General features: G+C 43.9%; 1 protein-coding gene and 1 long non-coding RNA gene across 2 annotated transcripts; both read right to left on the bottom strand.

Annotated features, from left to right (window-relative positions):
• Positions 1-131,154: 131,154 nt before the first annotated feature.
• Positions 131,155-460,656, bottom strand: LOC144822912 (hyaluronidase-5-like). The gene is made up of 4 exons (XM_078680942.1): positions 460,628-460,656; positions 342,447-343,457; positions 207,836-207,925; positions 131,155-131,548 (listed from the first exon to the last, which is right to left on the bottom strand). Exons 2-4 carry the CDS (start codon positions 343,395-343,397, stop codon positions 131,171-131,173), a joined length of 1,419 nt encoding a protein of 472 aa, XP_078537068.1. The 5' UTR covers positions 343,398-343,457; positions 460,628-460,656; the 3' UTR covers positions 131,155-131,170.
• Positions 265,277-266,652, bottom strand: LOC144822919 (uncharacterized). The gene is made up of 3 exons (XR_013608716.1): positions 266,527-266,652; positions 265,925-266,032; positions 265,277-265,365 (listed from the first exon to the last, which is right to left on the bottom strand). It is a non-coding gene; the product is annotated as an uncharacterized LOC144822919 (long non-coding RNA).
• Positions 460,657-576,716: the final 116,060 nt, after the last annotated feature.

The raw sequence follows: 576,716 nt of genomic DNA, 5'->3' as shown, positions 1-576,716 counted from the left end.
GAAAGTTGCCAATCCCCGATTCCCATTTCCCCGGCAGCTGCCTTCATCCTATTCCCGTGCAGGCTGTCCTGTTCCTGTCCTTTATGCCTGATTAAAGCCTGTAGACTCAAGATACCTCGAATCCTGACTCTTATTTATTGAGCTACCTGTTTCATTAACTGTAATTAAAATATAGTACCGGTAATTAATTATTTATTTACCACATAATGGCGCCCGAATAGGGACTTGCCCTTTCCCCACGCGCCGGAGAAGCCACGCAGGCCCCCTGATCCTCTGCAACCGTGACGGAACCATACCGTGCACGTGCAGATATTTCTGCTTCAAGTATCCCTCAGGCCCACGGAGGAGACGGAGGTTGCGGTCCAGCATCCAGACGAGGCGGTGAGGAACGCGGCGAGTCCCGACCAGAGCCCAAGCCAAGAGTCCAAGGTCCGAGGTATCCGGAGGCCCACCTGTAACTGAAGTCCGAAGTTCGTAGTCCGTCGTCGTAGCAGTCCAGTCCAGTCCGAGGCCTTCCGTTCTTGCTGCCCGGTGAGTACCGTTGCTGGGGTAGTATCTAGACCTAGGTGGACGCGGGTCCTGACATGTCTCTTTATGGGACCGGTAAGTTTCGCGCTGTTTTAGCAGTGCATCTAGTCATTCTAGTAAGTTCTGTTCTCGAGAAATTCATGTGTTCTGTCCGAACTGTTATTTTAAATGTTATTCCATGTGTTTTCAATGTCGTGGTATGAGTGATTTGTTTTTCCAGTTATTATTGTGTTTATCGTGTATTGTATTGTGTCCAGACTCCAGCCTAAACTATGCCTCTATTCTCGAAATTACGTCAGTTAAAAACCAGAAAAGGGTTATTAGAGGAAGCAGTTCCTGTCCCGCCTAGGGACAGTCCAGGTCATTTTATGTATCATAAGCATGGCTTGAGTGCCATATTATATCTAGACTTATGGGTGGATTACACCAAGGAATTAGAAGAGAAATATAGATGGCCCGTATCAGGTACGTGGGATGCCGAGTGCATCATGCGAGTAGAAGAAGCATTATGGAAAAAGAAATCCAGACAGTCCCAGAAAGATGCCATCGAGTTATGGCGCAAAGAATCTCATAGAAGAACGGAAAAAGAAATCAGAAAAACAGAATTAAGAAAGGAATCCTCAGAAAGAGCCCAAGAAAGGGAATTGATCGAAGTAGGTGAACGAGTTAAAGCCGAACAGTCAGACAGACAGAGAAATGCCCTTATTAAGGGTATGTATCCTCTTCTTGCCGAGGGCTTGCCAAAAGCAACCCCGGAAGCACCATGTAATTTTCCGCCGCCATTAGTTCCGATTAAGCTACGTCACAAACCGACCGCAGCTGATATTTTTCTCTCGTCCTATTTGGACGACACAGTCCCAGAATATGCAAATCCTGTCCCGCCTGCTCCTGTAAATAATGTAATTCCTGTTCCTCCTGCCACCGGGGCACCCGTTACAGCACCTGTTACGGCACCCCCGGTCCAGCCTACAGTACATGTACCTGTTACATCAGTCACTCTCCCAGCACGTACGATACCCGTAGACGATTCTAGTCTAGGGGCCACGGGGGGAAGTCCTCCTGGAACCCCGCCTCAACCCAGACGTATAACGTTACTCGAGCTACATGCACGAGCGTTACAGCGTTCGCCGAAAATTCAGTCAGTTGCAGATATCAAGCGAGCCCTTACCGAATGCCGTTATGATCCAGTCCCAGGCGATGATGATATGGTCCTGTATTCATTACGTGTAAGACGGGTGACCGAATATTTGGACACCCTACCGAATATGAAAGGTTATCTAGACAGAATATATCGTTTCATCCGTACAGGAGTAGATCCAGAAAGTATTGGCGACGCCATGGTTCAAAGGAAAGTCGAGATTCAGCTCATGCTTTTAAAGTTTCTAATTAATTGTTTAATAAGGGAACAAGATTATCCGGATAAAGATCCGGAAGAAATGAAAGTCCTGACCAGATGGAGTGACCATATAGCCGAGGGAAGACACAAGACACAGAACTGTATAGAGAGTATGTACAAGAAAATCCGTAGGGAAATAATAAAGATACACGAGAAACGAGAAGCAGCACAAGTAACCGAGAAAGAAGACAACTCTTCTACTGAAGAGGTAGACGACGAGAATCCCTCCAGAATAGCGTATGTAGGTAGAACTAGATTTCCCGATCGACATTCATTCTAGAACACAAGAAAGTTTTCCCTCCTCCAGCACCAGAACAAGGTTCTCTTGAGCAAGTATTTCAAGCTACCGATCACATTCTGAAATCACGAATCGGTTATAGTAAACTTAGTACCATGCATGAACAAGAACTAGCCCGATCAGCAGTCCGATGGACTACTGATTCTACCACTTTTCCAGACGAAATAGTGGCACAAATGTTTCTGAAACTGCCCCCAGCCGAGCAGCGACTGGTGGGTATGTATATGATCCAGCACCTCATTACACTGTATGAGGGACAGCATTCTGATCCAGGTCCGTTACATGATGTTTTGAACGAGTTACTCCAGTATAGATGGAGAGGTCTAGGTACTGATTTAATTAGTATCATTCTAGAACAGCGCCACAAATATCGAACGTTTCTGAATCCGCATTTTGTTCATGTCTCACCTCCAGAAAGTAAATCATTTTACATAGATAGACAGCATCCGTTACGAGAAGTACACCCAGTTAGGACAGCGGGTGGTGATCTAGAACGAGTATTTGTTTATACCCCTATCACAAAGATGGAACTCTTAGAGATGAAAAAGTTAATTCGCTGTCACGACAAAGATCCAGCAGGGTTCCATCGAGAATTAAAAGACATGCTCCGTATGGGAGAATACACGTATCCTGATATCATTAAAATGTTAAAGGTCCTGTTGCCCGTAGGGGTATATGAAAAACTCAAGGAAAAAGAATGGGAGGTGGGAGAGAAAAAGATAGATTGGGCAGCTCTAGAAGCTGAAGATAATTCACGAGTACCAGGTACCGGTCTTGGGGGTAAAGTTAAAGAATTGCCCGAGTTATTGATACAGGTTTTGCCCAGATTACTAGCCACGAAAAAGGAAGATTGGGATGCAATCTCAGCCTGTAAACAGAAACAGGATGAAGACACTAGTGATTTTTATTCTAGATTTGAAAAATGTTTTATTATTAACAGTGGTCTGAAAACAAGTAGTGAATCGTACCCTCATCTTTTTGTTACCAAACTGGTCGAGAATTCAAGTCCACAAGTTAAAAATCGAGTATTGAAAGTCGAAAGTAGTTGGCAAGCTAATACTCCGTCACAAATGTTACAAATGCTCCAGTATCACCAGAATAGAATCAGGGAAGAGCAAGAACACGAAAGGAGACGTATGAAAGACACAAAAATGAAAGTATTAGTTGCACAATCTGTTCCACAAGACAGTCAGAAGAGGGGTCCGAATCAAGCCAGTCATCCTGCAGCTCCCGTTAAAGGGACTTGCAATTACTGTAAACAGCCAGGTCATTTTATAAACGAATGTGCAGTTCTGAAACACAACATTGCTACTGGTAAGACTAAAGAAAGACCACGTCCGCCTAGACAAGAACAAGTTTCACAGACTTCTCAGCCACCACAGAATGCACAACAGACAGTTCCAGCGCCGCAGCCTATAGCTGCAACACAGCATGTTACACAGCAGATGTACCAGTATGCCCAGACAGAGTATCCAGATTATCAGCCGTATTCATGAAACAGCCTAGAGAGGGAGGTAGGCTTGCCTCTCATCGAGATACCTGTAGATCAAGAGGGTCCCTATGTACACAGTCAAGTATTAGGGAAAGACAGAAAGTTTTTGATTAATACAGGGGCAAGTAGGACTACTATCAGTCATGACGAGGTTCCAGGGGCTCCGCTCTCAGGCTCTAAAAATGTTTCCCTTGGATTTTCAGGAAAGCCAATTGTTAATGAAATTTCGAAACCAGTTACTCTAGAAGTTGGTCCATTGTCCCGAACTACTGATTTGTTACTCACAAAATCATGTCCAGAAAATTTGTTAGGCATTAAGACATTAAAAGAATTAGGTGCAGTAATTTGCTGCTCCCCAGAAGGGGTCCGATTGTTCCTGAGAGACTTTAAAGGTCATTCTGTATTACGTGATTTTGATCCAAGATTATTGAATGTACCACAGCATTTATGGGCGCAAGGTTCAACTGATGTAGGTTGTATGCATATCACACCCCATCGTGTGACTCTCAAACAAGGTATAGTTTTGCCACGAATCAGACAGTACAGATTGCCACCTGAGGCTGTAACAGCCTTATCCAAAATTATTGACGAACTTATTGCTCAAGGAGTGGTTGTAGAAACTGACTCCAATGTATGTAATTCTCCTATCATTCCAGTTCTGAAACGTACTGATCCAAATGCACCTCCAGTATATCGATTAGTGATTGACCTTCGAGAGCTTAATAAATGTATCGTACCCCAGTATCCAGTAGTCCCAGATATTTCTTCCCTATTGACAGCCATTGATTCTGAAGCTACATTTTTCACAGTTATCGATCTCAAGAATGCATTTTTCAGTGTCCCCATTCATCCAGACAGCCAGTACCTTTTCGGTTTTTGTTTAAATGGAAGAAGCTATAAATTCACACGAGCTCCTCAAGGTTTCACAGAAAGTCCTAGTATTTACAGTCAAGCACTTAAGAGACAACTAGACAATATTCACATGCCAACTGACACTGCCCTGCTCCAGTATGTCGATGATCTACTGATCACAGCCCGTTCTGAACGTGACTGCGAGCGTGCGTCACTTACAGTTCTGTATTTTCTGGCCGAGCAGGGGCACAAGGTGTCCCCTTCTAAATTACAATTCTGTGTCCAGCAAGTGGTATACTTAGGACACTTACTGTCCAAGTGGGGTAGGCAGTTGACACCAGACCGTATCCAGTTAATAGCGAGTCTTCCACAGCCCAAGACACAGAAGGAGGTACGAGCTTTTATTGGCCTCACTTCTTATTGCAGACAATGGATTCCTCAGTATGCATTTCTAGCCAAGCCACTGATACAGTTAACGACACAGGAGGCAGCCGTATCGACTGTCCTCCCTTGGACCCAGGAACATACACTTGTATTCAATGAATTAAAGAAAGCCTTATGTCAAGCACCTGTTCTAGCGACACCAAACTACAGTAAGCCTTTTACACTTTTTGTTACAGAACGTGATGGTACTGCATTATCTGTTCTCACACAAGATCAAGCAGGACAATACAAGCCCTGTGCTTATTTTTCGAGCACATTAGATCCAGTAGCCCAGGCTCTGCCTGCGTGCCTCAAGTCAGTTGCAGCCACAGCTCTAGCTATCAGACAAAGTGATTCCATAGTGTTAGGACACTTCCTGACAGTACAAGTTCCACACTCCGAGGAAGTTCTTTTAAACCGAACACAGACTCAGCACTTGACAATTGCACGTTTAACAGGTTATGAACTGACACTGTTCCAGCCACACATAGAAATCAGACGCTGCAACATTCTAAATCCAGCTACACTGTTACCGTCAGTTACTTCAAATCCTGCCACACATGACTGTGTGGAAGTTGTTAACACTATGACAAAGACAAGACAAGACCTGACAGACATTGCATTACCTAATCCCGACCTGACACTTTATGTGGATGGTTCATGTATGAGAACGAGTACAGGAGAACTAGTAGCCGCGTATGCAGTGACTACTGACACTGAAGTTATAGAGACACATCGTATTGACACCCTGTCTGCTCAAGCAGCAGAGCTGGTAGCTCTGACCCAGGCCTGCATACGCGCCAAGAACCTGAAAGTAAACATATATACAGATTCACGTTACGCATTCGGAGTTGTACACGACTTCGGAGTGCTCTGGCAGGAGAGAGGTTTCATGACTTCTCATGGAACCAAGATTCAGCATGGTCTCCTCATTCAAGCTCTGTTAGATGCAATACATTTACCAACAGCTATCGCTATCATGAAGTGCAAGGCACATACAGAAGTCACTGACATCATTTCCCAAGGTAACGATCTAGCAGATCGAACAGCCAAGCTTACTGCTCAGACTCCAGACATTCCAGTTAACGCGACACAGACACTCACTCCAGATCAGACTACTTGTATGACAGTCAAGGACCCTACACAAGATGTCATAGACATACAGTTACATGCTACTCCCGAAGAAATCAAGAAATGGTCCGAACAAGGAGGGGTCCAGACAGATCAAGGATGGTTGACGAAGGGAAAGGCCACATGGTTTCTCCCCGACTCTATGGTTCAAGTCATTATTAATACCGCACATAGTCCAGCACATCTAGGAGAAAGAGCTATGTTAGACAGTATTCAGAACCTTTGGTTCAACAAGCACTTACGAGCTGCAGCCAAGCAGAAAGTCCGTACCTGTATGATATGTTGTCAGTTCAATCCAGGTAAAAGTGTCCCGGTGGAACAAGGCGGATTCCAACCTCCTGACCACCCTTTTGAAGTCCTCCAGATGGATTATATTCAGATGGAGCGATGTCGAGGTTTCAAGTATGTCCTCGTAGTTGTATGCGCTTTGTCCAGGTGGACAGAAGCATATCCAGTTCCAGATTACACAGCCGCGACCACTGCCAGGCAGTTGGTTCGTGAGTTCTTTCCCCGCTATGGACTCCCTAGGGTCGTGTATTCTGATAACGGCCAGCCATTCTCATCTGAACTTATGAAACATGTTTCCCTTCTGTTAGGGTACCAGTGGAAGTTCCATTGTGTGCGCCATCCTGAAGCAGCCGGTCTCGTAGAGAGACATAATCAGACGTTGAAAATACGCATTGCAAAAATATGTAAAGAGAAAGGTGTAGACTGGCTAGTAGCTCTGCCAGTTGCTCTGTTCTATATGAGGATGGTTGCACATTCCAGATCAGGTCTGTCCCCGTATGAGGTCGTATTCGGCCGCCCCCCAAACATGTGGGGTACACCTAGACCCCGCAGTATTACAGATGTTTCCAGTAATATGCTGACAGATTACCTAGCTTCCTTGATGTCTGCCCTACACTCTTGTCGTTCACAGGTTGCCGCCGCATTTCCAGACAACACCGAGGTGAAACTGCATGAAGTCGTTCCCGGTGATCTTGTGTTCGTCCGAAATTTTGATCGTTCAAGTCCGCTGGAGCCCCGCTGGAAGGAGCCTCGCATGATCTTGCTAACAACAAGGACCGCCGTAAAACTCGAGGGCAGGAAGGGGTGGGTCCACCTGAGCCACATAAAGAAATTCCATGGATTACGAGAAAAGACTTTTGCTAAGGACTGCCTTATTCCTAAAGACTGCCTGAAAACAGACTCTGAACTCAAAGTTCCTCTGTTAGAGAAAACTCCGCAACAGGAGTATAAAGAGAAACTCCGGTCTAGTAAAATAAGTCAGCCAGTTTAATTGTCTAAGTCCCTCTCGGGTGAAACGGTTAGACAGGTTCCTGACATGTATGAGATAGACCCCCACAGTGAGAGAGTTAGTCAAAACTCTAAAAGATGTATCATCGTTCTATGTTTTCTATTATTTTTGAGTCTTATGGTTACCTGCACAAGTTATGCTTTATATTTATGTTTTCCAAATCCACATGTACATATGTTTTCTAATGCTACAGTAGAGCACACATTTAGTGATCTGCCTCCTCACGAGCTATCCTATCGTCTTGCTATGCGAAATAACACATTCATTCGAATGTTGCATTATTCACACCAGACCAGCAATGCCACCAATTGTTGGGTGTGTGGTCGACTCCCTCCTTTCCAGACACCAAAGGGAATTCTGCCACTCTTTCCTTATCCGTTTTCACATAATGGTTCATGTGGAGCATGGTCCACGTTAACGTCATCTTCCAATGATATGACCCTTCTGAATCGAACATGTTTTCCAGACAAGCAAGGTCTCTCCCGTAGAATAGGGTTAGATCTAGAAAATGAAGTATATGATTTAGGTAATTATTCTTCGAATTTCATGGTCCTGAATGTTCAGTCTGATACTACTCCAGATTTGCGTGCTATTTCAGTACTACCAGTCAAAGGCGAATTATGTGTCAGAAAGAATGGTTCCGCACATGTAGGACATAGTGATTGTACTACTACTGTCGAGTATAGTGACAGTGGGAAATCTATCTTCAAAGCCTCACGTCATTCTTATTTTGTTTGTGGTCAGACCGCATATGTTCGTCTGCCCCTTGATTGGGATGGAACATGTTATATTGCCTTCCTACTGCCACCTGTTTTTCTAGCCCCATCCGATTATCACAGAAACACACATCTAGTACACGTCAGACCTAGAAGGGAGATCGAGTCCCCAATTGTCGATCAAACTGAAACTACTTTAGAACAGTATCAAGACTTCAACAAAGGTTTCTTCTTCTTTATAGGACCTATCCAGAATAGTAAGTTAATACGTAGGTTAACCAGAACCCTTGAAGCAGTAGTGAATGAGACTACTTCTGCTCTAGGTAACTTAACTGAAGAGCAATCTGCTATGAGATTTGTCGTGCTCCAAAATCGTCTCGTTCTTGACGTCATCCTGGCCGATAGAGGAGGAGCATGTAGAGTCATCGGATCTAGTTGCTGCATTTTCATTCCTAATAACGCGCCGTCTGTTTATTCAGCTATAACCAGACTTCATAAAATTGCCCATCAGTTGCACCAGAATCCAGGCACCTGGACATGGTCCGGTTGGCTCTGGAGTATTATATCTGCCTGGGGATGGAAAGTATTGTCATTCCTAGGTATTGCAGTAATGATCATATTCAGTTGCTGCCTCTGTATACAATGTGGCCCTGCGATTTGTGGCATGTGCGCTACCTCTTGTATTCCTAGTCCTAAATCCCGTTCCAAGACAATTCGAGACGAACAAATGATGCTATATGAAATGATAGATGGTATCATGAATATTGATGTTTCCTGATGGAAACGTAGGGCACAAGGAGGGAATGTGGAAAAGTAAATTTTGCCATGTTGTATGTGCCTACGTGTTCCCCATATTATGCTATATGTGCATGATCGATATGCATGTATTCCCCTCTGATCGATTAAAGACGCAATTACAGTTGTGTCCATCTCTAGTATGCCAGTTTCCAGTCCTCGTGAAAGCAACGAATATTAAGCCTATGTAAACCTACGTTGCCACATTTTACAGTGTGCACGTTAACTCATTGAATTGTCCCCGTTTCTAGGCCTCAAAAGGGCCCGGACACCAGATTCAGCTCCTGTCTCCTGAACCCTCTCCGAGGAGCGATACAGCCCCCACCTGCATCCCTGACCTTTCGCTTACTTTTCTGCCTCGCAGTGCCCGGCCCGGCCTGGCTCTGCCTCCCAGTCTGCCAAGAGTATGTTATGATTCTAGTTATCAGTCCAGCCCTCCTTCTCTGCATTCCTGAGCTACTGAATCGCATCAATAGTTTCCGTCATGGTCTAGCCTTACTGTCTCCATGTAAGAGAAATACTGTATTAATATTCATAGAATATTCCTAGCACACGCAATACATGTAGAATTATGCATGCATCAGTCCTAATGTCTAGTAGCCTTTGCCCTGATAACTTTTGGATTCTAGCAATATGTACTCCAAACACCAGATACCAGATATGATATAGGTACAAGTCGCTCTGACACTCCAGACTTTAGTCTCCTCTTCTAGCGCAGAAGTCATAGCCCCCAGTTCCCTGGTAACACGTCATTGCCCGTTTGCGCGCACCACTAGGTTAGAGGTCCCAGCTGCTCAGGTAGCCCCCTCCATGTTTCCGCCCCATTTATGACACTTCTGTTACGTTCACATCACATGTCTATGTATACGCCCTGTACACGCCTTTTGTTACTCCCATTTTGCCCTTATCTTTCGCGACTGCTACGAGTCACGCCTACTGCTACGCCTACTGTATTGAATGTTATGCAATTGTTTTAATATATATACTGTGTACTGTTACTGAAAGTTGCCAATCCCCGATTCCCATTTCCCCGGCAGCTGCCTTCATCCTATTCCCGTGCAGGCTGTCCTGTTCCTGTCCTTTATGCCTGATTAAAGCCTGTAGACTCAAGATACCTCGAATCCTGACTCTTATTTATTGAGCTACCTGTTTCATTAACTGTAATTAAAAAATAGTACCGGTAATTAATTATTTATTTACCACATACTGCCGCATCCCTGCTACTTTGCAGGGATGCGCCGGTAATTGAAAATATGACCCTTAGTGTCTAGCATTACGCAGTTCTTATCTTTACACTACACTCATACATAATTTCTCAGGCCAATGAAATGAACACAATTTACAAAACAAATAAGCATAGTAGCAAGCAAGGCTACTGAGAAGGAGAGCAGTGCACCTGAAATGCATAGAAGACTTTGAAATATAATTTACCTACAATGTAATCGGCAGCATTATTGCTCTTGGTAAAGAACAAAGATTTGCAAATAACAGAGCCGGATAAAACAGAGTAGTGATGAATAGCTACTACTACTCACCAAGCCCGGGGACCTCTACGCCGAGCGCGTCCAGCAAGTCCCGTTCCCGGTCCATGACATCGGTCCAGCGGTGGGTGGCCTGGTTATATGTGCGCCGGACCCCAGAGAGCTTATACATGGCCCGGCACACCTTCTCCCACCGCTTCCGGCGCTCCCGGATGCCATAGCCAGTTGCGATCTTGCCGCCTCCCAGGATCGTCTTGGGGAGGCGGCGCTGGACGTGGAAGATGAGCGCGGCCACCTCCTCCGCGCTGAAGATCTCCCGTGGCACCACTTGCTCCCCCCTCAAACGCCCGCACGGGAGCCGGGCACGGGGTGCGGGACCCTTCCCCTTCTCAGGGTGCTTCCCGGCTCCCTTTACCATGGTCTGGGCAGAAATAAACTTAAATGATAAAGAAGAAATAGAATAGTGAAGAAGAAAAGAAAAGAGTTTAAAAAAGTAGTTTAAAAGTAACTAAAAGTAGCAGAAAACACAAAAATATACAGCTAGAAAAATAGAGGGATAGATAATAAGTAAAATAGATTAAATAAACTTCAAACAAGCAAAGGATGGCAGAGATTCAGAGAGGATACAGAAAGCATGCCCAGAACCATAGCAATGAATGAGAAACAAGATGGCCGCGCCCGTTCACGACCGCGTGGGTAAGTTCGCGCGAGATTTTCCTTGCGAGCACGCGCGAAATTGTACTAGCGAGCAGCACAGTTTGCGAGATTACACATAGCGGCCGGAAACGGAATTACGTCACGCAAACAAGATGGCCGCGCCTGTGTACGACCGCTAGGGTAACTTGGCAAACGTATAGCTACAAGCGCCTCGCGAACACGCGCAAAAGCACGCGAACATACACGTCGCAAAAAAAAAATTAGTGTATTGGCAAGCATTCGCGGCTTCCGAAATCGATCTCGCACGGATTCGCGCCCCAAAAAACGCGCGAAATTGCAGAAAAAACGATTTTTGCTAAACTGAAAGCAATGAGCAGGTGCAAAAGTTCAAACTTAACATTTGTAACATTCACTGTAGTGCTTCCTGAGGGGCCCCTCCAGAGTTTGCAACTATTCTATGACCCTGCTATGACCCAAACAGCAGGCTCATAGAATAGCTACAAGTAGACCATAAAGGTCCTGTGAAAAAATTTTTCACTGCAACAGAAAGCAATTTAGAGATAAGGAAGGAAGCAGGTGCCAGCCAGACTGGAACTTTCTAAATAACTGACACATTAATCAACCCCAAATTAATTCATGGCAGTTGAAGTAGGGGAGGTGTGCTTGCTTTTTTCACCCCCCATAAACTACAGTGATAAACAAACCTAATGGGTGGCAGTGAGGATGTACCAGAGGGTGGCATGGGTGTCCCAGAGGGTGGCAGTGGTGAAACAGAGGGTGCTGTGAACCTGTGAGATAAACCAGACGTAGAAACAACATAGTCGCGGCCGTTGCGTGCCGAAAAGTAAGTTCGCAATTGCGAAATTGTCCCAAAATCGGCGCGAACGCTCGCCAACACAAAAAACGGGAAAATCCGCAAATCCGCAAGAGTTCGCGTATCTTCGCGGATTGCGAATCCGTAAATCCTCAATTTCGCGTACGCGAGATCCGCTAGATCTGCCCATGCTTAGTCACTGGTAAGTTAAAGCAGTGCGTCCTCCAAACACATTTTACCACTGGTCTCTGAGGATGGTATTATCATAAGAAGGTCTGTGCACATTTGTTGTTGTAGAGGTGATTTGTTCTGTTTATTTTGCTGCTGTGCTTTCAGCTCCATTATTACAATGTAGTTTTGTTGTGAGGTAATCTGGTTGTGTTACGTTTTGTATTGACTGTTTCATTATGATGTGCCCTAATTGTGTTATCCTTTGTGTATGTTATTATATTATGCTCAGTTGTTTTCTTTAGATAAGTCAACGCATACTTCTATATTTCCAGCAAAAAGCAGCATATGATTTGAACATCCGACTGTCTAAAGTGGTAAAATAAAACATCTTGGGCTAATCCGGTACTGAAGACACCAGTCGCTCTAAAACTGTGGCAAAGATTGTTTTAACTCCCCTAGAGCTCACTTTGGTCTTCGTCGTAGTTTTGGTCTTACTATTGTCTTGAGAGTTGAAGAGCTTGAGCAGCACTATTTTACCACATTAGCAGCATTTGTTAACACCTCTAAAGTACATATGGAGCGCTACAGAGCACAACTCTACAAAACATAGCAAAATAATGCAACAAAAAGCAAACCGGGCACAACAGAAATTGACTGTTAAAACAGAACACAATAGTACAGCACAAGATAGCAACACAATGCAATAATTTAACACACAAAACAAACACCAGAACATAACAAACAAGCTCAAATATTCTTTTCACTCATTACCACTCTGCAAATCTGCTTTCATAGTACTGCAATAAAACGTTGTTTGCATCAAGGATTGCTTTTCTTGCACCAATGAATCCCAAGCAAAAATGTCCTGTGAGCCGCACCTTTGTTATTTGGTTACTGTTTGTCGAGATGTGTGCAGGAAGCACTTTAAATACAATGAAGATCCACTCAAAGAGGTTCATCTCATTACTTAGGCTTGCTGTAATGTAGATGTCATCCGATATACAGATGTTCATGTTTGGGGGTCTGTGAATACGGCCTTTGTGGTGCAATTATATTCTGCATAGCAGCTGTGGTAGAATTTCTTAGCCATGTGCTAAAAATCCCCCGCAGTTGGGCGTCCTATGACTGAATACTTTCGGGGGCCGTGGCTTGCGCCCGTAGGAGATGGCGGCATTTTCGTGACTCTCCCGGGGAGCGGCGCAGGAGGACGACATGGCGAGACTCCTTTCCCTGACTTGACATCGTTTTAGCATGGGAACAGTCGTGGGAAGCCTTGAGGAGCCGCGGTGAAGTCTTTGTTGGTGCTTACGGAGCCGAGACAGCCTGTCTGCTCACCTCACGCATTTACCGGAGCCTGGTGAGATTGAACCCGCCATTTTCTGGACCCGCTGACGGAGCTCTGCTCCTAGCGGTAGTCTAGATATTTCTTTTATGTTGCCGGTAGATTTTCATTTGCCGCTTTTCTCCGGCTTTATCATCTTTATGACTCTCTCTTCATAAACGAGTCTGCTTATGTATGCGCAGCTTCTGACCTGATAATTTGCCCTAAGCATTCCTCTGAGGAAACGCACACGCTCTTCTGTGAGACCCGCTGACGGAGCTCGACTCCCAGTGGCTTCTTTGTTTCATTGTGGAACACGAGCGCCAAAAAGTGACAGAATTTTCAACTCTATTCTAAAGTGCATTGTGCTTTTGTTATTGACTGCGCCCTCAGCTGCTGTTCTGGTAATTAACACCATCACCTTCACCTCAGTGATTCTCGAGCACTGAAGGAACCGGCATTCATTATGTGGCGCACCTTTGCCTCTAATACACACATTTCAAACCGGTAACAGGAGACTATTTTGCCGAAGGATACCACTTGAAAGCTAAATGATGAAGTGAATTATGTGTTTATTTAAGTGCGCAGTGCCCCCTTTCTGTTCCTCATTAAGCTTTGAGCAAGCCTCACAGAAGCAGTTTATTTAACAGCGTCATTGATAGAGAATATACTTATACATCTCGCCTGGTTTTCTTCAAAGCCTGCAAGGGAGAATTAATGACAGGAAACTAATGAGTAAGGTCGAATTTGGAAGCTAAGGCATGAAGTGAATGTTTGACCTTATTTTAATGCACAGCATTAGTCTGCATGCTGAGGAGATTATTTCAATGCGTGTTGTATCCTTTAAAGTGGCTGTGACTCACTCATTTCCTTCTAGACAAGACCTTATTTTCAATGTTCGTTGAGTTTTTTCAAAAGGACTAAATATATGTTCTACTCATTTTCTATACATGTTTCACTAATATGGTTGTTTCAAAACAGAAGTCAATTAGAAAAGTGATTTTGGTCATCATCTCCATGCGCGTCTGTTAATGGGTTTTGAGTGGCATTTCCGCAACCTTGTTTTTGTGCTGCTGATGTGTGTTTGTGCAAATATCTGCATTTTACAGCTGTTTCTCTCAGATTACATTATTGTATGAGTGTACCACGAGATTCTTTATCTAAGGTACCTCTTTTACATATGATACTAAGCTTCACATGTGGTATGGTTCATTTAGGCATAAACATGTTTTTCTAATGTATTGCGGTGAATTACACTTCATACATGCATTCTCTTCCATTTAAGCACACAGTTATCATTTTTACTTTTTACCTCATGCTTATTGGTGAATGAACGTTTTATTTTGTCATACGCCTCATGTATGCAAATTCTGTTAAAATGTGTCTTGCCCATTATTAATAGGTGACTTGTGATATACAGTTTTTGATTATTGCTTACATTGCAGTTTAATATTCCAACTTCAGGCTGTAGTAGTCAGCTGTGCCTGTACTCTCATATTTTTGCATTTTACTGGTCTCTGCTATGCAAGTACTTTACATATAGTACAATTTTCCTCATTATTTTTGCATATAGAGCATTTGCATATTCCTGCTTCATTTTCTGACTGTATGTCTGGTTTCTCCTCACTTATATTTGCTTAGTATACATGTAAGCATATTTATCTATTGTATAGCGTTCTTCTATTTTTGGTACAAATTTTTTCTTCCTCATGAGTAGGTTTTCAAAAGACTTGCATAAACCTTCAATTTCTTCAAGAACATTTCTAATTCAGACGAGTTCCAGATTTCAGTGTCTCGAAATGGAGGATTCACAGGAATCATCTTCCAAGCATACACCATCACCATCTACTCTGTCCGTCTCTTCAGCTGGTAAGGGTTCAACGAAAAGGCTTAAAAAGGATCCTCCTTCGCCTCCAAAGCAGTCTAACTTGGCTACTATGGACATACTTTTGGAAGAAATAAGAGCATTACGTCCCTTCATTGATGAGTCTAGAGCCACTCTTCAAACAATTACAGATAAGTTACTGGCTGTTGATGGTCGGGTCACACAATTGGAACGTGATGTTGTTTCCTTGACCTCATCTGTCTCAAAGGTGGATCCGCTCTGTGCGCAAATCTCAGCCATGCATAAGCAACTTGAAAATTTGGAGAACCGCAATAGAAGGAATAATTTACGTATTTATGGTCTTCCGGAAGGGGCAGAGGGGTCAGACCCCCTGGGGTTTTTCAAATCCTTCTTGCCAAAAGTTCTTTCATTGCCTGATAGCACCAACATTAATATACAAAGGGCTCATCGATTAGGTCCTCCTTCGTCTGCTTCTTCCTCCTCAACTGTCAGGAAACCTAGGGGAGTTATCATCTACTTCCTTGAATATACAGATCTGCTCAAGATTATATCAGCTGCACAAGCTATGAAACGCATCACATGGTCAGGCAATTCCCTCTTTTTCTCCCAGGATTATGCCAAGGCAACAGCTGACAGATGCAAGGAATTCTTGTCACTGAGACCTCAATTGCGTTCAATTGGTGCACGTTATGGTTTATTTCATCCTTGCCTTTTCAGGGTGACTTTTAATAACAAAACCACTACTTATGAAGACCCTCTAAAACTGAAGAGTTTTTTATATTCACACAGCGCTAGTGCTATGGATGTTGCTTCTGTTTCCCAATTTACTTGATGTTCTCTATGATTGTCTTATGATATTGCCTATGTATTTCTCTCACTATGTCGGTTAGTCTTCAGGTACTGTTCGGTTAGGTATTACTTCTTTCAATCACCTAGTTGTTAATACTGTTCTTGTTTTTTGTTTCCAACTTATAGATCACTACCCACGTGTCGTCCCTTCTTCTCATTTTATTCCTGAAGCTCGCTGATTCGTCTCTCCCCTCCCGCCTTCCCTCACGAGTTGCGTACCCGTCATTATCCTTTGTGGCCTTCCTCCCTCCCACCTGTACATGTTTTGGATTTTATTTAAGTCATATTCCTCTCTTTTTTATTTTTTTCCCCTTCTTCTTCTTCTTCCCCTGTTTCTTTCTTCTTCTCGTCCTTTATGGCTTTCCCTTCATTCATTTCTTTTCCTTCTTCTCCTTTTCTTATGGATGCTCTTCTATTTTTCCCATTCTTCTCCTTCATTTCTCATGCGTCTAGCTCATTTCTCACTTATTCTCTTATCTTCATTGACTATTCATGATTATAGTTCTTTTTTCTTGTTCTATCATATTCACAGTTCATTTTCTCACATTTTTACTTATGTATTTATACAAAATTGTTGCATTATGCATTGCTTATCTTTCTACAATTTAAAGGTTTTTCATCATTTTTCTTTCACATTTATTACTGATTTCTTACTATTGAATTATATTTACCAGCTTGTTATGTATTCTTCTTACTTTTCCGAATGCCTTTAAAAATTGTTTCATGGAACGTTAGGGGTTTACACTCCCCCGTTAAGAGGCAAAGAGTTTTGACACACTTAGCTAAACTTATGGCGGATATTGCCTGTTTACAGGATTCACACCTCTCACCTGAGGAATCTATCAAACTTAAAAGAAATTGGGTTGGGGACGTTTTTTTTTCCCCTGGTGACGGTAAACGCAATGGAGTTCTCATTTTATTTCATAAATCTCTTTCTGTCAAATTTGTTGCTGACTCAGCGGACCAATCTGGCAGATGGGTTTTGGTTAAGTTTGTTGTAGATAATACCCCAGTTTCTCTCCTCAATATCTATGCCCCAACTACAGGTGATGCTTCTTTTTGGTCTTCCCTATCCCCTCACATCACCCAATATTATGAAGACAATTTTATTTTGGCGGGAGATTGCAATGAGGTTTTTGATCCTTTTTTAGATAGGAATTCTGTCACTACTTATAATCTCCACAAATCACATAACTCTTTCATGGCACTCATACATCAATTCAAACTTATTGACGCCTGGAGGTTGTGTAATCCTACCTTGAGAGAATATTCTTTTTATTCCCCACCACATCAGACACAATCCCGACTTGATTATTTCTTTATCTCGCATCATCTTTCTCAATCTCTCTTTGCATCTGACATAGGTTCCATTTTGATATCGGATCATGCACCAGTCTCCATTCACCTCGACATTTTACAGAAACCAGCTCTAAACAAAAAATGGCGTTTTAATAACTCTCTCCTTCTTGACTTCAATTTTGTTTCACTCTTTACTACCTTTTTTCATGATTTTTTCCTACGTAATGAGTCTTCTGAGGTGTCTTTTCCTGTTGTATGGGATGCCTTTAAGGCATCTGCTAGGGATTTCATTATTGGTTTTGTCTCTCGCAAACATAAGAAAGCTGAGCAAATTAATAATGAACTCTTCCATAAGATCAAGAATCTAGAACACTCATACTTTGCTTCTAAATCTTCTGATTGCCTACACGAGCTCATAGCTACTAAGTTGCAATTTAATAAGGATACCACAAACAATGCTTCTAACTATCTATTGCGTTCTAGTGCTAAATTTTATGGAGGCCAAAATAAAGCTGGCAAATTATTGGCAAATTATTTGAAAATTAAAAAGAACAAGACCAATATAGATAGTATTTATGATCGGCATTCTGTCTTAAAACACACAGATGACGCCATCTTAACGGAATTTCTTCATTTTTACAAATCACTATATTCCTCAGAAACAACCTCCTCATCTCAGGATATTTCTCAATTTCTCTCTGTTATTGATTCTCCTTTCACAACTCCCCCTGATTTTTCTTCATTAGAGGCACATATAACTCAAAAAGAACTCCTTAGTGCTTTGATGACTCTCAAAAAAGATAAGGCTCCTGGTCCGGATGGCTTCACTGTAGAATTTTTTCTTCACTTCTCAGCTTTACTTATTCCAAAATTAACTTTGCTTATTTCTTCTTTTCTTGACTCTGGTTCTTCCTCCGGTTCTTTCTCTGATGCTCTTATTTGTATTCTCCCCAAACCAGGTAAAGATCCACAGTACTGTAAAAATTATAGACCCATTTCTCTGGTAAATATTGATTACAAAATATTTTCCAAATCCTTGGCGCTTCGTTTGAAATCTTTCTTACCAGATTTATTAGGGAAGGAGCAGTCTGGCTTTGTCAAGGGCAGATTGCTTTCAGATAATACTAGACTATTCTTTGACATTCTCTCCAAGACCTCGCACTCCTCTCATCCTCTTGCTGCCATTGCCTTGGATGCGGAAAAGGCTTTCGATAGAGTCGAGTGGTCGTATCTTTTTCAAACGTTGAAATGGTTCGGATTTGGTCCACGAATCTCAACCCTAATTTCTCTTTTATATTCTCACCCCAAAGCTGCTATTGCAGCGAATGGTGGCATTTCTTACTATTTCCCCCTTGCTAGAGGTGTACGTCAAGGTTGTCCTCTTTCTCCTTTCTTGTTTAATCTTGCCCTAGAACCCTTTCTTTTGCGAATCCGCCAAAATGATGCTATAAAGGGTCTTACGTTTCATCAATCTACAATCAAAATGGCTGCTTATGCAGATGATGTCTTATTATTTTTGTCTGAACCCACAACTTCCCTACCTGCTTTTTTAACTGAAGTCAATTCATTTGCCTTTGTTTCAGGTTACAAATTAAACAAAGATAAATGTGAAATTTTACCTCTCACCAAATGTTCTTATAAATCTGACTTCATTTCTTCCGGCCTTACGTGGAATCCTAATTGCATCAAGTATTTGGGTCTTCATTTCACCCCCACTCTTTCAGGTACAGTTTCCCGCTGTATGGATGTATGCATTAAAAAGTTGACAGATCTTACCACTAAATGGCATCCTTTATATCTTTCTTGGTGGGGTAGGCTGGATACGATCAAGATGATGCTTTCCCCCTTGGTCTTATTTATGATTTCCAACATTCCTTTTTCTATTCCTTCATTCCATTTCAAGAAAATTAACTCCATCTTGTCTTCATTTTTATGGGGTCGCAAGAAAGCTCGTATGTCTTTATCTAAGTTAACAAGACCAAAGGCGGAGGGTGGGGTGAATTTTCCAAATTTTTCTTTGTATCATAAATCTTTTTTATTAAACCAAGCTTCTAGATGGCTCGATGTTTCTCCTAATTTCTCTCCCCTATGGACAACACTGGAATTGGAATACATTTCTCCCTTTTCTTTCCTAGAATACCTCTCTTTTTCTCGTTCACCACAATCTATTTCTACTCCAATTCTCAAATATACCTTAAAAATTCTACCGCCTCCTTTGATCTCTTCATTTCATGATCAAACCATATGGCACAATTCTTCGATTTTAATAAATAATAAGCCTTTCTTCTGGAAGTCATGGAGAAATCGTGGTCTTATATGGGTACGTCAATTACTGCATCAATCATGTATTCTCCCATTTTCAGTTGTCGCAGAATCCTTCCATCTCCCTTCTTCCTTTCGCACCAATTATCTCAGATTAACACAAGCACTTCAATCTGCATTTGATATACATGTCCGGCTATCCTCTACATCACTTCAGGAGTCTCCTAGCATATCTCAACTAAGAACTTTACTTACTAAAGGATCTAGGGCGTCAAAAATATATTCTTTCTTACATGCTCCAACATCACCACGTACCAAGACAAGGGTAGAGGAGACATGGGAAGTTGACATGGGCCTTTCATGGCCTATAGATCTTTGGGATAGGCTATGGGTTAAATTACGAAAATCATCTAGGGCTGCGAACACTATTCAAACTCAATTTTTCATCTATAATCGACTCCTACTTTCCCCATTAACACTTAGTAAAAGATATACTGCCCTATCTCACGCTTGTTGGTCATGCTCAACTCCTCAGGCGGATCCATTACACATGCTTTTCAAATGCAATCTGGTTCACCGGTTTTGGGTTTTAGGTAGTATTTCCCCTATCTGGAACCCTCACAATCTCGATATAAAAATAATTGACTTACTTCTTGCAGTAGCTTTTCAGCAAATTACCAAAGCTTGGAAGGACTCTACTAAACTCTCTTATCAGGCTTGGTGGTATGCTGTGTGCTATAATCATAGATTAGATACAACATATGTTTATCCACCTGTTTTAGCCCCAAAACAAAAACAGTTATGGGATCCGGTTACTTTATTTTTTTATTCGTGTGCCCTTCGTTCTTTGCCTAAATCTCCCTTTCAACAAGAAGTTGCTAAACCTCCCTGAGTTCCTTTTATTATATTGTCTTTTCTTTTCTTTTTCTTTTTCATAATATTAAAAAAATTGCTATGTCGTGTAGTATTATATTTCATAGTAATGTATTACTTTTTATCTCCTAGCTGGTATTTTTCTTTTTATCTTTTTGTATTTATCTCATATGAACTGTTTTTTCTTATCCAATTTGGATTTTTGATTCTTGTTCTCATGTGTTTCATTTATTCTTTTTGTATCAATTCTATGCTTTCGTGTATTTAAATTGTTTATATGACTTTTTCAAAACTTTCAATAAAGCTTATTTTGAACTTAAAAAAATGACTGAATACTTCCCATGCATTCCTGTCCTGATGAAGATGTTGTTTGGGTTCAGGTGCAGATAGTCATTGGTGTCCCAGTGCTTCCACGTGCAGGCCCCCTTGCCTTGGCACAGGACCTGACTGCACATCTTTGCTGCCAAGGTCACATTGATGATGCAGGGATTTAATACATGTTGTAGGTATCTGTCAAGTGTTCTGTACATTCTCGGTGAAAGTAAAAAACTATATATTCATGAGTAATTTTTATTTTTTTTTGAAAACCTTTATTGACGTAGAAGAGTACACCGCTATTCAGCCGAACATCCCGGGGGCACGGCAGCACGTTAAAGACACAGCAATATGGCATACAGCAATCACATTTCCGGATAAGTGAGGTTCAATTTTATTTTAAACAGGATGACATCAGGAACATAAAAAGCTGCAATATAACGTAAAGGAATGTGGGGACCAGGTGCCGAGCCGTAAAGTATAGTCATAGTATGGGCGGGCCAGACAAGAATTCTTGCAGGATCTAAGACGATCACAAATAAGGCATGGGTACTTTGTCAAAGAACAGGATATACACGCATACAATTACTGTAAATACCGATTAAACGCCCGCCCAGATCTTACCTATAGCGCAACAACAGCTCAGACACAGGATACGACAAATCAATGAGAACTTAGAGACCAACACAATGAACTGATCCCAGGCGCATAAAAAGGAAAAAGGAAAGGGAAAACCAAAGAGCGAAAAAAAAGGCCATAGAAACAAAAAGAGAAAAAATAAACCCCTCCCCCCAGCCCCCCACCCCGCACCCCTGCAGTTGGCTACGGCCTAACCCCCCAGCAGCGTGCCTGTCGCCCAGTATCTAAACCCGAAATATAGAGGAGAGAGGAAATATAGAAAGGAGGAGAAATATATAGAAAAAACAAGGGCCATAGAAACAAAGAGAACAAAAAACAAGACCCATCCCCCACCCCGCATACCAGCAGAAGGCTACGGCCCACCCCCCCCCTATAGGCATGCCTGTCGCCCCTAGCACGAAAACCCCATTACAAGAAAGTGGAGGAGGAGCCCTGCACCCGCCCCCCGTCTCCCCCCTCCCCCTCCCCCACCACCACCCAGAAGAGAGCATAAGCTCCCCAAGAGGGGGGGGTAGTAAACATCATATGTCTGTAACACATCCCCACAATTCACAATAACAAGCCCAGTATAGCGTCATCTACAATGGCATCAAATCAGAGAAACAATCATGCGCCGCTCATCCCTGGCCAGTCCGAGTAAAGGCAAACGAAAACTCCGACTCAGCAGTCCCATAGGCAAGCCATCTCGGCGACCAAATCAGCATCACAGGAGCCACCTCGGTACTAAACAAAAGCAGTTTTACAATAGCAAGTCTCGGTCGCCAATAGTCACAGTCCGTTGGTAAAGGGGCCCAGTGATACTGTATGACGGCATGTATATATGCCGGAGCACCAGAAGGAAAGGCGGTCGCACAAAGCACGTCGATAGGTTCACAGTAGCCGGAATCCAGGATCTCATGCCCCAAGAAATCCACGATGACAATTGACTCAGTAGAAGCAGGCAGTCGATCCGTGACGGTCCCATCAACGCTCCCAGGTCCCCATTCAGGAGCAATAGACGCCAGGGAATCATGTAGAGCCAACAGTATACAGGTCAGGGAGGATTGAAAGTCCCGAACAGCCAGGAAAACATCTCTCAATGTGTACTCCCTCGCTTCAATATCAGTGGCGGCAGCGCTCATCACCCCCGGGAGCTCCACAGCCAGGATAGGAGATAGCTCAGCAGGTTGTCGGAGACTCATCACCATCAGCTAGGACATGTGGGGGCCAGAGCAGAGCAAAGGAAGAACCACAGACGAGCAGCTTCACAAGCCTCTCACCCACCGTGCCCAGGAGAGATACACAGCCCGATGCCTGCCGCGACCGGCCAGCGATCCCGCTAGGGGCAGGAGCACCCCGGGCAGCACGGCACAATCGGCGATGCGGGCGGCCAGAACAGCTTCTGGTCTCGGTCGCTCCGGTACAGGGAAATAAGTCAGACGCGCTCCGGGTGGTCCGGGCACCAGTGCCGCTCTCCGCCTGCGCCTGCAGACAAAACCTCAAATTACGACCTCCGCGGGTTCAGCCGGCCATCACTGTCGGCCGCGTCCGCTGTTGATCACTTCCATCTCGGCCACGGGATCACGCTAAGCCCCGGATCACCGCCGGCGCAGGCCGCCCTGTTTGCGACGACGTTACTCAGCCATCCGGAGCGCTAGCGAGCCCGGAGTTACATGGATGGGCAGCGCACCATCTCTGCCGTGTGGGGGTAAGGTACCGAACCAGGATGGATGACAGGATATTAGGGAGGGAGAGGTCGAGCGACGAAGCCGGACTTCTAAGCTGCCATCTTGGATCACGTCTTGGCTCCTCCTCTATGAGTAATTTTGATGATACATCAAAAAGGGGTGTTTTGTATGAAATGATATCTTTGTGTATCAGGCACCTCATAAAGTGCCCTTCTGGATACCATACTGTAATTTCTACATGTACTTTTGGACTCTTGCCTCTTCTGTCCTCTTATCTGGGGACCCTGGGGCATATTACCAACGATTAGCAATATTTATCGCTAACGAGGCTTAGCAACAAATTTTTTAACGCTAAGCATCGCCGGAAATTATCGCAGAGATAACTTGCTATTAGTAAGGTTTATCCCAGAAGTGATAAAAATCCTCACGCTAACTGCCAAATGAGATATTATCGCTGGAAAACCAACGATAATCTCTCGAAGTTTGGCGTTAGCTTGATGATACGGGCTCACAAACTTAGCCATGATATCCACCTTCCATAGGATATCATGGCTAAGTCAGGAAAATACCAGGTGTAAAAAAAGCAGTGCTAACCGCGGTTAGCGCTGCTTTTGTTTATCACTAACAGGGTTAGCAAAATCCTTGATAATAGGAGAAATGTCGCTTAACAACATTTCTCCTATTATTTTTCTCTGGAATGCCCCCTTTGCATCTCATTAGAGAGAAAAAGGGTGCTAACATGCGAATTTGCGTGTTAGCACCCTGTTGCTGATAGGTAGATAATTTTATCTCCGCTTTCTTGGCTTTTAAAGCCAAAAAAGCAGAGATAAATCCCTTGATAATATGCCCCCCTGACTTTAAACTTCCTCTTCCCCTCCTTGCTGAAAATTAACCTGCTATTTAGATGAACCTTGTAGGGGCAAGCCTAGGAGAAGAATCTACTTTACCTTCAATACGGAGTGCCCCATGGGAGCTGAACAAGAATGAGTGGGAAACGTCCATTAGAATGAAGCCAGAATCGCGCTGTGCCTTCACGGTGCTGGCAAAAAAAAAGAACGCGTCCTTAGTACGCATTCGTTCAGCACGTAAGTCGGTGAAAATACTTTTTCCAGCTTGTGGAACACATCATACATTCAATTGAGGACCCACTCTATAGTTCAAATCCAGATCTGCTAAATCACTGTTAAAAGAACCCAAAAAGTGTCATCTGCGCACAACAATCAGTGGAACCAGCAGAATGAAGTAAGAATCTACTTTGAAGTGTAAGGTGTTGAGCAGTGCAGAGGAGTTCATGGCCTACGTCAGCTGAATTTTTGGCTTTTAGTCTTAGGCCATTCCAACAGCATCGGAGCAGGTCATTTCACCAGTTCCATCTCCAAGGCTGCGGCCGCACCCCAGACACAAGCCCGGCCTGAACTACATTGCCGCTACACAATTATAATGCAAGTGCACCATGTGCAACCCAAATGAAATCCAACTCACCAGAGCAGAGGTCTTTGGGGGGACATGCTGGATGTTTGCGGATTTACCAGTGATATTATAGGTGCCATGGGACCCAGATGGGAGAGTTCTCACAGCTTTAAATGCCCTCCTCATGAGACAGCAGCATTCCCAAAGTTATTAACCACTTGTTCGTAGATAATGGATCCGCCTAAAGCTCTCAATCTGGCCTTTCAGTCTAAACAGTAGTCTAATGTTTTCAGAGAATAGAAATATATCTACCTATACATTGCTCTTCCTGACACTTGAATATACGAGGCTGCTAATTATTCTCGCTTTTTATTTGTTTTACTACCCCAGTTGTATTAAGGGGCATCTAGGAAACATTGGCTACCATATTTAATTCTTAGCTGTAGCAAGAATTGCATGGTTTAGAGATATCTAAGCCTTGCAGTGGAAGTGATGTGGGTATGACTTAATGGTGGTGTTGCTTGTGATAGTGTCCCGTCTTTACGAATGCCCCGCTTCCACTCCTGAGCACATATTACTGAATACATATTCTGTGTCCAATTATAAAATGGCGATTTCATCTTAATAGTTGTAGCGGTCTTACAAAAAACGAAATAAATGAAAACAAGTGATATGACGTACCACACTCTTTGCAAAACCGAGATCGCCCCAGATCACAACACCAGAGATGCACAAAGCCACACTTCCTCCAATAGTGTTTACGGGGTCACCCTGGAAATACAATGGTTCAATGTAACAAGTGGAATACCATTAGTAAAAAAAAAATGCTTGACATTAAGACATGATAGCATGAACATTATTTATATGGTATACATCAGAAGGCATTAGTAACATTACAGCAGGAACAATTATTAAATGGTATAGACCAGAAGGCATATTTACCAAGCATTGAGATCTGCCAAGGTAACTTATCCCCAGGCTGCATAATATTTACAGCTGCTACAATTAGGCATTTATTCTGTGTCTAGGCTAGGAAAAGCACTATGCAGCACTAGTTTGTTGTATTATGACATCCATCTCTGTTATAGCTCTAGTCTCCTCGTACTGATCTGTATAGTGCATATGGTATAGTCCAGATTCAACTCCAGTCTGGTCTAGTTTGATCCACACTATATTATAAGAGAGCTGCAACCTCCGCTCTGTTATAGCATGATATGTCCAGATAGCGCAGAGAGGTCTGCCTAACCTCTAGCCCGTTGCTTTAATTTCTGTATGGCTTCTCTGTCAGATTTTCTTTTGCTGGTCTAATATAAAATAAATTGCGGTTCTCCAGATGAAGGCAATTGACATGAATGTGATCAAAACATTTGCATGATAACCACAACAGACCAATGTGATATGATGTACATAATCTTTGAATATGTTCTGTCATTTAGCCATTATTTTCATTTTTGTAGAGCTCTTCATTGTTATAGATGGGGAAAGTATGTATATTACCTGGTGCACCTTTATACTGAAACTAATTGCATTACAATGTATCCTAATTAACAATAAATGCTTCATATACTCAGCTGTGCAATACACACTTTTTTGAACAACATTCTATAAATATTTTCAATAGGGAGATTCTTTCCCCAGAAGGTACTTAATGAATAATACACTGTTTATGTAAAACTAAGCTATCTCGAATTTTGCAAGTTAACATCCAAGAGAATCAATGATTTTTTTTGTCATCGTGGATGGGTGAAGGAGATACAGGGAGGTGTTGGGGAAGGAAGATGTGTGGACAGTGCTAGAAACTTCGGGGATTGGGGAACACTGCACTCAAAGACTGACTTATATATTCATGGGTAAACAAATCTCCTCAGAGGAACCCTCTGCAGTGAAGACCACAAACGCAAACAACCCCTACTATACTTTCAGTGGTTTAGTGGAAATTGAATGATCTATTCTCCCCCACAACCTTGCACCCCCACCCAGAAAGCTCTAAACCAGGAGACGAAATTGACCATTTTTACATGGGTTTCATCAATGATTGCAAAATCCATGCTCCCTCAATCCACTAAGCAATGTCACCTAATTGGAAAACCCACAACCTGCAAATGAGACTACTTATCTTGGTGTGCCTAGGAAATGTCACAGTGTTCTGATTCTATAGGTACACCAAGAAAATTATTAACTGGCTTATTATGTGATTTTTTCAATGACATATGCTAACTTTATAACATAAGACGGGTGCAGCTAAAACTGAAGGCATTTGAAGTGTAAGGATTGTCTAGTGAATGGTTGATTAAAATAAAAGACTTTTCTTTAGAACTGCATACATATGGATCCAACAGAGGCACCGATTTGAGATCAGAGTTTTGTAAATCAGGAACTCTAACTGTTGGTAGTGAGACCAAGTAGAGCAGCATGAGAATGTATTGTCTAAAAGTCAAAATCATACTAACTCATATTTTTCATCTAGATTGCAGTTTTCTCCTTGAGGTCCCTTGCAATGGTGGAAGGGTTAGTAAGCTATGGGTTGTAGAGTGCGACTGCTTGTTATTTGAGGACGGTATGATAAATGTTGCACCATCCATTTATGACCCATCTTATTTTAAAAAATATCTGTGCACTGATGCTCCTGTACAACTACCTGAGTAAGGGTAGCAGCACAAATCTGAATCAATGATGAGCAGACATGGGTGTGTGGCCTGGCAAGATGGCCGAGTAGACGTCTCTCTTGGCTCTCTCGTTAGCCAATTTGAATCCGACATCATCCTGCTGAACCCATGCACTATTTTTTATACTACACAGCAGATAATAGGGGCAGAATCATTACTGGCACCAACCTGCCCTTCCACAGATCACTGCAGGTGATAGGGAGGAAAAGAATATCCAGGCCGGGACCATTCACCATCTTGCGGCCTGAGCCAGGGAGACACACAGCGTGGGCAATCCTGGACGCTTACGACGTGAATTGTTAAGTCCGCAGTGAGAAATCTGGAGAAGGATCCCCCACACAGAAGCGGTTTTGATCCCTTCCCCGCAGGCAAGCAAGGTAGGGGAATTTCCACTAGAAAGCTGCTGAGGGGTGGATCCGCTGCGGACTGAGCGGGCTGCACACACCACGGGGGGAGTGACGGAGAACTCCCGCGGGGCCTTGGATGTCCGACTAGATGCCCTCGAGAGCTTTGTTGGAAGCAGCCGATCCTGGACAGCAGGACGAGGGGCTGCAGCGGTGATTGCCCCAGCGAAGGCACGGCGTTGGCTCGGCCCGACTGTAAGCACACAGAGTGGCAGTTCCGGTGGTTGACGATCCTTTAACGATCCTGTGGGACGACTAAGGCCCTCTGGGGAGTGGAGCGCAGCAGCTGCATTCTGTGGCGCGACAGCCCCCAGATGCAGTAAGGAGAAAGTGGACCTTGTTGCCTCTGAGGTATCAGGTAAGGGCCTACGCTCGTTAAATAATTTGCCTGGAGGTGCTGGGGAAGAGCTGCTAACCAGAGGGCCCATTGACCGGGACCCACAGAGCTCTGATGAGCCCACGCCCTAGTTTGGTGGATTGAGGCTTGCCCCACCATGACTGTACGACGTGAATAAACATTTTGAAGTAACCATCTACCGGGGGCCTATAGAGCGCATACCAATCGATGGACATAATCGGCCCTCTACCTGGACCCCGCTGTGTGTGGGGGCAACCACGGGTGAGAGTAGCAGACCTCACGGAGAGGATCGCCAAAATCTTGCAGAGAACCCTGAACTTCCGGATTGCATGACTGAACCTTTAGGCACAGACTACCTGAGGGAGAGGACATGCAGTGAATACCGAACACAACAAAGGAGGTAGCCAACATGGTTAAAGATAAAGGGCCCGAGTACCTCAAGGCAATAAAATTTCAAAATACACCCAACCTTTACCGTCGGCCCAGGGGGCACAGAAGAACACCTTGACGGACCAATCAGGAGGTATGCAGCACTTGGAGAACCAGACCCCCACAATAACAGACGTCCTGGAGGCCATACACACAGCACGTAATGAAGTGGTCAATAAAATAGATCTGGTAACAATAGTGGTCAACCTCCTCCGCTGCGACCTCCGGAAGGGCACAGATAGAGTCACTACCAATGAGCAATGAGGTTCAAGTCCTGCAGAATGAGGTCAGAACATTGAAGGGTACCGTAGGAGAGCTATAGAAAAAAAATGGTCCATCTTGATGAGACCACAGAGGATTCCGAAGGTTGATACATGCGGAACAACCTGCAGTTTATAGGGATTTCTGAAAAAACGGAGGGCACATCAACCAAATTATTTCTGGAGGACTAGATCACAGCTACCGTGGCACCCAAAAAACCATCCACATTTTTCAGCGTGTAAAGGGCACACAGAGCACTCGCCCCCCCGTCAGCCCAAACCGGGCACACCATCCAGGGCTTGCATCGCAAGGCTCTTCAATTTTAGGGCTCAGGAGCAATCCTGCAGATGGTGCGCACCTGAAGCCTATGAATGTTTGAAGGACAACCTATCTCCGTAAATCCGGACTACATGCAGTGGGTACAGAAGCAAAGAAAATCTTTTATGGTGGCTAAAAAAAATTTCATGGAGTAAACTCTTAAATATAGCCTTCTGTTTCCTGACAAACTCAGAGTCGAGAGCAATGCGGAAGCTAGTGACTCGCTGGACTCTTTGGGGACACCCGGCGAGGGGGATGACTCTTTCGGGGAACTCCTCCAGTGTGGACGTCCTCTCCCACCTGTCAGAGGACAATGGAACAAAAAATGCAAGAGCGACAGGCGACCGGCTACGTAGCCCTGGAGGGATCCGGTATGTGGAGAAGGAACTCTGTGACTTTTGGACAATGGTCCCGGAGACAGGGGATTCCTCCGAAACACCATTGCTGAATCCGGCTCCCTGTGAAGAAGAGGATGCGTAGGTGGGGATGCACCATTCACCGGCTCTAGAACATGAAAGAAGAACTGAACTTGATACGTATATAACTATGAATTGTATGGTTGTACTGTTAATGTTAATGTTAATGTTAAAATTGATTTATAAAGCGCGCGTACACCGATTGGTTTCACGGCACAGTATTAGGACTTGAACGTTGCCTTTGGAAAAGTTAGTTGTGGGCTTGTGCAAGTAACCTGGTTTCAAGGGACTTCCTAAAGTTCAGAAGGTCCGTGCATGATCGGATCCTCAGGGGGAAAGAATTCCACAGTCTAGGGGCAAGAGCGGCAAATCAGCAGCCTCCCTGACGTTTGTGCTTGAACGTGGGGTTGGACAGGAGCAAAAGGTGAGCTGATCGCAAGTTGCAGAAGGGGGTGTTCTGAGCATCTCTATTTGATCAATTGATGAGGGTTTGGAATAACTATGTGGTTAATGACACTGAATCTGATTTAGCACACTGATAACTGGCAGGAGGCCTCGCCACTGCAGCGGTGGGCAACTTAATGGGGGGCTGGAGGGATGTCCTCGCAATCCGTTGGGAAGTCTACCACTCGCACTGCAGAAACTGTTGAAATGTTTTACATGCTTAACACAGAAAGTATAGATACTTTGTGAATCAAGCTAAGGATTTGATATACTAGTTACATTGTTTACCTGTGTTGTTGGGGAGGAAGGGACTAGGGTTGCAAAAACATGACTTCACCTTGTCTCTTTCAAGACGGGAGGTTGTTCTACTTCCCAAGGGGAGTTTACTATGGTTGGGGTTTGGAGGAGGTGTATTTTCCCGGCTTCTCAGGGGGTTTATGACTGCTCGGTGTTGCATGGGATGTACATAGTGGTATTGCAAGGCTGCACAAATGGAATGAAATAGGAACACACCAGTAACCCCCATGACAAAACTAATCACATGGATTGTTCATGGCATGGCCACACTTGTGAAGAGCAAGAGGGTCTTTCAATATGAATATCAACTATGTCCTGGATGGGAACATGGACCGTGTGCCCCAAAGAATCCACACTAGGCCTAGAAATGACAGTGGTGCTTTGAGACATTATGGCAGGATACAGCTAGTGGACGAGTGGCATCAATGGAAACAAGCAGTTCAACAGTTCTCTTGCTACTCACTGGCATCTGGTACTTTTACCCGGTTAGATTACTGTTTTTTATCTGCAAACTTAGAACTGAAGGTAAGTGGTGTAACATACTTAACTAGATACTTATCGGATCACTCGCCTGTATTGTTAACTTTAGTTGGGGTGAAATCTCGCCCCGCAGTACCACTGTGGAGGCTTAGGATGGAGGCACTAACAGATCCCCCATTTGCAGCAGTGCTGCTTATGAACTTAACACACTACTTTGAGACGAACTGGGGGACAGCCTCGTCACACTCTCTCGATCGGGAGGCCATGAAAGTGATCATGAGAGCGGATGTATCAAAAGGTCGCATGGAGTACACCATCAGTTGGAATCAGATATAGTCGAGCTGGAGGTCATGCAGGGGGGCCTAGAGAAAGCCATCCCGGGCCGCCCCCACTAGCTGGAGCAATGGCAGACAGCACGCAAGGTCCTATTGACAGCCTGCAGAGATTAGAAAAACACTCCTGCACCGCCTATAGACAAACACTGCATGGGGAAGGGGATAGAACAGGAGTTCTACTGGCTCAGTGAATTAAACAAGTGATATGAGCTAACCCGATAGTACAACTTCAGGATAGAGATGGTACCATGGTCTTTTTGCGAAAAGCGATCATAGCTATCCTAGCTGAACACTTTGAATGAATCTATACACAGTCACCCCCGCACCATAGGAGTCTCCAAACATTCCTGGATTCAATATAGATCCCTTGACTGGATGCAGAAATGATGGAGGGGCTGAATGTCCCTATTTGTATGGAGGAGGTTCTGCTCACCATCCAATGATTAAACACCACTTAAAGCCCAGAAGCTGATGGTCTACCGGCAGAATTTTATCAAAGGTATGCGCCCCAGTTAGTTGACCATTTATTGGAGGTATTTAAGGAGGCACTGGAGCAAGGCACGCTTCCGCCTACCATGAAAGAAGCACTAATAGCAATGATACCTCAAATGGATAAGGACACCCTATTCGCCAGATCTTATAGACCCATTTCCCAATCAAACACGGATGTTAACATCCTTAGTGATATCATGGCAGCACAACTTCTCCCAGGGTTTCCCCGGGTCATTCACCTGGACCAGGTGGGTTTTATTCCTAAACGCAGCACTACCCATGGCATGGTCCATTCTGAATGATTAAGCCATGGCACTGTTAGACATAGAACAGGCATTTGATTTGGTGGAATGACACCATCTATGGCAGGTCTTGCAGAAGGTGGGAGTTGGTGAAGAATTTCTTAAATGGGTTAGAATATTATACACCACTCCCCTAGTGCAAATCAAGGTCAGGAATCTGCTATCTAAATAATTTGAGCTACACAGGGGCACACGACAAGGATGCCTGCTCTCCCCACTGTTATTTGTGCTAGCTGTAGAGCTACTGGCAGTGGCATTGCGTGACCGGCTGTGAGAGTGGGGGATCGAGCTGGGAGATACTTCCCATGTGGTCACTTTGTATACCGACGATACCTTGGTCTATTTGTGCTGGCAACACTGTTGCTGGAAGAACTGCAGAGGTTTAGGGAGGTCTCAGGACTCCGAATCAACCCCGGCAAATCCAGGCTAATTCCCATGGGGAGTCTGGTGGAAAAGCCCCTATCTGAATGCTCCAGGAAGGCACTGCCTTGGGGCGAGGAGGGACTGAGGTATCTGGGCGTGAAGTTAGCATATACAGCCTCCGCGTACCTCGACTTATATATTGGCAGGGCCACATCAGGTTTTGGCGGGACCTCTGATTATCCCTCATAATAATAATAATAATAATACCAGCATTTGTAAAGTGCACAGCTACCTTCAGAGTGGTGTCCCGGTGCTGAGGGCCATCAGGAAGATTAAGCGAGCTATTTCCCAGAATCACAAGGTGCTGGGCAAACCTGCTATCGGTGATCGAACCGTGAGCCCCCGTGTTCCAGAGTCAGCCACCCTGGCCGCTGCACCACAACTTATCCTTATGGGTCGAATAGCAATAATTAATGGGTGGTTCTACCCAGGTGTCTCCAGGCTCTACAACACTCATTTTATATCGTCCCTCAGAGCTACTTTGGTAAGCTGGACCAACTTCTTGTGGATCTCTAGTGGGGTAGTGGGTGTAGACGGGTAAGCTTAAAGACATTGCGGCGGGCGTGGGGCCAAGGGGGGCTGGAGATCCCATGCTTGGAATTATGATACATGGCGTCCCAACTCCAATACGCAGTGCTGTAGTTGGACCCAGATAATAATTGCACGGTCGATCTGTTGCCAGGCATGCACGCAGAGCACACATTGCCAGAATTATTGATGCTTGGGGGGGTGTCCCCACCTGATTCCCATATATTGTGCGGCATGTCGCTAGGATATGGGAGCAGGCAGTTTGCAGGGTGGTTCAACACACCCTGTATGCTCCAGACATGCCCTTATGGGTGTTGCAACAGTTTGCACGCATTGCGGATTCCATGTCAGTATGCAGGTGGAAAGAGGGAGAGTGGCAAACAATATGTGACTTGTACACATAGGGGAGATTTATAATGCGAGAAGAAGCCATGGATCTTTTCGACCTCGGACGGGTCAATTTTTACAATACGGAAAAATTTCCAGTGTCACCTGGGAGATATGACCAGGATTTCCTGAGTAACCCCCTTGTACCAACATACTGAAAGCAATACTGTGTATTGCAGGGGGAAGACAACTGATATCCCATTTACACTGGGCCCTGAGGGGAGATCTTCCAAAGGGGACCCTACCAGTACAACACAGCTGGGATGTTATACTGGAGGAGACGTTGTCAGACAGAGACTGGGAGAAAGAGCACGAGGGGCTAAATACAGTTAGTTCTAATGCCAGATTTAAACTCCTACAATATAATATAGTACACCAAGTGTATCTCACCCCGTGCAGACTGCAGAGAATTTATCCAACCCACAGTGATGAGTGCCCAAGATGTAGATAACAGGCGGCGGACTTTCTCCATATGATTTGGGGGTGCCCAGCGCTTGCCCCTCACTGGGAGGCGTTGTTAACACACCTTCAAAAAGCTGCGGGATGGGTAATTCCTAAAGAGATTCAGCAGGTATTACTCGGCCTTCTACCTACTACCAAAAACAAAAGGTTAAGCAGGTGTTTTCTTTCCCTGTGATTGGTGCTTACCAAAAGACGAAACAAATAGTATGGCTCTGTCCCGGACCTCATAAGGCAACAAGGGTGGAGTCCCCCACTAAATACTCATATGAATAGGTAGTATATCCTGATAAATATATCACACACAGAGGTTTTCATTTACAATGCGCATTCACCTTGTCTCTTTGTTTGTTGTATATATTATTGTACTTATTGTGTCTATACATTTCTGTGTTCTCTGTATTTGTTCATTGTAGATGTTGTAGTTGTGTATCTCACTGTAATATTTTTTTGCACATGTTCTGTAAGTTTGTCATTTTGATACACATATAATTGTTGTATTTTCAGTTTAAACTCAGGACTTTTCTTGTTTTTCCTTCTACACACTATTATATTGATTATGCATTATATTTTTAAGTGTGTTTTTTAGACTGTATTGTGTCGAAATCTACATACTATATATAAAAAAGAAAAACATATGTATATTTTTGATAATAAATAATTGTAAATGAAAACCTCTGTAGGTGATATATTTATCAGGATATACTACCTGTTTATATGAATATTTAGTGGGGGGCTCCACCCATGTTGCTTCATGTTGTGCTTTTCCCTGAATTTTTCCCTCAGAACCTGCTTTGTTCTCATGGACCCTCTTCTGTTGATTGTTAGTCTGCCCTGGACCTCCACAGGTGGAAGAATGGATGAAGGACATGTGCAAATGGGCAACAGTGGAAATCTTTTAAATGTTATAAGATCAGAAGGGAGAGCGGGACACGAGCACTCAAGAGCCTGCCCATGGGACAGGAGCTGAACCACACAGGGGGAATTAAGATTGGGATGTGGCGTGATACCAACCGGACATTCAAGAATACTGCTTATTAACCATGCACAACCCTATTATAGCCGGTACTACAGTTGGGAAGGGAGGGAAGGAGAGGGGGATGTGGGGGTAAGTGATGACATGCCCAAATTAGGATTGGCATAATGTTGTAAGCCACAGAGATACTAATAGGAATGCCCATGACATTAATGTGGAGACTACATGTAGGAACTCGGATCCCCCCCTGTATGGACCTCATGATCTATACAGAACATGTATTGCAATGGTGCAGACAATGGGACTGAACACGATGAGAGGATGGATAATGTAGAAAAAGGGCATGTGCCTATATCTCTGTAATACTGTCTTTTGTGAAATCCAAATGCCAATAAAGTTACTTTAAAAAAAATTATGAGCAGACAATTTTTTGTGGTGGAGATTTCTCTTGCTAGAAGAAAAGTCCAATGTATTCTTTGGCCAAAGGAGGTCAATCAGAAAGAAAATACTATTGACCACATAACCTGTTTCAAGTAATGCTGGCAACCAATGTAAAAAAAACGGTATCTTATAGAAATACAGTAATTTATCCTATATACAATATCTATATGTTAATCATATCTATATAATGACCATGGTGGCTGTGTGACTTACCAGAGTGAGTTAGGTCAGTGGGTCATCTGTAAACACAGGACGCGAGTAGACATAAATTGGCAGTAGAGCACTTTCCCTGTGGACAGTGGAAACACTTTTTGCTTCCTGAACTCGGTGCCTTGTATAAAGCACTGCATTCGGCGAAGATGTCAACACTGTGTTATACCCTACTTAAATGTATAACATGTACTCTAGCCCTGCTGCCTCTAGCTGCTCAGCCAGAGTGTGAGTTGGCCATTAGAATGTTGGTGTGCCTGTGATGTGTGGAATGCCTGGGTGTCTGAGTGGGATGAATGTAGCAGTTAGAGATGGGCTGAGCAGCTATGCAGGCTGCTCCTGGTGGGGCTGGTACCACACTAGGCTAGCTGGAGTACAGAGAGATGTAACCTGAATTTGAAGATTAATAAATAAGACCTAAATATCCATCCTGGCTCCTGGTGTCTTTCTACATTGGACACAACATACCTTTGGCGACGAGCAGACTTGGACCCTAGAGACTCTTGGTAAAGCACTGAAACAAAAAAGCTAAGGAACTAAAAGACAAACCAAGAGATCCTACAAGCAACTACTACTACTACAAAGAATGTATTTCCAGGCAAGCCAGCACCAGCCCCACCAGTGTCCTTCCAACGGACAGCCCCAACGCACAGTGTCATCCCAAATGACAATACAGCCTGGAAATACTACAGCAACATTGAGAAGGAGGAGTAGTTCAACTACAATCGCATTGGTGTTCCAGCCACAAAAGGATTACAGTGAGTTGGAGGAGTAGTTCAACTACAACTGCATTGGTGTTCCAGCCACAAAGGACTACAGTGAGTTGGAGGTGTAGTCACACTACAACCACATCTGGTGTTCCAGCCACGTTGTTACCTAAAAAAGGGTTTGGTGAGTTGAATGGGTAGCTTCTCTACAACCAGGTGTTGGTGTTCCAGCCACATTGCTCTACAGAGTCTACAGTGTCCTAAAGAAAAAGGCACAATTTGGGATTTTACGTCATAAAGTGGTCAAAACGATCAGCGTACAGTGCTTGCACAGATTGTGAATGTTTGGTGTTTAAATGACATTAGCAGCATATTGGACCCATAACCACGTCAGTGCTTTTTAGAAACATTTTACCTGCTTCTTGTCTTCAGGTATGTCATCCTCTGGATATGGGTCCTGTAGGAGAGGTGCCAGTTTGGTGTCTGTGTGTGATCCTTGGCTGGGGCAGACATTCACACACTGGATCCTGCTCAGCTGCGTGATGTGCTTCCACAAATAGACATTTCCTGATGCTTAATTTTGTCACATATCTACTTGAACCAACGTGGGTGCAAAAGTGACAAAACTCTGCATGTGGACCTGTTCAATTGGTCTACAGTTAATGTATGCGAGGTTGGATGGGGGCTGACGTTCCCCGGCCATTGTATTCTCTTAATCAAGCTTGGGGGTAAGTTAACGTTTATTAATTTTCGACATGCCGCCCCCTGACTTTTGCTTGTTCAACCGCTCTTCTCACATTCAAATTTTCAAAGCTCCTGCTCGTGCCACTCACCTTTGTTCCACATTGCACGAGGCTCCTTAGGAACTTTAGTGACGTTTCGTCCAGTTTGTTGCTCGTACACCACCTATGGACGTTTTCCACCCTTGGCGTGCCGTGTGCCATCCGGCAGGACGTGTAACCACGTGCAGCCATCTTGTGTTTGTTGGCTGCTGTCTATTTCACAATACAAGCATTGCTGTCAACTTCGGTCGCAATTGGGCAACCATGCATGTTTTTTTTATGGTGTGTTCAAATAAAGTTTGAACAAGCGGAGCGTTAATGATCTAAATCATTTAGAGTTCGGTTACAAGGAGAAAGCATGATTGTTGATGAGTCTTCCCTTCTAATCTTCTTCAAAGACTGAAAGTGTTGACACAAAAAGAAACACTAGATGGCAGTGTAGGATAGCATGATAAGAAACATTTCTACAAGCGATTCCAAAACACTATGAAATTTTCCAGTCTTTGACTATGTGAATTTCTTTGTTCCTTTAAAAGAATATTTCTTACTTGTAATTACCTTGTACACCCTGTGCACGCCGGAGACTAGCAACACCGCTGGTTATTTGCCTATGCAATCGGTGAGCTTATATACCATAATAGACCTCTGTGAGTCTTGCCATGGTCTCGATATGTGGAGGAAGAATCTTGGGTAATTAACAAGATGGAGCATGGCTTCCAGTTCGTGAGTTTTTCATTTTCGAAGCATATGGACAAGAGGTACGAGAAGATATACAAGACTGTGGTTATTTCCGACTGGTTTTTTTTTTTCTCTTTTTTCTCATTTATTCCATACGCTTTTACAATGTATTTTAGACTTGGCAAGTTTGAGTAGTTTATTATGCCAAAGTCTTACGTGTATCCACTTTGTGTCAATACATTTTTCTTGGGGTGTTATTTTTGGTGTGTGTCTGCTCCAGGGTACAGTTTGGGTTAGAGGTTGCTCACTGGCGTGGGGGTGCAGTTCTCCAGTACTTTACAGTTAATGGACATGTATTAGTATTATTTAAGTAACTATTTTTTTTTGTTGTCCTGATGCCACAGGTTTACACTTTTCTAAGTATGGGTTTTCCTTGGTTTTCTGTGGGTGGTAATCACATTGTTCCCATTCACGAGGGATGGTTGTGGGTTAATTTTCCCATTCATTTAGACTGTTAGTTACTCCTACTTGGGGGTATGTAACCTCTACAAGGGGTTTGGGACATCGATTAGTTCCCATACGTGAGTACCAAGGTAAACTCCTACACGGGGTTGGATGTGGGGTTTAAACCCATTTTACAGTTGCGCGCAGTACAACAGTACATACCTTTACAGTTGGTTCTATGGGTGACAACCCATTTGTTTTTTGTTTTCCTTACTCTTGGGATTGAAGTCGCAGGGTAAACTACCTTTAGCTCTATTCTATGTTATGCTCTTGGGCATTTATGAAGTGGGGTCTTTTACCCTTTTGCGTTATAGTGCCTTACGTTACTATATATGATACGATATGTTATGTACTGAAATATGTTTAAGAATTCTCTTTTCAAGGGGGATGGAGGATATTGCTATCAATTGTATGTATCTTAACCATCCTTTCTTTATTTAATGGTTCTTTCACCTGTGATGTTTTGTCTTAATTGCTGCATCCTAGAGTTTTGTACCATTTTTGAGTTTTCTTGTTTTTATCGTTCTATCTTCTTTGATGCTTTGTCCATTTGCTGCATCTTTGAGATTCGTTCCATTACTTTACCTGTGCTTAGTTCTCTCATTTCCTTTTTGCTTTTGTTTAAGGAAAAAGGGATAATGTTATACCCTACTTAAATGTAAAACATGTACTCTAGCCCTGCTGCCTCTAGCTGCTCAGCCAGAGTGTGAGTTGGCCATTAGAATGTTGGTGTGCCTATGATACAAAAAAAAATGTTGTCCATTTAAAACAGGACTTAGAAATATACAGACTTCGTCTTAACGTGGAACTAGGATTCATAGGCAAAGTGGGCACCTTCCCACGGCCCCCACATTCCGAGGGCCCCATGGGTAAGTGAATTTTCTCACTAGCTCACGTCTGTATACTTAAGGCTTGAATGAGTTTTTTAAAAAGCCATAGTAAAATTTAAAGTTGTTCCAAACAGGAGCCCTCAAAATAGGTCTTGCCCAGGACCTCAAAAGCTTTAAAATGAAACTTTAAAATGAGACATATGCCCATGAGTTAATTCCAATGCTAGTTCTTATCATATAGACAACAGATGTGAAAAGTAGAACACCGTAGGTAATAATCTTGTAATTAATCACACTTAATTCACTATACAGCCTCCACCACGGTGCATGTGTTGATGCTCATTTGTTAGATGTTGAATGCTTATATACGATTCCTTCAATATTTGAATTATGCATTTCATACTACAAAAATATTCCTTTTGTGGTGGTTATACAGCCAGTATTTCTACTGCTCGCAAAAGTATATATATATATATGGTTGAAATGCTGAGGGAATGGGCTTGTGACCAAATTTATGTTTCTCCTTTATGTGTCTTTAGCTAAAGTCGCCATATAAATGTACCATACTCATATTATATCTAACACACTCCGACCTCACTTCTGAGGGGCAGATTTACAAGAAAGTGACGCATCTGTAGAGATGCGTCACTTTCCCTCCACCAACTTGAGAAACTCACGATGGATGCGCCGTATTTACAATACGGCACACCATGGTGCAAGGACTGACAGCTGCGTCAGAAATTCTGATGCATCTGTTGGTGCAAAAGTCACACATTGCAGGATTTGTGTCGCAAACACAACGCAACTCCAGCAATGCATTTTGAGCCATACTCCTACTACACTGGGTCACTACTTACGCCTGCTTTAAGCAGAAGGGGAGTTAGTGGAAAACATCCATAGAAACACACTATAACCAGGGAAAGACCGTCACAAGCAAATCTCAATAGGTCAATAACTGGAACTTGGCCTGGATGAGTGAGACATGGTGTACTTCTCCGAAACACTAAATGAATGAATTAATAAATGAAGAGATTTCTAAAGTACACGGCTACTGCGAGGAGTGTCCCGGTGCTACAAGGAAATAGAAGTCAGAAAAAAAAATTAAAGAAAGCTATTTCGCGCGTGAAAAGCCAGGTATTAAGTTTCTTTTAAAATTATTGTTTATTACTCACTTGGTGAAGTTCCACAGCCAGTTTGTTCCAAACTTGTGCGGCAAGTAAGGAAAAGGATTTGCCTCAAGATCTAGCTAGTTTTACCCTAGGAACTTTGGCCAGATGGTCATGTGAAGGGCGCAAAGATCTCAAGGGAGAGTAGATTGAATCCAGGAAGACAGATAGCCGGGGCCAGAATGGTGCAGCGCCCTGTGTATAAGGGTCAAGGTCTTAAACAAGATCCTATTTCTGACAGGAAGCCAGGGCAAGTTCTTCAGATGAGAGGTGATAGAGGCTCGCTTGGGAAGATGTATGTCCAGCCAGACAGCAGCATTCTGAGAAGTTTGAAGACTCTGCAAAAAATATTGAGGTAGTCCTAAATAAAGGCATTAGCATAATTACGTCCAAGCAAAGGAAGGTCATGGCAGATAGGCTGAACTACATATGTGAAGCAGGAGACACATACTGGAAAATAGGATTCATATCTGGGTGCCACAAGTATCAGTATTGGGACCATGTCTCTTCATCATCATTGGGTTCTTCATTGAGAGCAATAATCATCTGTCATAGATTTAAATTCTAAACCTCATTTCATGATATGAAGGAAAATAATGGTTAGATTTACTCAAATCTCATGAAACAATCAAAGTTACTGCACTACGTTGCGTTGCGAGAGAGAGAGCAGAACGTGCGGCATACATAAAGATATGGTGTTGTCCTGCTCCCTTCCTAGTGTTGGTGTACAATCAGGCTGCCTATCGCTATGCACACCCCTTCTTACCAAAGTGCCAACATAGCTACCTCATGTCTATCATAGGTTTTGTACTGGAAGTGTACCCTTCCAGTACAAAATACTAAGCCTGCCCAATCTTTAAAACCTTATCCCAATTTGGATGGGTGGAGACATAAAAAACGTTTCTGCTTTTTAACACCTTGAAGGGTTCGAATTAATTCTAACGGGTCACACTTACCAATAACCCACATATCATTTAGATAATCAATAATTCAGTCGGCAATGGAGAAAGTTCAATTGTTTATTCTTCAAAGTCAAAAACCCTGACAGGGGAGCCCTTGTCTACACAACCACCAAGGTGCGCAGAGGAGACTGCTACCATATTCAAAGTACAGAGCATATATACGTTTCACACATTTAAGATGGCACCTTACAAGGAAAAACACAGTTTGTCAGTGGGCCAAGAGGAATACCCATATAAGGCACAATTGATTGCTAGTATTCTGAGCCTGGACTATTCCGGGGGCAGGTCAGCCGGGCGCCTCCTGGGCTATCTTGAACCGGGGAGGACAAGAATAGGCTTTGTGAGAATGTACGCATCCCGCAAGGGAGGCAGGTGCGACCTTGAGTTTCCCTTGAGCTACTAGTAGTCAGACATTGTATGCAGTTTGGCTGACGTCTAAGTTTTGGGTAAAAAGGCATGATCATGTGAATTCAGGGAAACCGCCGTGGTGCATGGAGAAACGAAACAAGATGGTTTCTGTTGTGCCAATAGTACTGTTATAGAAAGAGTGTCTACAGTTCACTGAATACATGCACTCTATACTATTTACAAGTATGCGTGTACGAGGAATATATGTTGGATATATTAGGTCAATATACGGATTATTACAAATTCGATCCCTACAACCTGCCTTAAATCAGAAACATTTTTGGGTGCAAAACCCTCTCTACTACAGTTAGAAGGTTGTGTTTTGCTGTATATGCTATAGTTGGTTTCGTATGAACACCTATGTACCATCCACAGAGCACCTCATTACCGCAAAGTGATGCACAACTTTACTGGATCAAGCCTTGTGTGACCGTCACAGGGGATGTGGCAGGCCACAAAGTCCTCTAAATGTCCTTTATGGCCTAAGAGCGATTTGCAACAGGTTCAACTTGTGAACTCATGCAGTAGGTGTGCATTTCCTGGGAGACTTGGCAGCTGTATTAGCCCTCATGTCTCAATGATGCAGAGAAATTATTGGGACACACAACAGCACAAGCATGTTGCAGGGTATGTACTAATAACCAGCGGAAGAGCATAACAAAAATGATAAATCCTACAGGACACATCTTGCTTTCACACCCTGTAAGGAGAGGTTTCTTTTCAAACTGAACAAGGACTATGAGGCAGGGACCATATTGGCACGTAAAAATAAATACGATTTATTTAGATGTGAATTAATGGGGCCTCATTTATGAGGCCTTGCGTCCGTTTTGCGCTTCCGATGCGTCACTTTTTGTGACGCATCGGCGGCGTAAAACATGCCTCCTGTTGCGCACTATTTACTAAGTGACGCATCTAAGCAGATGCGTCACTTTGTAAACCCCTGCGCTACATTATACCTGTGTCAGGTATAATGTATGCAGAGGGGGAGTTCCCCCCGCAAAAAGCCTCGTAATAGTAACGCAGTGAAATCTATGAGATTTCACTGCGTCACTTTTAGGATGCTGTTGCGTCAAAATCTTGCGCCTGCCTCACAGCAGGCGTAAGACTGACGCAAGCCCTTTCACATGGGGATTTCCCCATGTGAAAGGACGCATTGCTGGAGTTGCGTCACTTTTGTGACACACCCCAGCAAAGCGTGACTTTTGCGCTTACAGATACGTCAGAAATACTGACGTATCTGTAACTCCTTCCGACATGAGGCGTCATACATTAAATATGACGCATCAGGTATGTCGCAAGGAGTGCGCACTGAGAAGTGACGCATCGCTGCTTTCACGCAGCGATGCGTCATTTCTCATAAATGAGGCCCATGGTTTTTGGGAACAATGATTATTAAAATGTCACTCCTCATGAAGCTCTAATGGATGACGAAACACATAATCGCTAATGGCAAATGTATCTTAAAATGAAATTCTTTGACACTTAGGAGCAATGTTAGTGAATACGCTATAAATGGATCTAGAATCATTAGAATACCTGCTATGTTCCTTCTACTTTTACATAAAGTGAATACTCAATAAAAAAGGAGAGGCTGATTTCAATGAAGTGAAGCACCTGGAATGAAAATGATTCATATCAAATGTGGACATGCACCACTCAGGGCACACAAACCATATTTTAGAGTTAAGCGCCTTCTTTGCCTATTAAGCCTCCATTTTGTAGATGCACTTTGGGAGTTGTAGCCTTAGCTCACTTCAATATTCGAATGAGGCCAAAGTACCATATTACCACTGGTTGCAAATAAGAAGGGCACAGGCTTGTAAGCATGTCATGCGGTCCGCATAAATATTGTTACCTGCGACATACATGGGTTTCACAAGATCTTTGTCACTGGTAGAGGATGACTAGCACATGTTGGTCAAGTGGTTCCCAGTCCCACTTTTTACAAAGCAGCACTTTGAGTATAGTCTCAAAAATCATCGCATGCAAATGTTGAAAGTGAAACTACAAACTTTCTAGAGCATACTGTATTGCTGGCCAACACATCTAGGGCTACCTAAAGGAGGCACACATGACCGAGAGCTACTTGGCACCATTTTTTGTATTTGCTTTATGCTTACTAGTGTTGTGTTACTGATATCAACTAACTAAAACTATGAGCAATCCCCTACCACCTTACAAGACAGACCACCTGCAACAGCCAAAGTAAGCTCGACAAAGACAAAGTTCTGTTTCTTCAAGAACTGCGGCCTGTACAGTCTGTAAGAGCATATGCGCTGAGCAGAGTAAAGGCGTATGTTACGTTAGTACTCAATACTATGTTTCACTCTGTGGTAAGCACTACAATTTTTGACAGGCAATTAGGAAAATCAGTGATTTGACTGAGGATCACACAATAGTAATGTCACCACTGTGCATGATGAGACTTTGTTTGTACTCATCTCTGACTAAAGGTCATAAGGTAAATCAGCAAAGCAGGGGGGCGCCCATCTAACATACTACCTAATCCTGCTGCACCTCATCAGAGGAAAGAAAGCCGAACTAGTCACTGATCTCAGTAGCAGAAGAGGCAGTACCCGCTGTCGGGCATAGCAGCAGAGGGGAGGAAGTCTTACACAGTCCCTGTTGCACTGCAAGACGCTGCAGCAGAAGAGAAACTGTTTAAAATAACCTATCAATGCATCACCCTGTGCCACTGCAGCTGATGAGGCAGACTATATTAACCTGTCCCTGCAACTTCCTGTGGCACTGGAACAAGGGCACTAGAACAAAGGCACTGCACTGCTGCAGAGGAGAGGCAGCTTAAAGTAACCTATGCCTGCAAGAAAAGAACTGTATCACACTGGTGCTAAAAAAGGAAATTTAAACTTTAAAAAAATGCTACTGTGGCAGGTTACTTTAGACTCTAAAGTAACCTGCCACAGTAGCATTTTTTTCCACTGCAACAACATAGAGGTAGCTTGTAGAAATCGACCAATGCCACACTGCACAACACTGCAGCAGATGCAAGGCAGCCCAAAGTTACTTGTCACTGCAGCACACACAACTGCATCAGAGAAGATAAAGCTTACAGTAAGCTGTCCCTTCAGGAGAGGACAGAAAGCCTACAGTAACCTGTCCCTGCAGCGCTCTGTGCCACTGTAGCAGGGAACACACCCTACAGTAACCTGTCCCTACAGATCTCTTCACCAGTTCAGCAGAGGAAGGCAGGCTACAGTAACCAGTCCCTGCAGCACTTTGTGCTAGTGCAGCATAGGAAGGCAGCCTACAGTAACATGTCCATCAACACTCTGCACCAGTACAGCAGGGAGGGCAACTTACAGTAACCTATTCATGCAGCACTGTGCGCCAGTGCAGCAGGGGAAGGCAGCCAACAGTAACCTGTCAATTCAGCACTGTGTGCCAGTGCAGCAGGGAAGGGACCCTACAGTAACCTGTCCCTGCAGCACTCTGTGCCAGTGCAGCAGAGGGAGACAGCCTACACAAACCTGTCCATGCAGTACTCTGTGACAGTGCAGCAGAGGGAAGCAGCCTACAATAACCTGTTCATGCAGCACTCTGTGACAGTGCCGCAGAGGGAGGCAGCCTACAGTAACCTGTCCCTACAGTACTCTGTGCCTGTGCAGCAGAGTGAGGCACCCTACAGAAACCCGTTTCTGCAGCACTCCGTGCCAGTGCAGCAGAGGAAGTAACATGCTGCACCTCAGGAAAAGAGGAAGGCAGCCTACAGTAACCTGTCCCTGCAGCACTAGATGCCAGTGATGTAGTGTAGTTCCTATATTCCCAATGGGCTCTGCGCATTGGAATAATATCTTCAGTAGTATAGACGTAGGACAGAGGTTAACTAGGTCTTCTACTGACTATATTAGACCTAAGTTTTGTGTGCCAGCTAGCTCAGAGTTCACTAGAAACTTTCTCGAATAGGCAAGGAGGAGTTTAACCTCCCTGTATAGACAAGAAGGGATTTAGTTTCTGACAACCATAAAACATGACAACTTTGCTCTCCCTGATTAAAAGTGTATCTCTAGAGTTGTGTGAAAACAAAAGACAGCTATTTTACTCAGTCAATACGTGCGTACTTAGTTTCACCAGATTGCAGAGAAAAGAAGAGACGGGCGTTTTTCAATAAAAGGTGTTATTTATTGAGCAGTCTCTTTCCTCATACAAGAGAAATGAATTGCTATGATTGCAATACTTATAGTTAAGTAAAGTGCATACAATAAAATCAGGATTATGAAATAATACTGTAAAAGCATTGATATGGTTTCTTAGCCATATGATACCTTAAAATGGATAAAATAGATACATACATATATACATTGACTAATCGTACTTAACTGGTGCTTCTAACTACGCCTACCCCGGTGTACCTGACCTAGGCCTAATACATGGGAGGGAGTAAGTAAGTAGCAGTTTAAGTTAAGTTTGGTTTGCCAAGAATCTGACTCAAGAACTCTCTGTAAGGGTTTAGTCAGTTCAGTACCTGGGGATTTGAAGGCAGGAGGGCTGGTATCTCTCTCTCAGAACTCGATATCCCAGTCACCCGCGAAGGCGAGCTGGAAACGCTGGAAGCTGGATTTCTCGGCAGGAGAAAAGACAGCGTCTCTCTCAGCGCGTCAAAAGGGAGGGGCAGCGTCCGTGGGCTCTCATCAGCTGGGCTCTCGGCAAGTAGATAGCTGCTCCAGATTCACCACCACCGTGTGTTTGCTTAAGGCAGCGTTGGTATATTTATACCTGAAAGGTGCCGGGTTTGACGTAAGGATGGACATAAGACGTCCATAAAGATGTCACTAAGAACGGGTCGTTCTTACAGTGCTTTATAGGAGTTCTTGGACGAAATCAAAACAATAGGAGGCGGGGATTTCCCAGGTTTGCTGGAGGCTTGGATTTGTTTTAAGAACTCGGTGTGCTTTCTAGGGGGTTGGAGGAATAGTGCTTGCTTACAGCATGCGCTATGACTAATTTATGAAACGGGTTTCTATGCCGTTGTAGGGATATTATTGATTTATAACCGGACAAGGGCAAAGAATAGTAATATCGATACAGGTACCTAGATAAACACACTACACCCACTCCATGAATTCATGTCCATAATTACTAAGCTAAGCAATAGTAAACATATATAACAGTGCCTGTGTATACCGATCCACCCCAAAATACATTATTTTGCATCTGAAATGGTATATGCGAGATACACGAAAATGAGTATGGGTACTGTATGCTTTCAAGCAGTGTAATCATTCAAAAGATGCACATTTATATCAGCATGAATGATTTGCGAAAATTACACATGAAATGGCTCTTAATACAGAAAAAAAAGTGCGAGACCACTTCATCACATATAAATACAGTTATCTGTAAATATGCTAGAGGCTGAGGTAATGTATTGTCTCTAGAGTCCCTAAAAATAGAAGCTCTGTTCTCTAAGAATAGTTCTACTTTAAGAGTATGAGTTCCCAAAAAAAAGTAAATATTTTGGAATCGGGGAAAAATTATTTCCATTTCAGGGGAAGAAAAAACTTCCAAATAGTCCCAGTAGCTTTTGTTTTTTAAAGCTGAAGGCCAAATTCAGAGTTCAGGGAACGCTGTGTGCTCGTTTGCTTAAAGTTATTCTCTTTGCTCGGGGGAAAACATAATTTCAGACAGACTTTCAAAAAAACAGTCTACTGCCTCAGGTGAAAATTCGACCAAGTTGGAGAATGCTGCTACCATGCAGTCGTGCGCATGATTGCTTTCATCGATGTTTTGATCAGCATTGCTTACAGAAGGTCGTACCTGGTTGATGCTGCTCTCATCTTGTACTGCACCACCCTTTAGTCGTAGTGGTGAAGTTTCCACAAATGCCGTCATCAGGTTAGGTAACCGCTGGGGACAACACAATGCATGAGCCTTTACTGGACTTAGCAAAGTATCTGTTTTCAATGGTACTTCTGATTGTAGTGAAAGACAGATGTCCAACATGCATTCTTCGCCGCACAGCATACATCTTAACACAGGTAAGATACAATTCTGCCAGGTGGGTCTGAATGAAAGAAACCAGGTCATATTCAGATCTCGTAGCCGGGCTAATCCAAGGACTTTAGTTATGCGGTCCCGATAACTAGGATCGTTTCTTCCATTGATGCTGGAGTCTTGTCTGTGACATGGCTTGCCATAACGAAGCAGGAGTAGCAAAAATAAGATGCCTGCTACGAGTCCCAACAGGAGTGGAAGTCCGCCAAAGACAGAATGGACAAAATTAGGAAAAATACCCAGGACTGCTTTGAAGGGTGTTAACAGTCCCGAAAAAACGGTCTGAAATACACTAGCGATACCATTCGTATCAGAAATGTTTAAGATTTCGTTTAGCATTTCTGCGAAGTGTAGGGGGCAAGTTGTTGATAATAATGCATGTATCTCTGTCGTTGTCCTTGCAACTTGGAGATCATACGTTTCTTTTGATGACGTCAAGTGAACTGGCGTCTGTAGAAGCACAGTCTTCATTCTGCTTAAAGTATCAATTCGAATAGAAGAGATATTCAAACTGGGCCAAATATTTCCCTCCCTGTCTGGAGTGTCGTTTGGAAACAAAACTCGCTCACAGCAAGTGACCATGGAACTCACGCTTACCAGATAAGTTTTCCTGGCAGCAGGCCACAACATCTGTGATCCACAATTAGAATGTAGCTCCCGTTAGAAAGCCGTCTTAAGAATGGCTCTATTCGAGTTGCAGGTGTGCCAAGCTGGTGACATGAAAGGTTATTTGAAGTCCCCTCACAGGCCCCATGCAACTTTATGCCCTGACACAGAAGTATACCACTTAGTGATTTTTCACAATTATTACCACTAAGAATTACACTCTGTCCTTTTTCACTATAACATGTGTGTGTATAAGGTAATTTCCATGTTGACTTAATGTATTCTTTACCCAACCTTTCATACTGGCCTGCCTGTATATGCTTTTGGCAGTATCGAAATTGGAAAGTTGTTATCGGAATAGTTATGATTCCGTGTATTATCCATTCAATGACAGGTCGTTCTGACATTGACAATGGTAATCTCTCGAGTTTTTCAATGCTCAGAATTGTATATCCTGCTCCCTTTTGTGCCAAGCTGATTTGTGTATCAGTAAGGTTATAGATAGAGAATAATGACGTTGTGTTGATTAAACGCCAACGCACGTAGCCTGAACGCAGATTTTGTAACGTCCAGCCAAGCTGTACAATAGAACGCAATTGGGACTGACCGTGTTGCAACATCAGTAAGTCATGCTCTATTATATCGATTGCAGATGATACAATACTGTCCAGTGAATATATTCTGGAAGACAGAGTCATTAACCCGTTGTCCACAACAGAAAGTTATTTTTCCAAATTACTAGGGTCAATATCCCGTATTTTCTCTGCTGTCGCAATTTGAGTTACTTTCCAAACTTCGTTGTAAGCTGAATATATAGAGGCCGCTATGAAACGTTTTTGACGCTGTTTGCGTGGTCCCATAATGAAATCACGCAAGTCAGCACCCTCTTTAAGTGAAGTCAAGTGTTGCATAATTTCTGCCAGTGTGGATGTTCGTAGCCATTCGAGGCAGAGTTTCCCTACACTGTATGTAGTTACAATCCCTGGATGTTGTCTCTGGTAGTATCTAGGGTCTGGCCTGGTCAATTTGAACCCCTGTATTTTGTTCAGGAATCTATCTTGACAGTTATTTGTGTCTGTGGGCCAGATCAACCATTTCTTCCAATCAGGATGTGTTCTGTTTTGGTTAAAAATATTGGATACATCTATCTCCACATCTGTAGTGCTATTACTTTCAGGTGTTGGCTTTGGAATATACGGTTTGTTCAAGTCTTTTATTTTGGCTAAGCCAAGACAGGTTGTCTGTTGAATTGTGTCATTCAAAAATATAATTTGTTCTGGGATCATGCAGGCTCTAAATAATGATTCTATACCTTGGACCTGCCAATCTTTGGTACCCCAGATGGTTTTTGTTTCAATATTATTGTTCCAGAAATCAAAACCAAATGTATTCATTTTTTCATAAAATGTTTCTGAATAGATTAATTTTGTGTTTGTAAGCATGGTTTTCATTCCTGTCTTATTTAACAGTTTCAAATAAAATGTTTCTGCATTACTTGTGTTAAACCCTGAGAAGTATGAGAATTTATCATAAAATGTTTTTGAACTGCCTTTTGGTGGAGTTGCACAATGTTCCCATTGATTATAATTAAAAACATTTCTAGGTTGAGCAGATTTATGCAAATAATGGTTAGCATAGTTGTTGTAACAGTACATCTGGTCATAATTAGATGAACCCTGTAAATAATCATGTTCAGTAAATTTTGCTGACATAACTAAGTCTGACATCATATCATTAATACTTTCAAAGTCCCAACCATCAGAAAATGTGCTTGGTTTTACAAAGTCACTTAAAGAAATCTTAAATTGATGTGGATACTTCAAGAGTTCGACCGGGCCATAGATTTCCTAATCAGTTTTGTCCCATGCTACCCCACCGGGTAATGGATTGGCTGTGAAGTTCACTGAAGAAAGTTCTCTCTTCTCGATGTGTGAAGACTTGTGTGGCTTCAGGACCAAGTTGATATTCTGACTTGCTGTGTCCATTGTAACATATTTTCCCTCAATTCAATGTCCCAAGCATATTACCATGATGAGCCAAAGCAGGAGGAAAAGTGCACCCAGTACCACCCAAAATTCAATCCATGGGGAAATCAGATAGGTCTCTTTTAGTTGATGAAAGAGTTCTTTAACCTTGTCTTTAAAAGTTGTTGTTGATGTTGGCTTTTCCTCAGGTTCGCTCGGATCCTCAGAAAAGTCATCGAAATTGATGAAGTAGCCTGATACAGTTCTGTCAATTGTTGGAATTGCTTCTGGATTTTTCTTTGCTTTTGGAATTTTCTTTGTTTCATTAGCATAGTCTGTGGTTACATCATTGTAGACTGGTGATTCTTGATGCATTATTGCGATTTGGGTTTCAAGAGGTTTAAGTTCCATGGCTTTGTTGCATAGTCCTTGTTGATTCACTGTAGGTTTATCAAATGTGATTAGTCTCTCAGTTTGAACCTCTTGGTTTGTAGCAAACTTTGGTGTTCTGCTACTTCTTGGGAGTCCACTTGGCCTACTACTTATTATTGGCCACATGATTGTGGTTTAACCAGGTTGATGGATACAACTCGGTTCTCCTTTTTACCAGAAAGGGGCAGTAGTACAACTGATCTTGTTCCGTTGACAGCTAAGACAGGTACTGTTTTTCTGTAAGAAGGCCCAAATTCCTTCTTCACCTCGATTTTCTCTCTGACCAGATCCCCAATCTTTGAAATCCAGACAGGCCTTGCTGGGACAGGTGGTTTCTCTTCAGTGGCTGTTGGCTGTTGTTTCAACTTTATGTTGCTCAGGTTTTTTCTTTTTCCATTTAAGTCCTGTAAAATAGCCAAACGATCTTTGATATCAAAGCATTTTTCTTCCACCACTGAAGTTTGACTATCGAGGTCCTGGATTCGCATTCTAGTCCCGAACAATAGTTCGTATGGACTGAGACCTTTTAGAGAATTTCTTGGAAGATTATTAAGACTACGTTGGACACTTATTAAATGTTTGACCCACCCAGCCCCTGAACCTAATACCTTTGCCGTTATAGATTGCTGTATGCCTCGGTTTTTTCTTTCCACCATCCCATTTCCCTCAGGAAGGAAGTGATAAGAGTCCCGCAATGCAATGCCCATGCTGGTCATGGCCCTCCACAAGCTCGAGAGCTTAAAAGCAGGACACTGGTCAGAGTGTAGCATGCCAATCGCGTATATGCCGCTATAGACCCGCAAATCTTTTATAACCGTTCTGGCGTCAGCCGAGCGCTGGGGCCACATCCAAATGAATCTCATGCAGGAATCCACTGCGACCATGATATATTTATAGTTGCCATCCCTTTGTAAGGGACCGCAGTGGTCCAGGTAAACACAAGCTAATGGTTTATCTGAGATTAGAAGGGGCGTCTGTGCTGGTCGTTTCACTGTTGATACCTTCATTCTTTGGCATATTTCACATTCTAGAACATAGTTCCTAGTTTGTCTTCTCATGTGTGGCCACCAGTATCTCTGTTTGAATAATGATACTGTGGCCGAAACACCAGCGTGTGCAGAAGCGAGCCCTTCGTGTGCCGCTATAATTAGTCCTAACCTATGTTCCATGTTTGGAATTGCCCTATCCCCCACTCTAGGGATTCGAGCAAATGGAACGTTATTCGCATCAGTTATGTATGAGTACTTTACTGGAAAGCCTTTCGGGAGTGATTTTATCTCATTTTTTACTGTAGCGCTGACAGCTTGCAATATATCGCTGTCTATTTTTGTTTTTGACCGGGTGATGGCAGCTACGGAAGCCGTTTGCACAGCTGCCTTCGCGGCCTTATCAGCCAATGATTTCCCTGCATGCAACGTGAACGCCATCACGTTGATGACTCAGTGTATGTATCACGTGAGTCTTTTGTAGTTCCTTTTGTAAAAGTACTACTTGTTCCCAAAGCGTTTTATGCTTGATCGTGCCACCCTTTGCATCTTTGAAACCATTTAGAACCCAGTTCTGCAAGTATTCATTATAAGACTGAACGTAATAATATGAATCGCACACTATGAGTGTGGGGAATTCGCGATCGGTATTTTCAAGCGCCATCTTAAATGCTAGTAGTTCAGCTCGCTGAGCTGTACAATCCTCTAGAGATTGTGTTTTAGTGACCAGTGGACTAAATTTTCCTTCGTGCCAACAACCTTTGACAATCGCGCACGCATCACTGTAAGCTTGTTTACCCCCAACTGAGGGCTGTGCTGATCTGTCCGTATATATTATACAGCCGTAGTGTTCAAGAGGCAAGATTTCGGTCGGCAGAGGACATTCAAATTCATATTGGAGAAATTCTTGTGTTTTTTAAATTAGGATCAAATTCGTATACTACGTCTGTGGCAGCAAGAGAATTAACCCATTGTATCCATCTCGGATATAGTGCTTTAGCATTTGGAATGCTTGCCTTTGTTACCGCTTCTAGAGCTGGTACTGGTGTAACGATGATTATTCGTTTACCTTGTGCTAGGGCTCTCTCTTTCGCTACCGCAGTCTGCACCGCAGTTAGAATTTTTTCCGTTGGGCTAAATTTTATTTCAGCTTTTGTGTACAAATGTGATTAATATGCCATTGGTACCGTTTCTCCTTCATTAGAGGTTAGGTATGTGAATCCGCATCTTCCTGGGATGACTCGAATCACAAGGTTGCGTGTGTTATCGCGTGTTTGCAATTTTGTTTTAGCTAACATGTCTGTTTGCAATGATCTCAAAATTTCTGTGTGTTTTTGAGTCCAATTGATTGTTTTAAAATCTGGTTTTATTAGTTCATAGAGAGGTTTAACCCTCTCTGCATAATTTATAATGTAAGTTCTTCCGAAATTCAGGAAACCTAGAATTGATTGTAAGTTTTTCAGCGTTCTTGGTGCTTGGATTACAGCACATTTCTCTAGGAAATTGTCTGCCAGACTTTTGCCTTCACTTGATAATTCATATCCTAAAAACAGGACAGTTAGATGGGCAATTTGTGACTTTTTGAAGTTGAATTTGTAACCCTCTGATGCGAACCCAAGTATTATGGTGTTCACTCTTTTCAAGTGAGTATGCAAGTCATCATCTGTTAGATAGATGTCATCGACATAAGATAATGCCTCATCATCATACGTTTGTAGTAACTCTGTTACTCTCGCTGAGAATAATCCTGGGCTGTTTTTGAACCCCTGTGGCAAACGACAGAAATGTCTGCGAGCCATTTATTGAGAAAGCGGTCAAATATCTGCTTACAGGTGCTATATTTTGACAAAAGAATCCATTAGAGATGTCTAATGTTGTTTTGTATTTTTTGCGCACTATGTTATTCATTAGTGCTGCACTGTGTGAGTTTTGTACTGCAAAGGTTTTGCAACATGAGTTAAGGTGTCTGTAGTCCAAAACCAGACGATATGAATCATCTGGCTTGGAGACAGGAAACAAAGGATTGTTCATTTGTGAGGTGCAAGTTTCAATCACCCCCTGGTATTCAAGTTGATCTAAGATCTCCCTGACCTGTTTTTTAGCTTCTTGCTTAATTGGGTACTGCCTCTGTGCAGTTGATTGGGACTTTAACTGGATTTTGTGAGGAGGAGAGTCCTCATCCCATCCCACATGGTTTTCATATAATGCAGGAGCCTGGGCTACTGCCCACTTTCTTGCAAGTGTATATTTTTTATGAATTGGAATATGATTTGAGAAGGCAGGCATAATCATTTCTTCGCCATGAGGGCACTCCCTGACAAACTCCGGTGGCCAATCTTTTTCAGCTAAAAGGATGTCATAGCCTTTGGAGAGGTTATCCCAAAATAGACCCCTTATTTTTCTTGTCTTATCTCCCTCTATACGTAATGTTATTTCGTATATTTTATGAGGTTTGCTAACTCTGGTATCTGCAGTTTCCACCTGAATGTATTCATTCGTGTCCACTGTCTCCAGATGATTCATCAGGATCTTGCGAGCTATGCTCACTTCTGCTGCGCTGTCTAGCATTGTCTGAGCCCACGCTCCATTTTTCAGCTGTGTCCTCTGTATCCTCGGCATGTTTGATTACTTTATTACTGGCTAGCTTCTTTTTTGGAAATTGTAATTTTTTACTTTGATGAGCAGGTTCCTTGTCTTTGGACTTGACGTGCTCTTCCCTGTGTTCTGACCGTCCTCTTCTTTCCGATTTCTGCGAGGAAGTCTGAAAAGATCGAGAGGGACGTGTATCAATATCTTGATATGTATCAGGTTTCTTCAAATTATCCCTATTTTTAAGGTTGTATCTTTTCTCAGAGGGCTACCTCTGGGGAGACTTGTGTCCTTGGTCCGGAGATCTTTCCCTCCGCCGAGGAGACCTTCCTCTGGACTGGAATCTTTATTCTTTGGGAGTGGATTGTTTATTTCCATCCCAGCTCTTTTTTGGAGCGGTTAGATTATTTTTAATAAATATATTTTCAGGATTTTCAGTTAGTTGGGGTTTTACCGGTTTCCCACCCAAACTATCTCTTCCTAGTTCTTCATAGGATTTTTCTATGATTCTGGCAAGTTCAAATGGTTGTTCTGCTATATCTGTTTCTTTCAACTTCGGGCGGATCGCCACAGATGCTGCATCCCCTTTTATGTTGGCTAGTAATATAGCCGAGACCTGCTTGAAGTCTTTTAGTATTTTCATACCCAGAGTTAAAGCAGGTTCTGGACCGTATTCATTTTGAATCTGTCTTAGCACATCTGGTATTACCGCCATGGACGGAACACCATGTGTTTTTGTGTAAATGGAAGCAAAGACTGTGCCCCAAGTGTCACAGTCCTCCATATGTGCTGCAATCCCCATTGGAAGCCAGATAGTCAGAATTCTGTGTTTCTCAACAGGGGTAGTATCCGGAAATACTGCCTCTATTTGAGTGATTTTTTGTGCTAACCAGAATGGAATGTGTTCCCGTTTTGCTGGTACTTTACCCAGACATGACTGTATGTTCTGTGGTGTTATCTTATTTGTATTCCCCTGATGAGGGGTTAGCTGTGGAATGTTAATAGCTGGTTGGACTGTTGAAGTCCGCATTACATATTGGACTAATTGTCTATGAATTTTAATCAGTTGTTTTAGCTGTGCTAAAAGTTCTGGTATTGACATTTTTTCAATGTCTGGATGTGGTGTGTAGCCGGCTAGAACCGGCCACGTTGCTCCTGGTCTACCTAGTGGACCGAGCCTGGTGATGTGATTATTATGTTTTAGGGCGCCTTTAAACCAGAGCAGGTGCTCTTGGTATTTTAATGGGATTTCCACCTCCTCGAAGGGAGTGTAGATATCCGGTGGTTCCTCTACTTTGTAATAGTGGAATTCATGTGTGACAGCGTTTGCTGCTGGAAAGTTTATCCATGAATAGAATACCTCTGTCTGCCGATATTCGTGTGCCTCAATTACGAATATGACTGTACCACCTCTTGGTGTTAGTCCATTTTCTATAAGTTTAAGAGTTATAGTTTTTCTTATGCTGACCGGGATGAGTATTGCCCCCGGGTCTTGCTGTAGGAGACTCGTGTCATCTGCTAGGAGTTGGGCTGCTATTCTAGCTGCCTCCCTTTCTTCTTCGTTGTCTGACATTCTTACTGACAAGAAGGTTTTTTGTTGCAGATCAGGTTTCCAAGGAAACAAAGATTAGGTGCACAATATTTTGGAACACTGTATCCTTCAACGTTGAATAAACCAAAACTATACATAGAAATCTCTTCCTACTAAGTTTCGGCGGATTTTAACCTTTGACCCACTCCAGACGTCTTTGGAGTATTTACGGGAGAAAGGGTCTGTGTGAAAAAGAACGACTGAGTTACTCTAATGCCTTGCGTTAGATTTATCGCCTTACCAAACCGTTGGGCGCCATGTAGTGTAGTTCCTCTATTCCCAATAGGCTATGCGCATTGGAATAATATCTTCAGTAGTATAGACGTAGGACAGAGGTTAACTAGGTCTTCTACTGACTATATTAGACTTAAGTTTTGTGTGCCAGCTAGCTCAAAGTTCACTAGAAACTTTCTCGAATAGGCAAGGAGGAGTTTAACCTCCCTGGATAGACAAGAAGGGATTTAGTTTCTGACAACCATAAAACATGACAACTTTCCTCTCCCTGATTAAGAGCGTATCTCTAGAGTCGTGTGAAAACAAAAGACAGCTATTTTACTCAGTCAATACGTGCGTACTTAGTTTCACCAGATTTGCAGAGAAAAAGAGAGACGGGCGTTTTTCAATAAAAGGTGCTATTTATTGAGCAGTCTCTTTCCTCATACAAGAGAAATGAATTGCTATGATTGCAATACTTATAGTTAAGTAAAGTGCACACAGTAAAAGCAGGATTATGAAATAATACTGTAAAAGCATTGATATGGTTTCTTAGCCATATGATACCTTAAAATGGATAAAATAGATACATACATATATACATTGACTAATCGTACTCAACTGGTGCTTCTAACTACGCCTACCCCGGTGTACCTGACCTAAGCCTAATACATGGGAGGGAGTAAGTAAGTAGCAGTTTAAGTTAAGTTTGGTTTGCCAAGAATCTGACTCAAGAATTCTCTGTAAGGGTTTAGTCAGTTCAGTACCTGGGGATTTGAAGGCAGGAGGGCTGGTATCTCTCTCTCAGAACTCGATATCCCAGTCACCCGCGAAGGCGAGCTGGAAACGCTGGAAGCTGGATTTCTCGGCAGGAGAAAAGACAGCGTCTCTCTCAGCGCGTCAAAAGGGAGGGGCAGCGTCCGTGGGCTCTCATCAGCTGGGCTCTCGGCAAGTAGATAGCTGCTCCAGATTCTCCACCACCGTGTGTTTGCTTAAGGCAGCGTTGGTATATTTATACCTGAAAGGTGCCGGGTTTGACGTAAGGATGGACATAAGACGTCAATAAAGATGTCACTAAGAACGGGTCGTTCTTACAGTGCTTTACAGGAGTTCTTGGACGAAATCAAAACAATAGCAGGCGGGGATTTCCCAGGTTTGCTGGAGGCTTGGATTTGTTTTAAGAACTCTGTGTGCTTTCTAGGGGGCTGGAGGAATAGTGCTTGCTTACAGCATGCGCTATGACTAATTTATGAAACGGGTTTCTATGCCGTTGTAGGGATATTATTGATTTATAACCGGACAAGGGCAAAGAATAGTAATATCGATACAGGTACCTAGATAAACACACTACAGTGCAGCAGAGGAAGGTAGCCTACAGTAACCTGTTCCTGCAGCACTCTGCGTCAGTGCAGAAGGGAAGGCAGCCTACAGTAACCTGTCCCTGCAGCACTCTGCGCCAGTGCTGCAGATGAAGGCAGCCTACTGTAACCAGTCCCCGCAGCACTCTGCGCCAGTGCTGCAGAGGAAGGCAGCCTACAGTAACCGGTCCCTGCAGCACTCTGTGCCACTGCAGCAGAGGAAGATAGCTTACAATAATCTTCCATGTAACACTCTGTGCCTGTGCAGCAGGGAGGGCAGTCTACAGTAACCTGTACATGCAGCACTGTGTTCAAGTTCAGCAGAGGAAGGCAGCCAACAGTAACCTGTTCCTGCAGCACATTGCCTCAGCACAGAAGAGGGAGGCAGACTACAGTAACCATTCAATGCAACACTCTGTGCCAGTGCAGCAGGGAAGGGAGCCAACAGTCACCTATTCCTGAGCACTGTGCACCAGTGCAGCCGAGGGAGGCAGCCTTCAGTAACTTGTCTTTGCAGCACTCTGTGTCAGCGCCGCAGAGGGTGGCAGCCTAGAGTAACCTGTCCATGCAGGACTGTGTACCAGTGCAGCAGAGGAAGGCAACCAGCAGTAACCTGTCTTTGCAGCAATGTGCACCAGTGCAGCAGGGAAGGCAGCTTACAGTAACCTGCCCCTGCAGCACTCTGTGCCAGTGCAGCAGGGAATGCAGCCTACAGTAATCTGTCCCTACAGTACTCTGTGCCAGTGCAGCAGAGTGAGGCACCTTACAGCAACCTGTTTCTGTAGCACTCTGTGCCAGTGCAGCAGAGGAAGGCAGCTTAAGTAAACTGTCTCTGCTGCACTATGCGCCTCTGGAACAGAGGAAGACAGCTTACAGTAACCATGCACCACTCTGCGCCAGTGCAGCAGAGGGAAGCAGCCTACAGTAACCTGTCCCTGCGGCACTTTGAACCAGTGCAGCAGAGGAAGGCAATATACAGTAACCTGTCCCTGCAGCACTGTGCAATCAACTTGTTCAATCACCTGCCAATATTAGGGCACAGACCCATCAGCCATCTAATAAGAACCAAGATGAGGAAACACATCAACAGGGAGCTCTCTCGTGCTGGCAGCCAGAGCCCTGTGCTCTTCTCTTCACATAAGAGTTCGAATCAAAGGGGAATTGTTTTACCCTAAATAGAGGCAATATTCTCCACTTATTTGCAACAATCCTAGCCCTAAAATATATAAAATCAACCGATCTGCTCGCAATGGAGTTCATCAGATCATTCTCACATCTAGGAAGAGAAGTAATCAAAGCTATAAGGCGATCCTCTCTCTTAGCCAACCAGTTGCTAAGGGAAAGTGAAACATTCAAGTCTTGGAGATGACTATTTCATCTCACTGTAAAGGAGGCTATTCCCTTCCTCTGCTCAGAAACAGGAAGTACAAAAATAACAACATTAGAGGCATTATCCATGCAGCCTATCACCATCCAGGGAACAGGGGGACACAGACTATTCCGCTTATTCCAGGCAACCATCACTTCAATTGCTGGTACCTCAAGTTAACCAACAGGTTTATTGAACTATCAATAGTTTTACTCAATGACAAATGGCTCTTCAGGACGAAAGAGTCAGGCATACTAAAACCACCTGTCGCCTTTGCTCCTGAAACATCAGCGGTCTTAGAAGCAAGGCAACGGACCCAGAGTTTCAATCATTCATAAGATCATATTACATAGTGCTTCTTCAGGAAGAGTGGGCCACCAAATCATACCACCTAGAGGACTTTGCAGGGTTTCATACACTATCAGCTAGAAATGCAAAATGTGAGCCACTTTCCGGTGGGTTGGCAACCTACCTTTCGGTTACAAGAACATTCAATGCATTGGAAATCCTCTCTGCCTTCCCGTTGGTCAAGACAATTAAAACCTCACTACGCATCGAAGGAAAAAATTAAGTGACAATTTTCACCACCTACATAAACACGAAACATAAAACCAGAGAAACCAAGAACTTGCTGGACCACCTCTCTGAAACTATGAGGGAACAAGTGACTTCCAACCTTATTCTCTCAGGGGACTTCAATCTCCAACTTTTTGGCTCTTCATCTTCAGGAGAGATTCTGGCCCAGTCATCTGCTTGGAATATTCCCGCCCTGAAGAAGAGCCTTCATCACAGAGCAAGCAAAATTTCCAGGGGCTTCGTGAAAGACCTAGAACACATCAACTTTTGAGTATTAAATGGCAGTTTTGCTGAAGATTTTCCACCAGCAGCTTCATTCTATACCAAGACTACAACGTTGACACTTGACTACACTCTGGTCTCGCTCTCCCTTTTCCATTATGTGATCTTGTTTACCCTCGGTGATAAAGCAGATAGCGATCATTGTCCGCAAGAAGTACTTCTGCAGGCCAGTACTCCCCGATTTGAATCCGTACCAGGGGGATGCAGCTCCAGTTATACAATTAAACTCAAAAGAGCAACATTTTTGCTGGCACATACTGAGGAGTTTCTGGAGGCAGAAAAGCTTCTCCTACTTAACTGCAACAAACTACAAAAGAACTCTGCCAGTGAATGAAAAATCTTCATCATCACACTATCAAACGCATATTCCACAAAAATCAAGCATAGATTGACCAATGAAATGTGTGAAATAGAAAGGCTTTCCAGTGCACAACAGCGCTTGCCAACAATAACAAAAAGAGCAATTAAGAAGGCCTTTAGATTACTGAGATAGAAGCCTGCAGATCCAACCTCACATCTTTCTTTACGCCAGCATAGATCAAAGCTGAAAAAAATCAAATAGAATATTAAGAGATCCATGTAAGAAGATGTCTGGGCCAGACTATTCCATGTCTCCAAAACTAATACCAGCAAGCACTTTTGGACTCTTGTAAACAAAGCAAAGAGCTCCCTACACGGTGGAGTGTCATCATATATCCCAAAGGAGACTTGGGCACACTATTTAGAGCCTCATTTTAATCTTCCACCAGGGAACCCTCGGGCCACCACAATGTTTGACATTATTGCACCCGGCAAACAGCTGAATAAAAGCACCCTAGGTACTACCACACAGCATCCGGAAGGAGCTAAATCAATTTGCTTAACTGGAATCAAACAACAAATATAAAAGGGTAAAAAAAGAGGGAACACCAGTACCAAAGAGAACACTACCAGCCCTTTTCAAACAAGATGCAGCATTTTGGGCAGACACGTTAGACCTGATCTTCTGTTACATCAGACTAATGAGCCAGCTTCCAGCTTCATTGAAGAGCTCCGTTATTTCAACAAACCACAAATCAGGTGACAAAGCCTCTTCAAAAAAGTATCGCCTCGTCGCTTTGCTCCATACAATCAATCAATCAATCAATCAAAGCATTTGTATAGCGCGCTACTCACCCGGAGGGTCTCAAGGCGCTTGGGGAGGGGGGGTCCGCTACTGCTCGAACAGCCAGGTCTTGAGCTGCTTCCTGAAGGCGAGGTGGTCCTGGGTCAGGCGGAGGTGTGTCGGGAGGGAGTTCCAGGTCTTGGCGGCGAGGTAGGAGAAGGACCTTCCCCCTGTGGTGACTCTTCGGGTGCGGGGGACGGCGGCGAGAGCGTGGCCGGTCGATCGGAGCTGGCGTTTGGGAGCGTAGAAATTGAGGCGGCTGTTGAGGTATCCTGGTCCTTGGTTGTGCAGGGCTTTGTGTGCGTGGGTGAGGAGACGGAAGGTGATTCTCTTGTTGACCGGGAGCCAGTGCAGGTCTCGCAGGTGTCCGGAGATGTGGTTGCGACGGGGGATGTCCAGGATGAGCCTTGCTGAGGCGTTCTGGATCCGCTGGAGTCTCTTCTGGAGTTTGGCGGTGGTTCCGGCGTAGAGGGCGTTGCCCTAGTCCAGTCGGCTGGTGACGAGGGCCTGGGTGACCGTCTTCCTGGTCTCGGTGGGGATCCACCGGAAGATCTTGCGTAGCATGCGTAGGATGTTGAAGCACGACGAGGAGACGGCGTTGACTTGTCTGGTCATGGAGAGGGATGAGTCCAGGATGAAGCCCAGGTTGCATGCGTGGTCTGTTGGTTTGGGTGCGCTGCCCAGGGCGGGGGGCCACCAGGAGTCGTCCCAGGCGGAGGGTGAGGATCCCAGGATGAGGACTTCCGTCTTGTCCGAGTTCAGTTTCAGGCGGCTGTTCTTCATCCATTCGGCTACCTCCTTCATCCCTTCGTGTAGGTTGGCTCTGGCGGTGGTGGGGTCGTTGGTGAGGGAGAGGATCAGCTGGGTGTCGTTGGCGTAGGAGATGATGTTGAGGTTGTGCTGTCGTGCGATGGCTGCGAGGGGACTCATGTAGACGTTGAAGAGGGTTGGGCTGAGCGAGGAGCCTTGAGGAACGCCGCAGATGACTTCGGTGGCTTCTGATCTGAACGGTGGGAGGCGGACTCTCTGTGTCCTTCCGGCGAGGAAGGAGATGGTCCACTGCAGCGCCTTCTCCCGGATTCCGACGTTGCTGAGGCGCTGTACTAGGGTACGGTGGCAGACGGTGTCGAAGGCCGCGGAGAGGTCTAGGAGGATGAGGGCCGCTGTTTCTCCGTTGTCGAGCAGGGCTCGGATGTCATCGGTGGCTGCGATCAGGGCGGTCTCGGTGCTGTGGTTGGTCCTGAAGCCAGACTGCGAGAGGTCGAGGGATCCGTTCGTCTCGAGGAAGGCGGCCAGCTGCTTGTTGACGGTCTTCTCGATGACTTTTGCGGGGAACGGGAGCAGCGAGATGGGTCGTAGTTCTTGAGGTCGGAGGGGTCGGCTGATGGCTTCTTTAGTAGGGCGCTGAGTTCGGCGTGCTTCCAGCTCTCCGGGAAGGTATCGGTGTCGAAGGAGGTGTTGATGATGTCCCGCAGGTGGGGTGCGTTGACAGCGTCGGCCTTGTTGAAGATGTGGTGAGGGCAGGGGTCTGTCGGAGATCCGGAGTGGATGGTGTTCATCGTGCGGATGGTGTCTTCGGTGCTGATCGGGGTCCAGGCGCGGAGGGTGGTGGTGGGGGGCGGTGGTTCGGTCGTGGCGTGCGTCGGTTGAGTGCTGAAGCTGTTGTGTATGTCTGTGATCTTGTCGTGGAAGTATGAGGCGAGGGAGTTGCAGAGGTCTTGCGAAGGGGTGATGTCGTTGTTTCCGGCGTTGGGGTTGGAGAGCTCTTTGACGATGTTGAAGAGTTCCTTGCTGTTGTGTGCGTTGTTGTCCAGTCGTTCCTTGAATGCAGTTTTCTTGGTGGTGTGGATCAGTTGGTGGTGTTTTCGGGTGGCGAGCTTGAGGGTAGTCATGTTATCCGATGTTGGGTCTCTGCGCCAGGCTTTCTCAAGGGCTCTGCAGTTCTTCTTCGAGTTCTTGAGTTCGTCGGTGAACCATGGGGCTTTTTGCTGCCGGGTCTGTTAGGCGGGGTCCTCAGAGGGGCGAGGTCGTCTGCGCAGTCGCTGATCCACATCGTGAGGTTGGTGGCCGCTTGGCTGGGGTTCGCTGCGCTGGTGGGTGGGTTCCTGCTCAGGGAAGTTGCGAGTTGATCGGCTGTGATCTTGTTCCAGCAAGCAAAATATTTTGCAGGTACCCTACTAGCGGAGCTACAAGAGTGGGCCGAAGGTCAAGGAATTATACCATACAACCAGACAGGATTCTGCAAAGTAATCAGCACAACTACTAACATCTTAACAATGTCACTTCTTATCGACAGGGCCAGGGCTACTGAACAGGCTTTGCACTTCTGTTTCATAGACTTCACAGCCGCATTCAATAATATAGAACGAGCTAGGCTGAGCAAAAAACTGGACGGTTGGAACCGCCCCAATTCTCCCGTTGATATGATAATACAATTATACACTGGCACCTGGGTACAAGTAAAATTTGGTAATGGCACACACCTCTGAAGGTACATACTCACGACCAAAGGGCTCCAACAGGGCTGTGTGCTTGCACTAAGTCGATTAAGAAGCTATCTAAAGGTACAAATCCTACTACAAAAAATGGCAAAGCTTATCGAAAGGAATTCATTAAAAATCATATGTTAAAATAATTGAAAATGGTGCTGAAGTACAGACACTTATGCTACTAGGAGACCCAAAGTATAAAGAAAGCCAATGTGTTTTTAAGATATATAAGCTATAAAAAGAGGGCAATTTTAAATACATTTGGAATATTTAAATCAGGCCGAATAAAAGTCCCCACCAAATAGAAAACCAGATGTTTAGGTGTTCCAAGTAGTACATGACGCATTTCTGTTTTCGGCGTCCGCAGGTGATAATCTCAGTGGCACACCTTGGACCAAGTTGATAGAGCAAGTGTGTTCCCATCCACCCCACAGAGCAGCCACTCTGGAGCAAAAACAGCCAATTGGATTTCCGCCGAGACAGAGCCACGATCCAAACCACAGGTGCAGAACTAACCCAGGGAAGCCAGTAGAACGTGGCCATGAGCAATGTAATCTGCAGGAGACAGCTATACAAATGGGCCTTTCTGTGAGTCCATCAGTACGTGTATGTCCGAAGTTTCAACCAAATGCGACCCCAAGCATAAGTCCAGGGCACACTCATACATGCAAAGGAGACAGTTGAACAGGGGCTGCAAGCAATTAAGCCATAAAGACAAAAATCACAGGAACACATGCTCTTCCAGTTCTTGAAGAAAAGGTGTGGCAAAACAATGCACTATGCATTCACAGCACAACAGGACATGAGGCAGTGCCAGCTCCATTTGATCTCAATATGGGATATCCTTTTCATTTCAAAGATAGCAAAAGCAATATCCCTGCAATAAGTAGCAGGACCAGCTGAAGATTCCCAAATGTGCTTCAGAGGATGGAATTGATAAAAGATGGAATAAATCCAAACACCGTCTGGAAGGTGCTGACCAATCTCAAGCCTATACTTCTTAAAAACCCTGCTATTTCAGTTGTACAAGACATGGCAAAAGTATGATGTACCAGATCTCCAAAATGTTGTGGGAAGTTGGTGCGGACTAGCTCCTGTATCTCTGACGAAGACTGCGCCACCTGAATCAAACGTCTCGTTGGCCAAAGTTAAGGCCAAATCCTATTTAAATAATAAGGGTTTCAGTTTGCTTGGGGCGACAAAACGCATGTTGTAAGATTAATTGAAGGCCATAACATATCCTTCTTAACTGTACGGGCAGGTGGAAACAGGACTTGTGTCCAAGGAACAATAGCAGACATGGTTACTACATAGGCATTCACTGGTTTCATCACACAGCAGCCTTGACTCTTCAACATCAGGTAGCTCCCATTAGAGAGCAATCTGTAAGTCGGTTATATCGCAGCCATTGGGGAGCCTTTCAAGTATCAAGACAAGTTTGCCACAGAGGCATTACATGCTCTGTGCAACAAAACATCTATGCATACCAGGAACCCACTCAATATATTCTCACTGTCAGAACCGCTGAGAAAAACCTTAGTATCCTTATTCCCACACCGGAGTTTGAATGGAAGCTCGCAGTGTTCATTTGTGAACCCTTCACCTAATGCTTCATATCTGCCCACTTGATGGTGTTGTAGATAGTACTGAAAGTGGAAAGTAGAGATTTGTAGCATAATGTATCCATGAATTATCCAATCCGATGATGCTATCTAAGTAACTGTAAAAGGTAATTTCTCCAGTCTTTCAATATGTAACATAGTGTAATTTGAATCCTGCCATGCCATAGCTCTGTTTTTCTGAAACGTGGTATGATGAAAACAGATTCGTGATGTTAAAGTGTCGCCACAGTATGTTGCCAGAACCTTTCTGGACATGCATCATCCTAGGAATTTGCGATTCCTAAATTGCGAAAATTAAGGAATCGCAATTTAGGAATCGCAAATTCCTATGCATCAAGAAATTGCAAACGTTTTAGCGATTTCTTAATTTTCTGTATTTGCGATTCCTTAATTGCCAATCGCAATTAAGGAATGGCATTACATTGATTCCTATGGGCCTAGAGGCCCATAGGAATCAATGGGAAGGCATTCTCATTTTGCTAATTCGCAATTAAGGAATCGCAAAATGAGAATGCAATTTCAAGGGTGCAGGGGGGGTCCAAAAGACCCCCCCCTGCACCCCTGAAATGTAACGTAAGTACATTTTACTCACACACATGTCCCAAGGGCATGTGTGTGTGTAAAATATAAGTTTCAAAAATGCACTTTTGTGCATTTTTGAAACTTTTCGCAAATTACCATGAAGGTATACGTCATGGTAATTTTCCCCTTCCAAATAGCGAATTCGCAAATTAAAAATAATCATGCATAGCATTTAAGAAATCGCAAAATTTGCGATTTCTTAAATGCAATTGCAATTAAAGAAATCGCAAAAAATTGTGATTTCTTAAATTGCGAAAAATTGAAAAAAAATGATACATCCAAAAAAGGTTTTTGCATTCGCAAATGGCAGATTTTTGCGATTCGCACCGTTTGCAAATGCAAAAAGGCTTTATGCATGTGGGCACTTGTGTCTAACATCCAGCTCAACAATATAATTGACCTAAGTTGGGACTGTCCGTGTTGTAATGCAGACATGTATTGCTGTATGACATCTATTGTGGATGATACAATGTTAGCCAAGGATCATAACCTGTAGGATAAGGTAGTCATACCGTTGTCTACTACTGCAAGGGCCTGTCCTAAGTTTGCCCTGTCAATCATACATAATCTTTCAGCAGCCTCCTGTTAAGATATGTTCCATATCTCATTATAGGTGGTATAAAGTAAGCGTCTTTAAATCTTTGAGAGGCCAATACATGTTGTCTGTTGCACAGTTGTATTCAGGAAAATAATTTGTTGTGGTATTAAGCAGGCTTTAAATAAGGCCTGAGTTCCCTGAACCTGCCAATATTTAGTCCTCCAGAAAGATTTCACATTTAAGGAGTCCCTTCAAAAGTCAAAACCTTGTACAGAGAGCTAGGAAAGGAAAGAAGCAGAGTAAATCAGTTTTGTGTTTGTTAACATATTTTTCTGTGCAGATGACGGTGCAAGTCTGTAATAAAAAGTGGCCAAGTCAGAGATATCACACTCAGAAAATAATCAAAGTTCTGTGAAAATGCCTTTGAGCTACCCCTTGGTGGTGTAGGGGAGTGTTCCCATTGTATAAATTCAAAAACTTCACACGAAATACTAGCTTTGTGTAGAAATCGATGTCTATAATGTTAAAAACAAAACATCTCATCATAGTTAGCTGTACCATCATATACCCTATCAAAAGAAAACACAGTTGAATGCTCTAGATCACGGATACTAAAAGTGTGGTTGTGGACCACATGCGGCCCTCCTGACTTTAACATGTGGCCCTCATGACCTTTACAATTAGCCCCCTGGTCAACAGGAGCCCCATGCTGCTATTACTCAACTCAGCCATAACAACATAAAGATATTAAAATAACAGGCAATCAATTATTTCACGATTAATTTATGTTACAGAAAAAATGTAACTAGGGAGTTCTGTGATTAACTTTAGAAACACCAGGGGGGCTTGACTTTCACGCCAAAACAAGATGGTGGCGTACTACTAAGCTCCTTTATAACAGCAGAGCTTATTTGCTTTTTTCGGTCCTTTCCCGCCATGCCTTGCATCTTCAAGTGGAGCGCTTGTATCCCTGAAGTGGCGGCAGAATAGCATACCAAAACCAAAAATTGTTTAAGATACGTGTATCGGCTCCTGGTGCCGTGGTGGTGATTCTTTTAATGTGAGCGGCTGCTATTTTATAGCGCATTGCTAGCTCGAATTTCTATACCACTAGCTCCCATGGGGTTAATTTGCATATACAATTCCCCACAAAGTAATGAGAGGACCCAGAGGTGAATCACCTGGATGTATGTTCTTGAACTGTTGGTGCTGGGGAGTGGATTATCCCTTTCTTTTATGTGAGCGTTAGCCTTTTACTGGTACATTGCTTGTGCGTCAGATTTCCAGCATCATTGGGTTTGTTTGTCGGCCAACTCTCACGCTCTGGAAATAACTTTTTTTATGTCCTGGTTTCACCTCAATATTGTTCTTTCTTCTGAACTATTGATGGATCAATGGTGTGGTTCTGGTGAATTCTGCTGGCCAATTTCATGTGCAGGCAAAAATGAAGACATGATACAGTCCTAATTTTTCCTGGTTAATTTTTCCTATATACGTTTATAGTCAAAAAAAGGATTTTTTGCCACCACACCCACTCATACATAAACTTTTTTTAGTGCATGGGCAGATTCAGTCTTTCCAATAGATTGTGCAGCGTTCATTTCACTGTATCAAGATGGCCAATGATTTGTATTCAGCTTCCAAACCAACTTCCTCAGGCACAAAGCCAAAGAGAGCAAAAAATGACCCTCCCTCACCAATTTTGTCATCTCATAATCCTGTCTTAGACAGTATTCTAGACGAGGTGTGTGACCATTCATGTGTGCAACTAACGAGAAATTGCAACAAATCAAAGATCATTGGATCATTATGGAGGGTAAGATGACTGACCTGGAACAGCGTGTTGGGGACATTCAAGAAATTTCTTCCAAAATACTCTTGTTGTAACAAGACATTCAAAAACTTAAACTACACACCGAAGACCTTGAAAATCAAAACAGAAGGAATAATCTTCATCTTTATGATCTTCCTGAGAATCTTGAGGGTCTGACCTTTTGACCTTCCTGAAGAAGTTTTTACCTTATCTTCATGATCTTCAATGTGCACCACCCGAATATTCAACGAGCTCATCACTTGGGCCGTCTTCAACCTCACTCCTCTTAACCACGTGGCATTAAACTACTCTTTTTGGAATTTACTGACTTGATGCATTTATTGAAGGCTGCTAAGGTATATGTTGCCTTGTTTGGTCTAGCCACAACATATTCATATCACAACGTAACCAAGGTTCGGCGAAAAGAATTCCTAGTCCTTCGATCTCGGATGAGACAATTAAACACATGTTATGGCATTTTACATCCCTGCTTATGTACAATTACCCATGAAGGTGTCTCAGGTGCTCTTGATGATCCGGCTAAACTCAAAACTTTTCTAATAAATATTACAATTCAGGCTATGGAAATTACTGCCTGATAACTCTAAATATACTTAACTCTATGCCTGTTTTTTCTTAACTTACTATTTAACTTTACATCTTCTTGAATATATGGCTTTTTATTTTTTCTTTAAATTATCCTGTTCTCCTTCACCACTGTCAGTCTTCTTCTTTGAGCTAGCATGTCCTCTATTCATCTTTCAGCCTCTTGGTTTCAGATCTGGATTCTTATCCTTGATCTGTCTTGTATGTTCTTTTTTATTATTTTTTTCCCCTCATGTCTGTCTTTCTCTTATTCATCCCTTCTTTTCTTTCTTCTTATTTTCTCTTCTTATTCCTCATGTATTAGCATGAGTATCTATCCTGTCCTTCTTTTTTTGTCTCCAATGATGGACTCCCTTTGTTTCTTAATTGTAGAGAAACTGTGTCTTTTTGTTTTTCCTATTAACGTTGCAGCCCGTTGTACATGTTCCTGTATCCTTACCCTCACCCCATGTTTAATGTTGTCTCCTGGAATGTTCGTGGTTTGGGACATCCTGTCAAGCGTCAAAAGGTACCTTCTCATTTATCAAAATGTAACACACATGTTGCTTTTTTACAGGAAACACATTGTAATAATATTGAATTGCTCAAACTTAAACGTCACTGGGTGGGTCAGGTTATATTTTTTCTCCTGCTGTTAATAGCAAAGGTGGTGTAGCCATTCCATGCCACAAATCATTGAATATTGAGATTGAGCATATTCAGGTTGATGCTATTATATTTCAAAAACAGATTACTTAATTTAATATTTATGCCCCTGTTAAAGGTGCTAAACTAAAACTATTTTCTCTTTCTAATACCAATAATATTATTGATGGTGATTTTATTGATTGGTTAGACCCATTCACTGACAGAAAATCTAAACATATATTTAAAACTGATAAGTCCAGTAAAGCATTCCAATCCGCCATTGCCTCTCGTCCACTCTTTGATACATGGGAAACGTGTAACCCGGATATAAGTAAATGTACTTTCTTTTCCAATGTACATCACCCTATATCTTGAATTGATTATATTTTAGTCTCTAAATCTTTACTTCCTTCTTTTCAAATGTTGGGGAATTGGTTCTATTTTTATTTCTGACCATGGCCCTGATTTGTCTTCTTTTAATTTATCTATTAATACCTGTAAACAAGGATGATGACTTTTTAATAATTCGTTATTATCAGACCAAACCTTTATCTTAGACTTACCTTCCTTTATTACTGATTTCTTTAGATGTAATCAGCTCAAGGACACTTTTGTTCATAATAATTGGGATGCTATTCAGGCTTCTTTTAGGGCCCTTACCATGGCTTATACTGCCAAAAAGAAAAAATTGTGGGATTTCAACAGATCTTCAACACATTAAAGTGCTTGAACGTGGCTATTTTACCTCTAAATCACCCTGAATAAAATAGTCATGGTTGACGCTTACAATGTCCTCCTTAAAATTAAATCTAAATACCATTGAGGCCAAAATAAAGCTGGTAAAATGATGGCCAATTATTTAAAAATCAAATCTGAAAGGAAACATTTTGGTCCTATTTGTAATGAATACAACAACATTATAATTTCATCTGACTCTGATATTACTAATGCTTTTCAATCCTATTATGAATTAGTATATACTGAGGATGCAACTCCTCACTAGCGTAATATTACAACTTTTTTTCATGACCTTTACTAATCCTCCTTGTATTCCTGATACTTTTTAAACTCTTGAAAAATATATTATTCTTCAGGAAGTTATTGATGCTATTAAATCTCTGATAAAGACCCAGATGATTTTTCCATTGAGCTTATTTCTTCCTTTTCCTCTTTCTTTGCTCCTAAATTGTTAGAACTTTTAAGTTCTTTTTTGCTGAACTCTAGAGCCAATGGCTCCTTTTTGGATGCCCTTAATGTCATCATCCCCAAACCAGGTAAAGACCCTACCATCAGAAACAGTTACTGTCCCATTTTCATTAATTTACCATGATTGTAAAGTTTTTGCTATAATTCTGGTATCTCGATTGGAGGATGTTGTCCTCCTTCTTGTGAAACCCGACCAAGCTGGCTTTATTAAGGGCAGACTTGCCTCTGATAATGCTAGTATGTTTTCAAATATTTATGCCCTTGGGAAAAAAGCGGCCATCCCCCCTTGCTGCCCTTTCACTTGATGCTGATAAATTGGCACTTTATGTTTACTACTCTCCAATGGTTTGGTTTTGGCCCAACATTTATATCCCTTATCAAATTACTATCAGCCAGATGTAGGTAACTTCAATTTAGCGAGTCCTTAATAGCGATTTTTACCGAATCGCTATTAAGGACTCACTAAATTAAATGTAGGTAGGAATCGCTAAAATATTAGCGATTCCTTAATATTCCTTAATAACGAATCGGTAATTGAAATTCGTTATTAAAGAATACCTAGCCATTCAATGGTAAGACATTCACTATTTGCGATTCGGTATTACCGAATCGCAAATAGCGGGAGGTATTTGAAGGGTGCCAGGGTATCCAAAAGATACCCTGTTGCACCCCTGAAATGTTTATGTGTGCACATGTGGCACACATATATGCCCTAAGGGCATGGATGTGTGCCACATGGCACTTTTAAAAAAGCAAAAAAGTGCTTTTTTAAAGGAATTCGCTACTTACCACCAACTTGAAGTTGGTGGTAATTGGTGATTACTTAAGGCTGAAGTGCACTATTTTTAGTGCTACTTACATTGCATTTAAGGAATCGCTATTTCCGATTCCTTAAATGCAAGAGCAAAATAAGGAATCGCTATTTAGCGATTCCTTATTTTGCAAGTAGGTTTTAACTCACCTACATTGCTCCCAGCCAAATACCGGTCGGTAACGCAGAAATTCTGCAAACTTCTGCATTACCGTTCGGTATTTGACCACTTATATCTGGCCCCATATGTTGAACCATGTGCTTCTGTTTCTGTTAAAGATCACTTTTCCCCTTATTTTAGTTTACATAGAAACACCAGACAGGGTTGTCCTCTTTCACCTTTGCTAGATTTCTTCTTTGTTGGGAACCCTAACTTACGCGTATTCGCTGCAATCCCCTTATATCTGGTTTAAACATACATCCCTAGAAATCAAACGTTCTGCTTGTACAGATGATATTCTGGTTTATATGTCTAATCCCCTCACTTCCCTGGGACCTTTTTAGCAAGAAATTGATTTAATCTCTAGTATCTCTGGTTACAAACTAAAATTCTCCAAAACTGAGATTTTCTCATTAAACTTCTCCTTCTAACGTTCCATGTTCAATAGTACTAATTTTGCATGGTGTCTGTCTAAAATTAAGTATTTAGGTATTGGGTTTCGTCCTGCTATTTCTAATACACTCGCACATAATTTTAATGCCATTGAACTTAAACTTCTGAATTTCTTTACTACCGGGTTCCCGCTTTATTTATCTTTGTGGAGCAGATTAGATACCATTAAAATGATGATTGTCCCTCATGTTCTTTTTATGCTATCTATGTTACCCATTAAAATTCCTAGCTAACATTTCTCCCAAAGTACCTCTATTTGTATTCAATGTATCTGGAATAACAAACATACCTGTATGGCTTTATCCAAAATAACTCGACTAAAGACTGAAAGTGGTGTACATTTTCCTAACTTCAAGTTATATCATACTGCCTTTTTAATTCATCAATTTTATGCTCTGGCCAATTAATATTATGTCGCTCTCATAAAACAATGGATTAATTTTGAAAGCTTTTTACTACATTTTTTTTATTTTACAAAGTTGTTTTAATGTCCAATTGAACATTCATATCTAAAATCCTAATTTTAAAATACTCTTAATGTTTGTTGCATACAATATTTACCAAGGGATTTGACTTCTATCAATCCTTTCTTGTTTCCTCCATTTGGTACAACAAATGTAATACATTTTGCCATAAATCATTTGATTTTAAATATTGGAAGGAAAGAAGTATTTTTTGTGTTCATCATTTGTTTTCTCATAACTCTATGTTATCTTTTAATCAATTACAAGAACAATATACCCTACCCGATTCCTGCAACCAATTGCTACCTGTGCTCCAATCTTTTCTTCCAACCAATAATGTTTCTCCTCACTTTACCCCACTTACCCCACCAACACAACTATACAATCTTACTTATAATTCCATCCCTGAACATCCTTGATATATAAATGTCTTTCTTCTCCTAACCCTATGAGAAATAAATGTCCTATTGGAACAGACCTTTCTATATCATTATCAACCCATCAATGGGATCAATTATGATGCAAAGTCTTTAGTTCCTCTAAAGCTGTCAATATTACCCAGTCTTTATTCTTTGTAAATAATAGAGCTGTTATTACTGCTCACCTCCTTCATAAATTTGATCCCTCTACCTCTCCAATATGTTGATCATGTCTTTCTTCCAAAGGTAGTTTAGGACTATTGTCCTAAAGTGACAGAATTTTGGAAATCTATTTGATCAAAAAGTTTACTGAAATGTCCATGTAATGTTCCATTATCTCTTCAAAATGTTTTTCTTGGGGCTCTATCTGCTGATTTTAATATTCTTCCTTCAAAACCTTAACTATTTGACATTTGCATTGCACTTGCTTTTAAAGTAATACTCACTTGTTGGAAAGATAATTCTTAAATATGTACACTAGCTTGGTGGAATCTTATTTGCGACAAACATAGACTACCTACTGTTTCATCCTCATCGGTATTTCAAAAAATATAAGTCTGACTTATTCTGGCTACCTTTCGCTACTTTTTTGTTATCTTCAAACTCATCTTCTTCTTAAACTTTATAGATATTTCGCTATCTCTTATCTTTATTTTCTCTTCTCTCTCTATTCCTTCTTTCTCTCTCTATCTTTTTTCTAAAAAACATATAAAATATAGACGTATATTACTGGTTCATTTTGTTATTTCCCCTTATTCGAATTGTATTTTATAACTCCTTGACTCTTTAATGAGATTTCTTCACTAAATAAGTTTATCAATTTTCAAATTTATCTCAGCACCATATTTTGTTTGACACTTGTATTATTCTCTACTTTTAATCTTTAATAAAAAAATATTTAACTTATTAAAAAACTTTAGAAACACCTTCATTTTTTACAGGTACCTTGCAGCAAAAGTGTAAAATGACAACAGTCTCTGCAAAATTCAAAAAGTGTATTTAATTAACATGCAGACCCATGTCACCTTAGTACAATTGATTATATCAGTGCACTGAGAAGTGTTTGTTTAAAGTGATTGTTTTCAAACATGAACGAACATGAATTTAGAAACTTCTTACCCCAATCCTAACAATAGCGCCAATAGTGAACTAAATAGGCATGTCCATTCTTATGTGCTCTTTCTGGGCGACTTGTTTTCCTAATATACATGAACAACATTATAGTTTATTAAATCAAATACAGGAGCAAGTTTTGTACAGCACATATCTAAAATCAAATATTTCCCCGTCCTCTTATATGTGATAATGAAGAAAAAATAGGGAGCGTGAAATTAAACAATTGTCTAAGATTACCAATTTGGAAAAGTCGGGAAGCCAGGATTAATCTCTACGTTTTCTGTTTTCCCCCTTTTCAATTCAGAGACTAGAAGTATATCCTTCGCACCACCTATACCTATACGTACCTTACATCAAACCCCCCAAGTCCTTCACTGGACTGCCATCCCGCTGGCATCAATGCAGCCCTTGGGTGGATCACAGACCAAACTTCTTGGCCCCTGGCAAAATGTTTTTAGCCATCGTCTAGATCTTCTAGCACTTATTATAGTACATCAATGACCCAATCATCAGAAACAGTTCTTGGGGTGTGATGTCATTTAAAGAAATTTTAAACAAATGTGGAATTTGTAAAAGTTCAGTGGGATCATACACATCAAATGACACCTAATCCCATGCAATCTCATCTGGACATGGAGCAGCTGAAAATGTTCAGAAGGGACAAGTCTCTTTGTTCACGGTGTGATGATGCATGTGGTTTCAGGACCAAGTTTAACATTTGTTCTGCAAGCGTTCGTGATGAAATATCGATTCTGAAGTATCAAGAACACTGTCACAAAACCAATCCAAAGAACCAGAAAAAGTAATTGGATTGTAAACCAAAGGTGCAACCATGGAGACACAAAATATGTTCTTTTCCACAAAAGATAGAACACACGTACCTTCAGTTCAAAAGGCATTGGCGGAGGAAGAAGTTGCAGGATGTGTTGGGAGAGAAGTCATCAAAGTCAATGAAGTAGCCAGAAGCCATGTGGTCTATTCTTGCCAGCTTAGCAGGTTGTGGTGAACTTGATGTAGACTCGATCTGTTGTTCGTTGACATAGACTTTGTTCTCTTCAGGATTTTGCATTGAAATTTGTTTTTCTGTACTGGTTGACTGTACAGTTGTCATAGTTTTTGCAACAGGTAGAAAACATACTTTGTTGTTGTTTAGCGTTGTCTCTCATAGGGGAGAGCTTGCTTCATTTATAATTAAAGCTTCCATCTGAACCTCCTGTAAGGGAGTGAGAGGAGACTGGGAGCCGTCCAGGAGGTAACGTGACTCACTGTTGAGAATCGTCCACATACCTTTTGTCTCGACTGCCAACAGTTCTTGTACCTTGAACAGCCAGGACAGGCACAAGCACTCGGTAGGATGTCCCAAATTCTTTCTTGTCCACAATCTTTTGTCTGACGATATTCCCAACCTTTGGGATCCAGCCAGGTCTTGCTAGAACAACCTTCACTTCTCAAGTGGTGGTGCTTTTTACTTGGACTTTGCTTTGTTCATCCTGGAAATAATTCAGTTCCTGTAAAACAGCCAAACATTCATTGATGTCAATTGGGGCTTCTGCTGCCACTGCGCTGGTAATTGTTGAGGTCTGGGACCCACATCTTACCCCCAAACAGGATTTTATAGGTACTCTGACCACACTGGGATTTTCTTGCCCTGTTATTCAAAGCCCTCTTGACCAGAGCCTAGGACCTTCGCTGTGAAAGACTGCTTTAAGTCACGGTTTTTCCTCTCCACTACCCCATTTCCCTTGGGACTGTATGGAGGCAAGAAATGCAATGTCACACCTAAACTTCCCATGGGCATAGTTTAAGCCCGAGAGCTAAATGCTGGACCCTGGTTGGAATATAATGTGCCAACTGCGTATGTCCTGATAAAGAATCGCAGATCCTTTATAACAGTTAGAGCATCAGTCGATTGCTGTGGCCAGATCCAAACGAATTGGGAGCAGGAATCGACAGCAACCAAGATATATTTGTATGCCCTGTCTGATGATGGGGAGCCGCAATGGTCAAAATATACACAAGCCAATGACTTATTTGAAATCAGTAAATGGGTCTAGGGTGAATGCGCCACAGTGGAACTCTTCATCTGTTGGCGGATGTCACATCTGAGGACAAAGTCCTCTGTCTGTTTGTAATGATATGGCCACCAATAGCATTGTTGCAATAATAAAACCGTAGCAGCCACCCCTGCATGTGCAGAAGCCAGACACTCCTGTGCAGCTAGAATTAACCCCAGTCTGCAATCACTGTTTGGTATTACTCTTTACCCCACTCCTAGAATCTAAACATACCGTATATTCTGTGCATCTAACTTGTAGGAGTACTTGAGTGGCAAGCTTTCAGAAGGTGTGTGTTCATTGCAATCAGCATTGACTGGCACCATGATGTCTCTGGCTATCCTCGTACTAGAATGAGCGATTGCAGCAAACACGGCAGTGTGAACTGTTGCTTTTATGGCTTCATCGGTCATTGAATTCGCTGCAACGTGAACGCCAACACGTTGATAGCTCAGTGTGTGAATAACATGAGCCCATGGCAAGCCTTCTTCCAGCTTTGCCACCTGTTCCCAAAGCAGTTTGTGCTTTACTGAGAATCCAGCATCCATATTTTGTAGGGCCAGTATTAGAGCCTTTCATTCTGCCAGCTGGACGGATTAAGTCATAGAATGGTTTAACACCCGTTCTGCGTAACATGGAATGTATGTTCTGCCAACATTTTGAAATCCTAATATGGATTGTAATCTTTTTGTTGAAGGTTGGAGCAATGCACCTTATTCTAAGAAATGGGTCGCCAGTCTTTTATCATCACTTGATAACCCATAACCCAAAAATAGGACACTGAGGTGGGCAATTTTTGATATTTTTTAATTATATATGTAGCTCATGTGAGCAAACCCCAGAATTATGCAGTCTACTCTGGTCAAGTGTTCCATAAGGTCATCAACTGTCAAATATATGTTATCGACATAGGACAATGCCTGATCATCAACATTTTCAAGTAGTTCTATACCTCAGCCCAGTGTTATTCTTATACCCTTGGGGTAAATTGGAGAATTATTTCTGAGAAGCTAGTGCACCGAATGCTGTCAAATATCTCCTGCCAGGCGCTATATGTTGGTAGAAAAATCCAGTTGAGATATCTAGTGTTGTTTTGGATTTCTTCCACACAATGTTACTCATTAGTGTGCCAGTGTGTGCATTTTCTACTGCAAATGTGCAAATATATGTAAATGACTATTATCTAATACTAGACAATATGAATGATGTGGTTTCATTACCAGAGAGAAAAGATTATTCATTTAAGAGGTGCAACATTCGATTACACCTTGGTATTCAAGTTATTCCAGGATGCTTTGTTTTTTGTTGGCTATTGTCTTTGATGTTGTGGGGTTGTCCTCTATGGAATGTCATGAGAAGGTGAACCGTCATCCCACCCCACATGGTTACATTAAAATGCAGGAACTAGTTCTAGAACCCACTACTTGGCATATGAATGTTTAACTGTTGCTGGAACAAGATCAGAAAAGGCTGGCAAAATCACCATTTGCCCCTCTGGACAATCCATTGCTAAATCAGGTGACCAATCCTTTTCTGCCAGAAGAATATCGTACCAAAAAAGCCAAAAAAGCCAAAAAAGCCAAAAATGCCAAACAATGGTACCCACAATTATGTATCCATGAGATCAGTACGATTGCCGTTTTTGGCATTTTCTGATTTTTTGGCTTTTTTGGTATAGTGTATTGTATTTTGTTGTGACAGTGGTGGTTTTCAATAGACTCTGTTGGGACCCGTTAGGACTATGAGGTTGGTTAACTCAGGTCTTCCGTTGTTACCGGCTTTTGGTCCAGCACTATTTCTACTGTGTTTTTTGGAACACGGGGCGTTTTTGATACTGTCTTGACTGTTTTTTTGTTTATAGTGAGCTTATCCGTATATTTCTATCTGCTTGAGTGGACCGGTATGTGGACCTGTTCCAATATGGCCGCCACTCTCTTCGGTCTTATACATTTAATGCAATTTTCGTTACACTCTTTTGTTATAGTTTTGAACATGAATGGGCGATATAGAATACTTACTCCAGTACATATATTCATGTGGTTGGGCTCATGTGCAAAGTTGACTGGTGCTTTATTCTTATTATTTCGTCTCCCCTCCAGATGGCCGCTCTGGTTTCCGGGCTCTTGACGTCACTTATCTTTCGGCGTCTTTATGAAGCTTTACGCTGCTTCCATGTTGAATCCCTGAGTGCTGACCGGGGGTTTCGAGACTGAGCATCGCCGGTCTTCTGGCCGCTGAAGTAAGTTGAGCCATGATTTATCGAGTCAGTTTGTTTGGCAGTTTCGAGGTTGTACACCCTTGAGACTAATGATATGTAACATCTTACTTTTAGGGTACATGGTGGCTTTACATGACGTGAGTGACTTTTTCTTCACTTATGGGTGCCATTTATTACGGTGATGTTCTTGTTTGCTGTAAGAACTGGCCCTTATGGCTCATTTGTGTTATTTTATAGATGACCAGTCTGGCTTGTCCTATTGTGAGTATTAATCATTAGTGACTTATGCGCTAGTGTCTACTTGGTTATTGGTTTATGTTTAGTACATTGTTTGGTTGTCCCATTTTTCAAACAGATTATGACTTTGTCTGAATTTTGAGACATGTGAGTAATATATTCATGTGTTTTGTGACTCTCTTATATTCTCACTGGGCTACTATGGAGTCTTTCCTTAATCACTCACTTTAGTGGTGGTGTGGTAGTTTGTTGTTTAATTTGTTCGTATTTTGAGATGTCCCTACACTGATTGTAGCATGTGGTGACACGACCAGGGTTTATTTGTTTTCCTTGTGGTGTGAGCTGTCTACATTATTCTCTTTGTATCATAGGGTATGATTATTTGACTTATTTTGTTGTAATTGTGTTTGTATTAGATTGTTTTGTGCAACCGTTTTGTCCTGAAGATGGTCCCAAGGATCAGTTAGACCAACGGGGGACCGAAACTTCGACGCACTACGCCGTTTTTGCATAAATGTCAAATCAATTGGAGTTCATTTTACCAAATGAATTGTGTTAATTCACGTAAATATGGTTGAATCAATTGTCCATATTTTATGCGAAAGGTGTTTTTCCATACTACCATTGTATTTGTATTTCTTATAACTGACCGGTAGTATTTTGTTGCCAGACTTTTATTTAGGAGAAAAGCTACATGTATACTGAGAATTCAAATCTATTTTTGATACAGTAACAGTGTCTGGCATGCAATCCCTATGATTACAATTAATTAAGTGTTCATATTTATGACACCATTAGAATAAGTGAATCAATATTTGAATGTTTCCTTCCTGGACATTTTTCTTTTGTTATTAATAAACCAGGGCATGTCCCCCTCCAACCATAGTTAAACTTTGAATAAACAATATGGAGCACCTATTCTGGTATCTGGGGTTTCCACTGTGATGTTCTCACTCAGCTCTACTCCTACCAGACAATTCATTTGTTCTGCCACGCTGTCCAGCATTGTCAATGCACATTTGCCGTTCAGAAGCAGAGTCCTCAATATACGTGGAATGCCTGACCCTAAGTCCTGCTAGCTTCTTTTTTAATTGAGGCTTAGATGTTTAGGCTTTTTTTCTTGCTTAATAATGTAGTCATACAAGCGTTGTGAGTACTTCTTCTCTTTCACGTGCTCTTCTGATGTGCGCTCTGATCTCACTCTTCTCTCCATTACATATTTCTTAATAATCCTGGAGGGAACAAGAGAAATGTGTATCAGTGACTTTTCAAGTGGTTTAACGGTATCACAGTTTCGTAAGGTATAATATTTCTTAGTGGATTCCTCTGTCGTAGACCCACCCCATAATTTGATTTTAGCCTTGTTTTTCGCATGTTCCACCTCTTCCTTGTCGAAGAGTCGGGTGCTTGCTGTGAGTAACCCTTTCCAGAATTACTCTTCAACTGTGGTTCCCAAGGTCTGGCTCCCAAATTATCTCTACCAAGCATAGCACAGATGTTTTGGAAAAATATAGGTAATTTGCGGTCCTGCAGTGCAGGAGTCAAATCCCTCAGGCGATGGCTGCTGCATCCCCTTTAATGTTAACATTATTGCTGATACTGCAGCAGAGTTGTCCTTTAGTTTCTTCCCAGGTCCAGGGCAGGTGCTGCCCCATACTCATTCTGGATGTCTTTTAGTGCTTCGGGTAGAACAGCCAGATAAGGGGTATCATGTGCTCTAGTATATACAACAGAAAATACTGTACCCCAAGTTGCACAGTCCTCTACAGGGGGAGCCATCCCAATCGGCAAGCAGAATGTCAATATTCTATATTTTTCCTGCAGGCCCACATGGGGGACTACAGCTTCAAGCTGATTTGTTTTTTGTACAATCCAAAATGGAATTTCTTCCCTCTTGGTGGGGATGTTACATTTAGTGTCAGCTGGCTCATGCCCCTTGTAACTAATTGTGGTGCTGCACCTTGAACAGCCAGCGCAGGAGTGTTAATGTTCGCATCACAAACTATATAAGACATCTGTATATTGTTACTAAATTATTATGGCCAAGTCTTACATTTTCTTTAGTATGTGGGAACCCATTTATATATTCTTGGTAATTGAGATGAATATCTATTTCCTCATATGATGTGTATTCATCTGGTATTTCATCCTCAGTGTATGTGTGAAATACTTGTGTTACCGCATCAGCAGCTGGGAATTTAAACCAATGAATAAAATACCTCTGTTCTACATGCCTTATGTGCCTCAACCAAGAAAGTAACGTTCCCATCATTGAGTGTGAGACCATTTTGTAATAGGTTCAGATTAACTGCACAGCTGCAGTTATCAGCAATGTTTTGTGCCATGTATGTTAAAATGAAGTTACAGAGTTAGGCTATCACAGTGGAAATTAAATCCTTTCAAGCTTGAACAACCAACAGCTAATTCATAAGAATCACCTGCTCCTCTGAGGAGGATATTTTCTATCACCACAGACGTCTCCGGTGAGATGGTGTGTAAGTGTCTCTGAGTAAGCATAATTGAACTACTCAGTTGATCCGCACAAGATAGGAACCCAACCAACGTTGGTGGTACCATGTCATGTAGTTCCCACTAATCAGTAGGAACTGAGCGTTTGTGGATGACATTAACTTTGGGATGGTGCCAAACTGATTCGGTGCACCCCAGCAGGATATGTTGTCCCATAGACCAGCTAGCTCACAATGCCATCATATGCCTCCAAACCTAGACAGGGAGCGAATAGTTCTGGCATCCCCTGAAAATGACCACCCAGTTCTCTCAAGAGCCGGGTTGACAGATCTAGGACATTTCGCTCATACACTTGTCCTGTCTTTTGCTCAGAGAAATATACAAAGAACAACACAGAGGGACTTTTTCAATATTTATTGTACCAAACGGATTCTTGTCTAGAATATATGTTCAACAATGATCAATAGACAGAAGCAGATACAAGTTATAATAAGTGTCAGGACCGTGAACAGAACGAAAAGTTCCACCTGTGTGGTGAAACAATGTATATATGCAAGCATGGGTGAAAGCTTCTGCATGTAGAGACCTCTCAAACTCCACAGAAGGGTCTCCTCTGACTATACCGGGAAACAAATGTTTATTTATGGAAAATGCACCCTTGCTTTGGACCGAGATGTTGATCAGGGTGCCAGTGTTTGTATGTTACAGATAGCTGTGTCTCCATATGGACGTAAATAAGAAATGCATTGCACAACATACGTGTAGGCCTTCAACATAATGCCAAGGCAATATGATAGTGTTCCTGCGAAGTTATTTAGAGCATGCAAGGTTGGTGTTTCTAGGAAAGTAACCCAAAGTGTCATGAATGCAAATGTGTTTCAAAAGTCATTGTCAAAAGTGAAGGCAATTTTAGGGAAGATCTGTGGACATGTACAAATAGCAATGTGTCCTTTCAGACCTAACTAGGACAGCGTGCAGACAGAATATCAAGTAACAAATATCGAGCTGCACAAATATCAAGTGATAAATATTGTGGTTCAGAAATATCGACAACAAGAATATCGTCAGCAAGAATATCGACTTAAGGCCAGAAATACCAGTTTTAAAAATATCGAAGTGTTTAATATCGTTTACAAAACTATAGTTGTGAAGAATAACATTTTTTAATTAACGTTATGTATTTTTGTATCTATTTTATATATATGTGAGGTATTTGTTTGTATAAGAATTGTTTGTATTTTTAATAAGTGTTAAATATTTAGTAGTTATTTGGTTTTTTTATTTGAATTTTGTGCTTTTAGTTCCGTAGCGGGTTGTTAGGGGCATAGGGTGGGAAGTGATTTAATGATATTAAATTAACTGATTATAATTTATATATTAATAATTGTTTAATAGAGATTTTATAGTATTAGAAGTGTCATTTATTATTAATTAATTCATAATTGTTTGTAAATTAATTTTAATACATTAATTGGTATTTAATTATGGTAATTATGTCATTAATTTTAGGTGTGTGTTGTGGTGTTAATAGGTGTAAAGGGTGGTAAGTAATTTATTTTAATTGATTAATTAATAATAGGTTGTTAATTAATTTTAATTAATTAATTGGTAATTAATTATGGTATTTGTGAAAATAATTTCGTGTGTGTGTTTTGGAGTTGATAGGGGTAAAGGGTGATAAGTAGTTTACTTATCTTGTATTATACATGTTTGGATAATGGATATTAATCAAATAAATAAAATTCTATTATGGTACTTGTGTAATTATTTTAGGTGAGTGTTGTGGGATTTATAAAGGTGTAAATGATGGGAAGTAACGTGTGTTTAAATATTTAAGTTATAGGTGTCAATGTTAATTATTTGATATTTATTTTGGGTAATTGTTTATTTTTGCGTGTGTTGTTTGCTTGTTGTTTTTACTTTTGAAGGGGTAAAAGGTGGGTATTAAATACAATGTAAATACTTTTTTATTAGTTGTTACAAGTATTAGTTTTTAATTTTAAAATAAGTTTTAATTGTGTATTATTATTTTATAGTTTAATTTAGGTGTGTTTTAGATATTATAGTGTTAAAGTGTGTGTAGTCAATTAATGTTTATTATTTTGTTTATAATTTTTTTATTGATTATTAATTATGTTAACTATGGAAGTAAATGTAATTTAAAATGTTGAAGTTTTTTGTTTTTGGTGTGGTAATATAGAGTAGGAAAGAAAATAAATTAATATGTATTTTGTTTATAAATATTTTGTAGTTTTTTTAATGTATTTCTATATTTCATTTTATATAATATTTGTTGTTATTTGTTATATGTAATTAATAGTATATGTTTTCTTTTGATATATTTAATCATTTAACATATTTGATTTTCATTTTTTAAATATTGTTTATTTTTATGATTTAAAAAATACATATATATTTTTCTGTAACTGTTTGAGTGTGAATAGTGATTTGTGTCTGCTATCCAACACTTTCCCTAATGTTGTACTCACTGGAGTGAGAATAGTAATTTGTGTCTATCTGCTATCCAGCACTTTTCCTACTGTTGCACTCACTGGACTAGGAATAGTCATTTTCCCCCTCCACTATCCAACGCTTTCCCTACTGTTGCACTTACTGGAGTGTGAATAGTAATTTTTACCCCTCTGCTATGAAGCAATTTCCCTATGTTTGCACTCACTGTAGTGGGAATAGGTCATTTTACCCCTCTGCTATCCAACATTTTCCGTACTGTTGCACTCACCGGAGTGGAAATACATTTTTTTGTGCCTCCGCTATCCAACCCTTATCCTACTGTTGCATTCAGTGGAGTGGGAATAGTAATTTTTACCCCTCCGTTATCTAACACTTTCTCTACTGTTGCACTCTTTGGAGTGGGAATAGTAATTTTTGCCCCTCCGCTATCCAACATTTTCCCTACTGATGCTCTCATTGGAGTGGTAATAGTACATTTTACCCCTCCGCTATACAACACTTTCCCTAATGTTGCACTCACTGGAGTAGGAATAGTAATTTGAACCCCTGTGCTATCCAACACTTTCCCTACTGTTGCACTCATTGGAGTGAAAATAGTCATTTTTACCCCTTCGCTATGCAGCATTTTCCCTACAGTTGCACTAAGTGGAAAGGGAATAGAAAAATGTACGCCTCCAACATCCAACACGTATCCCACTTTTGCCCTCAGTGGCATGGTAATAGTAATTTTTACCCATCTGCATTTCCAACAGTTTATCTACTGTTGTACATTTTGTAGTGGGAATAGTCATTTTGACCCCTCCGCTATCCAACACTTACCCTACTGTTGCACTCTTTGGAGAGGGAATAGTAATTTTTATCCCTCTGATATCTAACACTTTCCCTACTGTTGCAGTCACTGGAATTGGAATAGTAAATTAAATTCCTTTGCTATCCAACACTTATCCTACTGTTGCACTCACTGGAGTGGGAATTGTTATTTTTACGCATATGCTATCTAACACTTCCCCTACTGTTGCACTGATTGTATTGTGAAATTGAAGTTTAAATATTTTTTAATGGTTTAATGTTTTAATTTTTTATAGGTTTTTGTTTTTTATATTTTAAATCTTGATAATATATATATTTTTTTATATTTTTTTAAACTTGTAACATAAATTAAAAATATTAGTTTACTAATTGTTTTATAGTAAATATGTATGTATAAATTATAATGTTTGTGTGTATATTTTTTATTAATTGTATTTGTTAAAGTGTGTTAAAATGTATATTAAATGTATTCTATTTTGTGAAAATTATATTTTATGTTGAATATATATTATTTTATATTTATATAAAAGTTGATATTTTATACAGCAATATTTTTTACATTTTATATAATATTTGTTGTTATTTGTTATATGTAATTAATAGTATAATATGTTTTCATTTAATATATTTGATTTTCATTTTTTAAATATTGTTTATTTTTATGATTTGAAAATACATATATATTTTTCTGTAACTGTTTGAGTGTGAATAGTGATTTGTGTCTCTCTGCTATCCAACACTTTCCCTAATGTTGTACTCACTGGAGTGGGAATAGTAATTTGTGTCTATCTGCTATTCAGCACTTTTCCTACTGTTGCACTCACTGGAATAGGAATAGTCATTTTCCCCCTCCACTATCCAACGCTTTCCCTACTGTTGCACTTACTGGAGTGTGAATAGTAATGTTTACCCCTCTGCTATCAAGCACTTTCTCTGCGTTTGCACTCACTGTAGTGGGAATAGGTCATTTTACCCCTCTGCTATCCAACATTTTCCGTACTGTTGCACTCACCGGAGTGGAAATAAATTATTTTGTGCCTCTGCTATCCAACCCTTATCCTACTGTTGCATTCAGTGGAGTGGGAATAGTAATTTTTACCCCTCCGTTACCTAACACTTTCTCTACTGTTGCACTCTTTGGAGTGGGAATAGTAATTTTTGCCACCCCGCTATCCAACATTTTCCCTACTGATGCTCTCATTGGAGTGGTAATAGTACATTTTACCCCTCCGCTATCCAACACTTTCCCTAATGTTGCACTCACTGGAGTAGGAATAGTAATTTGAACCCCTCTGCTATCCAACACTTTCCCTACTCTTGCACTCACTGGAGTGAAAATAGTCATTTTTACCCCTTCGCTATGCAGCATTTTCCCTACAGTTGCTCTAAGTGGAGTGGGAATAGAAATTTTTACGCCTCCGACATCCAACACTTATCCCACTTTTGTGCTCAGTGGCATGGTAATAGTAATTTTTACCAATCTGCATTTCCAACAGTTTATCTACTGTTGTACATTTTGTAGTGGGAATAGTCATTTTTACCCCTCCGCTATCCAACACTTACCCTACTGTTGCACTCTTTGGAGAGGGAATAGTAATTTTTATCCCTCTCATATCTAACACTTTCCCTACTGTTGCAGTCACTGGAATTGGAATAGTAAATTAAATTCCTTTGCTATCCAACACTTAGCCTACTGTTGCACTCACTGGAGTGGGAATTGTTATTTTTACGCATATGCTATCTAACACTTCCCCTACTGTTGCACTGATTGTATTGTGAAATTGAAGTTTAAATATTTTTTAATGGTTTAATGGTTTAATTTGTTATAGGTTTTTGTTTTTTATATTTTAAATCATGATAATATATATTTTTTTTATATATTTTTAAACTTTTAACATAAATTAAAAATATTAGTTTATTAATTGTTTTACAGTAAATATATATGTATAAATTATAATGTTTGTGTGTATATTTTTTATAAATTGTATTTGTTAAAGTATGTTAAGATTTATATTAAATGTATTCTATTTTGTGAAAATTATATTTTATGTTGAATATATATTATTTTATATCTATATAAAAGTTGATATTTTATACAGCTATATTTTTTACATCAATATTGTTTAGTCAATATGTTTGTACTTACCTGTTCAAGTATAGGAATCGATATTTTTGTTGTCTATATTTTTTACTACATTTTTTAACATCGATATTTTTTACATTGATGTTGTGTCAGTGAACCACCAGGGACACCTGACTGTCTTTCTGAAGATGTTGAATGGTAGTGGGTGCCATTGGTGTTGTAAATCATTACCGGAGAAGTCAGAGTAACCTTTGTCAAGGACGTGTGCATCTGAAGCATCTGAGTATGCTTCTTCATCCTCTTCTGGCCCACTAAAGGGCAAATAGCCTATGTAGGCCTTCATTAGATTTTCTAAGACAGTAGCCTTAAAAGGCTTATTGGCTTTGGAACTGCCTTCTTTTCCTTTGGAGCCTGGGTTGGGATTGACTAGGGTGTCAGGAACAGGTATTAATGAAAAGAAGGTCTTCAACTATTGGGTCAAAGAAGAGAGTGCAAGGTCAAGAACAATGTTGAGGTTATCCTGAGACATCTCTGAAAAGAGTATTAAAGTGGTATCAATTTAAGTTCCTGACACAACAATCACCTACATGATTTATTGGGTTACTCGCTACTGCTCGCCCAAAGTTGTAATGAGGGGTGGAGGTGTTTGCCCTCAGCAAGTGTGACACTGGTGCAGGTGAATATCAATAAATCTTTTTGTATGCTTACCAAATTGAATGAATATGAAAACCCCTACTTAGGTTCACTTCCTTAATCCAGAATTATTGCAGTCCAGGCTTTCTGTTGAGTAGGGTGTCAATCAGGGACTACAGGGTTAATATTGACATATCCTTGTCTTTAGAGTGTAATTGGTGCAGGGACTGGAGTGGGATGAGGATAAAGGCAGGTCACAAGCTAGGCTATGGAGGGTGAACAATACAAGGTAAAGAGTAGGGCGGTTGACCAGAGTGTGACTGATAAGTCTACCCAAAATGGTGCCTGCAGTCAGCCATTGGCAAATAACAGCAGGTGGAGTGCGGGGGTCAGTCACTTTGCCCAGCCTGGGGAACAAGTGAGAAATAGATATGAGAAGTTGGTGTTGCTGAAATGAATCAGTGTGACACTGCTTCCAAGCACAAAGCAGGCACACACTTAATTAACATTTACAATAAGCATTACAATGTAAAGAAAAGATTGTACTTATAATGGTTCCCCAAGCAGCAGGGAAGAGATGGCATTTTGGTATTCATGAGTGTTTATACTGTGATTGGGCACAACTACATTATCTGGCGCTTGTAGTTTTTTCCTACGCAAAGAGGAGTGCTGTAGTTCTTACCCTTTTCTATTATTGGTGAATATGGCTGTTGTTTTAATAAATTTGAAAAGAGAATGTATAATCCAAAGCCTACTGTCTTGATGTAGAATCACTAACCCATGTAAGCATTGGTAAAGCTAATAGGTCTGGTGTTGGCTGCCAGACCTTTGGCTTTGTCAATTATGTTTTGCTCTGGTTTTGTGAAATGCTATTGTTGTGAGAGTGGCTGGCCCATCACCAGTATTAAAAAATAGATTAGAGAAAAGAAAAAATATTTTTTGTTCTCATAAGGCACACATTGTCATAGTAGTCTCTGCCACTGATTGAAACTACTTTGTGTGCTGATGTGCTATTTGTAAAACAACATAATTCTGCCACTCTCAATGAAGATAGCCAATGGCAGAAATGGGCTGATGCACTGCCAAATGCTATATGCACTAATGAGTTGAAGAAAAACGTGAATGACAAATCAGCTACCACAGCACACCACCAACTCATCAAATCCACAAAAATTAACTTCCTCCAAGACAGAATACTCACCATTTCCCACAACTCCAAAGAACTCTTCTCCATCAGCCACGAATTTGCCAAACCCGGCAGCAAAACAAAAGACGCCCCATCTTCTCAAGACCCTTGCAACAGACTCAGCACCTTTTTTCACCTCAGAATTAAGACACTCTACGACAACTTTGACAACCAAGATCTCTGCACCGCTACAGCCACACCCCCATCGACACCACCCAACAGACACTTCTTATCTGGACCCCGCTTACGACAGAAGACACTTTAAAGATCATGAAGAGAATCCATCCCAGAGCACCCTCAGACCCCTGTCTCCCCACATCTTCCACAGAGCTGCCAAGGCCATCACACTCGAACTACATCAGACGATCAACTGCTCCCTCGAGACCACCACATTCCCCGATGACTGGAAACATGCCAAAGTCAACCCTCTACTGAAGAAACCCTCTGCAGACCCGGAAAATCTCAAGAATTTCAGGCCCATCACACTGCTTACTTTCACAGCCAAGGTCATTGAAAAGGCCGTTAACACCCGGCTAGCAGACTTCATCAAAGCCAACAATGTCCTGGACTTCTCCCAAACCAGATTCTGCAGAAACCACAGGACTGCCCTACTCACCCCCAGGGATGATATCAATGCCCTACTCAACCGGGGCCAAACGGCATCCCTCATCCTCATGGCTGCCTTTAATATTGTCTGCCACCCCATACTTACCACCAGACTCTATGACGCCAGCATCAGAAGGAAGGCCCTGAAATGGACACGCTCATTTCTCACAGGCCGAACCCATCGAGTCAGACTCCCGCTCTACCTCTCAGAACCAACAGAGACCAGATGTGGAGTACCCCAGGGATCCACCCTCTTCAACATCTATATGCCCCCCCTCAACCATCACCAGAAACAACGGGCTCAACATTATCTCTTACGCCGACGAAACCCATCTCATCCTCTCCTCGACAAGAAACCTAATACCACCTTCCAAGAAGGGATGAAAGGTCGCCACCTGGAAGAGGAAGACTTGCCTGAACCTCAACTTTGAGAAAACAGATGTCTCTTCCTTGACTCAAACCCCTCAGCGTTGGACGACAGCTGGTGGCCCCCGGCCTCAGAATCCCCCCTCCCCCGACTGACCATGCACAAAACCTCGGCAGCATACTGGACTCACCATGAACCGCCAGATACATGCCACATTCTCGGCTTTCTTCAACACCCTTCGCATACTTCAAAAAACATTCAGATGGATCCCTTCTGAATCCAGAAAAATGGTCATGGATGCCCTCATCACTAGCAGACGGGACCATGGTAACGCCCTCTTCGCTAGAATCAACATAAAACTCCTCTGCAAGCTCCAGACCATCGATGACTCCACAGCCAGACTGAACCTAGACATCCCCAGTCACAACCACATCGCTTAGCACCTCCATGAAGAAGAATAACCTTTAAGCTCCTCATGCATGCATACAAGGCCCTCCACAACATCGGATCAGCATACCTAAACAGCCACCTATTCTTCCACCCACCCGAAAGAAACCTCCAATCAGACTACCTTTCTCTGGACACCTTCCCAAGCATCTTCAAGACCAGAACATGTGGAAAGTCCCTCTCCTGCCTCACAGTCAAGACCTGGAATGACCTCTCTCTCCACTTTCAACTAAGCCCCACACTGTTCCAGTTCAGGAAGGACGTCAAGACCAGGCTCTTCAGATGACCCATCACCCTGCGGAGCCGCCCCTCTCCCTAATGCCTTGAGACCCTCACGGGTGAGTAGCTGCCCTTTAGAAACCACTGAATGATTGATTGATGGATGGATGGGGGATGGGGGATGGGGGATGGCTGAAAGTGCCTATAAGCATATTAAATATATAGTTTTAGTAAAAACAAATGTCTTGGCGAATGCCAGACCTAAACACACTGGGGCAGAGCTTCAAAAAATTTTAATGTTACTGTTCCAAGTTATAATGCAGAGAGCAGCGCAAGGCCATATTTACTAAATATGGCCTGCCGCTGCTCATTTCCCACGTCCTGGTGCTCTCTAAGGCTGCATAGAGCCACACACATACACCGTTGTGCAATAGTGCAATGGTGTATGCGTGCTGTGTGGCACAGGTTTGCTTCCTTTAAAAAAAAACAAAGCATAAACTTTTTTTTTTACCATTTCTCACATTGGAAGTGTGTCGTACAGTGCAGCACACATGCAATGTTTGAAGTGTTAGGATACATTTAAACATTGGTCCATTTTTGCACCTACCTGAAGAAAGCATTATTTTTCGACACAGAGCCAGGTCTAACAATCTTTATACATATGGCTTTTTTATTTTTTTACTGATTTTTATATGGCGCAAACTTGACCCGAATTGGGTATCAGAGCGCTTTACATAGCATCAGTTGCATTACATGAGGATACATTCATTTTTGTAAGGAACAGGAAGATTAAGGTTTTGCCCATAATCACAGGATGTTCAGCGTCATTGCCAAGACTTGATCCCAGTTCCCCATATTCGAGATGGACCGCCCTAGCCATTAGGCCAACTCCTCTCATGGTCAGAAGTGTTGAAACTCCCAAGTACCACCCATGGAATTCCCCCATGACAAAATGCTATGCAAAGTGCCATTTGCATTACAGAATGAGCAACGTTCCCGCACAATGGGGCCGATTCACAGAACTAACTTAAGACAAAATCCTAAACTTACTACCATTTTGGTATTCGCAAAAGGCACTTACTCATTTTGGTATTCACAGAAGGTACTTACTCATCAATGAGTAAGTGCCTTCTGCGAATACCAAAATGAGTAAGTGCCTTCTGCGAATACCAAAATGAGTAAATGGTGGTAAGTTTAGGATTTTGTATTACGTTAGTTCTGTGAATCGGGGCCAATATTCCTGCAGTGTTGTGCTGGAAAGTAAGTACCAAGCCACAACTTTGCGCCACAAGAAAGGAACACCTGATACATTTGTATTTTGTTCAAATAGACTTAGCTAATATATTATTGACATGTGATGCCAATAAATTTATAACTTTCTTCCCGGCACTATTTTAGAGTGCTGTGTAAACAGCAAGAATGTACAGACTCAGTGCTATTTTGTGTCATGTAGCATTTCTACCCAAAAAATGCTTGGTTGGTGAGTTACGAACAGCACAAAAGCAGAAAAGTTACCAATGCTTTAGAGCTTTATCTTTAGATTTAGTGCTCTTTTCTAAAATGGAAGGTGTCGTTTTTCTTTTCACCTTATGATATTAAAAGTTACCTATCATTTCAGTGCTACTTTAATATTTTGGTCTCTGTTATCATGAAGAAAGCATTACAGGACTATTAACCCAGTGAACGACCAAAAATATTACATTGGCGTTCATCTACTGGTTAAGTTCCCATTCCTGGTCATTGATTCTTATTTTTAGATGGCCTGAATAGCACGTTGAGAGCAGGGTGTTAAAAGTGTGATGTTGCCAAACTCTAACCACAGTTAGCTACAACAAAAATAGCAGTGCTGTAATTTCTGATATTTTTATGGCAAATTAAAGAAATATTGTTATTCAATTTAAAGTCTTGATTGAGTTGAAAGAAGAAGTCATCTATAATTTAGCAGTAATGTTTGGATGACTTCCTGGTGACTTACTTCCGTATGTACACTGAGACTAAGGAAGAGGAGCAGCAAGTGAGGCGTAAGTGAGCCATGGAGCCTCTGCAGTGCCTCAGGAGAGATTAGGGTGACCAACTGGCATTGGTGCAAATTCAGGACGGTGAGTGTAAAAATTCAGGACAAAGGGTCAAAATTCAGGACACAAATTCAGGACAGGAGGTCAAAATTTAGGACACAACTTCAGGACAATAGGTACGTTTTACAGACACATACGAGGTCGCGCAATAGTATATAAGTAAACCCAGCCATTTCCAAACATATTCAACCATTTGCAAACCTATCCATCATGTATCCTTCCATCTATCATTTCACTCATCCATCTCTTCCTCCATCCCCTCATCCATCCTTTCACTCATCCTCCATTATCCATCCATCCATCCTTTCACCCTATCCATTTGTACACTTATCCATCCACTCTTCATCCCATCCATCCATTCACTCATCCATTCAGCCATTTACCCTTTCACCAATCCAGCCATCCTTTCACTTACTAATCCTTCCACCCATCCACTCTTTTAGTCATCCATCCATCCTCCCTTTCTCTCTCCATTGACCCTTTCACTTAGCCATCCTTCCTTCCATCCATCCATCCACCCACCCATCCATCCATCTACTCATCCACTCATGAATCCATCCATTGACCCTATCATTCATCCATCTATCATTTCACTCCTTCACACATCTATTCATCCTTTTGTCCATCTACCCTCCCTTTCACTCACTCATCCATCCTTACATCCACCCTTTCACTCATATGTCCATTCATTCACCCTTGCACTTATCAATCCATCAATCCATCCATCATTTCACTCATCCACCTACCCACCCATCATCCACCCAACCATCCACCCACCCACCCACCTATACATCCTTTCACCCACTCACCATCCAATCCACTGATCCATCCTTTCACCGACTCACCATCCACCCACCCACTCATCCATCCATCCATCCTTTCACCCACCCACTCATCACCCATCCATCCTTTCACCCACCCACTCATCATCCATCCATCCTTTCACCCACCCACTCTCCATCCATCCATCCTTTCACCCACAAGTCATCCATCCATCCATCCGTCCTTCCCCTCATCATCCATCCATCCTTTTCCCTCATCATCTATCCATCCTTTTCCCTCATCATCCATCCTTCTACCCACCCACTCATCATCCATCCATCCTTCCCCTCATCATCCATCCATCCTTCCCCTCATCATCCATCCATCCTTTTCCCTCATCATCCATCCATCCTTTTCCCTCATCATCCATCCTTCTACCCACCCACTCATCATCCAACCATCCTTCCCCTCATCATCCACCCACCCCCTCATCATCCATCCATTTCCTCATCATCCATCATCCATCCGTCCTTCCCCTCATCCACCCATCCATCCCCTCATCCACCCATCCATCCCCTCATCCATCCATCCATCCCCTCATCCATCCATCCTTCCCCTCATCCATCCATCCTTCCTTCCTCTCATCCATGCTTCCCCTCATCCATCCATCCTTCCTTCCCCTCATCCATCCATCCCCTTATCCATCCATCCATCCCCTCATCCATTCATCCTTCCCCTCATCCATCCTTCCTTTCATCCATCATCCATCCTCCATCCTTCCCCTCACCCATCCATCCATCCCATCCATTTATCCTTCCCCTCATCCATCCATCCTTCCCCTCCATCCATCCATCCATCCATCCTTCTCCTCATCCATCATCCTTCCCCTCATCCATCTTTCCCTTCATCCATCATCCAGCTACCCTTCCACCCATACATCCAGCTATTTACATTTTCTCTCCATCCTTCCCCTCACTCATCAATTCATCCATCCTCTCTCATTATCCATTTATTCAATCTTTCATTCATCCATTCACCCTTTCACTAATTCATCCAGCCATTCACCCATCCCTTCACTTACTTACTCGCCCCCCTTTCCATATTCATTTTGAGCTGAGCCCTTTTGAGAAGAGGCCCATCAAGAACTTCACCCTCGCTGCAGGGGCCGTTCCAGGACTGGGACAGAAGCCACCCAGGGGGGAGACAGGATCCACCACAGGGGGGGGACAAGAGCCATCACAGGCGGGGGTGGACTGGAGCCACAACATGGGGGGACAGGAGCCATCACAGGCGGGGGGTGGACTGGAGCCACCACATGGGGGGACAGGAGCCTTCACTGAGGGGAGGGCAGGAGCCATCACAGGAGAGAGAACAGGATCCACCAGGGTGGGCACAGGGGTGGGCATGCAGTATTCTAGTATCATCTTGGGCTCCTCGCCCCCTTCTGCACAAGACAACGAGAAGACAGGCTCTCTGTCCAAAATGCCACCCCCCACTGTGATGTACAGTACTTACAGGAGATACTCTAAGAGATCTGATTGAACTGATTGTCCTCCATACTTTGTTAATCAGTGTGGGTGCGATTGTGCCATTTCTTTATTGTATTACATTATAGACTGCATGTTTGAAGAACCGAGGTTTGCTTACAATTTAGTGACAGTAATTAAGCTCGGTGAAGAGAAGCACATGCTGCCTCGGAGTAATCAGGGGTGTAATCTGGCCGAGTCTAGGATGTTTGGGGCCCTGGGTAGAAATGGAATGTGTGAGCCCCCCTCTATATAGCAGAGACATGATGCATTCAGGGCTGTCTGCATGTGAATAGATGTTGCTGCTCCTGAACCTGCAGCCCCTCCCTCTCAGTCACCTTCGAAGCACCTCTTAACAGGTCATCAAGGGCTGGAGGTGTGAGGGTTGCCATCCCGCTGTGCCTCTCCAATGCTGCTGGGTATCTGAGGAGCTTTGGTGCAGCATCAGAGTCAAGAAGGGAGGTGGGTGGAAGCTGTGCTGGCTTTAGGGTGGGGCAACCGGTGCCATGTTAAAATGACGGACAAATGGCGTCTGTTAAAGAATCCTTCATGGACAACGGAGAGACGGCCGAAATTACGGACTGTCCGTGAAATTTACGGACGGTTGGTCACCCTAGGGAGGGACCGTGGGAGCCCGTCGCCAATGCCGATATTGCGACCATGAATCAAGGATGAGCCTAAGTAGCAAAGATTGCGGTTTTGCAGTTTCTGATAAGTGTGCCATGAGATTATCATGTAGTAGTGGTGGAGAGCACAAGCAGGCTCAGGCATAGAAGGGCCTGTCGCCCGACCGGTACTGCTGTTGCTGAGAGTGCGGCATTGGAGGCACAGCCATGCAACACACAGCTACCTACATGGCTCCCAAGTTTTCCAACCTACAGGACAGCAGGCAACAAGGCAACAAAGCTAAACAAGTTAAAAGTCTAAATGAGTTCCAAGAAAGGCTCCAGAAAGGCTTATAAAGACTGATCCACTTACTTGCCTATTAATTTTCCACACAAGCCCTCCGACCTACCCAAATCAGGAGGCCTGATGGTCCATGTTTGAGCCCCTTATGACTGCAGTGACTATTAGTGGCCACCCTCTCATGCTCCAACGACCACTCTGTGTCTGCCTCGGTCTTGGTAGAGCGGTGAGCATTGGGCGCAAAGCTGAGAGTTGTTCGGCCTGGAATATGATGCTCAGAGCTGAATTTCTGAATTATTTGGCCCTGAAATGGCTTGGGATGCCCAGAGCCACCTCGAGTTGACCAGAGATGGTTGTTGTGTATTGGTTGTGGCGTGTGGCCTGGAGCACGGTCTTGGAACAAATTCAAATACGGTTCACAAGAGTCCTGTAACAGGGCTGCTGTAGGGTGGCTCTTAGTGTAGCTAAATTAGGTTGAGCCCAACCTCACGGAGACAGCCCCACCAGGTCGGGGTGTGGTAATGAGCTTGGTGTTTGCTTCACCCACCATATTGTCATACACTGTCAGCAAACACCAAAAACACAACAAAATATTCTGGACTCTTGTTGCTGTTAACATTGCCACACAAGCCTGATCACCCAATGGAACCAAGTGGCCACTGGAAAATGAGACCTGGCAAGATTAAACAACAGGGTGCAAAAAAAATGATTGAACCAAAAAAAAAGACCACAAGGAAACTCAAGACAGACAGTGTGACAGGTAACATGATTAAAGCAAGTGAAGCTCAGGGCAGCCTATGAATTTTGCCAATACAGACATTAATTGGGAAAATAAACCGTAGCTGTAAATTTACATTTCTAAAAGAACCAGCAGCTGTCATCTACCCAACGGGACTCCCAAATCCACACATTCCTCAAATGTTAGAGTAAAATGCCGATCACCGCTCCAGTGTAAGCCCCTGTGAATATAAAAGCAATAGCGCCTGATAATAGTGAAGTGCCAACAGGTAAGCTTATTACAATATAGGCTCAGGTCCATGCTTCAAAGTATTCACACTCAACAACAAGATCTGACCCAACCCAGTCTTCTCCGCATACATCTAGTCCAATATTAACTGCGTTTAGGTGGTGAACAACTCCTGGTTACATTACATTTCATTACCAAATAATGTGGATCTAATATAGGCAACAGAAGTTAAGACTTTCAATCTGTTTAGGATCCTGAAGGGCACAGGCAACCTGCCGTTGGAATTCAAAATCCATCTGAGCAATTAACCCAAATGGAATGAACATAAGTTGGCATCTAGCGTCCCTACAAAACTAACCCAGTCTCAGAAACAGATCTTAACACATTTCATGGTCCACCTTTGAAAGCAAATAGGAAAACAAATGCCTTACATACTGTGTCAGAGACTGGTGAGCTCTTCTATTTAAAAACTGAGAATATTTCTAATCTACTTGCTTCATTATTAAATATTTTACAAACATCAATCATGGCACTCAACATGCAGTCAGATAAGCTGGACATTCAGATTGACCTCATGAATGTAATAGCCTTCCACATTACTGGTATAAATACAAACCTAGACAAACTGACAGATCTGACAATAAGGATGGAAGAAACAAACATTTTAGCACAACAAAATTGAGTGTGGCCCTATTATTGATATGTTAAGCACCACACCAGCTATTCCAATGAGTTTTTTAAAAGGAAGGAAACATTGCAAGCCTGAACCTATGTCCACTGCACAGGAAGAGCTGAGCAAGCGCCCCAAAATTCTAGTGGCAGAATAGCAATAACAATATACTGCAGAGATAAACAAGCTGCTGAGTACTACAGGAGAAAATATTATTAGCCAGGAGCTGATAGTCCTCCCAGCCCAGTAAAACAATCAGAGATCGGAAAATGATGTTGACCTCAATAAACCTATGATCCTTCTTCAAACTAAGTGGCAGAAAAAACGTGACAGGAAGGCAAGGAATAATCATCAGTGCATAGTGGAAGAAGCACCTGGCAGCAACAAGCTAGATCCCATATTTGAGGCTAAGAATGAACAAAGAGAGGTGGCAATTGCAACCACTTCAATACATTTTCAAAAGGACATTGTCATTGTGCAGAAGCTGCTAATTTTGGACTCATTAGACACACCGCAAGCAGTGGTAGATACGACTGATAATCTCTCTAAGACACCAGAGAATGTCTTGGTCCAAGTTGGGCCTTACAAAAGAATTCTGCACTAAAACATGGTGAAGCACGCTCAGCAGAACATCCAGGGATTAGGTCCAGAAAGGAAGAGAGAATGGAAGATAATTCACCCAAGAACAATCAACCTGTGGGCGGGTAGTTATGATAACAAGCATTTTTCATGACAAGAAATCACATGAAGTCGCCTGGTGGGGCGAGCAGGGTGGCTACTCAAACAATAACAGCCAAAGGGCAAGGATAGCCGTTAACATCAAAAAGCAAAGAGAGTATAGTCCTAGCGATGCAGCAGTCCAAAAAACATGCCGTAAAAAAATGGTCACAGAGACGCACCCTGACTCCTCATTAACTACAACATGCTCCCTGCAAAATGATAGTTTGAATCACAAATTCTCCTAAAGCCACAATGTATTTCACAAGGTCAGCAGAATATTCTTAGCAGAGGGAAAATCATGAGATTATTTGCTGCAATTCCCAGTCTGAACCATCTTAAATCATCAGACTTGTTGTTGGTTAAATTTCTCTCTAATGAGGATTTCAAACAACCCGAACAAACCTTCACTACATGGAGAACTGAAGAAATCGTCTTTCAGTTATGAATGTCAGTCAACAATTTGAAACATGGGGCCTAATACTAACAAAACACTGATGCCACATTACCCTCTTCCTCTGTTGATGCCAGCCAGGAGACTGAGTTCAGAACTGGGAAAAATTCCTGTCTATTCAGTCCAACAGGAAAATCGAACAACAGTTAAGTGATATGAGCCTCGACCCATGGAACTAGGTAGCATCAGCCTCAAATACACCAAGGGAAGAGTGACTCCCTAAAAAACTGTTTAGTAAACCCCAGGACATCTTGCTAATCCTCCTTTCCCGGAACTTTGCTGGGCAAAAACTGTATTTCCAGACAGTGCCCCCACCAAACTGGAGCAAATATGATAGTATCACTCTACAAGAGACCTGGTTAACTGAGCCTATGCACTTGATTGGCTACACACTCCATCATGTTAAATCCACAAGATCACACAGATCACCTCTCTCCCTCAGTCCCTGGCCTACAAATAATTAAGTTCAGTACCCAGCACAAACAATTTGCAACAACAGTATTGCTCCTTAATGTCTATGCCCACCCCAATGTGCAGGAAAAGTCCACTCTATTAAAAAAAATAATAGGTCTGATTACAGAAGTAAGGTTTGCGAACCACAACAAGGGGGATAATTGTGACAAGGGACTTTAGCACACATCTAATTTACAAAATCTACAAAAGCCGAATTAGTCGGTCCATCTGGCCAGAGGTTAAAATCCCCTAGCACCATCAGCCTAGTGTGGGAGTATGAAAGGTCGTAGATTAAATCTATGAGCTCAGGCACAGCGAATAACGTGCCAGCAGGGGGTCTGTAGCATAATAGCCCTCTGTATAGCACACCTCCTAAGCCCTTGATGGAAAAGCCAAGTACTTCACATCCAGCGATGGCCTTGGTGTTAAGCTGGGAGAAGTTTAGTGTCTCTCTGAAGATTAGTCCGGTTCCGCCTCCTCTGTCCCCCACCCTGGGATTGTGTATTATTTTGAAACCCGGGGGGCATGCTATCCCTAGTTCCACAGAGCTGACCGCCGTGGTCCAACTCTCTGTCATGAAGAGTACGTCTAGATCATAAGACTCTATGAGCAGTGCAATTTCTTCACCGTGCTTGATGAGAGATCTCACGTTCAGCAAGCCACAGGACAAGGAATCTGGATGCCTACAGTTGGAGTTATGCCTACGGCTCGGGAGGGTACCGGGATTCAAGCGTATAAGTTCGTCACAGGAGTATGATAGTACGGTGCGGTCTCGACAGGCAGAGTGTCCGGCGCCCGGCGCATCCTGTGCGCGAACGGGCGCAAACGGGCTTACCTCCGGCGCACCTCCGGCGATCTGCCTGCGTGCCCGCTGCACGCCTACGCTGCGCGCAGTAGAGTCAGCCATCTTATATAGCCGTAGGCACGGGAGTCCTGCAGTAAGATCACTAGCCCCCCAACCAAGATGGTGCCTGCTATTCGGCACTCCCTGGTTCCCTCACCTAAGATGGCGGCTGCAATCACCGCAACGCGATGTCCCCAAGAGCCCAAGAAGCCCTGAAGCGCTCTAATTCCCTCAAGCTCTTTGCCGACGCATGTCAAACGTCTCTGCTGGATGTCCTACCCCCGGGTTGGATGGACCATGCTCTCGTCCTCTTTTCCCTCTCATGTCCAGTCGTTACAGCAAAGAAAGGTAGTGTGGGTGGTATTAGAATGGGTAGACAATGGTCTAGACTTCTTAAACAATCTACCCTGCCTACTTTGCTTCCAGACGGCTTTACACTGGGAGCCACTGTGGACGTAAGCTACGAGATTCTCTGTCAGCGAATCTCGGCTTCTCTGGACTCTTTGGCCCCGATGCGTAAAATTAGAGTTAGGACTAATCTGGCTATGCCATGGTACTCAGAGGAACTCCGGCAACTTAAGCTTCAGTGTAAACAGGCTGAGCGTGCCTGGAGAAAACAGTATCTGGAATCACACAGAGTCCTCTTTAAGCAAGCACTGGCGACCTATAAAGTCCAGATCAAGTTGGCCAAGGCTAGATACCTTGAAGAATTACTGCTGGCAGCTGCAAATAAGTCCCAGGCCCTATTTAAGATCGTAAAAGACCTGGCCCATCCAGCCTGCACCAAAAACAACATCCCGGCCTCTCAAGTTCTCTGTGACTCATTGGCACAAGCCTTTGAGGACAAGATTGCTACCATCTTAAATAATCTTGCCTCGTCATCTGGTCAGGCTGTGCACGAATCCATCTCCACTGAGAACTTGGAGGAGGGTGCTAAGCCAGCTGAATTGAACAACTTGCCTTTACCATCTTTCAAGGATTTCTGTGCTTTGGCTGACGGCATATCTTCAGGCTCACCATCTGACCCTCTTCCACCAAAATTTTGGAAACTGTTTCGGTAAGAGCTTTTTCCCCCACTTTTTTCCATCTGCTGTCAGTCCCTCAGATCGGCACGGGTCCCAGACAGCTGGAAACTGGCGGTTGTTTCCCCATTACTTAAAAAGGAAAATTTAGATCCCGCCTGCCCAGCTAACTACAGACCCATCTCTCTGCTGCCATTCCCTATTAATATTCTTGAGAAACTGGCCACAAAACATCTCTCCAACTTTCTTGAGATCACCGACTGTTTGGATGTGGCCCAGTTTGGCTTCAGACCAGCACATGGGACAGAATCAGCATTGGTGACTGTTCTTGATGACCTTCGGACGCGGGCCGACCAAGGTCGAGCAGCCTTTTTAGTGCTGCTCGATATGTCGGCCGCGTTCGATACGGTCAGCCATGCAATCCTGATCAGGAGATTGGCAGAGGTTGGAGTATCTGGCTTGGCCCTTGAGTGGCTGGTGTCGTACCTCGATCATAGGCACCAGGTAGTGGCCCTGCCACCCTTTAAATCTAACATCAGGAGGGTTGGTCAGGGAGTACCCCAGGGGTCAGCCATCAGTCCCATTCTTTTCAATATTTACCGCCGCCCCCTGGTCACGCTGATCAAATCTTTTGGCATAACAGTCACCAATTACGCCGATGACACCCAACTTATCTTCTTGTTTGAGGGTATGGATGGGGTGTCTCAGGAAGTCTTCCATCGCTGTATGAACACTACGGCTGAATGGCTGGCTAATAACTCCTTGCAGTTCAACAGCTCGAAAACCGAGGTGCTGCATTGCTCCTTGGATCGTACCCCCAGACCGCTCCCACACGATTTCTGGCCTCTTGATTTTCAAGGCACTAGCCTGGCTGCTGAATCCGTTCGCAATCTGGGGGTGATGTTCAGTTCCAGCCTGCAGCTTGATGTATCAGTGAATAGAACGGTGGCCACTTGTATGGCACTGCTCTGCTCGCTGCGTAAGATCTTACCCTGCTCCCGGCACAGGCTAGACCAGAGGTAGTGCGGAGCATAATCTTAAGTCGAATCGACTATTGTAACGCACTGCTTCTGGGGGCACCTGTTACTCTGGTTGGGAAATTACAACGGGTACAGAATTTCGCCGCCAAATTGGCCCTCTCACGCCGACGCCTGGACTCTTCTGCCAAGGCACTTAGGGACCTCCATTGGCTGCCGGTCTCCCAACGGATTGATTTTAAAGCACTGTGCCTGGTATTCAGGGCTTTACACGGACAGGGTCCGTCCCCTCTGCAGGATCTTTTTTCCTGGTACACCCCGCCTAGACCTCTTCGATCAGCTTCGGCCCACTTGGTGGTTGTACCTAAGATTCTAAGGTCCCGGATGGGCGGCCGGTCCTTCAGGTTCACCGCAGCGAGACTGTGGAACTCCCTTCCGCTGGACCTGAGGGGTCTGGAAGATCTCCACTCTTTTAAAAAAGCCTTAAAAACCTATCTGTTCCCCAGAACAATGTAAATGGACCGGATGCTGGAAACATCATGTATGTGTCATTACAGTCTAAGCGCCAGGATGCCCGTCGGGTGACAGATTTAGCACTATATAAGAACGCCTATACATACATACATACATACTCCAGACGAAGCTAAGCCAGAGTTTGGCCTTCCGTCAAAACACCTTGATTTCAACAGGCAAACACTTGTCACTGCTTGGAATACCTAGGCATGGTAGTGGTAAATGGCAGATCCCAGTATGACACTCCGCTGAGATATACATACCATGGTGCTAACTCACATTTAGTAATAGACTATAAAATCCTTTCTTTACCACTATTTTCACATTTAATGAAATATGCACACAAATACACCACGCAAAGTAACCATTCTTACCAGCTACTTGAGTTGAGCATAATCCCACTGAGGCATATGAGTGCCTCAGCAGAAGTTGGCTCATGAAAATCAATCAATCTAAACTGTTTGAGGTGGAAGTACGACTCTTTACCTGGCTTAGTCAGACAGGAGAAAGAGATTCTGGATTCTAGTATCATGGCTGAAAGAAGTCAAATGGATGCATGGACAGAAATTACAACGAGATTGCTACTACACGCTCCTCCAGCAAAAAACACCAGGTGGCAAGCTAATATGTGGTCAGAAAAGGCCACCGCCTCTACTCCCAGATGGGAGAGAATAAAAAATTTGAGGAAACTATAAAAAATACAAAGTTGAAAAGACCAGTAATGAAAACAGACACCTTTTGGAAAAAGTTGCTATTTAGTACTAAACAATCCAACACTAGAGCATTTTGGGAGCTCATAAATGGTGTTGGCAGGTCTACTAGTGCAATAAACAACTCAAGTGTGTCAGAGAAAGTTTGGGCCGTCAATCTAACATGTTCACTGATGCTACATGCTTTGAGAACCCAGTGCAGAGGGTGAACGCATATGTCATTCTACCACGGAGAGGGCTGTGCACCCAAGTGATACGTGCTCTGTTGGTACTTATGTCGAAAATCTAGATTAGGTTGCGCCGTTTTACTAAGGAAAGGGTCCCCACTACATTCAGATATGTATCTACGCACAGCAACGAGGATAAGCTGAAGAACAAAGATAGCCTCTGCAATATCAAGAAAACTGCAATAGAAGGTATTAGCAATAACAAAAGAATGGGTAACAGTAACCTGTGTGCCACTCTTGTCTGTCCAACCGGGTACAAAGTCCAGTACTCTTCACCTAATAAGGTAGTGAAAGCAATAACGGCAGGGCAAAGAGATGGAGTGCCAGGGCCAAACAACATCCCACAGGCCATTTTCAAACTAAATCCTGAATATTGGACAAACTTGCTATCAGCTTTTTACAAGGAAGTTGAACTAACAGGCTTGATTCCGATGAGCTGGAGAAGGTCAATAATAATTCTGGTCTTTAAGGGAGGAGACCGATCCAACCGTGCTAACTACAGGCTCAAAGCCCTAATAAACTCTGAAGCAAAGTACTATCAATCGCTAATTCTTGAGGAGTTTATAGAATGGTCAAACGCAAACAATCAGGTGCCAGTCAACCAGACAGGGTTTCGAAAGGGTATGGAACAACTACAAATATACTAGCCGTCACCCTAATAGCAGACAAGTGCAAGCGTCTCTGGGAGCATCCGCTCTTTTGCTGCATAAACTTTAAAGCAGCATCCGACCAGGTAGACCGGTAGGGTTGGCATTGGAAATGGATCCTCAATCTACTCACCGCGAAAACTTGTATTCATCGAATAAATACACAAAGACAACAAAGCTGTGAAACATGAACCTGTCCTTCTCAGTCTTTCGGTAAGCAATAAATAAAGCTGCTAAAATGCACTCTTACATTGACAATAAATACAGATTAACCAGCTGTGCGCACGCCTGGATGGTCCTTGGGTCCTATGATGGACTGAATCCAGCGTCATATTTAACTGTTTCATTTTTGGCCCATATAAAGAGAAAACTGATGGCAATTGGATTAGGCACATTACCATTCCTGGCCGAACAACCATCCTGGAAATACAGTGGTCCAATATCTTGTAGACTGTGTGACTCTGAGAAGGAGGACTTTAATCATTTAATCTGTATATGCCCCTTTACAAATAAAAGTGTTTTAGTATTTAAAAAAAAAAACGAGTTTTAATGTTTGGGGCATTCTATCCTGCAGGTGGCGATAACAAAAGGACTTGATCGAGCAGATCCTCAGCTTAACTGTAAAATGATAAAATATTTGATTACACATTAAAAATGCAATTTAGTGTACATTTAAATGACCTGTAGGGAAACGTTTTTCATGAGTGGTGGCGCACAGGACACATGCTGGTTTAAGTAAAAAGTCTGTGATATACTCAATAATGTGTTCTGGTAAAATGGACTGTAGGGTGTTTTCTACTCATTAATGATCGCTGCACTATTTGCACAATGGCCCTTTACTGATTTTAATGACAAGTAGAGCGAATTTCACAATTTGTTAATTATTTTGAACTGTGAAATTCTGATGGTATTTATTATTCATTTAAAAAAAATATATATCTTTATTGGCATGTTTTGATATAAATGTTACAGTCAAAGTGTGAAATCCCGGTATTGTATAGAATGCCTAGGTAATTTATAGAATGCCTGATGGTTTGGAGGCAAACTAGGAAATATAAGTTTTTTGTGAAAATGTTACATACTTTTCCTAGGCATTCTATACAACTCCTAGGCATTATACAGAATGACCAGTACTATTTACGCAAAGTGTTAAAAGGGCACAAGATGAGAAGCCTTTATTAATTAATACGCATTTGAAACTGTCTGTGCCCCTCGCTTGCTGGCAACTTGTGCAGTCTCTGCCCCTCGCTTGCTGATAACCTGTGCTGTCTCTGGCCCTCGCTTGCTTATAACTTGTGCTGTCTCTGGGATTAGGTGTATTATATACTTTGCAGGCAGACAATCCGGCAAAGTATACAATGCCCAGGCAATGTATAAAATATCAATCATTTCATACTTTGACATTCGATTTTCAGGCATTTTCAGGCATTCTATACATTACCTAGGCATTCTATAGAATGGGGGATTTCACTCTTTGACTTTAACACAAACACAAAATTTTACATGTACAGACAGTCATATGGCGTATACAATACATTTAATGACATATATGTTGTTCCATTTACATACAGTTGAAGTATAGCTGCCTTTCCACGGACAATGACCTATCAAGAAGGCAATGCTTCTCTTACACCTAGAGTCTGTACCTTAATTTATGTGTGCACAAGGGAGTTACTCGTGCCCATCTGTAAAGATATACTTTTATTTTCAATTGAACTAACCTTATCTAACAAACTTCAATAACCGTTTTGGTGGTGCGTCTCCTAGTGTCTCCCCTGCATGGGGGCTGCCATATGTGTGTTTCTCAGGGGATATGGGGTTTGTCTGGCGTAGAATTCTGTGTCCAATGGAGATGTCATTGGTGTGCCTGGAGAGGGGGAGGTCATTCTGGTAAAGGGGGTTTCGACCCACTTGTGGCTCCCTCGCTACTTCTTATTCATTCCTGTTCTCTGATTGACCCTGCTGAGCCAGATCTATTTTCTCAATGATCCTTTACCTCCTCCTCCTCCCCTTCTTCTTCATCAGATTTGTGTCTTGCCTCCCACTCCCTCAGCAACTCTGTCCATAAATCTGCTAGAGGGCGTCTAAGGGTCCCCCTTTCATCCTCCTTCTGTAATGCTCTCTGTTCTGCATCAGCCCAAGTGTAAACACTATTCTCCCATGTCTCTATCCGGGGATTCGTGTGTGCTTTCCAGTGCTGGTCTATCTGTCTCCTCGCTAGAATCAATGCCAGGTCAATAAATCTGTTGCCTATTTTCTGACTTTCAGTCTAGGGAACAAGCCGAGTATGCCGACCTCAATTCTGTTCGTGAGAGTGCCTGCTAAAGTTTTCTTAATCATGCGTAGCACCCTCTACCAGAATTCTCTCCAGTTTACACAGAGCAAACCCCACATCTACCAATCCACATCTTGTGCAACACTGTGTGGTGTCATCTCTTATGATATTCAGACTATGGGGCGTCAGATATACCATGTGCACACAATTGAACTGGATCGCCTTGAAATTGGAATTTCTGGATACCCGTCTAGGGTTTCCCAATACCCGGTTACATTCTTTGCCCATTAACTCTCTCCATATAATCTCATCCCATTTTCTACGGGTGTGGTACTGTGATTTCCTAACTGAATCTAGTAGTGGCCTATACAGCCATTTAATCAAATGTCTGTCCCCATCAAGGTTATTAGTGTCTGGAACACCCCGTGCGCTTGTGGATCCTGTGAGTTACTGCGCCATAAGTCCCCAAACGTCCTAATCAGAGAATAATAATTCAGAAATTGCCCTTGTGGGAGATCAATCTGGGACATAAGGTCATCTATGGGGATTAGCATCCCCATGTGGTAGTAATCTCCCACAGAAGTGATCCCTGCCACTGTCCATTCTGTGATTGTTGGTCTTGTGTATAAAGTGATAGGGATCCTTACTAGCAGCATCTCAGGCCCATAGGGATGAGCTATGTTTGTGCGTCGGCGGCATCTCTTCCAACAGTATAGTGCTGCTTGTAAGAGCACATTCGATTTGGGTATAGTTATTGCTGGATGCAACAGCTTGGCCAAAAGCAAGCTTTGGCTGTTTTGCCATATCTCCTCTTCTAGTAGTTCCAGGTTTCTACCATCTACCCACTGGGCTAGCCATTGGAGTTGGCTGCCAGCTACTACAGTTCAAAGTCGGGGCACCTAGTCCTGCCTCATTGGGTGCCCACTGTAATATCTCCAGGGATACTTTACTTCGCCCTCCGTCCCACATAAGTTCCTGGAGGGTCTGATTTAGATGTGTAAACCACAAAGGTATAATTATCACTGGTAGGTTTACAAAATGGTATCATAATCTGGGAAGCATGATCATTTTTGAGAGAGCTATATGTGCCATCAGTGGATGCTTCAGTGAACTCCAAAACTGAACACATGTTTCTAATGACCTTAAGACCAGGTTCAAGTTGCCCTCCTTTAGGTCTGCTAGTTTATGGAATATTTGTATACAGAGGTACCTGAAGGAGCGGGGGAACCATGTCAGACCGGGATGTCCGCCGAGAGAGCTCTGTCTTTTAATGGGAAGGCGTATGTCTTGGCCTTGTTAAGTTTAAGTCCCGTCAGGTTCGCATAGGTTTCCAGCATACCTAGTGCCTGTTCTGCTCCCCGGTTTCTGTATTTTAGATATAATAACAGGTCACCAGAATAAAGAGAAATTACAAGTGAGATACTTCCCAGGTATATGCCATGGGTATGGCTCTGTTGTCTAAAGGTGATCGGGAGCGGCTCTATTGCAATCTCAAATGGTAATGGGGATAGTGGGCAACCCTGTCTGGTGCCTCCATACATGTTATACCCTTCTGACACCACCCCTTTGGTTTTGACGCATGCAGTTGGGTACATATACAATAATTTCACCCATATGTTCCACTTTTTACCCAGCCCCATCCGTTCCATTGTGGTGTCTAAAAAGTCCCACCTCACAAATCAAACTCCTTTTCCAAATCTACCGACAGGATAAGGGCTTCCGGATATTGCAACCGTTCAGGGTGGTGCATGATATGAAAGAGTCTCTGCAGGTTCCCGGATGTGGACCTGGTTGGTACAAATTCATTTTGATCTTTATTGATCGTTGATCGGTCATTAAGGGTAGTAGCCGAGCTGCCAGGATTTTACTCAGGATTTTAAAATCAACATTTAACATTTCTAGTGGCCGATAGTTCTACGTATGTGGGTTCACCGTCATGGCCTTCGGGATTGGTTGCAACCAGCGCATCTCTGGTCAAAGAGGTTAGTTCCCCTCTCTCCCAGGCTTCCGCATAGATCAGCTCCAACTTTGGTGCCAGTGTCTGTGCATAAGCCAAATAAAATTCCAACGGTCTACCGTCTGGGCTGGTGTGTTTAGCAATCTCTTTAAGCACAGCACTGATTTCCATTGCAGTCGCAGGCCCCCCAAGTTCTCCCACCAGCCGGGCTCCAACGGTTCCAGGGGGAAGGATGCTAATTATTCACCTAGTGTCTCCAGTCTTTGCAGCCTGAGTTCACTGTATAGCGTTACATAATAAGCTCTAAATGCTTCATTTATTTATGTAGGGTTGTATATTATCTGTTTGTCTCCCAATTTATTTCAATAAATGGGGATTCCCTGTTTTTGGGGCGCACCAGCTATGCGAGCCTTCGAACTGCCCTTCCCCCTTCTGCTCCTGATATTCATGTATGTCCAGGCATCACAATCTCTCAAGGGTATTATCATATTCATTTTTCTTTTCCAGTAATCTATTTAGCACATCAGCTTCTGACATCAGAATGGCTGCTCGATCATGTAGTTGAGCTTCTAGGCCTGTGAGTTCTTTTGGAGTTTGTCTCCGCATTCCAATTTTTTGGCTCATGCAGTGTCCTCTTACTGCTAGATTAAAGGCTTCCCATTCCATAGCCCTGGAACTAGCAGAGCCCTGGTTAAACTGAAAATCCGCCACCACCACTGTGTGTAACGATGTGCGGAAGGGAACATCCTCCAAGAGGGTGGGGTCTAGCCACCATGTGGGAGTCAGAATGGGTTCTGGGATTGGGTGCATGTTGAGTAGTAATGGATTATGGTCATATAAAGTGTGTCCAAGCTATTCTGTATGTGTAATGGCAGATCCCAGCTGGGTTGAACATGTGAACATGTCTAATCTCGTATGCAATCTATACATGTGTGAATAGTATGAGTAATTCTTTGTGTTCCCGTGATGTGTCCTCCAGATGTCCACCATGTTCCACCCCTCCCACTAGGTCTGAAATCCCTTGGTCACTTTAGATACAGGTGTGCCATTGAGAGGTGGAGTCGACCTATCCAGTTCTACGTCTGACACACAGTTAAAGTCTCCACAGGGTGCTGGTCGTGTCAAGTGTGGCGAGTTGTGTAGACATTTTTTGTAAGAATTGGATTTGGTCCTGATTTGGGGCATTAATGCTCCTGAACGTGATCACTCTGCCCAACATTCTACCCTGGGGCGAAACATACCTGCCCTCTTGGCCTATTATAGATCTGTCTACTTCAAGTTGGTTACCCACTCTGATACACACCAGAGTCTTCCTTGAGAACGCAGAGTATGTGGTGGAATATGTTTGGCAAGACTATTTAGGTCTCAATCTTGTGCTTTCCTCCAGTGTGAGGTGTGTCTCTTGTAACATTGCAATATGTATTCCTCTTCGTACAAGATAAGTGTGGATGTTGTGTCTTTTGGCTATCAAACCCAAACCTCTCACATATATTCCAAGTCAACATTTTTATTTTGTGATACTGTGGGGCCATAATAATCATTTCCCTGATCTACATAGCTCTCCCTCCCCCCTACCCAATTCCCCTCAAGTATTTCAGCCCGTTATTGAGACAACCACTTGTAGACCACCAAACATCCCAAACAAGTAACTCCCTCACCCCTTCGCAACTGCTGGTCGCCCAAACCTGTTAAAACTTAAAAACATGAATGTAAGATTGCCCTTCCTATCCACTCAGAGAGGGCTATATAGTCGGGCATGTGCAAGAAAGTAACCGAAGAGTGCTCATTTGCTGTCGGCCTTGGAGAACTATGAGAGGGACTACAGGCCCTCCTGTGGCGAGTGCCCCTCCCCCTGCGCCATACTCTCCCCAACCAGGGGCCTTTTCCTGTTGTCTACAATCGGGTTCCCCGCATACCTGTAAATGTTGTTTTTCAAGTCCAATCAGGCAGACTACCCTTTACATTTATACCTTCTGAGATTCCCAATCTCTCACCCTCCGGACTATTGTTAGATTATGATATCCGCTGTGTGCGGGGTTACTTCCAGGAGTTCTGGCTCGCTTCTGGCCAAGTCCCCCAAGTCTGACTCTGCTGCGCTCTGTTCTGATGTTTTCCCAGAGCTTTCCTTCTCAGTCTGTTGTGTTATCATTTCTGCCACTGCTTGGAGCGTCGCCCTTCTGTCCTGAGCTGTCTGTGAAGCTGAGGGTTTACGCAGCTGGAATTTTCTAGACAAGCGTTTAAGTCTTTTCCTTTGCGGTTTGATTGTAGATGGGGTATCGTTACCCAGTCTGTGTGCTGGAGTCCATGCCCGGTATGTTTCCAGCTAGGACTACAATTCCTCCGAAGAGTCGACGAAAAGCATCCCTCTATCTAGAATTACACGTAGTTTCGCTGGGAATAGCAGAGAATATGTGATGCCTTCAAATCATAATTCTTTCTTAGCTTCCAGGAAAGAAGCTCATTGGGCCTGCACTTTTGCAATATAATCTGGGAAAATGGATACTTTACTGTTTACGATCACATAGGGTCCATTGTTTTGGGCATTCTGTATGAGGATATCTCGGGCCTTGTAATGCAAATGGCCTGTCACCACAAGGCAGGGGGCCGACCCGGCACCAGCGGGCGAGAGGTTCTAAAGTGAAAAAGTTTGCAAGTGAAAAAGTTTGCAAGAATCCCAGGAGCCACTGTGTTCTGCAGCCATCCCTCTAGGAAGCCTACCATGTTCTTACCTTCTGTGCCCTCGGGGTTTCCCTCAACTCTTATATTGTTGCATCTGTTGTGCCTTTCTGCATCTTTGGATTGCTTTTATAGGTTGAGCACTGTGGTGGTTAGGTCCTCTAGTTTACGCGATGCAACCGTTTGTTCTGGTTGCAGTACTTCCATTTTATGCTCAACTTCTTTCATTCTGTCAACCAGTTAGTGGTGTTCCGCTTGCAGTAGCCCTAGACCCACCAATACCACTCCAATGTCCTGCTGTAGTGTTGCTTTTGTGTCAGCTATAGCAGCAAGTATCCTATCAAGATGCACATGCAGAGCCTGGTCTGTGGACCCCTGTTCTTCCATACCCTTATCATTATGTACCTGTTGTGTCTCACACTCCTCCTGGTGTGTGCTTCTGTTTCGTGGCTTTAGGACTCCCCCGTTTCAGGTCAGTGTCCACTCCAAGCAATGGTAGATCTCTGTTTTCAATTCTACAAAGCAGCCAGTGCCTTACTTGCTTGTGTTTGTGAGGGGGTGCATCTTGGATGTTGCCTGCATCTCTCCTTTCTTGCACCGTTTGCTCGGTTGCTCCTACATTCCCCTCTCATCAATCACAACACTGGTGCTACCGGTTCGAGGGACTTCTTCTGCTTCGGTTCCTAGGCTGTCCGCCGTACCGCTTTCCCTTTTCAAACCCCTCAATGGAGCAATGACGAGCCCCAGATAGCTTGGTCTAGTCGCGGTAGGGCCCCTTTTGGCCATCGTTCTAGTCACCCTCTCTTCCAGCCTCGGCAGTCACCTCTATGATCTACTTCACAGTATCCACTTTATTACTCAGAGATACCCCACCCTGGATCACAGACCTCGGCGACCCACCTTTCCCGCGGCGGTCCCGCTTCTTATGGCCTCTTTAGTGTTGGGCCTTATTTCAGTGTTTCGGGGTCTGTTTCAGATTCTCATCAGGAGTCCAGTTAGCCTTTCGTGATCCCTTGCAGGCCGTATCCTTTATATGGTTAGCAGCCTGGGTACTTGATGACTGACAATACACAAATTATGCAGAGGAGGGGGAAGGATCTGGAGCGTCTCTGCTTGCGAGCAGCTCATCTCTTTATTTTCACCCTCCATGTTGATCTGTGTCTAGGTTCTTCTGTTGTGCCTCAGTTGGTTTAGCCCTCCTGCCCCGTAGGCCCTTTGTCTACAGGCCCTGCTGTGCCAAAGTTCTGCCCTGCTGCTGTACTTTTTGCTGATATTGTCTCTGAGTCACTCTGTAGGTCGTGGCACTCACACAGGTAGAGAGACAAAATATCGAAATTAAAATATCGATATACAATAATATTGATGTTTTAATTTCGATGGTATAGAATATCGATGTGCAATAATATCGATAGACAGAATATCGATATTAAGGTATGTATGTTACTAATTTCGAAATGGTGTTTAGTGTTATGTATTTTATTATGTTGTTTATATGTTTGTTAAACATGTTTTTAATGTATGTTTAGAAATGAGTAATTTTGTTTACATTTTGCGTTTTAGTATCAGAGCGGGTTGTGGGTTTATAGGGGAATAAGGTGGGAAGTAATTTAATTATAATTAATTAATTCATATTTGTTAAAAATATTTTTGATTAATAAATAATTATTGATTAATAATTGATTGGTAATTGATTATCATTAATTAGTTAATTATATTAATTAGAGTTAATGTAGTAATATTTAATATGTTTTGTTATTGTTAATAAATAATTAATTGGTAATTAATTATTATTAAGTGATTAAATGACAATTACATTTTTTATGTGATTTATTTATGTGTAGTGGGTTGTGTTTATAGGGGAATAGGGTAGTTTTTAAATATTAATTATAAATAATTTATTAATAAATATTGTTTATTCTTGTAAATATCTTGTTAATTAATTATTAATTGGTAATTAATTATTAATTGGTAATTAATATGTGTTAATTAGTTATTTATAATTACATCAATCTAATAATATTAATTGTTATTAATTGATTCATTGATATTTATATTATTTGTGTTTTTTTGTATGTGTAGTGTGTTGTGTGTTAAAGGGGGAGTAGTGTGGGAAGTAATTTTTACCCCCATGCTATCCAACGCTTTCTCTACTGTTGCATCCTCTGGAGTGGGAATAGTCATTGTTACCCCTACGCTATCCAACGCTTTCCCTACTGTTGCACCCTTCGGAGTGGGAATAGTAATTTTTACCCCTACGCTATCCAACGCTTTCCCTACTGTTGCGCTCTCTGGAGTGGGAATAGTAATTTTTACCCCTACGCTATCCAACGCTTTCCCTACTGTTGCACCCTTTGGAGTGGGAATAGTAATTTTTACCCCTACGCTATCCAACGCTTTCCCTACTGTTGCACCCTCTGGAGTGGGAATAGTAATTTTTACCCCTACGCTATCCAACGCTTTCCCTACTGTTACACCCTTTGGAGTGGGAATAGTCATTTTTACCCCTACGCTATCCAACGCTTTCCCTACTGTTGCACCCTCTGGAGTGGGAATAGTAATTTTTACCCCTAATCTATCCAACGCTTTCCCTACTGTTGCACCCTTTGGAGTGGGAATAGTCATTTTTACCCCTACGCTATCCAACGCTTTCCTTACTGCTGCACTCTCTGGAGTGGGAATAGTAATTTTTACCCCTACGCTATCCAACGCTTTCCCTACTGTTGCACTCTCTGGAGTGGGAATAGTAATTTTTACCCCTACGCTATCCAACGCTTTTCCTACTGTTGCAATATTTGGAGTAAATATATATATTAATTTATATATAGAGTTTTTGATTTATTTTAAATGTATATATATATTAGTTATTATTGTTTAAATATGTTTTAATGTTTATATTTATAATTTGTTAAATTATATGTATTTTAAAATTATTTTTACATTATTATTAATACATTTTAAAAAACGATATTTTTAACTTCGATATTTTTGTACTACAATATTTTTTTCTCGATATTTCTGTACTTACCTTTATGTAGATAGAACTCCGATATTTTTGATGTCGATATTTTTGTATGTCTATATTCTGTCTGTCGATATTAGGTAATAGATTCCTCACACCGTATGGGTGTTCCGATTCTCAAGGCCTCTATAGTGATAGGCCTAGCCCCAACGACGTCTGGAATCTGTGTTAGACTGCCCCCAATAACCCAAATCGTGCCTCATTATTTCTCGCAGGCCATATGGTGTATGCAGGTGGCTGCCGGGACACTGAGCTGGCAGCACTCCAACGAGCCTGTGGTGGAAGGATCCAGAGAGTCTCTGCATGTGTAGAACTCACCTCCCCTGTTTACGCTCCGCTCCGGTTTCTGTCCGATTTCTTCGCTGTGCTCCAGTCGGGCTGGCCTACCCACCCCGCAGGCTCTCAGTTTGCAGGCCCTGCCCTTCCGGAGCCCTGCCACACTGCACCCCAGACAGGTGATATCGTTGCTAAGGCACTTTGCAGGTCATGGGGTTTACTCCGTGTCTTCCAGTTGCAGTCTTTCTGCTCCAATGACACTCTTGCCCTTCCACGTGGCCGGATCTCACCTCGCAGCCCGCGCCTCTTTTGCTGTGAGCCAGAGCGCTTTGCTGCCACCAGCCTGCTGCCTTGCGTTTATGCCAAGTTTTTGGGAGGCGCCACTTCCACGGTTACCATGCTACCCCACCGCAGCTTCCCCACCAGTTCTCCTTCATAGGGAGAGGGCAAGAAGCCGTCGGAGATCCGCCAACAGGCTGTTATTACAGGATTATGAATGGGCCACTGCGGAGCTTCTCGCTCACACGGCTGCCATCGTCGGTATCCAAGCCACACCCCTCTGGTATTTATTATTTAATAATGATTTAGGAAGGCTTTAGTCTCCAGTGAAACCATGATTTTTATGAATGCTGGGTCTTAATCATGTACTATATTTTATATGTTTTTATACGTGTAGTAAAAATGTTATAGTTTTTATTACGATACAAAAGGGGATGATGGACGGAGCGTTTGAGCAAATCAAACACTCACCCCCAGTCAACTGATCTGGGTTTAATCCATCACCATTCTTTAGCCCACTCAGCCACCCCATTTCAGACATGGCTATATGCAAATCAGTCTGACCCTTTGCCTCATGGAAAAAGTCCAGCCCGAACTGCCAAGCCATGTCTTCCATGGACCGGAAACAAGCATCCTGGGACCGGTTTCGGATTCATAATCCTCATCAGCCAGGCTATCTTGAATCCAGTGGCCAAGTGAGCAAGGGACTCACGTCTGAGCATACCCTGCTACACTTAGGGCGAACAAAGCGATACAAAAGGGGATGATGGACGGAGCGTTTGAGCAAATCAAACACTCACCCCCAGTCAACTGATCTGGGTTTAATCCATCACCATTCTTTAGCCCACTCAGCCACCCCATTTCAGACATGGCTATATGCAAATCAGTCTGACCCTTTGCCTCATGGGAAAAGTCCAGCCCGAACTGCCAAGCCATGTCTTCCATGGACCGGAAACAAGCAACCTGGGACCGGTTTCGGATTCATAATCCTCATCAGCCAGGCTATCTTGAATCCAGTGGCCATGTGAGCAAGGGACTCACGTCTGAGCATACCCTGCCACACTTAGGGCGAACAAAGCGATACAAAAGGGGATGATGGACGGAGCGTTTGAGCAAATCAAACACTCACCCCCAGTCAACTGATCTGGGATTAATCCATCACCATTCTTTAGCCCACTCAGCCACCCCATTTCAGACATGGCTATATGCAAATCAGTCTGACCCTTTGCCTCATGGGAAAAGTCAAGCCCGAACTGCCAAGCCATGTCTTCCATGGACCGGAAACAAGCATCCTGGGACCGGTTTCGGATTCATAATCCTCATCAGCCAGGCTATCTTGAATCCAGTGGCCAAGTGAGCAAGGGACTCACGTCTGAGCATACCCTGCCACACTTGGGGGGAACAAAGCGATACAAAAGGGGATGATGGACGGAGCGTTTGAGCAAATCAAACACTCACCCCCAGTCAACTGATCTGGGTTTAACCATCACCATTCTTTAGCCCACTCAGCCACCCCATTTCAGACATGGCTATATGCAAATCAGGCTGACCCTTTGCTTCATGGGAAAAGTCCAGCCCGAACTGCCAAGCCATGTCTTCCATGGACCGGAAACAAGCATCCTGAATCCGAAACCGGTCCCAGGATGCTTGTTTCCGGTCCAGGGAAGACATGGCTTGGCAGTTCGGGCTGGACTGTTCCCATAAGGCACAGGGTCAGACTGATTTGCATATAGCCATGTCTGAACTGGGGTGGCTGAGTGAACTAAAGAATGGTGATGGATTAAACCCAGATCAGTTGACTGGGGTGAGTGTTTGATTGGTTCAAACGCTCCGTCCATCATCCCCTTTTGTATCGCTTTGTTCGCCCTAAGTGTGGCAGGGTATACTCAGACGTGAGTCCCTTGTTCACTTGGCCACTGGATTCAAGATAGCCTGGCTGATGAGGATTATGAATCCGAAACCGGTCCCAGGATGCTTGTTTCCGGTCCAGGGAAGACATGGCTTGGCAGTTCGGGCTGGACTGTTCCCATAGGCACAGGGTCAGACTGATTTGCATATAGCCATGTCTGAACTGGGGTGGCTGAGTGAACTAAAGAATGGTGATGGATTAAACCCAGATCAGTTGACTGGGGTGAGTGTTTGATTGGTTCAAACGCTCCGTCCATCATCCCCTTTTGTATCGCTTTGTTCGCCCTAAGTGTGGCAGGGTATACTCAGACGTGAGTCCCTTGTTTACTTGGCCACTGGATTCAAGATAGCCTGGCTGATGAGGATTATGAATCCGAAACCGGTCCCAGGATGCTTGTTTCCGGTCCAGGGAAGACATGGCTTGGCAGTTCGGGCTGGACTGTTCCCATAAGGCACAGGGTCAGACTGATTTGCATATAGCCATGTCTGAACTGGGGTGGCTGAGTGAACTAAAGAATGGTGATGGATTAAACTCAGATCAGTTGACTGGGGTGAGTGTTTGATTGGTTCAAACGCTCCGTCCATCATCCCCTTTTGTATCGCTTTGTTCGCCCTAAGTGTGGCAGGGTATACTCAGACGTGAGTCCCTTGTTCACTTGGCCACTGGATTCAAGATAGCCTGGCTGATGAGGATTATGAATCCGAAACCGGTCCCAGGATGCTTGTTTCCGGTCCAGGGAAGACATGGCTTGGCAGTTCGGGCTGGACTGTTCCCATAAGGCACAGGGTCAGACTGATTTGCATATAGCCATGTCTGAACTGGGGTGGCTGAGTGAACTAAAGAATGGTGATGGATTAAACCCAGATCAGTTGACTGGGGTGAGTGTTTCATTGGTTCAAACGCTCCGTCCATCATCACCTTTTGTATCGCTTTGTTCGCCCTAAGTGTGGCAGGGTATACTCAGACGTGAGTCCCTTGTTCACTTGGCCACTGGATTCAAGATAGCCTGGCTGATGAGGATTATGAATCCGAAACCGGTCCCAGGATGCTTGTTTCCGGTCCAGGGAAGACATGGCTTGGCAGTTCGGGCTGGACTGTTCCCATAAGGCACAGGGTCAGACTGATTTGCATATAGCCATGTCTGAACTGGGGTGGCTGAGTGAACTAAAGAATGGTGATGGATTAAACGCAGATCAGTTGACTGGGGTGAGTGTTTGATTGGTTCAAACGCTCCGTCCATCATCCCCTTTTGTATCGCATAGTTTTTATTACCACAACAATAACGATATTTGTACTCTTTGAGTAGCATAATAAATGTAGTTGTTGACACATTTAAAGTTTAAATATAAATGAATAGCACAACTCCAAACATAAAAAAATACTATAATCACAGTAATTGCAAGTAATTACAACAATTTTCAAAACTCAGCTACAAGTGGGTGTGCGCCAAGCAAAGAAGTCCAAGATTCTCTTGTAGTTTGAAAAGTCTTTATTACCAATTAATATTTCCCAAATGTTAATGACACATTTTTTTTTTTTTTTTTTTTTGGGTGTAAGAAGTTTATTGCACTCGTCAGAGACAAACAATACATGCGTATCGCCTACAACCCCACCGGGCCGGCTGTCACCTTGTGTATCAGAAAGAAAAAAGTTGTTAGTTGTACACAGCCCATCAGCCGACATCTATCTGACCGGCGGCGTCATTGCTGAACATCTCTGGATCGTTGTTCTGTGCTACATACGTTTACAAATACGTTATCGTTCTTACTTGTTTTTTCCCCTCGTTTGTATGAATTAACTTAACTTTACAACATTCAACATAACTTAAAGTACCTTCAAGTCACAAGTACTCTGTGTCACTGCATCCTCCCCCCTCTGTACCGTTGTATCAAACCTTGTTCCTGTACGTTTGTTAAACATATGATCCAACCTTTAACCGTTATCTGCGTCCGATCCTGTCTCACCATGTGTCAGCAAATAGGCACGTAAGAACCCCCAATAGTCTCTGGGCCGAGACCTGACCGGCAACTCCTCTTCATATGTGTTCAGCGTGTCTTGACAATACGTCATATCTTCTAGCCAGTTTTTCACGTTTGGGCCTTTCCTACTGTTCCAGTGTAGTGATACCCTTCGTTTTGCCAACAATAGTGCAACAGCACAGAATTTGCGCTTCAAAGCTCTCAATTGCGGCGCTATCCCCAACAAACAGATTTTTGCTTCACACATCACGGAGTCCCCAAGCATTTCAGTCAGCACTTGTATGACCTGTTCCCAGTACCCCGCAACCTTAAGACAGTGCCAGGCCAGATGCATGAAGTCTGCATCCTCTTGTCCACACCTGATACACCTGGAGTCCTCCCTCAATCCATATCTATGTAGTCTCTGAGGCGTGTAGTACACCTGATGTAGGTACTTATAGTGTATGATCCTGAGGTTACCGTTTGGTGTCAACATGCTGGTAAGTGTGCAAGAGGCAGCCCATTCTTCGTCGGATAGAGGCGTTTCTAAGCTCGCACTCCATTTATCCCTAGCCTTGTCCGTGTTGCCGCCCACAGCCTCTTGTATACTCGTGTACAATTTGGATACTAGGTGTGACGGTGTAGGTGTAGTGAGGAGTAGCTGTAGCGGTTCAAGTGTCTTTGGTTCGTCCGGGTGTGTGGGATAGTGTTCCTTAAGCGCCTTTTGCAATCTGTAGTAGTTAAAAGTGAACAGCAGGGACGGGTTACTGATGTACTGTATCTCGTCCAGGGTTTTAAAACCTCCATTGGCATATATATCGCCTAGCGTGTCTATACCGGCTCGCTTCAACAGATCCATACCAATCTGCTCTTGTGTAACCGATATAGCCGGGTGGTGTGCTAGTGGAAGAGCAGGTGCATAGAGCGGCAGACTATTCGCCACCTTACCAATCAGTCTCCATGCCTCCGTGGTGGTGTTTACTGTATTAATGTCGTGATCATGGAGCCTAGGGCACTTGTGTAGTAGTATACTAGTTAGCGGGATCGGGTCAGCATCCCCCGCTTCTACAGCCACGTGTGTTAAAAAAGGTATCTCGTGGTGCCAGAAGTGTGCGAATTGTGCCTGAGCACTTAAATAGTAAAGGTAGAAATCCGGAACCTTGAACCCTCCCCTAGCATATGGCAATGTCATGGTGTGCAGTTCCATCCTCGCCTGTTTTCCTGCCCAAAGCAAATTAAGGACTAGCGTATTTATGTTGTGGAATACTGCAGCCGGAGGTCTTATCGGGATATTGTTGAACAAATATAGGAACTTGGGTAGGAGCACCATCTTGACAATCGCTGCTCTGTCTGCCAGGGATAGGGGAAGCGCATTCCATCTTCTAATTTTCCCTTCCAGGGCCGTTACGGCTCTACCATAATTAGTTCGGATGACCACTTCCGGGTCCCTATGAAACCATATACCCAGATATTTGGTCGGTTCGTCTTGCCATTCCAGCGGGTAATCTAATTGTGTTGGGCGCATGCTGTCTGTCAGCGATAAAATAAGCGACTTATTCCAATTGATCTGTAACCCAGCCTGTTGACCGTATTTTATGTATTCCCTGAGAAGCGGATTTAGGTGTAGTTCTGGATTTTTAATATATAGCACCATGTCATCCGCGTATAGCGAGATGTGTATGGGACGTGTAGGCATCTGCAGGGCCGAACAGTGATGGTGTTGCCTGATTTTACAAGCCAGCGGTTCTAATATTAATGCAAACAGCATCGGTGAGAGCGGGCAACCCTGTCTGGTGCCTCGACATATCTGAATAGGTTCCGATACATATTTGTTTATTTTGATGCGCGCTGTTAAGTTAGTGTACAGCATCGATATCCATCCTAGAGAGATAGGGGGAAAGCCCATTCGGACCAATACCGCCTGAATAAAGGACCAGTTAATAGTGTTGAATGCTTTAGCAGCATCCAGCAATACTGCAACTGCTTTAGTCTCTGGCGCCAGATAGTGCGCCAATGCAAATAGAGTGCGAGTGTTATGTGTGGTGGCCCTGTCTGGTATGAATCCGGATTGATCAGGTCTTATTAATAAGGGCATAAGCAGTTGCAGCCTATCCGCTAGCAAACTGGCTATGATCTTTGTATCTACATTTAATAGCGATAGGGGACGATATGAGTCGCATTTATCCTCCTCCTTGCCTGGTTTTAAAAGTGCAATGAGTAAGGCTTCTCTCATAGATGCTGGCAATGACTGGGCTTCATGGGCTGCTCCATAGAGTCTCACTAGGTGCGGGGCGAGTATGTCTACAAACGTTTTATAAAATTCCGTCACGAAGCCATCAGGCCCTGGCGCTTTGGCGTTGGGCAAACGCTTAATGGTATCAGTGACCTCTTCTACAATTATAGAACGCGCTAGGTATTGCCTGTGTCCGTCTGCCAGCCATGCGATTTCTACATCTTCCATGTATGCAAGTAACTCTGTCTGCGGGGGTGACGGGCGCTCTTCATACAGTGCACCGTATGTCATTACAAATTCGTTCAGTATCCCTTTGATGTCTCCTACCACCTCACCTGACTGTGTGCTAATGGATTTCACATGTTGCGGTGGTTTCCCTGAACATATCTTGTCTGCCAGTGTCCTGCCCGGCCTGCCCCCCTCCCCATATCGCCGTGCAGTCGCTACCTTAGATACATAATTTAGCTCGTCTGTTGCAAATTGTCTATGCTCAACTAGGAGGGCCTGAATTTCCCCCAGTACTTTGGTGTCTCCCGTCTGAGTGTATGTTTGTTCCAATGCTTGTATGGCCTGTTCTCGTGCGTGTAGCTGCTGGCGTATATCCTTTAGGATCCCCGAGGTCGTACTAATGCACACCCCCCTGAGCGTGGCTTTAAAGGCTTCCCAAAGCAGCCCTGGGTCTTCAGTAGTCGGGCAGTTCAGATCAAAATAATCTATTATTGCCTTGTGTATGGTGGTGACATACAAGGGGTCTCGCAACGCGGCTGCGTTGAACCGCCAAGTGAAGTGTGGTGGCTCGTAAAGCGGGATGACAACCTCCAGCATCACCGGATTGTGGTCGGACAGTGTCCGTGACATGTGTTTAATACATTTAACCCATGTTAGTACCTCTTGCGTGCCCAGCCAGTAGTCCAATCTGGACCAACTGTTATTCGCTGCATTAATGTGCGTAGCCGCTGTCTCCCCCGGGTTACCAATCCTCCACATATCCACCAATTGCAAATCGTCCATAGCGTCCTGAAGCATTATCCTAGCATTCCCATGTTGTTCCAACGTGTGCTTCGACCTGTCTAAAGTGTCCTGCAGTGTCACGTTAAAATCGCCTCCCCATAGTGCGTGGTCTGATTTCACCGCAGCTATACGCTGCCACACATCCCTGAAGAAACCCGGGTCATCTGTGTTCGGACCATAAGCGTTAACCAATACTATTCGCTGTCTTCTAACCGTACCCGCCACCACTACACATCTTCCCTCTGTATCTCTGTGTGTGTGTGTGACCTCAAAATGCGTACCCTTCCGTATTAGAATGCTCACCCCCCTGGAATAGGAGGAGTAATTCGAGCTAACCACCGATTGGGCCCATTTAGCGCCCAGTGTGGATGTGGTGTTGTTTGCCATGTGCGTTTCCTGTAAGAAGACAATGTCAATATGTAATCGGTCAAAGTATGCAAATATCTGCCTGATCTTTTTCGGGTTGCCCAGGCCTCGGACATTCCGTGTTAGGAGTTTCAGTGTGTCGGTACTACGTGCCATGAGCCTGTTTGGATATCGCTACCTGACTTGTGAATTTTGGACTATACATCCTCTTCTTCAGAACTGCATGAACATGTGATGTACAATTCAACAGCAACAAAGGTTTGAAATGTCATGATGCACTATTTGCATGGTATCTCACGGCTAAGGAGTTTGCCATGCTTCTCAGACACAGAGATTGTAACTTAGAAAACCCCAGATTCCCCTCCCACCCACCACCCACTTTAGCTCCCAAACTTTGCCAAAGCCATCCCTCATCAGCATTTAACCCCCCTGTAGAACTTGTTTTGGGGTGCACCCGCCTGGGGGTGACACCAGGTTCACACATCTCCATCCACATAGTGGATGTGGACGGACGCATTTATAAACATCAAAGTAGCGTGTATAGTAATCCTTCTCCCCTCCGCCATCCCGCCAAATACTATCAGCGGTGTTTAGTAATGCAGCCACAGTCCTCCAGGCCAACAATGGTCCAAGTATCTAGTCTCGTAGGATATTGTACCTGTGTAGCACCCACTTTGTACCCTACTGGACAGCTAGTTCAACCATGTGTGCCACCCAGGTGTCTTTCAGATGTTCACATCTTACCTCCCATGTCCTGCGGCCTGTCTCTCCCTCACGTATCAGTGCACTCATTCCGGTTACACGCAGCACAATCGTACCATCTGCAGTATGACGCTGTCATAGCCAGGTCGCACATCGTGAGAGTGAGTGTATTGCCATGCTCTTGTGGAGTTCAGATGCCGTGTCGTTCCATTTAGCAGTTATCGCACATGTCCATGTCTTTTGTCGATCTGTCTTCAACGTCGTCCGCTCCAAACATTCGTTCGTGGCGTGACGTGCCCATAGTCGATCAGTCCACGTCGCTCGTTCGCTCATCACGATCTTGTGCCTTCCGTCGCTTCACCTGGTGCTTGATGTAATCCTGTGCAGCCTGCACTGTCTGCAGAAAAACGGGCTTCCCTGCATTAGTGATTTTGAGTTTCGCCGGGTACAGCATGGCGTACTCCAGGCCAAGGTCACGCAATTTCTTTTTCACCGGAGCAAATTCTTTCCGTGCCAGTTGCACCGCCATGGTGTGATCAGGATAAAACTCCAGCTTGTTTCCCTGATGAGTGACCGTACCCATTTCCCTGGCAGGTCGTAGGATTGTGTCTCTATCCCTATAATTGAGCACGCGGGCTATAATCATGCGCGGGGCTGCTCCAGGTTTTGGTACAGGCGCCAGAGAACGATGCGCGCGTTCTATTAAGAACACCGAGGACAGTTTTTCTGTACCAAAAATCTCCGTCAGTAGTGTCTCAATGTAGGTTTCCAATCTCCCAGTGTTGGTGGACTCCGGCAGGCCCGAAATTCGGACGTTGTTACGCCTGGACCTGGCTTCCTGATCCTCTACCTTGGCTCGCAGGGTCTCCACCGTCTTCTCCAGGCCACCGCAGACCTTCGATGTGGACTTTTGGTCGTCCTCCACCGTGGATATTCGCTGTTCCGCCTCTGCAATACGCCCGTCGTGATTCTCGATCTTTGCCGCCATATTGTCCACTCTCTCACGAGCTTACCATTCATTTCCTGCAGGCTCTGCTGGATCGCACGCAGTACCGATTCCATGCTGTTTCCCTCTGCCTGCGCCTGGTCGCCTTCTCCCTCTGGGTCTGGTGCGTTATTTTTAACTTGTTTCCGCGCTTCGAACGGGAGCTTGGACTGCTGTCTGTCGGGTTTCCCCATGTCCCCGCGCTGCGGAGGCGAGTTGTGTCCGCGTGCCCCCGGACTGCCCGCCGTAGGAATGCTGGTAGGCGAAGTGGCGGTGAGCGCTGGGTTTGCGGGTCCCCTCTTCACAGTGCGTTTATGCATCAGCTGATTCATTCACGGCGTGATACCGCTGGGCGCGAATTTGGAGTGCCTGCTATCGTTTTTCAGGGCGCCGCTGCCCGGGGACCTCCTGGTGCATACGTAGGTCAAGGCGCGCTAGCTCAGTGCCCACCTGATAGTTGACAACATCCAGGTAGCCGGGCGTATGCCTTAATGCGGTTGGGAACCCCCGCCAAGCTGTCTCTAGCGCCACTGGCAGTTTGAGCGCCACTCACCCCTCAAAGGGTGTAGGAGTCTCGGCTCGCGGTGATCACAGCGCCCCAGGCGCGCAGTCCCGAGGGTCGCGACCGCACTCTCCAAGCCCCAGCCCGGCGGTGCGCTCAATCCGCAATTACTTGCCGCTTTCTCTCCGTCCGCCAGGCGCAGGTGAAGGGCTCCGCATTTACCGCTCCGTTCGTCTGTCCCTCGGGCAGCCGCCTCTCTAGGTCAGATGCGGTCCAGCGTCGCCGCCATTTTGTTGTCGCTGGAACGCACGGCGATACTCTGCGTGTTCTTAGCCATCTGCAGGTCTCAGATACCGCTGTTGCTCACATTATTGTTAATGGATCATTTACGCCAGGGTCCCAGCAGTCAAACTATCGCACCTCTTTCCGCTCAGCTGTTAACAGCGATCATCTCGGCAGACAGGTGCCGCCATTTTGTAAGTGCTCCGGCGACTCTGGACTTCCTGACCCGAAAGTCTCGTTGCAGTCCTTGTGGTGTCCTACTTCCTACATGAGTACAACTGTACCGTCTTCCGACACCGAAATCTTGTGGCGGCTCGGCGATAGCGTCGTTTTGAAGGGGTCAAAGGCCGCTAGAAGCGCGCCCGTCCGGCGGAGCTGTCTCACTAGCCAGCCATTCAGCAGTGCGCCCTCTAGCGCCCCCCAATGTTAATGACACATTAGGCTCAGCCAACATGTTTCGTTCCCTCACCTAGAACTTCAGCAGGGCTTAAGTCAAGCAAAGCAAAAGTAAACAACAACAAGTCAATGTGGTCCAGTGTGAGCGCTCCAGTATAGTACGCTGGACCCACAAGGGAATTCCCAGGGCTAGGTAATGCCCGAAAACGAAGATCAGAAAAAACAGTCCAAGCGAGACAGTCCGTGTACAGACTGTCTCGCTTGGACTGTTTTTTCTGATCTTCATTTTCGGGCATTACCTAGCCCTGGGAATTCCACTGTGTGTCCAGCGTGCTATACTGGAGCGCTCACACTGGACCACATTGACTTGTTGTTGTACTTTTGCTTCACTTGACTTAAGCACTGAAGAAGTTCTCGGAGAGAGAATGAAACGCGTTGGCTGAGCCTAATGTGTCAATAACATTTGGGAAATATTAATTAGAAATAAAGACTTTTCAGACTACAAGAGAATCTTGGACTTTGTTGTCTGGCGCACACCCACTTTTTGCTGAATTTTCAGGATCTGAGACACAGAGGAATCACGTAACGGCTGGTGCCGGGGTTTCAGTGTGCAGGACTATTTGCATTTAGGAAACTGGTGTGAGGTGCAGAACCATTAGTCCGCCGTTGAAGCTTTGTTCTTTGAATTATCAGAACTCACTTGGGAGATGGGAAAGGTCACTGGGTTGATAACTGGAAGGATGATTTCAGCTCACGAACATCCCTCTCACTTGCGGGGGTCTGAATGATCCCATATATTCACTTTGACTGGTCTAGATACCAAACATGGCAATGGAATAGTAGAGGGAATTAGTCAAACAGGGAAATGCTGTAAGCTTCAAGGACCCAGCCCAGACGCGGCTTTGCCTCCGTTTCTCAGTATTAGGTATAGGGTTGCCAGACTGTTTGATGTAGACTTGCCATAGTGTTTTGTATAGTGCTAGGACTTTGTTCAATTAGCATGCAATAGCAAAGGCCACAAAACTCTGTCTGGATGGATCGGACCCCTGGAACAATATTTCATTCGTTTTCTGTTGGCTCCATACATAAAGAAGCTCGCAGGTCCACAATATATTCCTGAGGATGGTATTCCATCACAGAATAGTTCTACAAGGCATGCAGTACTTTTGATAACAGAATTTGTTTAGCTCAAATACCGAGAAATGCATTTTCAATTTAAAACATCACAGTATTCTAGAGGGCCATTACTTCTCTTGGCTCTGTTTTGTTATTAGGTCTGTATGGCTCAGTGTTACAAACTGAGGCAATGCCTTAAACTACAGAAAGCCGCAGAACGTAATATTTCAATGGGAAATATTGAGTGTTAAAAAAGGATGTAATAATTTGTCATTTCTAAGGCCAATAATGGATCTGTTTATTTCAGTTGTGTATGCTCAGTGGAAAAGGAACCAGATAGTTGAGAGAAATCTTCTACCCCAACCAGCAAAACTGAGCAAATGTGTTTCCCATGCCCCAGTGGTAGAAGTGCCACACATAGCTTCATGTGTGAGAGTAAATGATGTGATAGAATGTTGATGTGTGGTCTGGAGTGGAAGCTGTGAGACAGCAACAGCAGGTAGATCCTATCCTGGCTCCATTGTCCCTCCAACTCTCCCTAAGGCCCAACAGAAAACAAAGAACCTGGGGGCATATTATCACGAAAAGGCGTTAAAATGATTGCCGCTTTAGTGGCAGGAAACTGACGCTAAAGCGGCGATAATGGGCTTCATAATATGCCCTTGTAAATTCCCATAGAAGTCCATGTTCTGGTGTGAACATGGGCTTCTATTGGAATTCTCAAGGGCATATTATCAAGCCCATTATTGCCGCTTTAGTGGCAGTTTCCTGCCGCAAAAGTGGCGATCATTTCAACGCCGTTCTTGATAATATGCCCCTTACCTCCTACTTGACCGTGCCTTCCAACTATAACATCACAATTCCTACTTTTTACATTGAAGGTTGAGAAATGGAAAGGTTTCCTTGCAAGAAAGGGAAGAAACAAATTTACCAGCTCCAGAATCACGAGCCACTTCTCAAAGGCACAATTAATTATTTTTTGCATGTGCTAAACTGGTAATGAGATTTCATGGATGGATCGCACTAACAGGCAAAGCACACACAAATCAGTTTCAGAAGACGCTGCTCAGATTTACAGGGAAAATACTCCATTGAAAGTTGGATTAGACCTTGTTTGACGGAAATTGTAAATGCACTCGCAAAGTGAGCTGGAAGTTTATTGATTGTTTTAATGATTTTGCATTACTATACCATATGATGTTTAGCCATATATTCATAAACATATCCACCAATACAGACCACTGGACTTCCTCACCATCCTGTTCAATGGTATCCAGTCCTGTGGTACACCCACATTTTAAACAGTAGGGAGCCTTGTAAGTGCAAGAAAACAGACTCCTGCCAGTTTAAGAGCACTGGCAAGGCTCCAAATTTGGAAAATTCAGGGCCTGGTTTAGAGGTTGGCAGATTGGTATGCGTGACAAACATGGCGTATATCCAGACCACCTTATTACAAGTGAATTACATCCTAACACTGTTGTAATGAGATAAACAGGATATCTGTCACGTTTGTGATGGAGTCTCCATCCGCCAAACTCCAAACCAAGCCTTAAATTAAAACACAGTACGATATAATGATACTTTGACTTCCTGTCTCTCGTTTGGCACGTTTTTGGCTTCCTCTGTTCTTGAAAACATCCATAATTGTATTTTACTGAAACACTAAACAATAAAAGTTAGATCTGAATCTGTGACGGTGTTCAACGAGCTGTCACCTCACACTGTCAGGCAGGGCAATTAATACAGACTCTTGATGGGCAGGATGCAATTGATTTTATTTCTTTGGACATTTGATGAGCATGAATTAGCAAATGCAGAATAATTATTATCTTTAGAACATGCCTCCAGATTGCCATGTTTGGTTTTTCATCAGAAATGCTTTATTCATACTTGAGGTTCAATGCTGGTTTACATAGTCTGTACTGGGTGTGGGCAGTGTTGCATTGATGTTTGTGCATTTTTCCAACTTTACTTGCTTTTTTTACCTGGTGTAAACTTACATTTACATTAACCGACCAGTGTAAAATGCCATTTTTGCACTGCTCAGGTGGTGTACTTGTGTTTTTTATTGGATCGTCAGTCGTTATAACTGTAGTTTTCACACCCGGCAATCAGTAAAAATGTTTCTCAAATGATCATTTGTGCAGATGTTTTTTGCAGTGGGGAATTGGTGCACAAAATGTTGTACTACCATTGAGTGCAAATGTACTTTTTGCACTAGTCAGATGATTCCAATAATAACTTATAATTGATAAGTTATAGCAAATGCTTTTACGATGGTCACTAAGTGTAAATGTTTTTGTACTAATTAGTTGGTGTAAATAATTGTTGCAGTGGCCAGTGAGCGAAAATATTTTTTCACTGGTTAGTTGGTGGACATGGTTTTTGTATTCTAATCAAATGAGGCTGATGCATTTGCAGATGGTCAGTTCCTGCCTGTGTTTTTGCACTGCTTAGTAAGCATGACGCGGTAGTGAGGCCGGAAGTATAAGGTATTTTGAGGTCAAAAAGCCTGTGAGTTGTAAAATCCCAGTGTGTGCTGCTGCAAAATAGCTTTTTACGGTTCACAACAGACCTTTTATGAGTCAGAAAACTCTTTCAAAATTCGGGATAGGGCTTTTGCGACCCGTACCAATTTGCAATTAGAAAAGCTTATAACAGGGATGTTCCGTCCAAATTGCGAAATGATATGGTATGTATCAATGGTTTGCGAAGAAATTGCAGTCACAAACCCACGATCAGTTACCGAAACCTCAAAGGAAGTGGCAAATGATTTTCAAAGTGGACGGGTCACATTGGAACCCTTTCCCCTATGAGAATCATTTCCAGTGATCTAGTGGGAGCAAGAAGTGATTGTGACTACTGCCTACATTCCACAATGCCTTACCAGAGGGAAACATCTTTTTTTTTATTTTAAGCAGCATCGGTTCCTTTTAAGGAAACTGGCTGCTTTCTAAAAAAAAAAAAAGCAGGTTCCCATTTTGGAATGCAAATGCAGGGACAGAGATCTGCTGTATCTTGCAGGCTGTGTACTGGCCAATAACTGGGGTTCACAAATTGCGATATACCTAATTGACATTTGAATCTTCAATTTGCAATGCAACTTATTAGCATGTAAGTCACAATGCAAACTACATTCCCATTCACAAACAAGTCTGTGTCTAAACTCAGTGGGGCAGATTTATGTTAACTGGCGCATCCCCAGGGATGCGCCAGTTAACATGCGCCACAGTGCGCCACTGCTCCGCCACCCATGGTGCGCCGCATTTATGATGCGGCGCACCATGGGGCAAAAACGGCACAGATGCGTCACGCATCTGTGCCGTAAAGGTGGCGCATTGCTGGAGTTGCGTCGCAAGCGCGACGCAGCTCCAGCAAGGCTCGGGGGTGCCCATCTTAACAATGCTGCGTCAAGACCTACGCCTGCTTCAAGCAGGCGCAGGCTTTTGACGCAGCATTGGCCTGAAAGTGACTGAGTGAAATCTCATAGATTTCACTCAGCCACTTTTGCGAGGCGCACCTGCCCCGGAACGCCCCCCCTGCGCCGGAACGCCCACAAGCGGCGCAGGGCTTTACAACGTGACGCATCTGCCTAGATGCGTCACGTTGTAAATCGTTCGTAGGGATGCGCCACGTTTACGCCGCCTTGCGTGACGCAACAGCGGCGTAAACGTGGCGCAAGGGCCTCATAAATCTGCCCCTTTATCTCTGGTTTGCCAATGAGAATAGTACGTTAGTCTCTTGGGGTAGAATTTACAAACTTTTGGTGCAAAGCAATACAGCAACCAAAGTTTCTGTGCTGCGTTGCATCAATAGCAGAGTGGAAAACAGCACCTTATCAATTAAGATATGATGCTGGTCTTCTCTTCCCCTGCTCTTGTGATCTTTTCGCTGTTTTGCACCAGGGCACACACCCTTGCATCTGGTGCACACCTTCCGTCAAGAATAGCACAAAAACAATGCTTTAATATTTTTCCCATTTTTTTTAGGTAGGCTGTACAGTGCAGCACACATGCAAGGCTGGAAAATGTGGGGAGTTTTAAACTTTGCGTCACTGTGACTGTCTCAAGGTGCAAGTAGGTTTTTGTAGCAAATCCCAGCTTGCCCATAGTAGTAAATCGGGATTTGCACCAAAAACCATGGGTGGTTGACTGCAACATCTATGGTACACTCCCATGACACTGATGTTGCATCATACTACTTTACACAACTTTCCCACATAAATCACAATTTGTATTAAAAAGTGAATCCCAATTCAACATTAGCACTGGGTTTGTGTTGCTTTTGTGATGCAAACCCCACTAAAAAGCCACACAAATTGTTAGTAAATTGGAGCATAGGGCTCAGATTCTGAAACAAATTACAAGAACACAGCACAGCCCCAAAAGAGGCTGTCCTGCGTTCCATGACAGGGAGAGGGCAGTAAAGCACTGTGGGGCATATTATCAAGGGGGTTTATCTCCGCCTTTTTGGCTTTAAAAGCCAAGAAAGCGGAGATAAAATTATCTCCCTATTACCTAGCTGTCGCTAACACCAGTTAGCGACAGCTAGTAGGAGATAGCGACCATCTTTGGCCCCACTTTGCATGTCAGTGATATTTATCACTAATGACATGCAAAGTGGGCATGCCAAGATGTTAGCGACTGGAAACAGTCGCTAACATCGCTATCTCCTATTACCAACTTTTGGAGATATTCGCGCTAAGCGCGATTATCTCCAAAAGCTAACACCTGCCCTGAGCAGTTCTTAGCCATGTTATCCAATGGGAGGTGGATAACATGGCTAAGAGCATTAGCTCGGTAATGCATGAATATCGCTGACTTTTCAGCGATATTCATGCATTGCGGCCGTTTAAGGTTTATCTGCGATAAAAATCGCCGCAGCTTAGCGGTAAAATTTTCTCTCTAACCAAGCAATAGCGATAATTATCGCTATCGCTTGGTAATATGCCTCTGTATTCACAGAGATGTGGCACTCTCCTCACATCTCCCTAGCGCAGGTTCTGATTTCAGTATAGAATAGATTTTGTACAGGAACGGTAACCTTCCTTTACTGAATACTAAGTACAAAATAATATGGCTAGACACACCTTAAGGTTTCTCCTACTTTGTATATGTGCTGCACAGTGCTGCACGAATGCAAAGTTGGGAAAAAACAGAGAAATGAAAACATTTCTCTTTTTAATAACCAGGGGGCATATTATCAAGGGGGTTTATCTCCGCTTTTTTGGCTTTAAAAGCCAAGAAAGCGGAGATAAAATTATCTCCCTATTACCTAGCTGTCGCTAACACCAGTTAGCGACAGCTAGTAGGAGATAGCGACCATATTGGGCCCCACTTTGCATGTCAGTGATATTTATCACTAATGACATGCAAAGTGGGCGTGCCAAGATGTTAGCGACTGGAAACAGTCGCTAACATCGCTATCTCCTATTACCAACTTTTGGAGATATTCGCGCTAAGCGCGATTATCTCCAAAAGCTAACACCTGCGCTGAGCAGTTCTTAGCCATGTTATCCAATGGGAGGTGGATAACATGGCTAAGAGCATTAGCTCGGTAATGCATGAATATCGCTGACTTTTCAGCGATATTCATGCATTGCGGCCGTTTTTTATCGCATTTGCGATAAACCTTGGTAATACCAAGGTTTATCTGCGATAAAAATCGCCGCAGCTCAGCGGTAAAATTTTCTCTCTAACCAAGCAATAGCGATAATTATCGCTATCGCTTGGTAATATGCCCCCAGGTTTTCAGCTGCAATACTTTTTGGCACTATCCCTGTCTACTAATGTTAGTAGATAGGGTTTAGTGTCAAAAACGCATGGGTGACTGCATGGGAATGACCATGTACCACCCATGTAACACCCCCTTAATGCAAAGTAATGCAAAGCAGCGTGTCATGCTGCTTTGCATTACATTTGGGAACTTTCCAGTGCAAAACAAGTTTTTCACTGATAAGTGAATCAGAAAAAAAAAATTGTGCTGGTTAGCGTCACTTTTGTGATGCCAAGCCAGCGCAATAAGGGGCCTATTTACAAAGAATGTTAGAGTGCGGAGCTATGCCAAATTTGGCAGTGCCGCATTTTGACATTCTTTTTAACTCAGGGATGCGCCATATTCACAAGAGCACTGTACACCCCTGTGTTTCCGCTAGAGCTGGGTCAGAAAAAGCTAACACCAGCACTCCCTTCCGCCAAGTTGCAAGGGGGCCTGTGCTGCAGAGACGATTGTTAATGTGCAGGAAGGGACACCCTCCGGCTCATAAACAATCAACAATGGCGATTTTCTCTTTCCATGTGTGTTGCAGAATGCCTCGTTTCACCATATTAATGTCTTGAAAATCTGAGGCAGTGTAAAAAATCAATGAGTGTAGTGGTGTAACACCCACAGCAACACCCATTGCATGCCCCTTTTCTGCAGACAACTGTCGGAAAGGGGCATATTTACAAGGTGGGATGAAGTCACGCTAAGTGGCTTAGCACCACTTTGTAAATATGGAGAATTGCGCTACGCCACCAGGGCATCAGAAAAAGTGATATTCTGGTGGTGATAGGGGCTTGTAAATATGCCTCAATGTTTCAGACTGTCCCCCTAGCCTTCCAAAACAATGGTGCAGTTTATACAAACCAGCAAACATGAACCTAAGCCATGAGAAGTAGTTTATCAGCAGTTCAAATTATTCCTTAAATTGCAAAATATGCATGAAGACCCACTATTGGCATGCGTTTTGATCATGGATGTTCTATAGCACCAGCGGTGATGCAGATGTCTTGGGTAGTGCAGATGGAGAGTTCTGTCATACTTTTCAGGTTGGCTGCCTGCTTACAGTCACTGCCCATGTAGCAGTTACACATGAATCGCTCTGCCAGTCTCTGGACCTCTTCTGCGGTTGGCTGGCCAATGACTGAATAGTTCCCAGATGCCTCTATTTTTATTTCGAAGACCTGTGGATTCAGGTGCAGGTAATCGTTGCTATTCCTTGACTTCCTGGCACAGGCTCCTTTGCCCCCACATAGCAGCTCGCTGCACATGTTTGTTGCCAGCGTCACATTTATGATATAAGGATTCAATACATCCTTCAAATATTTGTCAAGATTTTGGCATGTCTCCTGTAAAACAGAAACAATAAACTCAATTCACAAACTATTGAACGTGCATCAGTTTCATACTGGTTTTTGATGAGCAGGAGTAATGTATTTTTGCAAAAAAACGCTCCACATTAGGTTGTTTGTCATTCTGAAATGCAGAGGAGTGAATTAAAAAGCATTTTTGGACTGGGGCTATTTTATGTATATTCGTCATAAATTTAAGCCAGTGCTTGCTCCAAACATCTTTTCCACCATACTATAAAAACAGGAATCTGGAGGTGATAAAGTGTGACGAACGTTTGTGTACATTTGTTGTGTGCCATTTTGTTGTGGTGGTGATGTGTTTTGTGCTGCTGTGTTTCTGTGCTGCATTAATGCACTGTGATGTGTTTTATTGAGATTGTGTTGTTGTTTTCGGTCTGTTTAGCAGATTTGTGCCCTATTCTGTTTTAAATATGTTGTGATGTTGATTTTGTGTAAGTTGTTTTGTAATTTCTTTTTAATCTGTAAAACAAATGCTGTCACATTTCCAGCCAAAATCATTACATGCTTTCAAAGATATTTTAGCACATTTCCATTTACCGCTTTCTAAGGTGGTACAATAGTGCTGGTCTAGCTCTTAAAGTGCCTAAGACACCGATCAGCCCAAAAATGTAGCTGAGGTGTTAACTATATGTGATACAGCACAGAGATTCTAAGTTCAGCTCTTGGGACCCCTGCAAATATTTATAAATGAAGGCGTTTTGTACATCCTTTTGTAAAGCTACAAACCATCTTTTGATAACTTCACAGCTCTTCTCTATCATGATAAATTATGTAAACCATTGTATGTTTCTTTAAGCATTTGATATTGCGGAGATCTTAAGTCTCACTAATTATGAGTGAGACTCACACATTTGAGGTCGTTCGAGGTCTAACAGTAGACTAAATGTCACACCTGGTGAGAAGGGAAAGAAGCAGATTTCTAAATGTGTCTCTGGTGAGAGGACTGATCTATAGCAGCTTCTGAGAGATGTTGAGATTTCTAGAAGCAATTCCACCCTAAGAGAAGGCTCCTACTAGAGAGATGCTTTGAGCACTTCACAGTCCTGCTCCACTACTTTTGTAAGCCTGAAGTCCTCCTTAGTAACCCGATGGTGCTATTCTGTATTTTTTTATGTATTTCATTGTTTAGATCACTTTACTAGTCTTACTTCCTGTGCTGTCACTGTGCCAAAGTTCATGTGCATCTCTTTCTGTGATGCCATCACATATATTAATTAGCTCTCCCTCCTGAAAATGTTCAAAGCCTGAAACCTCTGATACACCACAGACGTAACTCCAATAGGAATCAGGGGCCACATTGCAGAAAACATTTTTACTGTAGTAGGCAGACCTCAAACATGAGGTGCTTTATATAGAACAGTATGGCAGCTGGGGTCCCTTGGGGACTTTATTGTAGAAACCAAAATACGTTACAACAGGGGGGTTTGGGACATTATTGGAACAGCACACTCAAGAGTTTTGTTTTTTTACATGTTTACAATTTAAAACAGGGATATGTAATGATTAGCCTCGTAGTAAAGATTTTTTATGTCAAGTGTCTGTCTCGGTTTCTTTTAAAAGTGCACATCAAATTTAAAGCACTTAATATGGCCCATTGAGTCAACGTTAATTTAGTACTTGTTTTGTTGTGAAGCGCTATTAAGTCATACGTTTTGTTTCACAGTTCGACAGCCACTATAGATCTTAAAATCAAAAGTAAAGCATAATAGCGGCCATGCATTCTTACTGCATAGAACTCGGGGGCATATTACCAAGGGGGGCAATAGGCAATTATCGCTGATTTAGCGGCCGTTTTTGGCCGCTAAGCGGCGATAATTCCATCGCCCTATTAGCAAGCTGTCGCTAACTAATGTTAGCGACAGCTTTTAGGCGATAGCGAGCGGTTTGGGGCCCGCTTTGCATGTCAGCGATGTTTATCGCTAATGACATGCAAAGTGGGCGTACCCAACCAGTTAGCGACTGAAAGCAGTCGCTAAGGTTGCTATCACCTATTAGCAAGGCAGGCGTAGCGTTGGAAATATTCGCGCTAAGTGCAAATATCTCCAAATACTAACACCTGCCCAGACCAGTTCTTAGCCATGTTATCCAATGGGAGGTGGATAACATGGCTAAGAGCATTTTGTCGCTAATGCGTGAATATCGCTGTATTCTCAGCGATATTCACGCATTTCACCGCTATCGCTGGATATTTTAGCACAATGGAGAAAAACGTTGCTAATAGCATGTTTTCTCCGCTACCATATCCAGAGATAGGCAGCGATTAAAAAAAATCGTCGCTAAGCCTATTTAGCGATAAATATCGCTACTTGTTGGTAACATGCCCCATGGTCTCTTGCAGTATAGTTGCATTCATACAACACTTCCTACCCCTGGTGAGGCTCTGAAGCACTTTGCAGATGGGTAGCATACTACCCTAGGGAAGAGTTGCAGATGAAGGAATTTGTAGGTTATTTGGCCTATATGTGTAGTGGAGTGCTGAGCATAAGGACCAGAGATGTTCTTTTATCATGTTTATCTCTGTGCCTATGCATGAGGTTGAAATCAAAGGAGTGAGAGATAGCATGCTTTCACATAATAAGAGATGCTGTCATGTGGATGGTCATAAAGTCTGTCATGCAAATTGTCTAGAAGCAATCATGCCTGCAGCCATATTATCTGTCACTCAAGCAACTACTTAGCATACAGTTTATTAATTTAGAAATAATGGCATTGCTCTGTTGGGCAGAGGAACCGGAGCATTTGACTCAAGTGTTTAATTACATTTCATTTCTGATGGATTTAGGACATTATGCATATACATATGACAGTGGCACATTGGGTCACATCTCAGTTTTGCTGGATTCAACACTTTCAATATATATGTCATAGTACAGTGCGTATCAGATTCCTCATTGACCCAATGAATGGAGGTAATTTACATACATTTCGGTTCTCTTTGACCTAAGATTTAGTAAAAGTGTAGTGTGTTTATCTAGGTACCTGAATCGATATTCCTGTTCTTTGCCCTTGCCCGGTTATAAATCAATAATATCCCTACAACGGCATAGAAACCCTTTTTCATAATTCAGTCATAGCGCATGCTGTCACATTAAGCAAGCCTACTCCTCCAGCCTCCTAGAAAGCACACCGAGTTCTTAAACAAATCCAAGCCTCCAGCAACCTGGGAAATCCCCACTGCTTTGTTTTGATTTCTTCCGAGAACTCCTGTAAAGCACTGTAAGAACGACCAGTTCTTAGTGACATCTTTATTGACGTCTTATGTCCAGCCTTACGTCAAACCCGGCACCTTTCAGGTATAGATATACCAACGTTGCCTTAAGCAAACACACGGTGGTGATGAATCTGGAGCAGCTACTACTTGCCCGAGAGCCCAGCTGATGCGAGAGCCCACGGACGCTGCCCCTCCCTTTTGACGCGCTGAGAAAGACGCTGTCTTTTCTCTTGCCGAGAAATCCAGCCTCCGGCGTTTCCAGCTTACCCTTGCGGGTGACTGGGATACCGAGTCCTGAGAGAGAGATACCAGACCTCCTGCCTTCTAATATCTAATAACCAGGTACTGAACTGACTAAACCCTTACAGAGAATTCTTGAGTCAGATTCTTGGCAAAACAAACTTAACTTAAACTGCTACTTGCTTACTCCTTCCCACGTATTAGGCTTAGGTCAGGTACACCGGGGTAGGCGTAGTTAGAAGCACCAGTTGAGTACGATGAGTCAATGTATATATGTATGCATCTATTTTATCCATTTTAAAGTATCATATGGCTAAGAAACCATATCAATGCTTTTACAGTATTATTTCATAATCCTGCTTTTACTGTATGCACTTTACTTAACTATAAGTATTGCAATTGTAGCAATTCATTTCTCTTGTATGAGAAAAGAGACTGCTCAATAAATAACACCTTTTATTGAAAACGCCCGTCTCTCTTTTTTTCTGCAATCTGGTGAAACTAAGTACGCACTTATTGACTGAGTGAAATAGCTGTCTTTTGTTTTCACACGACTCTAGAGATATACTCTTATTCAGGGAGAGCAAAGTTGTCATGTTTTATGGTTGTCAGAAACTAAATCCCTTCTTGTCTATCCAGGGAGGTTAAACTCCTCCTCGCTTATTCGAGAAAGTTTCTAGTGAACTCTGAGCAAGCTGGCAAAAAACTTAAGTCTAATATAGTCAGTAGAGACCTAGTTAACCTCAGTCCTACGTCTACACTACTGAAGATATTATTCCAATGCGCAGAGCCTATTGGGACTATAGGAACTACACTACAGTTCAATACATTTCTGCATAGAGCATTTGTAGTGCTGAAAAGGCATGAGCGGTGAATTATATACGTGTTGGCTAGACTCTACACATGCTATGATCAGACTGCAATTCATGACTCAAACAGTGGCTAGAAATGGGTGCTATATTCTTAATAAGTGGTCACAAATCTTATCCGGAGCCATGCCAGAGATGACCACTCGTGGAAACTAGTACAGATTTTTATTGCAAGATACTCTGAACTGTCTTAGCTAAATGGGACCGATGGAATTGCGGAATAGTTGTTGTCTCAATTCACCACAGAAACAGGACAACTTGTAGATTATTAAACCACTCTTAATATGACTGTTAAGGTAATGGTTAGTAGAGCTGATGTAGTTAGTGCCTCCAAATGAAGCTGCACCTCACTGTACTGCTGGCAGTGTTTCCATTATCTTTTCCAGATCTTGTAAGGGATGGAGTCCATATTTGCTTCCATTTCAGTCACTTCTGTCATTAGTGGAGATCAAAGTTTCAGGGGTCAGACTGTAAGAAGATGGCCGATCTTCCAGTTCCAGGCAGGAGGATCCCACGTTGGGTTGTATTTATTTCAATGTAATCTCTTAACATCCATTGGTCAATGGCTTGGAGATACTTTACTAGTCGCGTTATCAGAAGCACTGGGATTGTCTAATTCCAGGATGAACATTATGTCATCTGCATAGTTACAGCATGTTATGTTGATTGAATCAAAGAGTGCTGGAAGTAGGCTGAAGTAGAAGTTGACAATAAAGTGGTGCAATGCTTGATCCTAGATTGCCCTGAACTTGACTATGTAAGTGAGTGGAGGTACTGAAATAATGCTTGATCTATTGGAGAGGTAGGGAAAGATCTAGTGAAAGATTTCCATTTCTTATAGTGTTCCTCAAAGGGTGTGAGGATAAACGGTGTTACAAGAAGCAGAAACATCAAGGAGACGAACTGCAGCAACACCCATTCTATCCACTGTGGTTTTCAGATGAAGAGTAGATCAGACCCCATACCTGTCTCTGGGTGAAACGGAGTATATTGGTCCGATAGCAGTTTGTCTTCTTTAAAGAAGGTGAAGATCTGAGAAAATGATTTTCTTTTAGTTTTCCAAGGAAATGGCTGTTCAAGATTGTAATGTTGGGTGGCAGAATCATCTGGTTCAATATTGCTCTTCTTGATGAGTGGTCATATGTAAGATATCCCATATCTGATGTATTTAAAGTTATAAATAAGGCTCCCGGTTTTCCGTTTAAACGGATTTTTGCATATAAATACAGATAGAAAAATATTTTTCCTTTGTCTGTATTTATAAATATAAATGGAAAAATGGTAGTAAATATGTGAAATAAGAGATTTTTTTGTAGCTACAATAACGTAGCATGTTTGCATTTGTGAATTGGTCAGCCCGATTTGAGGTGCTTCGGAAGCTAGCTTTTTGGATAAAAAAATAAAATCACTTTTGCTGGAAATGTCGTCTTTATCTGACATTTTTCTCTTGCTAAGTACAGCCTCGGGATGGAGAAAAAAACTGTTCTAAGCATGTAAAGATAAAATAATCCATGCACATCAGAAGCAAAGTGGCCAGATTGGGTCTATTCACACTCGAACACATTGGCACCTCTTTGCTGAGTTTGCCAGTTAAGCGCTACTTTTGTTTTCTTGTCATTCTTTGAAGAGCGTTAAAGTGGAAGTGCGCCATTCCTGGAGGTGCCATAACAAATGCAAAAAGAACAATTGATTGACAGAATGCAGAACAATGTCATAGATTCACGCCAGTAAAGGGATCTGGGCCTAAAACCATAGTTTTTTTGCTCAACATGCCATTCCAGTTTTGACCCAGCCATATGCAAAACAGTCTTGACTCTGCGCCCAATGGGAGCAGTCCAGCCCGAACTGCCAGGCCAGGTCCTCCCTGGACTTGAAACAAGCATCCTAAGACCGTTTTTGGGGTTTTAACCCTCTTCAACCAGGATAGCTTGACTCCAGTGGCATGGAGAGCACAGGACCGACGTCTGGGCATTCCCATCCCACTCGGTTGACAAATGCAAAAAGAACAATTGATGAACAGAATGCAGAATAATCTCATACATTCACCCCAGTACAGAGATCTGGGCATAAATCCATCGTTTTTTTGCTCACCAAGCCATTCTAGTTTGGACCCAGCCATATGCAAATCAGTCTTGACCCTGTGCCCAATGGGAGTGGTCCAGACCGAACAGCCAGGCCAGGTCCTCCCTTGACTGGAAACAAGCATCCTAAGACCGATTTTGGGGTTTCTCCCGTCTTCAGCCAGGATAGCTTGACTCCAGTGGTATGGAGAGCACAGGACCCACGTCTGGGCATTCCCGTCCTACTCGGGTGACAAATGCAAAAAGAGCACTTGATGGACAGAATGCAGAACAATGTCATACATTCACCCCAGTAAAGAGATCTGGGCCTAAATCCATCTTTTTTTGCTCACCAATCGATTCCAGTTTGGACCCAGCCATATGCAAATCAGTCTTGACTCTGGGCCCAATGGGAACAGTCCAGCCCGAACTGCCAGGCCAGGTCCTCCCTGGACTGGAAACAAGCATCCTAAGACCGGTTTCGGGGTTTCACCCCTCATCAGCCAGGATAGTTTGACTCCAGAGGCATGGAGAGCACAGGACCCACGTCTGGGCATACCGTCTCATCTGCCATAATAAAGGCAGATGAGACGGTAAGGGGCCATCAGGCTATCAGGCCTCCTTTTGTTGTAGTATCCTGGCTGGGGCTATGGGGGTGGGGAGAGGATGCACACCTAAAAGCAATGGAGGGAAAACAAATGTAGAAAGTTTATCACTTTCCAGGCATGCTCTTTAGGCTCTATATAAAATAGATAGGTATGCACTGCAGGAATGTTAGATGTGCTGGTCTGTCCCAGTATTTACACAAATAAAAATGTAAATACCTTTATTTTGCTTAGTTCTTCTATAGTGTTATAGCGCTACTCATCCCATTGCAGGGTGTCAGAGCGCTTTATATTACAGTTACCCATTATACATTGACAATAAATCATATGTGTGTAAATCAATGTGGAGGATGTGTTTATTAAGACAGTGGGGGTTACAAGGTGTAGGAGCCACATGCATTTCATAAATGTTAATCCTTCTAATAAAGCACAGTGAGCTATGAATGACAAATAACAAAAGGACCTCTTTGTTCAAAGCAATAACCTATTCACCCATCTACATAAATCTATCTAAACCTATAACAACCAAGTGCCCATTGTCTATTTAAATAAATGTGAAAAAATACTAGCTGCAGCGTCTTTTTTGGCTTGCGACACAAATAAAAGTGGATAAATACAGATAAAATCACCCCCAAAAAAAACCATGGATAAATACAGACGGAAATGTAAAAAAAATAAAAAATACCATAAAGCCGGGAGCCCAAACAAAGATTGCACCTGACTGACAGCCGCATAGATCACCCTTTGCTGCCGGGTATGCTGTAAGGTTTAAACAGTTGATGCTGCTTGGCTAAATCGCTGTAATAACGGACCAGAATCCTTCCTCCATGACTCACCGGATGGGGGTAGTTGATTCGGACCCCCTCGTGGTAGCTGAGGCACTTTTGACAGTGGTATTGGCTGCTGTTGGAGGAGCTCTGTTCGATAGCCATCAAGGACGGGCGAAGAGGAGGGGCCAGAGACGTCGGAGCTGGAACGTCAGGAAGGGTGGAGGGGCTGACGACGTGAAGGTGCCCTAAACAAGCTGAGAGAGAAAGGGTGCCTCCAAAAGCAACCCGGGTGACGTGAGGGAAAGCTCCTGACCTACAGATGAGTATAGAGCTCAGAAATAACGTTGGGACAGCTGGCTCTAAGGGAGCCAAAACAGCAGGACCCATGAGTGTGAGCAACAGTGCCTTGGTAAAAGGCAAAATGACCCAGGACTGCTGTAAGAAAGGTGAGAGCGCGATGTACTGATACAAGGAGAAATAAACGGCTGTGGCACGGGGGTATAAGGGACAAAAGTTGGGCTAATTGACTTGGGGAGGCAACACAGCATCATAGATTTCTTCTCCACAACCCCGCCAGTTCCTAATAGCGACAACTCACTTACATTGCCGAATTCTAAGGTGGGAAAGAACGGGCAAAGCGAGACAAACAATACTAAGCAGGGACAAAGACTGACTCACATGGGGGATTCTGCTAGTAACATACAGCAAGTGGATAATGTGGTAGTCCAGATGACTGAGCTCCAAGGCGAGACCTCTGCGGAGAAAATTCAAAATGGTGATAACTATAGCCCATCAGTTGTCTCCGAAAAGGGCCATTTAGTGTTAATTGAAGGAGAACACCCTGGTAGTATAACCGGTCCCTCTCTGGTGCAGGAATATCTAGCTGGTACCATGGAACACTGAATACTAACTTGTTAGTTGAGGAGAGATCAGTAAGCAAGGGGCCAGAAGATATGTTAGACCTAGGGGACAAGTTCTTCTCGGTGACCGATGGCTCTGAACTTAGTCCTTCTGAAGCTGCAGCTAGCAGCAATATTCAGCTCTCCAGTTCCACCTCCAGCTCTGGCACGCCACAGAAAGACACAGTTATTAGAAAAAAGAAACTTCTGAAGAAACAAAGAGACTCACAAATATGGGAAAAAGATGAAGAAGGGCACCTCAGAGGAAGTACGGACCCTACTTTAAAATGGGACTATTCGACTGCTAGGAGTACCTATCCGGATCTTACAGGACAAGAGGAGGAAGCTGCACCCTCTTTAAAAATGATATTTGACTCAATTAAGCAATTACAGGAAGAAACCCGAATGGATGGAAATAAAAACAGACTGGCAACAAAGAACCTTCAAGGTGCAGTAAGAAAAATGGCCATGGCATGCACGGATACTAACGTAAGACTGACTCAGGCTGAGGAACGCACAAGTACACTAGAAGTTACCTGGTTAGAACTCAAGCACAGGTGGAAACACACGATAAGCAGTTGACTGATCTTCAATGGAAAATGGAGGATTTCAAAAACAGGCAAAGACGCAATAACCTCCGGATTCTTGGGGTTGATGAAGGTGGCATTTCCAGAACTTCAGCATTGGGATTGGGAGGCTGGGATACAGCGCGTTCTTCGCTTTTCCATGACGCCTAGGAAGCCTCCACAACCAAGTAGGGATGGAACCACAATGCCAAGGGCAATCCTCATTTTTTTTTGGTGAATTTCCTGCTTCGAGTAGAGGTATACTCTAGGGCTCGCCCGAATGCCAGACGGACTTTCGAGAACCAGTCCTTCTTCACGAAGCCAGATTATTGCCACATTACCATGGAAAGACGCTGGCAATTAAGAGAACTGATTCAGCCGTGTCAAGCCACGGGAGCGCAAGCATATCTGATGAATCCTGCAAGACTAAAGATGATCTATAAGAACACTTCCAGAGTCTTTACCTCAGAGATTCTAGCCAAAGTTTATATGGCTTCTCTAAAAACTGAGGGAGGCTCATTTGGGTATTCATTGATGGGAATACAGCATGATTATTAAAGGGTAACACGAGTAAAAAAAAAAAAAAAAGGAAAAGCACAGGGGGAATGAGGGGGAAAGGGCGGGGATCAAACAAAGAGGATTAGAAAAAAGAAATCAACAATCACAAGAGCATCTAGCAAATAGGCTGTAAGGCAGCAAGGGGGTACCACTCTCAGGCTCCATCACTGAGACCATAGGCCTACTTGCTACACACAATGGGTGGGGGGAGCAGGGTGGGGGTGGCCTTCGAGGGCAGGGAGGGCAGGTTGGGGATACGTCGGGGCAGGGGGCTATTGGGAGGAGGAGTGGGAGGGGGAAAAGAAGGAAAAACACCATCTTGTAACAAAAGTAGTTTTGGAAACCAAATAGCTGAAAAAGGTAGAGAAGGGAATGGGCTCCAAGTGACACGTTATATACAGTATGCTAATAGCAACAATAAATATATGTGGGTTGAACGATGCCGTCAAATGAAGGACGGTGAAGGAATATCTTAAGTCCCTGCGTGCTGATATTGTTTGCTTACAGGGGACGCACATTGAGGGGTCACGAAAGATTATTTTAGAGCAGCTGGGATTCCACCTGATAGCATGTACTTCATAGGGGACTAGGACCCGGGGAGTAGCAATACTAGCTCAAAGATAAGGGAATAATGGTTAAAACTTGCTTAACCGATAAGTTTGGTCAGTGGGTAATCGTGGAATGCCAAGTGAAAGGGTTCAATTTTTTGCTCTGTTCCATTTACGGGCCAACGGTAGACGATCTAGAAATATTCAATCATGTAAATACGGAACTGGCTAATTGGCCACTCCCGATCATAATGTGCGGGGATCTTAATATTAATGGCTTAGATGGGTTTGTGGAAGGGGATCCAAGTAAATTTGTGGGCCGGAAAAAGAAAGGCCATAGGGCCCTAGTTCAAATGATGGAGGATAATGGGCTCATAGAAATGTAGGAGCAATTGATTCCCCAGGGGATGGGTAGCACGTGCTATTCAGCACCACATAGGGCCATAGCACGTCTAGATTATTTTCTGGTCTCCTCATCTCTCCTTTACCTCTGTAAGATTAAGAAATTCCCAAAAGTGGTCTCAGGTCATAGTCCCTTGGTGTTAGAGGTCCAATACTTTGTTGGGAGGGCTCAGGTAACGTGCTGGACCTTTGTACAGGCCTTACTGCAGGACTTGAATTATGTTCAGCATATGAATAAGTGGCTTAAGGAATTTCTAGAGATTAACAGGGGGAGTGCTGGATATGGGGTGGTGTGGGATGCGCTCAAGGCTGGCATTAGGGGAGAAACTATGAGCTATTCTCTGAAATGGAACAAGAACAAAAAAATAGAGATGGGGGACATAGATAGAGCAAATATGGATCTAGAAGAACAACTGGCTAGGGATATTGGCTCCAGCCTTAATATAGACAAGATTGTTTAGAAGATAGCCTTAGCAAAGGCTGCAGCTGGTGAAATCATGGCAGCAAAAGCAGCAGGGAAGTTTTTGCATGGAGACAAACTCACCATGAATTTACTGAGCAAGTTGGACATATCTTAGCCGTAAGAACTAGACAGACAGTTACCAGGGGAGACATCTTGGAGATTAAAAATTTGTAGCTACTGCACCTAAGGAAATCTATATAGGGAGGATACTGTTAGTGTCATTAAGGATGTAAAGGATTATTTAGCCTCAGCTACAGTCGAGACATTCTTAATAGAAGACTCCATGGGCATGGAGGCTAGATTCTCAGATGAAGAAATTCAGGGAGCCATTCAAGATTTGCCATCAGGCAAGGCGGTTGGCCCTGATCTAATCCCATTACAATTCTAGAAGACTTTTTTTCAATTCTGAGAGAAGATTTAAGTTTTGCAATGCGCCAGGCACAGAGTTGGCAAACACCTCCACAGTCATGGGCAGAAGCTAGTATGATTATCTTTTTAAAGAAAGGTAGGCCCCCTAATGAACCCGGATCTTATAGGCCGATTGGCCTAATGAATAGCAATGCAAAGATCTAGTCCAAAATGTTTGCGAATCATCTTAGCACCATCATAGGGAAGGTGATATCGCCTTGCCAACATGCGTTCGTTCCAGGGAGGGGCAAGGCTGAGCACCTTGTCACACGAGACCCTATGGCGCTTATACTGCTGGACGCGGAGAAGGCGTTTGATAGGGTCTCGTGGGGCTCTCTTTGGACTGCGCTTGAGAATGTAAGCATAGGCAAGGGGTGCATAAAAGCTATTTAGGTACTGTGTAGGAATCTGAAGATCCGACTCCGGGTGATGGTGACAGAGCGATCCAATTGATATTACGCGAGGTACGAGGCAGTGATGCCCCTGCTCTTCCCTCTTTTTTGCTTTTTATTTTGACCCTTTTATCTGGAGAAATAAGTTAAATAGAGATATCCTCCCAATGTGGCTCAACTACTTTGAAACAAAGATCTTGGTTTATGCAGCTGACCTGGCAATAACGGCCGCAAATCCATCTGTGGCTTTAGCTAAAATAGAACATGAGGCAGAATGCTTTGTGGCAGTTTCCAGTTACAGACTTAATCGTGGGAAGACACAAATTGTAGTCAATGATAAGACCACCTTGTTAGATCCAAGAGTGACTGATTCAGCTACTCATCTAGGGGTTATCATAACCTCAGATTTAACTAAAGTTGTTGAGAAGAATCTCATTCCAGTTATACAGAAATCTAAGAGAGACCTCAATAGGATGAATAATCTGCACCTCTCGATTGTGGGAAGATGTAACATAATTAAAATGATATTTCTGTCAAAAGTCTTATATCTATTGAGGACGATACCCCTGAAGTTTGACAATAACTGGTTTAAAGAAATGGAGAGAATGATAAACCGGTTTATCTGGGCTCAAGGGAAGACAAATAGGGCACTCAGATTTATGTCCCTCTCTAGGGAGAGATGAGGCTGGGCAGTACCTGACTTAAGAGCATATTATTGGGCTGCGGTGATGCAATATATCTGAGTTCTTCTGGGTGGTAAGATCAACGACCAGTGGAGGGATGACGACGCTCCTCCGGATGTATATGAGTTACTTTTAGAAGGCGAAGCACGCAACTGGCTACTGAGATTTAGTGAAGCTAGTCACTATAAAAAAAAGTCACATTTAAGACTCTGGGAGCAGCAATTTCTGGGGGTGAGACATGAACAAAATGCGGGTTCAAGAATGTTCTATATTTATGACGTTGTTCTAAAATGACACTAATTAAATCGGTACCTAGACCTCTCCATTTATACTGGAGTAATTCATTCAGGATATCGTGTAACGGACCTGGATCAGAATGTTGACCCTCATACAGTGTAATGAGGTGCTGAATCATATACATACCCACCAGTCGCTGCTTGGCTGGGGGCAATTTCAGAAACATTTGTGCCACTATTTCTAGAATCAGTAATCCATCTGACTGCTGACCGAACTATTTCCTGTTCATGCATGGTACTTAACTCACTATAACCGATTCGTGATTTCAGAATGTGATCGGTAGCTTGAAATACTTGTTCTAGGGAACCTTGTTCTGGTGCTGGATGATGGAAAATAGACTTGGGTTCTAGACGTAAATGGCGATCTGGAAATCTGGGTTTTCCTACATACGCTATTCTGGCAGTATTCTCATCGTCTTCCTCTTCAGGATCAGAGGTACTTTGTTTCTCGCTTACTTGTGCTGCTTTACGCTGTTCGTGTATCTTTATTATCTCTCTACGGATTTTCTTGTACATACTTTCCATGGCACCAATGGTATTGTGCTTTCCTTCGGCTATATTATCACTCCACTTTGTTAGAGTTTTCATTTCTTCCGGGTCTTTAGACGGGTAATCTTGTTCTCTTATTAGACAGTTAATTAAGAACTTTAATATCATACGCTGAATCTCGGCTTTCCTTTGAGACATGGCATCACTAATACTTTGTGGGTCATCTCCTGTACGGATGAAACGATATATCCTGTCTAGATCTTCTTTCATATTCGGCAGGGTGACTAGATACTCGGTCACTCTCCTTACGCGTACGGAATATAAAACCATATTAAACTCGCCTGGAACTGGGTCATAGACACATTCGCCAAGGGTTTGCCTGATTTCTGAGACAGACTTATTACTCTTAGGAGTACGCTGTGATGCTTGAGCATGTAATTCGAGTGCTGATAAACGTTTGTATGGCGGCGGGGTTTGAGGAAGACCTCCTCCTGCGGCCCCTAAACTAGAATCATCAACTGATGCTTTCCGTCCTGGCAGGGTCGGTAATTGTAACGTGGGCTGGACTTGTATGGCGGGCTGACCCGGGGGAGCTGTTAAGGGCACCCCGGTGTCTGGAGGAGCAGGAATTACCTGATTTACAGGGACTGGCGGAGTGCGAACAGGATTTGCATATTCGGGGACTGTGTCGTCCAGATAGGACGAAATAAAAATATCAGCTGCGGTCGGTTTGTGACGTAGCTTGGTCGGAACTAATGGTGGCGGGAAATTACTGGATGCCTCCGGGGTCGCTTTTGGCAAGCCCTCGGCAAGAAGAGGATACATACCCTTAATGAGGGCATTCCTCTGTCTGTCTGATTGCTCAGTTCTAACTCGTTCACCTATCTCGATTAATTCTCTTTCTTGGGCTCGTTCTTGGGATTCTCTACTTAATTCTGACTTTCTGATTTCTTTTTCGGTTCTTTTATGAGCTTCTTTGCGCCATAACTCGATGGCATCTTTCTGTGATTGTCTGGCTTTCTTTTTCCATAATGTTTCTTCTACTCGCATGATGCACTCGGCGTCCCATGTACCCGATACGGGCCATCTATACTTTTCCTCTAACTGTTTGGTATACTCTACCCATAAATCTAGATACAATATGGCGCTTATGCCATGCTTCTGATACATAAAATGACCTGGACTGTCCCTGGGCGGGACGGGAACTGCTGCTTCCAGCAGACCCTTTCTAGTTTTTAACTGACGTAACTTGGAAAATATGGGCATGACTGAACAGTAATCTAGACACAATACAATACACAATAAACACGATACTTATTTCCCATTCATACCACGACATTAAAATACATGAAAAACATTTAAAATAACAGTTCGGACAGAATACTACCTGGAAATACTGAGAACAGAACACATGAATTTTCTCGAGAACAGAAACTGACTAGAACAGAAACTAGATGCACTGCTGAAACAGTACGAAACTTACCGGTCTCATAAAGAGACACGTCAGGACCCGCATCCACCGAAGTGGACACTTCGTTTGTGGGACTGTGTACCACCAACCCACAGACCAGAGTCAATTAAATTGACCCTGTCTAGATACCACCCCAGTAACGGTACTCACCGGGCAGCAAGAACGGAAGGCCTCGGACTGGACTGGACTGCTACGACGACGAACTTAGGACCTCGGACTTCAGTTACGGGTGGACCTCCGGATACCTCGGACCTTGGACTCTTGGCTTGGGCTCTGGTCGGGACTCGCCGCGTTCCTCCACCGTCTCGTCTGGATGCTGGACCGCCTCCTCCTTCTCCTCCGTGGGCCTGAGGGATACTTGAGCAGAAATATCTGCCACTGCGCAGAAGAGTTCCGTCACGACTGCAGAGGGTCAGGGGGTCGGCGTGGCTTCACCGACGCGTGGGGAAAGGGCAAGTCCCTGTTCGGGCGCCATTATGTGGTAAATAAATAAATAATACCCTATTTTTGACTAGACATATATCATAACAGATAGCTCAATAAATAAGAGTCAAGATTCGAGGTAGTAGGAGTTTTGCAGGTTTAATACAGCATAAGGACAGGAACAGGACAACCTGCATAGGAATAGGATGACAGGGCCCAGCAGCTGCTGGGGCTGGGTCTGGGATGAGCGCGCTCACTTTTAATAACATTACATGAGCATATATACATAACGCAAACACATAGCATTACATTGCAGTAGGCGTAGCAGTGGGTGGAGCAGAAGGCGTGACGCGTAGCAGTCGCGAAAGATAAGAGTAAAAAGAGGTGTAACTGGGCGTATACATAGACATGTGATGCAAACGTAACAGAATATGTCATGAATGGGCGGAAACATAGGAGGGGGCTACCTAAGGAGCCGGGACCTCTAACCTAATGGTGCGCGCAAACTGGCAATGACGTGTTACTAGGAGAAGCTGGGGGCTATGAACTCTGTGCTAGGAGCAGAGACTAAAGTCTGGAGGGTCGGAGCGACATGTACCTAAACCCTATCTAGTATCTGATGTTTAGGGAACATGTTGATATAAACTAGAAGTCATGAGGGGAAAAGCTAACTGACTCTAAGACTGAAGCAGGCATTTATTCTACATGTAGTGCGTGATGAAGAATATTAAATGACCATTAAATACAGTATTTCTCTTAATATGGAGCCGCATAGGCTAGACAATGACGGAAACTATTGATGCAGTTCAGTAGTTTAGGAATGCAGAGAAGGAGGACTAAACTGATAGCTGGAATCATAACATAGTCTTGGCAGACTCAGAGGCAGAGCCAAGCTGCACCGGGCACTGCGAGGCAGGAAGTAAGTGAAGGGTCGAGGATACAGGTGGGGGCTGGATCGCTCCTCAGCGAGGCTTCAGGAGACAGGAGCTGAATCTGATGTCCGGGCCCTGTTGAGGCCTGGAAACGGGGACTTTATAATGAAATAACGTGCACACTGAGAAACGTGGCAACGTAGCTTTACATAGGCCTGGTATTCGTAGTATTCACGAGGACTGGAAACTAGCATACCAGAGGTGGACACAACTATAATTGCGTCATTAATCGGACATGGGGAATACATATGCATATTGGTCATGCACACATAACATATGATGGATGACACGTAGGGACACAGAACATGACAAAATTTACTTTTCCACAGAACGCAAGAAAGTATTTAACATCTAGAATGGAAAAACATGAGTATAGTGAAACAATTGGGAAGAGGTTGGCTGTCCAGCTACGGATGAAGGTGTCGGCCAGAAACATTCAGGCGATGAAAGATGTCATGGGCGTGTCCCATTCTGATCCTCAGCAGATCCTTAACATTTTTCACCAGTTTTATTCTGAATTATATGCACAGCAAAGGGGGATAGGGGATGGATTAGAGTTGGTGGAAATGCTCGCAGTGGGCCTAAAAATACTAGATCCTATACTAGCTCAGGAACTTGAATCCTTAATAACTGAGGAGGAGTTGGAAATAGCAGTTAATAATCTTGCTTTTGGTAAAGCCGCAGGCCCTGATAGAATATCTAGTGAGGTTTATAGACAGTTCTATAAAATTATTAAGAATGAGCTGTTAGCTGTTAAGCAGATGGCCCAGGCGGGCTCCCCTCCCAGCTCATGGTCAGACGCTACGATAGCGGTATTTTGCAAGAAGGGTAAGCCGCCGGACCAGGTAGGATCCTACCGTCCAATATCTTTACTAAATGCTGACAATAAAATTTACTCTAAAATCCTTGCCAACCGACTATCTGAATGCATGGTGTCTTTAGTATCACAACAACAGCATGGTTTTATACCAAAAAGAGGAACGGTAGAGCATGTTAACAAGGTAATCACGCTATTTGATATGGCAGCTGTGAATAAAAACGAGCTAGCGCTTATCCTACTTGACGCTGAAAAAGCGTTCGATCGGGTTCAGTAGAGTTATATGTGGAGACTTATGGAGGAAATGAGATTTGGATCAAAATGTATTGTTGCCTTACAGTCTCTTTATTTAACCCCCACGGCTAAGATCTCTGCTATGGGCCTACTTTCGGATTCTTTAAATATTGCCCGGAGAACTCGACAAGGATGCCCGTGCTCCCCCCTTTTGTTTGCCCTATATATTAACCCCTTTATTGAGTTATTGAGTCGAAGCAACCTGATCCCACCTTACCGCGTGTCTGAATACATTTTTTCTGTTTTTGCGTATGCGGATGATATTGCTGTGGCAACAATTAATCCAGGCACCGCTATTAAAGAGATTGAGCGGTTGGGGAAGGAGTTTGGAAGAGTAGTGGGATACAAATTAAATGAGTCGAAAACTCAGATTTTATGTTCGGACTCATTAGCTTGACAGGACGAGAGAGTGGTGAAAGAGGCTATGTACTTAGGCATTCAGTTAAAGGCTAATATGACCGAGTTAGTGGATGGTAACTGGAATACACTAATGGTTAAAATTAAGAACTCTCTGGATAGGTGGGAACGACTACATCTTACCATTATTGGACGGTCAAATATTATAAAAATGAATGTGCTACCAAAGGTACTTTATGTGTTTAGGTCATTACCTCTAGAAATCGCCAAAGATAGGATACAGGCTCTACAGTCGGTGCGTGGTAAATTTATTGGGACTCCAGGTAGACCTAGACGGGCAATGAAATATATGACACTACCATCTGCTAGGGGAGGGATGGAGGTGCCTGATTTCTTTTTATATTATGTAGTTTGTTTTTTACTCAAGATGAGGGTATTGATAACGGGGGAGTCCATTGAGGATGCGGCTTCGGCCCCCCCCTATTTTTTAAATGCAGTTAGGTTCAATTGCAAAACAATCATTATTTATTGAGCCAGATGGGAGTTATTATAAGCGGACTCGTTTTAAGGTAGTGGTTGCTGCATTTAAGGTTTGGAAATGGTTTGCCAATACAATGGCAATAGGGAACATTTCTTATTATACTCCTTTTAATACTTTTAGGCTTCTTCCCGGGATATTTTCGGATGACATGGCAATAAAGTGGCAGAGGAAGGGGGTGAGAATGTTAGGTGATATGTATAAGGAGGATGGGACTTGTAAATCAGTTGATGAGTTAAAGGATCAATTTTTCCCAGGATTTTTATTTTTTTAATTTTTACAAATACAGGATTATTTATTATATATTTAAGCAGGTAAAAATAGGAATGCTATACCAGTTACTGCTTACTGGGAAAAGGGATGACCTAGACAAAGTCAGCTTGAAATTGGTGAGCGCATTAGAGGATCCCGAAATAGTTATAGAAGATTTGCTTTTGTTATCCAAGGAAGCATTAATGTCTGCAAATTTAAAAGCCCAATTTTTTAAAACTTTGTTTGATTTATACTACACTCCGCTTCGAATGGCAAAATGGGGAGATGGGAATGATGGTAAATGCTTTCGCTGTAAGGCTGATGATGCAGATAGTATACATATTTTTTTCAGTTGTGTAAAACTTCAATGTTTTATAACAGGAATTGAAAAGTTTCTTGCTCATGTAATAAAAATGCCTGTAGATATAACATCTGCTATGATGCTGTTGGTGAAAATACCGAAAGATCGGCTCGTATCAATATAGGCATTTTATTTTCTTTGCTATGACTGCTGCACGGCTATGCATAGCTACTGATTGGCTTCAGGAAAAACCACCTGATTTTCATCAATGGCGCGCTAAAATGTATAGTTTATTTAAGTTGGAGTGGGGTCTCTTTTCAATTAGGGGTTTGAGGAAAAAGAAATTGGGTATAAAAATCTGGAGCGCTTTTCGGGATTACTTTGAGTACTGATAGTGGATGTTGAAATGTACAGAAAAATTGATGGAACAATGAAAGATAGGGGTTCAAGTATCGTGGGCTGGATGAGATGCTGGATTATTATTTGAACTCTCTTTGCTGCAATGAATTTGTAAATATAAATATACATGAATTTTGATTTTCTTAACTTGTTTGTGCAATTTGCTGTGAATGTATAAATAATAAAAAAATAAAAAAATCTGTTTTATGTTTATTGGGTCCTTTCTGTCAGAATGTACATGGTTTATTGTGTCCATTCTTTCAGAATGTACATGGGTATCATTTATGAGTGAAACTAATACATTTGTGAAAGTATCAAACTATCATTGTTACTAGTGTTTCAGATAGGAAATTGAATTACATACAAATGAAGCATCAACATATGTACGCAGAGTTCTATGATGATCCAATAGTATCAAGTCAGAGTTTTAGCTAGTAAATAGACATTCTGAAAAAATTAATGTTGAACTTGGCCCTTTTTTCAGGGCCATCCCTAAACTTTTTGCCTTTCTTCTAGCCTTTTTTCTGACATGGTGTTGGCGGTTTTAGGACTCTGGGCACTTTAGCACTCCTGTGCAGTGTAAAGTGTGTGTGCTCTCTGTGATAAATACGGTAAGATTGGTCTACACCTGTTTGGCCTATTTAATTTACCTGTCAGTCCCTTGCAGCGCTGAGTGCACCCACCAAAGTAGCCTTTCAAACCTATTCCAGGCCTCTGCCATTACAGCGCCTGTGCGCGCAGTCTCACTGCCGCTGTGACGTGGTACCTAAAGTGTGTGCCATGTCCGTGACCCCCTTTATTCTACATGTCAGTCACCCCTAAGGTAGGCCCTAGCTAGCCCTATGGGCAGGGTGCATTGCAGGTAAAAGGTAGGACATCTACCTTAAGTGTGTGACATGTCCTGGTAGTGTCAAACAGCCATTTTGGTTTCTCACTACTTTGGGGATGACCTCTCGTAGGAATGCATTGGGGATTCCTTGATAAGTGTTTCAGTGGTAATTCCTGATATCAGAGGCGCAGCGTGGTCAAGTTTGGTGTCTTTGGAATAGTGATAATAAATGCTAAGCAATGGTGTGCCCAGATTTATTAGAACCATTTTAGAAATTACCCTTTTAGAAGTTGGCATTTCTGTGTGCTATGTGTCTGCTTGCCTCGTGTGAATTGCATGTCTGGCTTTTGAGTGACAGGGGCTGGGAGGTGTTTGTGGCTCTAGGAGGGGCAGGGTGAGTCAGCGCTAGGCTGAATAGGACATCTGCATTTGAAGTAGTGGGAGGAGTAGTCCCCTGACCCTGAATAGTATTGCGCCTGGCCTAGTGAATGCTGGCTCCGCCCCCTGTGGTGTGTCTGATCACCGAGAAGCCTACCTGACAAAGGGGAAGAGGAGCCTGGTAAACAGAGTGCTCCGATTCCCCCTGAACCAGTTTTTGCTGGATCCTCAAAGCCCTGTACTGCAGACAAAGAGGAATGTTTAATATAAATATAGGGGCTGTGACCCCATGAGAGGGTGCTGATCCTGGACTTGCGGGGAGCTTGCTACTGCTAGGGGCCCAGGAAGAACCACCGCCACGAGGAATTGCCTTCCTGCTGGAGGACCCCAGGTGCAGGCCTCCCTGGGCCCAGCTATGCCCCATGAATCCTCATAGACTTAGCACCTTGTGAGAGCTTTATTTTTACCTTGAAGGGTAGCGCTGCATCTTTATCTTTAAGGCTCCAAGATTAGGGGAGAGTTTCAGTTTACAGTCCTGCGTTGTGACTATTTTGGTGGGGATTCCCCCGCAGTTTGGGCACTTTTGCAGCAGAGTCGGAGCCCACTCTGCACTGCCACTGCTGGTAACAGCGGGAGACCACCCCGCATTTTTTTATTGTGGAGGAGTGGGTGCTCACCCCACTTGTTATGCTTCTTTTGCGGGTGCCCACCTCGCTTTGTGCATTTGTGAATAGCAGGTGCCCACCCCGCTTGTGAGGCTGAGGAAATCACCGCCGTGACCCAGTTCGGCCCGATCCGGAAGCCTGGCGGCCTTGCCTGACTGTTGGCGGGGCCTTGGAGGCAAAGCAGATTGGTACCGGAAGGAGGACAGGAGCCCACCCCGCCTCTGCGAGACATCGCCGAGCTGCCCCATGCTGGAGAACCCCAGTCCCAGGAAGGGGGACCGGGTGAAGAGAAGTAAGGAAGGAGTGTGCAGCGGGTCAACAGGTCTCCCGCGAGGGAGCGCCGTGTGCAGAAGGATTGTTGTGATTGCGGCTGAGGGGGCCCGAGGCACATTGTCGGTGCCTGCCCCCGCCACATTGAAGTGGAACTGCCCAGAGCAGCTCGGTTAGTGGGCCGCTGCAGAGGGCACACGGTGGGACCCGGTCATTGTCCCAGAAGAAGCCCGGTGAATGGGGCTCCTCAGGCGCTGTTAGTGCCAGTACGAAGTTTGTTTGGGGCCATATTTGTCCTTACGGTCCCAGCCGAGTCCCGAGGTGCTTGTGCCTTCTCTCTGAGTTATTGATCACAGCTGCCCCGCCTAATAGAGGGCAGCTGCAACGTTTGGGCCGCCTTTAATTAAAGTTCCTGTGGGGACTCCAGAGGGCACAGTTAGTGCCTGTGCTCATTCCTTTGGGAGCATTGTTGAGTGTGGACAGTCCAAGGGCACAGTGGTGACAATCGGGGCACATTGTCGCTGCTCATTTGACAACAGTTGTTTTAGAGAATCCCAGTGGGGGGCTCCAAAGGGCACAGTAAGTGCCTACAGCTTTCTTCACAGCTGCACCGCAATTAGCGACAGCTGCCACGTTTAGGCCTGCGCAATTGGGCACTTTGGAGTTTGCTGCATTGGCAGCCAAGCCCTGACATTCTGGACAAAGGGCGTTTAGGGCCCAGGTGAAATGCCAGTTGGCCTGTGGTCATGTCCATGGTTGGTACCTGTGTGTACTGGAAGGGCGCAAGGCCCTAAGGGATGGCATGTTGTGTTTATATTAGGTTTGTTACGCCTAAGATGATGCCTACTGCTAGTGCATAATGTGGTTTATGCCTGATAAGATGCATACAGTGCTTTATGCCTAGTGTAATTCTATCATGGTTTTGGATGGGGTTTAATGCTAATGTAATAATGCTTAGGTCATTATGGTACCAGTAGTCACTGGTTGTGTTTTGCATTTACTTACCTGTTCTGATGGTTCTGACCGTGGCCCGGTTGGTCTAGTCTTTATTTAATTCCGTGTGAATCTTGCCCAGTGCCAGATGGCAAAGTGTAAATGTGTGATTATGTTTCTAATGTGTTTATGATAATACAAAGGCTAGTTTTTTATATAACCTTGTGTGGAGTTCCTTTTGTGGTGTGCCTAGTGTGTTGCTGCTGTGTGTGTGTTGCACAAATGCTTTACACATTGCCTCTGGGATAAGCCTGACTGCTCGTGCCAAGCTACCAAGGGGTGAACAGGGGTTATTTTCAGTGTGTAACTCCCTTGCCCTGACCAGAGTGGTGGTTTCTGAATGTCTTTGGCTCAAGACTTAGCCAACCAGAAATCCCATTTGTAACACTGCCTCTGTAAATTGCTGTCATGGATTAATGTTTCCATACTTGGCTTATTTGGTTTACTATTAAGCCCCTAGTACAGTGCACTGTGTGTGCTTAGGGCCTGTAAACAAAGTGGTGCCAGTGGACTTGCAGCACTGATTGTGCCACCCACACAAGCAGCCTTTCAAATGTAACTCAGACCTGCCCCTGCACTGTCTGTGTGCAGTCTAGTACTGCCATGTCGACTTGGCAAGTGCACCCCCTTGCCAGGCCCTAACCTTCCTTTTTCTTACATGTGAGTCAAGCCTAAGGTAGGCCCAAGGTACCCCTGGGGGCAGGGTGCAATGTATGTGAAAGGTAGGACATGTTCTGATGTGTGTGGCATGGCCTGATAGTGAAATACTGCCAATTTAGTTTTTCACTACTGAAAGGCTTTCTGTCCCATAGGACAGAATAGGAGTTAATTTATAACATCTTATAACTATAACTTCCCATTGGGACCAGAAAAAAAGTTTAGTATGCCTGAACTCAGAATCTAAAGATGCATCTTTTAGGAAGCATGTGTTTTACAATCTGTATTTGAAAATACCACTTTCAGAAAATAGACATATTCTTGCTTAGCCATCCTGTGTGCCTCTGCTAGGTTTGTGCATAGACTGTCTGGTTATGGAGTGACAGGGGCTGGGCATGTACATTCTGTTTAAATAGCCACTTGGGGGGTGTGAGGCGTGTCCTGGCTTTCCAGGGTGAGTCAGGGCTGGGCTGAATAGACATGGGCTACATTTAGAGTAGGAGAAGGAGATTCCTTGCAAACCTGAATCGGCCTGATCTGCCTTGGACAATGCAGTCTCCACCTCCTGCCAGGAAGCTGCAACAGAGAGGACAGAACATGTTTTGGCTGGGCAAAGGGCTTCTCTGCCACCAGAGAAGAAATGATCTTGTGCTATAAAAAGTGGGGCCGAGACCCCAGAACTTTAGATCAATTTTGGACTTCAAGAGGAACCTCTGCTAAGGATAGGAACTGGAAGAAACTGGAGGAGTAGTATTGCCCATTTGCTGTGTACTGTCCGGGGTTGGCCTGCTGTAGCTGTTTCTGCCAAGGAGAGGAACTGTGTGTGTATTCTGCTTGAGAAAGTATCTACAAGGGCTCAGAAGTGGAGCTTGCACCCTGTTCAAGAGGTATCAGGAGCAGCAAAGACCTCACCATCCTTCTGGGCACCGTCTCAGGAACTGCTGGTAAAGTCACCACAGAAGGAAAGGGCAATCGACTCTGTCGCCAAGTCCGTCGAAGGATTATGTGTCCCCGCAGAAGTCGTCGCCGCACTTTGCACCACCTCCTTGGTCTCATTGATGCCGTCTTGACAATCTTCACCGAGCTCTTGCTTGCACCGCACCCTGTGGGCAACACATTCCGCCTGCCTTACTTAACCCTGCCTGCCCATCACCGACACCATTGCTCTTAGACTCAAACATCGACCGGCTCCATCGCCTGCACCACAACCTGCCAGCACCACATACTGCATGGTCTCACCCTGCACTGTAAGCCTTGGTCTTACCGACGCTCTCTGGACGATTATCACGAGCCACTGCCTGCACCGCTTCGCGAGGGGACTGCAACCTGCACTGCTTCCATTTTGAAATGCAACCACGACGGTTGCTCCAACCGGCTCGCACCAATGTGTCAGCCGCAACGAGAAGGGTACTGTTTTGGAGTCTGTTGATGCTTTAGCTGACGTGCACCGAGGCGGTCAGCTGGAATTGTTAGACTCTGATGTTTTCAGCATTGGGGTAGCCCCGGACAGAGCTACCAACTCGGAAGAACTGTGTTTTTCATCTATTTCTGCCATTTAAAGGTTATCTTGCAAAGTAACTATTTTTACAGTATTGAATGTTGGATGTTTTACATTTTTGGTCTTGTTTGGTTTAGATAAAGAATTGCTTATTTTTCTAAACTGGTGTGGTGTCCATTTGTAGTATTTTCAATGTGTTACTGTATGTATGCACAAAAGCTTTACTTACACGCTGCCTCTGAGATAAGCCTGTCTGTACATGCCAAACTACCAAGGAGGGGAGCAGGGGTTATTTTAGAAATGTATCCCCCTTACCCTGACTGGGAAGAAGGGCCCCGACTTGAACAACAGTGCAAACCATTGCCAACTAGAGACCCCCATTTCTAACAGGGACTAATGTACTTCTGCATATTAAAGGTTTTGTTGAGTGTAGTTTCTAGTGATCTTGCTGAATCGATAAATTGTGGTTTGCAATTGAATGCTGTTAATTGCTTCATCCATTCATTTTCCTGGGTGGCCTAGATGGACATCAATATGTCATCCAATTTATCTGACAATGTCGTATCACAATCTGTAAACCTGCAGTTTCTGGGTTCCTAGTGAGTTTCCGGATGCCTTTTGGTCTGGTACATAGGGCATCCCCATAGTTTCTGAGTCTTTGATCCCTCTCATGAATCCCATCTGACATTTCCTTCCCTCAACCAACTGTTAAGTGAATCTTGGCATTGTCCTCAGAGGCCATAAGGAGTTGGTCATATATAGTATGTGTAGAGTTGTCTTAATTAGAATGTAGACATGTTGCTAGTGATGGCAGGGAAAAGTATTCTTTTCAGTTAGATTAGCTAGGGAAAAAGGTATAAAAATTGCCCCCTTGGGCAGGAGGGCGCTTCTCGCTTTCCGAATCCTGTATGGCGTGCCGTGGAAGAATTTTACATATAAAAGATTTGATTGTGTATATAAAAAGATTGGGAGATTTAAGCAAATGGAGAGTGAAATGGACAAAGAAAAGAGAGGAAGAAAGGAGAGAAAGAGACATGGTGGCAAATCAATATCCAATGAGGGAAATAGCAGGAGGTGGATATGTACATGTTCCTTGGTCAAGACAGAACATCTTATTGTTCACAAATGATTTTCCTCGGCTCAGAGAGAAGCCTGTTGAATGGTATCGACAGGTGGATAGATTCATAAAAGTGTCAAAAGTTCTGTGGCTTGATCTTGATGGATCCTTTGACATTGTTGTCCCGTCAGATCTTTGGACAGAATGTAAAGTTTCTGTAAGTTGGCCAAAGGTAGAACCTGCTCGAGATACAGTAACAGGTGCTCCATCATCAGAAGTTATGGGTCAGTATGATAAAGTAATTTACTGGTTGAAAAACAAGATTCCCCCAAAAGAAGTTGATTGGGTTAAAATTGACAGAACAAATCAAGAGCCAAAAGAGTCAGTACATTCATTTTATGAAAGATTTCTGTTGATGTTTAAACAGTACAGTGGCTATGAAAAATTAAGTGAAAAGGACATGAGCCACTTCATATACAGGTCTGTTTATGGCTTGAGACCTGAAATTTGTGAGATGATTAGAAACGGAATTGTCGGCTGGCAATCACTCTCAGTTGATGATATTCTGAGAAAGGCTAAATACTGTAGTGACGAGATAGATGCCAAACAGAAAAAGCTAAAAGAAAAAGCAATGTGGGCACAGGTGAAGGTAGCTGAACAGCAAATTGCAAATTTGGAAAATAAAAATGTTAATGTTAATCAGAATCAGAATCAGGGAAAATTTAAAGGAAATTTTAATAAACCAAAATGTAATGTTAATATTGAGGAGTTGAAACAAAAGCTCCCTTGTTTTAATTGCGGCGAAATTGGACACTGGAAGCGTGAATGTAAAAATCCGCCCAGAAATTTAAAAAATGCATCATTGAATCCACAGATGCAGAATGATGTAAATCTGCAGCAACAGCTACAGCGACAGTTAAATGAGTTGAATCTGCAGCAACAGCTACAGCGACAGGTAGTGAATCAGCAGAGTCAGATTCCACAGCCACCACTACCAAATTGTGTGAATGTGTAGAGGTATAATTCGGAAACGGGATTCTGCGGAGGTGATCAGGTAATCAGACCGCAAAGAGTGAATGTGCAAAATGTTTCTCAACAATTTTTGATGACAGAAAATGGAGGAAGTGATTCTGAGGATTACTTATGACGGTGCCTGAGAGAGGGGGAAGAGTGTGTGCTTGGAGCCACTCTTGAGGTAGATCAGTCAGGTCCATTTGTAAATGGTATGGTGAATGATGTAGAAATCACTTTTCTTGTGGACACTGGTGCTACCCGTTCTACTGTTAGAGCAGTGGAAATAGAAAACCTGCCTCTCTCTGGGGATAGTATCCAAGTAGTTGGTGTAGCTAATCAACAAATTAAAACAGATTTAACTGAGCCTGTGAAGGTCGAAAATTGGAAAATTCAAAGACAAGCACAGATTTGTAGTTTGTAACAGTAGTCCTGTAAACTTGTTGGGAAGGGACATACTCTGTAAAATGAACTGCAAAATATATTGCTCACCAGAGGGTATTGAGCTTCAAACACTAGAAGAAGATGGGCTTTACAGATTAACAATGTTAATGGTTGAAGCAGAGGAAAGTAAATTGTTTCCTGCATTTGACAAAGATAATCTCCCAGAAGAATTAAAAAAGAGAGTTGAAGCTGAAATTTGGGATTTGACAGGAAGTGAAATGGGTTTGATGAAAAATGTTGACCCAGTTAAAATTACAGTGAAACAGGCAATACATTTTCCAAATATTCCACAATATAAAATGAAAGCAGAAACCATTGAAGGTGTCGTCCCAGTAATTGACAAATTCATTAAACAAGGTGTACTGAAAAAAATTGAAAGCAGTCCTTGTAATTCACCGATCATGGGGATCAAAAAGCCAAACGGAACATACAGGATAGTTCAAGACCTGAGAAAGGTTAATCAAATAGTTGTTCCATGTTGCCCAGTTGTTCCAAACCCAGCAGTGATTCTTTACCAGATTCCGCATGATGCAGAATGGTATACGGTCATTGATCTTTGCAATGCGTTCTTTACTGTTCCATTGCATCCAGATAGCCAGCAAATTTTTGCGTTCAGGTTCCAGGATCGCATATTAGCATGGTGTCGTATCCCTCAAGGGTATACAGAGAGTCCATCTATCTTTAATCAGTTGCTACAGAAATCTTTGGAGAACCTAAATTTACCTGGAAAATCGACATTAGTTCAATACATAGATGACCTCCTTGTAGCAGCAAAAACACGAGATAACTGTGTTACAGATACAATTACTCTTTTGAATCACCTGGCAGATGAGGGACATAAAGTGTCTCCTGCAAAATTACAGTTTTGCAAACAAGAAGTAAAATATCTTGGTCACAGAATTGCAAAAGGAATTAGACAAGTGACAATTGAGAGAATGAAAATAATTCAGGGAATGCAGCCTCCAAAAACACAGAGACAGGTCAGAATGTTTCTAGGGATGGTTGGCTATTGTCGCCAATGGATTAGTGGATTTTCAGTATTTGCAAAACCACTGCAGAGACTATCAAAAGCAGACATAAAGACCCAATTGTTCTGAAAGAAATTGAGATGGAAGCTTTTGAAAAGTTAAAAAGAAGTTTGTGTGAAGCACCTGCTCTAGGTATGCCAGATTATGAAAAAGATTTTGAGCTGTACTGCAGTGAAAGAGAAGGATGTGCATTATCAGTCCTTATTCAGAGACATGGAAAACTGAGAAAGCCAATAGCACACTTCTCAGAAATTCTTGACCCTGTTGCAAAAGCATTACCAGGCTGCTTGAAAGCAGTAGCTGCAACAAGTGTGAGTCTTGAGCAAAGTGAGGGTATCATAATGGGATTTCCTGTAAAAGTTTATGTACCCCATTCTGTTGAAATTCTTCTTACCAGAAGTAAAACACAGCATTTGACGAGTAACAGACTTACCAAATACGAGAAAGTTATTCTGGGATCAGATAATGTCTCGATAGCAAGGTGTGTGAATTTAAATCCTTCCACATTATTGCCTGATGGTACTGCAACAGAAATCAGAAATGAAAATGACATTGACCATGAGTGCTTGGATGTTTTAGAATATTGCACCAAGCCTAGGCAGGACATTAAAGATGTTCCTTTGCCTGAGTCAGATTTTGTTTACTTTGTTGATGGTTCTTGTCTGAGAACAGACAAGGGTTTTCTGAGAGCAGCATATTCAGTTTGTACAGTCGCTACTGTAGTAGAAGCATCATGTCTCGAAGGAATTCGTTCAGCTCAAGTAGTAGAATTGATTGCTTTGATTCGTGCCTGTGAAAGAGCAAAAGAATTAAAAATCACCATAGTGACTGATAGTCAGTATGGATATGGAGTTGTCCATGATTATGGTCAGCTCTGGTCTCAAAGAGGTTATTTAACTTCTGCGGGAACTCCAAACAGAAATGCAAATTTAATCAAGAGATTAATTGATGGCATTCAATTACCAGAGAAAATTGCTGTCGTGAAATGTGCAGCTCATATAAAAGGTGAAGATTAAATCACCAAAGGAAATGCCTATGCAGATGAAATCGCGAAGTACTGCGCGAAAAACTTTGCAATCAATCGGGAAAAAGATAATGAACATGTTTTGAGTTCACTTATGCTAACATCTGTAGTTGAAACATGGCAAGGAGTAAAGGATTTACAAGATGAGCCAAGTGATGAGGAGAAAGACTCATGGTTGAAAGCACATTGTAGGCAGCGAGAAGAAGATGGAATTTGGGTTTACAAAGATGGCAGACCAGTTTTACCAAATAGTATGATTGCTGACATGGCCAGGATGTATCATGGTCAGGGACATATTGGAAGAGATTTGGTTTTCCAGTGACTGTGGAAAGTGATCGTGGAACACATTTTGAAAACAGACTGTTACAAATGGTTTGTGAAGCATTGAACATAGAACAAAAGTTACACTGTGTTACAGACCAGAAGCATCAGGTGTTGTTGAGCAAGTGAACGGAACGATTAAAAATAGAATTGGCAAAATGTGTCTAGCTACAGGAATGAAGTGGACTGACGCACTTCCACTTCTTTTGATGTCTCTAAGAAGTACCCCTGATAAAAAGACAGGTCTAAGCCCACATGACATTGTTATGGGTAGAGTCATGAGACAAGCATTTATACCAGTAGGGAAGCTGATGAGTATAAATGATAGTGTCATTTTGGAATACTGCAGAAACCTTTCTGACGCTGTGACTTCTGTGTTCCATCAGGTGGGAACTGAAGTGCTAACAAGAGAAAAAGAGCAAGCACATGATCTGTTACCAGGAGACTGGGTGAGGAAGCAAGGCAAGTCATTCTTGTAACAACAAATGCAGTAAAGTGCAAGGGTTTGAAAAGGTGGATCCATGCAAGTCACACAATTCGTGTACCACCACCTGGAAATCCTGACGAAGGCGACACTACAGCAGATTCAGATTCTGAAGAAGAACCTGAGAGAAATCCAGATCCTGAAGATCGACAGGAAAGTCGACATCTGGAAAATTCAACTGCGAATAAGACATTGAATGAAAAAGATTTGGAGATTGTGATAGTAGACTCTGATAATGATGAAAATCTGCTAGAAAAAGAAGTGGAAAAAGAGTCTGAACAAGAAGCAATCCATGATCAGGAGAATATTGAAAAGCAGAATAGAAGCTCTGAAAGCAGGAACGGAAATTCTGAAACTGGGAAGTTGAAGGTAATTGAAGAAGAAGAAGAAGACGAATTACCAAGTACCAGCTATAAGGATAGAGTTCCTAACAGAGTGAAATTGCCGAGTAAAGAAGTACCTGAGTCAAGAATTCAAATTTCTGACAGTGAAACTGAAGAGAGTGATGAAGATTCTCAAATAAGAAATTTCAGAAAAAGAGCTTGGAGAACAGAATGTAATGTGACTGAGCAAAAGAAAAAGTTACTAAGAAAAGGTGATAACTGGCCAAGTGAAATGAAGGCCTAAAATTCAAACTGGTGAACAGATCAAAAGAACAAGTGAATGAGGTGTCAAGTCAAAAAGGTGATTCTGAAAAGAAAGGTGAAGCAGGAAAGAAAACAGAAGGTATTAGCAGTAGGGCAAAAAGAGTTGTAAAACCTAACCAGAAATACAAGTCCCCTGAATGGACTTATATAATCATCCCACATGTGGTGGAGGTGAAAAGTAGTAGTCAGGAAGAGATTGATGACAATAGTGGCAATGATTTAAATTTTTCGTAAAACTTTGAGGCTTTGTTTTTGGCATAAGGCTGAAGAAATTGTGTTAGGTGACACAAGGTCGAAGAAATTGTGTTAGCTGGATAAACACATTGATGTAAGACGCAAAGTCGAAGAAAAGCTGTTAGAAAGTAAGGTTTTCTTTAAAAAAAGAAAAAAGTTAAAATAGGGGGGTATTAAAAATTTTGAAATTTTTAGAAATTTTGATTTTTGATTTTTGTTTTCTTTGCAAGGCTCTTGTTAGCAGAGTAAAGATGCCTTATACTTATACTAATTCCAATTCTAGATGTTCCATTTTAAGGAGATGTTGTAAAATGTCTTCTATTTGTGTGATTCTAATAATCTTGCTTTGGTTAATCTTAGCTGTCATTTTCCCTTTTGGGATTGATAAGGAGACGTATAAAACTAATATGACAAGTAAAGCTATGGCTAAACAAGATATTCATGATGTAACAAGCAAAACTAACAGAGTTATTGAACACAAACCAGAGATCCACCAAGATAGATCAGTTGGTGATTTTTCTAGCAATACTTTTTCAAGGCTTCTGGCTGAGTATGTAAAAGTCATGGAAGTCAAGGATTGTTATATATGTGTAAAATTGCCTGCTTCTGTTTCGGAGGGAGTAACATATAATATGCTTCCTCTTACTTATGGCATAACCTGCAGTGTGATAGCTAGCTTATTTTATCAGACTGGTCGTTTAGAATATTACTATTCGAATCATGATGAAATCTTTGCAAATTTGAAAATTGACAAAAGCTTAAATAAGCATAAACAAGCAAAACATATGAGGGAATTTTTCATTGTTACTAATGAGCTTACCTATGAGTATGCTTTTAAAAACAATTTGACTTGTAAATTGAGAACTGAAGAAAAGTCTTTTCTGAATTTGGTCGAAGAGAGAAGAGCAATTTATAAGAGAAATGAAATGCTTAAACAAACCAAATCGAAATTTTGGCAGATAGAGGACGAAAATCTAAATGGAAAATCATTTGAAAATGTTGCAATACATGTAGATAAACCTGTTAGTGGTAAATTCTGTATTAGGAGAGATAATACATTGTTCGATAATTTCTTTGTGGGTGCCAGTCAATGTGAAGACCATGGGGGGTTGGGGATTCAAAGGTGGCAATGATCCAATTTTCCCTGGAATTTATTTTGTATGTGGGGACAAAGCTTATTACAATCTCCCAGACCACTGGTATGGGACTTGCTTTATTGGTTTAGTATTTCCCAAAAGGTTCCATGTTAACAGAAATGCAGAGGGTTCATTTGAGATTAACAGTCATCTGAGCAGATTTAAAAGAGAAAGTTTCTCAGAAATTTTGGGAGACATCTTTGAAGCAGTCATACCTTTAGTAGGTATAACCCTGAATGCAGTAAAAATCAGAAAACTGTCCACGATTGTAGACAGATTGTCAACTGATACAGCTAGTGGTTTCCAATTAATAGATACTGAGCTCATTGCTATAAGATCCTGGTAATGCAGAATCGTCTTGCCCTTGACATTCTGCTAGCAAAAGAGGGAGGAGTTTGTGGCATTTTACATGTCCAACACTGCTGCGCCTATATCCCTGATAAGAGTCAGAGTATCGAGATGTACATCAAAAACTTTTCAAAGATTCATTCAGAGATTTTACCTTTAGAAGAGGAAGATTTTTCAGAACGTTTGACTAAAAGAATTTCAGCAATCAAAACCTGGTTTCAAGAGATAGGTAGTTCAATCTTAGGCAAAATACTGACACCTTTATTAGTTATAGTCTTTGTGATACTTTTGTTGAAGATTAGTTGTATGTTACACAAAAGAAAGAAGTACCTAAGGGAAAAGAAGAGGATCTATAAGCTCAGAAAGGAGCAGGAGAGAGAAATAGAATTGGAATAGTTTCGTAGAACTCAATATGAGAGTTGCAGGCAAACAGCTGAGACAAGACTTTAGAAATACTAACACAGTGAAAATCAAAACATGTTCTGAAATAAAATTTTTGCTAAATTTTTGGGTGTGGTTTGGTAATTTTGAAATCACCCGATGAGGGAGTTGATGGAGCGAGATTTAGAAACATATTTTATTTCGACTCGCAAAGTTAAACTTCCATAATTAAATAATTGTACTAATAAGCATGGAGTGAATTATATTAATCAACCTAGATTAAAACGCATACATGACATGAGGGTTTAACATATGTGCTCTATGTTGCATTCGCATGAACATGGAAAATAATGAACTAACCTTGTCTATTGTTTTTGTCAGTATTAAATGCGGCTGTTTAATGGCATGTGCTTATTTGTGTATGCTTATGTTGTGTCTTTTTGTCTTTATGTGGCATAAGTTTAATCCTGTTTGCTGCTTTATTTGCTTCAGGTAGGTAACATAGATTAATGGGATAATATTTAGCAAAGGTGGGTGGGTAACAGAACGAATTCTAATTCTTTCATTAATTATTCTTTTGTGTTTCTTTGAATACTAGTTTTCCAATGAGAGAGGCCTAAAGCCTGAGGCCTAGCGATGTTAAGATGGTGTTGTCGAGTCCTGTCCAGAAAGAGCAAGAGCCCTGCATGGAAAGTTTTATCACGTTGGCATTATTTTGCAAGTTCAATTGAAGAATGTGTTATACAAGCTCATGGAAGGACTAAGCCAAGGTCAGAAACCGGCAGAGATTGCCAAGCTAAGGAAGTCACGGACTGTCATTTACAAAAATGTTTCTCCTTGAGGAAGCTGCGTGACTTGTGAATAAGAAACAATAGACTCTTAGAAAGGTCGGAACTAGGCTTCGAAAAAGATGATGACACCATGTGGACTGACGTCTGTCAGCCAATCAGGTCTCTGGATGGCAGGGAAAAAGTATTCTTTTCAGTTAGATTAGCTAGGGAAAAAGGTATAAAAAATTGCCCCCTTGGGCAGGAGGGCGCTTCTCGCTTTCCGAATCCTGTATGGCGTGCCGTGCTGAAGGACTCTTTGGAGCACGTAAGAATCAATAGCGGTTATTGACTATTTCTTTAGGTTAAGTGAGTTTTAGACAGGGAAAATAGAACTTAGGTGATGAAAACTGTTTATTTTACTTAAATCATGCTAATTGATTTTACTTTGAATTGACAGTCTAATGTGCCATTCCTTAATAAAAGCTGCAAAAATTGCTAATAAAGAGTTAATAAAATGCACTTACGTGAATAAAGCTAATAAAATAAGATTCTAATAAAACAAGCTGGACTTGTTTATTTGTGGTCTTGTTACCATTAGTTGATCCATTTACCTTAGTGTCTTAATTAAAATGTTTTATGTGCAAAACCATGGTCATTGTATATAAATGTGTAAATAGTTTGTGAATAGGTTCTAATTAATTAGGTCACATGATTCAGTTGCCCAAATTTTGTCTCGTTGGTTAATGGGCCTTGTGAGTGATTTATGATTAATGGTGAATACCTGGTGTTGGGTAGCGTTGCTGAGACAGAATTTCCATAGGGGCACTAGATCACTAGGGAGCTTAGAATGTAATGATTGAAACACTAGAAACTGAGCTGTGAAGCTGGTGGAGGATGGAGCTGGAGGTCTCTGTGATTAATATTCAATATATAACTTACTTCTACAATTTGCCTGGATCTCATCTTTACTTTTTTATTTTATAAATTTTTTATTTTATTGACCATAACGTATGCTTGTTACAAGTACATAAAGAAAGCAGAAAAAAGGAAGATTGTATATAATACATGCCATACAAGCAAACACAAAATATATATCCATTTTTATTTTAATCCCCCCTCCCTTTCCCAGGGCCATGGGAGACTATACTTAGAATAGATTGCAACAGAGAAAACAAAAAGAAAAATAAACTCCTAAAGGAAAGTAGATAAATAAAGCATATATTGCAGGGAAAGATGTCTTTCCTTTACACCTCCTTTTATACAATTAAATCTTGTGTCAGTTCTCTAAAGTTATCTGCGTCACCCCACAGATCCCCCCAAATCCAAGATGTTTCGGACACAAATGGCCATTCTTTTTAGATAAAAAATTAAAACATAGGTACATTTATCCAACTGATGATTGGAGACCAGCTATCTCCCCCTCTTTTCCTAGCTCTCAGGCACCTGCGTTTGTAGATCTCTTTCTCCCAACGATATGTGTTTAACAGTTTCCCCAGCCAACAGTGCACTGAGGGGGGATCTTTATCTAACCAAACAGTTGCTATGGAGAGCCTGTAGACAGCCATCATGATAAAAAGCAAGGTCTTCCTGGGTACCGTCAAAGCCTGATTGCTTACTCCAAGTAAAATGACTTGTGAGGACAGCGTTATATCATGGTCCAAATTTTGTTTGACATAATACGCCATTTTTCCGATCAATTCAGTTAGACGGGGCAGGTAGCAAACAGGTGGACGCTATCTGCGGCGAGCTCTCCACACCGGGACAGTAAATTCCTGTAGAGCCTTCCCACTTGAAAATCCGAGACGGAGTGATATATAAATTTAGCCATGTTTTAAAACATTGAACTTGTATGTTGGCAGATATAGCTGCTGTTGAGCTTAGCAGCAAGAAGTGCACACACACACCCCTACGTCCGCCTGAATGCTAACCTGCCACCAGTCCATATGTTTAGCGAGGTCATCCTCCAATGTATCGCTAAGCAGAATATAGCACTTAGAAATGGATACCCCTTGGGTCCCCAAAGCCGCCTCCATAAGGGGGATTTTAAAGCCCTGAATCTTCTTTTTGGAAAAAAAATCCCTGATTTGTAAAAATTTAAAGAAGTGGTTGTTTCCCACTCCAAATGTTTCCTTTATTGCATCAAATGATAGTGTTGTGTTATCCCGTATTAAGTCTCCAATATATCTAATCCCTTTCTCCCTCCAGAGTTCCATATAGCCATCATTGAAGATTTCAGGTAGGTGTAGATTATTTTGTAAGGGCGTATACCTATGGATCCTATTCAGCTTTAGTGTTTTCCTAATCAAGGTCCAAATTTTGTACGCGCCCAGCAAGAACTTGAACTTTACTCTTTTAAAATATGCAAAGTCAATGTGCCGCATCAAACACCCTTGGGCCTCCTCACCAAGCAGTAGCTTATAGATGGATGGGTAGGATCCAGCTATAACCCCTGGGGAGCCTTTCCCTAACAGATAAGTCATCTGACATAGATTCTCAGCCCAATAGTAAATCTGAATATCGGGGACAGACCACCCACCCCGCATCTTAGGAAGGGTCATACATTTCAGTGCTCTCCGCGGATGCTTCCCTGCCCATAGAAATTTAGAAATTGCTTGATTGAAAGCAGAGAACCAAGTTTTATTAACCTCCAGTGGAATTGATCTAAAAAAGTATACGATTCTGGGCAAAAACAGCATCTTTATAACATTGCACCTTCCCAGCAGTGTCAGGTATAGACTATTTATTCTGATGAAATCAGCTTTGGTCTTATGTAGCAATGGCTACAAATTACATTTCACAATGGCGTCCACGTTTGCAGAGATTTCCACCCCCAAGTATCTAGCAGTCTTTGTAACTCTACTATCCTGCAAAACTGCCCTGGAGTTTTTAATAATCATTGTTTTTCCCCTGTTTAAAAAATAGCCTGGAACTTCTCCAAACTTTTGGGCCTCTATTTCCACTTCCCTTACTGAGTCCGCGGGATTAGTGGTTGTTATAGCAAGATCATCCGCATATGCTAAAATCTTTGACTGTCCCCCGAGAGTTTCAATTGCGTGAATGTTGTTGTTCCCCAACATTATCCTAATGAAGGGGTCTATATATAGCGCAAATAGTAGGGAAGAGCAAGGACACCCCTGCCGAGAACCACGTGTGATTTTAATTGTGTCCGATTCCATACCCATCATTGTGATCCTAGCCTCAGGTTTTTGATACATAGAACCTATTGCATTTACATATTTGCTGCCCAGACCTTGCCTTGCCATGGTAGCCCATAGGAAGGGCCAGGAGACCCAGTCAAAGGCCTTCTCGGCATCAAGAAAAATGGCTGCGACAGGGTCTCCTGACACCTTTGCCCAATCAAACAGAGTAATTTAACTTCTAATATGATCTACCGTGCCTTTCCCAGGCACAAATCCATGTTGGAATGGAGAAACTACCTTTCCTATGACCGATGAGAGCCTGTTAGCCAGAATTTTAGCTTAGATTTTTAGATCACTATTCAAGAGAGTTATTGGCCGGTAAGACCCCAATTCGGTGATAGATTTACCTTTTTTTGGAAATACTATAATGTTTGCCCCTTTCCAGGTTTCTGGGTAGCCTGGTCCCTTTGAGCCCTTTGAAGACTTCCAGCATCAAACCCATAATCTGTTCTTTAAATTTTTTATAAAACTCCCCTGGGATTAAGTCGGGACCCGTAGCTTTACCGGAGGGGGACATATCTATAGCTGTTGAAAGTTCTTCCTGGGTGATCGGCTCATCTAATCTCTCTCTTTCCTCATCTGAGAGCTGGCCCAAGGTCACTCCCGATAGGTAGTCCTGAATTTCCCGAGGCCCTCCCTGAGAGTCTTTGGTGTACAGATTTTGGTAGAATTTCTGGAAAGCTGAAATAATATCTTTTGTATCTGACACCAGACCCACCCCCGGGTCCCTAATCTCTCTTATTCTGGCGTGAGCTATTTTTTCCCTGGTGCGTACTGCTAACAAGTGACCTATTCTCTCACTGCTCTCGTAAGCCCGGGGTTTCCATGTCATGTGTGGAGGAGTGTGGCTCACTGATTAGAGCGGCAGACCCTGATGCAGAGGTCTGGCCCGGGACCAGGGTTCAATTCCCGACGCGGCAGGGTCCTGAGCCCAAAATGTCCACAGACTCGATAATTCTCGCCTCAGTGCCTATTCTAATCATGGGGTCCCACGCTGCAACTCTGGGCAATAGTTGCTTAATCTCCACTACGGCGGCCCACCCGCTGCGGGATGCCTGGCTTTCACCCTGGGGATACCCAGTAGGGGTTATCTCACAGGGAAAAGCCAGGACGGGTTCCCAAGGCAAGCGCCTTGATGCCTTCGGGTGATACGTGCGCTATAAGTCGCAATACATTTACATACATACATGTATTTGCCAGCTGTTTTTTTAGCTGAAATTTGTGTGATCGCAGCTCTGGCGACTGTAACTTTGACCTGCATTGCCTCTGCATCTCTACCGACAGACAGTACCTCTATCAGCTGGGCCTCTACCACCCCTAGGTCTCTATATAGTGTTTGCAGCAGGGTTTTCTCTTCTCTCTGGGATTCCCATCCAAACCTGTCAGATTCTCCTCTTAACCCTGCTTTAGGTGTATCCCAAACATTACCTAGGTTGGTGCTTCCCACATTATCCTCGATAAACCTTGGAATCCACTCTCCGATCTGCTCAATGTATTCTGTGTCGCTTAAAAGAGCCCTATTAAATGTCCACCGAGCCTGCCTGAGAGGGAGTTGAATATCTGATTCCATCGTCAGAGGATTGTGGTCAGACATGACCTTTGGGAATAGCTCTATATTGCTTTTTGAGACTAAATCTTGTGAAGCAAAGAAGTAATCCAGCCTAGGGTGTACTTTGTGAGGTGCAGATAAGTATGTATTGCCTAATTCAGTCCCCCTGAGCGAGACCCAAACATCCTCTAACCCATGCAATGCTTGTAGTTGAGAGAGAGATTTAAACACTTTGGGCTTCATGCCCTGATAGGGTGATTTCCTAGTGGCAGCTTTCCAGTTCAAATTAATGTTTAAATCTCCACAGAGAATTAGGGGTAGGGTCCAGCCTACTAGTTCTGTATTAAGCTAGTCAAACAAAGCTGGGTCATCCAACACCAAGCCATATACTGAACAAAGGGTAAACATTTTATTCTCAATACACCCTTGTACAATTACCCATCTTCCCAAGCTATCAGCTATGCATCCTGTGAAACTAAGAAACCTTCTTGTCCCATTACCTGCTAGGATAGCCACACCCTTTGTATGAGTCTCTTGCGTTGTGCTGGCTACAGTATAGTACCCGCACATTTCCAGAAGCCTCTTTCTACTGCCCTCAATATGAGTTTCCTGGATGCATACAACATCAGCTCTTAGGAATTGTACATCCACACAAACTCTCCTCCTCTTTTGGGGATCGTTTAAGCCACAGATGTTGACAGAGGCTATTCTAATATTCTTCATTACAAATTAACAATATAATCAAACACAAACAAACCATCCTGCACAAAGTGAACTGTACAATCCCATAATCCATGAATATCCTGACTCTCTCTTGGACCCTGGACCCCACGCCCCTCCCCAACCCAGCCCTCACCCTCCCTCGCCCTTCATAATGGCTAAATAGGTCCGAGGACCCTTGTGATGCCTCCTGCATGTGTTTGCGCCCCTAGCTGCTCCCGACCATGACCCCACTTATAAAACCCAAAAAGAGAAAAATGAATAATCAAAGAGTGAAACTGCCCATTCCCAGCTTTCGTTCTCATTTCTTAGCAGCACCATTCGTAAGCTCGCCCAAGTACGCCTGAGCTAGAATTTCTGAAGTAAACACTGTAGTCGTGCCCTTGCAGATAACTTTCAACCTTGCTGGATTCAAAAGAAAAACCTCACACCCCTGTTGCTGAAAAGGAGAAATAAGTGAGCGGAGTCTCCATCTCCTCTCTACAGTGGAGTGACAAAAGTCAGGTCGCACGAAGAAGGAGAGTCCTGTGGCAGATCTTCTAGCATCTGGCCTGGCTTTCTCGAAGATAGCTTGCAGTAGAAGAAAGTTACCAAAGAAGATCAAGATAGCTCTTGGTTTTTCTTCCTGGCCTGGTCTTTTCTTGAGCATTAGAGGGAACCTGTGTACCCGTTGTACCTCTGCATCCCAGTCCCAATGAGCCAGTTCAGGAAAGGCCTCTCGAAAAAGTTTTAGTACGAAGCCACGGATGTCGTCACCTACCTCTTTTTCCGCGATTCCTAGAAGCCGTAGGTTATTTTGTCTCTGTCTGTTTTCGAAATCCTCCAGCTTCCAGAGGACGTTCTACTTTCATGAGATGCAGACTGTTTGTCCGAGTTCTCAACACTTGCTTCCAAGTGTACAATGCGCTCCTCTAGTGCAGTGGTTCGTTCATTGATCTCTGAGCAGGCCTTATTGACTTTCCTGACAGCGCCCTGGAGTTTCCTGGTCGCCGCGTGGGCCCTCTAGTGCTCTTGACGGGCTTCTGACTGCATTTGTTTTAGAGTTTTGTAGATCAAGTCCATAGACGGTTGACCGCCTTGAGCCCCTGTGGCACCGTTGGCCCCACTCATGGTGTCCTGCGCAGGTAAGGATTCGGACTCCTGGGCTCCTTCTAAGTGTGACGCAGGATAATCCTATTTCAGCTGACTTGACTGCCTGTAATCGGAGGTAAATCATTGGTCTTTCCCCAGATTTCTTAGCCCTTTCCTTTTGCTGCGGAAGGATATGCACCTCTGTGTATCAGGCTTATGGGCAGGGCTGCCGCTGTCTGTTGAAAGCCCCCCAGGGCTGCTTTTCCAACTGTCCTCTGAGATGTCGAATTCATCCGTCATTGAATAAAGGTTATCCACCTCAGGGGTTGCTATGCCAATTGTTTCAGCTTGTTCCTGAGTGGGGATGTCTGCAGGGGATTTAGCCCGGGAAAGTGGTGACCTGTCGCCATCGGCCCCCGGAAGACCCCAGGTTGACCCCCGTCCTCCACTAGCGATTCCTCAGAGCGTTGAGCTGCTGAGCCACCAATTACTTTGGGGGGTGCACTAGGGGGGCACAGGTAAAGATATTTGCAAGATCAGTGGCCAGCACATTAATTTCATCCACCCTTGACCCCGCGCTCTCTGTCTTCAGAGAGCTGTTTATACCACTGTTTTGAGCCCCCTTGTCCTCAGCTAACTTTTTCTTTCCAATGTCTTTGATGATTCTAGCGCTTAAGTTAGTATTTAAATTAGCAGCGCTTTTACCTTTGTTCATGGACTGTCTAGATTCCGCCTGTGCTGGATGACTGTTGCCTCCCTTGCCTCCACACATCCCAAGAACGATTGGAGCTTTACCACGAGCTCCCTTCTCTGCCCTCTGATCACTGATTCCACTCGGTGCTGCTCTTTCTCCCTGGCTGCCTTCCTTGTGCAGCCCTGATTGTCGATCACGATCTATGCTCGAATCCAAAGGTTGTTTCTCACCAGCGCGGCGGGTCATGGAGACAGGCGTGATCCCTCCGGTCCCGTCCGCATCCTTCACCGTCTTCCCCTTTGGAGGCATGCTCACGGAGAGACACGCGATCGCTGCAGTTTCTACCGCGTTGAGCCGCTGCACTTCCAGCCTCCTCACGCGCCTATCCGCAACCACTGATGCTCTCAGCGCCCTCAATGCTCGGGTTGCTAAGGACAACACTGCCGGTGAAAGCTGGATCCGCATCTGTTTGTGGCGAAGATTCTCCCGTCAGAATCAAAAGGAAATGCTGATGGTATGTCGTTTATCTCCTTTTCCCGAAAATCTGGTTAGGCAGTCATTCTTTGGGCATTAAGTTAAAGTTGGTTTAAGGCATCTTCGGCCGTGGTCGGGAGAGCAGCTTCCCGCAAGACTCAAACAGCCGCCATCTTGCCCCCTACATCCACCTTGCCCCCTGATGTCCAAAGAGAGTCCTTTACATTGAATTCTTTAGAAGGGCCTTAGTTGATCACAAATACCCAGCCTGGATCTCATCTTTATATTGGCGTCGAGGGAAACCTACAAACTTTTCTGCATAAGGGGCGGATGCTGGTACCTCCACCCTTGGACTATTCATATTTTATAAAGTACTATCCTCCATGTTGTGAGTAAACATATTTAATTCAGCTAATTTATTTAAATATGATCTTGGAAAAGTGGATTATTTACATCCTTTAAAAACTTATTGAAAGTGATTGAATTCGATTAATTTATTGGTTATATGAATGAACTTCATTGAAAAGTGATTGGATTTGATTAATTCATTGGATATATAAAGGACTGGAAATTACATAAGCCTAGAAGCGGTGCAAACAATCAATCTGAAAGTTGTAATTGCTGTGTTAAGCAGGTCAACAAAGCTAACTGTTGAAACAGTTGCTTTAGCCCGAGCATACGTTACGACTAGATTGATGTTTCTATCTAGAAAATAAACAAACTTGACTTGCTGGAATTATTTGACTTGCATTGTGTCTTCGCGGTGTGTTAAATTTCACTACGAATCTTTGCCTGGCCGTCTAATCATCTTTAACGGCATTTTCTGGAATTAAATGCTTGGTGACCGTTTGCTTGCGCTCACTAACTGTTAATTGTTGTTGTTGTTGTTGTATCAACGTTATTTTGGCTAATACAGCCATAAAAGCAGGGAGTACAAAAAAAAACATTTGCAACAATTATCTACAATGTAATATAGCAGCAATTAGTAGCAGCAGTTAGTCACAGATTCAAATTACAATAGATGAAAAAAGGGGCAGTCAACAATTAATTCATAACAAGATTTTACAATACCATATTAAAATCATGATCTCATTTCATAATTTATATAAAACAAATATTATTTATACTAAAAGCCAGATTTAAAACCTTTAAAACACATTAAAAATATAAAACCAGTCCTATCTATGATGAATTGTGTAGAGTAGAGGAAGCTACGGTCCCCAATGTTACATTACAGCTTGTAACCAAGCCGTTTTCTAGTTAAATACACATTGAATAGGAACCTACTTATGCAAAACACTTTCAGTTGAGAGGTGTTAGACTTAATTATACGTTCTGCTTCTTTATAGGATCTAACCCCCATGTTTTTACAGAGGGGTCTGATCCAACAGTCTCTGGGTAACTTATAGACCGGGCAAAAGAACATTAGATGGACATCATCTTCCTTTGCATTTTGAGAGCAGAGAGTACAAAAGCCACTATAGTTTTTACCCCCCCACCCACGAGTATTTGCATTCGTCTGGAGCACCCCATATCTGAATTGCAAATATAGTGTTTTCGCTAATGGTGGTCCTATCTCGTCCATAAAAAGGTTCATATCCAGCATTGTCCTTTACATTCAGGAATTTCTGAGTTAGTGTACCAATGGATGAACCATGAAGTAGCTCACCATTCACATAAGACCAAAAAGCGGACTTTAGAAGTTTTTTGCATGGGGGTGTCATATTTTGAGGCTCTTCCCAATAGTGGGATAGCCCCAACCTAGTGCACCAAAGAGAAATATGTTTTAACCATGCAATTTTCTTGTACTCATCAATCTGAATAACTTCTAGCAGGCCACTTTTGTAATTACTCATCTCCGGAGTGATCCAAAGCCTTACCCAGTACAACAAAGGCCTTAAAATAGCATGATAATCTGTCCGTTTAAGGTCAATATCCAGAAACACTGGAACTAAAGGAGTTCTAGTTGGAATTTTTAACAACCTGCGTATGAAGTGATTCTCTTCCCGTTCAAAATTGCTTTTGCAACAATGGCCCCAAACCTCAGCACCATAAAGTGCCGCTGATTGGGCCTTTGCCTTAAATACTTCAAGTGCCGGCGTGACTGCTTTGGAATGACTTGCGCCGTGTACTTTTAATATAGGCATCGAATTTTGTTTAAAGGACAATCTACTTTTTACAAGATGCTCCTTCCACGAAAGGGCACTGTCCAACATAATACCCAGGTAATTAAAACTCTCAACGTACTCCAATTTTTGATTATTTAAGGCCAAATTCTTCTTGAAGGACTTTTGTGCGTTTATGGACATATATTTAGTTTGACAAATTTATTTCTAACCCCTTCTCGACACAATATCCATAGAATTTATTCACGAGATTGTGGAGACCCTTTGGGCTCTGGGAGATGAGGATTGTATCGTCGGCAAAAAGAAGTGCCGTAATTGCCTCGTCTCCCATCTTCAGGGAGTCGTGAACACAGTCTCTCAAATATGCAGGTATGTCATTAACATATAGTGAGAAAAGCGTAGGCGCCAGCACACAGCCTTGGCATACGCCACGATTCACAGGGATGGGCTTGGATACTTCACCTCCCATCCCCCATCTGACTTTGGCATAGTTCCCTGTGTGTAGTTTAATAAGTTCTTGAAGTAACTCACCGGGGACCCCCATATTTTTTAGTGTGCACCACAGAAGATTACGTGGGACGAGGTCGAAAGCGGCCCTCAAGTCTATAAATGCCACATACAGGCTCCCTTTTCTTATGTTACCATATTTCCAACAAAGGCACGTGAATCTAAATACTTGATCCACCGTGCTGATTTTTTACCTAAACCCTGCTTGGTATTTGGTCAATGTCTGGGTCTCCTCTATCCAATTTAAAAGTCTATTTAAAATGGGTCTGGCAAAAACCTTCTGTAAACGATCAATTAAACTAATTGGGTGATAATTGCCCGGGTCATAACGATCCCCTTTTTTAAAAATGGTAACAATTTCTGCCCCTTTCCAGCTATCGGGGATCGGTGTACCAGCCACTATGGAATTACATAAGAAATTAATATATGGGCCCCATACTTCCACGTCATGCTTTAATAAGTCGCCGGGGATCTTATCAGGTCCTGGGGCTTTACCTGCTTTAATTGCCTATAATGCCTGCATAGTCTCCTCTAAACTAAAACATAAAGGGACACTACTTGATGCTAGGTTGCTCTCTTGAACTTGCGTGGGCAACTCTTCTTCACCATATGAATAGAGCTTAGTAAAATGGTCACACCAAGTTTTCTCATCTAAGTAAATATCCTTTGGTGATCTACCCTTTCTATTCCCCTTCGATATTATGCTCCAAACGGTACTCTGATCTCTCAATTTAGCTGCTGTTAAGAGATCATCCCATAATGCATCATCCCATGCTTTTTTTGCCTGAGTCAGGGTTTTGTTATATGCATACCTACTTTCTCTTATGCACTGAGGTTTTTTTGTTTTAACAGCCTGAATCAAGTGGGTCTTCGCTAGACGGCATTCTTTATTGTACCAGGGATTAACTAGCTCTAAATGATTATCATTTGGGTTCTTATCCCTTTTACATATTTTACTCAAAAAGGGAGTAAAGCATCTACCAGTTGATAATGTAAATCTAACACACCATGAGTGCCTAATAAGGGCTTCTGGTAAGATGCAATGGTATCAGAAAAGGCATTATAAATATTTAGCATCGTAGAGTCCTTAGCCAGGATATAAGGCCATCTCAAGGCGCGTCTATTATTTGATACTTGCAGTTCCCCGGAAGAGTCATTCAATACGATCTCTTGAGCAGATTTAGATTTAAAAGGTTGGGGGTCTAACCATAGTTGAAGTGGAAAATGGTCGCTCTCTGTCCTGGTATCTATTTTAAAATCAATAGCTAGATACCAGAGACTCAGAGAGACCAATATAACATCTATGTGTGACTTACAGTTACCTTTTGAAAAGGTTGGGGCTGCTGGTCTATCAGACTGAAAACGGCCATTACATGCCCTTAAGTCATGCCCCACAGTCAACTGTAAAATTTGAGTTGCTGCTACAGTGCATTTGACTAACCCTATGGAATCCAAAATCGGGATATCATTTGCTATATCCTGATCGTCGAGTAGGTTATCAAAGCCCAACATTGGTTCATATTTACAATTGAAGTCCCCCCTACTACCACTAATGCATTTGGTCCTAATATGTCTAGAAAGGAATCCAGTAGCTCTACTACCTTTGATTCCTTGTTATGTGGATGTGGTCTATTATATATATTTATTAAATATACAGATTCCTTTTTTCTTGTCACTATCTTAATTCCCAATAAATCCGGGGAAGGAATGGACAGTTGAGTTACTTCTATTTCTAGATTAACTCTTACCTAGATCACCAGCCCCCCTGACGCTCTCCCTCTTACTGACGGAATTGCATCACAGTAAAAAGTTTTGTACCCAAGCCTGTGCGGGATATCTAAGGCCCTAGTCTCCTGGAGCAGAATAACATCATAATCCTCTGTGTAGGTACACCAATCCAAGTCCCGTAGATTTCTCGCTAACCCTGCTACATTCCATGATATTAATCTCACAGGTTTATTTCGTTTGGGACTGAGTGGGGCTGCATTCAACAATGTGTCTTGTGTAGATATACTATCTGAAGGGAAAGTTACAATACTTATTCCTTGCATTGGAATGTTACCATTGGTAGTACCCTCAGACACAGTACTACTGGTACAGCATAACCCTACATCTCTTGGGCTGCCATTATTATCCCCAGCACATTTAAGAATCTGATCGCTTACCACAACCTCTGCCATGAAAACAGGAACTAGTCTAGGGCTATCATTATCAATAGGAATACACACCGCTATCTGTGATAGTTCAGACTCTGAATTATTTATATATAACTTCCCGACATAAATATTGGAGGACTCCCCCAAACCTTTACTACCAACTGACGACAGTCAATCATTCTGATCCAAACTACTTAATGCATGGTATCTGTTTTGTGCTGGGATCTCAAAGATTGGGCCCGTATTAGAATGCCCACTTCTTGAATTTTGCAAAGGACCCTTGGCTAAATGACTATAGAAGTATCCCAGAGGATGCACACCCACACTGTTCCCACACATTTTCAACGATGCTGCTCTAAGTAGCACAGTCGCAACGTGTTGGGGATGTCTAAAGTTAATAACAATACATTCGCCCCTACAAGTTTTCCTGGCATTACCAATCCAGGGTACCCGTCTCGTTGTTAGTATCTGGTCTGAATAATTTGTCGGGAACCCACAATTCTTATTCAGCTACGAAACGGTTTTGTACTTGAGCGACTCATGGGTTTCCTGACTGGTATTGGGCTGCGTGGTATCTAAGGGTGGGACATTAGAAAGTACGACAACATATTTTTCACAATCTGGTGGAAGGTTGATTGGGCGTACTTTCCTCGGTTGAACTAGTGGGCCCACTGTCTTTGTTAGTACCACATTAGTCTGTATAGTCTGACTATCCGAACGGCCCATCTCGCCAATTTTAGCCATGCTTACCCTCCCCGCCAGTGGTTTTTGCACAGCATTATTAGGCAAAATGTCCCTTTCTCTTGGTTTCGGACTTTCCTCTCTAGTTATTTTAGTCAAGAGACCACCCAATCTAGAAACTTCGGCTGTCAAAAGATCTATTTGTGTCATTAAAGGCTTAACAGCAATTTCTAATTTATCCTCAAGCATCGTAGCTATTTGCTCCAGAAGGTCAGAGTTCATGGTTGAGTCACTGGTAATAGTCATTGTTCCCTTATGGCCAATGGTACTCCTCTGTGCTATATCAGATTTTTTCTTATGATATGTTCCTCCCCGCTTAGACTGTGTTTTCCTACATTGTCTTACTGCTCTCTTTACTGGAGAGCACCGTATTGATACATCCATGGAGTCATCTTGTAAATCCTGGTCCATTATGTCCTGATCTACAACTAATACTGTCGGAATCTCCATTGGAGGGATATCAGTAGGAACATCCAAATCTAGGAGAAGAAGCCACAGTTAGATCACTTCCAACACCAAGGGATGAAGTAAGTATCAAGGAAGGATCTTCCAAACCCAGTGATTTCCTTCTGTCATTATTGATCTTGCTCACCATTTTTACTAAGTAGTTGTCCATGATTGATTTATTCTTGGCCATCATTGGTAAATGAACAACCCCGGAGAAATTTAACCAGTTGAACTGCAGTTTGTTGGGGGTTAGTGTAAGGTTGAAAATAAAATACTTAACCAAAGCTTTTAAAAGTACTTCCTGTCTTAGTATAGTACATTCATAATATAAAACTACAATGTGCAATAATCATTATGTCTCAAGGAGCTTACTTCTCAGTAGGCACAACCAAGGGGGGTGGCCCTGCCCTGCCTCGGTCTGCCCGGACTGCCACAGACCGTCCCGCCCTTGTCCCAGGCGTGTCCCGGGACACTCCCGCGTGCGACTCGCGGGGCGAGTGGTGCTCTTCCTGCTTTAAGCGCCTCCGGGCGCATTTGTGGCGTGGGTGGAATGCGCGGCCCCCAAGACTGCTGGGATATGTAGTGTGAAGACTGCCGTTCTCCTCACGGCATGACCGGACCTTCTCCGGCCGCAATACAGGTAAGGAGCGCCGTTGCCCTCACGGCTTGTGTCCCGGTCTCTTGCGCTGACCCCTGGGGCTCCAGGCGCTTTTCCTGCTTTAAGCGCCTCCGGACGTATTTGTGGCGTGGGCGGAATGTGCGGCCCCCAAGGCTGCAGGGATATGTAGTGTGAAGACTGCCGTTCCCCTCACGGCGTGACCGGACCTTCTCTGGCCGCAATACAGGTAAGGAGCGCCAGTGCCCTCACGGCTTGTGTCCCGGTCTCTTGCGCTGACCCCCGGGGCTCCAGGCGCTTTTCCTGCTTTAAGCGCCTCCGGGCGCGTTTGTGGCGTGGGCGGAATGCGAGGGCCCCAAGGCTGCTGGGATATGTAGTGTGAACACTGCTGTTCCCCTCACGGTGTGACCAGACCTTCTCTGGCCGCAATACAGGTAAGGAGCGCCGTTGCCCTCACGGCTTGTGTCCCGGTCTCTTGCGCTGACTGTTAATTAAAAGTAAACATCTGACTCACCGTGGCTTAAGGAACGCGGTCGTCGTCATGTTTCCTTTCAAGATTCTCTCTTCTGGCAACGTCTAGTACCCGTCATTACGTCACGTTGGTATCTATTTGCCCTAGAAATTCTCTGTTAACGGCGTAACGTGGCAGCCATTTTGAGAATTTGGGAAAACATTCATCCCACAAGATTTAACGCACGCCGAATTCAGCGCAAATGAGAATAAAACTGACGTGTACATCATGATTTAGACTAACTGAAGGAGAACAAATACACAAACTGTTCTATCTGTGATTGCGGTCCGGCAAACACGAAGAGGTGGATTTACTTCATGGGTTTTATTTTAACTTGTTATGTTAGTTTATTTTTTGTAACTAACACTTATTTTGCAGGTGAACTGACAATAATTGAAAAAGCTTACATTAACTGATACCTATTACTGTATATATAATTGGCAATTTTACATCTAAAGCAATATTTTTAACGATTGTGTTTTAACATTGGCCATTAACCATTTGGGAAATGGGTGATCAGGGCTTATCTACTCCTCCTTCTTTTCTCCCAACCCCTGGAGAACCAACCATTCCGTGGAAAGAATGGAAAAAATTATTTTTAACATATATTCTTGCCACTGGTGCGGATAAATATGGCCCAGTGCGTAAGCAAGCTATATTATTGCACAACCTAGGTGTAGAGGGACGGGACGACGGTTGTACGAGAACCTCCCTGAAGTTTCGCTATGAAATTATGATGGTCAACCTACTAATGTGTATGACATGAGTATGCAGATGTTGGATGCAAGATTTATTACTAAAATTAATGTGGTACTTGAGAGGCATAAGTTTTTCTGTAGGGTCCAAAAAATGGATGAAGACATCGCGTCTTATGTTGCTGCTTTGAGAGGCTTATCCTTGACGTGTCAGTTCGAAAAGCTAGCAGACTCACTTATACGTGACCAAATAGTGAGATGCACGAATAATAAAAGGGTACGTGAAAAAAGTTACTTATTAAAGATTCGACTTTAGAAGAAGCCATACAAATAGCAAAAGGTTTAGAACATACTGATATTTGGATTAAGGAGATGGATAAATGTACTAATTCAATTGCAAACAAAGAGTCTGGTTCTAAAACTACGTTATTTAAAGATTCAGTGATACATGCTGATATTGATGAAACCAATGTGGTTAAACCACTTAGTAAGCCGCAATCAAAATCTTTTAATAATGTTTCTGATAAAAGTAATGAATTTTCCTAGAATAGCAAGCCTTTTGGAACACGACCTATCAAATGTTATCGTTGTGGTGCACCAGGTCATATTGCTTCCAGCATTAAATGTATAGGGAGGAATGCGATTTGTAGAACATGTGGCATGAAGGGTCATCTTGCTAAAGCTTGTAGGACAAAAATGCCTTTTGTTCATGAAATTGATGATTCCTTTGAAGATATCCATGAGTTTATTCCATGTGTTCATGATGTTGTTTCTCAAGCAGATGCTTGCAACGTGATGTCAAGTGATAACATAGATATTTGCACCATTGTCACAGAAAGTACTGACAAATTAGAAAAGCCGCATTATGTCATCAACCTAGATTCCAAAGGGGTAAGAATATTAATTGACTCTGGAAGTTTGTATACTTTGATGTCCAAGGAAATGTATTTCCAAACTTGGGGGGCATTAGGAAATGAAAAAAAATGGGATGTTCCTGATATTAAAGCGGTAGGGTATGGTGGTAAGACAGTTGACATATTGGGTTTGAAATGGATGGTGATTGAGTTTGAAAACAAGAACATTTATGGGCGTGTGTATTTAACCAAATAAGGGTCAAATTAATTAGGATGGCGTCATCAAAAAGATTTGGGTATAATTTTAAATCCAAATGCTAGTGAACGAGTCCAATCTATGGTTGTACACAATATTGACAATTATGATTCATTGATAATGGAGAATAATTCTGATGTTTTTGTGATGAATTAGGAAAGCTCAAGAATTTTTCTCATAAGATTATACTTAAGAAAAATGCAACACCTATTGTCCACAAAGTAAGATCTGTACCCCATCTAATAAGAGGTCCTTTACAACAAGAACTTGACAAATTGTTGAAGTTGGGCATAATTGAACCCATTGAGGCCTCTGAATGGTTGGCACCCATTGTGGTTGCACCAAAGGATGGTGGTAAGAAAATTTGTTTGTGCATTGACCTACGAGATTTAAATAGAAATATTTGGGTCGATCGTCAACCTCTACCTAATATCTCAGAGATGCTGACTGCAATGGGTGGTGGTAGTGTGTTTAGCGTAGTTGATATGTCAGCAGCCTACCATCAGATAGATCTCAACGAAGAGTCAAGGCATCTAACATCGTTTGTAACACCGCTGGGAGCATTCTGTTACCGTAGAATGCCATTTGGGCTAGCATCTGCCTCAGCGGTGTTCCAAAGAGCTATGCAGAAAGTTCTCCAAGGAATAAATTATGTTCTTTGTTTTCAAGACGATGTATTAATTGTAGGAAGAGATTTTAGTCATCACGACCAAGTGATGGAGAATGTTTTGTGTCGCATGCAAGAGCATGGTCTGACTATCAAGAGAGAAAAATGTCAATTAAGTAAAGATATAGTGAATTATCTAGGACATGAAATCTCTAAAGAAGGAATTAGACCAAAGAAAAGCATTGTATCTGCAATCATAGATGCCCCCACTCCAAAGAATAAAGACCAACTTAAGAGTTTCTTGGGTTTAGCAGACTATTGCTCAAAATTTGTGAGAGGGTTTACTGACCTGGTTGAATCTTTGCGTGTGTTAATGAAAATGGGCGTGGATTTTGTATGATGCGATATCTGTGAGAAAGGTTTAAGGAAGTCAAAGAAGGAATTTTGTCTGCACCTAGCCATGGGAATTTTGATGTTAAGGCCAAGACTTATGTTACAACAGATGCCAGTGCTGTTGGTATTGGAGCTGTGTTGACACAAGTGAGTGGTGAAGAGTCATAGGGTTTGCATCCAGGAGATTGCAGGGTGCGGAGACGTCATACTCTGTGATAGAGAAAGAAGCCCTGGTGTGTTGTTGGGCAATTAAACATTATTAAGTATTTTGTTTGGGGGTTATCGTTTAAGCTTCGTACTGATCACAAACCGCTTGTGCATTTATTTACGGGTGGTAATAGACTTGAAGGAAGCGTAACTCCAAGGATCTCGAGATGGATTTTAGCTGTACTTGAATATAATTTTGAAGTTGAGTATATGAAGGATTTAAAGAATATATTGGTGGATTGTTTATCAAGAATGCCTATTATGGTGAGTGAGGAAGAATCAGAAGTGTAGGTTGATGTAATAAGGTACATCGAGGAACAAGCTTTTGCAAAGGAAGAATGGAATGCAGCAATGTTAGTTGATGATGTGTTGAAGAAGGTCATGCAAGGCATATCTTATGGTTGGGGTGGAGAGTTAATCCATGATTTGCTTTTTAAAGGATAGAACAATGTGGAGGATGAATTGAGTGTAAGAGAAGGGAAGTTGTGGAGGAGAGATCAATTAGTACCACATGAAGGACTTAAAGCTAAGATTATTAATATTGCTCGTGAAAGACATCTAGGCAGAAACATGACTAAACGACGTGTTCACCGGTCATTTCGGTGGCCCAGGTTAGATAAAGATGTTGAGGGAGCTGTCAAAGATTGTTATGCCTGTGCCACTAGCGATAATTCCCAAGATTGTGCGTCAACCTCCTCTTGCTTGTGTAAAGTTTCCTGAGCGTCCTTGGGAGAGAGTGGCAATATATTTTCTTTAATTAGGGTCAAATTGTAAATTTGGAATGGTCTTGGTGGATTACCACTCCAAATGGTTTGTTATAGAAACAGCTGACAGTATTGTCACAGAGAGAGTGATCAAATTTCTGAAGAAAGTTTTTATAAATGAAGGAATTCCAAAAATGTTGGTGTCAGATAATGGCCCTCAACTAGTTTCTAGGACGATGCAAGAATTCCTTTGCGGAAAAGGGGTAAAACATGAGAACGTTGCCATGTTCAGACCTCAAGTCAATGGTTTGGTAGAAAGGATGAATCGTTTGATTATGGATAACATACAACTTTCATTGTGTAATGGGCTGTCGTGGTCTGATGAGTTAAAAAAGTTAATTTGGTACTACAGAATAGCACCACATTCTGTAACAGGTGTATCACCTTTCGTATCTCTTAAGGGAAGAGAAACAGGATTGAAAGAAGTACCAGGATGGTTGAAGGATAAAGATTGTGTGTGGGTGGATCGTGAGAGGATTAGTAAAGAAGTTACTAGTCAGCAAACTGCTGCTACCAGTCATTATAATCAAATGAAAGGAGTCAAATTTCCCAGTATTAAATCTGATGACTGGGTTGTGGTAAGGCTGGTGGTACTGTTGCAAAAGGTGATAGCAAATTTTCCAAACCTATTCAGGTGAAGGATGTGAGGAAGAGTGTTGTAATTGTATGTGATGGATTGATTTGGCGTTATGGAAGCATTTCTAAATGTTGTGCTCCTCAGCCAATGTTCAGTGACATTTTGATCTATAATACTCTTATCAAATTTTTATTGTACATTTGTGTCAACTTAATATTTTGTGTTTTTTATATATTTGCCATTTGTTCATTATAATGTGTTTTATGTTAAGAAATGTATAGAGGGGGAGATGTGTAGAGTTCTCGTAATTAGAATGTAGACATGTTGCTAGGGAGCTTGGAATGTAATGATTGAAATACTAGAAATTGAGCTGTGAAGCTGGTGGAGGATGGAGCTGGAGGTCCCTGTGATAAATAACGTACTTCTACAATTTGCATGGATCTCATCTTTACAGTATCTAATGGAAAGGACAGGCAGTCAGAGGCAGATCCTCATTTGCAGGGAAGGGTCAAGGCCAGTCAGTGATAAACAGGAAAAAGTTCTGTGTAATCATGGGTTGTTAGAGCAGACTTTTGGTGTGATAAAGGGCAATGTACCATCAAACAGCCTGGGGATTGTGAAACCCTTTTGTGTGCTTCTCACTGAGGACCCACGGACCAGTGTAGCACAGTAGACAATGAAAATGTGCTGTCACAGTGCAATGTTGCCCCACCATCTCAGGCAGGTTTTACAGGATCCATTTGCTTTGAGATCCTAAAGTAACTTTTCCCCCCAAAAAAGATGCCACCTTTTCAGATTGGGACACGCAAATTAGCAGTTGTGGAGACTTTTTCCTATCTAGGGTTGTTTTTGACAGGAAATAAACCTGATCACACATGGTGGTTAGCAGGGCACTAACAATGTAGCAAACCTTGGCTGCAGTCTCTAGTTTTACCAAGAAACTGGGTTCAAAACCTATAGCGACTATAAAAAAAATCTATAGTCCCAAACTGATCTCAGCCACAACATATGGGGCAGGGGTGTGGGGTATAGCGCCAATAGACTCCCTCCAGAAGATGGAGAATGGCTTCTTCAAAAGGGTCGCTTTGCTCCCTCCCTCATTTTCTAACTATGTCTCCCACTTAGAGTTGGATTTGTCCTATGTGACTGACATGGTGAGACTAGCCCTGATTATGCTGTGGCATTCAATATAGAAAAGAGATACAGTGGATCTCAACCAGAATATTATACAAAATTGCCTGTCATTGGAAAAGGCAGCCCATGAAAGGAAGGATTCCTATCGTGTAAGTCGGAATGTAAAACTTTACTATGTGATCTCACCTTTAACGAAGGGCTAATATTAGTATTTGGTAGTTGTAAGAAAGTTACAGCACTGGTTTATCCTTCTAAGGTTCCGTACCAACCTAATTCCTTTGAATTCCCTGCGAAAAAGTATTCCTTTAGTGACTAGAGGTACAAGATAGGGCTGCCCTTGCTCCCCACTATTATTTGCTATTTTTATTGATCCATTTAGTTCAAGGCTAGAAACATACCAATTTATACAACCCAGGAAGACAACCAATGGTGAAACAAAGACCTTGGCTTTTGCCGATGATATTGCAATAGATACAGCCGATCCAAAGGAAGCAATCAAACAAATGGAAGAAGAGGCGAAAAAGTTTGGCGCTATTTCAGGGTATAAATTGAACCAAACCAAAACCCAGATTATAATTAATAGTCAAATCAATGACTCGGATGATAGGGTGGTAGATAATGCATTATATCTCGGCGTCAATATTACCTCAAATGTAATAATTTAGTAAGCCTTAACTTGAACCCACTGTTAAAAAAGACTGAAAAAAGTCCTGCATAACCTACATCTAACAATCATAAGAAGATGTAATCTAATTAAAATATTATTCTTTCCTAAATTCCTGTACTTTTTTCGCACCATCTGTTTAAACTTTGACCCATCAATATTTAAAGCTATAGATAATATTTTTACTCGTTTTATCTGGGGATATGGAAGAACTCGTAGAGCTCAAAGATTCATTATCCTACCAAGGGAAAGAGGTGGTCTGGCGTTACCCAATTTTAAAATGTATTGGTGGGCTACTATTCCTAAATACAGTAGAGCTCGCTTAACCCCCGGGCAAGAGTCCAATCTAGATAGGTCAGTCCCAACCCCACAGGAACTCATTCTTGGCAAAGAGACAAGCGATCATTTGTGGAGGCTAACATATGACTGTCATTTCAAAAAAGTGCGCTTTAAAACTCTTAAAGGTATTTATATTGTCTGGAACCACATGCAAAAACTCTTGTGGCTTGGTAGGTTCTCCTATTATACCACTCTAGATAGAAACACTAATCTCCCTGAGGTTTTTACTGATCACTGTATGACACAATGGGTCAGATCGGGAATCTCACAATTCGGCTCGCTATACGACTGTACAGGCTTCTGCTCTTTCGATTCCCTAAAAACTAAATTTGGGTTAGAAGCGCGTGGTTTTTATAAATATCTACAAGTTAGGGATTTTATTTTTAAAAAAAGGAGGAGGCAGTGTGGCCATGAATAAAATTCCAGCAATTGAAACAGTGGTGCGCACGGACAGGGTTAAAATTGGCAAATCTATAAAGATCTAGTTGTAAGTCTTCCAGATGACTTAGATAAACATATTCTTATTTGGCAAAACAAACTAGATATAACAGAAACCCTAACGCAAAAAGCACTAGAAATTTCAAATTTCTCCTTAATGTCAACCAAACTACAAGCCCAATTTTACAAAACGTTCTTCCAACTTTACTATACACCAGATAGGATATCTAAATGGAGCACCGGTAAAGGCACATTATGTCCTCGATGTGCGAAACCCAAAGCAGATCTGATACATATGCTGGCCACATGTCAAACCCTAAGTACTATCAGACAAGATATATCTACGTTTCTATCAGGAATCTGTGAGAGCAATATTGTTATCACTACAGCTGAAATAATACTAGGGGTAGATAGGAACGCTAGACCGGCCGCCATGCAGGGATTGCTGTTTATCTCAATGGCGGTACTTAGAATTTGCTTAACATCTGCATGGTTGGACCCATACCTGCCTACATTCCAGCAATGGCGGGCACGACTCTTAGCTACCTATAGCCTGGAAATAGCCATATATAAACATAAGGGCTTAAAAAAGGAAAAAAAAGGATTAGAAATATGGTATCCTGTCACACACTGGATCGGGAGATCGGATGTGTAATGCTGATTAACTGCTATATCAGAAAGGTTTTTCTTTTTTTTATGTACCTGTACTCTTCCGTTGCGTTTCTTGGAAATTGTTTTTCTTTCTTTTTTACTGTTTATGTATTGCCTTATCTTAAATATTATTGATTAAGATAACATTAAGAAAATATACGCACTTAGTATATATTGTTGCCTGTATGGGGGGGGTTTATTTTATTGTCGGGTGGGGTGGGTGGGATAGAACTGTAAAAAAAATTTCAATAAAGAATTGTAAAAAAAAAAAGTAAGTAGATCAAATGTATAAAAAAGATGATCAGGGATCCAATAAGGATATTCTGCATTTAAAAAAAAAAAGATTCCTACATTTATTAGAGACTAGCAGCCCGTCCCAACGTTGTCCGGGTATGAAATAGAATGTGTGTAATGTGTGTATTTGGCAAGGGCAATTTATTTTAAAATCTCGCTGTAGACAAAAAATTTTGTTTCATTAGAATCGGGACGGAGAAGGCCCAGCTGCAGCCCTGGTTGATGTTAGCAGGCGTGTGTAATTGGTGTAGTGATCCACCGCCTGAGCCCGGCTACAGCCCTGGTTGATGTTAACAGGCACGGGTAATGTCTTTGAATGAGAAAGTTATCAGCCGTGGGTAAATCCGTTTAATAAGAGAGTTGAGTGACAGCGAGTAGGAGAGGCTGCAGTAATTGTCCCCGCAGACACGCTCATTTGTGTGTTCCCCCGCTTGAGGCCCAGATGCAGGCCTGTTTGATGTTAGCAGGCGCATGTTCCCCCGCTTGAGGCCCAGCGGCAGCCCTGGTTGATGTTATCAGGCACGTATAATTAGTGTACTGATCTGCCGCCTGAGCCCGGCTAGAGCCCTGGTTGATGGTAGCAGGTGCGTGTAATTTCGTTGAATGAGAGAGTTCAGTAACAGCACGCAGGAGAGGCTGCAGTAACGTTACTTACCACGCTCAAACTGAACACGTTTGTCACGCCCTCAGCACAAGGCCGCAGCAGACGATCTTCTGATTAATGTACGACCCACATGGCATGAAGGGCGGAATGTAGCACACGCCCCCAGCATTTCTCACGCCCCCAGCGTGCCCCTTGATGTGGCGCAATTGCGTTCACATGGCATGAAGACCGGACATACGCCCCCAGCGTTTCTCATGCCCCCAGAGTGTCATGCCCCCGGCGTGCCCCTTGATGCTGCGCAGCACCGCAATTGGCGCTTGTATGTACGACTCACATGGCATAAAGGGCAGACACACGCCCCCAACGTTTGTCAAGCCCCAAGCGTTTGTCACGCCCCCGGCACACGCCCACATGCCTACGATATGATGGCCGTACCACACGCCCCCAGCATTAGTCACGCCCCCAGCCCACGCCCACAGCACAACACAGACACGCCCACAAGGGACTACAATGCTGGCACGGTTCTTTTACCTTTTAAATGTATATGGTGGCCGTCTGCATAGCCTATGTCCTTCTGCTGCAACTGCCCTTTCCAACACTGTATTGGGTGTTGTGATTGATGCTGTGGTTACTGAGATTACCCGCCTCAAAGGTTTGGGCTCTCTCTTTATAATATTAGTACGGATATATGGATATGGACTACATATGTTTTAATTTACTATATGTGAGTATTGATGTATATAAGTGATTATATCTGAGGTAGACTACCGGCGTCGGCGCGTAAGGCAATTGTAATCGCGCTGTTGAAAAAGGGCGGCATCCCCAGAGCTAGAACGGCGTACCGCCCGCTGTCGATGCTCACGTGGACTACAAGGTGTTGAGCAGGATCTTAGCGACGAGGCTATCTGCCCATATGTGCTCTTGGTTCACCCGGACCAGTCGGGCTTTATCCCCACTAGGAACACCTCGACGTGCATACGACGTCTGATAAGAGTCATGGATGTCGAAGGGGAGGGCCCCGCGGGGGCAGCCGTGCTATCGGTGGACATTGAAAAGGCCTTCGACAGTGTGGAATGGCCTTATTTGTTCTGCGTCCTCCTCCGGTTCGGGTTGGGAGATGGCTTTGTCCGTTGGACGAGGTTGCTCTATGAGTCGGCCACTACTAGGGTCCGAACGGGCCGCTCTATATCAGCGGCATGCGTGGTCGGTCGAGGCACCAGACAGGGTTGCTCCTTGTCTCCGCTCCTTTTTGCTTTGGCAATTGAGCCGCTGGCGGCACGGGCCCGACGGGGTCGGTCCTTTGACGGGGTACTGTCCCGAGGCGACATGCATTATATCTCCTTGTATGCCGACGACCTTTTGTTGTTCCTGGCGGATGTAGATACGTCCGTGACGGGGGCACGTGCCTTGCTTCGGGAATTCGGGGACCTTTCGGGCCTTCGGGTTAATTGGTCTAAGACCTGCCTCTTCCCCTTAACTACCAGCTGCGCTCAACCGGCGGTGCTGGACGGTCTGCGCTGGGAACCGGATTGTCTGCAGTACCTCGGAGTCCATATATATTACACCCATTCGCTCCTGTACGAGGGGAATGTGGGAAGGGCCATGAGGGGCATTAGAGGTAGCATGAGGTTTTGGCGCGTCCTCCCGTTGTCTGTAGCAGGGCGGATAGCTTTGTTGAAAATGGTGGTCCTACCGCGATTACTTTATTTTTTCCGCACGCTACCGGTGTGGATCCCATCCTCTTTCTTCCGAACCCTGCAGTCCGTGGTGATCGGCTTTATCTGGGGTACTGGCAGGCGCCGCGTAGCCCTGAATACTTTGCTTAGGTCCCGGGAGGAGGGCGGTCTGGCCTTGCCAGACTTTGAATGGTATTACTTGGCCGCTCAACTTCAGTGGCTCACGCAAGCAGTGGCGCGGGAATTCAGAGGACCGGACGGCCCGCAGGGTCGGCTCGTACAGCGCCATGTTCTGTCCTTTATTGTGCTCCAACAGGAGCTTAGGCTGGAGCAGCTGACTCTTGAAGAGCGTACCCTTCGCAAGTGTTGGTTGTGTAGCCACAGACGGGTGGGGTGTCGTGCACCGTACGCACCGGAGATACCCCTGGGTATGTGTACTGCCATCCCGCATGGCGGGGATTGGGCGGCGCTTGCCGGCTGGGAGGAACTCGGGGTTCACATGCTAGGGGACTTATATCGGGACGGTGCTTTGATGCCGTTCGGTGCCCTACGGGAGGCCTTCGGGCTGCCGAGGGGTGACTTCCTGTTACATGCGGCTTTGGTTACCGGGATTCAGAGGCGCTGGAGGATGGGGCTGGTGGAACCACCCACGTCACTGGGCTGCCAGTATGTAGTGATGGCGGCTGGCACCTATAAGGCCATCACATGCCTGTACAGGAGGCTGGCACTAGCTGAACCCCCTCCCCTTGATGGGCTGCGGGAGCGCTGGGAGGCTGACCTTGGTCGGCAGATACCGGAGACGACCTGGCCCCAGCTTGTACGCAGGGCCTGGAAGGGCACCCGTAATGTTCGGTTCCAACTGGTCCAGTATTATACACTCCATAGGGCGTACTGGACACCTGCCAGGATCCACCGAATCTTTGGAGGTGCGCAATCGCTCTGTCCGCGCTGTGCCGCGGAGGATGCGGACTTTGAGCATATGTTCTGGTCGTGCACAGGGCTTGGCATGTACTGGATGGATGTTTTCGCTTGCCTGAACGCGGCCCGGGTCGGCAGATTGATGCAGACGCGTGAGCATGCCTGCTACTCTGGTTTCCCCATACTCCTGCCACTAAGATCACTAGTAAATTTTATGATTTGGGGTTCATAATGGCCAAAAGGGAACTTACCCTACACTGGAAATCTAGAGGGGGACCTAACTTCCTGAGGTGGCGGAGGTGCTTCCTGCAATGGGCCTCGTCTGAAGGTTCTCTCCGATTGCAATTAGCTAGGCGCGCAGCAAATGATAAAGCGCTAGAGACTGCTAGGGCTTGGAGCGCACTTGTGACAGATTTGCAATCGCTTCTGGAGGCTGATGATGGTGGGGAGACTGGCGAGCCGGCGACTGGGGAGGGGGATACGGGGCGGGGAGAGGTGGAGGCTGCAGGGGTGGAGGAAGGGAGTTAAACTGAGAGCCCGGAGACGGGGAGGCGGCGGACTGTGTGGGACACCGGGCTCTGGGGATGGAATGGAGGACTTGGGCAATGCTGGACTATACCTGGACTTCTGTGTGGGTGGTGGACCAAGGGGAGTGATACCTGCTGCTGGAATGATAGATCAGACAAGCCGTAACAAGGGCGCTGAGGCACACTGACAAGGGGAGGGTGGGGGTAGAGAGGGAGGTGGGAAGTCATGATTAGGATCTGTTGATGGGGATTGTGCGGAAGGGACAGGGGGAAACGGAATATGAGCGAGTTGATATGAGAACTGGGATTGTGTGTTATGTGCACAAAATTAATAAAAAAAAGTTTAAAAAAAAAAAAGTGATTATATGTGAGAGTGTGAGAGATTGGAAGAGTTCCTGTATAAATAAGTATGTGCTTCTATAAGTGATTGTTTAAGAGAGTAAGTATGTGTACGTTTCTGTAAAAGTAAGTGTAGTGGTGTGTGTATAGCTGTATATGCAAGTAAATGGATGTTTGATAGTTTATTTGCATGTGTGAGTATGTGTGTGAGTAACTGTATGGATGAGTATCGGTGTGTAACAGTATGTATAGGTGTATAAGTACATATGATGAGTAGGTACATGTATGATTGACTATATAGAACTGTTGGTGAATGAGTGGATGTGTATGTAGATTTTGGAATTACTGAATAGGTTGTTCTAACTGGTATTGGTATCTCCATTTTTTTTTAAATTTTAATTTCTATTTTTGAAGGTGTGTATCAAAGGTTATATTACGCTGAGAGGATTTCTGCCACTCTTTCACAAGGATGATGTCATCAGTGATGTCATTTGAGATGTCATCAGTGATGTGATGAGTGATGTCACTGACCATGTCATGAGTGATGTAATATGTGACGTCATCAGCAGTGCATTTCGGGCGCGCGAATTATAGTTAGCTGAACTAACTATAACGGGGGAATTTCAATGGTATTGTATGAGTGAAATGTCCAGCTAACTATAACATGTGTGAAACCTATGGTTTTTTTCAGTGAATTTCTAAGGTTTTTTAAATGCTAATTCCTAACTATAACGTGGCTGAAACCTATGGTTTTTTCAGTGAATTTCAAAGGTTTTGTAAATGATAATTTTTAAATGTATTAACTTTATTTTTATACTAGTTTACTACATTGTTTTAAAGTATTTATTTTTAGATATATTTTTTTAATTACATTACATATTTTTAATATGAATTGGAAAAAAAATGTTTTTAAAAATATTGAAATTGTAATATTTTTTATTTTATTTAATTTTTTTAAATGTATATGGTGGCCGTCTGCATAGCCTATGTCCTTCTGCTGCAACTGCCCTTTCCAACGCTGTATTGGGTGTTGTGATTGGTGCTGTGGTTACTGAGATTACCCGCCTCAAAGGTTTTGGCTCTCTTTATAATATTAGTATGGATCAACCGATTTCACACTGGCAATGGCTTTTATAATGGCAGCTCAACATGCCTCACCTACTCAAATGAAGAATTTTGCAAATAATGGGGATCCTTTTTAGGGCTCGCCTGGCGTTGCAGCACAAAGCGCTGCCGCTAGCGAGCCTTATTGTCGCTGTGTTGCCTCCCCGAGTGGTACAGCCCGGTGCACGAGCAGATACCGGTCTGTGAACGCGCTTCCAAGAAACGTGCGAAGACTGCAGGCGCCGCCACTGGCACAAGCCACAGGGAACGCCAACATGCACGCTCACGGCGTCACGCTCCTGCCCTCCCCGTCTCTTCTAAGGCTGTTCTTCGCTCCAGGCCGACTTGTTAGGTCCTTAACTTCATGCTACTTGCTCCGCCTAGCCGGAGAGTGCCGCTAGCGAGCCTTATTGTTGCTGTGTTGCCTCCCCAAGTGGTACAGCCTTATTGTTGCCCCACCATCTCAGGCAGGTTTTACAGGATCCATTTGCTTTGAGATCCTAAAGTAACTTTTCCCCCCAAAAAAGATGCCACCTTTTCAGATTGGGACACGCAAATTAGCAGTTGTGGAGACTTTTTCCTATCTAGGGTTGTTTTTGACAGGAAATAAACCTGATCACACATGGTGGTTAGCAGGGCACTAACAATGTAGCAAACCTTGGCTGCAGTCTCTAGTTTTACCAAGAAACTGGGTTCAAAACCTATAGCGACTATAAAAAAAATCTATAGTCCCAAACTGATCTCAGCCACAACATATGGGGCAGGGGTGTGGGGTATAGCGCCAATAGACTCCCTCCAGAAGATGGAGAATGGCTTCTTCAAAAGGGTCGCTTTGCTCCCTCCCTCATTTTCTAACTATGTCTCCCACTTAGAGTTGGATTTGTCCTATGTGACTGACATGGTGAGACTAGCCCTGATTATGCTGTGGCATTCAATATAGAAAAGAGATACAGTGGATCTCAACCAGAATATTATACAAAATTGCCTGTCATTGGAAAAGGCAGCCCATGAAAGGAAGGATTCCTATCGTGTAAGTCGGAATGTAAAACTTTACTATGTGATCTCACCTTTAACGAAGGGCTAATATTAGTATTTGGTAGTTGTAAGAAAGTTACAGCACTGGTTTATCCTTCTAAGGTTCCGTACCAACCTAATTCCTTTGAATTCCCTGCGAAAAAGTATTCCTTTAGTGACTAGAGGTACAAGACAGGGCTGCCCTTGCTCCCCACTATTATTTGCTATTTTTATTGATCCATTTAGTTCAAGGCTAGAAACATACCAATTTATACAACCCAGGAAGACAACCAATGGTGAAACAAAGACCTTGGCTTTTGCCGATGATATTGCAATAGATACAGCCGATCCAAAGGAAGCAATCAAACAAATGGAAGAAGAGGCGAAAAAGTTTGGCGCTATTTCAGGGTATAAATTGAACCAAACCAAAACCCAGATTATAATTAATAGTCAAATCAATGACTCGGATGATAGGGTGGTAGATAATGCATTATATCTCGGCGTCAATATTACCTCAAATGTAATAATTTAGTAAGCCTTAACTTGAACCCACTGTTAAAAAAGACTGAAAAAAGTCCTGCATAACCTACATCTAACAATCATAAGAAGATGTAATCTAATTAAAATATTATTCTTTCCTAAATTCCTGTACTTTTTTCGCACCATCTGTTTAAACTTTGACCCATCAATATTTAAAGCTATAGATAATATTTTTACTCGTTTTATCTGGGGATATGGAAGAACTCGTAGAGCTCAAAGATTCATTATCCTACCAAGGGAAAGAGGTGGTCTGGCGTTACCCAATTTTAAAATGTATTGGTGGGCTACTATTCCTAAATACAGTAGAGCTCGCTTAACCCCCAGGCAAGAGTCCAATCTAGATAGGTCAGTCCCAACCCCACAGGAACTCATTCTTGGCAAAGAGACAAGCGATCATTTGTGGAGGCTAACATATGACTGTCATTTCAAAAAAGTGCGCTTTAAAACTCTTAAAGGTATTTATATTGTCTGGAACCACATGCAAAAACTCTTGTGGCTTGGTAGGTTCTCCTATTATACCACTCTAGATAGAAACACTAATCTCCCTGAGGTTTTTACTGATCACTGTATGACACGATGGGTCAGATCGGGAATCTCACAATTCGGCTCGCTATACGACTGTACAGGCTTCTGCTCTTTCGATTCCCTAAAAACTAAATTTGGGTTAGAAGCGCGTGGTTTTTATAAATATCTACAAGTTAGGGATTTTATTTTAAAAAAAAGGAGGAGGCAGTGTGGCCATGAATAAAATTCCAGCAATTGAAACAGTGGTGCGCACGGACAGGGTTAAAATTGGCAAATCTATAAAGATCTAGTTGTAAGTCTTCCAGATGACTTAGATAAACATATTCTTCTTTGGCAAAACAAACTAGATATAACAGAAACCCTAACGCAAAAAGCACTAGAAATTTCAAATTTCTCCTTAATGTCAACCAAACTACAAGCCCAATTTTACAAAACGTTCTTCCAACTTTACTATACACCAGATAGGATATCTAAATGGAGCACCGGTAAAGGCACATTATGTCCTCGATGTGCGAAACCCAAAGCAGATCTGATACATATGCTGGCCACATGTCAAACCCTAAGTACTATCAGACAAGATATATCTACGTTTCTATCAGGAATCTGTGAGAGCAATATTGTTATCACTACAGCTGAAATAATACTAGGGGTAGATAGGAACGCTAGACCGGCCGCCATGCAGGGATTGCTGTTTATCTCAATGGCGGTACTTAGAATTTGCTTAACATCTGCATGGTTGGACCCATACCTGCCTACATTCCAGCAATGGCGGGCACGACTCTTAGCTACCTATAGCCTGGAAATAGCCATATATAAACATAAGGGCTTAAAAAAGGAAAAAAAAGGATTAGAAATATGGTATCCTGTCACACACTGGATCGGGAGATCGGATGTGTAATGCTGATTAACTGCTATATCAGAAAGGTTTTTCTTTTTTTTATGTACCTGTACTCTTCCGTTGCGTTTCTTGGAAATTGTTTTTCTTTCTTTTTTACTGTTTATGTATTGCCTTATCTAAAATATTATTGATTAAGATAACATTAAGAAAATATACGCACTTAGTATATATTGTTGCCTGTATGGGGGGGGTTTATTTTATTGTCGGGTGGGGTGGGTGGGATAGAACTGTAAAAAAAATTTCAATAAAGAATTGTAAAAAAAAAAAGTAAGTAGATCAAATGTATAAAAAAGATGATCAGGGATCCAATAAGGATATTCTGCATTTAAAAAAAAAAAAGATTCCTACATTTATTAGAGACTAGCAGCCCGTCCCAACGTTGTCCGGGTATGAAATAGAATGTGTGTAATGTGTGTATTTGGCAAGGGCAATTTATTTTAAAATCTCGCTGTAGACAACATTTTTTGTTTCATTAGAATCGGGACGGAGAAGGCCCAGCTGCAGCCCTGGTTGATGTTAGCAGGCGTGTGTAATTGGTGTAGTGATCCACCGCCTGAGCCCGGCTACAGCCCTGGTTGATGTTAACAGGCACGGGTAATGTCTTTGAATGAGAAAGTTATCAGCCGTGGGTAAATCCGTTTAATAAGAGAGTTGAGTGACAGCGAGTAGGAGAGGCTGCAGTAATTGTCCCCGCAGACACGCTCATTTGTGTGTTCCCCCGCTTGAGGCCCAGATGCAGGCCTGTTTGATGTTAGCAGGCGCATGTTCCCCCGCTTGAGGCCCAGCGGCAGCCCTGGTTGATGTTATCAGGCACGTATAATTAGTGTACTGATCTGCCGCCTGAGCCCGGCTAGAGCCCTGGTTGATGGTAGCAGGTGCGTGTAATTTCGTTGAATGAGAGAGTTCAGTAACAGCACGCAGGAGAGGCTGCAGTAACGTTACTTACCACGCCTCAAACTGAACACGTTTGTCACGCCCTCAGCACAAGGCCGCAGCAGACGATCTTCTGATTAATGTACGACCCACATGGCATGAAGGGCGGAATGTAGCACACGCCCCCAGCATTTCTCACGCCCCCAGCGTGCCCCTTGATGTGGCGCAATTGCGTTCACATGGCATGAAGACCGGACATACGCCCCCAGCGTTTCTCATGCCCCCAGAGTGTCATGCCCCCGGCGTGCCCCTTGATGCTGCGCAGCACCGCAATTGGCGCTTGTATGTACGACTCACATGGCATAAAGGGCAGACACACGCCCCCAACGTTTGTCAAGCCCCAAGCGTTTGTCACGCCCCCGGCACACGCCCACATGCCTACGATATGATGGCCGTACCACACGCCCCCAGCATTAGTCACGCCCCCAGCCCACGCCCACAGCACAACGCAGACACGCCCACAAGGGACTACAATGCTGGCACGGTTCTTTTACCTTTTAAATGTATATGGTGGCCGTCTGCATAGCCTATGTCCTTCTGCTGCAACTGCCCTTTCCAACACTGTATTGGGTGTTGTGATTGATGCTGTGGTTACTGAGATTACCCGCCTCAAAGGTTTGGGCTCTCTCTTTATAATATTAGTACGGATATATGGATATGGACTACATATGTTTTAATTTACTATATGTGAGTATTGATGTATATAAGTGATTATATGTGAGGTAGACTACCGGCGTCGGCGCGTAAGGCAATTGTAATCGCGCTGTTGAAAAAGGGCGGCATCCCCAGAGCTAGAACGGCGTACCGCCCGCTGTCGATGCTCACGTGGACTACAAGGTGTTGAGCAGGATCTTAGCGACGAGGCTATCTGCCCATATGTGCTCGTTGGTTCACCCGGACCAGTCGGGCTTTATCCCCACTAGGAACACCTCGACGTGCATACGACGTCTGATAAGAGTCATGGATGTCGAAGGGGAGGGCCCCGCGGGGGCAGCCGTGCTATCGGTGGACATTGAAAAGGCCTTCGACAGTGTGGAATGGCCTTATTTGTTCTGCGCCCTCCTCCGGTTCGGGTTGGGAGATGGCTTTGTCCGTTGGACGAGGTTGCTCTATGAGTCGGCCACTACTAGGGTCCGAACGGGCCGCTCTATATCAGCGGCATGCGTGGTCGGTCGAGGCACCAGACAGGGTTGCTCCTTGTCTCCGCTCCTTTTTGCTTTGGCAATTGAGCCGCTGGCGGCACGGGCCCGACGGGGTCGGTCCTTTGACGGGGTACTGTCCCGAGGCGACATGCATTATATCTCCTTGTATGCCGACGACCTTTTGTTGTTCCTGGCGGATGTAGATACGTCCGTGACGGGGGCACGTGCCTTGCTTCGGGAATTCGGGGACCTTTCGGGCCTTCGGGTTAATTGGTCTAAGACCTGCCTCTTCCCCTTAACTACCAGCTGCGCTCAACCGGCGGTGCTGGACGGTCTGCGCTGGGAACCGGATTGTCTGCAGTACCTCGGAGTCCATATATATTACACCCATTCGCTCCTGTACGAGGGGAATGTGGGAAGGGCCATGAGGGGCATTAGAGGTAGCATGAGGTTTTGGCGCGTCCTCCCGTTGTCTGTAGCAGGGCGGATAGCTTTGTTGAAAATGGTGGTCCTACCGCGATTACTTTATTTTTTCCGCACGCTACCGGTGTGGATCCCATCCTCTTTCTTCCGAACCCTGCAGTCCGTGGTGATCGGCTTTATCTGGGGTACTGGCAGGCGCCGCGTAGCCCTGAATACTTTGCTTAGGTCCCGGGAGGAGGGCGGTCTGGCCGTGCCAGACTTTGAATGGTATTACTTGGCCGCTCAACTTCAGTGGCTCACGCAAGCAGTGGCGCGGGAATTCAGAGGACCGGACGGCCCGCAGGGTCGGCTCGTACAGCGCCATGTTCTGTCCTTTATTGTGCTCCAACAGGAGCTTAGGCTGGAGCAGCTGACTCTTGAAGAGCGTACCCTTCGCAAGTGTTGGTTGTGTAGCCACAGACGGGTGGGGTGTCGTGCACCGTACGCACCGGAGATACCCCTGGGTATGTGTACTGCCATCCCGCATGGCGGGGATTGGGCGGCGCTTGCCGGCTGGGAGGAACTCGGGGTTCACATGCTAGGGGACTTATATCGGGACGGTGCTTTGATGCCGTTCGGTGCCCTACGGGAGGCCTTCGGGCTGCCGAGGGGTGACTTCCTGTTACATGTGGCTTTGGTTACCGGGATTCAGAGGCGCTGGAGGATGGGGCTGGTGGAACCACCCACGTCACTGGGCTGCCAGTATGTAGTGATGGCGGCTGGCACCTATAAGGCCATCACATGCCTGTACAGGAGGCTGGCACTAGCTGAACCCCCTCCCCTTGATGGGCTGCGGGAGCGCTGGGAGGCTGACCTTGGTCGGCAGATACCGGAGACGACCTGGCCCCAGCTTGTACGCAGGGCCTGGAAGGGCACCCGTAATGTTCGGTTCCAACTGGTCCAGTATTATACGCTCCATAGGGCGTACTGGACACCTGCCAGGATCCACCGAATCTTTGGAGGTGCGCAATCGCTCTGTCCGCGCTGTGCCGCGGAGGATGCGGACTTTGAGCATATGTTCTGGTCGTGCACAGGGCTTGGCATGTACTGGATGGATGTTTTCGCTTGCCTGAACGCGGCCCGGGTCGGCAGATTGATGCAGACGCGGGAGCATGCCTGCTACTCTGGTTTCCCCATACTCCTGCCACTAAGATCACTAGTAAATTTTATGATTTGGGGTTCATAATGGCCAAAAGGGAACTTACCCTACACTGGAAATCTAGAGGGGGACCTAACTTCCTGAGGTGGCGGAGGTGCTTCCTGCAATGGGCCTCGTCTGAAGGTTCTCTCCGATTGCAATTAGCTAGGCGCGCAGCAAATGATAAAGCGCTAGAGACTGCTAGGGCTTGGAGCGCACTTGTGACAGATTTGCAATCGCTTCTGGAGGCTGATGATGGTGGGGAGACTGGCGAGCCGGCGACTGGGGAGGGGGATACGGGGCAGGGAGAGGTGGAGGCTGCAGGGGTGGAGGAAGGGAGTTAAACTGAGAGCCCGGAGACGGGGAGGCGGCGGACTGTGTGGGACACCGGGCTCTGGGGATGGAATGGAGGACTTGGGCAATGCTGGACTATACCTGGACTTCTGTGTGGGTGGTGGACCAAGGGGAGTGATACCTGCTGCTGGAATGATAGATCAGACAAGCCGTAACAAGGGCGCTGAGGCACACTGACAAGGGGAGGGTGGGGGTAGAGAGGGAGGTGGGAAGTCATGATTAGGATCTGTTGATGGGGATTGTGCGGAAGGGACAGGGGGAAACGGAATATGAGCGAGTTGATATGAGAACTGGGATTGTGTGTTATGTGCACAAAATTAATTAAAAAAAGTAAAAAAAAAAAAAAAGTGATTATATGTGAGAGTGTGAGAGATTGGAAGAGTTCCTGTATAAATAAGTATGTGCTTCTATAAGTGATTGTTTAAGAGAGTAAGTATGTGTACGTTTCTGTAAAAGTAAGTGTAGTGGTGTGTGTATAGCTGTATATGCAAGTAAATGGATGTTTGATAGTTTATTTGCATGTGTGAGTATGTGTGTGAGTAACTGTATGGATGAGTATCGGTGTGTAACAGTATGTATAGGTGTATAAGTACATATGATGAGTAGGTACATGTATGATTGACTATATAGAACTGTTGGTGAATGAGTGGATGTGTATGTAGATTTTGGAATTACTGAATAGGTTGTTCTAACTGGTATTGGTATCTCCATTTTTTTTTAAATTTTAATTTCTATTTTTGAAGGTGTGTATCAAAGGTTATATTACGCTGAGAGGATTTCTGCCACTCTTTCACAAGGATGATGTCATCAGTGATGTCATTTGAGATGTCATCAGTGATGTGATGAGTGATGTCACTGACCATGTCATGAGTGATGTAATATGTGACGTCATCAGCAGTGCATTTCGGGCGCGCGAATTATAGTTAGCTGAACTAACTATAACGGGGGAATTTCAATGGTATTGTATGAGTGAAATGTCCAGCTAACTATAACATGTGTGAAACCTATGGTTTTTTTCAGTGAATTTCTAAGGTTTTTTAAATGCTAATTCCTAACTATAACGTGGCTGAAACCTATGGTTTTTTCAGTGAATTTCAAAGGTTTTGTAAATGATAATTTTTAAATGTATTAACTTTATTTTTATACTAGTTTACTACATTGTTTTAAAGTATTTATTTTTATATATATTTTTTTAATTACATTACATATTTTTAATATGAATTGGAAAAAAAATGTTTTTAAAAATATTGAAATTGTAATATTTTTTATTTTATTTAATTTTTTTAAATGTATATGGTGGCCGTCTGCATAGCCTATGTCCTTCTGCTGCAACTGCCCTTTCCAACGCTGTATTGGGTGTTGTGATTGGTGCTGTGGTTACTGAGATTACCCGCCTCAAAGGTTTTGGCTCTCTTTATAATATTAGTATGGATCAACCGATTTCACACTGGCAATGGCCTTTATAAATGGCAGCTCAACATGCCTCACCTACTCAAATGAAGAATTTTGCAAATAATGGGGATCCTTTTTAGGGCTCGCCTGGCGTTGCAGCGCAAAGCGCTGCCGCTAGCGAGCCTTATTGTCGCTGTGTTGCCTCCCCGAGTGGTACAGCCCGGTGCACGAGCAGATACCGGTCTGTGAACGCGCTTCCAAGAAACGTGCGAACGCTGCAGGCGCCGCCACTGGCACAAGCCACAGGGAACGCCAACATGCACGCTCACGGCGTCACGCTCCTGCCCTCCCCGTCTCTTCTAAGGCTGTTCTTCGCTCCAGGCCGACTTGTTAGGTCCTTAACTTCATGCTACTTGCTCCGCCTAGCCGGAGAGTGCCGCTAGCGAGCCTTATTGTTGCTGTGTTGCCTCCCCAAGTGGTACAGACCGGTGCACGAGCAGACACCGGTCTGTGAACGCGCTTCCAAGAAAAGGGCAAAGACTGCAGGTGCCGCCACTGGCACGAGCCGCAGGGAACACCAACGTGCACGCTCAAGGAGTCACGCTCCTGCCCTCCCCCGTCTCTTCCAAGGCTGTTCTTCGCTCCAGGCTGACTTGTTAGGTCCTTAACTTCATGCTACTTGTTCCGCCTAGCCGGAGAGTGCCCTCCCCTGTCTCTTTTCACTGTCTAAGGAGGGGAGCGAAGAACGCTGAAAATTTGCAGTCTATTTTAGAACACATAAACTACTTGCGCGTTCATTGCATTTGTGGGAAGATTAATTTAAAAAGATCCGCCGTTCACAAGTCTTGCCTTATTGCACGATGCACTAATGTAAGTCTCTCATGACCTCCGATCATTCTGATAGGCTCACTTCATCTTCCCTTTCATAGCTGTTATTGTCGGTGCTCAGTAAAATTGGTTAAAGGCTGCAGATGCTATGCTAGGCGGTGCCTGCAGCGCTCATCGTCACATCTCCTTTAAGGCATGGGTCTGCAGCTGTTGGAGGGCAGGGCAGGCTGGGCAGTGAGTGTCAGTAGCGGCACAGGACGCGGGTAGCGAGGAATGCACGCCGGTTTCTGCCTCTTCGGTGGCTTTAGGAATCTGCCCCAGTAATGCGTTCCAGAGCCGAGACTCCTGCATGTGTTGAACGGCCATACAAGGAATGTCCCTCTCACTCCCAACTGATTTGTGATTGTCTCTGGCAAGTGATCTGTGTGGCTGGTCTCACTGGTCCCTCGGACAAGCTGGCTTTCTTTTCTTTTTTTTTTTAAATCTTTTTATTCACAGAATTTTTTAAATTTTTCCCACCCTCTGGAGCACAGAGGGGACATGGAGCAAATAAAGAAAAACCAGTTTTTCCTACACATGTCGATTTTTACACCATACATTTCGTTTAAGATAAGCCAAAACAAAGAAAAGAAAAAAAGAAAAAAAAAAAAAAATTATTTGGGAAGAACCATCATCTTAATACCAAAATGGTACATTACCCCTTATTTGGGTAAGATCACTCTCCTTGTACATACATATTAACATATTGACATCGATTATACTTTCTATATGTGTTCTATGGAGTTATACCTTGTTATACCTCATTTACGATTTACATACACATTTATACAACTTAGATACAAAATTATGTACATATATATTTCCTGTACAAATCAACCTTCTTCCTTCCATTTCGTTATTGTTTCCCATATTTCCAGACCTAATTTCCTCAATCTTTTCCCACTTCTGGAGTAGATCGCTTTTTCTAAGTTGTATATGCTCAGCAACCTGGCTAACCATAGTTGAAATGATGGCGCCGCTTGATCTAACCATGCGGTGGTAACACACAGTCTGTACACTGCCATGGCCACGAATATAAAATAGTTCCCTGTCTCAACATCATTGTTTCCATCTACCCCTAGCAAAATAATCGCAGGTGATAGATTAACAGGTAGTTTTAGTGCCCTTTGTAGAAACGTTTCTATTTCTTTAAGTACTGTGACTAAACTGGGACATATTGCAAACATGTGAATGGCATCTGCATCTGCACTCGTACACCTGGGGCAGTTTATACCAGTTGTCGCTCCCCATTGTGCCAGTTTAGCCGGGGTATAATAAAGCCAGTACATAGTCTTGTAATGCTGTGCTTGTAATGACGCAGAGCATAGAATGTTCGTCCCTAGTTCTAATGATATTTTAAAACATTCTTGTTCTATGCCCAGCTTCGTTGACCAGATTTCCCCCCATTTAGCCATGTCATCCGGTCTTTGTTCATTTAGTTCAAGATAAAATCTTTTAATTGTGCAATCTACTCCAGTTTCTATTATCTCTAATATATTATTTTTTTCAAATCCTCTTATTCCCCCTCTTTTGCTTTGTAGGAAACTTCTAACTTGTAGATATTTGAAGAAGTGATTTGTCGATAGATTGAATTTTCTCTGTATTGTTACAAATTGTTCCACCCCTTGTGTCCCCATTACATCCCCTAATTTTATTATCCCTTTCCGATACCATTCCGTAAAAACCGAGTCAGAGAATATATCCCCCGGAAGTAACACATTCTCATATAACCTCATATACCTATTAAATTTCCCCAAACCAAACTTTTTCATAAAAGCCTTCCATATATTATATGCGCCCAGTATAGTCTTAAAGCGTGTTCTCTTGAAATATGCCGTGTCAAAATTTCTCAAAAAAATATTTTTTGTTTCTTCGCCCAGCAAGATGCCATAAATCGCTAATGACCCTAAGTGATCTTCTTCTTCTGCTTCAGCTCCACCTATTAATCCTACCATATACTGCAGGGCAGCGGCCCAATAATACATCTTCAAGCTGGCTTTCTTTTCAATGGTTTATTTGTTTCAGTTTTGAATATTTAAAACTAACATTTTCATTACAAAGTCGGCCATAACCCAAACTATTTGCCAAAAGGGGAAATCACAAGGGATGTGGCAATGGGGCATGCCTGTGCATCTGGGTTGCATCTGCATTTGCTCCCACTTTCTGTGCCCAAAGTAACTCTGGCTGTACAGATACGGCCTGTTTTGTAACATTAATCACTTGGGTGCACATTTTGACCTGACCGATATCATAGGGGCATTCCATTGAAGGCACTAGTTTGCATTTGTACTGAGAACAGTGCATTTTGTTGTAATTGGGTGCACTGTGTGCACTCAGTAAATTGTATGTCATGATAGTTATATGAACCTGATTTTTAGCAGGGCCTCTGAGATTTTCCACATGGGAATTTCCACCAGCTGAAAGATGAATAGGTTTCCTGCTGGCAAAAGGGGTGAAACTTTGAAATAGTTTTGGTAACTGGATGTAGTTACATTCAATGACACCATATCTCCCTTATTCTAAGGGGCCACTCAGTGTTTCACTTATATTCCAAAATCCTGGTACCAGCAATACCTGTGGCACCAGTAATGTTGGATATGGGTATATTGATGTAGTATTCCCAGAACATCTGTAATTAGGGCTTTATGTATTTTAGTAAAATAGTAGTTAAGCCTTTGAACACATTACATAACTATGAGCTTTGATCAGTGGTAGTATTGTAACAAATGAAGTTGTATAAATTATTATCAGAAACCTTTGCGCTGCAGATCAAACCTCTCTGACTAAACACTGCTAGAGGGACTCCAGACTGATCACTTAATTTTATTTTATTTTATTTGTATATTTATACAGCGCACGAATGCCCAGGGCATCTTGGTGCTGGAGTCAGGAGGACAGAGTGAGGTTGGTATGGCATACAAGCTACATCAGATGGCAAAAAGCCAGGTTTTCAGTGCTCTTCTAAAACACATAGGCGATGTGCTGCTCTTTATCGAGATTGGAAGAAGGTTACAGGTCTTAACTGTCCGTAACAGGAAGTTTCTTCCACCCCAAGGACCTGCTTGAATTTAGGTGTTTGTAGAGGTTTTGTATAAGCTGATCTTAAACTTCTAGCCGGTATATACCATTTCAGGTAAGTCCTCAAAAACTGGGGCCCTATGCCGCGAAGAGCTTTACAGGCCAAGCATTGGGATTTAAATTTGATTCTTTTGTTCACTGGAAGCCAGTGGAGGGCTTTTAATCTGTGGGAGACTGGCTTGAACCTAGGGATATCCAGTACTAATCTGGCTGCTGCATTCTGCAATCGCTGAAGTTTTACTACTACTAAACCCCTTTTGTGAATACCACAATTTGTAAAGTTAGGATTTTGTCTCACTTTAGTAGTAGTAAAGTTAGGAGTCCTACCTTTACTAATACTAAATGCTTTCTGTGAATACCAAAAGTAGTAAGTTTAGATTTTCTCTCAGATTAGTTCTGTTAATCAGCCCCTAGGTCTCTAAATAAAAGACAAGGCCAAAATTATGTCTGACTAATTGATATCATGCAAGACTGGGAGTCTTAGGAGTGAGACTTGTTAATACAGAGGGAGAAAATTCACAAAAACTCTATAAGACCCAGATAATTAATTAATTTATTTTTAATTTGTGTTGCAGTTTTATATAGAGCAAACTCGACCCAAAGGTATTGGAGTGCTTTATATGAGCACCAGTCAAGTAAAACAAGGACACATTCAACTCGTGTTAAGCGCGGGGAGATTAAATGATTTGCTCAAAATCACAGGATGTGGAGTTGACCCCAAGGCTCAAACCTTAATTTCCCAGCTCCAAGGTCGGCAGTCTAGCCGTCAGACCACATCCTCTCTCCTCTCTATTTCTGATATATGTATTAAGCCTGGGTGGAGTTCGCTATACAGAACTCCTCAAAGTGCAAATAAAAACTCTGCCTCGCTACACAGAGCTGCACAAGTGGCAGAGTGCATTAGATGAATGCCGTTTGCAGTGATTTTCTGCGCCAGGTGCTTGTCCACTCAGCGCCATCATCCTGAACGGAACCATGCACCGAGCAAGCAGGCGCTGCTTCCTTCCTGCCACTCGAGTAGATTTTTTACTCGAACGGCAGCTTTCTCAACGCAAACTGACGTTTTCCGAACACAAGCGGTCGCAAGCATATGCAACCACTCGCAATGAGAAATCTACCTGACCGAGTTGAGAAATCTCGCTGGGAGGCTGATTTTCGATGCTCGCACTTGCCAACTTGATATTGACGATCGGGAATGAGGAAAAATCTCGCAAGGAGGAGGATTTTCCTCGTTCGCACTCGCCAACTGGACGTTGACGGACGTGAGTGAGGAATACAACTCAGCTCTAGGTACAAACTCTGTGAGAGGAGCAGAGTTCACTGCCCAGACTTAGTATGTCTGTAGTACAATTAGAGTTGCAAGGGGAGGGTGGTCCAATAATTTGTATTTCTTCAATTTTTAATTATACTGTATACACTGTAAACACAATACTAGTCCTGCACTGAAGCCTCATCTTGTTTTTGGCATGAATTATGCTTTTTGTATGCATTTTTATAAAAGGTTTATGTAAATGAAAAAGTACACATTTATACACAAGAGACAACTTTATAGTTTGTGGAATGATAAGTATGGGGAGGATTTCACATAGAAAAGAGCACATTTCCATGTATGATACCTGTTAACAACAAAGAAGCCTGTAATCATGATTTACTGATGATGAGAATTTAGGAATGAAATTATTTATTCTGCCCACGTTTAATATAATGTGATGCCTTTACCGTGCCCATCCTGTCCCTTAAAAATTAATCAATTTTTTCAGGGTTGTGCAACTTCAGATATAGATTCTCTACTTCCATTAAAACCACCCAATAAGCTTCTGAGAGCGTAAAATACTATGTCAAATGTATTGCTTGATGTAGGCCAAGGGAGTATACCGCTTTGTAGTCTTGGAACCAAAGAGCCTTATTCACAAATGTAAACTTAGACCTGAAGTCTAACTTTAGACCTGAAGCCTAAGTTTAGACCTAAAGTCTAACTTTAGACCGGAAGTCTAAGGGCCTGATTCACAAAGGTAAACTAGTTAAAAATTTGGTCTAAGTTAGACTTTTGGTCTAAACTTAGACCAAAAGTCTAACTTTACTATTGGTAAAGTTAGACTTTAGGTCTCAACGTAGAATTCAGGTCTAAACTTAGACTTTGGGTGTAAGTTTACCTTTGTAAATCGCGCCTTCTGACTTCAGATCTAAGTTTACCTTTGTGAATCAGGTCCTACGTTTGTATCTGAAGTCTAACTTTAGAACAGAAGTTTAAGTTTAGACCTGAAGTTTAAGTTACTTCAGTTCTAAAGTTAGACTTCAGGTCTAAAATTAGACTTCAGGTCTAAAAATAGACTTTAAAACTAAACTTAGATATCAGGTTCAAATTTAAGACTTTAAATCTAAACTTAGACTTCAGGTCTAACCTTGAACTTCAGGTCTCAGTATACCTTTGTGAATCTGGCCCAAATAGTCTAAACATAAACTTTGGGAACTGTGTTTGTGACTCTCAGTTTATGAAGTACATGTCTACCTAAGTTCTTCTGACAGCACATTTAATATCTATTAGCCTTCATCTGTGTTATACATACTACACCCAAAGGCAAAACACATAATGATTATAAACTTCCCAATAAATTTTCAGAAGAAAAAATAAGATTAGATGTGACCTACCACACTTTTGCTCAAAGTAAGGTCTCCCCACATGACAATTCCAGAGACTCCTAATGCAGCACTTTCGCCAACAGTATTCACAAGGTCCTCCTAGGAAGGAAATGCACTGACATTTCAAAAAATGTAAATGGCTATGTATCATTAAAGATTCAATATATTCCAGAATCACATTGCCATCTGTTAGATCTACTGTTTTATAATTTAGGAGATATAATGATGTTAATTCATCACACTACCAGATATTTTGGTGCATCATAGTTTACTAGACAGGTTTTGTTTATTTCAGGATTTTACTGTAGCATGTGCTGGTTTAGGTAGTCTAATTAGGGAGCAAGCACCAGACTGTTATTTCTGTTGTTGCCTAGGAGGCAAGGATAAAAACCACTCCCTTCAGTTACACAGCCTTTCTTAACATTTTTATTTATTTATTTATTTTTGCAATTTTATATAGCACGGACATGGCCTGAAGGCGTAAGATCACTTTCTAACAGTAGCATGATACAAGGGTGCAGCTAGTTAGAGTAATAATATTTACATTCAGACATATTACATCAGTAACTACGACCAGGACAAACGAAGTCGTTGGACAGGGATGTACATGGTTCAAGCATTGATTAAGATGGTGGGGACATACAATGAAGGTAGTTCTGCTCTTGGATAGAGTACTTAGATATGGTCGAGTGTGATTAACCCTGTGTCTGTAAAAAAGGAGGAACTTGTGGTCCTTTTTGAAGTTGACTATGCAGGTTGTTAGTCGAATGCAGGGAGGTAAGGAGTTTCAGATTCTTGTAGCACTACCATAGAATGACTGGCTCATGTACCATTCTCACCTGAAGAGGGGGGGGGTTCCAGGAGTAGAGATTGGGCATTTCTGGAACGCCTATTTGCTCCTGAGATAGAAGGGTGAAGAGGAGTGCAGAGATCTCTGGTTAATGCAGGCTGTTTTGAATTGGGCTGGAGTTTCAATGGGAAGCTATTGGAGGGTAGCAGAGCAGGGAAAATGTGGTCACATTTCTTGAGACCCAGTACGAAGCGAGCTGCTGCTTTTAGAGTTGATCTCAGTGGGCCTGGATGAACTCTGGGAACGCCTACGGTAAGGTCCATTCAGTGGTCTAGTCTGGAGAGGATGAGAGACTGCACCACTGTTTTGAGGTCTTGTAACGGGATCAGTTGTCTGATGCCCCATAGCTGATTTGGTGTCATGTTCTTTTGACCATGACTGAGATGTGTTTTTGGAGATTTAGATGATTGTCAAGGGTGGTACCAAGGGACCTAGCACTCTGGAAAATGTCAGGGCAGCCATCCAGTATGAGAAAGTTGGCAATCCATTCCTGAACTGGAGTTTTTGCTCTCATGAGGTAAGATCAAAATATTTTTTTTTAGTTGGGTTAGGGTTTAAGTGCTGGTTAGACATCCAGAACCAAATCTTTAGGAGCATGATTAAAAGGAGGGCAAGGTCTTCAAAGAAGTAATTTTCATGTATATTTGAGTGTCGTCAGCATAGAGGTGGAAAAGAATCCCAGGGTTTCTGAGAATCACACATAAGGGCTCTTGTTACAGGCTAAAGAGGGGTGGGGAGATGTTGGGTTGGTTAGGTAAGAGGAGAACCAATTGAGGACTGTGCCTCCACAGCCCATGCATTGTTCAAGAGTGCGAAGGAGGTCCAAAAGGTTGACAGTGTCAAATGCAGCAGACCGGTCCAGGATGACGAAGAGGCAGGAGTTCCCAGAGTCAAGACTTCTAAGGGAGTTGGTGACTATATCTAAGATTGCAGGTTATGTACTGTGGCCCTGATAGAAACCAGATTGGAGAGAGTCTATGAGGTTCTTTGTTTGAATGTGTGAAGTGATCTGGGAAGAAATGCAATATTCATTCACTTTGGCTAAAAATGGAAGTGTGGAGACTGGGCAGTAGTTGTTCATGCTCTCTGAGTCAAGAGATTGTTTTGTCAAGAGAGGAGGGACTTGAGCCACTTTTAGCCTTTCTGGAAATTGGCCCTGTTGAAGAGAGGAGTTGACCATGTTGGTCCTTAGGGGGAGTTGGTGTGTGGCAGGAGATTTGCTGATAGACCCAGGAATGGTGTCCTGAAGGGGGTTTGAGGGTTTACCTTTGCAGATAGTTCGCTGTAGGGCTTATTCCGAAATGGGGGAGAAAGAAGACCATGACTCGATTGCCTTGCAATTTAGAGTCTCATTTTCTACAGGTTCATTGGTGTGTAACGAGGTATGGATGTCTCTGACATTTCAGTCAAAGAAATCCACGAATTTGCTGCAGTAGGTCCCTGATGGCTCAAGAGCTGAAGTTGTGGAGGGGTTTGTAGCTTGTGCTAGACCCTCAAATGGGTGCTCTGGCCTGTTCTTTGCAGAATTCACAAGTGCTCTGAAGTGAGAGGATTTGGCTCTAAAAATTCAGTCTTTATACTGTATTCGCACTAAGCGAAGCTTATTCATAATCAGGTGATAGGGAGCTAATCTCCATTCTTTGTTGCTATTTCTGATAAGCTTTCTTTCTTCATAGAGTTCTTTTGAGAACCAGGGGTTGGAGGGATTTTGTCTAAATAGTTTACACTATAGTGGTGCAAATTTGTCAATCAGGGATTCTATGCAGTTGTATTTGTCAGTGGCCTCATTAATATTACGGTGGGGTGTAATCGAGATTAAGGAAGGAAAGGGCATGGTGGCCATGGCTTCAATGTCGAGGTTGGATGTGTCCCTGAACCATATTTTCTCTTTCTTGGGTTGCCTGGCAATTTTGGTATAAGAGCCGGAGATGGAAAATGGGGATCTGCATGTGATCAGACCAGTCGACTGAAATGGGGCCATATGAATGTAGATTGGGTGAATTGGAGATTATTAGATCAATGATGGCACCTTTGAGGTATGTGGATTTAAGGCAGTGTTGTCAGAGATCGATGTCTTTGAGAAAGGCTGTAAAGGTGTCCACCAGGCTGTTACATCCAATTCGCCGGTTGATGTTGAAGTCTCCAAGGAAGATCCTGTTGTTTGAGCCTATCAATTGAGAGGTGAAGAGATCCATACATTCCTCAATAAAGGAATTGTTATTATCCGATGAATGGTAAATAACATTCAGTCTGATGTTGGAGGGGGTGGATGTGGGTATTTCCAATGACATACATTCCAAAGACTGAAACTGAGGCATTTGTAGGATCCTGTATCTCAGGGCGTTTCTATGAATTAAGGTGAGACCGTAGACTCATCTATCTTCCCAGTCTCTGTGTAAGATAAGTATTTAGAAGCAAGTAGAAGGTCTTAAGCGGGTTTAGATAAGTTTTTGAGACAAGTGTGGGTGAGGTCAGGATATCAAGGTTATGGTCCAGGATTGAGGTCAATGTCTCTGGACAGTGTTAGACTGCAGATTGACAATTGTGTAGCATGCAGTTCAGGGAATAGCTGTTGACTTTCTGGCTAAACTGTTCGGGGGAAGGTTGGGATTTGTGTCAAGTTAAGAGGGGGTGAACGTACACCAGGATGGTGTGTGTTAGATTGCCTGCAGTCTGAGATAATGGTGAAGATCCGGTCACCCACTGCGGACATAGAGCATGGGGATGGAACTTGAAGCTGCATAACTCTCTAGGAGATAGAATAATTCTGAGCTGTCTATAGGAGATTGTGTCTTTTTTGGTCTGGGTAGACAAATGTCTTATGGTATGTAGAATGGTGTGGGGTGGAGGGACAGAGGGGGTGAAGGAGGGAGCAGCAATGGAGAATAGGGAGATGCTTAGATGGGAAAGAGCCGATGAGAGGATGTCGATTCTTCGAAAGAGGTACGAGAATGAGGAAAGGAGCTTGTTGAGCAGAGGCCAGTTGTGTTCATCAGTTATGATTGGGAGAGATGTGGGTTGTTGGAATCTGATATTAGGATAAGTTATGGCAGTGAACAATGAGGGAGGGGGAGGGGAGGCTTTTGGGACGACTGTGGGGCAGAGCACGAGGGGGTGACCAGAAGGGGAGATACTCATGTGTGGGAGTTTGGAGATGGGTGGTGCGGAGATGGTCTGAGGGAGGTGTGTTCATGGTTTAGTGTTCGCAGTGAGCAATAGGTTGAGGGCAGCATATCGGACTGCAGGAGAGTGTGGGAAGAGAGGATTTGTCTGGGTGGACCATAGGGGGAAGGGAGTGGGTGATGGGTATTAGGTATGACTGGACAGGGCGAGCTCGGAAGATCATTGTAGGGCTTATGGATCGATAAATAAGGTCAACTGTGGCCAGGATTGTGTTGTTGGCTTGAAAGATGATTTCTGTTAATGTAGATGAAATTGCAAGGTTGCCCGTGAAGCTGAAGGGAGAAAAGCATTTCAGTTTTTGACCAAAGGGTTGAGAGAGAAAGGTGGATGGGAGAAAATTACACAGGATCCTGATTCATAGGTCAGTGTTTTGAGTGAAGAGAAAGAGGTTGGTTTTGAGGGGGCCTTTGCGTTGGCAATGATATTGGTCTACAAAGAGGGGTTCTAGGTGGTCTCTCAGGGTCCTATATTTCAGTTTTTCTTTGTGTATTTGGAAAGAATAGGGGGGTATTTGATCTTGAAAGCATTGGTGGCAGATTTGGACAGGCGTGATAGTGGGGAGCTGGGGCCCAAGGTTGTCTCCACCATGTTAGGTGGTGGTACGAGATGGAACATAAAAGGAATGATTTAGAAAAACAATGCTAAGGTTTTGGTGTCCTCACTGGGATCGTACCTTGATAGCACCTCCTGTTGGTCCAAGATGGGACAATTAATCGGTAGGGCAAGTGGAGGGTAGCTGTCTCTCCCAGCCTTCCCAGGAAGGATCCTGCCATGCTCAATTTATATCTATGCTCCCATGTTTTGGCCAAATGACGGCAGAGGAAAGCAGGGAGAGATTGCAGTTGGGTGTTGGGTGCCCCTTTGAAGGATTAGAAGGATTTGGGCTGCCTCAGCAGCAACTGAACCTCTGCTTCTCCAGCTGTGCTCTCCGTTGTAGGGCGTGTGGGCAAAAAGAGGGAAGGCTCTCCTCCAGGCCTCCCCAAGAAGGCTCACGCAACTATTTTCTCCCAAGGACAGTCGAGGCAGGCAGGGAGAGAGTGCCATCGGGGGCTGGGCATCCCCTAGTAGGTTCAGTTAGATTTGGTCTTCTGCTGCGCTAACTGAAGCCCTTGTGTCCCCCAGCTAAACTCCCCATTGTGTTGCTCACCCAGCCCCAGGAGTCATTGGAGCAGTGCCATTTCCCTTACATTAGTCTTGTGGGGATAGTGAAGGGGTAGCATCAAAAGGGCACATCAGCAGTCCAGTTCACTTCCCATAGGGCCCATGATCCGCTGTCAGTGGCAATGAAGGAGACTTCTCGGGAGTCCCATGGTCATCAGATGCAAGGTCCGAGGACGACGCAAGAGAAAAGCTCTATTTACCATCCATTTAGCATGGACTTCTAAGAGAGCAGGGCACACTAAATGCATTGGCATGAAGCCCCTACCATGCAACTGAAGCCAGCTGGGACAGTAATATCTGTTTCTTTTGAGGATGGGACGCTGGAGGCTTTGTGCTCACACTGTATTCATGTCTGCCATCTTGGACCCAGGCAAACCAAGATTTGGTCAGGAGCATTGACACATTATTTGTGTTGTAGACTGCCTGGCCCCTTCATATTTCGGTGGTCACGTAACAATGGTGCCGCTGGAAGACTTGTCCCACACGGTCTAAATCTTCTGAGGTGTTGGGAGTTGAATGCCATTGAGGCCGTGTTTCATTGGCTCCGTCGCATACCTCCACTGCAGAGTCCAGTGCCAAAAACTCAAACAATACTTGGTCCTAACAGCGGTTCAAGTTATCAATATCAAATTTACAAACATTCAATAAAAAATGAATTTGTTAAGAAAAAAAGAAAAAAGAGAGCGGAGAAAAAGAGGGAAAAGGGAATAAAAATCCTGTTTAAGAAATATTAGGAAAGTATACAAATGTTATTCAATATATAATTAAAAAACAATTTAAGATAATGCGCTCAGAAACATACACTGGTACATGAAAAAATTGATATACAATAAAAAATCGGACAAGTGGCAAACAGAAGGAATTACATAGCAAGGGAGGTTCAGGACAAAACTGAAACAACAACAAGCAAGACGATGTGCCCTTCGTTAGTTATGGCCACATATGCGTCAATGGCGTTTCAACCTTTGTATAATTACATGGTCATCATCAGGACAAAGGCTTTGTTTCAACTGAGCATCCAAACAATCTATTCAAAGGGGATACTGCAACCCCAGATGATTTCACAGATTTAGATGGTATACTGCAATCATACCGAACGACCAAAAAAATGAAAGATGCAGAGTTGTGACATACACAACCTGTGTTATGAAATTGCACCACGCCAATAGTTAAAAAAGTTAGAATTTTCAATAAAAAGTTGTGGCGCACATAGCTTATGTTGCAAAAAGCATCTTTCCAATGGCTGCATATATTACTTTAGCAAAATTAGCCAAGGGTTCGGAGAGAAGGTCTTCCGTGTGCTTCAATCAAACGTCAGGACGAAACGTCCCTTACGCGGCATTAAAGTCTGGAAGTCCGAGGATGACGCGAGACAAAAGCTCTATTTACCATCCATTTAGCATGGACATCTAAAAGAGGCCATTTTGAGGCCAGGCGCATAGTGGATGGCCTATATGCCAGATTCAGCACAAGGCACACTAAATGCATTGGAATGAGGCACCTACCATGCAACTGAAGCCAGCTGGGACAGTGATATCTGTTTCTTTTGAGGATGGACTCTGGAGGCTCCTCGGCGTAGCAGCTTTGTGCTCACAATGTATTCGTGTCTGCCATCTTGGGCCCAGGCAAACCGAGATTTGGTCAAGAGCATTGCCACATTAAAGGTGCTGTAGACTCCTGACCCCTTCGAATTTCGGTGATCCCTTAACAATAGTGCCGCTGGAAGACTTGTTCCACACGGCCTAAATCTTCTGAGGTGCTGGTAGTTGAATGCCATTGAGGCCATGTTCCATTAGCTCCATCGCATACCGCCACTGCAGAATCCGGTGCCAGCAACTCAAACAAGGAAGCCCCAGTAAAGGATGGTACAAGTCGAAGAGGGTCCATGCAGATCAAAGCGGGCCGCATCAGATTTATGGGCCGGCCAGCCTAGGGGCAACTCAGTCTCCCGAGGGCACCTGCGGCTGCAAATTCAGCAAGCGCCTTAAAGTGGCTGGCCGGCCGGCCGGCAGTGCCAGACCTCCTGCAGGTCAAGGGAGTCAGAGCCTCGCCAGTCTCTCTAGCGGGTCTTCCAGGCTCGTAGAGTCAGCAATAGGAGGCAGGCAGCAGGTGTCACAACGCTGTTGCCATCTTGAACAAAAAGCCAACATGAACCCCAACCTGAGGGTAGCAGCTAATGGGACAACATTCCAGAACAAACACTCGTTCTTTGACCTTTATAGAGCAGATAAAACACTAGAATTGAAAGACCCTAACATAAAACCCAATATAACTGTTTCCTTATTCTTTGGGAGCTACAGCTAAACCAAAGTGACATGCAGCCGTTCAGTGCATTCTAGGTTGGACGGCTAAGAATGGATTGATAAGGAGACAGGTAGAAAGACTACAAGAGAAAGGAATAGAAGCAAGAGGGTGGTAGGAAAGGGGCATTACTGGAGCACAAACACAAGAGTCATCTCTGATGTTACTTGACTGGATTGTAAACATGCCAGTAGCGATTTTAAATGCATCACAGACTGAGAGGACTAAGAGGTCTGCAAGACAGTCAGGGGCATATTTACTAGGATAGCGATAAATAAACACAAAGCGGGCTTAGCGCTTGTTTATTTATCGCCTCTATCGGTGGAATTTATCGCCCTGGTAACACGTTATCGGGTTATTCTAGTTCGATATTACAGGAAAATGGGCCAACATTGCTGGAAAACCAGCGATATTGCACCTACAACGGATATAGCCTTGGTGATATGACCTTGTGGTCATATCACCATAATCCACCTCCCATGTTAGCTATGCCTTAGTCAGGAATTTAACAGACGTTAAATTACTACGTTAAGGCATACTTAACGGGATTTAAAATATCGCTACCCCTCGTTGATGATATCACGAAGCTGGGGTAGCAATGTTTTCCCATGCTGTTTTGTCAGGCACGCCTCCTTTGCATCAGATGCAAAGCGAGGCATGAACAAAACGGGAGCCGAATCAAGGAAACAGGCGCTAGCGTGTCTTTGCAAAAAATGCAATATAATTATTGCCGCATTTCACCCGAAAACGGACGCTAAAGCGGCGATAATTATATCTTCAGCCCTTGATGATATGCCCCAGTTTCTTCCCTTGATCCTTTCCCTCACAGTGATTTCAATGGACCCTGCCACTTACAGAGTTTCTGGTCTGCTGCATAGAGATTACAAGACTTCATGGTCATCTCATGCTGGAAATCAAGTACTTCATTGATTGTTTGAGCAGTTCATAAATTCTCACCTCCAGGGTGTGATAAATTCAGGTGTATTTAGAAACTAGGATTATGCTCATGCCCTTAGAGAAGGAGGTACATAAGGCACAAACTAAAGGGATGAGGCAAAATATGTTGGTTGTGGCCCGGCTGGGATCAGTTTTAAGAACGAAAGAATGCCCCTCCCTGTGCAATACAGACACCTTCCCACAACCATGAACCTGTTACCCAATTCAATTACGATCCATTTATTTTAATTGATAAATATATCATGAAATGTTAAATTACATCATTGTTGACATGAATCATTACATTTAAAGAACAATATTTTTCAAAGAACTGATGAGTACCACGATCCCCAAGGTTATATGTGAGATCATATGCAATTAATGATGGGGCGCAAGATATACACTTCTTTGTGGGGTTTGATATATGTGGTTTTAACCCTCACTACATGTATTGTATATACTGTATTTGCTGTGCCTGCAGTTATCTGAGTCCCGCACCCCCCCCCTCACTTTTGTAGCATTATTGGCACCTCAGTAAGTTTCAGCTTTTGACATACTCAGGGCTAATTGTCTTACTGTTGGTGGGTTTAAATCATACCCACACAGATCACTAGACACCACCCATACCTGAAGCTACATTATAGCTCCAATCCCCAATATGGGAGCCCTACCACAACCGATCACTTTGAACCTTTTACTGTCACGCACACGCCCAGCGCACCATCCCTCACTCCTTCATCTTGCCATGCGATAGATCTAGGACATCTGGGTGACTTTCATTCAGACAGCACTCCGCTGATCTCTCGCAATAACCCACTCAGGCCAGGCGCGCAATACCCCATTGGACTCAAAGGGCTTCAGCCTCCCCCGTCATGTGTGGCAGCCGGGATGAGGCAGCTTCCCGGGCACACACACAGATGCACCCGAGCACTTCACAGGTCTTTAAAAGACCATTTGAATGTTAATGAGGCTTTGTTGTTGTTTCACCCCTTCTAAGAGCCCCTGCAGCTCCACTCTGCCTATTGCTTAAAGTTTCAGCCCCCATCCGAAATTTTTACTTAGTCCCCCGAAATGTGGCTCTAGTTGCGCCTCTGACTCTGGCTGACTCGCTCTCACTTACTCCGAGCCATCTGCACCACAGCTCACCGTAGGGCAGTCATTCATTCAAGCACATATACCTCCTGGAAGGTCGACCTGACTTCGCCTATTCCTTAGCAGGACACTAGGTGGCACCAGCACATCATTGTAGGGCCTCTTCATACACACCTTAGGCATGTTTTAACACACGGACGTCTCTTCGCCGTACTATTGAATTTGCCCATACCTGTGCTACTTTTGCACCATGTGTATTGTATTCATTTTGTGCCTTCTTAATAATATTTTAGCCTAATTATGCTACTATATAGTTGCGCTTTTGCCACGCTACAATAATAACAGTCTGTCAACCATGTTAGTCACTTCGTTGCTTTACGGTCGCTACATATTACTGATCTCATGAATGACTCGTCATGTCAGCCACGCCAGTATTGCCTTACTGTCAATGAAAATGTAAAAGTCACTTGCCAGCCCTAGACATGCATGTATCTATATATCAATCAATCAATCAGTCATTTGTTAAGCGCACTACATACCCGTAAGGGTCTCAAGGCGCTGGGGGGTAGGTGGGGGTCGCTACTGATCTAACAGCCAGGTCTTTAGTATCCTCCTGAAGGTCAGCAGGTCTTGGGTCTGTCGTAGGCTCAGTGGGAGGGTGTTCCATGTCTTGGCGGCGAGGTGGGAGAAGGATCTCCCGCCGGTGGTTGATCTTCGGATGCCCGGGACGGTGTCGCGTGAGAGGTCGGCGGAGCGGAGCTGGCGGTTGGGGGTGTAGAAGGAGAGCCGCCTGTTGAGGTAGGCTGGGCTGGTCTTGTGGAGTGCCTTGTGTGCGTGGATGAGGAGCTTGAAGGATATCCTCTTGTTGATGGGAATCCAGTGTAGGTTTCTTAGGTGGGGGGTGATGTGGCCATGTTGTGGTACATCAAGGATCAGTCGTGCCGAGGCGTTTTGGATGCGTTGTAGTCAATTGATGAGCTTGGTCGGGGCTCCCGCGTAGAGGGCGTTTCCGTAGTCGAGTCTGCTGCTGACGAGGGCCTGGATGACTGTCTTTCTTGTATCTGGCGGGATCCATCTGTAGATCTTGCGGAGCATGCTGAGGGTATTGAAGCAGGAGGAGGAGACGGTGTTGACTCGCTTGGTCATTGAGAGCGTTGAGTCGAGGATGATTCCCAGGTTGCGTGCATGGTCGGTCGGCGTCGGGGCTGCCCCCAGTGCCGTTGGCCACCAGGAGTCGTCCTAGGCTGATGGGTTGGAGCCAAGGATGAGGACCTCCGTCTTGTCAGAGTTCAGCTTCAGACGGCTGATCTTCATCCAGTCGGCAACGGCCTTCATTTCTTCCTGGAGGTTGGCTTTGGCGGTGATGGGGTCCTTGGTGAGGGAGAGGATCAGTTGAGTGTCATTGGCGTAGGAGATTATATTGAGGTCGTGATGTCGGGCGACGTGTGCGAGCGGGGCCATGTAAATGTTGAACAGTGTCAGGCTGAGGGAGGATCCTTGAGGTACGCCGCAGATGATCTCGGAGGCTTTGGAGCGGAATGGGGGCGGCGGACTCTCTGGGTTCTGCCGGAGAGGAAGGAGGTGATCCATTCCAGAGCCTTCGCTCGGATCCCTGCGGCGTGGAGGCGTGCGCGTAGTGTGCGGTGGCAGACGGTGTCGAAGGCGGCGGAGAGGTCTAGAAGGATGAGTGCTGAAGTCTCCCCGTTGTCTAGCAGGGTCCTGATGTCGTCAGTGGCAGCGATGAGGGCGGTCTCGGTGCAGTGGTTGCTGCGGAACCCTGACTGGGAAGTGTCCAGGATTCTGTTCTCTTCGAGGTATCGGGTTAGCTGTCTGTTAACAGTTTTCTCGATGACCTTGGCCGGGAAGGGGAGTAGAGAGATGGGTCGGACGTTCTTGAGGTCTGCCTTGGGTTTTTTGAGTAGGGCGTCGATCTCGGCGTGTTTCCAGCTCTCTGGGAAGGTCGCAATCTCAAGGGCGAGATTGATGACATTGCGTAGGTGGGGTGCGATGGAGCTGCTTGCTTTGTTGAAGACGTGCTGCCGGAATGGGTCTGACGGAGAGCCGGAGTGGATTGTGCTCATGGTCTTGTTGGTGTCATCAAAGCTCACGCTGGTCCAGGCTAGCAAGGGGATGTGGTTGATGGTGTGCGGAGGGTCTGTTGTGTTGCTGTCTGTTGGGGCTGTCTGAGGGTTGAAGCTGTCGTGGATGTCTGCTATCTTGCGGCGGGAGAAGGTGGCGAGGGAGTCACACAGGGCTTGCGACAGCAGGATTTCGTTGGTGTTGGAGCGTTCCTTCACGATGTTGAAGAGCTCCTTGCTGTCGTGTGCGTTGTTTTCGAGGTGGTCTTTGAAGGAGGTCTTCTTGGCAGCCCTGATGAGGTGGTGGTGGTTGCGGATGGCGTCCTTGTGTGCTGCGTGGCTGTCCGGAGTTTGTTCACTGTGCCATTTCTTCTCTAGTTTCTGGCAGGCTTGCTTGGAATCTAGGAGTTCTGCGGTGAACCAGCTGGCCCTCTTGCTGGTATCTCTGGGGGGGGGTTTCTTCAGTGGGGCGAGGGTGTTGGCGCAGTCCTTGATCCAGCATCTGAGGTTGTGGGCAGCGACATCGGTGTTGGAGGGTTCGGTGGGTGGGCTGAGAGCAAGGTTTGCATGTAGTTGGTCTTCGGTGATTTTGCTCCAGCAGCGGCAGGGGATCTGTTGGGTGCGGTGGTTTGTGGTGGGTTTCTGGAAGGTGAAGTGGATGCAGCGGTGGTCGGTCCAGAGGAGTTCAGTGGTGTGGCTGATGGAGACGTGCAGGTTTGAGGAGAAGACAGGGTCGAGCGTGTGGCCGGTGGAGTGGGCGGGCGTTGTAATGAGTTGTCTCAGTCCGAGGTTGGCGAGGTTATCGATCAGGGTTGTGGAGTTGTTGTCGTTGTTGTTCTCAAGGTGAAAGTTCAGGTCTCAGAGGAGGATGTAGTCGATTTAGGTCAGGGCGTGTGTGCTGATGAAGTCGGCGATGGAGTCGCTGAACTGGGGGTGGGGTCCGGGGGGTCGGTAGACGAGGGTGCCTCTGAGAGTGGAGTTGGGGTCTGTGTGGATCTGGAAATGCATGTGTTCGGCGGTGCTGAGCGCGTCGTCGGTGCTAGTGGAGACCCTGATGCTGTTCTTGTGGACGATGCGATTCCTCCTCCGACTCCGTTGGTGCGGTCTCTGCGGGTGATCTTGTAGCCGTCTGGGATGGCTATGGCGATGTCAGGTGCGGAGGAGTTGTTTAACCAGGTCTCTGTCAGGAAGGCGACGTTTGGGAAGGTTGTGTTGAGCAGGTCCCAGAGCTCGACGGCGTATTTGCGTGTGGAGCGGGTGTTCAGTAGTATGCATCGGAGGTGGTTGAGGTCTTTCTTGGTGGGTGGTTTGTCGCCTCTGTGGCTGGTGTAGCTGCAGTTCCGGCAGGTGAACGGACCGTGTGTGCATTTCAGGGTGGCCTTGAAGCAGTTATGGGTCCGTCCGGGGTTGAGAGCGAGCACGGGAAACGAGTGGCACAGAGGGCAGAAAGGTCACAAAAAGGGCAAGAAGGTCACAAGAATACAGGGGGAAACGAGTGGCACAGAAGGCAAAAAGATCACAGGAAGGACAAAAAGGTCACAGAAAACGGGGGGAAACAAGTGGCACAGAGGGCAAAAGGTCACCAGAAAGGTCACAAAAAGCGGGGGAAACGAGAGGCACAGAAGGCAGAAAGGTCACAGAAATGCAGGGGCAGCTAAGCAACAGAAGGCAAAAATGGGCAGAGAGACACAGGGGCCGCGAGGAGAGCAGAAGGAATGTATGCGGGGGGCTCACCGCTACCCCGGGGCTTCTTTCTAAAAAAAACAAAAAAAACTGTGTCGGGGGCTCAAGCCCCCCCACACGCCCCAGAGACCGCCACCTCCATGGGGCACAACATTTTAAAATTGGGGTGTCCATGACGGACCCCCCAGGGCTTTTCAATGTTGGGAGGGGGGGCCGCATGGTTTTAGGGGTGTTATAGTTAGCTGGACATTTCACTCGTACATAACCATTGAAATTGCTCCGATATAGTTAGTTGTACTCTCTATATCTCACGCGCCCACAATCCACTGCTGATGATGTCACATATTACATCATTCATGACATGGTCAGTGACATCACTGATGACTGACCATGTCATGAATGATGTAATATGTGACATCATCAGCGGTGGATTGCGGGTGCGCGAGATATAGTAAGTACAACTAAATATATCGGAGGACTTGCAATGGTTTTGTACGAGTGAAATGTCCAGCTTACTATAACACCCCTAAAAGCTATGTTTTTTTCAGTGAATTTGTAGGGTTTTTTAAATGATAATTCCTAACTATATCAGGCCTGAAACCTATGTTTTTTTCAGTGAATATATATATAAATATATATATATATATATATATATATATATATATATATATATATATATATATACATATGCAGCAATGTATCCCAGCACGTAATCACAGGATACGGACGAACTCCACAGCAAAATGTTTCAGCAAAGGTTTATTAGAAAGCGTACAGAGTGACTGTCTACGTGTTTCAACTGCTCACAGCAGCTTTCATCACAACAGTAGGCTCCATTACTCAGGTAACATATATAATGTAATAAGTGAATAATAGACATAAACAAAAGATGCAAAGGACATATAAAGCATATCCAATTGGCAATGTCTACACACTTTGGCAAAATTAAATTAAATTAAAATATAGTCAGAGGACTTTCTGTAATTGCCAGCTTGGTTCATGCAATTAAACATGTCACCAAATCACAGTAATGTTAATTAGTCTCATTGAACAATCAGGTAACTACAATGTTACTTCACAGATATATTGTCCTTACTAAGGAAAGAGGGTAATCTGTATACTGACCCTTGCTGAGGTAGTGCTACATTACTAATCTGTCCAGCACAGAGCTATCGAACATTGAATGACTACAATGGATACCCACAGTTGGTGTACAACCTCAAATCGTGCATATGGGTTTGGGACAAATATAAACCTCCAGCCTTGCACAAGACACAATCGTCCACAGGAATTAATAAGTAAAACATGTTTGTGGGCAAGTGCCCCTATGCCATATGGTTTGTGTATAACACATATCATAAACTGCACTTGTGTAAAATTAATAAAGAAAAAAAAGATATTTCCAAATCCAACTAAGGGTAGGAATGTGCCCTAACCAATTCAATTCATTCAAAGTAATGAGTGGGTAATAGATATGTGGCATTCCTTCATATGGTCATTGGACACTCTAATACAGTGGAGAGGGTGCCATAGAGATAAGAACAAAGAAAATAATAATACATTTGAAAAAGAGGTCATACATACAAATATATACATGTGGGAGAGCAAAGTACACAAATACCCTTCAGACATTTGGAATACTCCATATCACACATGATAAATATGTCTATGGCTATGGAATTGAGAACCTAAGTTCTCAATGTAACGTGCTGGATATAAGTACATCACTGTCTATCAAATGTACCTCATACTGACGTAACCTTGTGCCATGTACTCAGTTAATACCCTCATAGGAGACAGGTGTGCAGTTCCTCGTCCATATTAAGGCCAACAGGATCCACACTTTCTAAATGAACCAGGTTTCGAGTTTACGTAGTTCTTTCTCCTGGTCCCCCCTCTTTTCTTTTTCGGTATTTACACCACACAGCTGTATCTCAGAGCTGCTGGTTCACCCTGCCCCCTGATGGACTTTTTCAAAATGGCGGACAACTGGTTAGCTACAATCTTTAAGTATGATGGCACAGATGTGTTGCAATATTCTTTTGTTTACCGGCAGCGTGGTGCTACCTACATAGACACAAAAGAATATATATAACAAAGTCAGATTTGCAGGTTATATTCAATCAATCAATCAATGCATTTATATAGCGCACTACTCACCCGGAGGGTCTCAAGGCGCTTGGGGAGAGGGGGTCCGCTACTGCTCGAACAGCCAGGTCTTGAGCTGCTTCCTGAAGGCGAGGTGGTCTTGGGTCAGGCGGAGGTGGGTCGGGAGGGAGTTCCAAGTCTTGGCGGCCAGGTAGGAGAAGGACCTTCCTCCTGTGGTGGCTCTTCGGATGCGGGGGACGGCGGCGAGGGCGTGGCTGGTCGATCGAAGCTGGCGTGTGGGAGTGTAGAAGTTGAGGAGGCTGTTGAGGTATCTTGGGCCTTGGTTGTGTAGGGCTTTGTGTGCGTGGGTGAGGAGACGGAAGGTGATTCTCTTGTTGACCGGGAGCCAGTGCAGGTTTCTCAGGTGTCCGGAGATGTGGCCATGTCGGGGATGTTGAGGATGAGTTTTGCTGCGGCGTTCTGGATCTGCTGGAGTCTCTTCTGGAGTTTGGCAGTGGTTCCGGCGTAGAGGGAGTTGCCGTAGTCCAGTCGGCTGGTGACGAGGGCCTGGGTGACCGTCTTCCTGGTCTCGGTGGGGATCCACCAGAATATCTTACGTAGCATGCGCAGGATATTGCCCCTTATCTTAATGACTTTGTTGGATGGTGCATCAATGCTGGTCCGGTTCTCCCTGTTCCTACATGCCTAGCATTTGAAGCTTTTCCTGAAGCCCTCAAATTTCATCAGCCATGATTGTGGTCTGGCTTATCTTTCGAAATCGCTTTTGAGTAAATAGTCTCTCATAGCCTTTGATTTCCTATAAGTAATCATAAGACGTTTAGGAATTAGAGAACCTACAATAGGATTTTCTCCTAGAAGATGCCAATGTTGTGACATAATCTAATGAACCTTTTAATGTACCTGATTGTATGTTGTAAGAAATCCAGGTATGTTACTGGTGTTCTTTCTTTTTATGCTCCATTTTGTAGGATCAAACAGTTCTTTCTCCCTGTTTATACTTCTAGTTCTCTTGCAGGCCGCATCTAGAATTCTGTCAGTTTACCCCCTTTGTTTAAATCTCTTAAGCATCTCACTTTCTGTAGCAGCATATGATTCATGGCTGCTGCATATTCTCTTGGCTCTATACAGTTCTCCAAAAGGAATACTTCTGATAATTGATGTAGGGTGGAAGCTATCGGCGTGGAGTATGGTGTTACTCACAGTGGGATTTCTGAATACCTTAGTTTCAAGGCCGTTGGGTCCCACCATAATGTGGACATCCAGAAAGTCCACTATGGTGGAGCTGATGTTGGCAGTGAATTTCAGATTAAGATGCCCTGCCACAGCACAAAGAGGTCATCAATATACCTTAGTCATAGGACTGTGTGCTGCAGCCAATGTTCCATCTCTTTGCCACCGAGTACCTGCTCCTCCTCCCACCAGCCCATGTGAAGATTCGCATAGCTGGAGGCAAAGCAGGTGCCCACAGCAGTCCCCCTCTGCTGTTGATACAGCTGCTTATAAAAGATAAATATATTATTGGTGAGACACCATTTTATCATTTCTAAAAGCATGTTGTTGGGTAAGGCAAATCCCAATCGCCTCATCCGTAGGAAATGCTGTACCGCCCATAGGCCATCTGTGTGGTGGATGCTGGTGTATAGAGTGGAGACGTCTAACATTATTAGTCTCATATCACTTTCCCATTTGACATCATATATGTGTTTGAGGAAATCAGAGGTATCTCTGATAAATGAGGGCAATGAACTTACAATTGGTTTAAAAAAATTAATCGATATACTTAGAGGTATTTTCAAAGATACTGTCTTGGGCTGCTATTATTGGTCATCCTTGTGGTCTGGAGCTGTCTTTATGGACTTTAGGAATCATATAGAACGTGGGTATCACAGAATGGTCTTTTCTTAAAAAGCGATATTCATCCCAACTCAGGTATCCTGAATCTTTCCAAAATTGTAAGTGTTCTTGAAAGTTCTCTTTGATAGATGCATAATGTTGCATTGCGACGGGAATAGAGCTGTTCTTGTAATTTAATTGAGACAAGGCTTATTTTTAATAGAGTTTTCGGTCCCAATTGTTTGAGTCTCCCCATAGTTTCAAAGAAGTCTTTATCTCTCTGATTGAATGTATTGGCAGTCCTTGTAACTTTCATGCCTCGGAGTTCCCTGATCATAGTGTCCGAAAATACATCTATGTTATCTCTAGGTATGTTGGGAATTAATCTAGATCTCGGTCTAAATGTAGTAATACCTGCTCCTTTTATCAGTCCGACAGTTCTTTCTTCAGTGATATCCGTTGCCTCTTCCAAATTCGAACCGGCTTCCTCTTGTAGAGCCAAAAGATTCTCTAGAATTGCATCCTCAGACATATCGTTGTCTGTCTCTTATACATCCATGTCTGCCATTCCAGAGGTATGGGGTCTGTTAGATCGCATACAGAGCATGTGTGTCCTAGTTAATTTATGATTTCTAGTAAATTTATAGAGGTCGAGTCTGGTGTTAGGGTAATCAAAATTATTCTTATGGCAATACAACAATCCCAGTTGGAATGTCTTCAAATCCTTGTCCGTCAGGATGGCAGTGCTCAGGTTGACAATAGTAGTATTGTTACTCATTACTTGCCTGCTTTCTTCTTCTGATAGCATGTGACTCTCTGTTGAGTCTCCTTGAGTCCCTTCGATGTCCTTCGCCACCCCTCCTATGTTTGCGCCTCCTCTTCCTCTTCCCCGACCTCTCCCTGTCTTGAACTCGTTGCACCTGTCCTCCTGTAATAACGTAATTCCTCTGATGTTGAGAATTTAGCTGTTGTTCCCTCTATATATATATTTATATTTAAGCCACAATTTCCATCAGCGCTGCTGAACTCCAAGGCGGGTGATCCATGCAAGAGGGTGGCACTCTGGAAAACATATAAAACACTTTCCAAAGGAATATACATGTACTCACTGGGATCTCTGTTTCAGAATATATTGCGAATCATAGGCAAATGCGTTTGGCAGAGTGTGCCTTTATCAATGCCTCTTCTTGCAAAATAAACACCCTTTTGCCGGTTTATTTAAACTCTACACAACATGGTCCAATTTGATGATGTACTGTGGACAGTGAGAAGGGACCACTACCATCAATATCAAATACAGGTATTCTGATCACCAAATCAGCAAGTCCATCGAAAAATGTTCCTAAATGGCAGTGTCAGTGATGCTTCCAATTTTTTGACAGAAATTGAAAATTTAACAATCCATTAGCCTTTTAAAGTTTTGCATCTAGGGAAACAAATAACACCATTAATTACAGGCTGACGTGCTGCAGTAGTTTCTACTGTAGTCCTTCTCTCGATTGCGCCCATTGTTGGCCATCACACTTTTACAAAAGAGGTCAGTTTACAATCACTCTGTATCAGTCAAGCATAGTGTGTCTCATCGCATCAATCAATTACTGTCCATACCCCTCGCAGCCACTGCAGATAGTTTGACAGAATTCACTTAGCTTTCATTCGCAAGGTACCGCTAGGTAGCTATGAACCTTTCAATTTAGTAATCTCCGACAATGTTGATAGAGAGAAGGTTTGTGATTCCACTGCAGCAGCAGTTCAGGCAGACTGAAACAAATTCACTCCTCAATTTCCACCCATGCTTCTGAACTCCAAGGCGGGTGCTCCGTGCATGAGGGTTACACTCATGAACATATAAAAACACTTTCCAGGGGAACATTCGGGCACTCATGGGATCTCGGTTTCAGTATTTATTGAGAATCAGAGACAAATGCAGTGTGCCTTTATCATTGCTTCTTCTTGCAAAATTAACAACACCATTGTGCCAGTACATGTAAACGCTACACAATGTGCTCCAATTGGATAATGTATTGTGGACAGTGAGAAGGGACTACTACCATCAAGATGGTATGCAGGTGTTCTGATGGCCTTATTAGAAAGTCCTTCATATAATGTTCCCAAATGGCAGTGTCATTGAAGCTTCCAATTCATTATACAGAAATTGAAAAGTTGTATTGATTCATTAACCTTAAATAGGTTTACATCCGGGTAAACAACTGACACCATGATTTGCAGCAGTTGTTTCTACTATAGTCCTTCACTTAATTGCTCCCATTGTAGACCATCACACATTTCCAAAAGGGTCAGTTTAGAATGAAGATTTTCTTAGCTCTAGTGAAAGAAAGTCTTGATTTTATTAAAGACACAGAGGAGAGTGTTATGCAAGCTTTTCTTGCCTTTATTTTAACAGCAGCGGATAAAAACTACATATCCTAGCATACTTATAGAGAAAAGCTACAGTAGTCTGTCATAAAGAGCAACATAACCAACCATGAAAAGGCAGACCTATAACTATCTTGACTGGGAGCAATAAGTCCTCTTTTCGTGCAAAAGCAGTTAAGAAAACTGAAACATGGGAACTGTAATTAATATAATAGAAATAACCAAAATCAGAGCACATAAGTTCTTAAAATAGTTCATAACACACTAAAAAAGTGGGTATCAAATATCAAAGTCATCTCAAAAATCCATATGTCCTAGCTTGCAGAACAGATTGGAAACAGGTGAAAATTAGCGAGGCTCAAGAACGTAAAGTTGCTATTGCTTCTCAAGATGTCTGGTTAGAAGCAATGACTGATGCTAGGGAAAAACAAAGGGAGGGTTAGAAACATGGGCCTAGATGTATCAAGATTCCATTTTGCGAATCTTAAATAGCGATTTTTAGCGAATCGCTATTTAGAATTCGCAAAATGGAATGTATGTAAAAATCGCTTTTTTTACCGATTCCTTATTATTCTTTATTTACGAATTCGCATTTTGCGAATTCGCAAATAAGGAATAATTTCCCATGCATTCCTATGGGCCAGGAGGCCTATAGGAATGATTGTGAAGTAATTCTCAAATTGCGAATTTGCAATTTGCTAATCGCAATTTTAGAATTATATCAAGGGTGCAGGGGTGTCTCATGGACACCCTGCTGCACCCCTGAAACTTACATGTGTGTGCATATGGCGCACATACATGCCCTATGGGCATGTATGTGTGTCACATGCCACCCTCAAAATTGCCAAATTTTGGTTTTTGAAAGGATTTCACAAATTAACACAAACCTCAAGTTGGTGTTAATTTGCGATTCCTTAACCTGAATTCGCAATTTAAAAAAGCTTCATACATGGGCCTAGATGTATCAAGCCTGTTGCGATTCGTTAAGGCCGAAATTCGCAAACGGACATTTTGCATCTTTTGGAATGTATGTGAAATTAGCAAAATAAGGAATCGCAAAAAATTGCGATTCCTTATTTTGCTTAAGCATTTAAGGAATCGCAATTTTGCGATTCCTTAAATGCCATGTATGAAGCTTTTTTAAATTGCGAAAATAAGGAATCGCAATTTTTTGCGATTCCTTATTTTGCTAATTTCACATACATTCCAAAAGATGCAAAATGTCCGTTTGCTAATTTCGGCCTTAACGAATCGCAAAAGGCTTGATACATCTAGGCCATGGTGCAGAGTAGGAATATCGACGGAGAAATATCGTGGGACAGAAATATCGACGGAAAAAAATCATGGGGAAGAAATATCGCCAACAAAAATATAGTTGACAAGAATATCAACTGACAGGTAAGTAATATCGATTACAAAAATATCTTTGTAAGAAATATCGTTTACAAAAATATAGTTGACAAAAATATCAATGTATTAATAATTTTATGTAGTTTAGTGTTTTTAATGAGAATTGTTTGTCATTTTATTATATGTTTTAGAGTTTTACTAGTTATTCATTTATTCTTAGTTTAATTCTGTGTTTTTAGTTCTGTAGCGGGTTGTGGGTTTATAGGGGAATAGGGTGGGAAGTAATTTAATTTTATAAAATGTATTGAATAATTAAAGTGTTAATTGATTCAGTAATAATAGTTTAATAATTAGTTGTTAATTAATTTCAATAAGTCAATTAATTTCCCTACTGTTGCACTCACTGAAGCGGGAATAGTAATTTTCACCCCTCCGCTATCCAGCACCTCCCCAACTATTGCACTCTCTGGAGTGGGAATAGTAATTTTTACCCCTACTCTATCCAACGCTTTCCCTACTGTTGCACTCACTGGAGTAGGAATAGTAATTTTTACCCCTCCGCTATCCAGCACTTTCCCTACTGTTGCACCCATTGGAGTGGGAATAGTAATTTTGACCCCTATGCCATCCAGCGCTTTCCCCACTGTTGTACTCACTGGAGTGGGAATAGTAAATTTACACCTCCGCTGTCCAGCGCTTTCAGTACTGTTGCACTCACTGGAGTTGGAATAGTACATTTTACCCCTTCGCTATCCAACGTTTTAACTACTAATGTTTTTATTTTGTTATTCAATGTATGTATTATTGTTTTAAATAGTTTAATGTGTTAATTAAATATAGAATATTTTATTTAAAACTGTTTATATATGCGTTTATTTTATTTTTATATAATTAAAAATGTTTATAAATTAAATAAAGATAATAGTTAATAAAATGTATTTAAGTAAATATATGTATATGTTAATTAAAATATATTTTACATTTATTTATTTTGTTAATAATATTAATATTATTTAATTACTTTATTTTAAGTTATGTTATTGTTTAAAGTCGATAGTTTTTACATCTATATTCTTACATCTATATTTTTTAGTCAATATTAATGTACTTACCCCTTTAAGTATAGGGAGTCGATATTTTTGTAATCAATATTTTTAAATCTATATAATTTTTATCTATATTTTTTAAATAGATATTTAAACATGAAACCTAGAAACATATGTGGAGGGATGATACTCGCCTTCGTGTCTTTAATGAAAATCGAGACTTTCTTTTACTAAAGCTAAGAAAATCTCCATTTTAGTACATGACTCGGATGCTCCCATTATGCTAGTTCAAAGCAATGTAACATTTATATTAGCAATATGAGAAAAAACGGCCTTAGATGGCATAGCACCTAGGGTAGAATGGGCTCCGAAAACTGAAACATCAATGCCAGCCAAACTCATAATCCATTTGAGCCAAAGAGCAAGAGTGGGAGATGAAACTAGATTATGAGGAGTTTTTCGAATATACTCTCCTAAACAACTTCCTACACAAAATCTGGGTGGTTCGGAAAATATGGATAATACACAGACATTGAATTTGTTTCACTTCTTCTATGAATCTGGAAGAATACACCCGAAGGGGTAAATTGCACAGAAAAAACATATAGAAATCGGACATCAGAGAGGCGTTTTAAAGAGACTAAACACAAAAAAAAGTCAACTTTGCTGAAAAATATGAATTATCAGGTTGATTGAGAAAAAACTTTAAAATTACATTTACATCCCACATTGAATTTCATTTTGGGAAAGAGGATTCGAAAATCTTACTCCCTTCAACAGACGGCATATCAATGTCTGTTAGCACCAGCTATTCCAAACTCCCCAAACTGATTTGTATGCTTTGGATGTCCCTGGGGCCCAACATTGCTGGATGGCTTCTGTTGAAATACCCGCGGTTCTACAGGAAGTCCAAACCTACCATGGCACTAGAGTGAGGGACCGATTTGGAAATTAGATTGTAGAGTGAACTTTGAGGGTTCTGAAGTACCATTGAAAGTAATAGCAGAAGAGTTGTATGATCTACAGATGGTAGGGAACCACGGTTGGTCCTGTCAGAATGGAGTAATCAGAGCCCATTTCGCTTTTCGGTGTTGAATCGGAGCCAGAACTCATGAAATCATAATAAAGGGAGGAAAAGCATAATTCACCTGACTGGACGAGTCCTGAAGAACTGCAGTTGTCGCCGAAAACTGAAGATGTGGTCCCCAACTGTAATAAAATGAAAGTTGGGTGTTCAAGCGAGACATGAAAAGGTCTATTCACAAGGGACCGTATTACGAAAAATTCTCTCTGAATACTGACAGGTGAAGACGCCACTCGCTTGAATCTCAAGGATGTCTGGTACACCAGTCCACTACAGTATCCAGATTTCCTGGGAGATACTCTGTTTGAACTGAAATCTTTTTCTGTAGGCAAAACTCCCAAAAGTTCATGGCTAACTCGGCCAGAGTTTTTGATCTTGTACCTCCCATATAATTTATATGTCGAAAGGCCTACAGGTTGTCTACTCGAAGAAGAATGGAACAACTTAAATTGTTTCTGGTAAAAGTCTGAATCGCAAAGAAACCTGTAAGCATCTCTAAACAATTCATGTGCAGTGACAACTCCTTTTTTTACCATGGGCCGCCAGTTGAGAACTAACTGACCACATCTTGTGCCCCAACCAATCCAACTTGCATCAGATTCCAATACTAAATCTGGTGCTGTAGAGAAGATTGATCTTCCATTCCACATTTCTAGATGATCTAGCCACCATTGGAGTTCTAATAGAGACTCCTGATCTAAAGGAAGGATGTGTTCATAACTGAGACCCTTTCAAAGATGGTGAATCTTGAGCCGTTGCCATGCTCGATAATGTAGGGGACCTTGAAAAATGGCTTGTATCGAGGACACCAGAAGACCTACTATACGAGTTAAAAGCCTGAGAGTTAGATTACGGTTACCTAACATATGACTTATATCCTTTTTGATGCGATATTTCTTGCCTGTTGGAAGCTGAAGAATAAACTTGTCCGAATTTACTATGAAACCCAAAAATCCCTACTGATGAGTCAGTTGAAATATTGACTTATCTTTGTTGATGAGAAAACTGAAACTCTGAAGTAGAGATATGAAATGTGTTAAATGTGTTATTAACAAACTTCTGTCCTCATATAAGAGAAGAAAAGCATACAGATAAGCTAATATTCTGACACCATGGGCTGTTATGGGAGTTATGTCTGGCTTAAGAACCTTGGTGAAACACCAAGGAGCTGAAGAAAATTCGTATGGGAGGCTTTTGAACTGATAAACTAAGTATTTTCATTGGAACTGAAGAAACGCCCTGAATGGGGGAAATCCTGCCGGTGGGGTGGATGGATCATCACCTAATCACCTTCAGTGTTCAAAGCCGGAATAAAATTAGGCCTGTGGATAGACAAGCAACAACTTTCCTTGGCCGAGATTGGAAAGGGCTTCTGAGAAAAGCAAAAACGGGTGGTTCCCTGTTTCATATAGAGGCGCTGTTTAACCCTGAGAAACAGGTCACAGAGAACTATACCACCTTTAGTGAACACTGAATTAGGAAGCTTGACCAGCTTGCTCCATTGAAAGTCATCAGGAAAAGAGGAAGTCCGTCAGCACCATGGTACACAGAGAGCTTGAGGAATCTCAAGCTCTCGTGTAAAATGGCGGAAAGACAGTGGAGGATGGAATATCTGGAAAAAGATAGAATAAGATGGAGGCTCACAATCATAAAATACAAAAAAGAAGTAATTACTGCCAAAGCAGAGTACTTTGCATCTACCATACTAAAAGGCTCTAACAAATCAAGGGACATCTTCAGGCTAGTGAGAGGTATGACCCATCGTGACTGCATTAACAGCAAAATCAAACCTTCCCAGAAGTTGTGTGATGGACTGGCGTTCTTCTTCCAAGATAAAATGAATAAAATAATGGAAAGTATGGAAAATACACCCACACCTACCCCGCTAGATCAGATAAAAGGGGCAAGAAGTGAAAATGAAGAGGGTGCCGCCGAGTTGGCCGCACCTGGGGTTTCCTTGGATAATTTTCCAATTCCCTCTTAAGAGGAGTTTATTCGAGAGGCCCTAGGAATCACCTCTGGTTCACCATTGGATCCTCTGCCCCACAAGATGATGAAGGAATTTGGATCAGAGATTTTTCCCGTCCTACGACAGCTATGCTGTCAGTCCCTGGACACAGGTACTGTGCCGTCCGATTGGAAGCAGGCTGTTATTACGCCACACCTGAAAAAACCCACCCTTGATCCATGTTGTCAGAAGAACTATCGACCAATTTCCCTCCTACCCTACCCGATCAAGATTGTGGAACGTCTAGTCAGTAGGGCTCTGTCCCTCTTTTTGGAGACTAACAATATACTGGAGGAGGAACAGTTTGGTTTTAGACCGGGTCATGGGACAGAGTCAGCCTTGGTGGTGGTGCTGGACAGCCTTCGAATGCGGGTGGACAGGGGTCAGTCGGCAACTTTAATCTTACTAGACCTGTCCGCCGCTTTCGATACGGTGAACCATGACATTCTACTTTCAAGGCTGGAAACTTTTGAGGTGAAAGGAGTGGCGCTCAGCTGGCTGCGATCCTATCTGTCGGATAGATGGCAGGCGGTGGCACCTCCTCCATACCAATCAGAATTCGTGAAAGTCTTATATGGGGAACCGCAGGGATCGTCTTTCAGTCCCATTTTGTTTGATGCCTATATGCAACCCTTTCTGGAATTTATCAAAGTTCATAACATCAGCGTGATTAACTACGCCGACGACACGTAGCTTTTGATATCCCTGGATGGTGCTCAGGCGTATTCACTGGATAGCTTTCATGCTTGTATGCATGAAGTGACGAAATGGTTAAAGGAAAATTCACTCCAGTTCAACAGTGGGAAAACTGAGATCCTACAGTGTAAGGTGGGGGGGATCACTCGAAATCTGCCAGCAGACTTCTGGCCTCTAACATCAAATGGCATGTTGACACCAGTGAACACGCTGTGCAATCTGGGGGTCAGTTTTTATGAGGACCTAAGTCTGGAGACCCATTTTAACAAACTTGTGGGAAGCTGCTTTACCCTAATTTGAAGTCTTCGGAAGATGCTGCCTCTGCTACCAGCACAGGCAAGAACAACTGTAGTCAGGAGTATCATCCTTAGCCACCTGGATTACTGTAATGCCCTGCTTCTGGAATCCCTGGGTTACCTGATTGCTAGGTTGCAGAGTATCCAGGCGGCAGCAGCTAAGCTAGCACTTTCCCGAACCCATCGGTCATCGACAACACAAGCACTGGCGGAGCTACACTGGCTCCCAGTAGCTCAAAGGATTTTGTTTAAATCATTGTGCATCGTGTTTAGAGCACTTCACGGTCAGGGTCCTAAACTGCTCCATGGCAAGTTTCCGTGTTATGAGCCTACCCGGACCCTTCGATCCTCTTCCACCAAACTGGTCAGAATCCCCAGGGCAAAGAAAGTGACCCTGGGAGGAAGAGCCTTTACCGGGGCAGCAGCCCGCCTTTGGAATGGCCTCCTCTTAGAAATCAGGAGAATACAAAGTCTGCTGCTGTTCCGCAAAAAAATAAAGACCTGGCTCTTCCCTAAAGTATAATCTCCAGGATTATCAGTGGATTTTTCTTGAGGGTATGTCCTCTCCTCTCACAGTTGACAGTCTCTCTCCGGTCTCTTAGCTCCAGGATGCCTGCAGGGTTACAGAGCGCTCTATAAATGCCTAAATAAAATAAATAAATAAATAAATGACTGGTGAATCAGAATTGAGAGTTACGCATCTTGAAGATCCAGGTGAGCCATCCAATCTTTTTCCAACAAGGACTCTCTGAGATGGGACATAATCTCCAACTTGAAATGTAGATACACAACATAATTGTTGAAAGATCTTAGGTTTATCACTAATCTGAATTTCATGTTCTTCTTTTGGACGAAGAACATTGTGCTTACAAAACCTGAAGGATGAAAATGTGAAATCTCTATTGCTAGTTTGTGAAGAAGGGTTTGGATCTTTTGACACAACAAGGTTTCTTGCTCCTTTAAAAAAAGAAAGGGGGAAGGGAATCTTCTGTTGAACTGGAGTTGCAAAAAGCTTTGTACAATAACCTTGTACAGTCTGAAGAACCCATGGATCTTAGGTTAACATGTTCCAGGCAGGGAGAAACAAACATAATTGACCTCCCACTGGAGGATGACCAGAAACAAGGATGCTTACTTGAGTTTTGATATCCTCTGTTTCTGAAACCACGTTGCCTGAAACTTCTGTTCTTCTGTGGATAAAATTGAGGTTTGTAGTCTAGTTGCCATCAAAAGGAACCTTTTGTTTGATTAAATTCACCCCTTGAGAAGTTCGAGCCCCAAAGCAGCTCCTGCCTTTTCCGGCCCTGCCAAAAACCTGGTTACTAAAAATGATTTGCAAAGACGATTGAGCTTTGCCCATGGAATTGAAAATTGCCACATATTTGCTGAGATACTTGATGAAAGTCTCGCCAAAGAGCAATCTGTTAGCCTCTTGACCCACTTCTTTGGATGCCAAATTACTCCGTATGGGGTCGATGATAAGGAGTAAGCTCTTGTGTCTTTCTTGGGACGTGGCCAAGCTTACATTACCTAAGAGACAACCTCCTCTGGGCCCAGTTAGTCAGCATTACTGGATCCACTTGGGAGCCTTCAATCCTTGCTTCTTTTGCAAAATCCAAAATTCTATTAAGAGGACCAATGAGATCCAACAACCTGTCCTGGCAAGTGGTCCAGACCCTGTCTACTCCTTGTTTTTTGGATCCTTCCTAAACTTAGTGAAAAATAAAAGCCTATTTGTATCAATGCTTGGTGTAACTGCAACATTATTAGGGAGAGAAGGACGAGAACATTTGGAATGAAAATGACTGTGGGAAAGTTTGTCCAAAAGCTGACGTAGTGTATTGGAAACTGTTAGAATTGGCAGATCTCTGGTTGGCTTAGGTAGGTATCTTAGGCCAAGCAGGGACCCAAAAGCCCCCAACATTCGGGAAAGACAGGTCACCCCTAGATATAGCCCCCGCTCCACCCCGTGGTAGCTTGGCAGAAGCATAAGACATGTCTTTATTTTTAACTGCTCTAATGTGCTCCAGAATTCGTTTTTTTAGGGCACAGGTCGTACTTCCTATATATTTGTCTTATGCTACTGCCAAACACATGGCAAGCAGTCAAAAAAGTGACTGGAGGGCCATGTCTTACTATGGGATACATATGATTCAGATGGATGAACGAGGAGGTGACAGAAAACGTAAACTACGACAAACTGAATCAAAGTTCATCATTAGACTTAAAACGAAAATGCCCAGAGGGATGAACTTTGACGAGGAACTTTACGTACATTTAGAATAACATCAGTGACTGACCTAATGAACGGCAATGGTTAAATATGCAAAAATATGATCTATCCAATCGGGTACTAGACCCAGTGAGATGTCATAAACATATGATGGAATACTGTTGACTTATGGTACTATACCAAAAATGAAACTATTAGTTGTACACTGTGTCTTTTAAGAATTAGTTAAACTTGTCACTATTGCTATAACAGTGGACTCATGATTAACACAATGTCAAAGTACCTGATGTTAATAATTACGTGCTTCAACTGCTAATGTCATAATCATGTTAAATAATTTTTTTTCATTACATGTACTACATATCCCATAATGCACCATAGTAGCCAGGTGGGATAAATAGTAAACATAGTTGAGTGCTCACTTACCGTGAGCAAAGCCTGTTCCTAGGCTGAAACGCGTTGGTCTGAGCTGGAGCAATAAACCCTCACTAAACCAAATTGGAGCTGTGTTGTGCTGCATTCCTTGTGTCAAAATTGAATATGGGCTAGGATCCGGCCCCCATGCAGAAGCACCCACAACAGAGCGCTTGGAGTCGTGTGGATCACTTCGGAGGTTTGTCAAAGTGACTCCTGAGCGCCCGCTTGCATTGCGAGAAGAGGAAGAGCCAAGTGAAATCACCAGAGGTCGAGCGCCGTGTGACAGTGTCGGAGGACGCCGTCGGATTGGGAGTCTCCCGAAGGTGAGTGGCGAAAGCAGCCATTGTGAAAACTCGAGCAGCATGCGATGTGTTCTCCGTAATGCCCATTACTGAAACTGCTGCCGTATACATTACGGATGTTTCAAGTGGCAATCGGGGAAACAGTTCCAGCGAGAGAGAGAGAAAAAATAAACATTGACGCTCCGTGTAAGCTCGGAAAAAGTGAAAGTAGAAGGACATTAGCATCTAACAGAAGCACGCCTGCATTGTGTAAATAAATCAACGAATTCCACAATGGAAGCGCGAGTTGCAAAACGCGCTGATAAAGCAAATATTATGTTTAAAACCACTGCGAACATAGGAAAAGATAAGGAGAATCCGAGTGCCAATAATGTTAATGCACCGCAAGTAACCGCATTAAAACAAATGTACAATCAAGTAGAAAAGCTGTACAAAAAAGAAATAAATAAAAGCTGGGAAGTAATCGCTTTAGAGAAATACATCGAAGTTAAAAGAATTCCACGAGGATTAAGAATCTTTACAATGCCAACACATCCTGAAACTAAAAGAGAACTAATTGAAGAATGGATGCAAAACAACACTGAATGCTCCTTAAACATGATGCGCATACTAATAAAACATGCCAAAATGGACCTATTGGACATTACAACCAAAATTAATTAAATTGATGATAAAATTAAAAAACATCCTGACAAAGGAGAGACAACGAAACTCAGGAAAGAAATGGATGACAGACTAGAAAAATACGAAACTGAGATAGAAGAGCGCAAAGAACCCAAATTCAAAAGAGATGAGAAGGATTATCTCTCAGGGAGAATACTAACAGTTGCACGCAGATTCGACCATCTGAAAAAGAATTTCCCAAAGGGAACTACACCATCAAGTACCAGTGGATCACAATCAAGTGATGGAATTGAGAGCGAAACTAGTGACACTGGTTACGATTTTTTAGAGGACGTGCGGCTCTGAAATCTGGACAAATCGTTGTCCCGAGGAGGGAGTCGCGGAAGAGGTACATTTGGCGGCAGAGGAAGGGGGTCAAACACCGCTGCCGGAAAACAAGGAAAACCCGAAGAGCCAAAAGAAAGAAAAACCTACCCTTTGCGAAATCGGAAATAGAAAATCTAATAATAAATCTATCAAAACATGAACTCACTGAAGAAGAAACCTCTCTATTAAACAAAGGACTCTCCTTTTGTCCGGAGAAACATTTCAACCCCGTTGAAACAAGGATTGACTTTTACAAATATGTCCGTAAATTAAAATTGGCAAAGATACATGCACGGCAACCAAAACAATCTGAAAATATGGAAGCTTCAATAATCCCTGAGGACGAATCACCGTGGCAGATCCAAGAGGTCCCAGATTTACAAAATATCTTTGGGCTATTATATGAAGAAGATACATCACAAATATCGGGATCACAACTGATGGAAGAATTAGACATAAGAACTGAACGGAGGATCAATAGCGGATTGAAAAACAAATCAAAATTCTGCCCACATTATCACCTGGTAACAGAATTGACATGTTTTCTGAAGCGGTAATAGAAGAAATAGACAAACTTTCAAATCTTCGTAAGAAGAATAACAGAGAGAATCTAACCAGTAAAGAAAGAAATGCAATAAAAACATTGAATGATGACCCATGCCTTACAATAAAGCCGGCAGACAAAGGCGGCAACATTGTCTTAATGGAAACTAAAAATTACGTTAAAGAGGCAAACAGACAATTAAACAACCCAAACAACTACAGCAAATTGGAAAAAAGTCCCATGAATGAGATGGTATTACATCTAAATGGATTATTAGAGAACTGGCAAAAAGAAGGATTATTGTTTGAAGATGAGAAAAAATTTCTTACAAATGATTTTCCAATAATCCCAACGATCTACTTTCTGCCGAAAGTACATAAGACATTGATTGATCCACCAGGGAGACCCATTGTCTCATCATGCTCTAGTCTATATGAAAATATCTCACAATATGTAGACTTATTTCTAGCCCCAATTGCGAAAAGTCAAAGTTCGTACATCAAAGATACTGGGGACTTTTTGCGAATATTAGAGAATATCTCCTGGAATGAGAACTATTTGATGGTGCCAATTGATGTAGTCTCCCTCTACACTTCTATAAAACACGAAGTAGGTTTAAATGCGTGTCATCAATTCCTAAAACAAAGAAATATCAGCAACCTTAAACACACAAAAATGCTAATGACAATGATCAAACTATGTCTTACCAACAATGTGTTCCTGTTTAATCAACAACTTTTTAAACAAGAATGCGGAACTTCGATGGGCATCTCTTTTTCACCCAACTATGCCAATATCACCATGGGCTGGTGGGAAAAAACTATAGCATGGGATTCTTCAAACCAAACTGACCTGGAGAAATTGATTTTATGGGTTCGCTACATCGATGATTTGTTTTTAATTTGGAATGGTACTCAAACCGAATTTGACTCTTACTATGCCAAACTGTGTAATAACAACATTGGATTGGAATTCACATACAAAACCAGTGAAAAAGAAATTGATTTTCTAGATTTGAAAGTTTATGTAGAAGATGAGGAAATACACACGACTCTATTCCGCAAGGAAACCACAACCAACAGTATCCTTCATGGGACTAGCTTTCACCCTCAACCACTACTGGCAAGCATCCCATATGGCGAATTTATTCGCATGAAAAGAAACTGTTCAAAAAAGGAAGATGCAGAAATCAAAATTGAGGAAACAGCTGAAAGACTGAGAACACGGGGATACAGTCAACAAACTCTGGAGAAATGCAAAAAGAAAGCTGCCAAACAAAACAGAACAACAATACTCATTCCAAAATTGAAAACCAACGATCCCAAAGGACCACCACGCTTCGTAACTACCTACAACAAAGAAAGTGGAATCATAAAAAGCAAAATAAAAAAATATTGGCACCTGATATCAGGGGACCCTGATATTGGGAAAACAGTAGGAACTGAACCAACGATAACCTGCAAAAAAACTTCCTCACTCAAGGATAAATTGGTACACAGCCACTTCAAAGAGATAAAGACTAAAAAACAAAGTGACTGGCTAACAGACCAAAGAAAAGGATTTAAAAGATGTAATACTTGCAAAGCTTGCAAAATTGGCCTAAATAAAACTACCTTCGAATAAACTGATGGAAAAAGTTTCCCAATCACCGAAAAAATAAACTGTTCGTCCACACATGTAATATACATCATACAATGCAAATGTGAATCCAAATATATAGGAAGTACGACCTGTGCCCTAAAAAAACGAATTCTGGAGCACATTAGAGCAGTTAAAAACAAAGACATGTCTTATGCTACTGCCAAACACATGGCAAGCTGTCAAAAAAGTGACTGGAGGGCCATGTCTTACTATGGGATACATATGATTGAGATGGATGAACGAGGAGGTAACAGAAAACGTAAACTACGACAAACTGAATCAAAGTTCATCATTAGACTTAAAACGAAAATGCCCAGAGGAATGAACTTTGACGAGGAACTTTACGTACATTTAGAATAACATCAGTGACTGACCTAATGAACGGCAATGGTTAAATATGCAAAAATATGATCTATCCAATCGGGTACTAGACCCAGTGAGATGTCATAAACATATGATGGAATACTGTTGACTTATGGTACTATACCACAAATGAAACTATTAGTTGTACACTGTGTCTTTTAAGAATTAGTTAAACTTGTCACTATTGCTATAACAGTGGACTCATGATTAACACAATGTCAAAGTACGTTAATAATTACGTGCTTCAACTGCTAATGTCATAATTATGTTTTACTAATTTTTTTTCATTACATGTACTACATATCCCATAATGCACCATAGTAGCCAGGGGGGATAAATAGTAAACATAGTTGAGTGCTCACTTACCGTGAACAAAGCCTGTTCCTAGGCTGAAACGCGTTGGTCTGAGCTGGAGCAATAAACCCTCACTAAACCAAATTGGAGCTGCGTTGTGCTGCATTCCTTGTGTCAAAAAAAAAAAATATATATATAATATATATATATATATATATATATATATATATATATATATATGTATGTGTGTGTGTGTGTGTGTGTGTGCACAAGGCTTGGACAAGCCGAAACATTATGGTGACATACAGCAACAAATAAAGAATTCTGCACTTACCTGCTTGTCCGTGCTTGCTGTGGAGGTGGCGTGAAGAAATTGCTGCTGCTCAGCGGCGGAGTCTGGGATATATATATATATATATATATATATATATATATATATATATATATATATAAAGAATACACAATGAGACCTGAATCAGAGACTGCTGCTAAATCAACCACAGTAACTAGTAAAGGGGCAAAAGGAGACAAAACTAGGATGTTGCAACCCAGTGTTAGTTTCCTGAGCCCAAAAGAACACATTTTAAATGAATTCTCTCTGGTGGCCAAAGGAAGGTTGGCAGCCCAGAGCAAGACCAATGCAGGAGGAACCAGAGGACGAGGAAGAGGAGGCAGAGGAGAAAGCAAACCAAATACAATGCCAAGAGAGGACATGTCAAGCCCAGTGGGAAAGAGAAAGAGGGGCCAGAAGAAGTCAAAATGATGGACAATAAAACCGTGGTCAATCTCTCAAGCAGGATACTCAATGAAGCTGAAATTGAGGTACTGTCTTATAGGTTATCCTTTTGTCCCTCTACGAATTTTAATTTCACCCAAAGTAGAATAGACCTTTTTCAGTTCACCAGAAAATTAAGACTTTAAGCAGAGATGGTTCTTGGAGACACTGGGAAATGCAGGGAATCACTACATTGGGGCAAGTTATGGTAAAGAATGTTCTGAGGCCTCTTGAACTCTTAAAGACACGATATTCACTTCTAGGCCCTCAAGATTTCAAATATATACAATTGACTAACACAATTAAATCCAAAAGACCTGTGATAGATATATCAAAAGAATGTATACTATTAGATTATTTGAAGGGTGGGGGTCGCCGTATAGGGAAAATATATGCAATATTCTTGGGAACTCTGCCGGATGATATGCTCAAGACAGAGGCTACCTGGGCTGGGAAACTGAACGATCCCGATATCGATCTGGATAGAGCCATCCTTATGGATAAAAGGTTTTTACGCTCATCAAATCTAAGAGCACAGCATTTTAAAACCCTATTTAACTTATACTATACACCGGCAAAACTGTATGATTGGGGTAAGAGAGCGGATAACAACTGTCCTAGATGTGGTAAGGGCCCTGCGGATCTGCCTCACATGTTTTGCAGCTGTGAAAAGCTAGGGCCAATTAAGAACGAAATTGCAAAGTTTTTAGAGGGGCTGCTAGCTGTCAAGATCGACCTATCCCCTACACTTTTAATATTCGGGTTTGACGCCAAACAGGGTTTAAGCATCGAGGCTGAGGCACTTGTGTTTTTAGCAATAGCTGTTTTTAGAATATTAATTGCTGCTGCATGGAAAGACTCTGATGCCCCATCCTTTCAGATGTGGATCTGCAGGCTGCTCGGGATTCATAACATCGAATCGGAGCTGTATGCACTGAAGGGAGTGAAATCCAGGGATATGGGGCTAAGGTTGTGGTCGCCCGTTGCAGCATGGAGGCGGTCGAAAATTACGTGCCTCAGTTCTTAAGTACCAATGTAGAAATTCCCTCCTGTCCTCCACAGATATATTATCACTCTTCCTACATTATCGGTTTTTTCTTATTTGTTTTTTAATATCTTTGATGTATACTTATTTTGTCTCTATGTATTAATATGTTTTTTTTCTTGTATTTATTGGATATACTATTGTCATGAACTTTCAATAAAAAAAAAAAAAAAAAGAAAATTAAGACTTAAAAAATGGTTTGCCACTAGAATGAGCCAGGAAGAATGTAAAGACGAAAATGAACCTAGCTTAATCGAGATTGGTGATGCAGACATGTTACAGGTGTTTCATGATCTAGGGGGGAATCCCAATGTCACTGACAACCCCACTATGAACCTGATCCATGAGAATCTACGGTTGGACTTTAGCTATAAAAGTGGGTTCAAGCCCAAATCTATCTTTCTACCACAAATTGCCAATGATGCGATTGATGTAGTTGAAAAGGATGTTATTGAAGAATTTAAGAAACTTTCCAAAAGAGCTAAATACGGCAAAAACAATCTTACCCATGCTCAGCTATTAGCCATTGACAGTTTGAAAAATGATACTTATCGTTATAAAGAAATCTGATAAAGGAGGAAACATAGTGTGATGTCTCGTAAAATGTATATTGATGAAGGTTTAAAACAATTGAGTGATGTTGAAAAGTATGAAAAGAGCACAAGACAAATCTATGATGCAAAGAATTCCAAATAAAAGGAGCAACTGAATGAATGGAAAGAAAGGGGTCTGATTGAGATTGAGGAGTTCAATTTTTTAAAATGTACATTTCCCAAACTACCTGCTTTGTACCTCTTACCTAAACTGCATAAGAGCTTGACCAACCCCCCAGGGAGGCCGAATGTTTCCTCCAGAAACAGTTGTTTGGAGAACACGTCAAGGTATGTGGATTACTTTCTCCAACCACTAGTGCAGAATCTCCCTGCTTACCTGAAAGACTCAGGTAATTTTATTCGGAAGATCGCAGGAACAAAATGGAATGCAGACTGTTCTAATGACCCTGGATGTTAACAGCCTCTATACGAGTATTCCCCATGGAATGGGAATTAAAGCATGTAGACATTTCTTAAAAAGCAGGTCAGTGTCATATCTGTTTCACACAGAGATGATACTAGATATGGTACACACTTGTCTGACCCAAAATTTATTTCTTTTCAATGGTCCACCATGGTCTACCACCAACTACTCGGTACGGCAATGGGTACCTGCTTCGCCCCCAGTTTCGCCGGGTTGTACCTGGGCTGGTGGGAGGAGCATGTAGTGAGGTCACTCCCACAATACCATTTGGGAGTCCGCACGTCCCTCCGCTATATAGATGATATTTTCATCATATGGGAAGGCAGTGAGGAAGAGGCCATGGAGTTTGTCATGGTTTTGAACAGGAACGATTTTAACCTGTCATTTACGAGTCATATTGAGAAAGAAACTATTGACTTTCTTGATTTGAGAATCAGAATTGAGAACAATCAACTTGTGACAGCTGTGTACAGGAAAGAAACGGCTGGAAACAGTCTTTTTCATGCACAAAGCTGTCACCCACGAAGTCTTATTAACGTCATTCCGATAGGTGAGCTACTTCGTGCAAAAAGAAATTGTACCAGGGCAGAGGATTTTGAACACGAGAAAGGGGTGATGTGCTAAAGATTCAAAATAAGAGGATAAAGTAAGAAATGTATTTCCTCAGCAATAGAGACAGTCAACAAAAAAAGAACTAGAGAGATCGAGTCCCAGAACACTAGTAATAGACCCAGCTGAGAACACAGAAACAGCCAGGTTCATTACCGATTTTAACTTGCAGTCAAAAGAAGTCAAGGGGGCCATCACAAAATTCTGGAATGTATTAGGAACCGATAAAGATGTGAGGAAGGGCATCCAAGAGTTCCCCCAGATTACATATCGAAGACCGATGACTCTTAAAGACAAGGTATGTCAGACACTTATCCCGAGTACCAATAAAAAGAATCCAGTTCAGGGGTTCTATGTCTGTGGTCGATGCAAAGCATGTAAATTCAACTCCAGTGCTAAAGAAGTGAAGCTATCAGAATTTTGCAAACCCTTTAAGATTCAGAAACATTTTTCTGTCTTACTGAGTATGCTGTCTATGCCCTGAAATGCCCATGCAGCAAGTTCTACATAGGGAGTACTATTCACCCAGCTAAAAAGAGAATATTAGAACATCTCAGGGCGATCAAGAACTTAGACAGACAATACCCCGTTGCCAGACACTTTGCAACCCACCACAAGAGCAATAGTAGCCTTATATCCTTTTGCGTCTCGGACCATGTCCCCATGAGAGAAAGGGGAGGCAACAGGCTGCAGGAGCTTAGGAGGCTAGAATCATGATTGATCATCAAATACCACACGATGCAATCCCATGGCCATAACTGTGATGAGGCACTAGCCATACATCTAGGTTAATTTACAAAATTTGAAGTATCTCATACTGATTTGACCAAGGTGCTACGTATACCCTTAAAGTTTTTAAGCTGTATGTTGTGTAAGAAAGTTTCACGTCTGAATAAGACATGTACTCACTGTATTTATCACTTATTTCCACCACAGGTACCGGGTGAATTGTATTTAGGAGAGTTTGAGACACAGCACGACAGAAACTCAGGAGATGCTGGAGTAATGATGGTGATCTGGGATAAGAGTGAACAACCGTAAATAGCATGGACACAATACCAACATGGGGTGTATGCGAGTTAATCAATCACGCCAAAGACAATATTTTCCTAATTAGCCCACTGGGGCTGTAGAATCGGCACACATGATAACCTTCTGCTGAAGTGAATGGACTGATAAAAATTAATATCACAGGATGAAAGAAAACGCAATGTGTCCAATGCTGATAATTGCTTACAATATTGCATTTAGTTTTTGGAACGGTTGATGCTGATAATCGCTTTCAATAGTGTATTTAATTTATTGTAATGTTTTATTTATTGCACTGTCTAAATTACGTATGCACTGAAATTATCCCACACTTTGATTTAAACCAACCGAATGCTAAACGTTAGTCGCTTTTCATAGCTCCAATGAAATGTAACACACTTCGGTAGTCTTTTGTCTGTCACTATTTACCAGTGTCACATGATGTTTATAAAACTTTTTGAGAAAATGCGCCCGTACTCGTGAACAAGTGAGCTGCAAATAAACGCACCTTGATTGAAAGTTTGGTGGCCTGGACTTCGTTTCTTTGATCGAGTGAAGCGAGACTTGGTGGATATATATATATTACGAACGCCCAGTTCCTCATTCCTTGGAAATGGATATAAAAGAGCACTCAAAGCCGCTCCAGCGTGGTTCTAGCCAAGTTATTTATTTCAGACTTCGCATTGCAGGTTACAAACGCGTTTCGGCATTGCCGCCTTCGTCAGTGTAAACTGGCATTTTTTGGGGTGACAAATTAATTAAAGTTTGTGGTGACTCCCTGTCACGTGATTTTAAAAACAGTAAACATAAAAAACGGCACAATTCATGCAATTTAAACGTTTTTTGTGGCGGCCATCTTATCATAGTTAGGTTACATAGCTGGACAATTTCACTATGCAGCTCTTTTAAACATTGTACTTCGTTCCATATCATTTGACAAGTAATCATATATTCAAATCATATATTAATCATAATCAAATTGAAAGTGATATTAACGTTTATACAGGGTATTGTCAAACATATCCCTGATCGCCATTTGTTATTTGTGCCGTTCATTCACAAAGCTCTCAACATTTTTGTTTAGTGCCTTAGTGAATGGTTCACGGATCTGTGAAACAACGGTATCTAGGCTCAATTTATTTTGCAAATCAAATTATTTTTTGAATTATAATTATTAACATTTTTTACATTTTCTACATTTTTTGCAGTCAAGCCCTGAATGGGCATGATTCTCCTCCTATATACATCATTGCATCGTATTGTTTTTCTTTGGAGATGGGGGCAGACACCATATTTATCTCATCAGCTTCTTATCTACACATTCTTTTGAGGAATACATTTATCTCAGTTTATTTAGATTATATTGTTCCTTCCTTTTCAGCCAGGGTATTGCATAGAACAACATTTCAGATATGTGTCCACATCTCTTCCTCGTTGTTCATCCCTTCTGGGATTTTCGTGCGCAGCTGGATGATAAATCTAGACTCTAGAGTTCGCAATTTTTTTACCCAGTTACCTCCTCTCTCCGTTCTGACTAGTTGATCCAATATGAAGAAAGTAAGTAAGTTACTGTTACTTTTATGCATCCATCGAAATGACGGGCTACCGGGTAGCTCTGGTCTTTCGAGGTGATGGCCCTCATATGTTCGAGGACCCTGAGTTTGGTTTGCTTCACTGTGCTTCCTATATATTTTTTCCCACAGGGGCATAACAGGCAGTAAACAGTATACTCCGAATTGCAGTTGACCAATTTGGAGATCTTAGTTTTGTTCTTCTTCCCCGGTATTTGGTATTCTTTGACCTTGTGTGAATTTTTGCAGGCCTTACATTTCATACAGGGGAAGAAGCCCAAGACTGTTGCTTTCTTCCTATTTTTGTGTTCATGATGGCTGTTCACTAGATGATCTTTAAGTGAGTTTCTTTTTCTGTAAGATACTAGTGGGTAGTTGGATAGCGATTTCCCTATTATGGAGTCAGTTTGTAGAATTTTCCAATTCTTTCTCATGATGTTAAAAACCTTTGGTGACTTCTCAGAATAGTCTGTTATCATCCTGATCGCTGATTCGGCTGATTTGGGTTTATCTATCAGTAAATCATTCCTTGCTACCACATTACTCTTTGACTCTGCTTGGTCTAAGATGCCTTTACAGTACCTCCTTTGCTGAAACCTTTTCCTGGATTCACTCCTTGCCTTCTCAAATTCTGCATTCGTTGAACAATTACGTTTCATACGTAAGAACTCACCCAGCGGGATGTTATTCACTACACTACGGGGATGGTAACTTCTTGAGTGTAGGATTGTATTGCCTGCCGTGGGCTTGCGGTAGATAGCTGTTTGAATGGCGTCATCCTCAACATAGACCCGAAGGTCCAGGTAGAAGACTTCGTTTTTACTTAAGTTGCTGGTGAACCTGAGATTTAAATTGTTAAAAAAAAAAAATATATATATATATATATATTTATATAGATCTATAGATAGATAGATAGATATATATCATGCTCCTGCTTGACTGCTGCTGCTTGAGATGCGCTCAGACGCCAACATGGGCCTCAAACTGTAGCCCGTTTCACAGGTATGGAAGTGTCAGCCCTTCAATATCTTTCACAGCCAAAACACCATACTGGCCTGACGCGTTTCGATTCCTCTTTTTCAAAGGCACTGGGTGAGAAGGAACACGCACACTCCCGTAAACATCTCCATTATCCTTTTATTGCGCGCCCCCTATGGGCCGCTAGAGATGAGACTGCACATCAGGTTATGGGAGATGTATTCCAAGAGGGATAAATTATCCTGTTTAGAGCGCGTTAAATGTTCTGCTGAAACAGCCCACAAATGAGCCTTGAAGTACTGGCACCTCCTCAATCCTCAGTCGGCCGCCCCACAAACAGAGACTGCTGGAGGCAAACTCCGTGGCCCCCGACTTTGGGGTGGTGCACACTCGGCGGTAAAGCCACCACCCTATATCATGCTCCTGCTTGACTGCTGTTGCTTGAGATGCACTCAGACGCCAACATGGGCCTCAAGCTGTAGCCCGTTTCACAGGTATGGAAGTGTCAGCCCTTCAATATCTTTCACAGCCACGGAGTTTGCCTCCAGCAGTCTCTGTTTGTGGGGCCGCTTTACAAATCACCCCCAAACTTTCAGGGAAGGAGTGGAGCAGGCCATTTCTTGGAGAAATTCACGAAGATTCGTCCACTGGCGCCAAAGTTATTCCAAATAGAATGTTGCGGATTTCCTATGGAAAGTAGGTTCTAACGATAACTACCTACTGGCGACCGCCAGTAGGTTATATATATATATATATATATGTATTTATATATATATATATATCCTTGTAAACTCTGCATTCGGCGTACTTTTGTACCACAGATTAACGGGCCACCACACAGCAGGTAAATATTTCAGGAAGATTTATTCTCTCTTATCACGATCCTTCTCTGGCATGATGCGTTTCGGTTACCAAGTAACCTTGATCACATGGCGAACATGCAGTAACTTTCCACATTAAGGGGCCTATTATGATTGCGTTTTTTCCGCATCCTCCGGGCCGGCGGAAGCCACCGCCGGCCCGGAGGATGCGGAAAAACCGCAGCGGACCCACCAAAGACCCACCGCCACATTAGGATGGCTGGTGGGTCCTGGTTTCCGTCCGCAGCTTTTCCGCCGCGGTTGGCTTACAACCGCGGCGGAAAAGCTCTAATATGGTGGCGGTGTCTCTCAGACACCGTCCGCCATATTAGGAAGGGCTTTAAAAAATGATTTTCCGCAGCGGGTTTTCCGCAGTGGAAAAGCATGTGTAACTTCACTACAGAGGCCCGTTGCGGGCCCCCTAGGTGAAGGGGGGGTGGGGGTGCACATGGGGGGTACCTATGGTACCCCCTGCTTTTGTATGTAGAAATTGGCAGGCACCGCACGGTGCCTGCCGCTTTCTGCATACAAATGCAATGTATGCATTTTTACCATTGCGGCGGATGCAGCTTGAAGCCGCACCCGCCGCAATGGTAAAAATAGAGGATGTGACCGCCAGGGCGGCGGTCACATCCTAATTGCACAGGAGGGAACTCCGCAGGCAATGCGGAGGTTCACTCCTGCTCTATGGTGGCGGACGGACTCAGGTCCGTCCGCCATCATAATCAGCCCCATGATACTTACTTTTTCAACCATTCTCACCATGTGGTGCTAGAAAGTGAAGACATACTTTTAAAAGATAATGCATTATTTTCCCTTTTTCCCGTGTATGCCTTGTAACATTCTCATTATTCATGTGTTCTTAATGGATTCATCTTCATCATTCATCTTCATCTTTCATCTTTTGAGTTACATGTGTATATGTGCCTAGCAACCAACATGACCATCCACACAGGATTTCCTTCTGTGTTCACACCAACATAACCATCCTGGTGTGGATAACATTTTATCTTTCAAACTCCTTTATGACACAGAATGAGACATTACCTATTCTTGTACTGTTGGCTCTCTGTGCCCCTCTGCAACAATTATCCCATTCTAGGTGCTATATTGCCCTCAATACGAATTAATACGGCGAAAGGTTCAACCGTTTTTGCCCGACTACATAGCATTAACATACCTCCTCACCCCTTACCGTTACTACACTAGTGCCTTTTCATATCACTCTTACTATTAGTGTGCACTCAGCATAACGACTTGTATTGATCAATCCTTTGCACTATCTGCATGCAATCACGGATGCTCTTATTGGGGTTGCAATCTTTTGGAGATTTAAGCACATTCCAGTAAGTTAACGCCGTTTGTGCATGAGCCCAATAAAGCTTCACACCGGCATCTACGCCGGTCAGGCTCTCTATTGGCTCACTTTTCCAAGCCTCCATTTGGATTCCGGCCGCGCCTCTCCACACTGGGCGGGTGCGTTCCAAGCCTCGGTTTGGCTGGACGCGCCCACCCGGAAGAGCGCGGCGTGCAGCACGAACGCTTTAAGACTCAGTCACCGTCGTCGGGGTCCGGTTTTGAGGCGATACCCAGGTTCACAGCGGGCTGAGAGCGTTGAGGGCGTGAGTGCACTTCAGCTACAGGATCGCTGGCATTCTACAAAAACGAGCTAAGTGTACACCCGTTTTACAGGGTTTTAAAGCAAACCTTTTCTTTTACAGGATGTGCCAGGCACGCTCCAACCCCCCTCCCGAGACCCATGGTGCAAGTAGCGCCCTGTTTTAAAGTGAGATATAAGTCTAAGTTACCATCTTAGGGGGTCACAGACCTTTGGTCCATTGATCCCTTCATAAGGAGTACATACATCGTGTTTTTAACCCTTCTATCCACTGTTTTAGTTTTTAAAGACACCCTTACCACTTCACTTCCCAGAGTTAACGATATCATCCCCATAGGGCTACTTGGATGGTGTTAAAACTAGTGTCTACTTTGGGAACACTATTTATGCCACAAACTATGGAGCACCATGATCAAACACAATGGCTTATATTAACTGTGTGTATGTCTTTTTGTGTTTGTTTGTGTATTTCACTTTACAGGTGCTGAGATACTCCACAATTTGGAGCATTTTTTGGAATGAGCGACTCGCTCTTCCATCATTTCCAAGCACTTTTTTCACCTTTTTTAAGATTTTCACTTTCACGTCCCCAGGTCAGGGTGGACGATTAGAGAGTCCATACCGCCGGGGTTTAGTCCTGACGAATGCCTTGGTAAATTGAAACCACCCATATGGCAGAAACATGTTGACTGACTTAAGTATTTTTTCTGAATTTAACCAATCCTTAAACCTTGGCAGCTAAATTCAGACACATAATACTCTTCACTTGTGTCTTAGGGATCACTCATTAAACTTTTTTTATTGATACCCTTTTAGGCACTTTTAATTTTAGCTACCCTCACAGCACGGCCTTCTCACACAACCAGCTGCGCAGTCTTTATGGCGTCGCAGCACACCGAAGAGGCACTCGGCCTCTTTGGTGGGGCCCGGTGATGAAGCATGACACTGACTAGGTCGGTGTGTGAGGGCTTTCCTATCCACCCAAAGTGGGTGTGTGATTCTTATCTATCTCACTCCGTCTCTGTGGCTTTTTTGAGACTGATCTGACCTCTCTGTTTTTGTTTATTTGTATCTAACCGGGGACTGAGAGAGTGTCCTTGAATCTCCCTACCTCTCCCATTGTTGTTTTTCATCTTTTGATAGTCACTGTTTAGACATACAACAGTTTATAAATGTGCAAAGATCATGACATAAATATTAAATAAATAATAAATATATGCAATACAATTTCATAACACTTTACAATATTTAACAAAACTCTAAAATTCATCACATTCTAGAATATTAAATATAGCAGCATAAATGCATAAAATTCAACCACTGTTGTGCAACATTACGCATTGGTTCATGTTAAAGTTCTAAAATAACAAATTATTAGAAAATAACGGCATAAATGCCTTATAAAACCAATTATGTGCAAAATTACGCAGTCACAGTGCATAAAGGAAAATCCTTCTTCTATATGTGCAAAACAATGCCTAACAATGACTATCCTTAAAACCAATAAATTATCTTTGCATACTTGGTACTTTACAACTTTCTATGGTTAAGAGTCCGAGCCCGGGCACAAAACCAAATATATTATCTGCATTTATCTACAAAAAGTGCTCAGTGCATATACAAAAATGAACAAATATACGTGTATTAAAAAAATTAGGAATTAGAGATTGGCTTGTGCATTTGCATAAAAATCTGATTCATCTTGTACCGTATTATTGCTGTATATTTTACAGTTTTTATAAGAACGTGTGCATGTCTTCCGTGTTATTTAATCCATATGGAGACTTACTATTCAGATTTAATATATACTTTGTCTCCAACTGCCTCAAAAGCTTTTCTCTGTCCCCACCTCTTTTGGGTACCGGTACTGCATCAATGACATAATAGGATAAACAATTAATGTTTTTATCATGTACTGCCTTAAAATGCCTTGCTACCGGATAGGTGGGATCACTGTTGATAATTGCTCCTATATGTTGTAATATTCTTACATGTACTGGTTTAACAGTGCTGCCCACGTATCTGAGTCCGCACGTACATGTAAGTAGATATACAGCGAATTCTGTACGACAGTCATAATTGCCTTTCATCTTATATTCACTTTTACTGAAAGGGGTGTTATATTTAGTGGTGTTCACACCAAAGTTACATGCCCGGCAGGTTGTACATTTATAGAAACCCTGTTTGGTTGGCAACCACATAGAAGCAGGAGCCCCTGCTTTCAGTGGTTGTGATACAAAGGTGGCCATGTTTTTGCATTTTCTAAAGGTTACCTGAGGTTTATCTGAGAGGTCTTCTTTTAAAATGCTATCGGTTAAAACAATTGGCCAGTTTCTATTCAGTATTGCTCTTATTTTACGTTCCTGTCTACTGAACGTAGTGATTAATCTGGGTGCCTCTTTACTGCTTACAATTTCATGTTCTACCTCGATATCTGGTGGTAATAATTCTATTCGGGGTCTTTCATCTGCCTTAATTGTAGCTCTAGTAAGCATATCTTCTGTATACCCCCAGGCTCGCAACCTCTCTATACTAGCATTTTTGCATCTTTCATATTCTTCGGGGGTACTGCATATGCGCTTTAAACACAATACTTCCCCGTATGGTATGCTGGCAATTAGATGTTTTGGGTGTGCGCTTGACGCATGGAGGGTTGCATTTCCTGCAGTTGGCTTTCTGTATGCAGTGGTGATTAATTTGTTGCCTGCTACCTGTATTTGAACATCTAAAAACTCAATTGAGCTCCCGCTACAGTGAGACGTAAAATACAGGTTATAATCATTTACATTCAATTTTTCAACAAATTCTTTTGCACTTTAACTGTCGCCCCTCCAAACAATAAAACCATCGTCTATAAAGCGTACCCACAGACAGATTCTTTGCTCCACTTCTTGTCGGTAGTGTCCCATGAGGATCTGCCTCTCCCAGAACCCAACGTGCAAACACGCATAGCTCGGGTAAAAACAGGCCCCCATGGCTACTCCTCGCTTCTGTCTAAACACCTCCTTGCCAAAAGAAAATAAATTATTGTTCAAGCACCAAGTGATTAATGACATGAGCATCTTATTGTGAAGTACATACTCTGCTGGTCGAGTATTCAATAAATATTTTACACCCTGCAGACCTTGTTCATGATTAATGCTGGTGTATAGCGACTTGATGTCTACACTTAAAAGCATTAAGTCATTAGTCCATACCACCTTGTCAATCTGTTTCAAGAAGTCGCCAGTGTCTTTTATGTATGATGGCATACCTTTGACCAAAACTTGAAGATAAAAGTCTATATATTGTCCTATTTGTTCCGTCATGTTATTGATGGCTGATATTATTGGACGGCCTGGTATGGGGATTTGTCCTTTATGTAGTTTGGGCAGCAAGTATAAGAAGGGCATTACTGGATGAGTGTTATACATAAATTTAAATTCTTCGCTAGCTATTAACCCCTCATTCTTCCATTTTTGCAATTCTTTTTTAATATTGTCTTTGGCTTTATTGTATATTTTCATTTATGTTCTTTCATAGCAGTCTGTGTTATCCAACTGACGCTTTGCTTCTGCATCATAGTCTGTTTTACGCCAAAGAACAATATTGCCCCCTTTGTCGGATATTTTCACCACTGCCTCAGGATTCTTGTTTATTTTTTCCATCAAGTTGGTGAACTCTATTTGTTGCTGGTTAGGTCTGCGTTTATTCTGATTTATCTGGCAGTTTAATTTTTTCATTTCTTCTGTAACACGGTCATGGAACACATCTATCGCGTCCTTTGGTTTAGGCTTGAAAGGGCTTTCTCCTGCACCTTTCTGGAGTAAATTCATTTCTCGTAACTTTATATGTGTTGGTAATTGTGAGTCCCTTTCTTCTTCGTTATTTAATTTTTGTAACACCCACAAGGTTGGTACTTCCGAGGCCTGAAGATTGGATTCTATTGTAGTGGATGTTCTAGATTTTTTCTCATCCCATACATTTTTCATGGTAAAAAACTTTCTTAACTTCAATTTTCTTATAAATTTCAAGATGTCAATTCTTGTGATGGCATAATTAAAGTCGGTGTTCGGGCAATAGTTGAGGCCCAACGCTAGCAATTGTTCCTCTGCTTTTGTCAGCGTCATAGTTGTTAGGTTTACCACTGTATGCGCGTCAGCCTTTACTTCTTGCGCCAGAAGTTTTTCTTCTTTTTGGGCTTCCCGCTTGCATTTCCTCCTGTTTGCTCGTCTAATTGTGTCCCGCCTGTTCCGACCTGATTTTGCTCGTTTCGCGGTCTCAGGGTTCTCATTCTGGCAGCCACCAAAAAATCCACCTCCTCCTCCATGCTAAGTGCCACAAACTCAGTGTTCCTACTACTGTTGCTGCCCGTTTCCTCACTCGACCCACTCATCAGTGAATCTGCATCAGTATTTGTATCATCTTCAATTGCATTTGTGGCACCAGTTTGCAGGGTGTTCGGTTTCAAGGTATTTTTCCCTTTTAATTTACGAAGAATGTCATATTTTTTTGAGAAAGTGTATATTTACCCTTTTTGGTAATCTTCCAGGTCTCTAGCAAATTTATGTACTTTCCTCGCGATTATTTTCTCCTCATATTTTTTAAGACGATCTTTGATGTCATTCTTTTTTGATGTGATCCAATCTTGTTTATCAGATTTGCTCAGTTCTTTTTCAATATCCTCAATTTCCGCTAATATCACCAAGCGATCGATCTCTGCATATTTAATTAAAATATGTATGAGGTTCATGGAAGCTTGTAAATTACTCTCTCCCCATTCTCGAAGCATCGCTGGATTGGGCTTTTCAAAGCTAGGAGCCAATATTATGCGCAGTCCACGCGGGACTCTTCCTGCATCTGCATATTTTGTAAGAGACTTGTGCTCCCACCACTTTGTAATTTCAGCCTTGATTTTCTTTTCTAAATTTTTCAAAAGCGAATTGAGGTCTTTATTGGCACCCTCATTAGGTTTATTTGTTTCCGTATTTACGGTGCTTGTTATTTTTATGGCATCAAAATATGCATCTTCATTAGCCTCCCTCTCTCGTACTGCGTCGTTAAGCATTCTATTGCCTGTCCGTGATTTATATCTTATATTTCGCCAGCATATGCACTTTGGCTCTTCAGAGAGATACTACTTTTGTTAATTACCGCTGCCAACCCTGTCCTGCTAATCGCTGTATGCTTTTTCCTTTCACTCACCGAGCACACTAGCCTGCTTCCGCGGGTCCTCCGACTCAAGCGTTAGCATCCTCGATACTCGGCGTGTTTGTTTCAGCCAGCTCGCAGGGGGTTCAACCAGCCAAGATTCTCCTTTTGGATTTGCAGCAAACTCGGTTTAGGGCGGCCACCAACTTTCAGGGCGGGGTCCGTAGGCGAAAGCAACCAGGCTTCCGTAATTGATATCCTTGTAAACTCTGCATTCGGCGTACTTTTGTACCACAGAATAACGGACCACCACGCAGCAGGTAAATATTTGAGGAAGATTTATTCTCTCTTATCACGATCCTTCTCTGGCATGACGCGTTTCGGTTACCAAGTAACCTTGATCACATGGCGAACATTCAGTAACCTTCCACATTAAATACTTATTTTTTCAACCATTCTCACCACGTGGTGCTAGAAAGTGAAGACATACTTTTAAAAGATAATGCATTATTTTCCCTTTTTCCCGTGTATGCCTTGTAACATTCTCATTATTCATGTGTTCTTAATGGTTTCATCTTTTGATAGTCACTGTGTAGACATACAACATTTTATAAATGTGCAAAGATCATGCCATAAATATTAAATAAATAATAAATATATGCAATACAATTTCATAACACTTTACAATATTTAACAAAACTCTAAAATTCATCACATTCTAGAATATTAAATATAGCAGCATAAATGCATAAAATTCAATCCACTGTTGTGCAACATTACGCATTGGTTCATGTTAAAATTCTAAAATAACAAATTATTAGAAAATAAAGGCATAAATGTCTTATAAAACCAATACATATATATATACACATATATATATTTGCACACATCTATTACCTACTGGCGGTCGCCAGTAGGTAGTTATAGTCAGGACCTATTTTCCATAGGAAATCCGCAACATTCTATTCCCAATAACGTTGGCGCCTGTTGACGAATCTTCGTGAAATTTTCAAAACTGTTGGCCAGCTCCGGTTCTCTCCTATCCTGGAAGTCTTGTGGTGATTCGTCAAGGGGGGGGCAAGAAAAAAGGGGGGCCCAAAACGTGTTTTCCTCATGCAATTTTCCATAGGAACCTTTAGTCGCAGCTACAGCTCGAACTGCTGAACGGAATTACACCACATTTGGCAAAGAGGTAGTCCTTGGTTCAGACTCGTGCCTTTTTGTTAAATGGTGTAAATCTGTTCAGTAATTTTTTAGATATTAAAGGAAAAAAATAAATATATATCTGGGCGAAGCCTAACCACACATCTCATCGTGAGAGCTGATTGGCTCTCAGCACTTTATCCAAGAAGTGTTGGCAGCCATCTTGGGACCAATATACATGATAGCACCTCATTCAAAAAAACATTGCAGTTAATAGAAGGTTTTAAGACTTTAGTTACATTATAAATTATTTTTTGATGGTACCATACTCTTTTTAGGAATTGCTGTGTGTTCTAAGGTGATTTTACCATGTTAAAAAGCCTTCTGCTGGGATATCATGAATCATGTTTGAGAGAAAACGATTTTCTCACGCTTTTCCCACAGAGGTTTGGAAGGTGATCTATAAACTAATCTGAGAGCACATTTTCTGTAAATTCACATTATCTTCCTCAGTCATGTGAGAATGAAGTCTGACTTCCTCAGTAAAACATGTACATCAAACAAGGGCAGAGACTGCCAGTTGATTCCTTTGTGTTCTACTGCAGCTTCCCAGAGTGTTCTAACGAACAACTAGAGTGCTAACAGCCTTACGTATGACAAAAGTATAGTACATCTGAAGCCATCTTGATTGGAATAAAGTGGTAACTCTTAAAACATTTAATTTAAAAGGGAACGAAATGAGGGGGTTCATTTTGCCATAGAAAGTATGATTAGTGCTGCAGAAAGAAAAATTAGGGTACATTTTGGGTGACTTCTCTCTGACATGCAGACTGAAACATGTACTTTCAATACCAGCAGCAGACTTCCCTGGTGAGCAGTAGCTTTACTACAGTGATCTATTGAGCAACTAGAGTGCTAACATTCAGAATTTATGGCAAATGTGTGACACATCTTGACAGAACCAAAGTAAAAAACTGAAAGTATTTCCTACTGCGGAGACTGTAGTAAATGAGGAAATTAGGAAATTTCATAACAAATAAGTCTCCTAAGATGGCCACCAGAGACAAAAGAGCCGAAATGTAGCACAAATATCACCCAGATGTAGCCCACGTATAGCCCAATGACAGAATGTCCCAGAGTGTGCTAAAGAACAACTAGAGCGCTAACAGTGTTACTTATGACAGAAGCCATCTTGATTGGAATAAAGTGGTAACACTTAAACCATTTAATTTGCAAAGGAACAAAACTAGGGGCTTCATTTTGCCATAGAAAATATGATTAGTGCTGCAGAAAGAAAAATTAGGACAGATTTTGACTTCACAAATCCTCTTCTATTTCATTAAACAATTCTAACATGCAGACTGAAACATGCACTTTGAATACCAGCAACAGACTTCCCTGATGAGCAGTAGCTTTACTACAGTGATCTAATGAGCAACTAGAGTGCTAACATTCAGAATGTATGGCAACTGTTTGACACATCTGAATGCCCTCTTGATGGAACCAAAGTAAACAAGCATTGAAAATGCAATAGGTCTCGTCCTCGTTTAAGTTAAGCAATTCTGTTTGTAATTAGGTGGCTTTTTAGCTTTGCTTTTATTAGTGTTTTTTTATGTTATGTACATGACATGCATAAGTATGCATATATGTATATGTATATGTATGTGTGCATTTAGATTTGTATTTATATAGATATGCAGATTATACATATGTTTATATATGTATGTATATATAGATTCACTGAAAAAACCATAGGTTTTACATACGTTATAGTTAGGAATTAGCATTTAAAAACCTAGCAAATTCATTGAAAAAACCATAGGTTTTATATCAGTTATAGTTAGCTGGACAATTTACTCATACAAAACCATTGAAATTCCCACGTTATAGTTAGTTGTACTCACTATAACTGGCGCGCCCGCAAAGCACTGCTAATGACGTCACATATTACATCACTCATGACATAGTCAGTGACATCACTCATGACATCATTTTTTTTTCGTCTTGGGGGTCCCTGTGGGACCCCCTGAGCAGTCCTAGGGGGTCAGGGTGCTTCTACCCTGCCCCCTTTTTAAGTTCTACACCTTTTTTTTTCAGCTTTCTTGTGCCTCCGTCTACTGAGGCACAAAATGGCTGCCATCCATTTCTGTTTTAGAGTGTTGACAGACAGTGGCAGCCAATCAGCATGAAGCTCGTGCACGGCGAGGTTCGTGCACGGTGCACGCACGGTGCGCGCTTATAGATATATAATTGAATTCAACTTTAATTTTCTCAGGCACTACTGGAGGGATTTACAATATTTAACCGAAAGTGTGATCTGTGTACCAGACTCTACCATTTGGCCAAGTTTGGTGTAATTCCGTTCAGCGGTTCGGGCTGTAGCCGTGTCTAATGGTCCTACGGAAATTAACATGGGGAAAACACGTTTTGGGACCCCCCTTTTTTCTCAGCCCCTGCTTGACGAATCTACCCGAGACTTTCAGGGAAGGAGCAGAGCGGAGCTGGCCAAAATTTTGGAAAATTACACGCAAATTCGTCCACCGGCGCCAGAGTTATTCTCAATAGAATGTTGCGGATTTCCTATGGAAACTAGGTCCTAACTATAACTACCTACTGGCGACCGCCAGTAGGTAATACATACATATATATATATAAAAACATATCTATGCAAGTATATATGTGCATATGTGTGCATGTAGAGAGAGGCAGATAGAGGTAGAGAGGCTAGAGGTGTAGAGGTAGAGGTAGAGAGGTAGAGGTAGAGAGATAGAGATGTAGAGAGTAGTAGAGAGAGAGGTAGAGAGGTATGAGTAGAGAGTGAGTTATAGAGAGTAGAGAGTGAGTAGTAGAGAGTAGTAGAGAGAGTAGCAGAGAGTGAGTAGTAGTGAGTAGTAGAGTGAGTAGTAGAGAGTGAGCAGTAGAGAGTAGTAGAGAGTGAGTAGTAGAGAGTGAGTAGTAAAGAGTGAGAAGTAGACTCCTCTACCACCTGCCTCAATAAATAAATACCGATGGCGACACAGATGGAGATAACTTTTTTCTCTATCCGAACACACAAGCTCTTCTGTGGATGATAATGGGTTGGATGAGAACTTGACTGATGATGAGAACAGTGAGCTGGGCGATTGGCGAACAAATGATGTCTTTAACTCTGCTGGCATTTCGAAGGGCCACTCTACAGTTCGAAAAATACCCCAGGATTCTAGTTCAAACACTGGCTCCCTAGCCTGGGACTATTCATTTTCTGCTCAGTCTGGAGCACAAGGTAATCTTCAAGATCCAGTCACTACTGGTTTTGACCCTAGCTCGGTCCCGCCTCCAGGCGAAATGACACTGGCAATAATATACCAGACAATAACGGCACATCACGAGGAGACTCGACAGGAGAGTACCCGCGCACAGGGGCCGTATCACAGGGTTCAAAACTCTCTTCATAGAGTGATCAAAACCTGTGCAGACACTGCATCTAGGGTAGCTGAGGCAGAAACCCGTATTTCTACTCTTGAAGTTGACTTGGTTACTCAAAAGACTACTATAGATGCAATTCAATCTCAGCGGGATGATATCCAGTGGAAACTTGTGGACATTGAAAACCGGGCCTGGAGAAATAGATTAAGAATCCTAGGGGTTCCCGAAGCCATTGAAGGATCGGATACTCGGCAGTTCGTTGCTGATCTATTCACTGAGGCATTTCCAGAGGTTAAGGAATGGGATTGGCAATTGGAAATCCAACGTGCCCACCGGTTCCCCTTCAAGCCTAAACAGCGTTCTGGTCAAACGGATAATAGACCCGTGCTATTTTAATTTGCTTGCATAATTTTCTAGCTAGAGAAAGGATTTATGATCTAGCCAGGTCTGATAGGCAAAGAACAGGGAAGGGTTGTAAGTTTTTTGTTAGACCAGATTTTTGCCCAGCTACGGTTGAACGGAGGTGGCAGCTCCTTCAGCTAATTGTCCCTTGTCAGTCTAAAGGTGCACAGGTGTTTTTGCTTTTTCCCTCTAAACTTAAAGTTATAAACCAAGGCCAGACTAGATTTTTTGAGTCTGAAATTCAGGCTAAGGCATTTTTGGACTCATTGTAGAAAGTTGAAACTGTAAGGATCTAATTGTATAGCTTTTTCCTTTCTTCTAAAGTTATTAGTGGGGACAATGCTCTCTAGAGGGGATGACGTTCTCTTGTATGCATTTATTTCTGTGTTTTTTTAATATCTCCTTGGGCATGTCCTCTATTGGTATCTTTAAGTTGGCAGCGACTCCGGGGGGGTCCCTGCTCATACCAGCTCCTCCATCATTCAGACCTCGGTCCTATTACCTAGTTTGGGGGGTGGTGGGGTGAGAGGTTGTCGGCAGGTGGGTGTAAGGGTTGGGTGGGGGTGTGGGTTGGGGGCACATTCTAAAAAAAAAGCTTTAAAAAAATCTAATTTATCATGGCTTTATATCGATTACTGCTACTACTGTGATTTTTGTGTACAAAAAGACTCGATGGCGTTGGGTAGAATTCGCATAGCCTCATGGAATGTATGTGGCCTGAATAATGGGAAGAAGAGAGCCCTACTCTTGAAAGTTATTCGGGCTCTTCATTTAGAGGTACTGTGCTTGCAGGAGACCCACGTGCCTTGGAATAGTCGAGATTATTTAAAAAATCCTGGGTTTGATCTAATAACATGTTCCCAACAGACCTCAATGATAAGAGGGTTGGCAATATTAGTAAGAAAGGGGTTAGGTTCATGTTTGAGAACTAGCCAAGACAGTGGGGGAGATGGGTAATTGCTAAGCTTTTGATTAACGGTAGACCCCTGACTGTTTGTACTGTATATAGTTCAAACGTGGACGACCCTGCAGTTTTACACTATTTGAATGTGGAATTGGCTTTGTGGCCCCATCCTATCTGTCTTTGTGTTGATTTCAATATTAATTTGTCAGCTGATTTTAATTTAATAGGAGGGAAAAATATGTAGGTAAGAAACCTAGAGTTTTCAGGGCTCTGCAAGCACTGGTTCAGGAGCACTTTATGACTGATCTTTGGTATCATCAATGTAAGAATTCAGATGGTTATACATACTTTTCTGCCCCTCACAATAAAATGGTGCGCTTAGATTACTTCTTTGTGTCGGACCAACTTGCAGATACTACTTCAATCTCGATTGCACTCAGAATCATATCAGACCACAATCCATTGATTATTGATTGCACCCTAAATTGCAATGCGAAGGTTCCTAGGCCATGGACCTTTAAGAGAAAACTTTTATCAGAACAATCATACTTAGATCATATAAGGTCTTGGGTATCTGAATTTTTGAACATCAATAGAGGCTCAGCCCCTAGTAATATTGTTTGGGATACACTCAAGGCAGCAATCCGTGGCAAAACAAAGAGCTTTTCATTCTCCCGTCAGAGGCAAATCCAAGAGCAAATTAACAGACGCATTGATGAATTACGCCTCGCAGAGGTCCAGCTCACTAGTGCGATTAAGGAAGGCCGGGATATAGCCCATACTCAAGTACAGGTCGCACGTATTAAAGCTTCCTTGCTCGAGTTCTTTGGTCAGGACCTTGCTGCCAAATACTTACAGTTTCGCTCGATGATGTTCGAGTTTGGCGAAAAATCTGGCAGGGTCCTTGCTAAGGGGCTTCAGCAGCGTGGCCTGGCTAACTGTATTATTAAGATTCAGGACTCTCAGGGCTATATCCATGATACTCCGGAAGAGTCCTGACTTTTTTCTGAATTTTATCGCTCTTTATATACAGAGGAAGCCAAGGATCTCAATATAGATCATGATTTTGGGGTCTTTGTTCATGAGCTTAATACTTTAAAAGTTAAGGATCATCAGAATGCTGCTCTTTCCGCACCAATAGGATTGGACGAAGTTGAATTAGCATTGAATTCATTGGCTTAGGGCAAGGTGGTCGGCCCGGAATATATTCCTTTGGAATTTTACAGTAGATTTTGGTCTGAGATTCGGGAGGACTTCTTAACAATTGCTCAGCTCAGTCACATACCAGATTCTTGGCGTCATACAACTATCATCCTTTAAAAAAAAAAAATGTAAGCCGGAGCTGGACCCTGCTTCATTCCGTCCGATATGAATGATTAACACAGACAGCAAGATTTTTGCAAACATTTTGCCCACAGATTAGCGTCAGTGATATCTCTATTAGTCTCTATTTTTTTTTTTTTTTTTTTTTTTTTATTGAGATGGATCGGAATATAACACAATTTACAAATACCAACTGAATCCCATCAGACATTGACACATATGGATATAAACTATATTGCATATAATAAAATCAGACAATTAATATGTAAAACATCTCGGCAAACAGCAGAAGGGCAGCAAAAGTACTCAAGAATGTTACAGTCCAAATAATACAAGGGGATCATTCTTACATCAACTCACTGTCTATTCATCTTAGTTCTCTCCAATTTCTAAGAGGAGCCCAAATCCTTTTACCATATTCTTTCATCCTTTTACCCTTAAAGTTATATAGGCATTCCTCTATATTATGGATCCCCAGCAGCCTGGTTAGCCACATCTGAAAAGAGGGCGCAATCGGGTCTTTCCAAGCCGCTGCAATTAAGATTCTAAAAACAGCTACGGATAGAAAAATAAATGCTTCAGCTTCATGTCCGATTGCTAGGTTTTCATCCCTACCAAGTAAAACCATAATTGGGGATAGAGATATTTGAGACTCTAGCAGCCCCGATAAAAATTTTTCCATTTCTGTTAAAACAAGTGTGAGATTCTGACAAGAATAAAAGATATGCAGAAGATCCGCCGGGCCTTGATTACACCTTGGACATTTATCGTTATCTCTTAGCCCCCATTGAAACAACTTTGCAGGGGTATAATACAAATTGAAAACCATCTTGTAGTGCTGTGCTTTTAAATTAGTTGCTCTTAATACCTTTTTGTTCAATACGAGCACGTAATCTATGTCTACATTTGGATCCCCTATCCTTTGAGCCCAAGCAGACTCTATCTGTGTAATATCATTACCCAGCGCCTTCAAGAGATAACTATACCCTACTTTGATCTTCTTGCCGCCACTTATTACATACTTTATAAGAGGATTTATCTCCTGTAATGCTAATCTCGGTCTGAGTGATTTAATCGTCTGCTTGACTTGATTATACAGGAGCCAGTGGGTAGCCGGAATACCAAATTTCTGTTGTAAAATATCGAACTCCAGTAAATCATCCCCACACATGACATCCCCCAGATATCTAATACCCAGCGCCTTCCATGAGCTGCTGTTTCTATTCTCTCCAAGATGAGAAAAAGGTCTTGAGCTCCAAAGGTCAATCATACCATTGATCTTCGGGATTTTCAGGAATTTCAGTATCGCCTTCCAAGTACCCCATACACTTAGCATTACTTTACTTTTACTCCTTTTAAAGTATGAAACATTAATTTCTCGTGTTAGGAGCCCCCGAGCCCTTTCTCCTAGTAATACTTCATAAATTGACGGAATTCTATAAAAGCCAGGTGGAGTTTCTAAAACATCATTTCTCAACAAATAATTCATTTGCAGCAGTAAACAAACCCAATGGTACAGCCTCAAATTGGGTGCAGATAGCCCTCCTTCCTCTAATGGTGCAAAAAGATATCTCTATTAGTCTCTATACATCAACACGGATTTATTCCCGGTAGGGACACGGCGGACCATGTTCGCCGTGTTATAGCACTTTTAGACTGGGCCCAAGTTACAAGATCTCCCCTCGGTGTGATCCTGTTGGACGCCGAAAAGGCGTTTGACAGGGTTGCCTGGGGGTTGTTATGGAACGTCTTGCAATGGAAGGAGTTCTGTCCAAGTTTTATTTATGCCTTACAGTCATTCTATATTGCTGCTCAAGCAACCTTAACTATATCAGGTTTGCTTTCAAGGTCGTTTGATATTAGCAGGGGCACTAGGCATGGTTGTCCCTGATCGCCCCTGCTATTCGCTCTTCATATAGATCCGAAAATAAAATTGAGCTCTCTCTGAACATATCTTCGGTTAAGATCAATGCGTATGAATTTGAAGTCTTGGCATACGCCAATGATAACATTGTGTTAACTAGTAATGTTTCATCCTCATTCCCAGCTATTAAGAACTTAGCGGAACAGTATGGCCAGCTCTCTGGCTATAACCTCAATGTCCAGAAAACTCAGGTTGTTCAATCCAATACTATGGGTCCCTCCGATGCGCGAGTGGTTCAAAGTGCGACGTATTTAGGGATTAAAATTACAACTGCAGTAGATAAGTTACCAGATATGAATATCTTACCTATTATAGATACGGTCAGTTCCACCTTGCGCAGATTGGATAATTTGCACCTATCTTTGTTTGGTAGAAGGAACGTCTTAAAAATGTTGATTTTACCAAAATGTTATATATATTCAGGACCTTTCCGTTAGAATTTGCTCAGTCAAGTTTTGCCCGTGCAGAAAGATGCTGCACTAGGTTTCTGTGGGGCTATCGCCAGTCCCGAAGGGCGGCAAAATGGATGCATCTGCCACTGGACAGAGGAGGGTGGTCAGTGCCCAGTTTGCTGCTTTATAACTGGTCAGAGAGGATGCCAAGGGATATTACTGTCGGTACTCAAACCCAGCTACTATAAAAAAACTAAGTTCAAGGTCATCATAGCAATGCACTCAGTTTGAAGGAAGGTTCGTAGGAAATGGTTAATTCCTAACATTAATCACTACACACCCCTGGCAGCAGCTAGATTGCTACCCTCCATTTTTCAAGATCACACTACAATCAGGTGGAGGTTACATGGCATTACTGTTCTGAGGGACAGTAGCAATGTTGATCAAATTAATGAAATCAGTAGGCCATGGAATTTTCTTTCTTGTTTTTATTCCAAATCTTCACACACAAGTAGTCAACGCGTTTCGTCCGAAGGACTTCTTCAGGGCTACAACAAACAAATATACATATTATACAATGCTATATTACAATTAAAAACATAAATTTTATACAACATGAGTGTAAAAAATCTTTGAAGCGCTTACTACGCAGTCCATAAACAAAAATGGCCTACTGACAAGATTTACAATTTATCCTCTTTTGAATAGTGGAATAGATACCACAGTCTGTATTGTGCAAGAGCTTAAAGTGCAAAAGGCTTGGTGTCATTTTAAAACAATGATTTTTCTAAAGGTATTTCATATTTTAATTGGACAGGGAACTGTTATTAAAGTAAAAGGAAGAGAAGGAGGAGTTTTCTAAGTTTTTATGGCTAGGTCCACAGATTGGCCATAACTAGAAGTAAATGAAGGACTATATTTTACCGAAAATTATCAAAATTACGTCACGGATTATGCGTTCCAGGGCTTTATCATTGAGACAAGTCTTCAAAATATTTAATGGCAAAAATGTCCTATTATGAAAAAGGATTGGGTGTAAGTTTTTTTATGCTTTATACATTTATTAATAGTTTCACCAATGGTTTATTAGCCGGACACATCACATACCTTATTTTAAAATAGACTAGTCAGTTCTCTTCAAATATTGTTTGGGTCGATGCGCGATTGGAAAGATGCCATTATTCACATCCTTTACCAGTGATATCTGTATTCACCCTAATAAAAAATGGGGTGAAAACTGGTTTAAAACCCCAGAAGAACAAGTCATCATCATGCATGACATATAGACGGTGATCTTATTATAATTACGTTCTCAGGTAGGACCTAGGTGTATAGGGCCATACTATTATGATTACATTTTCCATAAATACAGAAAAGGAAAACAAAAGCACACTATTTCAGTACTGCTCCTTAACCCAAAACCGCAATGAGCAGTGTTTGTTAACATAACTAAAAAGGAAAAGAAGTACCCGCCCTTTTATTTTATTTTTTACGGCAATGAAACATAAGTGCAGGAAGGGAAATGAGAGCAACCCGGTTCGGCACTGCTCCTTAACCTGAATCCGCAGTAAGCAGTGTTTGCTAACATAGAAAAAAGAAAGAGAGCACCCACCCTTATTTAAAAGTTTAGTTAAAACAAGAACCCAAAAAGGCTAGAATAGCCACCCTACCAGCAAAAGTTTTAGCAGCCCTCCCAAAGTATCACTTACTTGAATGGTCGTCACATCTAGGTTCTCCCCGGTTGCAGCCTCGAGTTGGTAGTTCGAGCATTTGACCGGGGTGGGCAAGTTTAAATAGCCCGCAAACAAGTGTCAGCTGCTCACAATTAAAAGAGGCCGCACCGGTCCATGCAAGTGCAGCCGCCATCTTAGAATGTGCATAGAATGCATATATGTTATGGGGACTAAGCCTTATTTTCCAAAGATCGTAAACGATTTTATAGTATTGGCGGAATCCATACAATTTTATTTAATAGAAACGATTTTAAGGATTATACATTATTTTTAGTTGTGAATTCTAGACAGGAAATTCTATACAAATAAAGTATGGAGTACGATGGTCAATACTACATGCTCTTTAAAGCCATACCTGATGACACTATAGTATTATCAATACGTAATGCTCTATTGAGACATGATATTATCGAAGTGTTTTCTGTTAACATTGTGTATGGCAGCAGCAAATTTCAAGTTCCCGATTCGGGCGCCATTTTGGAACGGGGAATAAAATACAAATTTCTTAGCCCGATGTCGAATTCTAAGGATTAGTGTGGTACTAACGGAATCCCCTACGTAATTTGATGTAATGGTAAATAATTTTGAGTGAATTATATTATTTTCGGATACAAAGTTTTGTTAAAAAAAGAATATGCAAAATACGTAAATACACTATACTTATGAAATTGTAATCCACAAAGTACTGTAATGATCCAAATATATAGCGCAATCTTCAGACATGATGTTACCAAAATGTTTAATGTTTACACTGTTAGATAAGAGGGCAACGAATTGCCAAGTTGGATTTTTTACGCGCCAGTTTGGATCGGGGAATAAACAGTGTTGTTTACTAGATCTGATGTGAAAGTGTATTCCCTTATTAGACCTGTATTGTTTACACTGTGTGGCCCTAGATGATTCTATTATTTTAAGACCAACAACATCAAGCAGTTTGCTGCCTTTTGCCATACTGCATCACAAAGAGATTATTTACAAACAGTGTTTATCAGCAATAAAATGGCTTATTAATTTACACATTTTAAAATCATTCATTTTAGACGAAACGCGTTGGCTACTTGTGTGTGAAGATTTGGAATAAAAACAAGAAAGAAAATTCCATGGCCTACTGATATCATTAATTTGATCAACATTGCTACTGTATATTGTATGGTGTGCTGAACCATTGTGTTGTATAGCATAAAGTGCCTTTGGGCATTAGCTTTGGAAGCCTAGGGGCATGTGGCTTCAGGTTTCTGGCACCCACAAACGTAACTAGACCAGAAGAAAGTGAATGTAGTGCAGTCAATTGTCTTACCCTATACCCCTGTCTTAGTATTGTTAACTGTTCTGAGGGACCTAGTTTTTGAGGGCAATATGGCTTCCTTTTTATTTATAAAAGATATGTTTGCCTTGGACACGCATGAATTTTTAAAATACTTACAGGTTCGAAGCTATTTAGATAAACTTTTGCATAAAATCCCTACCTTATTTGTTAAGATTACACTTATGGAATTAATCTTGAGGAAGTCACGATTTGGGTTGCTTTATCAAAACTTACTGTTGAGTCTCCCTGATGATCTATCTTCCTATAATATTAAATGGGAGAATAAGTTAGGCAAGGTTGGTATGGATATCTTTCAGGCATTAGAACTATCCAACACTGTGCTAATCTCCGGGAGCTTACGGCTTGAAAGACAGCATTTCCTGAGGCGCAGCCGGGAGAACGATCGCATTATTTTAAAAACATTGAAGTGTAATATTGTGTATTTTAACTTTTGACCCTCTCCCCCTGGGCACTTACTATCACTTGTTCGCCACTCTCTGGGCATTCCCGCGCAGCGGATCTTAACGCTGCTGCGGGATACAATCTAACTTTTGCCGCCATCACCTGGGATCCCTCAGGCCACGCCCACCATAGCTAGGCCACGCCCCCCGCCGAAAGCTCTTACGGCACGCAGAACGCTAGCGCGAGTCAGACACAGCATTCTCCTGAGGCGCAGCCGGGAGAACGAGCGCATTATTTTAAGAACATTGAAGTGTAATATTGTGTATTTTAACTTTTGACCCTCTCTCCCTGGGCACTTACTATCACTTGTTCGCCACTCTCTGGGCATCCCCGCGCAGCGGATCTTAACGCTGCTGCGGGATACAATCTAACTTGCCGCCATCACCTGGGATCCCTCAGGCCACGCCCACCATAGCTAGGCCACGCCCCCCGCCGAAAGCATTTAATGTGCGCTGAACGCTAGCGCGAGCCAGAGACAGCAATCTCCTGAGGCGCAGCCGGGAGAATGATCGCATTATTTTAAAAACATTGAAATGTAATATTGTGTATTTTAACTTTTGACCCTCTCCCCACGGGCACTTACTATCACTTGTTCACCACTCTCTGGGCATCCCCGCGCAGCGGATCTTAACACTGCTGCGGGATACAATCTAACTGTTGCAACCATCACCTGGGATCCCTCAGGCCACGGCCACCATAGCTAGGCCACGCCCCCCGCCGAAAGTATTTAAGGCGTGCTGAACGCTAGCGCGAGCCAGAGACAGCAATCTCCTGAGGTGCAGCCAGGAGAACGATCACATTATGTTAAAAAACATTGAAGTGTAATATTGTGTATTTTAACTTTTGACGCTCTCCCCCTGGGCACTTACTATCACTTGTTCGCCACTCTCTGGGCATCCCCGCGCAGCGGATCTTAACGCTGCTGCGGGATACAATCTAACTGTTGCCGCCATCACCTGGGATCCCTCAGGCCACGCCCACCATCGCTAGGCCACGCCCCCGCCGAAAGCTTTTAAGGCGTGCTGAACGCTAGCGCGAGCCAGAGACAGCAATCTCCTGAGGCGCAGCCGGGAGAACGATTGCATTATTTTAAAAACATTGAAGTGTAATATTGTGTATTATAACTTTTGACCCTCTCCCCCTGGGCACTTACTATCACTTGTTCGCCACTCTCTGGGCATCCCCGCGCAGCGGATCTTAACGCTGCTGCGGGATACAATCTAACTTTTGCCGCCATCACCTGGGATCCCTCAGGCCACGCCCACCATAGCTAGGTCACGCCCCCTCACACGTCCCCCCTCACCTATAAATCATGTGTATCTACCGGACGCGCAGCGGACGAGCGCAGCGGGCGCGCCTAAGGCAAGCCCGTCTGCGCGCGTCCGCACCGGCTCCGGGCCTAGGGCCAACCATGCTGCCGGTTCCCATCTCGTTCAGAGACAGACATGGTCTAGATCGCAGCTTTTGGATTTAAGATTGAAAATCTGCAATCCATTGGCACGGTGCAATCTCCCACTGGTTAGTCCCCCTTACTTTAAATGTAACTGCTGCTCTTTCTCCCTCATTCCTCACATAAAATGTCCCCCTTCATCAACAAAAATCCTTCCCTCCCCTATACGAACCTTCTCGATGGGATTATTGAATTGTCGTTCTTTGCCATGTCACTCTATTGACATTTGGCTGCTGCTTTCATCATCGTCCTGGGATTCACTTTTTTCTTACCGAGACATGGCTTAAGGACTCTTCTAACCCAGACATTTCCCTTGCTTTGCCCCCAGGATATCGCCTAACAGGAGTAAGCCGGGAAGGCTCTAGACCCGGAGGCGGAATCGCGGTTATCTTACAGTCCCATCTGACAATTACTTCCAGGAAAATCCTGGACTTAGGGCCCATAGAGGCACTTTACTTTTCTATTTCAGAGACCATCACGCCCATCTTTTCAGGGGTCCTGGTCTATTGCCCTCCTAAGACCCCACAGCCTTCCATATCGACACTATTAGCAGTTATTGCTGACCTCTCTCTCAAACATCCGCATTTCACGGTGTTGGGAGACTTTAACCATCATGTGGACTTACCTGACTGCTCTCGAGCTACTCTTCTTTTAGATTCCATGCAAAGTCTGAACCTGTCCCAATGGGTTAGGGGCCCCACACACTCAGCTGGACATACCCTTGACCTGATCTTCTCTAACTGGATGGAGCTGAAGATACTTCCCTCCACCCCTTTGACATGGTCCGATCATTTTCTGATCCCGTTCGAAGTGCCCATTTTCCAGCCTTCTAAGAGGGAATCTGCCATTAGAGAACAAGGCAGAAAATGGCATAAGGTCTCACTTAATGCCTTGGAGAAAACGTATAAGAATAATTTATACTCATTCCCAGTCAACCTCAATGAAGCGGTATCTATATTTAATAAAGACCTTACGGCCGCTGTTAGAAGCGGCTGTCTCTAGTTGGCAGAGGTATACACTTCTGACAAATAGGGACACACCTTTTCTAGTCAGGGCAAGAAGATCACACACTTAGATAACCCCTGCTCACCCCCTTGGTAGCTTGGCAAAGCAGACAGGCTTATCTCAGAGGCAGTGCGTTAAGCATTTATGACCACATACAGTAATAAAGTGAATACACTACAAATGGACACGACACAGTAGTATTATAAAAATAAGTATTTTTATATAAGGCTTAGCACAAGACCAAATAACGACAAAAATATACCACAATCTTAATAAATACTCTTGGAAGGAAAAATAATAGTTCAAGCACGGTTTCTTCTTAGCACAAAGTCTTTAGTATCAAAAGCAACTCTTCTTCTCTAAAACACAGTTCTTGGCAACAATGTAACCCACACGGGAGTCACACGACGTCGAGGCAAAGTTAATCCAAAGGTTCGGCGTCGACCGCGAGGAGCGCTACGTCGAGCCCGGAGTCGCACAGACCCCCAACAACACAGTACCTTGGAAAAGTGAAGCACTCGATGATCAGCGGCGTCGAGATGTCCGGCGTCGCGTCTTCGGCGTCGATCGGGCCTCGGAGTCGGGGCGATCTGCAGCGGCGTCGACCGAAGTCAGGCGGGAGCAGCGCTCACGGGATGAGGCGGGATACGGCGTCGTCGATGTCGATGTTGCAAGAGTGAGCAGCGCTCACGGCGTCGAGAGGGCTCGAAGTCGATGCGATCAGCGGCGGTGCAGACACGGGGTCACTTGGAGCTGGAGCCGAACTCACTACTCACTGGCGTTGCTGCTGGCGTCGATCGGGCCCGGCGGCCGGCGTCGAGGAAGCGGGACACTGGAGCCGTTACTCACGATGTCGAGCTGGATTCGGCGGCGTCCGTCGGCGTCGAGATTGCTGGATTCTTTCAGAGGTGCTGGATTCACAAACTCCAGCAAATAGCACTTTAACAGATGAAGTCCTTTAGCCCTGTGACTTCAACAGGAGACTGGCACTCTTCCAGCCCTTGGAGATTTTCTCAGCAAAGAGTGAGAGTACACACAAAAGTTCCTCTCTCCTGGTTCCTTGGCAAAAATAAAGAAGCAATGCAGGATTCCCCCAACAAACAGCACTCTGGCAGAAGGGGTAGGCAGTCCTTAGATCAGCAGGCTTCTTGTCCTTGGTTCAGGTTTCCTTGTCAGAAGTGATCTGATTTCTTGGTTCAGGGGTCCTTCTCTTATACCCCTTTTTGGCTTTGATCCCTTTGTCCATGCAGGGGAAATTCCCCCCATCCTGGGTTTGTTGTGGGTGTTGCCAGGCCAGAGCACCTGGCCTATTCACTGGGCAGGGCAGAGTCCTCAGCCGCTCAGCAGGAGCGGAGCCAGCATTGTCACTGGCAGGGGCAGGGCCATCAGCTGCCCGGCAGGAGGCGGGCCAGGAAAGTCCCAGGCAAGCACAGAGTCATCAGTCGCCTGGCAGGGGGGCGGAGCCAACATTGTATCAGGCAGGGCAGGCTATCAAGAGCTACTCTTCCCCTACTCTCAATGCAAATGCCCCACTCATCCCACACTGACTCATTCAGACTCTCTGGAGCCACCCAGCTCCTGTCACACACACACCAGAACCAGCAGAGACCGGTAGACAGTTAGACAAGAAAATAGCTACTTTCTAAAAGTGCTATTTTCAAACACAGAGTCCAAAAACCATCCACACAAACGGATGCGTTATTAAACCCTGAGTTCAGGGATACCAAACTCGACATTGCACCATGCTCCCCGAGCCCGCTAGGATTATAACATTAATAATCCTGGCAGCCCATTCTAACTGATGGAGAGCAGGTTACCTTACAATAGTGAAAAACGACTATGGCTGTAATTCACTATTAGGACATGCCAACCTTGTCAGGCTTGTCCTACCTTATGCTTACAATGCACCCTGCCCGTGGGCCTACCATAGGGGTGACTAACATGAAGTTAAGGGAAGGTTTAGGGACTGGCAAGTAGGTGTACTTGCGCAGTCTTCGTGACAGTCAGACTGCACGTGGTCTGGCAATGGCAGACCTTCAGACATACTTTTACTAGGCCGCTCTTGTGGGTGGCACAACATGTGCTGCAAGCCCACTAGCAGCATTTGTATTTACAAGCCCTGGCACTCCTGGTGCACTCTACTAGGGACTGATAGTAAACCAAATAAGCCAAACATGGAAGCAAATCAATACAGCAATTTCACATAGGGAGCACTTGCACTGTGACACTGATCAGCAGTGGCACAGTGCCCAAAGCATATACCAGCAAAAACATCGTAAACAGAGGAGGCAAACGGAAAAAATGGAGGAGAGACTCATGCCAATGATGCCAGGTCTAACACGTGTCCCCTCCAGCTGAAATGTGGGGAGAACTACCCTTACCCTAGGGAGTCCTCATCACTAAGGCGGAAAAATCTGGACAGACCATCAGCATTGGCGTGATCTGTGCCAGGGCGGTGTTCCACCGTGAAGTCCATCCCCTGTAGGGAAATGGACCACCTCAACAGCTTTGGATTCTCACCCCTCATCTGCATCAACCATCTGAGGGGCCTGTGGTCTGTCTGCACCCGGAAGTGAGTCCCAAACAGGTAGGGTCTCAGCTTTTTCAGTGCCCAGACCACAGCAAATGCTTCTCTTTCTATCGCACTCCACCTCTGTTCCCTGGGAAGTAACCTCCTGCTGATGAAGGCTACAGGTAAGTCTCGGCCCTCTTCATTCACCTGAGCTAGAACAGCCCCCACGCCATGCTCTGAAGCGTCCGTCTGAACAACAAATTCTTTAGAAAAGTCGGGTGCCTGGAGTATGGGTGCGGTGCACATTGCAGTTTTCAGGGTGTCAAAGGCCGTCTGACAGGCGTCAGTCCAGTTCACAAGTCGTGGCTGCTTCCTGGAAGTCAGCGAAGTCAAGGGGTGCACAATGTTACCATAATCCTTGACAAACCTCCTGTAGTAACCCGTGAGACCCAGGAAGGCTCTCACCTGAGTCTGGGTTTTGGGCGGTGCCCATGCCAGGATGGTATCAATCTTGGGTTGCAGGGGGGCCACCTTGCCGCTCCCTACTTGGTGCCCCAAGTACACCACTGAACCCTGCCCAATCTGGCACTTACTGGCTTTGATTGTGAGGCCTGCTCTGCGCAGGGCCAACAACACTTCCTGGAGGTGGCACAAGTGTTCCTCCCAGCTGGCGCTGAACACTGCGATGTCGTCCAGGTAGGCGGCACTGAAATCCTCCAGTCCAGCCAAGACCTGGTTGACCAACCTCTGGAAGGTGGCAGGGGCATTCTTCATCCCAAAGGGCATAACCCGGAACTGGTAGTGCCCATCTGGTGTGGAGAATGCTGACCTCTCTTTTGCCCCATCGGTCAAGGTGATCTGCCAGTACCCAGACGTTAGATCAAACGTACTAAGGTACCGGGCAGCCCCTAACCGATCGATGAGCTCATCAGCTCTGGGGATGGGGTGCGCGTCAGTCTTGGTGACTGAATTGAGTCCTCGGTAATCCACACAGAACCGAAGTTCCGGTGAAGCACCAGGCGCTGCAGCCTTTGGAACCAAGACCACGGGGCTGGCCCAAGGACTGCTAGAGGACTCAACCACCCCTAGGGCAAACATCTTGGAGACCTCCTCCTTGATGTATGCTCTGACCTTGTCAGTCACTCTGTAAGCCTTGTGCTTGACAGGAGTGCTGTCCCCGGTGTCTACATCATGGACACACCACTGAGTAACACCAGGAATCAAGGAAAACAGATCAGGGAATTGCCCCAACAAATGGCGACAATCCTGCTGCTGTTCAGGGGTCAGTGTGTCAGAGAGGACAACACCATCCACTGACCCATCTTGCTCTTTTGCATACAGGAGGTCAGGAAGAGGCTCACTCTCCTCCTCCATTCCAGCATCTGTAGCTAGGAGCATGCCCACTTCGGACCTTTCTAAGTGGGGCTTCAAACGGTTGACATGCAGGACCCGCAAGGGGTTCCTGGGAGACTTTAAATCCACCAGGTAGGTGACATCGCTCTTCTTCTCCACAACCTCAAATGGTCCAGTCCACCTGTCCTTGAGCGCACAAGGTTCCACAGGGGACATGACCCAAACTTTCTGTCCAGGCTGAAGCTCTACCAGAGTGGCCTTCTGGTCGTACCACCGCTTCATCTCCTCCTGGCTGGCCTCCAGATTTGCCTGAGCAAGATCCCTGAAGCGCCTAGTCTGGTTCCTAAAGGCCAGCATGTAACTGTATACATCCTGGGGAGGTTTCCTGGGAGATTGCTCCCAGCCTTCTTTGACCAGACTTAAAGGTCCTCTTACCGGGTGACCATACAAAAGCTCAAAGGGGCTGAACCCTAGAGACTTCTGTGGCACCTCACGGTAAGCAAACAACAGGCATGGCAAGAGGACATCCCATTTACGCCTCATTGGTTCTTCAAGACCCATGATCATGCCTTTAAGGGTACGGTTGAACCTTTCAACCAACCCATTACCTTGAGGGTGGTAAGGAGTGGTGAACTTATAAGTTACCCCACACTCCTTCCACAGAGACTTCATATAGTTGGAAATGAAGTTGGTGCCCCGGTCTGACACCACCTCTCTGGGGAACCCCATTCGGGAGAAAACACCCATTAGTGCCCGTCCCACCACGGGGGCAGTCACTGTTCTGAGAGGGATGGCTTCCGGGTACCGTGTGGCATGGTCCACCAAGACCAGGATGAACCTGTTGCCCAGGGCTGTCTTGGGGTCCAGTGGCCCAACAATGTCAATCCCCACCCGGTCAAAGGGGGTACTGACCACGGGAAAAGGTTGGAGGGGAGCCTTCTGCTTCCGCCCGCTTTTCCCACTTGCCTGGCAAGTCTGACAGGTCTTGCACTGGATGTCTACATCCCTTCGCATCTGAGGCCAATAGAAATGGGTGACAAGCCTGTCATAGGTCTTGTCCTGCCCCAGATGTCCAGCTAAAGGAACGTCATGAGCCAAACCCAGTAGGAAGGCTCTGAAGCGCTGGGGTACCACCAGCACACGGGCTGACCCAGGCTCAGCAGCCTTAGGCTCGCTATACAGGAGGTCGTTCTCCCAGTACACAAAATGTGACCCTGACTGATCACCTGAGGTTTGGGCTGAGGCCTGCTGCCTCATACCCACAAGAGAAGGGCACACTTTCTGTTCTGCACAGAATTCCTCCCTGGAGGGACCACCATCCTGCTGCCAATGGGTCAGCTCGGGCAGGTCTCCCAGTTCGGCAACTTGTTCACCTGTGGGTTCCAGGGCATCCCCCTCGAGGTCTGCCTCCTCCTGGACCACGGGAACTACGGGGGGCGGTTTCCCGCGCCCCCTGCCTCTTCTCTTCACAGCCGGGTCCTGGGCCATACTTTCAGGCTCCAGAACCCCATCAACACCCTTACTTGCTGTCATGGATCGAGTGGTTGCACACACCCACTCTGGCACACCCAACATTTTCAAATGTGTCTCCCTCTCCACCTTAGCCCAAGGGGAGTCTTCTAAATCATTGCCCAGGAGACAATCAACAGGCATGGCGGGCCTTACAGCAACTTGAAGAGTACCTGAAACTCCCCCCCATTCAAAGGAAACTTGAGCTACCTCACACTCTTTCTGGGAGTTGTCAGCAGCTATCACAGGGTAGAATGCGTGGGGAACAACCTGCTCTCTGGACACCAAGTGACACTTGACAGCTGTCACACTCGCTCCGGTGTCTCTGAGAGCCTCAACTCTATGGCCATTAATGGTCACCCACTGCCTATATTTTTTAGTGTTACTAGGCAGAGGGGGTGGCGGGACCAATTCCATGTCTCCTAGAGAGACCAGGGACATCTCTGCGGGACCCTCCCCACCATGGGCAACCATCTCCTCCCCTCCCAGAGCTACACTAGCCAACTGACGGGGTGGTGCACTGGGTAGTGCACCAGACTTCTTCAAGGGACACTGAGGGTCATAAAAACGGTGTCCTACCTGCTTACAAACGAAGCAGGTCAGTGGGCCCCTATGACCAGGTTTACCTGGCGGGGCCTCTGATTTCTTCACAGGGGGAGGCTGGGAACCTTTCCCTTGGTTCCCTTGGGGATTACTTTGGGGCCCTTTCTGGGACTCCTTCTGTTTACCCTTGTCCCCCCCACTCTTCTGCTGGGGACCCTGCCCACCTTTGGCTGAGTCTCCCACTGGACCCTTGTGGACCCTGGTACTGACCCAGCGGTCCGCCTCTTCAGCAAGTTTTCTAGGGTTAGATATCTTGCTATCAATAAGGTGCTGGCGCAGCTCTGGAAAACAGTTATTAGACAAGTGCTCCCAAGCAAACAAATCATAAAGAGCATCATAACTTTCCACTTTGCTGCCCTTTACCCAACCATCCATGGCTCTGCAAAAATATGACACATACTCCACCCACGTGGTACCAGGCAACTTCTTACATTCTCTAAAGGCCTGTCTGTACTTTTCTGGGGTGAGGCCATACCTTAACATTAAAGCATCTTTCATATGAGCATAAGACGTCCTATTCTCAACAGGCATGTCTAACAGGGTATCTCTTCCCTCATTCACAAAGCGACCCCACAACCCCGCTCCCCAATCCTTCTCAGGGACCCGGTGGGCCAACAATGCTAACTCATATGCTTTAAACCACTGACCAATATCCTCATTCTTCTGAAAATCTTTGATCACATCTTTGGGAAAATAAAACCTACTTTCTGCAGGCACAGATGGGACGCTGCCACCAGAGGGATTCAATTCTAACTCCTTAGCTTTGAGCTCCATGTCCCTCACCATTTTCTCACGCTCAAAAGCTAACTTCTCTCTTTCAAACTCTAATCTTTTGATCTCCAAATCAGCTTCTCTCCTGCCTCTTGCATTCTCTATCTCCAACTGCCCATTTATCTTAAGTTTTGCCATTTCCACATTGTAGGCTCGCTCCTTCGCCCTTTCTTCTCTTTCTTCAGGGGAAAGACCTTTGGAGGAAACACTGCTGCCAGGAGGGGATACAGGCCCAGTCACGGGCACTTCCTCCTCCCCTTCCTCTGTCGGTCCCACCACCGGATCAGAGGGATTTCTGGCCTCTAACCAGGCTTCCAATGCTTTGAAATATTCTGCTTTCTTGGAGAGGCCTGGAGTAGGGACTTTCAATTGTTTGCAAAAGTGTTTCAGCTCCTTTAAGGAATAACCATTTATCTTACTCCTATCAAATTCCTCCACAACAGCAACAACAGGTGTAGTGCTTCCAGCAGTACTCATGGTCAAAACTGGCAGTTTCAAAAATCAAGCTTCAGGAAAAGCGGAGAACAAAAATAGAATATCCAACCAAAACAGATTGTGGCTGCGCTATGGTCTGCTTTCACTATGTAGCGCACACTAATCACTGCACATGGGTCATAAATGCAAAGTTCAAAATCCCACCGCTGACCCACCAATGTTAGAAGCGGCTGTCTCTAGTTGGCAGAGGTATACACTTCTGACAAATAGGGACACACCTTTTCTAGTCAGGGCAAGGAGATCACACACTTAGATAACCCCTGCTCACCCCCTTGGTAGCTTGGCAAAGCAGACAGGCTTATCTCAGAGGCAGTGCGTTAAGCATTTATGACCACATACAGTAATAAAGTGAATACACTACAAATGGACACGACACAGTAGTATTATAAAAATAAGTATTTTTATATAAGGCTTAGCACAAGACCAAATAACGACAAAAATATACCACAATCTTAATAAATACTCTTGGAAGGAAAAATAATAGTTCAAGCACGGTTTCTTCTTAGCACAAAGTCTTTAGTATCAAAAGCAACTCTTCTTCTCTAAAACACAGTTCTTGGCAACAATGTAACCCACACGGGAGTCACACGACGTCGAGGCAAAGTTAATCCAAAGGTTCGGCGTCGACCGCGAGGAGCGCTACGTCGAGCCCGGAGTCGCACAGACCCCCAACAACACAGTACCTTGGAAAAGTGAAGCACTCGATGATCAGCGGCGTCGAGATGTCCGGCGTCGCGTCTTCGGCGTCGATCGGGCCTCGGAGTCGGGGCGATCTGCAGCGGCGTCGACCGAAGTCAGGCGGGAGCAGCGCTCACGGGATGAGGCGGGATACGGCGTCGTCGATGTCGATGTTGCAAGAGTGAGCAGCGCTCACGGCGTCGAGAGGGCTCGAAGTCGATGCGATCAGCGGCGGTGCAGACACGGGGTCACTTGGAGCTGGAGCCGAACTCACTACTCACTGGCGTTGCTGCTGGCGTCGATCGGGCCCGGCGGCCGGCGTCGAGGAAGCGGGACACTGGAGCCGTTACTCACGATGTCGAGCTGGATTCGGCGGCGTCCGTCGGCGTCGAGATTGCTGGATTCTTTCAGAGGTGCTGGATTCACAAACTCCAGCAAATAGCACTTTAACAGATGAAGTCCTTTAGCCCTGTGACTTCAACAGGAGACTGGCACTCTTCCAGCCCTTGGAGATTTTCTCAGCAAAGAGTGAGAGTACACACAAAAGTTCCTCTCTCCTGGTTCCTTGGCAAAAATAAAGAAGCAATGCAGGATTCCCCCAACAAACAGCACTCTGGCAGAAGGGGTAGGCAGTCCTTAGATCAGCAGGCTTCTTGTCCTTGGTTTAGGTTTCCTTGTCAGAAGTGATCTGATTTCTTGGTTCAGGGGTCCTTCTCTTATACCCCTTTTTGGCTTTGATCCCTTTGTCCATGCAGGGGAAATTCCCCCCATCCTGGGTTTGTTGTGGGTGTTGCCAGGCCAGAGCACCTGGTCTATTCACTGGGCAGGGCAGAGTCCTCAGCCGCTCAGCAGGAGCGGAGCCAGCATTGTCACTGGCAGGGGCAGGGCCATCAGCTGCCCGGCAGGAGGCGGGCCAGGAAAGTCCCAGGCAAGCACAGAGTCATCAGTCGCCTGGCAGGGGGGCGGAGCCAACATTGTATCAGGCAGGGCAGGCTATCAAGAGCTACTCTTCCCCTACTCTCAATGCAAATGCCCCACTCATCCCACACTGACTCATTCAGACTCTCTGGAGCCACCCAGCTCCTGTCACACACACACCAGAACCAGCAGAGACCGGTAGACAGTTAGACAAGAAAATAGCTACTTTCTAAAAGTGCTATTTTCAAACACAGAGTCCAAAAACCATCCACACAAACGGATGCGTTATTAAACCCTGAGTTCAGGGATACCAAACTCGACATTGCACCATGCTCCCCGAGCCCGCTAGGATTATAACATTAATAATCCTGGCAGCCCATTCTAACTGATGGAGAGCAGGTTACCTTACAATAGTGAAAAACGACTATGGCTGTAATTCACTATTAGGACATGCCAACCTTGTCAGGCTTGTCCTACCTTATGCTTACAATGCACCCTGCCCGTGGGCCTACCATAGGGGTGACTAACATGAAGTTAAGGGAAGGTTTAGGGACTGGCAAGTAGGTGTACTTGCGCAGTCTTCGTGACAGTCAGACTGCACGTGGTCTGGCAATGGCAGACCTTCAGACATACTTTTACTAGGCCGCTCTTGTGGGTGGCACAACATGTGCTGCAAGCCCACTAGCAGCATTTGTATTTACAAGCCCTGGCACTCCTGGTGCACTCTACTAGGGACTGATAGTAAACCAAATAAGCCAAACATGGAAGCAAATCAATACAGCAATTTCACATAGGGAGCACTTGCACTGTGACACTGATCAGCAGTGGCACAGTGCCCAAAGCATATACCAGCAAAAACATCGTAAACAGAGGAGGCAAACGGAAAAAATGGAGGAGAGACTCATGCCAATGATGCCAGGTCTAACAGCCGCCATTGAACGAGTCACGCCCTTGCAGACCCTTACCTCCTGCAGATCTAAACCGTCAGCTCCCTGGTTTACTCAGGAACTAAGGGAAAATCGAAGCAGGTGCAAAAAATTGGAGCGCCTTTGGCGCCGTACCTTTGACCCAGCTGACAAATCCCTCTATAGACGGGCTCTTAAAGAGTTTCATAAACTCAAACGCAATACTATGAGTCTGCACTTCGCAGAAAAAATTATTGGCGCGAAAAACGCCACTAAGACCCTCTTTAACATTGTTAAAGAGTTCACAAACCCGGCTGCTTTGTCCGTTCCTGTCATCCCCAGCCAACTGCTCAGTGAAGGCCTATCAGATTTTTTCTCTGAAAAAATTGCTAATATCACGGCAACTATTCGTCTGAATCGTACAGAAGTTAGTCTGCATCTTGACTCCTCATGCACTAAAGTATTCACTTCCTTCAAACCCCTGACTAAAGAGCAGTCCCTGACTCTATTTCTAAAATGTAAATCAGGTTCACCTCTTGACCCAGCCCCGGCACTGATCCTAAATGATTTTGCCCCGCTAATCATTAATCCCTTGCTCGAAATCTGGAATACCTCCCTGCAATCGGGAGTCGTCCCTTCTGTATGGAAACACGCACTGCTGATTCCCATCCAAAAAAAGGCTGGTATGGATCCCACTTGTCTTAGCAACTACCAACCAATTTCTCTCCTCCCCAAGCCAGCCAAAGTACTTGAGAAAGCGGTACAAGAACAACTGTCCGACTATCTTGAATCAAATCTGCTCCTCCATGACTCTCAGTCAGATTTTAGGCCGGACTTCAGTACGGAATCAGCCTTACTAGAAGTGTCCGAGTCTATTTGGGAGTGCACGGATCGGGGAGAGGAGACCATGTTGGTCCTCATCGACCTATCCGCAGCATTTGATACCATCTCCCATGAAACTCTGATAACTCGGCTTCAGGAGGTGGGAGTAGGTGGGACCCTGCTGGCCTGGGTTAAGTCTTTCCTCACGGATCGAGTTCAACAAGTAATGCTGGGCTCCTTCTTCTCCACCAAGAAACCGTTGACATGGGGGGTCCCGCAGGGATCTGCTCTCAGCCCTCTCCTGTTCAACGTATACCTGAAGCCCTTGGCAAAAGTGGTGGAGTCATGGGGCGTCGAGTGATCTTTTATGCCGACGACACTCAGCTTGTGTTTTCCTTTAAGAATCACTCTGAAAGCTCTCTGTCAAACTTTCGCCACTGTCTGGTGAATATTGCCTCTAGGATGTCATCAAATAACTTAAAACTCAACACGGATAAGACAGAAATCCCCTATCCCTACTGGCCTCTGGTGGCCTGCTGAACTGGATCCCCCCCTGTTCCCGTCCAATCTGCCCGTAACCTTGGCTTTCAATTTGACTCAGCCCTCTCCTGTAAGACCCAAATTAATAAAGTCTCGGCGGCTTGTTTCAGAAAACTCTGCATGCTTAAAAAAATTATCCCTTTCCTACCACTCGATTCTCATAAAATAGTAGTCCATACCCTCATAACATCCCACTTGGACTACGCCAATAGCCTGTATGTGGGAGCTCCGATGTATCTCATTAATCGACTCCAGATGGTGCAGAACTCAGCGGCCAGGCTGATCTGCAATGTCCCTTACCGCCACTCTATTTCTCCCCATCTTATCAAACTGCACTGGCTTCCAGTGAGATTACGTATCCAATTCAAATCTCTGACCTTGGCTTTTAGAGCTCTCAATGGACGCGGTCCTGCCTACCTGAGACAAGGACTGAAGTTCTCACAAGCAACACGCAATCTTAGATCCAATCATCTGCGCCTGATGTTTTGTCCCCGATTTCGTCTTGCGCGTACGGGAGGGAGGGCCTTCTCAGTGACCACCGCCAAACTCTGGAATCATATGCCACTGGAACTTAGATTCCTTACATCAGAGCAACTGTTTCGAAAGAAACTTAAGACTTGGCTCTTCTCCCTGATCCAGTCCACTTAATCTTCCTGGATTTTATCATACCTCATTAGTTGCTGTCTTTAGCACCGGGACACCCCCATTAGGGGTAGCTGTGCGCTCTACAAGCTTCAAAATAAATAAATAAATAAATATGGCCCTATTTGACCTTTACTATACCCCGGCCAAAATATCTAAATGGGGAGGTAGTGGGGGTCACAGCTGTCTAAGATGTGGCTTAGCAGCAGCTAATTATGTACATATGTTTTTTACTTGCCTCAAACTTGATCCATTTCTTCAAGATGTCCAAATATTTATCAACTCAAGTCTCAAAATTCCGGTGGTTCTATCTCCTGAATTAGTAATATTTGGCTGTGAAACTGATGGTTTGTTTGCTAGGACAAGTCATGTTTCTGCTCTGTTATGTATTGCTATGTCTTTAATACGGCTATGTATAACGTCAGAATGGATCAGCCCTGCTGCCTCCACTTTCTTAAATTGGAGAGCAGGGATTCTAGCTCTCCATAATTTGGAATCAGCTGTGTTCCTAGGGGCGGGCAAGAGGCGGTGGGAGAAGGGGTTGAAAATATGGGCTCCTTTTACACAATGGCTGAAAAGCTGAATTGTATGAACTGGCTGGGCTACATTGTTTTTTTTTCTTTCTTGCTATTTTGCTTTTTCTTTATTTATCGTAGTCTGTGTATAGATTTTGTTATTCATATTGATTGCCATGATGATGTTATTTGGTACTGTGCTATTGATTAGTTTTCAAGCTGAACAATAAAAGAAAAAAAGAAAAAAAGAGAGTAGTTGAGAGTCTGTAGTAGAGAGTGAGTAGCAGAGAGTGAGTAGTAGAGAATAAGTAGTAGAGAGTAGTAGAGAATGAGTAGTAGAGAGTGAGTAGTAAAGAGTGAGTAGTAGAGAGTAGTAGAGTGGGAAGTAGAGAGTGAGTAGCAGAGAGAGAGTAGTAGAGAGTGAGTAGTAGAGAGAGAGTCATAGATTGTGAGTAGTAGAGAGTGAGTAGTAGAGAGAGAGTAGTAGAGAGTGATTAGTAGAGAGTAAGTAGTAGAGAGTAGTAGAGTGAGCAGTAGAGAGTAGTAGAGTAGTAGAGAGTGAGTAGTAGAGAGTGAGTAGTAGAGAGTGAGTAGTAGAGTGAGTAGTAGAGAGATAGTAGTAGAGAGTAGTATAGAGTGAATAGTAGAGTAGTGGAGAGTAGTCAGTCAGTGTCAGTCAGGCAGTGTCAGTCAGTCAGTGTCAGTCAGTCAGTGTCAATGTCACTGTCAGTCAGTCAGTGTCAGTCAGTCGATCAGTGTCAGTCAGTGTCAGTCAATCAGTGTCAGTCAGTGTCAGTCAATCAGTGTCAGTTAGTGTCAGTCAGTGTCAGTCAGTCAGTGTCAGTCAATCAGTGTCAGTCAGTGTCAGTCCGTCAGTGTCAGTCAATCGGTGTCAGTCAGTGTCAATCAGTCAGTATCAGTCAGTTAGTGTCAGTCAGTCAGTGTCAACTAGAGCAGCTCTGCTGACCTGGTTCTCTGGCTCTAAAGCAGCTCTGCTGACCTGGTTCTCTGGCTCGAAAGCAGCTCTGCTGACCTGCTTCTCTGGCTCTAATGCGGCTCTGCTGACCTGGTTTCTCTGGCTCTATAGCAGGTCCGCTGACCTGGTTCTCTGGCTCTAGAGCAGCTCTGCTGACCTAGTTATTACTTATTAGGCTATAGAGCAGCTCTGCTGATCTGGTTCTCTGGCTCTACAACAGCTCTGCTGACCTGCTTCTCTGGCTCTAAAGCATATCTGCTGACATGGTTCTCTGGCTCTAGAGCAGCTCTGCTGACCTGGTTCTCTCCCTCTAGAGCATCTCTCTGACATGGTTCTCTCACTCTAAATCAGCTCTACTGACCTGGTTTCTCTGGCTCTACAGCAGCTCTGATGACCTGGTTCTCTGGCTCTAGAGCAGCTCTGCTGACCTGGTTCTTAGGCTTTAGAACAGCTCTGCTGACCTGGTTCTCTGGCTCTGAAGCCACTCCGCTGACCTGGTTCTATGGCTCTAAAGCAGCTCTGCTGACATGGCACACTGGCTCTAGAGCAGCTCTGCTGACCTGGTTCACTGGCTCTAAAGCAGCTCTGCTGACCTGGTTCTCTGGCTCTAAAGCAGCTCTGCTAGCCTGGTTCTCTGGCTCTAAAGCAGCTTTGCTGACCTGGTTCTCCCTCTAGAGCAGCTCTGCTGACCTAGTTTCTCTGGCTCTACAGCAGCTCTGCTTACCTGGTTCTCTGGCTCTAGAGCAGCTCTGCTGACCTGGATCTTAGGCTCTAGAGCGCTGCGAGGCCTCCGGGTAGTTACGCGCTATATAAGTGCAATTTTCATTTCATTTCATTTCATAGAGCAACTCTGCTGACCTAGTTCTCTGGCTCTAAAGCCGCTCTGCTGACCTGGTTCTATGGCTCTAAAGTAGATCTGTTGACTTGGTTCTCTGGCTCTAAAGCAGCTCTGCTGGCCTGGTTTTCTGCTCTAAAGCAGCTCTGCTGACCTGGTTCTCTGGCTCTAAAGCAGCTCCGCTGGCCTGGTTCTCTGGATCTAAAGCAGCTCTGCTGACCTGGTTCTCTGGCTCTAAAGCCCCTCTGTTGACCCGGTTCTATGGCTCTAAAGCAGTTCTGCTGACCTTGTTCTCTGGCTCTACAGTAGTTCTGCTGACCTGCTTCTCTGGCTCCAGAGCAGCATTGCTGACCTGGTTCTTAGGCTCTAGATTAGCTCTGCTGACCTGGTTCCCTGGCTCTAAAGCAGATCTGCTGACCTGGTTCTATGGCTCTAAGGCAGCTCTGATGACCTGGTTCTCTGGCTCTAGAGCAGCTCTGCTGACCTGGTTCTCTGGCTCTGAAGCAGCTCTGCTGACCTGGTTCTCTCCCTCTAAATCAGCTCTGCTGACCTGGTTCTCTGCCTCTAGAGCAGCTCTGCTGACCTAGTTCTATGGCTATAAAGCAGCTCTGCTGGCCTGCTTCTCTGGTTCTAGAGCAGCTCTGCTGACCTGGTTCTCTGGCTCTAAAACAGCTCTGCTGGCCTTGTTCTACGGCTCTAGAGCAGCTCTGCTGACCTGATTCTCTGGATCTAGAGCAGCTCTTCTGACCTGGTTCTCTGTCTCTAAAGCAGCTCTGCTGACCTGGTTCTCTGTCTCTAAAGCAGCTCTGCTGACCTGGTTCTCTGGCTCTAAAGCAGCTCTGCTGACCTGGTTCTTAGACTCTAGAGCAGCTCTGCTGACCTGGTTTCTGGCTCTAAAGCAGTTCTGCTGACCTGGTTCTCTGCCTCAAAAGCAGCTCTGCTTACCTGACTCTTGGCCTCTAGAGCAGCTCTGCTGACCTGGGTCTCTGGCTCTAGAGCAGCTCTGATGACCTGGGTCTCTGGTTCTAGAGCAGCTCTGTTGACCTGCTTCTTAGGCTCTAGAGCAGCTCTGCTGACCTGGTTCTCTGGCTCTAAAGCAGCTCTGCTGACCTGGTTTCCCTGGCTTTACAGCAGCTTTGTTGATCTGGTTCTATGGCTCAAAAACAGCTCTACTGACCTGGTTCTCCGGCTCTACAGCAGCTCTGCTGATCTGGGTCTCTGGCTCTACAACGGCTCTGCTGACCTGGTTCTCTGGCTCTAAAGCAGCTCTGCTGACCTGCTCTATGGCTCTAAAGCAGCTCTGTCCACTCCTACAATCATCCTTACAGAAGCATGTCCTTATCTAATCACTCTGCTGAAAGCTGCTGAAACATAATTGCTTATAAAGGTATCTCGCTGTCAACTACTAGCACTCTAGGAACCCAGTCACGGTCTATGCACTTGCAGAATGACTGAGGCATTGAGACAAGCAGTGGTACAGTCAAATGTGCCCAATGTCTGCGGTGCCTTAACCCCTTGCAGACTACTGATTCAGTCCTGCAAAAGTCCAGGTAATAGTCATGCTTGTCTGGAATCACACTGTGAGTCTGTGTCCACTCCTACAATCATCCTGACAGAAGCATGTCCTTATCTAATCACTCTGCTGAAACATAAGCGCTTATCAACTTATCCTTTTGTCAACTACTAGCTCTCTAGATACCCACTCACTGTCTATGCACTTGCAGAATGACTCAAGCATTGGGACAATACCTAAGCACTTATAAATTAACTTGAGCACTCTGTTTGCAGCACTGTCATCATTCTAGTTACTAGTGATGTTCTTATAGAATGACCTAGGCACCAACACAAGTACACGTACAATATTCTGTGCACAATCCCTACAAACCTCTAAGCAGATACATACTATTGGCACGGCCTACCGATCACACGCCTGGGTGAGGAGCCGGCCGAGTTTCCTGAGCCCTGTGCCGGAAGAGTGAAGCTGAAGCCGGCGGCTGTCCCGATTGTGCCCACTGCTCCTGGAGATGCCCTGGAGCGCTCTTGACTCTTTGGCAGTTTGTTGCTCCCGCTGCTGTTCAGCGGTCTTGCTCTGTGTGCTGCTGCAGTGTTGGTGACAGAGGGACGGCGCGACCGGTGGCTTCGTGGAGAGCCCGGAGAGGGCCCAGGAGGCCTGGGCTGGGCCGCTCTCCCACGAGGCTGCCTATCAACGGAGCTCCTGTGTGAGGTGAGCTGCACTTGGACTGTGCTACGGGGGGTCCGGTCCTGTCCCCCTCTGTTGCTCGATTTTAGTGCCTTTTCTACCATCTAGCCCCCCCACACTGTTGTTTGTTTTGGGCCTGCCCTGAGTAGCTCCCTGCGATGTGATCACTACTTTCCGGGGATTCTACAACAACGCCGTGCCTTCGTTTGCGCTGCACCTGGTATCGTCCACTCCTGCCTGCCATTGGACTGCTTTCGGCACCTGGGGTGAAGGCTCGGACTGCTTTCTCCGGATTGGGGAACCACTTTTTGCCGAGCCATAAAGGGGGACTTCACATCCCATACTGCCCAGCTGCTGAATCTCGCGCCAGGAGGCGCAGCTGACATTCTCCCACGCCCTGAGGCGCATAAAGGAGGTTGCGGCACCGGCTTCACAGGACGCACACGGGCACGCGCCGGGGAAAGCCCGGGCAAAGGGGGGCCCGTCTGACCCCATCAGAACCCGGAAGAGGCCAGGCGGGGCCACGGTATTGAAAATTTTCTTTTTGGACACTGCTATTTCATCCTGTTAAGACTGTTAAGACTGGTTTAATTCAGCTTGCTGTTATAATCAAATACTAGCACTTATTGAATGGTCTGTTACCATCTATAAATTTGATACACTAAATCTAGCATTTATATACGGGGGGAATCAGTATGAGTAAGCGGAAATCATTAACAGGGCAGGGGGTGGTCGGGACGTTAGATGCATTTTTAACGCAGGCAGAAACAGTCTTGATACACAAAATTGCTCTAACAGAGCGTAGGCTGTCTCTAGACCCCACAGCAGGATTGCCCCGGCTGCAAAACTCTCCTCTAGAGCAACTAACCAGAGTAATTGCAGAAACCTTCCTACGGGATAGGATATGTGCATCCCTGTCAACCGCATCTGAAGAAACACCATTAGCAACTGACCCGCAAGAAAATGCTAGTTCAAAGATAAAATCGAATGTTCAAACGAGGGGCCAAAAAACAAAGATTAGTCAAGGGAAAGGGCCAGCACCACCACCCAAAAAAAACTGGGGGCAGGGTACTATGACCACACACAAACCAGCCCCCTCTAGGAACAAAAGCAAAGGCCAAGGGCTGCAGATGGAGAACGGTGCAGTGTTTCACTTGCAGGACCGCCCTTGCCGCTGCCCGACAAGTTAGTAGCAGGGGGGTGAAAGCATGAGTCAAGTGGAATTTTGGGCAAAATTGAAGGGTACAGTTTCGGTTATAATGAGACCTTTGATGACCATGATAACCTCCGTTGAAGAAAGGTTACTTGGTCTGGAAGGGGCGGTTAAACGTTTAATAGCCCCGGTGCAGACTATAACACAAAAGAAAGGGGAGTCTGAAGAGGTAGGCAGTAGAGGTAGTAATCTTGAGAGAGCATTGGATACAACATCACCCCTGAATTCACATGCAACAGACGTTATGCCTACAATAAATTTGGAAAAAAGAGCTGGGGTTACGACGGAAAAAAATCCATCTTTACAACAGAGGTATCAGGCTCCTGTATCCCCTAGTCAACATGACAGGAGAAGGGAGGAGGCTATATAGATTCGAATAATCAGGCTAAGCAGGCTAATCAGTTTGGAAACCCTGACGTTGAATCCTGTGAGAAAGAACGGAAATAACCCAGTGAAACAAAATAGGGTGGAAGGCCTCATATCTGAGCCTAGACAACTCGACCTCCCCCTGCAAGCCACTCCTTATACCATCATTCTGACCAATATACCAAGACTTTCTCATGGAGAACCTGAGCACTGGTCTACCCTGAAAAAATACGGCGCTACATTTTCTAACGAAGGAGACAGGTTATGCAGATATTCTGTTTTCTGAATTTAAGATGGTACGCTGTATCCCGTGGGTTGGTAGTTCTTTCAAATCATTGCCAGGGGATTGCGTTGTTATATCTTTTAGGTCCCCAAATTTGGCAGGAACATATTAGACATAACCAGTCATTACCCGGTTTTGAATCCTGTTTAGGCTGAATTTATAGAGAACATAGAGATCCTATGTCTTCAGGAGACCTGGGCAATAGACCCTATACATATGAACGGTTTCAGAACTTATCATACTCAAGCAGTGATGGCTCTGGGGGGAAGACCAAAATGTGGCATCTCTACGTATATCTCTAATAAGATGCCCCTAAGTGAAATTCTCTTTCATGGGGGGCACTGTTATTACCATCTTGTTGAATTAAGATTAAATGCAACAATCGCATTATAAAGATTAATTTATATAATAATGTTCCCCAAAATGCTCTAGGATTAGTGGTAAAGAATATTATTGATGTCTCCAAAGGTATAGGAATTGCGGTAGGTAAAGATATCATGTTCCTGTTGATGGGTGATTTAATTGTGCCCATTGCAAATGCACTGATGAGAGAATGTGTGGTCTTACTAACGAAATGGAAAATAGTACCCATTTTGTTCATTCCAAGACCGAAGATCTTTTCAACAAGCTTATTTTCAGCCTGAATCTTGCATATGCTAATGAATTACTGGCCACTCCTCTTTGCATGCCCATCACATTTAATGTGAGAGGGTTCGCAACAACAATTGATTTTATATTGACCTCACTGTCCCATGCGCATCTGGTCGCTAATTTCAATGTGGGTGACATTGCTATAAGTGACAATTTTATGCTTACTATTAAGCTCAATCTGCTTATGCACAGGCCCAAAAAGTATCACTGACATAATATCGATTACACAAATATAGAACTACCAAAATATTGAGGAAAAAAATATAGAATGCAAAAATATCGAATTCCTATCTCCAAACAGGTATGTACAAAAATATTGAATCAAAAATATCGTTGTCAAAAATATAGTTAGTCAAAATATCGAATTTTTTTAATGTCTTAAAAATAATTGAAAATTAATAAAATAATGAATATAATTAACTTAAACATACTTAAACTTTAGAATGAATAAATAATTAATGTAAGTAAAAAAAAACATACAATTTGATTTTTTAATACATATATATATATATATGAACGTAATATTAATAAAAAAGATACAATATTTTTACCGTAGGATAGCGGGAGGGTAAAATTTACTATTACCACTCCAGTGAGTGCAACAGTAGGGAAAGCGTTGGATAGCGTAGGGGTAAAAATTACTATTGCCACTCCAGTGAGTGCAACAGTAGGGAAAGCGTAGGATAGCGGGAGGGTAAAATTTACTATTACCACTCCAGTGAGTGCAACAGTAGAGAAAGCGTTGGATAGCGTAGGAGTAAAAATTACTATTCACACTCCAGTGAGTGCAACAGTAGGGAAAGTGTTGGATAGCGGGAGGGTAAAAATTACTATTCCCACTCCAGAGAGTGCAACAGTAGGGAAAGAGTTGGATAGCGTAGGGGTAAAAATTACTATTCCCAATCCAGAGAGTGCAACAGTAGAGAAAGTGTTGGATAGCGTAGGGGTAAAAATTACTATTCCCACTCCAGAGAGTGCAACAGTAGGGAAAGTGTTGGCTAGTGTAGGGGTAAAAAATGCTATTCCCACTCCAGAGAGTGCAACAGTAGGGAAAGCGTTGGATAGCGGGAGGGTAAAAATTACTATTCCCACTCCCGTGAGTGCAACAGTAGGGAAAGCGTTGGATAGGGGGTGGGTAAGAATTACTATTCCCACTCCAAAGAGTGCAACAGTAGACAAAGCGTTGGATAGCGTAGAGGTAAAAATTACTATTCCCACTCCAGAGAGTGCAACAGTAGGGAAAGTGTTGGATAGTGGGAGGGTAAAAATTACTATTCCCACTCCTGTGAGTGCAACAGTAGGGAAAGCGTTGGATAGCGTAGGGGTAAAAATTTCTATTCCCACTCCAGTGAGTGCAACAGTAGGGTAAGCGTTGGATAGCGTAGGGGTAAAAATTACTATTCCCACTCCAGTGAGTGCAACAGTAGGGAAAGCATTGGATAGCGTAGGGGTAAGAAATACTAATCCCACTCCAGAGAGTGCAACAGTAGAGAAAGCGTTGGATAGCGTAGGAGTCAAAATTACTATTCCCACTCCAGTGAGTGCAACAGTAGGGAAAGTGTTTGATAGCGGGAGGGTAAAAATTACTATTCCCACTCCAGAGTGTGCAACAGTAGGGAAAGACTTGGATAGCATAGGGGTAAAAATTACTATTCCCACTCCAGAGAGTGCAACAGTAGAGAAAGTGTTGGATAGCAGAGCCGCGCCAAAGACAAGCCTAAGACCTGCCCGTCTGGGCCCGTCCGGGACAGTACGGGGCTAGGGGCACGGGGCTATGACCCACCTACTCCTATAACCACAGGTATGAGCGCCTCCTTCCTAAAATCCCTGCGCCCCACCAAACATAAAAATGGTGCCACTTTATCGCCTTTACAACTTATAACAAATACCTGTTGCAACTGCAACTTCACTCTCTCTAATCATCAACCCTACCCGGAGCCCGATCACCACAACCAAATTCCTAAAATACGACCTAAACTAGGGGCCCAATGCTTCACGTTCTGCAGTATCAACTGTAGGTCGCTACCGCAGCACAAATTTGATATTTTTCATCTCCTATTTGACAACAAACCCAGTGCTCTATTTTTAACGGAAACTTGGCTGCACGAAAGTGCGGTTCCTGATATAGCCACGGCTCTCCCACCTAACTATGCCATAGTTAGGAAAGATCGCAAAGGTCAAGTGGGTGGGGGAATTGGTATTATCTTCAATAGAGACTTTACATGCACGTTTGAACCCGTTAATATCCCAGACTGTGAAGCGGCGTCGTTCAAATTGACCCTGACCCCTAACTTTACAGTCTCAGGCATCCTAATATACAGACCTCCTGGGAATGCCAATTCGTGGGCAGCAAACCTGGCTAATTTCATCACTCCTTTCCATCTCTCCTCTAAAAACTTTTCCCTTTTGGGAGATTTAAATCTACATTTTGACGACCCTGCTAATGTGACTTGCAACAATTTAATGGATGACCTAGTAGCATTGAATCTAACACTACTCAACTCTGGGCCTACTCACAGGGCAGGACACTTGTTGGACCCTATCTTTTCCAATATCCCTGAACTGAAATGGCTAAATATGTCCCCTACTAGCTGGTCAGACCATTACCTTGTTCAATTCTGTCTAAAACTGCCACTACCCTCGAAACCAAACAAACCCTGCCCATATCTTCCATGAGAAATTGGAAGAGGCTAGATGTTGAAAAATGTAATAATACACTAGCCATACTTCCCCCGACCTTTGGCCATGATATGGAAAGTATAGCCACATACACTCACGCTTGGCTTGAAAAGGCCAGTGAGAACTGCCTCCCCCTCTCTCGTCTAAAGAGTAACATCCACCGTCCCCCAGCACCATGGTTCAATGAAAATCTAAAAATTGAAAAATCAAAATGTAAAGTTCTAGAAAGGAAGTGGCGCAAAGACTATGCTCATGACAAAAAAGTGGCATACCACAAAGCCAGAAATGAGTATCACTCTGCATGTGCCAAAGCGCGTGCCTCCTATGTGGCAAAGGCCATTGACACGGCGCCAAACAAGGCAAGAACGCTGTTTAATACAGTCAAAGACCTTGCCGGCGCAAACACGGCTGCTATAACTCGCCCTCTGGATAAAACAAAATGCCAAGCCCTTGCGTCTTTCTTTACCGATAAAATTGAAAAAATCATCTCCGACATCACCAGGAACACCCCTGGTCATGATCCTAGTGAGGAAATGCCCCTGCGGTCAACAAACTCTAATACCCTTGACCACTGGCCCCAATTCACCCTGGAATCATTGAAATCCACTCTTAAAACTGTCAAATCTGGTTCCCCCTGCGATCCATTACCCGCCTCTGTTTTCAGACAACTGGATGACCCAGCTTTAACCATCATTGCGGAAAGCCTTAATTCCTCCCTTCAGCTCTCCATAGTACCATCAATCTGGAAATATGCGATGGTATGCCCACTTTTGAAAAAACCCTCTGCAGACCCGGAATTACCTGCAAACTACCGACCCATTTCACTCCTCCCCATTTTTTCAAAATTACTTGAAAGACACATCCACTCTGCCCTCACTCTCTTCACTGAAGAAAATTCGCTCCTCCACCCGTCTCAGTCAGGCTTCAGAGCGGGTTTTTCCACCGAAACTGCTCTGCTGGGAGTAACCGAAACCATCAGGAAGCTCCTTGATGATGGCCAGACAGTCGCACTCATTCTGCTTGATTTGAGTGCGGCATTCGATACCATCTCCCACGCCAAACTCCTGGCCACGCTTGAGAGAAACGGTATACAGGGCAAAGCGCTCAAATGGATTGAGTCTTTCTTGTCCCAGAGAACCTTTCAGATCTCATCCCCCATCGCCTGTTCGGACACGTTTAGTACCCTGCACGGTGTACCCCAGGGTTCCATTCTAAGCCCTCTGTTTTTCAATTTGTACCTTAGACCCCTGGCAGATTTGGCAGAGAGGGCGGGACTCACCCTGATGACATATGCTGACGACTCTCAGATCGTCTTCTCACTGTCAGAGTCCAAACTAACGGCTCCATCCACCCTTAAATTAGGGCTAGGAAAAATCTTTAGCTGGATGTCTACAAACCAGCTGAAGCTGAACGGTGAAAAAACTGAAATCCTCCTCTTGGGGAAAAATAAACATCTATGGAATGCCTCCCATTGGCCCACAGAGCTAGGCAATATCCCCATCCCTGCTACTCACGTTAGAAATCTTGGGGTCACCATCGATAATACTCTTTCGATGAAACTTCAAGCTAACAAAGTAGCAGGCATCTGCCTCACCATCTTGAAATGGTTGAGAAAAATCCTCTGGATGCTGCCCCCTGCAACACAAAAGACCGTAGTCAATGCCTTAATTACATCTCGGCTTGACTACGGAAACATTCTCTATCTGGGTTCGAATCAAGCAGTCATCAAACGCTTACAGCTAGTACAAAACTCGGCTGCAAGATTACTCTGTAAAATTCCTAAAACGGCTAGTGTGTCCAAACATTTGAAGGACCTACATTGGCTCAGGGTAGAGAACCGGATCAGGTTCAAAGCCCTGAGCTACATGTTTAGGATAAAATCCGGCACAGCACCCAAGTATCTTCTATCCTTAGCGACCCCCTACACCCCGGGCAGAGAACTGCGTTCTCTTACCGCAGCAAACTTTTCGACCCCGAGATTCAAACTGGCAAGAATAGGAGGTAGATCTTTTTCTGTATTAGGGCCCTCCTTGTGGAACAAACTTCCCCCTAATATCCGAAAGGAAGAAAATTACGCCAGTTTCAGAAAGAATATAAAGACCTGGCTCTTCCAGAAATAAATCCCCATGCTTCACCGTTTCCCCCGTTCATAGAAGAATCATCGGCGCCGGGAAACCCTTTTTGGGTAGCTGTGCGCCATACAAATGAAAAAAAAAAATAAATAGCATAGGGGTAAAAATTACTATTCCCACTCCTGAGAGTGCAACAGTAGGGAAAGCGTTGGATAGTGTAGGGGTAAAAAATGCTATTCCCACTCTAGAGAGTGCAACAGTAGGGAAAGCGTTGGATAGCGGGGGGGGGTTAAGAATTGCTATTCCCACTCCAAAGAGTGCAACAGTAGAGAAAGCGTTGGATAGCGTAGAGGTAAAAATTACTATTCCCACTCCAGAGAGTGCAACAGTAGGGAAAGTGTTGGATAGTGGGAGGGTAAAAATTACTATTCCCACTCCTGTGAGTGCAACAGTAGGGAAAGCGTTGGATAGCGTAGGGGTAAAAATTACTATTCCCACTCCAGTGAGTGCAAAGGTAGGGAAAGCGTTGGATAGCGTAGGGGTAAAAATTACTATTCCCACTCCAGTGAGTGCAACAGTAGGGAAAGTGTTGGATAGCGTAGGGGTAAGAAATACTATTCCCACTCCAGAGAGTGCAACAGTAGAGAAAGCGTTGGATAGCGTAGGGGTAAGAAATACTATTCCCACTCCAGAGAGTGCAACAGTAGAGAAAGCGTTGGATAGCGTAGGAGTCAAAATTACTATTCCCACTCCAGTGAGTGCAACAGTAGTGAAAGTGTTGGATAGCGGGAGGGTAAAAATTACTATTCCCACTCCAGTGAGTGCAACTGTAGGGAAAGCGTTAGACAGGGGGAGGGTAAGAATTACTATTCCCACTCCAAGGAGTACAACAATAGGGAAAGCGTTGGATAGCGTAGGGGTAAAAATACTATTCCCACTCCAGTGAGTGCAACAGTAGGGAAAGCGTTGGATAGCGGGAGGGTAAAAATTACTATTCCCACTCCAGAGAGTGCAACAGTAGGGAAAGCTTTGGATAGCGTATGGGTAAAAATTACTATTCCCACTCCAGTGAGTGCAACAGTAGGGAAAGCGTTGGATAGCGTAGGGGTAAAAATTACTATTCCCACTCCAGTGAGTGCAACAGTAGGGAAAGCGTTGGATAGTGTAGGGGTAAAAATTACTATTCCCACTCCAGTGAGTGCAACAGTAGGGAAAGCGTTGGATGGCATACGGGTAAAAATTACTTTTCCCACTCCAGTGAGTGCAACAGTAGGGAAAGCGTTGGATAGCGTAGAGGAAAAAATGACTATTCCCACTACAGCGAGTGCAACAGTAGAGAAAGTGTTGGATAGCGTAGGGGTAAAAATTACTATTCCCACTCCAGTGAGTGCAATAGTCGGGAAAGTAAATACCTTATATATTAAAAAAATTAATTAAATATTAATACCAATTACAAATTAATTAAAAATAAATACCAATTTAATATAATATAATAATTAAACAATTAAAAATACAACTACAAGTTATTTATTAAAAATCATTACCTATTAATACAAATAATTAACAATTAACAAATAATTAATTAGCAATTTAAAAATAATTAACAATTAATTCAAAATAAATACCAATAAATAAATTAAAAAGTGTAATTAATTACAATTAAATTACTTCCCACCCATTTCCCCTATAAACCCACAACCCACTACAGAAAATAAAATAATAAAATTAACATAATTATCAATTAATCGATTAATAAAAAATAATTACCAATTAAACTTTAATTAATTACCAAATAAAAATTAATTAACAATTAATTCAAGAAAAAGACCAATAAATAAATTAAAACATGTAATCAATTATAATTAAATTACTTTCCATCCTATTCCCCTATAAACCCACAACCCGCTACAGAAAATAAATTAATAACATTAATGACCAATTATAATTTAATTAATTACCAATTAAAAATTAATTAACAATTAATTCAATATAAATACCAATAATAAATTTAAATATTTAATTAATTATCATTAAATTACTTCCCACCCTATTCCCCTATAAACCCACAACCCACTACAGAATTAAATTACGCAAAAATTAAATACCATAAAATTCATTACTTAAAATAAATTATAAAATTAATTAACAATTAATTCAATATAAATACCAATAAATAAATTAAAATATTTAATTAATTATCATTAAATTACTTCCCACCCTATTCCCCTATAAACCCACAACCCGCTACAGAATTAAATTACGCAAAAATTAAATACCATAAAATTCATTACTTAAAATAAATTATAAAATAAATATACACTTTTCACACATATACTAACATAAAAAACACTTTAAAAAATTTGATATTATAAAAAAATCGATATATTTATTACCTATATTATATACTTCGATATTTTGACTTTCTATATTTATGTAAATCGATATTAACTTACTTACCTCAAATTCGATAATTTTGTTGACTATATTCTGTCCATTCGATATTTTGTCCATTAAATTAGATATTTTTGCTGACTATATTCTGTCCATTCGATATTTTGTCCATTCTATATTTTGAATTCGATATCACTGCAATTCAATTTTTTTTTTACTCGATATTTTGACTGTATACAGCTCAAAAAGTCTATAAAACCAACCCTTTTGCTGGGGAGCGTAGCTCTGAGCAAAACAAATGGTTAATCAATAAAATGTGATCATTTGGATCCGGAACTGTTGACAAAAAAAGTGATAGTGAACTGCCGGTCGCAATTGAATACCTGCTTGAGTGAGGCTGCAACTGATGTGGATATTGTGCACTCATTTAATGATATCATGAGGGAGCTAAAAACTTTAATGACAGGACAACATAAGAAAAGATCAACAATGCATCTCCCGGTGGTTTAATGTTAAATGCACCAGGGCCTACACTAGTTTAAAGAAAGAACTGCATAAACAGCCTAGGTCCCCGTCTAAAATCAGGTAAGCTAGATTAGAATTTAGGGGGAAATAAAGGAAAGAAAACGAACACTGAGGAATGAAGCTTGGGATTCCCTACACAATGCAGCCCAGCAGAAAGATCATGCTGCATTTTAGAAGGTTTTGAGGGCTGCCTGGCTTTCGCCTAGTAGTGGCCCTTCTGTTGAAATAGCAATCCCAGAACAAACATGGATCAACCACTTCTCCATGGTGTATAACGATCATGGAAATATTGGGGGGCAACATGATGATATCATGTTTATCAATAGCACCCAGATAGATTTGGAACTCACCCTGGAAGAGGTTAACAGGGCTCTGGCCAGTAGCCAGGGTAGCAAAGCCCGTAGATCCGATGGGGTCCCTGTTGACTTGTTCAAATGTAATACTTTACTGTGGGGCCCTATTATAACTCAGGTTATTAATGCTAGTATTAGGCCTGTCTTCCCTTCGACATGGGTGAATTCAATAATAATTCTGATTTATAAAAAGGTGATCGTGAATATCCAGGATGTTATAGACTGATCTCTATCCTTGATTCCATGGTCAAAGTGGCAGGTAGGGTCATTCTGGAACACCTTCAAGACTGGGCAGAGGATAGTCAGATAATGGCAGACTTGCAGTATGGTTTTTGTGCTGATCTAGGCACTATTGAACAGTGTTTGAACTTGTCAATTTTGATTGACAAATATACACGAGCAAAAAAAGGAATTCTCTTTCTGACTTTCGTGGACCTCACTGCAGCCTTTGACTCAGTTAGACATCATAGGCTGTGGGAGGTCCTTGAGACAGTAGGGGTGGACCCTCAAATTATTATTTTATTAAGGCGCTTGTATATTGGAACCCCGGCAAGCTTCCAGTGCGGCTTGAATGGCGAATGTATGCAAGCTTTTCCAATTAAGAGAGGGCTCAGACAAGACTGTGTTCTGGCCCCGTTACTTTTTAATCTTTATATAAATGGACTAGAAAAAGCATTACTTTCCCATGGCAACTATTTTCCCCAAGTAGGGGGTCTGTTTATCCCTGCACTCCTCTACGCGGACGATGCCATGTTATTGGCACGTACCCAAAACGGCCTCCAGAGAGCTTTGGACAGCATTACTGTATTTATGAATGACCGAGGCCTTAAAACTTATATTGCGAAAACATATGTCGTGAGATGCAGGTAGGGCACCCAGAAGACTCGAGAAATGTTTATAGATGGGAAGAAATTACAAACAGCAAAAAACTTTTCCTATCTAGGTGTACTTTTTAACCAATGTGATTCCTGGGTTGCCTCTCTTTCTGCTAAAAAATTCTCTAGATCTACCTCAGCACTTGTAACATGTGCAAAAAAACTTGGGAGGAAACCACCCTCAGAACTCCTTCAAATTTATAAAGCAAAATGAATTACGATGGCAATATATGGGGCTGGGGTGTAGGGTTTTACAGACGCTACTCCAATACAAACAGTTGAAAATGCCTTTTTAAGGCATATTTTATCTGTGCCCCAGGGCACCTCCTCATTCATTTGTCATGAAGAATTGGGCTTACACTACATGGCAGATGTAGCAAAAGTAGAGCCAATACTTTTGTGGCATAGAGTTTGGTGCAAAGACCAAAGCTAAATAGAGAAATTTGAAAAGATATCGTGAGGTTGGAGGGGGCTTTGCGGATACCCTGGATTACATGTATCCGTGATTTTATGAATGATCTGGGATACCCAGAGTATTTTTTTAAATCCTATTTCTATGTTGGAGATTCCCAGAAGGACATTGAAAACAGCTTGTCTCCAATTATTGGAATCAGCTAGAATGACTGGGGAAATCTCAAATAAAGTCACAGTGAGGCAGCACCAGTTGATATGTACAACTCTGGGGATGGAGCCTTACTTATTATTTGCACCTAGCACTTTTGATAGATTTCTCCTGACTAGGTTCAGGCTGGGAAATGTCCATAGATTAATGACTTGGTCGAAAATGAATGACTGGTCGCAGAAGCTGATTCTGTGCCCTTGCAACAATATGTCAGACCAGTCGGCCATGCATCTAGTCTTGTTTTGTAAGCTCTATATAGAGCCAAGGAAAGTATGGATTATTCCATTTTTAAAGAATGTAGGACTTAGTCAGTGTCGCCAGGCCATGTTTTTATTCCAGCTGCTGAAAAACGAGCATGTAGTATAGAGAATAACAAAGTTTTTAAAAAAGGTCCTTCAAATTAGGAAATGTATTAGCATGGATCTATAATTATGATATCCGGCCATGATGGAAAATGATGTGTGTATAATGTAAATAATAAGAAATGAAATGTTGCTCTTTTTATTATTGTTTTTATGTGCTTTTATGTTTGTATTGAAACACAGCTGAATAAAACTTTTCTTGACCACTTGACTCAAGCCTTGAGACGAGCAGTGGTACAGTCAAATGTGCACAATGTATGCGGTCCCTTAACCCCTTGCAGACTACTGAGTCAGTCCTGCAAAAGTCCAGGTAATAGTCATGCTTGTCTGGAATCAAACTGTGAGTCTGGTTCCACTCCTACAATCATCCCGACAGAAGCATGTTCTTATCTAATTCACTCTGCTGAAACATAAGCGCTTATAAACTTATCGTGCTGTCAACTACTAGCACTCTAGGAACCCAGTCACTGTCTATGCACTTGCAGAATGACTCAGGCATTGAGACTAGCAGTGGTAAGTCAAATGTGCACAATGTATGCGGTCCCTTAACCCCTTGCAGACTACTGAGTCAGTCCTGAAAAATTCCAGGTAATAGTCATGCTTGTCTGGAATCACACTGTGAGTCTGTGTCCACTCCTACAATCATCCTGGCAGAATCTGTCCTTATCTAATCACTCTGCTGAAACATAAGCGCTTATAAAATTATCATGCTGTCAACTACTAGCACTCTAGGAACCCAGTCACTTTCTATGCACTTTCAGAATGACTCAGGCATTGGGACAATACCTAAGCACTTATAAATTAGCTGAGCACTCTGTTTGCAGCACTGTCATTATTCTAGTTACTAGTGATGTTCTTATAGAATTACCTAGGCATCAACACAAGTACACGTACAATATTCTGTGCACAATCCCTACAAACCTTTAAGCAGATACATACTATTGGTACACTCCACTAAATACTGAAGTAGTACTCATGCAGCCTAGGATACCTCCTGTCAGTCTCTGCAGTTCGTCAATCACCCATCCAGCACTATGTTTTTATTGTATCACTCTACCAATACCTAAGCACTTATGGGGCAGATTTACAAACCCCCTGCGCCACCAGTACGTCACTTTTGTATTGTAGTGATGGCGCTGGGGACTCCTCAATATTTACAAGGAGAGGAAAAGCCACTCTGCGTGGCTTTTCCTCTCCTTGAAAATACGACCCATTCAAACACAGCACTTTGCATTGAAGGGGGCGCTCCATGGGTGTTGCTGTGTCTTTTTCCACACAACACCCATGGAATAACACATCTCAAGATTTACGAGAAAGTGTAAATCTGTAGATACATGTGAATAGTGCGCCACCCTAGAGGTGGTGTAGCGAGGCACAACAAGGAGAAATGTTTTCATTTCTCCTCGTTTTTTCCTCTTTCAATGCATGCTGCATTCCACAGCACACATTGAAGGAGGAAAATGCCTTTAGTGCAGGAAGTAGTCCCTTCCTGCACAAAAACAATCTCCCCACAAAACAGATATCCTTGCACCATGATGCAAGTGTGCCTGCGTCAATGCATGGCTGCAGCTTGTGGGCTAGTGCAGAGGGAGCACAGAATTGCACAGAATATGTCACATCCCTGTGCTTCAGCAGTGCCGCAGCGCTGTGCAGCTAAAGGGCTTCCAGTGTCACGCTGAAGCAGTTCCTCATAGATCTGCCCCTATAAATTCACCATACCGTACTAATGCATTCTTTCAGTCAATCATGGTCTACACATACATTCAACCAAACTTTCAGACATTACCATGCAATTATAGTTCTTTTTTTTAAAACAGATAAGGTAGTTCTGACCTTTTTTTTCTTCATTTTTTTGTTTTCTATTTTTTTTGTGGTTTTTTTAACAATTTTTCACTTTTTTGGTGTTTCTTAAAAATTGAACAAAAAAGGAACTAAGTAATCAGTTAGCTTTTGGAATTCAACATCATTCCAAAAACAAAAAAAAACAAAAAAATTGCATTGTGGTTCCGTTGAGCTGCTTAAATAGCGTCCACTGACTGTTCAGCATAATAGATGATGGTTTTGCACTTAGTGCAGTGCTGCTGCAGAAAAGCAAATTCTGGGCGAATGTCTACTGGTAGTGCTGAAGTGGACGCTCTGGAGATGCTATCAATGCCTGGTGGTGGATTTTTTGCTGCACGCCTCATTTCTTCTCATGTCAGATTCTTCGGGTGAATGGTCCGCAGATGTTTATACAGCCTCGCTGTTCCACAGGAGTATTTCTTGTCACTGCCTCGCGACAGGACCCTGTCACACAGCAAGCATGTGACTTTTCTTACGTTGATCTTTTTTCTCCGGCAGGAAAGGTGAAAGATTTCCATACCACTGATTCTGGCCTTCCTCCAGGATACCTTCATCTGAAGAATGATAAGGAGCTTGCGAACCAGATGCCTTTTCTCCAATGAAATTTTTTTAAAACACCAAAGAAATTCCAAAACCAGCCTTGGAAGAAGAAGAGATGTCTCTCATCAACTGCTCCTAACAGAATAATTAAAATGGGTGGGGTCCTTCAATATTTACAGTGGGAAATGTTACGAACCAATCAAATCTTTTTTTTGAGGCACCGTGCACTCACGAAGCACAAACCCGACTTGACTTCGCGAAAATATATTTAAAAATAATATAAGTTTATTACAAGTAGAAATATATTATTTTTATGAATATCTTAGATAATCTTTTGCCCTAATATGTACATTAAAGACACATACATATAATTTTAGAACATAAAGGGCCCCAGTAGGATGGTGGTCGGGAAACCACCCCGACCGCCATGGAGGCGGGAAAAAAACGCCCGCCGGGACCGTGGAGAAACTGGCGGTCAAATTAGGAACAATCGCCAAAAAAGACTGACCGCGGCAGTAGCGGGCTAACAAAAACCTCCCTACGTGGGCGGAGACGTCCAAAAACCCACTGCGGCGGTCGGAAACGCAGCAGAAAAGCTACAACCCGCCGCAAGCACAGTGGAGACGGAAGAGCTGCACCATAGCCACCACAGCGGATGATACATGAAAAACATGGAGGTCGATGCAAAATCACTGCAGCGATGCAAAACATTGCACAAATCAAAGTAGCCATGCACCCAAAATACACAAAACACATACAAATGAAAATAAAAAAATCCAAATAAAAACACACAATTACCAGGACAACTCCAACAACACACCTGACAGCAAAACCCCATTTGGACACACGCACACAGCTGAGTATAAAACCAGCCCCTTCAATGACCACAATCCTTTGCAACACTCCAGAAGAGAAGGGCACACAGCAGACCTCACAGGAGAGGCACAGCACACCCACCACCACCATTACCACCATCAGACCAGCACCAACAATCCCCCAGCACATAACACACCTCACACAAAAACAGCACACCCACCACCCACACTCCTGCACCCACAAACACTTCAAACACCACACACAATGGCTTCACAGAAAATGCCCAAGTTCACAGAGAGTGAGTTGACAGTCATGGTCAATGAGATAGTCAGAGTGGAACCACAACTGTTTGGTAGCCTGGTCCAACAGACACCATTAGCCACAAGGACATACATGTGAGAAAGGATATAACAAAGGGTCAATGCAGTAGGGACCACCCCATGATCCAAGAATGAGATCATGAAGCGGTGGCATGATCTCAAGAGGGTGGTCAAAGAGAGAAGAAGCAAGAACCGAGAGGTGGCTGAGAGGACTGCTGGTGGCCCTCCCATTCCACCAAAAACATTCACACCATGGGAGGAGAAAGTGCTTGCCATACTGCATCCTGAGAGTCTCACAGGAGTATCCGGGGGAGTGGAGGCTGGTAAGTACAAACAAATGTCAACCAACACACTGATGTGTACTGTTTTGCACATCCAAAAGCACACACCACACCAGACAAATCACATACATCTGCACCACACACCCACAAAAACCTGTCTCACAGATCCAACAGACACCCACTCCCATGTACCCTAAACGTAGCTAGCAATATAACCGTGGGAGCATGAGCACAGTCAGCCTGCACTCCTACTCCCACCTTGCCCCCTGCCCCACCCCCCAGCAGCATGGAGCACTCCCTCCTACACAGGAGCACCTGGAAGCCATTTCATAGTTCACCAAACAAACTTACAGGTAGGTAGCCATCTTGCTTGTGAGGTCTGTTTGTGAGGTGGAGGCCTGCACTCCTACTACCACCATGCCCCCTGTCCCACACCCCAGCAGCATGGAGCACTCCCCCCCAACACCCAGAAGCACCTGGAAGCCATTGCATTGTACACCCTCACCTAACAGGTAGGTAGCCATCTTGCTTGTGAGGCCTGTGTGTGGGTGGGAGGCCTGAACTACCACTCCCACCATGCCCCTTGTCCCACACCCCTGCAGCATGGAGCACTCCCTCCCACCCAGGAGCACCTGGATGCCATTTCATAGTTCACCAAACAAACTTACAGGTAGGTAGCCATCTTGCTTGTGAGGCCTGTTTGTGGGAGGGAGGCCTGCACTCCTACTCCCACCATACCCCCTGTCCCACACCCCAGCAGCATGGAGCACTCCCCCCCCAACACCCAGGAGCACCTGGAAGCTATTGCATTGTACACCCTCACCTAACAGGTAGGTAGCCATCTTGCCTGTGAGGCCTGTGTGTGGGAGGGAGGCCTGCATCACTATGCACAGCACCAATTGCATGCAATGCATCGATACCTGACAGGTACGAGTAATGTATGTACCTCTGCATCATGTAAAGAGGCACAGTATTGCACTTATGAAAAATATTGAAGAACTGTCAATTGTGTAGTGTACAGACAGTGGATGACACACAGCTAACAGAATACTTTCACAGTGCACAACTGTTCTGCTCGATTCTCCCGGCCCTCTTTTGAGGAAAGGTGATTGAATGTGACTTCAGTCTCTTACCATTCCAGTGCAAGGGTTAGAGTAGTGAATGGAGCCTATTTACTAGGCATTTTGACATGATCCTGTGTTCTCCCCCATAGATCAGGGCTTATACACATAAGCTAGGGGATAGACCCATTAGTATTAGGGATAATCCGCCCTTCAGTTAGGGTATTCCATGGAGTTATGCTGAGTTCGGGCCTGGTAGGCCGCAAACGGGAGAGACTCCATCTTTCTTTCTGCTCTGGCAGCTTGGGATGCTTCTAGGTCAAGTGTAAAGTTTTAGTTATGAGGTGTTGTCCGCTTAGAGAGAACCGGTTCAGGCCGGCCCTTATCGAAAGAATGTATTTTTCTCCATGTTGAAGACGCAACACTAGGCTGGCCAGCTGGAGGCGCGTCCTTGGCATGGAGTGGTACAGGAATTTGGTGGGCGGCAGGTTACTGGCCGGAATTTTCCATGAAGAGACACGCTTCTATATTAGTGAAAGTCCGAGGCAGTTGCAGAGTCAGTTCGTAGGCGGCATCTAGCCGTTAGCAGAAAAGCTATTACTTATTCCAGGGAAGACAGACGCCATCTTGAGGGCGGAGAAGAACAAAGAGACAGATACTCTCCTAGCAGAACAGTCAGAGAGGAGAGAGTAGCCAATAAGAGGAAGGTTCCAGTGACTCGGAGAAGGGTGAAGGGAACAGCGCATAGCGGTGCAGACGTGTATCCGTGACTGCGGAGGTGTGACTTCAAGGCGAGCCGAGGCACAGAAGAGAAGGGAATCTAGATGACTGCTGAGTACAGGCTACACACTAATAAGGTGATGTCGACCCTTTCTTACTAGAGTGCACAACTTAATCTTTCACTTTTCTTTGCAGGTTACGTGTTGTAGGGTGATGTTATATAATTGTTTACTGTAATGAGAAATAAAGTCCCGTTCTTGGTGAACCGATATGTGCTGCGTGTTCTTGTATGAGAGGGTAACTTATTCTCCTAGTCAGATGCTGTTATGTGAACAGATGTTAACCCTGATCAGGTAAGTGGCAACTGAATAAGGGAGAGAAGAGCCCCTCGAACCAGTGAGCAGGTTGTACCTCATCCAAATTGGCAATCATTGTGTGATCGGTAATACTGTAGTCTTATGCCCCTGATGAATAGTGAGACTGATCCCCTTTATGTAATGGTAATCATAGGATAAACTGTCGTATGGGCAGAAAGGTCTGGATTCGTATGGGATCGCGAGGCCGCCACTTGTGATGTTGTGATACTGTCGTATGGGCAGAGAGGTCTGGATTCGTATGGGATCGCGAGGCCGCCACTTGTGATGTTGTGATACTGTCGTATGGGCAGAGAGGTCTGGATTCGTATGGGATCGCGAGGCCGCCACTTGTGATGTTGTGATACTGTCGTATGGGCAGAGAGGTCTGGATTCGTATGGGATCGCGAGGCCGCCACTTGTGATGTTGTGATACTGTCGTATGGGCAGAGAGGTCTGGATTCGTATGGGATCGCGAGGCCGCCACTTGTGATGTTGTGATACTGTCGTATGGGCAGAGAGGTCTGGATTCGTATGGGATCGCGAGGCCGTCATTTGTGATGTTGTGATACTGTCGTATGGGCAGAGAGGTCTGGATTCGTATGGGATCGCGAGGCCGCCGATTGTGATGTTGTGATACTGTCGTATGGGCAGAGAGGTCTGGATTCGTATGGGATCGCGAGGCCGCCGATTGTGATGTTGTGATACTGTCGTATGGGCAGAGAGGTCTGGATTCGTATGGGATCGCGAGGCCGCCGATTGTGATACGAGATCTTGGTATGTATATTAGGAATTCCCTGTCCTTGGGGGGGTAGATACCTGTTGTAAATAGGTCCTAGGGAGAGGAGAGAGTAACGTTCTGACTGGGTGAGTGAGGCTCCGAGGAGCTGGTTCTTTCCCATCTGAGAACCCAAGCAGAACATTTGGCGTCACGAACCGTTTACGAAACCTGTGTGCGTTGTGGTTGTCTTTCTGTTTGTTCTCGGCGCGTGCGTGGTTTCGTGTCTATATTATTTGTATATAGTTGTGTATATAGTTTTTCTTCGAGATGTTTTCGAGAAAGTCGAAATCTGTTTTTAAGTTGCCCGTTGATATTCCCGGCTGGGATTCAACGCCTTATGAAGCCTTGGCCCGTGAGTGGGCTGATTCTACCGGTTTGAGTGAAAATTGGAATTCTTGTTTGGAGCAGGCGGAGCCGGCTGATGTGATTTCTTGCTTACAGAAGGCGCCTGTAGCGAAGGGTGATGAGCTTCCCATTTTGGGGCGCAGAGGTTGGATTGTTTTGTCTGCGTACAGGATCCTGCATGAGAGGTTGTTGAAACTGCAGACATTACATAAGGACGCGGAGGCGAACTTTGTTGAGGTTCAGAATGCTCATACCTTGTTGCGGTGTCAAAATCAATTGCTTGCCGATAAACTTGAAACGTACCAGACTATTGCCTAGAGGGCGGCTGTCCGTATTGCTCGGTATAAATACAAGAATAGACGTGGTCGAGTTTCGACGCGAAAGGTGCGTCTGGTCGTGGCGAAAGCCGGATTGGATTGGGATCCTGATGAATGGGATGGTAATATCTGGAACTCGAGTGACTCTCATTCTTCGGATGAGGGGTCTGCCAAGTGCAAGTCCTCTCGCTCCGGCCGTGATTTTAAGTCTGCTTCATGTGCCTCTGATGGTGCTTCCCGTGATTCCGCTCGTTCTTCGAGTGGTGTTGACACTTCTCACACTGATTGTTCCTCTACATCTACTGATCGAGCTCCTTGTGATGCTCGTCTCTCGGTCTCGGTGCGTCCGGTTTTTCGAAGGAAGTTGCAGCAAGCTCCCGGTAATCCGAATGGTATTCCTTTGGACTCTTTGGAGGATTTCACGCAGCAGGAAATTAGTGATATTTTGCAGCGGTTTCGACAGCGAGCCGGTGAGACCTTGCTTACGTGGATGGTGCGCCTTTATGAACTGGGCGCTGCTGGCATTATGTTGGATGCTGGCGATTGTTTGAAGTTTTGCTCTTTGAGTACGGATTCTACTGTGCAGGACCATTTTCGTAACTATAATGCTGGTGGTCAGATTAGTTTGCTTCAGTTGGCATCGGAGGGTTGTAATCAAAAGTACCCTACTGAATCTGACTGGCCTGTGAATGACAAGCCGTGGTATACTTTGCGCGATGCAGCACAACGTCTCAAGGAAGAGGTGATGAAAACTGCGATTTTTCTGAGTACTGCTGATAGATTGCTTGATGGTTTATTGACTTCTTCTGTGCGGAATCGTATAATTCGTTCTTCCTCGGTTGCTTATAAGCAAGTCATGATGACTTTATTGATCAATCAAACTGGTAATGCGTTGTCTATGGTATTGGAATCTGTACGCCAACTCGGTGAGTTGGGTGATTGGTTTAAACCTGAACGTCAGTCCCGGCCTGACACTCGTACCCCTGGTGACAATAAGTTTACTAGACGTGACATGTTTCTTGCACTTGTGGCTGATGGGGTGAGGAAGGAGGATATTGATGGTGAGACTACTTTTCGTTTGTGGGAATTGTTTCGCAAACGTGGCTTGGACCGGAAGGAGGGTGCCCGGCGTGTTCGGACGATTGAGTACGATCGTGGTTATTCTGATGGTAGCGGTGATGAAGACCGCCGTGGGCGTTCTGACCGTCGTGAAGATCGACGTTACGTGCGTGATTCGTCCCCCCGTCATGAGGGAGGGAGAGAGAGAGAGGGGGAAAGAGAGAGGGGGAGAGATGATTATGTTAACAGCAGACGTAGAGATGAAAGGGATCAATCCCCTGAGTTGAGGAGGAGGGAGGATCGATACAGATTTTCAGATCGAAATCTGCAATACAATACAGAGAACAGGAATCCATTTCGTAACAGAGATGGATATGAACAGGAGATACTGATACCTGAGAAACGTGAGAGCCTTTATCCTGATTTATCTTGGTGCACGGAACGCAGTAAAAATGACTAGGAAATAGGTCAAGCTCCAGTACACAGATGGGCTCACAGAGATAATAGACCCTATGTTGATATTGAAATTTTTTGGAGACATCGTAATATACAAAGGGCCCGAGCATTGGTAGATACAGGAGCGGAGGCCACTCTTATTCATGGGAAATCAAAGAAGTTTAAAGGTCAATCTTTTACAATTACCGGATTAGGTGGAAAGGAAACTCCCGCAGTTCAAACTACACTTGAAATGAGAATAGGTAGAATTCCTAGAAAAGAATACTCTGTATTAGTGGTGCCACTTTTAGAATATATAATTGGAATTGATATTTTGAAAGGAATGACTTTGCATTTGGATGATGGGTGTTATCAATTTGGAACTAAACATTACATATCGTCCAGGCCTGTCCGGGTTGGTCGCTTAAGAATGCCCCCCATAAAGATTCCCCAGGCGACAAAAGTGGTTTGTCAGAAGCAGTATCGTATTCCAGGTGGTCATGAAGAGATTAGTACCACTATTCAGGATTTGGTGGATGCAGGAGTTATAACTCCAGTTACTTCTGCTTGGAATGATCCTGTTTGGCCCGTACGTAAGAGTGATAATTCTTGGCGCATGACTGTTGATTATCGAGAATTGAATAGACACACACCCTCTTTGACTGTTGCAGTACCGGATATTATTACCCTAATTGAAAGAATCCAAAGGCATCCAGGGACATGGTATGCGTCCATTGATATTGCTAATGCTTTCTTTTCGATCCCGATTGCCCCTGAGTGTCAGGAACAATTCAGTTTTACGTGGAACGGGCGTCAAATGACGTTTAGAAGTCTTCCCCAGGGCTATGTGCATAGTCCTACGATATGTCACCGGCTGGTGGCAGAGCATTTGGCTGAGGTACCTGTACATCCGCAGATTCAGATATGTCATTATATTGATGATGTTTTGATTCAAGGTGAAACACAAGATGAAGTTCAGACCCAATTGGATAAAATCATTGAGTGTCTGCGTGAGAAAGGTTGGGAAATCAACCCAGATAAATTACAAGGTCCATCCCAGACTGTGAAATTTTTGGGCATTAATTGGCATGAAGGTCACAGAGAAGTGATCCCCCAGGTTAAACAGAAAATTCTTGATTTTGCAGTTCCGAGAAATAGGAAAGAAGCCCAAAGCTTCATTGGTTTGTTTGGTTTTCGGCGCCAGCATATTCCCTATTTGAGTCAAATATTGGTCCCTTTGTACCGTGTCACTCGTAAAAAGAATGCGTTTGAATGGGGTAAGCCACAGCAAGATGCGTTTAGTCTGGCAAAAGAAGCAATTCAGCATGCTCTGGATTTATGGCCTGTATGTGATGGTGAGGTGGATTTGAATGTATCTGTACAAGGCCTTTATGCGAATTGGAGTTTGTGGCAGAAACAAGGCAGAAGTAGAGTACCGTTAGGTTTTTGGACCAAAAAGTTACCCGATGCTGGTGAGCGATATACACCTTTTGAGAAACAGTTGCTTGCATGTTATTGGGCTCTGGTGGATACCGAGCAATTGACTTTGGGACATGATGTAGTTTTGCGACCTGAAATTCCTATCATGCAGTGGGTTTTGAGTTCGCCGAAAACTCACCGAATTGGACATGCTCAAGAGGCGAGTGTGATTAAGTGGAAATGGTATATACAAGACAGGGCACGTGTGGGACCGAAAGGAGTTGCATCTTTGCATGAGCAGGTGGCGCGGGCACCATCGGCTGAGACTGAGAGTGAATGTTCAGTACCTTTAGTACAGGAGTCTCCTGTTAAGTGGGGTAAACCATTTGATGATTTGTCCGTGGAGGACAGAAACCATGTTTGGTTTACGGATGGTTCAGCAAGGTTCATAGGAACGAAACGACATTGGAAGGCGGTGTCCTATAATCCGATCACACAAAAATTGCTGAGTACAACTGGTGAGGGAAAGAGCAGTCAATTTGCTGAACTCTATGCTGTTTATCAAGTTCTGAAACAAGAGTTACCTGGTACATGTCATATTTTTACTGATTCTTGGTCTACTGCCAACGGACTAGCAGTTTGGTTACCGACCTGGCATTCCCATAATTGGAAATTGCATTCAAAAGAACTGTGGGGAAAAGAATTATGGCAGGAGATTTGGGAAATGCTCCCACAGAGTGCTGTTACAATCTTCCATGTGGATGCTCATACCCCGATAGACTCTCTTGACAAATTCTTTCATAATATTGCAGATGAGAAATCTAAAATTGCTGAGGCACTGGTGGACATGCAAGAGTCTGATATGGCGGGGTTGGCGAAATGGGCCCACCAGAAAGCAGGACATTATGGAGAGAAAGCCACTAGCAGGTGGGCTGCTGATCGAGGAATTTATATTCCCCTAGATTTAATCAAAGACATTATTTCGCATTGTCCCATTTGTCAGCATGCTAGGCAGCGCAAAGTGCCTCAAATTGTTAAAGGTCATTTACATCGCGGGAAACTGCCCGCCCAAATTTGGCAAATTGATTATATTGGTCCACTTCCTATGAGTAGAAATTGCCAATATGTTTGCACCATTGTTGATACATACAGTGGTCTGTTGGTGGCCCTTCCCTGTAAACAAGCTACCCAAATGAATACCATTAAAACATTGGAATTGATTATGCTGTATTATGGTGTCCCATTCCAAATTCAATCTGATAATGCATCCCATTTTCGTGGAAGATTGGTGCAGGAATTTTGTGTGGAAAATAATATCGAATGGGTGTTTCATATACCATACTATCCACAGGCCTCAGGTCTAGTGGAAAGATTAAATGGCTTGCTAAAAGATCAACTGCGGAAACTAACTGATGACAAATATAAGAATTGGCGAGATTATTTATTCCAGGCATTGTTAATTCTGAATAATCGTCCCTTCCTAAATGCTGAATCTCCATTGATGCGTTTATTTCCCCCGAATGTTGATGCCAAGCCCAATGAGATAAATGAGACTGTGATGTACTGGGAGATTACCCCCGGAGCACTGGCTCCATGTAGAGCGACCCCAGGGTCGGCAGGTTTAGACTTACATGCCATGAATGACACTGTTATAAAAAGTAGGAATCAAGTCATCATTGAAACTGGTGTTGGTGTTCATATACCAACTGGGAATTTCGGATTAATCGCCCCTAGATTGGGGCTGGCTGTAAAAGGTATACAGGTGCTTGGAGGAATTATTGACAGTGATTATCAGGGAGAGATTAAGGTGCTCCTGCTGAATAGCAGTGAGGTTGACCTATCGATACATCAAACTGACCGAGTGGCTCAATTGCTAATACTGCCTGTTTTCAGTGGTGAGATCACGAAAGGCACTGCTCCGACGTTGCTAACTGTACGGGGTCAAAGAGGTTTTGGTTCCACGGATAATCCTGGAGCTAGAGTTTGGGTGCAGTCGCCTAAGAATCCCCCTGAACAGGCTGAAATTATCGCCACCGGTCACGATAACACGGTTCTAGTTATGAGACCAGGGAAAGATAGCTGGGAAGCTGTCCCGGCTGACAAATGTTACTTACGAGAATAAATAATGCCTGTATTTGATTTTCTTTCAGATCATTCTCTGGACTGTTGCTGCAGGATGTGTCGGCGTTGGACTCCTTTTGGACTGCTACGACGAGAGTGGAGGGAACCCATCGACCCGGACTGAGTTGAGAACCCGAGTGTCGCGTTCCTTCGCTGCGTGGGATTCGTCATCGAACTTTTGGACTACGTTAGCCAAGCGGGTGACTAAAGCCCCTCATTTCTGCCTCACCCCGATGAGATCGGTGACTGACATTCTAGCGACTTGCTTAGTTGCTGTCCCTGCTTCATTAGAGACTTTGACCCATATTTTCAATATATCGAATGCTCGTCCCAATGTTCTTTTGGGTGATTTCGCTACCCATGAATACTGCCCCTTGTGTACTGTACTGTCAGATCCGACACCCCTTATCCAGTCCCAGATAGTTACCTATAATATCACGCAGGGTGATTTGTGTTTTTTCCTTACTTGCGATCCTAGTGCGATTTCCGAATGTATACGTTTGAAATTGAAAGGTACGACTTCATTCACAACTCATGAACGAACTTTGTGTTTCCAGAGATCGCCGAAACTGTGTACTTCTGTTCGTAATAATATGACTTGTAAGAGTTTGGTAGTTACCCCCAGTCATTATCGTACAATGTTGCTACCTGCTGGATGGCTTTTCTCTTGTGGTAATACATCCTGGCCATATATTCCCGCGAACATTTCCGGAGGCCCTTGCGCCATTACTAGACTGAGTTTGTTAATGTTCTCATCGCATCCTGATGCCAACACTCGTATGATCCGAGATACAGTGATGTTACAGGAGGACTGTGATTCGTCTATACATTTATATTCCAAGTCTGAATACCTTAGTTTAGCTATTTCTATTGTTGGTGTTCCTGCCTTGGCGGTCTATAATGCCAAGTCTATTGGGAAAATGGCCTGCTGGATGGTGAAATCCATTAATCACACTTCCACAATCCTGTCTGACATGCTATTAGACGCCCAGGGTGAACGTAGAGCTATCTTGCAGAATCGGGCGGCTATTGATTATCTTTTGCTTAAACATGGACACGATTGTTCTGATTTTGAGGGTCTTTGTTGTTTTAACCTGTCTGACCACACGAAATCCATTCAAGCCCACATTGATAGACTTCATGACTTAACGGAAGAGGTTAGAAAACACATTGACCAGGGCTGGTTTGACTGGCTCTTTAATTGGTTACCTGATTTGCATATGTTACGTCAGATATTAGGGGGTTTTCTGATTGCTATTGGCATTCTGATTGCTATCTGTTGCTTCATTCAGTGTATTCCTTCGCTACTTCAATACTGCACACCTGGTACTAGACATAGGTCGGTTAGTTTTGTTTCATATTATTCTTCCACGGATGTTAGTTCTGTTTAATGAATGTGTAATAGACTGAAGTCAAGGGTGAAATGTTCTGCTCGATTCTCCCGGCCCTCTTTTGAGGAAAGGTGATTGAATGTGACTTCAGTCTCTTACCATTCCAGTGCAAGGGTTAGAGTAGTGAATGGAGCCTATTTACTAGGCATTTTGACATGATCCTGTGTTCTCCCCCATAGATCAGGGCTTATACACATAAGCTAGGGGATAGACCCATTAGTATTAGGGATAATCCGCCCTTCAGTTAGGGTATTCCATGGAGTTATGCTGAGTTCGGGCCTGGTAGGCCGCAAACGGGAGAGACTCCATCTTTCTTTCTGCTCTGGCAGCTTGGGATGCTTCTAGGTCAAGTGTAATGTTTTAGTTATGAGGTGTTGTCCGCTTAGAGAGAACCGGTTCAGGCCGGCCCTTATCGAAAGAATGTATTTTTCTCCATGTTGAAGACGCAACACTAGGCTGGCCAGCTGGAGGCGCGTCCTTGGCATAGAGTGGTACAGGAATTTGGTGGGCGGCAGGTTACTGGCCGGAATTTTCCATGAAGAGACACGCTTCTATATTAGTGAAAGTCCGAGGCAGTTGCAGAGTCAGTTCGTAGGCGGCATCTAGCCGTTAGCAGAAAAGCTATTACTTATTCCAGGGAAGACAGACGCCATCTTGAGGGCGGAGAAGAACCAAGAGACAGATACTCTCCTAGCAGAACAGTCAGAGAGGAGAGAGTAGCCGATAAGAGGAAGGTTCCAGTGACTCGGAGAAGGGTGAAGGGAACAGCGCATAGCGGTGCAGACGTGTATCCGTGACTGCGGAGGTGTGACTTCAAGGCGAGCCGAGGCACAGACGAGAAGGGAATCTAGATGACTGCTGAGTACAGGCTACACACTAATAAGGTGATGTCGACCCTTTCTTACTAGAGTGCACAACTTAATCTTTCACTTTTCTTTGCAGGTTACGTGTTGTAGGGTGATGTTATATAATTGTTTACTGTAATGAGAAATAAAGTCCCGTTCTTGGTGAACCGATATGTGCTGCGTGTTCTTGTATGAGAGGGTAACTTATTCTCCTAGTCAGATGCTGTTATGTGAACAGATGTTAACCCTGATCAGGTAAGTGGTAACTGAATAAGGGAGAGAAGAGCCCCTCGAACCAGTGAGCAGGTTGTACCTCATCCAAATTGGCAATCATTGTGTGATCGGTAATACTGTAGTCTTATGCCCCTGATGAATAGTGAGACTGATCCCCTTTATGTAATGGTAATCATAGGATAAACTGTCGTATGGGCAGAAAGGTCTGGATTTGTATGGGATCGCGAGGCCGCCACTTGTGATGTTGTGATACTGTCGTATGGGCAGAGAGGTCTGGATTCGTATGGGATCGCGAGGCCGCCACTTGTGATGTTGTGATACTGTCGTATGGGCAGAGAGGTCTGGATTCGTATGGGATCGCGAGGCCGCCACTTGTGATGTTGTGATACTGTCGTATGGGCAGAGAGGTCTGGATTCGTATGGGATCGCGAGGCCGCCACTTGTGATGTTGTGATACTGTCGTATGGGCAGAGAGGTCTGGATTCGTATGGGATCGCGAGGCCGCCATTTGTGATGTTGTGATACTGTCGTATGGGCAGAGAGGTCTGGATTCGTATGGGATCGCGAGGCCGCCACTTGTGATGTTGTGATACTGTCGTATGGGCAGAGAGGTCTGGATTCGTATGGGATCGCGAGGCCGCCACTTGTGATGTTGTGATACTGTCGTATGGGCAGAGAGGTCTGTATTCGTATGGGATCGCGAGGCCGTCATTTGTGATGTTGTGATACTGTCGTATGGGCAGAGAGGTCTGGATTCGTATGGGATCGCGAGGCCGCCGATTGTGATGTTGTGATACTGTCGTATGGGCAGAGAGGTCTGGATTCGTATGGGATCGCGAGGCCGCCGATTGTGATGTTGTGATACTGTCGTATGGGCAGAGAGGTCTGGATTCGTATGGGATCGCGAGGCCGCCGATTGTGATACGAGATCTTGGTATGTATATTAGGAATTCCCTGTCCTTGGGGGGGTAGATACCTGTTGTAAATAGGTCCTAGGGAGAGGAGAGAGTAACGTTCTGACTGGGTGAGTGAGGCTCCGAGGAGCTGGTTCTTTCCCATCTGAGAACCCAAGCAGAACAACAACACTGACCATTTCCCATCTAATCCACAGGTGACGAAGAACTCACTGCTGAGGACAACAACGACCAGCAGAGCCAGTCTCCACCCCCGGTACAAGGATTCTCGGATGTAGACTTCCAGGATTCACAGGATGATGAGCTCCAGGCCGGCCCATCTGGTGTCCCAGGGAGCAACAGGTCCCAGTCCCCCATCATCCCCACCACCACGTCTACAGCAACAACAACTACAGAGCAGACCCCTGCAGTTACGGCCTGTGCCTCTACCGCTGCCGCCACCACCACCTCCAGTGCCACCTGCAGCACCCTCCCTGTCCCAGGGAATGCCCAGCCCACACCAACAACTGTGGACGGCAGGGAGAATGTGCGAGAACCCACATTGGCGAGACAACAGGTCTGTGGCAGCAGGACAGGTGGGAGGGCCAGGGTCACCCCCAGACCTCAGGAGGTTGGGACACCATCCCTGGACCACTTCAACAGAGTCATCGGCCTACGATAAGGTCCAGGGACAAAGTGGCCAGTCTGAGGAACTATTACGTGAGCTCATCCTGCTGATGAGGTCCATCAACACCCGCCTTGGGCAAATGGTGGACCTCATGGGCCAGCAAGTGGTGTTACTTAGGGACAGGCCAGCGTCCCAAACAACACCTCCTCCCCCTCTGTTGTAATGCAGGATGACAGTGCACCATCCTCCCCTGCGGCCACAGAGATGGGTGAGTCCTCAGACGCTGCTGGCCATGCAGCAGGGTGTCACCCGGCCAAGCGACCAAGGGGGCGTCCAAAGAAGAGCCTGTGAGTCTCTGGAGGCAAAGCACCAGCCAAACGCCAGTCACGGAGCCAGCCCTGATGGTAACCCTCTTACCCACTGTATTGACTGTTCGGACTGTCCTTCCCCACACTGCCTTGTGAATGGCACCTGTCTGTTGGACTGGGTCACCTCATCCATGTGGTGTCTACTCTTACATCTCATTTACCATGACTGTCAACTCACTGCTCCATCACCACCTTCATGTACATCTGCCCGTACCCCTCACATGTCAACTTTGTAAATAAAATACCTTACACCCTTCAATTGGTTCAGCTCTGTCTTTAGTGCAATATTTACAGTGTTCTAAATGTCCATAATGTATCCCAAAGATGTACAGTATGTAGGCCTGGATTATTTCGAGGCACCTAGGGAGACACAACAGATCAACAGTCACTGGAGTTAGTGTGGCATCACAGACATTACACTACACCAACCATCTACATTAGTCAACAGGCAGACAACACAATGTGCAACAAGTGTCAACATATAGAGTCCTGTATGCGTTCACAGGTGAAATGTCACTGCCACATTTCCACACACAGATGACTTTACATGTGCTTGTCAGTACCATCTGCACATAGCCCTTCACGACAACAGCAATCACACCAGACAATGTACAAGTTGTACATCCTCACCCACTTTCAAGTGAAGTAGCGGGTGATGAGCTGTTGACGCATGTCAACTCCTTCCTCCTCTCCACTCTCCTCGTCACTGGACTCAGCTCCTTGGGCAGGCGGGGGTGTTGGGTCCTCACCATCATCCAGGAGCAGGGGAATCCCCTTGTGAATGACCATGTTGCACAACATACAGCATGCCACAATGATCTTACAAACTTGTCAAGGCAGCGGAATCTTGACTTGAGCAGGCCAAAAGTCCGCTCAAATACACGACGAGGTCCTGCCATGGGCCTCATTGTACCTGATGTCAGCGTTGGTCCTGGGATTGCGGAGTGGGCTCAGCAGCCATGGACGGCTGGGATATGCAGTGTTACCTAGGAATGACAAACACACATTGCAATGTTGCACAGGCTGAGGGCAGCAGGTCATACACAAAGCGCGCCATATCACTAGGCACACTAACCCACAATCCAAGCTCTCTCAGGAGGCAGATTTGCCATCATCCGGGGCACAATGCTGTTCCTCAGGATGTACGAGTCATGGGCCGAGCCGGGGAATCTGGCACACACGTGCGATATGGTCATGTCCGCCAGGCAAACCGCCTGCACATTTATCGAGTGATAATGTTTATGATTGCGGAAAATGTGCTCACTCGCCTGTGGTGGCACAAGACCGACATGGGTGCAATCGATGGCCCCAACTACATGGGGGATGTGCCCTAGGGGATAGAAGTCACCCTTCACACCGGCCAATTCTGCCCCCCTGGGAAAATGTATGTATCTATCCTTGTAGATCATCATGGCTGCAAGAACATCCCTCAGCACCAGGCTGAACATGGGCTGAGACATCCCTGCAGCTCTGGCCGCGGTCTCCTGGAAGGAACAAGTTGCAAAAAAATGGAGGGCTGCCATCACTTTGTATGTTGGTGTGAAAGCGGTTGGGTAGTGGCGACGAGGCTGCAGGAGGGGCTCCAACAGATCACAAAGGGTCTTTAGTGTCGGTCTGTCAAGGCGGAATTTGTGAATGATCGCAACATCCTCCATGTCCTCCAGCAGTGTCAAGTGACGTATGTGATTCGGCCTCCTCCTATTTGAGATGAAAATTGACACATGTCTTTTTTTTTGCAAAATACATGAATTAGTCGTTTAAGGAGTCTTGTACAGGCGCGGTGCGTCCATTGGGGCGTGGGGGCATAGCCCCCCCGCCCGCAGCGCCCCCATGCCCGCAGCTCCCTCGGCGTTTGAACTTAAGTAAACTGAATCAGTTTACTTAAGTTCGCCGAGGGAGAACTAGTCAGCATGATGTCGGACCGCTCACAAAGGGGGTGGGTGGTCTGGCGTCATGTTGACTGACATGACTGTCACCAGGGATAGCAGCAAAACACAAGTGCGCCTGAGTGGGGACGGAGGGTGAATTTTCGCACCTTGTCCACTCATGCGCACTTGTGTTTTACCTTGTTTGCGCATGCCCATTAGGAGCCCTTAGGGCTCCTAATGGGCGTGCCTCGGGCGAAAATTAGCCATGCCCTTTGCCATGCCTGGCGCTGCTGGCAGCGCCAGGATTGGCTGAGAGGGGCCACTCTAGGAACGTTCGTGAACAAGGCGGCGGCGCCAAGGGGAGCAGCAGAAGTGGCACGGATCAGCTAAGGTAAGTTTTCCTATTTATATTATATTTAATTGCATTCCCTGCCACCTACCCCCCGCGTGAACCCCCAAACGCCCGGAGCGGCGACTGAAAATATGTTTGTGTGCAGGCTATTCCATTTCGCTTTTGTTTCTGGTCAATGGCATTAGAAATGCTTGGGAATTGAATCAGTTGGTGGCGCCGGCAGAATCAGAAACGTGCCTGCTTTTATCACTGGAGAAATAATTTCATTAGGACTGGAGCATCGTTCGACATTTCCAAATTCCACGGTGGACGGATGTAGATAGATATTTATCATATATATAGGATACATGTCAGCTCGCTTTGTATTTTTTAATCTTCTGCTCGCTTTAACACATGTGTGTGGTGTGCACTTTTCTAATCTGAATGAAAGGACGAAAAGCAATAGGATCAGGGTGGACAAAATGAAGCAGTTTGCAGATTTATTTTATCAAAGCCCCCCCCACACACACACACGTAGCCAGCTTCTTTCCCTGTTGACACCAGTTTGGCCCTTGAGGCAAGGGTGCTAAAGCTTTAAAAAGTCTATGGTAGTGGCCCGAGCCCTGCGGAGCAAAAAACAAGGAAGGAAAATAGGCCCCCATCATCTGTCTTCTTAGTTCAAAAACACCTTTGGGGTGCAGAAGCCCCTTGTGCAACAGTATCTGTTGCACTAATGCTGTTTATGTTGCTGAAACCATGTGAAGTAGTCACAATTCCAATTTCACAATTGCTTTTTTTGACCTTCTTGCTTTTGTCAAAGTTGTTTGGAAGTGCACCATTTGCCCACTCTTTGTCCCCCGCGGAACACCCTTAGGGCAGTCTGGCTCACTCGCTTCTCTCCCTCACATGGGACACTCAACCCAAACTTTTACACCTCACCACTTTAAAATGTCACCAGCCACCACTGGTCTTGTACAATGTTAAAAATCATAGAAATAGTCCTGGAGCAAGATACATGATGTACAAGAAAAACAATGATAACAGTACATACAAAGGGGTGCCAATGATCATACAAAACAATAGATACAGATGAATCTACTAAAAGAAACAATTAATGAAAACAAGCAATCAGACAGCAGACTCTAAATGATTAGTGATATTGCCCCAAATTTGTTGCCCAAGCTTCTTTTTTCTATGCCCCTTGAGGGCGTTCAGACTTGGGGCCAGATGTAGGAGCCCTAATACCGGTCGGAAACGGCCGATTTCGTCCATTTCCGATCGGTATTAGGGTTTTCAGATGTAGGGGGCTGAAAATTACAGAATCTGTATATTTACCGATTCTGTAAAAATTACTGATTCGGTAAATTACCGAATCGGTAAATATACCGATTCTGTAATTCCAAATGTAGGTGGCACAGTTTACAGTGCCACAGGCCTTTAAAAGTCGGTATTTTACCACACAATCCTATTGTGTGGTAAAATACCGAATTCAGGTGTGCATGCACCTCTGTGCATGCACACCTGTGCAATGTGACACACAGACATGCCCTTAGGGCATGTATGTGTGCCACATGTCACACAAGCCTTTACTTGGGGTGCTAGAGGGTGTCAAAGTGACACCCCCTGCACCCTTGCAGGATTCGGTATTTACCGATTCGGTAAATACCGAATCGGTATTGCCCATTGATTCCTATGGGCTTCAAGGCCCATAGGAATCAATGGGAAATACCGATTTGGTATTTACCAAATCGGTAAATACCGAATCTTACAGATTCTGTATTCCTGAATTCGGAATTACCTAAATCTGCCCCCTTCCCATTTACAGACTGTTAAATACCGAATCGGTAAAATTCGGTATTTAAGAGTCTGTAAATGGGAATTACCTACATCTAGCCCTATGCTCCATATTATGTACACATGTCAATGACAACCATCATGAGATGGCCACAGCACATCCCATCAAGGATGTCACGGAAAAACAAAGACTGCCCTGGGAAATGTGTGACACACCAGGTTACATGGGTGGACATTTGAGACACACAGAGGGCACACCTCTCCATTTACCATACACAAGTGCCGCAAACAACACATAGGTCAATGTGAATGCGCACATACTAAACCCCACATTTCACATATGCACGTTTTGTAGCGTAACATCCAGCCAATGTGTGTAGAATGAACATGACTGTCTCATACTCATCTGATGTACCTGTCACACGTCAATGCATCATGTGAACTTGGCACACGTACACAACACAATGATCACTGTATGCGGCGTACTTCCAATTGTGTGTATGAGCAGATATAAAAGCACAGGTAAGTAACATGCAGTGAGACAAGCCCTGACAAGGTCAGCACTGACCCACATAACATTGATTGTTTACACATTGTTCATTGTTGAGTCCACTTCAACACTGTCACGCATCATCCACCATCCAATGCATGATTTACATGGCAGGGACCACGGACCAATGTCCGTCACACATAGCCAACCATGGCACGTGCGTCCACCTGTGGATTCTATGGAATAATTTCATTGTGTGCATGATGATGTTCCCTTCACCATGTTGCTGCTGAGTACTGTTGAAGTGTTCCCGATGGACCTTGCCATTGCATGTGCCCCAAATCGCGGTAGCTACCCCCTGGCCCCAGCGGTTGGCATGTACCACCCCTCACACAAGTACGGTAGTCAATGGCATGGTGACATTGGAAGATGGCGGTTGGCATGTTCTGCCACCCAAATCACTTTAGCTACCGCCTGGCCCCGGCGGTGTGTCACCAGCACCACCCCTCACACAAATGCGGTAGTCATTGGCATGGAGATATGGGAAGATGGCGGTTGGCATGCTCCACCACCCAAATCGAAGTGGCTCATGTCAATGTATGTGCCCAAAATCTCCGTAGCTACCGCCTGGCCCCGGCAGTGCGTCACCAGCTCCACCCCTCACACAAGTGCAGTAGTCATTGGCATGGAGACATGGGAAGATGGCAGTTGGCCTGCCCTGCCACCCAAATCGCGGTCGCTACCGCCTAGCCCCAGCGGTGTGACACCAGCACCACCCCTCACACAAGTGCGGTAGTCATTGGCATGGTGACATGGGAAGATGGCGGTTGGCATGCTCCGCCACCCAAATCGCTGTAGCTACACCTGGCCCCGGCGGTGTGTCACCAGCAGCACCCCTCACACAAGTGCGGTAGTCATTGGCATGGAGACATGGGAAGATGGCGGTTGGCATGCTCCGCCATCCAAATCACGGTACCTACTGCCTGGCCCGGCAGTGTGTCACCGCCATGGAGCATTGCCTACAGCCAATGGGAGCGATGATTGTGGAGGCATGATGCATTTTTGAAAATCGCGTAAGGCGTGCTCCACCACCGCAGAGACGGTCATTGGTTGCTTTTGGAAGATGCACCATCGCGGTAGCGCACCCGGGGCCGCTGCGGTGCATCACCGCCATGGTGCATTGACTACAGCCAATGGGATCGATGTTTGCGGTGGCATGATGCAGTTTTGAAAATCGTGGAAGGCGTGCACCACCACCACGGACGCGGTCATTGGATGCTTTGGGAAAATGCACCATCGCTGTAGCGCACCCCGGGCCCCCGCGGTGCATCACCGCCATGTTGCATTGACTACAGCCAATAGTAGTGATGATTGCCGTGGCATGGTGCATTTTTGAAAATCGTGGAAGGCGTGCACCACCACCGCGGAGGCAGTCATTGGAGGCTTTTGAAAGAAGCAGACCAGGACAACCAATTGTTGCAGCTTGGCACCTAAGAAACGACCCCAGAGGGCTATAAATCTGTGGGAGTGAGGCTCACATTTTCACTGCTCACAGAGCTTGCTGCCTGGGACCCTCTCCTGCTGATGCCTCAAGAGCCTGCTCCTAGGACCCTCTCCTGCTGCTGCCTCAAGAGCCTGCTGCCTGGGACCCTGTCCTGCTGCTGCCTCAAGAGCCTGGTGTCTGGGACCCCTCACCACTCACTTTCAACGCAGGTGTTCCATGTCCATAGGGATGGCAAGGACAGAGAAGATCTGTGCCAGTCCATCCACCAACAAGGAGCTGGAGGTCCCTGTGGACGAGGTGCTGGCACAGTACCCAAGGCTGTATGGTGCCCCCAATGTTGTGGTGAGTCATTGTGAAGGGAGGTGTAGGGCGGGGGGGCAGACATGCAGTTGTACTGCTGCAGTATGTGCCTGAGGGTGTGGGGTTGTGTCATACACTGACAAACATGCTGTCTCCAGGGCGAAGGAGTGTGTGTGTCCCAATGTTACGGTTTTCCCTGCCTGCAATTGTATGTGTGAGTGGAGTGTGTTACATTGTCAGCCATACAGAGCCACAGGATGTTGTACATGCAGGTGTCAGGACAGTAATTGCTCGGATGATTGTCTCTGCGTGCCCCTGCTGTCCAACTCAGTGTGAACCCAAAGGCTATGCCCTGTGCCCGCCCACCAAGACGAGATCACATCACTGCACTTACTGTGTCCTTACTCTTGTTCATTCAGAATGAAATTCAAATATGCAGCATTTCAGCCCTCTATGATTGCACACAACCACACTTATGTAGATAGATATTTTGTTGGAGAGTCAATGTACCCCGATGCCACACACATTACATACACATATGCTCACAGGACATGCTCATTGAATGCTGCCCAGTCATGCACACAGTGATTCTACGCACAGACACAGGTCGATATGTAATGTATGTTGTGGCCAGACATGCATAGGACTGGGGATGTGTGACAGCCACAGAGGGGGTTCAGTGCAGTCATCTTGCATGTTTGTGAGATTATCAGGCACCCTGTACGCCATCATAAATGCATGCAATAACATCTGCTTGGCCCATGCAGAGTGCCCTTGTGAGGTGTACCCCAGTTTGGGATGGAGGGAGCTTACATTTGGTAATGAGTCTGTGTCTTGCTATTGTACTGATAGATGTTGGTACAGGACACTGTGTCACTGATCATTTCCCCTTCTTTTCTCCCATGACTGCAGCTCAAGGTATACCAGCGTAAGGCTGTGTGGCGGACCATTGCAGCAAAGGTGCGAGCCCTGGGGGTATCTAACCGACGACGCACCCACTACCACAAGAGGTGGGACGACATCAGCCGGCTGGCAAAGACCGTGGCAGAGATGACATTGGGGCTGCGACCACGTACTGGGTATTTGGCACGGTGCGACATGACACCTCTGATGGGCCGTATCTTGGCGGTGACTCATCCTGAGCTGGATGCACGTCTGAAGGAGCATCGGCAGCAAGGCAGGGGTGAGTATTTGGGTGGGCTGATTTTGGCTGGGAGTGGATGCATGTGTACAGGGCCAGCGACAGCGGTGGGTCATGTGATTGTGGGGTGGTGCTGTGCTGTGTCATGTGAGTGGCTGCTGGGATGGGTGCCAGTGTCATGCATTGGCCCAAACTGGCCTTACAAAGGAGATTCTCCCTGCTGTGCTTTCCCATTGCCAGATGTGTTAGGATCTACATGGTCATTCAGCAATGTGATAGTGTGGGGAACCTATTAGGGGGTGAACAGCAGTGTCCACTGTCTGGGTGTGACTTAATGTATGCCTACTTTGCATGCACCATGATCGTTGATGCCCACACATCTGCCCACAATGTGCCTCAGGGTACCACATGGTGTTTGGTATGGGCTACTTGCTATTGTGTACTGTCATGCCCTAATAGGTGCATGTGTTGTCCCCTCCTGTTCCCTCAAGGTCTGCCAGTGGTAATAAGTGGTGTCCCCACATCTTGTCCTCCTTAGGTGTGGGCAGAGCAAGTTGTATGTCTGGTACACTACATCCACCGACAGGGTGTTGTGCTGTATGGCCTTAACATGGCTCAGTCATGGCTGAACTTCAGGGTTACAGGCACTGTTGTGGTGTATGTAGTGTGTTGCTGCAATGTGATTGCAGGGTGTGGTGGTCACCATGTTGATTAGGGCATCTCCTGTACTGCATTGATTGAATTGCTTTATCCTGATGATGACACTAACACAACCCTGCATCTCTCTCTCTCATGCAGAATCGCCAGTGGACACGGAGGAACAGGAGCTAGAAACCAGTGGTGGCGACAGTAGCACTACAGCTGCACGGGAGCCCAGTGACACAGAGCTCACTAGCACATCTGAGGGGGACCGGAGTATGCTGGAGGAATCCCTGCCTGAGACACAGAGTACTACATCATATGATGCCAGCGGTGATGCATCCATGTTGGCAGGCACAGGGAATGGGGAGTCTGCATCATCTTCTACCACACAGCGGCCAGTGGCCAGGCTCCCATCCACTTCCTCTGATGCTGCCCGTGTCCGTGTCAGTAAGAGGGGAAGAGTTAGATTCACACCTGGTACCACTGAGCCTGCACCTGTCCCCCCTGCTGCCCTCAGTGCTGAGTCTGTAGAGCTCCTGCACCAGGTTTGTGTGGGCCAGCCCTGCTCAATGCCTTCAGTGACCATGACAAGAAATTGGGCCAGGTGGTTGCATACATGGAGAGCATACACTCTGACGTGGGTAGCCTACACCGTACAGTCCAGGTTTTGTCGTCCACAGTGACGTCTGCCCTTCAACAAGCACATACTCCCATTCCTTCTCAGGTGCCTTTGTCCACCCCCAAGTTAGTGGCCACATCGGATGATAGTGACCACGGTTCCCATGCGTCACAGTCACGATATAGCACAAGAAGCACCCAGCACAAACAACCCATGCGGGCCCGCCCACAGACACCATCCCCACAGAAGAACGGAGTCACCACAGAGGGCAAAGACAAGAGCCCGTCAGGAAAGAGCAAGGCCGAAAAAGCAATCAAGCAGACATCAGGCTCCCATGCATCAGAGGCATCACCAGCGAAGGACTCTCCTACCCCTAAAAGTTCACGCAGAGCCAGGCATGCAGTGTCTATGCCCACTGAGGAGGTGTTGTATGGCAAGGGTACACAGAGGAAGGGCTCAGGGCCACATTCCCCCACCACATCAACTCCAATTCCAAGCCCAGTGAAGCAGGTGGAAGAGGGCACTGTAGGGGCTACCCCTGGCAAACAGGCAGATGAGGGCACTGTAGGGGGGACACCGGGCAAACAGGCAAAGGAGGGCACTGTAGGGGGTACAACTGGCAAACAGGTGAAGGTGGTCCAGAGGCGTAGCCGGACAAAGCGTTCCGCAGGATCCAGCACGTCACCAGAGGGAGTGCCAGTGTCTGCACCTGATGCAGGACAGTTGATGTGTGTGCCTGTTGTGTCATCACCAGTTCCCATTGACCACAAGACAGGGAAGGCATTTTGAATTCCCAAGAAGTGGAAGGGCACCCCTCACACCACTCCCGCCCACACTGTGTCACAGGTTTGCATGATTCCACCTCCACGTGGTCCTCCAGTTTGTCAAGCCACTGATAGCCCTACATCACCTGGGCCTGTGTCTCCCCAGTCAAGTGGTCCTGCTGTCCCCGACACACAGCCAGCTCCAAGTCCGCCTGACAGCCAAGAGTGAGTTGTAGTCCCCCTCATACACCTGTCTCTCATACAGGTGTGCTAGTCCTGCCCATTGTTTACCACCTGGGTGTGTTGCTGGCCATTGAAGTGTACAGTCAAACACACTCACTGTGCAGCCTCTCATGTCCTCCTGACTCTGCACTTCTCCCTGGCCACTGGCCTTGTCATTCACTGCTGCTCTGCCCTTGCCTGTGCAGCCTTGCTGTGCCACCTGCCCAGGACACTGGCCCTGTTGGTCTGCTGTGTTGGACTCTACCCTGTGCCATGGATACTGGCCCTGGTGCTCTGCTGTGTTGTGCTCTCCCCTGTGCCCTGGACACTGGCCCTGGTGCTCTGTTGTGTTGTGCTCTATCCTGTGCCATGGACACTGGCCCTGTTGCTCTGCTGTGTTGGACTCTCCCCTGTGCAGCCTCTCATGTACTTGCTGTGCCACCTGCCCTGGACACTGGCCCTGTTGCTCTGCTGTGTTGGACTCTACCCTGTGCCATGAACACTGGCCCTGTTGCTCTGCTGTGTTGGACTCTCCCCTGTTCAGCCTCCCATGTACTTGCTGTGCCACCTGCCCTGGACACTGACCCTGTTGCTCTGCTGTGTTGTGTTGTCCCCTGTGCCATGGACACTGGCCCTGTTTCTCTGCTGTGATGTGCAATCCCCTGTGCCAAGGACACTGACCCTGTTGCTCTGCTGTTTTATGCTCTCCTCTGTGCCATGGACACTGACCCTGGTGCTCTGCTGTGTTGCGCTCTCCCATGTGCCATGGGCACTGGCCCTGGTGCTCTGCTGTGTTGTGCTCTCCCCTGTGCCATGGACACTGGCCCTGGTGCTCTGCTGGCTGTGTTGGACTCTCCTCTGTGCAGCCTCTCATGTACTTGCTGAGCCACCTGCCCTGGACACTGGCCCTGTTGCTCTGCTGTGTGGGACTCTACCCTGTGCCATGAACACTGGCCCGGTTGCTTTGCTGTGTTGGACTCGCCCCTGTGCAGCCTCCCATGTACTTGCTGTGCCACCTGCCCTGGACACTGGCCCTGTTGCTCTGCTGTGTTGTGCTCTCTCCAGTGCTATGGACACTGGCCCTGTTGCTCTGCTGTGTTGTGCTCTCCCCTGTGCCATGGATACTGGCCCTGTTGCTCTGCTGTGTTGGATTCTACCCTGTGCCATGGACACTGGCCCTGTTGCTCTGCTGCGTTGTACTCTCCCCTGTGCAGCCTCTCATGTACTTGCTGTGCCACCTGCCATGGACACTGGCCTTCCTGTTTGGAGTTTGCCTGTGCAGATTATCTTGCATATGATCAGCATTTTGTGCCCTGCTCTTGTCTACTGTTGTTCTACTGTCACATCTGTGCAATATGTGAATACAGACAGTTACTCCTGTTATCTGTTTTGTCAGTGTCCTTGCTGATTAAAGTAATTTTGGTGTGTGCATTTGGTTGCCTGTGCCCCATGCTCTATGTGTCACTTCAACATTGCCAAGCTCTTTGCCGGCATCATATTTTTGAACAGGAGTGACAGGGCCTTCAGTCCATTCAGACCCTGGTACTAGTGTTATCAGTGATGGCTATTTTACCTGTCATGCTGTTCTCTTTTTAGTGGTTTGCTATTGCTGGCTACATTGTTAACATGTCAGTTTGGGGGACACTGCCAGCACAGAGTGTGATGCTGTGCACAGGTTTGCATGCAGGCTGGGCAATGTCATGTTGTTTGTGTGTTATTCCATTATGTGTTCCCAGCTGTGTATCTGCATGGTCATCTTGTGTTGTCCCTTAGTCCTGGTCCTATGGCCTACATGAGATGTGTGGTCTTGGGTAGTCAAGAGGTGTGCAGTGTGAAGGGTGTGACTTTATAGTGGGTGTGGATGTGTGTGTGCCCCTGTCATATAGTTACTCATTGCCTATATACTGTGTTAAGTTAGCATGAGCTTATTAAATGTTTAAACTCCATTTTACCTTTTGCTGCTTCTGCACACGACACATAATTGTTGTTTTAGCTTTCAGCCTAGTAGAGCGTTGTGATTTACACAAGAATAATATGTTATTGCTCTGATATCAGCTTTGCTTGGTAAACTGTGTCTGTACAGTGAGTGCTGAAGCCTTCAAGGATAACTCGACACGGTGTTGTTGTGAGGTCTGATCTTCGCACCTTCTTAGACATAACATACATGCAAGCGGCAGACAAATTCTGGCTTTAGGCACGTTTTATATTGCTCCACACAGAACACACAACACACTTGATGGTGCTTTGCATGCAGAGAGCTGGTGGAAGATGATGTGATCCCTTACCACTAGGATCTTGAGGTATGGGGCCGCCCTGCTAAAACCCAAAGAGACCTTCTTAGATATAATATAATATACTAGATCAGGAGGGTGAGAATTAGGTGTTGTTAAACCCTATTCATTACAGCATTTTAGCATGTTGTCACCTTTTGTATTCTATGGACTAGTAACTATGCTGATAACTTTGCTTCTTATAATATGTTTGCTTGTATTATCTAAGATACTGCGTTTGAGAACACTGTATTAGTAAATAAACATTTCAAATGTGGAAGCGTCCTCATTTACTCCTCGTTCTGGATTGAAATGATTGTATAAAGAAAGAGTGTTCATGTGTTCCACGAGACCTGAGGTATTCTAAGTTCATGTTCTGGTTTGTCTAAGCATTGGGAGTTTGTAATGACCAATGAGACACTGTAGCTAGCTCGGTAGGGGATTTTGAGTACTAAGGTGAGTTTTGGCACACCCTAATTCACTGAGGTTCCAAATCTCTATGCACAGTTCTGTAGGAGAACGGAATCCCTGCTACATGGCGCCCAACGTTTGGTGGTCTTATTACATGACACTTGAGTAGTACATGTTTCGATCTTTAACCCCTTCACTGTCGTTTCCGGAAAACGGTGGTTTCGGAATAACCTACCTATTTGTGATATAGGTCTTTTCAAGCTTGAATCTTTCTAAACGGTTTCCTTGAATTACTACCCAGTTGTGCTACAAAGTTTGCTTTGTCCTTTATACTTTCTGTGTCATTATGGCCGCGGTGGACATTCCGCAGCATAGTCGCATTGCGGTGCGCAATCATTTGCAGCAGTACAATGTCCCCGTGGATGGCATGGCCGTGATAATGGTGGTGAGTGCGGCGGTAAATTACCCTTACGAAATCTTTTATTCGTGGGTGACATTCCCGGCTGTGGACGGAACTTCAGGTGTGTTCCACACGTACACTCCCACCCCTGTGCCGAATGAATATACACCGTACAGGGCACAGGAGGTACCTATAGATACTTGGCAGCATCGAGTTTGGTTTGGTGTTGCCTTCCCCCATTCTTTAACAGCTCCGAGGTTAGGTCCTTTGTCCATTCCAGGCGCAAATTGGCCTGTTTTGGCTGGATTTACTCCTCATCCTCAGCACGGCTATTGTACCGTTGCTGAACTTCGAAGACTACATGTAGTCTCAATTAGCGTTATTCGAGCGTTGGTACAATACATAACCCGTAATCTTCCGAGTGGGGCCCCGGGTGGTGTGGCCCTTCCTACAGGACAGGGCGGTATGAAGCTCAGTCCCGTGATGGTCAATGCTGTGATGGGCAAGCGTCCCCAGGATAATGATGATTTTCCTTTCTGGCTTGCCGAGAAATTTGACCAGCTGGAAGCAGTATTTCCTAACACAACTCCCAGGGAAAAACACAGGATTCTGACAATTAGTTTACCCAAAGACTTGGCCCTTGAAATCGGTGACTGTGAGACCTGTGGTAGAACATTTGCGGCGGTCTATGCGAGGTGTTACGGCACTCCGTCTATGACTGTCCTGCAGACGGTCCTTAAACGTGTTCAGGATGAGCACGGACCTGAGGCTGCGGTTGAATTGAGTATGCGCCTGTGTGGCATCTTTGATGTGGTTTGCGATCTCATTCTTGCTAATGTCAAGGGGGATACAGTGAACTTTCAGGTAGCTAATGCTTTGAGTGCGCTTCCCGATGCCGAGAAACCCCAACAGTTAGCGAGGATTATTGTGGCGGCTTATAAAACCGTGGGTCGCAATAGTAGGGGGCTCAAACTTTTTCTACTAAAGAGAAAACACAACCCCAAGGGCAGAAGTCTGACACTGAAATTCAGCCCAAGTCCAAAAAACAAAATTGGCCTAAAAAACAAAAACAGGGAAAGCAACAGCAACAGAAACAGGAGTCTTGTCCTGCGTCTCCATTGCCTGCACCCCCAGAACGTATTTATGACTTGCGCGATCGCGCGAAGATTAAATCACCTGATCGATTTCAGGTTTCTGATCAACACTCTCCTCGTTCTTTTCAGGAGTCATCGGCCTCGGCGACCGGTGGTGGAGGAGACGGCACGGGTCGAGGTCGCCAGCAAGGACGCGACCAGTCCCCCCCCCCGAAAGACGGTGCAGGAAAGCAGGACGGCTCTACACCGAAGAGACCCCAGTTTCAAAAGAAGAAGGTCGCCGCTTTGACAGCGAGATATGCCACAGATAGTGAGAACGCGGCTTCGGAATCTGACATGGGCTCTGACCTTGCTGGACAGCGCGGCAGAGATTACCATAATACGGGAGGCCCTGCGTCCACTGCTGAAGGTGACAGCGACTGACCGTTATGTTGCAGTTGAAACAGCTGAGACTAGAGTTGCTCCCCCTGACAGACTTTATGAAATTGTCCTGTTAATCGAGGGTGACATACAGCGTACCATTAAAGGGATATTTTGGGAAAATCTTTCGTCTACTTATGACATTTTGTTGTCGGAGGCTGACTGGCCCCCACCTTTGGTTATCGCAGCTCCGCGAGGGGAGGAGGTGATCCTCCCCAGTTTCACGCACACAGTCTCGAAGGAGCATGCGCTGAATTTTGCAGAAGAGTGGGCTAGGGCTCTAGCGCCGGCTCTGTACCGTACACACTGTAGTTGGGATACATTTTCCCCACACCACGAGATTCCTTTGCGGTCTCAGCCGCAGCCTCAACCTCAATATCCCATTAAACGTGAAGCTAAGACTTCCGTTGCGGAAATCCTTGAACAATTGGAATATCAAGGAGTGATTGAAACATGTGTGTCATCAATGAATAACCCTCTTTTTACTGTGACCAAACCTGACGGATCGCATCGTTTGGTTTTGGATTACCGGCATTTAAACTCGCATTGCCGTACCTGTGCAGTACAGAATACTCATGGCTCTGCTTTGGTGGATAGTCTTGTGCGTAAGCGGTTAAAGACCACGCTTGACATTTCCAACGGTTTTTATGCCCACCATTTGGATGTTCTGAGTTCCCAATGGACCTCCTTTACTTGCGGCGGGGTGCAAAAACAATTTTGACGTTTACCTATGGGCTATAAGAATAGTCCTGGGATTTTTACTGCCCGCATAGTCTCTCTTTTAGAGAGAGTTGACCCAGATGCATGCTCGTATGTGGATGACATTTATCTCACTGACGACGAACTTTGGGAGCATCTGTGTCGAGTTGACCGCTTAATTTGTAGCTTTGCAGACATGGGTTACAAATTCAACTTTGCAAAATCGCACATTGCAGAGTATACAGTGTTGTTCCTGGGCTACGAGCTCAACAATGAAGGTAGAGGATTGGTTTCTCACTTCTTGGAGAAATGCGCACAACTGCGCGCTCCAACAACTCTGAAAAAATGACACTTTTTGCTGGGATTTTTGAATTTCGGGAGGACATACATTCCTGATTATGCCCAGCGTATCAAGCTTTTGTATGCTTTGATACAACCAACTTTTACCAAATCATGCTGGCTGCCTGAGCACTCAGCTATCCTGCAATCCTTGCAGGCGGATCTGCCCGCTTCTAAATTCTTACGGACTCGTGACAACCACACCAACCTGGTGATAAGAATTATCCCTGGGACGGTGGGTTTCACTTCCCTGACTTTTAATGAAGGAGACACAGTACCTATTGCTTACAAGTCACACTTGTACACTTCGGCTGAAATGTGATTTTTCACTGTGGAGAAAGTTTTAACGGCTGTACAGATGGCGATTCTTAAGGAACGTGCTCCGTCACAGGGAAAACGTATGCTGGTTGTTACCCCGTGTCCTGCTTTGGAGGCAGTTACGAAAGCCAGTGTACTGAATTCAAAAGCTTTGCACCCTCGGTGGATACAATGGGCTGCTTCATTGACGTCGCCGGATGTCACGTTTATTTTTGACGCCTCTTTACGGTCGCAGGAGTACTTACAGTATGAATTCGTTCATTCAGCTCCTTTAGCAATGCGGCCTTTGGAGGATTTCCATTGCATCATTTACACTGATGGGTCGCCGCAGGTTGCACATGGCTCTAAACACGCCTACGTTTCCGCATGCGCCATTGTGGTAGGTGCCATGGTGAACGATGAGTTCAAGTCCAGAGTTGTGCACACGCAGACTCTAGGGGACTGCACCGCACAATTGGCAGAGCTTCGAGCTCTGATGCTAGCATTGGAGTACGCTGATCCTAGTGTGACGACTCTTATTGTGAGTGATTCCTATTACTGTGTCCAGTCTTACAATGAAAACTTGTTCTTTTGGATTCAAAATGACTTTCGTGATTCCAAAGGTAGCACAATAAAACATAAAATGATCTGGGTCCGAGTGGCTGAGCTTAAAGAGCAGTTGCCGCTCGTGTTTGTAATTCATACTCTTGGCCATCAGCGCGTGGGAGTTCACGCTGTTGGCAACTCACTTGCTGATGAAGCAGCGAAATCTGCAGAATCTACATATTTGGTTGCAGCAGTTACACGGTCCAAAAGTAAGATTGATGATGTTATCTTGGCGGCTGGTGCTGCCACTGAGAAGAGAGGTAAATATCCTGTGGGGTTCCCTTCGAAGTACACATACCACTTAAGTCCCAATAAGGTTCCTTATGTGAAAATTCCTGAAGTTGGGGAGAGATTGATTCCCAACTCGGACCGCAGAAATACATTGATCACAGCGGCACATGAAGGTGTTGCATCTGCGCATGCCGGCGTTTCAGCCACTGTATCTCAGTTACAACAGTGGTTTCTGGTGGCGGGGACTGTACAAACAGACGCGCGATTATGTCCTTCATTGTGACATTTGCCAGCAGATTAAGCCTTCAACTGCTGCGCGTCCGCCACAGACACAGTTGTACATTTCTAATAAACCACTAGGTTGTGTTTATTTGGATCACTGCGGTCCTTTTTCTTCTGATACTGCATATAAGTACATCTTAGTAGCAGTTGATTCATGCACACGCTTTGTGTGGGTCTGGCCCCACCGCAGTGCTGATTCACGAACTGTCATAAGAGATTTGCGTGACTTTCATGGGATTTTTGCCTGTGGCACCTTCCATTCGGATCAGGGTCCTGCTTTCGCCTCTAAGGCGTATAAGGATGCCGTGATTTAGATGGGGGTCCAAGTCAAGTTTTCGTCTCCATACAGACCTGAGGGTAATAGTGTAGTGGAACGAATGAACCGTGACTTAAAACAATCATTGACAGCTCGAGTTATCGGCACTGGCAGGAACTGGCTGGCCCATCTCAATGGCGTGCAGCGTGCTCTTAATAATCTCCCTAGAAGGTCTCTGGGTGGGCGGACCCCATACGAAATGCTCTTTGGTATCAAGATGTATGTCCCGGACCTTGACGGTCTAGACTGCGTGACCCAAGCCACAGCCTTTGACGTAGATGAACATTGCAATGTTTTACAGGATCTACAAAAGACCAGAGACAGTCTTGCAAAGGAACATTTGCCCTCCACATCGGATGATGCGTTGCAGATCCCGGTAGTTGGCTGGCTACCCCAAGTTGGAGAACTGGTTCGGGAGAAGATCGAGAACAAGAAAGAATTTGGTCTCTCCTATCGAGCTCCGGTTCCTGTGCTTGGTGTGAAGGGCACAAGAACAGTCATTTTACCACCACTTCCAGGTCGTAAGGAAAACAGGTTTATCTCAATTGACAATGTCAAGATACACAGAGTGGCCGATTCTTCTTAGTATGACACCGGCGGTCTCTTCTCGATTGTGAGAAATTCTGTTTTGGCCACTGCTTCTAATCCTGAGCCAGAGGTGGCCATCGAGATGCCTGCAATTTCCAGTCCTTTATTAAGTACTTTGCCTGGTACTAACGTTGATGAAATTGATTACACTTACCCATCTGACTTATCGATGCCTGATTTACAAACACGTTTGGCCACAGAATCCAGATTTTCATTTGACACTGTCTCGCACACTTCAGGGAAGCCTTCTCGTATTGCAATATATTCGAGTTTATTTAAAAAACATTTTTTAATACCTACTTGGACATATATTTGGCTGGTGCTTTTTTCGATTTATCAATTTATGTCAATTGGATTTGTGTTTTATTTTTTCCGATTCGTCAATGTACACTATTTTGAAGAGAGAACATGCATTCGACATCTGAATGGAACATTGGCTCCCCTTTCCTCCTCACATTCTGCCCACAGACTGAAGAGAGACTTGGCATTTGTTAATATCACTGCTTGGCCTGTCCTTGATGGGATTGTGTGGGATGCTGTTAAATTTCAAATCCATGGCCCTACTGAGGTGGTTAATGTCCCTAATGTACTTAGAGTAAACATGGGGGATGTGGTGAAACAAAACATACGTTCTGATGATTGGGATGTTCAGGCCGTAGAGGCATTGTTTTCTGATTTAAAATATTATGCTGCCTTTGATGCTGAAGATTTATATTTAGACTCTGCTAATTATGGTGATTTATTTTGCTTCCAACATTTTGGCAACCACTACTTACATAAAACTAATTCCAGAAGGAGTACTGTAAATTATGCACAGTGGGAGCATTGCCCAGCTCCTTTACAAGGCAGTTCAAGTACTTTTTTGAAAAAGTACACTTATTTTTCTGACTTCAATCAGTCCAATCCCGCTTCCTTTTATTTTAAAATGACAGAAAAGTCCAAATCCAAGGTTAGACTTACCGATACCAAGTTATTTTACTCAAAGTCCTTCCTATACCAGCTAGCTGTTGGAGGCTACGAGTTGTGGAAGGAAACAATTGACCTTAAATCTGTTTGGGGTTCTAAAAGTTGGCAGGTACAAGGCACTGAGGCTTTGCACCGTGCATGTCTCATCCAAAATCATATGTGGTTTTTGAACTCTACCATTTCACAAACAACATGCTTTGGATTGGCTACTTCTAAAAAATTAAATACTCCTTCCGTCCCAGATTTAGAGGAATATTGTGGTTGGAGTAATGTTACACAATTTTCCATTAGTGAATTGCAATCTCTATTGCTGAATTCGTCCTTTAACATATCCAATTTGGATCCAAAAGGTTGGCTGATGTGGCACAGAAGTGCTGATTCATGCCAACGTCGTTTTCTGGGTTTAGCTGATGGCTTTACACAGGTCAGGACGGACCCCCGTTTTGAAACTGACCATTCTGTCACCATTTATTCAGTAGGCAAATTATGTCAGAATTGGCTCAAACATTCTACCTTGGCTTCAGTTAAATTACATCTATCTAAGCTGACTGATGATGTTGATTTAAATGATTTTATAAAAGGCCCGGCTAGTGGTAGATCGAAAAGGTGGATATATGCGATTTACAATGAAATCTGGAAAACATCACAGATTGAGGCGGCTAAACGCCTTTGAGCTATTGATCAAGCTAATTTAGAAAAAGTGCTTGCAGTTGTAGATAATAGCATTAACATGCTTTCTTCCCGCATTTACACGTTAGATAATATTGTGTCTTCTGTTGTTGATATTGTGCAAGATGAAGTGTCTGTGTTATACCATGGTCAGAATCAATTGCTTTCCATTATGCAATTTGCATGGACCCTGCAGACGCTTAAATCTGGAAAAGTGCCTTGGAATTACATGAATGTCTCCTCCCTCTTTGCCCCTTTTAATTTGACTGACAAGCAGCACTTACTTTCAATGAGAGATGCATCTTTTTCCATGTTACACCTTGAAAGATTGGAGTCCTTACCGTTCTCTGTGGCAGAAGCCGCTGCAGCAACGTGGCTTATCCACGGGTTAATCACATTACCATTTGCTTTGTTTAAATTTACAAATTGTATGCGATATATTGCAATAGGCAGATACGAACCACTGGGTAGTTCATATCTACATGAAGCCTGGTCGCTTCCTTTTACTTACCGATGCCTAAAAGATGGGCAGGAAGTTTATCTTAAGGGAGAAGAGTGCACAGAAACACCAGATCACTCATTAATGTGTAGACATATTCAATTACATGGTTCTTGTAACCAAGAACGGCTGAATTTAGCCTGTGTTTTGAAAGGTACTCCCGTTCCCGCAATCGTCCCCACTTTCACATTACTGGCAAACGGCAGTTATTTACTTTTAAATAATGAAGATTGTTGTGGGTTAATTAGAGGTATTGCTTATGTGGTTACAGTGTCTGAACGTGTGGTTTGCTGCAAAAATCTTTTGTATCCTCCGCCACATGGGAACTCGGATGTTTCCATCTGGCCGCAGATTCCAACCTTGACGGCAGAGTTCAATGGAATGAGTAGAATAATATCCCTTTTGTCCCAAAAAGAAGTGGCCCTGAGTTCAGCTCGTGAAACATTTGTCCTTCACGTAGCCAACACCCGCACAGAAGTGCAGGCGTTATTGAATACTGACTTGCCATTGCATTTCAGCGAACTGATTCATTCAATCTTTAACGCGTCCTCCACTTCTGGCCTTGCACACTTTTTTAAGATAGTTAGCAGTGGTCTTGTGACTTCATTTGAAAAGATATTGGGAGTCATTCCTGCTTTCTTCCATTCGATATTTTCAAGCTTATTTGGTGGATTTCCTGTTTTGCTGGCGCTGGCTGCAGGCGTTCTGGTGATATTTTGTTTTATTAGAAATGGATGCCCATCATGTGTTACACGATGCGCAGCCCCGCCTGGCACTGTTTCGCAGCAGGATGCTTGAATACTATGGCACGCTGCCGCTCGCCACTTTAAGCGAAGCATATGGATTATCGTTTCGATTTTCCTATTTCACGTGTGTCCAGCCCGTGTTTCATTGCCTGAGCTGCGATGTCGAGTGGGCCCTTGATTTGTGACTCTGCAAGATGGTGTCTCCTGACGTGGATTTTAATCAACTGATGAGTCCCTTGCTTGCTCATGAGTTGTTTTGTTCTGACGAAGGGATTATGGCCTTGGCAGCGATGCATGGACTAATGGGTCGTTGGAATATACTCGCAGTGGCGCAAGATTTCTTGGCACACAGCTTTATTGAGAACCCACCGAGTTGTCCTCTGATGATGCTAGAGGCTCCAGACCTCGAAGAGCACGTATGTTCTTTCCCGTTATTAAATTGGATGGCTGAACTGTTTTTGGATGATGACAGTGACTTCCTGCTGGAGGCTGTTGCTGCTTATTTTGCATATTCAGTCCTGCCTGAGCGCATTTAAGGCCTTTTATGACATTCCATTATTAGTTGAAAATTTCTTTTTCTCTCAAAATTATGTAGAAATTTTTTACCACCCAGACCTATTGACTTGAGTAAAAGTGAGCACTAAAATGTAAAATTGGAATTTTTTTGTTGGCTAACGAAAACGTTTTTTCTACCTATTATAAATTTGACTTGGCTGATCGTTCCTGAACTCTGCTTTCATGATGAGCCCCTTGCCTTATCTTATCTTATCTTATCTTATCCGTGCTCGGATCATCGGGGGATGTCATATAGTTACTCATTGCCTATATACTGTGTTAAGTTAGCATGAGCTTATTAAATGTTTAAACGCCATTTTACCTTTTGCTGCTTCTCCTCATTTACTCCTCGTTCTGGATTAAAATGATTGTATAACGAAAGAGTGTTCATGTGTTCCATGTGACCTGAGGTATTCTAAGTTCATGTTCGGTTTGTCTAAGCATTGGGAGTTTGTAATGACCAATGAGACACTGTAGCTAGCTCGGTAGGGGATTTTGGGTACTAAGGTGAGTTTTGGCTCACCCTAATTCACTGAGGTTCCAAATCTCTATGCATAGTTCTGTAGGAGAACGGAATCCCTGCTACACCCCTGGATTGTGAGAGACAGACATGTGTCACCCAGGAGTTGTGTGCCTGTTGTTTGGATTGTTCTGCCCTGTGGATATGGTTGTATGCACATGTGAGTTGTCTGTTGTGCACTGTGCAGTGTGTTGTGGAGTCCATGCTGTTCTGTCTGACTCTTACTAGTAGTTTTAGTCACTCATCACATCCCGCTCCGCTGTAACCAGGCGTTGTAGCACGCTGGGGGGACATTCGGTCACCCCAGCGGGGACCCAATGATGAAGCATGTCACCAACTAGTGGTGAGTGAGGGTCCTTCAATAAAATAAATGATCTTTCCCTTCCCCTTATGATAGTCTAGGGGTATAATTGCACATGGGAGGTACCCTCCTAAGAGGGGAGCCTGTTGGGTATTCATAGGGAGATAGATAGAAAATACCTTGTACATGTGCATGTGGGTTTAATTACCACATTCATAGTACGGAGAAAAAACAGACTTCACAATTTAATTTTTGTAGCACTACACACACAACTGTCCATTCACCCACAAATTCAGTTATACATGCAGTCACGGATCAATGGTAAACCTATCAAATGTACTCATACACCTATATAGACATTGACACATCAGCAGTCATCCTAGTCGGGTATGTAGTGATGCTACTCACTCATGAAAAGAATCAATCACAACTACATTTACTCACCTACACAGTTATACACACAACACCTGATTTATACATAAACATAGTAAATCATAGTTACTATGTTAAAAAATCACTATTACAATTATACACTCATTCATACAGTTACTCTCACAATCACTGACTCTTATGTATACTTATTTATAAACACAAACTCTCATATACAATGCCTTTTATTTTTCTACTTTATTGGAGATGTACCACTGACACATATATTCACCAGGCGCGGTGCGTCCATTGGGGCGTGGGGGCGTAGCCCCCCGCCCGCAGCTCCCTCTGCGTCTTTGAACTTAAGTAAACTGATTCAGTTTACTTAAGTTCAAAGACGCCGAGGGAGAACTGACAATCATGTCAGTCAGCATGACGTCGGACCGCCCACCCCTTCAGAGTCTGAAGGGGTGGGCGGTCTGGTGTCATGTTGATTGACATGATTCTCAGACCAGTGGGGGGCAACAGGCAGCAGCACAACACAAGTGCGCATTAGTGGGGATGGAGGGTGAATTTTTGCACCATGCCCACTCATGCGCAGTTGTGTTTTGACTTGTTTGCACATGCCCATTAAGAGTCCTTTGGGCTCCTAATGGGTGTGCTGCGGGCGAAGAATAGCCGTGCCCTAAGGCAATACTGGCGCTGCTGGCAGCGGCAGGATTGGCTGAGAGGGGCTTTAGGCGCCAACGGACCCAGGGCGGCGCGGACCTGCTCAGGACCTCACCTCAGGTAGGATTTCAATTTTTTAATATGTATTTCAATACCCCCCCGCGTGACCCCCCCCCGTGCGACACCCCCCACCTTCCCCCCCACCACCACCACGGCACCCCCGCGAGCCGTGACTGGCTACACCGTTCGTAATAGGAATGGCGGGAGGCATAAACTGGCTTCGTTCTCAAGAGATTTTGGCATTAAATGGATTGCATTAGGCAAGTCTTCGCTCCATTTTATTTGCTACTTGAAAAAACAAATCTTATTTAGGCCTGCTGCGAGTGGGCGTTCCGTGGCACCGCTGTTATCTTTCACAACTCAGAATAGGTTTGCTTTCAGCAGTAGGCTCCTGTGCCGCCGTCCAGATGTGCACCCTCACCACAGCTACAAAGTACATATAAACATGCATGCTAAAAAGCAAAGGAGCGCATTGGCAGACATGTGCCCAATCAGGCAGCAGGCTTGGTTACCATCCACAAAGCAAGATCTGGTCTATATTTTTTCCAAGATCACTAAGACTTAATTAGAACCGCATTCACTTGCAGCGAAATGTTTAAGTGCCTTTAGGGGAGCTGTGATCAGTCACGCTGTACTCCTGTCTCAGTGTGGCTCATGTGTCTGCGGCTGCACTCCTGTCTTCAGCAGTCAATCTACGTTGTAGAGGAAGTAGGTACTGGTTTTACATTAAAAGTGTTTTACCTTGTATTGCGATCATGAAAGATGTTTACAGCCATTGATGCTTACTCTGGAGTTCTGGCAATCCTCTCCGTCCTCCTCTCTCCCTTCTTCTTATCCCTGCTCTCTCCCTTCCTCTCTCTATGCTCTTTCCCCCCTCCATCCCTCATCTCTTCTTTCTCTCACCCTTCTCCAGCCCCACACTGACTCTTGCCACTCATTAATTAGGTGCAGGCGGGTGGGCTGTCCATAGCACCAGCCTCGCTCTAACACGCTAAACTCTCAAGGAGCTAATACCTCTCATTTTACTGAGCTAGGGCAAGTGATTCGTCCACAGTTCCAACCCAGCCCTCCTCTTGCCCTGTGTCACGCTGCTCCCTGTAAACGTGAGAGCAGCAGCACTGCAAAGAATAACTAAAGTGCCAAGTGCACTGTGCTAGCAAGCAACCGTGATAAATTAGAAAGAATGACGGTATCATCATGTGAATGGAAATGAAACCACTGACCTTCGTTTGTTGTCTATGCTTTGATGCAAGGAAAACAAGGATTTGATTTCTGCTGAACTGTGAAGTGCCCAATGGGGGTTTCTTCTAGTCCAAGTAGGCCTGTTTAAAATGCTGGCAATTGGTCTGTCTGCAGGGAGCGCCTATGACATTCGTGAGCTGCTTATCTTTAACTTGCATTTTCAAGAGCAGCCTATGTGCTGTTAAATGAAGTGTAACGTGCATCTGGCGATTATTTTCAACCCTATTGTTTTAAAATAATGCAGTAAGGCTAAATGGATGGCATGGGTGGAAGCAGGAATGAAGCACAATATGGGACAGTTTTAAATGTGTTTAATTATTTCAAGTCTACATATCCTAATTTCTCTTATAAATATTCTTGCTTTCTGAAATGGGGTTTAACTTGCACCATTTGGTCCTTTTTTTTTGTTGTTCTTCAAAATTTCCTTGGCGGGAGGGTCCCGCATTTCCGCTTTAGTCAACCGGGCTTGTTTACGACACAACACACATTCAGACCCTTCCTTTACGCCTCACCACTTTCAAATGTCACCAGCCACCACTGATATTCACTTACCAGCACTCACTCATAGTAGAGGCTCGATTTACATATTGTTGTAAGAATGGAAGGCTGTTTGACGCCTTAACCGCGGAGGGAATTCCGCCGCGGTGCGGGCGTTCTAATGGGTGAGCAGGGCTGCGACGGCCGTTGGCCACTCGTAGCACTGGGGAGGGAGTGCTCCACACCCAACGGGTTAATTCAAAACCTGAGGTCATATTTACACATTTTTTTAATACAGGACAGCAACCGCATTTGCTGTACTGCGTTGTCAAGAGAGAAAATACATTGCAGAGACATAGCCACTAAGATTGGTCTGTTGATGTGGTCATTCCCTCCACTGGTGCACAAACAGGCTGCTTTGCACAATGCACAGCTTTGCACAATGGTGCTGAGACGTGAGTGCACACTTTAGCATAGGATATGTACTAGAGGCTTACCCTTGTGTACAAATTCCTGTGCCTAGACAAACTCAGAAGTACCCCCTGTATCGGATGTGTGAGGTGCACTTCAGCACACGAGCAAGTCCAGTTTTTTTGTTTTTTAGAAATAGACGTTTGCCCTTGTTAACACCTTGTTCATGGAAGTGTTTATTTTTGATGCAAAGGACACTCTGGTTATCTTATAATAAACTGGTCTTTCTGTTAAAACCTGTGGATGTTTGAGTTGATCTGCCCCAAAAACACCCCTTGACTCAGAGTGACGCAATGCAGTGCATAGGTGTTTTTACATGGACAAAAGGGCATATTTTCGAGCGCAAAATATGACTTGTGCTTGATAGTGAATCCCCTTGTGAGACTTTGCATCGCTCTGCGTCAGCTCTACACCTTAGTACATCTGGGCGATTAACTGTTATATTTAGTAAAGCAGTGATAACCTAATTGTTACTTATATAGGGGCATATTATCAAGAACGGTGTTAAAAATTCTCGCCGTTTTAACGGCAGAATACTGCAGCTAAAGCGGCGATAATGGACTTGATAATATGCTCTTGAGAATTCCAATAGAAGTCCATGTTCTGGTGTGAACGGGCTTTTATTGGAATTCTCCAGTGCATATTATCAAGACCATTATCGTCGCTTTAGCTGCAATTTTCTGCCGCTAAAGCAGCGATCATTTTAATGCCGTTCTTGATAATATGGCCCAAAGATCTTATTCTTTAACAGAAGCTTGCAGGTACATTTATGAGGCTAGTTAGCCTTAGCTCTATTTTGTTTTTCTATTTAGCACTAATCATTTATGATTCCTTGCTTGTTTATTGGCATTCCAATTTCCTAATGACATTTCTGCATCTTTACACAAGCCAGATTTATTTTAAATGTCTTTGGGTTAGTAATAATGTGAACTGCTTTCTGATTAGATGCCTCCTCAGTTATCGAATCTGTCTTTATAAAATGGCCTCCAGCAGAGAGAATACCCAAATAAATACATATTTAAGGCCTTGAAACCAAAAACCAGATCAGAAAATAACACCTTTTCACCTGCGAGAGAAACTCATCTGACCTGTCTGTAAACACTGGACGTGTGTATACATAAATCGGTAATGGATTTCTGCTGTGGACAGTGGAAACCCTTATTGCTTCCTGAACTTTGTGCCGTGAATAAAGAGCTGCATTTGGTGAAGATTTTAGAGCTGTTTCCAGGTAAATGCTGGGGTAGAGTGCAGTGCTTTCCTTCCAGAGCCAGTAAAGTTCATCATTTCTCTTTTTTTCGGCATCCGAGCAACTTCCTGTATAATTGTCAGGGTATTGTTTATAGTTAAAGTTGTAACATTCAGGAAACAAGTAAAATCCCCAGGCCATAGCTGGCCTTTGTAACTTCCCCAGTGATAACGTTCCCTCCATAATACTCTTTGCTGCAGTCTCAAATGCCTTTTTAGCAATTGGATTTGCTTGTTGGGATGTAAGTTTGCGACTTCCTCTAAGGACAAGCTCAATTGATTTCTTTTGGTATACACGCTTAGGTCCCCAGTTCCGAAACCATATTGGCCGCCATTCTTCCCAGTCAATCACTGCAAATCCGCTCTGTTTTATGTCTGGCATATAAAATGTGATGTCCTCAGTAGTTTTCTTGAGATGGTGAGATAAGTGGATTAGCTGAGGTAAGCCTCCATTGATAGATTCACCAGTGGTCTCATCAATATAGGGATAAGAGCCCAGCCGGTTTTTGTAGAACATGGCCAATGTCTGGTTGATGGCGTTTTTCATTGGACTGGCTACGAACTGGAACAATTGCAGACTCAGGTTGGTTTTGCGGTGTGTAATGCATTGTTCTGTTGGGGCATTCCAGATGGTAATGAATGGAGACTTCTCTACCACAGGAGGAGCTCTCAGAGTTGATGGCTTGTTAGATGAAACCAGATTGACAAAACACAGGGAGACCCAGATTACTCTGTGTAAGATGTCATTTGGCATAATTGCGAAGAGTTTCATGGTGGACTTCTCTGTAGAATAAATACTTCTCGTCACATCAAGGGTAATATGCTGTTTCACCTGGTGAAGAACAATAAAATTGATACAGTTATGGAAATGGGGCAGGTACAATCTGAGTCCGCTTACAGTTTAAATAATCATAGTGTCTCAAAGATCTGTCATTGTGCTCCCATTCTAGCCATTCATTGAATATCCATACCTCCAGTAATAATGTTTTTGGGTGGGTGCATTTATAGTGAACGGCTCAATGTGGTCTTCAAATCTGACACCTGCACAGTGTTTGCATTTGGATTTTTTTATTACAAGCTTTTATATTTAAAAGGTATTGAGGGGAAATTTACGAATGTTTTGTGATGTGATTGCATCACGCAGCTCAAAGTGTAGTGTCTATTTAGTATATGTTAGAAAGGTTCATAAGTGGTCTTCTCTGTGCCACGCCCTGATTCCTCACCTGAGGAGATGCGACCCATGCGCAAAGAGCCTGAGGACTCCCCCACCCACTGCGGTAGAGGAAGCTGATGATCCAGAGGGGGAGACTTTTGCGACGTTTAAGGCCTGACCTGGAAAGAGGACCTCAAGCCCTGCCCTCACCGCAGGGGAGTGACATCAAGCCCCTGCTGTCCTGATTCTAGAGGGTCGCAAGGAGGATCACTGCCTACTGGATGAGGAGTGAGGTGGCACTTTGAGTTCCGGGGCTCAGTGAAATGGGGAGCGGTATCTGGAAAGGAACAGGAGCACCTCTGGACCCTGAGATTTGCCCTCCTGGGGCTTGTAAACAGCCAGTATAATGGTCAAGGACAAAGCCCCAAACCCCCCAAACAAGGGAAAGTGGACCCCTACACCAAGGTGGTCACCACCCCATGAGACTGTACAACTCCACTGCTGGACACAGCAATTTTGCTGCAGGCGATACAATCCTCCAGGGTGGCATCATAAGACAGGATCTGGAAAGTTCGCTCCGAAGTCACATTGCTCCGCCAGGACCTGTGGAACGTCTCCGAAAGGGTGTCAGGAACTGAAACTTGTGTCTATGGAGTTGAGGAGGCAATCCAAGAACTTCAAACTGGGGTCTCTGAGCTGCTGACCACCTGCAGGAATGTCCTTTGGCATATTGAAGATGCCGAAAACAGGGTGTGCAGAAACAGTCTGTGCCTTGTGGGTTTTCCAGAAGGAGTTGAGGAGACAAGCCCAGGTTTCGTGACCTCATATCTGAAAATCATCATCTTACCAGACAAATTCTCCTCCCGCTTGTGATTGAAGGGGCACATCGGGGACTAAACACCAGGCCTCCACTGGGCGCACCTCATCGGCCCATGAGACTCCAAAACTATAATCTTCCTGGACTAGAGCCAGAGATTAACTTTTGAGCCTGTAAAGGCAAGGCGCAGGACTTATCAAATTCAATAGATGCTCTGTTCCTGGCAAAGCTCAAAGTCATCTTCATGGGCAAAATACACGTTTTCCAGTCTCCTGAAGAGGCATGGTCCTGGGTGAGGAGAGACCGGTCCTACGACCGCTCGGGGTGACATGCACAGAGACATGCTCGACAGGCAGAACGGAGACCAAGTCCAGGGCCTTGCCACGTGGAAGGATGAGGGAGGAGCACAGTCGAAGACGCACTGCTGAGGGAACACCATATGCGCTTCAAGGGACTGGGTGAAATGGAGGGAATACCTTGGACCCACGGGCCCTCCACTTTGAGGAAATCCAGAGCCATGGATGACTCAAGCCGATGGTTTATTCTCATACAGAATCAGAGAGTCGGGATGTCCTCATGGAATGAAGCTCAAATCCAACTACTTGCCGAAATACTGTCCCTTGAACACCCTATGGAGCCAGGGGATTGTCTGACCACTCACCATTATGGATACAGGTGGGTTGTAGGACCCCAGAATCTCAGCTACAATGGAGACTCAACGCTTGGGACCTGCAAACAGGAGCCATTATATGAGGCATCAGAACAAACACCAAGGTTTTTTCAAAGAGAATGAGGGTATGGTTGCGTCAGGGGTCATGCTACAGTGGGCATATAAAACAGTGTTGAGATATAGGGCCCAAAACCCTCTAGCATGAGAAAAAAGAATCCTGGAGCAATTGGAATACTGAATACTGACGGTCGAGGAACAGCCTGCTTTGAATCCTGATCCCCTACTCTCCCAAAAGATGGATGCACTATAACAGGAATATAAAAACCTGGTGCTAGATACCGCAAATGCTCAAACCCTAGCCACTCTTCACCGGATATATGAAGTTGGCGACAAGCCGGGAAGCTGTTAGCTTGCCTGAGCAAACAAAATATAGGAGCTAGATAGGTACAATCCATAACAGATGTTCAGGGTCTGACAATCCATGACAGATGTTCAGGGTCTGACACACTCCATCAACGAGCAGATAGCCACATACTACAAGGAGTTCTAAGAGGCAAGCCCCCTTAGTAACTACCGGACGAGTTCCATAAATGGTGCACTGATATACAGACCCCCCCACTCGCTGAATCTTTTCCAGGATGCCTACAAAAAAGAGCATCTGTTAGATCTACATCTGGCCACGATAGTAACAATACATAAAGAGGGTAAGCCAAGGGACAGGTGTGAATCCTACCACCTGATCTCCCTCCTGAATATGGAAGTGAATATCCTGGCGACCATCCTGGCCACAAGACTTTGGCGCATCATAACAATATTAGTCCACAGCAGCCAATTAGGATTCATGCCCGGATAGATGACCCAATGCAATCTTCGCAGAAGCCATAACTGGATGATGGTGGTCAAAGACCAAGAAACTCCACATGTATTTCTATCCCTAGACGCTGGGAAAGCATTGGATGGAGTACATTGGCCCTTCCTGGACTCCACTTTGATCAAGTTTGGACTAGCATCAAAGTACAGAAGATGGGTGGCATTGCTATCCAATTCCCTTGGGGGACTGCGCGAGTGAATGGAAGAACCTCCAGAGAATTTCCTATTGGTTGTGGGACTAGACAGCATGCCCCCTGACCCCACTGCTCCTTGTGCTGACTTTGGAGACCTTGACCTGCCAGATCGGACAACATCCTTAAATACAGGCCTTCAGGGTCACCACAGGGGACACTTCTGAGGAGATAATATCCCTCTATGCAAATGACATTCTCCTGTTTGTAATGATACCCAATACGACAATCCCCACCCTCTTCCAGGCGATCGATACATATGGACGACACTCAGGATACAAAGGTTAATTGGCACTAATTGATGGTGTACAGCCTTGGTCCAAAGCTAGAGACCTGAGAGTGGTGGTAAATGGAGTTATGTACTTGGGCATATTCCTCATGAAACATAAGAGACTGTGTCGCTGACACAATATCCAACGAATACTGACTAAATTGAAAGACGATGCAGAGAGATGGAGGGCATTGCCACTTACGATAATGGGCTGTGCAGCCATGTTCAAAATGATTCCCTTCCCCTAGTTCCTATACACACCAAAGGAACATCTACCGCCATCTCGCATGAACAATATTTCGAGAGATAGATGCCGAGCTGTGTTCGCTGTTGTGGCTCTAGAGACACCCACGGATTGAGCTGCACACACTGCAGCATAATCCATATAATGGATGGGAAGCATTGCTGGATGTAGAAGCCTATACTAGGCAGAGCATTTAACCTCCATCAATGACTGGCTACACGTAGAGGGGGCCACCCCACTTACAGGCTGGAGTGGAAAATGTTGCACCTCGCACATTCCTCCGCTATCTCTATGGGGACAAGGGGTTCCGTGGGCTGCATCCAGCCGCACAGATCACTATTGAGGCATGGGAGAGGGTGTCTAGAACACTGGGGTGTTGTGGAAAGGGAATTGTGGAAAGGGAATTGAATCAGGGAACTAGGTGAACTGCATGGATTTGGATGGTGGGACACACCTGGGATCTCGACCATTGGAGATATTACAGACAAGAGCACTCTTAAATCCTTTTCTGCCTGTGTGCTGATTTTACGCTTCATGCATCCCAATTTCTCAAATATGCCCACCCACGCCACAGTTGGCTAGTGGAGGGCCTGAGTGGTAAAGACCTGCCTGAATATGCAACATTAGAGGGGAGACTATTGCAGGAACAACTCACACTTAAAGCAGTATCACTTACATACAAAACTTTGAATAATGATATGCCCGATAACCTTGGCAAGCTCCTGGTAACGTGGGAGCGTGACGTGAGAGAGATGAAGGATGTTGATTAGGAGGCTGCTCTGATGCCAGGGAGGTGGCAATCAAGCGACACCTGCGCCTTATTCAATTCAAGATCCTACATCAGGTGTGTTATGACCGGGCTAGACTATACAAAATTGGTCTGGCTGAAAATCCAAGCTGGCTGAGATGTAGACGTGAATTTGGGGCTGCCCCGTCATACAGGCTTACTGGGAAGAGATTGTCCGGGAACTAAATGCAATGTTACAGATCTCCCTCCGGCTGGACCCAAAATGTATTCTAACCCTGGGCGGAGCTGGTGGAGCAGCTCTATGTGGAGGTCCACATCGCCGCCCGCCTCCACCCCGCTAGTAGGAATTAAATAAATATGCATTATAAGTAAAATAATAAATACTTATCTTGCCTGCGGTGCCCTGGACTGCTGTCCTCCTCTTCCTTGGTGTTTCACGGTGATCTGCACATGCCATCCGCCTGCGCATGCACATTTCTCGCAAGGACGGCAGCCCATAGACGCCGCAGGCAAGGCAAGTGTTTATTATTTTACATATAATGTATATTTATTTCATTCAAATTGGGTAATAGCAGTGTACAGATGTGGTATATTAGAATGCATACCATACTTGTGTATAAATCAACGTACCATGAGGTCTTGAATGTTACTGTCCATTGTGTGTGAAACAACTGCTGTGTTTTCATGAAACCAAAAATCGATTAAAGTATTCCCACCCCCAAAAAAGGTCCAGTGCAAAATTGTGTTACACTGTTAGAGCACCCATGCAAACCTTAGTAAATGTACCACTTAGTTACAGTTTCACAGTACAGTGAGATTAGGGTACTTGACATGACATGACATGATTTATTACCTACGTTTTGATGCTGGGATGAGAACCAAACTTATAGCTGTTGTGGTCGCAAATTGAAATGCTACTCCCCACAGCTCCCTTTGTACATTTAGAGGTTTCAACACTTTCTCTTTCTCCTTTGCTGAGATTCACTTATCATTACAAAATGTAATGCCCATTTTATTTAGTAGAAAAAGGTTTGGCCAGAATGCCATTGTAGTTGATATGAGCTCCAACCTTGCCAACCTTACAGGTAGATTGCAAGAATTTCTAAAGCAAAAGCCCGATGTTAGATTTGCAGGTCTCTAGTTGGCACAGGTAGGTACTTGTGACAAATAGGGACCCTCTCCTCTAGTCAGGATAAGGGGTATTACACTCCTAAAACAACCCCTGCTCACTCTCTAGATAGCGTGGCGAGAGCAGTTAAGGCTTAATTCAGAGGCGTTGTAAGTTAAGCAGTTGTGACCACATACAGTAACCCAGTGACAACACTACAAATGGACACCAAACAGGTTTTATATAAAAACTAAGTAGACTTTATATAGAGTTACCACAAGGCCATAAATGACAAAAATACACACTATGATTACTTTAAAATGGTAGATTTAAGCTTAGAAGAACTAAAATATGAGTAGATCTGCACACCTGGCTAAATACATATTTAAATCTAGTAAATCCAAAAGTGTAGGAGTATCAGCTTCTTTATATATGTGCTGATGCATTAAGAGGTTAAGCCTTAACCTCTATGCTTGTAATATTCCAAAAAAGATGTTTGGGGAAACCCAAGCCTAAGTGATGCACAGCTTGTGACCCTCTGGTCTAGTGTACACTTATCCAATTTTATTAAACAATTACTTACTCTATGTAATTTGATATCAACTCAATGTTTCAACTATATGTATTTTATAACTTTGTGTGCTCGTAATTTTACATCCATCAACATATGCATTTTGCCATATACACATTCCTTTATGGCAATTTCATTTCAATTTTCGAAAAGCATCGTGCTATTTACAATTTCAACAGAACATATTTAACTTAAAACACAATAAATCTCATGAATCCCAATGCATTTCGGGTTTTATAAACCCTTCCTCAGGGGTGTCCTATGGAGTGCATTTTGAAACTTGAAACTTATGTCTTTGTCACTTCGTGGAGATCCTCCTTGTGGAGCCACAGCAAGAATGTAAAGAGTATATATTTTTTTGACAACCAAAAAACATTACTAATAAATAAAAATAGGAGGATTTGCACTCCAAGTGTTACGTGTAAGGTCTTTAGTGTCACATGCAATAAGCAGACGTGTGACAGATGTTAAAACGTCAGGTCTACTAGTTTCTGAACTATCAGTGCTGAACGGTCAGTAATAAACTCAAGCTCAGAGGGGCATCTCCCCCCGCTTAAACTTACCGGATTGGGGGCTGATTTCGCCTTGCCACTCTGAGCCTGAGTCGAACGGCAGCTCTTCCCCGTTGTGGACTCCGTGCTGGGAAGGTGTGGTGAAGGAGCTGCATCACTGCCTTGGGACCACAGTGTTGTTCCGGGTCAGCAGAGGCAGAGCCAGCATAAGCTGGGATGCAGCCGTGACCTCCAGCCATATCGAAACAATGGTGATTTTTCCAGCAGCGACCCACTGTAGGGAGCAGACAAGTCCTTTTTCCCAAGAGGTAGTAGTGGGCAAGCTTTTCTTCAAGAAGTACAGTGGGGTACCTGAGGATTGCTCCAGGACAGTACCGGAGTGTCAGGCTCCTCTCTTTATGGAGAAGGAATTAAGCTCCCTGACTAGATGCATCATCCCTGCAGGGAAAGTCTGTAGATAGGGGGGGTCTTAATCATGCCAGCATTGGGTTTCGTAGAGCTAGCACAGACTCAACCACCTACTGGGCTGTCCCCTGAAAATATCACAATGATCACTGCCAAGACTCAGAGTAAATAGAATTGACGGATAGGTAGCGTGAGGGGGTCTGGTGGAAAAATGGAGAAAGCTAGGCTGGCAGGCACAGGGAAGAGCCCCCAGAGCAGGGGTAGGGGGAGGAAGCTACCATAGCTCAAAGTGAAAGTTACCCCGTCATTAAAGTCATACTACAAGGTACTTGTGACCCCAGCCCCAGCTACAGAAGGCAACGCAAGGGGGGCTATCAACCCTACTCGTATGAGCAAAATGCTAGCCCAGCTTTAGAGGTCAACATGATGCCCCCCTCCGGTGGCCCAGAATTCCCTGCCAGTTGATGGAAGCAGCCCTTGAGTGACACTTCCAACCTCAAATAGGTTAGAAGTTTTGGAGACTCGTGAAGTGGATAAGTAGGGTAAGTAGGAGAAGCCTCCACAACTGGAGCTGACTATTTGGCGCCCCCCCCTTCCTCAGACAGTCCCAGCGGTTTCTTTGGCTTCCATTCTTTTAGACCTTTAAGGAAGAAATGACGAGTAGGATTATGACATCCGAGTAGAATCAGGCGGTTATACAAGCTTCCTATGCAGCCTTTGCACAGAAGCTCAAATAAGTCTCTGAAATCTTGGAGCAGGAGATCCCAAAAATGAAGCAGGCCATTAATATAAATACTGCAGTTGTGAGTCGGCTAACCAGACAAAATAAGGAGATGAAAGAAGATCTAGAAAGACGTTAAACCACTCATGAAGGAACAATCTCGGGCTTCTTAATGTCCCTGAGTTTTCAGAAGATTTGGATATCAAGGCCTTTGTTGTCTCGCTGTTGCAGGAAACGGTTTTGAAAAATAGGCCAGATATCGACCTTACCTCCGAGATCCAATGGGTACATTGAGATCCCTTTAAGAGAAACCCCGGAAGGCAGAAACCAAGGAAGATATTAATCAACTTCCTTACATATATAACCAAGAAGGTAATTCTGACCATGGCATTAAAGGAAGGCCCTTACTCCTGTGATGCTTACTCGTTCTCCATAAGATTGTATGTCTGCCATGCTACTGTTCAGAATGACTGGGAACTGGGAAAGAGCATGGAGTAGCTGAATAAGCTCAGAACCAAAGCTCATTTAAAATTTCCGCCTCGCTCCGAATAATGTAGAATAATCACATGTATAATCATCATTCAGTGGAGGAAGTGGACGCCTAGATTGATGAAATTCGGAAAGGAGAAGGCCTTTAAAAAGTGTGGGGGGTGAGGGTAGGCCCAAAATATCTATAAAGTCAGCAAGGGTTCCCTGGGGGTGGGGGGAGTGGAGGGCATGAGGTCAGGGTTGGGGGTGGAAGGGTAACAGGGCACAAGGTGGAGAGCAGTGGAAAAAAATAATAATGTCCTCTATATCATCGGAATCTATGGAACCACAGTGTGGTACTGAAAATTCTGGACTTGTGAATTAAACTTCGTCGTAACGTGACGATTTTGGTATCAAAAGACCGAAAATGACAAGTACACTATGCACAAGCATTTTCGTCATATTCGAGTGACGATTTCATCCCAAGATCGACATTTTCGTTCTGAACCCATGGGTTCCATTTTGTACATGGCAGCCATTTTGTGAGTTGCCCTCACATAGGCAGATGATTAAAGCCAAATTCGATTCCAAAGGACACGTACACCTTAATTGACTTCTCTGCGACCTGGGCAAGCTGGAACCATTGCCCCAGGCCGAACCTGCCCGGCCAGTTCCTTTCCCAGTGGCCAAGCGAGATAGCATCAAGGCACAGCCTACCATAAACCTTTTCATCACACACACACCCTGCCTAAATCTTGCTCACACCTGTCCCTTTTCTTTCTCTCTTACTTGCTTTACGATGAGGAGGTGCCCGTTTTTATTGGGGGTCCGTCGATATCTGATGAAACTACTGGGCCTTGCCGGATAATTTATTGTGGGCTGAACAAACTGAAACATGAGCTTGTCATCATGACTCTGCTTTTTCTTTGTAGTGGAAATATGTGAATAGTCAACAGTAATGCCAAGAATGTTTGCCTAAAGCTTAATATTTTGTATAAAAAGAGAAGCCTGGCTTTGTAAGATTGAGCAGTCTCCTGAGAATATACACCGTGTTGTACTTCTAGGATACCTGTTACTTGGTTGCAGCCAATACATTCGATCTTTGACTTCACCTAGAAGACTCTGAGTTTCTGTAGTCTGAAACAGGAAGTACCCGAAGTCTTTGGGTGTTGTCCCTGGCACCGCTGGGTTACCGGTTCGGTACCGGTTCTGAAAAACCCAGTACTTCAACAGTGCCACCTCTGTGTAGTGTCAACATTGAACCATTAAGATGAGGGGAGCTAATGAATTAACATTCCTGTTTTGAAATGTCAATGGGCTGTGGTGTACGCGTAGGCAGAGGCTGGTAATAAAATATTGAGGGGAGTAAAGCGCATGTAAGTTTACTCCAGGAAACCCACTTAGTTAAAAGCTAATGAAAGCTGAACCTTACTTTTAATACACCACTGGTTTTAAGCGTATTTTCTAACCCGGGTGGAGCGGCACTTCGTGGAGGTCCACAGAGTTGGGGACCAACTCGTCTCCGATCCGCCGCCCGCCTCCACCCCCTCCAGTAATAAATAAATAAATATGCATTATAAATAAAATAATAAACACTTACCTTGCCTGCGGCATCCCCGGGCTGCCGTCCTCCTCTTCCTCAGCTTTTCACGGTGATCTGCAAATGCGCGCACGCCCGCACATTTCTCACAAGGAGTGCGCGGGCACATGCGCATGCACAGATCACGTGAAACGCCGAGGAAGAGGAGGGCGGCAGCCCAGGGATGCCACAGGCAAGGTAAGTGTTTATTATTGTACTTATAATGTATATTTATTAAGTTCATACTTGAGGGGTTGGAAAGGGGGGGTCAACTCCGCTCCGCCACGGAGTGTGGGGAGATTTGCCTACCCCGCGTTCTCCGCGGAACACGTAGAAGGCAAATCTCCGCATACTCCGCGGGCGGAGCGGAGTTCTATGCCCGCGGTTAGTTTTTTCGTCTCAGAGCAGACTGAGCACTGTAAGGGTGTTGCTATTGTAATTAGACAGGGTGGCTGGCTGTCTCATCAAAACTGTTAAGTCCGGGAGGTGGATAATTGCAACCCTGGGCTGTGGAGGGGCTGAACTAGTAAGCACCATTTTCTATGGGCCTAACAATGATGATCCATCCCTTTTATCTAATCTAGAATGGAATCTAATGGAGGTAACATCTCCAATAGTAATCGGGGGATTTTAATGTTCTATTGGACCTAACACAGGATTGGTCTAACATAAGGCCATGTGTGCACCAGGCCCTGAAAAATGTGTTGGATGATTTGGCCCTATTAGGTGTGTGGAGGAATAGAATAGGAGTCAGACAAGGCTTCTCGTTCCATAGTAAAAAGGACAGCTGTTTCTCCAGGTTAGACTACCTCTTTGCGGACAGGGCTATTGTAGATGTAATACAACAACGAGCATTCTCCCTGGTCATATCTCGGATCATGCTGCAATTAGCTTGTCCCTAGTGGGACTTGGTAGAGTGTCTAGGCCAAGATGGACATTAAAAAGGGCCATTCTTACTGGCCCAGAGATTTGCGAGGCCCTAAAGCAAGCAAGTGTGGCTTATTTTAACGTCAATATAGGGTTCACCTCATTAGATGTTGTGTGGGGTGCCTTTAAGGCACATATTAGAGGGGTGCCGCGAAACCTAGCATATCTTAAAACAAACGCTGAGAGCAAGTCTAAAGAAAATTGAGGATAGAGTGGGATCACTGGAGCTGTATGCAGAACTTTGAATATGGGGAGAAGGCAGGTGTATTACTAGCATGGAAAGCTAAAGTAGACAGACCAAGGAACGTCATTAGACAATTGGTAGTAAATTCTTGGGGAGATGTTTCAGACAAAACTGAAGAAATGCAAGCCTGTCTCCTATCCTTATTCTCTGAATTATATAAGGAGGAGATTCATCCCAATAAGAGCTCCTCTAAGCCTGGTGAAGCAAGGTACAATTGCCAAGCTTGGCGATGGAGAGTAGGGAGATACTCGAGGCTCGGCCTTTTGAAGATATACATAGGATGAGACATAGATAGGGCATCAGCACCTCTAGAGACACATGCAGTTCACAAATCATATTATTTATATAATTTTGGTGTTTGAGGAACACGAAAATATTTGAAATGTCCAAGAGCCTCATTATCATTTGATCGAGGTATGTGGTCTCGATATTTGAGAATTTGTAATACTCTTGTATAAATTATAGATATAGTGGGTTGTGGCTTGTAAATAGGTTAGACATGGTTATGGCTAAGCTTAGTCTTTCGCTTGTTTCCATCGTCGCTTTGAGACACATTGACTGTCCTAGAAACTACAATCCCCATGATCCCTTATGGCACATAATACATGGGTTTTTTGGTTGTTGAAATTATACCACTTCCTACGAGTCCTTGTATCTTTAAACAAGGCAATAGACAATCATACTCCATGCCTCGATCAAATTTTTGTTTCTGTTCTAATATCGCCACCATTTGGAGGCATACAAAAATGTTTTCGCTCTATCAACTACAGTTTCCATGCTCCTCACATGAAATGGAACACGTGGGAGGGCGTCCTGGTGAACAATGCGTGCCACCTAATTCCTCATTTAAACATGGCGCTTCACATTGGTCTTTACCTCCCCAGATGGCTCTATGTACCGTCAAGAGGTACTGACGTATAGGTAAGCATGAGTAAAAGCTGTGTGGGTATCTCTCCTTAGTATCCATTTCCAATAGGTGTTGTTGCCTGCTTTTTCATATTTAAGAGAAACAAGTTTGGTTGGCACGCGTAGTCGTACGTACCCTTACAAATATCGAGCCACACTTCTTGCAGAGCAATAAGCTATTGGGAGAGGGGTAGTATTTTACCATAAATCTCGACAACCAGATTACTGGTCAGTGACTGATTGCGCCTAAAGGAATTGCTAAGTATGTTTTTGTTAGTGGAGAACGAGTAAGATATGCACCGTTTAAATACAAGTCTTGGGCGGCTGACATATTTTTCATGGAGAACGAGTAAGTTGGTACTGTTCATACATAAGGTCCCGGCGATTGACAGGCAACTCAGGCTGACATAAGGTCCTAGCGAGTGGCAGGCAACTCAGGCTGAAGGCAGCACAATAGATGCTGTATGATTTTGAGCAATACATGGGTAAATGCTACATACTAAATGATAGCTTGCGCACAACCTAGTAAGTTAGATGCTTTTTGACTAACTTTTTTTTAAATTTTCAGGGTGCTTCTGGGTTGACGTTTCCACCCTGAGAACACGTCTAATGTAACTATTTAAATGGTGCTTCCAATAACTCTTGGTTGCATCCCCCTATGGGCACTCTCCATCTGACCTTCAATGGGGTTCTTAAGTAAATGATCACATTAAATGTGATTATTTTTCTGCTTCATTGGTTTTATTGAAATTCACTTCAGACAGAGAATAATTGAAATGGCAGAAAGATTCAAACAAAAAGGGTACCCTCCGACAATCTTAGAGAATGACAAAAAGAGATGTGAATCAATGACTTGGAATGAACTTTTGATAACCAGAGAAAAACCGGAAAACACCAGAACGGTGATAGTTTCAAGATTTTCAACATCAAGTAAAACCGTCAAAAAGATCATCATCAAACGTTGGCCCATGTTAACCATCAAACCTGATTTTAAGAACTCATTTGCACAGCCACCGATTTTTGCATATACCAGAAACAGAAATATAGGTGAAATACTCAAACAGAAACCTGGAGAAGAAAAAAATCCTAACTGTAATAACGGCAATGGTATCATACGAGGGACCAAAATAAATCATCCAATGAAAGGAAACAATATCATGCTTTATGTGACAGCCACATGTGATACAGAAAATTTAATTTATCTATTAAAGTGCCCATGCGGCAAAGTATACGTGGGAAAAACAGAAAGAAAATTTAAAACAAGAATCAATTAACACAAATCTAATATTAGAACCAAAAACGCAAAATCTACTGTTGCAACCCACTTCATGGAGGCAAAACACAACATATCCCAGTTAAGATTTCTAGTACTAGAGGTAATCGAAAAGAAAAAGATTGAAGGAAGAGACAATAATAAACATCTTTTAAGAAGAGAAAACTACTGGATGATGAGAATGCAGTCATGCAGACCCAATGGTCTTAATGAACGCTTGGAATATGCATGTTACCTATGAGTAACAATGGGACTGTTCTGTTCCAAGGAACTGTATAGTTGCAGAAAATAATTATATTGTTATGTTTCACATTTTTATATGGGTTATTTACAAGTTATTTATTCCCTTATATTCACAAACTGCACAATGAGTAGTATTATGAAAGTTTGATTATATGCCAGTATTATATCGGAGCGAGCACCTACACCCAATATGGCTGCCGTTTACCACACGTCTGTAGTCCTTTTTCTAGTAATACTACTCGAGTAACAGTTATGTTTTAGGCCGTAAGCGTGCCATAGACACACACCGCGAGAATCAAACCCACACTGTGACGCTGCCGGAAGAAAACTCACTCGTAAACACTGAAGACTAAACCTCAAGTAAGTGTTTCCAAGCGCACTCAAGCGCGGGTGATAGAATTTAATAACATGCTTTTTGAACCAACGCAAATTTAATCGCAGTTGTTAAACATTAGCCTTTCCCGGTTACTTTTTTAGCGTTTGAAAGATTCGAGGTCGTCATACTTGTGAGTAAAACGTTAAAGTTCGAACACATTCAAAACAAACGAACCCACGTTATGTTAAACATAGTCACACAAGGAGTCACATCACCTGTCTCAAAAACCGTGTTAATCACTTACCGATAAGTGTTCTTTATACTTATAGAGAGCATCACCATACATATCACCAATAAATATAAGCAGCACAAATTAATGCATGCTTAGAGCATTAATCAAAATGTGAATAACTTTATTGACCAATATGATTGTGTATACAAACAGTGTGTAATAATTCTATTATAGACCTGCTCCCTGATGAAGAGCGATCTGGTTCGAAATGCATTGGAGTATCATGAATACATGAAATGATTTATATTGCAGAAAGAGGAAAATTGAAATGGAGTGAATTTCAATAAAACCAAGGAAGCAGAAAAATAATCACATTTAATGTGATCATTTACTTAAGAACCCCATCGGAGGTCAGACGGAGAGTTCCCATAGGGGGATGCAACCAAGAGTTATTGAAAGCACCACTTAAATAAATGCTATATACGACACATTCAGAATATACGAGGCAGTAGGTAATCAAACTCTAAGTACCCTCTGCGTACAGAAGGCGTTAAGTTATACGCCGGTTAACTCTGAGTAATATATTGATAATCCCTATACATGACACCACTAGCAGCGAAGGATTATAAAATGCTTTTAGTTGCCATCTCAAGCTAGAATATCACACAGGCTGAGAGGAAGGTTTGCTGAATCTCTGGTTTAGAATAATGTATAACCATAGACTTTATGGGTGTAGTACTGATGTTGCTTTTAACCAGATATTTTGGTTATACTTTCTAATTTTAATACATACTTTTAAATACAAACCTTCCATTAGCCAGTTAGATTGTTGTTCCATTGTTAATCTGTGTACATGTTGTTCTCACTGTACTTGAGCTTAATAGAGATTAAGAGGAAAGTAGGTATCATGGACAATTGTTGTTATTTCCCTACATTTTTCTCATAGAGCGGTGCCTCTTTTCTCATGACTGTGAAACAAGGAAGGAACTGGATCCTACATCTGGCCAGCCCGGATCTCAACAATAGGGAAAACAGAGCAAGTTGGCTGGTCAGGATCATTGACAGAACGAATGTGAGCACACGCAGTCAGTATATACTACGTGAACAATGAAAATGTATTTCAAGAAGATTTATTTACATTCAAAATGAGGATTCATAAATTTCAACGTCAACAGACATAAACGGAAAACTGTCAGTACAGTTGGTTCAACGACATACAATCATGTATACAATATCTACAAATCTACAATTTTACAAATCTACAGACAGCTAAGGTGAAGGAGTCGTGCAAAAAACATATTGACACACAATAAAACAGTACTACTCCAACCAAATTGCAAAGTACAAGTGCTAATAGAGATCAAACGTTGTTTGTGCGTGAAAAAAATTAACACAGGAAAACCAGTCCTTAGAACTAACAACCACTGGACAGGTGGAACAGGGATGGAAAAAGGTGCCTGCCTGTCTTACACAGCCTGTGGTCGGATGTTTTTTAGGATTGCATTGCTAGGGCCCAATGGAATGGAATAATTTTCACCCTGGCTGCACCCTTTAATCTTGCCACAGGTTGGTTCTCATGAGTCGCTGCCAGGTGAGGTGAGGTCTTATCCTCGTAACAGATGGGTAAGCATGCATTATACTCAGTGAAGTAATGGCACAACTAATTGATTCGATTGGTCATGGTATCAAAATATAGTTTATGTTGTGGACCCTTGAGTCCTTTCACAGAGATTATACCAACCCTTACATTTTAGACAGTTGTATTTTACTCTCTTGCAGAATTTACCAACCGTCCGTCATTTACAGAGGAATTGTTCTTTCACTCCTCAATACAGGTGAAGAGGTTGTATTTGTTCCAAACTTTTATACACTATATTTCTTTTTGTTTAATACACATTTCATGTTTTTGCAGTAGCAATAATCTTGTTCACCTGAAGAAGGCATAGGAAAAAAAGTCCGATCTTGCTGAAACATGTTGACCCTTTATATCTAGACAGTCATTAGGTGAAAACAGTCATTTGCACTGTTTTTAGTTTTGATCTCTGAGAGATATTAATAAAAAAATTATCTCATTGGTCAATTTTAATTCACATTTTCCACTGTGCTTAGTATTCCCACTTGAATCTATTATACACATCTGTAGGTCTATAAATAGCGCCTAGTATTGCTATAAATAGTAAAGCTATATACATATGGAAAAAAAAATCCGTAAAAAAACATCAGCAAGCTCCCCTTTCCTTTTGAAAGGGTTGTAGTCCTTAGTGCCACTTGTGTGACATTAGGAGGAGACCCAGATGATGAAGCATGTCACCATTGGGGAGTGATGGGAATCCGTCCTAATATAGGATATTTCCTATTATATTCTGCAAGGGCTGTATAGATTATTGGTTATGGTTTTAGAGGTCTCATTGTCGTTCCACCTGCTTGCATAGACCCGTGGATATTGTATTTATGTATTAAATCTGGAAATAAACTGTCTAGGTTCAAATTGATCTATTTGTCCTCTTGGTCTGTATCCTCAAAATAGGAGGTAGGGGGCAACTGGGAGCTAGAGCTTCTCCTCCAGGACACAAGAGCTAAGAGCAGGGAGGTGGCAAGGTTGTATGGAAAATTTTTGGAGGCTGAAGAGAAAAAACTAACACCTCCTCACTAAAGGGTCTATTATGATGGCGGGAGGATCGCCCCTGCCAGCCCGGCAGTAGCCACCGCCATCCCGGCAGGGGCGATCCTCCTGCCATCAATACCTGATTGACCCCCAGTATGGCTGGGGGGTCCGCGGCGGACGGAAAGACCGTCTGCCACCTTTTTTGCCGGTCGACTTATCGACTGGGCGGAAAACGTGTATAATATGGTGGCGGTGTCTGCAAGACACCGCCATCCATATTATGATCATGGTGGAGAGCAGCCGATCCATGGCAGCGTTGCCGCCAATGAAAGGCATGCAGTTTCTGCTTTTGAAGTCCTGTTGGGGGCCCCCAGGGTGTTGGGGGGGTGGCAGGCACCGCGTTGTGCCTGTCATGTTGTGCATGCAAATGCACAACATGCATTTTTTTACATTGCGGCGGGTGCTGCTTACAGCACCAGCCGCAATGTAAATGCAGGATGCGCCCCGCAGTGTGGTGGGCGGATCCAAATTTGAATGGCAGGACCGCCACACCTATGGCGGGGGTCCCTTTTGCTGTTGAGGTGGCGGGCGCACTTTGCCCGCCTGCCATCGCAATGGACCCCTAAGTCTGGTGAGGAGCATTTCAGGAGTTAGATCTCCAAATTGTTTGGGATAACTCCCTGACGCTCCTGTACGCTACCGTCTAGCCAACTTGAAAAGAAATCACTTTTTTACCATCAACCTGCTTTACTGGACACCACTCAAAATCCTTCCAAGTGTAAAAGTTGTGGCTGCATGGAAACCAAAGCCATACAGATCTTTTTTCAATTTCCCATGTCATGCAACTACTGGGGAGGGATAGAACTTTATTTGAAAGATATGTTTGGTGTGGAGATTGGTATGAATGCTACGCTTGTTCTCTTTGGAGTGGATGAGGTAACAAGCAACCTTCTGAGGCAGAGAGGGCTGCTTTTCTATCTGATACTAATTGCAAGTATCTAAATCTGCAAGATCTGGAGAGACCCCTTACACTGGAAAGTAGAAGATTGGGCAAGGGCTGCTATCTGAGTATGGAGGTCAGATCTGGGTTCAGAAACAAGCCACCCACCTGTTATATGGACTGACTTCTCAATTTGTTGCAGATCCTTGGGAATTGGTCACACATTCCAATGATTACACCAAGGCACCGACAGAGATGAAGGTACTGCTTGCTGTCAGAACTCCCGGCGAATGCAGTGACCGCAGGTTGGACAGATATATTGGGTGGTCTTCTGAAAGTTGCAGACGCTTCTGGTGATATGAGGAATATTAAAAAAAATGAGTAAAAGTAGAGAAATATGTGAAGGCAGGGAAGTACTATGCGACATCACACCTAAATTTCTTCTGCACTTGGTAGTCAACATGGGTGCTTTCTTATTAGTGTACCTCCACACCCACGAAACCTTGAAGTGTTTGTTTAGAGCTGTTCCTCCTCTTCCACCACAAGCTCCTTAGGGAAGGATAATAAAAGTGGTTGTTATCCCACATTGAGACATAGAGGCTGTGTAATGACCCATCAAAACAATGTTTAGAAAGGGTGTTGGAAGTTTACATTTGTTTATGTTTTTCTATAGCATATTTTGATGTCAAAATAAACTTGCCGTTATGGAGAGGTGGGCAGGGGGATATGAGCGGTCCACCATTTGGTGTCTTGTCTGTTGTTTTGTGAAGTACAGAGAAGGGGAGTGTTAATGCATTGCAAAAGTGCTCTTATTATCCCTCCTGTAGCGTCTTCCCAGTGAGGGTACTTGCCAATAACAACACCACACATGGAGCTTAGTCTTCCACATCTTTATTCTAGCAAACTCCACAGTCTAAAACAAGCTTTCATGGCATTGTGCTCCGACACCTAATTCATAGCTCTACGGAGTTCTCTACGAGCAGAACGGTTCTTTTATAAAATATCCCAAGTTACTACATCACCCCCTGTGGTAAATAAAAAAATTACCATTTAAAAAAAATCATCAAATACATATATTTATACACTCACATTTCTTTGATCAACCTTTTTAGCGCTCTAATCACTTGGGCTGATCTGGTTACTGGAAACTGAAAGCTGTCATCTTTACTGTCAGATATCATCAAAGGACAGTGAAGTAGTAACAGCAATCGCTAGGTTCCCAGGTCAGTCTCTCTTTCACCATCTGGATCAGAAGACCAATGAGTTAAATGACAAAAGTGAGAAGAGTCTCTGTAACAGACTTCCCAGGACGCTGGGCAATTGCCATATGTCTCTTATGGACACAATGTGGAAAGGTGCAGCATCATATGTAGAATCAGATTTTCTCCTTCACAGTTGGAGTGCAATAACTAGATCTTCTGTCTTGAATTCAATATCCTTTGCATGTCGCCTTTTTTCAGCACAAGCGTTCATCTTTTCTTGTTTAAGCAAGAACGTAATTCAAGTTGTAGGGGGGCGGAGTTCTGCTATGCAGAACTCCACCAGGTGACTAAAACGCTCTACCCCGGTCAGCAAACGGTGAAGTGCATTTGGTCAAGCTGTTTGTGTTAATTTTCATCACCAGGTATTTGTCCCATGCTGTAAAATCAGCATAAACAGCATCATGTTCAGTGCAAGAGAGTACTACTTCTTTTCTGCCACTCAAGGCGATTTTCTACTTGACCTACAGCTTTCTCAATGCAAATGGAAGGTTTCTCAACGTGAACAGTCTTGACCATCCATGAAGGCCCGCGTTGAGAAATCTTGCCGGGAGGTTGATTGTCCTTGCTCGCCAACTTGACTCTACACGGAACAGAGCTTTTTGAACTCTGTATGCTCCAAGGATCACGGATGGAGCGGAGTTCACTGCCCTGGTCTAATTATCACCTCCTTCTCTTTGGTTGGTCCATTGAGATAACTTGGTAGTCATTGCTCTCACAAACATCAAAGTTACAAGACTTTTGCCCGTGATCATGTGAGGTAGTGAACAATAGGTAGAACTCAACATGGTTTGCAAATTGAGTCTCTCAAGACTTGCACGCTGTACTGTTTTCAATAGCGTACTCATTAAACGCACAGCAAGACTGTTGGCTTGCGGCCACGAAGGTGCACTTTTCTGATGCTTTAGGTTCATATTCTTCATAAAATCCTTGATTTCTTTAGTGTTGCTCCACAGGCCATTATCAGACTTCAAAATGGCTAGAACGCCTCGTGTTGCCCACGTGCACACTTTGGTTTTTGATTGTGTAAGTTGAGGTAATGGAGACAATTCATGATATTTCTCTTCAGGCATTATATTTATTGATGCACCAATGCCAATGATGAAAGGTATAGAGCAGTCATTTCTTTTCAATGTTATTTTCGGAAAATGTTTGTATGACTTTATGCTTTGGCATGTCAACTTTTTTTTGACTGACATTTTTGCTCACATGCGGCCAGTCCAACATGCGCTCCTTTCTCCTAGGTAAACATTTAAATGCCCCAACCATCTTCCTCACTTTCACTAGATACTGAGGCATACAAACTGTTTGATTAGGATTTATGGTTTGAATCATTTTATTGTATTTTTGGTAGCAAACAGTAAACACAACACCCACCTACAACCACTGGCCGGTGGGGAATAGCATGCCTTATACTCAGATTGTTAAAGAGAGGGATAGAAGAGAGAAAAATAAGGAGTCAAACTCAAGGATAGAGAGGGAGAAAAAATACAAGGGCCTACCCATTACCCGTGGCTCGACATAGTACTGTTCTAGCCATCGTGTGGCATTGCCTCGTCTCAGGAGGGTAGCTTGTTGCAATCCTTTCCATTCCCACTACCTCCCAAACTCCGTGAAGCCAATCTAGATTTTGTTGGGATGTCGTCCGTGCCCCACCTTGCTAGTAGCAACTGTTTAGCCCCCCAAGTGCCAAGGTAGTCGCTCTCCCCCTCAGGACTTAAGAGGATATGTAAGAGGGTTGGAAGTCCCAACAAAATGTAGCTTGGGAATCTAGTAAGCTCCGTTTGGTATATATGGTCAACAACAGATAAGATAGTGTCCCAGAAGGCTTGTATTTTAGGACATTGCCATAGCATGTGGGACAGTGTGCCTACCTGCGCATCTCCACCAGCAGAGGTCATCGCTGCGGGGTCTCCGCTGGGCAATGCGTGCCGGGGTATAATACCAAAAATGCAACATTTTTAGTAGCATTGCCTTACCCGGACCCTGCGAATAATGTCTGCCCACTCCTTCAGGGGGAATTCCCATTCCAGTTCCGATTCCCACCTGCGCTGTGCCGGAGACTTAGCTGGGTTCTTGGCCTTGTTGAGAAAGTTATAGATATCTGATAAGAGATGTTTGTTTGAGCTGCGGGTGATAAACCAAAGCTCGAATTTGGTAAGAGGGCGACCAGCATGTGCGTGCACCTGTGGTTTTGTGACCCAGTGACGTAGCGCCAGGTACTGCCAGTACACCTCCTTGGGAATTCCATAGCCCTTCACTAGTTGAGGGAAGTCCATAACTCCCTGAGTGTTAAAAAGGTTAACTATGCGTTTACAGTTTGCTTCCTGCCATTTCAAATATGCGTTCCCTACATGAGCAGGAGGGACGTCCTGGTTCTCTACAAAGGGGGTTAAGGGAGACACAGCAGTCAACAGCTTACATATTTCCTGCACCCTGTCCCATACCTTCATGGTGGATCTCAAAACCAGGGAGATGTACACACCCTGCGGATGGTGTCGTTGGGAAGCCAGGGGACCTTCCGGATGTGGATACCAGCTGCTCCTTGGTCTATGAAACACCAATGTTTTTCAGATTTCAGTTGGTACCACTCTAACATACCGTGCAATTGCACTGCCTCGTAATAACGCCCCAAATGCGGGACCCTGAGTGCCCCATCGTCTTGCCTCAAATACGTTAGGTGGCGAGCAATGCGCGCCTTCTTCCCACCCCATGTGAAGCCATTGACTAGCTGATGTAGTTGGACCAATATTTTATGCTGACAGAAGACGGGGCAAAATCGTCATCTTGATTGCAGCCACTTTGCCCAGCCATGAGAGTAAGTGTTTCTTCTAACTGTGCAGCTCTTGTCGAACCTTGGCCAAGATCTCCGAGTAATTCACCTGGGCAATCTTCGCAGTTGTCGGAAAGGACCGCAGCCCCAGATAAGTGATGTCGCTAGAGGCACATGAGAACAGAAATTGCACCACTCTCTGTTGTTTATCTGCATTAGGCAATGTTAGGCTAAGGGCCTGAGTCTTTCTCAGGTTGATGTTAAATCCAGACGCCGCGCTAAATGCACCGATCTCTGCAAGCAGGGAGGGAGAGAGAGTAATGGACAAGTCAAAAAGAGCATCATGTGATCCACGTAGAGCGAGATCTTGAGCTCTCTATCTCCCATCCGGATCCCGGTGACAGTGGGGAGTTGTCGAACTCGTTCAGCGAGAGGCTCCTTATAAAGCGTGAATAGGGGAGGGGAAAGTGGGTACCCCTGCCTCGTTACCTAACCGATATGAAAGGGACGAGAGGCAACCCTATTCACTCTGATGCAAGGTTGCGGGCTATGGTATATACAATTCACCCACTTCATGATTCTCTCCCCTATACCAAACCTGCATAGGACCTGGCGTAGGTAGGGCCAGTGGACCCGGTCAGATGCATTCTCGGCATCCACCGACAGAAGTATAGCTGGGGTCTGGGTGCGTTGCATCTTATCCAAGAGGTGACATAATCGCAGGGTCCCGTCACTGCAATTATGCTGCGGGATAAAGCCTGACTGATCTGGATCAACCAGGCCCTGCATATGGGGGGCGGGCCTCGCCCCTAAGATGCTTGTAAATATCTTCAGGTCGACAATGAGCAGAGATATAGGGCGGTATGATGCACATTCTTGGGGGTCATTCCCTGGCTTGGCGATAACTACCACCTCAGCCATTGGCGTCAATGGGGCTACCCTCCCAGTCATGCTAAAGGAGTTACACAGGCAAGGGGGGCAAGATCTGAAGCAAAGATTTTATAGAAGTCAGCCAGGAAGCCATTCTCGCCCAGGGTTGTCCCGGTCGACAGTCCCTGAATGGCTCGTAGGACCTCCTCTGTCAAGGTAACTATGCACTCTTACTTTTATGTGCACAGTAAGTTTTCGCAGAGACGCTATGGAACAACTTCCCTTAACCCTACCTGATAACCAGTGGTTATACGATCACTTAAGCTATTCAATAGGGTTTAGGGAGGAGGGCCGGATTCTGGACGCTGATGTGCTCTTGTTGTAGACCTGCGAGGCGCCAATATTAAACTTACTTAATAACTATAGTCATGTAGGAAAAGAAACATATCCTCATTTTCACTTGTTTGGGAATATTAATGTTCTTAACTTTCCTACCTGCAAACTCAAGTAGCTTGACAAGCATCCTAGTTGTTCGTGTGATGAATGAGTTGTTCACTAGAAGAATTCTTTGTTGGGGAAGGCGAAACGTGCTTACTCTGCAGAAAAAGCTTCTTGCTTTTCTTGTCAGAAACTCTTCTGGTCTTTAAGAAAAGAAAATTGTATTAAATAAGTTCTTGGTTACCTATTGGTTATGCATTTCAAAAAACAATACTATAACGTTTTGAAGGAGGTCTTTTCTACTTACATTTCAGTATTTTCCCCACTCTGTTCCATCAATAGAAGAAAATAAAAAACACAAAACCAACAAACTACTATCACAGAGCTTTCCCTAAAGACTTTTAACAATGAGATTTAGTTCATAATGTTTTGTTGACATTGTCCCAAATAATCTTCTCCAATGTTCAAAACGTTTTCTGCAGAGGAAAAAACTGTCCAAAAATTGTTCTTCGGAATTCCCATCTATTCAAGTAACTGTCTTGCGATGGGCGCCTTAAATAAAAAAAAATAACTTAGCTTTTCCTTTGTTATTTCAGATTTACAGCTGCGTAGAACACGTGGAAACTTCTCCTGATGCCGTGAAGATGTTGCTTAGGAAGTTTAAGGACTGAAGACATGTCTCGTCGCATTACAGGTCAGGAGCACTGTGATGAACCTTTCACAACAACAGGAGGAAGGCTAAACAAATTCTAGAATTTGGGTGTGGCCTTAAAGAGGATTGACACACTCAAAATGGCCACCACGTTTGCTGCGCATTCAGGTTTCAGGTTTCCTCAGAGCGCTTGAGCACAGGCTGAACAGAGGGACAGAACAGTTGAGCACAAAAGTCCAAATGAGTGAATTTCTTTAATTTAAAGTGACAGTGTCCTCATGTTTACTTAGTTCAACCCCACAGTACAGTCTGGAGCTATACCCTTCATCATTAAAGCCACAGACTAATAATATTAATACAATTCCACAGTATAATCATTATTACATACTTTCATTTATCATTACCACACTCAATCATTTCCTACATAACAGTGGTGCTGGAATGCACAGGAAAGGGGTGTATTTTCTTTACAGAAGATGGATTCTGCCTGTCAGAGAGACAGAGGAATCATGACAGTACTCCCCTCTCAAAATCCCCCCATAAACCATAGGGATTGGTTTTGATTTATCAGGATATCGAAGATGAAAAGCCTTGACTAGACACGGAGCATTTTTCAAATGTTCAAGATGTTGCCAAGACCATTCATCAGGACCATATCCTTTCCAATTTACTAAATAATAATAATATTTTCCTCTTACTCTTTTTGAATCGAGTACTGCTTTAACTTCAAATTCTGGAACACCTTCACTATCTATAGGAAGAGGTGGTGTCATTATGCGAGTCATGGGATTGTATGGTTTACGAAGGTATCCGTGAAAGACAGGATGAAAACTGTACTTCGGTGGAAGTGTTATTTTGAGTCTAACTGGGTTAATAATATTTTCTACTGGGAATGGACCAATGAACCGAGGGAAAAACGTTCTATTCATTTTTATACGCAGATGTTTAGTAGACAACCAAGTTTTGTTTCCAATAGAATGAGTGCATAAATGAATATAAGATTTATAGAGCACTAACTTAACCCAAGGGCATCAATAGAATATAAAGGCTGCGTAGAGCGATGTTGATCTGCTCTTTCCTTTTGACTTTCTTTTGCCTTTGCTAAAGTAAACAGGGCTTTTTGTTCAACAGATACTAAATTAGCTACATATTCATGAATACATGGAACAGGTAACAGGAATATCCTTGGGATGAAATCCATATGCACAAAAGAATGGTGACATGTCAATAGAGGAATGTTCTGCATTATTGTGAGCAAATTCTAGAACCCATATAATTTCGGACCATTCTAGATCACAATTCCCTAACATACAAGTAAATAGTGTTCTATAGTCTGATTGGTGGGTTCTGTTAATCCATCTGTTTGAGGATGATAACTTGAAGAAGTATGCATTTCCATATTTAACGATTTACTTAAATTGTGCCAGTAATGAGAAATAAATTGAGGGTCTCTGTCTGAGATGATAATGGATGGTATACCATGAAGACGTACTATGTCTTGTAAAAAAACCTGAGTCAAATCAACTGTGGAAGGATTTTTATCAATGGTATCAAATGAGCCGTACGTGTGAAGTGATCGATCACTGTTAAAATAGTAGTGAAACCGTTTTTTGTAGGAGGGAGTTCAACTATAAAGTCAACGGAAACTGTATGCCACGGTTGAGGAGGTATTGGTAAAGGTTGTAACAAACCACTTGAGGTATGATGCTCTGATTTATTTTGAAGACATATGGCACATGTTTCGACATACTCTTTAATATCCTTAAACATGGAAGGCCACCAAAACCTTCTTTTTATTAAATGATAAGTCTTGGTAATCCCAGGATGAGCAGATAAAGAGGTGTACTACTTGTTTTTGGGAAGTAGTAGATGGTACAAATATTCCATCATTCAAAAATAATACTTCATCTTTCCATTGTAGCAATGGGTACAATTGTTGCCATTCCAAAATGTTTTTTGTTTTTAGTTCTTCTTGTATTTGTAACATAACATCTGAATTGGTAATGACGGCTTGAAGGCATTGTGTAGGTAGAAATGGTTTAGATTCCTTTTGATGTTTGGTAAGATTTTCGTCTATCCCTATACGTGACAAACCATCAGCTTTATTGTTTTCTTTCCCTAGTCGAAAGGTAATAACAAAATTGTAATCATTAAAAAACAATGTCTGGCGAAGCTGATGAGCTGAAAGGGCTTTAATAGTTCTAAGGGTTTGCAGATTACGAAGGTATTGGATGTCTTGCCCCTAACAAGTAATGCCGCCATTGTTCAAAGCAGCTTTTATGGCCAAGAGTTCTCTGTCAGCGATGGCGTAATTTTGTTCTGCTGAGGATGATTTCCCAGAATAATAAGCTATAGGTTTCATTTGCCCAGTATCTTTATGTCTTTGTGACAAAATGCCCCCTAAAGCAAATTGTGAAGCGTCCGCTTCTACTATGAATGGAAGGGAAGGGTCAGGATGCATCAAAATGGGAGCCAAAGGGAATTTTTTCTTTAATTCCCGAAAGGTCTTTTTGGCTGAGTCATCCCATTCAAATTTTACTCCTTTAAAGAGGAGTTTGTAAATTGGTGTAATAGTCTGAGAAAAATTGGGTATACATTTCCGGTAAAAATTAGCAAACCCCAAAAAACTTTGAATCTGCTTAACAGACAAAGGACTAGGTAAGTATTGACTTGATCTTTTTTGGGTCTATTTAAATTCCACTAGGACTAATTATATATCCTAGAAAATCTACTCTGTAGTTGTAAAACATGCTTTTTTCTAATTTCAAATATAATGAATTTTATTTTCCAACAGTTTCATGACTTGATATTTGAAAAGGTCAAATTTATTCTGAAAACACCGTTTTTCATTCATCACCCTCTCGGACTCTGGCTAGAAGGTATGCTCCACGCAAATCAAGTTTGGTATAAATGGTTGCCTGTTTCATTTGGTCTTACAATGTGGGAATTAAGGGCAAAGGATAACAGTTCTTAAAAGTTATGTTGTTTAGTATGCGGTAGTCAATACACACGCACAATTCTCCTCCCTCCTTTGGTATAAAGAATAAAGGGGAAGAGACCGGGGATTTGCAGTGTCGAATAAATCGGTTTGCAAGGTAATCATCAAGGTAAGTTCTTAAATATTCGTTTTCCTTTTTTTGTTAAATACGACTGCAAGGCAACGAGGCCCCAGGCATCAAATCTATTCAACAGTCGTAATCCCTATGGGGTGGTAAAGTATTTGCCTTTTTTTTTTTAATCAAAAACATCTAACAAATCAGAATATTCTTCTGGAACACCATCAATGAGTAGGACACCTTGTGAATCTTTTGGAAAATCATAGCTTTGTGCAATATCTTCCAACACATTGTTTATGTTTAGCATTTATAAAGCGCGGCTTATACCCGAGGGCGTCTTGGCGCTGAGGTTTGCAGAATTATTGATCAGTGTGGCCTGTAGTGTCCAAGTTGATTCAAAGGTAACCGTTATTGATTGAACAACCATGTCTTTAGTTTCTTGCGAAACTGCAAGAGTGATGGGCATTGTCTAATGTCTTGGGGCAAGGTGTTCCATAGTTTAGGTGCCGCTGTGAAGAAACGACGATCACCCCATGAGACTGTTTTGGACCGAGGGACCATGAGTTGATTGAGATTGGAGGACCGGAGCTGTCTAGGGGGCAGGTATCGGACCAACTGGTCCTTTAGAAATTGGGGACCTCTGTTGTTTAAGGACTTATAGACTAAACATAAGGATTTAAATTTAATCCTATTGTGATGGTCAACCAATGTAAATCTTTTATTGTTCCTGATATTGCCGCAAATTTTGGAAGTCCGGAGAGTAAACGGGCAGCAGCATTTTGTATCGACTGCAACTTTTTAAGGACCCTGGCCTGCGTGTTTAAAAATAGACCATTGCAGTAGTCAAGGGCCGATAGAACCAGGGAGCTAACCAGCGTTTTTATGGCAGCTGCTGGTAAAAACGGACTTATTTTCTTAATCATGCGTAGCTTATAGTGTGCCGATGATGCTACTTTATTCGCATGGTCTATAAAAATAAGAGCATCGTCGAAGGTGACTCCTAAATTTCTAACCTTAGCCACAGGAGTTGGGAGAGCTCCGAGAGTAGATGGCCACCAGGCTGAGGACCCAGGTGGTTCAAGTGGTCCAAAAATGACCACCTCGGTTTTTTCAGAGTTCAGTTTTAGGCTGTTTATCGCCATCCAATCTTCTATAGCCAACATTCCTTCTTGAAAGCGTTGAGCCACATCCAGACCATCGCCTTTAATGGCTAGTACCAGTTGCGTGTCATCTGCGTATGAAGTTAGGCTCATCCCGTGGCTTTTGATGACACTAGCAAGGTCCGACACATAGATATTAAATAGTGTCGGACTGAGGGATGAGCCTTGAGGAACTCCACACGGCAGAGACAACTGAGCAGATTGGTATGTCCCCAAGGCGACAGCCTGGGTTCTGTCCTTGAGGAACGAGGCGAGCAATTTTAATGCCGTTTGTCCAATGCCCATATTATTGACACGGTCGATCAAGATCTTATGATCGACCGTGTCGAAGGCTGCAGACAAGTCCAACATTACCAGGAGAGCTGTCCCACCCTGGTCTCGTATAGCTCGTACTTCATCTGCCGCCTTGATTAAGGCTGTTTCGGTCCCATGATATTTCCGGAATCCGAACTGTGTGTCATCGAGTCGTCTATAATTCTCAAGATACTCCGACAATTGTGAATTCACAGCCTTTTCGACCACTTTTGCTATGAAGGGGAGACTAGCAATGGGCCTGTAATTCTTCAGGTCACTTTTGTCAAGGCCCGGTTTCTTTAAAAGGGGTTTGAGGAGTGTCTTTTTTAAAACATTGGGATAGGTTCCTGAACTGAGGATGGCATTGGATACCTGAGTAATTACTGGTATTAAGAGGTCGACAACAGGGAGAAGGACTGATACCGGACAGGGATCTAAGGCAGACCCCGTTTTAATAGAGGTGACGATAGTCTTTACTTGGTTATCGGTTAAAAGATTGAAGCTGTTTAAGAGGGTAGTATGTTTATTGGAGAGCGGGAGATTAGATGTGTTAGACTTAGATGTAAACATCTGGTAAATATCGTCTACTTTAGAAAAAAAGAAAGTAGCGAGCTCATCACACATTTTTTGGGATGGAGGGGGAATAAGGTCAGGAAGATTACCAGACAAAATTTTGGTAATTTCATATAATTTTTTACTGGAGTGTTGAGCTTGCTCAATCTGGGCACAGTAGAAAGACTTTTTGGCTTTGGCTATCATTCCTTTATAGACGGCGAGTGAATCTTTATATCGCTTTCTACTTGCCACGTCATATGTTTTTCTCCACTGCCTTTCAAAATGCCTACTGTGTTGCTTTTGTGTTTTTAATTCTTCTGTGTACCACAATGCTGTAGGCCTGACTCGGTTTTTAGACATAGATTTCATGGGGACCAGGAGATTGGTAGCGTGGCCCACCCAGTCATGAAACTGTGATGTTGCGATGTTAGGATCGGGTGAGATCACTGGTCGCGTGATGTCTAGCTGATCTATCAGTTTAGGATGGTTGATATTCTTCCAGGCTTTAAAGGGAGTGTGGGGAAAAGTTGTCCATTTTTAGAATCCGTGGTTGGGACTCTTATAGTAAAGAAGATAGCGTGGTGATCGGTCCAGGACATTGGCAGAATATCGGAAACTTGGAGGCCCTTAACATTGGAGAATATACCGTCCAATGTATGTCCTGCCTCATGTGTGGACGAGGTCACCAATTGTCTGAGCCCTAATATATCCATATCTGAAAGCAAGGCCCGAGTATCGCTCTGGCTCTTGTCTTCCAGATGGAAATTCAAATCCCCTAGGACCGTAAAAGAGTCCTCAGTGGCCAGTGATTCCAGTATGGAACTTAGGCCTGATAGAAAGTCTGCCCTGCCTCCTGGAGGTCGGTAAAGGAGTAACCCTTTGATATTGCATAGGGCACTGAGCTCGACTCTGAACTGTAAAGCTTCGCAGGACGTTTCTGGGATGGATGATATTGTAATACGAAACCTTTCTCTGGCTATAATTGCTAATCCTCCTCCTCTTCTTCCACCTGTTCTATCCTGTCTATAAATTTTATAACCATTGGGTGTAGCAACCACTAAATCCGGCTCGGAAGCTTTATCAGTCCATGTTTCAGTAATGAACAGTAGGTCCAAATTGTGATCAATTATGAGATCAGCAATTTCTTGTCTGTGTTTGCAGAGGGAGCGAGCATTAATAAGGGCCATGGCTATAAGTATATCAGTATCTGTGATATATGTAATAGCTGAGTGTTTAAGCATGTTGTTAACTATCTCTTTGTTACAGTGTGCACAGTGCATCACATCGTTGTTGGGGGTTACTGCCATGTCGAGAAAAGGACAGTCAGGTAATAAAGGTGGCCGTAAATTAAGCAGCGAACTACGTGAATAAACAATGCGAGCAGCATTATTAATTTGGCCATAGGTCGTGGCCCTGGGCCCGGTCCCGGCGCGGACGGGCGCAGACGGGCTTGCCTTTGGCGCGCCTTTGGCGCGCCGCCGGCGCGCCCGCTGCGCCCGCCCGCTGCGCGGGCGAGCTGGTATGATGTTTTTATCCATGTATTCGGTGATAGGGAGGAGGGTGGGAGGGACGATCCACTAGACCGCCAGCCTTCCCTATCAAATATGGCGCCTGAAGTGGCTGGAAGATCTGCTCAGCGCTGTTAGTAGAAACGCTGTTCCAGGCAGGGAGTAGTATGGAACCTCGGGCGACGTCAGTCTCACCCCAGGTATAAAACAGATTTTAAAAAAGAGCTGTTTAAAATATTTACACAGTATTAAAAAAGCGTCATTAGTATATCAATCACGATTCTGAAATACTGTATTCGATTACAAAGAGGCACCAGAGCGCGCATGTGTTGAAAACAGTTGGCAACACAATGTTTAGAATTAAATGATATTGTTTTCTTAATCCAATCATTTTGGGGTTATGTTGGACTAACCACGGAATACCTAAAATGAGATGAAATTGAGGGGGATCTATGACATCGAAGAATATTTTTTTACTATGCACTGGTGAACACTTCATAATTAGATGTTCCGTATGATTTTGTATGAGACCTGGAGTTAATTCTTTTTCATCTACTGCACGTACAATTTTGGGACGAGATTTAGGGTAAGTTCGTAACTCTAATTTTTGTGAAAACTGGGTATCTATAAAATTTCCAGGGGCACCTGAGTCTATCAAAGCGTCTACAGACCAAGTATGTGTGTTGTGATTAAATGATGTTAGTGTAACCTGAATGCTATGATGTTGAAAAGAAATCGTAGGAGCTGTGTAGGCCAAACTAGAAAACCTACTCGACAAACTGACCTTGTCTTTTGATGAGTTTTCTAGTTTTACGATAACTGGCTGGCAGCTATTTCTGTTGCCTTGGGTTTCCCTTTATTTGGACGAGTAGGGCATTCTTTCATGAAATGTCCGGTTTTACTACAATAAAGGCACTGGTCTAACTTACGACGTTTCTCTTTTACCTCTTTGGTGAGGGATCCTCTAATGGTACCAATTTGCTTTGGTTCTCCTAATTCAGGTTTGTTTGCTGTCTCTGTCTTTGAATATTTTTTTTCCTTGAATATACACATTTTATGTTCTAATTTGCCTCTTTCTCCCTTACATTCTATTAAATAATGGTTTAATTTTATCAAGAGATCTAGGAAGTCTCCAATATCTTCAAGAGGGTCTAAAATCTGAGTCACCATATCTTTCAACTCGTCTCGTAAGCCTCTATAAAAGAGGAAGACTCTTTTTTCCTCTGTCATTCTGCTTCTATGATCAATCTGTTAAACACTGAAATGTAATGTAGTCAATCAATCAATCAATCAGGGGTTTGTAGAGCACGCTACTCACACATGAGGGTCTCAAGGCACGGGGGAGCAGCTCTGGATCAGTTGAAGAGCCAGGTCTTGAGGTCCTACCTGAACTTGTGCAGGGTTGGGGAGTGTGCGATGTTCACAGGGAGCTCGTTCCAGGTCTTGGCTGCGATGTAGGAAAAAGCTCTCCTGCCTGCTCTGTTTCTGCGGATGCGGGGGACCTCTGCCAGGGAAAGGACGGTGGAGCGGAGCTTGCTCTTGGGTACGAGGAAGGAGACTCTCGTTGAGGTATTTGGGTCCGATGATGTTGAGGGATTTTTAGGCGTGGGTGAGGAGTTTGAAGGTGACCCTCTTCTTGACGGGGAGCCAGTGGAGGTCTCGTAGGTGTTGGGTCATGTGTTTGTGGTGGCGTTCTGGATGGTTTGGAGCTTGTGTAGAAGAGTTCTGTTGATTCCGGCGTAAGGGGCATTGCCGTTGTCCAGTCTGGTTGTTATGAACGCGCGGATAACGGTACTTCTGCAGTTGGGGGGATCCATTTGAAGGTCTTGCAGGGGAGCCGGAATCTAGACCTGTTGATACCGCACACTCTTCGGGGCTGTGTGCAACCCCAGCGGAGGCAGCAGTACGCCATCACAGAGTTTCGCAGGAGTTGAGCGAAGCGTCTTTACGGATTAAACAGCAACGAGTCTCTGGAAAGATCAGACTCTCCCCACGTAGAGTGTATAAAGGAAGTTAGTTTGCTGCTGTGTAACCAGTCTCTCCTCCTACCCGCCCTGAAGTTGCTAGTAGAAAGCCAAGAAGATGCCCTACAGGCTGAGTTCAAATCATTGCCCGCAGTGACAGCACGGGAGAAACGTCGAGCCGTGGCCACACTGAGTCGGGGCACCACCATTGATCCTGCCTATGCCGGTACTGGCTGCCTTCTTTTCTGCAGCCAAGTGCTGGTGCCGTGTGAGCAGAGCGGAACTGGAGGCCCCGCCGCTGATCTCGTTGGTACCGGCTGCCTTTTCCTGCGGTGGCAGGCGGCCGGGCAGCGCTGGGAGAGCTGAGCAGAGTGGAGGCGGAGCTACGGGCGGAGGGGTGCGGAGCTGCTTCCCCGCTGACCCCGAGGTTTGACTGTATAGGGGAGTCTTTTGTGGACTGTTGGTTGGCTTTTGGTCTTGCTGGTCCTCTGCTGCAGCCGTGGGGGAGCACTCTGGGTCCTGTAAAAAGGAGTGCGAGTAATTTTGAACAGGCCAAACTCCTGTAGAAACTACATCTTCCATCAGCCATCGGCCCCAGCGGTGTACTCACCGCTCATTGCTTACTGTTGTCAGAGGCCGAAGGAAGCAGAACTGGGCTGGGCCAGGATATTAATATTTGCAAAACCGGCAAAAAGCTAATGACATTTTGCTGAAAACACAGGTCTTACCTGGGATTTCCCTTCTCCTGACCTGGTTCCCGCTTGTGGGCATTTTAAGGCACCTCATGACTTTGGTGGGGTGCGTGGACGCTGTGCTCTTTCCCCAGTTCTACCCCGCTGCCGCTGCTTCCTGCAACCTGTTTTGGCCGCCGAGGGGGGAGACCACAGCCCCCAGGGTTCCCAGCGACTGGCACACAAAAGGACGCTAGTGTTCCCGTGTCGTGGGCGTGCGCGGGCGTAGCCTGGCAAGCCCAGGGCAGGGCCCATCCCCTTTGATTTTCTGTCCATATATTTGTTTCGCTGGTATAGGAATATGGATAAACATAAGAGCAAAGCGGGTACCCTGGATGCATTTTTGGTCAGAGCTGAATCGCTCCTCACACACGAAATAGCACTGACGGAGCGTACACTCTCTCTCGACCCTAACATGTTTCCTCTATCTAGAGAGGAAGCGAGTACAAGATCCCTTACTCCCAGGGCCCATATTGTCCAACAGACCCCAACCTTACCTGAGCCCCCACAATCTCACTTGTCCACAAACTAACAGGGAGCCTCAGAACAACATTTCCCAGGAGGTACAGGTCCAAAAACTAGGAACCAAACAAAAATAAAAAAGGGGCTCCAGTTAAACGCAAAATCATTGGAGATAAAAAATGGAAAAGAAGGGAAGAAAATGAAAGGGGACCCCCAGGCCTTAGACCCCAATAGAACACAAACAGCTCAAACACAAACACAAACAGATGTAATCCCTCGTTTACAATCACCCACCTTGACCCCAAATACTCTTTTGGAACCAATAAGTGGTACTAATATAGCACTAACAGAGCTTATAAAAAGCCTAGTAGAATTACATACTCAAACCATAATGACTACCCTGACTTCCCTTATAAATGTAAGATTTGGCATCATAGAACAGAGGCTGGACTTAATAAAAGGGGATTTAGATCAAATCAGAAAACCAATAGACAATACACATCCTCCCTCACAGGGTAGCACATGTCCCATAACACAAAGAGAAGCGCGAATGCAGACCACTTGAGATAACACTCAGGAATCAGAAAGAGAAACCACCATAGATCTTCCCCAATACACGAACCACTTTCCTACACTACAGTCTTTCCTCTTAGACAGGAAAAGCCAAGTTGTCTGGGTTTAATTCATGTAGCAAACGAACCAAACTCCAGACAAGAACAGAACGCACCGACTCTTGATTTACCGCCAGCCTCATGTCCGTATGTCTTGATTCTTGCTGACGTTCCACCGTTAAAGCAGGGACAAACTGAGTCATGGATATCCCTCAGAAATAAAGTGTCAGATTGGCTGACTAAATTTAAATATTTCAGCACTGAGTATATAGAAGAAATACTTATGGTTCGGGGGTGGATTGGGTGTATCATCAAGTAAAACAACAGAGGGGGATTATGTTGTAGTAAATTTTAGGACCCCAAAATTGGTGCGCTATCTACTAAGAAACAAAGAGGTTCCCTTTCCCACTCATCCAAACATCTCGGCCCTCCCTCTGGGCTTCTTCTATAGACCTCCAGTCATTTTGAGAACAGTGGGGGATGGTTCAGTAATGACATCAAATAGGTTCGAGCAGTTATCCACGCTAGAAGAAATAGACTGACAACCAATCCGAGGCTGTACAATCCCATCAGGCCGGAAATAAATAAATATTGGGGTACAATCCCCTAAATCCCGTGTATTACCAGAGGAGGAGGTATATCAACTTCCCATCCCTCCTGACTTAATTCCGGTTTCAATAACCGGGGGGCAGATTGTATCATATGGAGGAAAGGCACAAAGTTTAGTCCCATTTAATATTATCTTCTGGAATACTGCAGGTCTCCTTTCAAAATTTATAACACCAAAGATAGGGTTTTAAGTATTCGGGATGTATGGGCGCTCAAGCAATAATAATGTGATAGGTATTTAGCATAGGTAATGGTGCCAGCAGGGATGGGAGACCCATAGAACCCCTCAATTTAAGTGTGAAACATATCACACCTATAAATATGAACACAAAGTCCTGCGCACTCAAAGAAAGTAAAAACAACAATGTGACAATAAACAAAATCAAAAAGAAATCTGTCCAACGTCGGTTCCTGGAGTTTTATGTATATCTCCTTTTTATTATATATTGTATGGTATATCAGTTCTTATGACTTAGGTCATCCCTTTTGTATCTTTTGCAGCCCTGAAGAGTTGTAGTAACTGTGTATGTACAGTCCTACAACGAAACACGTGTCGGCTGGCTGTAAATTATCCATGATCTGATGACCTAATAAAAAGGAGAAATACATAAAACTCCAGGAACCGACGTTGGACAGATTTCTTGTTGATTTTGTTTATTGTCACATTGTTGTTTTTACTTTCTTTGAGTGCGCAGGACTTTGTGTTCTACTTTCAAAAGTTAACCAAGGAGAATGGCTTACTTTTATCAATAATTACGTGATAATATGCTTCCAAGAGACCTGGGCTGTTGCACCCATACATTTAAACGGCTAAAAAAACATATTACTCTCCCGCAATACCTTCAGTATCGGACGTGCCAAAAGGGGCTTAGCAGTATATATTACAAATCTAATCCAAGTCCGGGAAATTGTCCCTCTAAAAACAGAAAATAATTACCAAATAATTTTAATTGAAATAAATAACACAGATTCATTTGTATAAGTTAGGTTTTATAACAATTTAATTCAAACTTTATTGATTGCCACATTAAAGGAAATTCGAAAATTCCTTCTGAATCTTAATGAACAGCACCAAGGAAAGAATCTTACAATTATTTGGGGGGTTGATTTTAATTTAACACTCTGCCCAAATAGTGAAAATAAAACCTGTGGTAATGTGGATGAAAATAATATAAGTATTACTTTAAACATTCCCAAAGTGGGGCCTGACTAAATGAAATGATGACTAGCCTCCAATTAACTATGGCCAATGAATTAATATCTCCGTTATTCCCTTTGTCACCAACCTTTAATGGCAAAGGCGCCTCTAGTTGCATCGATTTTATTTTCTTAACAGGGACGACGTACCCCCTAAATTCGAACTTCACCACTCATGATTGCGTATTCAGCGATCACTTCCCCATATCCGTCATTCTCTCTCTACCTAAGACAGGAGGAAGAATCAAAAAATTTAATCTCTTGGGGGAGGAAAACTAAAACTTATTAATGAATAGATTGAATGGGTACGCACTGAAGTGGGGAAAGGTTGATCCAGTAGAGGTTACAAGAAAATTAGTGAAGAGTTCATATGGAGAAATAAACATCTGCTTGGCAAATAACTCTTCCTCGCAGGAGATAATTAATAACTTCCTTCCAATAATTGACTCCATAAAACGCGATTTAACTATACAAAAGAAAGGAGTAAAAAATAACCACCACGGCTAGTTCAACTCTAGCTGTACGAAAGCTTATACGAATTTGAAAAAAGCCCTTAACGTACAACTCAGGGATAGAAAACTGATTGTGCAACTTAGGAGAAGTTATAATAAAGAAATCAAAATAAGAAAACAGGAGCTAAAGGAGGAACTCTGGGCGGAACTACATAAGTCCTGTTAACTTAAAGATAGTGCTGCCTTTTGGAAGGTGATAAACACTCCATTTCTGTCAGGTCCAACCGACTCAAACAAAGTTGAGGTGACTATAGATGAATCCACATGGGTTGACCACTTTTCAAAAATATTTGGGATTACGGAACTATCGTGTGTAGAATTGACTCGATCAGAAACAACCCCAAACCCAGAGGGCGCCACTTTTTTTCCACTTGCTCTCGGTTTTTCCCTAAGTGAGTTGAGAAGGCCTTGAAAACAAGTAAAGGAGGAAAGGCCCCCGGCCAAGACGGGGTCCCTGTTGATTTTTATAAGCATAATACAGATCTCTGGGGACCAATATTGCTTAGAGTTCTTGAAGCAACATGTAAAATTGGACTCCTGGAATCATGGTCAAAATCTACTTTGGTGCCAATATTTAAAAAGGGCGATCGCCAGAATCCAACTTGCTACCGCCCGATTTCCCTACTGGATACATTCGGTTAAATCGTGGGACGTATCATTTTGGACCGACTACAGTCTTGGTCCGAGGGAAACAAGATTGTATCCGACATACAATATGGATTTAGGGAAGGGTTAGGCACCACTGAGCAGGTATTAAATCTTTCCCTGCTCAAGGGCAAATATGTGGACATAAAAGGAGGTAGTCTTCATTTGGCCTACGTCGACTGCGTGTGCCGTTCGAAGCTGTGGCTTATTCTAGAGGAAATAGGAGTTGACCCACCTTTGATTATATTAATGAGGGAGATGTATTCAAACGCTACGGCAAGGGTCAGATTTGGCACGAGTGGAGAGCTTACGGCACCGTTTAGAGTGGAGCGGGGAGTCAGACAAGGTTGTGTGCTGGCCCCCTTCCTCTTTACTTTGTATACAAATGGTCTAGAGCAGGCTATGCTGAAGGGGGCCAAGGACCTACCTTTAATCCAACATCGTCCAATCCCCGCTCTCCTCTACGCGGATGATGCGGTAATCATTGCCCAAACTCCTATTGAACTTCAACGTTCACTGGCCCGTTAGAACTAATTTATTTCAGGTTTAGACTTAAAAATTAATGCAAAGAAAACTTTTATAATGAATTGCGGCCAAAAAAGCAGGAAAGGTCTGGTTATCCGACTTGATAATAATAATATAGATAATTCCCCAACATATCCGTATCTCGGAGTGGTAATCGATGAGAAGGGTACATGGAAAAATGCTGTAGAGGCAAGAAAACTGCAGTTTTTAAAGTCAACTATGGCTTTGGTAAAGTTTACACAGAGGCTGGGAAAGAGACCACCTGAAGAGTTGATATACATTTATAAGGCCAAATGCATTACCACCGCTACATACGATGCAGGAGTATAGGGCTATGCCCAGGTAGAATGTATTCAAAAAATAGAAAACAGTTTTCTAAGGTTTTTATTAGCTGTCCCCCAGGGCTCTTCTACATATGGAGCCCACTTAGAGCTGGGCTTGTCTTATATTACTGATATTATAAGGGCTGAGCCCATACTCCTACGGCACCATTTATGGACCTCAGATAAACTTGTATTCACTCAAAGCATTGTGAAGGACTGTCTGGCACTAGAAAATCATAGTAAGATCGGCTGGTTGAGATATATAAAGCGGTCCCTCTATGACATGGCCTAGAAAGTTTATATCATAACCCTTTACAAATGCTTAGACTTCCTAGGAAAACTTTGAAAAATGCGTGCTTAGCCCATCTAGCGGAAATCCGCCTGACGACAGAATCTAGTAAATCTTCGGTTCTGCACGCTCTTATGATTCAATCCACCGTACTGATAGAACCTTACTTGACTTGGAATCTAACCACCTACGACAAATTCTTGTTAACCAGATTCAGGCAAAAAACTATTTATCGGCAAGTGACATTTTCAAATGTAAATAATTGGTCATTATTTCCTGTCCCATGTCCTTGTGACGGCGTCTCTTCTCAATCTACCATTCATATGGTTCTTTTTTGTAAATTTTACACAGACCCTAGAAAGATTTATATAATTCCTCTTCTAAAAAAATGGGGATTACGTCAATGCCGCCCGGCCTTATTGGCCCTCCAACTTCTTGATACAGCCTACTTAGCCCTAAATGTTGCAAGATTCTTTTAATTCTGTATTCAACATAGAAAGAATTTATAATTAAATCCTGGTGTTTTACATTTATATTTTATATTTTTATTCTTAAAACTGAAAAGTGTTTTCTTAACTGCTTTTTAATGAGTTTGTTCATCTTTTTATTGTATAAAATGTTGCAATTCTACTGTATGTACTTTTATGGTTTCTACAAACATGAATCCGAATAAAGTCATTATTGAATATTGAATTGAGGTCTTGCAGAGGATGCGTAGACAGTTAAAACTGGTGGAGGTGACAGTGTTGATCTGGCGGTTCATGGAGAGGGAGGAGTCGAGAGTAATACAGAAGTTTTGAGTTTGGTCAGTAGGGGTGGATGGGTTCCCGAGGGCGGAGGCCTTCAGGTGTTGTCCCAAGCAGAGGTGTAGGGTCCGAGGATGAGGACCACGGTCTTCTCTGTGTTGCACTTCAGATAACTGTCTTTCATCCAGGCTGCAACGTTCTTCAATCCTTCATGGAAGCAGAGTCTGGTGTCTTCAGGATTCCTTGTGAGTGAGAGGATGAGCTGGGTGTCGTCGGCGTAGGATACTATGCTCAGCCCATGTTGTCTGACGATAGAGAAGAGGGGGCCATGTAGATGTTGAAGAGCGATGAATCCTGGGGCACTGCGCAGTTGATGTTGGTGGGTTCAGAGAGGAAGAGAGGGAGTCTATTCCGCTGTGTTCCACCGGCGAGAAACAAATGGATCCAGTCGAGGGCGGCTCATTGTATCCCTGAGTCGTGAAGTCTGCCTGCGAGCATGCGATGGGAGACGGTGTTGAAGGCTGCGGAGAGGTCTAGAAGGATGAGGGCCGCAGTGTGTCCCTGGTCGAGTAGCCTGCAGATGTAATCAGTGGCGCTGAGGAGGGTGGTCTCGGTGTTGTGGTTGCTGCAGAATCCAGACTGGGAGGCGTCCAGGATGGAGTTCGCCACGATGAAGGTGGTCAGCTGGGTGTTAACGAGTCTCTCAGTGACTTTGGTTGCAAAGGGGAGAAGGGAGATGGGCCGGTAGTTTTTCAGGTTCTTTGGGACAGCCGTAGGTTTCTCTACCCACTTCCAGTCATTTGGGAAGATGCCAGATCTGAAGGAGGCGATGATGGTCCGTCCTACTTTGGGTGCGATGGCGGCGGTGGTCCTGTGGAATATGTGCAGTGGGCAGGAGTCTTTTTGGGCTCCTGAGTGGGTTTTCATCACAGTAGCAGTGATGAGTTTGACGGTGGCGGGATTCCAGGTCATGATGGTTGGCTTGTGGGCGGTGGTATCGAGGGGGGTGGTGTCTGGTGTCTGTTCACTGAAGTTGTCCTAGAGGGCCTTGATCTTAAGATGGAAGTAGAAGCTGAGCTTGTCACAGAGTTCCTGGGAAGGTGTGATGTCCGTGGCCTCGTTGGGGGTTTGGCGCATTGCTGTATGAAATTTTAACAGTTCCTTGGCATTGGTCACGTTGGTCTGGACTTTGTCTCCTATGAATGTTCGTTTGGTGTCTCTTATGCGCTGGTGGTATATCTTCAGGGCGCTCCTGTGGTTGTTCCGCGCTTCTGTGGATTTATGGTTTTGCCAGGTTTTCTTGAGGCATCTGCAGGAGCGTCTGGCTTCTTGTAGTTCAGTGGTGAACCAGACAGCCTTCAGAGGGCGTTGTCTGGCAAGGTGGCGGAGGGGTGCGAGCTTGTCGGCGCAGCAGGAGATCCAGCAGTGGAATTCCTTGGCTGCAAAGTTGGTGTCAGTCGTGGCGCTGGGGGGTTCCTAGAGGAGGGGGGTGTTGAGAGGTTCCTCTGTGATCTTGCTCCAGTTACTACGAGGTGGACGTGAGGCGGGCTTGGTTGCGGTGGTGGTGTTTAAGGTGAAATGGACGCAGTGGTGGTCCTTCCAGAGGTGATGGATGGTGTGGCTGAAGCGAATGTTTGGCCCTCCTTGGAAGATGGGGTAGAGTGTGTGTTCAGTTCTGTGAGTAGGTGTGTTGACCAGGGCCGGACTGAGAACCAAAACCGGCCCTGGCAAAGTGCTCGGCCGGCCCCCTGGGGGTGTGACTGAGCTCTTTGCCGGGGGCGGTTTTCAGCCGATTTTGTTACAGGGCCGATTTTGCAGCTATGCTGCAAAAATGGCCCTGTAACAAAAACAGACCCCAGGGCCCAAAACCGGCCCCCACCCTTGCAGCGCACCGGGGGATTGCCCGGTGCCCGCAACGGCCAGTCCGGGCCTGGTGTTGACCAGCTATTTCAGTCTGAGGTTGGCGAGGTTGTCAAGGAGAGTGGTGGAGTCGGGTCGTTGCAGTTGTCGAGGTGGAAGTTCAGGTCCCTGAGTAGGATATAATTCGTGGAGGTGATGACGTGGGGTGCGGCGAGCTCAGTGATGGTAGTTGCAGACTAGTTGCGAGGTCCCAGCGGTCTGTAAATGAGGATGCCGAGAAGCGTGGTCCTGGGGCTGGTCTGGATCTGGAAGTGGAGGTGTTCCGTGTTGGAATGGGGGTCATTTGTGCTGGATGTGGAGAGTCGGAGTGGGGTTTTGTGTGCGATGGCGAGTCCTCCTCCTGGATCTTGTAGTCATCGGGGATGGCAGTGGCGATGTCGGGACTGGAGGATGTGTTGGTAAAGGTTTCAGTGAAGAGGGCGAGGTTGGGCGAGAGGCTGTCAATCAGGTCCCGGATCTCTACGGTGTGTCAGTGTTGGGAGTGCACGTTGAGGAGGATGCATGTCAGGCTTTCGGCAGTACATGCATACGGCAGACCTTTTTCGGTACTGGGAGCTTTGTCGCACGAGAACTGTCCATGATTAGCCTTCGGAGAGGATCTTTCGCAGCCTTTTTGCATGGTGGGTGGTGGAATTGTAGTGGGGGGGTCTTGGAGGACCAGGGTTCCTGGTGCTGGCCACGGTCGGGTCGCAGATGGGCTTGCCTTAGGCGCGCCTTCGGTGCGACCACGCAGCAGCCGCCATTAAGTACGGGGAGGTGGGAGGGGTGTGCAGCAGCTGGTAGGCAGGAGCGGGGGCGGGACGGCGGGAACAGAATGCAAGGGAAAACGGGAGGACACCAGAGTGAGCGGGGCACGGGGGCACAAGTGACAAAATCAAAATTAAAAGCAGACAGCAAGACAAAAGATATACAAGTCAAAAGTAAAACAAAAACGCAGAGGCAACAAAGCAGTTAAAAGACCAACTCAGTAATGCAACAGCTCCTGGCCCTGTGACTCCAACCCTACCAGGGTTGGGCTCTTGAACACGGCGTGGCAGCAGGGCACAACGGAGCTGCTGGGGAGAAGAGCGGGACTCTGACCGAGGGTCAGAGGTCTTGCTCGCCCTCCCCCGCAGCGACTGCCATTAAGTAGGGGGAGGTGGGAGGGGTGTGTAGCAGCTGGGAGGCGGGAGCGGGGACAGGAATGGCGGGAACAGAATGCAAGGGAAAATGGGAGGGCACCAGAGTGAGCGGGGCACAGGGGGCACAAGTGACAAAATCAAAATTAAAAGCAGGCAGCAAGGCAAAAGAAATACAGGTCAAAAGTAAAACAAAAACGCAGAGGCTACTCAGTAACATGGCAGCTACCAGCTCTGGGTCTCGAACCCTACCAGGGTAGGACTCTTGAACACGGTGCAGCGGCAGGGCACAGCAGAGCTGCTGGGGAGAAGAGCGGGCCTCAAACCGAGGGTCAGAGGTCTTGCTCGCCCTCCCCTGCAGCGGCCGCCATCAAGTAGGTGGAGGTTGGAGGAGTGTGCAGCAGCTGGGAGGCGTGAGCAGGGATGGGAACAGCGGGAACAGAATGCAAGAGAAAACGAAAGGGCACCAGAATGAGCAGGGCACAGGGGAAACAAGTGACAAAATCAAAATTAAAAGCAGACAGCAAGACAAACGAAATACAGGTCAAAAGTAAAACAAAAATTCAGAGGCAACAAAGCAGTTAGAAGACCAACTTAGTAACGCGACAGCTACCGGCCACGGGTCTCGAACCCTACCAGGTTGGGGCTCCTGAACACGGCGCAGCTGCAGGGCAGAGCGGAGCTGCTGGGGAGAAGAGAAGGCCTCAGACCGAGGGTCTGAAGAGCCTTGTTTTGTGTTTAGTAACGTCTGCTGATTGCACAATCACATGTATTGCGAATAATTTTTTCATCGTATTTTTTAAAAGACCAAAGTCATAAAGCAATGGGTCATCACACTCTACTAAAGGAACCGACCACAAACCTGATTCACCCCCAAATATGACAGAACAAATGCTACTTTAGAAGAATCATCGGGAAAGGCTGTAGGTTTTGCAATGAAATGCAAATGGCATTGATTTAAGAAAATTGTAAACTTATTACTCTCCCCATGAAACCTTTCTGGGGTGCTAAAGGCACAGATACAGGTGTTACCACTTGAATCTCGGTAGGGGATGTTGCAGTCGAAGAATGTAGAGTTTGCGTTGCTGACTGAAAAGTATGCTGGAAGATGGGTGGTTTAAGAATTGTTTTTTGCGCTGGAGAAAAACTCCAAGTTGAACGGTCCAGCATAGCATTTTGTAATGTTGATAAATCTCTACGTAAGAATGCATTTTCTGATTTAATATCAGCTAACATGGTGGCTATATCTTGTAAAGATACTTGCTGAGGTTGATCCATTGCATCTGTGAGAAACATTATTCATTGGCTTAGCCTTCTATCAAGGTAACCATGCACTCTTACCTTTATGTGCACAGTAGGTTTCGCAGAGACGACATGGACCAACTTCCCTTAACCCCCTGATAACCAGTGGTTATACGATCACTTAAGCTATTCAATAGGGCTTAGGGAGGAGGGCCGAATTCTGGACGCTGATGTGCGCTTGTTGTCGACCTGCGAGGCAATAATATGAAACTTACTTAATAACTATAGTCATGTAGGGAAAGAAACATATCCTCATTTTCACTTGTTTTGGAATATTAATGTCCTTAACTTGCCAACCTACGAACTCAAGTAGCTTGAAAAGCGTCCTAGTTGTTCGTGTGATGGATGAGTTGTCCACTAGAAGGATTCTTTGTTGGGGAAGGCGAAACGTGCTTACTCTGAAGAAAAGGCTCTTGCTTTTCATGTCGGAAATGCTTCTTGTCTTTAAGAAAAGAATATTGTATTAAATAAGTTCTTGCTTAACTATTGGTAATGCATTAAAAAAAACCAATACTATAACGTTTTGAAGAAGAAAATAACAAACACAAAACTAAGAAACTACTATAACAAAGCTTTCCCTAAAGTCATTTAACCTTGAGGTTTAGTTTGTAAAGTTTTGTTGACATTGGCCCAAAGAATCTTCTCCTATGTTCAAAACGTTTTCTCCAGAGGAAAAAACTGTCCAAAAATTGAAAAATTAACTTAGCTTTTCCTTTATTGTTTCAGGTTTAAAGCTGGGTAGAACACGTGGAAACTTCTCCTAATGCCGTGAAGATGTTGCTTGAGAAGATCAAGGACTGAATACCTGTCTCGTCGCATTTCAGGTAAGGAGTGCTGCGATGAACCTTCCACAACAACGGGAGGAAGGCTGAGTAAATTCTAGAATTTGGGTGTGCTCTTAAATAGGATTGCCGCATCCAAAATGGCCGCCACGTTTGCTGCGTGTTCGACGTAACGCGGGGTGTGGCATTGCATCCTTTGCATCGCCCGCTAACGCACTGTGTTCTCCGTCCTTCAGGTTTCAGGTTTCCTGAGAACGCTTGAGCACATACGGAACAGAGGCAAAGAATGGTTGAGCACAACAGTACAAATTAGTGCTTTTCTTCAGTTAAAAGTCACAGTGTCCTCATGTTTACTTAGTTCAACCCCACAAGTTAGTCATGAGCTATACATTTCATCATTAACGCCACAGAGAAATAATATTAATGCAATTCCACAGTATAATCATTATTACATACTTTCATTTATCATTACCACAGTCAATCATTTCCTACATAACAGTGGTGCTGGAATGCACAGGAAAGGGGTGTTTTTTTTTTTACAGAAGAAGGATTCTGCCTGTCAGAGAGACAGAGAAATCATGACATCCTTGGGTCTGATATCCACTTCAAAATGGATTGCCTCTGATGCCGGTGGAGGGGTCACAGGCACCGCGTGTGTGTATTCCTCGGCCACCACAGGATCTAGGCCTTCCACCTAGTAGAGGGCATTGTAGAAGAACTCGAACTCGGCCGCAACGTCCGTATCCGACCTCAGGATCTCTCCTTGGTTGTTCTTAATCTCAGAGACCCGTCGTGCCGCCATCTCAACCTTGAGTGTGTGTCTACTTTACGCCCGCTAAATCACATAGAATAGACCCCTCCAGACCGCACGCATGCCTGCGTTGCCAAGCACCCCAAGCGGACTTTGCACACCTGGCCTGGATCTGCCCACGTGTTCACGATTTCTGGGTGGAAGTTCATAACCTCCTTAGTACAATGATTCAAATTTCATTGGACCCCTTACCAGAGATAGCGTTATTGGGGTACGTGGTGCAAATCTTGTCAGGATCTAGCCCAGCCGCGCCTGCCTGGCCTTTGAACTACATTTCCCATGAGGCCATGGCAGGCGGCACTCTATGTATAGAGGGCGGGACTGACCTGGCATTGTGCGTGATTCTGAATTGTTTGTTCCCTCGAGGAGTCGAGTTTCCGGATGATGATCAGACGGCTAGTCCCTTAGCGCTTCTAAGAAGTCGGGCGCTGTACTTTGGGTAGGTACGGTGATTCACGCGCACGTTTCCTAATGTGCCATTTCTATTTTGCTGGCGGCTTGTGCCGCGTTGTAGATTGCAGCGCTCTGCCTCAAAACGAGATCGGGACATTTTAGCGAGCGGGTGCAGTAGTGGAGAGGCTTCTCCAGTATGGCTTAATGTTCGCTTCTTCTGTTTCTTGGTACCAACTATTTGAAAACTGATTAGGACAAGAGAGAGCGGAATGCAGTGGAGGTCCACGCATTACCGATACGAAAATAAGCATGAAGGAATGCTTGTTTGAAACCTGTGGAATATAATTACCAGAGCGGAAAGTGGTAGTGGGCTAGCTACACTTTGCCGTATTTGGAGGACTTGTTAAAGGAGTTTAGTATCTGAAACCTTGAGGATTACAATTGCCAAAGTGGAAGACAGTGGTGGTGTTAACTACGTCTTGCCGTATTTTGAGCACACACGTAAAAACCCTCGACTTGAGACATATGTTGTTGATGTGGTGATTGAAACCCTTTGACTCTGATTCTTTTTGATTTACTATTAAGGAAGGAAGGAACTACTGGTGTTTCCTGTTCATTTACTGCGAATAGCTTCAGTGTCTCTGGTGTTATTCTGGAGATTGTCAGAGCTCTGATGAAAAGAGTCTTATGACGGAATGTTCTTATTTATGTTTGATTCTCTAAGAACAGCGGGTATGTTCTAGTTTGCATTTACTAGATAATCATTATTACATACTTTCATTTATCATTACCACAGTCAATCCTTTCCTACATAACAGTGGTGCTGGAATGCACAGGAAAGGGGTGTTTTTTTCACAGAAGAAGGCATCTGCCTGTCAGAGAGACAGAGGAATCATGACATCCTTGGGTCTGATATCCCCTTCAAAATGGACCGCCTCTGATGCCGGTGGAGGGGTTACAGGCACCACGTGTGTGTATTCCTCGGCTGCCACAGGATCTAAGCCTTTCACCGAGTAGAGGGCATTGTAGAAGAACTCGAACTCGGCCGCAACGTCCGTATCCGACCTCAGGATCTCTCCCTAGTTGTTCTTAATCTCAGAGACCCATCGTGCCGCCGTCTCAATCTTGAGTGTGTGTCTACGTTACGCCTGCTAAATTACATAGAATAGACCCCTCCAGACCGCACGCATGCCTGCGTTGCCAAGCACCCCAAGCGGGCTTTGCACACCTGGCCTGGAGCTGCCCACGTGTTCACGATTTCTGGGTGGAAGTTCATAAACTCCTTAGTACAATGATTCAAATTCCATTGGAACCCTTACCAGAGATAGCGTTATTGGGGTACGTGGTGCAAATCCTGTCAGGATCTAGCCCAGCCGAGCCTGCCTGGCCTTTGAACTACATTTCCCATGAGGCCATGGCAGGCGGCACTCTATGTATAGAGGGCAGGACTGACCTGGCATTGTGCGTGATTCTGAATTGTTTGTTCCCTCGAGGAGTCGAGTTTCCGGAGGATGATCAGACGGCTAGTCCCTTAGCGCTTCTAAGAAGTCGGCCGCTGTACTTTGGGTAGGTACGGTGATTCACGCGCACGTTTCCTAGTGTGCGTTTCTATTTTGCTGGCGGCTTGTGCCGCTTTGTCGATTGCAGCACTCTGCCTCAGAATGAGATCGGGACATTTTAGCGAGCGGGCGCAGTAGTGGAGAGGCTTCTCCAGTACAGCTTAATGTTCGCTTCTTCTGTTTCTTGGTACCAACTATTTGAACACTGATTAGGACAAGAGAGAGCGGAATGCAGTGGAGGTCCACAAATTACCGTTACGAAAATAAGCATGAAGGAATGCTTGTTTGAAACCTGTGGAATATAATTACCAGAGCGGAAAGTGGTAGTGGGCTAGATACACTTTGCTGTATTTGGAGGACTTGTTAAAGGAGTTTAGTATCTGAAACCTTGAGGATTACAATTGCCAAAGTGGAAGACAGAAGTGGTGTTAACTACGTCTTGCCGTATTTAGAGCACACACGTAAAAACCCTCGACTTGAGACATATGTTGTTGATGTGGTGATTGAAACCCTTTGACTCTGATCCTTTTTGATTTACTATTAAGGAAGGAACTACTGGTGTTTCCTGTTCATTTACTGGGAATAGCTTCAGTGTCTCTGGTGTTATTCTGGAGATTGTCAGCGCTCTGATGAAAAGAGTCTTATGACGGAATGTTCTTATTTATGTTTGATTCTCTAAGAACAGCGGGTATGTTCTAGTTTGCATTTAGTAGATAATCATTATTACATACTTTCATTTATCATTACCACAGTCAATCATTTCCTACATAACAGTGGTGCTGGAATGCACAGGAAAGGGGTGTTTTTTTTTACAGAAGAAGGATTCTGCCTGTCAGAGAGACAGAGGAATCATGACATCTTTGGGTCTGATATCCACTTCAAAATGGACTGCCTCTGATGCCGGTGGAGGGGTCACAGGCACCGCGTGTGTGTATTCCTCGGCCGCCACAGGATCTAGGCCTTCCACCGAGTAGAGGGCATTGTAGAAGAACTCGAACTCGGCCGCAACGTCCGTATCCAACCTCAGGATCTCTCCCTGGTTGTTCTAAATCTCAGAGACCCGTCATGCCGCCATATCATCCTGACCTTCAATACACAAAGTTCTACCCACCTCATCTTCCACCCTATACACTTGCACTGCTGTTACTTTGAATTTACTATTCATTTTGCACTTGCCGGCAAAATGCCCTCTGCACCCACACTGTCTACAATCCTTTCCAAGGGCATGGCAATTTTTATAATCTGCAGGATGGAACCTACTCCCACACATGGTACATACTCTTTCCAATTATTTTGCATATTATGACAGTTTAGTTGCATTTCCTATAAACCACTTTCTTCATATTATTTACATAAACATTGCGTGTACTGATAAATCCAGTATCATCTTGCTCAACACATGACACTGCTGTGCTGCATTAATTGTTTTCCCATTCCCATTTCCTTCATGTACTGATCTGATTGCACAACTACCATAGCTATTTCAACAGTATCATGTAGTGATGGGTTATTTGCCGCTCACAATCTTTCCTGCATTTTTTTATTCCTACATTGCACTATTAATTGGTCCTGGATCGTTTCATCTCTCATTTCCCCACGTTGACACTTTACTGTGCAGGTAAACAAGGTTCGCAACCTGGGTTTCATTGTAGATGAAACAACAATGAAACAACACGTAGGCAAGGTATCACCCACCTGTTTGGCAGTCCCAAAATGGCTAAGGAATATTTTATGGTTGATCCCTCTCACAGCATGGAGAACTGTGACCCATGGCCTGGTTATGTTGAGACTGGATTACGGAAATTTCTGGGAGCCGATAAACTAACCGTCCAGAGACTACATCTGGTGCAAAACACAGCAGCTAGACTTCTTTTTTATCTGCCAATGTCCTCCATTGTCTTTGAGATTTTCTGGCTTTTACACTGGCTGACGGTGTCAAATCGGGGGAGATTTAAGGCTCTGTGCTACATGTTTAGAAACAAAACAGGCGGGCCCCTAAATACCTGCAGAACCTGGTCCAGCGTTACCATCCCTCTCGTCCCCTCTGTTCCCCCCAACATATCCGATTTCTGGTTCCAAAAATCAGACTTGCCCATAAGAGAGGCCGGTCTTTCTCATACTTGGGACCAACTTTATTGAACCTTACCCACCCCCTTGTGAAATTAGACCTCTCTTTGCCCCTTCCGCAAGGGTTTAAAAAACTTTCTGTTTTAACTTCAGTCTTCCCACGCTCTTCCTTTTCTCTGTACTGTCTTACCTGGCTTAGCACCGCAAAACCCCTTGGGGTAGCTGAGCTCCATACAAATCTTTAGTAATAAAATAGTTCACACAGCCTTGCTACGAACTGATCCACCGACTCATCCATTCTTTGTAGTTGAGTGTAGAAACAATGTATACACATTACTATATTGGTCTCTTTTGCAAACCATTTTTATAATCTTGCCTTTAGCCTCCAAATACACATTCACAATTGGCTGTCCATTATTACCTACTGCCACCTTTAAGTACTTCAAAACATGTTGAACCTCCTTACCTAGTATGCTTCACAGTAAAGTCTTCTTTCTAGCTGTCCCTCCCATCTAAGGCCTAAATATAATTTTCAAAAATCTCCACATTCTCCTCCCATTTGATAGGTGGAATCCCTGGTTGTGGTAAAAATAATAGGGGAGGAATTATTGCTGCATCCACAGTTACTTCAACCCTATTGTCAATACTGTAAATGTACTGTACTCCTACCATTGCTAAACAGGCATGTGTGCCTGTCACTGACTTTTAGTTTTAGGCACTTACAATCCATCAAATGAAGGGTGTGCCTATCACTGTAACAGGCAACTTCACAGATGACAGGAAATATGTCGTCAGTCGAACTCCCTTACCACGTTGCAACCACCAACTGAACTCCCCTTGTGCCATAGGATTCAAGGCTTTCCCAAACTTTCAAAATGGCTGCTGTTGATGCACCACGATGCGTCTGTTTTGAATGGCGTTAGAGCTTGTTTCACTAAAGCATTGCCTGTCACGATTTTCTCCCTGCACTCTCGTGTCCACCACCAGGGGGCCACATAGTGTGACTTTTCAGTGTTCCAATAAAGTTCCAGACACTCCCATGCATGCATACCCTGACTTCTAGCCGTTTGGACACTTATTGGGAATTGACTTCCATTCCTAATCCATGCCAGAGTTTGTGGAAGCCTGTCTGCTCATCCTGGAAATTCCATCACCTATAATCCACTTCTCACTGCTTTATCTCCACCCCTGCAGGCCAAGGATGGGTAGATGAATTTATTTCACCTGTGGCTGATTGCTGCTAGCCTGCTTACACCTGATGCACATGATTGCTGTGAGCTCTTTTAAGCTCCAGCTCCCTTCAGTCCAGGTTTGTTCCTTGTAGCTGTGTTCTGATGAGACCAATCCTTGTTTCCTGAGCTTTTGATATTCTTGATTCCTGAGCTATAGTTATTCCTTGTTCCTGAGTTGCAGCTATCCCTTGTTCCTCATTGGCACTGCTTGCCGTGCTCTCTAGATTCCTGAGCTACAGCTATCCTTGTTCCTGAACTAGCATTGCCTTCAGTGTTTCCATGATTACTGTTCCTGGGCTGTAGCTATCCTTGTTTCTTAATAAGTTATTGTTATTGTTATTGTTAATTTAGATTTATATCGCGCCAATCACCTACAGGTCTCTAGGCGCTCGGAAATTGATGGATTCATACAATAACTATGTGTCCCACAAGAAGGTAATACAGCAGCCGGACTACATTGTACCCAGAGCCCTCCCAAACAGTAATGTCTTTAGACATTTCCTGAATCGCAGGAGATTCACTTCTCTGCGTAGTTCCTCAGGCAACTTGTTCCATAATTGAGGAGCCAACACAGAGAAAGTTCTCCCTCCCTTAGTTGCAAGCCTAAACCGAGGGCAGTTCAGCAGCTGAGATTCAGAGGATCTAAGATTTCTTTTTGGACAATATACTTCCAGCCGATCTCTGATATATACCGGGGCATGGCCATAAATAGCCTTATGGGCCGTGCACATGCTCTTTTAAACTCTACCCTCTCCTTTATAGGGAGCCAATGTAGGTTCCGTAACAGAGGAGATGCTCTAGTCCTTCTGGGGAGTCTAAAAATCAGACGCGCTGCGTCATTCATGACGACCTGCAATCTGTTCATGAGCGTTTTTGGGAGGCCTAGATAGAGGACATTTCCGTAGTCTATTCTTGACATGATTGTTGCTGCCACAACTGTTTGCAACATAGACTGGGAAAGAATGGGCGCTAGCTTACGTAGCTGCCTGATAATATTCGTGCAGCTCCCGACAACGGCAGAGATTTGACTGCCCATTGACAGGTCGCAGTCCAATTTGATCCCCAAGCTCTTTACATTTGCCTTTGGAGTCGGAGTTGGGCCTAGCTCCTGAGGCCAGTAGAGATCATTCCAAGGTGAGGTGGCTGATGAAATTACCAAAACCTCAGTCTTGTCTGGATTGATCTTTAACAGATTTCTCGTCATCCAGCCGACCGTGAACCTCAAGATCTTCTGCGCTTGCTGCTGCGCAGCCTCGGTATTATCGATGCTCAGTATAAGCTGAGTATCGTCAGCGTAGTTAAAAACTCTACAGCCCATACTAGCCAAAGATGCAATCAGGGGTTGAAGATACAGGTTGAACAATAGTGGGGACAGTGCGGAGCCTTGGGGCACCCCACATTTTAAAGTCCCCACATCTGATATCAAATCCCCCAACTGTATCCTCTGAGTTCTTCCCAGAAGAAAGGACCTCAGCCAGTTAAAGGCCTCGCCTTTGACCCCGATGTTATCTAGTCTTCCCAGGAGCAGGTCATGGCTGACAGTATCGAACGCTGCCGACAGATCTAAAAGAATCAGGGCGCTCGGTTTCTTAATGTCAGCCATGCCTCTTAACTCATCCAACACCGATAGCATCACCATCTCAGTAATATGGTGTGCTCGAAACCCTGCCTGTCGCTCATGGAGTAAAGAGTAGGACTCCACGTGAAGGGATAAATACTTCAAAACATGCTGTTCTAAAATTTTCGCGAGAAAGGGCAACTGAGAGATCGGTCTATAATTCTTCAAGGCGGCGGGGTCCGCGCCAGGTTTCTTCAACAGAGGCCTGACTCGCGCTTCTTTGAATTCAGCAGATAAATAGCCCGTTTCTAGAGATCTGTTTAGGAGAGAGATAAAACGCTCCTCCAGAATAGGGCGGGCCATGCGAAATACACTAGGGGGGCATGGGTCTGCAGGGGAACCAGACTTAGTTCTACCCATCAGATGCTCCAAGCTCAGTGCATCAATCTCAGGGAACTTCATAATAGTACAATCTGTGGAGTTATGGGAGTCAGGATATAAAGCGGATCCATTTAACGTATTGTTTTTTTATCTCCAGGATGATGTTCTCCACCTTTTCCAGGAAGTACCCTTGAAAGGTGTTACAATCTATGGTGATGCCTGAGCATTCTGGTTTTTTACTCAGCTCGGATAGGATTTTAAAAGTCACCTTCTGGACATTCCCTGCCTTATTTAGCCGGTCCTCATAGTATACTGCCTTTGCCTGCAATATAAGCTTTTTATAGATATGAAGGGAAGCTTTATACTGATCCCTAGCTGTGTCACTTTTAGTTTTCCTCCAGGATCTCTCCATAGTCCGGAGTTTCCGTTTATGCTCTCTCAAGAGCGAGGTGAACCAAGGAGCACCTTTCCCTAAACCCTTAGTGGGTTTAATCTTTTCAGGCGCTATTTGGTCAATAGCTTGACGCAGGCTCCACATTAAGTCAGTGTGTTCACGATCCAAATTGCATCCAGCAGCAAAAGGTTGAATCACTTCAGAAAGAGTCTCAGTCAGAGATTTTAAATCAACCTTGTCCCAATTACGGGTTTTCCTGACTTCCCTAGATAGATCCTTTAAATGTCCATTTATACGAACCTCACAATTCACTAAATAGTGATCAGTCCATATACATGGTAGAATCCCACTTAAGGTAACATTTGGATCTGAAGTCCATGCAAGATCAAGAGTATGACCCTTGATATGCGTGGGTACTTCCACAAGCTGTCTAAGGTTCAATGAAGACATTATAGAGTTCAGTTGAAGTGAAGCCGGATCCTTGTGAGGGTTCTCCCAATGTAAATTAAAGTCTCCGACTACCGCGATTCTTTTATATCGCATGCAGAGGTCGGATATAATAGGAGCAAAGAGGTCATTGAATAACGGAGTGGAGTTCGGTGGGCGATAGACCGACAGAACAACCAAACAAGAGTCATTCAAGGTGATTTTTACCCCCAATAGATCAGAAAGGTCTACTGTTTCTGACAATAGTTTTACTACAGACAGATTCTTTTTATACAGGATCGCAACCTCCCCTCCCCGTGTGCCTCCAGCACGGTTTTGCCATATTGCGTCATAATTAGCAGGGAGAGCTGCAATTATATCTGGCATGGAATTAACATGTATCCAGGTCTCTGATAGAGTCAGGATGTCGATATCATTGTCCTGGAGTAAGGTAAAGATCTCCACCGGATGTTTATGGAGTGACCTCGTATTTAGGCTGGCTAGTTTTAACAAGGAGGACTTAGTGGCGGATTTATCGATGCCAGAACGTAAAATAGCATAATTATGCAGCTTCTCTAAGACTACGAGATCTAATGGCTGCTCACCTTTGTCAAGCTGAAGCAGCTCTTCCGAAGAGTAGGAGAGCCGTTGTGCAGATATCCTTGCCCCGAGGCCCGACTGTGCGCGGACGGGCGCAGACGGGCTGGACTCTGGCGTGACTCCGGCGATGCTCCGGCGAGCCAGCAGCGAATGCCCGCTGCGCGGCAGCATGGCCCGTTTTAAATACCGGTCTAGCGTCCTTGCGACGACTAGACCGTGCGCAGCTTCTCGGTGCTACACCCCCAACCCAAGATGGCCGCCACAGTGCTGCCTCGAAGGGAGAAGGACCCGTACCAAACGCGGTGGAACCACAATTATAGTGCCAGTAAGTGGGCGTTATGTTAATAACAAGAAAACAGCAGCAAATCAAATAAACTAAAATGCAAAAATCTGAATATTTAAAAAGATCTTATAATGGCTCCTGTGAGCGCGCTACACTCTGTATTGCTTCTTGTAAGTCAGAAGTAGTTTCCAATCACAGGCCGCCTAGTTTGCCCCGTTTAAATACCGGTCTGGCGTCCTTGCGACGACTAGACCGTGCGCAGATTCTCGGTGCTACACCCCCAACCCAAGATGGCCGCCACAGTGCTGCCTCAAAGGGAGAAGGACCCGCACCAAACGCGGTGGAACCACAATTATAGTGCCAGTAAGTGGGCATTATGTTAAAAACAAGAACACAGCAGCAAATCAAATAAACTAAAATGCAAAAATCGGAATATTTAAAAAGATCTTATAATGGCTCCTGTGAGCGCGCTACGCTCTGTATTGCTTCTTGTAAGTCAGAAGTAGTTTCCAATCACAGGCCGCCTAGTTTGCCCCGTTTAAATACCGGTCTAGCGTCCTTGCGACGACTAGACCGTGCGCAGCTTCTCGGTGCTACACCCCAACCCAAGATGGCCGCCACAGTGCTGCCTCGAAGGGAGAAGGACCCGCACCAAACGCGGTGGAACCACAATTATAGTGCCAGTAAGTGGGCGTTATGTTAAAAACAAGAAAAAAGCAGCAAATCAAATAAACTAAAATGCAAAAATCGGAGTATTTAAAAAGATCTTATAATGGCTCCTGTGAGCGCGCTACGCTCTGTATTGCTTCTTGTAAGTCAGAAGTAGTTTCCAATAAGTAACTGCCTAAAGTTCTATGTTGATCCTGTTCCGGATCTAGAACATTCCTTGTTCCTGAATTAGCACAGTCTTCAGTGCTATCTTGACTCCTGATCCTTAGCTAGTCCTTGCTTCCTTGATTCCTGAACTAATACTATTTAATGTACCATTGAATCCGCTCTCCTGTATTTCCCTTGTCCCGGTTCCTGCTTTTCTTCCCATAACCTCGGTTCCAGTCCTTAGTTCCTGTCTTCCTGTTCTACTGTGTTGCTTTTAGATTCCTTGTATGTTTGATACTTCTTTCTATCTAGTGTAACTTTGTCTCCTTTCTTTCCTGTTAAGCTTTCCTTCTTACTAGCTCCTTGTCTATTGTGCTTGTGTTTAGTTCTACACACTTGCTGTTACTGCCTTGCATGTTCCTGTTTGATCTACAGGATCTGTGGCAGAGCTGACTACCTAGGTAGTGTTTCCTGTCTACTGTGACGATTGTCTTTAAGTTACATTTATCACATCACAAAAGGTATCAGCTCCACAGACCCTGCATTTGCTTGTCTATCCTATATATGGGTATTTGCAGTCAGTATCTGTAACAGCAACAGAGGGTGAAGAACTTACTGAGCTTCAGGTCTACCTTGTGGAGCTCCTGAGTGCTTTACTCCACGTTCCCTCTATTGTTATAGTTGTATGTTATTGATATATATTGCTGCACACTTTGCCAACAATCTCCAATATTTCCAGAACAGACAAATGCCGACCCACAATTCAGTGCAATGCATTTATTTGAAAGCCCTGCACAATCACTATATATATATATATATATATATATATATATATATATATATATATATATATATATATATATATTACCTACTGGCGGTATATAGTTAGGACCTAGTTTCCATAGGAAATCCGCAACATTCTATTGGGAATAACTTTGGTGCCGGTTGTTGAACGTTCACGAATTTCTTAAAGAAGATGGCCCATTTTGCTCCGCTTTTTCCCTGAAAGTCTCGGGTAGATTCGTCAAGCCGGGGCCGGGAAAAAAGGGGGTCCCAAACGTGTTTTCCCCCTATGCCCACTTGGGCCGGATTGTGGTGATGCTTATGACCAAGGAGGTTTTTGTTGCTTTCATTGTAACACTAATTTAGTAACAGGTGTTTTCTTTTGAAATGTTGTCTTTTGAAATACTTTATGATTTGTAAGCACTGTGTCCACATGGGCAGCACTGGACAATTTATAAGCTTGAATTCCGATGTTTTGATTAAGCGCTTCTTGCCCACTTGGGCAATAATTGAGCAGGCATGATTTTGAATAACTTTATTGACACCGTTAATTTGAAAACAAAGTGTATATATTACTTAAATCGATTTGCAATGTAATTGAATTTTGTTTCTCTCGTATTAATCATTCTGGTAAAATTCACATGCAGAATGAAATTATAAAGGCACACTCTGACTACTCAGCGCGACGGAAGCGCTTAGGGTAGTCTGTTGTTTTTGTTTATGTTGCACTGAGATCACATGTTTTGTTATTTAAACTAATCAAATGCTCACATCTTGACTCGTGACCAAGGGTGTTTCCCGAAACGCGTCGAGTATTTACTTTTCTGCCGTGAAGTCCGTCAAATAAAACTTATTTGATGCAATTCTAGAGTTCGTGCTTTTCATACTTACCTTGCGACATAAGGGATTGGAGTGTGGATGTGAGTTGGATAAAAGGATTCGCCATCCAGCACGAACCGCTGTCGATAGTGGAGGAGTCATGGCGCTGGTCAGCATTTGCCGACCCTTACGATTTATATATATATATATATATAAAACAAAGGATGTTATAAAAACACTGGCTGCGTGGAGAAGCTGTTTGCTGCGCCGACCTACGAAGTTCATTCCTCATCTCTGACGAAGGTCACAGAAGTGACCGAAATGCATTGGATTTAAAAGAACGTGCTGTTTGCAAATTAAAACTGGTAAAATCGGATGGAGTGGCGACTCATTTCTCTCCCGTGTGGAGGATGTTGTTGTAATTTTAAGAGGCTTGGTCCGCCCCAGAGACACGCACCACCCAACAAAGAGCGCCTAGTGCACCCGAACTAAGGACCAAATGTGCTGATGTGGTAACACACAAGGGTGTAAGGTGACGCCACGGACTGGACTGTGGTAAAGGGTCCTGTCCAATGTTGAAAAGGACATTGTGACGGGCTTTCCGACAGAGCACTGTTTGCGGTGAAGAATCTCGTGGCAAGGCGCAAACTACATATCCCACAAGGACTCGAACTAAGCTGTAAACGGAGCGTCCAGTAGGGGGCAAAAACAAAGGATGTTATAAAAACACTGGCTGCGTGGAGAAGCTGTTTGCTGCGCCGACCTACGAAGTTCTTTCCTCATCTCTGACAAAGGTCACAGAAGTGACCGAAATGCATTGGATTTAAAAGAACGTGCTGTTAGCAAATAAAAACGGGTAAAATCGGATGGAGTGGCGACTCATTTCTCTCCCGTGTGGAGGGTGTTGTTGTAATTTTAAGAGGCTTGGTCCGCCCCAGAGACACGCACCGCCCAACAAAGAGCGCCTAGTTCACCCGAACTAAGGACCAAATGTGCTGATGTGGTAACACACAAGGGTGTAAGGTGACGCCACGGACTGGACTGTGGTAAAGGGTCCTGTCCAATGTTGAAAAGGACATTGTGACGGGCTTTCCGACAGAGCACTGTTTGAGGTGAAGAATCTCGTGGCAAGGCGCAAACTACATATCCCACAAAGACTCGAACTGAGCTGTAAACGGAGCGCCCAGTAGGGGGCAAAAACAAAGGATGTTATAAAAAGACTGGCTGCGTGGAGAAGCTGTTTGCTGCGCCGACCTACGAAGTTCTTTCCTCATCTCTGACGAAGGTCACAGAAGTGACCGAAATGCATTGGATTTAAAAGAACGTGCTGTTTGCAAATTAAAACTGGTAAAATCGGATGGAGTGGCGACTCATTTCTCTCCCGTGTGGAGGGTGTTGTTGTAATTTTAAGAGGCTTGGTTCGCCCCAGAGACACGCACCGCCCAACAAAGAGCGCATAGTGCACCCGAACTAAGGACCAAATGTGCTGATGTGGTAACACACAAGGGTGTAAGGTGACGCCACGGACTGGACTGTGGTAAAGGGTCCTGTCCAATGTTGAAAAGGACATTGTGACGGGCTTTCCGACAGAGCACTGTTTGAGGTGAAGAATCTCGTGGCAAGGCACAAACTACATATCCCACAACGACTCGAACTGAGCTGTAAACGGAGCGCCCAGTAGGGGGCAAAAACAAAGGGTGTTATAAAAACACTGGCTGCGTGGAGAAGCTGTTTGCTGCGCCGACCTACGAAGTTCTTTCCTCATCTCTGACGAAGGTCACAGAAGTGACCGAAATGCATTGGATTTAAAAGAACGTGCTGTTTGCAAATTAAAACTGGTAAAATCGGATGGAGTGGAGACTCATTTCTCTCCCGTGTGGAGGGTGTTGTTGTAATTTTAAGAGGATTGGTCCGCCCCAGAGACACGCACCGCCCAACAAAGAGCGCCTAGTGCACCCGAACTAAGGACCAAATGTGCTGATGTGGTAACACACAGGGGTGTAAGGTGATGCCACGGACTGGACTGTGGTAAAGGGTCCTGTCCAATGTTGAAAAGGACATTGTGACCGGCTTTCCGACAGAGCACTGTTTGAGGTGAAGAATCTCGTGGCAAGGCGCAAACTACATATCCCACAACGACTCGAACTGAGCTGTAAACGGAGCGCCCAGTAGGGGGCAAAAACAAAGGATGTTATAAAAACACTGGCTGCGTGGAGAAGCTGTTTGCTGCGCCGACCTACGAAGTTCTTTCCTCATCTCTGACGAAGGTCACAGAAGTGACCAAAATGCATTGGATTTAAAAGAACGTGCTGTTTGCAAATTAAAACTGGTAAAATCGTATGGAGTGGCAACTCATTTCTCTCCCGTGTGGAGGGTGTTGTTGTAATTTTAAGAGGCTTGGTCCGCCCCAGAGACACGCACCACCCAACAAAGAGTGCCTAGTGCACCCGAACTAAGGACCAAATGTGCTGATGTGGTAACACACAGGGTGTAAGGTGACGCCACGGACTGGACTGTGGTAAAGGGTCCTGTCCAATGTTGAAAAGGACATTGTGACGGGCTTTCCGACAGAGCACTGTTTGAGGTGAAGAATCTCGTGGCAAGGCGCAAACTACATATCCCACAACGACTCTAACTGAGCTGTAAACGGAGCGCCCAGTAGGGGGCAAAAACAAAGGATGTTATAAAAACACTGGCTGCGTGGAGAAGCTGTTTGCTGCGCCGACCTACGAAGTTCTTTCCTCATCTCTGACGAAGGTCACAGAAGTGACCGAAATGCATTGGATTTAAAAGAACGTGCTGTTTGCAAATTAAAACTGGTAAAATCGGATGGAGTGGAGACTCATTTCTCTCCCGTGTGGAGGGTGTTGTTGTAATTTTAAGAGGATTGGTCCGCCCCAGAGACACGCACCGCCCAACAAAGAGCGCCTAGTGCACCCGAACTAAGGACCAAATGTGCTGATGTGGTAACACACAGGGGTGTAAGGTGATGCCACGGACTGGACTGTGGTAAAGGGTCCTGTCCAATGTTGAAAAGGACATTGTGACGGGCTTTCCGACAGAGCACTGTTTGAGGTGAAGAATCTCGTGGCAAGGCGCAAACTACATATCCCACAACGACTCTAACTGAGCTGTAAACGGAGCGCCCAGTAGGGGGCAAAAACAAAGGATGTTATAAAAACACTGGCTGCGTGGAGAAGCTGTTTGCTGCCCCGACCTACGAAGTTCTTTCCTCATTTCTGACGAAGGTCACAGAAGTGACCGAAATGCATTGGATTTAAAAGAACGTGCTGTTTGCAAATTAAAACTGGTAAAATCGGATGGAGTTGCGACTCATTTCTCTCCCGTGTGGAGGGTGTTGTTGTAATATATATATATATATATATATTACCTACTGGCGGTTGCCAGTAGGTATATATAGTTAGGACCTAGTTTCCATAGGAAATCCGCCACATTCTATTGGGAATAACTTTGGCGCCGGTTGTTGAATCTTCGCGAATTTCTTAAAGAAGATGGCCCGTTTTGCTCCGCTTCTTCCAGAAAGTCTCGGGTAGATTCGTCAAGCCGGGGCCGGGAAAAAAGGGGGTCCCAAAACGTGTTTCCCCGTGTTAATTTCCATAGGAACTTTAGACACGGCTACAGCTGGACGGAATTACACCAAATTTGGCAAAATGGTAGAGTCTGATTCGCAGATCACCCTTTTGCTTAAATGGTGTAAATCCCTCCAGTAGTTCCTGAGAAAATTAATAGAGAAAAAATATATATGTTCAGTAAGACACATTTAATCACTCACTCATACAGTCAGTCACGCACCAACTAAATCCTTCATCCAGACACTTATACATCCACTCATTCTTCAATATATAAAACATATTTTTACTTTTCAGAAACACACATTCACTGGATGATGTCATCAGTGATGTCACTTGAGATGTCATTAGTGATGTCATCGGTGATGTCCTTTGAGATGTCATCAGTGATGTCACTGACCATGTCATGAATGATGTAACATGTGACATCATCTGCAGTGGATTGCGGGCGCGCGAGTTATAGTGAGTCCAACTAACTATAACGTGGGAATTTCAATGGTTTTGTATGAGTAAAATGTTCAGCTAACTATAACTGGTCTGAAACCTATGGTTTTTTCAGTGAATTTAAAAGGTTTTTTAAATGCTAATTCCTAACTCTAACGAGTGTGAAACCTATGGTTTTTTCAGTGAATTTCAAAGGTTTTTTAAATGCTAATTCCTAACTATAACGATTGTGAAACCTATGTTTTTTTTTTGTGAATTTCAAAGGTTTTTTAAAAGCTAATTCCTAACTATAACGTTTGTGAAACCTATAGTTTTTTCAGTGAATTTCATAGTTTTTTTAAAAGCTAATTCCTTTGTATATTGACTTTGTAACCTACTATTTTTTTTATTAGCTGTTTTTTATAACTATTAATTATATATTTTTTTAAAATAAAATTATTTGTTCAATGTTTATTTTTTTTAATCATTTTTTCATGGTGTGCTCAGGGTGCGTGCACCGGTAAGCTCTCCCGAGAGCGCAGCGAGAGCGCTATTTCTGCGTTCAAAAAAAAAATATGTATGAAAAATAAATAATAATGCAAGACATTCAGTACTATACTTATAAATGCAGTATTTTTGATTTACGAAATGAAAATGATTTTGCATTTCCGTAAAGCTACCAAAACGTCACTCTGGCGCGCCGTGTAAGCGCCCCGGGAAGCGCCTACGATCGCGCCGCGTAAGCGCCCCTGGAAGCGCTCCGGTGCGCGTAGCGTAAGCGCGTCAAGTCATGTGACCTTAAAATAACACTTTTCATTGGTTGCTAACAGTTTTTTTTACAAAGAATGAAATCCCCACCCATTTCCTTCACTTCTTCTTTCACTTTTGTGACTGCAAGACCTGTCTTTTTGCTGCTTAATCTTTGTTGGATTACCATGGCTGCCAGACCATCCAGCAGCAGTGATGACACAGATGGCTTTTTAGATGAAGAGGTTCCTCAGCCTAGAGTTAAGGAACATTTTATCTGGACATTTTTTGACATACCTGAGGGACGGAAGAAAGTAAATGCTCCAAAGTGGAATGTAAGATCTGCCATACTGTACTTTCCAGAGGAGACCCCACAAGGAAGTACAGTTTTGGTAATTCTACCATGATTCGCCACGTGCAGAGAAGGCATCCCCAGAACTATGCCCGGGAGAGTGTCAGGGCTCTGGCACGAGAGGCTCCCAGGGATGGTGCCTCTACTTCAACCGGAGGACCAACTACATCGGTGAGGGGGCGATCAGAAGAGCTGATCCCTAATATTCAGCCTGCTTTTAATAAAGGCGTAATTAAATGCAGAGAATGTGATCAGCTACTTTGTTATGGGGAACAAAGTGTTCTGCTCATGGTTCGAGCATTAGACAACCACCGCTGCCGTCCCCAGCCCTAATTTTGTTTTTGTTTTTTTGCTCCTGTTGAGCAGTTTCCCATTCCCTGTTTTTGTTTTTGTTCAAAAAAAAGGAAAAAAGAAGAAAAAAAAAGTTATTTTCAGAACTACCTTCAATTCTCATCATAGAGCTGTATTCTTAAAAAAATGAAAAAGAGTAAGTGAAGTGGAGTGCAGTGAGGGAGGAGAGGAAAATGAGTGAGAAAGCAAAGAAAGGGACGAGAGGGGAAGGGAAGTGAAGTAGAGGGACTGAAAGAAGGTGAGTGTGGGAAAGGAGAGTGAGGAGAAGGAGAGTGAACATGGGGAATGTGGATAAGTGAAGAAAATGTAGTAAAGGAAGGGGGGTGTGGAAGGGTAAGAAAAGAGCAGTGATGTTTAGGAAAGAGTGGAGATACAGACTGGATAAAGACAAGTGAGTGTGAGACCAGGTAAGTAAGGCAGTGAAGAAACAGAGAAAGTGAAAGAAAAAGTAAGAGTAGAAGACTGAAGGCCTCATTTATGAGGCCATGCGTCACTTTTACGCCGCCGGTTCGTCACTTTTTGTGACGCACCAGTGCTGTAAAGAATGCATCTTGTTGAGTCATATTTACAAAGTGACGCATCTAGGTAGATGCGTCACTTTGTAAACCCCTGCACCACATTATACCTGCGCCAGGTGTAATGTATGCAAAGGGGGCGTATTGACGCAAGAAAGGGTCGTAGAAGTGACGCAGTGAAATCTATGAGATTTCACTGCGTCACTTTGAGGATACCATTGCGTCAAAATCTTGTGCCTGCCTCACAGCAGGTGTAAGACTGACCCAGGCCCTTTCACATGGGGCTGGTCCCATGTGAATGGATGCATTGCTGGAGTTGCGCCACTTTTGTGACACACTCCAGCAATGCATCACTTTTGCGCTTACAGATACGTCAGAAATACTTTCGTATCTGTAACTCCTTGCCACATAATACGTCATACATTAAATATGACGCATGAGTAGAAGACTGAAGGCCTCATTTATGAGGCCATGTGTCACTTTTACGCCGCTGGTGCGTCACTTGTTGTGGCGCACCAGTGGTGTAAAAATTGCACCTTGTTGAGTCATATTTACAAAGTGACGCATCTAGGCAGATGCGTCACTTTGTAAACCCCTGCGCCACATTAAACGTTACAACATGCAAGACATCTATAGAAGAGATGGTGTGCATTTTACAGATGAGGGGAATAGAGTTTTCCTCTTGAATATAAGACTCTGCATTGGTACCTACTTGTAGGTACAAAAAACACCCACATAACACAACAGCTCTTTTCAGAGCTAACTTACCTCTAAACACTCTACATTATTTTTTTACTCTATTTTTTTACACTGTTTTTCTCCTTGGTGCACTCAAGGTGCGCGTACCGGAGCGCGCACCTGGGAGCGCATCCAGCGCTTACCCCGCGAAACATTTAAGGAAAACCTAGGGGGTCAGGGGGTGTCTACTCTGCCCCCTTTTAATTATATCCCCCTTTCTTTTTTCACCTCTTGTGTCTCGATTCTACAGAGACACAAGATGGCGGACTCTCCGGACTGTTTAGAATGTTGACAGACACACGATAGCCAATCAGCTTTCCGCTCGCACACTCCCGTAGCTTTGCGTGTGCGCTCCCCGGTATGCGTACCGGAGAGTGGAGGGAGCGCGCCTATAGATATATATGTGTTTTTGAAGTTAATTTAAAAAAAAAAAACACTGGAGCAATGTTCAGCAAATATAGCAAAGGCACATCTGCGTACCAGTCCCTACGATTTTGCCAAGTTTGGCGTATTTCCGTTCAGCGGTTCTGGCTGTAGACTTGTCAGACCATCCTATGGAAATAAACATGGGGAAAACACATTTTGGGACCCCCCTTTTTTCTCAGCCCCCACTTCACGAATCCCCCCGAAACTTTCAGGGAAGGAGCGCAGCGGAGCTGGACAAAACTTTGGAAAATTACACACAAATTCCTCAACTAGCGCCAGAGTTATTCCCAATAGAATGTTGCTGATTTCCTATTGTAGCCAATCCTAACTATAACTACCTACTGGCGACTGCCAGTAGGTAATATATATATACATATATATATATATTTACAACAAAGTTCCTTCGTTGAGGGCCCCCAACCCTGCAGGGCGGCCATGGCGAACGGGGAAGGAGATCCCGGTAATTTAACACCACAAAACAAAGATGCCACAGACCAGCCAGACTTCAAACAGCATTTATTATTCTGCTGGCAGCACAAGCATAAACTCCTGACGCGTTTCGGTGCGATACCTTAGTCATAGGATTTCCGGCTCCACGGGCACCAGGTGTTATATGCTGCAAGACACGTGTGCTGTTAAACAAGGCTCAGTGTCCCATAACACCCTGATCTAGCAATACAGTGTCCTTTACTCCAAATGGAGTTAAGGAATTGTAGAGCAGTTAATCACTCATAATTGTCACGTAACTCTGCACATTTGAGGTGCCAGTGAAGTCGACGTTCACAAACTGCTGCTGTAAATGTAATTAAAATTCACTGTAAGTTCGTCTGAGGCTTACCAAAAAGAGGCCGTTACCTCTCTTGTTTCCCTTTCCTTCCATAGATCCGGTAAGTATTAGGAAAAACCCATTGCACCATGAACAGGAAGGCGGGTCATGCCCTCCAATTTCAAATTTCCAGCAAAGTTCCTTCGTCGAGGGCTCCCAACCCTGCAGGGCGGCCGTGGCGAACAGGGAAGGAGATCCCGGTAATTTAACACCACAAAACAAAGATGCCACAGCACAGCCAGACTTCAAACAGGATTTATTATTCTGCTGGCAGCACAAGCATGAACTCCTGATGCGTTTCGCGCGATACCTTTGTCATAGGATTTCCGGCTCCACGGGCACCAGGTGTTATATGCTGCAAGACACGTGTGCTGTTAAACAAGGCTCAGTGTCCCATAACACCCTGATCTAGCAATACAGTGTCCGTTACTCCAAATGGAGTTAAGGAATTGTAGAGCAGTTAATCACTCATAATTGTCACGTAACTCTGCACATTTGAGGTGCCAGTGAAGTCGACGTTCACAAACTGCTGCCGTAAATGTAATTAAAATTTACTATAAGTTCGTCTGAGGCTTACCAAGAAGAGGCCGTTACCTCCCTTGTTTCCCTTTCCTTCCATAGATCCGGTAAGTATTAGGAAAATCCATTGCACCATCAACAGGAAGGCGGGTCATGCCCTCCAATTTCAAATTTCCAACAAAGTTCCTTCGTTGAGGGCCCCCAACCCTGCAGGGCGGCCATGTCGAACGGGGAAGGAGATCCCGGTAAATTAACACCACAAAAAAAAGATGCCACAGCCCAGCCAGACTTCAAACAGCATTTAATATTCTGCTGGCAGCACAAGCATGAACTCCTGACGCGTTTTGGTGCGATACCTTAGTCATAGGATTTCCGGCTCCACAGGCACCAGGTGTTATATGCTGCAAGTCATGTGTGCTGTTTAACAAGGCTCAGTGTCCCATAACATAAGTGAGTGATTAAATGTGTCTTACTGAATGCATAGGTTAGTGACTAACCTGTGTGAACTTATGAATCAGTCTGTCAGTTGGTTGTGTAAGCGGTTGAATGGGTTGGTGAGTAGCTAAAAGAGTGTCTATATGGGTTATTGGTTGATTTTCTGTATGGGTGCCTGAGTGTCTGTGTGTGTGGGCGAGGGTGTGTGACTCTGTAAATAGATGTGTGACTGGGTGATTCACTGGGTGTATGAGTTCAAGAGTATATCTGTGTTGGGCTGTATGACTGGGTGAGTATGTGTATAAGTTTTGGAGTATATAAATGAATATATGTGAGAGTGAGTGATTGTGAAAGGGGCTGCATGGATGGGTGTGTGTTTGTATCAGTGATTGTATAAGAGAATAAGTATGTGTTAGCATCAGTATGAAGGAGTAAGTTGGTATGTGTATAACTATATAGGTGAGTAAATGGGAGTGTGATTGATTCTTTGCATGACTGACTAGGTGTGTAAGTAACTCTATGGATGAGTGGTAGTGTGTGAGTGTATGTATAGGTGTATGAGTTCATATGATAGTACTGTATTGATGAGTGACTGCATGTATGAGTGACTCTATGGGTGAATGAGTGGATTTGTGTGTAGACCTAGGAACAAGTGAGTGGGTATGTAGTAACTTGTATTGGTGTGTCTGTGGTTTCAAATATGGTAGTCTGTATTTTAGAGTGGGTGTATCAAAGGTTATATTAGAGTATGAGGAGGTGCATCAGATTATCATGTGGATGATGTCATCAGTGATGTCACTGACCATGTCATGAATGATGTAATATGTGACATCATCAGCAGTGCATTGTGGGGGGTGAGTTATAGTTAGCTCAACTAACTATAATGGCTGAATTTCTCTACTTTTATATGAGTGAAAAGTCCACTATAACGTCCATGAAACCTATGATTTTTTAAATTAGTTTCAAAGGTTTTTTAAAAATGAAAATTTCTAACTATAACATCTCTGAAACCCATGCTTTTTTAAAGTGAATTTCTAAGGTTTTTTAAATGCTAATGTCTAACTATGCCTACAGAGGTAGGACATGTGAAGAAAGAGAAAGAAAAACACAGAAAGAAGCAAGAGAAATGCAGAAAGAGGCAACAGAAGTCCAGAAAGACGAAGAAAAGTGCAGAAAGAAGCAAGAGATACGCAGAAAGAACCAACAGATGTGCAGAAAAAGGCCTCGTTGCAAAGTCACCCTGTGCCCCCAACTTTTTACTGACTGGTACTGGTGGTAACTGACTTTGACTAACCAGGCCCAGAGCCAGTGCTATGCTGACAGACACTTAGAATACAGTGAAAACACCCACTAGGGTAAACTATGGGTTGGGGTAACCTGGTGATTGGCATGACCTCCCCTGTAAGGGCCTAGTACATAATAGGGCAGGGGGATTAAAACTACCTCTAACTCAGGGAACAGAGGTACAGAAAGAGGCAAGTGTGGTGCAGAAAGATGGAAGAGAGGTGTAGAAAGAGGCAAGAGGGATGCAGGAAAAATTAATAGAGGTGCCAAAAGAGGCTCTAAGAGGTGCAGAAAAAAGCAAGTAAAGTGCAGAAAGAGGCAACAGAGGTGCAGAAAGACGTAAGAGAGGTGCAGAAACAAGCAAGAGAAGTGCAGAAAGAGCTAAGAGGATTGCTGAAAGAAGCAACAGAAGGTTAGAAAGAAGCAAGAGAAGTGCAGACTCTTTCTGCAAGTGAGGTGCAGAGAGAAGCAAGAGCAGTGAAGAAAGAACCAACAGGGGTTCTAAAAGAGGCAATATGAGTACAGAAAGAGGTAGGAGAGGTGCAAAAAGAGGCAAGAGAGGTACAGAAAGAGGCATGAGGGGTGCAGAAAGAAGGAAGAAAAGTGCAGAAAGAGAATTGTTGAAAGAAGCAACAGAGGTGTAGAGAGAACCAACAGAGGTGCTGAAAGGGGCATGTGAAGTCCTGAAAGAGGCAAGTGAGGTGCAGAAAAAAGCAAGAGAGGTGCAGAAAGAGGCAACAGACATGCAAAAAGAGGGAAGAGAGGTGCAGAAAGTAGTTGAGATTCGCAGGAGGCAATGAAGTGCAGAAAAAGAAATAGATTTGCAGAAAGAAGCAACAGAAATGCAGAAAGAGGCGGAGAAGGAAGCAAGAGTGGATTACACACCATTAGTACCAATTTAACACTCATATTTAGCAATAAGTAACAGGGGACCATTCTAGGTTTGCAAAAGGCCTTCCACCACACTGTAACACTTGTTGCTGCATTTTTGGTAACATTTGAGCCGTTTGTTCAAATCTGCAGATTAGACAGCAGATGATGAAGTATGTGGCTCATCCAGAAAATGTATAATTGTGCAAAAGTCGGTGCAGCCAAACCGTCACAAATATCCAGTGGTCCTGCTCATACCTCTGACTAGGTCCACAAATGCTCCTCAGTGATTCCTTCTTTTTTTGTCTCACTGAGTTCATAGTTGAGCTTCTATGGAAATGAGGAAGACTAAACTTGAGGTTACCACTCCACAACACAAACTACCATACCACATAATTACTCTTCATAACACATAATCCCACTCTACATAATTCCAATACACTAAATACCACATACTTTCTATCCACATAATTTCACTGCACAACATACCACACAAAATACATCCACTCCACTCCAAAAAACCTTAGTAAAAAACTTTTACATTTATAACGCCAATAGCTCTAACTCTCACAACTGCGAAACCTATTACATTGCAAACACTTCTTTAACTAGTAGTCTTGTTTGCAGAGTGGTGGAGAAAGGGTGCTGGGGCTCCGACCAGTGCTCAGGAATTCCTCTGCGTAGGATTTACAGGGGATACCTGGAGGGCTTCCTAGCTCTTAAAGTTCCTCAGGAGTAAATTGGACTTCATTACCCATCGTGTAGTCTGCCATGAGGCGTGTTAGCAGAGTGGTGGAGAAAGGGGGGCATGGCCTCCAAAGATGTTTTAGAGGGGTAGTTGGCCCACAAGGACATCCTTGGGGGCCAACTACCCCTCCTATTACCTCCAATAAGTCCCACTCAGCATAATTGCTAAATTATCATAGCAGCCCACACCCCCTTTGCCCACCACTCTGCAAACACGTTCCACGTTGAGCTCTTAGATAGGGATTGAAGTCCCCTCCACTGCTGGAGGGTTCTTTAGGGGCCAACTAGCCTACCTCTTACCTCCAGTAAGCCCCCCCAAGGTGGGATTGCTGAGAGGCGGACACAGGCCACGCCCCTTTCTCTACCAATCTGCAAATGTGCCCCCTGGTGCATTCTAAGTTGTGGGATTAAGTCCCTTCGGCACACTGCTGCTCGGGGGATGAAGTCCACTTATGTCCTGAGGTCCTCAGAACACAAAGCGAGTTTCATTTGCAGAGTGGTGTAAAAAGGGGCATGGCCTCGGACCACCTCTCGGCGTTTACTGGAGGTACCTGGGGGGCTAGTTGGCCACCAGGGACCCTCAGTGCTCAAGGGGACTTAATTCCCCAACTTAAAAGGAGCCAGGGTGCGCGTTTGCAGAGTGGTGCAGAGAGAGGGTGGGGCCTTTGGCAAGATGCAGGCTTCTCTTGGTTTTAAATATTTGTAGAAGGGGACTCTGTGGCCCCCTTCTCTTACTATGTTTTGGGCCCCGGGGACCCCATCCTCCAGGGCCTGAGCATTTCGGAAAAAACGGGTAGAGGTTCGCATGGCGTCCCTTCCCTGGGCCGCTATTGACCCCAGGGACCCTATCCCCGGGGCCTAGCCAGCATTTTTTTTTTAATTGGGAGGGAGGCCGCGTGGCCCCCCTCCTGAGGCCTATGATAGCCCCGGGGACTCCATCCTCAGGGGCTTTGCCTCGTTTAAAAAAAATAAAAAAAATAAAAATAGTATGGGAGGGGCCGTGTGGGGGGCTGCGTGCCCCCCGCACCTTATAAATTGAGCCCCCAGGGAGGTGGTGGTCCCCGGGGCTGCGTGGACCTCCACTGGCCCCCATGACATAATTTGGCATGTCCACGGGACCTGGCCCACCCGGGGGCTTACACATAACAAAGCGTGGGAGACCATGCTTAGTTTGTTTTTTATTTTCTCAGCCAGTAATACGCACCCAGTATGAATTTAGCTGATTTCTTTAATAAAAATATTTTTTGGGGACCCGGGGATCCTTGTCGGACCCCCTGAGCAGGCCTAAGGGTTCAGGGTGTTTCTACCCTGCCCCCTTTTCTTATTTTTCATCTTGTTTTTCCTTTTTTTTTGTGACTCGGAGTGTTGGCAGCCAATCAGAATGAAGCACGCGCCTGCGAGGAGTAGTGACCCCTCCTCGGTGCTCAGATATATACATTTTTAGCAACTACTGAATGGATTTACACCATTTAATAAAAAAGAGTGCTTTCTGAACCAAGAGCTACCATTTTGCCAAATGTGGTGTAATTCCGTTCAGCAGTTCGGGCTGTAGATGTGTCTATAGTTCCTATGAAAATTACAAGGGAAAACGTGTTTAGGCCCCCCTTTTTTCTCAGCCCCTGCTTGATGAACCACCCCGAAACTTTCAAGACAGGAGCTGACCGGAGCGCCCCAATAGTTTAGAAAATTCCATGAAGATTCGTCGAACAGGGCCGAAGATATATATATATATATATTCCAACAACAGTTGCCTGTCAGAAGGAGGGAGCTTCACTCGAAGATCAGAATCAGCCACTTTTATCCACTGCAGAAAGCAGCATGCACAAACCTCAGCTAGCAGCAAATAAAGTCTTGACACGTTTCATGCGAGTAGCATTTCATCAGAGACAGTAGATTGTTCTCAGAGTAGCACCCATGAGGCACAGGGTCAGACTGATTTGCATATAGCCATGTCTGAACTGGGTGGCTGCGTGAACTAAAGATGGTGATGGATTAAACCCAGATCAGTTGACTGGGGGTGAGTGTTTGATTTGTTCAAACGCTCCGTCCATCATCCCCTTTTGTATCGCTCAGAGTAGCACGGCATTTCCTGGCACCACATTTAACTTCCTTAAGTCACGCCCCAATGGGCGCGGCCACTCCTGTGGCTTGATGGTACTTGTGGTACCTATCTTGCGTTGATGCGCTGTTGTAACTATTCAAGAATATGAATTTAGGCCCCAGTGGGTGTTGCAGCTTAGTTTGCATTCACGCTGCTGTCCTCTTCCCACAAGGAACCGGCATCTTCTTTCCTTCGCACAGCGTCGATGGACGTCTCTGCAGGAGGGCCGGTCACAGCCCAGGGGCTCCTCTCCACGGCTCAGGCATGCCGCTAGTAATTCCAAAAACAGTTGCCTCTCAGAAGGAGGGAGCCTCACTCGAAGATCAGAATCAGCCACGTGTATTCAATGCAGAAAGCAGCGTGCACAAACCTCAGCTAGCAGCAAATAAAATCTTGCCTGACGTGTTTCATGCGAGTAGCATTTCATCAGAGGCAGTAGACTGTTCTCAGAGTAGCACAGCATTTCCTGGCACCACATTTAACTTCCTTAAGTCACACCCCAATGGGCGTGGCCACTCCTGTGGCCTGATGGTACTTGTGGTACCTATCTTGCGTTGATGCGCTGTCGTAACTATTCAAGAATATGAATTTGTTAAGTCCCCAGTGGGTGTTGCAGCTTAGTTTGCTATCACGCTGCTGTCCTCTTCCCACAAAGAACTGGCATCTTCTTTCCTTCGCACAGCGTCATTTGACGTCTCTGCAGGAGGGCCGGTCACAGCCCCGGGGCTCCTCTCGGCGGCTCAGGCATGCCGCTAGTAATTCCAAAAACAGTTGCCTGTCAGAAGGAGGGAGCCTCACTCGAAGATCAGAATCAGCCACTTTTATTCAATGCAGAAAGCAGCCTGCACAAACCTCAGCTAGCAGCAAATAAAGTCTTGCCTGACGCGTTTCGTGCGAGTAGCATTTCATCAGAGGCAGTAGACTGTTCTCAGAGTAGCACGGCATTTCCTGGCACCACATTTAACTTCCTTAAGTCACGCCCCAATGGGCGTGGCCACTCCTTTGGCCTGATGGTACTTGTGGTACCTATCTTGCGTTGATGCGCTGTCGTAACTATTCAAGAATAGGAATTTGTTAAGTCCCCAGTGGGTGTTGCAGCTTAGTTTGCTATCACGCTGCTGCTTCTTCCCACAAAGAACCGGCATCTTCTTTCCTTCGCACAGCGTCGTTTGACGTCTCTGCAGGAGGGCCGGTTCCAGCCCTGGGGCTCCACTCCGTGGCTCAGGCATGCCGCTAGTAATTCCAAAAACAAGTGCCTTTCAGAAGGAGGGAGCCTCACTAGAAGATCAGAATCAGCCACTTTTATTCAATGGAAGAAAGCAGCGTGCACAAACCTCAGCTAGCAGCAAATAAAGTCTTGGCTGACGCGTTTCATGCGAGTAGCATTTCATCAGAGGCAGTAGACTGTTCTCAGAGTAGCACGGCATTTCCTGCCACCACATTTAACTTCCTTAAGTCACGCCCCAATAGGCGCGGCCACTCCTGTGACCTGATGGTACTTGTGGTACCTATCTTGCGTTGAAGCGCTGTCGTAACTATTCAAGAACATGAATTCGTTAAGTCCCCAGTGGGTGTTGCAGCTTAGTTTGCTATCACGCTCCTGTCTCTTGTTGATCACTGATGTGCATGCGCCCTTGTATTTGAGAATGTAGACAGAAATCCACATGCAGAGCACACACGCTAAAGCCATTGGTGTAGTTCAAACTCACTTAACATATACCCGGTGAGAAATTCATTCAGTCAGCACCAGCCACCAACTTTTAAAGCAAGAAAAAAAAACACCCTAGCAGATTGTTGTAATGTTCACGATGTTCTCCACATGGGTACACATGAACTTGCCTTTCCTTGCAAGCATAAACCCCCATCAGACTGGGTTCTCGTGATGGAGCGAGATTCAGAAATAAATTTATTTCAGCTCGTGAAGTCACACTTCCATAACCAATTAATAATATTAATTATGTGTGCAGTGAGAAACTAATTCAACCTAGATTAAAAGTCACATTTTACATGAACACGCGGGAAACTAATATGTGTGCACATAAACGTGCATTATGTTGCATTTGCATGTATGTAAAATAATGAATTAATTCTTGTCTATTGTCAAAGTCAAAACTAAATGCGGCTGTTTATTAATGGCATGTGCTTATTTCTGTGTGCTCATGTTTTATTTTCCTGTCTTAAATGTTGCACGAACTTGTTTGTTGCTTTGTTTTGCTTCTGCTAGGTAATATAGATTAATGGGTTAATCATTAGCAAAGGTGGGTGGGTAACAGAACAAACTATATTTCTTGTATTAATTATTCTTTTGTGTTTGTTTTTATACTAGTTAATGTGAAGGATGGTCTGGGGCCTAGTGCTCTTTCAGTTGGCAAAAGTTCTGCTCAGAGAAAGCAAGAGTCCAGCGTGAAAAAGATTATCTGCCAAATAATTCATGTGGAGTGAAAATAAATAAACGTGATGTGCTGACTGTTCTTTTAGTCAGCAAGGCCAAGGCCAGGAACCGGCAGAGGAGTGTGACAAACCAAGGAAGTTATGAACTTTCTATTTAAATGTTGCAAACTGAAGGAAGTTTCACGACTCGAAAGCAAAGGACAATGGACTCTAAGAAAGAGACGGAACTAAGGTTCTGAAGAATGCAATGACATTATGGCCTGTCACTTGACAGCCAATCGAAATCAAGAATGAGCAGAAAGAATATAATTTTTCTTAGATTAGTTTAGCTAGAAAAGGTATATAAACTCTTTCTCTTCTGGTAGAGAGCCTGCCGCTTGCTGCTCTCTGGATGGAGGAGACGTGCTGTTGGACTTCATTTGGAGCACGTAAGAGAACTCTTTAGGGCCTAGAAACTTTTACTTTTATTCTTTAATAGAGCAGGTGTAGCTAGGGACATAGGGTTAGATGATGCCAAAATGCTTTTCCATTTAAATATATCTTTAATTCATGTTTGAAACTGTCAATACCGTTTTTGCTAAAACTTTAATAAAATGTTTGAATAAAAGATTCTAATGCATTTTCTAAAATAAATAGTTAATAAATACCTTTCTTTGAAAAAACACGCTGGCCTTGTTATTTCATGATTTTAGGTTACCATCAGCAGATCTTTCGCCATCAGTGGCTTAATTAATTTGTTGGGTTTTGTTAAAGTGTGATGAAATCATTCTACTGCAGTTGTATATAAATGTATATATTTTGTGAGTAGGTTAATTAGGTCACATGATTCAGCTGCTCAAAATATGTCATGTTAGTTTATGGGCCTTGTGAATGATATATGATTAATGGTGAGTATTGTGGAGTTGGGTAGTGTTACTTATGGCATATTTTCCATAGGGCCGCTGGATCAATTTCCTGGTAGCAGAGATATGGTTGCTATGGTAACCAACATGCTATACAGTAGTTACATAGGATCGATGTCTAACATATGTTGAGTTTGTTTAATTGTGTTACGTGTAGTCGAAAGGTTTTTTCCTGCAGTGTGAAAAATCCTAGTTGTACCGGAACAGAGTGGTGTGACAAGAGTGAAGTTACACAGTACATTTGATCTGTTTCAGAATAGTGGTATTATTTTATATCACAAGTGTTGTGGTCGTGCAACACGGGTTAGGGATATAGGTGTGTTAGATAGAATGCATGTATTGTGAGGATTGCCTATGAAATTTTGGCTTTGAGTATAGGGACAGAGAGCCCGTTCTAAAACTCACTGTGAAAAGAGTAATAGAATATATTCGAGCTTGTGTGAAGGGTAAATTAACGTCGTTTATTTTGCTGGCGATTCTGGATTTCTGTGGCTGGTTAAAGTCCTGCCAGGATTTCATGTATGTAGTTAGGGTAACTTTCCGTTTGAAAGTGCGTAAATGATTCTGTAATTCCGTTCAAGTCAAACTTTGAATTGCTACTTTATGTGCATTCAGAGGGAAACGAGTTTGTTATTACCTGTTTGAAGGATAGAGTAAAAGTTTACTTTATCGGCGAATGTATATTCTGTGAGAATAGCGTCGTCTATTCCACACAAAAGAATTCTTGCATGTCTGTAAAAACTGTCACTTTATTTTAGAGAAACAGACAAATGGTTTGTTCTTTTTGTCGTTATTAATTGAGTTTCATTGAAAAAGCGTTCTTAAAATGGCGCTGTGAAAAGTTTTTGTGAAGGAGGGGTGAGCACTGAGAGTGAGACGCGAGAAACTGCAGCGGCTGTGTACGTCACACGTCCGCGCTGTGATTGGGTAACATACGTCACAGCTAGTACTCTGATTGGCTCACGTGATTTTGACCAGCTAGACGCTGATTGGCTCTTTTGGAAAAATCCAATTTTACTGGTTGAGCAAGGTGGTGACGTAGCTCGAACCTGATTGGTCTGTTGGTGTGTTTCGCGCACGGATTGGTTAGTTTTACGGAACATCCAGGAAATATTTACGATTGTTTCAATTAAGCGAATTTGATTTAAAAATGAGTTATTTTTACAAGAAAGTGGAGAAAAAGCTTACGATGTTTCAAAGATTTAAAATTTTTATTTCACCCGATAAGAAAATTGAAACGCGAGGTGGAAAATTGCTTCATAAGTACAAAACACCTGCAGCGTATATGGAAGGTGAATATGGTTATCATACTTGCTTGTGGTTTGATGTTTGGAAGCATTACACTAAAGACGATGGTGTTTTAGCCTGGCCGGAAGATGGTTCATTTTACATGAGAATTTTGAGAAACTTAAGAGAGAAAATGACAGATCTTGTTCCAAAGCCTAGACCAACACAATTTGAAGCATTAGTTGAATGGGAGGACGAGATGTTTCAACTTCAGAAGGAAGCAAATGGCTTAATAAGACCTCCAAAAACCCCGATTTACAAACGAGAAACGCATGAGGATAGAATGCGTCAGTGGAGACAGGCAGACATGTATGATGGTCTTTATGTGATAAGAGAAATGGTTACTGAAATACCAGGTCAAAAGAATACTGAAAAGAAAAATAATGTTGTTGCAGAAAGTGAAACAGAAGACCCAGTTTTAGAAGAAATCTATATGACAAATAAAAAACAGAATCCTTTAAAACCAGCTTGTACATGGTCTACCCCAATGTTTTCTCCAGGAACCATACCGAGTGCACCTCCTTTAAATGAAGAATCACCCAGATTGTACCCAAATAATTCTGAATCTTTTGAAACCCCTGAAAGGTTAGAAACAAGAACAACTTCTAGTGCTTATATTGAAAGCAGAAATGTTCCTGAAACCCCAATGGGAAGAAAAGTTCCTAGAAATTCAATGGGAGCTGGCAGAGATGAGGAAGTTGCAGACACTTCAGATTATTTACGATCAAAAGAGCAATTAATTTGGCAATTGACTAAAGGCATGGAAGCAGTGACAGTTCCAGTAACGATTGGTCCTGTTCAGCCTGTTTTTGATCAGGGGGAAACTAAACAACCAGGTTTAACAATTCCATTAAATGCAGAAATTCAGAAAGTAGCTGAGAAATTTTATTCAGAATTAACTGAAATACATCGAGAAAAAACAAAAATGCCTGATTTAACTTTTAATCAAAATTCATTAAACAGAACACCAATGGGTGCAGAGTCAGATACTGAATCATCAGAAAAAAAAGAGTCTACTTCCAAACTTGATGTGGCAAAACTAAAAGCAGATCTAGAAGAGTTAATAATTGGCACAATTGGTCCTGACAGTTTGAAGTATTATCGAGATGATGAACTCTTGTTTATCAGCAAAAGCATTCAGTGGAAAACCAAAAACAAATATGATCAGTTGGAGGAATTAGCTGCAGAGTTGGATTTTGATTTGAGCAAACAGAAAAATTTGGGAAAACATTACAGATTAGACTTTACTGAGAAAGACATTGGGAATTTCAATAAAATGGGAAGAATAATGCACATCAAAGACCTGATTGTGTACATCAAAAAGTTAGGTGATTTGAGTAAATGGAGAGTGAAGTGGACCAAAAAGAAGGAAGACGAAAGGTTAGAAAAACTAGCTAGACAGTTTCCGATGAGAGAAATTAATTGCTGGTGGTGGATATGTTCATGTTCCATGGTCAAGACAGGACATTCTGCTTTTTACAAATGATTTCCCTCGGCTGAGAGAGAAGCCTGTGGAATGGTATCGCCAGGTAGACAGATTTATCAAAGTTTCGAAAGTTCTGTGGATTGATCTTGATGGATTCTTTGACATTGTTGTCCCATCATATCTTTGGACAGAATGTAAAATTGCTGTAAGCTGGCCCAAGACAGAACCAGATCGAAACAAGGAAACAGGCGCTCCAGCACCAGAGGTCATGGATCTGTAAGACAAAGTAATTTATTGGTTAAAAGAAAAAATTCCACCAAAAAGAAGTTGATTGGGTAAAAATAGACAGAACAAATCAGGAGCCAAAGGAATCAGTTCACTCATTCTATGAAAGATTACTGTTGGTTTTCAAACAGTACAGTGGCTATGAGAAATTAAATGAAAAGGACATGAGCCACTTTATTTACAGATTTGTTTATGGTCTTAGACCTGAAATTGGAGAAATGATCAGGAATAATATTGTCGGATGGCAATCAAACTCAGTTGACGAAAGTTTGAGAAAGGCAAAATACTGCAGTGATGAGTTGGAAGCAAAACAGAAAAACTAAAAGAAAAAGCAATGTGGGCACAGGTGAAAGTAGCAGAACACCAGATTGCAAACCTTAAAAACAAAAATTTGAATTTTGTTCAAAATCAGAATCAGAATTTGAATCAGTGTCAGGGAAAGTTTAAGAACAACTTTAATAAGCCAAAATTTAATGTTAACATTGAGGAGTTAAAACAGAAATTACCTTGTTTTAATTGCGGCGAAATTGGACACTGGAAGCGCAAGTGTAAAAACCCGCCCAGAAATTTTAAAAATGCATCATTAAATCCACAGATGCAGAATGATGTAGATCTGCAGCAACAGCTACAGCGACAATTGAATGAATTGAGTCTTCAGCAACAGCTACAGCGACAGTTAGTAAACCAGCAGAGTCAGATTCCACAACCTCCTCTTCCAAACTGCAGGGGTGGTCAGAGGTATAACCAAAGTACAGGATTCAGCGGTGGTGACCAGGTAATAAGAACTCAAAGACCAAATGTGCAAAATGTATCAGGACAATTTTTGTTGACAGGAAATCAAGGGAGTGATTCTGATGACTGCTTATGACGGTGCCTGAGAGAGGGGGAAGAGTGTGTACTTGGAGCCACTCTTGAGGTTGACCAGTCTGGTCCATATGTAAATGGTAAAGTGAATGATGTAGAAATCACTTTTCTTGTGGACACTGGTGCTACCCGTTCTACTGTTAGATCAGTGGAAATTGAAAACCTGCCTCTCTCTGGGGATACCATCCAAGTAGTTGGTGTGTCTAATCAGCAAATTAAAACAGATTTGACAAATAGGCAAATTTAAAGACAAACACAGATTTGTAGTTTGCAACAGCAGTCCTGTAAACTTGCTGGGAAGAGACATCCTATGTAAGATGAACTGCAAAATATATTGCTTACCGGATGGTATTGAGCTACAAACAATGGAGGAAGATGGGCTTTACAAATTAACAATGCTAATGGTTGAAGCAGAGAAAACAAAATTGTTCCCAGTTTTTGATAAACAGAACTTGCCTGAAGAACTAAAAAGGACAGTCAAAACTGAAATTTGGGATTTAACTGGAAATGAAATGGGTCTGATGAAATATGCTGATCCAGTTAAAATTACAGTGAAACAGGGAATAGAATTTCCAAACATTCCACAGTACAAAATGAAGGCTGAAACAATTGAGGGTGTCATTCCTGTGATTGAAAAATTCATAAAGCAAGGTGTTTTAAAAGAAATTGAGAGCAGTCCTTGTAATTCACCGATTATGGGGATCAAAAAGCCAAACGGAACGTACAGAATTGTTCAGGATTTGAGAAAAGTTAAACAAATAGTCGTTCCTTGTTGCCCGGTTGTTCCAAATCCAGCAGTCATTCTTTACCAAATTCCGCATGATGCAGAATGGTATACTGTCATTGATCTTTGCAATGCGTTCTTTACTGTTCCATTGCACCCAGAGAGCCAGGAAATCTTTGCATTCCGGTTCCAAGGTCGTACACTAGCATGGTGTAGAATTCCTCTAGGGTATACAGAGAGTCCTTCTATCTTTAATGAGCTGTTAAAGAAATCTTTGGAAGATCTAGATTTGCCTGGTCGATCAACATTGGTTCAGTATATTGACGACCTTTTAGTGGCAGCAAAAACAAGAGAAAACTGTGTTACAGATACAATTACTCTTTTGAATCATCTGGAAGATGAGGGACATAAAGTGTCTCCTGCAAAATTGCAGTTTTTTAAACAAGAAGTGAAATATCTTGGTCACAGAATTGCAAAAGGAATCAGACAGGTAACAATTGAGAGAATTAAAATGATTCAGGCAATGCAACCTCCAAGAACACAAAAACAGGTCAGAATGTTTCTAGGAATGGTTGGCTACTGTCGTCAATTGATTAGTGGGTTTTCGGTAATTGCGAAGCCACTGCAGAGACTGACAAAATCTGATATAAAAGATCCAATTGTCCTTACAGAAATTGAAATGAAGCTTTTGAAAAACTTAAAAGAAGCTTGTGCGAAGCTCCAGCTCTGGCCATGCCAGACTATGAAAAAGATTTTGAGCGGAATTGCAGTGAAAGAGAAGGTTGTGCATTGTCTGTGTTAAGTCGGAGACATGGAAACTGAGAAAACCTATTGCATACTTCTCAGCAGTCCTTGATCCAGTTGCAAAAGCATTACCAGGTTGCTTAAAAGCAGTTGCAGCAACAAGTGTGAGCCTTGAGCAAAGTGAAGGAATCATAATGGGATTTCCTGTAAAAGTCTATGTTCCCCATTCAGTTGAAATTCTCCTTACCAGGAATAAAACACAACACTTAACAAATAGTAGACTCACAAAATATGAAAAGATTATTCTGGGATCAGATAATGTTTCAATAGCAAGATGTGTGAATCTAAATCCTTCCACGTTGTTGCCTGACAGTACAGTAACAGAAATTGGAAATAAAAACGATGTTGACCATGAGTGCTTGTATGTTTTGGAATACTGTACCAAGCCAAGGCAGGACATTAAAGATGTACCATTGCCTGTTTCAGATCATGTCTAATTTGTTGATGGTTCTTGTCTGAGGACAGAAGTAGGCTTTCTGAGAGCAGCCTACTCAGTCTGCACAGTTGGAGATGTTGTGGTAGCATCATGTCTTGAAGGAGTTTGTTCAGCTCAAGTAGCAGAACTGTTTGCTTTAATTCGTGCATGTGAAAGAGCAATAAATCTGAAAATCACAATAATAACTGATAGTCAATATGGGTACGGAGTTGTGCATGATTATGGACAGCTCTGGTCTCAGAGAGGCTATATGACATCAGCAGGTTCACCAATCAGAAACGCAAATTTGATCAAAAGATTAATTGATGGCATACAGTTGCCAGAAGAAATTGCAGTTGTAAAATGTGCTGCGCATAAGAAAGGTGATGATTTCATCACCAGAGGAAATGCCTACGCAGATGAAATTGCAAAGTACTGTGCAAGAAACAATTTTGCACTTAACAGGGAGAAGAACGATGAACATGCTTTAAATTCACTAATGCTAACATCAGTAGTTGAGACATGGCAGGAAGTCAAAGAAATACACGATGAAGCTGATGATGAGGAGAAAAACTCATGGTTGAGAGCAGAATGTAGACAGAGAGATGAGGATGGAATTTGGACTTACAAAGATGGCAGGGTAGTTTTACCAAATTGTATGATTGCTGACATGGCTAGAATGTATCATGGCCCAGGACATATTGGAAGAGATTCAATGATTAGGCTTTTCAAGGAGACTTGGTTTAATACCAAATTCAGAACAATTGCAGAATCCCTTTGTCAAAGGTGTTTGACTTGCCAACAAATGAACCCAAACAGGAAGACAGTTGTGGGAACGGGAACCATAGGACGGGAGGGTGGCCCATTCACCAGATTACAGATGGATTTCATTGAAATGCCGAGACATAACACATTGCGCTATGTTTTGGTGTTTGTCTGTTTATTTTCGAGATGGGTTGAAGCCTTTCCCACACGACACAGTGATGCAATTACTGTTTCAAAGCTATTTTTGAGGGAGATTATACCAAGGTACGGTTTCCCTGTGACTGTGGAAAGTGATAGAGGGGGACATTTTGAGAATAAATTGTTGAAATTAGTTTGTGAAGCATTACACATTGAGCAGAAGTTGCACTGTGCATACAGACCAGAGGCATCTGGAGTTGTGGAGCAAATAAATGGAACGATCAAAAACAGAATAGCTAAAATGTGTCTAGCTACAGGTGTAAAGTGGACAGATGCTCTTCCACTTGTTTTAATGACTCTAAGAAGTACACCAGATAAAAAGACAGGTGTGAATCCGCATGACATTCTTATGGGCAGAGTCATGAGACAGGCATTTATACCAGTGGGAAAATTGTTGAGCATTAATGACAGTGCAATTTTGGAGTACTGCAGGAAGCTGTCTGATGTCGTGAATTCTGTGTCTAATCAGGTGGGAACTGAAGTACAGTCAAGAGACAAGGAGCAAGCACATGATCTGTCACCTGGAGATTGGGTGAGAACAAAGGTTCATCGAAGAAGAAACTGTCTGGTGCCAAGGTGGCAGAAACCGAGAGAGGTGATTCTTGTGACAACAAATGCAGAGAAGTGCAGAGGCATAAAACGGTGGATACATCCCAGTCACACCATTCCAGTGCCTACACCTGAAAACTCTGATGAAGAGAGTGATACTACAGTTGATTCAGATTCTGAAGAAGAACCGGAAGGAGATCCAGATTCAGAAAATCGACAAACTAGTCGACATCTGGAAAATTCTTCTGAAAATAAAAGCCTGAATGAAAAGGATTTGAAAATCATAGTTGTAGACTCTGAAAATGATAAATATCTGCTAGAAGAAGCAGCAGAAGAGTCTGATCAAGTTCAGAATCAAGACCAGGAGAGTATCGAAAAGCAGAAAAGAAGCTCTGAAAACAAGGACAAGAATTCCGAAGCTGGGAAGTTGAAGGTAATTGATGAAGAAGACAAATTACCAAGTACCAGTTATAGAGATGTTGTTCCTAATGGAGTGAGGCTGTCGAGTAGAGAAGTACCTGAGTCAAGAATTGAAGTTTCTGACAGTGATCCTGGTGAGAGTGATGAAGATTCTCAAATAAGCAGATTAAGAAAGAGATCTTGGAGAACAGAATCGAATGTGACTGAGCCAAAGAAGAAATTACCAAGAAAAGGTGACAACTGGCCGAATGGAAATGAAGGACTGAAATTTAAGTTGATAAAGAAATCCAAAGAACAAGTGAATAAGATAACTAGTCAGGAAGATCCTGAAAATAAAGGTGAGGCAGGAAAGAAAATAAAAGTTATCTCTAGAAAGACAAAGAGAACATTGAAGCCTAACCAGAAATATAAGTCGCCTGAATGGGCGTATATAATAATTCCACCTGTAGTTGAAATCAACAGTAGCAGTCAGGAAGAAATTGAAGACAATAGTGACAATGATTGAGGTATTTACTTGTTAGAATTTAGGATTCAGGTTTTTGGCATAAGGCTGAAGAAAATGTGTTAGGTGACACAAGGTCGAAGAAATTGTGTTTAGTTGGAAAATAACTTGTGACGCAAGGTCGAAGAAAAGCTGTTAGAGGGATTTAAAAAAAAAAATGAAAAAGGGGGTGTTAAAAACTTTTAGATATTTTTGAGTTATTTTAAATTTGTGTTTTTTCTTTAACAAGGCTAGTGAGAATGCCTTTCGTTATGATGACTAATACCTCAAAATGCTCCATTCTTAAAAAATGCTGTAAGATGACTCTGGTGTGTGTGTGCTCATATTGATTCTGCTCTGGTTAGTTTTAGCTGTCATCTTTCCTTTCGGGATCGATAAGGAGATGTACAAGGTCAATATGACAAGCAAAGCTTCAGTTAGTCAAGACAAACATAGTGCAACAGGCAAAGCTAACAAGGTTATTGATCACAGACCAGAGGCTCATCAAGACAGGTCTGTTGGTGATTTTTCTAGCAATACATTTTCAAGACTTCTGGGAGAATATTTTAAAGTTATGGGAGTCAAAGATTGCTATATATGTGTAAAGTTGCCTGCTTCTGTTTCAGAGGGAGTGATGTACAATATGATTCCTCTTACTTATGGCATAACCTGCAGTGTGATAGCTAGCTTATTTTATCAAACTGGTCGCCTAGAGCAGTGGTTCCCAAACTTTTGACTCCTGAGGACCCCCACTGAATCGCTACTGGAGGCCAGGGACCCCCAAGCAATTTTTACAATTAAAATTTCAAAAAAATAAAACAGTAATTCTCAAAAAATACACAAACAAGTACACACCAAACAAATACTTGCATTACTAAAGAAAAAATAAAAACACTTTAATGGGAAGGATGGTTTTGCATCTCGGTGACTAACTTTTCAATGTTAATTAAACACTCACGTGCTCCTTCTGGTCGAAGGTGCCGGAATTCTGGTGTTTTTTTCTTTTTTTCCCAGAGTTTTATATAGCACGAACTTGACCCGAATCGGGTATCAGAGCGCTTTACATAGCACCAGTTACGTTACATGAGGACACACATTCATTTGTGTTCATGTCAGTGAGAATAAATTCAGTGATCTCATACGAGTGTTGTGATACTGCAGGAAGACTGTGTATACAAGATGATAGGTGTAATATGAAAAACAGGATGAAGCAACACAAAAATCTTGTTCCCTTTCAGGATATCTTTATTAATCTTGCTGACATAAGAAATTGCTTACCAAACAGTCCACGAAATCTGAGCTCTGGGACCTTGTAGTCTTTGTTGCGCTAAGTGCAAATACAATCCAGACCCTGCACAGAAGCATCTCTGTTGCTGCACCAAACAAACTCTGTGCACCTCCACCCCCTTTGTTTAGTGTTGGCCATAATCTAGCTACCAGAGTCCATGGCTGAGAGTATCCGGTTTAGGTCAATCTAACTCACGTAACTTTAGGAATCAATACCAGCCTCACAACCTGCCTTCCAGAGTGTCTTGGAAGCAAGCCAGGAAACATGCACTGGACCCAGATAAGGAAAGTGTACATATTTTATAGACTGCCTGGGTTCTGTCTGGCCCCAAGATCCAACTAGTCTCCCAAAGCCCCATCCAGCCAATAGATGTACTTCATCTGGACTTAGAAGAAAGCTGTGCCCAGAGAGATGTTTCAAAGTGATTTTATCTGCAAGGACCAGACATGAATACTGGAAAAATCGCCTCTGCAGAAACCTTGAAGGAGGTAGCTCTATGGACCAGTGTGAAGAAACAGAGGGCCCTATCTGCCAAGATTCAGAAAGGAAGGTTGTGGACTGCAGCCTGCATGAGATTGTCACGAATAAATGAGCCATCCAGAACCCACAGGGTAATTGCCACCCAGAACTGATGATCCAACTTCAGACTGGTTTATGAAGCCAAGGTAATATATTGGGACAGCAAACTAGGAAACATGATGATTTATAGTCAAAACCATATATTGAAGCACCCACCTATGCCCCCTTTGAACAGTTGTAGAAACACAGACTGTGGCAAAAAACTGAGTTTCCAAGAAAAACTGACACACTCATTAGATTACATTAGATATGGTGCCCAGGTGATAAATGTACCAGGTAAGTGATATTATTGTGTTTTACTAAGTGTTGATTTTGTGAAGTTATTTTAACTGCAGGACTTTCCTACCTGTAAATAAAATCTCTACCCTTGTTCAAAGACCCTGCCCTGGCAGTACCTAGAGACTATCGAGTGTAATTATTTCTGTCACACCATATCAGAGTTCCAAATACTGTACATTCCAGGAGTGCAAGTCTTGACTACACTTCCTCAATACCCTTGTAAAGTCAAGCACACAGAGAACATAACTTGGAGTGAAATAATTCCACAAGCCCCAGGCCACGAGTGGTGACAACAATACTACCAGAAGATGCTGTCCAATAAGGTCTACCTGTGCTAGAAACCAGAGATAAGGTTTGACACTCGATGCCTGCCTAGCTGCAATGGCCTCTTTCCAAGACACTCGATGCCTGCCTAGCTGCAATGGCCTTTTTCCAAGAATGTTGTCTATACGCTATGAAAAGGGTTAATGTCTCACAAATGAAGGCCTCAAGAATCTGGGATACCTCGAGCAGAGAGAGCGCTGGCAGTGGCCCCGTACGCTCCTGAGATGGCTTTACTAATGTGGGGGACATAAATACCCTCCACTGTAAGACAAAACCAAACACAACATAATCAGAAGCACTGCCCTATGGCGGAGTAGACTCATTCTACCGGCGCTCTCTGGGGATGAGGAGCTGCAAGTCTTTAAATAAACAGAGCAGGAGAGTTTGGGAAATGCACTTTTATTCTCAAACACGTAAGAGTGGCAAGGAAAGCTCGGCCTGTGATAGGGTGGTTTCCTGGTGTAATGCTGCAAACACCGTTATGTTCTACTTGTAACCGCCAAGTTCGCCAATAACTTGGTCTGGTATCGCTTTTACTGGCAGACGCCTCACTGCGCATTAACGAGACAAACACTGCTTGCAGCCTCTGGAATCCAAAGTTTCAGGAAGGGTTTTTTTGTTTTAGCAACTTCTAAGAAACTTACCGGTTCGCTATGCTTGAATTCCTGAGACCGGAGCTCTGAATCTGAGCTGCCGGCTACAGTCCGTCCAACACACAGCCTCTGCGCAGTCAGGGCCCCTCGCAACGTGAGGAGCGGGCAAGGTGTGTGGCCTTGAAACGAGAGGAAGGGCAGTACTGTATGCAGGGCAGAAAGTGGAGACGACATTGGGTGACAAAATGCTCCTGTGCTGGCCGCAACGCGAGGGAACATGCACTGCGTGTGTTTTTGAAGAAATGATGAAGAGGAGACGTGCAGAGTTAAAGGTGAAGTACCTTTATTTCAGTTGAAAGTTTGCACGTAAATCAACAGGATTCACTTAGCTCTTCAGTATTGATGACGGAAGGCACTCCAGTCCGGCGGACCCCCTGGGAATGTGTCAAGGACCCCTGGGGGTCCGCGGACCACAGTTTGGGAAACGCTGGCCTAGAGTATTATTATTCCAATTATGACGAGATTTTTGCTAACCTGAAAATTGAGAAGGCTTTAAATAAACACAAACAAGCTAAACAGATGAGGGAATTCTTTATAGTAACTAACAAACTCACCTATGAGTATGCTTACAGAAATAATCTGACTTGCAAATTGAGAGCTGAGGAAAAGACTTTCTTAAAGCTTGTTGAGGAGAGGCAAGCGATTTATAAGAGAAATGAGATGGTCAAACAGACCAAATCCAAGTTCTCGCAGAAGGAGGATGAAAAATTTAATGACAAATCTTTTGACAATGTTGCAATTCACATAGACAAGCCAATTAGTGGCAAGCTTTGCATTAGAAGAGATAACACACTTTTTGATAATTATTTTGTAGGAGCTAGTAATTGTGAAGATACTTACCAAATCATGGGGGTTGGGGATTCAAAGGTGGTAGAGACCCAATTTTTCCTGGAATTTATTTTGTTTGCGGAGACAAAGCCTAATATAACCTCCCGGACCATTGGTATGGGACGTGTTTTGTTGGTCTTGTTTTCCCGAAAATATTTCATGTTGACAGAAATGCAGAAGGTTCATTTGAAACCAGTAGCCATGTAAATAGGTACAAAAGAGAAAGTTTCTCAGAAATTTTGGGAGACATTTTTGAAGCAGTGATACCTTTAGTAGGTATAACCCTGAATGCAGGAAGGATCAGAAAATTGTCCACAATAGTTGACAGATTGTCAACTGACACAGCTGGTGGTTTCCAATTAGTGGATACCGAAGTCATTGCTATCAGATCGATGGTAATGCAAAATCGTCTTGCCTTAGACATACTCCTAGCAAAAGAAGGAGGAGTCTGTGGCATTTTACATGTCCAGCACTGCTGTACATATATCCCTGATGAGAGTAGAAATATTGAAATGTACATTAAGAATATTACAGAAAAGAACTCAGAGATAGTTCCCTTAGAAGAGGATAATTTTTCAGAACGTCTTTCCAAAAGATTTCAGGCTATTAAAACCTGGTTTCAAGAGATTGGTGGTTCAGTTCTTGGCAAAATTCTAACACCTTTATTTGTAATAATTTTTGTGATAGTTTTGTTGAAGATAAGTTGCATGTTACACAAGAGAAAAAAAGTATCTGAGGGAAAAGAAGAGGATTTACAAAATCAAAAAGGAACAAGAAAGAGAAATAGAGCTGGAGGAGTTTCGTAAAGCTCAATACGATAGTTGCAGACAAACAGCTGAGACAAGTCTTTAGAAATACTAACACAGTGAAATTAAATCATGTTCATCATAGATAAAAAAAATTGCTAAATTTTGGGTGTGGTGTGGTGATTTGGAAATCACCAGATGAGGGAGTTGATGGAGCGAGATTCAGAAATAAATTTATTTCAGCTTGTGAAGTCACACTTCCATAACCAATTAATAATATTAATTATGTGTGCAGTGAGAAACTAATTCAACCTAGATTAAAAGTCACATTTTACATGAACACGCGGGAAACTAATATGTGTGCTTATAAACGTGCATTATGTTGCATTTGCATGTATGTAAAATAATGAATTAATTCCTGTCTATTGTCAAAGTCAAAACTAAATGTGGTTGTTTATTAATGGCATGTGCTTATTTCTGTGTGCTCATGTTTTATTTTCCTGTCTTAAATGTTGCACGAACTTGTTTGTTGCTTTGTTTTGCTTCTGCTAGGTAATATAGATTAATGGGCCTAGTGCTCTTTCAGTTGGCAAAAGTTCTGCTCAGAGAAAGCAAGAGTCCAGCGTGAAAAAGATTATCTGCCAAATAATTCATGTGGAGTGAAAATAAATAAACGTGATGAGCTGATTGTTCTTTTAGTCAGCAAGGCCAAGTCCAGGAACCGGCAGAGGAGTGTGACAAACCAAGGAAGTTATGAACTTTCTATTTAAATGTTGCAAACTGAAGGAAGTTTCACGTCTCGAAAGCAAAGGACAATGGACTCTAAGAAAGAGACGGAACTAAGGTTCTGAAGAATGCAATGACATTATGGCCTGTCACTTGACAGCCAATCGAAATCAAGAATGAGCAGAAAGAATATAATTGTTCTTAGATTAGTTTAGCTAGAAAAGGTATATAAACTCTCTTCTGGTAGAGAGCCTGCCGCTTGCTGCTCTTTGGAAGGACGAGACGTGCTGTTGGACTTCATTTGGAGCACGTAAGAGAACTCTTTAGGGCCTAGAGACTTTTACTTTTATTCTTTAATAGAGCAGGTGTAGCTAGGGACATAGGGTTAGATGATGCCAAAATGCTTTTCCATTTAAATACATCTTTAATTCATGCTTGAAACTGTCAATACCGTTTTTGCTAAAACTTTAATAAAATGTTTGAATAAAAGATTCTAATGCATTTTCTAAAATAAATAGTTAATAAATAATTTTCTTTGAAAAAAATAAGCCGGCCTTGTTATTTCATGTTTTTAGGTTACCATCAGCAGATCTTTCGCCATCAGTGGCTTAATTCATTCGTTGGGTTTTGTTAAAGTGTGATGAAATCATTCTACTGCAGTTGTATATAAATGTATATATTTTGTGAGTAGGTTAATTAGGTCACATGATTCAGCTGCTCAAAATATGTCATGTTAGTTTATGGGCCTTGTGAATGATATATGATTAATGGTGAGTATTGTGGAGTTGGGTAGTGTTACTTATGGCATATTTTCCATAGGGCCGCTGGATCACTCGCACCACACCACAGTTGTAGTCATTGTTAGATATCTTAATCGCTGGAAACGACCATCGCCAGTCTTGAGAAATAAATGTCCTCAGGCCATGAAGGTTGAAATAGGTATTTAGTTAAGACATCAACAACTGCAGATGATGCTCTCTCTCGAGCCAGCAATCTACCTGACCACAGAGAGAACCCACCTAAGTCATAGTACATAAGAACACAAAACACTTGTGACCCAACACTCCGGTTTTAAAGATACATGCCAACTTACTCAGGTAAGCACAATATAGACCTAACACAGGTACAACAGATTGTTCTCAGTCATTAGGGAGGATGGAAAAACTTGCAACGTTCCTGTTGGATACAATGGTTTATAACTTAAGAGCCTCTGCTATGGACTCTGCAGATGTCTCTGCCACAAGACGCCACCTGCATCTAAGGAGTTGGAAAGTAGTTGAACTCAGAAGAACTGTCTGTTACTAATGCTTTTTAACAGGTAATACGCATATTGGTGAGGACTTGGAGAATATGCTCTGTATGCCATTCAAAATCCAAATGCATACTCGGCCTTTTGTCACAGATCAAAATCATGGGAAGAAGGCACAAGAAGATCTGATCATCACAACAGAAAAAGTAGGGAATTCTATCACTGCAGATCCTATTTCAATCAAACCCTTCCTCCCACCAACCTTCAGGAGGTAGAGGAAACCCCATACAGAATTCCTAACCATGACACAATTGTGTTAGGTCCAGTTGGGGGCCTCCTGTTCCACTTCCAACAGCAATGTAAAGCATAAATTCTGAACAGGTGGTTCTTTTAAGTGATTTCTTATAGGTATGTCATGAACAGTTCCACTGATTTTCCAGATAAACATTGTTTTCAAACTCCATGACCCATGGAAAGAATAACAATTAAGGCTCCTTAGGAAAGCATAACGTTGCTCATAACAAAGAATGCTATTCTTCTTGTTCCTTTTTAAAAGAGAGGATTGGGGTGTCATTTCATAGTGGGGAAGCTATCACGGAAATTCTAATTGATAACAGACCTAACGTTTCTCAACAAGTTCATTCTGACAAATCATTTCAAAATCAATACTCTTCAGTAGGTTATTCCCTATATGTCCAAAGAAGATTTTAAAACCAAGATCGATTGGCAAGATCTGTGCCTCCACGTACAATTGCTCACGGCCATCAGAAGTTTCTCGGGTTTGCAATTAGAAAGCAACATTGCAGTTTAGAGTTTTAGATTTTGCTTAAAGGCCACCCAAAGCTTTTTCACCACGGTCTTGGCTTCTATACTAGGTATTCTGCACAGTCAGGTTGTGCTGACACTCTTTTACTCGGATGACCTAATTCAGCCTCTTTCTCTGGAGGAGACAGCAAAGAAGCCTGCTTTTGGTGAGTCCAGACTCTCCAAGAGTTTGAGCTTCCAATCAACTCATCAAAATCACAGCTCAGTCAGAACCAGAAGCTAGAATGCATAGGTTTGTTCGACACCACTTGCAAAATGGTACTTCTTACAGAATCCTGGATAAAGCTCAGAATTAACCAAGAGATTTTACTGGTGAAATCATAGGCTCCGGCAAGAGAATGTATTTGAGTCCAAGGAGACATGGTAATTTGCTATTTAAAATACTATTACTTTCCAGAACTTCTATTCTTCTAGTGGGGTAAGGTTCTTAGTTGCCTCTATTTTGCCTCTCTCCCTCTACAGGCTGCAACACTTTTTATTGTATTCAGTGCCAGCTGGCATCTACAGGGAGGAAGGGGCATGCAGACAAATATTTCTTTTTAAAATCTTACTTGAACCAACATCCTCCACTCTGGACCTCTTCTGAACCAGATGTTGCAGTGCCAACACCAGTCCTGGTGCTGCTCTCATGCTGTGACAGCAGCGCCCTGATTGGACGATGCAGCCTCACTCAGTGCTCACTAGCACCCAGGAAGCCAGCACTTACTGTAACCCAGCTGTCTTAAGACAGCTGGGTTAGAGCTTTTGAATTGTACATTTTTGACTTGCCTTCGTGAGACAGCCAGCCAAAGGTACATGCTCACTTTGAAAAGTGCATAGCTTCCCACCCTCCTCCTTGCTGCTGTCACTCAGCAGCGGCCCTGCCCCATCCTGACATTCTGACCTTGACAGGAAGTTGAAAAATAAACTGGTGTGTATTACAATTTTATTTTTCATCTTTGGGGGTAACTTAAGTGGGGCGCACTCCTCTGCTCCAACGGAGGAGCTGCCCCTGATTGTACGATGGGCCCCTATTCCATCTGGCATATATGGTAATTCATGTCTTGAGTCACTGGGTTTACCTGCATGAGAAATACAAAGATCTAATTGTGACTCAGTGAATTCTAGACAGCCTGACGTGGTGGAAGATGGACTTGACCTCAAACTAGGGGATGATGTTTGCTTACCGGAATCAAGTAACCTTTACAACTGGTGACATTGGCATGGGTGCAGGGGCGGCTCTAGATACCCGGAAAACATACAGTCTTTGGGAGAGGTCAGAGAGGGACAGTTCATCCAAATGGAAATAACTACTGGCTTTCTCGAGAATTATATGATTCTTTTCAGATCACCTAAAGAGAATGGCTTTATTGATTCACGCGGACAAAATGGTGACCATGGGGACGGTTCACAGAACTAACTTAAGACAAAATCCTAAACTTACTACTTTTGGTATTCACAGAAGGCATTTAGTAGTAGTAAAGTTAGGATTTTGTCTTAAGTTTGACTTAAGACAAACTTAAGACAGACTTAAGACTGACTTAAGACAGACTTAAGACAAAATCCTAACTTAAGTCTGTCTTAAGTCTGTCTTAAGTTTGTCTTAAGTCTGTCTTAAGTCTGTCTTAAGTCTGTTTTAAGTTTGTCTTAAGCAAACTTAAGACACAATCCTAACTTTACTACTACTAAATGCCTTCTGTGAATACCAAAAGTAGTACGTTTAGGATTTTGTCTTAAGTTAGTTCTGTGAATCGGGCCCCATATTTTACCTGAATATTCAGTTAGGTATGGGCTCCTGATCCCACAACAAATAATTCATCTCATACATTTTTGGGCTTAATATAATCTTTTGTACCTCAAAGGACTTGATTTCAGTAAGTTTTACATTCATGAGTAGACCTCCTCAGCTTGGTCTTCTCATGCTTTCACGACTTTCACGACTTTCTGCTAGAGGAGGGGTGTCCTTCTCATGATCTTTTTGCAACTCTTAAGAATTCCAAACAATCTATGTTCTTTTCAAGGTACAAGAAGCAGCAAGTGTTGGGAGTATAGGCTTTAACTGGTTCTTGCCCAAATGGCCTTCTATACTCCTTCCTTCCTCTGATTCCAAGGGTCTTGGTGAGACGTTAGAGGAAATCAATGGAATTGTTCATTGTGCTTCCTTTTTGAAGGAGGAGGCTGTGGTTTCTCTTTTACAGTGTTTGGCTGTAGATCATGAGTAGATATTTCTCTTGTTTTCATCTCCTCTGAGTCACCCTCTTCTATTGCTGAAAATCCTAGCCAGGCTAAGACTGTCGGTTTGAAAGTTGAGAGAGAGGGCATCCTGATTAGAAGTCTTTCCATTTCTATCTCAGATTCTGTAAATGCCTCTAGGAGAAAGTCCACTAATAGGCTTTATGGTCACCATTGGACTTCTTTCACGATTGGTATAGAACCAAGGGTTTTTCTCGACTACAGGCTTCAGATGCAGATATTCTTGCAAAATAGTTTTGACAAGAAACTGCCCTTGTTTACTGTTAGACTGCTGTGGGCCAATATAGAGGCATTTAGGCCTCCTTGTGATGATTTGTCATCAATGGACCTCCTGATTGCAATACAATTTTAGAGGTTTTGACCCTTTGAGACCAAAGGTAAGACATTTCTTTACTTGCTGGGATTTATCTCTGATTTTAACCTTCTTGCAGAAAATGTTGTACCTTTGGAAAAGGTTTCTGACAGATTTCTTACCTTCAAAGTTTCTTTCTGGTGTAAATACTGCAAGATGGATGGGGGAGCTGCCCCCCCTTATGTATTGACACCCTTTTCTCATAATTTTTAAGGATCAGTTTGTCGTTTCTTTTGATACTAAATTCCTCTTCAAGATAAATTCAGGATTTCACAGAGATCAAGAGGGGGTTCTTCCTTCTCTACAACCAGATTCCTCTGACTATGACCATTTGATTCATATTGATTCATATTATGGATGTTGTAAGGGCCATAAAGATCAGCTGAATTTAGGAAATTAGACAGTCTCTTGATTCATTTTGATCCTGTTAAAAGGGGTAAAAAAACATCTACTACGGAGATGGGTGAAATTGACAATTTCTTGGGCATATCAGGACTGAAGCAAGGAACTCCCAGGTACAGTTAGGGCCTATTCCCAAATGGGAATCAAAGCTTTGTAGAGTAACTAGGTGGTGTTTTAATTGCGCTATTTCCCGATCTGCCATATGGTCCTCCCCTTCCACTTTATCTCTCATTATAAATTGCATGTAGCTCAGTGGCACAGTGATTTCAGGACCCATGTCTTGGGCGTACTCGGTGCTGGGTATGCCCAGAAGTGGCTCCTGGGCTCACTGTGCCACTGGTTTCAAGCTAGCTGGCCTGATGAGGGGTGATACTCTGAAACCTGTCCCAAGATGCTTCTTTCTAGTCCAGGGAGGACATGGCTTAGCAGTTCTGACTGGCCTGTTCCCATGAGGAGCAGGGTAGAGACTGATTAGCCACTGATAGACCTGCTAATTGCACCAGAGTGCTTTATTATTTTCCGTAACCTAAGAAGAAGAACTGATTGTTTAACTGTTACAAACAAAGACTCCATACTGTGAAAAGGTTGTAAAATGGCCAATCCTCCATGCTTGAATATCTATAGCTCTAGAAATGTAAATTGTGGTGCCAAGCCCACCAAACTCCACTAAGTCTCCCACCTTCTTTGGGAACATATACCTTTTGAGATCTTTGCTGAAAAATCAATATCTTACTCCCACATTGTATAATTTTGCCACTCCCCCCTGCATTGGGGAGGCCTGAAAGATCTGATGCTTCAAAAGGATACTTCTCTGTCAAAACAGTTGTGTGCTTTGCATGTGTGTTCATTTTTATCATTACATTAAACTTTTTCAGGGGTACAGTATTATGATGTGGGAGCAGATCATTCAGTATGTACTCACAAATACTACTTAATAATCTTGGGACATTGACCTCTGCCTATGCCTGCCCAGTCTTTTATGTACAGAGAACTCTGCACAGAAAATATATGTATTTGATGCACTTGTGGAAGGGGGAATTGGGAGCTTCAAGCAAATGTGGAATATCTACTACTAAATGGGTGGGGTAAAAGGGAAATCAAGGAGGAGCATAAGGAGGCACAGGCAAATGCAAAAACATGCCCACAAAAGAGGAAGCTGCTAGATATTCACTAAAGTTATACCCACATCTCTTCCAGCAGTACCACTAAGCAAACAGGTTCTAAATTACTCGAGCTAAGCTTTTGAGCAAGTTACACACCATACATGGCCAATCACTGGTATAGCAAGGGACTTTTATGAGAATCAGTGGAGGCAAGTAATACCACTAATATCACAGAGTGTAAAATCTTGGGGAAATATTTTTAACTTTCAAAACCTAGCTAGAATTAGTAAAGAACACAAATTACAACAAGGCTTTGGTTACATTCAACAGACTTGCTACCGCAGTCGGAATGTGTGAACATTATCACAATGTTCTGGAACATTGTTAACAATCCATATCTGGTAGGAGATGCAGGACAGGCTCTTGATGCACATATTACAGAGCAGGAAGGGTTGGTCATTTCCAGAAAATATTTTTTACTCACACAGAAACTAGGCTGGCAAAATTTGGGGGGGGGGGGCAGAAAGGTTGTCTCTTGTCATCCACACCAACAAGATTGAAAAAGATATTGAAGGACTGTCCAGAAACAAGGCCTCAGGACCTGACGCATACCCTACGACCTTTTAATATCTAACCCTCAGCTGTGGGTGCCAGTCCTCACTTCTATTATCAATGCAGCCATAGGAAAAGCCCCTCCCAGCTCTTGGGCCATATCTACCATCTTTCCTATCTTTAAGAAAGGTAATAGAGATAGTACTCTTTGTTACAGGCCCATATTGCTGTTGGATTCAATGGTAAAGGTGGTGGGCCGTATTTTACTGAATAGGTTAACCACATGTGCAGATAAAAACAACATACTAGCAGATATTCAATATGGTTTTCGCCCTGGGGGGTCAACAGTGAACCGATGCCTTTATTTGTATATGCTTTTAAACAAAGACACGGTCACACACACAGGCACGGTTCACTTGGACTTCATGGACCTGTCATCAGCATTTCACTGGGAGATCCTTCTGTGTGTGGGAGTAGACAAAAACATTGTCCTTTTCTTACAGGAGCTCCACAGGGACACCAAAGTAGTGGTTCGCTAAACTAACAATGGTAAAGTGATCAGTCAGTTCCCAATCCGGAGAGGGGTACGGCAGGGATGTATACTGGTTCAGTTTTTATTTAATGTATGCATTAAGAATTTAGAAAAGGACCTGACAGCCATACATGCAGATGTTCTCCAGGTGGGCCGGCATGGCCTGCCGGTATTATTGTATGAAGATGATGCGGTCCTTATGGCCTGAACCGCGAGGGGGTTGCAAACACTACTTAACTTCTTTGTGACCTTTATGGAAGATCGGGACTTTCTAGTAAATAACTCCAAGTCATACATGATGCAGATATGTCACAGCTCAACTAAATCTTTCAGTTTTAAGGTAGGGACCATCCCTGTCCCCACGAACAGTGTCTTTTCCTAGCGAGGAATCATGTTGGATGCTAAGTTAAACTGGAGCACCTTGAAAAAAAAGTAAACAGGGAGCTTACCTACGCGCCAATGCAGCCATTTTTAATTTTGCTTCCCGCCTGAGAAAAAAACCTTTAGGCTCCCTCTTGCAGATTGATAGATCTAGGTGTCTATCTCAGGTAGTGTACGGTAGTGAGATCTGGGGTGATGTCCCCAGAAGGAGCTTCAAATAGTGGCAAATAGGTTTCTAAGACGACTCTAATGTGTCCCACAGGGTACTGCTACTTATATTGTTCACAAAGAATTGGGTGTGCCCTATCTGACAGATTCATTGTCTTTTCGCCCCTTACCTTATTGGCTTAAAGTTTGGTTAAGCAACAGGACCACCCTAAATAAAGACATACTAAGGGACTGTCTAGGCCTAGATGGTGCTCATCACATACCCTGGGCCAACTATATACAGGAAGGATTTAGGAAACTAGGAAGACCAGACCTCTTTTGCACACCTGACATTATAAGTAGCAAAGACCTGCCTTGGGCAAAGGAGTTCTTTTGTAGATTGCAAGCGATGGAAAGGGAATAATGCGAGTTAAGGAAGCCCAGTGTACATAGATACATCCCTCTGAAAATGGCTCCTTCTACGGAACCTAATATTTTAGGGCTCCCCTGCACACTTGACCATTTTTTATTGACCGGGTTTTGCATTGATTTATTCCATCTTCTTCCTTCTCTCCCACGAAGGAGCAATAAAGGCGAGAACTTGCTGCCCTTTGGCTGGCACGGTACATCTCCACAGGACATGTTTCACTTTTTTAATGTTCTGAGGTGCTGAGGAAGACCTTTTTAATCCCTATTTTAAATCAAGTCAATTTTAAACAAGTACGACCTGCTTTTATTTTTTCATTAATGCTATTAGGGAGCACTGTATGGTATGTTCTTAGCTTTTTGAAGGCTGCATTATGGCTCTGAGCAGCCTGTGATTAATCACCGGGGGTGGGTGTAGATTGGAAATGTAGTCATTCTGTACCATTTCTTAATTTAATTTACTGTATTCCTTTATGTGTCTTTGTGATATACTTTTGACTTTTATGGTTTTTCTGTACAATAGCAGAATAACGTTTTTATTGATTGATTGACCATTGTCATGTAATCTACATAAAATATGTATTTGCAAATTTCAATCTACACATGTCCAGTATGTTTCTCTCATCCTTATCGCTAACGGTTCGATGTATTGGCCAAACAGCAGAGGCGACAGAGGGCAACCTTGCAGAGTCTGTCTTGTTATTTCAATTTATCAATCTCCCATTAGTAATAATTCTTGCAGTCGGCTCTCTATAAATCGAATGACTAGCTCTTGTAAAACCCTCCCCAAAGTCAGCATGTAGGATCACTTTAGTCAAAAAGGGCCAGCTCACTCTGTCAAATGCCTTAGCGGCATAGAAGGTTAAACTTGTTATTGGTGCTCTCGCAATGCCTACCACCCCCACCAGCCCATGTGTGAGTTTGTGCAGCTGCACCTGCTTATAAAAACTTTTTGGTCCTCATGTATTAAGGCCCAATCACTTTATCCAGTCTGATTGCAAGAATATGTGTGTAGATCTTATAATCACAATTCAACCATGAGGTGTGTCCATATGATTCACAAACGTTTGGGGTCTTTGCTAGGGGTCAAATTCACATTAATTGTGTCTTTTTCCATGACCTTGGTAATTGTTCTCCTTCTAGGATGATATCTTCTAACAATCTTGCTTTTATCAGGAGTTAATCCTCTGCCAGGGCGATGTACAGCTCATTAGGGAACCCATCTGGGTTTGTGGCCTTTCCTTTTTTCAGCCACTTGATTGTTAAGCCCACCTATTCTTGTGTTATTTTCTGATTTAAAGCTCTTTTTGAGGCATGTTCAAGCTTAGGGATCGTCATTTCCCTTAGGTAATTCTCTAATCATACCTTCGACACCTCCAACTCCTTAGTGTTTAAATTCTCATAGAAGTTTGTGAATTCAGTCCTATATCAGTCTCTTCAGTGCACCACTCTTGTGTCTCTATCCTCAATTCCCTTGATGACATTACTTGTGTTAGCCACCTTCATTTTCTATGCTAGTAATTTACTGCACCCTTCCCCATACTCATAGCGGGCTAACTTACTGTCCTCCCATTTTTTGCAGCAAGTGCAGTTCAAATAGGCGATGAGCTCCTCCCTCAACTCCCTTATCTTGATGTCAAGTGAGGTTGGGTCTTGCATTGCGCCTGGACATTCCCTAACTTCTGTACTCTCATGATTTTCTCATAAGGGCTTGAATGTGTCCCAAATTATATGCAGAGGGGCAAATATCCTTTATCATTTCAAAGTAGGTCTTCGTCTCCTGTCTCAACTGGCTGATTAGCTTTGGTCTAGCAATAATAACCTGTCTTGAAGGCTAATATCTCATCTCCATCTTCAAGTTTAGCCTCACTAATGTGTGGTGGACAAGTGCTCAATGATGTGATTTACTGTCACCATGCTATTGACCATTCTAGCATCTAAAAGAAAACAGTAAATTCCAGAGAAATGGCCATATTTTTTGTTATGGAAAGTGAAGCCCTTATCACTACCGGCCCTCTGTCTCCACACATCACAAAGCCCTATGTCCTTCATAAGTAGCCTCACTTGTGCTACCATCATTGGGGACCCATTATAATGTAATGGGGTAACCCAAAAATGTCCACGGACCTGGGTATTGATTGATATAGGAAATAGTTGGTCCTAGACTTCTTTATACTACAGTCTAGTTGTAAAGGCATTCATAGTTTAAAAAACACATTAGATATGCATATGATTAGCATAAAGTCATAAATGCTTGCCAGGCTTACAAATATATAAATACACGCATCCTCAAAAGACAACAGTCGCATTCATTATCGCTGCAACAGTGACTTTATTTTTCAAACACTTTTTAGTAAACAGATCACCATATTCAATAATGAGATGAAAAGGTTGCTCCAAAGGGAGTGAGAAAGGGAAAGCATGCTCATGTGTAAGACAGATCAGAAGGAAGGGAGTCAAAGTCGGGGTACATTCAATAGAGAATCAATTGTAATTATTTTACATCATGGCAAACTGGCTATAATTTACAGTGAGGCCAGTCTACATCCGGGCTTGCCCCTCACAAGTTATTCCAAACTGTTATTAGTGATTTTCGGAAAATGCACAGAGAAATATCATCTGTGGAATGGGCAGGGGTGGTATCAGGTACAGGCCCACTTGGTGAAGCTGTAGATGTTTTGACCCTGGTACATAGACGGTAAGTTACATCCTCTGCTGACGGGTCTTTCTCAGGACAGGGGAGGGGAGACAATTGGGGAATCAGCTGTTTTCTTTATGGTAGATTTATCCAGAACAGGGTCAACTCTTACATTAAAGCCTCCTCCTATCACTGTCAGTAGTGAGAGCTCCAACAATTTCCAATATAGAGCCTGGAAAGATTCGGAATCATCAGTGTTCAGGCCGTAGAAGCCTACTACTGCATTCCAGACATTATATATACATTGCATATTTTTGCAATTAGCCACCTCCTACCATTGTCTGCTATATACTCCCACATGGTAGCTTGAACTGTTTTTTTCATCAAAATAGCCACTCCTTTAACGCAACACGACTGATCCATACAGGTAAGCCTGCTGATCCATTTTTGCCCCTTTAGTTTTTCTTCATACTTTTTTCTCAGTGAGTGAGCCTCCTGTAGGACTATTATATTGGCTTCAGAGAGCCTTAAGTACTCAAAGTTCTTTCTTCTTCTACTTCTTACTCAGCCCATTTACATTCTATGATAGGAGCTTCAACATAACTGTTCTGTCATCGAATAGCAATTCTCCCATAAGTCATGGTGGGTGAACTACATTTTTTGAGCATCCACCCAACACCATCCTCTCTTATACTTTTTATCGCCTTAGCTGCATATAAGGATCTTTTTTTCTCCTCTCTAATGCTCTCCACCTAGTGACTCATCGCCATAAACACCCCTTGATTGGGACCCCCCTCTGCCCACACCCCCGAGGAAACCTCCCTGCTAGTCTATTGGGTATTCTCCTTATACCTGTTTGAGTTCTCCCTCTAATGCCATTCTTACTGCTTTTGCACTTTAATCTGTTTTATTAGGTTTTCCACCTCCACCGGTTCTCTGTGGTTTAGCATGCGGTTTTCCCACATGATCATAAGAGTTGCAGGAAACCTTATCTGGGCTGTAGCTCCCAGCTTTCTCAGTTGTTGTAAATGTTTTCCTAACTCCCATTGCTGGTCTTGTGTGGCCCTTGAAATGTCGGACCTGATACGGAAGGACCAATTTTCTGCCTTAAAGCTTCCAGAATCCGCCACAAAAATCTATTCTTTTATGGAGTACGACTTAAAGTTAACTAGGTTCTTACTAGTGTTTTTCCTATTTTGATTTCTGAAAGGGTCTTTATGCTCTCTCTGAATGTCTGCGGTTAATTCACTGGAGTCTAATGATTGAATACATTTTAAGATGGGTTTTTCACAAAACCTCATATAATCCCCCTCCACTCCCTCTGGAATGATCAGCAATCTTATGTTATTGGTCCTTAGAATCTCCAGTTCATCATGAAGTTCTGTTGCTCCTTTTTTCAGTTTTCTGATCTCCTCTCGGTTTACCTGTACTTCTCCCTTAAGAAGTGCTAAAGAAACTTATAAACTGTCCATCCTTTTTATTAATTTACCAATCTCCCCTCCAATGTCTCACATGTCCCTTGTATACTCACTTGATTCTTGTCAGAGAATGTGAATTTAGATTTGATCTCTTTCATTAGGCCTACTAGTAACCTCTCAACCCCTGCCAGTCCTGTGTGATTTGGTGAGGTCTCCCTCTGGGGGTCATGTTGCATTGTCCTTGTCTTAATCTGGGCCCATCTGTGCTAATATCTGAAATCTATTTTCAATGGGTAATCTGGCTATAGCCTCCTCTACATTCACATACTCTTGCAGTTGCTTAGTTCCTGTCCACATGGTGGAAATAATCTTATGCCTCTAATTGAAGTGTTTTTCCAGGTTTAAGGCTAGATTGCTTGTCTCCTTGGTGGACTGGAGTTTAAAATAAGACCTTCAGGAAGGGGTTTTAATTTCACTATGAAGGTTTTTCTCAATGCTCTCTCCCAAATTGTTCTACTGCTCAGTTTCTGCCTCTGGTTGGGAGTAAAGTCAGCACAGCTCTCTCTGGCTTTACGGTAATAGGGATACTTATGTTACCAGGTCCAGAGTTGGCCACTGCCGTAGTCTCTTAGGGGAAGGTGGCGAGTAACCAAGCGTCTACTTTCTGAGCTTGCTAAAGACTCTGATCTAGTTTTGAGATTTCATATCAAATATTTGACCCAGCCTCTTTGCTTCCCAAATTCTGCCCCAGTATTCTCTTGAGAAAATGTGTTCATTTTTTGGGCTTAGAGGTGCCTCACCTGCCCCTCCGTACCACTACCACTACCACTGACCGCTGATGCCTCCTCAGCCGCACCCTCGTGGTGATCAATTGGTTTCCTTTTGTTTGTCCACACTTGCTTATGTCATGCTGCTTCCAGCTCCTCTGTTGCTGCCTGCAGCTGCCAGGTTGTTCTGACGCTGCTCCTCCCTCCCCAGAAGGTAATTTGTGCTGAGGCCTGCCTTTCTTTGTTGAGCCCTCATGCTGCTTCCTTCCAGAGCGCTGCACCACAGCCACAAAATTCCCCCAAGGGACTCCGCTGAACCTCTGCAATGCCCCTGACCATCCCTACTCATGTGCTCATCCCTGCTGAACCTGGGTAAGTCTTTCCTTAAATCAGCTCCACTCCCCCACAAGTATTAGAGGTATAGCTCCCTGCCAGTTATCTCAGCTAGCCACTATGTTCCCCATCATCCTCGTTAGCAATTACGATGAGAAAAAACATAAGCATTTTATCCTTTGAATGTAATGGCTGGGAGAGGAAGGTAGCACTTTATGCCAACGATTTGATCGTCTATATGTCTAATTTAGCAGGTTCGTACCCTAACATTCAGCAAACCCTGGAAACCTTTGGCAAGGTATTAGGCAACTTAGTGAACCCTCTAAAAATGGAGATCATGGCATGGGATATTTCAGGCATCAACCCATTCTCAAGAAAGGAAATCAAGCACTTAGGAATAACGGTGGTACAAGACTTGGATAAGATAACTGAAGTAACCTTTAAGAAAGTAATGATGGAAACTAAGAGGCTCCTGGGGGCTTCGGCGTGTCTCTCACTTACTATCTTTGTGAGGGCAAACATCATAAAGATGAAGATCCTGCTGAAGTTTAATTTCCTTTTTAATTCAACACCACTATAATTCAGCAAGGTTTGGAACAAGAAATTACAAGGAGAGATAAACAGTTTGATCTGAGCCTCCAGGGGAGTAAGAATTTCCTGGAAAACTATTTGTAGGAGAATGCTGGTTTGGGGGTTAGCGGCCCGGACTTCCGATTTTATTGCCGGTCTTTCAGCTAAAGAACATTAGAATTCTGCTAACGAGAGAGGACCACTTGCAGACAGGGATTATGTTTCAAGCTATGATGAAAAACCAGCTGTACAGGCACAGGCACTGCTTGTATAAGTTTGGGAACACAAGAGTCTTCAAGAAAGTCAGGCTAAAGACTCTGAATGCTTCTTACAGACATTGGGTGCAAATCAGAAGCTTATTTGAGAATACCTTACTATAGCAAATTTGCCTCTATCTGGACTTCTCCTGGAACTCCAGATTGTCTACAGTACATCTAGGCAGGACCCTTGAAAAAGCAGACAAATGCAGATGGGGTCAGATCATTAAAGGAGGGAGGCTGATCTCTTGGGAAGACCTATTGTGGCTAACAGAGAGTAGATTCTTTAGATTTAAATACTATCAGCTGACAAGCTGGGCACATGGATTGCTGCAAGACAGTAGGGTGAATCCTGAGCCATAGGAACTACTATACGGAAACACCCCCATAAAGAAAGTTGGAGAAGTGGTATTGGAGAATGGCATGAGGCAATGAGGAAGACTACACCCTGCCAGCGGTGCTGTGGAGAAGATGGATTTAACACACCTCTGACAAGTATCGATGTCTTCTTTAGGTGAGTCTGTGAAATCTGCATTTCTCAGGGAAAAATATCTGTTTACGATTCACAGAGTCTACCGGACACCGAAAAAGTTGCAAGGTTGGCAAAACAACTGGTGAAACCCTGTCCTAAATGTGGTCTAGAGCTGGAAGATAATTTGATTATGCTCATGCAATGTCCTGTGATTTAATTCTTCTGACAAATCGTTGGTAAGGCTTTATCCGAGATTCCTGGCTAAGAAGTCACAGTAAGCCATGCGCTGATATCTTTTAGTATCCTAATGGATAAATGGGAAAACATTGAATCACCTATAAATCAAAGATTACTCTTATTTGCACTGATTCTATTGCCAAGAAGGGAGATCGGCATGAAATGGTTATCATCTACCTCCCTGGATCTTACTGACTGGGCACTTTCTACTAAGCGAGTTGTCAATTTAGACAGTGATTGCTCTACACCCAACGGAGCGAAGATGTGGGCTCCATTAGAAAACTGGTGGAAAGAACAAATGCTTGAAAGGGATGCTTAAGCACTCCGTAGGAGTCCCATGATTTAAGACCTGCAATGTTCGTTGGTTGTGGAGGGGCTTAGGGGTGAGTGAACTGCTCCCTGACCGCAGCATCGCTGGTCTCCCTACCTGGATAAACGCTGCCGCTGCCTGACACCGCACTGCCACAGGGACTACGATCCCCAACTTGCTTTGCGGCGGAAGCCACCCACGTAACTTCCGCGCCCGGAGGTGCTTTAACTTGGAGCCCAGACCCGGTGGAGCGGGGACGCTTGTTTGTTGGTTGTGGAGGGGCTTAGGGGCGAGTGAACTGCTCCCTGGCCGCAGCATCGCTGGTCACCCTACCTGGGTAAACGCTGCCGCTGCCTGACACCTCACGGCCACAGGGACTACGATCCCCAGCTTGCTTTGCGGCGGAAGCTGCCCACGTAACTTCCGCGCCCGGAGGTGCTTTAACTTGGAGCCCAGACCCGGTGGAGCGGGGACGCTTGTTCATTGGTTGTGGAGGGGCTTAGGGGTGAGTGAACTGCTCCCTGGCCGCAGCATCGCTGGTCGCCCTACCTGGGTAAACGCTGCTGCTGCCTGACACCGCGCGGCCACAGGGACTACGATCCCCAGCTTGCTTTGCGGCGGAAGCCGCCCATGTAAATTCCGCGCCGGGAGGTGCTTTAACTTGGAGCCCAGATCCCGCGTCGTGGGGTCGCACGCGGGACGCGCTGGGAGAAGCCCGGGACAAGGGCGAGGCCATCTGTGGCCATCAGGGGCCAGCAGAGACCAGACCGGGCCACCTCTCTTGGCTGTGGAAATGGGGAAACGAAAACATAATACTGCGGAAGGTGAAGGTAAGAAAGCTAAATTCCCCAGGAAATCAGAGTCCATAATATCTTATCTCACATCGGCAATTGGGGTTCTCAGCGCAGAAATTGCCAATGCCGAGAAAGAACTGGGTTTGGATGTTGTACCTATCTCTCAGGATGTCTCTGGTGCTGCACCACATTTGGAGCCTGCCCCCCGACTCCACTTGAACCTAATGTAGTGATCGTGAAACCACCACAGATTTCTCAGGTCAATCTAGATGGAACTGGGGCTCCTGAACAGGATAGTGAGGTGCATACTCAGGGTCAAGATTGTATTGGACATGAAGGATTAAGGTGCCGCTCACTCTCTCCTCACTTGCTGCTGCCCAGAGGAAACCTTGCTGCCCAGGAGGGTCTTGCTGACTGGTTGTACGCCGCGTTACTCTTGCCTGCTGGTGGGTGCACAACCGCAATCGGCGGCGTGCCTGTTGCTCCCAGCGGGTGAGTGAGTGTTGTTAATCACCCAGGCGCATCACCGGGGGACTGCGAGGCCCAGAATCCAGCGCGGACCTCAGCTGGTGCCTCTTCCCCCGGAGGACACGCCCAGTCATCTGCGCAGGCATTTACCTTTTGCGACACCCGCTCCGCGGGTGCCGCTCACTCTCTCCTCACTTGCTGCTGCCCAGAGGAAACCTTGCTGCCCAGGAGGGTCTTGCTGACTGGTTGTACGCCGCGTTACTCTTGCCTGCTGGTGGGAGCACAACCGCAATCGGCGGCGTGCCTGTTGCTCCCAGCGGGTGAGTGAGTGTTGTTAATCACCCAGTCGCATCACCGGGGGACTGCGAGGCCCAGAATCCAGCGCGGACCTCAGCTGGTGCCTCTTCCCCCGGAGGACACGCCCAGTCATCTGCGCAGGCATTTACCTTTCACGACACCCGCTCTGCGGGTGCCGCTCACTCTCTCCTCACTTGCTGCTGCCCAGAGGAAACCTTGCTGCCCAGGAGGGTCTTGCTGACTGGTTGTACGCCGCGTTACTCTTGCCTGCTGGTGGGAGCACAACCGCAATCGGCGCGTGCCTGTTGCTCCCAGCGGGTGAGTGAGTGTTGTTAATCACTCAGGCGCATCACCGGGGGACTGCGAGGCCCAGAATCCAGCGCGGACCTCAGCTGGTGCCTGTTCCCCCGGAGGACACGCCCCCACGCCATAGAGCATTTAACCCTCATGGTTATCCCGCGGCGCGGGACGCGCGTGGGACAAAGCCCGGGGCTAAGACCGGGCAAAGAGCGGGCCGTTTGAGGCCGTTAGAGGCTGGGAGAGACTGGACTGGGCCAATCTCTTTGGTCCTAACCTGGTACCTTAGCTGCTCCGCCCGCCGACCCTCTTGTGGATTAAGTATTATGACAACTCGTGAGTATAGAAGCAGGGCAGCTAAGGGCAAGCTGAAAAATGGGACACTAGATGATTTTATTACTAGGACCAATATAGCCATTGACATTGAGATTACTAAAATGCAGCACAGAGTATCCACTGAACTAGATGCAGCGAGGAGGCTATCCCAGGAGCTGGCCGTGGACAAAAAATCCTCCCTTGGGCATTTTGCTTTTGCTAAAACACCTGACCGCCCAACAGGCCTTGCTCCAATTCTGATTATGACACAGGCAGACATCCACCAGACACCTACTGCCACGCCCTCTACATCCAAGGGGGGGTTCTCACCTGCATCCACCGACACCCTAAGATTTCCACCGGGAAGGGCAGTTGGGCAGGACACAGAGGGTGATGGGGCCCCACTAGAAACGGTACCAATTCCTAAACCTTTGGAACCGGGTAGCGGGAGTTCCCATACCTCACAAAAAGGGCAAAATAACAAAAGAAAGCGTAATAATATATCGGCATATTCAAGGAAAAAAGCCAAGGTAGCTAAGGCTCAGCTACCCACCCAGGCACCACTCCAGGTGCTCCCAGAACTCCTTCAAGTGAGTAGCACATGCCCTCCCGACCTAAGATTAGAATCCAGTTCCATACAACTGGTGGGTAAACACGAATATGAAAATGACAATCCTGTAATAGAAAGTGACAATGGTGGAGGTTCACTTTGTACTATAAAAGGGAAGGATGTGGAATTTTTAACAATTGTGTGGGAAACACTAAAAAAACTTTTAACCCCCCTTGAAGTAAGACTTTCGCGTATAGAAACTCAGTTGCTTGAGACTGAAAAAAGCATCTTGAATCTAGCGACCATCGGTATGCATGACAATAGATCAACATGTCTACCGGGAACCACCAACACCACACCATTACCTGCTGTTAATACATTATCTGCCGCTATTCCACCTGTTGTCCCGAAGGTTAAACCCATCCCAAAACCTCGGCACAAGGCCACCATAGACACTTCTGCTAACAGGGTAGCGGCGGCCACAAAACAGCCGGTGGTCGACATTGTACCACCTTCGCCAGTCACTGTAGGTCATCCTGTGCTACCCCTGACAGATACGGGTATCCCGAGGGTTACAGGTCATAACAACAACCATTCCACCACTCAGAGAGAAAACACCAACAAAAATCACTACAGGGGCTTCATTGACCTCCCTCCGGATATAAGACCCTATGTAGTTGTGCTCACAGGGGTTCCAGAACTGACATACTACCAGCAGGAAGACTTTGGCTCATTAAAGAACAAAGTAATCCACTGGCTTAATGTCAACAGGCCAATACCGAACCATCTGAGGAGTAAAATCCTCATGGTGCGCCGGGTCCCCTGGATAGGCACCTCACACAAATCTATTACTGGCGATTGCGTAATTGTCTCATTTGAAAATCCTAGCACTGCGCAATCTATTTACTCCTGGGATTACACTAGTGTAACTTCACCTATAGCATCCAGACCCCTCACTTATTTTTACCCACCTTTATCATACCCGAAAATAGGAGGGAACTGGAGCTGGATCCCGGAGAGAAAAGGTGGCCGGGGTAGGTTATCAAATTACTGGCCACACACACATGGTGGGTGGACCGGGGCACCGACACACAATAGATTTGGGTGCCTCGAGGAAGTGGATTGACTTTCACACAGGTCCAGCATCACTCCACTAGTAGCTGACTCATCTAGTCTTTTTAACTACCCCCAGGGCCGATCAGCCTTTCCCATATCACAATTCCAATGCAGGCACAAAGATAGGGTACATGTTGAATTCCCTGCGGCCATTATAACAACTAAGTCTACTAAGGATAACATGAATAACTTAGACAGGGTTAAAGTAGAGCCAAGTAATAAGGACAATCTCCCTCTTGAGGTCATGCCGGAAATAAGGTTGGCGCCAACGGTTGCACCCCCCCTCACCCAGCAAGGCCACTCCGGCTTATGCAAGTGCTCTCTGGCACATACTGCCACTGATACGCCGGAGGATCCCGGACTAGTATCCATACTTTCCTGGAATGTTGCCGGGCTGGCCGACAAATTAGATTCTCCTGAGTGGGGGGATTTAATTGAAGGGCATGACATATGCTTATTCCAAGAAACATGGGCCAGGCAAAATGGGGTGGAAAGGGACGACCATCAGGGGGTCTTCTGATCAGGGTAGGATCCCATCTCGGTTGCAGGGCTACAAAACTGGAAACCAACTCAGCAGATTTCCAGTGTGTATCCTTGGAGTGGCCATGTGGTGTAAATGTAATACTGATTAATGTATATTCAAGAGCAGGAGGGATAGCAGCCACCTCGGGAACAATCGAGGACTTAGCGCTGTTCCTTGATTCCATCACTCTCTGCTCCTCACTAATTGTTGGCGGAGATTTTAACACTCAGTATGAACCCCTCCCGGATTATCTGACAGGCTTAACCAGTGAAGAGGATGAACTCTGGGACATCCCCACTTTGGTGGGCCCCCCCATAAAGGCCTGGACACCCATTGCCACCCAAATAACATCTTTCACGCTCTGTCACTCGCTGAGGGCCTGTAATGGGCGAACTAAAGGGGACATCCCACCAAAGCATACCTTCAACAGACCAGGATACGAGTCAAGAATCGACTACATCCTGGTCTCAGTGAGGGATTGGGATAAAGTGAAGGACTTTGGAATAATTTCCAGGTCTGACAGTGACCATAACGCACACTCACTGAGAATTGCGATCCAGGGGTCACACACGGCTTTGGCAGAAGAAAATTTAGTAGACCAAGCCGGCCTAGTTCTAACCAGCAATAGACGCAAAATTAAATGGCCAAAATTGCTGGAAAACCCATCCAATATCCAAAGGCTGTATGCGCTAGTTGTCCCTGCACTAGAAAAGGTTGAGATTCTTAGGCACCAGCAATTTAACGACATCAAGCCTTCTGCCCTAGACAAAGCTGAGGTCCCTATCACCTTGCTAGCCACCTCTCCAGAGCTCAATGAGCTTGGGGACATTCACTCTGAGCTATGCATTAACCTGACAGAAGTGCTGAACGCTGTAGCTAGGGCGAAGAAGCCTAAGAAGAAGAGAGCCACATGGTTCAACGCTTCCTGCAGGAGAGCAAAGGCCGTACTGCTAGAGTCCCTTAAAACACGAGAAACTCCCAGTAAGATCAGGGAAAAGCGGTTAGCTTATAAGTCCATCCTTCGTAGTGCTAAAATAGAATGGGACGAGGGAAACTGGTCTGAAATGTCAGCCGCCCTTACACTACGAGATGCCCGACAATTTTGGCAAATCGTTAAGCATGGCTCAGCTGAACCCCTAGCGGCAGTAGAAGCAAACATAACACCCTCTGTCTGGGAGGAACACTTTAAAACCCTGTATAAATCATACAATCAGGACCAACTGGTGACCCCATCAGAAGATATAATGCACCAACCTAACGACAGTGTAGTTCCCATGGACGGATTCACTCTGGCAGAAGTTAGTACGGCAATCATGGGCCTGGCTGATGAAAAGGCGCCAGGTCTAGACAGGTTGCCAGGGGACCTATACAAACACGAAGTCAAAATTTGGGCCCCGTACTTCTGGGTGCTGTTCAACGCGATTTTGAATGGCATGCCAATCCCCCCAACCTGGCTGGGGGCAGAGATAGTCCCAATCTTTAAGAAAGGGTCCCTTCTGCTCCCAGTCAATTATAGGCCAATAAGCCTGATAGACGTTTCACAAAAACTGTTTGCCAGGCTGTTGTTGGACCGCCTGTTGGATTGGACGACGGAATATGATATCCTGAGTCCTTTCCAAGCGGGCTTTAGGGAGAAGGTCTCAACGATAGATCAGGTCTTTCGGCTTGTCCTCATTTTCTGGAAAACGGTGCAGCTGGAGGGTGGCAGCCTCTACACTGTATTCGTGGACCTGAGGGCGGCCTTCGACCTGGTCCCCCGCAAAAAGCTTCGGGAGGTGTTGGCCAAACTGGGTGTCCCCGAGGGTTTGTTGGAGATGATTGTTCGTCTCCACAGTGCCAACTTTGCGCAGGTGAGGTGTGGCAAGGTGGGAGCACTGTCAAATAGGTTCCCCGTTGACAGGGGGGTAAGACAGGGTTGTGTGCTCGCACCGACCCTGTTCTGCCTCTATGTCAACGGGGTTATCTCTCACCTAAACAGGGTTGCCAACTCTGACGCCCCCAAGCTGGCTGGCACCAGGGTGCCGGCGATTATGTTCGCCAACGACACCCTGATGCTTTCAAAGTCTGCAACGGGCATTCAGCGCGTTCTTGACGGCTTTGCGGACTTCTGCGGGGTTCACGGTCTAGAAATTAACACCTTAAAGACCAAATTCATGGTCTTTAACCCCCCGCAGCAATTCCGCTTTAGCCCGAAAATCGGACAGAGCAGACTTGAGAGGGTGAAAACTTTCGAGTACCTTGGAGTCATGTTAAACGATAGACTGTCCTTGAGTACGCATCAGGAGAAAGCACTCCTTAAATTGACTCAATATTCGGGGGGTATTATGAATCTCCTGGGCAACAACAAATCATCCATTCGGCCCATAGGTCCCCCTATACAGATCTACAAGGTACAGGCAAGGGGGGCTGCCATGTATGGGTGTGAACTTTGGGGTCATGTAGGAACACAAGACCTGATAAAAGAGGAGAACAAATTCATTCGGAGAGTTGTAGGACTCCCACCCAGTACGCCTCTTGTCTCTTTAGGTTGGACCTAGGGTTGAGGCCACTAGACGAAGATCTGGCTTTTCGTCCGCTGGCTTACTGGCGTAGGTTGTGGGCAACTCCCGAATTGACCAGCTGCAGACAAGGACTACAGGAGGTGCTCGCTATGCCCAATGCTGGGAAAATTAAGTGGCTCAAATTCATCAAATCAGAGTTGGAGGGTCTGGGACTCCCGAAGATGTGGTCTGATCCTTTAACCACTTGCCCACTTTTTCCCAAAAAGAAATTAGCTAAGGCATACCACGATAGTAAATTAACGGAACTCCTAAACCATCAAAAATCTGGCTCATTGACTGACTCTTTTCTATGCATTAAGGATACTTACAGCTTTGTACCAGCTCTAGATAAACTGTATCCTCCCTTGCTTAGGAAATTATATTTGCAGTGGAGGCATGGGTCCCTCCCCCTTCGAGCTTTCACAAGCAAGTGGAGTGAACAATCAGTCAGCTTGTGTCCAGCTTGCAGAATGTCCGATGAGTCTGAACTCCATATAATCTTTTTTTGCCCAGTCTACAGTAAGATTCGCAAGAAATGGATAGTTCCCCTATGCAGAAACCTGGGATTCGTAGAGTGCTTGGCTGCTTTCAGAGTTCTCAAATCAAATCTGTCGGACTACATTGTTTTTGCAGTGGCCAAATATTTGGGTGCCATTTGGTTTCTGAGAAGAAAATGCCTCCAGGCTGGCCACTGACCCTAACGTACCAAGGACAGATATTGTACCAAGAAATTCTGTTTTATCGATAATGGATGATTTTACAAAGCACATATTCTTTTATTAATTTTATGGATGTTATAAATGTCTTTTATGGTGAAAATTTTACCGAAATAAAGATTTATGAAATGAAATGAAGGATTAAGGGGGAAACTAAGGCACCCTAAAAAAAACAAAAGCAAAATAACGCTAGCTTGCCTTCAGATAACGCACCTCCTGAAGTACGACTCCCGGATCACTTGGCAGATTTGGTGGAACACTTATTTGAATCACGGCTGGAGCCAGCCCTTGTGAACATTGCCAAAGACATTGTGGATACCCTAAACTCTTGTGTGACCAGCCTTTTAAATAAATGTAACCACATTGATCGCTTCATAAAGGAATATAAGGTACAACATCCTAGAGTAGTAGAGTCGCGGGAGGCACGGGAGAGCCCCAATTCACAGACTATTCAATTTGCAACAGCAGAAACTTTACACTGTGTAACTACCAACAGCGCAACCCTAAGAGTAGAGAAGTTGGGGACCAGGGAGGAGGATAGTCATAGTGGGCAGCTGACCAGCTCTGTAGAATCCTCTTCAAAGCAAGGAGCTGGGTTAGCAGGTTTTAAACCTGTCTTAGGCCATACAAAGCCTACCTCTAACCGGGGTCCTACTTTAAATCTCCCACCCGATGAGGCACCCCTGGTAGCAGTTCTAACTGGGGTGCCTCAAATAAATACAGGGTCAGTGGAAACCGATTTTGATCTACTGAGGAAAGCTAAAATATGGTGTTCCCAACTTAGCATTGGAGGAGCTAACATTACCTCACACGTTATTTCTGCCAGACGGGTCGCGTGGGTAGGGAGGAGAACCAAATGTACACCCGGTGATTGTGTGGTAATAAATTTTAACTGCCCAAAGGTGGCGGACAGATCGTTTTGGGACGGATCAGAAACTGTGGGTCCTGGTATTAGACCTCTCCCCCTGGGTTATTATTACCCCCCGGTATTCCAGTCATATAGAGGCCCTCTTAGGCTAGATGCCCAAACAATCAAACGTCCCCATTTTATAACAGCTGTTACCAACATAAACACACCCCAAGTTCCTAGGTTAGTTGCTCATAAACTTAGAGGCTCCCACCCCGAAATGGCCATCACCAAAAATAACTCCTACCAAGCTCAACAGACCTCATTGAGGAAGGAGGGAGGGAGCCAACTTCCCCAATCTATGTTGGGTACCTCTTCTAATCTTAGGTCCACAGATTTAATTTTATCAAATGGTTTGCACCTCTCTCTCACATGGATGTTAACGATTGACTAAACAAAACTGAACAAGTGTATCTAGGTGGTAGTAAGGCGACAGCCCATCCCTCTATGCATAAATTCCTTAGCTGGAATATAGCAGGATTAAAAAATAAATGTGCTGATGAGAGATAAAGAAATGTTGTCATACAACATGACATTATCGCTTTTCAGGAGACCTGGGACACAGAAAACAGCTTTTGTTTTGATGGGTACTCCAGTTTTGCTGTTAAGGCAGTTCCAGGGCTAGGGGGTAGACCCAAAGGAGGACTGCTTATGCATATTTCACTCGAGTTAGGTGGCTCCTTCAAACAGCTTGAGCTGCCCTCAGCCAATATATTAATTCTGGAATGGATAGGCCCAAATCATTTAACTACCCTTTTGATTAATTTTTACAATGCCATGGAGAAGGACCAGTGTAACCTACATCTTAACTTTTTGGAAGGTTTTTTAGAGGAATATAAATCCTCACATAACACTGTATTCGAAACCATTTTGATGGGCGATTTTAACATTCATCTGTGCAGCTGGGATTGTCTGGCAGAACAGGTAATGGGACCCGTTGGATCTATCTCCACACACTTCGAACATAGTCCACAGGGGGAAGCTCTTGAGGGACTATTAGCCAGCATGAACTTGTTTGAGGTAGATGGTTTTAGGGGGGAGGATAGGGCCCGACCTAGGAAGAGACTCAGACACTGTAATAGATTTTATCTTCGCATCGGTAGGACTGATAACAAAGGCCATTTCATACGAAGTAGTAGTTTCTATTTTCAGTGATCATAATCCCCTTGTTCTGGCTTTGGACGTTGGGGATGTAACAATCAGACGAGATTTAAACACTGTAACTACCAACACTCTGACCCCCAAGGCCCAGGCCAGGAGACTAAATTGGACCAAGGTCGTTCCAGATACTTTTATGTCTGATCTCCTTGTTAATGCCGAGTTGGATTTTGCAGTTTGTCTAGATAATACATCTACCCGCAATGACATCATTGATGCCTATGTTGCCATTTGCACCAGAATTAACAAGGATTTAAAAACTAATTCCAGGCAGAAAGGGCTCAATCACCCTAGGTGGTTTGACGCCAAATGCTCTAAAGCACACAAGGATCTCTTGCAGGCCTTAAAATTAAAACCTCGGAATAGTGAGCTCATTTCAGTGATGAGAAAGGCATATAAGTTGGCTATATCCAGTAGGAAAAAGGCCATTAAAAACGAGGCCTGGAACAATCTTATCTCTATAGATATCCGGAAGGACAGCAGTGAATTCTGGGCCACAATAAATCACCCATTTTTTAGTGGGGATGATAACACGGTCTTGGACTGTGTGATCCCTGACGATCTATGGGTTTCACACTTCAGTAAGATTTATGATATTGAGGAGTGTTCACCCGTAATAGTCACGGATCATAACCCATTGAGCTTAGACCACCCGCTACACTTCGAGTTGGCTGAGGTTCAAAAGGCGATAGAAGAGACATCAAAAAACAAGGCTCCAGCGCCAGACGGAGTCCCAGCAGATCTTTATAGGACCCTCCCAAAACTCTGGGCAAAATTTCTTACAAATGTTTTTAATTCGTTGAGTAGCAGTGGATTTCCATCATCCTGGGCAACATCGACTATAATTCTCGTGTTTAAAAAAGGTTTGCGGAGTGACCCCTCCTGTTATAGGCACTTCTCCTTGATTGACTCTGCCGTTAAAATCTTGGGCAGAGTCATCCTGCATAAAATGGAAGATTACCTAGAGGAAAGGGGAGTCCTCTCCAACCTACAGTATAGGTTTAGGGCAAAAAGAGGAACTTTAGACCAGTGCCTTAACCTCCAGATGCTTATAAGTAAATACACCCAGGCGAAGGACGGTAGGCTTTACATGGGTTTTATGGACCTTTCATCGGCCTTCGACTTGATAAACCGGGCAAAATTGTGGTCGATCTTATCTAACTTAGGCTTCGATCCCTCCCTGGTTAACTTTCTAGCGACCCTTCATCAAGGTCTCCAAGCAACAATTAGAGTTAACAAAGAGGGGCGTTGCACCAGCTATTTTAATTCCAAGCGTGGTGTCAGGCAGGGGTGCATCCTGGCACCCCTATTGTGTACTCTATATGTTAATTCCTTGGCCGAACACCTAGAGGGGGCTACCTTGGATGTCCCGCGTGTGGGAGACTCTGCAGTCCCGGTCCTTCTTTATGCGGATGATGCGGTTTTACTAGCCCGCACGGGACCGGGACTGCTGAGACTCTTGGACGCCTTTGGTAGTTTTATGGGGTCCCTGGACCTACAGGTAAACAGCAAAAAGTCTCACGTTATGGTGGCAGGCAAATGTCTGAAGGCCCAAAAAATAAAATGCTTTACCTGCAATGGGTCGGTGATATCTATGGTCCCAGATTTTCCATATTCAGGCGTCATTTTTGACGAAAAGGGTACCTGGGCCCCTCAACTAAATGCTAAGAGCTTAGCTGTTGCAAGAGCATCTTCTGGCCTCCTGGGTTTTGTGAAGCGTTTGGGCTTGAGGCCCATAGAAACCCTTTTAACAGTATACAAATCTAAATGTTTGTCTATTGCACTGTATGGTGCCTCACTCTGGGGCTATGTTTCGTCAAGCAAAATACAAATTATTGAAAACAAGTTTTTAAGGTCACTACTAGTAGTTCCTCAATCAACTCCTGTATTTTCCCTGCACTCAGAGCTAGGCCTGAGGATCTTATACAGTTGGCCCCTCTGATTTGTTGGATTAAAATCTGGCTCAATAGTGAGATCACATTGAATCATTCCATCTTAAAAGACTGTATGGCGCTAGACAACTTTGATAAAATACCCTGGCTAGTTTATGTCAGAAACACATTCTGCAAACTGGGTCGACCGGAACTGTACTCATTGCCTAATTTGCTACAAAAGTGTGACTTAGAGTGGATTAAGCCCAATTTTTTAAGTTGGGCGGAGCAAGAACGGGAGAAGGTGGAATTGCTAAAACCTACTGTTAGAGCTAACTTTGTTCTGAAGACATCACCACTTCTTGAACCATACCTTAGGATTGTGTTAATTCCTTTCCACCGTCACCTTTTAATCCGATTTAGGCTTAATATTGCCCATTTCTCCCTGGGTAATTTTCCAGTTTGGGGCAGACCTGAGTCATCAATTCCATGCAGTTGTGATAATTTTTCTAGCCAAACTTTGATGCATTTTATTATGTTCTGTGACCACTATGCCGATATTAGGAAACAGTTTCTGGCACCACTTCTTATAGAAGCAGGGTTTATACACGTAAGGCCCGCATTAATGCACCAACAACTCCTAGGCAGTATACAGGTGATCTACGGGGTTGCATGTTTCCTGGTGGCTGCTGTCCGAAAAAACGCTAATAGACTAGCGGCATTAGAGACTGTGGGGTGATTAGAACTCTCCTGCTACTGAATTTTTTTATCTTTTGTATTTTAACTTTTATGAATTTGATGCTCATTGATGATGAAATTGGTTTTATTGTTCTTTTAAACATAAATGTACTATTGTCATCGCTTTTATGATTTTAATTCATCGAATAAAGTGTTATTTGACTTGACTTGACTTGACCTGCATTTCACTCTTGGGATTCACCAGGGCCATAAAGATCAAGAAACATGATGCTGGAAAGATCTTACTGAGGATGAAGCATATAAGTAGGGGTTAACAGCTTATGGGAACCCTCCACTAGGAAACTCCAACTTGCTGCATAATGAGGACAGACAAAATCACATGTCCAGATAATCCTCATGTATCCTATACCATTAATCATTAACTCTTGAGCTTCAGGTCATGTGTGTGTTACAGTTTACCAACAAAAGAGAATGTAAGGGTGGCATTGTCTCACTAAGTCATGGCAATCCATTTGTTAAGGTGACTTTTATGTTTCTATGTGACAGAGAAACTATAAAGTTGAATTCAAAATTATTATGTGCTTTAGTTGAACCTTACTTAGTCAGAGTTTGCCACTGTTAAAAGTGGCATATATCCATTATAACCGTACACAGCAATTGGGAGTGGTTTATTTAACATTGTAATTCATTGTCCCATTTACCGTTGTAATATTCAAATATTTATTTTTATGCACATGAAGCTTGCACTCATGAGTATTTTCTTTTCCATGGGTAGCCAAGGCTAGTGTGGGGAACAGTGGAAAGACAAGAAGAAACTTGACCATTGGGTGGGTATAGGACGAGAAGACCACCATGACAGAGGAGTATGGGGCATCTATGTGCAAGGAAAGTACACCAAGCCAGACAATCCCTCACTCACAATCAAAGAGACACAAGGCTGAGGCTTTGGACACCACTGGGGAGGTGGTATTGCTCTACTCCACAAGCCAAGAGGTATCAGACACAGAACTGTTTTATCCCAAAACCAGGCTCCTCCATCATTCATCACTTTTGTCTGAAGATTCTCCCTCTACTCCTGCTCCACATCAATTAGGTCTCCTGATGCACCCCTTATTGCCCCTCTTTCTTCAAGTGCCCAGACTCATGTCTGTAGCCATGGGTAAGATGTGCCAGTGACATCATTTAGCCCTCACATACTCTTGTACCCCGGCTTTTATATATGTGACCATAGCTGCTTTCCAGGAGATAGATAATACTTGTCAGCAAGCGTTATCTTGAGGCTTTCAAGAGGTAGCGCTATAGGTGAAGGAACACTGAGAGGTGCAGATTGTCCAGCACTGAAAACTCTTCTGACTCATGTTCTCATAGACTTCAGCCATTCTAGATTTTCTTTTTCCCACCCCTTTCCTACCAGTGGATGTCTTCCATTATAGCTTCCTTCTGTGTATGGAAATCTACCATAGCGTGAGGGGATTCCTCAGTTGGTTTACAGTCGCACCCGGAGTCCAAAATGCCTGCGACCAAGGAGGTCCTCCAGGTTGTATTCATGTCAGATGTGAATGGTGTCATGGAAACATGTTTCTACCCAGCGCCCCATCTCATGCGCTCCATCTATGTTGGATGATAGACTTTAAATTTCTGTTGAACTTTTACTTTTATTCTTAACAATAATTCTTACATTTTGTAATTTGACTTGACTATTTTATGGGCAATTTTAATTCTTTTTCTTTTTTTGTATTATCTTTACTCGAGTTTGCATATAGACTGGCCTTCAACTTGTTTATTTCCTTTGTTTGCCACTTCCAATTTGACCTCTTTGACCCTAGAATCAGGCACTGTTTTAGTTTTTTCTACTCTCCCATAGGAGACATCCCACAAACCCAAATAATTTTTCCCAATTTATTAAAATAGAACATTTAAAAAGACTTAACACTAGCGTAGATGTCTTTTGACTGTTTTCTGTGTGTGTGAGTTGCTGCAAGGGCTTTTGTTAACCGACATAGTCTGCAACAAATGTCATTGTCGTACATCCATCTGCATGGTCAGGCACACATGAGGTGACACACAAGTAAAAGGTAAGTACAAGTGAAATTTATTGATTACATTCAACAGTACCAATGTTTGTATATGCAATTATAGTGGAGCAATTGATATTAGAAACTGTTGGCAGTATTGAATGAGAATGGGTCAATGAGTGGAGATTGAATTGTTCGTGGGGTGGTGGTTGCTTTCAACACCTGTGGGGGTAATGGGGGTGGGTTTATCTGTGTGTCCAGCTATGAAATACTGGGACCTCATTATGTTTATGGTTTAGTGGTGGCATGGGAATAAGTGGCTATGAAGGGGGTGTAGGTGGGTTGCTGGTAGAGTTGGCATGGGTCTTATTCTTTCGTTGTTGACTGAAGCACATTACTTGGCCTTATAGCTTGGCTCAGGGACTTTGTGATACGGCCTGCCTTAACTGCATGACAAGACATGATGCTTTGCATCCTCCTCCCATGCCACACAGGGCTCTTTCTAGTGCAAAGAGACCCCGGGGTTATATAGCGCTATATAAATCGAAAGAAATAAATAAATAAAAAAAAATGCTTTCCAAGACACAGGCCTGTCTCCCAGTCAGCCTTGGGAGGTGTTTCTGGTAGGTGGTGTTGTACATGTTCTATTACTTTTTGTGACTATTGCCCTGTACAGAGAATTGACAATGAACAAATTGATCAGATTGAGAGAGGGCTGGAGTTCCACTTGCTTCGATGATGAATAAATGTGGACAAGGTGAGTCCACTAAGGTACCTGCAGTCTTAAGGCTGCTTTGAGGAAACCTATGTGTAGCTGGGAATACTGTCTTGGGTTTTTCAGTCATTGATTGTAGAATGGCAATCTGTACGAGATCCCTAGAAGTGAGACTGCTTGTTGACTTGGATTTTTTTTTTAAAGATGTTCTTCGAGGTGAATCAACAGCCACCTCCTCCATTTAAAATGTAGCAACCACAGGCATGGCAGCTTGTGAGAGACAGGGTTTTCTAACTGGATTGCATGTTATTGTGTGCTTGCAGATGGTATGACATAACTGTCAATATTATTAGTAAGTGTGATACTACAGATTGTGTCTAATCATAAACCAGAGCGATTGAACAATAGCTGTGAACAACACAATGTGACACTTTAGCTTTGATATGTGATACCTTGGAATAGTATACAATGTTAGTTGTTGGTTAACATATGCCCATACAAAAGATATATAATTATGTCTTACCTGCACTGCCACAGATGTTTCACTTGTGAATGGACCTCTAGATTTCAGGTGCTGAACCTGTGACCTTGAATGTGGGGGATATGTGTCCCTAGAAGATGGCAAAAAACATGAAGAGTGAAAATGAGTTACAAATAGATATAGATAGTAGTACTTGCATTCTGGTGACAGGCCTGACCAACAGACTGAACAGGGTGGAATTGTTGGGTGTGAAAAAAATTAATGTACTTTGTTTTCATGTAATTATGCAATATTTTGGGGAAATTATGCAAATTTATGCAAAATGCACATACGTCATTTAGCGTTATATTTCAGTATGAAATGCATTTGGTGTCAATTTGTTATGTGAAGATGCATTTCAAGCTACAAACAAATATTTGCACAAGAAACACAATTGCTTCAAGCAACAGCAGCTGGCGTTCTGGGAGTTCACATTGTTTCGGTGCTATAATGCTGATGCAGACATCATAATTATGCAACCTAGCATAAATTTTCCAATAACAAGCACAACACAAAATTCCTGAAATTACGCTGACGTAATTTAAATTTCACCTGGGCTTACTGAATTGCCCTTATATGCCTCTGATGGCTGGGTCATAGTATTAACAACAAGGGGCGTTGTATTACTATAGAAAGAAACTTAAACAAAGAAAGACACATGCAGAGTAAGGAAATATGTCTACTTTTTTTTCATTGGGTTGTTGTTTGACTTGGGTGGGAGCCCTGGTCAAGTAGCAATCACAATCCTTGTCAAGGTTAGGCACAATCAAACTCCAAATTAACCGGTGCTCACCATCTGGTAGCTTGGCACAGAGCAGTCAGGCTTAGTTGGGAAACAATGTGTAAAGTATGTGTGCACACTTCAAACAGTAGAAAAGTGAAAACATCAAACAAACACATCTCACAGCAGGTTCCGATACATAGAGCAGATTTCAATAAATAAAACAAGACCAAAACAACAAACATCCAACCAGGGAAACAAGAGAGCTTGCATTTCAAGATTTTATGGTAAAATAACATCAAAAAGCACAACACGTCAGTAAGGGTATCTAGTCGAGTCAGATAGGGACAAAGTCACAAGTTCAGGCCGACCACATTGACATGTAGGATGGCTACAGGGACCCACTTAGGCCCTCTGCATAAAGTATCTTAAATCTATTGCAAATATTTAATATAGTTAATGAACTCTCTAATCCAGAGAGAATTCTACTGAAGGCTCTACCATCACAGGCACTGTGTAACTCCCTCAATGACTATTTCATCGATAAAATCACTGCTATTAAGGCCAACATCCCCAAACATCCACTCACTCCCAGTCTCTCTGCTTTGGTCAAAAATAACAATACGTTAAGTCACTTTCCTAGTATTAATACTGAAACCTCCCAAAAACTTTTAGCGAAGGTTAAATCAGGTGCCCCCTCTGACTGCTGCCCGCCCTACATACTCAAAGACTGTCTCTCAGCTCTCCCAGGCCCTACACTCACTCTCTTGAATGATTCTCCTTCATCAGGCCAAGTCCCTATGGCCTTTAAGAAAGCCATAGTGGTCCTCTGCTAAAGAAATTAGGAGCTGATCCCATACTCCTATCTAATTACCGCCCGATTTCCCTGCTCCCTTTTTTGCAAAGCTTTTGGTGGCCCATGTAGCCAATAGTCTCTCTTATTTTCTGGAGGAATCTAAATACCTTGATCCACATCAGGCAGGGTTTCGGCCAGCCCACTCTACCGAAACTGTTATATTGGCAGTCCTGGATACTCTACGGGACCATGCTGATAACGGTTCCCCTCAAGCACTGGTACTACAAGATCTATCTGCCGCCTTTGACACAGTCGGAAATGCAATATTGGTCGACGGTATCAAACTTGCTGGCATCCAAGGCATTGCTGCCTGCTGGCTTACCTCATTTCGGGATGATAGGTCTCATCCGGTTCGCCAAGGGCTTTTCTTGGCTCCCCCACTTAAAACCACATGTGGAGTTCCACAGGGCTTGGCACTTTCCCCTCACTTATTTAATATCTACATTTCCCCTCTAATTCAATCCTTAAATGATAGGAAGGTGACAGTCTTCAACATTGCTCAGTGGGATATATCTACCATCGCCTCTCTTTCCACATTAAAGCGATCTTATGCCGATGTTAATACTGCCCATAAACAAAGCACTTTAACTGATCATGTCATTGTAACTATTGGCATAACCAGGAATGGGTGGTCATAATTAATTATATTTGCACCATGCTCCTAATGCTGCTGAATACTTATAGCTCTTTATTTACAATATGCTGCTGATTTTGCACTTTAGCCTAGGCTTATATTTGCACTACACTGTTATTGCTGCTAGGTTTTTGTATGCCCGTCCAACCATTTTCTATTTTTATATGGAAATTGTCCTGCTGCAATATTTTATCTGTATTGGATTTTAATGTGGATATATGTGTTCTTAAATTTGTACTGTACTTTTCTGCTAGTGGTGATGAACTGTGCTTTTATGGATATTCGTATCCAAATTAAGATCATTTTACTTGACTTGACTTGACAGTCTTCAATTATGCGGACGACTTACAGTTGGTCTTTAAGATAGATGGTTCTCACAGCTCTGTTGAGGATTTTCAGGATACAATGTTATATATGCAACAGTGGATGGACCATAATCACCTTAAATTAAACCCGGGAAAGACAGAGCTCGTTCTGACCAGGGATAGCCATAAGTTCTAGAGCCCTCACTACTGGCCACCAGAGCTGGGTCCTTCGCCTTCCCTTCTATCTCAGCCAAAACACTGGGAGTCTCTCTTAACAAAGAACTCACACTGAAGTCTCAGGTTGGCACAGTGATCTCTAAGTGTTTCTTCCAGCTGCGTAAGATTAGGAAGGTACATCACTTTTTTACCCATGATGCTCTGATCCAGTTTATAATTGCCACCGTTCTGTCACATTTGGACTATGCCAATTCGGCATACCTGGGAATGCCACTCTATCTGTTTAAACGACTTCAGCTGGTTCAAAATCAGGTAGCACGGTTGATCTCTCGACAGCCAAGATGGCAACCAGTCACGCCCGTGCTAAGAAAACCACATTGGCTTCCTATCTTTCAGTGCTGTGCATTTAAAACAGGCTGCCTTCTATTTAATGCCTTGCATGGCAAAAGCCCTGCATTTATCAACAGCCAGATACTCAGACATACTCCGACATGAAATCTCCGTTCTGCCCATCTCTCATTGCTCACTATTCCAACCGTCAAAAGGGTTCGTCAAGGTGGCTGCAGCTTTGCTGTTCTTGCTCCTAAACTCTCTATCTCCTTCCCCTTGGAAATCCGATCCAGCACTGACATCCTGCAATTTAGAAAGCTCCTCAAGACCTGGCTGTTTCTGCAAGCGTACAAATAGATTATTCTGGTAGCATATTAAGCCTGTCAGCGCCATGAAGCCACCCGGTGTAAGTGCGCTTTACAAATGATTATTAACAATAACATTAACATTAATATTGCATGGATCCGCGGTGAGGAAGCGTTATGCAGTCAAAGTGTTGCTGCAATTCCCAGATGTGGGGCTGCAGTTTGAGGTCCTGTTGTGTTGTCATCGATAATCCCGCGAAGTCCGGTCGTCGGTGATCCAGCATGCAGCTGAGGCGATGCTTCGGTTCAAATGAGCAGCGAGGCTTTGATGCGGAGGCCAGCATCATCATTGAGTTGTCGACATGGGATGCAAGGACCTAGGTTCGAGATGCTCTGCGCTGTTAGCATTGGTTTCGAAGATGAAAGGGCGATGTGGACTATCTGCGCCAGGGCAAATCCATGTAACAGCAGAAATCCATCAGTTTTTCTTGAGGATGTGCCTCTCAGCGGAGGAGATGTGTTGATTAGGCTAGACTATGCAGAGCTCAGCAGAGAAGATGCATCTGTTATGTTGATTTGAATAGCTCGGCTGGTGAGCACTTTAGGCCCACTGCTGAGGGTCCAAGACTGGGGTGGAACAACTTTGCAGGGTTGAATCACACATGGCAGACTTCAGTGCAGATGCAAGGTTGTTGGAAGCATTTTATGCCCCTGAAGCTTCAGATCAGGAGACCAGCCAACCAGCCTTTGGAGTCACTCTGGGTTCTGGGTTCAAGAGATACAGGCCTAGACCTTATCACCAAGGGAAGAGGGCAGTAGGTCAGCACAGTAAAGCAGAAGTCCAGTGGCAGTCCTTCCTGGCAGAGTATCCACCGGACCAGAAGGGTACTGAAGTGGTGGTGTCTGAGATCCAGTTCTTATACCGAGTAGGGCCTTTGAAGTGGGGGAGACTTCAAATACAAGCCTTTGAAGTGCAGCGATAGCCTCCCTTACTGCCCTGTCTCCATTCTCACTACAGGGGGGTATGCAGCAGTTTGTGGGTGGACAGGACACTGCTTATTCAGGTGTAAGTGAGAGTGTACCCAGTTCTTCCATACCATTTTGTCAGATTGGCACTTCAAGTCACACCTAAATTCCCATTGTGTGTGACCTGTCTAGGTGGAATAAACAAAGGTTGATTGTCAACTACACCCAGACATGTGATCAGAGACAGGCTGCAGGCACTAAATGGCTAAGGCAAGAAAATGCCCACTTTCTAAAAGTTGAACCAAACAAAGGCTTGGGTCCTGTAACTACCTGGCCTAGACCACCCTAATATAAGTAACAAACAAGTGACCATATAGATTGTTGCATGATCATTAGTCTGCACTTAGACAGTCAATTCCAAGTACAGATGATTTATTTCACATTAGTTAGAAACGTTATTCACCATATTTTAAAACAACACTACATCATGTCATAGAGAGAGAGAGAGAGACACATACAATTTTTAGTGTGGTAAACTTGTGAGAATCTAAACAACATAAATAACATTGTGACATGTAGAGAATAAAAAATTAACATCTATTTACGTACATATAAAAAGACACAACATGTCAAAAACAAATGTGAACAACAATTCAGTTGTCATAGTCCTACTAACATTTAGGCGACACCAGTCCTTAAGTAGCACATAAAAAACAGGCGGACCAAACACAATTCAAAGACAATTCAAAGGGTCCTGCCTGAATAATAGACCTGGTCCGTATATGTGCAGACTAATCATCAATAATATGGCGAGCTATCCTTAATTTCACAATGGTAAGTTAGTACCCAAATTACCAAGAGAGCCCAAAGAAAAGAACCATAAAAAGGAAGAGAACGCTAAAGTGATAATTGGTAGGATCCAAGCTCTTACAACTGGATTGCCATCAACTTAACTTCGTGATCAGACTTTAATCCTTAAACTGCTGCCATCCATTGGCTAAGGAGGGAAAACTGTAGTGTAGTTCCTATATTCCCAATAGGCTCTGCGCATTGGAATAACATAAACGGCAGTTTAGACGTAGGACTGAGGTCATCTAGATCTCTACTGAATATGTTAGACTTAATTAGGTATGCCAGCTAGCTCAGAGGTCACTAGAAACTTTCTCGAATGAACAGGAAGGAGTTAACTTTCCTGATTAGACAAGAAGGGATTAGTTTCTGACAACCACATAAACATGACAACTTTGCTCCCCCCCCAGAATAAGGAGTATATCTCCAGAGTTGTGTGAAAACAATAGATAGCTATTTCACTCAGTCAATCGTGCATGCTTAATTTCACCAGGAGTGCAGAGAAGTAGAGAGACGGGCGTTTTCAATAAAAGTTGTTATTTATTGAGCAGTCTTCTTTCTCATGCAAGAGAAATGAATTGCCACAATTGTAATACTTGCTGTAAAGTAAAGTGCGTACAGTAAAAGGAGTATTATGAAATAATACTGTAAAAGCATTGATATGGTTTCTGAGCCATATGATACTTTAAAACGGATAAATATATACATACATAAAATCATTGACTAAACGTACTCAACTGGTGCTTCTAAGATACGCCTACCCCGGTGTACCTGACCTAAGCCTAATACGTGGGAAGGAGTAAGTAATTTGCAGTTTAAGTTAAGTTGGTTTTTGCCAAGAATCTGAATCAAGAATTGTCTAAGGATCTAATCAGCTCTGTACCTTGGTTTTAGAATGAAGGAGGTCTTGTATCTCTTTCTCAGGACTCGATCTCCCAGCAACCCCCAAGGGTGACTGGAAACACCGGAGCTGGATTTCTCGGCAGGAGAAAAGACAGCGTCTCTCTCAGTGCGACAAGTGGGAGGGTCGGCTTCCTTCGGCTCTCGCATCAGCTGGGCGCCGGGCAAGTAGATAGCCGCTCTGCTCCAAACCACTGTGTGTTTGCTTAAGGCAACGTTGGTATATGTATACCTGGAAGCTGCCGAGTTTGACGTAAGGTTGGACATAAGACGTCACTAAGAACTTACAGTTCTTTCTGGACTCCAGGAGTTCTTGTGCAAATCAAAACTAAAGCAGGGGGAATTCCCGGGCTGCTGGAGGCTTGGTTTGTTTAAAAAACGCGTTGTACTTTCTAGGAGTCTATGGGAGTAGCCTTGCCGTATTTGGACTGCATTGGCTGTGACTAAATATGGGCATGATTCTTATGCCTTTATAAGGATATGTTTTGTTATAACCACATAAGGGCATGAATCTGGAATATTTAATTAGGGTCCTAGATACATTCACAACACCCACTCCACGTATAATGTCCATCATTCCTAAATACTAAGCAATACTAAACATATAACGATGCATGTGTGTTTTCCAACCCACCCCAAAATACATAAATTGCATTTGAAATGGTGTATGGTATATACACGAAAATGAGTATTTATACTGTACGTTTTTCAAGCAGTGTTATCATTCAGATAATGCATATATAAATATTGGCTGAATGAATTGCGAAAATTACGTTTATGAAATGGCTCTTAATACAGAAAAGAAGGTGGAGACCATTTCATCACATATTTATACAATGCTGTACATGTGCTAGAGGCTGAGGTAAAATATTGTCTCTAGTGTCTCTAAAAATAGAAGTTCTGTTCTCTAAGAATAGTTCTACTTTAAGCAGAGTACCATGTGCCAAAAAAAAGGTAAATATTTTGGAAGTGGAAAAAATAATTTCGCTTTCAGGGGAAAAAATAGTTCCAATTGTTTTCAGTAGTGTTGTTTATCAAAAACTGAAGGCCGAATTCAGAGTTCAGGGAACGCTGTGTGCTCACTTGTTTCAAAAGTTATTCTCGTTGTTAGGGGAGAACATTAAATCAGACAGGCTTGCAAAAAATTGGTCTACAACAGTAGGTGAAAGTTCGACCAAGTTCGAAAAAGCTGAAATAGTGCATACGTGAGAATCATTGCCATCATCGATGTCTGGATCAGCAATGCTCACAGAAGGTTGTACCTGTGTGGTGCTGCTTTCATCTCGTACTTCACCGCCACCTAATCGTAATGGTGAAGTCTCAACGAATGCCATCATCAGAATAGGTAGCCGCTGGGGACAACGTGTTGCATGAGCCGTTACCGAACCAAGCAAAGTATCGATATCCATGGGTACTGCTGATGGTAGTGTATGACAGACGTCCAACATGCATTCTTCTCCGCATAGCAGACACCGAAGCACAGGTAAGATGCAATCTTGCCAGATTGGTCTGAATTAAAGAAACCAAGTTGTATTTAGATCTCTTAGCCGGGCCAATCTGAGGACTCTAGTGATTCGGTCTCAGTAGCGTAATGCTAGGATCGTTTCTTCCATTGTAGCTGGAGTTTTGTCTGGGGCTTGGCTTGCCATATCGGAGCAGAAGGATCAAAAATAAAATTCCTGCTACGAGTCCCAAAAGAAGAGGCAGGCCGCCGAATAAAGAATGCACAAAATTCGGGAAAATGCCCAGAACTGTTTCAAAGGGTGCTAACAGTCCCGAAATTATTTTCTTAAATACATGTGGGATGCCACTGGTATCTGACATGTTTAAGATTTTACCTAACATTTCTACGAAATGCACGGGGCAATTTGTCGATAATACGGCATGTATCTCTGCCGCTGTACTTGCAACTTGCAGATCATACGTCTATGTGGATGAGGTTAAAGGCACAGTTGTCTGTAAAAGAATAGACTTCATTCTGCTTAAAGTATCAATTCGAATGGAAGAGATATTCAAAGAAGGCCATATTGCCGCCTCCATGTCTGGAATGCTGTTTGGATACAATACTTGCATACAGCAAATGACCCTGGAAGTAACGGTTACGAGATAGGCTTTTCCTGGCACCATGCCACAACAGCTTTAGTCACTTATTAGAACGTAGCTGCCGTTGGAAAGCTGTCTGAAAAAAGGCTCTATCTGTGTTGCAAGAGTGCCATGCAGGTGACATGAAAGGTTATTTGATGAACCTTCGCAGGCTCCATGCAAGTTAATACCTTGACACAGAAGTGTACCGCTTAGTGATTTTTTACAATTGTTACCACTAAGAAATACTTATTTTTTCCCTTCACTATAACATTTATGTGTATAAGGTAAATTCCAGGTTGATTTGATGTATCCTTTACCCAACCTTTCATACAGGCCTGCTGGTATATATTTTTGGCAGTATTGAAACTGGAAAGTTGTTATCGGAATTGTAATTGTTCCATGTATTATCCATTCAATGATAGGTCTCTCTGACATTGTCAATGGTAATCTCTCAAGTTTTTCAATGCTCAGAATCGTATAGTCTGCTCCTTTTTGTGCCAAACTGATTTGTTTATCAGTAAGGTTAAAGATAGAAAATAATGACATTATGTTGATTAGACGCCATGGCATGTAGCCTGAACGCAGGTTTTGCAATGTCCAGCCAAGTTGTACAATAGAACGCAATTGTGACTGGCCATGTTGTAGCATTAGCAAGTCCTGCTCTATTATATCAATAGCAGATTATACATTATTGTCCAGTGAATAAATTCTGGAGGACAGAGTCGTTAACCCATTGTCCACTACAGAAAGGGATTTTTCCTAATTAATACAATCAATTTCTCGTATTTTTTCTGCAGTTTCAATTTGCGTCACTTTCCAAGCTTCGTTGTAAGCAGCGTATATACCGGCGTATATGAAACGTTTTTGGCGCTGTTTGCGAGGTCCCAGTATGAAATCTCGCAAGTCAGCACCGTCTTTAAGTAAAGTCAAGTGTTGCTTAATTTCTGGCAGTGTGGATTTCGGTAGCCATTCGAGGCATAGTTTCCCTACACTGTATGTTGTAACTATCCCTGGATGTTGTCTCTGGGAATATCTTGGGTCTGGCCTGTTCTGTTTGAACCCCTGTATTTTGTTCAGGAATCTATCTTGACAGTTATTTGTGTCTGTGGGCCAGATCAACCATTTTTTCCAATCAGGATTTGTTCTGTTTTGGTGTAAAATATGGGATTCGTCTATCTCCACATCTGTAGTGCTATTACTATCAGGTATGGGCTCTGGAATAGACGGTTTGTTTGAGTCTTTTATTTTGGCTAGGCCAAGACAGGTTGTTTGTTGAATGGTGTCATTCAGGAATATTATCTGTTCTGGGATCATGCAGGCTCTAAATAATGATTCTAGACCTTGTACCTGCCAGTCTTTTGTACCCCAGATGGTTTTTGTCTCAATGTTGTTTTTCCAAAATTCAAAACCAAATGTAGACATTTTATCATAAAATTTTTCAGAATAAATCAATTTAGTATTTGTCAACATTGTTTTCATTACTGTCTTATTTAACATTTTGAAATAAAACGTTTCTGGACCACTATTGTTAAACCCTGAGAAGTATTGGAATTTCTCATAAAAGGTTTTCGAACTGCCTTTTGGCGGAGTTGGACAATGTTCCCATTGGTTATCATTAAAAACATTTCTAGGTTGAGCAGATTTATGCAAATAGTGACGACCATAATGATTATAACAGTACATTTCTTCATAGTTTGATGAACCCTGCAAATAATCCTGTTCTGTGAATTTTGCTTACATTACTAAATCTGACATCATATTATTAATATTTTCAAAGTCCCAATCATCAGAGAAAGTACTTGTTGTCACAAAGTCACTTAATGAAACCTTGAACTGGTGTGGATATTTCAAGAGCTCAATCGGGCCATAGATTTCGTAATGCCTTTTGTCCCATGCTACCCCACCGGGTATTGGATTGGCTGTGATGTTCACTGATGACCGTTCACTTTTCTCGATGTGAGAGGATCTGTGAGGCTTTAGGACCAAGTTGATGTTCTGACTTGCTGTGTCCATTGTTCTATATTTTCCATCAGTAAATCTACCCAAACATAAAACCATGATGAGCCAAAGTAGGAGGAAAAGTACACCTAACACAATCCAAAATTCAATCCATGGTGAAATCAGATATGTTTTTTAGTTGATGAAAGAGTTTAGTCATTTTTTGTTTAAAAGTTTTTGTTGCTGGCGTTTCTTCATGTTCACTTGGATCATCAGAAAAGTCATCGGAATTGATGAAGTAGCTAGATGCAGTTCTGTCAATTGTTGGAATTGCTTCCGGATTTTCATTTGTCTTTGTATCTTTCTTTGTTTCATTAACATAGTTTGATGCTACAGACAGGTGTTTCTTGACGAACTGTTGCAATTTGGGTTTCATGAGGCACAAGTTCCATGGCTTTGTTGCATAGTTGCATAGTCCATTATTATTCACTGCAGGTTTATCAAATGTGATTAATCTTTCAGTTTGAACCTCTTAGATTGTAGCAAGATTTGGTCTTCTGCTATTTCTTGGGAGTCCACTGGGCCTACTACTTATTATTGGCCACATGATTGTGGTTTTACCAGGTCGATTGATACAACTCTGTTCTCCTTTTTACCAGCAAGGGGCGGTAGTACTACTGATCTTGTTCCGCTGACAGCTAAGACAGGTACTGCTTTTCTGTAAGAAGGCCCATATTCCTTCTTCACCGTGATCTTTTCTCTGACTAGATCCCCAATCTTTGGAATCCAGACAGGTCTTGCTGGGACAGGTGGTTTTTCTTCAGTGGCTGTTGGCTTTAACTTTTTGTTACTTAGACTTCTTCTTGTTTCATTTAAGTCCTGTAAAACAGCCAAACAATCTTTGATTTCAAAGGATTTTTCTTTTACCACTGAAGTCTGACAATCTAAGTCCTGGATTATCATTCTAGTACAGAACAATAGTTCATATGGAGTGATGCCTCTTAGAGAATTTCTTGGCAGATTGTTAAGACTACGTTGGACACTTGTTAGGTGTTTGACCCACCCATTACCCGAACCTAATACCCTCACCGTTATAGATTGCTTTATGTCACAGGTTTTTTCTTTCCACTACCGCATTACCCTCAGGATGGAAGGGGGAAGAGTACCGCAATGCGATGCCCATGCTGGCAATGGCCTCTTTGTAATTTCGAGAGCTAAACGCAGGACCCTGGTCAGAATGTAGCATGCCAATTGCGTATGTGCCGATAAAGACTCGAAAATCTTTTATAACAGTTCTGGCGTCTGCCGAGCGCTGGGGCCTACATCTCAAGTGAATCTAGTCTTAATAATTATGGGATCGTATTTCTCCGACTGGATTTCTGTGTATAAATATCCTAATGCTTTCTAATAAAGGTGTCCTGGCACTTGTCTGGTCCGGTTCACAACTGCGATCTCTATTGCAGTCCTGACAATCCATTGCAAAGTTATAAATTTGCACGCTCATCCCCGGCCACCAGTATTCTGATTGTAATTCTATTAGAGATTTCAAGATCTCTTGGTGCCTCAGACCCTGTCCCATGTGTGCTTCTTGAATCAAGTAAGCCCTCCGGATCGTGTTTGGAATTACTCTATTCCCCACTCCAGGGATTTGAGCAAAAGGAACGGAGTTCGCATCAATTACGTATTTATTTCTGAGTGGATAATTTAGAGGTTACGCCGCATAGTTGCCTTTCATTGAGGCTTTTACTACTAGAGGCGTTTCACCGTCTATTTGTTTTTTAGTACGCTTTTTTGTAGCTACGGAAGCCGGTTTGACCGCTGCCGCTGTGGCTCCGTTAGCCAATGAATTCCCTGCCACGTGAACGCCATCACGTTGATGACTCAGTGTATGTATCACACGAGTCTTTCTTAGTTCTTTCTGTAAAAGAACTACTTGTTCCCAGAGCTTTTTATGCTTTATTGTGGCACCTCTGTCATCTTTGTAACTGTTTTTGATCCATGTCTGCATGTCATTATTGTAAGACCTGACGCAGTAATGCGAATCACACACTATTAGTGTCGGGAATTCGCGATCGGCATTGTCAAGCACCATCTTTAAAGTTCTTATTTCAGCTCGCTGAGCTGTACAGTTTCTGAGTGATTCAGTTTTTGTGATTATCGGTCTGAATTTACCTAAGCGCTAGCGACCTTTAGCAATCGCGCACGCTGCATTTTAATTTTGTTTTCACACAACGTAGTGTTGTGCAAATCTGTCTGTGTAGATTACACAGGTTTATTGTTCTAGAGGCAGAATTTCAATCGGCAGAGGATATTCATGTTCGTATTCTAGATCTTCTAGTTTTTTCACGTTTGGATCAAACGCGTGTTTCACGTCTTCCGCAGCAAGAGAATTTTCCCATTGTATCCATTTTAGATCTAATGCCACTGCATTTGGAATGCGTGGTCTTGTTACTGCTTCAAGGGCTGATACTGCTGTTAAAACAGATATGTTTCTCCCCTGGACTAGGGCTCTTTCTTTTGCTACAGCAGTTTGAACTGCTGTTAGAATTTTTCCAGTAGAACTGAATTTCATTTCAGCTTGTGTGTACAAGTGTGATTTGTAAGCTATTGGTACCACTTCTCCCTCATTAGAGGTCAGGTATGTGAATCCGCATCTTCCTGGGATGACTCGGATTACAAGGTTGCGTTCGTTTATGCGTGTTTGCAGTTATGTTTTAGTTAACATGTCTCTTTGTAATGATCTTAAAATTTCTGTGTGTTTCTGAGTCCAATTGATTGGTTTGAAATCAGGTTTTATTAATTCATAGAGAGGTTTAACCCTCTCTGCATAATTTAGAATGTATGTTCTTCCAAAATTCAGCAAACCTAGTATTGATTGTAAGTTCTTCAGCGTTTTTGGAGCTTGGAGTACAGCACACTTCTCTAAGAAGTTGTCTGCTAGGCTTTTGCCTTCACTTGATAATTCATATACTAAAAACCGGACAGTTAGGTGAGCAATTCGTGACTTTTTAACGTTGAATTTGTACCCTTCAGCGGCGAACCCAAGTATTATAGTGTTCACTCTTAAGTGTGTCTCCAGGTCGTCGTCTGTAAGATAGATGTCATCGGCATAAGATAATGTCTCATCATCATATATTTGTAGTAACTCTGTTACCCTTGCTGAGAATAATCCTGGGCTATTCTTGAATCCCTGTGGTAGTCGACAGAATTGTTTTTGCGCTCCCATTGTTGAGAAAGCGGTCAAATACCTGCTTTCAGGTGCAATGTTTTGACAGAAGAAGCCATTTGAGATATCTAATGTCGTTTTATATTTTTTGAGCACGATGTTATTCATTAGTGCTGCACTGTGTGAGTTTTGTACTGCAAATGTTTTGCAGCAAGAGTTTAGGTGTCTGTAGTCCAAAACTATACGATATGAATCGTCTGTCTTGGAGACTGGAAACAAAGGAATGTTCATTTGTGAGGTGCATGTTTCAATCACCCCCTGATATTCAAGTTGATCTAAGATCTCCCTGACTTGCTTTTTAGCTTCTTGTTCAACGGGATACTGCCTCTGTGCAGTCGGTTCATTTTTTAACTGGATTTTGTGGTGAGGAGAATCCTCATTCCATCCTACATGATTTTTATGAATCTATGACAGAATATCGAGGATCAAAATATCGACAGACAAAATATCGACACTGGAATATCGAAGGCAAGTATATCGACACCCTATGTACAACATGGTAAGTACAAAAATATCGAAAATAAAATATCGATGTCAAAAATATCGTAATAAATAATATCGTTTTTTGTGTAAAATAAATAAAGTGAAACTAAGTAAATAATACTTATATATAATTTAAACTTATTTAAAAATATGTTATATTGTTTAAAAAGAATATTTAATACTTATTTAATAGTAAACATTTAATTAAAATTAGACATTCAATATATAATATATACTTATTTATTAATAATATCTATATTTTTTAAATTAAATAAAAAATATTAACAAATACTATAAATTACAAATACATCAACACTCATAAAATAATAACATAAATAATAATAAATAATTATGTTTAATAAATAAAAACAATTAAATATACTTTCAATATTTTAATAATTAATTAAATACAACATTATATAACATATTAAATACATAAATAAATATAAATAATATTGGATAGCGTAACAGTAAAAATTACTATTCAAACTGCAGAGGGTGCAACATTAGGGAAAGCGTTGGATAGCGTAAGAGTAAAAATTACTATTCCAACTCCAAAGGATTCAACGGTAGGGAAAGCGTTGGATAGTGTAGGGGGAAAAATTACTAGTCCCTCTCTAGAGAGTGCAACAGTAGGGAAAGTGTTGGATAGCGGGTGGGTAAACATTACTATTCCCACTTCAGTGAGTGCAACAGTAGGGAAAGCGTTGGATAGCGTATGGATAAAAATTACTATTCCAACTCCAGAGGGTGCAACAGTAGGGAAAGAGTTGGACAGCGTAGGGGGAAAAATTACTATTCCCATACCAGAGAGTGCAACAGTAGGGAAAGCGTTGGATAGCGTAGGGGGACAAATTACTATTCCCACTCCAGAGAGTGCAACAGTAGGGAAAGCGTTGGATAGCAGTTGGGTTAAAATTACTATTCCCACTCCAGTGAGTGCAACAGTAGGTAAAGCGTTGGATGTTGTATGGGTAATATTTACTATTCCAACTCCAGAGGGTGCAACAGTAAGGAAAGCGTTGGATAGCGTAGGGGGAAAATTTACTAGTCAAACTCCAAAGGGTGCAACAGTAGGGAAAGCGTTGGATAGCGTAGGTGGAAAAATTACAATCCAACTCTAGAGGGTGCAACAGTAGGGAGAACGTTGGATAGCGTAGGGGGTAAAATTACTATTCCCACTCTAGTAAGTGCAACAGTAGGGAAAGCGTTGGATAGCGTAGATGGAAAAATTACTATTCCAACTCCAGAGGGTGCAACAGTAGGGAGAACGTTGGATAGCGTAGGGGTAAAAATTACTATTCCCACTCCAGTAAGTGCAACAGTAGGGAAATCATTGGATAGCGTAGGTGGAAAAATTACTATTCCAACTCCAGAGGGTGCAGCAGTAGGGAAAACGTTGGATAGCGTAGAGGGTAAAATTACTATTCCCACTCCAGAGAGTGCAACAGTAGGGAAAGAGTTAGATAGCGGTTGGGTAACAATTACTATTCCCACTCCAGTGAGTGCAACAGTAGGGAAAGCGTTGGATAGCGTACAGTTAAAAATTACTATTCCAACTCCAGAGGGTGCAACAGTAAGGAAAGCGTTGGATAGCGTAGGGAGAAAATTTACTATTCAAACTCCAAAGGGTGCAACAGTAGGGAAAGCGTTGGATAGCGTAAGTGGAAAAATTACTATTCCAACTCCAGAGGGTACAACAGTAGGGAAATCATTGGATAGCGTAGGTTGAAAAATTACTATTCCAACTCCAAAGGGTGCAACAGTAGGGAAAACGTTGGATAGCGCCGGGGGTAAAATTACTATTCCCACTCCAGAGAGTGCAACAGTAGGGAAAGCGTTGGATAGCGGTTGGGTAAAAATTACTATTCCCACTCCAGTGAGTGCAACAGTAGGGAAAGCGTTGGATAGCGTACGGGTAAAAATTACTATTCCAACTCCAGAGGGTGCAACAGTAGGGAAATCATTGGATAGCGTAGGGGTAAAATTACTATTCCTACTCCAAAGAGTGCAACAGTAGGGAAAGAGTTGGATAGCGTAGGGGGACAAATTACTAATCCCACTCCAGAGAGTGCAACAGTAGGAAAAGCGTTGGATAGCAGTTGGGTTAAAATTACTATTCCCACTCCAGTGAGTGCAACAGTAGGTAAAGCGTTGGATGTTGTACGGGTAATAATTACTATTCCAACTCCAGAGGGTGAAACAGTAAGGAAAGCGTTGGATAGCGTAGGGGGAAAATTTACTATTCAAACTCCAAAGGGTGCAACAGTAGAGGAAGCGTTGGATAGCGTAGGTGGAAAAATTACAATCCAACTCCAGAGGGTGCAATAGTAGGGAGAACGTTGGATAGCATAGGGGGTAAAATTACTATTCCCACTCTAGTAAGTGCAACAGTAGGGAAAGTGTTGGATAGCGTAGATGGAAAAATTACTATTCCAACTCCAGAGGGTGCAACAGTAGGGAGAACGTTGGATAGCGTAGGGGGAAAAATTACTATTCCCACTCCAGTAAGTGCAACAGTAGGGAAAGCATTGGATAGCGTAGTTGAAAAAAATTACTATTCCAACTCCAGAGGGTGCAACAGTAGGGAAAGCGTTGGATAGCGTAGGTGGAAAAATTACTATTCCAACTCCAGAGGGTGCAACAGTAGGGAAATCATTGGATAGCGTAGGTGGAAAAATTACTATTCCAACTCCAGAGGGTGCAACAGTAGGGAAAACGTTGGATAGCGTAGAGGGTAAAATTACTATTCCCACTCCAGAGAGTGCAACAGTAGGGAAAGCGTTGGATAGCGGTTGGGTAACAATTACTATTCCCACTCCAGTGAGTGCAACAGTAGGGAAAGCGTTGGATAACGTACGGTTAAAAATTACTATTCCAACTCCAGAGGGTGCAACAGTAAGGAAAGCGTTGGATAGCCTAGGGAGAAAATTTACTATTCAAACTCCAAAGGGTGCAACAGTAGGGAAAGCGTTGGATAGTGTAAGTGGAAAAATTACTATTCCAACTCCAGAGGGTGCAACATTAGGGAAATCATTGGATAGCGTAGGTTGAAAAATTACTATTCCAACTCCAAAGGGTGCAACAGTGGGGAAAACGTTGGATAGCGCAGGGGGTAAAATTACTATTCCCACTCCAGAGAGTTCAACAGTAGGGAAAGCGTTGGATAGCGGTTGGGTAACAATTACTATTCCCACTCAAGTGAGTGCAACAGTAGGGAAAGCGTTGGATAGCGTACGGGTAAAAATTACTATTCCAACTCCAGAGGGTGCAACAGTAGGGAAAGCGTTGGATAGCGTAGGTGGAAAAATTACTATTCCAACTCCAGAGGGTACAACAGTAGGGGAATCATTGGATAGCGTAGGTGGAAAAATTACTATTCCAACTCCAGAGGGTGCAACAGTAGAGAAAACGTTGGATAGCGTAGGGGGTAAAATTACTATTCCCACTCCAGAGATTGCAACAGTAGGGAAAGCGTTGGATAGCGGTTGGGTAACAATTACTATTCCCACTCCAGTGAGTGCAACAGTAGGGAAAGCGTTGGATAGCATACGGGTAAAATTTACTATTCCAACTCCAGAGGGTGCAACAGTAAGGAAAGCGTTGGATAGCGTAGGGGGAACATTTACTATTCCAACTCCAAAGGGTGCAACAGTAGGGAAAGCATTTAATAGCGTAGAATTTTATTTTAACATACTTATAAATAATGTTTATATTTGAAATAATGTATAATTAATTTTTTTAATACATCAATATCAATAATAAACTATTAATAATTAATAAAACCAATAACAATTGAATAATTAATTGACAATAAATTAACAACAAACACCAATAAATAATATTTATTAAATATTACTCCACAAATAATAAATATAAAAAAATAAACTATCATAAAAATAATATATACTTTTTAAATTTAAATCTCAATTAAAAAACAATAAAGAAACAATATACAAAATACAATACATTTTTTTAATTTTACCAATTAAATAATGATTTTCTCTACTGAATAAAAAATATTTTCAAATTACAAATAATAATTGCCAATTAAATAAATTAATTATATATTAAAATAATTAATTGGCAATTATTCATTAATTTATACATTAATTATCCATAAAAAAATGTTTAAATACATAAATATGTACAATTAAATGACTTCCCACCCTATTCCCCTATAAACCCACAACCCCCTCCAGTACTAAAACATAACATTTAATAAAAATTAACATTAATTACCAATTAAATAATTAATTTATCAATTAAAATAATTATTTGCCAATAAATTACTAATTACAAAATAAATTATACATTAAAAAATATTAATTATTTACAATTAAATTACTTCCCACCCTATTCCCCTATAAACTCACAACCCGCTCCAGTACTAAAACATAAATGAGGGACGAGGGCCAAACTATGGCATTGATCCTTTTAGACCTAAGCGCAGCATTCGACACTGTAGCTCATTCCAACCTGCTACAGTGTCTGATCGGAGGAGGGGTGACAGGAGCTGCGCTTGGCTGGATCACGTCCTTCCTGTCTGACAGGCGTTTTCAAGTCAGGCTAGGGGAATGCTACTCCAGGGAGATTGAGTTGGGCCAGGGCGTGCCTCAGGGCTCGTCACTGAGCCCAACCCTATTTAATATCTACGTCTCCCCCCTGGCGGCCATCGTGGAAGGATATGGTCTCCGTCTGGTGTCATACGCCGATGACACGCAGCTGGTCATCTCCCTATCGTGCGCGCCCGGTCTTGCGGCGGACATCTTCAGGAACTGCATGCAAGATCTCGCGGCCTGGATGTCCGCAAACTGCTTAAAACTGAACGGCAGCAAGACTGAGGTGCTCGTGGTGGGGAGTGGGCCATCTGTGTGGTCATCGGCGTGGTGGCCGCCCTGCCTGGGTGAAGTCCCAGTTCCCTGCCGTGAAGCCAGGAACCTTGGGGTGTGGCTAGACCGGGACCTTACCTTCGGCCCACAGGTCGGTCGGGTGGCGGGGGTATGCTTCAGTGTTCTGAGAGCCCTTAGGAAAGTGCTAGACCTACTTCCCATCCCTGCTCGAAAGACGCTGGTGCATGCCCTCGTCACCTCCCGACTGGATTATGGGAACCTGCTTTTTCTAGGGGCCACAGGTAAGGTCATGGGCCGTTTACAGGTCCTTCAAAATGCGGCAGCGCGACTGGTACTTAGGCTCCCTAGGAGGTCTTCCGCTAAACCAGCTCTGCGGGCCCTCCATTGGCTTCCAATTGAGAGGAGAGTGGAGTTTAAGGCCCTAGCCACCTGTCATCGCATCTTGAGCGGCAAAGCGCCCAGACCGCTCCAGAGCCTAATAACCCACTACGAGCCTACTCGCAGTTTACGGTCTTCTCAGACTGGGCTGTTAAAAGTCCCCAGAGTATTAAGAGCACGCATGGGGGGCAGGTCTTTTAGATATCTTGCTCCCAAACGTTGGAATGCTCTCCCGCTGGAACTGCGACTTGAACCTTCTGAAGTCTTATTCAGGAAAAAACTGAAGACGCATCTTTTTATCAGATAGCCTTTTGCGGGAGGAGCGGGGACAGCTACTTCACTTACCACAGCGCGGGGACACGCCAGTGGCGTAACCAGGCGCTTAACAAATGCCCCAAAAAAACATTAATTACCAATTAAATAATTAATTTATCTATTAAATTAATTAATTGCCAATTAATAACTATTTACAAAATAAAATATACATTACAAATAATTAATTAATTACTATTAAATTACTTCCCACCCTATTCCCCTATAAACCCACAACCCGCTCCAGTACTAAAACATATAATATATAATTTACTTAAAAATAAATGTATTAATATATATAAATAATACACATATAATATAAATTAATTTAAATATTTAACAGAAACATATAACACATACATAATAAAAATCATAAAAAGAATAAAAATATCGATATTTGTGACATCGATATTACTTACATCGATATAAATACATTCGATATTACTTACATCGATATTACTTGCATCGATATAAATAAATTCGATATTACTTACATCAATAGAAATAAATTCGATATTACTTACCTTAGGGTCGATATTCTGTCCTACGATATTCTTGACATCGATATTCTGTACCTTCGAAATTTCAAACACGATATTTTGGTAGGTCGTGGAGTGGTGTGGTTCACTGGTTAGAGGCAGCAGACCCGTAAGGAGAGAAGGGCCCGGGACAAGGGTTCAATTCCTGACGCGGCAGGGTCGTGGACCAGGGTCAAATCGGACTCAATAATTCTCGCCTCGGTGCCTACTCTAATCAGGGAGCACACTCGGCAACTCTGGGCATTAAGCTTGCCTCATCTCTACAATGGCCCCTCCACAGACGCCGGGGATGCCTGGTTTCACCTTGGAGATACCCAGAAAGGGACCATCTCACAGGGAAAACCAGGACGGGTTCCCCAGCGGTCTTCAGCGCCAGGATACTCCTTGGAGTTGCAGTGCGCTTTACAAGTACACCCACATTTACATTTAATACTCGATATTTTGACTGTGCACCGATTTTTATATAATGCAGGAGCTTAGGCCACTGCCCATTTTCTAGCAAATAAGTATTTTTTATGAATTAGAATATCATTTGAGAAGGCAGGCATAATCATTTCTTCGCCATGTGGGCACTCCCATACAAACTTTGGTGGCCAGTCTTTCTCAGCTAACAGGATGTCATAGCCTTTTGAAAGGTTATCCCAAAAGAGACCCTTTACTTTCCTAGTTTTGTCCCCCTCTATACGCAATGTTATTTCATATAATTTATGGGGTTTGCTAACTCTGGTGTATGCAGTTTCCACTTGAATGTATTCATTCGTGTCCACTGTCTCCAGAAGAATCATCAGGATCTTGCGAGCTATGGTTACTTCTGCTGCGCTGTCTAGCATTGTCTGGGCCCACTCTCCGTTTTTCAGTTGTGTCCTCAGTATCCTCGGCATGTTTTATTTTAATACAAGCTACCTTCTTCTTTGGAAATTGTAATTTTTTACTTTGATGAGCAGGTTCCTTGTCTTTGGACTTGACGTGCTCTTCTTTGGGTTCTGACAGTCCTCTTCTTTACAATTTCTGTGAGGAATTCTGAAAAGATCGAGAGGGACGTGTATCAATATCTTGATATCTGTCAGGTTTTCACCAAATTTTCCCTATTTCTAAGGTTGTATCTTTTTTCAGAGGACTCCCTTTGGGGAGACTTGCTTCCTCGTTCTGGAGATCTATCTCTCCGCTGAAGAGACCTTCCTCTGGACTGAAACCGTTTTTTTCTGGGAGTGGATTGTTTATTACCCTCCCAACTCTTTTTTGGAGTGTTGAGATTATTTTTAATTAATGTTTTTTCAGGATTTTCAGTTAGTTGTGGTTTTAGTGGTTCCCCACCGAAACTATCTCTACCTAGTTCTTCATAGGATTTTTCTATGATCAAGTTCAAAAAGTTGTTCTGCTATATCTGTTGCTTTCATTTTCTGCAGGTATGTTGTGTCGTCAATTGAACTAATTCTCTATATGCCTTTGTTAATTCTTTTAGTTTAACTAAAAGTTCTTCGCTTTACATTTTTTCTATTTCGGAATGTGGTGTGTAGCTGGCTAGAACCGGCAATGTGGCTCCTGGTCTACCTAGCGGACCGAGCCTGGTGATGTGATTTTGATGTTTTAGGGCGCCATTAAACCAGAACAGGTGCTCTTGGTATGTTAGTGGAATTTCAACGTCCTCAAAAGGAGCATATTCATCCGGATGTTCCTCTATTTTGTAATAGTGGAAATCTTGTGTCACAGCGTGTGCTGCTGGAAAATGTATCCATGAATAGAATACTTCTGTCTGCCGATATTCATGGGCCTCTACAACAAATATGACTGTACCACCTCTTGATGATAGTCCATTCTCTATAAGTTTAAGAGTTATAGTTCTTCTTACATATATCGGAATGATTATAGCATTCGGGTCTTCATCTCGGAGACTTGTGTCATCGCTATAAGTTGACCTGCTTATTTTAGCTCTCTCCCTTTCATCGTCACTTTCCGTCATTTTTCTAGTGGAAAGTTTTTTGTTGCAGATCAAGTTTCAAGGAAACAAAGATTAGGTGCACAATATTTTGGAACACTGTATCCTTCAACGTTGATTAAACCAAAAACTAATACATAGGAATCTCTTCCTCCTAAGTTCCGGCGGATATTAACCATTTACCCACTCCAGACGTCTATTGGAGTTTTTACGGGTAAAGGGGTCTATGAAAAGCACGACTGAGTTACTCTAGTATCTTGCGTTAGATTATCGCCTTACCAAACGTTGGGCGCCATGTAGTGCAGTTCCTATATTCCCAATAGGCTCTGCGCATTGGAATAACATAAACGGCAGTTTAGACGTAGGACTGAGGTAATCTAGGTCTCTACTGAATATGTTAGACTTAATTAGGTATGCCAGCTAGCTCAGAGGTCACTAGAAACGTTCTCGAATGAACAGGAAGGAGTTAACTTTCCTGATTAGACAAGAAGGGATTAGTTTCTGACAACCGCATAAACATGACAACTTTGCTCCCCCCAGAATAAGGAGTATATCTACAGAGTCGTGTGAAAACAATAGATAGCTATTTCACTCAGTCAATCGTGCATGCTTAATTTCACCAGGAGTGCAGAGAAATAGAGAGACGGGCGTTTTCAATAAAATGTGTTTTTTATTGAGTAGTCTTCTTTCTCATGCAAGAGAAATTAATTGCCACAATTGTAATACTTGTTGTAAAGTAAAGTGCGTACAGTAAAAGGAGTATTATGAAATAAAACTGTAAAAGCATTGATATGGTTTCTGAGCCATATGATACTTTAAAACGGATAAATTATATACATACATAAAATCATTGACTAAACGTACTCAACTGGTGCTTCTAAGATACGCCTACCCCGCTGTACCTGACCTAAGCCTAATACGTGGGAAGGAGTAAGTAAGTTGCAGTTTAAGTTAAGTTGGTTTTTGCCAAGAATCTGAATCAAGAATTCTCTAAGGATCTAATCAGCTCCGTATCTTGGTTTTAGAATGAAGGAGGTCTTGTATCTCTTTCTCAGGACTCGATATCCCAGCAACCCGCAAGGGTGACTGGAAACACCGGAGCTGGATTTCTCGGCAGGAGAAAAGACAGCGTCTCTCTCAGTGCGTCAAGTGGGAGAGTCGGCTTCCTTCGGGTCTCGCATCAGCTGGGCGTCGGGCAAGGAGATAGCCGCTCTGCTCCAAACCACTGTGTGTTTGCTTAAGGCAACGTTGGTATATTTATACCTGGAAGGTGCCGAGTTTGACGTAAGGTTGGACAAAAGACGTCACTAGGAACTTGCAGTTCTTTCTGGACTCCAGGAATTCTTGTGCAAATCAAAACAAAAGCAGGGGGAATTCCCGGGCTGCTGGAGGCTTGGTTTGTTTAAAGAACGCGTTGTACTTTCTAGGAGTCTATGGGAGTAGCCTTGCCGTATTTGGACTGCATTGGCTATGACTAAATATGGACATGATTCTTATGCCTTTATAAGGATATGTTTTGTTATAACCACAGAAGGGCATGAATCGGGAATATTTAATTAGGGTTCTAGATACATTCACAACAAAACCACCACTCTATCAAGATTTTCATTTCTGTCCCAAGTCCCAACAACAGACTAAAAAAAGACACACACACCCAGACTCCTGTAGCCAAAACACGTATGCACTAATATTTTCAAAGAATGATAGGATATTTCACCCTCTGGCCATTTTCTGCATCTGTCTGGCAACAATGGCATACCAGACCAGAGCTGTGGCTACTGTGCGCACTCCCAGACAGTGACGTAGCAGCACCTTTAAAGGAGTGCGTTTGGCAACGCGGCGCAGAGAAGCGTGCCTATTAAAAGTCATTTAACTACTGCACAGGCTGTCATGCTCATCTTTCTTTCAATGAGCAGCATTGTAATAAATGGCTTTTCCAATAATCAAATAATCATCGGACTATTTGATACATTGTAGACTAATCCATGATGAATATGCCTTTGCGTTAATGCTGGCAGTGTGAATGTATCATGAGCATGATATATCTGCATATAGTATGCAAAATGCTGTGCGACCGCGCAGGGTCTATAATTCTCTGGTTACTTGTCATAATTAAATGTGTCACCTCGCTTTTTGTGTGCTAAGCAAATCATGCATTCGTATTGCTCCTGATAATAACAGGCAGGCAGAAGGTCTCATATCAATAAACAACATTACGCATTCTGCTATCGCTTGCTGGCTTTCATGAAGACAAATATGATCAGTTGGCAGGGCAGGCAACATATATTCCACGTATTGTAGACAATATTGGCAGCACTGGCTGTGCTGTGTACACTATGTATTGTATTAATTACATTTTTTGTAAGGATACCGAGGTCGCTAGTCACCCCGGGATGTATGTGCTATTAGACCATTTAATGCCAACCATTGAAAGAATCGAAGGCCCAGGGTGGGTTATACTGCTCTGCCGGGTTTGACCTCGTGACCTGTTTATCACTGCACGTTTCAGCAATGAGAGTTGAACTCATTGAGTCGCTCCGCCCGCTTTTATTCAGTCATGTGCATTAATTTTTGCCAAAGTAGTTCCTTTTTAAATAGTCAACGGTTACACAATTACGGAGAGGTTTTTGGGAGTCTGCTGACAGTGCGCCACTTATGCTGCACACACTATTTGAAAGCGTTTCTGTCACAGGCCTTGTCAAACAACAGCACTGCCAAAGCGCACCTTATGAGGTCCTGCGCTGCTGTCTAGGGGAGTAGGAGTGCTACGCATGCTGCAGCAACTTTAATAATTTCACTGCTCTTACCACCAACCCACCAGGGGGATATTAAGAGCTTTAAGTTAAGCGACTAATGTACCAGTGAAAACTATCAAATGCTACGAGATAACAATGCCTATCTTTGTCCCACGAATAAAAGGCTCATGTTTCTGCAAGATAAAGCTGGCAGTTCGGCACATAGTAAACGCTCACATTTACCCTTTCTTTCACCTACAGTTTGTAAACCATGTAAACTAGCCAATTCGGAGATATGTTATTTTGAACGCAAAACGCATAGAACAACATAAGTTCGGGGGGAGTTGTCGCGCGGGGGTGGGGGCTGGGGAATTTAAAGTAAAAAATATAACTTACTTGACAGCCGGTCCGTGCCACCTCTGCTCCCCTTGGCACCTTCAAGAACAGCACTGGAGAGGCACTGGCAACCCCTCTCAGCCAATACTGGAGCTGCTCCAGCAGCGCCAATGATTGGCGTACAGCAGGGTGACTCACCGCCCACCTGCCCATTAGGAGACCGAGGTTTGAGCCTTTGCTCAACCCTTGGTCTCCTAATGGGCATGGGCCAGTCAGACCAGACACTAGTGTGCCTGACTTGGCACGGCGGAAAAATTTGCCACCTTCACCAGTCATGCGCACTTGTGCTGCTGCCTGGCTGCTGCCCCTGGTCTGACAATGCATGTCAGTTAACATGACGCCGGACCACCCACCCTCTTCAGACTCTGAAGGGGGTTGGCGGTCCAACGTTATGCTGACTGACATGATTGTCAGTTCACCCTCTGTGTCTTTGAACTGCGGGTGCTGGCGGGAGGGGCAACGCCCTAACACCCCCAATGGATGCACCGCCGCTGCTGGAGAGCGGTGCCCTCTCAAGAGCCCACATCGTCTGCTAAATCCCAACTGGTAGTGCAGCATGAGCATTGAACTAAAAATTGTGCCAGGTGACCGGTTAGGCTTGTGTGGAGCCTCAGAGGTCTTCCCCGCATCTAAGGCATGTGGCCCCTGCATCATGGGGACCTCGTCACACATAGGGGTCTTATTGGTGGTGAGAGGATTCACTGGTTGAGGGACCCTGCATGGCCTGCTCCGTCAATCTTACCGCATCTCTCTTGTGTGACACTCCAACTGCATAGTCATTGCGTGCAGTGTCAGATTTATAGGTTGAGACCCTCGGAGGGGGAGCATAACCGTAGTAGTGCTTCATTCTACCTTGTTTCATTTCCTAACTTGTGATTGTGTGGTGTGACAGGAATTGTCTGGTGCGACCCATATTAATGTGCACCGGACATTGTGCCTCCTTTTCATATAGGTACAGAATTTGCAGCTCTTCGTTGAGTGTGACTAGAATTGTCTGGTGTGAACCATATCAACGCGCACCAGATGTTGCGCCTGGTATGGTTTAGTGTGACTCTGATCGACATGTACTTGACGGAGTTCACCATTCTTCTGGAGGACTATCCAGCTTCATTTTCCATTCATTGATTGTTCTCTTTTGGCTCTATGTGAAGCACACCAACTGCCCTCTTATCACCATGCCCGACGACATCATGTTGCCAGATAGTATTGCCCAGTGCTTTCTTGGGTGGCGAGAGGGATTGACTAGGCTGAAGGAATGCTTCTGTGAGCAAACAGAAGTGGGTCAAGAGACCCCCTTGTCCTTCGCAGAACTGGACAAGTGTCAAAAGGCCCTTTTGGAACCCTTTTGAGTGGCCGACTATTGCCCTCAGCTTGCTTCTGCTCTGCATCCTGTGGGTGAACTTCTTGAGTGGTGGCTAACCCCCACTTTGATGGCTACCTCCAAATTAGTCCTACTACCTACCCCATCTGCTTCCCGGTACACTGACTAAGTGATACTTTGGACGCGTGCAGCCTAGTATCCATGGGGATGAGGGCTAGTTATGTTCCATTTGTGGGTGTAGGACAGTCAGGATAAGGTGGAGGGTGGAGGGTGGCTTAGGCCATTGGGTCTGTAGTGTGATATCAGTTGACCTAATGGGTATCAGCTGCACCTCATTAGATTGCTAAGTGCCTATGTGTGCGACTGTGTTCCATACAGAACTGATATCCTTTTCACAGTGTGAACGTGTAGAGTGAGTGTATGTGTGGGAGTGACAGTCTGCAAACCGCCTGTGATTCACGGCACTCGCCAGCGGTATTGCTTTACATGTTGATGTCTTGCCAGAAGAACACTAGGTTTGACATTGATATTACCCGTGTGGCATCAGCCCGAAGTGCTGCTAGAAAGTGTTATAATTCTTGGTATGTACATATTTCTGATATCGTTGTGAGCCGGGGTGTACCCTATAACTCTATGGTATTGAATTATAAAAATTGCTATGGGTGACCTAGGATTGACAATGTATTGCACCGCATAAGGGTGCTGGGGGGGATTAGAATAGGATCTGTCCCAAGTGTGCATATTATTGATGTCATTTCATCACAGTTGGGCCTAGTACTGCTAGTAATATCTCCAAGTGTGATTTATGCCCTGAAAAACAGGATGTTCATGTTGTGTTGATTATTGTGTGTTTTGAATACAAAAATTTTTTACATACATCACGTGTAAAGTCTCTTTGATGATGCTCAGTGTATTTATCGTGAGTGAGAACTGTGCCAATGCTTTACTTGTTGCCTTTGTGAGAAGCCTGGCTGCTCAGTTCCAATCTACTTAAGGGTCAGCACAGGTTATACAGTGTGTGTAATCACCCACCCCTGATGGAGCTGTAGGTTCTGCCTGGCTCAGGCATCGCCTTAGCCAACCAGAAAGGGCCAGTTACAACACTTCCCATTTGGGAATTACATTTGCAAAATGTATTAAGGTAATCCCAATGTTCTCCTATAGGAGATATAGGCCTTGCCGAAGTGAAAAACGAATTTAAGAGCTTTTCGCTACCTGTACACGTAAAACTTAAAAGTACATGTGCTGCTTTTTAAATACATTGCACCCTTCCATCTGAGCTGTCCAGCGCCTACCTTAGGGGTGAGCTATATGTATTAGAAAAGGAGGTTTGGGCCTGGCAAGAGGTTTAACTTGCCAGGTCGACATTGCAGTTTAAAATGCACACACATGCTCTGCATTGACATAAGTATGTGTCACAACCAGTGTTGCAGGCACACCAGTATCATTAACTTTACAGGTCCTGTGTACATGTAGTGCACTTTACTAGGTACTTATGAGTAAAGTATGCCAATTGTGGATATGCCAATGTTACCACGTTTCAGGGAAATACCACAAGCACTTTAGGACTGATTAGCAGTGGTAAAGTGTGCAAAAACAGGAGGTCTGAAAGCAAAAAGGTTAGGGGAAACATGCTAAGGATTCCAGGTCTAACATTACTCAAATATTATCAGTGCATATTGATAAGTATTTTGAGATACAATACTTAAATTACCACATAAGGATCTCCTCAAATCAAATCATTAAGTGGATGGAAAACTGTAAATAAAAGTTTAATATAAGTTTAATATAACTTCGTACCCTCTGAGTCAGTCACAGGGCATTAGATGACTTAGGATATCACACCAATTACCTGCTTATGTGGTAGAAAGCAGTTGAAATATTGCATGTTGCATATTTCAAGGTTATAAAATTCCAAGAAAGATTTGACTTGCAAACATTTAGGGAGGTCTCACAATTGGATCAAATGGAATATTGAAACAGCAACATTTTTGTAGGAGCTCTGTCCCAGAATATTTATGCAGTTAGGTGAAATCAAAATTTATCAAAACAGTAATTTGTGAATTTGAAAAGTTGAGGTGTACAAAACGTTGACATTCAGTCAAGCTTCAGCTGAAAACGAGACATTTATTTCCAACCAATTAATATCCTGTTTACCAACTCAAAGCTAACTAGGACTTTTCCGGATTAATGTGTTCAAGTTAGAATACATTATTATGAGAATATGTACAGTGTGAGAGGGGAATAAGTAGAATGGAGATCTAAAATGTGTGGCAGAAAGTGGAAAGGAATCATGTGAAAGATCTCATTCTATAGAACGAAGAGCTATAGAAGTCAGGGAAAATATAATTGCTAATTTGGGGTTTGCAAAACTTTACAATCCCCATAAATTGGTGGATCTCCTGCTCCGACAAACTCCCGGTTTATCTGACTCCTCAATAGACAGGGAATTTTACTAATTTATGACAGCTAAGTGTCAAGTGGCTCTGGCGATAGAAACCTTTGGCCACTGGCCCATCAACAACCAGGTTAAAAGCTAATTAACTTTTTACAGCATGCCCTATTTTCAATATTACTTCCTGGGACAGCTGTCTCCCAGAAAACTGAACCATAGGAATTCAAATGTAATTATTATCTTTGTTGGAAATAATTTTAGTTATAAACTAGTAGGGTTAAAAAAAGTCTTATGCTTAAGTAACATTACTGAAGTTAATTTATACTCATATATTATATGAATTTTTGCGGGAGACTTTAGTTTTTAGAGGTTTTATATTTATTTAAAATATATTTATTGGTTCTCCTTCAGTTGAAAGTGTAGTATATTTGAACCTCATATTTTAAATAATTACAACATTTTTATTTATAACAGTAAATATGCCATCCGGCCATTTATACACTTTCCTAAAAGTTTCAGGACATAGTAAATATATCCCTACAAATTATACACTTTTTTCAGTATTTGAGGAGTGGATGTTCTGCCCCTATAAATATCAGGGCTGATTCACAGAATTAATCTGAGATAAAATCCTAAAATTCCTATTTGGTATTCACTGAAGGCATTTAGTAGTAATAAAGTTAGGACTCCTAACTTTACTACTACTAAACTGAGAAAAAATCCTAAACCTACTATGTTTGGTATTCACAGAAGGCATTTAGTAGTAGTAAACTCTTTACTACTACCAAATGCCTTCTGTGAATACAAAAAGTAGTAAGTTTAGGATTTTATCCCCGTTTGGTAGTATTAAAGTTAAGAGTCCTAACTTTACTACTACTAACTGCCTTCTGTGAATACCAAAAGTAGTAAGTTTAGGACTTTAGCCCAGTTTAGTAGTAGTAAAGTTGGGAGTCCTAACGTTACTACTACTAAATGCCTTCTGTGAATACCAAAAGTAGTACGTTTAGGATTTTATCCCAGTTTAGTAGTAGTAAAGTTAGGAGTACTAACTTTAGTACTACTAAATGCCTTTTGTGAATACCAAAAGTAGTAGGTTTAGTACTTTATCTCAGATTAGTTCTGTGAATCTGCCCCATAGATTTTGTCTAATGTACATTAGACCAGCACTAGAAAAGTAAATCTAACCCCTCCAAATAATCAACCTTTTCGAATGTTTGGACTAATAATAGTATATTTGACTCCCTTCCCAAAAAAGTATACATTTACATTGGTTTGTCTAAAGTTAGAATAGTAAATGCAACTGCTCCACGTTTTGCACTTTTTTTCAGTGTTTGGGTGTTTTAGTATGAGAAGAATATATTTATGCCCCCATCTTCCCTATGTTTGTTGGACTTGAGTTAGAGCAGTAAAAGTAACCTTTCCAAATTATGCACATTCTTCAATGTTTGGAGGTTTGGAGTTAGAATAGTTTATTTGCACACCTCTATATACATTCATAAAAATGTTTGTGGATTGGAGTTAGACTAGTAAATCAAACCCCGGCAATGTATCCACTTTCTTCAGGGTCTGTGTGGTTTTGGCGTGAAAACAGTCTGTTGCAACCACTCCCAAATATACTTCTTCTCTAATGTTTGTTGGACTAAACTCAAAATGGTAAATTAAAGTACTCACCCTATGCACATTCTCTTTTAGGGGTGGGTGTTTGAATAGTGTATATGCATCCTCCTTCCCCGTCAATACATTTTGCACTTACCCTAATGTTTGTTGGATGGGGGTTTGCATAATCTGGGGCGCTTAAACTTACTATTCTCTTTCCACAATGTTTGACAGACATGATTTAGGATAGAAAATCTAACCCCTCCAAACTGCGCACCTGCTTCAGTGTTTGGGGATCTTGAGTTAAAATAGTACATTATATTATGTTTGATTCCCACGCCTACACCTCAAAAAATCACCCAAAATGCCAATTTGTTGGAGTTTAAGTGCTCATTTGTAAACCAATTATATTTACATTCACAAGTCATTTAATTAGTAAACGGAACTATTTAAATGCATGTTATTATACTTAGCTGATTAACAGTTCTAAGTGCAACACTAATTAGTTTGAAAACCCAGCTGAAATAATAAATAACAAGTTACACATTGTATAAACAAATCATACATCTTTTGCAAAATTATATTCGTCACTTATAATTATTTATTTATCACTTGTACTTCTAAATATATTATATGAACATTGAAGTCATTCAAAATTGAATAAAAGATAAACTTGAGGATACATAATTAGACTATCAAATTTAATACAACATTCCAAGGCCCAGATGCATCAAGCTAAAAACCGCTCGCAAAGGGGCAGATGCTCAGAATCTGCCCCTCTGCGACCGGTATTTATGCATTTGGGATGCATCATCCCAAATGCATAAATCGCTATTTGCGATTGCATTTAAGGAATCTCAAATTGAGATTCCTTAAATGCAATGCATGAATGTAAAATAGCTAGCGATTTCGCTGATAGGGGTTGCTATTTACCGTGAAATCAAACTTCATGGTAAATAGCGAAAACTGTGAAAAATGCACTAAAGTGCATCTTTCAAAGTTGTATGTTACACACAAACATGTCCTTGGGACATGTGTGTGCGCAATACCAGTGTCCAGTTCAATTTAAGGGGTGCAACAGGGTGTCCTTTGGACACCCGTCACCCTTGAGATTGCATTCTCAAATTGCGATTAGCTAATTGCTAATCGCAAATTGAGAATTCCTCCCCATTCATTCAGGAATCAATGAGATGTCATTCCTTATTTGCGAATCGCACTCTGCGAGTCGCAGATAAGGAATATTTAGGAATTGCTAATATTTTAGCAAATCCTACATGCATCTGATTTTGCGAGTCGCTAAATGTGAATCCTTAAACTTCGCAATTAAGGACTCGCAAAATCGAACGTTGATGCATCTAGCAGCTAATTCCCAATATTTTTTATATCAGTACATATTAAAAGGCTGCCATGTATTTTAAAGTTAGGAACATTAATCAAAAAGTAACCTTGTTTCGTTTAAGATAGTTTATTTTTTTCACAATCTATTGTATATTATAAACATTTATATTACCTAACATTTCCTATTATGCTTTTGTAAATTAATAATTTTGTACATATATTTCCATAAATTAATAAATTGAATACAGCACAAGAATATACATTTTCAACAAGTTTTTATTGAAAACCAGTACAAATATTTTATTTAAATAGTATTATATAATATTAGTCTATTTTTGTTTTAAATGCAGGACAAAAGAAAACAAAACATAGCACTGTCAAATTAATTTGTAATGAAATATTTAATTTAAATATATCAAATTAAGTAACACTTATTTTGCAGAAGTTTAATAAATTAAAATCATTTGTACAATGCATTAATAATAAGTAATTCACTAAAAGTATTTTTAGGAGCTTTATTGTGGTAATCTGCTCATAACAGCAATTGGAGTATTTTTTTAGTACTCTTCCAATTTATTTGTTCATCTGTAGTGTTTCCTTTGGAGTCAGTGTATGTGATAAATAGTTTTCCTTTTGGGTTTTAGTATATACTGGTTCAGTTGACATTGTTGGATCTACAAATAATTCACATTTAAATAATATTCGTTAATTGGGTTAGTTTTACATTTTCGTGTGATATTACCATTAATATTGTATTCATAGTTAGGCAAAAAAAATATATCTTTAAAGTACAGGTTGGTTGTCTTCTTTGGTCATAACATTTTAAACTTCAGCAACACATTGTAGATGTATTGCCTTATAGTATAATAACTTACTCATATTGTTAGAAGAATTTCCTGTAGTGGGAACAGAATAAGAGATTCTTTATTAAATGTTTCCTTTATCAATAAATGTAGGCATTAGTTGTGGGTTATTAAAGTTTATCTAATTTTTCATGTTAATGCACTATCTGTTTATTCACTTTAGGTGGGCTTGTCATTGCTTTTGTATTGCAGAATAACGTTTTGGCACCACTTTTGTTTTATATGCAGGACAAAAGAAAACAAAATACAGCACTATTAACTTAATTTGTAATAAAATATTTCACCCTATGAGAGTAAAAATGAGCACTGCCAACTCACTGGCACCTGTCTTTTCAATAATGTTTCATGATAAAATCTGTGCTAGAGTATGAGGGATATTCACGGATCTTCAGAGAACTGTTTGTGTCCTCAGTTGCTTGAGGCAAAATCCTCCCAGTCAAACACACACTTGGGAGGGTGGTTATTTATGAGAACCTTGCATGACGTTTGCACCATTAAAAAAGTGGTACATGCGTGATGGAAGGCTATGAGTCAAATTTATGAAGCCATGCAATGACACATTGCGTGGCTTTGAGTGGCCTCATGAATCTTGAGTAAAATAGCGCAGTCCAAGTCGCTGCGTCACCGCATTCGGTGCAAGGGAGGCTTTCCATGGGCATTGCAGTTGGTGTTCCCACGCAACTCCCATGGGTTTTTTTTTTTCACAACAAATTTTATTGATTGATTAGGTAAAAGCAGATATGTGGCTCTCCACAGTCAGGAGATCACCACCAAGCATCATGACACATTTTTAGCATTATTGCAAAGTCCCATCAATGTAAAGAGGAAAACAAGAACCCCCCCCTCCTCCACCCACCGTCCCCAACCACCCAACTGCCCTTCTGCCCACCCCTTATCCCTCCCTAACCCTATGCACGTGAGCATATAAAGCATTCAGTACTTGGTCGTAATGTGCTAGGTATGACGCACTTCTCTAGGCCTGAGGGTCATCTTCCACCCGTATTTCATCCTCAGGTTCTGCAGGAGGATCCAGAGTCAACACCCTATACTCCGCCCACCGTTTCCAGATTTTAAAATGCTTACGGGGCATCACTCCCATGGGTTTTGACACATTCCCAGATTTACAAGGACTTCTAAACCTGGGAATGAGTCAAAATCTAAGGCCTCCCCAGAGCAGGGTTAACGAGGAGAAATATCTTTATTTCTCCTTGTTTTTCCCCTTTCTATTTGTGATGCATTCTGCAGCACACATAGTAGGAGAAAAACACCTCTATGGATTGTTGTTTTGCAGGAAGCAGCTCCTGCATAAAACAATGCTGCTGACAACACAGTCACCCTTGCACTATAGTGCAAGGGTGCCTGTGTTGGCGCAAGGCTGCCAAAACGGTGCCAGCATTGGAGAAAAGGACTGGAATACACTGTTTTGGAATAATATGGTCATTCCTGCCCTTTCCCTGTGGTGCAGGGCAGTGCAGCTAGGTGGATTTCTGCACTGCCCTGTGTCCCCAATCCCATAAATGAGCCCCTTGGTTACTAACTCAGCTTGCCACCCAATTAAACATTCACTCACACAACCAGTCACTCCTCCACTCAAACTCTTTTCATGCATAACAGAATGAATACCACTCCTTACTGCTAGTGACACATCTAGTGGGTAACAAGTACTACAGAGCTCTTCTCCCCTTACTGTGTGCTTTAAATATAGTGAGTGCTGTGAAACTTGGACCAAAAGGACAGAGGTCTCATTTCCTTGCATGGGTAAGGGCTAAGCAAACTGACCTCCTTTTACGATGCTATAGGGCCAAAGGCTTACCAGGTTCACACATGGTTATTGTAATTGTATTTATATATTGCTTATTAACCCTGGTGAGGCTTTGAAGCGCTTTTCAGCAAGCAGCACACTACTCCAGAACCCTAAGGGGGTCATTAGGATAGCGGGCGGATTGCCCCCGACAGGCTGGCGGTAGTCACCCCCGACCTGGTGGGGGCAATCCCCCCGCCATCCTTGCCTTAAAGTCCCCGCGCCAGATTAGGATGGCGTTGAGGGCCACGGCGGAAGGAAAGACCGTCCGCCGCTTTTCCGCCCCGGTCGCCTTGCGGCCGGGGCGGAAAAGTCCTAACATGGGGGCGGTGTCTATTAGACACCACCAGCCATATTAGGATGGCCAAAAACAGATGCCTTTATGTGGCGGCGATGCCGACACGGAAAGGCCTGCGGTGCACACGGGGTGTACCTGTGGTACCCCCCAGCATTTGCATTAACAAAGCGGCAGGCACCGCGCAGTGCCTGCCGCTTTGTTAATGCAAAAGCATTAATGCATATTTAGCATTGTGGCGGGCGGGGCTGAGAGCACCGCCCACCACAATGCTAAACATGCATGATACGCCCGCCACTGTGGCGGGTGCATCCTAATCCCCCCCCCCCCGGGACCCCTGCCCTTATGGTGGGCGGTCCCTAAGACCGATAGGATGGTGGGCGGACTAAGTCCGCCTGCCATCCTAATGACCCCCTAAGTTGGGTTAGTGGTGGATTAGTAAAGGGACATATAAACTATTATTAGATGTGATTGACATGTGAGTCTTTATTTGGGTGAGTAGGATAAAGGAGTGATGGAGGAGGGAAGAGTTTAGAAAGGGTTATTTAGGAGTTCATAGTAGTAAAAGAGGTTTGGGGTGAGTCAGAGAGCCTGTTAGGGGAATGAATGGGATAAAGGATGGATAGAGGAGGGAAGAGTTTGGAAAGAAGTACTTGGCCATTCTTCATGATCTGGCAATGCAGTCACTTTGATATTTACCATTTCTTTATAGTGCCCTAACTGTGTCTGTCCTCTTAGCACATACAAATATGGACTGACATCACATGATAGTGATTGACTATCACATGACAATTTATAAAGAAATACGGTTCGAAACTGTACTTGTTCAATTAGTAGTCTATGTATTCTGCAGCTGTTAACTATATTCATATTCCACAGACCATGATTACATAAATTCAGTTCTCTATCTGTTAAACAGTCCTGTGGCATGACTCACAACAATAGTACCTTCCTCAGGTTAGGTTCATCTTTCTTTATCACCTACTCAGACGTCTCCACCTCACAAACACTTCTGAAGGATGGATATTTTTCTGCCCTTGCAGAAATAACAAGTGTGACTGTTACTAATGAAAAGAATAAAAAAAGAAAATGCAACATATTTCAGTTTCAACCGAATTTCTACCCTTTAGATCATGCAGTTCATTAGCTTATGTCAAATCTTAAAGCAAGACATCATTCACTGCAGACACCCAGTGGGGGTTTCTCAGCACAATTGCAGCATTCTCAGACAACTAGTTTGGATTTTGAACAATTTAACTTATGGGATGTAATCTAGGCATGTGTGAAATTATGTATCTTTTTGGGGGGTGAGGGAGGATTTCGGGACAATTATTCGAAATGTGGTTTGCTATTTTCTGGAGAAAACAAATATTATGCACACTAATACCTCGCTGAAAAAAGTCACAAAAAATTACACCAGCAGGACCCTGGTTAAAGTAGAAAACGTATAGTTACATTTTTTTTACTTGAATGAGTCTCCTTATAGCTAAAATTATGTGAAATTGATAAATGAGATATTTCTGGAAGTCTCATGAATTAGCAAATGTTACTTTTACCCAGGCTAAGTGTATTTGATTCAGTAAACTCCTGAGGAGGAATCATTCTGTCAAGTAGGACAGTGGATCCTCTCAGTCAACTCACATCATGAATGAATGAATGAAATGAATGAATGAAACAGATTTGTTATAGCTCAACAGCTACTGAAAAGAGTGTCCCAGCGCTGACAGAAGCGTATAGGAGAGAGCTAAAATACGCTGCTAAGTTTTAAAAAGCCACGTTTTCAGGTGTTTCTTGAAGACTGAAATATCTGAAATGGCTCGTAGAGAGGCCAGGAGTCTGTTCCAAGCCTGTGCACCCAGGAAACCCAATGATCTGCCACCCATCCGGACAAAGTGTACTTTGGAAGTACAGGCCAGGTCAGAGTAGGAGGAACTTTGATACCAAGCTGGGATGTAGCGATTAACTCGTTTGCTAAGGTAGCCTGCTCCTTTTCCAAGAAGGGCTATAAAAAAGACAACGAGGGCTTTGAATTTGATCCTTTCTTTAATTTGCAGCCAATTGAGGGATTTAAGGAGGGCGGACATATGAGACCTTGGTTTAGGTTGGAGGATCTCCCTGGCTGCGGAATTTTGTACTACTTGCAGGCGGTGTACAAGGCAGCTGGGAAGGCCCAAATACAAGACATTTGTGTAGTCCAGTCTTGACGTCACCAAGACCTGGACTACTATTTTCCTAGTCTCTATTGTTAAGAATGGAAGAAATGTTTTTAACATATGCAAGATGCAGAAGCAGGTGCCAACCAAAGTTTGGATCTGAGACCTCATGGACAGGGCGTTATTCAGAAAAACACAGACGTTTTTCGCAGATCACTGCTTGGTGTGTGGTGGCGAGTATTCTTCAGGCCACCATGAGTTCCAGTTACTGACTGCAGGTTGGCCAAAGAAGACAATCTCAGACTAATACGAGTTGCATTTGAGCTGATTCACCTTTATCCACTGAAACACCTTTGAAAGACAGGGTCTGATATAAACACAGTCGAAATCAGCTCCCTTTTTCGCAGGTGAAAATCAGTTGCCTGTCTTCCACATAGGATATGATCTTTGCACCGTTTGCCTCTGCTATGGATGCCTGAGGGGACAAGCAGGGTTAACAAGAGTTAAGCTAAGAATAGAGCCCTGAGTAACTCCAAATCTCATGCCGGGCATGGGGGCTTAAAAGAGGGGAAGCCATATCTCTTGGGTTCTGTCCTGCCGGAAAGAATCCAACCAGGCCGATGCTGTCCAGCCGATTCCCAGAATCCTCAATCTGTCAAAGAGTCTTGTGTGCGGGACAGTATAAAATGCTCCCTACAGATTAAGAAATATCAGGACAGCCCCTCCACCCTGATCTAGCTTTCCTCTAATGTACTCAGTTACTTCCAATAGGACAGTCTAAGTGCTAAAATTAGCCCTAAAAACAGATTGAGAGGGGTGCAACAGATTGTGGCTTTCTGCGTGATTTGAAATTACTTTATTTACATATTTTTCCAGAACTTTTGAGAGAGCAGGAAGGAGAGATATCGGCCTATAGTTGGCTGGATCATTATGGTCAGCCAAAGGTTTTTTTAAAGTTGAAGGATTTTGTCCTGCTTCCAGATAAGTGCCACTTTCCCAGCAGAGAGGGGAGAATTTAGTACCATATTTACTGTGGCATTAATCGTAGGGGCAAGGGAAGCCAATAATTTTGCAGGGTAGGCGTCACTTAGAGAGCCGGACCGAATGCCTTTAAGATAATGGAGCGAGCCGACAAATAGTATTTTAGGGCTCTCAAATAACATAGGGGTAAGTGAGGAGTCAACCCTTTTGGACAAAGATTGCTCTACCACTAGGTTCTCTTCAATGATTTCTGAAAAGATTGTTGAATTAAGGCAATCTTATTGTGAAAGGATTGAGCAACCTGCTGAGTCCAATCGGCTGAGTCAGAGGATTCTTTCTTCATTGCCAAAGGGTAGGCGAAGGATTTCACCTTGTTACAAATGACGTTTCCCTTATTTAAGCCATATCAAGCTTTGCCTCTAAATAATTCATTTTGGTTTCTTTTACCAGAAGGTAATAAGATTTCTGGGCAGTCTTATACATTTTCCTATCATCCAGTGTTAGACCTGGCATCATTGGCATGCGTCTCTCCTCCATTTTGTTTGTCTGTTTGCCTCCTCTGTTTACGATGTTTTGCTGGAATATTGCTTTGGGCACTGTGCCACTGCTGATCAGTGCCACAGTGCAAGTGCTCCCTATGTTAAATTGATACATTAATTGGATTCCATGTTTGGCTTATTTGGTTTACTGTCAGTCCCTAGTAGAGTGCACCAGGAGTGCCAGGGCTTGTAAATACAAATGCTGCTGATGGGCTTGCAGCACTGGTTGTGCCACCCACAGAAGCGGCCTAGAAAATTATGTCTAAGGTCTGCCATTGCAGAACCTGCGTGCAGTCTGGTACTGCCATGCTGACTGCGCAATTACACCTACTTGCCAGTCCCTAAAACCTTCCCTTAACTTCACGTTAGTCACCCCTATGGTAGGCCCAAGGGCAGGGTGCATTGTAAGCATAAGGTAGGACCAGCCCTGATGTGTGTGGCATGTCCTAATAGTGAATTACAGCCATTTTCGTTTTTCACTATTGTAAGGCTACCTGCTCTCCTTAGGCCAGACTAGGCTGCTGGGATTATTACACTATATAATCCTAACAGACTCAGAGAGCATGGTGGAAAGTCGAGTTTAGTATCCCTGAACTCAGAATTTGATAGCACATCCTTTAGGATGGATGGTTTTTAGATTCTGAGTTTGAAACTAGCACTTTTAGAAAGTGACTAGTTTCTTGTCTAACTGTCTACCGGTCTCTGCTGGTTTTTGTGTGTGTGACAGGAGCTGGGTGGCTCCAGAGGTCTGAATGAGTCAGTGTGGGGTGAATGAGGCATTTGCGTTGAGAGTGGGGGAAGAGTAGTTCCTGATAGCCTGCCCTGCCTGACACAATACTGGCTCCACCTCCTGCCGGGCGCCTGATGGCCCTGCCCCTGCCAGTGACAATACTGGTTCCACCTCCTGCTGGGCGGCTGAAGACCCTGCCCTGCATCATGAATAGGCCAGGTGCCTCGGTCTGGCAACACCCTCAACAAACCCAGGATGGGGGGAATTCCCCTGCATGGACAAAGGGATCAAAGCAGAAAAGGGGTATAAGAGAAGGACCCCTGAACCAAAGAATTTAGATCACTTCTGACAAGGAAACCTACCCCAAGGACAAGAAGCCTGCTGATCCAAGGACTTGCCTACCCCTTCTGAGTGCTGTTTGCTGGGGAAATCCTGCAGTTGCTTCTTTATTTTTGCCAAGGAACAAGGAGAGAGGAACTGAGTGTGTACTCTCAAGCTTTGCCAAGAAAATCTCCAAGGGCTGGAAGAGAGCCAGTCTCCTGTTGAAGTCACAGGGCTAAAGGACTTCGTCATCTGCTAAAATTGCCTGCTGCTGGAACGTGGGAGTCCAGCGCATCTGAAAGAAACCAGCAATCTCGACGTCGTCGGCCGCCGCCGAATCCAGCTCAACATCGTGAGTAACGGCTCCAGTGTCACGCACCTTCGACGCCGGCCGCCGGCCCCGATCGTCGCCAGTAGCGCCGCCGCTACCGATCGCCTCGACACCTCAGCCCCTCTCGACGCCCTGAGCGCTGCCCACTCTTGCAACAACGACGCCGAAGCCGTATCCTGCTTCCCCACCATGAGCGCTGCTCCAGCTTGACACCTGTCGACACCGCTGCATATCGCCCCGACTCCGAGGCCTGATCGACGCCGACAACTCGACGCCGGTACATCTTGACGCCGTGGATCATCGTTTTCTTCATTCTAAAAGGTACTGTGTTTGTGGGGTCTGTTTCGACTCCAGGCTCGACATAGCGCTCCTCGCGGTAGACGCCGAACCTTTGGAATAGCTTTGCCTCGACGTCGTGTGACTCCTGTGGGGGTTACATTGTTGCCAAAAACTGTGTTTAAAGAAGAAGATTACTTTTGTTGCTAAAGAACTGTTTACTAAGAAGAGACTTTACCTGAACTATTATTTTTCCTTCCAAAGAGTATTTATTGAGATTGTGGTATATTTTTGTCGTTATTTGGTCTTGTGCTAAGCCTTATATAAACATCCTTATTTTTATAATACCTTCTGTGTTGTGTCCATTTGTGGTGAATTCACTTTATTACTGTATGTGGTCATAAATGCTTAACACACTGCCTCTTAGATAAGCCTGTGTCCTCTGCCAAGCTACCAAGGGGGTGAGCGGGGGTTATCTGAGGTGTGATCCCCTTGCCTTGACTAGAGGAGGTGGGTCCCTATTTGTCAGAAGTGTATAGCTCTGCCAACTAGAGACCAGCCAATTCTAAGATTGTTGGTCAGCGGTGAGGATTTGAACTTTGCATTTATGACTCATGTGCAGTGATTAGTGTACGCTGCATAGTGAAAGCAGACCATAGCGCAGCGACAATCTATTTTTGGTAGGATATTCTATTTTTGTTCTCTGCTTTCCTGGAGCTTGTTTTGAACACTGCCAGTTTTGACCATGAGTAATGCCGGAGTCACTGCCCCTGTTGTTGTGGAGAAATTTGATAAACATTTGATAAAGGACTACAAGAAAAAGCAGCTGGAAAAATTTTGCACGCAGTTTAAAGTCCCTACAACAGGCCTCAAATATAAGGAAGAGTTTTTCAAAGTATTGGAAGCCTGGTTACAGGCCAGAGATCCCTCTGATCCGGTGGTGGTACCGCCAGAGGGAAGGGAGGAGGAAGAGCCCATGAATGGGCCAGTGTCCTCTCCCGGCAGCAGTGTGTCCTCTAAGGGTCTTTCTCCTGAAGAATTGGAAGACAGGGCGAAGGAACGAGAGCACCAGTTAGAAATGACAAAACTTAAATTAGGAGGGCAGTTGGAGTTAGAGAATGCAAGAAGCAGGAGAGATGCTGAAATGGAGAGCAAAAGGTTATATTTTGAATGAGAGATATTAGCGTTTGAACGTGAGAAAATGATGAGGGAGATGGAGCTCAAAACTAAGAGTTTAGAATTGAATCCCTCTGGTGGCAACATTCCATCTGGGCCTGCAGAAAGTAGGTTTTATTTTCCCAAAGATGTGATAAAATATTTTCATAAGAATGAAGATATTGGCCAATGGTTCAAAGCATATGAGTTAGCATTGTTGGCCCACCGGGTCCCTGAGAAGGATTGGGGAGCAGGGTTGTGGGGTCGCTATGTCAATGAAGGGAGAGATACCTTGCTGGACATGCCTGTTGAGGATAGGATGTCTTATACTCATATGAAAGATGCTTTTAATGTTATGGTATGGCCTAACTCCAGAAAAGTACCGACAAGCCTTTAAGAATGTAAGAAATTGCCTGGTGCTACGTGGGTTGAATATATGTCATTTTTTTGCAGAGCCATGGATGGTTGGGTAAAGGGTAGCAAAGTGGAAAGTTATGATGCTCTTTATGACTTGTTTGCTTTGGAGCACTTGTCTAATAACTGTTTTCCAGAGCTACGCCAGCACCTTATTGATAGCAAGATATCTAGCCCTAGAAAATTTGCTGAGGAGGCGGACCGCTGGGTCAGTACCAGGGTCCACAAGGGTCCAGTGGGAGACTCAACCAAAGGTGGGCAGGGTTCCCAGCAGAAGAGTGGGGGGGACAGGAGTAAACAGAGGGAGTTTCAGAGAGGGCCCCAAAGTAATCCCCAAGGGAACCAAGGGAAGGGTTCCCAGCCTCCCCAGTAAAGAAGTCAGAGGCCCCGACAGGTAAACCTGTTCCTAGGGGCCCAATAACCTGCTATGCTTGTAAGCAGGTGGGACACTGTTATTATGATCCCCAGTGTCCCATGAAGAACTCTAATGCACCACAACGTGCACCCCCCCGTCAGTTGGCGAGTGTAGCCCTGGGAGGGGAGGAGATGGTTGCCCCTGGTGGGACGGGCCCCGCAGAGATGTCCCTGGTCTCTTTAGGAGACATGGAAATGGTCCCTCCACCCCCTCTGCCCAGTAACACTAATAAATATAGGCAGTGGGTGACCATTATTGGCCATAGGGTGGAAGCTCTCAGAGACACCGGAGCAAGTGTGACAGCTGTCAAGTGTCACTTGGTGTCCAGAGAGCAGGTGGTCCCTCATGCATTCTACCCTGTTATAGCTGCTGACAACTCCCAGAAAGAGTGTGAGGTAGCTCAGGTTCCCTTTGAATGGGGGGGTCTCGGGTACTCATCAGGTTGCTGTGAGGCCCGCCATGCCTGTTGACTGTCTACTGGGCAATAATTTGGAGGACTCCCCTTGGGCTAAGGTGGAGCGAGAGACACATTTGAAAATGTTTGGTGTGCCAGAGTGGGTGTGTACAACCACTCGGTCCATGACAGCTAGTAAGGGTGTTGATGGGGTTCTGGAGCCTGAAAGTATGGTCCAGAACCCAGCTGTGGTGAGAAGAGGCAGGGGGCGCGGGAAACCGTCCCCCATAGTTCCCACGGTCCAGGAGGAGGCAGACCTTGAGGGGGATGCCCTGGAACCGACAGGGGAACAAGTTGCTGAACTGGGAGACCTGCCCGAGCTGACCCACTGGCAGCAGGATGGTGGTCCGTCCAGGGAAGAATTTTGTGCTGAGCAAAAAGTGTACCCTTCTCTTGTGGGTATGAGGCAGCAGGCCTCTGCCCAAACAACAGGTGATCAGTCAGGATCACATTTGGTCTAGTGGGAGAACGACCTGCTGTATAGCGAGCCTAAGGCTGCTGAGCCTGGGTCAGCCCGTGTGCTGGTGGTACCCCAGTGCTACAGAGCCTTCCTACTGGGTTTGGCTCATGACCTTCCATTAGCTGGACATCTGGGGCAGGACAAGACCTATGATAGGCTTGTCACCTATTATTGGCCTCAGATGAGAAGGGATGTAGAAATCCATTGTAAAACTTGCCAAACTTGCCAGGCAAGTGGGAAAAGCGGGCGGAAGCAGAAGGCTCCCCTCCAACCTTTTCCCGTCGTCAGTACCCCCTTTGATCGGAAGGGGATTGACATTGTGGGGCCACTGGATCCCAAGACAGCCATGGGCAACAGGTTCATCCTGGTCTTGGTGGACCATGCCACCCGGTACCCGGAAGCCATCCCTATCCGTACAGTGACGGCTCCTGTGGTGGGACGGGCACTGATGAGTGTTTTCTCCCGCATGGGGTTCCCCAGAGAGGTAGTGTCAGACCGGGGCACCAACTTCATTTCCAATTACATGAAGTCCCTGTGGAAGGAGTGTGGGGTAACCTACAAGTTCACCACTCCTTACCACCCACAAGGTAATGGGCTGGTTGAGAGATCCAACATGACCCCTAAAGGCATGATCATGGGTCTTGAAGAACCAATGAGGCGTAAATGGGACGTCCTCTTACCATGCCTGCTGTTTGCTTACCGTGAGGTGCCACAAAAGTCTCTAGGGTTCAGCCCCTTTGAGCTTTTGTATGGACACCCGGTAAGAGGACCTTTGAGTCTGGTCACAGAAGGCTGGGAGCAATCTCCCAGGAAACCTGCCCATTATGTATACAGTTACATGCTGGCCTTTAGGAACCAGACTCGGCGCTTCAGAGATCTTGCTCAGGCAAATCTGGAGGCCAGCCAGGAAGAGATGAAGCGGTGGTACGACCGGAATGCCACTCTGGTGGAGCTTCAACCTGGTCAGAAAGTTTGGGTTATGTCCCCTGTAGAACCTTGTGCGCTCAAGGACAGGTGGACTGGACCATTTGAGGTTGTAGAGAAAAAGAGCGATGTCATGTCACCTACTTGGTGGACTTGAAGTCTCCCAGGAACCCCTTGAGGGTCCTGCATGTCAACCGGTTAAAGCCCCACTTAGAAAGTTCCGAAGTGGGCATGCTCCTAGCTACAGATGCTGGAATGGAGGAGGAGAGTGAGCTTCTTCCTGACCTCCTGTATGCAAAAGAGCAAGATGGGTCAGTGGATGGTGTTGTCCTCTCTGACACACTGACCCCTGAGCAGCAGCAGGATTGTCACCAACTGTTGGAACAATTCCCTGATCTGTTCTCCTTAACCCCTGGTGTCACTCAGTGGTGTGTCCATGATGTGGACACCGGGGACAGCACTCCTGTGAAGCACAAGGCCTACAGAGTGACTGATAAGGTCAGAGCCTACATCAAGGAGGAGGTCTTCAAGATGTTTGCCTTAGGGGTGGTTGAGTCCTCTAGCAGTCCTTGGGCCAGCCCAGTGGTCTTGGTCCCAAAGGGTGCAGCGCCTGGTGCTTCACCAGAACTTCGGTTCTGTGTGGATTACCGAGGACTCAATTCAGTCACCAAGACTGACGCGCACCCCATCCCCAGAGCTGATGAGCTCATAGATCGGTTGGGGGCTGCCCGGTACCTTAGTACGTTTGATCTAACGTCTGGGTACTGGCAGATCGCCTTGACTGATGGGGCAAAAGAGAGGTCTGCATTCTCCACACCAGATGGGCACTACCAGTTCCGGGTTATGCCCTTTGGGATGAAGAATGCCCCTGCCACCTTCCAGAGGTTGGTCAACCAGGTATTGGCTGGACTGGAGGATTTCAGCACCGCCTACCTGGATGACATAGCAGTGTTCAGCGCCAGCGCCAGCGCCACTCTCCCACCCCAGTTCAGACATGGCTATATGCAAATCAGTCTGACCCTGTGCCTCATGGGAACAGTCTAGAAACCGGTCCTCGGAAGCTTGTTTCCGGTCCAGGGAAGACATGGCTTGGCAGTTCGGGCTGGACTGTTCCCATGAGGCACAGGGTCAGACTAATTTGCATATAGCCATGTCTGAACTGGGGTGGCAGAGTGGGCTAAAGAACGGTGATGGATTCAACCCAGATCTTTTGACTGGGTGTGAGTGTTTGATTGATTTGGATGCTCCGTTCATCACCACCCCCTTTTGTACTGCTTGTGGCCGCCATAAGTGTGGCAGGCTATGCTCAGACGTGAGTCCCTTGCTCACTTTGCCACTGGATTCAAGCAAGCCGGGCTGAAGACGGCTGGAATGCCAGAAACCGGTCCTCGGAAGCTTGTTTCCGGTCCAGGGAAGACATCGCTTGGCAGTTCGGGCTGGACTGTTCCCATGAGGCACAGGGTCAGACTGATTTGCATATAGCCATGTCTGAACTGGGGTGGCAGAGTGGGCTAAAGAACGGTGATGGATTCAACCCAGATCTTTTGACTGGGTGTGAGTGTTTGATTGATTCGGATGCTCCGTCCATCACCACCCCCTTTTGTACTGCTGGTGGGCTTGCAGCACTGGTTGTGCCCCCCACAGAAGCGGCCTAGAAAATGATGTCTAAGGTCTGCCATTGCAGAACCTGCGTGCAGTCTGGTACTGCCATGCTGACTGCGCAAGTACACCTACTTGCCAGTCCCTAAAACCTTCCCTTAACTTCATGTTAGTCACCCCTATGGTAGGCCCAAGGGCAGGGTGCATTGTCAGCATAAGGCAGGGTCAGCCCTGATGTGTGTGGCATGTCCTAAGAGTGAATTACAGCCATTTTTGTTTTTCACTATTGTAAGGCTACCTGCTCTTCTTAGGCCAGACTGGGCTGCTGGGATTATTACACTATATAATCCTAACAGACTCAGAGAGCATGGTGGAAAGTCGAGTTTAGTATCCCTGAACTCAGAATTTGATAACACATCCTTTAGGATGGATGGTTTTTAGATTCTGAGTTTGAAACTAGCACTTTTAGAAAGTGACTAGTTTCTTGTCTAACTGTCAAACGGTCTCTGCTGATTTTTGTGTGTGTGACAGGAGCTGGGTGGCTCCAGAGGTCTGAATGAGTCAGTGTGGGGTGAATGAGGCATTTGCGTTGAGAGTGGGAGAAGAGTAGTTCCTGATAGCCTGCCCTGCCTGACACAATACTGGCTCCACCTCCTGCCAGGCGACTGATGGCCCTGCCCCTGCCAGTGATAATACTGGCTCCACCTCCTTCTGGGCGGCTGAAGTCCCTGCCCTGCACCGTGAATAGGCCAGGTGCCTCGGCCTGGCAACACCCACAACAAACCCAGGATGGGGGGGGAATTCCCCTGCATGGACAAAGGGATCAAAGCAGAAAAGGGGTATAAGAGAAGGACCCCTGAACCAAAGAATTTAGATCACTTCTGACAAGGAAACCTACACCAAGGACAAGAAGCCTGCTGATCCAAGGACTTGCGTACCCCTTCTGCCAGAGTGATGTTTGCTGGGGGGAATCCTGCAGTTGCTTCTTTATTTTTGCCAAGGAACAAGGAGAGAGGAACTGAGTGTGTACTCTCAAGCTTTGCCAAGAAAATCTTCAAGGGCTGGAAGAGTGCCACTCTCCTGTTGAAGTCACAGGGCTAAAGGACTTCATCATCTGCTAAAGTTGCCTGCTGTTGGAACGTGGGAGTCCAGCGCATCTGAAAAACCAGCAATCTCGTCGTACGCCGCCGAATCCAGCTCGACATCGTGAGTAACGGCTCCAGTGTCCCGCACCTTCGACGCCGGCCGCCGGGCTCGATCGACGCCAGTAGCGACGCCGCTACCGAGCACCTCGACACTGCAGCCCCTCTCGATGCCGTGAGCGCTGCCCACTCTTGCAACAACGACATCAACGACAACGCCGCTTCCTGCTTCGCCATCGTGAGCGCTGCTCCAGCTTGACACCTGTCGATGCCGCTGCAGATCGCCCCGACTCCGAGGCCCGATCGACGCCGACGACTCGACGCCGGTACATCTCGACGCCGTGGATCATCGTTTTCTTCATTCTAAAAGGTACTGTGTTTGTGGGGTCTGTTTCGACTCCGGGCTCGACGTAGCGCTCCTCGCGGTCCACGCCGAACCTGTGGAATAGCTTTGCCTCGACGTCGCGTGACTCCTGTGGGGGTTACATTGTTGCCAAGAACTGTGTTTAAAGAAGAAGATTACTTTTGTTGCTAAAGAACTGTTTACTAAGAAGAGACTTTACCTGAACTATTATTTTTCCTTCCAAAGAGTATTTATTGAGATTGTGGTATATTTTTGTCGTTATTTGGTCTTGTGCTAAGCCTTATATAAACATACTTATTTTTATAATACCTTCTGTGTTGTGTCCATTTGTGGTGTATTCACTTTATTACTGTATGTGGTCATAAATGCTTAACACACTGCCTCTGAGATAAGCCTGTCTGCTTTGCCAAGCTACCAAGGGGGTGAGCGGGGGTTATCTGAGGTGTGATCCCCTTGCCCTGACTAGAGGAGGTGGGTCCCTATTTGTCAGAAGTGTATACCTCTGCCAACTAGAGAACAGCCGATTCTAACATCCAGTGAATAATGTTTGCGCCATTTACATTCCAGAACCCTACATGTCCTTTTACTTGCTCTTAGCTGTTCGTTAAACCAAGGAGTAGCTGGTGGGTACTCCCTAAAGTTTGTGAGGACATGGGAGTGGCGTCTTCCAAGTTGGACTTCAGCCAGCATTCCAATGCGGTGGCGTCACATTCAAGATCGCCAACCAGCATTGGAGCGGATGAAGCCTCACTCCGCGAGAGAAGAGATTTTTTATGGAAGCATCTGTATTTTCGTTCAGTCCTAATAGATCCTAGGTTAAGTGAACCTTCTCTGAGAAATATATTTAATCTCAGCATCACTGTGGGAAAATTTGGTGCAGCTAACCCAGTGGTATTTGAGGATAATCTTTCAACTGTACTGGGCTTCATATGAGGCTGTAGAAGATTCTTCCTAACATGATTTGCAGTACCAAGTTTCCCTAACTTTCTCTGGAGCAATCAGGGCAACCATTCACACAGATGATTGGCCCAACTTAACTAGACTTCACTTCATTCACCAGATGGGTGCAAAGGTCAGTGCTATCGAGCCAGGTTATGAATTGATTCTAGCCAAGAGAGGGGTTCCAGGCAGTGATGTTAGGGCCAGACCTTCTCTGCGTCTCATGATAGATTGCTGCTCAGTGCATGTGATGGCCAGCTCCCTAATTCTCTCGATCTTAGTTTTGTGACAGACAGACACACACACAAACACACACATTCTCTTGCTCTCTTTCACTTCTTTGTGTAAAAATACACCCAGGGGTGCTCCTGCTATGACTGCTCCTAGAGGGTTTCCTACTGAAAGCATGATCAAGTGTACCCTTACACACAGCTCTTCAAGTCACCCATTCATCCATGTAGGACATATATTAAAAGTTAACTGAAATGACCTGAAAACCCACTCAGATCTAAGCAGATGCAAAGAATACACCAGCTGACATTCAAAGAAGCTAGCATTAAGTTCACACATTTCTGCATTTTTTCACAAGGTCCGTCAATGTGCGTGTCTGTTAATCCAGAGGCTTCTAATGCAGCAGAAGTTCAAAATTCCAGAGAGAACATGCCCTTTAAGTCGCTTGCCAAGAGTGAGCATTCCTAGTAGGGTACTCACCAAGGAAACCATCCACAGTGAGGCACTCGCCAGAGTGAACATTCCCATTTATGCACTCGTCAGAGTGAATATTCTCAGTAAGCCACTCATCAGAGTGAATGTACTCAGTAAGACACTCATCAGAGTGAATATACTCTGTAAGCTGCTCATCAGAGTGAACATATCCAAAATACAGAAAGCAAGTTCCTAGCCAGGCTTTCTTCTGTGTCACACTTTACCTCTAAAGTCAAGCCTTTTTGGTCTTTCTCAGGTAGTAGCATCTGAGTAAGATCTATACGACTAAATATGTATGTACTTCTACCCAGACACTTAAAAGTATTTATTACTGGTGGGTTCTCAATGGCAACTCCCTCTCCTTATTGTTATCTGGGGTCCGTTTCATGAAGATTCTTTTACCAACTAGATCTTACCTGGCTGCTATGTTTTCAGATGCCACAGGAGCGAGGACCAGTCTATAAAGTGACCTCCAAACATTTGCAGTGAAATTGTGATCAGACCTCTCTCTTTAACTTATAATTTCTTAGAACATGTCAGCATGTGCATCTCATATGTAACTGACAGTGAACATTTCTTATGTAGCACACACTGCATGTTATCTTTAGACACAAAAGCTTTTGAAAGAAAATCCAAGACCTCCAGGGTTTCACATTTCTCCTAACCCACCCAGGGAATTTGCTATCCAAACCCTAGTTAACTTCTCCATGTTAACCTGGGTTTAGATAGCAAATTCTTTGAAGACCACATATGATTCCATAGTCATCCTAGCCTGCTGGGGTTCCATAAATCATCTACAGGTGCCCAGAGATATTGCAGGAAACTGACTTAACTAATGATCAAGACTACTAGTTGCTAATTTGAGAGGTGCTAGTACATTGCTCTACCTTAGCACACCTCAGCTCATTCATGAGGTCAAGTCAAGCCATGGTTTATGTGCAATAAAAGACCCAGTTTCAGGTGATGGACAAACTTAACAACGAGTTTAAACCCCACTCCTGCTCTTTTTTTTCCAATAAAGTCTAAAATTATATCTGGATGCCACTACCAAGGAAACCGGCACTAGCAGACCTGCAATTACCAATAGGACTTTCATCATGGGCAGCTTTGTTTTAGTGCATCTATCTCAGAATACCCTGTGCATGTTCCTCAACATGACCAGTGAGAGCGCTCATACCCCCAAGGACCATCTTGCTGCAAACTGGTTCAAATACAGGAAGAGAAGAAAAGCTGTAGACCGAGCAGTAATAAACTCCAAAGTGTTAAAAATGCATGCAGTAGAAACAAAGCACACTCCATGTTCATTTTAACATCACTTGCTCCATCAGAAGAAAAAATGAATGATTCCCCAAAAAATGTAGGATTGAGTGGGCGGGGCTTGGAGGGTCAAGATGGCGGTCGCACTCTAAGAGTGCCCTGGACCACTCCGTCATCTGCCCAAGTATCCTGACCCATTGGAGCCGACACAACAGCCTGGCGAGGAAACAATAACTTACTGGATCAGTTAGGCGTGTTCCGGTGGAGACTGAGACCCAGACGCGTCTGCAAACGACCAGATTCAGGCCAATCCGCCCTGCGCGGCTTGGCAATATGGCAGATTGATCTGCGGCTGCGGGAGTGCTGGTGGGTGACCCCTTGTATGGAACTTGCTGAGGGACTCGCAGGTCCCTCGCTCCCAAAGTGGCCAAAAATGCAGATAATCCAGAAATGGGGTGTCTGACATCGGTGGAGAGGCCCCTGGGTCACCCACACTGGACTGCTGTGCCATGGACAGTGGCTCAGGCTGGAGGCGGGATGCTCCCTGTGGCATGAATTTCTCCTGCCTGCAGCGGTAAGCGGGGGAGCCAGGGTGGGGTTAGCCCAGCCCCCGGCAGCCTTGACCTGGACTGTGGGATCCTGCAATGGAAGCGGCCCTCGGGGCTGCGGACCCGCTTGCAGCTCTGTGGCCCGACTGACTGTGGAGACCTGCCCCCACAGGGTGTCTCCTGTCATGCCTGCCTGCGGCGCCCTTGAAGTGAGGAGAGTTGGGTGCCTGCCAGCCTGGGCCACGCATGGCCTTCCATACCTCGAAGGAGACCTTTGAGCACTAACGCCGCATTGCGGTCCTCCAAAGGGGATGATTTCTCCTTACAAGAGTGCCAACAGAACTGAAACTTCCCGGTTGTGAGGAGCAAACCTGTGAGCACCACAGAAGAGCAGAGGCACCCGGATACTGAGGTCTGGCGTGGTGCCACTGATTGAGCCAATCCCCCTGGGTGAACTCTAAAGCAGTGGGGCCTGGGGGTCTGGGGCTGGAAAGATGAGTTTTCTGTAACCCCTACCCACAGGTACCCCAGATTAACCCTTTCCAGGGGCTTGGGAGGGTGAGCCGGGCTCTGGGGAGAGTACTTGAGACACGGTCCAGGCACGCGTTGTCCCAGGCACGCCAGGGATGGACCGCCATTAAATCCTGTGCCTCCCTCGCTGGTGGGGGTTGTCGGCCATTTGGTGATCTATGGCGAATAAGCAAGACGCGGTCCGAGCTGGCAGCTGCCCTTGGCCCATGGTGAACCCCTGCGGCACCCGAAGGCCTAATTTGCACCTGACGACCCGACATGGCAAACGTGGGCCTGGGGGCGCATTGAGTGGTTCCGACTGAACCGCTGTTGCCTCGGCAGACTGTGGGGTGCTGAGGCAGCGGTGATCCCGCCCAGGGAATACTCCCATCTCATTAGTTCCGGCCCACCCTCCCAAGCCCATCTGGGAGAACTATGAGACAGCATTGAACCATTGGAGCCCGTTGCCCTGTCCCAGGATGACCCCACACTGACCATGTCTACTCTCCACAGGCTACTCCCCTCCCTCAAGATACAAAGTTTGCAGAGTCGAAGCTGAGGCCACTCGCATCTGAATATCACCATGGGGAAGGACCGAGGGCCCAAGCCTCCCTCAACACAGACTAAGGTGGATCAGTACACCATAACGGACCCAGGAATGGCGACCGGGGCTGGTGGGAATCCTGCCCCTGCTGAAGTGGATCTTAACACCATCCTGAAGGCCATCAATGCCTCACAGGCATCAGCTGAGAACAAGATTGGTGAAGTCCGAGTAGATGCGTCTCTCCTCCGACCGTTTTCCCCTGTTTTGTTGGATCACATTGTTCGTCATTGCAGTACTCCTTTTCCACAGCATGACAGCACACGCACAATCCACTTGATGGCACTAGAACCACCACTCTGCGACCAGGGCATATCCCAGCCAGTTCTATGCCCATATCAGCCCCCATGGACACTCAAGATCGCCTAACCCAAACATGTGACACACACAATGTATCGGAGAACCTCTCTAAATGCTGTCATGTAATGTCAATGGCCTGCTTGACAGGGTAAAGTGGACCACAGTCCTGCGATACACCCAATGCCAGGAATCGACATAATCCTGCTCCAGGAGACCCACCTCATGGGCAATCACTGTCCCTTCCTTTGAAGATACGGCTATGATAAGGATTGGCACTCAGGCTTCACTTGAGGCGCACGGGTAGTGGCAAGCCTCCTAAGATGCATCCTTCCCTTTGTACTTGCGCAGACCACTTATGACCCCCTGGGATGCTTCATGGCCTTGACTGGAACAATAGGAGAAAATACCCTTAACCTACTGTCCATATATTCTCCTCTCTCGATGCTCACAGTGACACTGAAGTAAACTACTGAGCTTATTGTTTCCCTACCACTGGGCATGACGATAATTTGGGGCGACTTCAACGCGGTCATGAGACCAGACCATGACATCACGGCTACACCCTCCGCCACACAGACCTTACATGCCAAACAGCTGGTAAAGTGGGAAAGTGCCCTCGGCATCTGTGACACCTGGAGGACATGGCACCCCCATAGTAGGCAATTCACCCACACCTCTGCAGCACACCACACGCACGCGCAAATAGAAAAGATTTTTATGCCCACCCTGGACTGCCACAGGGTCAGAGAGATCACTATCCTCCCTCGGGCATCTCAGACCACTCAGCTCTGCTCCTGAGAGTGGGTGACCCCTCTGATGCACTCCGTCCTATGTAGTGGATGAACGCATGGTTCCTTCAAGACAAAGACTTTAAGAAAGCAATCGGAAAGGAGCTCCAGCAGTACTTCCTCACCAATGAAGGCTCTGTCCCCTCTGTGGGTACCCTCTGGGAGGCTGGCAAAGCCACCATTCATGGCTTCACTAAAGGTCACCTCAAACTCAAACGCTCGGCCCAAGACAGTCAGGTTGCACTCCTTGAAGCTCAGGCAACCCTCCTCAGGAAGCACGCACCTGAAGACCAAGAAGACCTCCAGGCGTGGAAACTATCATGTTTGAGAGACGAGATTAAGAAAATCTCCATGGAGTCTGCCATAATGTTATGGAGGTCCTCCATTGCACGAGTGTACGGCTGGTGGGATATGAATGGGAAGATTTTGCATAGACTAGCCACGTACCCTTTGTCCAACCGCATAATTCCAGAAACCCGGGACCGGAGGGACTGACCCACCGCTCTCCCTCGGCACAGGCCCAGACATTTCTACCTGTTACTGTAGACTCTATCCGGCGCAGCAACCAGAGATTTCTCTCTCTTAGTTGATCAGTCTGGAGCGCCTCCTCCTCCCACGCCTCAATGCGAGCGAATCATCATACACTGACCTTCCTATTACCTGGGAAGAAATCAATGAAACCATATCGTGGACCACTTCAAGCAAGACCCCAGGTCCTGATGGCTTTCCACAGGAGTACTATGCAACATACCGGGAGATACTTGTCCCACTCATTCCCTCCAGAAACTGATGCAGCCACCATAGTTGTTATCCCTAAAACCAGACCACCATCGTCAGAGTGCACAGATTACCGTCCCATCTCTCTCATTAATACAGAGGTTAAAATATTTGCCTCTGTTATGACCCAACTACTGAGACCCTATCTCATCAAACTGATTCATCCCAACCAGTGTGGATTTATGCAGACGCAGGGGACTAGGCATTGTTTCAGGCGACTCCACCTGACTCTAGCGAACCGTCCATTATTAGTTCCGTACTTTGCACTCCTCCTAATTGATTTTGAAAAAAGCCTTTGACTCGGTCGATTGGCAATATCTGGAGGATGTGCTCGCTGTAGTTTAGTAAGAGTACTGGACTCTAGACCCACAGCAGGGGTACCCATCAATGGAGAGCTCTCGGAGGCGTTCGCGATTGGGAGGGGAGCAAAACAAGTTTGCCCCCTCTCACCCCTTCTTTTCACCCTAGCAATAGAGCCCCTTGGCTGCCTTATTTGATTGGATGATCTGATCTAGGGATGGAAGTGGCACAGCTCATATGAGGACAAAATCGCCCTATATGCAGACAATGTCCAACTTTACCTCGCAGAGCCAGCCCAGTCTGGCCCCCATGCCTTCAGGTGTTGCACTCCTTCAAGCAGGTTTCTGGTCTGCGGTTGAACTCAAACAAGTCCACCCCGATCCCTTTGCACATATCGAGAGATTGTTTGGACTGGCAATCAACAATACCCATCCGGCGCCAATCGTTCAAGTATCTGGGAATCTGGGGCGCATTGCTCCCTGAGCTCACCTGATCACTCAACATCACTCCACTAGTTAAAAGGGCCAAAGAAGATCTCCATAAGTTGCAAACCCTGACGCTTAACCCCTGGGGAGAGTTGCCCTCTTCAAAATGAAGATCCTCCCCAGGTTCCTCTACAATATTCAGAACACCCCATTCCATTTTCCACAGACCTGGTTCAAGGACGTAGACGGCCTCACCGTCAAGTTCCCCTGGAGTGGCAGGAGGCTGCCAATGTCTTTATCCCAATGCCGGATCCCGCCTTTTGATGGATGTATGGTCATGACTAATTTATATTTATATTATCTAGCAACCCGCATACTCACCCTCCATGGCTGGTTCAACGGGGGCTGGTCTGACCCAGCATACACGATTGAACTGACCGAATTAGGTCTTTTCAATATCCAGGTGATAATGTATGGGGGGCCTATACCCAGAACCCTACTGGTGGTGACACGGGCAGTTCTCCTGGGTTATGTTTTGTTATATTATAATGGCTTATAGAGCGCACGGCTGCCCCAGCAAAGAGACGTCCCGGTGTTGAAAGCAGAAAAATGCACAGCTAGTGGCCAGAAGGCGACTTAGACCGGAGGGAAGAGGAATGTTTTGGCAGCTTTACGAAAAGGCAGATTGGTCTTTATACTGCGGATGGAAGAGGGGAGAGCATTCCAGACTTTCGAGGCCAACACACGGAAGGAGCGCCCTCCAGCATGGACCCTCCTCACCCTAGGGACAGCCACAAGATGCTGTCCCATAGAACGAAGTAGGCGGGAGGGGGTATAAAAGGTATGCAAATTGGCCAGGATACAAGGAGAAGAAAAATTCAGGATTTTGAACGTAATGCAGGGGGCCTTGAATTCTATGTGCTTGGCCACAGGCAGCCAATGGAGGCGACAGATGGCATTAGAAGTAGTACACCCCCAAGGCAGACCAAGGAGAGCTCGGGCTGCCACATTCTGAACCCTTTGTAGTCTGACAATTTCAGTCTGCTTGGTCCCAAACAGAGGGAATTGGCAGTCTAGGTTTGGTATAATCAAAGCCTGGACAATAACCTGCCTGATTGAGGAATAAAAGAAACCCAACAGAGGTTTGAGCCACCTCAGTAGCCCAGAATAAGTCCCAGCCACCTTCTTGGTTTGGGTCTGGAAGCTAAGGGCATTGTCAATACAAACCCCCAGGTTTTTTACTACCTGTTTAGGGGCAGGCGCTAGCCCCAGAGAGGCATGCCACACTCCAGAGCCCTGAGTCGCTCCCTACCAGCAGTATCTCAGACTTGCTGGTGTTGAGCTGGAGACAGTTGGCAGTCATCCACCTGCGACAGCCTCAAGATTGGCATGCCTCCCTGTGCCATACCCAAGGGAATGATAAGCTAACCCAATGCCCACCGCTCTGGCGAGGCACCTGGCTTCAAGAGGTGTGTGCATTAGAGGGGTTCCAGACCTGGGACCTAATTGGTATCTCTCAGTTAGGTGATGTGTGGACTGGCGAGCATATGCGCACCTTCCAAGAGCTGCGAACTCGCTATTCCCTCCACCCATCGCAATTCAACAAATACTTGCAACTGCGCCACACCCTCTGCACACACATATCAAACGGTGCGACATTACCAGAGTACAGCCCCCCAGAAGCACAGATCATGATGGGAAACTTGGGAGGGGAGGAGTGTCACGTATATACCGTTCCCTAACTAACACTCCAACCAACCTGAACTGACTCAGAAGTCAATGGGATACCTGGGTGGGCACCCTCGAGGAAGAGAATTGCAGGGACACCTTAATGGCACCCAAAACCATCACCACCTCAGCCAGGCTCCCCTTGGTCCAATTGTTCTACTTTCATACTGCCTACCTGACCCCCAGACGTCTCCCTAGCGCTGGCCTGAGATCGAATTCGGCCTATGCTCGCTGCAATCGAGACCAGGCAGACTTCTACCACATGGTGTGGGACTGCCCTCGTCTATCACAATACTGGGAAACACTTGAGAGGGAGCTCACTAAAGTCCTGGTATGTGAAGTCTCACACAATACCCTGAACACACTCCTGGAAATTCACAGACTGACAAGAGGGGTCCATAGCTGACAAACTCTTCCTGGGTACGGCCATGATGGTGGCCAAAAGGGAAATAACTGGAAAAGCCCTACCCCACCAAGCATAACGAAGTGGCGCAAAGGGATGGATTGGTGGACACAGGAAAAACTTCTTCATGAAGCTAGAGGGTGCCCGGCAAAACACCACAAGATCTGGGGCAAATGGTTGGGCCAAATAGAATAGTTATGCTTGTCTCACTAGTTCCAGTCAACTGTATGTGGCCTGGTGAGACTCTAGTTTGAACTGCATGCTAAACCTTAAAGGCATACTATGGTTACTACTTACTGTCACTGCAATGTGCTGCACTGTTCTTATCTATGTTCTATTGTTCACAAAACCAATAAAATTGTGTATAAAAAAATAATAATGTAGGATTGATACGACAAGCTGTGGTGCCTACTGGAACTACAGTAGGCTGACTCTGTCAGCACCTGGATATTCAATGGTTTTGGGGTCCTGATATAGGCTTGTGCTCTTCAAGCCATTTTCAAGTAAATGTCGTGAGATTTTACAGCATAAAAAGAGACAGAAACTACCATTACAGACCGCACAACTCCAACTGCCTTGGTGGGGGTTGGACGTGCAAGTTTGTTCAGCTGGCAGTGTGCTTTGTACATAAACCACAGCACAGGTATGTGTTCCTTGAAATAATTATGTTGGCACTCTTACATAGCTGAACTGCATATACAAACCTGTTTCTCCTGAGACTACTTTAGCAGACTCAGCCTCCTTCCCACTCTAGTCTTGCACTGAGAGGGCTGCTTCTGAAGCGCAGACCAATCCTTGCTAAAATCGGTGCTCCACTGACTTAATTGAGCCAAGTCCTATTATTTTCGAAAACCGGTTTGTTTACAAAAACTTGCCCTGCAGGAATATTCACGAGTAATAAAAGACATAGCAAACAATGGCGTTGTACATTCCTATCCAAATATCCCAATGCACAGGAACAACTGTTAAATACTTAAAAATATTAAAGAAAATCATTGCTTTTCTACCTGTTTCAGTCTAAATCCTGTGGGTTTTGTTCAAGAAGGGCTCCGCGCTGGAAATGAGCTTCTCTCAAACATGTGGTCAGCTGTTCTGGAATAGTGTAAACTACTGAGTCCATGAGCTTCCAGTATTGTTCTTACCAGGCCAAACTGTGAGAACCTTGAAGAACAAATAATTTATATTGATTTTGGAGTGGGTGGGCTTTCATACCAGCCAATCACATTTCAGCTATCTGCTCAATACGATTCAATGCCTAGCCTACATCTTAGAAGGGAGGGAGGGCTTTCACATTAACTAATTCTTGTCAAACATGTAACAGGAAAAATCTGATCACGCTAGAGACAAATTATACTTCACACTCTCAGCCTCAAATCACAGTTATCAATTCGCTCAGAGCCCTGCCTCTAAACGTCTTACATTTCGTAGTTGATTTAATGAATTTCTAACTCTCTGATAGCACTACTTACTGAAGCCTAAAACTGTTCATACAATTCGTTGTTTAACAGTTCAGAAATCGTAATGCCACTCGTGCTGCTTTCCCTCACTTCTGTGCTTGAGTTGCAGGGACAGATGTCCATTCCTTCAGCGCGCTTCTACTGTGAAGCTTACCAAACTGGGTGTTTATGTAGTGAGGTAGTCAGAGGTTACTGGCAGTGCTCGGTCAGGGTGCTGGTCTGTTAGAGGTTTTTTTGCAGTCCAGGCCATTTATGTCATGTGGGGCTCTTCTCAGGTGCATGACCGCTGCATTCAAAGACAGCCTTCGAGGCAGCTGACTACTGCTCATCATCAGGAACATATCACCAATGCGGACTATTCCATATTTACAGGACTAAAGTACTCGCTGCCGTACATTATAAAGATATTGCAAGTCAATGACACGTTCTGTGACCATAAAGAGGAACAAGGCTAAAAGGCAACATTTCTTTATAATAAGTTCAAAGAACTCTTCTGATTTGCAATATACTTTTAACTTACAGCAGATAGTGATTAATTACTTATGATGCATAGTGACACTGTCACCTTTCCAACAAACCAACTGTTGTCTTACTTTATCATATGCAAGAGATAGTATTGTTACAGACAAGAAGAGTAAAAGCTAAATCTTTATTCTGAAATCAAACCATCAAAAAACAGGTGCTAATTTCTGTCAAAAAGAATTTAGAATTAATTTAATGTTGACTGTGTAGAAACACGCAGAGATACTCAATCTTTCTTGAAATGATCAATAGCATGCAAAAATATAACCACACCATTCCGGGCTAAGATCTTAGGGAAAATCATCAACAGAAACCTCACCAAATACCTCAACTACCACAAACTCCACAACACCACTCAGTCTGGTTTCAGACTCACCACAGCATGAAAACGGTCCTTATTGCTGCTATGGACGACATCTGCATGAATCTTGATGAAGGAGACGTGGCGACTCTCATCCTCGTGGACCTCTCTACAGCGGTTCACACAGTCTCCAATTCCATAATCACACAAACCCTATGTGACATGGGATTTCAATTGCAAAAAACAATGACACACACTCCGATAGATCTGCTCCTTCCTTACTGGAAGGACTTGGTTAAACAGCCTGGCACCTTACTCTTTGAGGCCTACCACCTCATCTGTGGAGTTCTGCAAGGATCCTACCTTAGCCCTTCCCTCTTCAATGCATATAGGGTTCATGTAGCTAGAATAATCTGATCTCACGACATCACCATCCTCTCCTATGCCGACAATATGCAACTCATTCTCCCCTTCATGGCAAGATGCCCAGTATCAGGATCAAGTTCAATACATGCAAGACTGAAATCATCCACTAGATGAAGACCAACTGTCGGAAGTTGTAACACTGACAAGTCAGAAATGATGATCTTTGGAAATTGCATATCCTACTTGATCTTCTCACAGAAATACATTGAACTAAAGAGATAAATTGAGTGCCAGTCTAAAAGATCATTTGTTTAAAATAAAAGTAAGTGAAATTCTGTTGATATTCAACAACTTATGGTGCATTTTAATCAAGAAGCGACTTCTCATCTGTGCCCTTTCAAATAGCAAAACCTAAAGGACACATGTGTGTACCTACCATGCAATGATGAAACACAAATATTGAATAAAAGGGTTTTGAAGAAACTACAGGCTCATGCTATCATTTTGTCAAACTATATGACAAATTGCATAAAGTTTGTGATCATACTCTGCTTTCATTAACTCTGAATCAGCCTCTTGACATATTGAGTGGTAAAGGAAAAATATGCTACATTTTATCAAACAGCCAAAGAGAGAAATTGATGCCATTTTCTCCTAGTGTAAATTATCAGAATATTTAATATGTAAAAGCAAAATTTAGCTTCAAACTGAAGCTGTGCATTTAAAAAGCACATAAAAGTTTTACTTAAACTACAAATATAAGCAGAATGATCTATGTATTCAAGGAGCTAATGGTTTGGTGTCATCACACTGGTCGGAGTGAGAAGTGGCTATGATAAGAGCGAGGAATGGTTATGAGTTGCTTTAACTTTTATTTCTGAAATAGGCTGGAAGTAGTCCATCCTTACTGGAATGAAAGGGTTTCCTGTAATAAAAAGGGTTTACCATCCTCCGTTTTACGCTCCAAGCAAATATTTAGGTGAGCCAGATTAAACAAGCATTGGCAAAGGTATACATGTATGATGTTTAAAGGTAAAGGTGTAAGCGAGTATAGAAACAGAGAGATATGGAAATCACATTTTTAACTTGTTATCCTATTGTTGGAAAACTGTGAGCCCGGCATAATACATCAATAAGGGGAAGAGTCATTAAAAGGCACTCAGCCATCACTGACTCATCGACACTCAGACTGTATTATAGATATCACATGTATCGATCAGTCGCAACTAATGCGCAAGGGCGAATCATTTTTATGACTGCCCACGATCATGTCTTATCCCTACGCTTATTAATTTAAAAGCGTAATTTTTGTCCCCTTCAATAATGTTGACTGTCGGACACCGGTGACTCAACATAAGGATAAGCTCAGCAAGAGCAATGGATCTTACACTACGAAGCCCATAATGCACCATAACTAGCTACATGGAGTCTTTGTATAAATAATGGAAACTAAAGATGGATAAATGTTTGTTAACCGTGACCAGGGACCGTCTAGGTCCGAAACGCGTAGGTGGGGAACCTACAGGAAAATAAATAAGTGAAGTAATCATCTTCAAGTGGTTTGCGGCGTCTTCATTTTTGAAGCCTCTTTGCTAGGATATATATATATATATATATATATGTCAAACAATTATCCCCATCAGGGGATCAACGAGTCGCACACGAACTTGCCTTGCAGATTTTTATTTCAAGCAGAAGCGGCATTTAGACCAACATGTTTCGTTTCCTCCTGAAACTTCTTCTTAGGTATGCCCCTCCAATTATAGACGCTAGGTCTGCCACATATATATATATTCACTGAAAAAACCATAGGTTTCAGGTCATATATAGTTAGGTATTAGCATTTAAAAAAACGTGCAAATTCACTGAAAAAACCATAGGTTTCAGGTCATATATAGTTAGGAATTAGCATTTAAAAAACCATTGAAATTGCTCCAAATAGTTAGTTGTACTAACTATATTTCGCGCACCCGCAATCCACTGCTGATGATTTCACATATTACATCATTCATGACATGGTCGGTGACATCACTGATGGCATCACTGATGACATCTCAAATGACATCACTGATGACATCATCCAGTGACTGTGTGTTTCTGTAAAGTTTAAATATGTTTTACATATTGAAGAATGACTGGATGTATAAGTATCTGGATGAAAGATTTAGTAGGTACGTGACTGAATGTATGAGTGAGTGATTAAATGTGTCTTACTGAATGCATGGGTTAGTGACTAAACTGTCAGAATGTGTGCATCAGTATGTTTGTTGTTGTGTAAGCAACTGCATGTGTTGATCAGTAGCTATATGAGTGGCTATATGTGTTATTGATTGGTTGCCCGAGTATTTGTATGGGAGACTGAGTGTGTGTGTGGGTAGCTGGCATATATAAATGACGATACATAAGAGCCACTGATTGTGCGAGTGGCTCTATGGATCACTGTGTACTTGTATCAGTAATTGTATAACAAAGTAAGTATGTAAATGTAAATGTAAATGTAGTTGAGCTTATATAGCGCACAGCTACCCGCAAAGCAGGTGTCCCGGCGCTTGCTTAGGGAACCCTTCCTGATATTCCCCTGTGAGATAGCAGGGTATCCACAAGGTGAAAGTCAGGCATCCCGCCGCGAGGGGCCGTTGTGGAGATTAAGCAAGCTGTTGCCCAGAGTCGCAGAGTGTGAACCCGTGAGTCGAGGAGGCACCGGAGTGAGAATTATCGAGTCCGTGGAATTTTTAGCCCAAGACCCGCCGGGGCGGGGAATTGAACCCTGGTCCAGGACCGCTCTCAGATTCCGGGTCTGCCGCCTCTAACCCCTGAGCCACACTTCTCCACTATAAGTATGTGTTAGTATATGTTTGAATAAGTAAGGTGTTGTGTGTGTATAACTGTATAGTTGAGGAAATGAAAGTGTGATTGATTCTTTGCATGACTGACTAGATGTGTGAGTAACTCCATGGATGAGTGGCAGAGTGTGAGTGTCTGTATATGTGTTTGAGTGCAGATGATAGTGTTGTATTGATGAGTGACTGTATGTATGAGTGATTGTATGGGTAAATGATTGGATGTGTGTATAGACCTAGCAATCAGTGTGTGCGTATGTAGTAACTGGTATTGGTGTGTCAATGGTTTCAAGAAAGGTAGTCTGTGTTTAACACTGGGTGTATCAAAGGTTATATTAGAGTGTGAAGAAGTGTATCGTATTATCACATGAATGATATCATCAGTGATGTCAATTGAAATGTCATCAGTGATGTCATCAGTGATGTCATTTGAGATGACATCAGTGATGTCATCAGTGATGTCACTGACCATGTCATGAAGGATGTAATATGTGACATCATCCGCAGTGGATTGCGGGTGCGCGAAATATAGTTAGTACAACTAACTATATAGGAGCAATTTCAATGGTTTTTTAAATGCTAATTCCTAACTATATATGACCTGAAACCTATAGTTTTTTCAGTGAATTTGCAAGGTTTTTTAAATGCTAATTCCTAACTATATATGACCTGAAACCTATGGTTTTTTAAGTGAATTTGCAAGGTTTTTTAAATGCTAATACCCAACTATATATGACCTGAAACCTATGGTTTTTTCAGTGAATTTGCAAGGTTTTTTAATTGCTAATACCTAACTATGTAAGGCTTGAAACCTATGTTTTTTTCAGTGAATATATATATTTAATATAATATATATATAATTTTTATTTTCAAGTTTTTTTTTATATGATTACAGGGTCCGCGCTCCGTGAGCGCTCCGTAAGCACACCAAAAAAGCTGCTTTAATGTAGAAAATGTTTTTTTACACTTTTAACAACAGTATATTATTTTTGGAAGTAGTAATAAATCTCGCGAGGGTACGTCACACGTGCACGCAACGTAAGAGCTCCGTCCGCGCAACGTAAAAGCTTCGAGCTCTTACCCCCGAAAGTTTTATAAACTTTAAATCGTTATATCTACGTATTCATTGCACAATGTAAAGGTACACATTATCTGGGATAATAAAGAACATGTTAATTTAAACTTTTACAGACCATATATACCTTTATTAAAGCAATTATAAATCTCGCGAGGGTGCGTACTACGTAAGCGCATCGTAAGAAGATGTAAGTGCTCCGTAAACGGAACGTAAGCTTACAGAAACGCAACGTAAGCTTACGTAAGCGCTCCGTAAACGCTCCGTAAACGCTTCGTAAGCTTACGTCCAACCATGTGACCTCAGAACAAAAGATTCTATTGGTTTATAATACTTCCTACTCCAATTCTGGAAAGACCCCTCCCATCTTCATCATTCTTCTTTGGCTTTTGAGGAAGAAACACCTTTTTTCATCAGCACTTTGCTCCTGAAAAATCTATTGAAATGTCTGAACAGCAGCAACCTGAGCATTCAGAACATGAGGAACCTGAGCATTCTGAACACCAGGAACTTGAGAATCCTTCCAGTTCATCTTCAGATGAGTTTGTTCCTGAAACCCCTAGATCACCGAAAGAGTCCATAGTTTGGAAATTTTTTCAATTCCCAGATGGACAGAAAAAGGTAAATGCGCCTTTTGTCACATGTAAAAACTGTGACACGGTACTTTCCAGGGGGGATCCACAGAAGAAGTACAGCTTTGGAACTTATAGCATGGAACACCATGTCAAGAATATACACCCAAACAATTAGTGTAAAGCTGTAATGAAAAGGTCATCAGAGGAGCAGGGCTCTGCTCCCAGCACTTCTTCTCAATAAACAGCACCACCAATGCAAGCATCAACGATTGCAATTATCCAACCAGAACTTAAGAATTTGATGATGCAATGCATTCGTTGGCAGAAACTAATAGCCTTTGGACAAGAGTCCATTCAAGTTATCCTGCAAAAAAACAGGAAGCACAGGTGCATCCCATAATTTTTTTCTTTATTTTTCATAGTTTGTTCCGGTTGAACAATTATCTGCCTTAAAAAGTTTATTTCTTTACATCGTTTTTCAAACAAAAAAAAAACAGTTCTTTTTAGAGCTACCTCTAGTGGTTAAAGAAAGAACTAAATTTCTATGTTTGTATGTAAAAGTTTGTCATAGTGAATGTCAAAGTGCAAAACTATAAGGATGTGGTACAGCATAAACCTATAAGGTGTTTACCTATAGTATACTGTACTACTTCCAAAGCACTGAAATGTAACATATGTATATAAATATGTCACAACTCAATGGGCCAGATGTACGTAATCCCGATTTACCTACTCATAAATACCAAGGGCCCGATGTAGGTAATCCCAGAATATCACTTCTTAAATACCGAATCATACCAATTCGGTATTTAAGAACTGGCAATGGGGATGTAGGTATTTTTACCGAATTAATTACCGATTCGGTGAAATTTGGTAATTACCGATTCGATAATTACCAAATCTGGATTTGCCATGGATTCCTATGGGCCTTGAAGCCCATAGGAATCAATGGCAAATACCGATTCGGTAATTACCGAATCGGTAAATACCAAATCCTGCCAGGGGGAACAGGGTGTCACTTTGACACCCTGTAGCACCCCTGTTTTTGGCTTGTGTGCAATGGGACACACATACATGCCCTTAAGGAATGTATGTGTGCCACATGGCACAGGTGCACATGCACAGATGTGCATGTACACAGGAATTCCTTATTTACCACCCAATTGTATTGAGTGGTAAATAACGAATTCTTAGACGCCTCTAGCACGATCAACAGTGCTACCTACATTAGAATTTACAGATTTGGTATTTTTACCGAGTCTGTATTTACTGATTCGGTAATTTTACCGATTCGGTAAATACAGAATCGGTAAAAATACCAAACCTGTAAATAAATGCCTCCTACATAGGAAAAGGCATTTACCAGTCGATAACGGCCAAATTCAGCCATTACCGACCAGTAAATGCCTACCTACATCGCGTCCCAAATCATACCACTTCAATATTTAAGAGTAGGTAAATGGGATGTAGGTAATTTCTCTTTTGAAATTACTGAATCTGTTTAATTCAGTCATTTTACCGAATCGGTATTTACCGATTCGGTAATTGCCATTGATTCCTATGGGCCTTGAGGCCAATAGGAATCAATGGCAATTACTGAATCAGTAAATACTGATTCGGTAAAATTACCGAATTGTCAAGGGGGACAGGTTGTCACTTTGACAGCCTGTTGCACTCCTGATTCTGACTTGTGTGCCATGTCACACACATACATGTTCTTACGACAGATGTGCATGTACACAGCAATTCATTATTTACCCCCGAAAGTGTTATCGTTATATCTACATATTCATTGTACAATATAAAAGTACACATTATCTTGGATAATAAAGAACATGTTTATTTAAATTTTTAAACAACATATATAACTTTAGTTAAGCAACTTTTAAACAACATATATAACTTTATTTAAGCAACTTTTAAAAAACATATATAACTTTATTTAAGCAATTACAAATCTTGTAAGGGTGCGTACCAAACAGTTCTTTTTACAACTACCTCTACTGGTTAAAAAAAGAACTACATTTCTATGTTTGTATGTAAAAGTTTGTCATACTGAATGTCAAAGTGCAAAACTATAAGGATGTGGTACAGCATAAACCTATAAGATGTTTACCTATAGTATACTGTACTACTTCCAAAGCACTGAAATGTAACATATGTATATAAATATGTTACAACTCAATGGGCCAGATGTACGTAATCTCGATTTACCTACTCATAAATACCAAATCATACCACTTCAATATTTAAGAGTAGGTAATTTGGATGGAGGTAATTTCCCTTTTGAAAATACCGAATCTGTATAATTCAGTCATTTTACCGAATCGGTATTTACCGATTTGGTAATTGCCATTGATTCCTATAAGTCTTGAGGCCAATAGGAATCAATGGCAAATACCGAATCAGTAAATACTGAATCGGTAAAATTACCGAATTGACAAGGGGGACAGGTTGTCACTTTGACAGCCTGTTGCACCCCTGATTCTGACTTGTGTGCCATGTCACACACATACATGGTCTTACGACATGTATGTGTGCCACATGGCACAAATGTACATGCACAGATATGCATGTACACAGGAATTCATTATTTACCTCCGAAAGTTTTATAAACTTTAAATCGTTATATCTACGTATTCATTGAACAATATAAAGGAACACATTACCTGGGATAATAAAGAACATGTTTATTTTAAACTTTTAAACAACATATAACTTTATTTAAACAATTATAAATATCACGAGGGTGCTAAATCATTATATCTACATATTCATTATACAATATAAAGGAACATATTAACTGAGATAATAAAGAACATGTTTATTTTAAACTTTTAAACAACATATATAACTTTATTTAAACAATTTTAAATGTCCCAAGGGTGCGTACCACGTAAGCACATCATAAGATGATGTACGTGCTCCTTAAATAAAAAGTAAACGCAACATAAGCTTACGTGAGCACTCCGTAAACGCTCGGTAAACACTCCGTAAGCTTATGTCCAACCATGTGACCTTATAACAAAAGATTTTATTGGTTTATAATACTTCCTACTCTAATTCTTCAAAGACCCCTCCCATCTTCATCATTCTTCTTTGGCTTTCGAGGAAGCAACACCTTTTTTCATCAGCACTTTGCTTTTGAAAACTCTACTGAAATGGCTGAACAGCAGGAACCTGAGAAACCCCTAGAACAGAGAGAGAGTCCATAGTACGGAAATGTTTTAAATACCCAGAAAAATAGAAAAAGGTAAATGTGCCTTTTGTCACATGTAAAATCTGTGACACAGTACTTTCAAGAGGGGATCCACAGAAGAAGTACAGCTTTGGAACTTATAGCATGGAACACCATGTCCGAAATATACAACCAAACAATTGGAGTAAAGCTGTAATGAAAAGATCAGAGGAGCAGGGCTCTGCTCCCAGCACTTCTTCTGAAGCAACAGCACCACCAATGCAAGCATCATTGGTTGCAAATATCCAACCTGAACTTAATAATTTGATGATGCAATGCATTCGTTGCCAGAAACTAATAGCCTTTGGACAAGAGCATTCTGAACACAAGGAACTTGAGGATTCTTCTACTTCATATTAAGAAGAGTTTGTTCTTAAAACCCCTAGAACACAGAGAGAGTCCATAGTACGGAAATTTTTAAAAAACCCAGAAAGAGAGAAAAAGGTAAATGCGCCTTTTGTCACATGTAAAATCTGTAAGCATGGGCGGATCTAGCGGATCTCGCGTACGCGAAATTGCGGATTTACGGATTCGCAATCCGCGAAGATACGCGAACTCTCGCGGATTTGCGGATTTTCCCGTTTTTTGTGTTGGCGAGCGTTCGCGCCGATTTTGGGACAATTTCGCAATTGCGAACTTACTTTTTGGCACGCAACGGCCGCGACTATGTTGTTTCTACGTCTGGTTTATCATCACAGGCTCACAGCACCCTCTGTTTCACCACTGCCACCCTCTGGGACACCCATGCCACCCTCTGGTACATCCTCACTGCCACCCATTAGGTTTGTTTATCACTGTAGTTTATGGGGGGTGAAAAAAGCAAGCACACCTCCCCTACTTCAACTGCCATGAATTAATTTGGGGTTGATTAATGTGTCAGTTATTTAGAAAGTTCCAGTCTGGCTGGCACCTGCTTCCTTCCTTATCTGTAATTTGCTTTCTGTTGCAGTGAAATTTTTTTCACAGGACCTTTATGGTCTACTTGTAGCTATTCTATGAGCCTGCTGTTTGGGTCATAGCAGGGTCATAGAATAGTTGCAAACTCTGGAGGGGCCCCTCAGGAAGCACTACAGTGAATGTTACAAATGTTAAGTTTGAACTTTTGCACCTGCTCATTGCTTTCAGTTTAGCAAAAATCGTTTTTTCTGCAATTTCGCGCGTTTTTTGGGGCGCGAATCCGTGCGAGATCGATTTCGGGAGCCGCGAATGCTTGCGAATACACAAAAATTTTTTTTGCGACGTGTATGTTCGCGTGCTTTTGCGCGTGTTCGCGAGGCGCTTGTAGCTATACGTTTGCCAAGTTACCCTAGCGGTCGTACAAGGGCGTGGCCATCTTGTTTGCGTGACGTAATTCCGTTTCCGGCCGCCATGTGTAATCTCGCAAACTGTGCTGCTCGCTAGTACAATTTCGCGCGTGTTCGCGAGGAAAATCTCGCGCGAACTTACCCACGCGGTCGTGAACGGGCGCGGCCATCTTGTTTCTCATTCATTGCTATGGTTCTGGGCATGCTTTCTGTATCCTCTCTGAATCTCTGCCATCCTTTGCTTGTTTGAAGTTTATTTAATCTATTTTACTTATTATCTATCCCTCTATTTTTCTAGCTGTATATTTTTGTGTTTTCTGCTACTTTTAGTTACTTTTAAACTACTTTTTTAAACTCTTTTCTTTTCTTCTTCACTATTCTATTTCTTCTTTATCATTTAAGTTTATTTCTGCCCAGACCATGGTAAAGGGAGCCGGGAAGCACCCTGAGAAGGGGAAGGGTCCCGCACCCCGTGCCCGGCTCCCGTGCGGGCGTTTGAGGGGGGAGCAAGTGGTGCCACGGGAGATCTTCAGCGCGGAGGAGGTGGCCGCGCTCATCTTCCACGTCCAGCGCCGCCTCCCCAAGACGATCCTGGGAGGCGGCAAGATCGCAACTGGCTATGGCATCCGGGAGCGCCGGAAGCGGTGGGAGAAGGTGTGCCGGGCCATGTATAAGCTCTCTGGGGTCCGGCGCACATATAACCAGGCCACCCACCGCTGGACCGATGTCATGGACCGGGAGCGGGACTTGCTGGACGCGCTCGGCGTAGAGGTCCCCGGGCTTGGTGAGTAGTAGTAGCTATTCATCACTACTCTGTTTTATCCGGCTCTGTTATTTGCAAATCTTTGTTCTTTACCAAGAGCAATAATGCTGCCGATTACATTGTAGGTAAATTATATTTCAAAATCTTCTATGCATTTCAGGTGCACTGCTCTCCTTCTCAGTAGCCTTGCTTGCTACTATGCTTATTTGTTTTGTAAATTGTGTTCATTTCATTGGCCTGAGAAATTATGTATGAGTGTAGTGTAAAGATAAGAACTGCGTAATGCTAGACACTAAGGGTCATTTTTTCAATTACCGGCGCATCCCTCCAAAATAGCAGGGATGCGGCAGTAATTGTGTGCCATGCCACCACCACCCATTGGCCCAAAACGTCACAGAAGCCTTACGCATCTGTGCCGTAAAGGCGGCGCATTGCTGGAGTTGCGTGCCAACGATGGCGCAGCTCCAGCAATGCTCTGGGGTACCCTATCTCCCCAATGATGCATCAAGCCGTACGTCGGCTTCAAGCGCGCAGGGTTTGACTCATGCATCATTGTCTTAAAAGTGACTGATTGACATCTTGTAGATTTCCCTCAGCCACTTTTAGGATTCGTCCCTGCGCAGGTACGCCCTCCCTTGCGCCGGAACGCCCCCTGATGGCGCAGGGCTTTACAACGTGATGCATCGCCCATAATTTTTTTTTTTAATATATACGCCGCACCAACACCATGGCGATTGGCGAGTCTTTTGTTCTGCCGCTGCGTCACAAAAGTCACGCAACAATGGAGGAAAATGAGCCGCAAGGGACTTCTAAATCAGCCCCAACAGACTGAAGTCCAGTCCTTCCTTTAGACACATGGCTATAAGAAGAAATAGTGGTGGTGGTGGGTGGATTGATAGTTTGAGTATTCACTGATCTGCAAGCAGGATGGACTTTGTCTGTCACTTCGCGTGCTGCGGACTGCTGCCTGCAGTGCCAGGCCTAGGCAAACCTCTTTAGTAGTCTGTTTATTGAGTTACATAGGAACTTTCTAAGTCAACGGTCCGCAAATCAGGCAATACGAATAACGTAGTATACCACATGAGATAGATCCCGTGGAATAGTTGTCTATCTATTTGCTATTTCTCCAAAAAATGTTGTTATTGTTCTTTTGAAATGGTTGATTTGGTTGACAAATCTCATCCATGTTTTCTGGTCTTTCTTTCTTTCATGTTGTACATCAGCTCCCCCCAAGGGCAAGAGGACACAGGAGGAGGAGGGTGCTGTTCAGGATGCAGGCCAGGATCGGGCAGGCGAGGGCTCCTTTGCTGGCCCCAGTAAGTTTTAATTATAATAAAGAGTACCTATTTTTTCCTAGCGTTCCTCATTCGATTTTTTCTAAATCGTCTTTGATCTTCTTGTAGACTGGATATAAATTCTTATCCTGGCTCGAATATGACTCCCTGTGGTATTAGTAGATTATTCTTATTAGTCTGTCTGTGTAGCTAACTAAGATTGGACATTTGGTAATTCCATTGGACTCCCATCCTATTCAGCAATAGCTCTATGCACTGTCTCCTTACTGACTAGATAGTGTGGCAGAGTCATTCAGCTCCCGAAGTCACCGATGATTGATCCCCAATGATCTCTAGATTATCGTACGCAGGACAAGAGAGTACGGAGTCACAGCACAGTCAAGAAGTGTCAGAGGCACTCATGCTTGCAAAAATTCCAAAACCTTTAGCTCATCCACTCTAGTCTGGAGGACCAAAAACCACAGAGTCTATTTAAGTTTAAAAGCTTTATTAAAAGTAAACACATTTATTAAAATCTACTTTGTCATAAAACTATTTAACTGAAAACGGAAAAGTGCTTAGTGCTGACGATTAATTGGACACATTTCTTGTGGTCGAGCCGAGCTCTCACCTGGTTTGAACTTGATCCTGGTCGTGTTCTTAGGAGTCAAGCTTCTGTCTGTTAGGAGAAAAAGTGGTGCGTGTTAAAAATAAAAAGCAAGCATTCATCAGTTGTGCATAAAAGTGCAGCAAGACAACAGCCTTCCCTGGAAAAAGGGACATTTTTACTTTAGAGTAGACAGTCACAAATTATTACATTGTATTCTGTTTTTTTAACATTTCTCCTAGACCAAATATTATATAGTAGTGAGTGGTGTATTCTAACATTCTTAAATGTACTTTGTAGGTGTAACATCTGGTGACGGGGCCAGCGCGGAGGTGGCGGTGTTGGGCGAGGACTCGGAGGACTCTGGGGAGGAGGCGGTGCAAGAGCCGGCGGACGGTCCTGTGGGGGTTCGCACGGTGGTGGCGGGAACAGGTAAGCTATATATTCCTTACTTATTGAGATTGAAGACTGCATAGTGTGCTTTCTGCACGGGTGTATTACAAATCAACCAGGTAGTAGCCTCCTCGAAATGTACTTCGACTTAGCTGTGAAGTTTTTGGTGAGAAGAATCCCAATATGTTCTTAGACGAACGTGATGGATGGGATGAACGAAAAGCGAAAGAAGGGTGTAAGTAAGTGGGACGCGAAATTGTATGATGGCTGGCAAAGAAGAACGATATGTGTTTGCTTGGCCCCCGAGGTGGCTGGGAAGGAAAGAATATGGTATGGTGCATGGCTGGGTCAATGATGAAGCAAGGATGGGTGGAAGGACATCAGCCTGGGTGGGTGAAACAGAAACTGTATGTGTGCGTATACTTTGAATGAATGGATGCCTGGAGCATGGTATTCTCTGACTCTTAGATAGCACATGTGTATCTATAGAGAGTAGATGGTCGCTGGATGAACTAAGTGTTACCTTGAAGAGCATGTACCACCGCACCCGCACGTCCGTTCCAGTGTAGGGAAGGCAAGGAAAAGAAATTGTAAATGTGTCCAATACTACCATGAATAGTAGCAGTACTTTGTATTGCAACTGCAAGCACAGCATATATCTGGTTATTACGGTGGACACTCCGTACCTCTCTTAATAACTTTAGTTTAGTTGTAGTGCGTCATTCATGTGTGGGTGTATCACTGTTCACTCAATATTAAGCAAAGCACCTAAAGTCATCCCATATGTCATCAAATACGTCCCATGTGAAGTGATAGATAATCAAATTATTTATCTTCTTCATTTTCCTTTTCTAGTACTCATTTGCACTGTAGGGTGAAAGGTAAATTAATTAAGCAGTAGCCCTTGTAACAGAGTATTCTCAGTGCCACCCGTAATAGAAAAGTAATAGCTTCACCACCCGCATGTACTGGACGGGTACAGTAACGCAAGTCTGTCTCACTCATCATGGTGTGCAACTGTTTTTCTCGGGTGCAAGTTCACTGTGCTGCCATTCTGCCGGCTTGCATAAGATAACGTACCAATTTTCCTAAACAAGAGAGAAGAAGAAGAATAAGACTGGTGTACTGTCATAGTCGACTGTAATGGAAGTCCATAGTGGTCGTAGAATTTGTTCATTAAACTACCACTAATGTTAGAGCAAGGATGCAGAAGTGGGAGGTTACATAGATACTGTCCTCAATAGTTATGTACTGTGCTTTCAATTTGCTACTTGTACTGTGACCCAACTTTCGGCTCAATCACTTTGTGTTATTAATGCTAAGGAGCATTGGTTACAGACTATGTCTTTCTTTCTTCATATAGTTGCTCCTTCCAAATCAACATCACGGAGGGAGCAGGCGCGAATGGCCCGGCAACGGAGGCTGGATGCCACTGTCGCCGAATATCGGCGGCTGGTGGCCCTGGAGGAGGAGGAGGAGGACACGCAGTCGACCGGTGCAACAACAACATCCTCGACTGGGACCGCTGCATCCTCCTCCGTGACCCCACGGGACGCCAGCATGCGCAGTGCTCCAGCGGGACCGAGCCGGGCTAACAAAGACAACCGCCACCGCCAAGCAACAGAAAGACCAGCTGCCCCCCACAGGAGCTGCAAGGCACGCCAACGCCGCCTAGGAGTCCGAATGTCCTACCTGGAGCAGGAGGTCCAGAACTTTAAGAACTTGGTAGAGGGCCTCCGCTTCGAGCTTGCCACCCTCCGCAAGGAGTATGATGCCCATGCCGCAAAATGCACCAGGTCCAGCACCCTCCAGTAGTGGAGTGTCCCTTGCCCTTTTTTTATAGACTTTTGGGGGGTGGGATTTGGGAGTTGGGATCGTTTTGGGACTTTTTAAAGACAATCGTTGGGGTTAGGGTGGGTCTTGAGGGAGATTATTTTGTTAGGGCTACATAAATATACATTTTTAAACTTTATCTGACCATACCTGTTTTTTACTGCTTTTCAGTCTGGTGGGTGGGGGACGGGGGTGTAACAGTAAGTTTGTTTTCCTGAACAGTCGTAGGACTTTAGTAGTACTACCGTCAATCTCTCGTCTAGTCCTAAATAATACTCCATTATACTACCTCCCACCAAACGCTTATCTTACCTGTAATTTGTGTTAGAAATTAGGGCTAGGCCCAGGGCTGGATCCACGTGAAATGGGGATTAACGTTGGCAATCCTGGGCGGGTGAAATTTCCTCATTGCGGTGGTACTAGTGGTGTGACACAGTGGCAGTTGCATGCCGATGGAAAAAAAGAAAACGAAACCTGGTTTGTCCTTACTGTAGCATTACAACGGTTACGGTACCATCGAGAATATAGCAGGTGACAGTACACTAGAACAGTGCCATAATGTAGCCTAACAAATGGTAAAGTATTTGCTTGCAAGTATAACTAGTACTTGCGTTGAATTTATTTGACATTGGCTCCTACTACTAGAAGATATAGTACTGAAGCTGAGTAAGTCTAGAAGATATCCTCGTATTCCTTCACCAGCCTGTTGCTATGACCTTATCCTCCCCAGCAAGTGTGTGGAATTATTGATGTCATTTTAGTCAGACATCAAGCAAAACAACACAGCCCGGGGGAAGAGGGTTAGGGTTTGGAAAATGGATGGGAATGGGGGTTTCTTTTTGGGTAGGTTTTGTTGAGAGAAGAAAAAAAAAGCACAGCATGGACAAACAATAATTGAAGATAAAGAGAATCTTTGGGTACAAACTAAAGCTAAGCACATGCAGTCACACTCATAGAATAAAACAATGGATACTGTATCTGTATTGCGTATGTTGTTGGAGTTGTCCTGTTGAATTTGGTAAGTAAGTTGCATGCAGCAAACAATTCCTCTTATTGGCGGCACTCCTCCATTCCAGCTGACGCTTCGTCCATCAATGTTGGTGACCACTGACAGAAGACACCCTGTCCACTGCCTGCCTGGCGGATGTTGACTGAAACCCGGCCTGTAATTATTGAACGGAAAACAGGAAGTGCTATTACAATACCACTGATAAATAAATGAAAGGTATGTACGCTGTGTGGTGCAAAAAGTGACACTTTGATTTCCCTAATAGACAGTACAATATTTTTGAAATTGAGTGCTCTGTCTGAGTCACCTTTTTAAGGATAAATAAGTATGGCCAAAATATTATAGCGGATCTTTCCCCTCAAGGTAGGTGTACTGTAAACTGTGTTTTAGAACAAAATTTGACCTTCCCAGCAATGCTCCCACCAAGACCCTTACTAAAGCCAGTCGCAAAAATGTAGAAGACCCCCAATCAGATCTCCAAAAACGATGCCTAGCAGAAAAATGGTGAGGGTGACAAAACATACTTTGAAAGTAACAGTAGGCCCAAATACAGACCGTGGATTGTATTCAAACCACTTGCAAGCAAGCAAAAGTATCCATAGCCAGCATCGCTCCAACAGTGCTCTAAAACCCCAGAACTGCGTTGCAATAGAACCCCCCGAAACACATGCAATCCTGCTGCTAGGGCGAACCCTAACGAACCCTAACTTACAAAAAGTGCCAAAACTGGTGTTTCCTTATGGATTTTGTCCAAAACACTTCTATCCGGTATTAGGCCTTCCCAGGAATGCCCCAGGCAAGACCCGCCAACCCACCTGCAAAAAACCACCCGACAACACCCCCAAACAGCGAAAAAGCTAAATCTCATACTTACAATATCTCTCGGCCTTCGGTCCAAACGCGGCGCTGTGCAGCTAGGTCATCATCAATCATCATAACTCCTGTTTTTCCACCACGGATTTCCTGAAAAGCAAATGCAATCAAGATTAGACTGTCGCAGCAGTGCTTCGACAGAGACCCCGGCCGCAACCCACCCACGAACAGCAGGAAGCCCCCCAAAACGCTACATTGAGCAAGATGTCAGAAGAAATAGCAAAAAAAAGGCTGTTACTTAAGGATTTTGTCCAAAACACTTCTATTCGGTATTAGGCCTTCCCAGGAATGCCCCGGCAAGACCCGCCAACCCACCTGCAAAAAACCACCCGACAACACCCCCAAACAGCGAAAAAGCTAAATCTCATACTTACAATATCTCTCGGCCTTCGGTCCAAACGCGGCGCTGTGCAGCTAGGTCATCATCAATCATCATAACTCCTGTTTTTCCACCACGGATTTCCTGAAAAGCAAATGCAATCAAGATTAGACTGTCGCAGCAGTGCTTCGACAGAGACCCCGGCCGCAACCCACCCACGAACAGCAGTAAGCCCCCCAAAACGCTACATTGAGCAAGATGTCAGAAGAAATAGCAAAAAAAAGGCTGTTCCTTAAGGATTTTGTCCAAAACACTTCTATCCGGTATTAGGCCTTCCCAGGAATGCCCCAGGCAAGACCCGCCAACCCACCTGCAAAAAACCACCCGACACCACCCCCAAACAGCGAAAAAGCTAAATCTCATACTTACAATATCTCTCGGCCTTCGGTCCAAACGCGGCGCTGTGCAGCTAGGTCATCATCAATCATCATAACTCCTGTTTTTCCACCACGGATTTCCTGAAAAGCAAATGCAATCAAGATTAGACTGTCGCAGCAGTGCTTCGACAGAGACCCCGGCCGCAACCCACCCACGAACAGCAGGAAGCCCCCCAAAACGCTACATTGAGCAAGATGTCAGAAGAAATAGCAAAAAAAAGGCTGTTCCTTAAGGATTTTGTCCAAAACACTTCTATCCGGTATTAGGCCTTCCCAGGAATGCCCCAGGCAAGACCCGCCAACCCACCTGCAAAAAACCACCCGACAACACCCCCAAACAGCGAAAAAGCTAAATCTCATACTTACAATATCTCTCGGCCTTCGGTCCAAACGTGGCGCTGTGCAGCTAGGTCATCATCAATCATCATAACTCCTGTTTTCCACCACGGATTTCCTGAAAAGCAAATGCAATCAAGATTAGACTGTCGCAGCAGTGCTTCGACAGAGACCCCGGCCGCAACCCACCCACGAACAGCAGGAAGCCCCCCAAAACGCTACATTGAGCAAGATGTCAGAAGAAATAGCAAAAATGCTGTTCCTTAAGGATTTTGTCCAAAACACTTCTATACGGTATTAGACCTTCCCAGGGATGCCCCAGGCAAGACCCGCCAACCCACCTGCAAAAAACCACCCGACAACACCCCCAAACAGCGAAAATGCTAAATCTCATACTTACAATATCTCTCGGCCTTCGGTCCAAACACGGCGCTGTGCAGCTAGGTCATCATCATCAATCATCATAACTCCTGTTTTCCACCACGGATTTCCTGAAAAGAAAATGCAATCAAGATTAGACTGTCGCAGCAGTGCTCCCAGACACCAAAAATCACCCACAAACACCCGGAACCCCGCCAAAGAGCACCTCAAAGGCAAGCAAGTCAGCAAAAACGGCAAGAAATTTCCACCTCATATTTGGTCCAAAACACTTTTGTCCATTATTAGAGCTTCACAGCAATGGGCCCAAATCCGTCAACTCACCCGCAAAGAAGTACAACACCCCCACAAGTGCTGAGTCTTTCTTCATTGGGCGTAATCCAGCACTCTGCTTTGAGGGAAATCGCAGTCTGGAGGAGGAGGATAGAGGAGCATGTTCTTCAGAACTTGTGAACCTGAGGAATGTAGACTGCGGCACCTTCAAATCAATAAGCAAACAAGTGAAGACAGTTCTGCTGATGGTCTTGTTTTTGGGATTAGGTGATTAAAGTTTGAATTAAATTAACTGTGCAAAACAAAGAAAGAGAGACACACAGGAATAAAAGTGAATAAGGACGAAAAAGAAAGTTCTTTATTCATTGTCTCATTTTCAGGGCTCGGTGTCAGGGAATAAGAAGAAGATTTCGTCATCATACTCTGCGAATTCAGGCAGGATGAGGTCAGTGCCACCGAACAGAGAACAAATCCCCTCATCTACGTTGCCGTCCTCCTCGTCTTCATGCGGCGTGCTTTCTCGTACTTTGTAATCTGGTGGTATGAGGTGCTTATTCATCTTGATCATTGTCAGCCGCTCCACATTTTTGGGCGAGAGGCGGCTCCGTTTGGGAGTTACAATGCCACCAGCAGCACTGAAAACACGTTCAGAAGACACACTTGCGAGTGGGCAAGACAAATAGTTTATAGCCAGGTTGGAGAGCTGTGGCCACAATTGTTTTTTGCCATGCCAATACTGCAATGGCTCATCATTAAGAAAGACCTCTGTTGAGTCATTCATATAGTCCTGCACCATCGACTCAAGGTCATCAACGGTTCCTCCACTTTGCTTACTTTTTGCTGTGCCTTTGACATTTTTTCGAGAACCATAGCCAAGCAAACTTAGCCAATCCTCCTCAGCAGCCACTGTTAGTGTTGTGTGTGGTGCAGATGATCCAGTTGCCGGTGTCTTTAACGGCTGAGAGGTCACTTGTGCCCCAGCCACAGGTGCAGAAGTGGATTCTTGTGACTGGGGATGGCCTGCTGATGCTGATGTACTGTCTTCTCCTTCAATAACCTGCCGTTCTTTTTCAAACCTCTTGGCTGACCAGGCTAACCAATGTTTGTACTTTTGAACATCTGCATCAGCAAAAGGAAAGAATGCTTCGCCTGCCAGCGCCTTTTTGTAGCGTGGATCCAGAATAGTAGCACAAATGTAATGCTGATCTGACTTGATCTTTTGAAGACGTTCATCACCACGTAGGCGCTCTAATAATTTCTCAGACAAAATAAAATGGTCTTTTTGTTGTACATCTTTTTGAAACTCAGAAGACACCGCCATCAGTTGGTGCTCCAGCATGCACAACAATGGGATAGCTTTTCCCAAATTACAGTCCTCCTGGCTGACTGCACGCGTGAAGAACTCAAAAGGACGAAGCATGTCTGTCAGGCTTTTAACTATGTCCCATTGCGCCGCAGCCATCCGCAGGTCCTCCTTCTGAGTTGTACCCTCTGTTAACAAATAGTGATCGAGTACCGTATACTGCTCATACAGACGCTCAAGCATGTAGAAGGTTGAGTTCCAACGTGTTGCCACCTCCTGGATGAGTGCTTTCACTGGTATTCGACTTTGAAGTAGCAGCCTCCTCAGATGCTTCCGGGCCTTAAAAGAATGGCTGAAATGGTTGCACATTTTGCGGCAGGTGGCCATTACCGCGAACGCTGCACTGTCTCTATCACTCAAGAATTTTTGAACTACCAGGTTGATACAGTGCGCCAAACACGGCACTCTAACATAGTCACCCAGCGACATGGCCTTAACTATATTGGCGCCATTATCCGTGGAAACATAACCAATCTTGCGTTTTATTGGAGATAGCATTTTCAAGACCTTTTTGTCAAACTCGTCCAAAATGTTTTGGGATGTGTGACTTTTCTCCAAGCCAAACATGGCTAGTGTTGCATGTTTCCGAGCAGCTTTGAAAACTTTGTCCGGGTCAACACCTGCGTTTAGCTTTGCTTTAACACCTGAAAAAGAGACCCAGTGTGCAGTGATGCACATGTAATCAGCGCCTGCGCCACTGGTCCACATGTCTGTTGTCAGATGTATTGTGTGAACAGCACTCTTCTGCAAAGCTGCCCCAATCGCCTCCAGCACATCTTCATGTAGTGCTGGGACCGCAACTCTGGCAAAATAGAACCGGCTAGGAACCTTCCATTTAGGGAAGAGCGTTGCCACTAATTCTAGAAAACCTACCGCTTCTACAAAAGAAAAAGGGAGAAGGTCCACAGCTAGCATTTTAGCCAGCTTAGTGTTATACAGACGCGTCAGTGGGTGGTTGCGTTCATATGGCACGTCTGAAGTAAGCATTGTTCTAATGTTGCCCTGGACCAAGCATTTACGGGCTGATAATGACTTCGTTGACCCAATTTTGCTCGCTGGTGAACTTTTGTGCGTTGGTGTCTCACTCGCTCCAACACTCTTAGTGTGCCTCACATTGGGTGTGCTGCTGACAGGGGTACTGGGTGTAAGGGAAGTGTTTGACACGTCTTCTTCCTCCTCGTCATCATCAGATGCAACATCAACGTTTCCTTGAATTCGGCCTTTCTTGATCGCATCTAGGTGCGCAAACCATTGGACAGTGTGCTTGCTGTCTCCTAAGATGACCTCTCTGGCCTCCGGTACCATAGTTGGTACCTGGCTTACCACGACTAACTGCAAGCTTACAAAGGGTACAAATGGCAAACTTTGGATTTTTTTGACAAACAGTAAAGAAGTCCCAAACTGGGGACTTGAAGTGTCTGTGGGACCTGGAGGAGGCGGCGATACTGGTGGTGGTGGTCATGAAGCTAATGCCAGATGAAGTGGAGGATCTGGATTGCCCAACTTTTGTATGTTGTGCACTTTCACCGCCACTAATTAAGGTCGAGGTGGATGGAGGTCTCTTCTTGCCAGAAAGAAATATGGAAGCGGGACGAGTTGGTGTACTACTTAACTCCAATGATTGTGGTGTTTCCACTGCCTCCTCATCGACAACATCATCATCATCACGCTCAGCAGCTCTTCGGGCTAGGGTCAAAATGTCTGTTTGCTGCATGCCCGCTGGGGCTGCAGTGACCTTTATGATGACTGGGTCGTCGTTGGCAGAGTCTTCATCAGCAGCAGTATCCGCCACTTCTTGTTGAGCCTCATCACACTCCATAACTCTGAGACTTTGGACGAGCTTCTTTTTACGCTTAACTACCTTTGTCGGATCATGGTGTGCCTCACTCTCAGACGGCAGTGGTGCTGCTGGTTCCCAAGTTTGATCCGTATCATCAGAAGGAGGTGTGCTTGAAGAAGATGTAGACACCACCCTTGATCTCTTCCTTGCTAGGGGTGTGGAAGACAATGAAGGATCATCAGGAGGAGTGGCTTCCTCAAATGATACCTCGCCTTGATTGTCGATTTCCTGATGTGCCCCTACTTCGGGAGGGACAACTATTGTGGGCACTTGTGACCCTCCATGCACCTCTGCTTGCGCATCTCCTTGCGCTGCCTCTCCTTCCACATGTACTTGGGCTTGTACTTGCACATGTGATTGTTGTTGCGGCTGTGGTTGTTCAACACTCGTCAGATGAGCTACAACAACCTGTGTTGATTGAGGGACATTGCTGCTGCTTTCTTGCGATGAGCCAACATCACTGGTCGATGGTGATTGAACAACTATACTGGCTGCCTCTGCAGCACTCAAGGGCTTGGACTTAAGTTGGCGTGGTGGTGGTGGTGGCACTGAGCCCAATGGAGCGGGGGTGCTGCTGCCAGCTTGGTCCCCAGCAGATCCCGCTGCTGCTGCAGGCGTACTTTTTTTTTTACCACCAAAAAAAGGGGCGGGCGGCACACCAGTCTCCTTGGTAACTTGCTTCTTCTGCTCCTTACTGGCACCTTTCTTGCTAGAGGAGCTACGGGTTACTTTTTTTGGGGCCATCTTCTTCAGAGCAGGTCAGAACAGCAGGCAGCAGTTGCACGAGTTGCAGAGTTGTCTGTGTCCAGACGTGACGTCGCGTGACGTTATGCTGCACACACACACCGCTGCAGGACTTCTTCCTGGCACTGGTGGTTCTCTTGAGTCTTGTGCACCTAAAAGCAATGGAAGACAGAGGAACATCAGTTCAGTTATACACCCCAAAAAATCGACAAAACACAGAAAAATGAGCACAATCCCATGCCATCCATGATGTTTACATTGAAGACACCCCACAGAAAGACTAGGGACATGCAAGTATGCAACACTCACTACCCCTGGGCATAATGGATGAAAAGTAGGCAAAATAAGTGCAGGCCTCAGACACTGCCTCTCCTCAAAATGGCCCCTTACACCCCAAGCACATGTTGCCTGTACCAGCCAGCAGCACTCAAGATGGCCACCCACCACCACCCACATGGCCAGTCCACATCAACAGTACACCCCAAAAAACACAGAAAAACAGCCAGAAATCACCACAATCCAATGCCATCCATGATGTTTACATTAAAGAGAGTGAGACCACACTACAGGCACACTCAGTCCATGCACCACTACTACCCCTTGGCAAAAGGCCCCACCAGCAGCCCCAAAAAAACGACAAAAAAACAATAAAATCAGCACAATCCCAGCCCATCCATGGCCTCAATGGTGTTTAAATTCAAGAAGACACCCCTCAGAAACACTAGGCCCATGCAACACTCACTACCCCTGGGCATAATGGATGAAAAGTAGGCAAAATAAGTGCAGGCCTCAGACACTGCCTCTCCTCAAAATGGCCCCTTACACCCCAAGCACATGTTGCCTGTACCAGCCAGCACTCAAGATGGCCACCACCACCACCCACATGGCCAGTCCACATCAACAGTACACCCCAAAAAACACAGAAAAACAGCCAGAAATCACCACAATCCAATGCCATCCATGATGTTTACATTAAAGAGAGTGAGACCACACTACAGGCACACTCAATCCATGCACCACTACCCCTTGGCAAAAGGCCCCACCAGCAGCCCCAAAAAAACGACAAAAAATCAATAAAATCAGCACAATCCCAGCCCATCCATGGCCTCAATGGTGTTTAAATTCAAGAAGACACCCCTCAGAAACACTAGGCCCATGCAACACTCACTACCCCTGGGCATAATGGATGAAAAGTAGGCAAAATAAGTGCAGGCCTCAGACACTGCCTCTCCTCAAAATGGCCCCTTACACCCCAAGCACATGTTGCCTGTACCAGCCAGCACTCAAGATGGCCACCACCACCACCCACATGGCCAGTCCACATCAACAGTACACCCCTAAAAACACAGAAAAACAGCCAGAAATCACCACAATCCAATGCCATCCATGATGTTTACATTAAAGAGAGTGAGACCACACTACAGGCACACTCAGTCCATGCACCACTACCCCTTGGCAAAAGGCCCCACCAGCAGCCCCAAAAAAACGACAAAAAAACAATAAAATCAGCACAATCCCAGCCCATCCATGGCCTCAATGGTGTTTAAATTCAAGAAGACACCCCTCAGAAACACTAGGCCCATGCAACACTCACTACCCCTGGGCATAATGGATGAAAAGTAGGCAAAATAAGTGCAGGCCTCAGACACTGCCTCTCCTCAAAATGGCCCCTTACACCCCTAGCACATGTTGCCTGTACCAGCCAGCACTCAAGATGGCCACCACCACCACCCACATGGCCAGTCCACATCAACAGTACACCCCAAAAAACACAGAAAAACAGCCAGAAATCACCACAATCCAATGCCATCCATGATGTTTACATTAAAGAGAGTGAGACCACACTACAGGCACACTCAGTCCATGCACCACTACCCCTTGGCAAAAGGCCCCACCAGCAGCCCCAAAAAAACAACAAAAAAACAATAAAATCAGCACAATCCCAGCCCATCCATGGCCTCAATGGTGTTTAAATTCAAGAAGACACCCCTCAGAAACACTAGGCCCATGCAACACTCACTACCCCTGGGCATAATGGATGAAAAGTAGGCAAAATAAGTGCAGGCCTCAGACACTGCCTCTCCTCAAAATGGCCCCTTACACCCCAAGCACATGTTGCCTGTACCAGCCAGCACTCAAGATGGCCACCACCACCACCCACATGGCCAGTCCACATCAACAGTACACCCCAAAAAACACAGAAAAACAGCCAGAAATCACCACAATCCAATGCCATCCATGATGTTTACATTAAAGAGAGTGAGACCACACTACAGGCACACTCAGTCCATGCACCACTACCCCTGGGCAAAGGGCCCCACCAGCAGCCCCAAAAAAACGACAAAAAACAATAAAATCAGCACAATCCCAGCCCATCCATGGCCTCAATGGTGTTTAAATTCAAGAAGACACCCCTCAGAAACACTAGGCCCATGCAACACTCACTACCCCTGGGCATAATGGATGAAAAGTAGGCAAAATAAGTGCAGGCCTCAGACACTGCCTCTCCTCAAAATGGCCCCTTACACCCCAAGCACATGTTGCCTGTACCAGCCAGCAGCACTCAAGATGGCCACCACCACCACCCATATGGCCAGTCCACATCAACAGTACACCCCCAAAAAACAGAAAAACAGCCAGAAATCACCACAATCCAATGCCATCCATGATGTTTACATTAAAGAGAGTGAGACCACACCACAGGCACACTCAGTCCATGCACCACCACCCCTGGGCAAAAGGCCACACCAGCAGCCCCCAAAAAACGACAAAAAACAATAAAATCAGCACAATCCCAGCCCATCCATGGCCTCAATGGTGTTTAAATTCAACAAAACAGTTGTATTATGCACCCCTAACCAACCCTGGTCCTACTGGATACTGTGGCTACCCACAATATAATTTATTTAATGTTCTGAAAAAGTTCCAAAATTGTACTTGCAGCAACTGTAATGCCCCAAACAAACTTACTTGTGAAAGTTGATTTCTAATCCAAAAGTGATCCAAAGACAGTCAAAAAGGCCTCAAATCCAAATATCCAGCAGCACCCACAAAAAGTAATCCTTCCAGCTCCAGATCCAAATGAAAGTGACCAGGAGATGGACAAAGCACTGGGAGGAGCCTGCTGGACAGGAACAGGAAGTTGGAGACTGTGGGGCACTTCCTCCCCCCCCCCCCAAAAATGGACTCCTTGCAAAAAAAAAGGCCATGCAAATGTCAACCTGAGCAGTGATTCTGATAAAAATCATAATTTTCTGAAGGTTTATCCTGTTTGCTGGTGATTTTCTTGTGCAGAATTGCAAAATCTCTATTTCGCGAGTGCGAGATTGTTCCTTTCCGCCGCAACTACGTGTTCGCAATTGCGAACTCTCGCGAGGTGTGCTGTGCAAGGTGGCAAGCCGCGATTACGTATTCGCGGGCGCCAAACTCCCGCGGGATCACGCAGCAAGATCCAAAATTGAGCGGCACTCGCAAAGAAAAACAACCCGGCAAACGCTAAATGACGGAAAGTGAACGCCGTGCACCACGCCGCGCGCCGCAACCAAGCAAAAAATCCACCGCTAGCGGATTCACGGATTTTCGACAAATTCGCGAGAGTTCGCGGATTGCGAATTTGCTGAAAATCCGAAAAATCCGCGATCGGAGCGGATTTTACGCCCATGCTTAAAAATCTCTCACACAGTACTTTCAAGAGGGAATCCACAGAAACAGTACAGCTTTGGAACTTATAGCATGGAATGCCATGTCCGGAATATACACCCAAACAATTGGAGTAAAGCTGTAATAAAAAGATCATCAGAGGAGCAGGGCTCTACTCCCAGCACTTCTTCTGAAGCAACAGGAAGCATAGGTGCATTGCCAGTAGCATTTTTACTTTTCTCTGAAGATTGTCTTCTGGATGAATCTTCTAATTGAGTCCTCTTGATTGATAAAGCTTGTTTACAGAGTCTTTCTTTGCGGTTCTTGGTAGGCATAATCTATTATGACTCTGTAGATATTTACAATCTGTTGAAAAGAAAAATATGACATATTATAGACCACTACCAACATAGCACATAGCAATTACATTAACTAAACAATATAAACACTAGTTCGCATCTCTCTTTGTGTGTCTCATATCACTCTCTGCCTGCACCATCTCCATCTTTGCATGCCTCATCTCACTCTCTCCTTCCACCATCTCTCTGTTTGTATGTGTGTGTCATCTCAATCTCTGCCTACACCATCTGTCTGTTTGTGTGTGTGTGTCTCATCTCACTTTCTGTGTCTAAAACGATTTACTATACTAAATGTTTTTTGTTGAAATGTCTGGCTTTACGTTTTTTGACAAGGAACACACTGAGTGTGTATGTGAATTAAGGAATTATATGTTCATCTTTTTCCATAATGTTAGCTGTGTGTGCTCACAATTTGTATATTTTAGCTTACAGGGTACACTTTTTTTTAAAGTGTTTCTCATGCTTGAATTCAATGCTGGTACAGAGATAGTGCTAATAGTTTAATTTGGCTTGTAAATATGCTCCTTTTTTACAAGTGCCTTGCGCAACCTTTAACATGGGTGCAAGCAGTAAATATATGGAGAGGGATAGGAATAGCAGATAGAAAACAATATGAAATGGTGTGGAAGATGCATAAAGGATTTCACTAATGGCATCAATTGAGATGGAATATAAGATAAAGAGGGGCATATTTACAAGCCCCTTGCACAATGTTTAACATGGGTACAAGCAGTAAATGCATGCAGAGTGATAAAATTGGCACACAGACAAGAATATGAAATACCTTGAGAGATGAGTAGAGGATTTTACTAATGGCATAAAATGAGATAGAATATACAAAAAAGAGAGGCATATTTACAAGCCCCTTGTGCAATGTTTGACATGGGTGCAAGCAGAAAATGCATGCAGAGTAATACAATATTGTAAATATGCCAATGAAGCCATTACACTATCTCTATACCAGCATTAATGTCAAACATTGCGCGAGCGGCTTGTAAATATACCCCTCTTTATCTTATATTCCATCTCAATTGATGCCATTAGTGAAATCCTTTATGCATCTCGCACACCATTTCATATGGTTTTCTATCTGCCATTCCTATCCCTCTCCATACATTCACTGCTTCCACCCATGTTAAAGGTTGCACAAGGCGCTTCTAAAAAAGGAGCATATTTACAAGTCCAATGAAACCATTACACTATCTCTATACCAGCATTGAATCCAAGCATAAAAAACAATTTAAAAAGAAGTCTACCTTATAAACTAAAAAATATAAACTGTAAGCACACACAGCTAACATTATGGAAAAAGGTAACAACATAATTCCTTAATTCACATAGACACTCACTGTGATCCTTGTTAAAAATCTTTAAGCCACACATGTTATCAAAAAACATTTAGCATGGTAAATCATTTTACACACAGAGCACAACCCATTTAAATGAACACTACACTACAATGCAGAAACCTGACTCATTTTCAAAATACAACAGGAATGAAGCCCAATAGGCTTGTTATGCTTCCCAATACTGCAAACAGCACTCTCTCTATATTACTCACCTTTAAAATCGCTTTTGAAAATATAGAACAGTGTCAAACACACAGCAAATTTTCTTAAGCAGAATCTCTGAAATGCACCTCAGACACTGAAACCAGAAATGGCACACTTTCCAACTCATTCTTCACACATATTTCAGGTCTTAACCAATGAAATCTCTTCCCACACTATTTCAAAACTAAACTAACATTTCAATTGGTTCTACATTCCCACAATTTCAAACTCACATAATATTCACCCATCCCCCTAGTGCTCATTCAACCTGTCACCATGGTAACTCCCACCTAAGGAAGAACAGAGTTTAAAAGTTCATTATACTTTGTTGCAAATGAATCCACCAAGGTTGTTAGAGCTTTCAAAATAACAGCTAATCATGTGCAATGTTCCTTTCAACGACCTTTTCTGAACCAATAGAATTGCTTCTTTTAAAAAACCAAACTATGCAACCTAATATGCTCTTTTCCATTTTCATAAAGCACCAATCATTTCTTAAGCTTCAAGTGCAGTGAATGTCCTCCTCTTTTTTTTCTACTATGCAAGCTTTCCAACTGCCATTTCATTTACAGCCCTCATCTGAGTACAACCAGACCTGCCTTTAAGATGCCTTCAGTATGGTTTGTAGGACACAGTTTTGTATTCTGGTCTAAAAGGTATGCAACAAACAGAGGAATTTTAAACCTTGATTTACCAAATGTGGATATTTTATGGATTGGCCAGAGAGGATTGAGATGTCACCAATTGATACCATTGGTGAAATCCTTCATGCATCTCCCACATCCTGACCTTATAATTGTGCACTGTGGTGGAAATGACTTATGCACTTTGACTGGGGTTGGTCTGGAAATGCTATTGAAGGACATCTTTGGACAATTGATGTCACTTTTTCCTCAAACTGCCTTTGTCTATTCCAATATATGCCAAAGACAAAAATGGAATTGGTCCAATCAATTTTGTCCACAGATTGAGAAAGCAAGGGAACATGTAAATAAATCTGTTTCTGCATACATGAGAGACTATGGAATGGGTTGTATATACCACAACAACTTGCGTTACAACATGCAATGCATCTACAGGACAGATGCTGTACATTTCACTGATGAAGGAAACAGAGTCTATCTCTGTAACATCAGACTCTGCATTGGTACTTACTTGTAGGTACCAAAAAAAACACAATGAACACAACGGCTCTTTTTAGAGCCAACTAACATGTAAACACTCAAATATGATTTTTAACTTTATTTTTTTTATTAATTTTTACCGAGGTCCGCGCACCGAGCACTCACCAAGCACTGCCCGTGCGCGGACCTATCGTGTTTTCTGTTTTTTTTTTTTTTAAAACCATTATTTTTAACCTTAGGAGTCCTTGAACGACCCCCTGAGAAGGCATAAGGGGTCAGGGACACTCTACCCTACCCCCTTCCCACGTTTTTAAGTTATATTTTTCACTCTCTTCTGAAACCACAAAATGGCGGCGATAGGGTTCGCGCACCGTGCATTTACCGAGCACTCACGGTGCGCGGACCTATTTGAATTAAAAAAAAAAAAAAAAAACTAAATGGAAATGGACATCGTCTCCTCTGTAGATACCTTGTATGTTGTAATGCAAGTTATTGTGGTATATTGAATCCATACTGTAGTCTTTCAGGAAAGCAGAAACAGATTTGTTCACATGATTCCTACCTTTCTCAATGTGTGGTCAGAATTGGCGTAGGGGGTCATGAGTTCCTACTCTGGTGAAACACACTTGCTGTTCTATATACTTACTTATGTTGTAAACTGGTGCATCAGAGACAGTCAGTGACAGAAAGGATACAGGACATGAATTAATTATGTATTCATCAGAATTTTCAAAATCTAAAAGAACTTGTAGGATTTCTTCATCAGAAATTTCATCCATCAAAGTGTCTGAAAATGATTTGTCAAACTCGACAACGTCTACACACTCCATTAATTCCATATCTAGTGTTTCATCAAAATAATCTGCCATAGTATCTCCTTCATGTTCTTCATGATTTGTTTCATCTATAGGATCAATATACACCTCAGAATAAGTTGCCTCAATAAACGTTGCTGTTATTTCATAGAAGATGTTGGTAGGCTCCTCATTTTCATTCATCATTTTATGTTAGTGTACTATTAAAAAAAAGAGAAACAGCGCTTACTGCATTATTTCCTGCTCTGGTGAGACACACTTGCTGTTCTTTAAACTTACTTATGTTGCAGTCTTCTGCATCAGAGACAGACAGTGAGAGAAAGGATGCAGGACATGAAGAAGAGATGTCAAATACACATTTAAGAACATTTTGGGGAAGAACGGAAGTATTTATGAGTAAACTTACTATGTAACACAAAAAATTATCAGTTTGCTACTACCTCATAAATTACATTTAGTTAAGTATAAATTCTCATACAATATTTATTTACTAAATTTCAATTTATTGTTGGGAATTTCCAAAATTTAAATGATCGTCTAAGATTGCATCATCAGCAATGTCAATATTGAAAATCTCCCAAAAAGAATCCTCAAACTCAATGAACTCCAAAGCTTCCATTAAATCTGAATCCAAGGATTCATCATAGAAATCGTCCATGCCATCTACTCCATCATAAAGCTCTCCTTCAGGATTACTCTCATCAACAGGAACATCCTCAATAACAGTCACAAAAATGTCTATAACTGTCATGCCTGTCGAATTCAAGGTGGTACACTCGGGAAGAGTTAGTGCCGCATTCAGGATTGTTTTTGACGTTTAGTTCCAGGTATCCTAGCGACGCATAGGAATGGTTGGCAATGGTTGGCATTACGTACACGGATAGTGGCGCATGCGCGATGATGAGCGCATGCGCGATGATGAGCGCATGCGCGGCAGTGCAGTGTTCCTCGCCTTAAGCCCGCCTCTAACCTACAGGAAACGCTTCGCGTTTAGGCAGAGTTTGGACCTTGCCGTTCCGGGTTGGTGTTGGTGTGGTGTCCGAGGAGATAGTGAATCGTGTGGGAGGCTTCGAGGCGTCGGTTGTTTGCGAGCTCGTTTCGGAAGTCGTGAGTGTTTAGGAGCGTCTTGCTTCTAATACTTGTAAAATAGTTGTCCTTGATTTATATTCCATATCACCGCTGTGCTGTTTTACCAGAGGTTGATAATTCTTGAATGTACTATAGTTTAGTCAGTTCAGGAGCCTTGTTAGCCACACGTCTTTCGTGGTGTTTAGGTCCTGGTAATAACCTACGATATTGATTAGGTTGGAGTTTCCTTTTGAGACGTCTCATTTAATAGACCTGGTGAGTTGCTCAGTACAACGTGAATAACGTCTCCGTGGTGTGGCAATGATTAATGTGTTGCTCTATATTTAGGTCACTATTACAACATATATACTTTACATCAGTCAAGACATTCAAAGTCCCAGACTACTTGTTTTCGTATATGTTTCCTCCACATTTTCACAAGGTAAACACACATTGCATTACACTCCATTTCTTGGGAACAGAAGGGAGGAGATTAGAGTCACATACTGTTCTTATGTTTTACAGCTGTACCATCACCAGAGGAGAATACATCATCTGAGTGAAGAGGAGTGTGGAGCACCATTTTTTCTTTCCCTTTCTTACCCTTGTTTTGTTCCCCTGTGTTCCCCTTGGTTACTTGTCGGGTGTTAGTGTTTATTCCTGGCACCCGGGGGGTGACGAGGGGGAGACAGGGTGTTAAGCATCGTGATTCCTGGACACTTCCGAGACAAACAAGGTGCGTGCATTACAATAACAATGTCAAATGACTCTTCATTTTCAACAATTATTGATGTAAGTGTACTATTAAAAGAAAGAGAAAGACAGTGAGATGTTGCAGGGTAAGAGTGAGATAGGGCAGAGAAAAACTATTAAATTCTATAAGATAGAGTTACTACTGTGTAAATCTCACACCAGAAATTGAACACCAAAATGTCCACACAAAAGTACCTCAGACACTATAGTCACAAAATGGCCGTGTTTCCCTGGACAATGTATAGTATCAAGCAAGAATTAGAAATATAAAGCACTGCATCTGATGTTGCCCTACTCAATCCATAAGTATAACAGAAAAACATTAAATAACTAACAGAAAACATTTTTCCTATTAACTTAAAGTGAACAACAGAGTTCTCCTTACAAATTAACAACTCACCTTCTACAAAACTGTTGTACAGAAAATTCTGTCTCAATCTCACACCTCAGAAGTGTCCCTCAAACACTAAAATCTCAAAATGGCTGTGTTTCCCTCTCATTTTCCATACAGATTCAAATACCCAGCCAATCACATTTCATCACACACAAAATCAAAACCAAAGTAACATTTTAATTGGTTCAAATTATCAACACATTCAAACTCACATAATCTTCAACCTACCCCCAATGCTCTCTACCTATTACCATACTAAGTCTCCACAAAACACCTACCTAAACCCAAAGGTGAAAGAGTCATCACTCAATGTTGCACTCAACCAACATCTAAACACTGAAACTTGTTATTTTAATGTATTTCTTTTTTGTCTTTTTGAGCCGCGGTCCGCGCACGGTGCGCGGACCCCGTGATTTTTTTCAACCTTCGGGGTCCTTTACAGACACCATGACAAAACCTAGGGGGCTCAGGAATCTCTACCCTGCCTCCTTGTCAACTATTATTATTCTGTTTACAACCACTATCATCTGCCACAAAAACAAGATGGCGGACAACGCTTCCTCATTTTGACTGAATGGAATGTTGACAGACGTCCAACAGCCAATCAGAATTCCGCGCGCGCACGCTAAGGTCCGCGCACGTGCAAGGACAGTGCAAGGACGGTGCAAGCCCGTGAGCGCACCGTGTCCCGCCTATAGATATATAATTTGAAAAAAGTCAATTTTCTCAACAATTTCTGAAGGGATTTTCACCAAATATACAAAAGGCACTTCTGAATACCAGGCTCTACCATTTTGCCAAGTTTGCAGTAATTCCATTCAGCCGTTCGGGCTGTAGCTGTGTCTAAAGGTCCTATGGAAAATTGCATTGGACTCAATTTCACATTCAATTTTCTCAAAAACTACTGGAGGGATTTACACCAAACATACAAAAGGCACTGCTGCATACCAGTCCCTACCATTTTGCCAAATCTGGTGTAATTCCGTTCAGCCGTTCGAGCTGTAGCCTTGTCAGAATGTCCCTATGGAAATTAACATGGGGAAAACACGTTTTGGGACCCCCCTTTTTTCTCGGCCCCCGCTTGACAAATACCTCCGAAACTTTCAGGGAAGGAGTGGAGCGCAGCGAGGCAAATTTAAGGAAAAATACAGGCAGATCCCTCAATCGGCGCCAATGTTATTCCCAATAGAATGTTCGCAATTTCCTATGGTAACTATGTCCTAACTATATATACCTACTGGCGACCGCCAGTAGGTTATACATATATATATATATATATATATATATATATATATATATATATATAATATGTGTGTGTATACACATACACACAACGATATCCGTTTATATATTTATATATTTTAACATTTTCCCCTTTCTGTAAAGAGCTGCTGGTGGGCCTGGCCTTCAGCTACAGGCTCCGCTGCCCTGATTCACAACCCATTTAATCCTGCTGTGCTGCATTAATGAGGAGAGTCTGAAAAAGCAAACTTCTGTCCACAGTTTCTGAGAGGGCCGGTTGAAATGTAAGCATGTACACCACTGTGGTTAATGTACAGGTTCCCTCAACCCTCTGTTAAAAACAGATAATGTTTTTGTTTTAGGAGAAAGCACCAGGACGCCGGGATAGTCCTTCAAAAAACGTTACTGTCTGTGCAAATCTGGAATGTCTGGTCAAATTAATCATTGCTCTTCACTGCAGATTGTAAAGAATCATTCATTTTTATTTATTTAAGGCCTTATTATGTTCTTCCATACATCTGCTTACATAAGCAGTACCCCATGGGCCTTCCACAATGTATATAAAGCTCTAAAATTAACATGGAGCTGGACAAACCCTGCAAAGATTTTGAAATGGCAGGGTCTTCCCCTCACCATGCCCAAGCAATCTTTCCAGAGTTCAAGAATTTTTTAATTTGTGGATGGTGTCTCATTCCCCAGAGTATCCACAGTATTCAACAACATAGCCTTGTTAACTTCGTCCAATATATTTTATGTCAGTTTATTTTTAGACTTGGTTCAACCCCTTTTTTGGGGAAAAAAGTGAAATCCTACATGCCCAAAAATGGCCTTGATGCTAGTGCAGGGCATAGTCATCTCTTATCTGGACGGAGGCAACCTCCAGTTCAACAGCCTCACCAAAACTCCTAAGACTGTCCAAGGCCAGTCTATGTGACTGGGGTGATCTTCACCTGCAGCTCTGCCTCACGCTATGTATTTCAGGACACTGCCACACCGAAGGGTCCAGCCATCCATGTCATCTACTCCCAGAGACCCAATGAAGCAGATGCCTGAGAGACATTACGTGGGGCTGGGGTGGGGAATGAGTGTGTGTTTACTGTGGAGGAGGTACAACAGAAACAGAAATGTGTAGGCTTCCGTGGTGGTCTTCCACATTTCTGTTATTGGGGAGAAAGGGTGTGTGTTTAAGCATATCTTGGAGTTATTGTTAACTGATTTGAAAAACATTGTGATATTGTTGGAGTAACAGATGCTTCTCGTTTCAGACTGCTATCCTTTCATTCATATTTCTATCCCCCATCACTTAGTCGCACTCAAGAGTAGACACCACCCATTTTAACAAACATAAGGTGATATGAGTCTAAGACATCTCACCAACAGGATCACTCCATTTCCTAAACCCCTTACCCACATTTTGCCTCATTCTTTTCTGGTTATAATTTGTGCAATAGTTCCTCTAAAGTGCGGGTGGCTGCACTCTTCTCCCACTCTTCTACCACATAACTATTCAGAACCTAACCAAGATGTTTCCCATTCCATACCCAACATGTTGCTAGACAAATACCTGCTGTCCCCAATTAAAAAGAATCATTATTTGAAAAAAGGCAAACAAGTAGGGATCGCCCAATCTCCCATTCCGGCTAAAAACACTTAGGGCCATATTAATCATGCATTGTATTATGATTGCATTTATATTGTGCTTACTATCCCTGAGGAGGCGTCAAAGCACTTTTTTGGTGAGTAGCACGCTTCTCTGGAACCCATAAAGGATTAGTGGTGAATTAGTATAGTGAAATATGAAAGTAATTTTAATGGTGGATATGTATTTTTTTCTGTACTCATTCACCTCTGACCACATTGACCTGTACCTGAAACTTAGCCTAAAAGCAGGTGTGAGATTTCTCCCCCTGCATGTACATCTACGCACTAGAGAGGTACCAGACGGGTAGGGTCACTCCCAAATTTGGTCCGGTGTGACTGCTGAGATGGCTTTTAAGGATGAGAGAAAGCAGAAAGCCCATCGCAGTCCAGAGAGATTCAAAGAGGTATAATCATAGGGCAGTTTTTATTTTCATTTTCAAGGGAGTCCTGATAAATTGGCCCCTGCCTCTGTGCTTAACCAATTCAATAAGTAGCTCCAGAGGGCTTTCTTCATCTTAGATTGAGTCCCTTTCAAATCTAATTTGGATATCGATATAACAGAGTCAGAGTTTTGAGAAGGGAAGCATTCCACCCATCTTCGACAGATTTCCCCTCTTGCTAACAGTATGGCATAGAAAAGGAATGCTTTTTTTGAGCCCATTACTTCATTGGAGATTCCAAAAAGTGAGGCTAACCTTGACTTGGAACCCAAGAATGTTCGAGATGGTTTCACCAACCTTAATCCAGAAATCGAGGACAGCTGGATATTCCTGGAACATGTGTATATCTGATGCTCTACCCAAGCCGCATTACTTACATTTTACAGGGGGTCTTTTTATCATCTTTGATGACCTTTGGGTAGTTAGATAGGCCTGGTGAATTGAAAAGAGATGGTTTTTCCCTAGCCATCCCGGTTTAACTGTAAGAAACAATGGGGTATATTCTCAATAGACTGTGAAAACCATTGTAAAAGTACTTTATCGCAACACTCAACATCCTTGTCTATCGCGGGAAAATTACGCTGTGTCAACTAAGTATTCACAACATGGAGGCACAATGCGATAGGCCCCGACAATGTGCCAATTGTCTGCGACGCAGCAAAAATGTGAAAGTCGAACGTAGGAATACTTGCGATGAGGTCGATCGCGATACGAAATGGAGCGAAAACCAGCGGCAGGCCTGCAAATCTCACGTGTCTTGCGGGAAAATGCACTATAAAAGCAACAAAAACAACACACCAAAAACAATCCAAAGTGCGTAGCAACATGGATGCACCCTGACAGAATGCAGTAGCCAACGCAAATCCCACAAACCATCAGCAAGAAACAACGGGGTCGGGGAAGGCCAAGGAGAAGAGGGAGAGGAAGACAGGGTGCAGTCCGCAGCAAAATCAGGTCAGTGTCACGGAGGTGACAGAACACTACCATCAACTGACCCACAATTAGACTACCCTGAATACAATCGGAGTGTCGAGGAGGCCAATGGAGGAGGCGAAGAAGCGCTGGCATGATGTAAAATCTAAACCAGGCACAAAGCCGCTGCCAACAGGAACGGCAACAGGAGGTGGGAGTCCTGCGCCACAGGAGGAGCTGGAGGAAACTGAGGCCACAGTCATCAGTGTGGAGTTGGAGCAAGGAGTCGGGAGTCTGGGAATAGCTCGAGAGGACGGATGTATGACGTTACAACGCATACTTTTACCACGCTTACCTTTACAACGCGGTTTTTACATCGCAAACCTTTACAACGCATAGCGCTTAGAGGTGCTGGATAGTGGTAAGTATAATTTTCTATTCTAACTCCAGTCCCCGTGGACACTAGGGAAGGTGTTGGATAGAAAATTAAACGTATTCCCTATCCTAGATCGCCCCCAGCGCAATGCGTTGTAATGGTTTGCGTTGTAATGCCTGCGTTGTAATGGTAGTGCGTGGTAAAAGATTCGTTGTAAACGTTGTATACCTGAGAGGACCTGACACAACATCAACAGGGTGAGTAACGACCAGGGACTGAGGGGGACGGTGGGAGATGGGCACAATGGCACACATGCACAATGATGTGTAGCACACTGCACACCCACAATGATCCTGGATCATGTCCCTGATCCCCGTGGCACACTGCAGCACACACACATAGCAATAACAGCACATCCACATTGACGACAATGTGGTACAATGTGCAACCACGACACTGCAGAACAGAGGACCCAACTGACTCCACACATGCGCAGAAACAGGCCAACTACATCTGGCAGAGATGGAAAATGCCAGATGGAAATGTACACATTCAACCTCACATCCGTCATGTAGTCCAAATGTCCACTGTCCCGCATCTAAATTTGGCACCTCTAAAACAGTCCCAATGTACATTGTCATACATACTGCATGTAAACAAGAACAATGCGCAAACATTCATGTGAACACAATGTCAACATGCATCTCCCCTTCACATTGCAGAGGGGCACACAACACCTCCAGCAGAGCAGACCACTCATCCGTGATGCCGGAGAGGACCACCACACCTTTGACACTGACGCCCCGCAACAGCCCATGGACATTCCACGCAACCCACCACCAGAACCAGGGCAGCCAAGCACCATAGCGGAGAACACAGTCCCTGCAACATACCACACAGCAGGAAGCACCTGCAAGCATGGCTGGCTCACAACACTTCACCGAGCCACACATGCCATGTGTCTGAATGCCAAAATGAGGTGGCCGAACCGGTGCGGGTGGGGTCCGAACCCATGGAAGACTAACTAGTTCACACACGTGGGTGTCCAATACGCTTCAGAGACCACCTACACCCCACAAAGGAGACCCACACTGCCACAGAGACACATGCATTTGCACATTTCCAGTACGGAACCACGCCTAGAGGCACGCAATTATCATTCACACACCCAATTTGGCTCTGCGTATGATGGCCCTGTCCACTCCTCTTACGTATTAAGTGGGTGACGACAAAGCTACATGTTCAAGCTCCAGCCCGCTGCCTGTGGTGACATGTCTGTGTCCGCTGCACACAGCACAATGTAATGTCGTAGGGCCCAGGGCCCTCATGCATACAACATGACCACAGGGACACATACAGGTAATATGTGGAACTGGCTAGGGGCTAGTGCACCCAGCCCCTTTATTGGCAGGGTCACATGTACAGTGACGCCTGTGCTGGATGTGTGTGGGGTGAGTGTAAGCCAGCCCTCATGGAGTGGTTGGTGCTGGAAACAACTTGAACAGTGAACACCATTAAAACAGAAACAGAAAACACCAGCATAACAGGGTCAACTGCTGAGCAACATGGCGGCAGCCGGAGCAGGTACAGAGGTCACCCAATATGCACCAGAAGTGTCCATGAGTTGCAGTGCACTGAGGATGGTGCACCATAGCTGAGTGCGCTCATGTGAAGAAAATGTCTTGTATTGTGTCCCTTCGGGATATACCTGATGCAGCTGCAGTGGGGTGTGTTACACCTGTATCATCTTCCTCATCATCATTCCAGGTCTCCCACACTCCCTGAGGTGACATTGCTGCATTACCTCTCCACAGCACAAAACACTATCAGCAACGTTCCATGGGTTGCGGTGCACTGAGTCAGTGGCACCTGGAATGCTGAGCAGGGTATCAGGCAGATGATGGCATCCACAACAGGTGTGAGTAAGTACATCAGTCTGCCAGTACCACTGTTTCCACAGATGGCGGTTGGAGGTGGTCCTGGTGATGGTGGCGTGTGCCTCCTGCGGTGATGCCCGTCCGGGCCGGTCAGGACTTGATTGGATGTGGGAGCCCTGGTGGACCGCAGTTGAGGCCGGAGGCAGCGGATAGCGCAGGGTCACAGACACATGACGTTGAAGACCCCAAGGCTATTGTCTCAGATGTCATCCAATATTTAATCAGCCAGGGTCCCTGACTTGAGCTGCACAGAGTTGGTGGTCCCGGATGCACAGCGGCCGGCACAGGCACACCGCCATGGGACGGTGACTTGCGGTCCACTGAATTAGGGCCACGCAGACTGAGCAGGTCCTCGACGATGTCCAAGGGGACTGTGGCAGAGGGTCACGGGGGACAGTGGAAGGTGTCCTCCAGGGCATGATGCAGAGGGCAGTAGCCGTCCAGAAGCAGCAAATGGCGGAGTGAAATGCCACCACCAATTCGATATCAACTACATGAAGATGAAAACTACCCCCTAGTCCATAGACTCAGACGCCACCAAAGTTCGACCAGAGTGTCCATGAATGTCAGGGAACAGACTTAGTGGCACCGGGGCTGAGAGGTGATGCATTCTGCGATGATTCTGGTACACTGATATGAACTCCGCCATTGCTAAATCAAGACTCTGTGACCTACTGGACCGCAGTATAGGCCAGAGGCAACAGTCAGCAGTGGCCCACAGACACATCTCGTAGGCTCACGATGCACAGACATTGTGACACCAGGGCAGTTGTCGGTAGTGTTCGATCACCTCCGCAACGATGATCCTTTTTCCTCCCAACTGCAATGCATCATCCTCTTACACCTCTACTTGCGTGCAATGATATGTAATCTGCCTTTGAAAAATCAGTTCCAATTGTGTGACCTACTCGAGCGCAGTGTAGGCCGAAGGCCGTAATCCGTGTGGGCCCACATGCATGTGTGGTTGTGATGCTATACATAGACTTGGTGTCACCACATCGAAGGGAGCATAGTGATATAAAATCTGCCATATAATATATTCTCTGCCATGGTGTAATCAAGTTCCAAATGTGTGACCTACTAGTCCCCTGTGTATGCCGGTGGAGTACGTCAACGAGAAAGGGATACTGCGGGCCTGTGTCGCTGAAGCCATGATGGTCTGAGGAGTCTGCCAAGGTCGCGGGCCTCGGGCTTGGAGATTGCACCGGCACGTGGTGGGCCCTCTTCATCACATGCTGGTGTCGGCAGGTGGGCATTGAGGCCTGGGTGCGCAGGGGCAGGCAATACTACTTCGGGGACCAGCGGCCTGGGGTGCAGCAGGTGCACAGGTTTGCAGGCAACACTGCTCACGGCGACGGTGTCTGCCTCCTGGTGGGGTGAGAGGCGCCACCCTGGCAGACACGTTGGCCATTCCGGAAGAGGACAATGCCCAGAGTTACATGCCTTTTATTCACACCCCTACCCTTTCCTGGTGTACGCTGGGCCAGCGGACTCAGCTCACGCTTATGGGGGGGACGTAACAAGCTACATTTCCGCGTTCTTCCCCACTGGCTGGGGTGACATGGTTGCGTGCACTGTCCACTACACTCCAAACACCAGCAGTGTATGTCGACATGAATCTGTCTGTGGTCTGCATACTGCAGTCTTGCCCTTACATCCATGCCACACTTGGGATTGTGTATATGCTTCTTCATCAGTCACTTGCTCCTTTGCACATGCCTGGTCCCCACCTCTTCCCACATTCTGCTATTGTGTGGCTGTGGTGTCATGCCGTTGATGACTAGTGTACATGGCTGACCCAGGTTCCCACAGTGAATTGTGCTGTTGTGTGGTGGATGTGCATGTTGTTCGGCATGTTGAATGTGAGCTTGTGACCTTTGCATTTCCAGTGTTGTGAGTTGCATGATTCTGGAGTTGAGGTGTGTGTTGTGGTCATTTGGGATTTGCCAATGAGTGGTGCATATCCGTGGGTGCCGTCCAGGTTGCGCAGGTTGATGATGGACTGTCGGAAAGTGTAGGGATCATGAACAGTACCTGGGTGGTTGACGTCGACGTTGGTGGAGATTCCCAGGTGGTCCACTATTGCCTGCACATTGGTGGGATATGTGTGCTTTCTGTTGCGCTTATTGTGTGCTGTGTTGCCAGGGGGCATAAGTAGGACATGTGTGCAGTGAATTGCCCCCTGACATGTGCGGGAAACCAGCTGTGGTGTAGACGCCTTGCTTGGGCTCCGGCTGTTCCTGCGCAGTGTGGGGGAAGTATAGATAGTGGGGTACCAAGCTGATGGTGTCATCCATGGCCATTGTGAGGTACTTTGATTGGGCTGGCTGTGTGACACCTCCATCTCATGTGACGGCCAGCAGCTTTGTCTGAGGTGGGATGTTGGTTGTTCGCTGTGTTGACACCGTCAGCCTGTGGACACTGGTGGTCAGGCTGTGGTGGATGGTATTCCCTTCGAGCATGTAGTGGGCAATGACACTCTCTGGTGTTGGGACTGTGAGGTTGGTGCAATTTCTGAGGGTCGCTGTCTTTGTCTGCGCTGCCTCTGTGTTGGTCCAGGGGGGTGGGGTTTGGGGTGTGGTGGCGGTGGGTAGGGAGGGTGTTCCAGGTCTTGGCGGCGAGGTAGGAGAAGGATCTGCCACCGGAGGTTGTTAGTTGGATGCGGGGGACAGCGGCGAGTGCGAGGCTGGCGGAGCGGAGCTGGCGGATGGGGGTGTAGAAGCTGAGTCTGCTGTTCAGGTAGGCTGGTCCGGCGTTGTGGAGTGCTTTGTGTGCGTTGGTGAGGAGCTTGAAGGTGATCCGCTTGTCGACGGGGAACCAGTGTAGGTCTCTCAGGTGGGGGGGTGATGTGGCTGCAGCGGGGAACGTTGAGGATCAGTCGGGTGGAGGCGTTTTGGATGCGTTGTAGTCATCATAGGTGTTTGTCTGGGATTCCTGCGTAGAGTGCGTTGCCGTAGTCTAGTCTGCTGCTAACAAGGGCCTGTGTAACCGTTTTTCTTGTTTCGGTCGGGATCCACTTGTAGATCCTGCGGAGCATGCGGAGGGTGTTGTAGCAGGAGGAGGAGACCGTGTTGACCTGCTTAGACATGGAGAGGGAGGAGTTGAGGATGACTCCTAGGTTGCGTGCATGGTCGGTGGGTGTTGGTGCTGTTCCCAGTGTGGTCGGCCACCAGGAGTCATCCCAGGCTGAGGGGGTGGGTCCGAGGATGAGGACCTCCGTCTTGTCCGAGTTCAGCTTCAGACGGCTGCTCCTCATCCAGTCTGCGATGGCCTTCATTCCCTTGTGAAGGTTGGTTTTGGCAGTGTGTGGGTCCTTGGTGAGGGAGAGGATGAGCTGGGTTTCATCGGCGTAGGAGATGTTGTTGAGGTCGTGATGGCGGGCCACTTGTGCGAGGGGGGCCATGTAGATGTTGTACAGAGTCAGGCTGAGGGATGAGCCCTGGGGGACACCGCAGATGATGTCGGTGGCTTCGGATTGGAAGGGTGGTAGGCGGACGCTCTGGGTTCTGCCGGAGAGGAAGGACGTGATCCAGTCAAGGGCCTTCTCTTGGATTCCGGCTTCTAGGAGGCATGTCTTTAGAGTGCAATGGCAGAAGGCGGCTGACAGGTCCAGGAGGATGAGGGCTGATGTTTCGCCATTGTCTAGTTGGCGCCTGATGTCGTCTGTGGCGGCAATGAGGGATGTCTCGGTGCTGCGGTTTCGTCTGAATCCGGATTAGGATGGGTCCAGGATGTTGTTGTCTTCCAGGTGGCGGGCCAGTTGCTTGTTGATGATTTTTTTGATGACCTTTTCCGGGAGCAGGGAGATGGGCCGGAAGTTCTTGAGGTTCTTGGGGTCCGCCTTGGGCTTCTTGAGAAGGACGTTGATTTCGGCGTGCTTCCAGCTTTCTGGGAATGTCGCTGTTTCGAAGGAGATGTTGAGGACCTTCCGTAGTTGGGGTACGATGGCTGCATTTGCTTTGTTGAATACGTGGTGTGGGCATGGGTCAGACGGAGACCCTGGGTGAATGGAGTTCATGACCTTGCGTCTCTCGTCGTCGTTGACGTTGGACCAGGAGGTCAGGAGGATGGCGCTGGTGGTGTTCACAGGGGAGGTGGAGTCTGGCGTAGTCAGGGCGGTCTTGGTTTTGAAGCTGCCGTGGATGTCAGCGATCTTGCAATAGAAGAAGATGGCTAGTGAGTCACACAGTTCTTGCGATGGTTGGATGTCGTTGTTGTTGGCACTGGGGTTGGAGAGTTCCTTTACGATGCTGAAGAGCTCTTTGCTGTTGTGTGCGTTGTTATCCAGGCGGTCTTTGAAGGAGGATCTCTTGGCTAGTCTGATGAGGTGGTGATGTCTGCGGGTGCTGTCCTTGTGAGCTGCGTGGTTGTCCGGTGTGCGTTCGTGGAACCATATTTTCTCCAGTGTCCGGCATGTGCGTTTGGAGGTCTGGAGTTCGTCAGTAAACCAGGTGGCTCTCTTGCTGGCGTGGCTGTTGGAGGGTTTCTGGAGCGGGGCAAGGGTGTTGGCGCAGTCGTCGATCCACTGTCTGAGGTTGCGGGCTCCGGTGTCTGGGTTGGTGGGGTCGGTGGGTGGGTTCTGGGTGAGGGTGGTGATCAGCTGGTCTTCGGTGACTTTGCCCCAGCAGCGGCGAGGCAGCTTTTGGGTGCGGAGGTGCGTGGTTGGTTCCTTGAAGGTGAAATGGATGCAGTGATGGTCGGTCCAGTGGAGTTTGGTGGTGTGGTCGAAGGCGACGTGGGTGCTTGTGGAGAAGACGTGGTCCAGCGTGTGGCCGGCGGCGTGGGTGGGTGCGGTGACGAGTTATCTGAGGCTGAGGTTGGCTAGGTTGTCGATCAGGGTGGCGGAGTTGCGTTAGCCCCTTACCCTGACTAGATGCAAGGGACAATATTTGTCAAAGGTACCTACCTATGCCAACAAGAGACCCCCAAATCTAACATTGGTGGTCAGCTGTGAGGATTTGGATTTGCATTTGTGATTCATATACAGTAACTGGTGTACACTACTAGTGAGTGCAGACCATAACGCGACCACATACTTTTTGAGAGAATTTTTCCCTTGAACTTGTTTTCTATTTTTTGATTCTTGAGAACTGCCAGTCTTTTTGCTACAATGAGCAAGTCAGCATCCATAGTATCTGTACACATCGTATTGGAAGAAGAAAGAATTGATACCTACACTGTGCCTCATCTCAAGGCTTTGTGCAAGAAATTTTAAATCTTTGTGAAAGACCTCACCTGGAAGTAGGAATACCAAAAGGTGCTGAGGGCCTGGGTAGAATCTAGGAATGATGGTGAGCATCCTGAGGAGCCAGCAATGGAGGCAGAGAATTTAGATGAGCAGCTTGAGGGGCCAGTGTGCCCAACTGGGGGAAAAGCACCTTCAGGGGCGGGCAGCAGTGTTTCTTCCAAGATATTGTCCCCAGGAGAGCTGGAGGACAGAGCAAAGAAGAGGATGCATACGTTGGAGCTAGCTAGGCTCAAAATCAATGGTCAGAAGGCAATAAAACAGAGCTTGGGATGGAATTAGAGATGAAGAAGTTGAAAAGAGAATGCAGCTTTAGCATGAGAGAGGATTTGACTGAATTGGAACTCAAGGCCAAAAGGTTTCCTCCCTCTGGTGGCAGCATACCGCCAGTGTATGTAGAAGCAAGAGCTTACATCCCCAAATATGTAGTTAAAGATTTCCACAAGAATGAGGATATTGGTCAATGGTTTAGGGCTTATGAAGCTGCAATTTTGGCCCACCGGGACCCTGAGAAGGATTGGGGAGCGGGGTTGTGGGGCTGCTTTGTTAGTGATGGGAGGGGAACTTTGTTGGATTTGCCTACAGAGGAGCAGATGTCCTAAACCCACATGAAGGGAGCCCTAATGTCCAGATTTGGTTTGACCCCAGAGTTATATTACAGACAAAGGTTTAGAAATTGTAGAAAACTGGAGTCTACCACTTGGGTGGAATATGTGTCTTTCTTTTGCAGAGCATTGGATGGTTGGGTAAAGGGTAGCAAAGTGGATAATTATGAGGCGCACCATGATTTGTTAGCATGGGAGCACTTGTCAAATAACTGTTTTCCAGAGCTACGACAGCATCTTATTGATATCAAGCTGACTAACCCTAGGAAGCTTGCTCAGGAGGCGTACCGCTGGGTGAGCACCCGGGTCCAGAAGGGTCATGTGGGAGACTTCGCCAAAGGTGGGCAGGGTCCCCAGCAGAAGAGTGGGGGGACAAGGATAAACAGAGGGAGTTCCAGAAAGGGCCCCAAAGTAATCCCCTAGGGAACCAAGGGGAAGGTTCCCAGCCTCCTCCTGAGAGGAAGTCAGTGGTCCTGACAGATAAGCCTGTTCACAAGGGGCCCAAGTCCTGTTTTATGTGTGGTCCAGTAGGCTACTGTTCTTATCATGCTAGATGTCCCTTGTATGGGTAGACAGCACCCACTGGTGCACCACCCCGACAGTTGGCTAATGTAGCCCTGGGGGAAGAGATGGGTGCCCAAGGTAGGTGGGGTCCCGCAGAGATGTCTCTTGTCTCTTTAGGAGTCTGTGAGGTGGTCCTAAGGACCCAGCTGCCTGATAACTCTAAGAAGTACAGGCAGTGGGTGACCATCAATGGCAAGAGGGTGGAAGCTCTTAGAGACACCGGAGCAAGTGTGACAGTTGGCAGTTGTCGGCTGGTGTCTGAAGAGCAGGTAGTCCCCAATGCAATTTACCCAGTTGTTGCTGCTGACAACACAGAGAGCCACTGCAAGGTGGCACAGGTTCCCTTTGAGTGTGGGGGGTCTCAGGGACTCTTCAAGTAGCTGTGAGGCCAGCCATGCCTGTTAAATGTCTGTTAGGTAACGATTTGGAGAGCTCTCCTTGGGATAAGGTGGAGCAGAGAGCTCATTTAGAGATGTTGGGTTTGCCTGAGTGGGCCTGCGTGACCACTCGGCCTATGGCAGCCAGTAAGGGTGTTCAAGAGGACCTGGAGCCTGAAAAAATAGCCCAGGTGTCTGCCTTAAAGAGAAGAGGTAGGGGCACTGGAAACCGGCCCCTGAGATTCCCATGGCCCAGGAGGAGGCAGACCCTGAGGGGGATGCCCTGGAGCCTACCGGGGAAGAGATTGCTGAACTGGGAGACCAGCCTGAGCTGACCCATTGGCCTCAGGAAGGAGGTCCATCCAGGGAAGAGTTCTGTGAGCAGCAGTACAAGTGCCCTTCTTTTGTGGGTTTGCGGCAGCAGTCTGCAAACCAGGCAGCAGGTGATCAGTCTGGATAACATTGGATCTACTGGGAGAATGGTCTACTGTATAGTGAGCCTCAGGATGCTGAGCCTGGGTCAGCCCGTGCGCTGGTGGTACCACAGCGCTTCAAAGCCTTCCTACTGGGGCTGGCTCACGATGTGCCTTTAGCTGGACATTTGGGGCAGGACAAGACCTTTGAAAGGCTTGTCACCCACTTTTATTGACCCCAAATGTTCAAGAGTTCCAAAACTCATTGCAGGACCTGTCAGACTTGCTAGGCAAGTCGAAAGAGTGGGAGGAAGCGCAAGGCTCCTCTCCAGCCATTCCCTGTGGTCAGCATCCCCTTTCAACGGGTGGGTATTGACATTGTGGGGCCAATAGACCCCAAGACAGCCATGGGCAACAGGTTCATCCTGGTCTTGGTGGACCATGCCACCCGGTACCCAGAAGCCATACCTCTGAGGACAGTGACGGCCCCCATGGTGAGATGGGCACTGATGGGAATTTTCTCACAAGTAGGATTCCCTAGAGAGGTGGTGTCTGACTGAGATACCAACTTCGTTTTTAAGTAGATGAAGTCCCTGTGACAGGAGTGTGGTGTAACATACAAGTTCATCACTCCTTACCACCCCAAAGGAAAACGGTTGGTTGATAGATTCATCCGAATCCTAAAAGGCATGATTATGGGTCTTGAGGAACCTATGAGGCATAAGTGGGATGTCCTCTTACCATGCCTATTGTTTGCATACCGTGAGGTGCCACATACATTTCTAGGGTTCAGTCCCTTTGAGCTTTTCTATGGACACCCAGTAAGAGGACCTTCGAGTTTGGTCAAGGAAGGCTGGGAACAATCTCCCAGGAAACCTCCCCAGAATGTATATAGCTACATGCTGGCCTTCAGGAACCAAACTAGGCGTTTCAGAAAACTCGCTGAGACGAATCCGGAAGCCAGCCAGGAGGAGATAAAGCAGTGGTACGACCAGAATGTCACTCTGGTAGAGCTTCGGCCTGGTCACAAAGTGTGGGTCATGGTCCCAGTGGAGCCCTGTGCGCTCCAGGATAAGTGGACCGGACCATTTGAGGTGGTGGAGCGCAAAAGTCGGGTTACCTAATTGGTGGACTTGCGGTCTCCCAGGAACCCCTTGCAGGTCCTGCATGTCAACCGCCTGAAGCCCCACTTAGAGAGGTCCGCAGTGGGCATGCTCCTAGCAACAGATGCTGGAATGGAGGAGGAGAATGAGCCTCTTCCTGACCTCCGGTCTGCAACAGAGTGAGATGGGTCAGTGGATGGTTTGAACCTCTCTTCCACCCTGACCCCTGAACAACAGAATGACTGTCACCAGTTGCTGGGACAATGACTGTCACCAGTTGCTGGGACAGTTTTTTGACTTGTTCTCCCTGATTCCCGGTGTCACCGAATGGTGCATCCATGATGTGGACACTGGGGACAGTCCTTCTGTTAAGCACAAAACCTACAGGGTGACTGACAGGGTTAGAGCTTGCATCAAGGAGGAGGTTAGGGGTGATTGAGTCCTCTAACAGTCCTTGGGCCAGCCCAGTGGTCTTGGTCCCAAAGGCTGCCACACCGGGTGTCACACCAGAGCTGTGTTTCTGTGTGGACTACCGAGGGCTCAATTCAGTCACCAGGACTGATGGGCACCCCATCCCCAAGGATGATGAGCTCATCGATCGGTTAGGGGCTGCCCGATACCTCAGCACGTTTGACTTAACGTCTGGGTATTGGCAGATCGCCTTGACGTATGGCGCAAGAGAGAGGTCAGCATTCTTCACACCAGATGAGCACTACCAATTCCAAGTAATGCCCTTTAGGATGAAGAATGCCCCTGCCACCTTTCAAAGGTTGGTCAACCAGGTGTTGGTTGGACTGGATGAGTTCAGTGCCGCCTACCTGGATGACATTGCAGTGTTCAGCACCAGTTGGGAAGAACATCTGCACCACCTCTGGGAAGTGTTGATGGCGCTGCGGGGGGCAGGCTTCACAATCAAGGCGAGTAAGTGCCAGATCGGACAGCGTTCCATGGTGTACTTGGGACTCCAGGTTGGGAGCAGCCAGGTGGTGCCCCTACAACCCAAGATTGAGACCATCCTGGCTTGGGAGCCCCCCAAGACCCAGACAGAGGTGAGAGACTTCTTAGGCCTCACCGGGTATTACAGGAGGTTTGTCAAGGGGTATAGAAGCATTGTTGCACCCTTGACCGAGCTGACGTCCAGGAAGCAGCCCAAGAGAGTTATTTGGACTGACACTTTCCAGAGAGCTTTTGATGCCCTGAAGACTGCCATGTGCACGGCGCCAGTGCTCCTGGCACCCAACTTGTCAAGAGAGTTTATTGTGCAAATAGGCGCTTCAGAGCATGGTGTGGGGGCTATTCTATCACAGATTAATGAGGAGGGCCTAGACCAACCTGGAGCCTTCATCAGTAGGAGGTTACTTCCACAGGAACAGAGGTGGAGTGCAATTGAGGATGGGGTATTTGCTGTGGTCTGGGCACTGAAGAAGTTAAGACCACACTTTTTTGGGACTCACTTCCGGGTTCAGCCAGACCACAGGCCTCTCAGAAATGTTGATGCAGATGAGGGGTGAGAATCAAAAGCTGTTGAGGTGGTCCATTTCCCTACACGGAATGGATTTCATGGTGGAACACCGCCCTGGTACAGAACACGGCAATGCTGATGGTCTGTCCAGATGTTTCCACCTTAGTGATGAGAACTCCCAGGAGGTAGGGTAGTTATCCTCACATTTCAGCTGGCGGGGGCATGTGTTAGACCTGGCACCATTGGCGTGGGTCTCCCTTCCATTTTTTGCTGTTGCCTCTTATGTTTTTGCTGGTTATAGATGCTTTTGGACACTGTGCCATTGCTGTTCGGTGCAACAGTGCAAATGCTCCTTATAGTAAATTGATGTATGGATTAGTGACTCCATGATTGGCTTGATTGGTTTACTTGTCAGACCCTAGTACAGTGCACTGTGTGTGCCCAGGGCTTGTAAATCCAATGCTGCTGGTGGGCTTGCAGCACTGATTGTGCCACCCACCGGGGCAGCTTGTAAAGTGTGTCTCAGGTTTGCCATTGCAGAGCCTGTATTCACTCTAGTACTGCCATGTTGACTGGGCAAGTGCTCCCACTTGCAAGTCCCTAAACCTTCCTTTTATACATATTAGTCACCCCTATGGTAGGCCCAAGGGCAGGGTGCATTGTAGGTAAAAGGTAGGACATGCCCTGATGTGTGTGGCATGTCCTAATAGTGAATTACAGCCATCTTTGTTCGTCAATATTGCAAGGCTACCTGTTCCCCATAGGCCAGAATGGGCAGTTAGATTATTACATTTTATAATCCTAATTGACTCAGGGAACCAGGTAGAAATTCGCGTTTAGTATGCCTGAACTCAGAATGATAAAATACAACTTTTAGTGAAGTTGGTTTTAACATTCTGTGTTTGAAAATACCACTTTTAGAAAGTAGGTATTTTCTTTCTTAACTATCCAAGCCTGCCTCTGCTAGGTTGTGTATTCCTTGTCTGGAGTTTGAGTGACAGGAACTGGGGGATTCCATGAGACAGGGTGAGTCAGCACACTGCTGAATAGAGAGATCTGCAAGCAAATGAGAGGGGGGAGTTGCACCTGGGACCTGAATAGGGCTGTGCCTTCCCTCCACACTGATGGCTCCACCTCCTGTGGTGTGTCTGATGTCCCTGGCCTACATTGTCAAAGGAAGGGAAAGGGTCCTGTAAACAAAGTGCTCCAGGACTGACCAGAACTGGTTTGGGTTAGGTACAGACACTCTCTGCCTTCAGAGACAACGGATTTTGCTGTATAAAAGAGGGGACTTAGTCCCAGGAACTTTAGATCACTTCTGGGAATCAAGACAAACATTTGCTGAGGAGAAGAACCAGGAAGCTGAAGGAGGAGACTACCCCTGTGCTGTGCGTTTGGGGGTTGGCCTGCAGTGGTTGCTTCATTTGCCAAAGAAAGGAAAAAAGGAGTGAGTGTGCTTTCTATCAACTTGAAGAAGAATCTCCAAGGGCTTGAACTAGAGCTTGCCTCCTGCCTGAAGTCTCAGGGATACAAGACATCACCAACCAGCTCCCCCCTGAGTTTCCTTGCAGGGAATTGAAGTGCCTGCTGTTGTTCTGGGCCTTCTGAGAGACTGCGTGTCGTTGGGACTTGGAAGCGCGACACAACAACGAGGGCGTGTTGCTGCCGCAGCCGCTTTCATCACATTGCATCGCTGAGGAAGCGAGCCGCTGCTGCCGTTATCATCATTGTATCACCGAAGCGTGGTGCATCGCCGGAGAAGCCGGACGCTGCCACAGAGGTCATCATCGCATCACCGGAGAGGTGGGTCGCAGGGCCTGTCGTGGCTCCAAAGATCATCGAAGTCGCTGCAGGGGCGTCTGGCGTGAATGCATCGCACCAACGTTGTCACATCGCAACCAAGATGCCATTTTGTCGCATTGCACCAGAGAAGAGTATCGCATCGAGGTGCCATCTTGTCGCATCGCACCGGAGAGCAGTAAGAAACCAACGCAGCACCTCCCCACACAGTAAGGAAGCGAGCAACAACTCCCCTGCGCAGCAGTAAGGAACCAACGCATCCACTCCACTGCGTGTAAGGAACCGACGCATCAACTTCCCTGCGACCCTTTTGATTTCTTTGTGTTACGCATTCAAGGTACATTGAGAGTAAAGTGTTGCATTTACAACTTCAGAGAACTGAGCTATTTTATAACATTTAAAGTCTATTTTTGAGTAGAGTATTGTGTATTTTTGTCGTTTTGGTCTTGTGTTAAGTCTATATAAAAATACTTATTTTTATAATACAACCTGTGTGGTGTCCATCTGTAATGTTGTCAATGTTTTACTGTATGTGTTCACAAATGCTGTACACACTGCCTCTGAGGTAAGCCTCCCTGCTCGTCCCAAGCTACCAAGGGGGTGAGCAGGGGTTATTTTAGAAGTGTAGCCCCTTATCCTTACTAGACGCATGGGTCCCTATTTGTCACAGGTACCTACCTATGCCAACTAGAGACCCCCAAATCTAACAGTACTACTGCCAGAATCAGGCTGATGCAGCAGACGTTAATGCCGTCTGTAGGAAGAGCGCAGATCTTGGAGTTTGAGGGAGATCATTTTCACATCCGCACCCAAGCTCATGGAGGCATGGATCAGGGGCTCAATCGCAGTGGACCGGAATCCTGTGGAGGCTGGAGAGTTTTGTTGAGTGAGCACAGTGTGGTTGCCATGTAGCAAACAGAAATGCTCGTGCCCCTGGAGATAGTGGCCACTCCTGGCATTTCATTCCTCTGCCTTTCAGTCTTGTTAGCCGGGTGCTGGCTGGAGCAGGTTCTGTCAGAGGAGTTTATAGTGCAGGTTAGGGTGAGGACGGCTGCATATGCTGGTGAAGGCAGCCCTGGTGCAGCTTGCAGCTCCTCTGAAACTCAAGGCTACTTAATGGTCGCCCAGGAACCTCTGTTTACTTTTGTTTCTTTTGAGCAATTAAGTGATGGAACATTGAAGCAACTCATCCATGGTTACTGCCATTGTCTGTCATCGCACAGTAAATCACATATCACAAACTTCTTTTTTAGAAAAAAAGGCCATTTTATTAAGACAGGTATGTAGCATAAACTTAATGAATACAAAAACACTGTAAATATCTCAACCTCACTAACAAATAAAAGTCTAAACTCTCCCCCACCTTTAAACTCCACATTGTGCAACGTTGCTTCAAGTAAAAAACCCCATGCTCTCCACCTTTCCCCATTCTTCCTTCATTCACCACTTTTTCCTTGCATACCACAATCTCACGATCTCCCTACATCAAGCATCCCCAAGCGATCTGGTCTACTTTTGTTCAAAGCCACTTTGTTTACTCTTCACCTTCCCTGTGTTCTGTCCTCCCCCCAAGGGATGGAAAAGCCTGGTCGACTCTGTCCAAACCCCAAACAAACGCCACTCAGGAAAACCGCACGGGTTTCCTGCCCCAACTAAAGTGTTATTGAGTCTTTCCACTTTTAAATAGCAAGTCCCTCATTTTCAACAAATAGTGGGGCATATTATCAAGCCTGGGCGATATAATTATCGCTGCTTTATCGGCAGGAAACTGCCGATAAAGTGGCGAGAATGGGCTTGATAATATGCTCAATGGAATTCCAATCGAAGCTCATGTTAAATGTCCTTCACGTTTAACATGAGCTTCGATTGGAATTCCATAGAGCATATTATCAAGCCCATTATCGCCACTTTATCGGCAGTTTCCTGCCGATAAGGCAGCGATCATTTTATCGCCCAGACTTGATAATATGCCCCAGTATTCTTGCCCCTTCTGTGGTAAATGCACCCCATCAGAATAAAAATATTTGCATCACTTTCAGTTAAATTCCCTGTAGACAATATGATAATACCTAAGTTAGAACAACAAATTCCTCATTGCCCTATTTAGCTTTCTTCTTGCCTTGTCCATTCCTGCATGACACTTCGCTTCTCTCCACTGCTTCTGAGGCAAGAATTCAGTCCAAATTAAGCACATACTACCTCAGTTGTTTTTTATGACAGGTAAGTCCACTTTCATTTATTATCAATGCTAAACCAGATAAATGTACTAAATCAATTTCACCCAGATGAATTATTAACATATCAGGACATCCACTAATCAAGCAGAGTTTTTCTGAAAAAAAGTAACAGACTCCCCCAGCGCAGCCCACGTTTTTCCTTTCATACCACGTCATGTCTGGAACTCGCGAGTCCAAGAGGGCGTCCATAAATTTACTGTTCTACATACAATGGTGGCCATTTTATGAAAGAATGTCCAACTATCCAAGTACTCATTTTTATGGAAAAAGGCCCATGAACCCACCCTAAACTAAAGAAAAGAGAAATTAGCAATGTTTTCAAGGTGATAAGTGAATATTTCTCACATATAATTTCTAACATTTTGATTTCTATCTTCTAATCCTTCTTATGACTGACCAATACCAACCCAATCTTGCAGCCTCAGTTGGCAGCCCAATCCAAAAACTATGTGTTCCATATCGCACAGCAGCTTTACCTTATCAAATCAATGTTTTTCATAGTACAGCTATTGAAATTTGAACTAGTCACTTTTTTTACCATCAGCATTATGGAAAGTTTCACAGTTTGGAGTCTTCAATGTTTTGTTTTTGATTTTTCAATTTTTTCACTGGGCAGCAACACTTAACAACACACTCATTTAAACAAACCCACTTACCTCATCCCAATTGATCTGTTTTAGAATGCGTATTTTCTCTTGCTCGAAAAATTTCTCTTCTCTTTGCATACCTACCTGCCCTTGTATACCTAGTAACTGTGATGCTCTAAAAGCCCTGAAAAGTAACAGCGAAGGGTCCGATTCACAAAAGTAATCTGAGACAAAATCTTAACTTTACGACTTTCAGTATTCACAAAGGGGCTTTAGGAGTAGGAAAGTTAGGATTTTGTCTCAGTTAAACTTACGTTTTGGTCTTAAGTTTAACTTAAGTAAAACATAAGTTTAACTGAGACAAAATCCTATCTTTACTATTCCTAAGTGCCCTTTGTGAATACCGAAAGTCATAAAGTTATGATTTTGTCTCAAATAACTTTTGTGAATCGGGCCCAACATGCATGCCTAAATAATAATGTTTCAAACCCATCATAACAACAAAAAGGTAACTGCAATAACTGCTGCTGCAACAGATTAAAGGTCACTGGTTCCCTGAACAGTTTTTTAATTCTGTTGTTTCTTGCTGAAAACCTTTATAACTTTCCCAACTAACTCACCTTGAACTGGATCATGTCCCCACCATAGCTATCCATAAAAGGAAATATCTGCTAATTTCCCTGAAATAGTGGTGTATATAAAGCCTTTCTGTAACAAATGCAGCACACAACATAGGATAATTATTCCTCTTTGGCACTATATTTCCTTTGCAAAACTTATTGTTACCATTACTTAAGAATTCTCTCCATGCTTTCTGGTAACTTCTTGTGGATAGGACTAAATAATTTTCTACAGCTTGACTATCCTCAATCCTCCCAGGGCTCAAACGTTCTGCGGGATTAGTGTCTTGCTGCTCTCTGCACCCTGTGCCAGGCTGTGAAACTTCTGTCAATGAAAACGAGACAGAGTGTCTACTACATTCTTTTGTGTGCCTGGAATGTGCCTAGCTTTGAACACAATGTTAAATTGTAAACATTTCAGCATAAAAGCTCATAATAGATACAATACTTTCAAATATCTCTCTTTTTGCTTGTTAACTAGCTCTACTACAGCCAAATTGTCCACATTAACCATAACTGACCTATTACAAAATTATTCACGCCCATGTACAAAATCACAACCAAAGGAAATAACTTTAAAAAGGTTATACTACGACCTTCTGTCCACCAGTGCTGTGGCCAGCTTTCTGCACACCAACGACCTTCCCAGAATATACCAAACCTTCGGAACCTGAGGTATCAGAATAGATCTGAATCTGCATAACATGTCTTCATCCATGAAACACTATTAAAATCCTCAATAAACGTTAGCCAAATAGCCAGGTCTTCTCTAATAGCTCTTGAAATTTGCATCCTGTGGCGAGGTAAATATGGTCCAGACATAGACATGCCTAAGCGTGTGCAAAAGGTTCTTCCAACTCTGACTACTCTACATGCAAAAAATAAGTGGCTTAAGAATTCCTTCTCACCAATTTCCAAAAGCAAAAATTTACTTAACTCCTGAACATTTGCCATTGGAGGCCAAGCTATCATTTCTGTAGTATCTATTTCAATGCCTAGAAGAGTGAGTTTTGTACTTGGCCCCTACTTTTTTCTGGAGCCAATGGTAGACCAAGTTCTTTTGCCATGTATTCAAAATTCTGTAAAGATTTAAAGGAAACTGCCTGTATTCTTTTCTCCAATGAACATAAAGTCATCTAAATAATGACATAACAGTTTGCAACCACTTTTTTCCATGTAAAACCATTGCATGAAAGTGTTAAATGTCTCAAATAAAGCACATGAGACTGAACATCCCATTGGAAGGACTTTGTCTACCTAAAGAAAATGCCAAACTGCATGCCTATCAGTTCAAAATGAGGATGTATGATGATAGCCGAAATGCGGATTGTACATCACTCTTAGCAAGTTACGCTGCTCTTCCTGCTGTTCTTAGCAGTTTCAAAGCATCATCCACTGATGCACAAGGGAATCTGCTCGAGAAATTAAATCATTTACAGAATGCCCCTCTGGCCATGATGAATGGTATATCAATCTATATTCACCTGGTGCTTTCTTCGGCACAACGCCTAAAGGGAAAACTATTACATTTTTTAATGTGCACTGTAAAAAAGGACCTGCAATCCTGCGTGCCTTTAAATCTCAATTTAGTTTTTGTTGTACTATATCTGGCAACTGCTTTGCCGATTTCAGATTATCTTCCCATCTTCTTTGCCTAGGCCCATGATAGCCAACTCCAAAGTCTATTTTAAAACCCTAAAATAATTTGGATGCTGCCTACCTATTTTGTTAATCCGTTAGCCAGGCTGATAATAGCGCAAATATAATGGGCCTATGAGCCTTTTTGTGTATATTGAAATTGCTTACCTCTACCCTTCTACATTTTTCCTTGCTTTTCAAATTGTAATACTGCAAAACATTGCGTGAAAGGTTGTTTCCTGCAGAGTGTGAGCATTCATGCTTGTAACACCAAACCTGCCTCTTGCAGACTCCTTTATTAAAATTCAAAATGCATATGATGATTGTTCACTTCCATACCCCAGTGTGCACGGGACAATACTGAAAAGATCGATAAGATATTGGTAAACCACTTGCTGTATGGGTTGTGGCTGAGGCTGGGTGGATGACATCCAAAGGAGCCATAATTCTGAGTCGACGCCCCCCCATGGTTTATCGTTGTTTAAACTGACCCTGGACTTGAAGTCTTTATTGCAGCTCTGCCAGGTGTATCCTCTAAAATGCATTTGCGCTTTGCATATAATGACTATATATTCTTCAAAAATTGCTAATGTTCTATCCTGATCTCTGTCACAATAAGTATTTGCATAAAGTAAAAATGCAGATGTCCAGTTTTCTATTGTTTTGGGTACTTTTGGTCTCCTAGCTATCTCCCACCCCTCTTTGGAGCCTTCTTTTGTTTGTATGTCCCTGTGTAACAACTGGAACACATCTACAAATTCATACTTCTATATGCTAGTCTCTGTTTTCTGTGATAAATGAGATCCTAAAGGCACTGCAATACCTATATATGGTAAGATTTTATGTAGATTCTTATCAACATCTTGAGCATCATTCTTTGTACCCTACTTATCATCATTTTCCCCTTTTCACTTTGTATTTATTTATCCCCACATTACTTTTTCATATCTTTTTCCTTTATCTGTCTTTGATGAGCCTTAATAACATTCTCTTCCACTTGATCATCTGTACCACAATCCTTAACCAACTTCCCCTCCCATACTCCAGTTGATCTTTTTGCTATTTGCAGAAACATTACCCTTATTCCCCCACACTGACCACCATGAAGCCCTATTGTAGTTATGATGACAGTCTACGAATTTCTTCAGATTCACATGTCTGTAGATTTTGATTCCTGTCCTCTTGAGTAATTGCTCGTTCTGCTCCAGACTCCCTCAATAGTCTAAAGACACTTTCTTTGCCCTGTTAAATCCTGCCCTGCCCCTCTTCTCTCTGCAATCGTACATTTCATGCAGGCCTCATACTCCAATTCTCTCAACTCTCCCCTCACTGTCATCATCATAATCCGAACTGTCATCAAACTCATTCTGAAAATCTCCACGTATACCCAGTCTTTCACCATCCCCAACTCTTCCATCATACAACCTCCATTGCAATGCTGACATTTGTGGTATTTGCTCCCTCGATGAAGGAACTCCGCTATTGATCTCCCTTTTTCTTCAGAACAATGTGCTAGAGCCGATTCATGCTCTGCTGGTGCCTACTCTGATTTGCCTGATTCTTCTATTTCCTGTAGGAATATTCATAAGGCTGCACTGCCCAGAATGCTTCACTGTGCTAAAACGTCTAACTACCTGATCCTCCTGATTAACTGCTAGTTCTTTATTTTTATTCCCCAGCAACACCCACTGACCTATCCTACACTTATTTCTCTCCTCTAAGCTTTGAAAATATGCATGTTTATCGGTATTTAAATCATTAAAATCTCTTTGAGCAGGTTTACTAACTATACCTAATTGCTCTATTTCTTTTTCCACATTCCTAATTCCTGAAATGTTGCCCCAAATCAAAAACTTTTTCGCAACACATTTTTGTTTACATGCAAATCTAACACTAGCTGTTATAACAGATTTTTTATTTACACAATTCTCGCAATTAGATACTCTGTGTTAAACTACATTTCCCATAACTACTGGCTACTGCCTGTAAACAACATTTTCCCACATAACTCTGGAAAGATGCCTATTATCATTCAAAAACTCTCCTGCCAATTTTGCACTAGTGACCGGCTTGCTTCCTTTCGAATATGACCCCTCCTGCTCCCCGCTCCTCAAAACTGCTTTCAAAGGGGTTGTAAACCGTGCATATTTAGCCTCAGGCTCACCTCCGTCAGATGCTCTGTGAGTGGGCTTGTCTCTGCTTTCACAACATCTGCCTGATTCGATTAACACAGCCAGCCCATGTGATGCATCACCCGCCTCCTCACTGGGCCATGCATTGGATTCCAACGACGCCACTCCCTTTACTTGTTTCTGGCATTTCTGTGTGGCCATCATAACCGGCTCTTCCCTTTGTGCTCCTCTCCTGCGTTTTAACATACCTCCCGCAGCCTGACTCCTTTTCTGTAATGGGATGGCCCATGACACTGCCACGCGATCGCCACTATAATCACATTATTTTCCTCACAAGTATCACACAAGACCTGCGACTTCTACCCACAAGAGTCTCCTGTCGCCGCCCTCTTCATGAGGTATTTTTTAACCCTGGGCGTAGTGGGCGTAGTGGGGCTTCGCGGACCTACGTGAAGTGGGCGAGAAACTACGCCCACCTCCGCACTCCGCGTAGCCCCACTACGCTCCGCAGGCCTCCCTCCCGCCCTCCCTAAATACTTTAAATTAAAAGTGGATACGAATTAAAACGCACTTACCTTGCCCGCCACTGCCCGCCGCTGCCCGCCGCGTCCCCGGGGCTCGCTATCTTCATGGCTGCCGTCTTGTGTATCTAATGCGCATGCGCGGCCGCTCGCGCATGCGCATTTCTCGTGAGAAATGCGCATGCGCGGCCGCTCGCGCATGCGCATTAGATACACAAGACGGCAGCCATGAAGATAGCGAGCCCCGGGGACGCGGCAGGCAGCGGCGGGCAAGGTAAGTGCCTTTTAATTCTTTTACACTATTAATTTAAAGTATTTTGGGAGGGCGGGAGGGAGGCGGGTG

This window comes from Lissotriton helveticus, chromosome 1_1, assembly GCF_964261635.1.
Source record: "Lissotriton helveticus chromosome 1_1, aLisHel1.1, whole genome shotgun sequence".
Taxonomy (NCBI): Eukaryota; Metazoa; Chordata; class Amphibia; order Caudata; family Salamandridae; genus Lissotriton; species Lissotriton helveticus.
The sequence above is the reverse complement of the archived record's forward strand: the minus strand, read 5'-3'. Positions and strand labels throughout refer to the sequence as shown.

Coding starts and splice junctions, on each gene's coding strand:
- LOC144822912 (XM_078680942.1), bottom strand. CDS start 343,397: ATGAAACTCTTCGCAATTATGCCAAATGACATCTTACACAGAGTAATC. Junction 207,926..342,446: donor CAGATGAGTTTCTCTCGCAG/GTGAAAAGGTGT, acceptor TTTCCTTCCTAG/GAGGACCTTGTGAATACTGT. Junction 131,549..207,835: donor TTACTTTGAGCAAAAGTGTG/GTAGGTCACATC, acceptor TCTGTTTTACAG/GAGACATGCCAAAATCTTGA.